General features: G+C 40.5%; 2 protein-coding genes across 6 annotated transcripts; one reads left to right on the top strand and one right to left on the bottom strand.

Moving 5' to 3' along the window:
- The first annotated feature begins 123,746 nt into the window (after window positions 1-123,746).
- LUZP2 (leucine zipper protein 2) lies at window positions 123,747-462,761 on the top strand. 5 transcript variants are annotated; one of them, XM_048853679.2, is made up of 13 exons: window positions 123,748-124,023; window positions 269,077-269,194; window positions 270,698-270,768; window positions 275,707-275,788; window positions 288,707-288,769; window positions 348,098-348,160; window positions 354,706-354,768; window positions 387,408-387,482; window positions 389,946-390,110; window positions 437,908-438,053; window positions 440,303-440,389; window positions 459,301-459,381; window positions 462,368-462,761. In XM_048853679.2, the coding sequence occupies exons 1-13, from the start codon at window positions 123,962-123,964 to the stop codon at window positions 462,480-462,482; spliced, it is 1,191 nt and encodes a 396-aa protein (XP_048709636.1). In that variant the 5' UTR covers window positions 123,748-123,961; the 3' UTR covers window positions 462,483-462,761. The 5 variants fall into 5 exon arrangements, with proteins under 5 accessions (XP_048709640.1, XP_048709641.1, XP_048709636.1 ...); XM_048853683.2 differs by lacking the exon at window positions 459,301-459,381 and having other exon boundaries at window positions 123,747-124,023; XM_048853685.2 differs by lacking the exon at window positions 437,908-438,053 and having other exon boundaries at window positions 123,753-124,023.
- Window positions 306,926-308,511, bottom strand: LOC142072383 (uncharacterized). Its single transcript, XM_075129037.1, has 2 exons — window positions 307,932-308,511; window positions 306,926-307,544 (listed from the first exon to the last, which is right to left on the bottom strand). Exons 1-2 carry the CDS (start codon window positions 308,509-308,511, stop codon window positions 307,003-307,005), a joined length of 1,122 nt encoding a protein of 373 aa, XP_074985138.1. The 3' UTR covers window positions 306,926-307,002.
- Window positions 462,762-497,629: the final 34,868 nt, after the last annotated feature.

The raw sequence follows: 497,629 nt of genomic DNA, 5'->3' as shown, positions 1-497,629 counted from the left end.
GGTATCTACACTTTGAATATTGGTTCCCCCTTATCTTTTGTGATTCTCATATTTACATGTGGTGGGACTATTTTCTGTTCAGTTCCTTCGGCATGTTTCCCTAAATTGCATCAACCAGAAAAGTCAGTGCTGTCACACAGAAAATATTCTAACAAATTAAATAAATAAACGTAGCTGGCTCCACCCTGTTAATGTTGTTGCATGGCTTTGAATCCATCATTTTGCATCATCTAACTGGGTTGAGCCATGCAGCTTGAAGGAGTAAATAACTCTCTGCTTTTCAGTTTCAAGAAAATATCTGACAAGTCCTTGTAAGAACAATGTTCTGCCAATGCTAAGAATAATTTGCTGCTTTGTTTCTAGCCAGTGCTCAAAATCTAACAACAGATTTCTAAGTTGTGTGACTAATAGTTCCCACAGAGCAACTTTATATTCTGGGATGAATCTGTATTCTTTTATGTAGAGCGAAATAAAAAATAAATTAAGACTTTTTTTTGCTTGTATTCTTTCCTGTATCTTAACTTGACCAAACAAGGTCCACTGAATTCAGTGGGGCTATTCACCTGCATAAAGTTACTCACATGCGTAAAGATTTGCAAAGTCCAGGCATATGTCTATATTTTTCTTTATTGATTATAATTTTTGGCAATGTGGATACTTAAAAAATGTAAAACTGTAGAGAAACACCCTAAGATTCTTATGTTCTATTAATTAACTTTTTTTTTTTTGCATACTGCAATAGGTTCATAAATGTGTAGTCTTTAAAGCCAGGAGGGACCTTTATAATCATCTAGTTGGACCTCTTGCACAGAACCTCACCAAGTAATTCCTCCATGAAGCCTATAACTTCTTTTTCCAGTTATAGCATATCATCTAGAAAGAATCCAAACTTGATTTAAAGACTTCAAAGATGGAGAATCCACCACATCCCTTGGTAAATTGCAATTGTTAATTACCCTCACTGTTAAAAATGTACACCTTATTTCTAATCTGAATTTGTCTATCTCCAGCTTCCAACCATTGTATCTCATGCCCATTCCTTCTAGATGAAAAAGCTGTCTACTATCAAAACTATCTTTCCCATGTAGGTGCTTCCAGACATTGACCAACCTTCTACTGGATAATCTAATAGATTCAGCTTCATTAATCTCTCACTATAAAACATGTTTTTCAGACCTTGAATCATTCTTGTAGCTGCTTTCAGAATCCTTTCCAATTTTTCAATTTTCTTCTGAGGCAGTTTACATATGAGGATGGATTGTTAAAGCATCCTTTTTTTTGCTACAGTAGCTCCTCATGCCTGAAATTCAGAGCAGTTTGCAGGCACATGACTAGCATGAATCCAAATGACAAAGTACATTAGAATTATTGTTTACATTGAGAAATTGGTGAATCCAAATCAGAAGAGAACGGTAATAATTTTTCACTGCTCTGTTTATGAAATCAATCTGAGTAGACTCTAGAAAATAAATGTCACAGCTGTTTGTTTTTTCCTGGTTATTTCGTATCAAGATCTGGTTCCTGCTGTCATCCCATACTGATTTCACACTTCTTTTGAAATTTATAGGAAAACTGTTTACAAAAAAGGAAATACTGCCTGCCATTTTATTTACTATTTATTTATTTATTATTTATTTACCTGTTACTTGGCAGTGTCTGAGTACAAGATCAACTTTACACATATTTTTCTATATTTTTTGTTGCTGTAGGTTGCTAATGTAGTGAGTAATTCACTCATCTATGACAGATCCTATCTTTATTCTTTTATGAAGGATCCTTAGGGACTTGCTATTCTTCCTAGATAAAGAAAGATGATCTCCTTTCAGATTGGAGAACAATGTATCATAACTTACATGTTATGGATGATTCACATATCCATATAGAATATATTAATTTCAGTTGTACAGCAGCCAGAAATTCTCTTTATAATATTATTTATACACCATATACTGTACCCTGATGTTCACTAGGTTACTCATACAATCACTAACTTTTTTGGTGAAAACTGAAATAAATAAGGCATTTAACACTTTATCCATTGCTGTGTTTTCTGTCATTGTTTTTCCCTCCTTGTCCCTGGTCGTCCTCTTGTATTTGTAAAATGCTTCCTTGTCACCCTGTATATCCCTAGCTAGTTTAACCTCATTTTGTGTCTTGGCCTTTCTCATTTTGCCCCTACATGCTTGAGGTATTTTTTTTTTTGATATTCATCCTTTGTAATTTGACCAAGTTTCCACTTCTTGTATGCTTCCTTGAGTTTCAGATAATTGACAATCTCTTGGTTAAGCCAGGGTGTCCTCTTATCAGACTTCCTATCTTTCCTACTCATTGTATAGTTTGTTCTTGTGCCCTTAATAATGTCTCTCTTAAAAAACTGCTAACTCTTCTGAACTCTCTTTTTTTCCACCTTAGACTTGCTTCCCATGGGATCATACCTACTAATTCTCTGAGTTTGCTAAAGTTTGCCTTCTTGAAGTCCATTGTCTTTATTCTATTTTCCTCCTTACCATTCCTTAGACCAGGGGTGAAAGTTAAATAGGGACTTACCAGTATGGGGCCAGCTCTGACCCCCGGAAGGGGCGGGGCCTCGGGTAGAAGGGGCAGGGATGGGGGGGGTCAGAGCCAGCCCCGGCCCACCTTGTACCGGCAAGTGCCCTTCCCCTTCCCCACCGGGGTAGCAGTGGCAGCCGGGGGCACTGGGAGCAGCTCCAGCTGCTGAGCCCCAAGCCCCTTTAAATTGCCACCTCTCTACCACCCCGGGCCCTTTAAATAGCCCCCGGAGCCCTGGGGTAGCGGCGGTGGGGCTCCAACAGCTATTTAAAGGGCCTGGGGCCGCTGCCACTACCCGAGGGCTCCAGCAGTGGGACTCTGGTGGCAATTTAAAGGGCTTGGGGCTCAGCAGCTGGAGCCCCAGGCCTTTAAATTGCCACCTGGGGAATCTGGGCCACCCTGGTACGGCGCACTGGCTCTTGCCGGTATACCGTGCTGGCTTACTTTCACCTCTGCCTTAGACTCACAAATGCCAGCATTTCATGATCACTTTCGTGCAAGCTGCCTTCCCGCTTCAGATTTTCAGCTAGTTCCTCCCTGTTTGTCGGAATCAAATTCATAACTGCATGTTCCCTAGTCATCTAGTCATTTTCTCCACCTTTTGTAATAAAATGTTGTCTCCAATGTATTCCAAGGACTTGTTGGATAATCTGTGCTATTATTTTCCCAAGATGTCTGGGTAGTTGAAGTCGCCATCACTACCAAGTATTATGTTTTGGATAATTTTATTAATAGTAATACATTTATGACAATTTACACCAGCTGAGGCTCCTGGCCCTGAAATATAACAGTTCTTTTGTATAGGTGCATGATCTTATCTGAGTCTTTTTATAGCCTTTGTGGGGTTGGCTGGTTCTTTTCCCTCTGAAGTCAATGTCAGAACTCCCATTGACACCCAAGAGAACAGTAATTGCTGCTAGTACATATTAATAACTAGTTCGTATTTATTTCTAAACATGGAGGTCTCCAATGGGCTGCATCCCCATTGCTACTGGTAACAACCTTAAAAATACATGTTTAATTTTTATCCACACTGTATCATTTAAACAGGTGATGATACAATGATGCGATCTGAATGATAACATGAGCCTCAGCGAAGGTGGATGATATCTAGGAGGCAAGTAGATGATCTTCATAGATGGTCTGAAAACTCTCTGTTTTGGCGGAATGTAAAACATTGAGCAACAGAATGTTGTCATGCTATATCTGAGCGTGCAGATGATTCCTTGATTTATTTACATTGATACCACAGTTAATTTGCCTCCAGCATACTGAAAAATGATATCTGGTTTAGGTTTAAAAGTGTGCCTTTTAAAAACACTTTATTTATGCATTTAAGTATAATCAACAGGCTTGAAATCAAAAGATTTAATCTCCACTCACACACAAATGTAATGAATATTTTTTCCAAGCATAAAACTATCCTACCTATAAAGTCTTGAACTTAAAAAGGGTATAAAGATCATTTTAAAAGTCACATGTAATAAGGGGAGAAAACAGATACCATACCGTAAAGCGGGGTGGGCAAACTTTTTGGCCCAAGGGCTACATCGGGGTGTGGAACTGTAGGGAAGGCTGTGCCTCCCCAAACAGCCTGGCCCACACCCCCTATCCAACCGCACCCTGACTGCCCCCCAGACCCCTCTGCCCCTTATCCAATCCCCCAGCCTCCTTACCATGCCGCTCAGAGCAGCATGTCTGGGAGCTGCGCCGGAGCCAGACACACTGCCCTGCATGAGCGCGCTGCCCCGCCGCCCAGAGCGTGGCAGCGTGGCTGGAGGGGAGGGGGGACAGCAGGGGAGGGGCTGGGGGCTAGCCTCCCAGGCCAGGAGCTCAGGGGCTGGGCAGGATGGTTCTGTGGGCCAGATGTGGCCCATGGGCCATAGTTTGCTCACCTCTGCCCTAAAGTCTCTGTGAAAGAGATTTCTTTTTCAAAAACATCTTGGGCACATTCAGGCCATAGTTACAGGTGCTAACAGCTTCTCTCACCACCAGTTTACAAGAAACATTCCAATAAACCGGGAGAGAAAAAGAGAACTATATATTAGAGGCGGCACAGACAATTCTGACAAAATAGAGTCCTTAGACTATCAGTAGAGGATATTTGTCTGGCTCTAAGTTCCACATGAACATTATCCTTCCCCTTTGAGGCTAGGACTTGTCCTTCACCATGCTGTTTAAAGATATTTTTCTGAGATTTACAAAACACACAAAATGTGGCAGGAAAAAATACTGCACTACTCAGCATCTAACTTTTTAAATTGAGGATTTAAGCATCAGAAACTCTAGTGAAAGGATAACCTGTCCCGAGCAACACTGATATGAATGTGTCACCTAACAGATACTTAGGAGGAGTTAGAAGCTTCAACTGAGGTCAGAGATGCCCTGTTTTAGGACCTATACAAACATAGTAAGAGTCAGTCCCTGCCCTGGAGACCTTCGACCTAATTAGATATCATAAACAAAGAGTGAGAATGTTCGTTCTTCTACACAACAATAATACAACGGGGTCTGATTCTTTCTGTTACTATGGCCCTTTTGTGCTGCTTCTCCTCGGGATGCTGTAACTTGCACTGGAGGACTTGTGCAACACTGAACAACATTAGGATTGAGGGAATCCAAGGGCATCCTTTCTCCTTGCTGAACTTCACATTTTTTCAGTTGTAGACAAGGATTTTGGCCTTAACTTCCCTTGACTGGGATCAATTGGGATAAAAATACTGTTACTCCTTTTGGGCCTGAGTGGCTAGACAAAAACTGGGAGGTCTTCCATGTTGGTTTAGTTAAGAGAAGAAATGGGGGATGGAGTTGGTACCTTTGATGCAATCCTCCTGATTTACAAAGAGTGTACAGAGTCCTGGCTCCCTGAAAACAGGAGGAACCAAACAGGGGGTAGTGACTTTGCTTGAAGTCATAAGCCTATTTCTGCCAGCACCACATGGAGCTTGTCCTGGCTGTGTCTATCACTTCCTTCTCTGCCTGCCTGTTTTTTTCTCTACACATCCTAATCCAAAACAATACCCACGGCAGCCCTCCACCCACATAATTCTAATTCCTGGGCAGACTTGCATCTTCCTTTGCTTTAGGTGGAGACTGATATAAAGGAGCCTGTTTCTTACAGGTATCTTTGTTATACCAATAAAATAAAAACCAGCAGGATCTTATTAAAGGGGAAAAGTAAAATGCCACATTTATTGTGAATACAGAAAGAATCATAGTAAGCAGTTAGTTATAGCTATAACATTCCATTCAATTTCATATTTAGTCACACATTCATTCATACACACACACACAGAGGTTCTACAAGGTTGTTATCATAGTTACCAGTCTTAGAGTTACTCATGCCAAGCCACTGGCCATGTGGCCTGGACATGAGGAGGGAGCAGGGCCTTGTCAGATGCTCATCTGATGCTCCTGGAAGTTGGTTTGCAGAATCAGACCCCAAAGTTCTCACTTTCTAGAGTCCATTTTTATAGGAATTTATTCCTATGCCAGTCTATGGGAATTGCTTCATCATGCTGTTGCTGAATCAATCAGCAGATGGCACATTCCTGACGGCTCCGTACTGCCAGTTTTCCCATACTTGAGGCTGTTGGGTGGATTCCAGTCTGCCCTCCGGGGGTCCTCTGGTTGTTTCTACTTGACGCCTTCTTCAGCGGATGGACACTGGATTCTTAGGCTGGCACCTCCCTGATCATTCATTTATTATCCACACCAAGCATCCATCTTCATACACCCTCTATCCCTATTTTAATCACAATTGTTAACAAAGCGAGATAAATACAAGAGAAGGGCAGGGAGTCTCTGTGTGCTGTTTCTATTGTTACAAAGTATTGCTTTGAGAACAGACTCTGTCTTAGGACGTACTAACACAATTAGCAGCTTGCAAGTTTCACACAGAGAGGGAGAGAAACAGTACCAAAAACCAAGAGACCTCTTAATTAGTAATACCTTGGAATTTAAACTATGGGGAATCAAACTCATTTGTGATTTTAATACAGAACTTCTTTAGTATGATCCAACATCTTGAATGAACAGTGGCAGTTTCATTCACCAGCTTCAATTATGTTTTGCCCAGCCTTCAATGATACTGTCTCACTAAGGCGTTGTGGCATTCGATTAGTTATTTTTTGTAAATAGTTTGACATGCGTAGATGATGATTCCCTCCATTTCTCCAGTACTTATCAGAATTAGGCTATGTCTACACTACGGACCTCACAGCAGCACAGCTGTACTGCTGTAAGGTTGCCTGTGTACCTGCTCTATGCTGGCAGGAGAGCTGTTTCCTGCTGGCGTAATGAAACCACCCCCAACGAGTCGTGTTAGCTATGTTGGTGGGAGACCGTCCATAGCACTGGCCACACTCTTGCTTTTGTCAGTGAAACTTACGTTGGTCAGTGCGGGTGGGTTTTATTCAAACTCCTGGCTGACAAGGTTTGCCAACCAAAGTGGTAGTGTAGACAAGGCCTTAGAAATCTTTCACAGAATGCATATATAGACTTCATAAAAGAAGAAAGATGGGCAAAATCAAAAGCAGGGATGGATCAAATTGGTCTCTCATTTTACTTGAAATCTCTAACTTCACCAAGAAAGAATAGGGGTTTGGATAAATGGTTCAGATTAGGGCCCAACTCTAGAGAACAGGCAGAAATTTCCACCTTGCCTTCTTTGTTTCCTAATCTTTCACTTCTTGGTTCTTTATATCAGCAGAGGCAAAGGAAAGTTCTGCTCTGCATATCCTCTCTCTCCGACACATCCCCTTATGCCAGAACTCTTTGGTGGGCCTGCAGAGGAGATGGCTTAGCTGCCTCTACTAGCCTTATGTCATGGGAGGGTTCCTCAGAATAGGGCAGATCTTCTGCTGAGCATCTGTAGCTGCAGTGCATTCACTTTGTGTGGCCTGGGTGGTGTAAAGTGAACATAGCACACTGGTGAATCAAACCCATCATAGTTAGTACAAAAATACATACAAACAGCTTCTCCTTCACATACCTCCCTAGACTTGAATTTGAGCCGTACAGTTCCCCTGCTGCAGCTGATTAGCCATAATAAATCACATTGTCATTAATTTGTTTGTAGCCTAATTTATTATGGGCTTGAGCCAACACTCATTTAAGTCAACAGAAAACATCCTATAACTTGAATGAGAGTTGGATTTGGCCCTATGTGATTTTAATACAAGAGTCACAAGCTGTTTATGTGACCCCTGAAGTGTTCTTAAAATCAAAAAGACTTCAAGATAATTCACTACAAGTGAATTTATTTTTCAATGATATATTTATTAGCTTTGGCTGGATATGATATCTGTTTCTTCACTGTATCATCATGGAATGCATATGTGTTTCAGTAACAGTGTCACTGAAATTATTGCTCTGGTTCAGGAGACAACCATTCCAAACTTCCCTTTCCCTGTACGATTTCAGCATTTGAATAATTTCAAAGGAGGACATGGGAAGAATATAAACAGTATAATGGGGAAACACATGGAAGAGCACAGAGTGCACACACACAGAGCACAGGAATTATCCTCATTTTCAATGGAAAGGGCAAGACAGCAAGTCCGTGTATTTTTAACTTCCCCAAATTTATCCATAAGTTGTTAATTTGCTGTTCACATTTGCTTTTTCTCCCTTTCAGCTATATTCCTAGCATTTTCCCAGTACTTAACAATTACTCTTTTGGCAATCATGCTATAGTTTGGATGCTGTGTTTTTTTTTTTTTAATGCAAATAGTTCCTGTGAGTTCCTCATTCCTGAAAGATCATCAAGATCCACAACCACACAAAAAAATTGTCACAAGTTATACCGATGGCAGCTGACATTCCCCATTACACAGTACATAATACATCCTAACCCCGGGATGTCTAATATTCTACCTTTCTATAACCCTAATAGGGTTAGATCTTGATGCTAAAATTCACACATTTTGTACTCAAGAACTGAGATTGTTCTTGGAATTTGTGAAGGAGCACAAAAGGGGGAACTTCTTGCCCCCTTTCTTCCCTTCCCCTGCACTTCCACTCTGGGTTAAGCACAATCTAGACCTTAGCGCCTTGTCCTGCTGATTTACACACAATCTTGTGGGGAAAACAATTTAGAAGCCTTCTTATTTTGACTTACTCTATCTTATTTACATTAGGAAAATGTTATTTTATGATTGTTTAACTTAATTTTAAATAAAATATCAAATCTCTCACTTTTAATAAAAGCTGTATTTTTCTGCATATGGGATAATAGTAAAAGTTTTGATTTGGACTTCTCTAGCATTTCCCATGTCAGGATCTCAGAGTCCTCTTAAAAACATTAATGAATATGGGCTAGGTCCTACAAGGTAGGGAGTACTTCAACCCTGATCCAAAGCGGTCTGTCACCATTACTAAAGCACTCAAGACTGTGCTTAAATTCCATTTTAGTTAATGGGACTGCTAGCATGCTTAAAGTTGAGGACATGTTTAAAGACTTTGCCTCATCAGGGCTAAAATGCACAGCAACTTGTAGGATCAAGACCGTAATCCTCTAGTTTGAAATATTATAAACCCTATGCTGTTCAAGGGCAAATAGGGGCCCAGGGAGGTTAAGTGATTTGTCCAAGCTCACATAGCAAATAAGTGACAGAATCAGGAATAAATCCCACAAGTCCCAACGCTTACAATCACTAGATACATTGTACAAAAAGATACGATTTATATCTTTTTTTTTTCAGATTAAATGGCCTCCTACAGTTTAGCTTGGGGAGAGTTTATGTTTCTAATGAGAAAGGGAGAGAAGAGAAGGAAAATGTAATTGAAATGGGAGAAACATCCCTCCTTCTTAGTGATTATAGTGCTGGGAATGGGAGGCCATCAGCAACTGTGTGGTAAACCTCATACATAGCAGCTTCATGATACAGGATAAGGAGAAACAAGATGTAATACTGTCCTAAAATACTCATGATATTTGATAGGTACTGTATAATATAAAAATTCCATTGCAATATCAACTATTCAGACAGTTGTCATAAACCTGCATTGTACTTATAAGAAAAGGATGTTCTTTTTAATTTACTAAGAGGAAATATTATTTAATCTACAATTCCCTTAATCGAGAACATTGGCTATGGCCCTCACACATGCATTTTTATTAGCCACATTTCCTTGTGGCATCTATAGCTCAGAACTTTCATCTTCGTATCCAAAGAAAAAAATCAGGCCTGTGTAATACATGTGTAATTTTATATGCTGCAGTTCTCACTAATTCTCACAACACAAAGCTCAGAGTATAGGTCTATACATGTATAGTGGCTTAACAAGAGGGACTTTTTTCACTGATGTCATAAACATAATTTTTCTTATCTGATTAATCAAATACAAACAACACATTCCAAAGTATTTTTGGAATAAAGCAAAAGTGATTTGCAATGAAAATCGCAGACCTGATGTGAGATGGCAAAAGGTCTGAATTTAACGGCCCTGATTGTCCATTCCATTATAGCAGTGTTTTTTCAGCTGTGTAACTCCACTGACGTTAGTGGAATCAGAGTGACTTAAAACTGGAATAATGGAGTGGAAAATCAGAACCAGTATTTCCAGAACCCTTAAAAGACATTCCACAGTTCCTGAGCTGAGTAAGAAAAGTGAAAGAAAGTTGTATGGCAAGAGAACACGTGGTTCAGTGGTCACCAAGGAATGCCCATGTAGGTTTTAAAGGGACCATCTCAAAGATCTATAAGCCAGATCAATAACTGCTTTACAAATAAGTAATGTAAATGTTATTCCCTGGACTGTTCTCAACTAATAGGTAATGCCTATGTTCTTGTGTTCCCAAGATTTTTCAGACTTCTATCAAAAAGGAAATCACTATTAATTATTTTGACCAGAGGTAATATTTTACTAAGCCCAAATACAATGAACATGTAAAATGCAGAATTTAGAATTTAGAATTCCGAAATTATACATTGGTTATGTTGGATTTTGCATTTTTATTGTTCTTTTTTTAATGACCCAATAGCAATAAAGATATGGACTAAGTATCTCACCATCAGAAGCTTTTGAATAAAGAGTGAGGCATTTTTTTCCAACTAGAACATAGATTCCACTGTCTGTAAAAGGGATACAAGCCTAATACATCAGCTTTGGATCCAAAAGGCCTTAAACTCAGTTATATTCTTTAACAGCGTTGTTATTTAGCCTCCTCGAATTATAATTAAATATCTCCCAGAACTCATAGGGGTTGCCATCTGCCTTCTAACATTTACTTGAATTTAAATGTACCATATTCCAAAAGTGAATAAATGAGAATCAGTCCAGCAGCACTGATAGCACCTTGGAGATAGAGAATTTAAAAGAGGAAAAAGCAGTTGAACGTCATCGACATACAGTTGAAGTAGAAACTCAAAGACTTTGAATCTGTTGATTAAGTGGTAGCATATAGATAAGAAACAATATCAAGCAGTTGAGGGACCATGGAACACACCAGAGCTGAGATGATAGACACACACTGGGCCTGATTCTTCTCTCACTTACATTGGTTTCAATTGGGATAATTCAAATAAAGTCAGTGAGTCAGACCAGGATAAAATCAATGTGAGAGGAGTTTCAGATCCACTGGCAGTCAGAAGCAATGAATGTTTAACCAACCTGTCAGTTACAAATGTTGTACATTTCCTCTTCAGCAGATGTCCATGGAGTCAAAAGCAACAGCAAGATCTAAAAGAATCAACGTGGCAATTGATTTTGAATTGCAACAAAGAAACTGTAATTAACATCCAAATCAGAGCAGCTTCAGTACTGAGACAAGATTCAAAGGGCTCATACAATAAATTCAGAGTAAGGGGAAGGCAATGGATAAAACTCAGAACTGCTATCTGGTGAGAAGGGAAAGGTAAGGTTTTATAAAGATCATTTCCATCACTTTATAAATATAATTCAGACAGCGAGGAAATAACCAGGGCAGGAACTCAGCTACAAACATGTTTAGATGAGAGGCTGGATGGAAGAAGGTTTCAGGAAGGAGACTCTGTAGAACAGAGAACAGATCATCCCTTTCAGCTGTATTATCATAGGAAAGATCTGAAGAGAAGCAGCATGAGCAGAAATATGGGACCAAATTTGCAGCTTGTATAAATTGATGTAGTTTCATTGAAGCTGGAACTACCCTGCTTTACTCTAGCTGAAGATCTGGCCAGTTGTGCTCCTTGTAGCTTTGGCTCTGTCCAAATCCTCATTTTATTCTGCTTCCTAGATGATCTCTAGGCTCTCAGTTGGATCTCTAGGCGGTCTCAGTTATTTGTTCTCCCTCCAGCAACTGCTTTGGTTGGGGGATGGGTGGGGACTGAAAAGTAAAGAGCATCAGTGGACATTTTTCTTGAGCGGAGAATGCAGGATTTGTCTCTAAATTAATATGAATGATGGCAGTTTTTTGTTAGTACACTGCACAAACACTCCTCCAGAAATAGGAGATAAAGGGGGAAAAAATCTAAGCATTGGTGATTAAAATAAATAGGGGACTGATATGCTCAGTTTGAAGCCAAAAGGCCTGATGCATCATCATGTTATTCCAGTTTTGTATTGTGTAGTTCCATTTACATCAATGTAGCTACATTGCTTAAAACCGTGTAACATGGTGGAGAATCAGACCCAATGTCCCGAATTCCGCTCAGCATGTCACTTTAACATACTGCTGGAGACACACATTCTTTCTTGTCTGTCTGTTTTTAATCTCATTGGGTGAAATCTTGAAATTCTTACAGTTTTTATCTAGTGAACACTTTTTTAAGGACTTTGGTACAGGAACCCTAGAGAAAGTGCTTCATCTATTTCTCCAGGCAATCTGAGGTATAGGGCTTGTGAATGTTTCTGACTCCAGGATATAAGCCACAAGTGTAACTGAAAGCAAAATTGGAACAACAAATAGCCCAGCCTGCTGAGCAGGAAAAAAAAAAAACAACAAGATGTGCATTTAAAAATAATTCACTCTCACTATTAAAATAATTAGTTTGTATTTACGTGATGGTGCTTGTATCCACAGGCCTCTGAGTAGTAAGAAAATTCAAATCATATATTTCAAAAAGACAGCATAGTCCAGCAAGCAGATCCCAGAACTGGCATAAAAAAATAGCCTTTATTAACGTACCCATGCACACAATAAATAAAGACTCCAAAGGCAAACAAAAATGTATAAACCAGACTCTGCTACCCCCAAGGGGGAAGTACATCACTCCTCAAGCCTGGAGTAAGGAGCAGAGCAAAAAAGCTCCTGTCCTGATTCTGATCTTGCTGCCGGGGGGAAACAAGACGCATCAGCTCTGTACCTGGCATAGATTGCTTCAGCAGCAGCCAGAGGGAAAAGCCAAAGCTTTATGTCAGCAGCAAATTACAACTCATCCCATCCAAACTCATCTACTCAGGGTGACAGGGAGGGAGTATCAGGCGGCAATGCCCTCTTAATCTAGTGGACTGGTAATTAGCATTGGGGTACACTGTGCAGGTACACAAAGAGTGGAGAAAGGGGCTCCTTATTCCCTCATGCTTATGTGCAGGCATGTAGGCCAAGTTAGAATCTAGCTCAAAATCTTTAGTGTCAGCTGGAAAGGGAGGAAAAGGGTCTGTGTTCTATTTTGGCTTTTATTAAGGAGGAGAGCACTATAACACTATAGCAAAGGGTGGTCACTTATATTTTTAGGGCTTTGGGTATTGAAAAAAGCACGGGTTGCTGAGTGTGGCCATCACAGAAACTCGGAGGAAGTATTTGCGCTACTTTTTTCTAATGCAGCTGCTGTCGGAGTGGCATTTAATGCTAGCCCCAAGTGGAGCACAGTGCAATGATACAGTCCAGAGATCACAAACAAAGCAATTCCAAAGTGGCACCATTTCACAAAATACATTCAATAAAGTCAGTCGTAGAGGCTTTAATGATACAGCACTTGATGTCCATAGCAATTACTTTAAAAAGTAGCAGATGAGTGATAATACCATGCGAGATTGCTAAAGCCAGTCAGAGAAGCAGTACCCTGTATACGATGAAGAACATTTAATGAACAAGATATCAAAGAGACAGGTTTCTTGCTGCTTCCATGGTCCATACAAAGCAGATGTGAATTTTTACAGAATTATGTAGATGAACTGATCTCAGTGCTTCCTTTGCCCACTTGCCCACCCACTCCTCGCCTGGCTTTGAGCTCCGTCAGGCTGATTTAAGATACTAAGGCTGAAAGGCACAACCTCATAGCCTCCATTAAATAACAAGGGCAATAGGCAGAGCTCTGGAACTAACAGATATAGTATCCTAATCAGCAGGTGAGTAAATGTGTAAAATCCAATTATCTCCAGTGTTATAGCTGAGCAAATCATTCAAAATTAAAAATGGTATGGTAAATTTCTGTTTGTGGAATGTCTGTGAGCAGGTCACAATTTTCTTTAATGTAGTTAGTTGAAATTCTGTGTGTGTGTGTGTGCGTGCTAATTTCATTTACTGAATGGCTAGCTATTTGATACTTAGCTTAGAAAGTATATATGTACACTACTGACCGGCAATATCATAAATGAATAGCCACAAGCAACTCCATTCCTTTCTAATCTTTACATTTTTATTCCCTCAAGGAATGGTAGGAACCTTCCGAACCTCCAGTATTTCTACCAGGAGTGTTAGCAAACATAATCTGCTAATACCAGCTCCAAATCTAAAGAAAGTTTCTCTCAGAAATACAGGGCCAAATTCAGACTTGGTGTTAGCAAGTGCAACTCCACTGATTTCAATGATTCCGCACCCAATTATGACAAGTCTGTAGCCTAAGAGGAGTAAAGGAATGTACTATAGGTACCAACATTTATCCAAAGTTTTCCATTATCCAAATATATTAGTCTATAGAAACATAATTTATTAAAAAAGTTACTTTATTATACTTTGTATAAGATGAAATAAATATAATAAATGCATGAAAGCTATTGTATAGAAACTTCGGAGTAGGCCGTGTTATATATATTAATTTGTAAAGAAGTATGTATGTTAACGCTCCCAGTAGAAAGACTGAAGGTTAGGAAAGTTCCTACCATTCCTTGAGGGAATGAAAATGTAAAGATTAGAAAGGAATGGAGTTGCTTGTGGCTATTCATTTATGGTATTGCAGGTCAGTAGTATACAGGACTTTCATTTCTTCATCTGTATTTCAGGAAAATGCTGTACCACAGAATACATATTAACTTTGCTAGAGGAGGAAAAAATGTGTAAAGTAATAGTGCAAGGTTTCTTCACTACATCTAAAATGCAGGACCAGATCTTCAGACCTTGTAAATCTACATAGAGCCACTAAATCAAAGGAGCTAATTTACGCCAGTTGACAATCTGTGAAATGCACTGTGAACCGATTAACAATAAAACATTATATTAGAGAACTAAAATGAATAAAACAATGCTGTAGTCTTTTCTCATTCAGTACAGAATACGTGTATTTGATATTTTCCCACAAAAACTGCTATCAGCAAAAATGCAACTTAGGCCAGACTTTTCCAGAATTCCTGGCATGAGACTTCTAGGTATATTTTATATCTAAAGAATTTAATTTGAAAGGGAAAAGATGCACATGAACATGTTGTGTTGAGCATGTTTGTTCTGTTTATTCATATATTTTTGCATAGGTTGAGTTGATGAGAGTTAATGTGTTAGGAAGTTCATTGCTGGACATCTGGGTCAAAAAGATTACATCAAAAACAACACCTGCAGCCATACGCTGTGCTCCTGCCAGATCTCACAAACTGAGAAGGGTCAAAGCAGGTCAATACCTAAATGGGAGATTTCCAAGGAAAACCTGCATGAATGGTGTTTGACAATTTAGTACATGGAGATCTCTCCTTCTGAGATTCTACTGAACCAACGACCCAGAAAGGTGTTTGGGAACACTGCTGCAGGTACTGCTTTTCAGATGAGACATAAAAATGAAGTCTTGGCCATTTGTGGTCTTTAAAGATCCCATGGTTCTTTTCTTAAAAGTTGGGATGTTAATCCTGGTGTACTGGCCAAATTCCAGCTGTGGTTATTACCTATGTTTCCCTTGCACTTGCAACAATATTACCCCCAGTGAAACGCATCAAGTCATAGTCAGAAGGAGTCAACAGAAAGCAAGCCAAGAAGACATGATTACTGACACTATGAACTGATATTAATTGTTTAGTCAGTGTCACTGTTCAGTTTTTTTACTAACTTCCATGTTTATTTGAATATCTGCTTTACTTTATATTTAAGTTCACTTACTTATATGTATTCAGGTGCTGATTTGCTGAACCAAATTAAGTAGCACAGCAAGGAAAGATAATAGAATTATCTCATTTTAAAAATATAGCTAACAGTTTTCATGATGCATCTTATGTAGTCTGAAGGGGAAAAAAGGGCCCAATTGTATTTGTAGATTAATTTTTTTTTAAAGGGAGCTGAAAACTGCAGGGTAGAGGTCTGGAAATATGAATTCAGTGTTTTATATTGTATGGACTCCATCATATACATTCTTATCTGATTTGTCTAAGACATTTTTCTTTTCAAAGGCAACATTTTAGGGCTTTCTTCAACCACAGTTCAGCTTTCATGTTTTTCTTTTATGGGAAGCTTATTTCAAACGTCTCCAAGGCAGAAGAAATATTTTTATTATTATTATTTTGGTTAAAAATATACTCTTTTACATACAGTAGTTGCTCTTGCAAACATTTCTATATCTATGTGTAAAATACTTTCCAGCACTCAGACGAATGTCAGGGAGTTATGAGGCGGTGTGATAATTTTCAGACTTGTTACTTTAAAATATTCTTGTTTGTGGCATTTGGATGCAAAAGCTAGCAGGCATATTTTACAGAGTCAGCAAGCATCTTTAATTATGTAACATTGCAGGCATATTTTAACCTTAGAGAAAATAGCTTTAATTATGCTCTGTTCCCAGTGCTGTGGGCCTAACCAGTTTGGAAAGGGCTTCTTTAAAAGATGGTTTTAGAGTAGCAGCCGTGTTAGTCTGTATCCACAAAAAGAAAAGGAGTACTTGTGGCACCTTAGAGACTAACCAATTTATTTGAGCATAAGCTTTCGTGAGCTACAGCATCCGATGAAGTGAGCTGTAGCTCACAAAAGCTTATGCTCAGATAAATTGGTTAGTCTCTAAGGTGCCACAAGTCCTCCTTTTTAAAAAAAGATGGGTTATTTCTAGGGCACATTTTCTGAGCTGTTCTAAAGTGATTTTTTTAAAAAAAATCTTGCCTATATGTACAGTACCCAAAATGAAGTGGAATGACTTTGGCTCCTATTTTGCAATAGAGATAGGTGGCCAAAATCATCCCTGGCATATCTCCATTGGAAATGAATGATATTGTACACCTGGTTGGTCCAAGCTATTTTTTTAACACAGCATGCTTCCAATTCCTACCAAAACAACAGATGCCTCTTAAGGGGATCTGGATATATGTGGGATTTGGAGGGGGTCACTGGAATCTCTTGACTCATACACAGTTGGGAAAAGACAGATTATATTACTATAATATTATAGAGTCTGCTAGATCCCTTCATGATGAAATTTGGAAATGCCACAGTCTCTTCAAGGGGCATTCTGGGGGTAGCCTGAGGTTTGGGACCTCCCTGGAAAAACAACTCCTGTGGGAGCTATTCTGTCCAGACACTGGTAAGGAGGCTTCTGTGATGATGCCCCTTACCTCAGGAAGACACTCCCAATAACCATGACAGCCTTCCAAGTGAAAGCTATACGATTTCTGTAGGCACTGGTGACAGACTCAGGCTTAAAGTTATTTCCTTTTATGTAGCAGTAGCTATATCTATGAGATTATGGTAGAGCAGTGTTTAAACATCTGAGATGAACATGGAGTGTTATGTTATGATATTTAAAGCATGATACATGAAAAACAAAGCCATTAGCCTCACTAAAATGTTCCACAGAGAAATGTAGATATTGAAGTTACAGTTGAGAGCTAGTAAAGAGCTGTCTTATACAAGCATTGATATATTTCTGTAAAAGTACAGACACAGTTTACTTTCTCATAAAGAGCATGCTGTCTTTGTGTATTTGGATCATCAGTCACCCATCACCCATAACCACATAAACCAATCCATTCAGCAGAACTGCCTCCCATTAACACGCATACCTATGCTGTGATTGGGCCCTAAAAGCACCCTCTGTAAAAATGCAGTTGATCAGAATTAAACAATTGAGAAAATGGGGACACTTGCAGCATGATTAACAACTTTGACTACACATGATTATAAATTGGCTTAAAGCATTTCTAAAAAAATCATTAATTTGAATTAAAATATATGATCATCTAGTGAGTGTGACTTGCTCCATAACACAGGCTATCGAACTTCCCAAAAATAATTCCTAGAACAGATCTTTCAGAAAAAAAAAAATCTAATCCTGATTTAAAAATTATCAGCTAGAATGAAGAGCCCATTATTAAACATTTGCTTCCCACTTAAGTACTTATAGACTGTAATTGAGTCACCCCTTAACCTTCTCTTTGTTATGATAAATCGATTGAGCTTTTTAAGTCTTTCACTTTAAAGCATGTTTTCCAATCTTATAGTCAATCTTGTGGCTTTTCTCTGAACCCTCTGAAATTTTTCAAAATCCTTTAATTGTGGACACCTGAACTGGACAGAGTATTACAAGCAGCAGTCACAGCAGTGCCAAATACTAAAGTAAAATAACTTCTATACTTCTACTTGAGATCCCCTTGTTTATGCATCCAAGGCTCACATTAGCACTTTTGGCCAGTCACACTGGATGCTCATGTTCAGCTGATTATCCACCATGACCCAAAATCTTTTTCAGTCACTGCATCCAGGATCAAGTCCACTGTCATATAAGTATGACCTGTATTCTCTGTTCCTAGATGTTTATATTTACATTTAGCTATATTAAAACTCATATTGTTTTGCTTGTTCCCAGTTTGCTACATCATCCAGATCACTCTGTATCAGTGGACTGTCCACTGCTTTATTTACTACTCTCCCAATTTTTATGTCATCTGCAAACTTTATCAACTATAATTTAATATTTTCTTGTCACCCGCTCTTTTAATACTTGTGTCAGCAAATAATTTGTACTGACAACAATTTGGTTTATTTTTAGTAAATACTTAAGAGACTAGCCAACAGTGTATTTTAATGACAATAAAGTTTAACTACTCTGTTTGCTTTGCACTAATATACAGCTCATCTTGCAATCAGGTAATTACATGAGCTAACAGCCAGTTCTGGTGATATGTGCATGCAGTTACCTATTTTCTTAAATTGCATGGACAAATTGTGGTAATTGTGCATGTAAACAAGAAGTATATTTTGTGCACACAATAGTTTGCCTAAATTCAACTGTTCATCTGAAGAAGCAAACAGACATTTCATAAGGGCATCTAAAATAAATTATTTGGCTTGGTCTGCACGAGAAAAGTTTTGCCAGTGTAGCAATACAGGTACAGCTATTCCAGAAAAACCTTCCTAATGTGGACACAGCTTTTAGTGTCCGAAACATGCTGCTCCTGGTATAGCATATACAGGTTCCCCAAGTAAAATAAACTATGCCTGCAAAAGCACTTTTATGCTGGTATAACTGTGTCTCAATTAGGGCTTTTGCCAGTATAGAAATATTATTACAAATCACACCCCTAACTGATATTACTATACCAGCAAAAGTTTGTAATGTAGACCAGACCTTTGAGCCAGGTTCTCAGCTGGGGTAACTTCAAGTTTCACTAGCTGAGTATCTAGCCCTAAACCTTGGATTTAGACCTCTTATTGAATGTTTGATCCTTGCATCTTGTTTCTTGACTACAGTGGAGCTATGCTGATTTACACCATCTGAGATCTGGCCCTTTGCCTTCACATAATATACCATGTATAAGTCAGTGTATTAACATCACCAATGTCTTTCCTTCTAGAGACAACACATGAGAATGGCAGGCAAATGTTATACATTGGCAAATTGTTTTCTAAATAGCTCTGAGAGCATTTTGAAATATTTTTATTATTGTTTAAAGAAATGTGGAGGGTGTAAGAAAAAACTTCATATGCTCAAATATATAGGGACCATCCCTGTATTAACATAAGGAACGTTTCCCACAAATCAGTGCTACCCAAAAATAGAGTTAAGTGAATAGCTGATTGAGTAATATACACAGTACATTTAGCTTTGCAAAATACCCAAGAGTAGTTCATGAGTTCCTTCTATTTAAGCATTTCTATTTTTCCTTCATCTTTTTTTTTGTATTTGTGGATTGATCACTGTAAATATTTGTTACTATTCATTCAAAACTCAAGCTCTACTGTTCAGTTATGCTTGGTCACATAACATATGATGTTTCTGTGACTTAACTGAATGAATGTAACTCTTATTATTGTCATTTTTGGCAGAAAGTTGCAGTTTAGGGAGAGGTAGCAGATAAGCAAGATGAGGGAATGTTAGAAATTTTTAAACCTATTCTTTACTGAGCCACACAGGCCTCTCCTGCATTATCTGGCCTGATCCCATAGCTAAGCTGAGACGTTCTGTTTCTAGATCATTCCTAGAAAAAATAGGTTTGGGATGGGACTGTATAAATCCCACACTGTGACAGAAGGAATTAAGGACCAGTTCTGGGCCCAAGTGATTCCACCCTGCCACACCTGCAAAGCCAGCTGTAGCTGGAGGAAGGGCTTAAAAGGAAGCCAGACAGCTCAGAAGGGAGGCAAATCTATCCTGAGAGCTCCTGAGTAAGGGCACAGCAGACGTTCTTACTTCAAGAGCAGGGCTTGTGAGGGGTATCTACTTTAGGCCCTGGGGAGGAGATCTTGGGCCTAAGAGCTCGGAGGAGCCTGGGAAGAGGAGTCCTGAACTAGGAGCCTGACAGGGGACAGGAGCTGATCACAGACTGCCTGAAACCCTAGTAAAGAGAGTGTGTGAACCTACCAAAAACTCTTTTTTGTGGAGGGAGCATAAACTTCCTTTCTTTCCCCCCTTGGAAAGAAGGAGAAGATAGAGACTTTGTAAGCCCCAAGTAAAGGGTTTGTCATCAATAGGGCCAGAGGTGGGCAGAAGGATCTTTCTGTTGGTTGGACTCTTGGCAAACTCAATGGGTGATCCAGTTGGAGGGTCAAGTCACTACCAACTGAAAGACGTTAAGAGTGATTGATTGCTGTTGAGGGATGCCACAGAAAGGGGCACTACCAGTAAGGCCAGCCCCCATCACAAGGTTACTATAAGTTTTACTTGATAGGTCATGTGTTGAAATTTAAACTTTCTCATTGCAATGACACAAGGCAAATACATGTACATGCATGGTCTTAGTTACAAATGCTGTAGCTAGATCCTGTATGGCTTCTTTAACTGTCCCTGTGGGTTGGCACTGGGGAAGGAGTTCTCCTGCTGTGTCCCACCTGAATAAGACAGACACTTCTCGTGTGAATACTGGACTATGTAGGTTTTATTTGCTTTGTAGGAGGCTTCATGTTCACTTATCACTCAGCAGTTCCCATAATGTGAATACCAAAGGTGGACAGGCACAGCCAAAGTGAACTAATTTTAAAATTTGATTAAAAGCTTGTAGAAAATGCTGGTCTTCTCCCAGCTCTGATGGAAAGAGACTAGACTTTCACAATAACTATATCGAAGTCAGTTGTGTTACTATAATGTAGAGCTCCTAGTCCACACCCACATGGCTGCAACAAGAAAAGGCCAGCCATAGCCCTGAGTGGGATCAGCTCCTCTCTGCTCACCCCATCAAGCCCTGGCTGGTAGAGGAACTGGGAGGAAATCCTATCCTGACTTCCTGCTGCCAGCCTGTTTCTCACTAGAGAATAGGAATGATGCCCCAAGGCAGGAGCAAGTGGGGACAGGTAATTGGTTGTAGAGCACTTAATTGACTCTGTACCAATCAGCTGGAATTGAGAGGGGTGGGGTATACAGAGGACATACAGGGTTGAGGCCTGAGCATGTGTTACTGCTTGTGATGGGGTGTATACCCTACACGGGCACTGCCAGGGTTAAGGGGAGGTGGAAATCTCAATTAGTGCACTTAGCTGCAGCTGAAGGGTGGGCCAGACCCAATTAAAGAGGAGTCCCAGGTGGGTTGTTAGTGTAAAGAGAGGAAATTCAGAGCAGAAGCAGCAGAACAAGAATTCAAGCTCTTAAGCTGTTCTTTGAGTAGCAGAGGGACACTGGCAGGGTTATGGAAGAAATAGAGAGGTGAGAGCTGGTACTGGGATCCTCTTCTGAGTATAGAACTCTGCCAAGGGGTCAGAAGATAGATGGAAAAACCCCTGGGGGTGAGAAAGGTCTGGTGATGAGCCCTCACAAGACTGGCTGTCTGGAGAATAAGCCCAGGAAGGTATTCAGCTGAGGAACAGAGCATAGAGGAAACCTAGAAGAGAAAAGCTCAAGCATGAGGTGGGCAGAAATGGGTGTGTTTAGTATACATACTTTCAGCTGGGATATGTTGGGAGATTCCAAGTGGGAGCCCTTGCATTGACAAAAGAGTGAACCTTAAGATGTGGTGGAGTCTGCAAAGTACACAGTGGGCACAGAAATGGGCTGTGGGAAAGTCCTGTTGACAGGATGAAATAGGAAGAAGCCTAGGGACGTAGTGGGTGGGTGTAAATGGACAGACTGTGACTGCTCATTCTGGGGTCCCTGGAGGAGTGTGTGTGTGGGGGGGGTTTCCTCCTACCACTTACTGAGAAAAGTGATATGAAGGAAAGAAGAACTTTTAAAAGCCTTGAGATGAGAGGGTATGAGGGCTGGTCAGTCTGACTGAAAACCTGATATAACGATATTAGACTGTATTTGTTGGACCCTCTGTTACCCTGAAAGGGGTGGGAAACTGTAAGTGTTTTTGCTGGAGGACTGAGTCACAAGAAGAGGCAGATCACCACAAAGCCAGAGTAGCTATTGGTAAGGAAATCAGATGAGGAGAGCTTGCTTTGCTGTGCCCAGCCTTGAGGAGGTGAATCTACTCCTCTAGGCTGCCGGAGGGAGTTGGTCTAAACACCACCTAGACCCAAGGGAGGAGCCCTGACCAGCTGATGATTGTGGGAATGAACTACAGGCAATACAGCAGAAACCAGGATTCACCCCTCCAAACCTGCACCAGAGTCCAAGTGACCAGCATGAGGGTCAGAGGGTACCTTGTTTGTGACTAAGAGTGGGCCTGGGGTCAATTTGGAATCTCCAGCAGCGTAGAGATTTTTCCTCTGCATATGTAAGCATTGGGGCCCTGGTATTTTGTGCTATTGCTGGAGAGGAGGTATATGGGACTCCTAATAGGGGGCCCCAAAAGGTGCCTTGTACTAATGGATGGCTTACTGTGTCCAGAGAAGTGTTACTTCATAACTGAGGGCAGCATTTGTTTCTGGGGTTAATTCCTGCCTCTTCAAAAGGAGGAGCCTAGGGGTTGGGCCTATTTGGTGGCAAGAAGAGTACACGAGCATATAGCTTGGGATTTGGGATGTGCTTAATGAAACTAAGTTATCCTTACCACACCAGATTTACAATGGTATAACTAAGCTGTCTATGACGATGAGTTGTCATATTGTTCAGTCTTTTGTTTCTTAGCATCTGACCAACAAATTCATATTTTTTCACCCTAGAATGAGCCCAAGATAAAATCTGTATCAACAAAAATTCCTGTCTCTAAAGTCTCTTTATAAGGTGACTGAGCTAAATAAGCTCTGATTGCTTACTACCAAGGAGAAATTTGTATACTACCATAGAATATAAGACAAAAGATTCTAATTCACACAGTTTGCTATGTAACTTATTTCCTTGTATTCTTCCATAAATCAAGGGTGATTCATTTTTTGTTGCTTACATCACTGTGATTCATCTTAAATGTCAGAACTAAGATGTTATCCACAGTGTATGTGTGTGGTGGTTTTTTTTGTTTGTTTGTTTGTTTTTTTTTGTTTTTTTAAATTGAACTTCTTTGTACCTTTCCTATTCAGATTGGGGAAACAAGTGATCCTAGTCACCACTGTGAATCTCACTCCTGAATGCAGGAAAAGTATAAAAACCAAAACATATAGACTATGCAAGTAGTGTCTGTCTCAGTAGAAATATTTTCCATGACAACTATACTTAAAGCATGTTGGTTATTCTCCTTCTGAAACTTTGACTACATTTGTGACTAGGTTTGCAACTAACTTAAACAAAAACATGATGGAGCGAGAAATAGGGGCCAAGTTCTCAGTGGGCATACTTCAGTGTAACAGCATTGAAGTAATTGATATACTCTAGCTAAGAATGTGGCCCAATGTGTGCCCTCTCCCTAAAACAAACTCTTGTGCTCCCTCTTTGGCATCTAAAATTTGCTAAATGTAATGTGAATATTTAAAAAGATAAATAGTAAGAAGTTGTATGATATTTACAGCTAAAAGATATATTTGCCTAGCCGAAGACCTGACTTGTTCATTCAGGGAAATCCAGCTGACCCTGAATTCCCTCTGAAGTTGCAGTTGGATACAGTATTTCTCTTCACTTCTTGTTCTGTAGTGTTTCTGTGCACTGTTAAAAAATAACTGGATTCCACCTTAAAGGAAGTACATTGCTGAAACAAGCCCTAGATAACGTACAGATCTGAGACTATCATACTTACCTGGTTCAGATGGGTTCTGTGATGATTTCTTAGTGAAAACTGGTACAGTGCTCGCACTGTCTTGTAATCTGTTACACAGGTCTAATACCCATTGACATCAATGAAAGTTGTACGTTTACAGCTCAAAGCCCATGAAGTGCTATAATTTATTATTGAGTCACATGCTCCCATACATGGGGGGGTGTCGACCTGCAGATGATGATCAAAAATCCACGAGCTTCTATTAGTGTGTTTCATAAGGGTGGAGGCACAGTTGTCCACTGTTGGATGGACAATGAGTTTAGCACCTTAAAACCCAGGAGGCCTCAGTAGGCATCAACGGTTACTTTAAGGTTTTGCACCCAGAATTTATGTGGACAAATTGAAGGGAAGAATAACAAATTATGAAAGATCTAGGAAACCTGACCTATGTGGAAAGGTTAACAAAATTGGGCATGTTTAGTCTTGAGAAAAGAAGACTGAGGTGGGACCTGATAACACATTTGAGAATTTAATGGTGGTTAAGAGGAGAGTGATCAATTGTTCTTTGTCCTGTGAAGGTAGGATGAGAAGTAAGGGGCTTTATCTGCAGAAAGGGCAATTTAGGTTAGATACTATGAAAAACTGTTTTTATTAAAGATAGTTAAGCACTGAAATAGGCTTCCAAGGGTGTTGTGGAATCCTCATAATTGGAGGTTTTTAAAGGCCAGATTAGACAAATACCTCTCGTGGACAGTCTAGGTACACTTGGTCATGCTTCAGTGCATGGGGCTGGACTAGCTGACCTCTCAAGGTCCCCTTCCAGCCTTACATTTTTTACGATTGAGTGTCCTGAGGTCGACATAGCTTTAGCGATGCCCCCAGAGGACAGGGGTTTTGTACAGTGGCTCGGTGTCTTTGCACACTTGGTTTGGCAGCTCTCTTTCCCCATAGTACCACAGCAACTCCAAATGCGATGCTATAATGAAGTCCCTGAAAGCGACTAAAAGTGATCTAATGCCATCCATTAGAGGAATGTTCCACTGTGTTACTGCTGATTAAACTGGCATAATTAGTCAGAATTTAAACTGAAAATCTACCTGGCCCCAGAGAGCTTGCTGTGGAGAGCATCTGGTTCCTGGAATTATCTCCTAGAGCTGTAGACTCCCTTCTGCTGAGGAGTGAAGCCCAAGCCTGGTCTTTCAAACGGTAGTTACGTGCTTATCTCCGCTTGAGATTTACAACTATGAATCCTCTTCTGGAGTAAGGATCTAAACCAACCTTTTCTCACAAAAAACCACCCACCTGCCATTATTGCCAATAGCTCAGTGGCTAGGACATTTGCCTGGTATGTGGGAAACCAGTTTTTCAAATCTCTCTGCCTGATTGGGAGCTGAGGCTTGAATTTGGGTTTCCCATATCCCATGTGAGTGTCCTGACCACCAGGCTATAGGTTATTCTGAGACAGTGCTCTGTGTCTCTTGTTGAAGCTCTTCTACTTGAACTTGCAGCTCCCACAATCCAGCTAAATGCCCTGCTCTCCAAGCTGTAGAGCCTCTGCCCCTAACCACTGCCCAGTTAGATGCTTTGGGGATACACAACCAGCTAACCAGCCCCCAAACGTCCCAGTGTAGTCATGCTCGGCTGTTGTTTGTCCACAACCTGATCTGGTAGGCGTGCTCAGAGCACACCTAGTGGATTGGGACTCACAGGTGAGATAGGTGGGTATGCTAGTTGGACAATACACTAGGTTTAGGTGTGGCATCAGTATTTAACGGGTTTTACGCATGCCTACTGGCAGACTACAAGGCCTAGTAAAGCTTTGTGCTTATCAGCTGGCAGCTGGGGGTGTGAGGATCTCGGTGGCACCTATATGTTGTACTTAGCACCTACTTGCCACTTTAGGCATCTTAAATACCTTTGTAGCCCTAGCCCTTAGTTCTTTTAAAAAAAAAAAAAATCTCTCTACCTCCCCCCCCCAGTAAACAGCCATGACCATACTACTTATTTCTGACTGGCGGATGACTAAAACTGTTTGCAGTATCATACCATGTGGTATTAAAAACCCGCAGATCAGCTTTCTCTTCAGAATTCAATTATAAGCCTTTATGTAAAGTCTGATAGAATTAAATGGAAGATGGTAACTTTTCTACAGATTTTTTTTTTAAATCACCCTATAGATCTGAATAGAGAATTGCATTCCTTAGACTTCTCTGGCTCTCATTCTCTAAAGTCTATTGGTGGTTAGAATAATTTCAGTACACCCTATTACAATTCTATAGAACTCAATTGGTTTCATCCATATTAGATTCTATAGGATTTTTCCATAAGGAGAGAGCAGGAAAGGAAGCAGCTACAGACCACTTTGTGGGACTCTGAGTTTAACTTGGCTTTTTGATTATAATCCAGATGGTTTGGGACAAACCTCCTACCCAATGGATAGCTTTTGGAATGTGATTGGAAGGCAGTCAACTTCAGTGTATTTCAGATCAAAGGCAAGAGCAAGTTTGGGAGTCCCGAGGCCCTAACAGAACAACTGAGAGCCGCTGCTCTCATCTCATTTCAGGCACTTCTTCTGACAACAACTGTGGTTCTAATGAATGTGGTTTTAGCTTTTATTTAAAATTTCCAGCCACACTTGTTCACACACACAACTTATATAGAACAGAGTTCAAGGGATGCAGTGTTTCTTTTGAAGGGGTATCCTCAGGTCTAAGCAGTTGGCTGTTTTAACCAATACGAAGGTAAAAGGAAGTCCAAATTTAGACATGAAGCTTGTAGCTAACCCAGAAAACTCTTTCATGGGGCTTTTGCTCAAAACATGAAGTGTGAAACCAGGAGACATGCCACTGCTTTTAAACAATTTCATAACAAACCAGATAATACTCATAGCCTCTGTTCATGCATAACAGTAGTGAATTAGGGTAAGGCGCACATCTGCTAATGTGCATTTAATCTCTAAAGGACTAGAGATGTCTGGGGTTTTATGCTATAATGTTTCCATGGCTATACCCACTGAATGCAAATGAAACGGAATGAAGACAAGCAAGGAAAGAGCTACAAGGAGTCCGGTGGCACCTTAAAAACTAACAGATTTGAAAAAGCTGTGCACATGTTGATCAGATGTAATTAAAATATTATTCATGACATACTGTCTGGGCATTCTCTGGATGTTTCCAGGGCATAGGCTTCATCAGTCTTCCATTGCTCTGTTTGTTAATACAATTCCATTGTCAGAATTTGTAGTGACTGATCAAAACTGTACAAATCTGGATGCTATTTGACTTGCAAAATATTTTAACATTCTTCTCAAATTTTCTATGTTGAGCTGATATTAGTCATGAAATATGCATTTAATTTAGGACTGGAATTACCACTGGATCGTCTTCTGAAATGGGCACTTCACCAGGGCCGGTGCTGTTTCTCAGCACAAATTATTAGATTAGATCATGAGCATGAGTCCTGCTCTGATTGGCTGAGTACATGATCCACTACTTCCCACCCCCCAATCCCTTTCATTTTAAAACTCTACTACTGACCAGCAGTAGATTTAAGCATAAGGGCCCAGGCAAAGTAATTGGAATTTCAAGTTTAGGGGATCTGAGAAGAAGATTGTCCCTCTGAAGAGGCAGACAGGAGCAGGTATGCATCAGATAAAGGAGGAGCTTGGTGCAACTGAGAAGCTAGAGACCTTTCTCCCCTCTCTGTGCACCTGTCCTGCATAGCTCAGGATAATTTGCAGGCTAGAAAATTCCTTTTCACCTAAAGGAACTGCTTAAGGTCACTGCAGCACACCCACAAATCTAGGGCTGCATTTGAATGTAGCCTGTCTCCTTTGCTTTCAGTCTTCTTGTCTTTTCCGTTGTTGTTGTTCCGCCTAGCATGCTTAAACATAGCACTGTGGCTATATTGGTGGCAGCATGGGCTAGCTGCCCAAACACATACCATGGGGGTCAGGCAGGATTGTAGTCAGGTGGCTTGCAGCTATGCTGCTGTTTTTAAACATGCGAGCTTGATCAAAGCTAGAATAGGTACAGCTACTCAAACCGGAAATTTATAGCCTCATCTGCAGTGTAGGTGCACTCTTAGGTGGTCAGGCCCCAAGCCTGGGTTCCTCATCTGAATCTGGAATAACTTCTTCAACTGCTTATTTTGTCCCATTTTTACATGCCAGGGCAATCCACAAAACTCCTGCTTGGCTGCTGCCTAACCCTGTAAGTGCCCGAACTCATTCAGCCCCTAAGTTTCTGGCTCCAAGCATGTGCATTGCTGTCTCACGGTAGGTATCCAGGAACCTAAGCCCTTACAGCAATCCACAAACTGCAGGGGAGATAGGCAATCCTCCACCTACCTCCCACATGTGGCTTGATCTGTTAGATATGCTCAGAGCTGCCTTGAGCTACACAACAGCATGGAGGAGGGCAGAGAATTCTGAATTTACTGGCTTTTTAAATGGTGACTTTGTTTAGTTTTTTGGTAATGGAAAGATTCTTGTAAGGAATTTTAGCCTTTAATTTACTATTGTGCCCTCTCCTCCTCACTTTAGCAAAGTCTTTTTGTCGTAAGTATTGTCACCAAACCAATTTTTCTGGCTTTTGAGTGTTATCGGTATTGATCAATTAAGACCTTGTTTAGCCAGTAAACTGTCTATAGTTTTTCATTTCCAACAGAAAGTATGGTTTTAAACTACCCATTAAATAATTCATTTCACACTTGGCCATAACATTTGGAATCTTGTTTTAGAGCTGGTCGTGGAAACTAAATTGAGTGTGATTCACCTGCATTTTCTGATTAAGCTAAACACTACAATAGATGATATAATATCTTGTTGAGGTCACTTTCAGGGGGTCACAAATGATGGGGGGGGGGGGGGAGACGGAGACAAATTACTAATCTCAGAAGCAGAACTAATATTGGCAGATGAAATGGTTAAAATGAATTCTTATTAACATTGATTTATGTTTACCCTGCTTGGACCCTGAATTTTAATGCTTCCAATCACTAGTGTTAATTTTTCTACCTGCTTTTTGTTGCTTTTGCCTGAGAGCATATGAAAGTTTGTTGTTGACATTAGTTGATTATCCTCCTGTCACGAGATAATGCAACAGTGATAATGAGGTGTAGCATGGCTGCAGGTCATTATTTCTGAGGCTCAGCCTTGCACTGGGATAATGATTAGCTTGTGACTAGTTGTAGCACAGACAACATTTTGTGAGCTGAAAGTGGCATTCCCTCTAATCTTCTGCTTGATTTCCAGCAGAGCTGTTTCTTGTAGAGAGAAGAAAAGAGAGAGAGGGAAAATAAAGAAAGGGAAGAAGATGGCAACATATGGGTCAATGACTTTCATTTGCAGTGAACCTCCGCTTAAACAGAGGAAAAACTGAGACACCACAGTGGTAGAAAAGACAGTAGAACACACAGTTACAATGTGTAAATAAAATACATGGGAATAAACCAATTGGGATCCATGTGAGAACCAAAGAAACATTCCGAGCTGCTACCCAGCTGATCATTGGTCTCAATTTTGGTTGCAGGGGCTCTGAAAAGGGTTCTGAAGAACTCTTAGCACGAAGGACAATGTTTTAAGGTAGGGCATCCACTCTAAAATGTAGATTATCACATGATCCCATCAGCAAAATTAGAGTAGCTCAGTCAAGTAGATCTGCTACCTCCACTCCCATGACTTTTATACACAAGCACCCCTGCTCCGTGTGAGCTACAGCAGAGGTACTTCATTGCTCCACGACCCCCTTTTGACAACATAAATTTCTAAATGACCCTAGGAAGCTTGTATAGAAGCCTGAGCCCTCCCAAGCCCCACTGCCCCAGGCAGGGGGACCTAAAGCCAAAGGGCTTCAGCTCTGGGCGGGAAGGGGTGGGGCTGTAACCTGAAGTCTCCAAAACAAGCATGAACATCCTGGTTTTAAAACAAACAAACTGTATCTCAATCACAATATATGGGTTTATTGCTAGAATTACTTAATGAAATTCCAAACCATGTTATGCAGGATGCCAGACTAGGTGACTGTAGTTGTCCCTTTTGGCCTTTGATATAGATATATATTTTATCAATCTGAATCCTTACGAGTTTCTTTGTTCAGAGGGAGAGAACTAGAGAACAGGGCCTCCTCCGAGCTCCACTCCTTCTGTATCCAGTTCTTGCAAGAAATCCCAGGAAAAACAGCTGCCTCTTCCCGTTTCTGCTCCCTCAGTACAAAAGTATTTTGATTCCTGGACTAGCAGAAAACCAGAAGTGAAAAATGTATCTAAACTCTTCAGAATGTCAAGGAACATTTGGGCCAGTACATCAGCTGGTATAAATCAGTAGATCTATTGACTTCAATAGAGCCATGTTGGATATGACTCTTTGTTCCTTACTTGTATCATCTCCTTGCTCCCTCCTCGGTGTCCTTTCTCTGTTTTCTCCCACCTCCCTCCTTTTTCTCTTCTTTCCTTCCTCCCTTTCCTGGGTCCCCAATGAACAGAATGTTGGGCAGCAGGGGGAGAAGTTATAGACTACATTGGTATCGCAATGCACTAATATAGTACAGGAGATGGATAGTGTGTTAATTTAAGTTGCAGTATTTATTCAGATTTTCTTCTACACACAGTTATGTAATAGCCACTTTAAGAATGGAAAGATCTTCAAAAATAAACTTATAAATTGTCTCCATATTGTTCATGGGTCAGAAATAATACACTTAAAGTATGCATGCACGCTAGTGGCATATTCATCCGTTAGCTTGAATTGCTTGCTTTGTTTCAAGAGACTGAACAAATAACTACCTTCACTTTGTGTGTGTGTGTGTGTGAGAGAGAGAGAGATGTGCCTCTTTTAAAGGCATGTAGCACTCTCCTCTCTGAGAGAGGCTCTCCAGAATAATTTAAATTGTATCCAACCATGCTTACCTATGCTCGTATTTTAAAATCTGCATTGTGAACTTTCAATTTAAATGTGCTTGGCATTTAGGGTCAGAAATTGTGCTTCAACATTGAACATCTTTGATATGGAATGCATGATTAGAGGGTTTTTATTTATTTATAAAAATCCCTTAAGTTCCTTGTTCATACAAATCACTTTTACGAACTCTTTTTAGAAATGTATGCCTGAGGGTGAATAATTTACCAAAGCCACATTTTTATCAAATATGATAGTTTTTCATTTCTTGAGAAGCTATTGTGCGGCAGGAAGTGACTGGGTGCAGGTAGAAGCTACGACAGTAAATGATCACTAATGTTTAGTATTAGTTCAAATTTGACATTTCTCTGTTGCACTGAATCATACAATATATGATTATACACCTTTAATCTCCATTGCCCCAACATTAATAATTGATCCTTAGAAGTGTTGAGTACCCACAAATATGCCTCTCTCTGTAGCTTCAGATGATAGAAAGCTCTGAAGCTGCATTGGCTTTATCAGAGCTATGTGGATTTATACTGGCTGAGGATCTTGACTGAAAGGAACTGAGTCCCACTTGAGCTCAATGGAAGTTGCTGGTGCTCACTGTCTTCCCCTAAGTAACTCACCCTCCTATTGATGGAAAACAACTGGTGTTGTAGATATTCATGTGCCACAAAAGAAAGTTCTCCAACCCTTGTACATTCATAAATACATGACTGCATTTAAGAACTTTCAAATTAGAGCAGGGCCAAAATGAAAAAGCTGCTGCAGTAGAAGTGAGTGTGACTGAGTAAGTAAATGAGAAACATGATGTGCAAATCTACAATAATTACATAAATGCCAACACCCCGGGCAGTGCAGCTTTCACTGAAAGAATTTTCTAGATGACTTAGATGTATCTAGGTCAGTCCAACCATCTTATTTAGAAGATGGGGAAACTCCTAGCATCTGTGTTAATTTCCAACTTCTGGCTGCCCTGGGTGGCTGCTGTCCCCCTTGAAGAATGGAGGCATTCACCCTGAGGAGGGGGAACACACCTAACTTAATGCTGTATGGGTGCTGATCAAGGTCCTAATGAAGCTGGCGGAAAGACTATTACACTTGTGGATATTCTGTGCCAAAAAAATTTAAAATTCTGCACACAATATTGTCAAAATAACAATATAATCACACCAGTTTCAATATTTTCAGAATTTATTTCAAGATACTGGTCAGTAACTGTCTGTAATAAATCAGATTTTAAAAAAAGCCTCCAGGAATGGAGTAGAGAATTCAATAAATCCCTCTGACAATCCAATTCCTGTTTCTCTTCTCTTCCCCCCCCCCCCATTTTCTGCTGAGCTGGGAGGCTAGATACACACAACCTATTCCCCCCAGCCCACCTTCAGGGCACCCCCCCAGTCCAGATACCCACACCTCCCTCCCAGGGATCAAGAGGGAGAAACAGCGTGATGATGGGTCCCAGGCTTGCATAGAGTTTCCTGCATGTCACCTCCTTCCTTCAGGGCATGCTGTAGCTGCCAGAAACATTAAAGCTCCTCTTCCCACTTCCTTTGCCAGTGTCTTTTATTTGTGAGCAGGGGAGCTAGGCTCTGCTAGGTCCAGCAGCCCCTAGTGGTGGACAGCAGCTCTTCAGTACCAATTCTGTGGGAGGAAGGAAATTCTGCACAGAACATAAATTGTGTGCAAAATCTGCAGTATGCAGTAGTGGAAAATTCCCCCAGGAGTAGATAACAACTGACTTCAATGAGAGAAGCATAAGGGCCATTGTCAGTCATAGTTTAGGTGAAAAATCTCCTCAGATTCAAAGACAGAGAATTTTGCATAGATGGCACTCCCTACTGCCAGGTAATTCTCCCAGTTATTGTCCCCTCTACTTATGGAGAGCATGACTAGCAAAACTTCAGACACTCATGATTAGTAACATGTATTCTATTCAAGGCCTTATACCACCTTCATCACCACACTATGAACACCTTCCAGTGATGTGACTAATATCTGTTACATGTGGGTTGGTCTTTCATCCTCTCCACAGGTTGAGAATTGCATGTGTGATGTTGGTTTTGGTAGGTGTGATGGGCTGTTTACCCCACACTTGCTTGGAAAGAGTTAATGCAGAGTAAGAAGGGAGCTAATTAACTCAGCAAGCCACAACTGTGGGAAATCAGGCCTTGTAATCCCCTGACTAAATGAGGGAGCCCAGCTGAGGAGGAACAAGCTGGGTTGGGGCTATAAAGGCAGGAAATTGGTACCAGAAGGGGGCTGCTGAGGGAAGTCTGTAGTTATTCTCTGGAAGAAGGAGATGTATTTGGGCTGGCTAAACCCAGAAAGGGAGGAAGGTGGGATAGGCAGTAAGGTTTACATGGGAATAGACCTTGACTGCTGCGTAGAGGATCCTACAGTGTGGGGTAGGACTGAGTTCTCCTGCTAGTTACTGAAGGTGTAGTACTACAAGGTAGTGAATGGGAAAACTTCCTAGGACAGCTGTTGAAGGAAAAACTTTGATGCCCCTGAAGAGAAAAATCCATATAGTGACCTGGTCAGAGGACAGACTTATGACAAGTAGCAGTAGCAGCTTGTGGACCAAGAGAGGGGTTGCAAACTGAGACACCAACAGATGTGCAATCTTGGGAAAGGGTATTGCCCTGGCAAGCTACTCCCCAGATTGACCAGGAGGAGATGACATCCTAGTGGTGAGTGGACCATCCCAACACAGTGGGGTTTGAGGTCTTTTATTATATACACACTCTTGTGTTAGACAAGGTGAAGAAATGCATCTTGCATTCGTAGCAGAAGATAGGTTTGTTTGATGGTCCTTAATTTCTGCAGGCTTTGTTCCACAGCCTAGGCCTAGCCTCTAAGAAAATCTCTTTTGATATGAGAATATAATACTCCACTGGCAAACACAGACTTTCTTTTTTGAACAGATGATGGTGGATAAAAACTATGAATTTTCACCGCAATGATTTTTCTGCAGGAAAATGCAAGATTTTTTTTTCTGTAATATAAGCTAACTGAAAGAAAAAGCAACCAAATCATGAAAACAAGCCCACAAAACTTTTTTTTGGATTTGTGTGAAAAGAGGAAATATGTTTTGTCAACCAGTCTTACCAGTGGTGATATATTTGCAGTGTGCAGGCACAGCACCATTTTGTCCTATTCTGCACCAACATGTGGGGACTTGCAAATTGCTTTACATAAAGCAAGAACACGCTATCTCCTAACCTTTACCTTTAATTTAAAAGCTACCTGTGTAAATATAACCTCAATCTCTTGTTTATCAAGCTACCAGTGAAAAATCTCCCTAATCCAGAGCTGAAGGAAATCAAAGATGGTCTATAGAGATAGCAAGTTTGGCCTTAACTCTCAGGTTTCATGGAAGAAAACTTTATAGTTAGGCAGAAGCCAGCAAGACTTCAACAGTTTGCCAAAATAGAACTATTAGGAAAAGGATACTTATTCATTCTCCCTTCCTTAATGTAGTTATTGTGCCATTAGCTGTAAAAGACTCAAGTATTTATAACAAAGGGGAGACTATAAAGGACTAAAATACCCTACTCTGTAATTTACAAACTACCATCACAGCACTCCTAAGACACACAAATAAATTAATCTAGATCATTTAAAATAGGCGAAGTTTCAGATTTCATCCCATGTCAAGAGGTGGTTGTGTTAAATCGATTTCATAAAATGAAATTTCAACTGTCTGCCATGTGGTAGGAAATGTTTTTTGTCTCCATGTGCCAACCGTGCTAAATAATATAATTAAATTACATTGAGTAATTAGCTATGTCAGACTGGACTGGTGTAGATGAGAAATTCCAACTATTTCTATGGGCATGGAGGATCAGTAGAGCTCACTGAAAAGCAAAATTTCCATCCCATAGTAAATTTCAGTAGTTTTCTTACTAAATCAAAATAAGTCAATATAAAAACTTCACACAGAACAAACATTTCTGAAATGTTGAGACATTTTGATAAATGATCTTGCTGATCCACCATGGTGCATCATCAGAGACCTGTGACCATGATGCTTTATGGGAAATGGAGCCCAGCTTTGGAGCTATGCCCATAGGCCCTGAAGGACAATTCCCATGAGGCACAACTGGGGCTCAGGTGGCTGCAGACTAATGTTGACCTGACCTGAAACGAATTTTCTATTTTTTGAAGGAAAAATCAACAAATTTCAGCAAAATTAACATTTTTCCTGAAAAAAATACTGATGTTTTGCAAAAACTAAATTTTCTGTTGGAAGAACAGTTGTACTGAAAATTCCTGACCATCTGTAACAGTCGTCGTGAGCCCACCTAGCACCTTACCAATAAACAATAAACTTATACCATTCAGATATTCACCCGTGCGGTGAAGTGGGATTTGCTTGAGGATTATTAAGGGGCATGAGAAAGAGAGTGTCCACCCTCCAACCCAAAGACAGGATGTGGGACACCTGCACAGCAGGTCTACTGCTGCTTCAACTGTCACTGCACCTGCTGCTTGCTGCACTTCCTCCATGCAAGGCTTATGGATCGTGAATCTGTGCAATTTGCTAACCCACTGCTCATTCTGTTACAGATCAAAACAAAAGAAGTTTGTGCTTGCTTTGTGATGCAATAAAGGCTTTAGCTTAGGTTCACATTATGAAAGGGTACTTGTGTCCTCTCCTAGAAACTGCACTAGTGACATTGACCAGTGATGTGATCCCCTCCTGGTTATACATAAAGGCACCTTGACCATGCTTCCTTCAGCATATCGCTCGGCTGCCTTTGTTAGGATTGTCTAGGCTGTTAACAAGGCTCTAATCCAAGATTGAACTACTTTGAAGTGGTTTTACTTTCTTTTTATGTAGAAGGACCTAGAGGATGGCTATGGGACACAGTTCATGCATCGTGAGCTTTCTTTGTGGGGTACCACAGGTTTCTATTTCATTCCCTTTCTTTTCAGAGTTAGTGTGTGTGCGTTTATAGTGGGGGTATACAACTACACATCAGGCAAAAAGGTGTTTAAAGAACAACTTGGGTTCAGGCAGCCCCACCTTGCCACATCTGCAGGCATGCCAATCTTGGAGGAGAAGCTTTAACAGAGAAGCCCAGTTCAGGAAGGCCCAGTCCTGGGAGGTTCAGAGGCCTCTTTCCACTTGCTCCCTGAAAGGAGCGCTGTGCAGGATGAAGCTACTTGAAGGCTCCTGTGAACGCTACAGAGTAGCCCCAAGTTTTATTTCCTCCAACTTGGGGGGAAGGCCTAGATGCAGGCCACAGTAGGAGGAAGTCCAGGGAAGAAGCAGGAGGCCTACAGATTCAGACCTTAATTCCCTACTACAGCAATTCTGGGGTGGAACCCAGGTTAGTGCAAGGGACAGGGTTTTCCTACAGGCCACCAAAGAAAGGCCTAGTGAAGGCCCTGGAGAGGGGTAAAAGGTCTAGTGGGTCCAGAATTAGGTTGGAGCCCTAGCACAATATTACAAGATTGTTATTGGACTGAACTCTGACCTACCCTGAAAAGGGTGAGACTAAAATGTGTCCTGATCAGAGAGCTGAATTATGAGACAAAGGAGACCACCAGAAGATCTGAATGACTGGTTGGGATGGCTAGACAGAAGGAAAAGCCCTGAGAGGCCGCACCCAGCAACAAAGGGAGCACTGGCTGGTAAGTCTCTTGCTCACAATGGCCCTATCAAAGCACTTATGTGCTACAGTCAAAGCACAGTGAGTAGTCCCATTGATTTCAATGAGACTACTTACTTAAAGCTCAACGTTTGCTTAAGAGATTTGTTGAATCAGAGTCTGTATGAAGCTGCTAGAAGAGTAATATGTGTTCCTGCAGTTCATGGATTATACCCAACTGCATAGTTCCATTACAGCCTGTCTTGTTGAGTCAGTAGTACACACAACCCAGTATCTACATGAGTTGAGGATTTACTTGAGCATTTCCAGCTGAAGCTCAGTTCAAAAATGATAGAGAATTATTTTTGGGGAAGCAACTGGATGAATTAGCTAGAACTAATCAGTACTGCTGTTGATGGCCATTATTTGTCAATCTGATTTTCAAATTAAGGGTTGTATCAGACCTGAAGTTCCTATTGGATGCCTAGGTAGAGTAGCTATGTTGAAGAGCAAGGCTTTCCATCTGGCACTTGGAAAGGCAAGTGTGACTGTTGTGGATATGGATCTTGCTATGCTTATCCAGACCTTCACCTGAAAAATAGACACCTGTAACATGTTGTTCTTGGCCTATCCCTGCAGAATGTTCAGAAGCTGAAGCTAGTCAATAAGCAGGTTGCCATGTTCTGAAGCATACCTTTACAAGTTATCAAATAACCCCAGGGCTTTGTGAGCTGTGCTCAAGGCTTCTTCCTGGACATCAAGGTACTGACTATTAAAACCTTAAATAAAATTTTGCGTGTGTGTTAAATGAGAAATTGCCTTTCTTTCAGTGCCATACTGCCATGGTTGTGGTCAGTGGAGGCATTTGAGCTGGACCTCTTTTGATACGGAAGAGGAGTTGCCAGAAGGGTGCTTTTTGCTTTTCTCTGACCCTTCATCTGCCAGAGACCTGATCTGTTGGTGGTGTAAACACCTCTTACCCTCCCCCTCAGGTATTTATGGAAGGGGCAAGAAGAAGACTGGGGTATGGAACAACTGATGTTTATGGCTTGGTCTATTTATGATTGTGGGGACAATGTTTCATATGGCTTTTATTGTGAATTTTAAGTAGTTCTGGTATGCTGAAACTTTGTAGATCTAAATAAGCAGACTTTGGTGTTGGAGTCCTTTACTGTGTAAAAGGCATAACATTTGTTGTTTTCTAACAGCAACATTAACTTAGCCACATTACATCTGTTCTGCTCTTTTTCTCCCCATGTTAAATGAAATCCAGATTGTACTGTAATAATAATGCAAAGCAGAGGGGAAGATATAGGGAAAGGAAAAATACATTCCTTGGCTTGGAAGATATTTTTTGTGTTTAGAGCCAGGAAATACATAGGGATTTTAATATTCTGAATTGATGGGGAAGTAGGAAATTTCCTGGGCTCCTCCCTTAGAAAATAACTGCTTTAGAACCTATTTTCAGTTTAAGGAACACAAATATATCTTTCAGTGATCCAAAAAGAACATTCAACTGGAGACATTCTAATACCACTCTCAAGCATTTTGAGACAAATGATCCTGATTCTCCACTGCCTTGCATCCTCTGTACTCAGTTATCTGTGAAATTTGAGCTAGGTGATCAGCTACAGCTGTGATACCCTTAGTGCAGTTGAGGTCATGGGAGCACAAGTTTGCAGCTGCCTGAACTTAGGGCTGGTTGGGAGCTTGTTTCAGCTTCCACACAACTTACAGCTGTTTCAAGGTTCTAATGGGGTGTTAAGGCTCAGTCAGCTGCCAGTCGTTACTTGAGTCCGAGGGAAATCTGAGTGTTCCTCCTTATTTGCCAGAAATGGGATGCCACTAGCTCATAGGAATGGGGGGCGGGGTAACAAAGACTTACTAATGCCAGGCTACCCAGAAATTCTTCCACAGAAGATCAGTTAGGTAGGTGCACCATGTTTCCGCTGGAAGAGTCTTGCAAATTAGGTGGAATTAGGCCAACGTCTTGCCTTTCTGGTTTCCAAGTGAGTATAGAAGGCTAAGTACAGTTTCATATTCATGATGTACTAATTTTACACAGGCATAAGTGTGAACAAGGTGTCAAGGACTGGGGAATTAGGTCCAAAGCTAATAAGTTTAATTACAAAAACATGGGATGGTATTATGGAGGGTATGCATTTCCATGGGAACTTGACTTTTTAAAAATATTACTACTTATTCATATCTACTGATGGCTATTGCTTACTGGTTGACCATAGATGTTTATATTGTGGTTACAAGCAGCTTTTTTGATCATATGATGGAATGCATGATTTAAAATAACACTTGAGCATATGCTAGGTCTCTTACCTTTAGTCGTACTGCACATGTCAGACAGTCATCTGTGTCACCTTTATCAACTAGAAGTTGTAGCTCAAATCATTTAATGTAAAAAGAAAATATAATCTGTAGGATTTCTACCCTGCAGGGGATATTCATATACTCCATTAATTTGAGTAATTTGCAATCAAATGTGGGAGCACTATACTATCTTAGACTTTTTTTACATATAGTTCTTCAATTTTTATACATTAAATTATAGTACTTTCCAAAAAGTCACTTTCTGCTTCCATCACTGGCTCACAAGGATCTGGGCATGTGTATGCCCTATAAGCGAAATGTGGTGGTTAGGGAATCACTGGAGAATTTAGACACTAGTTTTCTCTCATCCCACCTTTTTCTAACTGGTTTGGGAAACACAAAGGCCCCCATCCAGCAAAGCATTCTAGATGCTTAACTCTAAAGATGTGAGCATCCTACTGAAGTGCCTCGTGGTCCAAAATGTACCTAACTAGTCAGCATCGCTTCTGTAGACCCTACTGAGCACATGGTGTGTATTTTTGGCCAATTTTGGAACCAGATGACCTGTCACTTGAATTCATACATAACCAATTCCAGTATGAAATTCTTTGCAAATTTCCCAGAACTACAAAAATACAGTTCAAATCCAACTTAAATAAAATGTTGCTGATGCAGATGTGATAAAATATTGCATGTTCACAGTTGCCCAATAAAACTCAAAGCATAAATTAGAAGTGACATTCAATTTCATAAAGCTTCACTACTACTATATTCCTGGTACTATTACTACAATCATGAACTCAGACTGGGCCACTAGATCCAATCACCTTCTTGCTTATCTGTAATTGTATACAACACTTTCAATCCCAAAGAATCCCCAAGTGCTCTATGAAGTCTAGATACAAGAATGTGTTCAGCCACCATGGAAAGGCACCTCACCTTGTAGTGAAATATGGTAGATCACAAAGTGCACACACCCTGCAGATTAAGATAGCGTGTGAATAGGACTTTATTCAATATTCAACTGAAGTTGCTTGGGAAGCTTATCTAAGAAGAAAGTAGCTAGTTGCTTAAGATAGAAGTTAGCAGAACTTCCCTACTTTTTACAAAAATACTATGGATCTTTAGTGATCACAAGTGCTCAACCTTGGCCAAGGTTTTCAAACAATGGTGCCTAAATGAGTGGCTTGATTTTTTTTTTCCCCCCATTGCTTCCACCCCAAGTACTGAGTACCTAGCAGCTCTCATTGACAATTAGCCTGACCTTTTTAACAATCTAAATGTGGATTTAGGAGCTTAACTTTGATATCCATTTTTATAGTCTTGGCCCTATAAGGTTCTTCTTTAGTCTTTCTTTTCTTTTTCTAGAAAGTCAATACATCCAATAATGGAATTCCTGCTACTCTTCCATGTCACTCTTGCAAACTGGTCCAGATCAAGGTATTGGCTCATATGCTATTTGTTGAGTCCTGGTCACGACCTTCTGCAGTGCCCTTTCTTATCCAAGGGCTGACTACGGTGAGATTCTTTGGTTGCAACATACACATTTTCTTTTTCCATGATTGCCTTAGTTCTGATCCCAAGGTAGCTCAAGAGATAGGAAGCTTCTAATCCCCTAGAAGGTTCTTAATGTATTTCTAAGTAAAATTACTTAAACATGGGATTCCAGGAGCCCCTGGCATTTTGATGCTAATTCTAGTGCAGGTGTTGAATGTCACAGTTATGAAGCAAAAAGAGAAAATCTGCTTTTGTCAGAGAATTTCAGGGTTCTCTGCCTGTATGCAGGAGACATGACCACAAATGATCCATTTATAAAAACTTCTGACTGTTTAAAAGAACTAAAGAATAAGTAAAGTAGAAAAGTGCCAAAGATAATTACCTGCCCCAGCTATTCAAGCCGTGAAGAGACTCTCACAAAGTTAATCTTTTTATAGGTAGTCACTGTTTGTTGTTTTACTCTGATATGTGTGCATATATATTGTATAAAATCTTCATTGAATAGCCCTGAAAACTGATAGATGAGAATCATGTCCAGCCTGATTAAAAAATGCTCCTATGATCACGTATTTAGCATATACTATGGTGACCATTATAATAGCTTATGTTTATAGAGGGCCTTTTTCTTTAATGAAAACAAAATCCTGTACGATAATAGCGTACAACATACTGAAATGAAGTTACTTTGGGGCCTCTCAGGGCTGAAATGACAGACAAATTTTGTATAGAATTTTTGGAGTAAGTACATGTAGCAAAAATTATAAATACGATGTAACATTCATCTCTGTATAAGCAAGCCCTGACCCTGCTCAAACTGGAGCCTGAATATTGAGAGAGTGATTCTGAGCAGTTCCAAAATTAGGAAAAAAGGTAATCTCTTTCCAGTCAGTATAACATCATTATATATTTATATTATAGTGGTGAAGGCTATGATGAATACCAGAGGATGAGGCTTTGGAACCAGAAATGAAGCTGGTGAGGATAACTTAGTTAGCCAGACCCCATGGCCTGATTATTGCCAATCATATTTTGTAATGAGGGAGGAGTTCTTAATTGCATACAAAAGCAGTGCTAATAGGTCCCTGATACATTAATTCCTGTTAAGACTAAGAGATCTAAAAATACCTGGGACTGTAAAATGACCCCTGGAGAGCAAACTGAAAAGCAAGATTGCTTGTAGTGGACTTCTGGGTGAAAAGTCGAGAGGGGGACCAAAAAAGGAGTTTGTGCGGGTGGCGGGGAAAAAGGGGTAAAGTTGTGGAGGCTCATTGATGGCAGTTAGTCTGAGGTTTAAGGATGAGGCTCTTCAGAGGTTGGACAATGATCAAATCAACTGCAATGAAAAGCAGGCTACTTATCCAGGTGCCTTCAGAAGGTAACACTTTTGGTCCTTGCCAGTTGAGGCTGGATTTGAACCAGCAGTGCTAATATGACAGCTAGCACCCTGAGCCAACCCTTCTCCCCACTATTTTAGATCCCAAAGTAGTTATAATGATATAATCCTGAGAACTGGCATACCTTTTACTACCATGGCTGATCCTAGGGACAGGCAGGATGGTGTGATAGAGGATTCAGAGAAACTGCACATCTTCTCTGAAGTTGAGACCATCAGAGACCCAGAAGGAGGTGGGGAGCTCCCCACCCATGGATGAGGCTCCTCCATCTCCCTTGCGCTGGGTTTGTATTCACTACTGCAGCCATAGAGCAGCATTAGCCTCAATCCAGCTTCCTGTAAGAGTCAGAAGAAAGATAGGTGAGAGAGAGAGAGATGGTCAGGTGGAACACCATCACCAAAACAGCTCCTTGGGTTTGTTTGTGGGGAGGTGCTGCTCCTTATTGCCTGCAGAGTAATCTTTGTGCTTGTGTTAGATCATTGGTAGCTTCAAGTATTAGCTATTCTCAGTAACTTTCAGTGTTAGGTCAGTACTTGTATAAAACTGAGGAAAGTAGGAAGAGAATCAGGTCCAAATGAATAAGTGAGATAGATTGGGACTTTATTGGAGTATTTAGTTGGACAACCTCTAAAACTTCACCCCTTGATCTCAATAGTTATATCATAACTGTACATCATTTTGAATCATAGTGTACGGTATAGTGAGCTACAGTAATACTTTTAATGTGTTTATCTTGGTTATATAATGGACCATGGATTTCAAATGTGCTCTATAAATTACTACCGTGATTTTATTAATAAAGGTGAAAAACCCACATTTGTAATAACTACGTTCCTAATTTGTAAACTTTCAATATTGATTGCTCCTAAGTATTTAATTATAACCATTATTCTAAGCCAAATGGTTGCTTAGCATAATGCATCTGATTACCCATCCCACAGGATTTACATTTAAAGAATGTTTCATCTCCTGAACCTTTTCAGGATTATGATATTATGGCATTGGTTTTTAGTAATTCTTTCATCCATAGTGTGTGTGCCTTACTTCCTTTTCAAGATTCCAGTTTAATACCAGCACTTACTGCAACATTTACAGTAATTTACACATAAGCTTAACTTACATTTAAGCATTTTTAAAGCTTAAAAAAAAAAACCCACAGAAAAATAAGACCAATGTTTACAAAATCTGACTTTCTAATCATCTGTAAAATTCAGACAAAGAGCTACTTTCATTTAATTCAAAACTGTCACGTAGAAATAACAGTTGTAGGAAAGTAAGAAGAGAACTTTCCTAAGATTTATACAAGTGAATTCACTGAGACTCACTAGAAGTGAGATCTGAATCAGGCCTTGTGTGTTCAGATAACAAAATCACAGCTTCACAATATATTTCAACTCTGATTTTTTATAATTCATACTCATTTATGCTGGATACATCATTAGTTTAAGATGTGCTTTTTCAGGGCATGCAAAATGGGTCCAACACTTTCTGTAAATTCCTTATGAAGGTAACTTTTGAAAACATAAATTGGTGTTTGTGACATCAACGGTCCAGACTGTACCCTGGGAACAGCTGTATCCCCTCAATTATCCATCCTAGGGTGCCTTTTACACTGCTTTTACTGACAGTGTAACCACTCCTGGTCTGCTTTCTCAGTTTGCAGCATGTAAATCAGTGGTTCTCAAGCCCCCCCGCCCCGACCCCCCAATCCCTGTCCCGATTTTTCACACTTGCTATCTCATCAGCCTAACCCCTGGGAATATGCAGAGGTCTTCTGGGGGTACATCAAATCATCTAGATATTTACCTAGTTTTACAACAGGCTACGTGGAAAGCACTAGCGAAGTCAGTACAAACTAAAATTTCATACAGTGACTTGTTTATACTGCTCTATATTACTATACATTGAAATGTAAGTACAGTATTTGTATTCCAATTGATTTATTTTACAATTTCATACTAAAAATGAGTAATAGTGTGCTGTGGCACTTCTGTATTTTTCTCTGATTTTGTTAGTAAATTTTAAGTGAGGTATAACTTGGGGGTACACAAGACCAATCAGACTCCCGAAAGGGGTACAGTAGTCTGGAAAGGTGGAGAGCAACTGATGTAAATCACTCCCAGCTATGCTGTTTTAGTGCTATGGCCAGCCACTCTCTGCTGGTGGTGGTTTGCAGTGTAATTAAATTTCCAGTCCCAGACTTTCCTTAGAAACACACACCTTGTACTGCATAGCCCTCTCCTGGAAAATACAATCTCATATAAAGTCTGTCATTTTATTAATAGAAAATGATATGCACAAATCCTGTAATTTCAAATGGAGTTTCCCAAACGCTTCAATCCAAGCACACTGGTTTAGATACAATACTTTATTAACTACAGAGAGATTTTTAAGTGATGAGGCATAAAAGTCAGAATTGGTTACAAGAAAATATAAGTGAAATGCAACTAATTTAACAAACTAAGTGAATTCAAAGCAAAAATCTCTCACTGCATACTTCAGCAGTCCTACTGGCTGCATTCCTTTTAGGCAGGATCCCTTCCTTCAGCTGTATCTTTGTTCCTCAAGTGGTGTGGCTGCAGTTGGTAGAGGGAAAGTGAGAGGAATATTTTGGGGTGTGTGTTGACCTCTTATACCTTTTCCTCTTTTGAGAATAGTCTACAGCTGGGGGAGGGACAAAGTCTGTGGAGATTGCAACCTCCAGCTGTTTCCTTGCCAAGATGTTAATTTCTTGCTCATATCTTCTTTCCTGCCAGAGTGGCTACTTAACCAGGTTGATAGTCCATTTGATTTCATTGACACCTGGCTCAGACATCAGTTTGCCTCTTGTCTCTGAGGAACTGGTTTGTGGCAGCTTCCACAGACTTAGAATATGTCTTCATAATATCATATAGTAGAATCTTATAACTTTATATATAATGTTGCCACACACCACTTACCAGGACAATAATGATCCGCAAATCACAAGTTTTCAAGCGATACCTTACAAGGTATCACAGCCTTTAAAAAGAGTGAACCAATTGTTAGTGTTGCCTTTGGAAGAAAAGTTGTTATTCAGAAGTTAGTGAATTGCCCCCAGAAAAACTGGTGTGTGACTGTGGGGACGGAGGTGTAGACTGAATACTATGAATTGTAATGAAGAACAGAGTGTGGTGAATTTTGGAAAATAATGCAGTGGGAAGCCTTGAGTCAGTCACAACAGAGTGCACTGTATTGCAGCTAGAGACCCTGCGGACTAGTTACTTAATTCAGTAGATTCCTTTTTTGGGGGACAGGTGGGGGTGTTTAACAGGGAGATATATTAATGTTGTAGTGATTAAGGGCCAGGGTCCCCCCCATGAGAATTCCCATAGGAGAGGGCTAGGAGGAGGGGAAACTGCCCTCTCCCTCTTGGTCTAGCTCCTAAACTCTGTAGCTCCCCTTGCTATCCTAGGAATCCACGAACATATGTGCAAAGGGCCCATGCCTCCATGTCCATGCCATGGCCCCATTACAGTTGATCCCTTAATGAAATTTGAATGGAGCCCCATTGTCAGGATGACAGCAGATGACAATAGTCCAGACTCTTCTGCATGATACCAGGAGCTGTACTTTTCTACTGAGTTCCAGGGTGTTGCTGATAGGATGATGGATGTCTCCGACATCTGGGCCACCCCGTCCTTTCCTGAGCAATCCATTGCCTGCTCCTCCCCACACATGTATCAGTGGACCAGAAAATAACCATGAGCAGAGTCAGGGGAAGGGAACCAGTGCTGTAAAGGCAGCTTTTCCCCTTCCGTTGTGGGAGGCTTGAGAGCTGGGCATGGTATACTCTTTCCCTTCCTGCCTATCAGATCTGTATGCTTTGGGGGAGAGTTAGGAGGGAGTCTGAGCAGGATCTTAGTAAATACATGGCATTGTTAGCACTGAGTCCTATTCTGACTGAAGTCAATGACACCGCTTCCATTTTCTGCTTTGTAAGTTGGTCATAGTTTTAAAGGCAAATTTCTGATTATTCAGCTTGCCACCAGGTAAGTATATCAGAGTGTCTGAAGTTTCAGAGAGTTCCATGGACCAGGCAGGAAAAAACCTAGCTGTGCCTTGGGATTATTCAACCAGATGCTTGCATCAGAAGTTGTTACATGAAACAAAATGTGAAGAAAATGTATAGCAGCGGCACTGTCAGCTGCCAGAGCAGGCATAAGAGAAATTCATCTATGGGTCAGATCTGTGCCGCAGCACCTGAGAATAAGAGCAGCCCCCTTACGACGCTGCCAACAGGCTGTTTTTCAGCACAGAACAGCTTTATTACTTGATGCCACAGTCGCTCCTACACCAGCCTCTAGCTTCATCCCTTGAACTCTCCCTACCTGGGGAGGCATAAAGATGGGCAGTGTAGGGGTAATATACATGGCCTTATACTGTAAGGGAATTATCCCATAAGCTACTGAGGCCTCCTATACTATCAAACACATAGTTGGGATAAAGGCCTCCTACTTTCTTAGTCAGAATGATTAAGGCTACAAGTGCATGTGTCTCTTAAGATGTGTTTAACAATTCAGAGATCATATGTAAGAAGGGATGGGATCCATGTATCTGTTACTCATACTGGACTTGAAGATGAATATAATTTTATACTGATGCATGCTGCATGAAGTCTACATGTTTAAAACTCAGATTGATCCTTGAGATCCCCAACCATGGAATGAGCCTGAGGAAAAATCATGGCAGGAAGCCTTATGGGGAGGAGAGTTCCCCAAAGTCCCCCTCAAATAGTTTCCTGAAAAATCTTTCGTCAAGAGTTTGTGTCTCCCACAGAAAAGCAGGAATTGGGTCCCTAAAACTCCGCAGAACCCCAGAGATCTGCAGGTTGCCTGTGCCTCTGTCCTTGGGACAGTCTGGAACTATAATAATTTGCTCATGGACTTCTCCTGAGAGGTGGGGCACACCAACCTATTTTCTCCCTTTTGAACAGATCCCTGAGGTAATGGATCTGACCATCCCTTCTCCAGTGGCACTGGAGTTCCATTCCTGGAGAATCCCTTCCATCTTCAGGTCACAAAGTTACAATGTGGCCCAAAGAATATTTTCATAATTGTTTGTTTCTTATTCTTTTAATAAATCAAAGATACCAATGAGAAACTACCAGATCATAAATGCACACGCAAATGGAATTGGATGACTCTGCTTTAGAGAACCCAACATATACTTCCCCCTCCTCTTTTTTTTATTTTTAAAGAACTAGATAATGTGGTGCTCACAAGTTTTTAATGCTCTGAACCCATGTCCTATTTTTTATAATTGTTATGCATCTTACAGCATTGTACCAACCCCCCACCCCACCACCCACTCAAAACAAATGTACATTATAAGATATTTCATTTGTTTTTTTTAATGGGAAGCTTTATTCCAAGGATTCTGCAAACTACAAAAGCAATTGCTTATTAGAATTCTGCAACTCTTATTCAGTGTGCCTAGGAAAATTACTGTGCTTTAAAAAATAATTAAAAATGTTAAGGTATTGTGCTTATCCTGAACACAGAAATATCTGTGAATGTTTAATGTATTTAGAGTATGTTAGCATACTTAATAACATCATGTTTGTGATCTCATTTCATTGACAATGCCAGATCATACTGAGTGAGTAGATCAAGACAGTCATACTCTAATACTTAAATTTCTTGTTTAGGTTGGGCTTATCTATTTGTTTAGGAGGGTGGTAAGCAAGGTGCTAAGCAAGTTTTGCAATGTGAACTCTGGGCCAAGCTATAAGTAATGGAAAGCTGATGTATCTGACTAAAGAGTTTGCCCATGTGTGTTTTCAAGTTAACTTTTAATCCTCCTTCCCCCCCCCCCACCCATCCAAGGAAACTTGTGACTTTTCTGGGGAATTGGGATGGGGAGTGGGGAGGCATGGGAAGAAGAAAATAGAACAAGATGGGTGCATAGGTTTAGGGACACTAGACTCGCAGATAACTTGCAGTTCATCTAATTTTTCCAGAGCTTATTCTTTACAATACATTAAAAATCACTAAAAGTCTTAAAAGAAGTAATCTGGTAGATGTCACTGGCCAGAAGTATGCGTGCATGTGCCTGTGTGTGTGAGGTGTGGGGTTTTTTCTTGTGACTTGTGTGTGTCCTGGAAAGGTTGGAACTCCCACAAGTAAGCTGCAGTGAAGACAGATGGTCTTTAATGCAGGCTTATCCATTTTCCTTAGCCATGACTGCATCCATAACTGGACTGGTTTCAGAGTAACAGCCGTGTTAGTCTGTATTCGCAAAAAGAAAAGGAGTACTTGTGGCACCTTAGAGACTAACCAATTTATTTGAGCATGAGCTTTCGTGAGCTACAGCTCGCTTCATCGGATGCTACTGTGGAAAGTGTAGAAGATCTTTTTATATACCCACAAAGCATGAAAAAATACCTCCTCCCACCCCACTCTCCTGCTGATAATAGCTTATCTAAAGTGATCACTCTCCTTACAATGTGTATGATAATCAAGTTGGGCCATTTCCAGCACAAATCCAGGGTTTAACAAGAATGTCTGGGGGGAGAGGGGGGTTAGGTTACCTTGCATAATGACTTAGCCACTCCCAGTCTATATTCAAGCCTAAGTTAATTGTATCCAATTTGCAAATGAATTCCAATTCAACAGTCTCTCACTGGAGTCTGGATTTGAAGTTTTTTTTGTTGTAATAAAACAACTTTCATGTCTGTAATCGCGTGACCAGAGAGATTGAAGTGTTCTCCGACTGGTTTATGAATGGTATAATTCTTGACATCTGATTTGTGTCCATTTATTCTTTTACGTAGAGACTGTCCAGTTTGACCAATGTACATGGCAGAGGGCATTGCTGGTACATGATGGCATAAATCACATTGGTGGATGTGCAGGTGAACGAGCCTCTGATAGTGTGGCTGATGTTGTTAGGCCCTGTGATGGTGTCCCCTGAATAGATATGTGGGCACAGTTGGCAACGGGCTTTGTTGCAAGGATAGGTTCCTTGGTTAGTGGTTCTGTTGTGTGGTATGTGGCTGTTGGTGAGTATTTGCTTCAGGTTGCGGGGCTGTCTGTAGGCAAGGACTGGCCTGTCTCCCAAGATTTGTGAGAGTGTTGGGTCATCCTTCAGGATAGGTTGTAGATCCTTAAGAATGTGTTTGGAGGGGTTTTAGCTGGGGGCTGAAGGTGACGGCTAGTGTTATTTTCTTTGTTAGGCCTGTGCTGTAGTAGGTGACTTCTGGGAACTCTTCTGGCTCTATCAATCTGTTTCTTCACTTCCGCAGGTGGGTATTGTAGCTGTAAGAATACTTGATAGAGATCTTGTAGCTGTTTGTCTCTGTCTGAGGGGTTGGAGCAAATGCGGTTGCATTGCAGAGGTTGGCTGTAGACGATGGAACGTGTGGTGTGGTCAGGGTGAAAGCTGGAGGCATGTAGGTAGGAATAGCGGTCAGTAGGTTTCCGGTATAAGGTGGTGTTTGTGTGACCATCATTTATTAGCACTGTAGTGTCTAGGAAGTGGATCTCTTGTGTGGACTGGACCAGGCTGAGGTTGATGGTGGGATGGAAATTGTTGAAATCATGGTGGAATTCCTCAAGAGCTTCTTTTCCATGGGTCCAGATGATGATGTCCTCAATGTAGCGCAAGTAGAGTAGGGGCGTTAGGGGACGAGAGCTGAGGAAGCGTTGTTCTAAGTCAGCCATAAAAATGTTGGCATACGGTGGGGCCATGCGGGTACCCATAGCAGTACCGCTGATCTGAAGGTATACATTGTCCCCAAATGTAAAATAGTTCTGGGTAAGGACAAAGTCACAAAGTTCAGCCACCAGGTTTGCCGTGACATTATCGGGGATAGTGTTCTTGACGGCTTGTAGTCCATCTTTATGTGGAATGTTGGTGTAGACGGCTTCTACATCCATAGTGGCCAGGATGGTGTTATCAGGAAGATCACCGATGGATTGTAGTTTCCTCAGAAAGTCAGTGGTGTCTCGAAGGTAGCTGGGACCGCTGGTAGCGTTGGGCCTGAGGAGGGAGTCTACATAGCCAGACAATCCTGCTGTCAGGGTGCCAATGCCTGAGATGATGGGGTGCCCAGGATTTCCAGGTTTATGGATCTTGGGTAGTAGATAGAATATCCCAGATCGGGGTTCCAGGGGTGTGTCTGTGCGGATTTGATCTTGTGCTTTTTCAGGGAGTTTCTTGAGCAAATGCTGTAGTTTCTTTTGGTAACTCTCAGTGGGATCAGAGGGTAATGGCTTGTAGAAAGTGGTGTTGGAGAGCTGCCGAGCAGCCTCTTGTTCATATTCCGACCTATTCGTGATGACAACAGCACCTCCTTTGTCAGCCTTTTTGGTTATGATGTCAGAGTTGTTTCTGAGGCTGTGGATGGCACTGTGTTCTGCACGGCTGAGATTATGGGGCAAGTGATGCTGCTTTTCCACAATTTCAGCCCGTGCACGTTGGCGGAAGCACTCTATGTTGAAGTCCAGTCTGCTGTTTCGACCTTCAGGAGGAGTCCACCTAGAATCCTTCTTTTTGTAGTGTTGGTAGGGAGGTCTCTGTGGATTAGTATGTTGTTCAGAGGTATGTTGGAAATATTCCTTGAGTCGGAGAAGTCGAAAATAGGATTCGAGGTCACCACAGAACTGTATCATGTTTGTGGGGGTGGAGGGGCAGAAGGATAGGCCCCGAGATAGGACAGCTGCTTCTGCTGGGCTGAGAGTATAGTTGGATAGGTTAACAATATTGCTGGGTGGGTTGAGGGAACCATTGCTGTGGCCCCTTGTGGCATGTAGTAGTTTAGAAAGTTTAGTGTCCTTTTTCTTTTGTAGAGAAGCAAAGTGTGCGTTGTAAATGGCTTGTCTACTTTTTTGTAAAGTCCAGCCACAAGGAAGTTTGTGTGGAAGGTTGGTTTTTTATGAGAGTATCCATTTTTGAGAGCTCATTCTTAATCTTTCCCTGTTTGCTGTAGAGAATGTTGATCAGGTGATTCCGCAGTTTCTTTGAGAGCGTGTGGCACAAGCTGTCAGCATAGTCTGTGTGGTATGTAGATTGTAATGGATTTTTTACCTTCAGTCCTTTTTGGTACGATGTCCATCTGTTTGTTTGCATTTGGAAAGGAAGATGATGTCTGTCTGTATCTGTACAAGTTTTTTCATGCAGTTGATAGTTTTTTCCTAACCCCCCCCATCCCCCCAAGACGTTCTTGTTAAACCCTGGATTTGTGCTGGAAATGGCCCAACTTGATTATCATACACATTGTAAGGAGAGTGATCACTTTAGATAAGCTATTACCAGCAGGAGAGTGGGGTGGGAGGAGGTATTTTTTCATGCTTTGTGGGTATATAAAAAGATCTTCTACACTTTCCACAGTATGCATCCGATGAAGTGAGCTGTAGCTCACGAAAGCTTATGCTCAAATAAATTGGTTAGTCTCTAAGGTGCCACAAGTACTCCTTTTCTTTTTGCATAACTGGACTGTTCATGCAAGCTATTTCATGGATCTCTTCTGGGAAAATACATTCTAAATTATAGAAGATAGTTTTATGATGTGGATTATTAACTACAAGAGAACACCTGCTTTTGTACTAAAGACCTGCAAGTTTAGTTTAAGTAAACAAGAGGCAAAAGGTAGCTAGGTAACTACTTAATTTTAGGCTAAATTAGGATGTCTTCAGCCATACATGGTGGTGTGGTTTGTTTTTTTTTGAGTTTTTTTTAAGGTAGAATACTGAAATTTTTTTAATATTGTTGATGGAAAAACTAATCCTTGTGCTACCAGAGTTTCATGGTTCAGGCATCTGGGACTAATGCCACAAAATATGGTAACTTATTAGGCTTATGGTAAAAGTATCAGAAGAAATTGTATGCACAGATGGGTGCAACCATCACTTGCTAAGATGACAAACCGAATTCAAGTTAAATGAGTTTTGCCTGGATAAGAGATCAAGATCAAGCCTAAAACTTGGCCATATCATAAGATTGGAATATTTTCTTCCAACCTCAAATTCAGAACTTATAGGACCTGAATTTTGCTCACTCATACCCCAGCAATTTAGACACAACTCCAATGAAGTCAATGGAGTAGTCCCAGTGTAAGTGGCAGAGGAATCTGGCTCTATAAACCTTAGTTGATGTGGAAAAAAACCTTAATACAGGGCAAGTCTCATTGTTTTGCAGACAAATGACCCTGCTCATATGAAGAAAAGGAGGACTTGTGGTACCTTAGAGACTAACAAATTTATTTTAGTATAAGCTTTCGTGAGCTACAGCTCACTTCATCGGATGCAGTTGCGAATACAGACTAACATGGCTGCTACTCTGAAACCTGCTCATATGGGCACCTTAATGTTCCAGAGTCTCACTCATGATATCCTATTCTGCAGGTCAGAGAACCAAAATTTGGGACTTGGTCTTGTGAAGATGGAGGAAAATTAATTACCAACGGGAAGGAAAAAGAGCGCTTGTGCTAACAATGGCTGTAACCAGCTGCTCTCGATCTGAAAGTTCTCAGTCTCTTTCAGAGCCTCTTTGCCCCCTTCAGATTCTCTTTTCTTCCGCAATAATCATCTGTGACATGCAGTTAGAATCCTTATTCATGAGAATCTTTTCTGGTTGGTGTACTATCAAATTCTGTCAGCCACAGACCAAGAGATACAGTGAGCTGCATTTCAACTTTGACCCTCTTCTTCACCTCCGCTGTGTGAGACACATTACGGTTTCAGGAAATGAAAGGCAGCTTGCTTTAAAAAAAAAAAAAAAACTGACACCACTGTCCTAAGTACTGTAACAGTGATGGAAGAATGGGTGGGAAGAGAATGGTAGCCTGCTCTCAGGAGGTGTAATTAAGGGGGAGGTAGGTAAGGAACAAGACACCACTAGAACCAGAGCAACTTCTTACGTGGAAGCTTTTTGCTCTAGAGACTAGCAGCTATATTCAGCCCCTTATTCTGAGTCCTTGGGCATGCACAGATGCCAGGCTTATTAGGCATTAGGTGATGCCAAAACCATTAATGCTTTCACTGTCTAGATGTATGTGAATGAAATTCTGGGGGAAGAGGACAGACTTAGAATAGTACAGAAAGGTATAACAAGGAGAAACAGGATAAAATTTAAAAAGGTAAAGTTGAATATCAGGGGAAAATGAGAGGATTGTTAATCATCGATGGGAAATGGGGAAGCCATTTGGGGAATGCCAAACAAGACTAGAAAAAGTTCTATAAAATATAGGGAATGAACATGAGCTAATCGGTCTCTTCTTTCTCTAATGTCTATGGCTCTCTGATCTCTATTCACAATGTCTAATTTTAGACATGAATCATAGCCTTGGCTGGTCCCTTAAGATAACACTGTCCCTATTATCAGGCAATAACCTCGTGTATCCTTTCAGAGAGCCAGATTGTGAACACCTTACTTACCTGAGTCATAACTAACTACTGGGCGAGAGATTTGAATGGGACTGCTTGCACAGTAATATACATCTCAAGGGTGGGGGCGGGGAGGGGGTAGAAAGGAGGGGAGTGATTCACCATCTGGCCCAAAGCAGACAGGATGAAATCTATGATGGGTCAGTGCCCACAGTAATATATCTTACATAACCATGGCAATAAGTAACACTTTGGACTTCAAAATCCCTTACTCTGGATATTCTCAAAAGACTTTAAAAACACAGATCTCTCCTCCTCACACCTGTAAGTGATGTCTGCTCATTTTTTTACAAATGTGAGAAGCTGAGGAATATATGGGTTAAGTGGCTTTTCCCAAGGTCATAGTAAATTTGGTGGCACACCTAATTATAAAAAACCTGACTCCCAATCCTGAGCTTTTGGTAAGTTCAAAGTGTTCACTCTCATTTTAGTATCTAGCCTGAGAAAAACTCCTGTCTTTTTTTCACATAGTCCTAGACATTAAGGCCAGAAGAGATCATTATCTCATCTGATGTCCCATATATTGCAGGCTATAAAGACTCACCCACCCACTCCTGTAAGTAAAATATATAACCTCTGGCTGAAATACTGAAATCATCAAATCTTGATTTAAAAAATTCCAGTTAGAGAATCCACCATTTAGTCTAGTTTAGACCAGCAAGTTATCCATGGCCCCATGCTTCAGAGGAAGGCAAACTCCCCACAAGGTCTTTGCCAATCTGACCTGGGGAAAAATCCTTTCTGACACCAAATATGGTGATCATTTAGACACTGAGCATGTGGGTGAGACCCACCAACTAGAGGGACAATTTCTTAAATACATTCCTTGTTACAAGTGGTTAGGTGGGCCAGGTAGGGGGAGACTGCAGAGTACTGTCTCTTGCTCTCCTTTCATTGGTTGGGCTCCATTGCTTTGTTTCATATCAATGTTTTATAGTGTTTACTGAAAGCACAATAAATACTCAGAGCTGCATAGTTTAGCACATATTATGCATAGCCACTGTCACCACATTTGCAATATACATTTATGCATAAATGTGTATTATTCAAGTCCCCATTCTTCCTTCCCTTGTAAAAGGAGGAATATAGAAATCCCACTTAGCAGCTTATATTTTATGCAGTTATTTAAACAATTAACAACTCAAACATTTTAAATGTGTGCGTTTGTGTATAGTCAACTGTGACCAGGAGATCAATATAGTCCATAAAGGACAAGAAAGAAGCTATTTTCTTAAGCCAGTCTTTATATTTCCATTTTAAATTAGCATAGTAGATGAGCAAGAATAATTTATAGGTCTTTACTCAATTAAAATTAGTTGAAGCTATATACACAACCATATGAGCTGGTAATTCAGCAAGAAATATACTAGCTGTGAAATGGGGGCCCATTGCTGGTTCACTACTAGGTCAGCAATTCTTGTCAGGCCTGATATACTCACTATGCTGTTGACATAATCTGAATCTAAAATATGTATGGTAAAGCAAGGTGTCTTCCATAAACTGGTAACACACTGGTCCTGAAAATCACTGTACAGTATACAAAGGATTAAATACATGGTAGAATTATGTTTTTAAAATGCATTTGGCAAGTAATGCCTAAGCTCCTTTGTCTGGAACAGGCGTGATGTGATTCCACCTACTTGAATGGATGTAAATCGAGAGACGTTTGAAAGGCGAACAAAGCTATCGGGACAGCAAGTTGGGAAAAGTGATCACTTTTCCCGTCTCAATGGGGGATGGAGACTGCACCCCCAGGAAATCTTCCTGCCTCTTGAAGCCTGGATTGAGGTCCATTGTTCCCTTTCTGTATAGTGCTAAACTGAAAGAGTATGTGGAACAAATCAAGGGGTGGAGTTGAAACCTGGAGAGCTTCTGTCAGTGTTAAACTCCCCCCCCCACCCCGTAAGTGGCTTCATTCAGGGTGAATTATGAATAAGTATTTTTTTATGAACTGTGAAATTTAATTTTGGTTGCCTCTGGTTCTGAGTGCCTTGTGTGTGTTCACTTTTTTACAAAATACAGAAAGCTTGAAGCCTCAACAAAAAAAATGTGGTTCTAGTCTAACATTCTCAGAACAAATTTTGTAGGGAAGTGGATGTGTGCCTAAATTGTGCATGCTTTTCTGTGACAAATTGTCAAGCCCCTGCTCCTGGCAGATGAGGTGGTTACTTTTCCTTTATTGTGTGCGGTTAATGATCCTGCAAAGTACTGGCAACCCTCAATTCCCATGGAAGTCAGTGGTTCATATTGCTCTTCACCCTCATGTGGAATGTCAATTGACATCTAAGAAAGTTTTATGAATGGCCTGCCAGGATTGTAACTCTCTGTTGGCTATAATCTGTGATTCTTTTGAGCATGAGCAGTCCAGAATACAATGCTTCCTAGATAAAGCCATATAGAGGGGTTTCATGCTGAACAATGCATATGGAGAGAAAAATGGAGTGCATCATTTTTTAAAAAAAGATAGGAAATATGACCATATGAGTAGATTTCTCTCTAAATTCCTTTGTATAGGAGGAAAACTGGCAATAAAAGAAGGAACTATGGACTGAAGGAATCTGGCACAGCTCTTTAAGAGTTGTGCAAAATTGCTGTATAAGTACATTGCAGAACATACACATTTTCCCATGAATAGGGAAAGAAAACTGGGTATAGTAGAGTCAGGTGATGCAGTGGTTGTAGTTGTGGAGTACAGACAAGGTTGTTTCATGTGGCTTGTTGTATCCTACATGCTAAAGTCAGAGACAGGATATTTTATGGGTCATGATGAGATCTGTTTTTGATTCTTGACAATGTTTTAAACTGTATTTTGAATTCTTTCTGATAATGTGCCAAAGCTGAATACGCAACTGGCATCAAAGTAATGTCATTGACCATAGTATAGTAATATAGGAACCCAACATGGGAAACTAAAAGTAGTTCCCATTCTTTAAATCAAGATATAATCATAACAGACAGAACTAATATTTACATTGAAATTGGTTTTAAACCAGCGTGATTTTTATGGGCATCAGTGGAGATTCTTCTTTAGATCAGGGTAAGTGTAATCAGAATCAGCCCCATTATGTTTCACTTTCAATATCAAACACTAATATTGTCTTCTGTTAGACCACTATTAAAACCAGTTGTAAACAGGTTCCGAGCCTTCTGTATTGGGATCTGCCTTAGTATCATATGTCAAACTATTCTTAAGCAGGCTCAAGCTTCTATTGTAATTAAAATATATTTTGCTATTTATTCATGGCCCAGTGCTTCCTGTGATGTGAAGCTTTAAACTGTTGAGCTGAGCAATAAATGACCTATTTTGAAAGGCATATGTATGTTATGAAGCAGCAAACTCGGAGGACTGGAAAGATTACAAACCAAAAGTCTCAAAGGGAATATTAAAGCATAAAAAGCAAAGGTGAAGGATGAAAGGAAGGTTTCAAAAATTTATAGCAAATAAGGAATCTATAAGAAACAAAAGGTCAGGGAAGGATGCAGCAAGGCCTCTTAGCAGTAGTGGTAATTTATTGACAAAAGAGTAGATGGTGCTAAGAAATTAAATGAATTCTATTTCAGTGTTCACAGAGGAGGAGGGAGGGGAGGTGCCTAAACTAGTCATAAACTTCCCAAGAGCAAAGAGTAGTCGTGAATAAAATAACAATGGTGCCAGAACAGATGCACTAATTTCTAGAGCATCTCAACTCTGAAGACTGACAAGACTACAGCCAGGAACACAGCTATGGAAAGAGTTCCTGCTACACCAGAGCTCTTCTCAGCACTGCTACAGAGATATCACCAGCCTGCTGCTTCCTTGACACCCTTAATGCTTGCAGGGGGAAGGGAAGGCTCGGCTCCTGTCTTTCACTTGCTCCCTATGTTCTGGGGTGATTTGAGCCTCCCTGCCCTACCACCATTTGGGGTGACTCAAATGCAGTCTCACAACTTGGCAATGATGGGTAATGGGAATTGTGGGTTAAGTAGCCAAGGACCCCCATAACTGATTATATGGGTTTGATTTAGTAGGCAGCAGGTTTAAAACAAATAAAGGAAGTATTTCTTCACATAACACACAGTCAACCTATGGAACTCTTTGCCAGAGGATGTTGTGAAGACTATAACAAGGTTTTAAAAAAAAACAAAAACAACAAAAAAAACCCCTAGATAAATTCATGGAAGAAAGGTCCATCAATGGCTATTAGCCAGGATGGGAAGGGATGGTGTCCCTAGCCTCTGTTTGCCTGAAGCTGGGGATGGGCAACAGAGGATCGATCACTTGATGATTACCTGTTCTGTTCATTGCCTCTGAAGCACCTGGTATTCGTCACTGTTGGAAGACAGGATACTGGGCTAGATGGACCTTTGGTTTGATCCAGTATGGCCGTTCTTATGTTCACTGTCATGTGCATCAGCATTACAAACTATTTAAATTCTAGATATGCGTAGTCTTCTCATTTGGATCATGAGGCATTCTTACTTTCCATTCTCATTTGAGAATGATGCTAATAGCATTAATCTAATTCATGAAAACCCTAGAAAATGATTAATTGTTTGCTCTTGTAAAACAACATAATAAAATGGTTTGTGTTCCACTGCTTTCTGCTGAATACAATTGGAACTGGTCTGCTGCATATCATATGTCCAAAATATACTGATATAGGTAAGGGTGAGTCATCTTTAGTTCAAAAGATAAGAGCTTGTGCCTTTGGAACAAGGGAATTTGAATTCTATGCCTGCTGCTGCAGTGAAGTTTTTTAAGGCCACATTAGCAGGTGTTTATCATTACTGTAGGTATGGAAGTACTGTAGGTTTACCATTACTGTAGTACTGTCGGTGATCCCTTGAGGTCCAGAATGATCTTTTCCACTTTTTTTTAATGGGTCCTTTGAAGAGTTGGATCCTGGAGCCACAGGCTTGTTGGCAGATGTTGCAGGCTACATCAAACAGAGAAACCATTTACTAATGAAACACTAGATGGGAAAGGCTCGGAGTTACTACAGAGAATTCTTTCCCAGGTATCTGCCTGGTGGGTCTCGACCACATGCTCAGGGTCTAACTGATTGCCATATTTGGGCTTGGGAAAGAATTTTCCCCTCTGTCACATTGGCCAAGACCCTGGGGATCATTCACCTTCCTCTGCAGCATGGGGCATGGGTCACTTGCAGGTTTAAACTAGGGTAAATGGTGAATTCTCTGTAACCTGAAGTCTTTAAACCATGATTTGAGGAATTTAGTACCTCAGCCAGAGGTTAGGGGCCCATTTCAGGCATGGGTGAGGTTCCATGGCATGCAATGTTCAGGTACGACTAAATGATCATGACGGTCCCTTCTGACCCTGAAGTCTGAGTAATCTCCCTAGGTGCCATTAGTCATCCATTTAGCAGTTAGAGGAGATTGTTTGTTTGTTTTTATTCCAGCTGTGATGCAAGAGCTGAACTACTGGTTATTTCCTGTCCCCTCCACCTTCCCCCTCATCTCTTGACCCTCTTTCCTTGGAGCATTCAGATACATTTTTATAAGGGAGACAGGGCAGGGGAATGGAAGAGGGGTATGTACATGTTTCCTAGAAAAATACAGACTGTTATCACTGTCTGTGAGAGGCTTCGGATTGTCTGAATGCTATAAATTTATGCCATGCCATTAGTGCAAAATATTCATTTGTTGGACTTCAACACTTTTTTGTTTTTATCCATTGTTTGTTTGCCAAAGGTAATTGTGGATGAGACTGGCAAGTGTTTTTGGCTTTCTCTGTCAGACAAAAGGGGTATAAATAGGTATTCTACAAATTGTGAATTTTAATTTGGTTACCATTTGTTCTGATGGTGAAATTACCATGGCACAAGTTTGAAAACCAGCAGCAGCAGATGAACCGTGAACTCTGAGGTTTGAATTTTCCCAGCACAGTTGTGTAAACTCTTCCGCTCCCCTACCATTCATTTATAATACATTTGCCCTGTGGGAAAGAGCATTCACAGAAGCTCATCTTTGTTGTCTTATTTCGCAGCAATGGAGTCTTAAGAAACGGTGGCTTCAATTTTCTTTTTTACAACGTTGAGTGGGCAGTTACAGCTGCTTCTACATACTAATGTCTGTCAAACACTTCATTCATTTTGCAGTCTGAAAATGTTTCCGAGCTCTGCCGTCTGCTAGTATTGCCAGAAGCACACAGGGCTTCTGTTTGTTCCAAGAAGCTGTCATGCAGTATATCACTTATAACTTTACATCAGAAGCAACTTCCCATGTGATCTTTTCCTTTGATAGTGAGCATCCAACTGGCAACACCTGATGCCACAGTAATGGGGATTCCATCCTGAGTCATGGTGGGGATATTTAGTCACAGCTTTGACTAAGGAAGATAAAGTATTAGCTTGCAATTGTCTGTGCAAAAATGTTTGTGCTACAGGAAGGATATTATTATTTTGAGAGGATACAACAAAGATGGTAAAGGAACTGAAGAGTATGTATTATGGTACAAAGTTAAAGAAGTCACTTTTGTTCTCAATGGAAAAAGGGAGATGGAGGGGACATAAGAGTTACTGAAGAAAATTTACTCCATTTTCTAGTTTATTTTTATTTTAATTGGAAGAGCTCAAAATTTAGGAACACAACCTTAAAGGAAACTGGAGGCCTGATGCTTGAATAGTCATAGAAACTCCCATTTAAACTCAATTATAGGTGTATGTGAATAAGGAGTACAGGATTGATCCCTAGGAGTATAATCAGGAAATTCAAGCATGACAAGATTGTGCTAAGAGGTATAGTGGATATATGTTAGGGTAATGCAAAGGGTATGGTTCTCCAGTTTTATTACTGTATAACACAACTGATTTACTAAGGGCATGTCTACACTTGCCTCCGGAGCAATCGATCCAGCGGGGGTCGATTTTATCGCGCCTTGTGAAGACACGATAAATCGATCACCGAGCACTCTCCTATCGACTCTGGTACTCCACCGGAGCAAGAAGTGCAGACGGAGTTGATGGGGGAGCATCAGCAGTCCACTTACCGCGGTGTTTTCACTGTGGTAAGTAGATCTAAGTACTCTGCTATGTTGTTCACGTAGCTGAAGTTGCATCGCTTAGATCAATTTTTTTTTCCCCTCCGTTCCCTCCCACCCCCAGTGTAGACAGGCCTAAGTAAGAGAAGACTCACACTCAAAGTATAAATTAATCTAACAGTTTCATTCCTTCTAGAGAAGGGGGAGAGATTAAACACAATGGAACAGGCTTCTCTGGCTAGATGAATTATCTATCCGTAAATTATGGATTATTTATCTTGCTCATAACATTTCTTACAACAGGGAAAACTATTTATAATTATTAGTTAGTAGTAGTAATATTTGGATTGCACATATTTATTCATAGATCTTAAACCAACATTACTATCAATATTTTGGAGATGGGGAAACTAAGACACAGTAAGATCAAGGGCCAAATTTGTAAAGGCATTGAGGCACCTAAAGCTGCAGATGGGCACCTCCTAAGACTTTTAGTAGCACTTAGGGGCAGGACTTCTTCACATCCAGATGTAGAGAGCAAACAAGTACAAATTAACATTAAGAATCAAATGGCTTCAGTTCTCACTTAATAATGACAAGGAAAAGCAGTTGAAGGAGGCAGTCTTTGGCATCACAGATCCATATGAGCCAAACAGCTACAGGAAAGAGAAGACCATAAGCTAATGTGGAGGCAAAAGTAAATTCACAGGTTCTGTGAATCTATATTTTCCTGAGAGGAAGGTAACTTTGCTCCACTGATTTAAAAATTATTTGCTTACTGTACAGTCCCCTCATTGGGTTTTTTCCAGGTAAATTAACATGGAATTATCTATTAAGAAGCCAAATAATGTTCTTAGTTGCACAGATGCAATTGCAGCAATTTCAGTGAGGGCTGCATGTATTTATCTAAGGATAGGCTATGGATTTTATTACGCACAGGAGCTGTATATCAAATTCAGCACACATGCACACCACCACTGTACATACAGCAATAACTGAAGGCTGAGAATATTGTGTTAACAAGGTAATTGAAACCTGCAAGTTAAATGAAACAATATCCCCTTCTGGGTCAGTAATTTTGTTGAAGAAACTTCTCTATACAGTTTCATTTGTTGATTCAGACCTACAATTGTTAATATATTATGGCTATGCCTACACTGTGTGACTAGTACTGCAAACTTCACGTTCTCAAAACTAGTGTTAGTATGAATAATTGCTAGAAACCTCTAAGACACATAGTCAATGTCCCTTATACAAACAATATTTCCATTAGCAACACAAATTGCTCCCTTATACAAACAATATTTCCATTAGCAACACAAATTGCTCCCTGAGATTTGTTACCCCAGCTGTATTTTAAGAAGGATCTTTTAACTTTCGAAATACTTGAAGTCTGCAAAATCAGTTTATGGGAAATTGCTACCCTGCAAACAGAAATGGATGAAGGAGAAACAAATGATACTGGAGATGAACAGGAAACATTAGGCAGATAGTTACATAAAATAAAAATTAATTGTTTTTGTGCTTTTTGAGTTTATCATAATTTAGACTCAAATGCTTAATAAATCATGACAGCTTGAATAATGTTTATTTGGAAGTAATCTATAAAGTGAGAAGTAAATAAACACATCAGATTTCTAAAATATTTTTAGAAGAGATGTAAAACAAAGGTTCTGAACTCTTAAGTTCCACAAAGATTCCTCCACTAGCCTTCATAAGGATAGGGGTGTAGTTCCCAGTGCAGTGGCCCAATGTTAGCTCAGGGAAATTATCTGCCTCTTTAAATTCCCTCTGCTCTTCCAATTGGAAAGAATATTCTCCTTCGTTTGCTCCATTAAACAGCATACAGCAACACTAGGCTACAGTTTAACAGCCAGTGAATTATTTCAGAGGTGGCTGCATTTCATCAGTGGATAAAATGATCCCTATATATTCTTAATCCACAACACAAGTTTTGTGAGGCTTAATTATTTAGGGTCTGATCCCTCAAGATACTATGCACCAGCAGTACTTGGTGATTCAGGTGCTCAGCATATCTGTGGATCAAGTCCTTGATCTTTGGAAAGAGCATCAAGATTTGTGAATGAAAAGCACTACTGAAATGCAAAATATTATGCAAATCACTTTTAAAATGAGTTGATCCCAAATTTGAATTCCTAGGTAATAGTATTTTTCTAGATACTCAATAAATGGTTCAAAACAGTGCATTTATCTCAAAATTTGCATTTTAAAGACATTAGGCAGAAGGGCAGGGCTGCAATAAGTGTTAATTTTAGAAGGAATGAAAGCTTGGGATAGTGTGGTCTAGTGACAGAGGGCTGTCATGTTGTTGGCTACTTGCTTTGTTCAATCATGCCAAAAAAAAGAGAGAGAACCTGAAATGCTGATTGATTGGCAACACACTCCTGTGTAAAGCATGGGTTTGAAGCTCCAATTCTTTGCCAGCCTTTTTTGGATTTTGTTGAAGAGGAGCAGACTTTTATTTTGATTGAAAAAACTGTTTTTCAGTGCTCTTAGTAGATGAGCAATGGTGTGCCTTAATTATCTGTATACCAGGTTGAGAGAAGATAGTGTATGAATTACAGAAGTGAACTTTCTAGAAATGTCAGAATTGTCCAAAGCATCTTGAGGGTTCTATCTGGCAAACTCTGGCCAGTAATGGGGAAGAGAATTATTTTCTTCCAGCGATGGAAGCTAATTACATTTTCTATTTTAACAACTTAGTCATAAGCAAGCTACAGAACTCAAAATATATTGAGCCAGATCTGCCAGTGTGCCAGCTGTTTGTGCTGCTTCAGAGGATGCTAAAGATGGCAGTCTTAGGAGCTGCTGTGGTGACTGTATTCCACCCAATGCCACCAGTAGCTGGCACAGAGGACATGGCCAGGGAAAAGACAATTACCAAGGTTGTTGCCAAGCCATGGCAATTCTGCCAGCTGCTAGGGAATAAGGCCTACTGATTTTACTGGTTAGTCTATCCTTGGTTGACTCACTACTTGCCATTTAGAATAATATACTATCCTAAAATATATGAAACTTAGCAGACTTTGTCGGTTTTCAGCACTTCATTAGATATTGTAAAACCCTACAAATGTGCAGCTGCATTCTCTCAGCCTGTCCTTCTTGTTATAAGCTAGTTGAAAGTACTTCACTACACGCTCATTCTGTGCTAGTTTACAGGCAATATGAACTGTAGAAGTATTCTGCATTGTAATGCATCCTACACAATTAAATAATAATTATATCCAAGGGTTATATGTTGCCTTCTAGCATCTCTGATTTACATTTTTTTTTTTTACTCACCAGGCTGGTCCCAGGTGGGTTAGAATTAGGAATACCAGTGCACTTAGAGCAGGCATTGTTGGATTAATGAACAATTACTGAGTTATTCAATACATTTCTTGCCTCTGAGACTGTCTTAATTATCATATAATAACAGAATATCAGGGTTGGAAGGGACCTCAGGAGGTCATCTAGTCCAACCCCCTGCTCAAAGCAGGACCAATCCCCAACTAAATCATCCCAACCAGGGCTTTGTCAAGCCTGACCTTGAAATCCTTTAAGGGAGGAGATTCCACCGCCTCCCTAGGTAATGCATTCCAGTGCTTCACAACCCTCCTAGTGAAAAAGGTTTTCCTAACATTCAACCTAAATCTCCCCCACTGCAACTTGAGGCCATTACTCCTTGTTCTGTGAACTGCTACCACTGAGAACAGTCTAGAGCCATCCTCTTTGGAACCTCCTTTCAGGTAGTTGAAAGCAGCTATCAAATCCCCCCCCCCCATTCTTCTCTTCTGCAGACTAAACAATCCCAGTTCCTTCAGCCTCTCCTCATAAGTCATGTGTTCCAGTCCCCGAATCATTTTTGTTGCCCTCCGCTAGATGTTTTCCAATTTTTCCACATCCTTCTTGTAGTGTGGAGCCCAAAACTGGACACAGTACTGCAGATGAGGCCTCACCAATGTCGAATAGAGGGGAACGATCACGTCCCTCGATCTGCTGGCAGTGCTCCTCCTTACATAGCCCAAAAGGCCGTTAGCCTTCTTGGCAACAAGGGCACACTGTTGACTCATAGCCAGCTTCTCGTCCACTGTAACCCCTAGGTCCTTTTCTGCAGAACTGCTGCCTAGCCATTCAGTCCCCAGTCTGTAGCGGTGCATTGGATTCTTCCATCCTAAGTGCAGGACTCTGCACTTGTTGAACCTCATGAGATTTCTTTTGGCCCAATCCTCTAATTTGTCTAGGGCCCTCTGTATCCTATCCCTACCCTCCAGCATATCTACCTCTCCTCTCAGTTTAGTGTCATCTGCATACTTGCTGAGGGTGCAGTCCATACCATCTTCCAGATCATTAAAGAAGATATTGAACAAAACTGGCCCCAGGACTGACCCTTGGGGCACTCCACTTGATACTGGCTGCCAACTAGACATGGAGCCATTGATCACTACCCGTTGAGCCCGACAATCTAGCCAGCTTTCTATCCACCTTACAGTCCATTCATCCAGCCCATACTGCTTTAACTTGCTGGCAAGAATACTGTGGGACACTGTGTCAAAAGCTTTGCTAAAGACAAGGAATAACACATCCAGTGCTTTCCCCTCATCGACAGAGCCAGTTACCTTGTCATAGAAGGCAATTAGGTTAGTCAGGCATGACTTGCCCTTGGTGAATCCATGCTGACTGTTCCTGATCACTTTCCTCTCCTCTAAGTGCTTCAGAATTGATTCCTTGAGGACCTGCTCCATGATTTTTTCCAGGGACTGAGGTGAGGCTGACTGGCCTGTAGTTCCCCAGATCCTCCTCCTTCCCTTTTTTAAAGATGGGCACTATTTTAGCCTTTTTCCAGTCGTCCGGGACTTCCCCCAATTGCCATGCGTTTTCAAAGATAATGGCCAATGCCACTGCAATCACATCTGCCAACTCTTTTAGCACTCTCAGATGCAGAGCATCCAGCCCCATGGATTTGTGCTCGTCCAGCTTTTCTAAATAGTCCCAAACCATTTTTCTTCACAGAGGGCTGGTCACCTCCTCCCTATGCTGTGCTGCCCAGTGAAGTAGTCTGGGAGCTGACCTTTTTCGTGAAGACAGAGGCAAAAAAGCATTGAGTACATTAGCTTTTTCCACATCCTCTGTCACTAGGTTGCCTCCCTCATTCAGTAAGGGGCCCACACTTTCCTTGACTTTCTTCTTGTTGTTAATGTACCTGAAGAAACCTTTCTTGTTACTCTTAACATCTCTTGCTAGCTGCAACTCCAGGTGTGATTTGGCCTTCCTGATCTCATGGAATGTAAAAGATTTCCTGTCAGTACACAGAGATTTCTAAAACATTACCACAAAAAGAAGATTAAAAACATTAATCATGTTTGAATATCTAGGGAAGGAACAACAGATTGTTTGTTTGAGGTACTTTTCTGCTGGAACTTTTTCTTCCATATAGTTTCACAGTTTGTATGGCTTATGCAGGAAAAATGGTGAGAGGTGGTATAGCCTTTGATGAATTAGGGGTATGAGAAATAGAGGGGCCATCAGTACAAATCCAAAACAGAGTACTCAAAAAGCAGGCCTGATCCAACTGAAAATGTGTTTACATAACATCAGGGCATAGTTGAAAGTGGTGGGGCGGAAAAGAAGGCAGAGATCAATCATATCTAGCAGTACCAAACATCACAATCTTCTCAGTGGAATAGAAAGAACCAATGTCCACTTTCTTTTTTTGGTATTAAGCTTAATTACTTTTGCTTGTCTAGATCAATCACTGATCTAATTTCTGGGTACTTTTGAGTAGGACAAGGTAAAATCATTTCTCTTCCTGTTCTGCACAAACTGTTGGTGCCCTTTCCATATTAAGGACTGGGGTATACATTCTGTTCTCATTTCACACACTTGAAAATCTCTAACTCTAGAGATCAGTGGCTTACTCGAATAATTAAAAGCACAATTTGGCCCATAATACTGGTACTGACCTAAATCTGATTTAATGCCTGTGGGGAGTAACTGGGAGTAAAGAGTGGGCATGTGTAGCTGAACCATAGACAGGCGTTCACAAATGCTTGAACATTGTTACAGAACTTTACAGAATTCCTCAATGTACTTGGGACTAAATTCTGTGCCAACTTTCACCCTGTGCAAAACCACTGGTAGTGCAGAGGGTGTAAGCCTATACAGAATTCGGCTGTTCATTGGGCCTGATTATTCCTCTCTTATATGGCTTTAAATTGGTAGTGATTCCATTGAAGGACAGGCATTGAACAGTTCTGTGAAGGGAATCAGGCCTGCGATTCTTAAATACCAGTTCTAGCAGCTTCAGCTAATTTGACAATCTGTCTGACAACACGTTTCCATTGTGCATAAATAAGTAGTGAATAGTGCCAGAACTAGGGTACCAGCTGTGTGCTTACAAATTCAGATGCCTGGATTCAGCCAAATTTTAAAAGCATGTCTGTTTATCAGTGCTAAAATATGATACATTTAGTGTGGGTTTTAAAATTTATTATTGGGTTGGAAGAATTTATTAAATCTTATCAACTGACTAAATCAAGCCAAACAGATGTGGGGGTGGAGATCTCATTTTGGACAACAATTCAATTAAATATTACAGGCCTTTTTGTCCACTGCCTTGCACTTGTTCATAGTGATGTAAAATATTATTCTTGCTTTCTCCAACTGTAAATGATTGTCTATTTTGCAACTGGTTGGAAAACAAGGAAAAAATTTGATGTCAAAATTCAACATCTTCTCAGAATTCCAATACTAACAATTTTCCATCAAGCTCTAGACCCCAGAAGGGGTAAGGCAATGAAGGAGGACCTATTAACTAAAATAATCCCCACTAGCTTTTCATGCTTCTAAGAATACTGTGAAAATGACTTTCTAGAGCCTGAAAACACTTTCTGTATTGTAGTATTAAGGGGGTTAAATTCAACCAGCGCTGGCCAGAGCAGAGCACAGGTAAAAACTTTCAAACCTGTAGGAGCCACACTGCCTCCCCCGGGGTAGGAGCCCAGAAGCCCATCACCTCTTGCGGGGGAGGAGCCCCGGTGCTCTGGGAAATAGAATTTCAGCCCTGATAAAAGATAAAATTTCTCTATTTTTCCCCACCCATTTTATTCTCTGGACCTAATGAATCAAATTTAACCCTGGAATTAAACTTCTGGTCAAATATTTCTAACGTTCTATAAGTCTTTAGAACTCTCTACAAAAAACGCACACACACACAAATCCATATTAATGGAATCACTTTCTGGCTGGATTATCAGGGCTTGTTAAGGGCTTTATGTTGTGTCTATGAAATGTAGCTGCAGATCGAGAATTTCCTATTTATGTTGAGAAATCTGGGCCCTTTAACTAACAACTCTGAAATGCTGAAAAGGAGCCACAGTGATGCAGAGGGCATACATTTATATTCCTTTGGACAGTGTTACTTATGGAAATTCTGTATACTTGTGTCCAGTGCAGTGCCAGCTAGTCAAAAGTCTGACTGTCGTTGCAGATGGCTGCCGTAACTGGTGGTCAGTATGCTCCAAATGCTCTTTCAGTTTCTATTTTACTGGTTATAAAAATTGTTGCATTGCATGTGCAGAGAGAAGACCTAGAATGATGAAGACTGACTCCTTTCTGTCTTCAGACGTGGACTTTTATCTGCAACAGCCAAGCACAGAATGAAGAGAGAGTGTCAGATGGATATCCATTTAGAAATATATGTGTTGATTCATAGTGGATGTGCACCTATCCTTGTTTGTTTCTGTGTACACTGATGATCTGCCTTCTCTTGGAAAGGAACACATGAAGAATCATGTTCCTATGACATAGTGAGGAGAAAAAACTTCGGCAGTTTGGGAAGGTGTGACCGAATGCATAAGCTACACACTATTCTAATAATCTTGGTACAAAATATACCTTTGAAAACTAATAACTCAGTGGTCAGTAATATCACAGTGAATGTATGTTGCAATATTATATGTAAAGTTATTAATTCCCCTGTATGATCAAATCCTGCATCTTGGCTGTGGGTTAGACTAGATGACCCTTTTGGTCCCTTCTAACACTATGGTGCTATGATTCCAAAGGTGCTGGAACAATTTGTATAGTGGGGGTGCTGAGAGCCACTGAACCCATCTGTAAACCCTGTCTATGATGGAAACCACTGCAAGCTGGGGGGTGCTGCAGCACCCCCCATGTATGTTGTTAGCACATATTTGCACCCAAGTAACTCTGACTATGCAGAAGGCATTACACAGGTCTATTTTGAATAAGGAAATGTGGGTTTACCTCACTTTACAGACAAGTAGCAAACAGAGTCCTTGGGACAGCCAGAGTGGGTAAATGGATTTCTCAAAGACAAGGGACAAAGCTGACACCTCTAGCCAGGTGTCAAGATTGATTGGCAGACACCAGTCACATGGCCATTTTTTAGCAATGAAGGGGGGCAAAAACAGGTTTATCTGCATTCTTGCAAGCAACAACATGGAACTCTTTTTACTGTGAAACTCCATGTCTCTGTCCTCCCAGAAGGAGAAAACTTTATTTAGGGGTAATCCCCAGGATAATGCATTTTGGAGGGTGAATGGACTATAAAATTGAGTGGCAAAAACACTCCAGGTTCTCTTCTTTTTTTTTTCTTCTCCCTCTCTCCTTCACCTAAGAAGACAAAGGAACCAGCCCTTTGACTTTGTGGGGTGGTACTGACCTGAAAATTTGGGAACATGTGGCAAAGATTTTTACCTTGAACCGAGCCTAATTAGCTAAATTTAAGCTACTAGAAAGAGTTTTATCGTCTTTCTCTGGTAACTTCTTCTTAAAACTTAACACACAATTTCTTTGTAGTTAAACTTTTTTATTATTATTTAAAACTAAGCCTGTGTTGTATTTTAAAATGAACTATTTGGTAACTCCAGGTAAAGTAACAAACTGTTGTCTCTGTAAGGGTTCAATATACAACAGACCTATAATATCTGAGCTGGCCAAGAGCTGAATAGTGCAGGACACATTTAGGGAAAACTTGGACTGGAGTATGTTGGGGTCACCCAACAAGTAGTAGTCCAGGCTTGCTGGGGTTAGAGTTGCTGGACTAGGGCTGTGGTCCTGCAGGTGTGACCTGCATGCTGTTTGTGAGAGGCCCAGGTTGGGAGCCACAGCAAAGCAATGTGAGGCACCTAAGGTTGTGGGCCAGGTGATGAGACAGCCTCTCCTTGGTCTGCATTGCACCCTGGAATGTGTCAGAAGGATACTGGTTGATTCTCTTCTGCCCTGACAATATTTTTGCTTCTCCGGCTATATGAGCAGCAGTAGAGCGACTTACTGAATGGAAAATAAATACCTGCATGTCCTGTTGGCCCCCCTTTTTTAACCTTTCTGCAATTATATCTAATTTTATCAAAACCTCTCCCTGCTGCTATGGCTGTCATTAACCAGTCTTCAAAGATTTTTATCTTGACTTTTTAAAAAAAAAAATACTTTTAGCAGTAATCTGCATTCAGGATCCAGATCCTCATTCCTCCATCTCCGATTTCTTATTCTTTGGTACACTACACCCGTAATGAAGAAGAGAATATTAAGTGACTTTATGGACCAGAAGCTCTGCTTCTTGAGGTAGGAAATATATCTTCCTCCACTGGCCTCTGAGGAGTCAGATTCCCTGTGAGCAATTTTGAGTTGATTCCCCTATCACTAGAGATTGCGGTTGCATAGACAGCAGCAAATGTAAAAAGTAGAAGTAGCAACAGCGGAGTCCATGCAAGCCCTTGCTTTATGGGGCAACGTCCTGAGGAAACATTCTGGCGTCACTTCTGATAAGTGTTACCTGGATGAAAAATTCAAGATTATGGCCACTTTCTACAAATTGTAGAAAGTGCAAGTTATCTAAATAAACTACTCTCCATCACTGATCTGCACTTGTCCAGTATGAGTTGAAATTACTCCTATCCCAAGGGTGAAGCTTGCGGGAGAGACAGGGTTCTCTTGGTACCATATCTCTAATGGATCCCTTCAAAAATGCACCTAAGCTTGAATTTGGCCACTATACTATTTTATTAGTAATTGTGAATGGAGACAACCTTCAGCTCCATCAAGTGCTCTCCGATACCACTGTGAGAAATGTTACATACTTTAAAAGGCCTGAAATAGTTTCTCTCTGGTGAAATTTGTACATACGTTTCAAGTTGCATATTTAACAACTTCTGTTTGCTTAAGTATAGTACACTGCTCTTCTATAGTACCTTCCATCTGAGGCCCTCAAGGAACTTTACAAAAATTAACCAAGCTCTACTCACTTCAAGGAGAGTATATCAATCCACTGAGAGTACAAAACCTGTGCAGAGTCTTCCTGTGCTCCATGGAAGAGTTGGGAATAGAAGTAGAACTTCCAGGTTGTAAATGCCTGCTCTAACCTCTAGACTGCACTGCAAGCAGATTACCAATATGCAACACATCTGTTAAACTTCAGAAAGTGAAGCTGGCACGTACTGTGTGGCACTGTACGTAAATAATATACATATGAGGCACTGATCAGGTCACACACAAAAAGTACAGGGTTCTTTGTATGGAATTCTGATGTGGCTCACCCTCAACCTCTCCTACTGAAGTTTTTCTAGTTTAATTAAATGTTAATTGGGCTAGAGAGAGTTAGAATGAGTCTATAGCCTAGTGTTCAGGGCACTCTCCTGAGATGTGGCTAATACCTGTTCAAATCCCTTCTCCCACCACCACCTCAGGAGGAGGGCTGTCTTGAACCAGGGGTCTCCCACATTATGGGTGAGTATATAACCACTAGGCTAAAGGTTATGAAGGAGATTATCCTCTGCCCCTAGCTCTAACTCTTTTTTTTGTCAATTTATGTGAGGGGTCTGACCTGGAAGGTGTGCTCAGAGGCTGCCTACCTGCCTGATACATGACTTGGGCCACCAAACCCCTATGTTCCCTAGTTTGTGAATCACTCTTGAGATTAGGCAGGAGAAGTTGTTGTCTGTGTGCCAAAGGGAGGCAGCCGTGTGCAGAAACAGAGGCTTAGGGAACTTTTACTGCAAAAGCATACTTGCCAACTGAGTTTAGGGGTCTAAAAATGGGCCTTAAGTGTCTAATTACCTTTGTGACTCATAGCCTTCCTAAATAATATAGGCTTTGGTACATATGATCTGGTATGGTGAATCATTGGCTTCTTAATGCTTTACATAAGAGTAGTGTCTTATCTATGATAGCTGGCAGGATGTATCAGCACAAAGCTGCAGGGGATTTTTAGAAATGGTTGAAAAATGTATGGGGGGGATCAGAAATATAATTAAAATTTTGTGTCTTAATTAAAATTTTGAGAGAGTTTAATCAAAACAATGAGTCTTGAAAAATTTCAACAAGCTGTAGTTATTACCAAGACTAAGAGATTAAAAATTAGATAATTCTTTGCATGTCTCCTGTGAACAAGACACATGAAATATTATATCATGTAATCACATATTAAGTATTAAAAATGGAAATGGCCTATATCAAATCTTGGCTTCCACCTGAAGCAGAATCTAGATCAGAATTTTTGCAAGTGACCCTTATATTGTTAGTGCTTCATTCAAGAACAACACATCTAATCACCCCAAACTCGGTTCTGAATGCTGTTGCTTGAGTTCATCTGTAATTGTTAATAATCTGTTGTAAAAGAATACATTCTATATTATTATTAGATCAAAATCTGATTCTAAAAAGGAGCTAATGAATTTATCATTTCTACCTAGATGTTCCAACTAGCATTATACCTGCTTTTGGAAGCTTGTTCCTAGTGATTAGTCTCCCAACAAATTTTATAATTGGGCATGTAGTAAGGATATGTCAGATTATATCTGGGCTCAAAAAGGGCTTTAAACTATAATCAATTGATGCTGAGCAGTAAACTCATTTTTTTTAAATAGGTACCATCTCATCTAGAAATAATTGGATGCAACCTGCCAGTCACCAGATAGTAGCAAGTGTAGCATGTTTTTGTTTTTTTAACTGAAACTGACAACCTTGTAAATGGGCATACCTGCACCAAGTGACTGACAGGCAGCTGGCAGTGGGATGTTTGCTTTCATTTAAAGATCCATATAGTATAAACCTAAATGATGTGTGTATTAGGGGCTGGTGGCCTTCTCTTCATGTAACACAACTGGCAGCTGTTAAGTTGAGGAAATACTTGCTTATTTTCTTTATTTAAACTAAATTGCACTTTGCTTTTAATCCAAAAGTTCTGTCACTTTACCACCATTAAACATTTAAGCTTTACCACAGAAGGAGTGAGGGATGGGGAGAGAAGATAAAGGTAAATATAACCCAGGGTAGAGCTAGGTTATCAGATAGAGGAAATAACTTGCCTAAGGTCATAGAGCAAGCTGGTGACAATCTAAATCCTAGGCTTTCAAGTCAAACATTAACATGATGCACAGGCATGGAGCTACTTTGTTGTCTTTTTCTACAAAAGTGGTATTCTCCTTCACCTTTTTCTGAGTGGTTATAAGTATGTAGCATTCGTTTTTGTTCATGAAGAGTTGTGGGAATCTCTATTCTATTACCTATAATAGCTTTTGTCATCTACACAGCAGAAGTCTTGTTCTTCCTATTTTTCCAGTTTCAAAAGTTGGTTCCTATTCAATGTTCTGGTATTATTTAGTAGGGAGCAAACATTTAGAACCAGAAAACTAGAGGGTTTTTCCTTTTAATTACAATGTACAATCTATTTGATGGCTGAATTACTTTAAGTAGAAGTAAGGCTAAATTAGAACTTGACTGTGAACAAACTAAAAATTACTAGCAGTCTTTTGTAACATGACAGTATGATAAATGATCTATAATAGCAGATTTTGAGAGACAAAGTTTTGTGCCAAGAAATCAGAATTTTTACCTCCAGTGTTTTACAGTATATTGAGGGTGGGGGTGGGGAATCAAAGCTGAAAAGCATTCATTTAGCGTTTTTTCTTTTGATTTGCTCCATAAATACTGTAGGTGTAGTTTCATCAAAATCAGAGACTGAAAACTTTGTCCGCCATAATTTTTTTTGTCATTTACTATGTTAATATTTTGATGGGTATAACATCAATGTAAATCAGGAGTCACTTCAGTGATGCAAAAATTAGCTCTTACTCTTTCCAGCCAGGCTCACACCCAACATTACATGAAATAAGCAAATGCTAAGAACCAAACTGAATTATAGAGCTGGCTGGAAATGTTTCAATTAAAAATGTAGTACTACTTTATTTGCAGGGTTGTGGTAGCCATGTTGGATGCAGAATATTAGAGACACAGGTTGGATGTTTTTCATTGGAAATTGATTTGTCAAAACTACAATTCAAAACAAATATAACTTAAAACAAAAAAACATTGTAGAGACAGTCTATAGTAAAACCTTGCCTACAGTGCTATAAACCCTTTCTGTATACAGTGTTGTAGTTGTGTTGGTCCCACAATATTAAAGACACAAAGTGAGTGAGGTAATATCTTTTATTGGGCCAACTTCTGTGTGTGAAAGAAAAGCTGTAGAGCTGATATAGTTCATTCACATTTAAGGAGAAGTGGCCTTTAACACCCGTGCAGTCATAGGACAAAAAGCAGGGGTGGGCAAGTTACCAGGTTAGATTTCAGAGTAGCAGCCGTGTTAGTCTGTATTCGCAAAAAGAAAAGGAGTACTTGTGGCACCTTAAAGGCTAAGCAATTTATTTGAGCATAAGCTTTCATGGGCTACAGTCCACTTCATCGGATGAATAGAATGGAACATATAGAAGAAGATATTTATACATAGAACATAAAAAGGTGGAAGTACCCATACCAACTGTTTTAAGATCTCATAAATCCAATGTCCTGATCAAGCAAAATTACAAAAGTCTAGCAAAATTATAAATTTAAGCTCCCCAGCTTTGCCTTTTGAAGGTGTTGTGCAGGTTTCTTTTGAGGATGAGGATTGAGAGGTCAGATGTGGAGTAATTGTTTTTGTGAAAATTGTTAATCCATGGGTAATGTGTTTCTCTTGTGGCACCTTAGAGACTAACCAATTTATTTGAGCATAAGCTTTCGTGAGCTCAAATAAATTGGTTAGTCTCTAAGGTGCCACAAGTACTCCTTTTCTTTTTGTGAATACAGACTAACACGGCTGTTACTCTGAAACCTGTGTTTCTCTTATCATTTATCTATGTAATTTTCCACTGTTATGCCTGCTATTGCTTTTACTATCACTAGTGGGCAAACACTTTTTTAGCAAAACACCTCCAGAATGAAAAGCAGATTGCCCAGGCCATTTTTGTTCCCTTTGTGCAAACCTGAATGTTTTCAGATAGTGAATTTTGTAGTTGCCATGTAAATATTTGTACACAAAATTTTAAATTCTTGTGACCATTCCTGCTGCCAATGCTTGCATTTTCATCCAACTAAGTATCTATGTTTCCATGTGATTTACCTAAACAAGTACAACTCAGTTTCCAGTTAATGTTTAATATACACGGAGAACTGTTTGCCAACATTTTTAGAATTAAAAAAACAAAGCTTCATTGAATAATTTTACATAATTACATTTGAGGAAGCAATGGCCTGCTCAAAACATACACCAGCAATAAGAGGCTATGTTCACCATGTAAACTATGTGTGAAATCTTAGCAATAGTTTCTAGCCCAGGTCACTCATTCAGTTACAGAATGGAAAGTTTCTGAGTAAGGGGACAGAACTTAAAGTAGTGTCAAGCACTGAATCCAGGGAAGTAGACTACTGGGCTGTTTTGCTTTGTGGTCTGACTTAGGTGGATCATATTTTTCTTATCACTCCCTGTGGGGGAGGGAAGAAACTGAAGCAACTTTTGACTACCTGTGCTAATCCCTCAAATACATAATTATAGACCTACAGCACAATCTGCAGTAAAATGTTTTGTATCTGAACTTGGATATTTGGACCTCAAAAATTACTGTTCAGACATTCCATGTTGGCAAAATGTCTTGAGAGAAGGCCAATAGTGTGGCCTGATCCTGTAGCATCGCCTTGTGCAATTCAAATGATTTTTGAAGGGATATTTCAAATGCAGATTGGTTCCAGGCTGTAGTTATTAAAGGATTGATCCTGCACCCATTGAAGTCCATGACAAAACTTCCATTGATTGCTATTTGCATGAACAGAGGGCTCAATCCAAGTCCCATAAAAGTCAATGGTTTCAGAGTAGCAGCCGTGTAAGTTTGTATTCACAAAGAAAAGGAGTACTTGTGGCACCTTAGAGACTAACCAATTTATTTGAGCATAAGCTTTCGTGAGCTACAGCTCACTTCACTGGATGCATAAAGCGGAAAATATAGTGAGGAGATTTATATACATACAGACCATGAAAAAATGGGTGTTTATCATACACATTGTAAGGAGAGTGATCACTTAAGATGAGCTATTACCAGCAGGAGAGTGGGGTGGGGGGAGAGAAAACCTTTTGAAGTAATAATCAAGGTGGGCCATTTCCAGCACATTTCCAGGAGTTAACAAGAACGTCTGAGGAACGGGGGTGGGGGAGGGGGTGGGGATAAACAGGGGAAATAGTTTTAGAGACTGGGAGTGGTTGAGTCATTATACAAAGTAAAACTATTTCCCCTTGTTTATTCCTCCCCTCCCCCCCCCCCCACTGTTCCTCAGAAGTTCTTGTTAACTCCTGGAAATGGCCCACCTTGATTATCACTTCAAAAGGTTTTCTCTCCCCCCCACCCCACTCTCCTGCTAGTAATAGCTCATCTTTTATAGAAGTCAAGGAGTTCTTTTCACTGACTTAAGTTGGATGAAGCCCTAAAAAAAAAAACACTTTTTTTTTTAATATTCTCAAAAAAAGAAACCAAAAGTGTGGTGTTGACCAAAACCAGGCAAGTCCAAGGAACAGCTGCTGCCAGCATAGAACCATACTATGATGAGAACATGAAGCTCCAGGAGATCATTCCAAATTGGTGTTCTTCCCCGCAGGGGTACAGTGCTGACACCTTTTTAAAAAGTGAGCATATATAGAACTTCATAGGAGGAGTTTGGCACAATCCTGACTCACCTCAGGTACTCACTTGAATAAGGACCACTCGCAAGAGTAAGCATTTTAGGATTAGGCCCTGAGTGGGTAGCCTTGCTGGGCTGATTCCTGTGCAGTGGAATCCATGCCACCTGAAGTTTGCTACATGGGGGAGATTAGAGGGAGTGCAGAACACAACATTTTTGTCTTTATGATATGACAAGAAATAATTTAGTTGAATCAGCTCTGGTCAGTTATTTTCAGCTGACTGATTAAGGTTCTGAACTTCTATCCTGAATTTCCATCCTGAATTTTAGGGTAACTTGCATGTTGGATAACTGGCCAGAGACAAGTGAAGTTTCATTTTAGCTGTTTCAATTGATTGGCAAGTATTTTAGCAGCTGAATGTTTCTGCGGCGTAATCGCTCTCTAGACTGTGCATTAGGGAATTTCATCACTATCTTAAACAAGCTACTTTGGGAAGAAGAGCTGCTTCTCATGTCTTGTTGTGTGTAGCAACTCTAAGAATAATCAATAACCAGATACAGTTGGCTTATAAAGCCAATTTCAGAACATTAAATAATTTTTACAAGGAAAATCATATCACTGGTAAAGTGACAGTTTTGTATCCTCCCTTAATAGGAGCACCATTGTTCGGGAGAGGTGGAAATCTATGTATATGATTAAATAATATGTTTTGAGTTGAAAGTTTTTTAAAACATTAGCTTAGTGTAGTGATCTGTGAAGTGGGTACACAGGATGAACAGGTAGTTCTCATTCACATTTTAAACCTTACAATTTCCATTGTAAATGGGGCTGGGAATGTGTTGTATGAAATCAGGCATCCATACATCCAGTCATAAAATTACTTAGAGTATAACTTTGTTTTTGTGTAAATTATCTTGCAAAATAAGTCATGTTTGTTGTGGTGGGTTTTTTGTTTGTTTTTTCTTTGGCCAGGCAATAAGATTTCTATATGCAGTAGGTAATGGGATTAAAAACCGCTTCAATACTATGGTGTGTTTATCTGAGAAACTTATTCAGAACAAAACCCAAACACACCAGAACTTCCAGGAATTCAGTCCTTTCTACAGCTAATACCCTTTTCAGTGTGGGTTCAAATAAACCATTTACTTGATACCACAGATATGGGGACAGTAGAAGTACATATGCAGACATTTGTAGGTCTCTGTGTGTATAATTAATGTATTCCAAGAACAAGTGTAAATATGAAGTAGTTGACACACTTACCAAAACCTAGCATAGATCCTCAGAGGTGCTGAGCACTCCCAGCGCGCTCTCATTTCCAGAGAAGTGGCAAGTGCTCTGCAGCATTTAATATAAGGCCATAGGACAGGTATTTAGGTTATGCCTGCCAGTACTAATATTGTTAGCTTAGCAAAATGCCCAAACCAATATTGTAGTGCATGTTCTAAGGCTGGGAGTTTTCCAAGAGGCCAAAAGGTAGTTGGGTGCCTAACTCCTTTAGGCTACTTTGAAAAATGCCAGCGAATGTTACAATGCAACCGTCATTCATTGGTATATTAAGTAAAATGCTTCTTTCCTTTATATTGTGTGCTTTCATGTCTAATTTAACACCTCAGTGATGAGATTGGTAATATCATATTTGTCACAATGAATATACTGGTAATCCTAAATGGTAACTGGCTGAAGGTTTAGCCAGTGAAAATTGCTTCCAGACCATACTTAACTCAATTATTTTGCGTATTATATTTTCATCACCCAGTTAACCTCTTTGGTTAAAGAAGGCATGACTAGCCCCTTTTCACTGTGGACGAGAGCAGTTTTGGCTTTAAGGGGTAGATGGGTGGGCCTTTCTTGTAGCTTCTCCTCTTCCTGGATGATTGAATCTCAGTCTCTCTCTCTCTCTCTCTCTCTCAAGTTGGTAAAGTGTTTTTTTTTCTTAAGGCTTCCACTGAGCAGAAGTAAATATACAGAATTAACACTGTCCTACCTGTTTGAGGAGGCCCACAAACTGTTAAACCCCTTTGAGGGATGTGACATATTACCCTAACCCACCTCATGGTTGGACAGCTCTATTGGCTAGAGTTGAGAGGAAGGAGTGATGGCTCCACCTATGCTCTTCCCCATCCTCTCTCTTCAGTGGTGTCATACCCCCTTTTGGGAACATCTCAGCAGCATCACTGTGCCCCTCTAAGTGCACCAGAGCAATTCTGACCGCACTTAGACTGTGGGAGGGAGAGGCAGCTACTTACTCTTGCTTCCACATGCATTGGGCACCCATGTAGAGGCCAAACTGAATCGAGCTCACTGTAATTATCATTGCTCAGCATAGCATAACAATAATTAAATTAGTTGACTGCCTCCAATATCTAATAAAAGAATCTGTTGAATCAATACAATATTTTTATTAGAAGGTTGAGATGGCCAATTATCCAGGCTAAGACGGTTTTATTTATTTTTAGTGTGCAAAGTGACACAGATTTTTGCATTACCCTCATAAAAATAAAGCTTTTTTTATTAACTACATCTTGACTAGAAACCAAGACAGAAAGGTAAAAGCTACAAACAGCAAATTCTGACAGAGGCAAAGATTTTAGAAATATCGGTAAACATATATATTTAATAGTGCCACTTATTTCCCCACACAGAAATTATAACATGTGCTGCTAGTCCTATGAAGATACAAATGATATATTTATGGTATCAGCAGAAGAAATATTTATTTTTATTTGTATTGCAAGTCGTGCCTAATAGTTCAAGACATAGACCAGGAGCCCACAGTACTAAGCAGAATGTATGAACACTGATCAAAATGGTGGCCCCTTCCCCAAAGAACTTGTGGTTCAATTATTAGACAAGCTACAACAGGTACAGTCAGACAAGGTACGGTCAGATGAGAGCACAAGGAAACAATGACGCAAATCTCTGCAGCATGATTGCCAACCTTTTCAGTACACTAGCTGTCTTACCACATGTACAAAAAATTCCAGCAACTTGACAATCATGGCAGGGATTTTTGAGGATGATGATGCAGCTGTGGCTATTTATGGGGAACTCCTGCCATCCATGAGGGGCAGCATGGTAGAATGCATGACTGTGCTATTAACTGGGCAGAGAAGGCTGGCATCAGTGGCAGAGAAGAGGTGGGAATCCATATCCCCATGAGAGGGTCGAAGGAAGGATGGGAATAAGCCTTGAAGTGAAGACAAGTGGTTGTGATTTATTCGATACAATAGATTTATTTGAACTTTAACTGTGGAACCTAAAATTTTTGAATATTTGGAGGGGAGGATCAAACTCTTGCAAAGATTATAAAAATGATAAGTCACAGTGGGTCTGATCCAGAGCCTGTTGAATTTTCTATTCCCTCTTGTTCTTATAGAACCCATATAATGGCTATTCAGTTGCTCTTACATTCACCCTCCCACATTCTGGAGATATTAGACAGCTATTCTTTCATACACTATCAGATTCTGTAAAATGTTACAGCATGTGTCCCTGTAGTGAGGTGGAGTGGCTTTCCACTGAGCCAGAGGGGGAAGGACCACTCTGTGAACCCTGGTGGGTGGAGCCAGGCCGTGCTCGACCCCCTCACAGAAGTCAGAGGGCAGGACAGGAAGTATAAAGGGAGGGTCCTGGGGCTCAGTTAGGTTGCAGTCACCAAAGAAGACAGGCACTTCCTGCCTGCTCTGGCCAAAGCTGCTGGAGCGACTCACTGACCCAGGCACCAAGGAGCTGCTGGGACTGCCACTGGTCTTCTACCCAGACAAACTGGAGGACACCCTACAGATCCAGGTACCCCCCAGGTACCCACCTACAGATCCAGGTACCCACCTCCAAGGGGAGGGGAGGAAGTGGCCTAGGGGCAACCAATTCTAGTCTGGCTGCATTGCTGCTGAAGACCCTGTCAGCGTGTTGCAGCTAGATTCCCTGCTGACCCAGTGGCGGAATACTCCACCACTGTTAGGGCCTGGGATTGGAACATAGTGGAGTTGGGTGGGCCTGCAGCCCCTTACCTTGCTACCTCACTCCTGGGGTGGCAGTCCCCCCTCTCTAGACCAAGGAGCCTGAGATTGTTGGCCATCCACCGAAGCTAGGGTGCCTCACCCTCTTGCTGCTTGGCCCTGAGTACAGGCCTGAGCCATAGACTCTTGGCTGCCCTGACAAAGGACTTGGACTTGCAGATGTCTGCTCCTTTTCCCTGATTGCAGGCGAGAGATCCTAACCGACAACCCCTCTGCAAGGACTGCCAGCCAGAGCCACAGGATGTGGATTGCCTGGCTAATTCCCTGATTGTGGGTGACGCCCAGCGATGTAGTGAGGCAGAGTGGCCTCCCAATGACCAGAGGGGGAGGGACCACTGCTAATCCACTACAGCCCCATGATACCTTGAAGCAAAAAACCTAGTTACTAAAAGGTTTCATATCCATATGAAATCCTAACAGATCAAACTTTTGGACAGAAATGTATCTGAAACAGAAAATATTTTAATAACCACACTGACTTAATCTTCATCAGTTGCAGAATTGCAATTTCACAGAACCTTTGATTTGCTGATGACTTTAAATTAATTTAGTCAGATGAGACAGTTATGTAGGCAGTTGACTCAATTAACCATAAAGTTTCTGGAAATGGTTAACTTTGCTTTAGATATGTTCTTAGGTACAAAAGGACTTGAGAAGTAATGACGAAGAAATTAAAGGAAAAGAAGTATGGAAACTGAAGCATGATGACAAATGTACTGTGCTTCACATAACCATGAAGCAAATATTCTTAATATGAGAATCTACAATCCCTTTAAAAATTGTAGTCTGAAACAGATGAATCAATAAAAAGCAAAGTTCACATTCATCTTTTTCAAGCTCACTTATTCTCCACAAGAGGCTAAAGAAAGCTTTTTAAGGAAAAAAATTAGGGTAAGGATTTTGAAAGATCATTAATCATTTGGCTAGTTCATGGCCTCTACATGAAATGAATTTGTGGTCTCAGTCCAGTTCCTGGTGGACTGGTGTCTACATAACACACAGTCATGATTAGTTGATGCACTTGTTGACACAGTTTCCATTTTAAGCAGCAGAGGGGCCAAGGATTAATTGGCAGATGTGAATTGACTCACAGGGACTTGGTTTGATAGTATCTCAACTTTGTTGCTACCAACGGCTGGAGTAGTATGAAGAAATTTGGACTGCCATTAGCTGTGCTGTGCCTCTTTTTATGAATATATAGAAAATGATATTTTCCAGGACAGCTTCTTGCAAGAACTAAGCCCACGATTTTCAAAATGGTGTGGCTAGGGCTTAGTTCTTATATTGAGACTTTTTCAAAGTACCTAGGGGATTCAGGAACACACTTTTCATTAATTGTAATAGACCTAGGTGCCTAAGAATGGGATTTCCAAAAACACATTTCATAAAAATATACAGATTTGAGGTAACTGAGATATTTATTGAATTTGTGGCAAAAATCACTAAATTTAGATGGAACAATAAAAACAGTAAAATTCTGAAAAAATGTTTCACTTCCACTTTTTGATTTAAAAAGACTTCTTGTTTTGAATTTTACTTCAATTTTGTAAAAGGGTATCATTCCCACCCCACCCCCAACAATGTTTCATTTCAATCCAAAATAAAACACTTCATTAGACCCAAAACTCTTTTTTTGAAAAAATGAGGCGTCCTTGTGGCACCTTAAAGACTAACAAATTTATTTGGGCATCAGCTTTCGTGGGCTAGAGCCCACTTCATCAGATGCATGGAGTGGAAAATACAGTAGCAGGTATATTATACATAGTACATGAAAAGATGGGAGTTGCCTTACCAGGTAGGGGGTCAGTCTAACAAGACAATTCAATTAACAGTAGAATACCAAGGAAGGAAAAATTACTTTTGTCGTGGTAATGAGTGGCCCATTTCAAACAGTTGACAAGAAGGTGTAAGTAGCAGTAGGAGGAAATTAGTATGGTAAAATAGGTTTTGTAATGACTCATTCACTCCCAGTCTTTATTCAGGCCTAATTTGATGATGTCCAGTTTGCAAATTAATACCAGTTCTGCAGTTTCATGTTCGAGTCTGTTTTTGAAGTTTTTGTTGTTGAAGAATTGCCACTTTTAAGTCTGTTGATCTAGTGACCCAAAAAATCAGTTGTTAGCACAGCTCTATTTAGGATCCTAACTTTAAGTACTCAGTTTCATTTTATTTTTTTCCTACATATCACTGTTCATTAAACAGTAGGTTTATTGAAATGTTAGTAAGGGAAAATTTTGCTACCTCCATTAGCAATTTTATTGTAAGAAATTAAGGATGGTGTTTCCAAAGGCAATGGGATTTGAGCACCTAACTCCGGTTAGTCTGCCTTGACAATCCCACCCTATATATAAAACCGCATTCTCCACTCTGTAAAGTTTTACACGTGGGTATCTCCACTGAAATCAGTGGAGTTACACTGAAGTAACAGACTGGAAAATCTGGTGCGAAATATTTTAGTGTGCTTTTCTGTTTAAGCCATTTTCTGAAGCTGAATATGAACTTTTTCTACAGGATATGAGTCATTGCTATCCACCTCTCATTATCATGAGTCTTTTCATATGCATATGAAGCCAGGATGTTTAGCTGGGTTTCTAGCCAACTAGAGACAAGAAAGGTAGTAGTGTTCTTGGTTTTTGTTTCCCGCCTGCCTTCTGGCACGTCCACCACAAAGATTTCCCAGCATTATCTGTACAGCAAGACTCTTAAAAATAAGTGACCTATCCAAAATAATTTTAATTTATTATTTAACTACCTTGTATTTACAGTGCTTTCTCCACATTGTGCCAATCTCAGCTTGAAAAATGAATAGCTACACATTTATATTTAATACAATGTGGTGTAATTTAAGTATACACACAAAGCTAGCATGGGAACATATGAACCTGTTAGAAATAAACAAGCAATGACTTTCATTGGAACTTTCAGTAGACAAGGCATTGTCTAATAAAATGAGGAGAATAACAATCAAAATAAGGTCTCAGCTGGCTCACAGATCAGATTCTTCAGATGTATGCATCAGCTTAACTCCAACCTGTTTTATGGCTTTTAATCTTAATATATTGTTGATTGGAAAGGATGTGCTGATTGCTATAATAACTTAAATACTTTTTCACCCCTTTTTTATATTGCCTTAAAATCAAGTTGCACATTTAAAATGCGTGGACTGGTTACAGAAACCCACATTAGTCTAGGAACAAGAATGAATCAGTTCTGCTGTTCTTTGATAGAAGGGTTATTGCTTTACTCAGGAGCCATGATTTACATTTTTGAAATGGCAAGTGTTATCTCGTGAAATTAAAGCATCCATGGATATAGCATTACTTACATCAGCAATTGAGTGATAATTTGCATCAGGTCAGATTTTGTTGGTGTAAACAAGAATTCCGTGAAAATGATCACTTGTACTCTGACTGATTTAATTAAACAGGCAGATATTCCAACATCTCAAAGTTTGGGGATTTTTTATTTGTTTGTTTTTAAGCCACTTATAAAGACGTTTTAAAAAGAGAGCATTGAAAAAAATGGATCCTAATGTGTTAAGATTTGTGGCTATTACCCCTTTTGAGTGGTAGCCAATGTTAAGTATTTGAGATGGTCCAGTTTCCTGTTTTTGGGAGATTGATGACCTAGATCCTGTTGTGTGGCCACTTCATGCAACCGTGTGGCTGTAGATTTTAGGCATAGAACTTGTGTAACTAGCCCCAGGAGGATCACCCAATGTGGTGAGCCCTCTGATATTGCAGAGTCCTATACCAGTTACCCCCCACATTCCATGCTATTGTTGTATGGGGCATGGCCAGGACACCCCTCTGCCCAGCTGATCCCTGACTGTTCTTGGGATAGTTGACAGGTGTGTAAATTAGAGTAGCACTCTGGCTGCTCTAAATTATGTTAAGGCAGCAGGACAAAGCTGACTCAGCCTCAGGATCAGAAGAGCATAAAGGCCATCTTTTGCGCGCACACACACCCCGTACACTCCTAGGCTGTGCTGTGTGCTCCTCAGTGATGATAGTAGTATTTGACCATGTTTACAAAAATGGGTAGGGCAGAGGATATCCTTTATCTGGACTCTCTCTAAAAAGCCTTTAGAGAAAGTCTTTCACAAAAGTCTATAAAGGAAAATATGTAGTCTTGAGGTTAGGGAATGAAGTACTTTCATGGATCAGAAATTAGCCAAGAGAGAAAAGAAAATTAAGGATAAGTGGTCAGTTACACTATGGAAAAAGTTAAGTTGGATCAGCCAAGGTTCTGTCCTAGGGCCAACAGTGTTTAAGATACAAATAAAATTTGCAAAATTGGTAGATTATAGAAAATTAGTTATTACTCAAGAGTAGAGAAGACTGATCAATTCCAGAATGACTTAAACCAGGTGAATTGCCACATGATGGAACATAAAATGTAAAGTTGACAAATGCAAGGAACATCTATCAGAATCATATGAACTACTCATGTGTTGCTGTGTTCTAACTACGACCAATTTAGGAAAAAGCCTTGGTTGTCATCGTGCGTAGCTCAGCCAACATACATTTTCAGTGTGCAGCAGCAATCAAAAGGGCAATCCAACTTTTATGATGAATATAAGGAATAAAATAGAAAATAATGCTGAAAATATGATGATTGTATTTCATAAATAGACGACACAATTGAGGCATACAAAAAAATGAAGAGGACAGAGTGGATAATTCCGATTTACATTCCTCCCCAACCCCAAAAAAGACCAAAAGGAAATTGAAATGCAAGTAATTTAAAACTGTGTGTGTGTGTTTTTAATACAATGGGTTAATGTATAGAACTCCTTCCAACAAAATATCATTGAGTCCAAGGACTTAAAAGAAATCAAGATGATTATGCATTTATATGAATGAGAGTATCCATGCTTACTTTAGAATAGTTAAACTAGAGAAAAATGGGATCTAAAGCTCTAGCCTTCAGAAAATAAGCCAACCTCTAACTCATAGGTATTAGACAAGAACTTCTCCTGTGGGTAGTTTATACCGTAATTGTCCACTATGGGAATTCTTGCATTTTTCTCTGAAGCAACAAGTACTGGCCCACTGTCGGAGATTTGAGACTGCAGTGCATAGTCCCAGTGGTATGATCTGGAATGGAAATTCTTATGTGCTTAGATGTAAAATCTACATCTGTTCCCTTTCAGTCTATGGCTTCAATAAGAAAATGTAGGAAAAGGCTCACCAATTAGAGCTGGCTTAGCCCATACAAGTTAAGTGATTCACCCCCAGGACTATTCCTGGTACCTAAATTTAAGCATGTGTCTAAGTCTTTGCAGGATCAGGACCTAGATTATTCACATGATGAGAGCTGTAGTCTTTGGGTTATCAGAATTCTGAAACATGTAATTCACTTTAACTTTCACCCTCTTTGTATAAGGTCTTTTCACTTTATGGTACTGAAACTATTTATTCCATCTATGAAGGTTTAATGTTTTCTTTAATCAAAACTTTTTTCTTCAGAGCTATTTAGAAATATTTATCTGGAATTGGGACTCTAGGCGTATGTTACATTTTAAGAGAGACCCTTACCTGAGCTGTAGGGTTTTGTTTTGTTTTTTTCTGTTTAATTCTTCTCCCTACCCCCAGTAGTTTCCCTCAGGACAATTTACAGAATTTTTAGATAAATTTAGCTAATGGATATAATGTGACATTCCATTCCATATTCCTTATGAAAATATGCTCATATGAAATGAATGACATAACTGAGATATATTTTAGGCAAGATGGCTCATGTAAGATATCATTGGAAAGGATATGATTTACTGAATGTGATTATCCAATTTGTATGCTTGTATCATTTCTGTATCTGAAGTTATGAATATTAACTATGTATCTATTTGAAGGGGGAGGGATAGCTCAGTGGTTTGAGCATTGGCCTGCTAAACCCAGGGTTATGAGCTCAATCCTTGAGGGAGCCATTTAGGGATCTGGGGCAAAAATTGGGGATTGGTCCTGCTTTGAGTAGGGGGTTGGACTAGATGACCTTCTGAGGTCCCTTCCAACCCTAATATTCTATGATCTAGTTTCAGAGTGGTATCCAAGTTGTTTTTGCTGATACAAACCAACACGGAGTCCTTGTGACACCTTAGAGACTAACAAATTTATTTGGGCACAAGCTTTTGCTAACGCCCAAATAAACTATGTATCTGTATTGCAAATGTGTTACTTTGGGTGTCCACCCCAGCCAAACCTTCAGGTACAACAATGGAAAAGTCAGACAGGGCTAATGGGCTATTAGCAAAGACAATGAACTGTGAAAGAGCTTAGTCTTCCTGTGGACCATGGAGAGAGCCTATGAGCAATGGTGGCCACAGCTCTGCAGAGACATAGGTCTTGTCACCTGATACAAGTCGTCCCAGGTAATGTTTAGTAACTTTTCCAGTGGAAGGGAAGGGGGGGAGGTGTCAAGTTTGGGAAACAAAGGATTCCCACCTTTATGTAAATCTTATTTAATAGTGGGGAGTAAGGCAAACATAACTCCTCCTCCTCCATGGCCTGTCTGCCCAAGAAGAAAGACTGCTAAAGCCACCTGAAGGAAAGGGGTGGGGAGTCCAGACTGAGACGGGTCCAGTCTGAAAAGGAATATAACAGGAACTCTGAACCACAGAAACTTTGCAACCTGCCTGAAATAACATTTAGGGTAAGAAATTATATTTTGTAACCTGTTTCTTCAGTATATTGATCTTAGCTTGCCTAATTTGTTTTATTTGCTCAGTAATCTGCTTTGTTCTGTCATCTTTTTTATGTTCACTTAAAATTCACCATTTGTAGTTGTTAAACTTATTTCTTGATTATAATAGAACCCAGTTTGTCATTTCTAACGGGGGGGGCAAGAAGTTGTCCATATCTCCCTGCACAGTGAGGGAGGGGGCATATTTCATAAAACCTTCTGGTGCCCTCTCCCTTGAAGGGGTACAAACCCAAGTGTTGGAGCAAGCCCCTAAGGCTGAATCTTGTCAGAGCTGATCTCTCTCTCTCTCTGTGCATATGGGTGCGGCTCTACCTATGTGCTTGGCTGGAAGAGACTTGTGAGCCTAACCCAGCCAGGCCAGGTAAGGGGACCCAGGCTGGCAGAATACGCTGACCCAGTTAAAACCCAGCACGTCAGGTGACACCCCAGAAGGCCCAAACCCATCACAGTTGGCAAAGTCACAATCTGTATATACGCTGACAGCAGAAAAAGACTTGCCTTCCATGGATAAATCTCGTTGGGAATTAGTCACTAATGGCACGTCTACACTTGCAAAGTTACAGCGCCAGCAATTACAGCACCACTCAGAGAGCACGGAAGGGAAACCGCTGTTGTGTGTTCACACTGTCAGCTGCCCGCACAGTAGTGTGTTCATATTTGGGGCACTTGCAGTGGTATTTGAAGCAGTGCACTCTAGGCAGCTATCCCACAGAGCACCTTTCTCTTCTGTTGCTAAGACTTCTGGGAAGGCAGAGGGGGGTTGCAGGGCATCCTGGGTCCTGTCCCAATGCCCTGTGATGAATTGCTTCCATCCACAATTGGCACCATCTTTCAGCGGTTTGTGTACTGCTTGCCCTGCCTCTACAGGCTACAGGAATGGATCCCGAACTGTTAACCAGTATGCTGGTCATGAGTGGCAGTGGAGTTATTCATTAAACTACAAAGGCAAGAGAAATGCAACATTGATCTCGCCACGTGTAGTAGCTATGCCATGAGATAGCACTTCTGTGAATGCCACAAGCAGACCACAGTGGAACACCACTACTGGGCTCGGGAAACATGTACTGAGTGGGGGATCACATTGTGATGCACGTCTGGGATGACGAGCAGTGGCTGCAGAACTTTCGGATGAGGAAATCCACTTTCATGGGACTGTGTGTGATAAGCTCTCCCCAGCCCTGTGGCGCAAGGACACAAGAATGAGAGCTGCCCTGCCATGAAGCATGTGATGATTGCAATATGGAAGCTAGCTACTCCAGACTGCTGCCGATCAGTCGCTAATCAGTTCGGAGTGGGAAAGTTAACCACTGGACTCGTGTTGATGGAAGTGTGCAGGGCCATTAATCTCATCCTGCTCCGAAAGACCGTGACTCTGGGCAACGTATGTGACACTGTGGATGGCTTTGCACAAATGGCCTTCCCTAACTGCGGAGGGGTGATAGCACACACACTCCAATTCTGGCACCAGTCCACCTAGCCACAGAGTACATTAATCGCAAAGGGTACTAATCATCAGTGGTTCTCCAGGTGCTTGTCGATCACCATGGGTGTTTCACAGACATTAACTCAGGCTGGTCCGGAAAGTTGCATGATGCACGCATCTTTCAGAACACTGGCCTGTTCAGGAAGCTGCAAGCTGGGACTTTCTTTCCGGACCAGAAGATCACCGTAGGGGAAGTCGAAATGCCCATTGTGATCCTGGGAGACCCTGCCTACCCCTCAATGCAGTGGCTTATGAAGCCATACACGGGGAAACTTGACAGCAGCAAGGAGTGGCTCAACAACAGGCTGAGCAAGCACAGAATGACTGTGAGTGTGCTTTTGGCCATTTAAAAGTCTGCTGGAGCTGCCTCTAAGGGAAGCTGGACCTGGCCGATGACAATATTTCTATGCTTATAGCCACGTGCTGTATGTTGCATAATATTTGTGATGGGAAGGGTGAATGCTTCACTCAGGGCTGTTCTGCTGAGGCTCAGTGCCTGGAGGCTGAGTTTGAATAGCTAGAAACCAGGGCTCTTAAAGGGGTTACAGGGTGGGGCCATAAGGATCAGGGATGACTTGAGGCAGCAATTTGAAGCTGAAAGCCGCTAATATTTGTTGCTATGCTCAGGAGTGCAGTGCTTTTAATGCTAGGAGGTGCCATAATTGTATGTTGCTTCGCAGTGCTCTTTTTGCTTTCAGTTAATAGAATAAAGATTGCTTTCAAACCAATACAATTCTTTTATTAAAAGACAACTGGAGGAGAGAGTCAAACAAAAAAAACCCATCAGCCGTGAGTGAGATGGGGGAAGTGAAGGTCCCAGGAGGAGGAGGGGTCCCAGGATGGCTAAAGATTTATGTATGTCCAGGGATCATATCCAACCTTATCTTTGGAGTACAATGCAGCAGGTATTGTACTTCAGCAGGGCCAAACTGCAGAGGGATGGGTGTTTGAGCACAGTGGGTAGTGGGAGTCCACACTTCTGGATTGTGAGGAGGAAGGAGTGGAATGCTGCGGGTAGAGTGTAGAGCCAGGAGGTTGATAAGAGTGTGTTGGCGGTGTCTGGTGGGCGCATGGGAAAGAGTTTTGTGACAGCGGCTGCAGGGGAGGGTGTGCATGGAGCTGCTTGGTTTGAAGAGCTAGTATCGACTGGGGTGTGTCTGCTTGGCACGCCATAACCTTTAAGAGCTGCTCAGTGGGTTCATTCTGGTGTGCTGCATTCTCCTTTTGGTGGAGTCGCTGCCGAGTATCACATCCAGCTCTTTTTAGAACCAGCAGCTCGTGGGCGCAGCAGCAGTTTGCCTCCCGCTCCTTGTGGTAGGCGTTCCGCAGCTCCTTCACTTTGACCTTGCACTGCAGTGTGTCCCGATCATGGCCTCTTTCTGTCATGCACTGTGAAATCTGTCTGTAGGTATCATAATTCCTATGGCTGGAACGCAGCTGGGACTGGACAGCCTCCTCTCTCCAAATGCTGATGAGGTCCAGCAGCGTGGCATTGCCCCAAGCGGGGGATCGCCTGGTGTGTGGAGCAGGCGTGGCCACCTGGAAAGATGCGCTGAGACCACTGCACGTGTCACCGAGCAAACAGGAAGGGGACTTTCAAATTTGCAAAGGAATTTATGGGGTGAGGATGACTGTTGGTCACCTGAGGGCAGGGCAGTAGAGTTCAAACCAATGACCAGAGAGGTGAGAAGAGGCATTGTGGGACACCTCCCAGAGGGCAATCACAGTGCTGTAATGGCCACGGTGTCCACAGTGTCTGGGCTTCTTTGTGGTTAGTATCAGGCAAGATATCTTTTTTGATATGTCTTCAGATCTTTCATAATCATTCCTCAAAGTGTGTAAGTGATCTGCTAAATATTGACAGAGGTCTGCACATGTTTTCAAATCCAATTCTTTTTCTTGGAGAGCTTGACTTGTGTGGTAAGTGTCGTAAAATGTCATTCCACATGGTCAACATGAATACAAACTCTAGTTCTTGCATCTTGTTTGCAATGTTTTCTGCCTCTCGTATGGTTTCTTCCTTTTGTGATTGGTCTTCAGCTATACTTTCTAAGGCATCCACAATCTTTCAGTAGGACTCCAGAATTGCACTTGTTGCCACCTTATGCGCCTCCCAGTGAGTATTAGAAAGAGATTTCAACACACCATCATTGCCCAAATATGTTTTAAGAACTGCCCATTGGTGTGTTGAGGCAGAGAAAAATGCATAAAGTAACTGGACTGTTGAGAAAACACTTACTGCCACCAGACAACAATCATCAGCTCTGCGGCCAACAAGATTGAGAGAGGGTGCAGCACATGGTATGAATATGGCATATTTGTTCTGTTCTAAAAGCTGCTTCTGCATTCCTTGATAACAAATTACACAATGTACACTATTTTATATATAAAGAAAAAAATGAATCAAGTACGTATAACTCAGAAGAATATATCAATAATAAAATATAAATTTATTGCAATACATGACAGGATCGGATTTCCTTGCATTATTTCGATCTATGTTAGTAGGATGCCCCCCGGTTTAGGTGGGGATAAGTGTTAGGGGGCTTATTCCTTTACCCACTTATTTCCCTGGTCCTTCTCGCATGAACAGAGAGCAACAGTACCCGAAGTCCAAAGGTGAAAGCGATTTGATGTTTATTGGGGTGAACTTCCAGCAAGCATGATTCCAGTTTCCTTCCTTAGTGTCCCCCTTCCCAGCTCTGACACCACAGAGCCTTACCCCTGTGTCCCTGCTCCCATTCCTGCCCTTAGCAAAACATGATTCCAATTTCCTTACCCCCATTCCCTGTTCCCATCTCCCCCTTTAGCAAAACATGATTCCAATTTCCCCACACCCATTCCCTCACTTCCTGATTGACTGCAGACCATATAGTAAAACTTGAGTTCGGCTTAGCTATACCTTAACCAATCATTTTCCTGAAATTTAACTAACCAGTCCTAACATATTGTAACATGATTATGTAACCAATTATATCCCACCACCTTAATTAGTTTACACCCAGCAAAATTAATTATACAGCAGACAGGAACAATCGCAGAACCAGACTGATTATACAGGCAAACAATAGCAAGGTAGGAACCATAATGACAAAACAATACAGAAGTGAGGATTTCACATTCCAGCTATTGATAAGTGAGTTCTTGCCAGACAGGATGCTATCAAACTAAGTTTCCTTTTACATTTTCTAAGCACTTCCCTTTCTCTGCAGGCTATAGGCATTATCAGGACAGGATTGTATTCCTAACAGCCCAATAGCACCTTCTTTCAACATGACTAGGTTGGAATGTGAGGATGTGACCAGCCGCTTCCCAGCTTATGGCTGCCTCTGCTGCTTAGCCAAAGGCCTTAGCCTAAGAACAGGGCCTCAGACTGTCACAGTAAGAGAAGGACCTTACACTGGCAGACAGTGATTTTGATTCTTTCTTTTATACCTCTAACTAGCCAAGTGATAAGAATACACCTAAATTCTTAAAGTACAGGCCTTTGCAGACAGGCCTGAATATCTATATCCTAACAATAAGTAATAAAAAGAGAACAGTAAAATGGGGGAAGAGTAGTGGAGTGTAAGGAAGTCTAACAAAGTTCTGATTTTTCCCATGAGGACTACTTTGATGCTTTTTTTGAAATATCAAATATCAATTTTTTTCAAAAAACATCTTTTTTTTTGGTGCCCCCTGCTTTGCTGGTGCCCTAAGCACATTCTTAGTCTGCCTTTTGGGTAATCCAGCCCTGCTTGTGATTAGGACTCATTCCTGAAAAGTGCTGAGTACACTTGACTCTCAGGCATTCTGCATCTCCTAGGAATGAGCTTGCCCCATTGATGCTGAGTGGGATTAGTTGAAGATTTGAGGATTATGCAGATGATTAAACTGAAGGATCAGGTTTTTGAGGAGCTGGCCTGTTTCTGACAAAAAACTCATACCCGTCTGCTTACTTTCATGTACCACAGTATACATTTCTACTAACGATGAAAAAATTATTTACAATTTACACCCATTTTACTCAACATATTCTAAAAAATTCCAACTTCCTTTTATACAGGCACTTCCATAGTTGGTGGAAATTTTTGAATATATTAAACCTAAAATGTGAATCTTGGATTTTTGTTATAGGTTATATGAGAAAACACACAACCTTTCTTGCTATGATTCCTTTTTTTTGGTGATGAATAAAATCAATTTTCATAAAGAAACAAAATGAAAAGTACAAAAAGGTAAATGTCTCATAGCTTGTATAAATTTGAAAATACTTCAATGGGTCTCCAATTGAACTATAGAATTATGTGATTTTACAACTTGACAAAGTTGAAAGACCAGACAATTCAATACTAGACAGTACTTCATAAGCAACATGTTAGAGTGAATAACCGTAGTAAATGAGGAAAATAAATGTATGAATAGGGAGTGGAGAGAAGGAGAGCATGGAGTGGGGGAGGGAAAAGAGACATGGGGTTAGGTGGAGTAGAGATTTGTCATTCTTTGAGCCATCTAAACACTTTAATCGAAATGTATCTAAAATGGGGTCAAAAGGTCTTCATATTCATACAACCACGTTCTAAGGCATTTTAAGCTTTTTTTTTTGTTTGTTTGTTTTTTTTTGGCTGCTAACTCAGACAGGTCCAAATACCTCTGCTCCATTCTGGACATAAGCTTACTTCTCCATTTTTGTAAATCAGATACATTGCTGCTCTCTAAAAATGAAATCTTTGACACAGTTTAACCCAGATTAGTATGTAAATAATCTAGGGTATAACTTTCAGTTGAGGTTTGGCTCTAATTTCTTAAGCTAAGAGCTAGGTTGCTTCCCCAATGTGGTTGGGGGGCTCACAGTTGGACAAATAGTTCCTATTTTATTTCAGTGGAAATAATCAGGTGAGTGAGGGACTTGCAATCTGGTTTTAAAATACCTATGTTTTTTACAAAAACTTGCAGAGGCAAGTGAGGAGCAGTGAAATTATAAATTGAATGCAGAGTATCACATTTTCATTGAATCAAGTGCCCCTCTAAGGTAGAATTTGCTGTAATGATTCACATTCTCTTCAGTGCTATTTTTAAGTTAAAGCAATTATGATCTCCAGGATAGGAATATACTCAAGTGGTTAGAATGGGGAACTAGGAGTCAGATCTCCTGGATTGTTTCCTGCTCTAGAAAAGTCTGTGTGTGATCTTAAGCAAATTTAGTCTCCATGTCTCAATTAGAAGCACTTTAAAAGTGGGTAGAATAATACTTACCTGCCTCTCAGTGACTATGTGAGCAGGGCCAGCTGCAGGCACCAGCGAAGGAAGCAGGTACCTGGGGCGGCCAATAGAAAGGGGCAGCATGTCCGGGTCTTCGGTGGCAGTTCGGCGGCGGGCCCTGCAGTCCCTCTTTTCCTCTTTAGCAGCACTTTGGTGGCAAGTTAACCAAGCTTGGTTTTTTGTTTTTGTTTTTTTTCCCTTTGCCGCTTGGGGCGGCAAAAAAGCTGGAGCCGGCCCGGTCTGTGAGGCTGAGTATTTGGAAAATGTTTTGAGATTCTTAGCTGAAAGGCTAGACCCTGGACTGGGGAAGAAGACCATAGGATAGGTTATAGTGATAACATATCTTAGAAATCTGTTTTTAAAATATGTTAAGTTGAAGTGGTTTCAAAAGGAAAAATAAAATTGGATGTATAACTTCAAAGTAGGCCACTGGGGAAACTATTCATTATGACAGACCATCAGTAGCACTCTGAGAGGTTTGCAATGGGTACAAGTTAAAAAGGGTGTGAGTTAGCGTGACTAGACAAAGTGTGAAAATTTGGGACGGGGTGGGGGGTAATAGGCTTCTATATAAAAGAGACTCAAATATCGGGATTGTCCCTATAAAATCAAAACATCTGTTCACCCAAGTGTAAATATACTATTGAACAATGAGAAAAGCCCAACCCATAAGGAGGCAGAGGACAAATCAAGATTTGAAATGGCTCTGTGCAGAAAGAACTTGACAAGGGAAGTTCTCGAGGCATTTTTAAAAAAAAAACCCCAAACATACTATGTGACTGTTTCACTCTTAACGGAAAGTTCCGTTCAGACACTCAAGTGAATGTTTGACTTGTATATTTCTTCCCAACACTCCTTTCTGCTCAGAGTATAACATAGCTAAGTAGATTCACTGCACTTGCTAGAGTTTGTATGCCTAATGGCTAGTGAAAAGGATGGTTATAATTTGCCAGATTACAACAAAAGAAGGTAATTCATATTCCCAGTATATTGAAATCAATGGAAATGGAACTGGGCCCAAAATGAGTAACCAAAGTTGTTAAATATATATATATCCGTGGACAATTTCAGCTCTGTTTGCGCAAACTATCAAAGTAAGAGTAAACTGATGTCTGGAAAGGATTTTTCTTCAATTTTACTTTAATATTAAATTTATGTTTTATATATTGCTGTAATATTTCTCATTAAACTGAAAAAAACATTTGTAGTCTGTAACTAAACAATCATTTTTTAAATCATCCTTGAAATTATCACATTGTTCACAGTAAATTATAATTATTTAAAAATTGATCATGATACATGGCATGAACTAAACAAAAATGATTACCTCAAGGACTGTTTAAGACTCTCTGTGTAAACTGGGGTAGAAATTAGCAAACTTCACAGTCATGATTTAAAATGTCATGGCTTGTCCCAGACTAATAGCAAACCTGAGGTGGGAATGTGAAAAGTATTTACAGAGCAAGAAAATAATTATCAATGTCTCTTTTTATTATGGATAAAAAATATTCAGCAAAGAAAACCTTTCTCTGATCTGAGTTACATGCTGGTGTACTTGCCTACATTAGATGTGGTAAACCACTTCACTTTCTTCCTAGTATACTGGAAAGCTATTAAACTGCAATATATTGTTACTAGGGCTGTAAAGCGATTAAAAAAATTAATTGTGATTAATCATGCTGTTAATAATAAAATACCATTTATTTAAATATGTTGGATGTTTTCTACATTTTCAAATATCCTGATTTCAATTACAACACAATACAAAATCTACAGTGTAGAGTACTTTTACTTCTGATTACAAATATTTGCACTGTAAAAAACAAATGGTATTTTTCAATTCACCTCATGCAAGTACTGTAGTGCGATCTCTTCATCGTGAAAGTTGAACTTACAAATGTAGAATTATATACAAAAAGATGCAAAACTTGAGAGCCTACAAGTCAATTCCATTCTTCTTCTTGCTCAGCCAATCGCTCAGGCACATATGTTTGTTTACATTTGCAGGATATAATGCTGCCCGCTTCTTGTTTACAATGTCACCTGAAAGTTAGAACTGCCATTTATATGGCATTGTTGTAGCCTGTGTCACAAGATATTTATGTGCCAGATGTGCTAAAGATTGATATCCCTTCAACCACCATTCCAGAAGATATGCATCCACGCTGATGATGGGTTCGGCTTGATAACTATGCAAAGCAGTGCAGACCGATGCATGTTCATTTTCATCATCTGAGTCAGACGCCACCAGCAGAAAGTTGATTTTCTTTTTTGGTGGTTCGGATTCTGTAGTTTCCACATCGGCATGTTGCTCTTCTAAGATATCTGAAAGCATGCTCCACACCTTGTCCCTCTCAGATTTTGGAAGTGTTCCCTATCAGAAGGCACTTCGGATTCTAACCTTGGGTCAAGTACTGTAGCTATCCTTAGAAATCTCACATTGGTACCTTCTTTGTGTTTTGTCAAATTTACTGTGAAAGTGTTCTTAAAATGAACATGTGCTGGGTCATCATCTGAGACTGTTATAGCATGAAATATATGGCAGAATGCAGGTAAAACAGAACAGGAGACATACAATTCTCCCCCAAGGAGTTCAGTCACAAATTTAATTAACACATTATTTTTTTTAATGAGCATCATCAGCATGAAAGCATGTCCTCTGGAATGGTGGGCAAAGCATGGTGGCCTGTTCTCACTTTCAGGTGACACTGTAAATAAGAAGCAGTCACCAGTATCTCCCATAAATGTAAACAAACTTGTTTGACTTAGCAATTGGCTGAACAAGAAGTAGGACTGGGTGGACTTGTAGGCTCTAAAGTTTTATATTGTTTTTTGAGTGCAGTTATGTAACACAAATCTACATTTGTAAGTTACTTTCATGATAAAGAGATTGCACTACAGTACTTGTATGAGGTGAACTGAAAAATACTATTTCATCATTTACAGTGCAAATATTTGTAATATAAAATGAGCAATGTACACTGAGTATTGTGTTGTAATTGAAATCAATATATTAGAAAATGTAGAAAAAATCCAAAAATATTTAATACATTTCAATTGGTGTTCTATTATTAACAGTGTGATTAAAACTGCGATTTTTTGTTTTGTTTTTTTTTAATTATTTGCATGAGTTGACTGCAATTAATCAACAGCCCTAACTGTTATATGGATTCATTTTGAATGTAGATTTTTTTTTTTCCCCTGACATGCTCACACTTGGGGCTTTAAAGAAGGCCTTGATCTTGGTGTTACAATATGTTGGGTACAACCTCTGACAAGGCTTGAGAGCTCATAAGGAGGACCCTAGCTCTCTAGTGATCTGAAAGGTTTAGAGGGATGACATCACATTATTGACAGGTTTCCCTTAGTTATGGCCTAGTGAAGATAGTGCAGCAACTTGTTGAAATGATCTCTCAAATGGGGTCAGAGAGAGAGGTTTTCTAATTTGGTTTAAGGCTGAGCTAAACAGCAGATTCTTCAAGAGAACACACTGAGAAATGATATGCTTTTGCAGTTATGGCCATTGGCTCATTATGGGGTTTCGTGACCAGTTGCCCCGCTGAATTCTTATATTTGGAATTCTAACCCTTTTTCAAATGGAACAACATTCGGTAGCATTTCTCCTCCCTTCCTCGTTTCAAATTGAATAAAGAGCCACATATAAACATCTATAACGTATGTATTAGGCCACAAACACTCCAGAATTGTCTCCAAGCAACATGGTGAAATAGATGTCATTAAGAAGGAAGCTGCCTGATTTCTGTTTCCTGACTAGATCTGCTTATTAGCTCCTCCAAACAAATGCAAGGCCTAGAACTAGTTGCCATTGGAAGTCAAAGGTGAAACTCCTATTGATGTCAATGGGAGCAGGATCAATCAGTACTGGAAAATGAATGCAGGGTTTGAAATGAATTATATAAAGTTACACAGTTCAAAATATTTATTATTAGACTTGTGGCTGAATCACCAAGTTGTTATCTGGATCCAAACTTCTACAAAGTTTGGGAGTACTTGAATGTGTGGTTTTCTGTCAGGCTCATCTCTAGTGCATTAAATAGTCTGAACTTTTAGAACCAAACTTTTGTGTGGTTTTAAAAAAAAATACAAGGTCAATGCACATTCATATTTGTACCTGTAAATCTGTTCCTTGGGCATACAACTGGATGGTGATTTTTATGTACCTTGTTTTTGCATCCAGCTTCAAGATGAAGGTATGCATGACAGTGGCCCTTCCTCTTACTAATAGGCTACAAATGAAACTAGTGTCACAGTGACATTTAGAATAGCTGACTATGTAAAGTATATTTGGAAACAAAGGATGCCATCATCCCTTTGAATGTTTCTTAATGATCAACATATTCTGATCAATTAAAGGTTTCTTGAAAGCAAAATTGCAGTTTGCAAGTATGAAGACTCATAGGAAATTTCATCTGGAAAAATGACTTTACTGGCATAAGGAGGAAGGAGAGTCCAGTAGTTAAGAGCCTGAAACTTCAGAGGCCAGGGCTTGCTTCACTGGTGTTGCAATGCAATGCAGTGTTCCTTAAGGATGAGCCACAGATTTCTTTGGTAACTTTCACATTTTTGAGACTAGTTGTAAGAGGATTATACCTTAAACAAAAATAAAGTTAGAGCTACTGTTAACACAATGCTTGTGGAGTAAAATTCACCTTGGGGTGATGCTAGCTACACCTCAGACTCCACCACTTGGTGTGAGATCTAAGTTGGAAATGGATGTGTTATACCATGCATACACACATCCTCTCTAATGCATCTCAGCTTCTCAAGCAGCATAACTGAGCCCAAGGTAAATAAGTCTTTTGCTGCTTTAATGCAGAGTTGTAAACTATAAGATTGATATTGTCCAACAGTGCATAGTGAAACATTACAGCAAAATGAGGTGTTGACTTCTGATCGATCTCTCTCTCTCTCTCTCTCTGAACAGCCAATTGGTTCTTTGTGTATTTCTTCAAATCTCTTGTATTTTAGTAGTCCCGGAATTATCCAGGAATTTGGAGCTCCTTAACCATAAACTAGTCCACCAAAGAATGCTGAGCCACTTATTATATAATTCTGACACTACGCCCCATATACTTCAGAGATACGGTTATGACATGATTAAAGTATAACTAAGATGTATTTTATGCAAGATGGGTCATGTGAGATCATTGGAAAGGATATGATTGATTCTTGTATGTATGTATCATTTTTGTATCCTTCAGGGACAGGTGCTTTTGGATTAGATTAAATAGGGTTTAGTATCTGAAAAAAATAGAATTTGGCCTTTGAATTTTGCAGCGTAAACTATAAATGTGAACACATGTAGTTCATATGCAGCAGTTAAGAACAGTTGTTACATTCCTTTCCAATTTAGTTAGAAACATTTTAATAAATAGGATAACTACAAACATTTCAGATACACTTTATTCCATCAAAATAATGTTGATGATAAAAAGCAAATCAGCATAATTTTAAACAAAACTGTACAAGATTCTCTGAAATACATCATTTTCTATATATGTACCATAGTTTAAAGATATTCTCATTTATTTCAATAGCAATAGCACTTTAGGAAGCTCACAATCAGTGGATTTAGCACTTTATTTTCACCTTTTGACACTCTGGCTGGTATGTGTTCAACATTCATCCTAGATGGAATTAGTTTGAAGGTCTTAGCTCAAGTGCCCTTAGCAGATCATGCTTTACTTGATCACAAATACTATATCATAGGTCAGTACAGTTTTTCGAGTTAGCCCAGAAATGAGCTAGCATGAAAACTGAATTTTCTACTGAATTACACAGTAATGCTGCTTTGCCTGGAGTTTTTATATATATAAAAATTGGCACCTTACTGAGGACCAAATCCTCCCACCTTACATAAAGCTCAAGTAAAAGCGCTTTGGAGAAAAGAGATCTGCAGTGGAGGATCGCCACTGCAGAGATCTGCCATTTTTGGAGGATGGAATTCATGGGAGGCATAGTCATGTCTGTAGCTGCTATGCATTCATTTGGACATTCTCTACAAGAGCTGTCTGGGATGTGCCTCATCTCTCTGCAGCAAAATCATATGACCTTTACAGCCATTCAGCCCGTTGCTTCAGTAGGAATATTTGTATCAGGAAATGCTCACCAATATGAGTAAGGATTGCAAAAGATCCCACAGCAACTACTAATTCCCCCAGCTCCCATGATGAGTTGATGGAACTGAGCCAGGGAGGCTTGACTCCTAGCCCCATGCTTGGAGGTGCCAGACAGTGGTCCCTTGGGACAGGCTATTTACACAACTGCCACTAATAATAATGCCTGAGAGACTGTTTTCCTCTTACTTTCCCCTACTGTGGGGTTGCACCAGAGAAAGGGAGGTGCGGCAGAAGGAGAGGAGAGAGTTGTGGAGCAGAAGGAAGACTTTTTTTTTTTAATGTTTCTATGGTGCCTCTCAGGAGCTTGCACACTTTGACAAGGGCTTCGCCTAAAACCCAGACAGGCAGATTATGAATGAAAGAAAAGCTGATGATAAATGGCGGTAAATTAAACTGTTACTTTCATGTCAAACACATGTTTTGGACATCATAGGTGGCTGGGTCCATATCTTGCCATTCTATTTCAGGTGAAATGCTCCTGGAAGTAACTGGCATTTTGCCAGAGTTAGGGACAAGATGGTATACCAGATTTTTTTTCCTACTTCACTTATTTTTAGTTTTCCAATATGAGCACATACAGGTGTATTTTGTCCCCAGTGAGTTTCTCAGGATGGCATGTATTTTCCTAGAATATAGGAAAGTAAACAAACAATCCTCCCAAATCCCTGCTATCACTTTTTGTAAAGGGCCTCTTTGGGTGTGTGCATGTTTCCTTTTGTTGTCTTGCTACAACCTTGAAGTGGCAGAAGGGGGCTCCTCCTTCTTTGCTTTCTCTTGTGTTCATCCCTGTCAGGCTTTCAAGCTCTAGATATTTAATAGGCAGGCTTAGTAACACTCCTTTTTTTTATTTAGTTTTTTAAATCACATTTTGCTTTGACAATTTATGTAGATACAAGATCTGGTCAAACACATGAACAAATCAGGGAACATAGCTCACAGTAAGTGCGACTACTTTGTGAATTGCCATATAATGGGGTGCAATTGTGCCTCTCTAGCTTCTGCCCCTGCTGCACCCACAAACCAGACAGACTTCTGAGGTGGTAAAATCACCCGTACTTTCCCACTACCTTGTGGTTACAAACAGCTTCAGTCTTACAACCCTAGGGGCTGCTACCTCCTGTAGCCAGCAGGGAAGAATTCCTACTCCCTCTAACTCTCTGGCTTTTCCCTTTCCTCTCCCTCTCTGGCTTCCTTCACCCCAGCTTTTATGTAGCCCCTGGCTAACTAGGCCAGCAGCTATTCCCCTTTTGCCAATCAGGCCTGGGCTTACTCAGCCAGCACCAATCAAGAAAGGAGAATTGGTGCTGATGTGACAGAGGCCTGGCTCAGGGTTCCTTAGCCAACACCCTGTTTCACACCTCCCCCCTTATGAATCACCAGGTTCATTCGTCCTCTTCCTCGCCACCCCCTATCGACAGGATTTGGCCTGGGGAGTCTCTCCCCTTCTTCTGGGTGATATCCGATGTCCTTTTCGCAGGGTTCCTTCATCCCCCACCCACAGAAAGTACACTGGGGGGGTGGATGCCCCCATAAAAACTCTGCGCCTTTCCACAGGTTCACACACCAGTCGCACTGCTGTGGGCATCACTTCTCCTTTATCCCCTTTTTTTCTGGTAGGGGGTTGGGGTCAATCCTGATTTTCTCCAGGACACCTCTGGTTCCCCTAAGCCACCAAGCAGGGTCCACATCTGTCAGCTGCTCCCAGGACACTTGGTTCTCCTGGTCAATGAACTCGCAGCACTTGGTCATTTCACGCAGCTCCCAATGCACCCAGTCATGCTCCTGCCAGAGGAGCGCTTTCTCCCTGGTCAGCCACGCTGTCTCCTCCAACAGGTCCGCAGGTTCTCTCGCAGCTCATCCCGTTTGTGTTGCAGGCTGGCCAGGTCTCTCAATAGTGTGCTGAGATCTGCTTCCAGCTGGGAGTTTGCCACAGTCAGCTGATCACCTGGGCCACAGAATCCTGAAGCTCTGCAGTCACTTCCTCCAGCCTCCCAGAAACCACCTCCAGCTCCTTGGAAGCCAATTCCTTAGCCTCCAGGGCCTTGGCCGCTCGGCTCCGCATCTCATCCCACTCAACCAAGCAGCTCTTCAGTTTGGTCACCACTTTGTCCAGTGAGTTCCGGTACGGGAGAGCTGGGCCCTCATCTGATCTTGCAGTTGGTTTAGGGTTCTTCTATTTCCCTGCAGATTCTGCAGGGAAGTATTTGCAGCATCCAGGAACGACTGAGGCTCCACAGTCCAGGATCTCATTGCCTTCCTGGCCTGTTCCAGCTCCTCTTTCAGAGCCTGCTTGCCCTGCTGGTGCCACTGCAGAGCCTTGAGTCTCTCTCTGGATGCCATGTACAAGTCACGATAAAGCTGCTCCTCTGCTTTACAAGCCACTGCAGGGTCTCCTCCATCTCCAGGCCACCAACCATGTCTATGGGCTCTGAATCCTGGACAAGTCCCCATGTGTAATGGGCTGCAGCTGCATGCCTCTAGCTTTTGCCCCTGATGCACCCACAGACCAGCCAGAGACTTCTGTTGTGGTGTAATCACCTATGCTCTTTAGTTACAGTTTACTTTCCCACCACCTTGTAGCTGTCAACAACTTTAGTCTTACAGCCTCAGGGGCTGCTAGCTCCTGCAACCAGCAGGGAAGAGTTCCCACTCCCTCTAACTCTTTCCTTGCCTTTCCTCTTCTCTCTCTCTCGGGCTTCCTTCCTGCCAGCCTTTATGTAGGCCCTGGCTAATGAGGCTGGCAGCTGTTCTCCTTTTGCCAGTCAGGTCTGGGCTTACTCAGCAAGGTCCAATTCTCCTTTCTTGATTGGAGCTGGTGTGACAGAGGCCTGGCTCTGGGTTCCTTAGCCAGCACACTGTCGCATGCTTTTTGGCAAGGTGAGCTGGGGGGAAAAAATAATCACAGGGACTTCAGTTTTAGCCTCTGGGCTATACTTGTCTAGATTCATTGAGTCAAGAGTTTGATGAGAGATTTTATGTTTTTTATGGTGTGCCTGCTTCTTGACCTGACTTCCAATGGTAATGAAATGTTATCCTTTATGAAATCTCCTAAGCATTTCATCAAAAAGGTGAAAGACAAGAACAAACTTAGTGTGCTGTTCCTCCACAAACAGTTGAAAAAACATTTTATATTTAAAGTGATAGGACAGAAGGGCTATAAAGCTAGTTTTGCAAAACAAGAATGTTTATAACTTTTTTTGTTTATATAAACACTCAAGTGTTCTAGTCCCTTTATAGGCGCACACATGAGAATGTCCCTACCTTGAGGAGTTTGCAAGATTGGGGCCAGAGATTGTAAACACTTAAGTGTATGAATAATTTTATTGTTCTGAGTGATCCTGTAGGTGTCATGCTATTCTTCCTCTGGGATTGCTTAGCTGAGGAAACTTAGGTTTGTGAGTAAGTGCTTGCAGTATTTGGGCCAGAACTGATAACATACACTTCAATCCCTGTACTAACTGCTACTTTATTTTATAAGCTGTGCCTATTTTTATTCTTTGGTCTCTGTGCAGATCAGTTTCTCATAAATATAAAGGGAAGGCTAACCACCTTTAAATCCCTCCTGGCCAGAGGAAAAACCTTTTCACCTGTAAAGGGTTAAGAAGCTAAAGATAACCTCACTGGCACTTGACCAAAATGACCAATGAGGAGACAAGATACTTTCAAGCTGGAGGTGGGGGGGAAACAAAGGGTTCTCTCTGTCTGTGTGGTGTTTTTGCCAGGACCAGTGCAGGAATGCAGGTCAGAACTCCTGTAAAAAGTCAATAACAATCTAGTTAGATATGCGTTAGATTCTGTTTTGTTTAAATGGCTGATAAAATAAGTTTTGGGCTGAATGGAATGTATAGTCCTGTTTTTCTGTCTTTTTGTAATTTAAGGTTTAGCCTAGAGGGATTCTCTGTTTTGAATCTGATTACCCTGTAAGGTATTTACCATCCTGATTTTACAGAGGTGATTCTTTTACTTTTTTCTTTAATTAAAATTCTTCTTTTAAGAACCTGATTGTTTTTTCATTGTTCTTAAGATCCAAGGGTTTGGGTCTGTGTTCACCTATGCAAATTGGTGAAGATTTTTATCAAGCCTTTCCCAGGAAAGGAGGTGTAGGGCTTGGGGGAATTTTGGGGGGGAAAGACGTTTCCAAGTGGGCTCTTTCCTGGTTATATTTGTTAGATGCTTGGTGGTGGCAGCAATAAGTCCAGGGACAAAAGGTAAAATAGTTTGTACCTTGGGGAAGTTTTAACCTAAGCTTGTAAAAATAAGCTTAGAAGGTTTTTCATGCAGGTCCCCACATCTGTACCCTAGAGTTCAGAGTGGGGAAGGAACGAACCTTGACAGTGCAGTTCAGTTCCATCCAAAGCTGTTTTCAGAACACTTTTTTCTGCTCCATGTAACCATGTAACAAGTGTGAATACTTTGGATTTCCATCACACAAAATCCTGACTCCAGCATTGCTTTGTTTGTTCTATTTTCCGTCACTTAAGTGCACACTGTGCTCAGTATCTAGCCACAAAAAAACAAAACAAAACAGCTCATGAATTAGAGATTTGCTTCAGTAAGTATCTGGGGCCAGATCATGCTCTCACTGGGTTCACACAGCTGTAACTGAGAGCAGCATCTAACCTGCTATATCTTTGAGTAATGTAGCTCTATATCCATTTGACATTGTAAAGAAATGAATCATTCCCACTAGAGCTATTTTATTATCCCTACTCACTGTTTCACTTGGCTCTTTCAATGCACACATATATGATTGGTAAAAGCATCAGCATTGGCTTGATTGCCGAGTTAGAAATTGGTGCTCTTCTTCAAGTTCAATGGAATCTGGTTTCTGTTAATAGAACCATAGCTGTGCCATTGAATTTGAAGAACTGAGGGATAGGCTAAATTCTGTTGGCCAGTGACAGTAAGTTGTATGAAATTTGGACTTTTCATCTCATGAGAGATTCTGAAACTTCAATATTGGTTTTCGCCCCAAATCAGGATGAAAGTCTGAATTTGAATTTTTTTTTTCTGAATTTGATTTGGAAATGTCAAAATGCCAGATCAAAATGAAACCCCAATTCTCAAAATTAAAATTTCAGTTTACTGAACAGACCTGAGATTCAACATTTGGAGTTGGTTCAGAATTAAACTGCATTTCCTCATACTGGTGCAGTGCCTCGAGAGAGCAGTAGTTTGGAAGCCTGATGGCCCCAGTCTCCCCTGTTGGCCAGGCTTTATCTTCCACAATGCGCTAAGTGTTTGCTGTATTGTTGTATCCATGTGGGTTCCAGGATATTAGACACACAAGTTGGGTGAGGCAGTGTCTTTTATTGGACCAGCTTCTATTGGTGAGAGAGACAAGCTTTCGAGCCACACAGAGCTCTTCTTCAGGGCTGGGAAAAGGTAAATGAAGTGTTGCAGCTAAATGCATTTGGAACAGATTGTTAGCACAGATTCTAAGGGACTGCCTTGCATTTAGCTGTGACACTGAGTACCTTTTTGCAGCTCTCAAGAAGAGTTCAGTGTGGCTCAAAAGTTTCTCTCTCTCACAACAGAGGCTGGTCCAATGAAAGACACTGCCTCACCCACCTTGTGTCCACCCTGGGAACGACACGGCTACAACTACACTGCATACGTATTCTAGGAGAACATTCAGGGTGAAGTTGTCTGTTAACACCTCTGCAGTCATAAGCCAAAAATCTAGGGGGGAGTTGGTGGCTTACAGATTGTGGTAATAAGCCATAAATCTAGTCTCTTTATTAAGACCACAATTTTAGTGTCTAGCAGAGTTATGAATTTAAGCTTCTAGACTCATCTTTTGAAGATGAGGTTTAAGTTTCCTTTGAGAACAAAGACTGAGAGATCAAATATGGAGTGATCATTTTGTGAAAAGTGTATGCCTATGCGTGATATGGTGTTTTGTCATTTTTTTTAATATAATTTTTTCTGCGTGAGTTCATCTGAGTGTAATTGTCTGGTTTCACCCATGTGGTTATTGGAGCATTTAGTGCACTGGATGAGGCACATGCCATGTCATACATAGGACCCATGGATCTTGAAAAGCATGCTGGTGACTGTAGCAATGGAGATATGTCTGCAGGTTTTGCATCTGTTATGATAGGATCCAGTGCTGCCTTAGGTTGACAGGTTCTGGTCTGTGGGAAGCTTGCTTCTTATGATGAGCCTGGGAGCTTAAATTCATAACTTTGCTAGATACTAAAAATCATGGTCTTATTACAACAAACTGCAACCCACTAACCCTTCTCCCTCCTGCCCTCTTTTGGTCCTATGACTGCAGAGATATTAACAAGTCCCTTACCCTGTGAGACCATTCAAGGGGATGTCTACCCAGAAATTTAAGCCTAGGGTTAGTGAGACTTGAGTCACTGAGCCATGCAAGGGAACTTTGGGCTTGAGCATCTACACTGCATTTGTAACCCTAGATTAAGAATTTTCTGACCTGGGCTTGAACCTAGGGCTCTGGCATCCACAGTGAAGTGCACAGGCATGAATCAAAGTAAACATATTCCAGAGTGCCTTTCACCCCACCAATGTTGACATGTTAGCCCCAGGAATGTGGTGCACTCTCCTTCCCACCCTGTTTCCTAACTGGCAATGCTATTGATGGGACTCAGGTGCCCACAAGGAGCATCTGAGCACATAAACTGCATAATTAGTTCCTTTGATGGCTGTCTCAGTAGAATGACTGCAGTTTGACGTGGGGTTTTATACTGAATTGCCATCTCCACTTCTAGACTGAGTCACATTGGCAGGAAAATGACCCTGTGCACCTGTTCTGATGATTAAGACATCAGGTTCCAGGGCTGTCAAACTATTAAAATGAAACTTTTTGTAGTTCTTACTTTTTAAAATGGGATGTTCAATGAAGGTCCTGGTGGTGTTTGATTTTTTTATTTTATTTTATTGTCTTTGTTTTAAAGTTTGACATAATAAAGGTTTCAGAGGAAACACACACACACACACACACCTGCCTGCTGCTGGCTGTGGAATGGCGAAGTGCATCCCCAGGACTTAGGGTGCAATGTGATCCCTTAGCCTGGCCTCCACTGCACCCCAGGAGACAGGGATAAGAGATTCCCAGGAGGCTGGGAGGGAAGTTTTGAGGCTGGCTCCCACTCACTGCTTGCTTCCAAAACACTCTCACAGTGCATGCTGCTCAGGCACCCCTTGTACCTGCAGCTCCAACGAGGGGTGGGGGCGGGGAGGACAGGAGAAAGTCTCCACTCCCATCTTTGGCTCTAAGTGACTGACCTTTTCTGGCTCAGCACAGCCGGGGCAGGGATGACCCACCACCTCTCTCCCTGAACATCCTGGCAGCTCGAAGCTGCCTCCTGCCTGTCAGCTTTGCTCCATGATCTGCGCAAGCTCTGTGCAGCAGTGAGGAGGAGATGGGGCATGCTCTCTCGGACAGTTGTGGTGCCTCCGGCCTCTGTGCTGGCTGCCTGTGGCGCTTCACCTCTGCCACTGGGAACTCTGGGATACATCCGGAGGGCTTCTGAGACCTGAGTCAAGCTGGGGCTGCATGCACACAGAAGAGTGATAGGGCTTGGACGCCAGCTTAACATAGGATCAGACCCTCCAGCCCTGCAGGGAGGGGGACTCTAGGTCTGAGCCCTAGGCTAGCACAATTGGTGTGTGAACGCAAGGGGGATTACGCTTGAGCCCAGGCTCACGTTGCTGTGTAGACATAGGTACAGACTAGTGTTGACTACTGATGCTGAAAAATCTGTTCACCTTGTATTTATGTGACACCACTGAGTACCTTTCCTGGACCTGAATCAGAACTTTGTCACTCAAAAGCTTGCTTCTTTTACCAACAGAAGTTATCCAATACAAAATATTACTTCACCTACCGTGTCTGTAATGCACTAAAGTCATTTGACTCCCATGATATGGTCAGAGGAAAATCCGCATTGCATGGGAGATGTAATCCTCCATGGAACCATCACCTGACCCATAGGACAGAATGGGGGTCTGAAATACAATTTCAATATGAGAATGCTCTGATAGGGAAATACAGTTTAATATTTTGTTGAACTGTTTCAAAACACAACATTTTGGGTCAGTTAAAAATTCAAGTAATGCAGTTCAGGTCAAACCAGTCAGAAACAAAATATTTCATTTAAACGTTAAATATGGATGTCAAGGTTCCTTCCCCACTCTGAACTCTAGGGTACAGATGTGAGGACCTGCATGAAAACCTCCTAAGCTTACTTTTATCAGCTTAGGTTAAAATTTCCCCAAGGTACAAACTATTTTACCCTTTGCCCTTGGACTTCCACTGCCACCACCAAACATTTATCTGGGTTTATTTTTATTAGGAAAGTGTCATTTGGAAACATCTTTCCCCCCAAATCCTCCCAACCCTTGCACCCCACTTCCTGGGGAAGGTTTGGTAAAAATCCTCACCAATTTGCATAGGTGACCACAGACCCAAACCCTTGGATCTTAGAACAATGAAAAAAGCATTCAGTTTTCTTACAAGAAGACTTTTAATAGAAGTAAAAAAGAATCACCTCTGTAAAATCAGGATAGTAGATACCTTACAGGGTAATTAGATTCAAAACATAAAGAATCCCACTAGGTAAAACCTTAAGTTACAAAAAAGACAGGAATATTCATTCTATTCAGCACAGCTATTCTCTCAGCCATTTAAAGAAATCATAATCTAACGCATACCTAGCTAGATTACTTACTAAATTCTAAGACTCCATTCCTGTTCTGTCCCCGGCAAAAGCATCACACAGACAGACACAGACCCTTTGTTTTTCTCCCTCCTCCCAGCTTTTGAAAGTATCTTGTCTCCTCATTGGTCATTTTGGTCAGGTGCCAGTGAGGTTACCTTTAGCTTCTTAACCCTTTACAGGTGAAAGGATTTTTCCTCTGGCCAGGAGGGATTTTAAAGGTGATTACCCTACCCTTTATATTTATGACAATGGAAAATAAAAAAAAAAATCAGCAAAATTATAATTTTCCCATGGGAGGTAGTAATTTTATGGAAGCTGCAATTTTCTGTTACATCATCATTCTGAAGGAACAATTCCCAATCCTCTCTTTTAACAATGGTGACCAACTGCATTGAAATCAAAAGAAATATTCTGGAGTGACACCAGAGTCATTCAAGACAGAATGTAGCCCCATAGTGTGCCTGAGCAGTTTAAAAAAAGTTGTAAAAATTCCAGTAAGACTTGCATAAACCAATCATTTTCACAGTGCAGTTCAATAGACTCATGTTAAAGCTATCGATACGTTATTCCAGTTTATTAATCAGTGCCATGAAATAAATTTTAGTATGGGTAAATTTGTGCAATGACAGTGACATAAAATATCAGATTATTTAGAGATCCACTGATATATTCTAGAAAATTATTCAAATATTCTAGGCCAGATCCTTACCTGATATAAAATCAACATTGTAAGGACCTGCACCATTTTTCACTATCTGGGAATCTGGCTCTGTATCTGGAAAAAAATATATATAATTTTTTATTTCCTTTAGTTCATTTCCCTTGTTTTTCACTACAAATGACATTTAAATTAAAAAGAAGATCTTTGATTTACTAATTAGATGAGTATTAAAAAAAATAGCTGCCACTTGCATACAAATATCCTTAGTTACGTACAATATGGGAACTGAACCAATTAGAATTGTTTCTAAATAGAAAGATGATCAAAGATTTCCCATATAAGCCAAACTGCTTTGTGTCAGCTATTAAAACCCATTCACATCAATTAACATTAATGGAAGCAAAGGATACATTTGTGTAAGGGTTGGTTCATTATCTAGAAATGGACCAAAAGTAGATCCACTGAAGAAAAAAAAAAGGAATTTACTGAAGTGGTAGTGGAAGTGGCATCTGCTAATATTACAGTATTTTTCCTTCCTGTAAAAGCTATTGGAATTATTCTGGTGAAACACAGAAAGCTGTGTGTGACTTTTTAACCATGTGATTGTAGCATGATAGTATCAAATAACAACATGCCTGACTAATCGAATTGCCTTCTATGATGAGATAACTGGCTCTGTGGATGAGGGGAAAGCAGTGGACATGTTGTTCCTTGACTTTATCAAAGCTTTTAACACTGTCTCCCACAGTATTCTTGCCAGCAAGTTAAAGCAGTATGGGCTGGATGAATGGACTGTAAGGTGGATAGAAAGCTGGCTAGATTGTCGGGCTCAACGGGTAGTGATCAATGGCTCCATGTCTAGTTGGCAGCCGGTATCAAGTGGAGTGCCCCAAGGGTCGGTCCTTGGGACGGTTTTGTTCAATATCTTCATAAATGATCTGGAGGATGGTGTGGATTGCACCCTCAGCAAGTTTGCAGATGACACTAAACTGGGAGGAGAGGTAGATACGCTGGAGGGTACGGATAGGATACAGACAGCCCTAGACAAATTAGAGGATTGGGCCAAAAGAAATTTGATGAGGTTAAACAAGGACAAGTGCAGAGTCCTGCACTTAGGATGGAAGAATCCCATGCACCGCTACAGACTAGGGACCGTATGGCTAGACAGCAATTCTGCAGAAAAGGACCTAGGGGTGACAGTGGACGAGAAGCTGGATATGAGTCAACAGTGTGCTGTTGTTGCCAAGAAAGCCAATGGCATTTTGGGCTGTATAAGTAGGGGCATTGCCCGCAGATCGAGGGACGTGATCGTTCCCCTCTTTTCGACATTGGTGAGGCCTCATCTGGAGTACTGTGTCCAGTTTTGGGCCCCACACTACAAGAAGGATGTGGAAAAATTGGAAAACATCCAGTGGAGGGCAACAAAAATGATTAGGGGGCTGGAACACATGATTGTAAGGAGAGGCTGAGGGAACTAAGATTGTTTAGTCTGCGGAAGAGAAGAATGAGGGGGGATTTGATAGCTGCTATCAACTACTTGAAAGGGGGTTCCAAAGAGGATGGATCTAGACTGTTCTCAGTGGTGGCAGATGACAGAACGAGGAGTAATGGTCTCAAGTTGCAGTGGGGGAGGTTTAGGTTGGATATTAGGAAAAACTTTTTCACTAGGAGGGTGGTGAAACACTGGAATGGGTTACCTAGTGAGGTGGTGGAATCTCCTTCCTTTGAGGTTTTTAAGGTCAGGCTTGACAAAGCCCTGGCTGGGATGATTTAGTTGGGGATTGGTCCTGCTTTGAGCAGGGGGTTGGACTAGATGACTTCCTGAGGTCCCTTCCAACCCTGATATTCTATGATTCTATATTGTGCTAGCAATTTTAAATTGTATCACATAAATGCCTTTGATCTTTGTAATACAACACAGAAGTGTAAAGATGTATAAGTGCATGTTTCTAATAAAATTTTGATTAGAACTATGTATTTTTTTTAACCTTTGGAAAAATAGAATATTACTAGTACCAGGAAATGATAGAAAAATTAATACACTAAGAATTCCATATAATTTCAGTACAAGAAATCCTGTTAATACGATTCTGACTTATTTCCTGCTAGAACCCTAGACTCCTGCCTTGTTGAAAATAATGGAGCAGACTTTTCTCTGGAAAAAATCTTGCCTTTATAAAACAGGCACAGATGGCCATATCTTCCTCACTGTGGCAGTGAGGAAGTAAATGAGAGGACAATTTGTCCCATATTTTGTAGAGCTGTAATGATATAATAGGATATTACCTCTTGCCTATGCTTTATTTATCTCTCATGCTAATCTCCACAGAAGCACACAAAAAGCATGTTAAAATAATTAGAATATTGTGACACAGACTACAGCCAAAAAAAAAAAAAAGGTTGAAATGGAAAACTTAATGCTGCACTGATGACCAAGGTAGAAATAGAAAATAAAGTACCATATGTTCTCCAATACATACTCTATCTGACAAAATAATATTGCTTTTGATATCCATTTTTCTTAGCTATGGACATTACATGGCATAACTTAGCCATATTTTTTGTTGGTGTCACAATCTAAGTACTGTCATATAGTTTTTGAAAATGAGCGGAAACTTTTTCTCTTAACCTTTCAATCCTTAAAATAAAAAAAAAGTCAGTTTGGTTCAGTTTTCACATGCCTGGTTTCAAACAGAAGTTAAGGTACCAAAATACCAAAAAAAAAGCCACCTTGAAATATTCCAGCCCAATTTCAAATCCAAAAAGGCTGAAGATATAGGTAAATAACAAAACTTAAAGCAAATTTTAAGGTGTTCCTATGATTTGTACTGCACCTGACAACCATGTGTGATAATTTAAAATAGGTGAACTCCACATCGAGGGCCAGTGACTACAGTAGGCATAACTGAGTGGAGAATTTTGCCTTTATTTTGCTTAAAGAGCGTGAGAAAAATCTATCACAGGGTTTGCTACACACTGCTGGTGCATCTCCTTGTGGCTCACCACTGGTCTGACTCCCCTTCCTTCAATCGCTTGCTCCACTTTCTCTCTCTTACTGGACTCAGGGTGTTCCCTCTTTGTGACTTGGCCCTCTGGCCAGGTTACTATAGTTCTCCCCTTTCTGGGTATCAGTCTATTGGACAATTGTCCCAGGTAGTCTGCTGCTCCACCGCCCTGTCTGTGCCACTTCCCTAATGGCTGGTGAAGGAACCTGGGCCTGCCCCCTACTCTGGGTTCCAGCCCAGGTACCCTACAAGCAGTGGCAGAGGTCTGCATTGTCCCAAAGCTTCCTGCTGTTTCCCTGGGTTGTTTCCTACTTCACATCAAGCAGGCTGCTTCTCCACCCTCCTCTGGGAATGCCATTTTCCTCAGAACCAGGATCCCAGGGCCTCCATTCTGTCCCAATTTCCTCTTTTCCTTTTCTAAGTCCAAAGAGTGACTGCAGAGTGTCACATTGTAGCCCCTTCTTCTTTATTTCTTTTTTCTTTTTTAATGGCAAAGCAGACTTGTCCGAATGGTCTATAGCTGCTACCAGCTATAATACCTGAATACTTAGCGATTTACAGTCTTTTGCTGTGTCCCATGACTTTCAGATAATGTAACAGCACTTTTCTAATAATACTCTATTCTGTGATGTTTTTTACTCAATAACAATGTATGTTGCCTTAACACATTGGAATTCCTTAGAAAGCTTTTCACTTTCTTTATCAAATCTGTTCCATACCCATAAAAGGTGATCAGTTGTTTCTTCCACCTTACAGGATATACATAGTCCATCTTCATGTCTATTTATTCAAAACATATTTTTGTTTAAGCCACAATGGCCTGTTAGTATTCTAAACAAACTCATTTCATTAATTCTGTCTAGGCCCTGAAGTATGTAGTTATCCTAAACTTTAGGGCACAATTCAAAAAGTAGTCTTCCTCTTGTTTATTAATCCAAATGTCTTGCCATTCCTCTTTTTAAATTTTTCTGTCTTGGGTTTTGAATTCCTGTTTACTGAGCGGTATTTCTAGGTCATCCTTCAATTTCTTAAAGTATTTTTAACTCCGTTGTCTGCCATTTTGTTCTCTGTTATCTTGGATCCCAGCATATATTGGCTAATGCAACGTGTATCCCCATGAGTACCAATTCTGTTATTGGAAATATAATTTCATTGTTTAAGCACTTCTACATACTGAGACACTTTTTTTTAAATCGTCATAAGGCCTGAGATTGAATAAAAAAAAGAAAAGATGGCGGCTGCTGCTGCTGGGGTACATCCCAGAATCAATTTAACGCTAGCATTATTGTTACCAGTTCAGCGGTCATGGCAGCTACGTAGTCAGATATTCTGTTAAATATACTCATTCCGAGTTTTGATATACAATATGAGATCCCTACTCGTCCTGTTCCCTCCCCCTCTGACCAATTTTTGGACTAACCTGTGTATATTTGACAAAACAGACTACATTCATCATTTATATATTGGTATACTTCATTTCTTATACCTGCTGTCTCTTTTTTTTTACCTTTTATCTTATATTTTAAAAAAAAATTCTAAATCCACATTTGGACATGACACTTTTCATCCATAACAAATTTTCCCTTGACTGAAGGTTTTGACTTTGTTCAGGTTTTCCTTGTCTTTAAACTCCTTCATCCACACTTTAATTGCAGTGTAACTGGCATTTCACTAGAAGCGCATGTCGTTGCTGTAATAAATGCACTGCCTGCAATTCACAGTGCATGGGATTGTACTGAATCTTACTTTTAAGTTCTGATTTTGATGCTGACCCAAAAACTTGGCTGCTATAGTCAATAACTGGTTAAGACTCTGTATACCGTGTTTTTTTTATTTCTTCCCCCCTCCCCACCACCACTTAGTCCCAGAAGGACTTTTAAGCAGGTTAATTCTTCCCATACATTTATTTTTAACATTGTTTATATGATATTTCCAAGTAATTTAGTATCAAATATTACCGCTAAGAATGTGAACCTTTTTAAATATATCTATTTGTCCTCCATACAGATGCAGTTTACGTTCTTTTCTAAAGAACAATCCTTTGGTTGTAGGACTGGAGAACTTGAATCCCCTTGCATCTCCCCAGTCAGAGGTCTCTCGTAATACTGTTGAATCTCTTTTTTCTGCCACCTCATTATTCCTGCTCCTAAACCACACAACCTAATCATCTGTGAATAGAGTGACATCTACCCTGGCACTTACTTATTCTGGGAGAACATTTATCATAATATTACATAAAGTCAGGCTGATAACACTTCTCCACTCTGAGTTACTACAGAGAATTCTTTCTTGGGTATCTGGCTGGTGAATCTTGCCCACGTGCTCAGGGTTTAGCTGATCGCCGTATTTGGGGTCGGGAGGGAATTTTCCTCCAGGGCAGATTGGAAGAGGCCCTGGGGTTTTTTCGCCTTCCTCTTCGGCATGGGTCACTTGCTGGAGGATTCTCTGCACCTTGAAGTCTTTAAACCATGATTTGAGGACTTCTCTCATCTATGTCTGAGCTATTGGTTTATTGCAGGACTGGGTGGGTGAGATTCTGTGTCCTGCATTGTGCAGGAGGTCAGACTAGATGATCATAATGGTCCCTTCTGACCTGAAAGTCTGAGTCTATAATATATATTCAACATAACTTTCCAAACTCTGACCTGTATGGATCCTTTTACTCAAATTCTCTGATCCACCTTTACATTCTTCCTTTTATCCCTGGTGCACCTACTTTGTACAAGATTTCCCTCCATAGCTATCATGAAACCTCCGTGTCTCATACGTTTTTGTATTTCAGTTTCTAATTTAACAATGTGTTCAATGGTGCATCATCTTTTCCTAAATCCACTCTGTACCTTACCTATAATGCCATAGCGAACCAATCTTTCATTTGCCATTTTCGTCATCTTTTCACCACAATTTTATCAAGCCCAAACATAAGGGGAATTGGTGTACAGGCATAAACTTTTATGGATAGTTTGCCTGGTTTTCATATTGGAATTACTACTGCATGGTTCCACCTTGCTAGGAGTGCAGTATCACTCCTCTCTCCCATATAGTGTTCTATAATTCCAAGAGGACCCTCAGACAGTACCTTAGATTGTACCCAACAATGAAGTGGAAGCTAATGCAGATGACCTACTTCACAGGTGTAACAGAAAGGTGTTTGCAGAAGCTTTTGAAACAACTAGAATCACAAATGGAAGGCTACATCTTAGGGTTTCTACCCATCCAAGCTGTACAAGGCCCTTTGAATACTATGTGGATAATTTTGTTTGCACAGTGATGCATGTCAGGATAACTTCTGTGAAGCCAGTGCCATGACACAAATTTAACAGTATAACTAAGAGCAGAATCAGACTTCCCCCTTCTGCCTTTTGGCTATAAAATAAAATAGGGTGTATCTGCCAACAGGGAAGTTCAGAAATCCATAGGTAATTTGTAATTTTCAATTTCCTGAACTATCTAAGGCCTAGTAGCAGGTGTCATGTCCAGAGGTCCATGGACTTTGAATGAGTGGATGATATCTTCCTGCCGTTCCCAGAATTATTACTTTTGAAGGCATTTGTAGTTCCAATAGTTCCAAAACTATCTCATCCCATCCACCAAAGTTAGGCAACACAGGTGACTTGGGCATTTAATATGTAATCATCCCTGTTAGAACAGTGGAAAACAAGTACTTTTTCAGAATGAAATAATGTACTTATTTTTTTTTCTAATAGCATGATTGTGAAACTCTAAATGAAATAATCGTGAAATCATCAGTGTCCATTAGAGATATTATTTTCCTCCTTCAAAAGCTATGAAGATATGGTATACATTTAGTTTGCTCTCCAGTCTGTGCTCAGAAGAATTTCAGGACTGAGTTAAAAATGGCTTTACAGGTACAGGTTAAAGGATTTGAGATTATATGGAAGAAACAGGATGGATAAGACTCTTTTCTGTGGTAGCTTAAATTGCTTCAACCATCCTTTTTTTTTTGGGGGGGGGGGGGAGGATTAAAAGGAAAAAGAGAGAAAAAATGGACTGCTGCCACTACAAAACTTCATCACTACCAATACTAAGAGAAGAAAAAGCTGACTTTTGACAGGAGGGAAGAAAATTGTGTACACACACATTTTGTGAATGTGCTGCAGTGTATACCAACCTGAAACATATGCTGTTTGCAATGCATATTTTTAAAGAATAAGTTTCAGTGAAGTGTATGTTTGATACGTTATCTCTGTAAGGTTTATATAATATTCATTTAAAAGCTCCACTGCAGTTCTCTCAGATCTTTGTCAAAATCATATAAACTGCTTCGTGCGTGCATCTACCACATTTGCTAAAGATAAACTTTATGCAAATGTATTTTATTTTTGTAATGATCTTTAGTTTTGAGCCTATTATTTTTATATTTAAAGGGGGCACTTAGTTAAATTATTACATGATGTATAACTCGCCAATTTTGAAAGTGACCTCTATGGCAACTTTTGCTGTCTCCTTTGAGATTTAAGCTGATAAATAGTGTGATAACCAGGATTTTTTTGTACTGGGGATAGTAAAGTACAAGTCTCAGGCAATTGCATCAACTTCTTAGCCGTGTAGAAATGAAGCAGTATGTATCAATGCCTGCTTAGTTGCTATTCTCACATTGTTTTTGCATGTGCTACAATATTTAAATTAGACTTAGAATTTTTAATACTTTGAAAGTAGTCGTGGTATGTCCTCTCAATCTTGTTCTAGAGCTGAAGCTCAAGTTCTGATTGGCTTAACTAAGTGATATGTAGCATCCTGGCTTATGATAGGTGATGAGCCCCCTTCACTTTGCAAGAATAACCCCACTTAAATGAGAGAGACAATTTTCTTAAAGCCATCACTTTTCATGTCCTTTCATCTTCCCTTGCCTCCCCCCCACCCCACCCCGTTCCATCTCCTCACATACACAAGTACAAAAAGCTGGCTTCCTTATGTAGATGATTGTCAAGTTTCCTTCCCCACTCTGAACTCTAGGGTACAGACCTGCATGAAAGACCCCCTAAGCTTATTCTTACCTGTTTAGGTTAAAAGCTGCCACCACCAAAGTGTTACACAAAGAACAGGGGAAGTGCCCAGTTGGAAATGTCTCCCCCCCCCCCCCCAAGTATCCCCCCAAGCCATACACCCCCTTTCCTGGGGAAGGTTTGATAAAAATCCTCACCAATTTGCATAGGTGAACACAGACCCAAACCCTTGGATCTTAAGAACAATAAAAAAAAAAAACAATCAGGTTCTTAAAAGAAGAGCTTTGATTAAAAAAAAAAGTAAAAGAATCACCTCTGTAAAATCAGGATGGTAAATACCTTAGAGTAATCAGATTCAAAACATAGAGAATCCCTCTAGGTAAAACCTTAAGTTACAAAAAGACACAAAAACGGGAATATACATTCCATTCAGCACAGCTTATTTTATCAGCCATTTAAACAAAACCGAATCTATTGCATATCTAACTAGATTGCTAACTACTTTACAGGAGTTCTGACCTGCATTCCTGTTCTGGTCCCGGCAAAAGCATCACACAGACAGAGAGGACCCTTTGTCTCCACCCGCCTCCAGCTTTGAAAGTATCTTGTCTCCTCATTGGTCATTTTGGTCAGGTGCCAGCGAGGTTATCTTAGCTTTTTAACCCTTTACAGGTGAAAGGGTTTTTCCTCTGGCCGGGAGGGATTTAAAGGTGGTTAGCCTTCCCTTTATATTTATGACAATGATGAATCTCCCAATATCCATAAATATGTCAGAGAATTCCCCAGTGGCCCAGGGCCATTTTCATAAAAGAGCCTCTGCACAGGAACCACCTCCTGTGGTCCCCAATACCCATCTGATCCTTCTACTACCCAGGCAATGCTATTCCTGCTCCCAGAGATTCTCCAGCCCCAGCTGTCTCCACAAGGATAATAGCTTGCTGCTGTCCAAATTAACACCTCATAATGATCTTCTATCCCTAGCAAAATGATGTACAATTATTAAGAGAAAATATTTGTCTCTCACATAAGGAAGAATTTATCCAACTGATGGAGATGTACCTGTTTATGCCTGAGGTGAATCTGGCTCTTACTGGAGAAAAAACGAGTCAGCAATATGCTGTATCATGGGTTTATAAAGCCTGAATCATGCTAGACAAATTTGATTGCTTTTTGATAGAATTATAAAATTATGAGATGGACTATATTTGGGTTGTAGAAATGCATCGGGTGCTATGTCTCTCAAACGCTTTCTCTAAATCAACCCGATTGTCTTGAATGTGAGCACTATTGCATAAAAGGAAAACTGTCTGAAGGGCAACAAAGGTAATGGTAATCAATGGCAGTGTATTGAGTTGGGTGAGGCATCTAGTGATCACCTTTATTAATAATTTAAACAAAGCATGACGCACCACATTAACACAATGCCTCAATGATGCTGAGGGTCACATCTTGGAGGCCCTTCCTATGAATACACCTTGACTCCTATTGACTTGAGTGGGGGTTGGGAGCAGTTAGCGCTGCACAGCAAGCATTTAGGTCATTATAGTATTAAACTGTAAACTGTGAGAAGTTTGCAGCACCAATGGGTCCTATGATTAGAAAGATGGACAGAAAGTGACAAAATGAAATCCTGAAGGAAATCTAGGGTTGTGGGTGGATAGAAAAAAAAGGACACGAATTTGCAATATGACAACAAAATCCAGTTCTTGCTGCTTGCACCCACTTGTGACTATCTGCTTCTGTCCACTGAGAACAAGCTGACTTATCTATGTTCTATACATGTGTCATGAAGCACAGGTAAAGCACGCCGTTCCATGTGCCTACTGTGATAAACTTGTCTTGTTGTCAACCACAGTGCCCATTAAATCAATCTCTTTCATTCTTCACTGGAGACAAGTCTTGGAGAATACTACGATCTATTCAAGAATGCAAAACAACTTGAAGCTGTCACATTAATTGATCAGAAATAAGGATGTGGCTATAGTCTGATATCATTAATGAACATTAGATCAGATGGATGGTAGAAATCCCAACTAAAACCATCCAAACTTCTGTCCTTTGTGGCCTTTTATCTTCTCTTTGATTTAAAGAGAATCATTAATGTGTTCTTATTTGGAGTATTCTACGCTACGAGCTTGTACAATTCTACATGTGTGTCTTTGTCCCTGTAAAATAGAGATAAGTGGAATGTCAAAAGGACTTCATCTCCTGTAAGGAGTCAAAAAGAGGGATATATTAGAATTCTGTGTAATAGCTCAAGTCAGTTTCAAAATATCTCATTTCTGTGAAATACAGTGGTAGTATGGTATATAAGACACAGTGTTTGTTTCCCAGTGGACTGTGTTTCCCAGTGGACTGTCACTGTCCTAGCATGCTTCAGTTTCCCCAGCTGTAAAATGGGGATAGTGATACTGACCCCCTTTCTAAAGCTTGTTAAAGCTTTGATGAAAGCTACTGTTGAAAAGTGCTATGTAAGATTGAGGTGGCATAGTTTATTACCTTATTATAAAATTTGCACAGAAATGGCATAGCCCAAACACTAGAAATAATGGTTTGGGATAAATATTCTGCAGCAAGATATGTTAATATTTTGTTACATAATCTGTTTTCCTCCACTTCTCTTTAGTACATTTGCACATTTCAAATAGATAAAACGTGTACTTTATCATTTTAAAAAGCTGATAGATTCTCTATTACTATGGTAACTTCTCAAAGTATCCACTCAAGACTGAAGGCTTCATTGTATTAGATAACGTAAAAACACATGCGTACATGGATGTCTTTCTGATATGGGAAAGATGTGTTTATATTTCAAAAAGAGGTCTCCAGCTTCATCTTCCCCCTCAAAAGTGTCTAACAAAGTACGGAATGGGGTGTCTAAACTGTCAGTGTGTGTAACCAAGTCTGCAGGAATTTGTGAGACAATCAGCTTCACTGGTGTTATGAAAATAAAATTACTGCATTACTGGAAGTTATTGTATAGTACCAGGACGGTTGTTTCCTGTTCAGTTATTTTTATTCAGGGCATGACTATTGGCAAAGGACCATATAATCAGGAGAACTTTTACTCTCCAGACTGATTGCAATTATTTTATTTAATAAGACTGTGCATAATTCCAGCCATGGAATGATAATCCTTGATTTGTAAGGATCTCCATTTCCTCAGACTTGAGCATGATGGATTTCGTTGTATGGAATATTTCCCCCCAATTGTCTTTTAATTAATTCAGTTATTATAAGTTAATTATTAAATATTTGGCAGCATTTTCAACATGCAAAGAATGATTATAAATGCTATTTTTATAAAGCAAATGAAAATCAGAAACAATCTGCCATTTATTTTCTAAAAATAGCTATTAATCATTTTTAAAAATGAACATGGCTGTTAAAAAGACCAGTTTTTAAATATATATAACACAATGAAAGGTGGAAAAACAAGGTCAGTTCTCCACATTTTACATGGCTTAAATCAAGACGACCATGCATATAACAGCAACATCTGAATACTAGTGGCCAAGTTTTCCCAAGGACAGTGTAAGAGGTTTGCCCGCGAAAAGGTGAATTCTCTTGTGCTCTCACTTGCATTTACAGCTGGGCATTTATGTCCATAGTTAACCATTTTGAGTGTGTAAATGCTGTCTTTTAGGAGGACAGTTGGCTACAGGTTTGCATTAGCTGCTCTTGTGACCCCCTTAATGCTTGAGGGCTTTAGTTTTGTGCAGGGCATATATATGCAGAATGCTTCTGGGTGTGCTGGAGACCTCTCCATCCACAGAGCTCTATTTGGGGTACAGGGGCCTTCTACAAAACACTCTGGGTGGGTGGGGATCATAGGAAGTGCACAGGGCCTGGTATTTGGGGGATGGCACTCTCCAGAGCTCCCAGTTTGGCACTGAATTGGTGTGAGTAACATATACCAGGATGCTGTTTACATAGGTGTGATATGTTTGGGAGGGGGGCATGTCTTGCTTTTCCAGATGCCCAAAGATTTCTTGGATCATGTAACAAGGACTCCCTCTCCCCCCCACCCCCGCCTCAGCCTACCTGTAGAGTAGCAATGTCCCTCACTCCCCACCCACCCACCCAAACACACCTGAGATGATATTTACTATAGGGATGGGAGCACAGCCTGCATCAGTCAATCTGCTCCCTATGACCTCCAAGCTGCTTAAGAGGATATTGCTGGTTAATCTGACTACATCGTTCAGGAAAATACCTTAATGGAGTAATTACTTACTTACTTGTTTGTGAAAGGGCAGCGTCCTGTTGTGCTTGACACTGCACACATGCATCATTAATCAGACCAAGAACATATTTTCATGCATCTCTGCATTCAGTAGTTTTGTCTGGTTAGGATATAGCAAATGCAAGCAAGAGTGCTGAACACAAGTGGTAGAATGATGGTCACTTAACAGTACTTCTGTGTAGCTATACAATACAATCTCTGTCACATACTAATGTGCCATTTGTGGATTTGAGATCTCTCAGGACGGCATGGCCAAAATGTCAGGAAAAAAGAAGACTTTGGGCACTGTAATTTCCCACAAAAGACACAACTTCTGCGAAGAGGGAGAACAGTAACAGAATTCAGAAATAACTGTTCACGTTGTAGAACTGCATGAGGTTCCAAAAGCTCACTGCAGGCTCATCTGGCTTTGGTGCATTCCCCTGATGCACCATTGCCCTTTCATCAGTCAGCTTTGTATGCACATAGGGCGATGAGGGAAGGATTAAACTATTGGCATATGGCTGTAGGTGAGGTGCCTGGTAGCCTGGAAAGTTTGGCATTTTCTGGGCGAGAAACTGAAAGGCAGGCTGTGCTTTTTATGACCTTTTTACTCTCCAATCATGAATAACCATGGTAACATAACCCTCTTTGATAGTGGTGTGTAATGTGGAAAACAACAAAAATATTGCCTCAAATTAATAAAGTTCCCAAGCTGTGGAGAATCGTGCTGAACTGAGGACCAACCATATCGAATTAGGAAGCTACTACTAGGAAACACTGATTGGGGAAGCGGTCAGAGTTCATATTTTTTAGTGATGTGTGCTGTCATTTTATTTCCCAAATGACACACTTTTCAAAAGTGAGTTGAATTGTATTGGTTTTATTTGTGTGTGTTGGGAAAGTCTGACTAATTCCCCGGAGGCCAGTATTGTGGTCCGAGCTCCCACCTACTGCAATTAGTGGATCTGTAATTATTGTAATGGTGTTCAAATGTCTCCCATTCTCCTCAACAGGGAGCAATAGAAATGTGGGTTTAAATCTGAAAGCTTCCCTCTAGAATACATTATTGAACTTTAAAAATTCAGACCCCTTTTTTACATGAGCAAGTAAGAATGGAAACAACTCAAGCTCCCTTTCCTTATGACCAAAGCTGCCTTATTCACTTTGCAGAAAAAGCTGTTTTCATTACATAAAACTTCTGTTTAAATTCTACACTTCTGCCATACTTTAGATGCTGAACATTTATTATGTGCTATGTACTGTAGTCTGTATCATTTGCAAGGTAAGGACATTTAAATGGCCCACCTTGATTATCATGCACATTGTAGGGAGAGTGGTCACTTTGGATGAGCTATTACCAGCAGGATAGTGAGTTTGTGTGTGTGGTTTTTGGGAGGGGGGTGAGGGGGTGAGAGAACCTGGATTTGTGCAGGAAATGGCCCAACTTGATTATCATGCACATTGTGTAAAGAGTTGTCACTTTGGATGGGCTATCACCAGCAGGAGAGTGAATTTGTGGGGGGGTGGGGGGGGGGTTGGAGGGTGAGAAAACCTGGATTTGTGCTTGAAATGGCCCAACTTGATGATCACTTTAGATAAGCTATTACCAGCAGGACAGTGGGGTGGGAGGAGGTATTGTTTCATATTCTCTGTATGTATATAAAGTCTGCTGCAGTTTCCACGGTATGCATCCGATGAAGTAAGCTGTAGCTCACGAAAGCTCATGCTCAAATAAATTGGTTAGTCTCTAAGGTGCCACAAGTACTCCTTTTCTTAGTACCTTTTATTTCTGACACACGCTATTAGAGAGGAGAGAGTGAGGGGCTTCATTCTCTACCACCTGATGACTTTAACACTAGAGAGAGGAAATAGCAGATTAAAATCTGCAAGCACCTCTATCAACCACTAACTTATTTAAATCAAGATCAGAAAGCCCATAAACACAGAAAGAAAAAAAACATAAATCTGAAGCCTCTTCAGAGTTTCTCTTGGCAATTAATGTTTTGTAAAGGTGACATAAACATTTCAAAATATATAAACCTATTTCTGCTCTTCTCGTTTTACTACTAGCATCAAGCTATGATTCTATGAATATCAAATTAGAACAATAAGGTTTAATTCCTACTTTGCACAGGACAACGGGATGCATGAGGCTGATTGTTACCTTAAATAAGTAGTACCTACTTTTCTACAATGAACTTCGTACAGATCCGCTTCTGGTAGGCAACACAACTTATAACTAGGGTAGATTTGTTATGTATTATTTTTCTTCACTCTTCCAGGCAAAATCTGCAAGTCAGCTATGCACTCTTATAACCTTAGAGTTAAGTGTCATCCACTATGTTTTCCCTCCCTAGTTGCCACTTAAACTGCTAGTAATAACAAATCCTTCAGGACATCAATAGAGTCACTGTTGAATAATCACAGCCTATCAGGCAGTAGGCTTGCAACAGCAGCTCCACTGCCTGTGACATCACTCCTGAAGCTCAAACCCCACGCTAAGCTCCCTTCATTAGTCAGTCTGTTGGTCTGTCTCCTTTTCTAGATCTACAGACCTTTGCACACCGGAGCATGCTGCTCTGAGAAGAAGAGCTGTGGAAATCAGAAGCACGGGGAAAGAAAGAAAAGAGGATACAGAGAAAGAAACAAAGAAAAAAACAAAAGACAATCTACAATATGAAATTCATCTCAGCTTGTTACTTGCTGCCTCTTTTCCCTGTTCTAGTTTTCAGCACTAGGTGAGTACAGAAAGCTATTTTACTTGGAGTTCTCTTGTTTTGTCTGCTGTTTGTCTTTAAGATTCATTCTTCTCTCTCAAATCATAGAGATTCCAGCTTCTTCCATGGTTGTAAGTTCAGAGTGTCTTTTCTTCAAATTACCGGTATTCCATTTCCCCTCGCCTCCACCTCAGATACTTTGAGAGATTCTGAATCTTCACTTGGTTACTCCAGCTTATTTATGCCCTTGCCTTTTTCCCAGAAAAGCTGATTGCTCTACGATAACCGAAAGCTTTTGTGATGAAACAAAATGTTTCACAACAATAAGCTTGATATATGGTGCAATTATAACAAGGGGACTGTGTACCAGTGCAAATCAGGGAGCCAAAGAACAGAAATTGAGATCATAATAAACATTTTCCCAATTAGAGTGCAAAAATAAAATAAACACTGGAACAGTCTTGCTGCAGTGAGGGTTTTACATTTGAACATAGCCTATTTTAAGGTTTATTGGTTTTCATCTTAAACACAGGAAAGATGCTGCAGTGGCAGCAGGATGCCTGAAAACGTGTTAAAAAGTTATTGCTATCTAGAAACATTACTCTCTCCTGTAATGTACAATAGACCATGGGGAAAACAGGAACATTGTCTATTACAGGTTAAAATCAGGGCTTGACTGTGCAGCATTCTGAGATATAAATTTTCCTAGGAGAGAGTATGTTTACAATGCCGGAGGCATAGCATGTGCAGCAAAGGAAAGGTAAAGCTACAACACGCTATCCTACTGTCACATTGTTCACTGATGGAAAGTTAATACTTTGTACATACTAGGTATGTTAGGTGAAGACATTTTCAAATGACACTGCTGTTGACACAAGCTTTCTAGCTTCCTGATGCTTAACAACTAACTGACATTTCTCTGTTTGTTAATAAGTACTCAGTAAACTTCTACATCCCTGGGGCATGTAATCACAGAGTGTATGTTTGTGTATGTCAGGGAACTATGTCCATCCACTTATTCCTAGTATCTTGCCATAAAATCTGCAGATAACACTGATATGGATGATAACTTCCCATTTTAAGCTCTAACTGCCCCCTAATCTAAGGGATGGTGGAAGTTCATATTTAACTCATGTTTGAAAATGAGTACCTCACACCTGCAGGTGTGTGAGAGAAGAAATGGGTCAGAATGCAGAGAGTGAAGTTGCAGGCTTACCAAAGGTTTGAATGTTGGTGAAATATGCCAGAATGGTGGAATGTCTTACTCCTCTTCATGTCTTTTTAAAATATTTCTGATTTAGGTTTTAATATTAGTCAGTCCCAATCACTGTGAATCACTCCAGTATTCTTTGAAATATCTTGCAATTCCCTTTTGAGTCTTTGTGTTGTGATTCAGTAATTATCCATAGATCCCTTTCGATTTAATAAGTAGACTGAAGAAACATTCAGTATCAGTCTTGTGAAATTCAAATGAATAATTTTACTTTATCTTAAAATTGTATATTCTTTGCTAAATTGCACTGGAGTTGAATTTAAAAGGGGGGAACAGAGAGCCAACCTTTCCAGATGTAATTTTTCATCTTAAATGGGCTTCTGAGTGAAGTGCTTTATGAGGGATTCATTGGCAGCCAATGTATCTGTTAGTTAAAATGAAGGAAAGAAAGGGAATTATCACATATTTCCATATTTCATAAAAAAAATAATATACTTTGGCAAAGATAAAGGGGCAGAGCCGAAGCTGCAACTGAGGATCTGGCCCAAAAGCATTAAAAAGGAAATCTGTCATCTTAACAAGAAAAGCAGTGCTTGCATACATATGTGAACTTCAGTAAATAGCTCATGATTTAAAACTGGATTTTACTTCCCACTGCAATTTGCCAAAGTATGAATAGAAAGTTGAAGTCGATGTTTGAATGCCATATGTGATCAGTGTAACTCCAGAAAAACAAACCGAAAACTTAGAGATACATTTGAGTGGCACATGATCAGTTACAGACCTATGTGATCTAATAAATAGTACACAAATGCAATGATTACAGTTCTTAATAAGAATCAACATTCAGGCAGAGAGATTTCAATCTAAATTCCTGTTTCAATTGTTAATATCAGGGTTCTGAATCATAGATTGTAAGATGCAGCTGTTACTTATGCTATTCCTGTGAAACCGTGCTGGATGTTCCGTTCAGCAGAAAAGTAAGTGGGACTCTAAAAATGGGGATTTGTAGGTATACAAAAGGAAATGTCCTGAAACAATGGAATGCCATATTAGAGCAATTTTTTTATTCCTCAGTTGTACTGACTATCTAAACAATGGAGCGATTTTCTTGCGATCATGACGGGAGTTAAAAAAACAATACAGTGCTATCAATATGTCGTTCACTGGGAGGAGATTGTGCTTTAGTCTGTTTCATCAGAAGGCCGTTATGTATGTGGCATTTAATAGTTCTTGCCAACATATGGTTAATGTGTAGGCTGGAACCCAAACAGAGCAGCTTTGCAGGAACAGTTGCTTTAGCAAAAAGGGGAACCTATTATCCTGCTGTGTGAAACCGCTTAGCTCAGGCAAAGAAAAGATCATGAGTAGTAATAAGTTTTCTACCATGAGATTTCTTTAGAAGTGCTTTCCTCTCAAGTTGTCGTGTATGCAGGGCAATCTCTGTATAACCTGTTTGTGGGTGCTGAAATCAGTGAGCAGTTACTTGATGAGAAATGTGGGCAGTTGCATTTATTCCTCTTTGGCATTTGGAGAGATCATCTTCCTTGCATCACTTTATTGTTATAGTTTTGTGAGGCCTCTGCAGAGAAACCTAATATTAAACATATTTGCATTGACGTAACACATGGTGCACATGATTTTACTTTTGGGATTTACAGAGGCCAAAAAGAACAAAGTTTATGTTGTGGTGATTACTGCAGGTTTTTATTAACTGAAATGTGTAGATTTTTTCATAAATATGGGGTCCAGATCCCCAGCTGGATCTGTGCTGATATGCACCAGCTGAGGATCTGGCCCATGATGTGTCACTGCAAAGAAAACCTAGAGCTGTTGAAGCAAATATTATTTTTAATATATCCTTTTTGTTTATTTTTTGGTGTTTCTCAAATCCTAGTGATTTCTCTAAATGATGATTATTTGGTGCTGTGAACAATTGCAAACATCTGAGGTTTGATTTAATAAACACCATTGACGTCACTAGCTACTGCATGAATAACAACTCCAGGATGAGGCTTATTAGAGGTAGGGACCAGCAACTCTGTAAAAATGTCAACCCTAAGTGTACCCAAGGGGACCTTTTCTAAAGTTTGGAAAAGTTTGGATAACTTTTTCTTTTTTGTGGTCCATTTTTACACGCTTTTGCACTTCCTGCTTTTGGAAGGACCAAACTGTGTTCTCCTAATATTTCCTATGCATTAGGAATGATGAAAAATATTATTTATAAAATGTTATATTGCTGTAGCACCCAGAGGCCTCAGTCAGTCAGGACTGGGGCCCTGTTGTCCTAGGTCAGGGGTTCGCAAACTTTTTGGCCCGAGGGCCACATCGGTGTTGTGAAACTCTATGGAGGGCCGGGTAGGGAAGGCTGGGCCTCCCCAAGTGGCCTGGCCCCTGCCCTCTATGCACCCCCTTCCACTTCCCGCCCCCTGACCGCCCCCCTCAGAACCCCCGACCCATCCAACCCCCCCTGCTCCTCACCCCCTGACCGCCTCTTCCCGGGATGTCTGTCCCTATCTGTCCCCCTGGGACCCCACCCCCTATCCAACCCCCCCTTCTGCCTGTCCCCTGACTGCCCCGACCCCTATCCACCTGACCCCTGACAGGCTCCCCCGGACTCCCATGCCTCTCCAACCCCTGACTGCCCCCTGGAACCCACTGCCTGCCCCGTTACCATGCCACTGTTAAATCTGGTGGAAGGTTAAATGTGGGTGTCCTACAGTTTATTAGATTGATGATAAAAGCAAAATGTTTAAAACATTTCTCCTAAACTAAAATCTTCCCCATGTTGTAAACATTAATTATGCTGCTACTGGAAGATGAAAGTGACTAGAAAGGGCTCCTTCCTGCCCTTCTAGGTGGAAAAACAAGCCTCAGACATGTTTGGTATCAGCTAGTGCTGAATACCCAAAGGTTGCTCTCTGAGAGGCCACAATCTTGGAGTACAGGAGTGCCCTTCCTTTTCCCCATGATGGCAGGCTTGGTGTGTAGGAGAGTTCTGGAGACAGGTAGTCTCAGACAGGAACTACCATCCTGGCCGGAAAGAGCAGTCGATGTGTCCATAGGATTTGTGAGTAATAGAGACCACCTTTATGTTGTTCTTTCTGAATTCCTTCAGGAATTCAGGGGGCACTGACTGCTTATAATTAATTTCATATTTTTACCATCTCAGAACTGGTTTTCTTGGATATTAAGGCATTTTGATTTCTAGCAAACAGGATGGTAATATGTGCCTGGTAAATGGGGTTTGTGCGTTGGGACAGGGTGGCAAGTGGTATTTGGTGTTGTATAGCAGCAGTACAATATGTCCAGATGGATGCTCCTCATGGGCCATTTTGCTGAACTGCAGCCACACCTGATTATTTGTTCAGTATATTACTGCCAGTCAATTCTCTGGATTTCTATTAAACATAATCAGCCAAATCCATCCCTGGTTTAATTGCATTGATTTCAATGGAGTTGAAATCAATGTACTTAAATCAGGGGATGGATTTGGCCCAACCACGATATAATTACTTATGATTTAGGGTCTAATCCTGAAAGAGACAAGAGGTGCTTAGTGCCCATAACTTCCAGTAACCTTGCTGAGACAGAAGGATGCTCAGCACTTTACAGAATATGACTCTCAAGGCTAGCCTTATTACATAATGGATAGTGATTCAGTAATTGTCCATGGATCTTTTAATTTATGAAATAGGGGATTTGCTTTCTCCATATGTTCATGATCTATCATTGAGATTGGTATATCTGGGTATAACTCTACATATCAGTTCTATTTCCCCTTACGTCTTATGCTATGTTTATACACCTATACGTAATGTCAAAGGGTTTTATTCCTCCGTGACTTCCTTTTCCAATGATGGAAGTAATTTATGGTTGACAAGAAGAACGTGGGAATTGTTTTATCTGATGTATGTCAATCAGTAAGGTTAAATCAGGAAAAAGTTAAGAGTTAAGAGACCAAAGTTAAGAGACCTCTTGAGTCCGCGAAACTGAATAGAAAACCTCAATAGCTGGCTTTATCATGAGAGTTTTGGGGATTTCCTGTTTTGGCCCAAAGTACCACAAAAATAGCTTCTTGTGTGGTAGTTTGCCGCTTTAATTTCTGTCCCTTGCTAGAAAAAAACGCAAAGGTCTGAATTATTATTTTTTTTAATGACATTTTAAGACACTACTTAAAACTTTTTTGAACCTCCAAAAAAAGAGCTCATAGGTTTTTTTTTGTTGTTTGTTTTTAAATGATGAAGCTCCCTAGAATTCACTTTGAAAGGATACAATAGCAAAGTAAGTCTCTAGTTGTTTGTTATGCATTTTGTAGCATTGCACTGATGCCAACTAAAATTGCAGTAGAAGTTACTTTTGGCTTTTGCAGTTTGAATTCAGTAGGTTTTTTGCATGCAGACTGATGCTAAATGAGATCTAGTGCTGCCAGTCTTTTTTTGGTGGTGGTTCTAACTGTGGCCATGTATTAGTTGTTACTACTGGCATGCTGTTCACTCTTAATCAATTATATTACTATTTGTCCTTTTTCATTAGATTGTGTTTTGATATTGTTTCTATGCTTAACTAAGACCTGTTCTCAGATATTTATCTTTTCAGTGCTACATTATAAGAATTGCTAAGTCATATATTGATTTGATATGTAGAAAATGTTGTGCTTTCTTATTACCTTGGTTTACTCAATGGGTTTTTAGCTGTCTTGCAGGGACCAAATCCATAAATATTCCCTATATTCAAGACAGAGAGTATTTGGTGTAGATCTGTCTCTACTCTTTCTAGTATCCTTTAATCTGTAATATTCAGTCCAGGTTTCAGATGCAGGTTATAAGTGGTATTCAATTATTACACTTAACTCTTCAGACAGTACTACAGGGCTGAGTGCCACAGGAATATGAGAGAATAAATTTGAAGGTGTGTTAAATAGCTATTTTTACACATCGTTTTAAAGTGATAGAAGGTGAATTGAAATATTTTCTTAGCTTCCTCTCATACCTATATTAACAACATCTTCGTCTTCACCGTACAGTAGTCCTCACATTCCTTGGGGTACTGTATGTTAGAAAATTACATTTATTGTATATTTACATAAATTTACATTTTTATTGTATGCTCTCTTTATGAAGAGGAGCAATAATTCCCAGTTCCTCTACTTTTATTGCTCCTCATTATAGTTGAATTGGCAGAAACAGGATCAGACTTCAGTGAATTGAGGGAGAAAGAAAAATCAATGTATGCTATTTTAAAATATATATTAAGTTTGAACAAAAAGGATGTGTGTGAAATGCCCTAATACCCACCAACTAATATTTACAAAAGGCACACAGAGCTAGTGGGATGAGATCAATTAAAAGCTGCATCCTTGAGGTAGTCCTGCTCCTTGACAAAGGTGAGGTTGTAGTGTTTCCATCTGGCGAATATTAAGCCTGTAATTTCTGAGAGAGTGCTCTGAACTATATTTATATCTATTTACGTGTCCCCGTCATTGTGTCGTCTGAGTATCTCACAAGCATTCATTCATTTATGCTCACAATACCTCTCAGCGGAAGGGAAGTGTTATCCCCATTTTACAGATGGGGAACTGAGACACACACAAGTTAAGTGACTCAGAATTGTCAGTTGAACTGGTATCACTTGAATCTCAGTCCAGTGCACTAACCACAAACAATCCTTCTTTCCTTTTGACTGTACCTTGAGCAGCAGTATAACTTTACTCCTAATTTTGCCATATTTTTAACTCCTCCAGCCCAACACATCCTCATTCAGAAAAAAGTGATGATATGGATGTTACCTCCTCCATGCCACTATCTATCCAGCCACCCATCGTGGTATTAGAGTGCCCTCTATTCTGAATAAGGCATACATGGATTTATGGTGTTGTGGGTGATCACTGTAATTACTGCTACTGCATCTATTACAACCTATCATACTTTCAATAACTCTTGCAGTTCCTGGTAATTGTTTCAGTGGTGGGAGAAGGGAAAGAATTATTTCATCATTATTGCCTCTGGTAAGCAACAGGATTCCTTTTAGAGTATTATATGGCAGTTGGATTAGCAGTATTTGGTGCTACATTTCAGGTGCTTAGGTGGCTTCATTGACATGGGCCAGAGGAGTGACAGCTGTAGAGGCAGTTCCTGTGGTTCCCTAACTTAGAATTGCTAGGTGAACCGTAACAACCTCCTGAGCCTATGGTGGTAGGAGCCAGGGTAATAAATTGTGCACAACGTGTATATCTTCTTGGTGATTTTTTTTTCCCCGTCCCTGCTTCATAATTTTGGATTGACTTTTCTGTTTGTTGTTTGCTACAGATTAGCCTGTGGTATTGGGCAGGAGAAAGGTGAGACTTTACTGAAATGTAGATGAGAGAAGTATAAAGTGTGAGAAATTGAATTGACCAGGTGGTAAAAAGAGGATGTACTTCAGGTAGCTTTAGATTGGTTGTTGAGGGAGATTTCAGAGGAACAGCCGTGTTAGTCTGTATTCGCAAAAAGAAAAGGAGTACTTGTGGCACCTTAGAGACTAACCAATTTATTTGAGCATGAGCTTTCGTGAGCTACAGCTGATGAACATCTGATGAAGTGAGCTGTAGCTCACGAAAGCTCATGCTCAAATAAATTGGTTAGTCTCTAAGGTGCCACAAGTACTCCTTTTCTTGTTGAGGGAGAGTAATTTGTTCCCCCTGGTAAAGCAAATTAAATATGTACTCAAACAGAGACAGCTTTCCAAGTGTGAGGTGGGGGGAGGGGCAATCATAGTTTTTGCTCACATTTCACTTCCTAAGTCTTAAAAGGTAACATTTCTGCAAAAGGGGCAAATCCTAGTTCTGGAGTGGTATTCATTGCTGAAATGGATCAGCTTCATATTTAATACTCATTATAAGTACTGAAATAGACACAAAGGCCAAAGTACTCTGTCTCTGTTGGGGCAGAGGGAGATTTCCCAAACCTGAGCCATTCTTTTTAGGTGACAAATCTGAGGAACTGTCCCAGATTGAGATGTCATTAGAGGTGTCATTAGGTTTTGGAACAAATTGATAAACTAAACAGTAATAAGTCACCAGGACCAGATGCTATTGACCCAAGAGTTCTTAAGGAACTCAAATGTGAAATTGCAGAACTACTAACTGTAGTCTGTAATGTATCATTTAAATCAGCTTCTGTACCAAATGACTGGAGGATAGCTAATGTGATGCTAATTTTTAAAAAGGGCTCTAGAAGTGATCCCAGCAATTATAGGCTGGTAAGCCTGACTTCAGTACCAGCAAAACTGGTTGAAACTATAGTAAAGAACAAAATTGTCAGATACACAGATTACCACAATTTGTTGGGGAAGAGTCGCCATGTTTTTTGTAAAGGGAAATTACGCCTCACCAATCTACTAGAATTCTTTGAGGGGGGTCAACAAGCATGTGGACAAGGGGGATCGAGTGGATATATTGTATTTAATTTTCAGAAAGCCTTTGACAAGGTCCCTCTTAAGCAAAGTAAACTGTCATGGGATAAGAGGGAAGGTCCTCTCAAGAATGGGTAGCTGGCTAAAAGATCAGAAACAAAGGGTAGGAATAAATAGTCAGTTCTCAGAAAGGAGAGAGGTAAAATATATTCGTGTCTCATAGAGTTAAATGGTCCATCAGGTAGCTTGAGCCAATTCTGTGGTAGGGACCAAAGCCTTTTATTTTGATCCTATGTTCAATAGGGAGCCTGTGTGGGTCCATGAGAACTGGGGTGATGTGCTTGCAACAGCCAGCATTGCTGAGTAAGCAGGCTGCCACATCTGGATCCAGTTGGAGCTTTTTGTAAAGTTGGCACTTTTGTTCCTACTTAATAATATATCACATTAATATACTTTAGGAATCAAAGATGTGTGGATCACCCTGGCAAAGTCGAGGTGTGATAAAATAGGTCATGTTGGTATAGTGAGCTGGAAGTGGAAACCCGTGTTTTTGCAGACATAACTATTTGGATATATTTAGTTGCAGTGGGTAGTTCAAAAGGACAAGTAGGCTATGGAACATCTAGACAATCTGAGAACTGATGTTGTTAAAGTGGTGAGTTCTTTCCTGTGCCTATACCACCTCGCTCTTTCCAGAGGTTAGCTTCAGCCAGCTGCTTTTTATGCAGGTGCTGATGTCTTCCAGGCATGTTGAAAGCTGGGAGATAGTTCTATTTGTGTTAGACAAATAGGAGACATTGAGGTGGTATAGGAGATGATAGGGTTGAGGTTAGACTAGCTTTCATGATGTGCCAATGGCTCCAAAGGTATAGCTATGAAAACACACAGGTATAAGACTTCTGAATAAGGAGATGCCATTCTTTATATTCTGAAGTCCCTTTCCCCATCCTCCCACATGCTATTATCATGTTATAATTATTGATGGCCACTATTGCTGCTACCAATATAAAAAACCTTGTTTTAATATCATTCACATATTTTCCAACAGATTTTGTTTAGATCTTTCTGTAAGTTCACTGTATATCCATCATGTGTGTGTTCTACTGTCTCTTTGTTTTCTCTTCTTATATAGAAATGTCAGCAACGCAAATTAAAAGAAGATTGCAAAAAATAAATGAGTGGTAAAAGCCAGAAGCAAAATTTGGAGATAAATGTATTTGTCAGAATTGAAACCTTTGACTGTAAGTGCATATCTACACTACAGACTTGCATGTAGTGTAGACACACTGCCTTATGTCATCTTGTGTAGTGTAGACCAGGCCTAATATTTTTATAATTTCTCCCATTTGAATTTGAAAGAAATGGGAGGAGAACAAAAATTGCTCCTATGGTATTATCTATACAAATAAATTTACACCTCTAATATGTGAAGGTATATACAAAAGTAAAGAGCTTATTTGAAAGAAACCGGTATCATTGGATTTGTACTAAAGCCTTCAAAAAAATTAGAAATCCAAACAAGCACAATTATATATTTTTATTCAGGCAGCTGAGAAAGGATAGCTCTAAAACCATCTAAAATTCATATTGATTTTGCACTCTTTGTAAATACATCTCACAGGCCTTTTATGCTCACAAGTATATTCAAGTTTCCTGAGCGACACTGACTTTTAGGGCTTAGAAGGCCTACACTCACAACACCACACTAGATTTTTGTATCTTTTAGGCTCTTTTTATTAGGAACTTTATAATGGTGGTTGAGGCTTGGAAACTACTCCAATGAGGGAATTTTTCTCACTATTTCTCTTTTTTCCACTAGCTATCCTAGCTATTAATCTTTCTCCCCTCATTAGTGGGTGGTCATAACAAGAGCTGGAAGTGAGGAAAAATCTAGCTGGTGTGAATCTCTCACATGTTTATCATTAAGCTAACATTAGATGTACATCACTTATTAAAGTTGGCAGTGAGCATTCAGGTACTGTATATGGAGTGATGAATTAACCCTTAGTATTGCCCTGGACTGAAGCTAAAGCTGTTGGCCCCAGCTCACTGCATTTGTTTTCAGTTGAAAAACTTGTTAAAATCATGGTGCAGAACATTTTCATTGTTTTTTCAGATTTGGGGAATGTGCATTTTAGTTAGATTTAAGCTCCCAGAATGAATCAAGCACAGGGGCCAAGGGTTGCCCTCCACCTGCACAGGATTACTCCCACCTGAAATCTATGAGGCCAGAATTTTATCTGTTTTTTAGGCTTTAAACTTGTCACTGGTCTGAGAGCGATTATTGCCACGATTGAAATGCTAAGAATTACTACTATTATTATGTACCTCTAATACACATCTTAAAATATTCACATCAGAGGAACCTGAATAAAGGAAGCTCTAGATGAAACATTGATCAGGAAAAAGCAGGGGAGCAGGGAGGGGAGAATAGGAAAAAATACAAATGATTCCGATCCTGATATAAATCTGAGGTAACTTCACTGAGTTATGGAATTATCCCAGATTTACATCAGTGTAACTGAGATCAGCATTCATCCAATGACTTTGGGTGCTGTGTGCATTTGGGGGTTCAGATTGCTGCAAGCTGTTGAGAGAGTCAGAAGCAAGAAAACTGCTATTTTCAGAGTGGAATATATGTGTATATATTTATCTGTATTCAACATCAAACTGCTATATGTTTAAAGGAGACATGAAAAAAATCACTGACGCTATCACTTCTGTGGAAATGATCATCTCAGAGAGAGGTGTGTTGAAAAGTTTCACCAGTTAATGTTTCTTATGCTCTTATTTCTCCCTAATAATCTCTCCATTAATCTATAAGAGATACTGTAATTAGTTTCTGTAACCAAAGAATACATTTATTTTTCAGAGTGCAGAATAATATTAAAGATGAACATGCTGCTGTGTAAAGCAGCTTCTACACATATTGAGAACCTGAGATATAATCATGGCAATTATTACTGTGAGAAAATTTGTTTTCAAATACATGCTCTCTCTAAGGCTGGCTGAGATGCTTTGGACATTGTCCTCAAAATAGTTGTGCTCACAAGTGTATTATTACTCCCATGGACGAATACACTAAGGCTGCGGGAGAAAATAAATTTGCAGTCATAACAGAATCCAAGAGTGGACCTTCAGATTGCACCAATTCTTTTCCCATTTTTGCTTTATATTACTATTTGTGTATCTTTATGGCTAAGATACTTTATTTTGTATACAGTAGCCTTATGAGGACAGAGTCGGAGCCTATTTCACAGTCTATTTTAGAGCAGTGGTTGATACCCTGATTTGAGATACTAAGGAACAAACCAGAAAGAGCTTGCCTCCATTAAGAGAAATAGCAATAGATTTCTGAGTGCATCTATCCCATCCGGAGGAACAATGGGCCACCAGTAAAATTTTAGATGGCTGAGGAGGGAGGGATAGAGAAACAAAATAACGGTGACAGGAAAGTTTGTATTGTTCAGCAGATACATGTCACTGGGGGCATTGACTGGCCTGGCATGACTCTTCTGCAGTGAAACTTGTAGCAGGCTGTAGCTTTAAATCAATGATTTGATCAGCTTCAGTAATTACTCACCAAAATACTCATTTAACTCCTTTTATGGCTTCATTGTACCATCAGCTTAAAATGGAGTTTAATTTTGACTTCTTTTGAAATGGCACTGCAGTATGTTATTGCCAATCTATTTTGTACCATGTATTCAGCTTATTTTGTGACTGAAGAAAGATTATTTTAACATGGAGCCCTTTATGAGATTATAGTAAGTAAGATAAAACACCTCTTTGGGTAAGCTGTATTGTCAGTCTTTGTTCTCTGAAAAAGAAAAGGGTAACACAAGTAAATGCTAATATTGTTTAATTAAAAGCACAAAATAGCTTTCAATTTAGGTTTAAAGGTTATGTTCTTTAAAGAACGCTTTTTATGCACTCACTGCAGTGTGTGTTCTTCATTCACTACTGTGTCACTTCACATTTTATGGTGTTGTAAACTTATTGTAATCAGTGGAGTTACATCAGTGCAAAAGTAGAGTAAAAGAGTGGTGAATCAGCCCTCAATTTAGCAATGGCAGAACTGAAACAGGTATTATGAGAGTCAGTTCAGTTAAGCATCGAAAGAACTGGGAACTGAATTTCCTGTCCATCAGGTGTAGCTCCATTTATGTCATGGAGCTACTCACTGGTGTAAAACAGCTGTGACATCAAAACTAGGCCTCTGATGTTTATCTGAGCATCCTTGGCCCAGAATTTTCACAAGGTTCAGGTTTCCTTGTTTGAAATTTCTATTGCTACTTAATTTTTAAATAGGCAAAAATACAAGAAAATTAAGACCAGTAAATATTTCTGCTTTTCATTTTAGCAGGAGCACAGAAGTTCAGCAACAAAAACCTTTTATTTTAAGAGATTTTCTGTCAGTACTCCAGACAGCTCCATGCCTGACTACATCTCAGTCCGTCCGTCCTTCCTTCCAAGCCTTCTGTTCACTACTGTGAGGTCTGATTCAACACACTCTTACACTGAAGTCAGTGCAGTTTCACTGATGTTCAGCTTGTGTAACTGGACAGAGAATCAGGTCCTGTATGTCCTGCCAAGGTCTCTTGCCTTTAGGAGAAATATATTCCTGTGCTGGTACTGAGACGAGCAGGGCTGATGTGGGGACGGTGGACATGAATAGCATTTCCTTGAATCCAAGGTTGTTGGGAGCCAGATTGTTCTTGTGCAGGTCAGGGCTGCCCTGAGGGATGCTCCAATTTATGCCCAGGCACTAATGGTCCCGAGCCCGTGACCACTCCCCTTTTCTTTCTCAATAGGCATGCTGGCCTGCCTGCAAAATTCCCACAGCAGGGCTATTCTTGGGGGCCCATGTGGCTGCTTTGCAGTCACTTGGTGCTAGGATAACCTGCTCAAAGAGGACTCATGAACTAAGTCCTTCATCTCCTTCCACTCTCCGCTAACTTCATATCAGCTTTCATGTTGTCACTGTACTGAGAAATGCCATCCATGTGTCTCAGTGGGTAGGGGAACTTGATGGGACCAGCAGTGAAGGGGGACAGCCCCAGCAGCAAGGGAGGAAGACACTTGCAGAGGGGCTCCAGGTAGGGGGGCAGGTGCGGATTGGCTAATGCCAATGCCAGGGATTTAATGTGGAGCAAGGGCCATATTGAGTCTCTTTTAGCTCTGTTCCTGCAGGGATTTTGCTGATGGTCTTGAGCTCTTGGAATAGGTTGAGGTCCCTACCCTTGAGCACCCTTTGTCCTCATTGCAGGGTTGGGACAGGGCTGGGACTTCAAGAGAGCTGATTCTGTGGGTTGGGCTGAGGAGAGCCTACCCCGAGTTATGTGTTTTATGTTAGGAGCCCTGTAGCACGCCCTTTGGAACCACGTAAATGCCTGGTATAAGAGAGTATGGATGATGGGTAGGTAGCACCCCTCTCCTGTGTTTACATTTTTTTAAATAAAAAATCAATCCATGTGTCTGTCCTCATTTTGAGTCTGTGTGCAGATCAACAGCCTTCTGATTAAGGTACTTATGACATTCTGGGGTGCAATCCAGACCAGAGTGGGGTTGTCACCCCCACCCTGCAACTTTAGGTGCCTCACAATGCTTTGCTGCTGTAGCTCCAAGTGGGCTGCTCACAAACAACATGCAGGTCACACCCTGAGTGTCTGTGTATAGCCACAGCCCTAGTCCAACAGCTCCAACCCCAGCAGCCTGTCAGCAAACACCAGCCACATTGCTTACTACATGCAGGGTGACCCCCACTACACTGAATCTCAAATTTCCCGCCCATGTGTGTTCTGTACGGTCCAGCCCTCTCCTGGACAGTCCACATATATTAGGTCCATTGCACCTCTAAAGGGATCAATATACAACAGTTTGCTACTTTTAAAATTGAATTGAGTTGAAAGACAACACTGGATTCGTTTTCATTAAAGAATAAAACAAGTTTATGAGCCTACAAAGAGAGAGATTTTAAGTGAGTACAAGTACAAGGGATTATATTCAGAAATGGTTTCAAGAAAAATAAAGATAAGATGTATTCAAAACTTAACAAACTAGACTTGGTTCAAGGTGATATTCTTACTATATGTTCCCAGCATTATTGCTGATCAGGTTTCAGGTCAGATTCTCCCACAAACTCCATAGGCTATTTCTTTTGGTGCCTTAGGTGAAGGAGAGAGATGGGGAGAGAACTTCGGGTGTTTTCTGCCCCCACTTTTATAATTGTCACCCTTTGAAATGCATTTTCCTGAGGTTTACCACTAAATAATGTTCATTCTCACTGTGAGGGTGGAGTCAAGGAGTATGCTGTCTGTTTGCTAAGGTGCAGATCTGTTTGTTCCTGCCCCACTTCCTTGCCAAAGGGTGCCCACGTGATAGGTGATTTGTCCATCAGCTTTGATGACACCTGGCTAGAGGTGTCAGCTTGTCTTTTGTCTTTAAGAAACTGGTTAATCCACTCCCCAAATTAGTCTGGTAAACACACTTCAGTCATAATTTCACCTTATGTTCATAACTTTACATATGATGTTGCTACATGGATTTCACCATGATATTGACCAGCAAGTTATTAGTTTTCAAATGATACCATATAAGTCATATTTTGTACAAAGATTATAATAGTGTGTAGGGTGTAAATACAGGCATGCATTCAGTCACAGCATCCCAAACAACTTTCCTTTCTTCCTTTATATCTTGTTCTGAAACTGCTCTTCCCCCAGTCAATAAAGTCTGAGGGATGACATTGGCATACAACTCTTTAGTTGATTTCTGAACTGTCTCTGTTTTTGGCCTTGGTCTGAAGCTCTTAAGGACTGAGATTTTTGTCCCTTTTTAGTGTATTTTACTTGTTGTGGTGCAGCCTCTCTCTTATTAAATGCATTTTGAATTTACTCTGGAAAATTGTGGGATAGAGTCGGTTATTGTGTATCTTTCTGTTGTGTTCTCATTATGAATCTTCTACCTTTCTCGTGTTAATGTTTCCAACAATGTAAATGGAACTGGGCTCTTCTGCACAATATAAGTACTCCACTTGATGATAAAGCCAGTACTAAGTTGGTTGGTATGAACTTGAAAAGTACTTTACTTAACCCATTTGTCTTCTATTATGTAGGAGGGGGTAGAACAAACATGTAATACTTTCAACTTGAGTTAATCTTTCTCTGGGACAATCCAGAAAAATGACTAAATATCAAGTAAAGCAGCTGTCCTGTTAGGGACCTATGTGTACACAATGAACTGTACATTAAAATTGAACAATGATCCAGTTGTAAACATAATCTAAATATTCCAAAATTTAAATTATAGTTGTTTCTGTGCCCCTGCAGAATAAACAGATACACTGTAGACAACTGAGAACACTTAACATTGAAAATTCACAACCTAGTTACTTCCTAAGTATAAGAAATAGGATGTGGCACAGTATTTCAGATGTCACGCAATAGATCTGGCCCAGATCTTTACATTTACCTGTAAATGTACACAACCTGAGAATCTGGCCTGTTAACTGTAAATAAGGACTTATTAGTGAGCACATTGGCTTTGCCTTTTCAAGTGTCACGTTTTTCATCTTGCTCCAAAATAAATGCCTGGGATTGAAGTCTCTAGTTGACTATCGCTGTTCTGCATCTTCATGGTCCCAAAACATAAACTTTTTTTAGTTATGATTACTAGCCATACTTACCCCAGCCTTCCTCCTGTTCTCTCTCTTCCACACCCACAGCTCCTCTTTGCATCCCTGTTTGTTTAATAGCAGGCAGGAGCAAAGTGCTCCTTCAATATCAGGACTTAATGATATATGGATTGAGATGAGGTTAAATGGGAACTGGCAGAATGGGCTGCTTTATGCTGGACATAGTGATATCCATCATTCTTTGTTTTCCTGAGCATGTGCCATTTGCTAATGATTGAAGAAATTGGTGTTTATTAGGCCAGATTCTCAGCTGACCTAAATTGTTGTTGCTCCACTGATTTTTGCCAGGATCTAGCCTGCTATTTGAAGTCACATGATTTGTTTTAACTGACTACTTAATAGATAAAAATCAAAAGACCTAGGCATTCAGATGTCATAATGATAAGAATGCTACAAAATTCTATACAGATGGGACATCTATAAAGGCAGATTCTTGTGTGTGCCAGAACTCACAGTTTATGGTACCCTGATTCTCAAGGCCAAGCTCTCTCTGAAAATGCATATGGCATAATGGCCCCTAAACCAGTGGTGGGCAGGTCTATCAGAGTGGAGCGATGCTACAGACTTCCCTGCTGCTTCCTTTCAGCAACATATTTTCTATAAGGGGAAGGATAGGGCCCAGATCTCGAATAGATGCACTGGTCAGGAGTTTTCCTCCAACAGGGGATTAGGTGCTGGTGATTGGTCTCCTTTACATCACCTTGATGATGCAGATGGGTTAGATCTCGGAATCGAATGTCACACCGTGTATGTGCGCATGCATATGGAATGACAGGGCTCACTGTTTTCATCTTGCCAGTTGTTCCTTAGTTAAGAGTAAATAAATAAATGTATCTATTTATTCCCTATCACAAGTAGAATACTTAGTGTTTCATTAGCAATAAGTGATGCAGCAAGCAAACAGGGTCAGAGGTCTTTACTGAACATGGACACTTTGCTGAGTATTACATGCTGAGAGGCCTGTGTTTATTTGGTAGTAGCCTGGCCCAGTTTACATTTCTGAGCTGCTGATGCCTTACCAACTAGGTCCCTCCTGAAACGCAACCCTCCTTGTGAAGTTCTGACATTGTGAATACTTAGAAAAAAATTCCAACTCCCTTAGATAACTGTGTATTATAAAATGCATGGATATGTGCAAATTTGTATGTGTTGGTTATTAGTCAAGTTTTCTTCTATTTTGACAACCATATTGTTGTTGGTAATATGTTAGCTACCAATCTGGTGTCATCTGCATGGTAATTATTCACATGCTTTCACCTTGGGCAGCAGAAAACCAGAAATTATTGTTTCAATTGGAAATGCCAATTTATGTTGCCAGGTGAGAACTGAAATCCTGAGATTTCCCTCAGCAATACAGGTACATGCATTGTTAGATGGGTATAAAGAAATTTCAGACGTGTGACTGAATCCTTGAAGAAAAATGCAGAGTGATGGGGGACATATGTTGGGCAGAGTGCAGAGAGAGGAGAAAAATAGTGTCTGAAATCAAAGTTGTAACCATGTATTTAACTGTTGCATGAGGTGAGGCGTGCACAGTTGAAGAACTTACTAAATCAAGCTAAGCTGAAACAGTAGGCCTACAAAGAAATGTATCTTGTTTATTCCTCTTCCCATCCTTCAAGATTGATGTTTATGCTGCTGTGGAAGGAGAAAAGAGCATATGCAAGTATCTTGGATCTTTTAAATTTAAAGAATTTTGACCGGTGGATATGAGAGATCTGTCCATGTGCTGTCTGAAAAAAGGAAGTCATGCAGAAAAAGTTACTTGCAGAAATACAGCTGTCACCATGTGGTAGAGTTATTAGTGGAAGCAGAGTTAGCAGAGAGTAAAGGCATCAGCATTTGCATAACAACTGATAACTAGCCAAGATTGGAGTAGAGCATTGGTGGGAAAAAAATCTAGGGATCTGGGATCAAGGGACTCTTATTTATGGGTTTAAAAAAAAGATTTTCAGCTTGGTTCTCAGCCGCTGTATTGGAATGTCCTTTGAAGCTGGCCTATGTAGTATATATCCACATGCTCCATCAGGAGGACTTCAGCTCAATTTTCTGTTGGGGGACAGAGGTGGAAAAACTTGTGCCCCTCTCCATGTGGGTCTCTCACCTCCTGTGTGAAAAGAGGGATTAGCCACCCCTGTGAAAGCCTACTCTTTTCAGGTTTGGGGATTTGCACAGGGAGAGTGGCCAGGTAAGCTGGGATGTGTATAGTCTATCTACCCCACAGAATTCACTATGGAAATGTAGTACCAGCTGATCCGTTACCTTTCCATAGTCTTCCTTCCACACTGGAGCTACGTGGCCGGATATGTGGCCATGTGGGGAGGTGGTATTGGCATCCCTGGTGTAATAAAGAGGCACAGGATCTATGTGCAGATTGATTTTGCAGATGCCAGAATATCTGTGGAATTCAGAGACAGACCTGTGGCTTCTGCTGCAGGGAGAGAAGCACTCCTGAGTTCTTCTCAGAGTAAGACATGAACTGCCATGGACGGATTTTTGCATATAGGAACTTAGCCACCTTTTGCAGGCTTTCCAAAGAGGGGGTGACACCCTGTTCTTTTAAGTTCCCAGATGAATGCATTAGTCATATTTTTTTAAAAGGCACTATGATGCAATGGGTAGATCTATTGGCTGTAAGTATACATGCCACTAAATAATACTGACTGCACTTTACAAATTGAAGCTGTCAGCAGGGCTAATATAGTAGCAGAAGTAGGAAATTGCAGTATATGGTGAAAAGGGGAGAAGTGAGGCACGTGGTCCATCTTGGCAAATTTTCATAATTTGGTACAGGAAGTGGGTCTATACTAAAGATAAACTCAACTACACAGCAAGCATGTACCTAGTCCATGATGGATCTTTAGGCAACACAAGGTAAATCAAACTCCCAGAATACATTTGAATGCCTAGAGTTTTTTCCCAGTATAACTACACAAGGTTCAGAACCACTTCCTCCATTCTTGTCAAACGATAATTATTGGCCAGACATTGAGAAGAGGAGTGTATGCCTCGATCCATGCTCAAAAGGCACCCTCCACATGGATCTCTCTCCCCTAGCAGGGACACTGGGTTTCCATACACTGGGAGTGGACAGGATGGGCAGTTTCTGGATAAAGAAGATGAGCATATTTTCCTCCAAAAAACTTGCAGGAAAATGATGAATGTTAATCCCACTAGAGGATTTCTTTTGCTTGGATAAGCCGTGTCCTCATCTCTTGAGGGAAGAATTTCAAGGAGTCTCTCTGGGGGCAGGGCATAAGTTTTCCCACCCTCCAGCTAGGTTTTCTGTGAGAATTAACCCATTTGCTGGTAACAAAAGTAACTGCTTTTATCTGGGTTTGTGAAAACCGCTCATGAAATCACTAATTGAAGATATCACTTGCAAGACACCTTACATGGAATGTTAATCTAGACTCCCTATCATACATGCTAAGTATTGCTACCCATAAGCCATTCATCTTTTTACCACCAGCACAGATCTTTGAGCAAACTAGTTCATGGCACCCACTTTACTTTCAATATTAGCTACCAGGGATACTTTCTGGTGTATGATGTTGCTGTTGACATCTTTCTCTTTTCAAAGCTTTTCTGGAGATCTAGTAGAAACCTCCTCATGTAGCTACATGTGTAGATTCACCCATTTTCATTACTTTTCAATGACTCTCTTTAAAAAAAAATCACTCTCTTCTCAATAAAACATTTTACTCATTATGGGCTTGATCGTGCAATCTGTACTTAGCCTTCCTTCTGCTCGGAGACCTAATGTTGTTGATGGAATTACGTGCAGGAATAAGTGTATACACAGTAGTAATTGTTTGCAGGACTGGACACTTGGTTTCCTTCATATAAAAGAAGGATTAAAGCTCCATTTAGTAACATATCAGTCCTTACCATTCAAAAACAATTACTGTACCTATTTAATTCTCTTTGATAAAAATGGCTTTGCCTTTTCACCTCCTGAGTTAAATGTTCATGTCTTGGATTTTGGACACAGATAAAACTTGGTTGGATTTCGTTTTAGGGACAGATATTGGCCATATAATAAAAGCACTGTACTGGTTGATACAGTTTGCAATACAAGTTAAAAAACAAGCAAACAAAACCTTTAATTTTGGGTCAAACAAACATTGTTTTGGGTATTTTTACTAAAAGCAAAGGAAATAAAAGTGTGGATTCAGAAAACTCACTTGTTGGAGTGGTGGTGGTTCCTCCTTTAACACTTAACCCAGTGGTTAAGCCATTCACGTGGGAGAAGGGAGACCTGGGTTCAAGTCCTTTCTCCAGAGCAGAGATGAGTGCCCTAACACCTGGACTAAGGGTTATTCCGCTGTTGAAACTGTTCCACTTTGTATGCAATGCATCCGTAGTCATTGGGCCAGAAACAGAGGATGAATGACCTCTGTTATGAGTTATTAGAGTACTCACCTGGAAGGGGGGAAAACCTGGATTCCAGTTCGTGCACCATTTAATAACGGAGCATAGAGCAGAACTGGGCCCTAACTTTAGCAGTGATAATGGTAAAATGCTAGTCACATACACATTTATATATACTCTAGAGTTAAATGTAGGAGTTTTGTACTCTTAAGCTAATTTTGTGAGTATAAGGTTACAGCATAAACATAATCATAAGCCATTATTAAAAAGGACTACTCTAGTACCTAGGTGAATCTAGTTATATTTTGAGCACACAAACTAGAATAATAGCAAAGAACTGGATTACAAGAAGTCAGGTAGGTTATCCGTTTTCTCCTGTAGCGAACAGAACATTAGCAGTTGTTAGATTAAAACAATATAGTTGTAAAAATGTTTCTGAAATACACTTGAGTATGCTTCGTAAATTTCATTTCATTTTAAAACTGCATAGGAGATTATTTCATTTCTTGTTGCCTTTTGATTGCAATTCTTATTGCAGGGCTGTGACTTAACTCTCTGATAAGCAAGCAAAATTTGTTTTATTAAAAAGAAAGAGTTAGGAATTACAAGTTTAATAATCTGGTTCCAGAGAAGTAGATCACAATGAGAGAGCATCTGCCATACATTTCAAAACAGATGGTTCCTTTCTTGTGTTGTGCAGTTTTTCCTTTGGAGATGATTTCTGTGTTTGGAGTATCACTGAGAAGTTGGGTTGTGATGACATGTTCTGACATGCAGTCCAGTTTAAAATGAAAGGCAGAAGGGACCGTTTGATCACTTACAAATGCACTCTTAAAATCACCAATTTTATCCTGGTATGTTGAAATAGTTTAATAATAGTAATCGGGGTTTTCAAGGGAGCATAAGTGAGTTAGATGCCCAACTCTTGAATTTTAATGAGATTTGGGTGCCTAACTCCGTTAGGATCCTTTTAAAAAAATCTTACAAAACAAGCCATTTTGCATCATTAAACATTCAGTCATTGTGGGAGTAGGATTGGCAGTATTTTACATTAAACATATGATTTTCAGGACAAAAAGTATATTATAGTAGAGAGATGCTGTTGTGAACGAAAACCATACAATTATTTTTACTTAGCTGGTATTTGTATAGAGGTTGATAATATATGGGCTGCAGCTCGTACAATTTCAAAATTGTCCCTAGAGGTATGTAGTTCAAAACGCAATTTCTTTAAGCTTTTATGATCCTGTTGTCCAAAAAAAACCCACCCTCCTTGTCAAGCTGTTGTGCCTGATTGCTAAGGAATTCAATATTTCATTGGCAAGGTGTAGACCACATGAAACAAATTCTGCATAAGAATAAACCTATGAAAATTGCTGCAGGGCATCTTAAACCATTATGAAAGGAAGAGATGGATATAATAAATAATAGTGGTGTTTATGAAAGTTTTCGAAAGGGGAGGTATCCACTAAACATGTCGATGTGTTCATCTTGTCTTGTTAAAGATAATCTGTCCATCATTTCCTTTTTATAAATGATGTTTGTATTGTTGTTCAAGTAACAGAGGGTTTTCAGCGTAATAAACTATTCTATTTGCTACAATCTTCAAGACTTCATAAATTCTCCATTACACAATGTTACACAGTCCTTAAAATTATATATATATATATATATATATTACATTGAAAAGATCTTTTAATTTAAAACAAGATACTTTGGAAAAGCACTAGCCAATGATGTTCCCCAACGTACCATATGAATCTTTCTTTTATAAAACCATTCTAATCTCTCATTCCATAACACAATATATGTGTCACTTAACAAGAAATACTATCTCAAAAATGAGAACTGCATAATAATAAATACTTAGCATTTATGCTTTATACACCAAAATCCTGGTCTCATTAAAATCAATGGGAACTTTGCCATTCATTTCAGTGGAATCAGGATTTATTCATGTTTCTTTAACAGTTTATAAATATTAACTACATTAATTCAGCCTCACAACAAACTTGGGTGTGGTGGTAATAAGGATTATTATCCCCACAAAATACAGTAAGGTTAAATGCCCAATTTTATTCCCACTGAACTTAAATAAAAAATCCCAGAGTGAAATCCAGGTCAATGAGAAGTTTGCCACTGATGTCAATGGGACAGGATTTCACGCATAGAATTTTTATAAAACCAACCATTCAAGTAAAAGCCTTTCAACTTATCCTGTAAGTCTGCAAAATGGGGCTATGTTAGGCTGATGAGAAGAAAATTTCACAGTTCAGGGCCAACCATTAAGACTTGTCTAGACACCATTAGTGAGAAAGCCCAACTGAGCTGACTATCAAGATGGAACATGAATAGCAAGGAAGTATCCTCTGATAGACAGCAGCCATCCAAATAGGTCTTGAGAGATCAAAACTAACACCTCGAATTGCTTGTGGAAACAGACTAGAGATCACTGTGGTCTAATACTCAACTGGGGTATATAAAATTATATACACACCTATATACACATACCACTAAGCAAATTAACACCTATATTTTGTGGCATCTGAAAATTCTGATTTGTCTTCTAGGTGATCCCTTCAGACTATAATGTAGAAATCCAAAACAGAGTTGGTAAAAGTCTGGTTATTTTGTCAATGCCCAAATCTGAGAGAAAAGGTTGCAACAATCTTGTCAAGTGAAGATCAAAAAAGATCTCATGGCTGCCAGTGGTACCTGATTTTCAAGGAGCAGGTTGGGATCTCTGGATTGCAAATGTTGTAAATAAACAAAGCAGACAAACCTCCTCTATTGGGGTACAGGATTTGTCTCCAATAGATGTGCAACCGTTTAACAGGCATCTCCTGTGCCTTGCTGTTTGAGCTTCATCCAAATGACTCAAAAAGTGAGGGTGATAGCTTCTGTTCTCAGTTCAACCCGGGTCAATCTGGAGAGTCTCTTGTGGTGTCAGTGGAGTTACTGTGATCTCATATTAGCAATAATGATGGTAGAATATGGCTCGGGGAGTTATAGCAGTGGCCTTGGATGTAGAATTCCCTTGGCATACCCAGCACCTGACACAGAGAGTAGGCTGGAAACAGGAGGGATATTGGTTGCAGCATTTTGGACTATAGCTATTCTGGGCAGTAGAAGAGGAAGTATGTAGGCAGTTATGGGGAGACTCCCTTCTGCCACCTTTCCTCCCGGGGAGCTCCTTCTGTGCTATGCCACCAGAGAGGTGAAGCCTGACAGACACCAGCTTTGTGTTTTTGTGAGCGCAGCCATGGTGTGCATAAAGTACTGAGTTAATAGGCCACCTAGAAGAATAAGGTTCAGATGGATGCAGAGAGGAAAGCTTTTCTAACTGTTTCAAGGACCGTTCACTTTCACCATGAGCCATTGTTTAGACAGAAGCTGAAATTTAAGTTCTGTAACTGAAAGGAAATGTTTTTATTTAGGTGGTATTTTTTTCTTTAAAATTTCTTTGTGTGTAGTGTTATAACTGGAATCAGTTTTGTAAGTGTCTGCTGTGTCACAGAACCAGCAGTGTGAGAGGGAAGACCATGATTTATCCATATGGACAAACGTTTGTTCCTCCAAGAAATTTGGTCCTTACAAAAAGAAAAGGAGTACTTGTGGCACCTTAGAGACAAACCAATTTATTTGAGCATGAGCTTTCGTGAGCTACAGCTCACTTCATCAGATGCATACCGTGGAAACTGCAGAAGACATTATATACACACAGAGACCATGAAACAATACCTCCTCCCACCCCACTCTCCTGCTGGTAATAGCTTATCTAAAGTGATCATCAAGTTGGGCCATTTCCAGCACAAATCCAGGTTTTCTCACCCTCCGCCCCCCCCACACAAACTCACTCTCCTCCTGGTAATAGCCCATCCAAAGTGACCACTCTCTTCACAATGTGTATGATAATCAAGGTGGGCCATTTCCTGCACAAATCCAGGTTCCCTCACCCCCCTCCAAAAACCACACACACAAACTCACTCTCCTGCTGGTAATAGCTTATCCAAAGTGACCACTCTCCCTACAATGTGCATGACAATCAAGGTGGGCCATTTCCAGCACAAATCCAGGCTCTCTCACCCCCCACCCCCCGGAAACACACACACACACACAAACTCACTCTCCTGCTGGCAATAGCTCATCCAAACTGACCACTCTCCAAGTTTAAATCCAAGTTTAACCAGAACGTCGGAGGGGCGGGGGGGTAGGAAAAAGCAGGGGGAAATAGGCTACCTTGCATAATGACTTAGCCACTCCAGTCTCTATTTAAGCCAGCTACCTTCGAGACACCACTGACTTCCTGAGGAAACTTCAATCCATCGGTGATCTTCCTGATAACACCATCCTGGCCACTATGGATGTAGAAGCCCTCTACACCAACATTCCACACAAAGATGGACTACAAGCCGTCAAGAACACTATCTCCGATAATGTCACGGCTAACCTGGTGGCTGAACTTTGTGACTTTGTCCTTACCCAGAACTATTTTACATTTGGGGACAATGTATACCTTCAGATCAGCGGCACTGGTATGGGTACCCGCATGGCCCCACAGTATGCCAACATTTTTGTGGCTGATTTAGAACGCTTCCTCAGCTCTCGTCCCCTAAAGCCTCTACTCTACTTGTGCTATATTGATGACATCTTCATCATCTGGACCCATGGAAAAAGAAGCCCTTGAGGAATTCCACCATGATTTCAACAATTTCCATCCCACCATCAACCTCAGCCTGGTCCAGTCCACACAAGAGATCCACTTCCTGGACACTACAGTGCTAATAAGCAATGGTCACATAAACACCACCCTATACCGGAAACCTACTGACCGCTATTCCTACCTACATGCCTCCAGCTTTCACCCTGACCACACCACATGATCCATCGTCTACAGCCAAGCTCTGCGATACAACCGCATTTGCTCCAACCCCTCAGACAGAGCAAACACCTACAAGATCTCTGTCAAGCTTTCTTACAACTACAGTACCCACCTGTGGAAGTGAAGAAACAGATTGATAGAGCCAGAAGAGTTCCCAGAAGTCACCTACCACAGGACAGGCCTAACAAAGAAAATAACAGAACGCCACTAGCCGTCACCTTCAGCCCCCAGCTAAAACCCCTCCAACGCATTATTAAGGATCTACAACCTATCCTGAAGGATGACCCAACACTCTCACAAATCTTGGGAGACAGGCCAGTCCTTGCCTACAGACAGCCCCGCAACCTGAAGCAAATACTCACCAACAGCCACATACCACACAACAGAACCACTAACCCAGGAACCTATCCTTGCAACAAAGCCCGTTGCCAACTGTGCCCACATATCTATTCAGGGGACACCATCACATGGCCTAATCACATCAGCCACACTATCAGAGGCTCGTTCACCGGCACATCCACCAATGTGATATATGCCACCATGTCCCAGCAATGCCCCTCTGCCATTTACATTGGTCAAACTGGACAGTCTCTACGTAAAAGAATAAATGGACACAAATCAGATGTCAAGAATTATAACATTCATAAACCAGTCGGAGAACACTTCAATCTCTCTGGTCACGCAATCACAGACATGAAGGTCGCTATCTTACAACAAAAAAACTTCAAATCCAGACTCCAGAGAGAAACTGCTGAATTGGAATTCATTTGCAAATTGGATACTATTAATTTAGGCTTAAATAGAGACTGGGAGTGGCTAAGTCATTATGCAAGGTAGCCTATTTCCCCTTGTTTTTTCCTACCCCCCCCCCCCCGACGTTCTGGTTAAACTTGGATTTAAACTTGGAGAGTGGTCAGTTTGGATGAGCTATTGCCAGCAGGAGAGTGAGTTTGTGTGTGTATGGGGGTGGGGGTGGGGGTGAGAAAACCTTGATTATCATGCACATTGTAGGGAGAGGGGTCACTTTGGATAAGCTATTACCAGCAGGAGAGTGAGTTTGTGTGTGTGGTTTTTGGAGGGGGGTGAGAGAACCTGGATTTGTGCAGAAAATGGCCCACCTTGATTATCATACACATTGTGAAGAGAGTGGTCACTTTGGATGGGCTATTACCAGCAGGAGAGTGAGTTTGTGTGTGTGTGTGGGGGGGGGGGGGTGAGAAAACCTGGATTTGTGCTGGAAATGGCCCAACTTGATGATCACTTTAGATAAGCTATTACCAGCAGGAGAGTGGGGTGGGAGGAAGTATTGTTTCATGGTCTCTGGGTGTATATAGAAAAGGAGTACTTGTAGCACCTTAGAGACTAACCAATTTATTTGAGCATGGGTGTATATAATGTCTTCTGCAGTTTCCACGGTATGCATCCGATGAAGTGAGCTGTAGCTCACAAAAGCTCATGCTCAAATAAATTGGTTAGTCTCTAAGGTGCCACAAGTACTCCTTTTCTTTTTGTGAAGACAGACTAACATGGCTGTTACTCTGAAACCGGTCCTTACAAAGTATTTGAGATTATTGAGATGACTATAACAATACTTTGCCTTAACATAACACGTACTTGTGCAGAAACATAAAAATGGATAGGCTGAGAACACTGTTAGGTATACCTCTTACAAGGCTGTGACAGGCTATTTTGCAGTCTATGGCAGATTCTCTCCTGGGCTTCTGAGGTAAGGTAAAGAGAGGCACCTATTTGTTTAGTACAGATACAGTCAGATCTCTCCCCCCCACCTCAGTGTCCTGCCAACATACTTGGAGAAGATTTCAGAGTAGCAGCCGTGTTAGTCTGTATCACAAAAAAAACAGGAGGACTTGTGGCACCTGAGAAACTAACAAATTTATTTGAGCATAAGCTTTCGTGGGCTACAGCCCACTTCATCGGATTCATAGAATGGAACATATAGTAAGAAGATACATATACACATACAGAGAAGGTGGAAGTTGCCATACAAACTGTAAGAGGCTAATTAATTAAGATGAGCTATTATCAGCGGGGGAGGGGGGGGGAAACAACTTTTGTAGTGGTGGCCCATTAACTAGATACCATTAACTTGGGTTTGAATAGAGACTGGGAGTGGCTGGGTCATTACACATATTGAACATCAGAGGGGTAGCCGTGTTAATCTGGATCTGTAAAAGTGGCAAAGAGTCCTATAGCACCTTATAGACTAACAGATGTACTGGAGCATAAACTTTCGTGGGTGAGTACCCACTTCGTCGGTATCCTCACACCTTCTTGTCAACTGTCTAAATGGACCATCTTGATTATCACTACAAAAGTTGTTTGTTTGTTTCTCCTGCTGATAATAGATCATCTTAATGAATTAGCTGTTTACAGTTTTTATGGCAACTTCCAACTTCTGTGTGTGTGTGTGTGTGTGTGTGTGTGTGTGTGTATATATATATATATATATATATATATATATATAATCTTCTTACTATATGTTCCATTCTATGCAGCAGATGAAGTGGGCTGTAGCCCACAAAAGCTTATGCTCTAATAAATTTGTTAGTCTCTAAGGTGCCACAAGTATTCCTGTTCTTTATACTTGGAGAAGGGGCCAGTCCCATTCCACCCAGATATATCCTACTGGGGCTTCTAGTGCTATTGGCATTGTTAATTGCCCCTTTTTGCTCAGCTGGCCTGCAAGAAAATCCTGTTTCCCCCCTTCCCCCCATGTGAGGTAGCTGTAGGAAAAATGGTACAATGCACCCTGTTTTCTTTATACCCTATTAAAAATAACCAAAACCTTCTAACAGGATGTATAGACACAGAAGCTCTTTTAATAACATTGGATAGATGACAACATACTTTAGTCATGAGTCTGTTCCTGTGTCTGATCCTTAGAGGGGAGAGAGATACTAGAGCACAATATACTGCACTGAAGTTTGAGTTATATTAACAGCATTTTGGTATCATGCTCACAAATGAAAGTGTGTGATGACCCTGTTTTCTGTTTGTAAGATACAGTCTTAATACATGATTCAGGGTACGCAGTGCTGGGGAATTTCAAGTTGTGTTACAGTGAAAACTGCATTTGTTAGCAGGATAAGACACCAGCATTTGTATAATATACAAATAAAATGGAAGGAAAATGATTTATCATAATGTGAAATATGCCATATTTGAAGTACCCAATTTTAATATTGCAAGCAAATATAGTTAAGAGAAAAAAAACTTGCTGGATGTTTTCATTGCCTTAATTATATATTTTAAATCCACCATCTTTCTTTCCAAATAAATTGTCCATTTAATTGCAGGCATAAGGTAGGATTTTTTTTGAAAAAACCCAAGTGACTTAGCAGCACAGGTCCCATACTTTTGAAAATCTCACCCATACATAAAATGAAAGAGGACTTTTAAGTTTTCAGTTAACATATTCCCTTTAAGAAAATTTCTTAGAAAATTCAAATCAAATTATTTTGAAAGTAGCACAGAACTCTAATATTTACTTCCTGCAATTTCAAGTTGTTTCTCCCTGTCACCCCAGGTATCCTGCTTTCTATAATCTGTGAAATCATGCTAAGTCTATTAACACTGAATATAAAGTCATGCCACTGCATAGGCTGAAATCCCATACTAAAAAACAAACAGAAAAATACATAAATACTCTTAAATAACTATGGATTTCTTAAAATAACAACATAAGGTAATTTCACATTACTAATATGTTTCCTAGATGCTTTTACATATTTGTTACCACCCTTAAAACAAAGTTATCAAACAATGATTTGAGAATGAATCCAAAAAAGGAATGGATTTTCAAGTTTTCATATTAATCTGGCAACTTCACATTAAAGATATGTCTACACTGCAGCGGGGAGGGTGCTTCCTAGCCCAGGTAGAAAGATAGACACTAGGTCTCCTTGAGCTAGTGAGCTAAAATAGCAGTGTGGCCTTGAAGGCACAAGTTGAGGCTTGGGCTAGCTTCCCAAATACAAACCCATCTAGAAGCTCTAATGTGTGTCTGTCTCCCTGCTATGGAAAGTACACTCCCAGCTGCTACGGCGAGATACCCTAATTTGTTAAGGTGTGTGTTTTTTTTTTTTTATTTTTGGCTGCATAATTCTGATCCTGCATTAAAATCTGCAATCCTATACCCCTTTACCCAGAGTTTCATTTGGGTCACTAGGATCATGCATGTGCTCAGGGGTTTATTAACTTTGCTTTGGATTGCCTGCAAAGGTTGGGATAGGCAATGTAAATCCTTCCAACTCTGCAAAGGACAAGTCTGAGATCTCCATAAAGAGTCCTTTCTATGTTCCTGCTATTGAGAAAACTATCATGTTCTTGCACTGAAGAGACAGACTTTGTTTAAGTTAGTATTGCCCGCTTGCATACAGAATATGCAAACCCATGAGAATCCTGAAGCTTTACTTCAACCTCACAACAATTGAAGAAGGATGATCTTGTGGTTAAAGTGCTTGTCTGGGACTCAGGGTATCTGGGTTCAATTCCTAGCTTTGCTAGAGACTTCCCTGGTGATCTGGGACAAATAATTTAATTACTCTGTGCCTTAGTTTCCCATCTGTGAAAAGGGGATAACTATAAACTCTTATGTGTTTGTACAGTGCTTAGCAGAGTGGGGCTTTGATCTCATTTTGTTTCTGCGTGGGGTACAGTGTATAAACAGAACATGGCTTGCTTATAGTTTGACCATAGCTTTGATTATTTGGCTTCTTTGCACTTAAGAGAAATCATTGATGGTGCTTTCATGTAGTTTAATCTACCTTGGTCTGATGAAAACAGGAAATTCATTTTAGCCTTTAATAAACACCACATTATAGTATGTGTGAAAATATTTTATTTTCATAACATTCTGGGGCCATAACTTAGATTTCCAGTGTTCAAAATGATAACCTCCCTCATTTTCTAAGTGAAAGAACTGGATATACACTAGATACACTATGTAAACATAATCATCTAATTTGTGCACATGGCATGTGTAATTTTTCATCAGCTATAAAGATTTGGAGCTATGAAATCGCCATAGAAGCCCAAGTGAAAAAATTGGCAGGTCTGATGAACTATAGCAAGACCTTCACATTTAAACTTTGCTGAATTCATGCGGTAATGGGGATAATTAATTCTTTTAAGTGAATTCATGCTGTAGAGCTATGCATTTCGAACTGTTGGACTCCTGGATTTTAAATCAGTATTCCTTCTGGTTGATTCTCTTTTGATGATTTAACTGGGAATTGGTCCTGCTTTGAGCAGGGGGTTGGACTAGATGACCTTCTGGGGTCCCTTCCAACCCTGATATTCTATGATTCCAGCGTGGGCAAGTGCTGGAATGGTGCTACTAGTAGCCAGAAATGAGATGTTCAAGTTCAAGGGACATGTTAATATTAAGGCTACAGTTGTAGTAGGACACTTCTATCAAGTTCCTTTAAAAGACCAAAAAAACAAAACCAAACCCACCTAACTGAAGCAAAACATTGTGTATATACCAGCTTCAGTCAAAAAGAAAAGTAATTTTGTAGACTCTAGTTCTCAGGCTTTTCAGTGTTAGCCATGATGCATTTGATTGGAACATGGCAGATTGTTAATGATATTTGATGCTGGCTAACTAGTTTTGGATTAACTATCCAGAGTACTAGTAATTGGAATGTTTTAAGCCAGTGGATAAGATAATTAAGGTTTCACAAGGAAAATAGAAATGAGCCACTAGTGTTTGTGTGTTATCTACTGTTACCAAGGTGATACTAGCATCATCTTTGACTAGCACTCGCAATCTCATGGTCTACGCAGCATTTTGGAGTGAGCCTCCCAGCCTGGGTCAATAGAGTTGAGCTAGTGGGGTTCATGTTTGTGCCCTAAAAATAGCTGTATAGGCAGCACTTTAAAGTGGTGGCTCAAGTTGAAGCTTGGGTTCTGAACCCTAGGGTCCCTCCAAAATGCTGTGTAGACATACTTATGATGTCGAATAAAATTTTGTTGTCTCTCCTTTGTTTCTTTACAGGTGTAAATAAAAGCTGTAGTAGAATTTGGTCAAAAATATTGATTTAAGGAAAACATTGAAGTAGAAAGTGCCTGTTTGTATTACCTAGACTAGCAATGCCGTTAGACTGATGTGCTAGTCACACTTGGGTTTACAATAGTAGAAATAGGTAACAGTTGTTTGAAAGGCAGCATGCATCTGATTATATGTTTATCACTTTCTGCTGAAGTGAGGATTTCCTAATATTTGTACTCTAGAACATATAATCCCTGAAGGGCTCCTATACTACGAATAGAGATAGACCAAGGATGTCTTAGTCACATATGTACTTGGTCTATGTTGGGTTAAGATCAGAGGTTTGGGTCTGAAGTTGAATCAGGAGTAGGTTTCTGGCTTGGATTTGCTGATGAGGAAATGTATTGAGCTGTTCTTGGAAGCTTTCAGATACAAATGGCGGTAATTTTGTGTAATCTGTTGATCTTCTGAGATTTCCATCTTCTTGATATAAGCAAAAAGGACACTTATAAATAAAGACTACTGGTGAGTTTCTTTTAATTTATTTTTTTTTAAATTAATCTTAATTCTACCCTAAATAGTACTAATGAAATAGTCCACTGGACATTCTAATCTGCAATATATCAAAGGGGATGTCAGAATAATTCATCCCTTACATCTCTGGTTATCAGAATTACCCAATTTTCATAGCTCAGGATGTAAAAAAATCACTCAGTAATTGTCCATCTGATATTATTGTTGAGAGAAGACACAATATTCATTGTTTCCTCCTTTGAAATCCAGTTTTCATTTCTTTTGGAAGAAGCTGCAAAAGGCTTGGTCTGGCAACTTCAAATAAGGGATGACCTTTTTAAAGACTGATGTAGATCAGGTTAGAATGAGCATGCATAAGCAAATCAGGAATCATTCGTTGTGGATGAAAATGACAAAGCATGTCTAATAGAGTGAATTAGGGCATATAAAACCATTTAAGTACTGTATTTACAAATCTTATCTCCTAAAGGGGCATAGTTGCCTTTCACCTATTACTGTAATCTTATCAAAGATAAAATTATAGTAGACAATTGCTAGAAAAAAATCTGCCTTATTGATTGTCTAACAAAAACGCAGAATAAAAATGATGAACCCAGATCACATTTTATACTCCTATGAAATCCCATTACTATAGCTTTAGAAACTGAATAGAGTGACAATGTTTCTTACTGTTGATAGTTTCTCATTTAGTCATAGATATTGAAAATCATAATATCACAAAGTACATAGTTATTAAAAATTGATTTTAAAAATAGCACCTTCTTACTGGACATAGACCTGATCCAAAGCCCATTGAAGTCAGGATCCAGATCCGTTCCCACTATGGTTCAGTAATATGTGATTACTATCATGGCCAACACTTTCTTTTATTTCACTTAGTCCTATGGAACCAACATAGCTAAAGGAGAGTGAACTGGAATCTATTCTTTTGTGTCATCTTTATCATGAACTTATTTCATAACCCTCTGAAGTATCTGGAACTAAGCAGTTTTTCCCCCCCTGTTTCTGATTACAAAGCCAACCCATTCCAGATAATGGCATCAACGAGGGCCTAATTTGGTATTGAGGACTTTTGTTAACACTGACAATGTGTGAGAAGGGGAAAAAAAAATCCCAAAGTGACTTCAATCTCAAGTGGAGGTTGCAGTGGCTTAAAAAAATAAAAAAAAATCCCCACATTTCATTATACATAAGCAAAGTTATTTGAGAAGTCATTGAGAAACAATAAACAAGGAATCATACAATGACCCTTTATTTTGCAGAGTAGTGCCCATTATAGTTGGCCCTTTCCACTCAAAATATTAAGCAAATAGTTCAATTAATTTTTAAACTAATTCTCCTTGGCCAGGTGTGCACTTCGTTGTGGAAAACAAATGCAAACTTGCTTGCTCAAACACAGTATATGTTTTAAACTTTTCTCCCCACAAGCATTTTCACCAGAAAGTTGGTTTATAAGAGTTATTCTAATGCAGTTCAAGGAACAGAAGAAAAACGATACCATGGATAAGATCCTTATCTTTGTTCCAGCCATTTCATAGCCAGACAAACGGCTGAAGTGGCAGAAGTGAGTCTTAAATCCCCAGTTCCACCTGGAAGAGGATTCCCCTGATCAGGCACTATTGGAAACAGTCTTAAGGCTGCCTCCCAAGGATGCCCTCACTAGCCCCAGTATAGCCACAGGTTGGAGGTGGGAGGGGTGTGCCGGGTTGGGGCCAAAGCACTGTAGAGATTCCAACAGTACTGCAGGCCTTCGGGGGGCCTGGGGAGGCTGCAGTAACTTAGGGTATGTCTACACTGCAATCATGGGTGTGATTACAGCACATGTGGACATACCTAATCTAGCTAGTTTGAGTGCCGACAGATGTGAAGCCATGGCAGTATGGACTTCAGCATGGGCTAGATGCTTGTTTACATATACTCAAGGTCCCAGGCAGTCGTGTATAGTCTATGCAGCTGCAGCTATTGATTCTTGTACTAGCTAAATTCAAGCTAGCTCAGGCATAGTTACATGGGCTGCAATACCACCTCCAATGGTAGCGTAGACATAACCTCAGACAGGGGGCCCGGGCCATCTAAATTACTCTGGAGCAGGCCATGATTACACAGAGTTCCATGGAGCAGACCAGGATTGGGACATCACTTACCACCACCACATCTAGCCCTGCGCTGCACCTCTCAGAGGTGCAGCATAGAATCTCATCTAATTTATGTGGTCAATCACAACTAAGCAACACAGCTCAAATGTCTTACTACAAATTTTGAAACCATGGAGTAAATAAATCTGAAAAAATTTCAATCAAATAAAAAAACAGAAAAAAAAGTGAACATCACTGAATAAATTTGTCTGCTGTAGAGATAGTACTGTAAAGTATATGCCCAGTGAGGACAGGAAACTCACATGAAAGTTAATGGAACTTCCTAAGGAGATGGAGATCTACACTAACATGTCCCAGTGCAGAAATGGCACTCAATGTTGCAAAAGGCTGGCATTTTGCAGAACGCATTTTTGTTGTTGGCTTGTTTTTATATTTGATGGTATTTACTCTTGGCATTTCAATATTTTCATTTTGCTATTGTCATTTTTCTCTACCCTATCTGGCTATGCAAGAATTGTTTTCTTCATTCCATTGTCAATATTTTTGTTAGGTTATCTTAGAGAGTGAGAAAAATATCCTTTTGCAGTGGTGGCTAACTTGGAGGGCTTGGCAGTGCTTCAAAGAAGGGTAGAAGACTAGCCACAGCTTCATCTCCTTCCTTACCATAAATACATGGGTAGACGTTTGGGACTTGTGAGCACCAAGCTAAGTGGGACCAGTAACCTACAGCACCATGGTGTATGTGAGCTGTCCAGGAAGCAGAAGTCTTGTGACTAGACGGCAATAAAGTAGATTATCGAAGGCATAAATTACCTTTGAAAAATCTCCCCCCAAAACACTAATAGCATTCACCTATTTATAACCTGGAAGCCAGACTTTGTGAAACATTTAAGGAACTGTAAACAATAGCTTGACAGAGGATGTGCATAATGACCTTGGCCCAAGTACTAAGCAAAATCATTTAAAGTCCCATGGAATTCTACCATCATCTGGCCTAAAATTTTTACCTGGATTTGTTAATTTTGAGGTAGACATATTAATGCCATTTGTATTTCAGCTGCTGTTTCTCCTTGTACTGACTATTTTTACTGATCCAATGTTTGGACATTCTGAGGAACCTCTTTAGGAGATTTTTTTATATTTAAATTGGACTCCTATATAATTCCAATTATTGTTGATCAGCTCTTCAAAGTTTTATTACCCTATTAATAAATAGCTATGGGCACACATCTAAAGAGTTGGAGTCAACTCAACTGCCTTGAAACAGTTAAGATATACAGAATCAGTCCATTTAAAATTGGAGGCATTCATTAAAGAAACCTGTTACAAGACACACACACAGACAAAGAGGCTTCCACACAGCATCATATCCACCTGTGTCTGCATCACAACCATATACTGCCTGGAACTCTTTACAGCACACTGAGTGCAAGTGAAAATATCGTCAATCCCAAAGAGGGTTCTGGAGAGAGATCTAAAAATGGAAGGGGTGAGAGACTAGGTCATACGTGGTCATGCCTAGTGGTTAGAGCAGCAGTCAGGAATTAGGAGCCCGAAGTCTCAGAGACCAGCTGCCAGAATTGTGGATTAGAGCTGAAATCAGAAGTCAGGAATCAGAGCAAGGGTCACCTGAAGTGAGGCAAGGCAGAAGCAGGGTTGGCACCAAGGCTGGAATAAGGTAGGGAAAAGGCTGGAACAAACAGGCATAGGGGCTGTAGACAAATGCTTTGAAAAGCCACTGAACTGCTGCTGCAGGGCCTAAGAGCTGCTCTGATGACTTTTCCTAACAAGCAAGCAGTGTCAGCCATCAAGTAACCATCTACAGGCCAGCTGTGCTCTTCAGGTTGCTCAGAAACTGGCTCTGCTGCAGGCCCTGATTCTTGAGAGTGGGGAAATTAAAAAAAACCAACAAACAAACCTGAATGTGTGTACTTTCTGGTGCAATAGTTATGAAGAGTTGAGAGTTCTGATTTTGTGCCAATGGCCACTCATTTGAGTCAAATTATGTACGATTTTTCCATTCATAGTTTTGAGCTTTGTATTTTTTAAATTCTCTTTGCTTTTTAATCAGTAATAAAGTCTCTTATATGCTGCCGCTGCTCTCATACTGTCTGAGGAGAAGTAAGAACAACAAATGTTAAGTTTCAGTAGGGAATTCCCTTTTTTAAAAATAATGTAATATCACTTATACACTCTTCTCATCTTTGAGGGGAATCCTCTTCAAAGAGCCTTCATGTCATAGGAGACCATTCAGGCTCTGGGTACCTTTGGAATATTTTCTTATTGCTGCAGGTTATGCATCAAAATTTTTTACATCATTGGGTGTGCCTTTCAGAAACCTCAGTGGTTGCTAGTGCTTTTCCGTAAAAAAATCTTATGCGGATGGGAGCTGTCCATAAAGAAAGAACATACATCAGCTGAAGTATTCATCTGAAAACTTCTCATCCTTGTAGCTTTTGCATTTAAAATGTTAGTGTAATGGTGCAATATCTTTTAGTCAAAAGCAGAAGTGACCCAGAGATTTCATGAGGGACCGCAATAATATTGCGGAGAAAACAACAAGATACTCAGTAAACAGGTGCATGTATTCATTACTCCGGGCAGTATAGAGTTTGCCTGTGTTTGGTAGATTTGTCTAGTGGTTAGAGTAGAAATCAGGGGTTTTATTTCCAACTCAACCAGTAACACTCAGAGAGACTTTGGGTAAGTCACTTAGGCCAACTTCTTTAACTTGAGTGCCCTAATACAAGAATTGCATCCAGTTTTAGGTGCATAAATGTAGACTTTATTACCAGACTAGAGGCATCTGAGCCTGACAATTGCAGCCTCAGCTTCACTTTTTTTTGACCCAGCTATAAAATTATGAAAATAATGATATTCTGTTTTTGTTAACCTCTGAAATTCTTCAGTGAAAAATGCTATATGAGAACAAGATATTATTAATGATATATATTAGAGGGATCTCTGTCTCTTAGGAAATGGACAGACATGATTTAAGTAACTAACTGATGTTAGAATGCTGGATGTAGGAAATAGTCCAGTTTTCTGTCATTCATACAATCTCCATTCACTCTAGTGATGAAGTACTATAGCAGTTTACCCAATAACCATTTTAACCCCTCATATTGTTGCAGTTGCTGTGTTCTGAAGACTAGTCTATATTTGTGTGTGTGTGAGAGAGAGATTTGACCCAATTCCATTGGGGTTTGACATATCTTTAGTTTTTTTGTCCTCTAGATATTATATTTGAAATAAGTTCAAATAGTTCTATGCTAACTATTTGTGTTTTCATAATTTTTGGAACCTCAGTAAGCTCTCTCTCATGTCTTTTGCAAAGAATTCAGACTTCATTTTTCCAGCCTCTCTTTCTTAGTCCTTCAAGGCTCCAACTCATTCTGGTTGCCCTTTGCTATATCTTCTACTTCTCCATACTTTTTAGAGTGGCTTCAAAGGAGCTGAGGGCACTCAGCACGTCCTGGGCTGGGCCCATGTTCCTCATGTGATACTGCAGTAATTCAGTCTAAACTGATTTCAGGGCTTGTGTTCATTTCGGAATCAGTGAGCCTTCTGTATACAATGGTCACTGACTCTATTCTTCACTGTTACCGCAAGCTGAATTAAAAACAATTTTTTTTTAAAATTAAAGTTTGGATTAATTTAAAATGGAATGTTCATTTTTTGCAACTCTGTATTTCCTAAAACCCCAGTAGAGCTAACAAAATATTCTTGTATGGTGCACAGTCCAAATTCAAACAGAAGCACTGGTAATGTTGTAGGAAAGTGTGATACCAACCCAGTTTTGCAGACCTGGGAGATTTTGGCAGTGTCTTTGTAAGTTAGTTCATTGATATGTAGAATATGGTCCACATTGCATAGAACCCCTCCACCCCCAGAGCTTTGCATCTCCAGTCTGCTGACATGTTGTTCTGAAACAAGCTGAGTAACTGACAGTGAGGAAGAGGGTGACAGGTGCAGTGACAGCAGGGTTCTTATTATTTGACATTTTGGAGGAAGAGGAGGAGGCTGCCAGCAGCAGCCTGTAGAAAGGAAAGCAAGTGGCATAAAGTCCTGTTTACTCTTCCAGGATTTAAAAAAAAATCCAAAGCTTTCCATGATATAGTTCCTTCTTTTCTAATGGGAGTCTTGGCTGTGGAAGGACTGTAGGACTGAAAAAGTTAGTCACCTGAAGTTCTTATGGAATTACACCAGAAGGTGATCTGGTTTGTGACTCCAGTTCTTTATGAATCTTCATTTCAGTCATTAGTAACCCTTTTCTCATGATCATTTAATTACAAACCACAAATGATTAGATAAACTTCTTACCATTTGATTTTGGGGATACACCTATAGCTTTAAAAATAGATAATTTAATAAGAGGCCCGCTTGAATATGAATGTGTTCCATTTGTACATTATATAAGGCCCTTATAGCCAATTCTCAGGGGTCAGTGATGATGAATACTGGGTTGGCACTGACAGTACAGAAACCACAATGCTCATGGTGCTGCTTCAGGGAAGTACTAAAAATTGTGCAAACTCAGCTTTGCCAAGGCACACTTCATAGAGCACATCTGAATTCAGCAAAATGCACATAGTATTAAATGCAAGAAGAGTGCAACATTATGATGGGAAATTTTAAATGTACTAAAGTCAGGGAAGTGCATAGTTTCTTTCCCCTGTAACAGACCCCTCCTAGCATGTGTTGGCCAACTGCTGGGTTTCCAATATACAGTTCAGAAAACTAATGAAAAAAGCCACTTGAATCCTAGGGTGAAATATTTCCATCCCAAATTTGGCAGCATAAAAGACACATGAAATGACCTCTCTCTTTACTACTTTACCTTTGGATGTTTGAGGAAAACAAGCCCTTTCCTGCAGTTGGAATAGAAAGATGGGGTCTCTCCTGTCAGTCACAAGACTGGAATTGCACAAGAAAAGAAAAAATTGGGCAGATGAGTTATGTATCAGAAGAGCATAATGACCATTTAGGCATATGAAGTTACTAGTTTTAATTGGACAATGAGGTGTTGATGAGTAACGAGATCTTTTGTATTGGTACTGGCATCCTAACTTTCACATTAACGCTTCTTGAAGTTTTTTTGTGCAAAGACAGAAGTAGTCTTTTGTCTCAAATGTATATAGTGAATGGCCAGAACTCACTTATAGTATAGTAATATTGTATGAGTGTGTAACTAAAACACTTCATAATTTCTCCATGTAAGGGATACAATTCTGCCACGCAATGTTAGCTATAAATGTTACTCTTACCAGACACACAGACTTTGTGGCAATATACCAAAATATTGTGGTACACATTCTCTGGAAAATATTGTTGGCAAAAATCATGTTACCAAAGGGTTTTAGTAACAATGAAAGTTGTTTTTAAAAATAAAATGTTTGTAAAGCTTTTAGTAAGGGCATATTTTTTAGTAAGGGCATATTGCATTACCTTTATTTCCACTGAATACTGACAGCATGAATGGTTGGTATTGATGGGTATTAGGGTATTGTATTGCAACAAATCACTGTAGTGTCTGAGAGACTTCTAAGTAAAATCAATAGCAACAGCAAAGTCCCTAGTGCACTTCATGGAGTCTCTGGAACTTCTCCCTTTTGAGTGGGCCATAACTCTGCTTGGGGTTGGGTTTGTGGGGTTTTTTAGATTTTTTTTTTTCCAATTTTGATTGATTTCCTCGTTGGTGGAGGTTAAAGGGTCAAACAGGGATATCAGTGTTGTGAGTGTCACTGCTACGTTGGAAACGCTTTCTTTGAAGTGGAAATCTGTGGAAGTGGAAACAATCTTAAGTTGTTACTTTAAAATGCCTTGTTATTGAACTCAATTTTGTTGAGCCTAGTGATGTATAGTCCTAAATTAAAAATAAAAAAGGGGTGAGGGGAAGCTGAATTTCCATTCTGGGGGCTTGCACCCATCATTAATACTTATTGTTAATCTGACTTCTGTGTACTGCTGAGTATTCACCATTATAAGGAGATAATACAACTGTTGCCAATATTATGGAACACAGAGTACTCAAAATGCATAAGGAGGGACTCTCCTGAAAATCTCTTCTGATTAGACATCTGAAAAGAAAGAAACTTCACCATCTCAGAGGGGTTCCTGTCAACACAGAAGTTATGTTTTTCTGTGTCACTTTAAGGTTCTGCAATTTCAGTGTACAAGATATCTTTGGTGTTAAAGTGTATTACGTGCTAACAACAGTCTTGTATGACTTATACCCTGCTCTGCTCCAACTGTGATCAAATGGGTTAGAACCTTATCCCAAACCCATTTCAATATACATTTTGAACTGTATTGGATTAGGATTCTGTCCCTGTTGCCATGCAAGACTCCTGTGCAATATGCATCTCCAATTCCAATTAGAATGTAAAAGGAAAAAAACTAATCAAGGATATAAAACAGGAAAGGATAAAATAGGTTCCCTTATGTAGCACTCAGACCTTTTACATTTAACACAAATTGCATACACTTGAACTTGTTGTCTGGATGAGGGTCACTCTTGTCATTTCTTAATAATTCTTTTTAAAGATCTGTGTAAGACCTTGGCTTAACACTGATTTCTAGGTCCATTATCAAGGTCAATAAATGTGAACATATATTTTAGTACAAACGATAAAAAGATCTGCCAATGTGTCATTATCAGTGGCATTCCCCCTCAACCTCCTCCTATTCTGGTTCCCACTAATTCAACTATGCCATTTTAGGAACAGAAAGGCTGCAGATTTGTTGGCTGCCCAAGACTCAGGAATAGCAAATACTCAACTGTCTATCATTTAACACTATTCAGTCAAATACAGAATATAGTAATTCTTACTCATGTGCAAGGCTAAACTGATCATCAGGTCAAAAGGCATTTTTTCCAGGGCATATTGTCATTGTCTTTGGGGTTATTTTGCCTTCCTCTTCAGCATTGAGTGGGTAAAATTCATTAGGCTCAGTGGCCATATCCCTCACGGTCAATTTACCGCATCTAGGATTCATAACCCGAAACTTTGAAGCATACAAAATGGATATGCTGGTCTCCATTATTTGTGAATTGTATCTCACCCTAATTTATACCAGCAAATCCATATTTATCAAACAAACAAAATTGCCTTGTTACCAATGGGAATGATATTTCTTCTTCTCTATATCACTCCCATTGAAGAAGTGCCTACCAATATATGACAGAAGTGCTGCAATCACCACAGATACATTACTAATGTTTGTAATTTAGAGGCGTCTCAATTTCATATTACATGTAGCTTTGTCTGGCACAAAGAGTAAGCATGGGGTATTTCTTGATACAGATTAAGGATGGGGATTCTATTTTTGGCTCTGCCACAGAAAGGCTGGGTGTCTTCAGACAAGTCACTTAACCACTGTGAGCCTCAGTTTTCCTAGTCTGTCAAGTGAGGATAACGCTTCTCTGCATCGTGGGATATTGTGAGGCCTCAAAGAATGTTGGTGGTAGTAGTAGAGCTGACCATAGTGTGGCAGAGCTCCAACCTTGTCCCCGTGGGTCCCACGCTTCCAGGCGATTTATGCTAGCTTCAGAGGCTCACTGCAACCCTCCACGTAGCCCTTCTCTCTCTAGGGCCAGGGATACAGTCTACTTAGCCCTTTTCATCATAAGCCAACAAGGAGGTTGGTGAGAGAACTCCCACAGTCTCTGTTGCTCCTAGGGCCTCAAACCAAAACAGTTTAGCCTCCTGTCCTGACAGGGGCCTGTTTTCCCCTCCCAGGGGATTTCTGTAGTGGTGGGTTGGGGGGAACCCGGGCCCGCCCTCTACTCTGGGTTCTGGCCCAGGGATCCTAATGGTAGCAGCTATTGGCAGCCAACCTTTCACTGCCAGAGTGGCTACATTTCCCTGGGCCACTTCCCCACAGTTCTCCTGCTTCTCCCTTACCTTAGGGCTCCCTTAACAATGACTTGAGAGTATCTTCATTAACCAGCCCTTCAGCTGCATTTCCTCTCCTCTGCCTGACTGAAGTGAGCCCTTTTATAGTATCAGAGGGGCCTTAATTAGAATCAGGTGGTTACATTAGCTTAATGGCCTCATCTGACTCTTTGCAGGTTAATCGGAGTCAGGTGTTCTCATTAGCCTGGAGCAGCCCCTGCTCTGGTCAGTCAGGGAACAGAAAACTGTTAATCCAGTGGCTAGTATATCTGCCTTCTGCTACTGTGCTGTACCGTGGCCCCGCTAAGTCGCGGGACCTCCTGGTCAACCTCCTCCTGGCCCTGGCTAAAGTGGCCATCTATAAAACCAGGGTGAGGAGGTTGGCCAATGGAGTCTCCTGCGACTGCGGGTCCTATTTCCGATCCTCTGTCCATTCATGCCTCCGGGCAGAGTTCCTCTGGGCGGCGTCTACTGACTCCCTTGATGCCTTTGAGGAGCGGTGGGCGCTGTCCGGGGTTCTCTGCTCGGTGTCCCCATCCGGTTCCCTTCGTTTGACCCTTTGACCGCACTCCCGTTCCTGTTGTTCCTTAGTTGTCCCCCATAATTATTTGGTTTCCCAGGTCCTGTGGATCCCCTCCTTAGGCTGGGGGGGGATCCTTTAGCCCACCCACTTCCTGGATCCCAAAAAGGCTACTCTGCTGTACCCAACTGGCCTGGGTCTATCACCATAGATAGAGTGACCATACATCCCATTTTGGCCAGGACAGTCCCTTTTTTAAGCCCTGTCCCAACTGTCCCGACTTTTTTTTTGTAAAAGTGGGTATTCGTCTTGACATCTGATTTGTGTCCATTTATTCTTCTGCATAGAAACTGTCCGGTTTGGCCAATGTACATGGCAGAGTGATATGTGATATGTTATATGTGCCAGCAATGCCCCTCTGCCATGTACATTGGCCAAACTGGACAGTCTCTATGCAAAAGAATAAACCGACACAAATCAGACGTCAAGAATTATAACATTCAAAAACCAGATGGAGCAATCTCCCTGGACATTCAATAACAGACTTAAAAGTGGCAATTCTTCAACCAAAAAAGTTCAAAAACAGACTCCCAACAAGAAACTGCAGAACTGGAATTAATTTGCAAACTGGACACCCTCAAATTAGGCCTGAATAAAGACTGGGAGTGGATGGGTCACTACAAAAACTAAAAACTAATTTCCCCACGCTAATTTCTCCCTACTGTTACTCACACCTTCTTGTCAACTGTTTGAAGTGGGCCACCCTGATAACCACTACAAAAGTGATTTTTCCTCCTGTTGAGAATAGCCCACTTCCACTTTGAATGAATTGTCTCGTTAGAACTGACCCCCTACTTGGTAAGGCAACTCCCATCTTTTCATGTTCTGAGTGTGTGTATATATATATATAGCTGCCTACTGTATTTTGCACTCCATGAATCTGATGAAGTGGGTTTTAGCTCCCAAAAGTTTATGCCAAATAAATTTGTTAGTCTCTAAGGTGCCAGAAGTACTCCTTGTTGTTTTTATGTGTACTATATTTTTTCACAAGTAAGAAATAGTGGTTATGGCAGGAATCTCAAACTCAAATCACCACAAGGGCCACATGAGGACTTGTACATTGGCCTGAGGGCCACAGCACTGAAACCTTTTCATATAACAATAAAAAAGTATAGTCAAATTGGAAAAAATGAAGAGTAATATAGTATGCTATTAAAGGTCAATGTATTAACTTTTTAAAAACTGTAATGAGAAGAGGGGTTTTAATAAAATATAAACACTCAGTAATGCACATCACTCAAATGACAAAACATGCATTTACTTTTTAGAATTACTTCGGTTAAAGGCCCCCTGTCTCTGCCCCGACTCTACCCCTTCCATGAGGCCCTGCCCCACCTCTTCCCACCCCTTCCCCGCCCCCATCCCAACCCTTTCCCCAAAGTCCCCGGCCCATTCCGACCCCTTCCCCAAATCCCCGCCCCAGCCCTGCCTCTTCACCGCCTCCCCCCTATGTGCACTGCATCCCCACTCCTCCCCCACCCTCCTTAGAAAGTCCTAAGCACCAGTAAACAGCTGTTTGGCGGCGGGAAGCACTGGGAGGTAGGCAGAGGAGCGGGGAAACAGTGCGCTCGGGGTGGGGGAGGAGTGGGGCGGGTGAGGGGAGCTTGGCTGCTAGTGAAGTCAGCACCTATTGCGGGCTACAGGAAATCACTCTGCGGGCCACGTATTTGAGACCCCTGGGTTATGGCATAGCAGTAATTCAGTGCCACCTTCCCTCAGTCTTGGCAAAAAGACACTAGCTCTAAACCTCTTGCGATCCTGGTTGTCTCATAGTTGGAATCCTTATGAATAAAATAAATAATAGGAAGCTATTTTTATTTTTGCACTACAAGGGTATGTCTACACTGCAGTTTAAAACCTGCAGCTGGCCCATGCCATCTGACTAGGGCTCGCAGGGCTTGACCTCAGGGACTGTGCCATTTTGCAGGTTCCCAGAGCCAAGGCTCAAGACCGAGCTTCTACACTGCAGTTAATCAGTCCCTGAGCCCGAGTCACCCAGCTGCGGGTGTCTAATTGCAGTGTAGACATGCGTGAACATTTACTATTAGAGAGGAGCCCTACTCCCAGCTACTTCTGTTCTCAGGTTCATACTTTGAAACCTGTTATTAAAGGTCTTTTCGGATTTTCTGAGGAAAGTGCATGATCTACATCAACCACATTTCCTTTCACAATTAGAGTTTTCCAACACAGCAACTATCTTCTTAGCTTATTGCTCTATTTTGTAAGCCAAAGTTCCACAGGTACCTTTCCACTGAAGTCTTTACTGGCTATTGTCGAAAGCCTTTCCAAACAAAGAAGGAGAGCATTTCCATTTTAATATTCTTCCTGCCTGTCTCTTGAGGGAAAATACATCTACTCAGAAATAAAAATCCTGACAGAAGTGGTGGGATGGGAATGCTCTTCTATCTAGCACTTTTTTTTTTTGACCCTGTGGAGGATATCACATTGTCAGCTTGATGTTTGTTTCTCTTTGTCAATGTGAAGTGAAGTGAATGCACCACTGGCTAAACTGTACTCCTACATAAACTGAGATGCCACAGGGATAAATTAAAAAAAATGCTGGCAAGCAAATAAAAAATAAATCCCAAAAATACACACAGATGTTGAGATAGTCAACCATAACGTAATGAAATAACAGTGCAAGCCTGGTTCACAAAAAGCAATTTATCTGGCTAATTATTTCCATTAGAAAACATGCACAATTTCATCTGATGGTGTAAGCATCTATTTTCTTTTCAGCTATTTGAGGATGAAAGGTAACAAATCAGATTTCAGTTATTGCTGAACATTTTTTAATGTCCTGGCCAAAATAGTTTGTCTCTCTGTAGAGACCGAAGGGATTTAACAACTGACAACTAATGATCATAGAGCAAAACAATGAAAAACAAGTATTCCATCAGTAGATTGGAAAGTGGCCTCTTGAATGCAGAGATAATTGTGACATCCAAAGGAAAGTGTTACATCAAAAATAGCTCCCAGGCTTTCCCACAATCTGACACGAGGATGGAATTCCTATAAATAATATACCCAAGGATGAAACTTTATGCCGAAGTCTCAGCATCATAAAAGCTCTGCTTAGATGGAATTTGTTTGAGGGGAGTTATCTTGGCACTGTCCTATAGCCAAACAGTACAACACCTAGGTCTTTCAACATGTAACTCAATTTATCAGTGCAGTCTGCATAAGAGTAGGAATTATAACCATAAACACAAGATGAAGCATGTAGCCTTGAGCTGTAAAAAGCTTTTCCTCCACGTTTCACATTCTGGACAGCAAGCTTTTGAATTTCCTGCTGTTTGTTTGTTTGAATCTAGATTAGGAAGCTATTGATTATGTGTGGAAGTGTGGGAGGGTATTGTTTCCAAAACCCACCACTCTCCATCCCTTGAGCATGCATATTGTAAAATGCAACTAATGGCTGCTTCTTCCTATTCTACCTGGCAACTATAGGATATGTTGCTGGTTTGTATGCCACATGGATCATTAAATAATATATTACCCATGTGCTAAGAGAAACGGGGTATAAAGCATGGTAAAAAATCAAATTGTAAAAGACAGTGCAGCAGTAACAAAGGGTGGGAAATTTCTCTCACTGGTATCTGATACTGTGATGTGTAGAATACAGTTATCAAGTACGTACAAGAGACAGGAATGATGGGAAGTGAAGATGTATCATTAAAGAGTAGAACTAGACAACAGTAGGTTACATATTGATACAGCAGCAGTTTAAAGAAAGATAACATATATTATATTCCAAACCTCCCTTCAAATGGCTTTTTTGGGGTAAATTATGCATTACATGGGAAAGTAATTGACAATATAGTTCATCTTAATCCACAGTGACAAAGCTATATACACTCAGTGAGTGACAAATTTTTCTGGTGGAATTATCCAGAGGTGGTAGGGTCAGAGTCTGATCTCAGTTATCCTAGTGTAAAATCAACGAATGCTAAAAGTTAATAGAATGACTCCAGATTTACAAAAAGACAAATAAGAGCAGAATTTTGCCCATAGGTTTTCTGGATACAGGGCTTTCTGGCAAGAGTATTTTGGGATAGACAAAATAACCTATGATAAATGAACAGGACAGCTGTAGTAAAATCCAAGATATCCTGGTGTGTTGTTATCCATTAAGGAACGAGGTAGGAAGGTTGGAGTATACAAGACCATCAGACAACATAGGTACAAGCTTGATTCATCAAATTTGGCAACCAGTTCTCTCTGAACTACCAAAGAAATGCGAACTGAGACTACAAAACTGACAATATCAAGGAGATAAAATTCAGCGGCTGACTAAAAAATCAATAATGTAACAGAATTTTGTATATATTAATGAGCACATCAAGTCAGATGGCATAAGTAATGACCACAAATACAAAGAAAACTATTGATCAGAGACATGACAATAAAGCCATTCACCTTGAATTTTTTTAAGTTGTTAATAGAAAGTGAGAAACTGCTACAGTGTTTAAGATGCAGAGAATTTGGTAAAAGAAATCCACAAAGGAAGTTTAAAATTAGTGCTTTCAATAAAACTAAAATAGGGTGTCAAAAGATTATACTTTGTGGATCTATCCATCTCCCTTTATTAATACCTTGTAAATGAATACCTTAGAATCATGACTGTCAGTGAACAATGCAAAGGAAATCTACAAAAGGAGTTATTAATCTGAACTCTTGTCTTGCTGCTATTGTCAGTTGGCATGAGTGTTGTCTGTGTGCGTTCTCTCCATATGCCGTCCAACTCTGCGCAGCTAACTGGCTCAGCAGACCTTGAGGGAACTGCCCAGAAAGGCCACACACTCAGTTCGGTGGCAAAGGCACTTAGCCAGGTTTGTTGTCAATGAAGCACAGTGCTAATGCCCCATAGACAGTACAGGTACACTAACATACTTGTGCCCCTTACAATGGACTGGCTCAGTCAGCGGTGGGACTCTCCACTGCCCCCTAGGCATGACAGAGCTGCCCCTCCTATACCTTCTCCTTTATACATTGATACAAACAAGTTACATATTACACACGACATAGGTAGTTACCAACCCTACGCCTTCTACCTGCTTGCTTGAACAAAATATCTTCATCCATCATCCTATCCTGTCCTCTTCTCCTTTATTTTGCTTAGGGTCAGTGTGTTCCTGTAACATCTCCCATTATTGTGTTTATACCGTAACTTTATGTTGGGTTGTACCTGTACTAGCCTTCTAGAATGTGCTTACATGAATATCCTGTGCCTAGTACTTAGGAGTGCATGTGTTTTTAGCAATGCTAGCTATTGTTTTTTGCCAAGTTGATGGTACCAGACAGCGAATTTGTAAGCAGTGTTTGCTTTGTGGCAGGGCATGACTTTTGCTCATAACTCGGCTTTTGCTGACTTTGGTTCAGGGCTCAGGCCTTGCACATGGCCCCTTACTCCAGGCTGGCAACTTGTATTCTCCCTTTTCTCTTTTCAGTTTCACATTAAGAAACCTCAGATACCACAGGGAGCTAGAGAGTCAGAGAGAACCTGCTTCTGATAGTTTAAAGGTGCAAAGCTCTTTTTGGGTCTGATCCTTGATTCATTATTCCTTGTATAGTAATTTATACATGTGCAAAGTTAAATGTAAAATGCTTCCACTAGTGTAAGGAGAATTCTGATTGGTTGCTTTTTGCATCCACTTTAACTGCTGTAAATGACTGCAAATGGTTCAAGATTTTGGTGGATTGGGCTTCTTGTGTTTACAAGAAACTTCAAATAGATTTTTATTCGAGAACCATAGGCTTATTTTATAACTATTGGGTTCTATATTGGAGTTGACTAGATTTGCCTTGATTATGTGTATGTGTGCTTGCTCACACTAAGCCTGAGGCTTTTTGAAAACAGACCTTTGGCTCTCAAAGACAGTAATTAAAATGAGAGTGTTGTGTATTCTAGCAATGTACTGCTAAAGTTCTGTTTAGTCTTTTAAAGTGCAGATGTATGAGGTTCCCAAATTTTAGCTATTCTCCCTTTAAAGGAAGAAAGCCAGCCACTTCTTTGCTATATGATGTCTGGATATGCACTGATTTTTGCTTGCTAGCATCAAGTAAGACTGTTAATTCAAAGGAGAATTTTTCCTGTACATCCCAAGTTAAATTCTAGGTTAAATATCTGCATTTTGTCAAATTAATAACAATTAAAAAATTGGAAAGTAAAGATAGTATCTTTTTTCATTCCAACACCAATGGGAATGTCAGGTGTTCTTTTTATATAGCCCAGGGAGCAGAAATCTTCGGCCCGCGGCCTGCCAGGGTAAGCCCACTGGTGGGCTGGGCCAGTTTGTTAACGTGCCGTGTCTGCAGGTTCAGCCGATCGTGGCTCCCACTGGTGACGGTTCGCTGCTCCAGGCCAATGGGGGCTGTGGGATACAGCCAATCAGAGAACTTTTATTACATTTTTACAAGTGTTTTTTCCTAGACTTGGGCTATGGCAAGAATATTTTTTTCTATAAGAGAGAGGTTATTCAGAGCAACAAAATCACATGCCCTAAGTCACAGGTTGTAAGACTATAGAAAAAATTATCCCTGGCTATCAGGCAGTTTATCTAGAAGCTGCAGCTAGTACAATTTCTGTAAGGTAGCCAAGGTCTTGCATTTTAGCCCCAAGCAGATAACTTCATTTTTATCAAGCATAACTTTCAATTAAAACTTTTTCAAAAGTACGAGTTACTTTCTGATCTTGACTTCCTCCTTTGCAAAGAGCATATTTTAAGAAGAGAGTGATCATTATTTATGAACTCTCTCTTTTTTTAAAATAACTGCCCGGAGCAATGGAATCCATGAAATGTTAGGTTTGCTCCTGGATTTTTTTGAAAGGGCAACACCCTTACAATGGGCAAATTTTTCAAACACCTTGAAGCACCTTAAGAGACCCAGCCTTTTCAGTTGTCATGGTGTCTTTTTTCCCCCTGACGTGGATAACTGTGCATTAGGAATTAGAACATCAAACAATTGCATGTATGGCAACACAAAGCTACTAGATAGAAAAAGGTCTAGTGACCACCATTGGGGAGTGGCCTCAAGTTGTTTATCACCTCCACACTAGAGCTGGGCAAATAGTGGGGGGGGGGGGGTTGGTGGGTTTTTTTTTTGTTCTCCGTCAATTATGATGAATGGGGAGTTGCATGTAACTCACAAATGACATTTTTTGACACATTCAAAAGTCAAATCTTTTGAGTCAGAATGTTTCAGTAACGTTGAAACCAAACACTTTCTGTTGACGATTTTTTTTTTTCATGTTCAGGCCTTTTTGACAAGGGAAAGGATTCATGAAATGGGAGGAGGAGGAGAAGCATTCCTTGTAAGCTTTAGCCCAGTATTTAGGTTACTTACCAAGGATTTGGGAGACCCAACTGCAGTTCCTCCTCTATCTGATGCAGAAAACAGATTTGAACTCTGGTTCCTCACACTGCACAAGAGCTCCCTAGTCACTGGGCTATGGGATATTATGGTATGGGGCTTTCTCTATCTTGCATCTTTAAGCAGTTCCGCCTTTTACAATTATTTATAAAATAATTCCACATAGTCTTCCACATACTAGATGAATGCCCTCACTGCCAGGCAGTTGAGTCATTTTCTTGCTCTTTCCCAGACCTTATGACTATTAAACATTGACTTTTTCAGTTCAGCTGAAACTATTCAGCAAACTCAGCACAAATTTGTGAATAGTTTTGGTCAACTTGAGTCTGCATTTTTCAGTGAATAAATTATTCATATGGAATTTTTTTCCCAGCTGTACTCTATACTTCAGTTTATCACAGAACTATAGTATTTGACTGGTAGATAGAGGCTCCTTCTTCAGAATCCATCTGTCACTATGGTATGTGAGATTCACTGAACATTGTTTAGATTCCTTTAAATTCCAAGTCCTCACTTAAGCCACAGACTGAGTACCATTGGTCCCCATGACAGGAAAGTATCTGTGTGTCAGCTCTGTGAGGATGTAATTGTGGGGTTTCCCTTACATTCTCCAGAGGAAGTGGTTATTTCTGAGTGGGAAGGAGAAGAGCCCTGTCAACAGCATAGATCCATGAGATACACAGAGAGAAACCACCGTGGATAATGGGCCAGTCCATATCCATGGCATGTATCTCCTTATCCCATGACATTGAACCTCCCACTGCAGCTGCAGATTGCCTCCATCTCCTTAGATGTGTGTGTAGAAGCTGCAAAGTGGATCTAATACTGCTTTTAGCCATACTAATTCTCATAAGATTTTCCAGTGGAGAGAATGTGGCATAAAGTGGCTTCTCCCTGACTGTACTTGCTTCCATCTTTTGTTCTTAGAGCTGTGTCTATACTTGGAGCTAGTGGTGTGATTCCCATCTTGCATAGACATATTTGTGCTAGATCTCATCAACCAAGCATGATCAAAATAGTAGTGTAGGGCTAGTCATTTCAAATATATACCCACAGCGTTCAGGTGAGTTTGTGCTCAGGATGGCTAGCCCATGCCACAGCTCACAGCTGCCCATGCTGCTGCAGCTACACAACTATGTTTGGCATGCTAGATCAATGAAAGCTAGCATGAGTGTATCTGTGCCAGCTGGGAATCGTACCCCTAGCTCCCAATGTAGCCTGTGTTAGAGCCCTGAACTTGCATTATGCCACTATAACAACCTCTTCAAGTTTCCAGGGGCTTCTGTCTTCTTCCTCTACTGCAAAACATGGGTCATTCCAGACTTTGCTCCCTTCCACCTGTGAAAGTGGAGTGGAGAACTGGGCCTGGCAGAGTGTTAAGCACAGCTGATCAGAAAAAGGATTGGGTTCTGGTGACCTGCCAAATGAATTGCTGCTGAAAAAGTCCAGTGTTAATTTTCTGTACTCGATAGTCATATTGAGGAGGAGGGATGGGAAGCAAATCTATTTTGCAGCTTTAGACCATGCAGCTGGCAAAATTTCATAGTTAAAAGTAAAGAGATATTGTAAATACTGAGGTCACTTGCCTTTGTCTGTAGTATGTGTTCCTCAACAACACATCTCAAAATTAGCTCCCCACATCTGCATACTGACAAAGACTGTAAGAGAATCCTGACATTATACTTGCCACTTTAATAAATACAATGCTTTATTGAATCTATCACAATGCTACATAAAAACCTGTGAGTGCTTTGCATTCAAATGACTTGTTTCTAGCACATAGGGAAATGTGAATCACTGGAGTGGGCAAACAAATGATAGGAAAACCCGCCCATGTTCTCTGCGTATTCAGAACTACATGGGAAGAAGTGAATAGCTCCAGTGTTTGGTTTAATCAAATATGTCTGTACATGATCTCCTATGAAAACATCAGCCCCGTTAGATCCAATTTCTGCTAGACTGATTTTATTTGAGTTTGTAGAACTCCACTACTTGGAGAGAGATTCTGTACTCAGTTTTGGTTTTATACATTTATGCTGTTCCCTGACAGATACTGTGAATGACAGAGAAATTTCACATAGCAGGAGATTTCCTATCAGTTCACTAATTACGGTAAGCAATCGCTGTGCTGTAAATTAGTAATGTGTTTACCATAAATAAAATAGAAAACACATTTCACAGCAACTAAATAAAGTAGAAAATAAGAACGATGCCTAATTCTGACTGCAGTTTGCCTCATTGACTTCAGCCGAGTTACCCTGATTCTCACTGGTGCAGGTTCAGAATCTGGCTTGCTATGTCAAAGCCCTGCATCATTTTGTCTAATATGCGTATTTATATGAACATGCAATGTGAGATACAGAAACATCAATGCAAGTGCTCCTGATGCAATTATCCCAGACCCCATCAGACAGGAATATCTTTAATTGCAAATATAAACCACAATCGTGTCAGAAACTGCACAACATTCATTTAACTTTTCTCTTCCTTTCTTTTCCTTACCACTACCCTTTGCCACCAGAACTAGTTTCACAGGCCATACAAGTCAGACCATATAATAAACAAAGGCAGAGGGCGAAAAGGCATTGGAAGGAAACTGATTGAAGAGTGCTATGGATCCTCTGTAATTACAAAATTACCCTTAGCACACAGTGCATTATGTTCTCCAGCGAGGAAAGCACTAGTTTACATTAATGTCTGCATTGAATGAACATGGGGTTACCTGCACTGTACACTTTTATCAGCCAGGTTGTCCCAGACATCTAATAATAAACTTGTGGCCTGATTAAAACCAAATCAAATGTCTCCTGTCCTTTTGGTATAGCTGGACAATCAGGAGACCTAGGTTCTCTAGACTGGAAGTCTGGAGACCTGAGTTCTGTTCCCTACTCTTCCAGTAAACTGCTGTGTGACTTTGGGTAAATAATTTCACTTTTCCATGCCTCTTTTTTTGCCATTCTTTCTATCTGTATTGTCTAGCTGTAAGTAATTCAGGACAGAGACTGTCTATTTTGATATTTTTCAGAGTAGCAGCCGTGTTAGTCTGTATTCGCAAAAAGAAAAGGAGTACTTGTGGCACCTTAGAGACTAACAAATTTATCTGAGCATAAGCTTTCGTGAGCTACTGCTCACTTCATTGGATGCATTCAGTGGAAAATACTGAAGAAGTGGGGAGATATATATACATAGAGAACATGAAACAATGGGTGTTACCATACACACTGTAACAAGAGTGATCACTTAAGGTGAGCTCTTACCAACAGGAGAGCGAGGGGGAGGGAACCTTTTGTAGTGATAATCAAGGTGGGCCATTTCCAGCAGTTGACAAGAATGTCTGAGGAACAATGGGGGGTGGAGGGAGGGACTAAACATGGGGAAATAGTTTACTTTGTGTAATGACCCATCCACTCCCAGTCTCTATTCAAGCCTAAGTTAATTGTATTCAGTTTGCAAATTAATTCCAGTTCAGAAGTGTCTCATTGGAGTCTGTTTCTGAAGTTTTTTTGTTGAAGAATTGCAACTTTTAGGTCTGTAATTGAGTGACCAAAGAGATAGAAGTGTTCTCCAACTGATTTTTGAATGTTATAATTCTTGATGTCTGATTTGTGTCCATTTATTCTTTTACATAGAGACTGTCCCGTTTGACCAATATACATGGCAGAGGGGCATTGCTGACACATGATGGCATATATCACATTGGTAGATGTGCAGGTGAACGAGCCTCTGATAGTGTGACTGATGCGATTAGGTCCTCTGATGGTGTCCCCTGAATAGATATGTGGACACAGTTGGCAACGGGCTTTGTTGCAAGGATAGGTTCCTGGGTTAGTGGTTCTGTTGTGTGGTGTGTGGTTGCTGGTGAGTTTTTGCTTCAGGTTGGGGGGCTGTCTGTAAGCAAGGACTGGCCTGTCTCCCAAGATCTGTGAGGGCGATGGGTCATCCTCCAGGATAGGTTGTAGATCCTTGATGATGCGTTGGAGAGGTTTTAGTTGGGGGCTGAAGGTGATGACTAGTGACGTTCTGTTGTTTTCTTTGTTGGGCCTGTCCTGTAGTGGGTGACTTCTGGGTACTCTTCTGGCTCGATCTGTTTCTTCACTTCAGCAGGTGGGTATTGTAGTTGTAAGAATGCTTGATAGAGATCTTGTAGGTGTTTGTCTGAGGGATTGGAGCAAATGCGGTTGTATTGTAGAGCTTGGCTGTAGACAATGGATCGTGAGGTGTGATCTGGGTGAAAGCTGGAGGCATGTAGGTAGGAATAGCAGTCAGTAGGTTTCCGGTATAGGGTGGTGTTTATGTGACCATTGCTTATTAGCACCATAGGGTCCAGGAAGTGGATCTCTTGTGTGGACTAGTCCAGGCTGAGGTTGATGGTGGGATGGAAATTGTTGAAATCATGGTGGAATTCCTCAAGGGCTTCTTTTCCATGGGTCCAGATGATGAAGATGTCATCAATGTAGCGCAAGTAGAGTAGGGGCATTAGGGGACGAGAGCTGAGGAAGTGTTGTTCTAAGTCAGCCATAAAAATGTTGGCATACTTTGGGGCCATGCGGGTACCCATAGCAGTGCCGCTGATCTGAAGGTATACATTGTCCCCAAATGTGAAATAGTTATGGTGAGGATAAAGTCACAAAGTTCAGCCACCAGGTTTGCCGTGACATTATCGGGGATACTGTTCCTGACGGCTTGTAGTCCATCTTTGTGTGGAATGTTGGTGTAGACAGCTTCTACATCCATAGTGGCCAGGATGGTGTTTTCTGGAAGACCACCGATGGATTGTAGTTTCTTCAGGAAGTCAGTTGTGTCTTGAAGATAGCTGGGAGTGCTGGTAGCGTAGGGCCTGAGGAGGGAGTCTACATAGCCAGACAATCCTGCTGTCAGGGTACCAATGCCAATTTTGATATGTGTTTGCGATGCCTAACACAATGGGCCCCGGATCTGATCTGGAAAGGCTAGTCACTGTACCATAATACAAACAAAATAAGGATAATGTTATTGCTTCAGACATATGAGCAGAAGGAATATTTGAGATGCTGAATTTTTAGAGAGAATCATAATGGCGTCTTTATTTGCTCTTGTCTTGTGTACTAGAAAAACAGGTTTTTTTCCTCCTACTTATCTGAAAACTCTGATTTGTGGAGAAAAAATAATCAGAAACCAGTGGCCTTGACTCCCAAAACTTTTGTTATGTGGAACCAATAAGAAATTTATCCATAGGAGACTTTATGCTATTGATTCCATTATACTAGATTTGTCCAATTAGATGGATTTTACTTATCCAACAAAACACTGGTAAACCTTATTTATCTTAAATTGGTGAGCTGAACATGAACAATAACTACCATTTTATCAGCCAATTAAAGCTTAAAGTTCATTAAAAGACCTAAAATAAAATTGTTCAACCTCACTGTAATTTCAGTTATTACATCAGTCCTCTAATACATCAGTTTAAAAGTTGCCTTGATTTTACTTCTAATTTGTTCAAATTTTAGCTACCGGCTAGAAGCTAAATCAATGACTAAGATGGCAGGAATACTGTAGTAGTACTGGAGTAAATTAATGGAGACTATGGTCCCTTACCTAACAACTTTGGCAACTCACTGCTATAGTATAGGAGAATTTGACCTCCACCTCTACACAGCTGCGGACTATTCCAATCTATTCTGTATTGGTTCCTATACTACTCTCATCCCTGAGTATCTGAGCACCTGAATATTACTAGAAGTTGCATATTTCTCCCAGATTCTCCAGTGAAAGGTAATCCCACAAAATCCTAAATAGATTGCTCCTATAAAATGATGCACTTTTTAAAAAACATTTTACAATATCTGGGACCCTGTTTTCTTGGAGGGAAAAGAGAGGTGGAATTACATAATGGGATATAATGATTACTGGAATATCTCCATGAATTAAATGAAGGCCTGGGATGATTTTTTCCCTCTTGAAAATAAACAGAGAACTAATTAGAAAGCATTTAAAAAATCATTCACATATCTTAATACACAAATATATATATATATATATATATATTTGTTTGAATTTTTACAGGATCATTTTCTATTATAATGTATTAACCATATTTCATATAATTTACTATTTATAGAGAACCTTGAGTGCCTGCTTCAAAGTGTGCATTTGTTTGGGAGTTACTTTGAAAAATAAAACAATCATTACTTGTAACAACAGAAGACTCATTTAGGAGCCATGGTAGTAAGGATCACTTTGGTGTGTGTGTGCATTGTGAGACTGTGCACAGAAGGGCATTGAGCAGCTGCTAAGAGGCCATTACTGTACAGCTGAGCCAGTATGGATGGGGAAGTAATTTGTACGAGGGAATGGCTGATACAATTCCTTGCTTCCTGGAGCAAGGGGGAAGTGGAGACTGAAATGTATCACTAAGACACAATTCAGTTTTTGGGTAGTGCATCTATGTTTTGCCCTTTACTCAGGCCTTATGGTAATTTTATGACCTAACTTCACAGGGGAGGGATAGCTCAGTTGTTTGAGCATTTGCCTGCTTAAACCCAGGGTTGTGAGTTCAATCCTTGAGGGGGCCATTGAGGGATCTGGGGCAAAAATTGGGGATTGGCCCTACTTTGAGCAGGGGGTTGGACTAGATGACCTCCTGAGGTCCCTTCCAACCCTGATATTCTATTCTAATAATTATAACAGTTACATTTGACTGTCTGAGACCAAATAATACAGATCCTTTTGAGTATTTCATTGGGTAAGACTGTAGTTCTAGTGGTGGGGACACATTGATGCTACTGTGTTAGATTTAAAAAAGGCAAAATTAAAGGCATTTAGTTATATCAGAGGAAATTTAGCATGCAGTGTTGGCTGAAAGCAAGAAGAATAAATCAGTGGAGAGAGAGCACAGGGGGAAATATAGAGTGAACAAAACTAAGTCCATATATGCCCAAGAGTTATGTGTTTATCATCTGGTTATAAATACACCAGGATGTGACAGGGAAAAAAAGGATTTAAAAAAGGAAGTATAAAGAGTAATCTGTCATGAGAGAGAAACATAGACAAGCATAAACACTCACCAGTCCAGCCATTCCTTTTGTTCCTGAACAGCTAAATGAGAAGTCCCACTGACGTCAGTAGAACTGTTCATATTAGGAATTGCTCATCAACATGATTAAAGAGTGCAAATCAGGTCCCATGATGGAGGCTTATTGGAAAAGTAGAAAAATGTTGAGTGTAAAGAACAATGCTTGAATAGTGAAGGTAAAGAAAGACTAAAGAAAGACTATTGATAGACAGTTTAAGGTAAATGATCAGAAGTTGCCCAATTTCATAAAGAACAAGTAGTCCATGAATCTGATAGGTTTCTCTTAAGAAACAGCAAAAAACAATAGAAATTTACTGCCAGAAGAAGCAGAAGTTGTTAAATCCTTTCCTCACTATTCATAAAAAAGATTAAAGAAAGTTCTAGCATCACAAACATTTTTAGTGGGGAGAGGAGTAACTAATGGAGAAAATCAGGAGTGACAGAACATTAGGACTTAATGAGAACTATCCCAGAATTCTGAAGAAGGTGGTGTAACAAAGCTTCCTCTGGTGGGACACTACTGAGAGTATCAATTCAGGACAAATTGCTTAGAGCAGGGCAGTCACAGCCCAAGGCTGGGGTTCCTCCACACCAAACCAGGCAGACAGAGAGGACTTTGGTTTCACCCCACTAGCTAACCAGAGGTCATATAAGCAATTCCCTCAGACATTCCAGTTTCCCCGTATCACCACCAGCAGCCACTTCTTATGGGGATAAATAGTTATGAAAACCACTACTCCAGTAAAAGAAAAAAGGTTTTCCTGATCCCAAAGGACCACGCCCCAGACTCAGGTCAATATACAAGTCAGATCTTACCCACAAATCACGCTGTTGCCAATCCTTTAGAATGTAAAATCTAAAGGTTTATTCATAAGAAGAAAGAAATATAGATGACAGCTAAAATTGGTTAAATGGAATCAATTATGTACAGTAATGGCAAAGTTCTTGGATCAGGCTTGTAGCAGTGATGGAATAAACTGCAGGTTCAAATCAAGTCTCTGGAGTACATACACAGCTTGGATGGGTCATTCAGTCCTTTGTTCAGAGCTTCAGTGTAGCAAAGTTCCTCCAGAGGTAAGAAGCAAAGGATTGAAGACAAAATGGAGGGGTTTCCAGGGCCTTTTATATCCTCTGCCATGTGGAAGGACATCCCTTTGTTCTTACTGTGGAAAATCACAGCAGCAAGATGGAGTTTGGAGTCACATGGGCAAGTCTCATATCCACGCATGACTCAGTTCTTTTACAGGGAGAGCAGCCATTGCTCACATGCTACCTTGAATGTTCCCAGGAAGACTTCTCATGTGAATTGGAGTCTCCCAAGGTCCATTGTCAGTTAAGTGTTTCTTGATTGGTCACTTAATCTGAAGAGTCCCTTCTCAATAAGATGGCCAAATGCTTCACTGGTGCTACTTAGAATCAAACAAACACATTGAGATACAAGTACATAGCCAATATTTATAACTTCTTCAAATACAAAAATGATACATGCATGCAGATAGCATAATCATAACCAGCAAATCATAATCTTTTCATAGACATCTCACTTGACAACCTTTGTACAATATTTGCTGCAAATATATAACAGTGGTTGCAACAATGATCTATATGGTCACAGTTCATGTCAGTAATGTTACAAGTGGATAAAGAGACAGGGAAATCAATCAAAGTTTACATTTAACCCCAACTTGGTAGGAGAGGAGGAGGTATCAATGTACTAATGCAAAGAGATTTTGGAAGGGGACTACAAATCCTATTGAATAAGGGTGATGGTATTGGGCACATTAACCAAAGACAGCACTGGAAAACTCATCTGAAAAAGTCATTATTTCATAAAGGCAATCCACATGGATTTAAATCATAATTTAAAATGACAGGGAATTTTTGGAGGGCAATAAAATTCAGCATACACAGTCATTATCGTGATTCAGCTTGACTCATGGAAACAGGAGGTAAATATTCTAGGCAGAGAGCGAAACACATGAAAAGAGAATACTCTGTACTCTTCATAATCACACCCCTAAACAAGGAGCTGGAGGAGAATCAGTGGAAAGTGATGGCTAAAATTGTAAGGCATGTGTGTGATGCTAAATAACAATAAAAAACATGGAAAATACTGAGCAGCTACCAAGCTACTGAATAAATAATAAATATTTTCACTTTAAGGTCTCGTGCAATGAGATTACATTTGTAAAGTTCTGCATAAACTTGGGCACTATATGTAGATTTTTTCCTCTTTCTGCATATTCTGTTTTTTTCTGGTCATAGAAAATGATGTCAGATCCCCGTGTATGTGTAAGCCCATAGTTTACATTGACCTGATTAGTAGTGTGTCTTTCTCATCCTCTATCATATTGTGCATACTTTAGCAATATGCATCGATTGTTCCTCGTGTGGCATGATGACCATTTCTTTATCTCCTGAGAGATGAAATTCACCTCAGTGCAGAAGTCCAAGTCACGTAAGTGTTGTACTAGCCCTCTGCACAGGCGTGAATATCATCCCAAATAATTTGAAAATCCACATGTATGTTGCACGCCCCAGTACACAGTCTTGCAAGCTTTTTAATAATCGTTAGTGTCTCTTAAAAAAAAAATCAGCTCCTGCTTCACTCTACCCCACTGCAAAATGCAAACCTTTATTAATGAGAAGTAATTCAGTGGTATGTGTGAAATTATATCAATTTAAAACCCAATGTGCGAGGTAAGAGGCCCTTTTGTTTCCTGATGGAAATTTATTCTAGGAACCCAGATTTGTGTAGTGAAACACAGTAATAGCTTTTGTATAGTTTTGAGAGCTCATTCTTAATCTTTCCCTGTTTGCTGTAGAGGATCTTGATCAGGTGAATAGCTTTGTGATCCTTTTTGCAAGTTATAATCCTGGCAAATACCACCATATTTTATAACAACCATGCTATTACTGTATGTCAACACTGACAAAATACAGCTGTTGGCTTAATCCTGTAACATGCTGAACACTGCACTGAATTGCTGAGTCTCATCAATTCCTATGGACTCCAAGGGGCATTGAATGCATGCCGCTTCTCACAGGAATGCACAGCACCTTGGAAACTAGTTTGTAGAATTGGAATCATATCTTGGTTAGGGTCACTCACAAATGAAAAGGTATTGGAATGTCTCATTCTGTTTGTTCACATAATTAAAACCATTACACAATGGCAAAATGTGTTCAACAAAGATCTGGACAAGAATAGAATCTGCTTTGCAAACCAGGATTAATTTACATTAGCAGAGCTATGGGAACTCTTATTCAGTGGGTCCCTGAACTGTGTATAGTTTATGATGACACTATCAGTCCCTGACTTTTGTAAACAATAAATTCACTCTTATATTTCAGCAGAATCCCTCTTCCTATAGAAAAAGGGTACAAAAGAACCAAAGTATAAATCCTTGTCATTTCATAGCTCCATAAGGCAAGTTAGAGCACACACAAGATGTTGTTAAGGGAAAGGTAGTTAATCCTTACGTTTAAGTAAAATTATCATTTAGATGGTATTATCTCTTTGCTTTCTTTTGAGAGGAATTGAGAGCAGAGCTACTAATCAGAAATTGGAAAAGATGGATTATATTGTGGTTTTGAAATATTCTCCAAATGATCAAATCTAGCAACACGTATTTGTCATTGCAAAGCATAGCAATTAGCCAATACTATAGCTGCATAATTCATTAGGGAGATCTGCTTGGGAAGTTGGTACTAAATTAGGTGCCAAAACATTTAAGGGTAAAATTCACCCCCTCCCCCACCAGTGCAGTAGGTCAGCATGAGGCTTTTAAGTTCTTAAAGTGGTACTCGAGTGGTGGAGCTCTGCACAGAGGTGAATTTCACTCTCAGTTGAGTCAAGTCTTGCCTGGAGATGTTTGTGCAAAATATAAAGTTAGCCAAATAGCATCTTTATTGTTCATCAGTGTAATATGAGAAGGCTTTCATCTCATCCTGTGCATGTAGTTGACTTTGGAGCTGTCAAGGTTCGTTCCCCACTCTGAAATCTAGGGTACAGATGTTGGGACCTGCATGAAAACTTCCTAAGTTTACTTTTACAGCTTAGGTTAAAACTTCCCCAAGGTACAAACTATTTTACCCTTTTCCCTTGGACTTCCATTACCACCACCAAACTTTATCTGGGTTCCTGAGAAAACGTTATTTGGAAACGTCTTTCCCCCCAAAATCCTCCCAACCCTTGCATCCCACTTCCTGGGGAAGGTTTGGTAAAAATCCTCACCAATTTGCATAGGTGACCACAGACCCAAACCCTTGGATCTTAGAACAATGAAAAAAGCATTCAGTTTTCTTACAAGAAGACTTTTAATAGAAGTAAAAAAGAATCACCTCTGTAAAATCAGGATAGTAGATACCTTACAGGGTAATTAGATTCAAAACATAGAGAATCCCGCTAGGCAAAACCTTAAGTTACAAAAAAGACATACAGACAGGAATATTCATTCTATTCAGCACAGCTATTTTCTCAGCCATTTAAAGAAATCATAATTTAACACATACCTAGCTAGATTACTTATTAAATTCTAAGACTCCATTCCTGTTCTGTCCCTGGCAAAAGCATCATACAGACAGACACAGACCCTTTGTTTTTCTCCCTCCTCCCAGCTTTTGAAAGTATCTTGCCTCCTCATTGGTCATTTAGGTCAGGTGCCAGCAAGGTTACCTTTAGCTTCTTAACCCTTTACAGGTGAAAGGATTTTTCCTCTGTCCCGGAGGAATTTTAAAGATGATTACCCTTCCCTTTATATTTATGACAGGAGCATATCTCAGTCACCCTGTAGTCGGGTTAGAAGATGTTTTAGTATGAAACTTTTTTTTTAATTATTGTTTGTGGTTTTTCTGGTTTATAAACCAACATCTATAAAAAATCTTCTCCTGGAAAATTGCTAAGCACCCATACAGTCAACTGAGTTGATATGCATGAGGTTACAGTTGGCAATGGTAACACAGAATACAAACCGTATCAAAAACTTGCATGCCATCCAGTTCATTTACAGATTATAATCTAGTTTGTAGTCTTAATGATGATACTAATATTCCTAATGATCATTGACACTTTACAAGCATTGTGCATAACCAGCTGCTGCTGAGCTTTCTCTTTTGTTTGTTCACCTAGAGAATTGAGGGTTGGGGAGTGTGGGCGGGAGGCTAGGGAAGAAAAGCCAATGATTTTGTTTCATAGATAAATTCTTATTGTTTTCAGTCTACTTCAGTTTTCTCAGATCCTTTGAAGCTCACATTTGTTATTTTATTTAGTCTGGGGGGTTGGGTTTTTTAAAATATCAACAGTCAGTAAATAGAACAAGTGCTTAATTGTAATGATTGCATTTTGGTACTAATGTGCTAGTTGCAATCACACGGTGGTGTTTGTTTTTGGTCTGATGTACCCTAAGTGGGAAAAATACGTGTTCTCTATTGCTGTTGCATCCTCTTCAGTTCCTCAAAGCTGGATGTGCCTAGCTAATTAGATTTTCAGCTGGGTTTATGGTTCACAAATGTTGTCATGTATCATTTAAGGCATTTTGCTTTAGCCAGGAAATGTCAAGAACTTTCAAGTTGAGGTTGGTATTTTATGGCTACTAACCGTCTGGGGCCTCATACTCAAACCCTAGGTAGGTGTGCATTTGTGCATGTACTATTGCATGCCTATTTTGTGTGCACAATTGCTAGATTTTGGTGTACAAATCTAATTTGCATGGAAATAAAGCTAAACACTGATCTAGCCATGTGGAATTCCAGATCTGGATTTGCACATGAATATAATAACTACGGTCTGAATTTCAGGCCCATTATATATAGTATTCATTGGTCTCAGACTTGATCTTTGCCAGCCCAATAACATTTTTACAATGGCAGTGTTTTAATTTAATGTGGTAAATATCTGCATTTCCCACTTATCTGATGAAGACTGACATTGCTCCAGGAAAGTCTCCAGTCTTACTGTAACAGTTGCATAGAGCCAGATGTTTCTTTTCTGTAATGTCTTTCTCCTCAGTAGTGTCTTCTAAGGGTAGTATTTCTGGGAGAAGCATGATAATACAGTACATACTAGTCTGCGCAGCAAAATGCACACCATCCTGATATAACATACATTTCCATATCCTTTTAGTGATGTGTTGTCTTGGTTGTCATAACAATGGCATACTTCTGAAGAGTTGATTTGTATTGTTTCTCAACATAAACAAAGCAGCATCAAAATGACTTACTTATACTGGGAATGGCAAAAACTCAGAAAACATTCCAGTTTGCCTGGAATTTAATTTTTTTCCCCCTAATTTTGAAACATCATTGAAACTAAATGACCTCTACTGATCCTATTGTTCTGGTTCACGTTATTTTTTCCATAGCTCATTAAAAATCCTAGGGAATCTAACACAGTTTATACAAAATAGTTAATAAAGATGGATAATAATGACCAATTAAATAATAAAATAGAATGTGAAGTTTAATTTAAATGTTACATGGTCACTTGGTTTAATTTTATTTACATTCACCAAACATTAATTTTCCAGGCTTTACAGAACTTTCTCAATGTTTCATACTTATTTAACCTGCATGCATAGACACATACACATTGCAAATAAGTTTACAATTCTTTTGGCTGATACACTGCCACATCAACAAAGTATTTACTTGGAGTTTTATTATACTTGAAGGTCAGTTCGGGAATGACATTTATTTAAATAATTTCTAATTGTTTAGAAACCTGTTAAAGCAGCAAAGCAGCTGTGTACCTATTACATACAATACTGTAAAGATTTATTTTCTTCCTCCAGTGGCTGTCAACTCAAATAAATAGGCTGTTAGTTTATCTGTGATAAATGGGCTGTATTTAATGCAATGGGACAGTCCCTTAATTTGAGCACCTAGCATGGTGTCAGCCTAAATCTCCTTCAGCTGATTTAATTAGCAAAGCTTCATGTTAATCAATTTGCAATTAAATTTTCCCAGCCTTTTTCGGGGGGGGGGGGGGGTGGTGGTGGTGGAATAATCCCTTCACAACATGAAAAGTTAGAATTAGCCCCGCAATAAAAGTAATTTACATGTTTTTTAGGAAATGTGTTAAACAGCTGATGAATTATTCAATACTAGTTGTCTGTAGCAGATTTACAGATTTTAATGAGCTTTACTCATTTGGCTTCCCATACAAAATTGTACTATTTCTTGAATATTTATTAATTGAAAAGGGTTCATTAGTAATATATATAAATCAATAAATTATCTTTTCCTATAATGGCAACTATATTTTCCATATGTAACGATTTATTGGCTCAGTGATGTGAGGAACATTCCCTCCATTGACTAAAATTGATCTAACCTATTATTCATTGCACTGCTATAGGAGGAGTAAAAATTAGACTACTACTTTTTGGCTTGGTTATATTCACAGGTGCCCCATATATTTGTGTGGGGTTCAGGTACATGAAACACTATTATAAATGCCCTTTTCTTTCAGCTGCTATTTTAGCCAGCAAGATATTGAGGTCTCCATCGTAGAAGAGTTGTTGCCTTAGTTGAAAGCACCACAAAAGGACAACATTCTGATTTCTACAATGCCACTTCCCTGGCATTCTAGAAGTCATTTCTAGTTTCTTCTGTCCATGCCTTCTCTCCTTCAGTGACAGTATATTATGTGCTCCTAATTACATACTCACCATTCTACTTGAGTACAGAATGTGTCGCTTCACTGGCTTAATGTTAAGCACTCTACAACTTTCAGTACTGATATTGCTCCAGAGTGAGCCACTGTCATGCCCTCAGAAAATTCCCATGGCAGATTGTAAAATAGTGGCAATTCCCCTGAAATGGGCCAAATTTTTGTTGGATTATCCACACTCCCCCATACCTTTCACTCTGCAGAAACCCTATCCGAGCATTGAAGATTGTGGTTTGGTGGTGGGGTGGGAACATGCCTACCTTTGGAAAGGGTGAAACAACTAGCAAACCTCACACAGTGAAAAGAAAAGGAGTACTTGTGGCACCTTAGAGACTAACCAATTTATTTGAGCATGAGCTTTCGTGAGCTACAGCTCACTTCATCAGATGTTTAGGTAAACATCTGATGAAGTGAGCTGTAGCTCACGAAAGCTCATGCTCAAATAAATTGGTTAGTCTCTAAGGTGCCACAAGTACTCCTTTTCTTTTTGCGAATACAGACTAACACGGCTGTTCCTCTGAAACCTCACACAGTGTGTTTTTCCTGCAAAAGATTATATTGACTCTGTTGTTGTTCTGCAGATTTCCCCCTTGCAATCAAACTCCCTTTTTTTGAAAAGTCCTATAGAAGGTTCTTATTTTTCTAGATTTTTAATAGAGAATTGTATTCTTGTAACATTGTATAGGGTGGGTCCAAATAGTATAGACAAAATGTTCCTTTTTTAAATTTGATGTTCTAGATTCTCAGTTGATATAAATGGAAGAGCTCCATTGACTTCAAAAGAGCTACCTTGCTTTACACTAGCTGAGGATCTGGTCCTATATGTTTTAATGTAATTTCTATATAACCATATTTGTTTCATCCCTATTACATTCTATAGGAGTTTAGGGAGGATAGGGAGTTTAAGGTATGTAGGAAATAAATAGGAGTATCGCATGGGAGGAGGGGAATTTGCACAGGTACCCTTACCTCTGTGCAAATGCCCAAGCCTTTGCAGATTGCATGAGATTGACTAGATTTCCTGCTGTCCATTGAGCAAACCTTGTTTTCCACAATTGGAGGATGCAAAGGAAGCTTAATGCATTGAGATTCTTGACCCCTTTTTCATTATTCCCTGAGGAAGGGTGTAATCTGGCTCTATATCTATATCATAAGATTCCAGGATTATCACTGTGTGTTTGACTCTGAAGCCTAGAAGGTCTGAGACCGTGTAAAGCAAAGGAAACAGCTACAGGCATGGTTGAGAGCTTCTTTCATCTCAGTCTCAAACACTATCAATCAGAAAAGCTGCATACATTACTTTATTTAAAACAGACAAAAGAGGCATCTCTCCTACTCTCTAGACATTAACAATTATTTAAAAGCACAACCAAATATAAAAACAAAACAAAATGCTAAATAATTAGGCGTAAAGGAGAACAAAAAATAAAGGCAAATACCCCACCCTTCTTTCAAATTACCCTTCCTGCAGCCTTCCTCTCCTCAAAATCCTTGAGAAAAATTTGAGCATTTCAGTATAGCCCAAAGGTTGGTCCACAAAGGATAAGTCTCATGTTGCTGCCAGATAATGGTATTACTGCTTTATCTCAAGTGGTAGAGATCTATGCTGCAGAACTGAAGGTCCTAGATTCAAACCCTGCTGAAAACCCCTGGAAGGCATAATTACAAAGGACTTGAACTCCAGAAGGCATCAGCAGTTAGATCCGCACTTCATCACGGACCTCTATATGCTGGGTAAAACAGCTAGAGCATGGTAAAAATGATTCAAAGGCCTGGATTTGGTGGGTGTGGAGAGGACGTTTCCCCCAATACAGGAACTGTGGAACACAGTTATTAGGCTGCTTTCTAAGGACCTCCTTGCAAGCTCTAATGTGGGAGCATATCCAGGTAGAGGTTGAGGGTGAAACTGGTATCTGGGAGCGGGGCTGTGGAGAATGCAGACAGCACTGTGGTTCAAAAGAGCAGTCCTGGGGAGTCTGCTGTAACTGGGGCTATGGCTATGAGTATGTATGTACATAGAGAGTCCTGTTGGGTTTGTACTCAGGATAGCTAGCCCATGCCACCACTCACTACACAACTATTTTTAGCTCACTAGCTCAATGAGAGCTAGCACAAGTATGTGTATGCAAGCTGGGGATCACACCCCCAGCATCAAGTGTAGACATAACTTTAGACAGCACTGGACGCTTGTCTGTGTTACTCCAAGGGCATTCAAGCCCTCAGGATCTAGAGAGCACAGTAACCCCCTCTGCCTCTGAGATGTGAGCTCAATGATCTTACAGGCTCAGCACAGACTGTCAACCCGGAGGACTTGAATGAAACCCTCTAAAAGGGGAAATAAACACGTGATAATATTGCTGCCAGCACAGAGAGTTACTCCACTTCAGGTAGAGATCTGTGCTGTGTGGACCTTCAAACTCTCTGATGGACAAGGTGATGAATTGTTACAATCGCACATAAGTTGCACATTTTTAAAAAATGTAGGGGGACATACATATATACATTCAAAAAACTACATTAAAAGAATTTGCTTGTAAATTTAGTTTTTTCAATGCAAAATTTCATCCCAAAATCAAAATTTTAAAATTTGGACCCAGATTAGTCATTTATAAACTATCAGTTCATCCTTGTGAGGTATGTATTATTATTTTCCTATTTACATATGGATAAGAGAGAAGTATGAAGAGGCTAACTGGTTTTGTAAAGACACGTAGCAAATCCGTGGCAAAGCTTGACTGGAACCCAGGAGTCTTGATTCCAGTTACCTGCTCAAGCCCCTGTACATAGGGTACCTTATATCAAAATGTGATCTCTGTCTTTGTGTCATAGGAAGTTTGACGTTTCTAGTGCTTACACAATATTTGTATGGTAATAAATAATATGTAGTATTGAAGGTTTAGGTTAGTGAAACTTAGCTATATAGTAAAGGCCCTGATCTGCTTAATTTAAACATGAGTAGTGCCATTGAAGTTTGCTTACAATTAACCACATGCTTAAGTGCTTTTCGGATTTGGGCCTCGGTGTGTTGAACTAATACAATGTGGATTTGAATGTAAACAGTTTGTGGTTAGAATAAATACATTCTAGTAATGATGTACTAGAAAATATTTTTCATAGAATCATAGGATTGGAAGGTCATCTAGTCGAGTCCCCTGCACTCATGGCTGGACTAAGTATTATCTAGACCATCCCTGACAGGTGTTTGTCTAACCTGCTCTTAAAAATCTCCAATGATGGAGATTATACAACCTCTCTAGGTAACCAGTGCTTAACCACCCTGACAGTTAGGAGGTTTTTCCTAATGTCCAACCTAAACTGCCTTTGCTGCAGTTTAAGCCCACTGCTTCTTGTGCTATTCTCAGAGGTTAAGAAGAACAATTTTTCTCCCTCCTCCTTATAACAACCTTTTATGTACCTGAAGACTGTTATCATGTTCCCTGTCCATCTTCTCTTTTCCAGACTAAACAAACCCAATTTTTTCAATCATCCCTCATAGGTCATGTTTTCTAGACCTTTAATAATTTTTGATGCTCTTCTTTGGACTTTCTCCAATTTGTCTATGTCTTTCCTGAAATGTGGTGCCCAGAACTGGACACAATACTCCCATTGAGGCCTAATCAGCACGGAGTAGAGTGGAAGAATTACTTCTCATGTCTTGCTTCTCATGTCCTGCTAATACATCCCTGAATGATGTTCCCTTTTTTTGCTACAGTGTTACACTGTTGACTCATATTTAGCTTGTGGTCCATGATGACCCCAGATTCCTTTCCACAGTACTCCTTCCTAAGCAGTCATTTCCCATTTTGTATGTGTGCACTGGTTGTTCTTTCCTAAGTGGAGTGCTTTGCATTTGTTCTTATTGAATTTAATCCTATTTATTTCAGACCGTTTTACCAATTCATCCAGATCATTTTGAATTATAATCCTATCCTCCACAGCACTTGCAACCCCTCCCAGTGTGATATCATCCACAAACTTTATAAATGTACGCTCTATGCCATTATCTAAATCATTGATGAAGATATTGAACAGAACCGGACCCAGAACTGATCCTTGCAGGACCCACATGTTTTGCCCTTCCAGCATGACTGTGAACAACTAATAACTAACTACTGTTTGGGAACAGTTTTCCAAGCAGTTATGTACCCACCTTATAGTAGCTCCATCTAGGTTGCATTTCCCTATTTTGTTTATGAGAAAGTCATGCAAGACAGTATCAAAAGCTTTACTAAAGTCAAGTTATACCACATCTATTGTTTTCCACCACCAGCCCACAAGGCTTGTTACCCTGTCAAAGAAAGCTATCAGGTTGGTTTGACATGACTTGTTCTTGACTAATCAATGTTGACTGTAATTTATCACCTTATTATCTTCTAGATGTTGGTAAATTGATTGCTTAATTATTTGCTCCATTATCTTTCTGGGTACAGAAATTAAGTTGACTGGTCTGTAACTCCCCAGGTTGTCTTTATGTCCCTCTTTATAGACTGGCACTACATTTGCCCTTTTCCAGTCTGCTGAAATTTCTCCTGTCTTCTATGACTTTTCAAAGATAATCACTAATGGCTCAGATATCTCCTTAGTCAGCTCCTTGAGTATTCCAGGATGCATTTCATCAGGCCCTGGTGATTTGAAGACATTCAACTTGTTCTTTCCCTATTTTAGCCTTTGATTCTACCTCATTTTCACTGGCATTCACTATGTTAGACATCTAATCACCACCAACCTTCTTGGTGAAAATGGAAACAAAAAAGTCATTAAGCACCTCTGCCATTTCCACATTTTCTGCTATTGTTTCCATCTTCCACCCCCCATTAAGTAACAGGCCTACCTTGTCCTTGGTCTTCCTATTGCTTCTAATGTATTTGTAGAATGTTTTCTTGTTACCCTTTATGTCTCTAGCTAGTTTGATCTTGTTTTGTGCCTTGTCCTTTCTAATTTTGTCCCTAAATACTTGAGTTATTTGTTTATATTCATCCTTTGTAATTTGACCTAGTTTCCACTTTTTTGTAGGACTCTTTTTTTTTTGAGTTTTAGATAATTGAAGATCTCCTGGTTAAGCCAAGGTGGTCTTTTGCCATACTTCCTATCTTTCCTGCGCAGGGGGATAGTTTGCTCTTGTGCTGTTAATAATGTCTCAGTTACATATAAGACTTGTTCAACTGCACAATATACATGTAGGTGCAAAGAAGTAGGTTAAGTGCAGGTTTTTAAACAGGTGTTTAAAAAAAACAATAATAATTTGTATAGCCACTGGGCTTTATTTGATCAAACTGGCTTGGCTTCCATCAGCTACATAAAATTCAAATTAGGTACTTGCTTGTGAATAAATAGTGAGTGTCAGAACCAAATTGAATTTTATTGCTAATAACTTTCCCAGTTATCCTTCTATATCTAGCTGCAACATTTAAACAGGCAGAGAGAGAGAATGTCCTCCATTTAGGGCTCCTTTCCCATGTTCTCAATTGCCACGGTACCAGAACTAAGTATACCTTTCATCAATTTCTGTTTCTCTCTATGCAGGCATCCCTTCAATGACAGGTCTGCATGTGCACTTCTCTGAGTGGAATCTTGTGATTCATGACATCTTTTGCACTGGGTCTTGATGACATAGCACCACTCCTTACTAACAGCATTTCCTTACCAGGACCAGGCTGCTGTTGTAGACTTTGGCTGCTGCTATAGACTTCCCTTTGGGATCTCTGGAGAGTATGAAAGGGCAGTATCACTGAATACCCTCTCCAAAATAAAGTATTTATCCATCGGGACATAGCAATCAAAGAGAAAAGGGTTAAGATTATAAAATATTTACATTTATATGGTCTTGCCTGTTGTGACAGAGAGTGGTAGAAGTCAGCTATATCAGCTCTAGAATGGTAAAGACCTTTCTCCCTATGAAAAGAGGTTACCTCAGATTGACTAGAGACACCTGAGTCCAATAAGGACTGCCTGTGACCTTAAAAAAACCTCTCTTCTGGTGAGAGGAGGAGGAGGAGAGATGAGAGACAGGCTGCAGCAGGGTTAGTGGCATTGAGGATAAATGGGTATACTCTCCTGGGTAGAAGGCTGCTCTCCTCCGTATACAGGAAGCAACCAAGCCAACTGACTGGGGAAGGACTGACACCCAGAAGCCAGCATAATAAGGCAGCAGCCTGGAGAGGAGGAAGGGAAAGGAATTCCTTTTTTTTTGTGTTATGAATTTTTCTTTTGTTTGGCTGAAGAGCACTACTTGAGGCCCACTCTGTAAATATTGAAAATAATTAACCAGAGAAATAAAAACCCTCCGGAGTAGGACTGATTTATTCCAGGTCTCCCACCAGTAGAGACTGAAACGCTAGGCTGACGAGGGAAGGAGGTACCTTGCCACACTATGGTGAGTGTTCCCCTCAAGACTATAGATGTCTCTATAGTAGAGCTCAAAGGTATCATTTCCAGATTGAGGAGACATACCTGTGCTAGCTATGATCAGGCTAGCATGCTAAAATTAGAGGTATAACTGTGATATCATGAGTGGTGGGAGGAGTTAGTTGCCCTGAGAATGAACTTAGAGTCTTGGATGGGATTGTACTTGGAGTGGCTATTCCCTTCTGCCACTCCTGCTGCCACAGTTACACTTGTATTTTTAGCACACTCGTTCGATCAGAGTTATCGCAGGCATGTCTCCTTGAGCTGTAAATTACATCTTTCAGCTCTCGTGTAGACAGACCCTTAGATGGGCCTGACTTAGCCCTGATCCCTTCACTCTTCTGGGGACCAAGTTAGAGTATGTTTCTGTGCAGCCTGAGGCTTTTAACACATTTAAACAGGCAGAGAGAGAATGTCACAGTTTTTTGTTTAAGGATTTCCTGCTTGAATATTCTCCCCTCTCCCCTGCATGTTATCAACCAGCTTGTTGATCAGTGTGTGATGGGGATAACCTTTCAAAGGAACTGACACCTATATTGTTGAAATAAGGCTGATTGAATTTATCCTGCAGATATGTAAAACCACCTAGAACTGAGGTAACTCTTTGCACCCCTGTAGTGAACTTCGTGATAATCAATATATTATTTATTTTTTGTTGCATTACCATAGTGCCTCATCATGGACCAGGACCCCGTTGTGCTATGCACTGCACACAGAACAAATGGGTGCTTTCCCCATAAAAGAAGTATAGCTATCTGCCATGTTCTTCACATCAATGTATCTTGTTTCTTTCATTTCCCAGTGTTATGTTTATAGCTGTTCAAGTTATTCACTGTTTTATGTTCATTGAGACTTTAATCACTTTTGAGTCATTCCCAAACCAATCTTGATGTTTTTTAGAAGACATTTTAAGTATTCATTGATTTGTTCAGCAAAATCATTTACAGACTATGGGTTGGTTGCAAACTAATAGTCAGAATTCTGCAATGTACATAGCCCAGGCAGTACCCTGCAGATTCACAAATCTGAGTGGCCCTTCACACACAGGGATGGATGTCCATGCATCTGAACACTGTAAATTGCAAAATCAGGGCCCATTTCTAGGTGCTCACCCTTTGTGTGGTTAATTCCCTATGTCACATGGTATTGTGTTTGCTCCCAGAAGGCAGGAGAGGCATTCTAAAAGGAAGAATTATGGAGTGTAAGTAACAACTGATGCAATTTCTAGTGTAATTTTTCAGACACAGAGTCATATAGCGTAAAATTATGTTTCATATCTGAAATTTTTGACATTCAGAAACATGTCTACCAATACCCCCTGGTGTTCAAATAGAGACAAAGAGTAAATAATATAAACCTTCGTAACATCATGAACTAAATGTGGTACTTTTATGTAGAGAAAGGCTGGCAAACAGGGGTATCTTTCTTATTTGAGCAGATTTATCTTTCACTTAACAGAATATTCCAAAATGTGCCTTTCTTCCACCAGATGCACAGAACTTTACCCACCTTTGATAGAATTTACCTTAGGTGTACCTCATTGTTTGCTGACCAGCTCCTTTCTTTGCTACCAATATATATTTATCACCCTCAAAGTGACTTCACTAGAGCTTGATTAGAGACTTCTTTATTTAAGAATTGATATCAGACAGTGAAAGACTTTCAACATTTTTCTTAAGTTCACACAGGAGGAGTAAGGCACTCCTTTGTCTCTTAAAAGAAAACCTTTTCTTGCATCTGAGTGCAATTCTTTAGAGATACAAAGAGATAATGTTCCAGTATGCTTGGTAGAGGATCTTTCACATTTTCTTGAGGTTTGTGGTACAAAAAGGAACAAGGCAGTAACAACAGTTAATATTTTGGGAAGGGAACATTGTTCATTTAAAAATTAAGTACTTAAGGAAAGCTAGAATCCAGACTGAAGTAATATAATAATTCATTCTTGTTGTTTATTAACAGCAACTAAATATCAAGATCCTAAAACACCTCAGAATTTGTAACAAGAAAATCACCGAGAAGATTTGGCACTGTATATATATAAGGTTTTGGCTTCTGAGTGGCAAAAGTCCCCTGAAAAACCCAAGTTTGCCACAGATAAAGAAATGTTGATATCAAAGAATCTGTGTGTTCTCCATCCCCTCTTCCTAATATATTAAGGGGGTATGCGGATATACCCACACTAATTATAATATTGAAATATGGAAATAGAGGGTTGCTAATAGTAAGATTAATATATTTGATAACTATATTTTAATGATTTGTAATTATGGCTAGGGAATGGATATAGATTAGGGACAAGTGTTTTGCTGACATAAGTGTGGTATTGCCAGTTCTTTTCACAGAATTGTTGAACGACTCAAAATTATGCTAATGCTGACAGAAAGAAGGTAACATTGTGCTGGAAGTTTTGTGGTTAAAAACACCTAGCACCAAGAAGACAAAATTTTACTGGGAAAATCCAGGAACAGGGTGACACAAGAAACATGACTGCATAACAACATAACTGCATAAACAGCAAACAATCCAGAAGTTATGTAAATTGAAGCTTGCACGTGTGTAATGTATGGGTTACATTAAAAAAAAACAAATGGGTGATATGCTAAAATCTGTTTGGAGAAAAGTTGAATACTATGGAATGTGGTAAGTTGGGCCCTCTACCTATTCTGTCTTGTCTGTTATGGTCTGGAATAAATATATATTCAGATACTACGAGTGAAAGTAAGTCTGCCTGAAATGGTATAAATAAAGGCAAAAATTGATTAAGCCTAAATTGGGTGGACTTGTGACTCAGTTTCACAGTTTAACCCCCAATATTCTCATAAGTATTACTGCAGTACCTAGAAGCTTCAACAAAGATTGGGGCTAGATTGTGCTAGATGCTGTACAAACACAGAACTTACAGGCTAAATTGATAAGACAGACTGAAGAATAAGAGGGAAAACAGAAGTACAGAGAGGAAAAATGTCTTGACTAAGTTCACTGCAGGTCAGTGGCAGAGCCAGGAATAGAATCAATGTCTTCTGAGTCCCAGTCCAGTGTCCTAAGGCACCTGCTTTCCCATTCTTTCCCTTTGAAATTCATCCCCAGAGAGATCATAACAAATTTCACCCTCACTCCCCACCCTCCCAAAAAAAGCTCAAGAATGGGCACTTTCCAAAGGGCAAAAACCCAGTGATAAGCCTCTAAGTTGGAGGCCCCAAGAAAGGCAATTGTTCCCTCCTGGCCACTAAAAATAAGCATCTAGAGGTTGACGGGGGGGGGGGGGGGAATCTTATTTAATCAAATCAAATTATGGGCTTGACTGTGGCCAGCCCCTGCATGTAGTGCATGTGGCATGCGAGCAGTATGAGGAACTTCCCACTCTTCTTGACCCCTAAGTTAGAATGGCTGGGGAGCATACACAAGCTCTGGACCCTCTGCTCCTAAAGCTTCCATAGATACTAGCAGCTCTAAAAGGAGACAATGGCTAATGCCCTCTTCTTTGCTTCAAGCCACCATAGTTTGCTGAGTAAAATAACATTACTTGGTCCAATTTGGCATTCAGTGGTTGTGGGAAAAGACTGTAATTTACTCATTTAAAGCCACGCTTTCCAGAAGGACTCGGTTCCCACATTTGGGGCCAGATTGTCAGAAATGCTCAGGACTCAGTAGTTCTCATTCTGAACTGAAGCTGCTGGATGCTGATCATTTTCACAGGTTCAACCCCAGTTGTGAGTGCTGAGTACTGACTCTTAGGGTATGACTCTACACTGGGGGTGGAGGTATAATTTCCGTTTTCGGTAGACATACATGTGCTAAATCTGATCAAGTTAGCATGCTAGAAATAGCAGTGTAGCTGTGATGGCATGGGCAGCAGGATGGGCTAGCTGCCCTGCAGACAACCCCATCTAAAAACCTAGGTATATACTTGGGCCTACACCACTATGGCTACGCTGCTATTGTTAGCATGCTACCTTGATCAAAGCTAGGTCTTGTATGTCTACCTAAACTGGAAATTCCAGCTTCAGTATGGACATACCCTACGTGGGCAGAAGTGGTGTAACAAGGATATCAACAGGAACCTGCCCACTTGTACCATGCTCAAACTATTGATCCTGCTGTCTTGTTTATTTAAATTAATAGTAGGAGGTTACACACTTATTTAAAACTCATATTAGTCTTTTTAGTTTACTCCACATGATTTTTATCCTAAAACTCTTCAGCCAGAGTTTTTTTCTTTATAAGTAAATATTTAACATGAAAAGGTTAGAAAAAAAAAGCCAAGATGGAATAACCGGCATGGCTGTTGGAATTTTTGAGTCATCTTTATTACAGAACTCATCACTAACGGCAGACAATACAGGCAGCTGGCCCTAAAAGTGACCCTTTGGTGACTCATCTGCCATGCTGATTGCACACACACAAAAGAGCAGAAGGTGAGGCATTGAAATAGTGAGCATTGATACCATTCAGTTTTCACTGAATCAGAAACAGCAGCAGCCTGTACTCTGACTCACATTGAGATGTTCCAGTAGCAATATAAATGAATTTAGCAGTGAGGCATGTATTCATGTCTTTTTGAGGTGTTATGTAATTGACTCTTCACAACAACCAGGGTTTTCCAGAATTCTTGATGCTAAAGAGATGCAGCATAGGTATGAATACTACTAGGTCCACTACCATTGTTGAAATTGTTTCTTTCTCATCATTGGTTTTTATTTCATTTATTGGAAAAGCAAATAGTGGCTTGACCCTTTGTGCTCTAGTAAAAGTTGTGCCAGATGAAACTCAGCTACTGCTTCTGTCATTTGTGTCACATTTTATTTTCCCTCAGTAGATTTTAGAATTTCTGAAAGGTGCCTGCTTGGCCAGCTCTAGGGACTGAGCTGGAGGCAAAAATTCACTTCTGTTCATTTGATTTACCCTTGATGTAGTTCTGTGAATGCTAATGCCTGAAGTAATGTAGTCAAATATTTTATACGTTGGTTCAAAATATGTCCAGGTGACCTGATTCTGTTCTTCTTCTCTAGTCTAGAAGGAAATTCTGCTCTCTTATATCACTGCATCTCTTTGGAATGAATGTGGTTACACGGGGGGCAGAATCTGGATTTAGCTCTGTAAATTAAATTTAATAATAATCTCCCAGACTGTAAATGATGCCTCTTTTAAATGAATCAAGACGTAAAAAGCATTGTCCTTTGCACCTCTAAATGTATTGATATAGCTGAAGAAAAGGCATTGATTTCCTGAGAGAGGCTTATATGATCCGTGTCCCATTTTAATGTACACGCTAGATATATTTTAATTATTCATTATTAGCATTTTAATTGCACATATAGTTTCTACAATGACCCAGGTACTGCGTAGTCAAATTCATTTTCTGACTCATTCGAGTCGGTTGCTATTAGGTGACAATTCAGTTTCTCCAAAACTGTCCACCAGCCCAAAAAGTTCAGTTTCTAAATAAAATATATGTAGAATGTGATGTTAAGGTTATTCTATCCTGACTCTGTTCTCTAATTTTCACTTGATGTGTATAAACTTTGCAAGAGGTACAATTAAGCCTTACTGGCACAAAATTGTCTTGGGAGATGTCAGAGACTGTTCCAAGTGGGCACTGTGGCTCTCCGAAGCCCAGTGCTCCTTAAACCTGTTGCACAGGTGAAGCCTGTTTGCTGCTTACAACCTGTTACCCCTAAAGAAAGTGCCATGTGGCTCCTTAGCTGCTATGGCCCCATCCCTTTCAAGGGTGGTGCTAGAAGCACACAGTCCTGCTGCTCAGGTGGTTGCAAAGAATGCAGATGAGATGGGCCTCTGCACTAAGATTTCTGAATTCTTTTCATTATCTCCTTCCCCTTATAGGAGTAGGTCACAATCTAGCTTGAGCAGAGGAGTTTGAGTTGGTTCAGATATCTGGGTGTTTATGAATTTTGAGGTTTGAGAAATATGACTGGAATTCTCCTGAATACTGGTGCAACTTGTAGTCTGTCTGGAATGTGTAGAGTTGTGCCTGGCCTCTCACTCTAAGACCAGCATCGCCTTTCCCCTCCTCCATCCCATCAAAAAAAACCCTGAAACATTTTTCTCAAAACAGTTTGTCTGCTGGAAGGTTCTTATTTCATCTGATCTAATTTGCCCATCCCTTAGACCTACAGTCACTTTCACATGAAGTACTGAACTATGCTCTCGCCATGCATAATGCTATTGCTACAGAGCTGCTGATAAAATTATTCAAATTTTTAATACTGAGGTATGTCTTCTTATACTGTAGCTCTCATTCGTCATATTTCCTTTCCCTCTATCTTTATTTCTAAAAATATTTTGTGCAAAGATGGGATATTAATTTCTTCATCATTCTTAGTATTTGCTTACGCCTGACTTGAGGTCAATCCTCTGTTTCATAATCTGTTTTAACAGCACACAGTATGGAATGCAATTAATACAAAATAGGAGACTGATTCTGCATATTCCTTGCCCACCTGAATATGAGTAGGGACATTTAAAGTCTGTGGGAGTTGAAGGTGGTCAGCACCTTGCAGCATCAGGGTCTCTGTGAACAATTACTTTTACGTGGCTGCATATTGTCACCTTTCTGCCGAGTTTAGCAAGAAGGATGCAATTTCCACTTCATGGTCAGTGATAGTAAAGAAAACGTTATTCTCTTATGGCATATGTATTATCGCAAAACAATGCTTTGCATTTTAGACTTACATGCTCAGTTTTACAAGATATAATTCCCCCTTCCTTGCTGCATGGATACTGTGCATATACATATACAAGAGGCCAGTTCTGTCCTTGCATATGTCTGCGTGATTCCTGTAGAAGCTGATGGATGAACAGAAACATCTAACTGTAGAATTTGAACCATAATTATTTGTACAGTGTTAAAATGTTGATAAAAACCAGTCAAAAGCCACAAAATCCAGTGGCTGGCATTCTTCCCATAATAACTAGCACTGTTGCACTTTTCCTTATAAGGGCACATTGAATACTCTCATCCTGAACATGTGGCCTACACAGTGTCTGTTAGGTATTCAGCCTCTGCTTTATGATCAGCAAATGCAAACCCATTAAGATTCCCTGGGCAGAGTGGGTCCTTCTGGTGCATAGAACCATCATAGTGGCCAGTGTAAGGGGCCTGGCCAGAGAAAAGAGATTGTGGCCATAATATCCTTATATTCTGATGGCTATTGGCACAGATGATGATAGTCTTCAGAATGCTCAGACTTGCACCAAAAGGACTAATCAGCCACACCATGGTAGTGTGATTAGTAAACACAAAGCGTACCTTTGCCAACCCTTCCCTTGGCCGCAGTTGAGGTTCTGGCCCAGAAAGACTAGATTCATATCTTCAGATTATCATCTCTTCAAACTTGGTCAAATTCTTCAGGGGTTCATTTCTTGACAGGAAGCAGTGTTGGGCCTGTCCAGTCCTGTATTTGGGTATGTGATTCTAGAATTGATGCTACATCAGGTGATACTCTCTCCTCTGAGACTATACTGAACCAATAACCCCAGACTGTGTTGGTATGGGGTGCTGTTCTTTTGGAGATGCCATTTCCCCAGATGAGATAGAAAACTGAGATCCTGACCAGTTTTAGTTATTAAGATCCCATAAGCACTTTTCCCAATGTTATGCCACTGCTCACCCCTGCCTGCCCATTCTCCACCTACCTGTGAAGGAAGAGCAGTGACCCTGAGATAATTGCTGTTTCTCATCCCTCTAAGATTGTGACTAACAATATGAGAAGTCCACTCAGGGAAACAAGGGGGTACCCTATATCCCCTACTTCCACATAGGCCAGCTCACAACTGATCCCTTATTCATTTTAGCATAGCGTAATGTATTCTCTGGAGAAATATAGTTGCTGCTTTGTTTCCTTCCTTACTAAAAGTGCCTGATAATGGAGGTGTGTGCTTCTGTATATTGAGTCCCAAGTGAATGGTTATATAAATTTGTGTGGGGAGGGGAGGAAGTAATTGGAGTGTACATGAGTAGGTCACTACAATGCCAAAGAGAGACAAAGTCACAAGGGCACATTCAGGAACATTTATCTTCCTGTCTGCAATATGCTTTCTCTGAAATGTATTCCCCTCACACTAATCAAACATTAACTATCTAAATCTGGAAATTATGCCAGGAGCTACAGATTTCTATCTGCCAAATGAGTAATCACTGTAAATTTGACAGGCAAGGAGGAAGAATTAAGTTCATTTGACCTCTTATTTTTTTAACTTAAAATATATATACTTGGTTAACATCAGATTAGAATTCATACTGGATAATATTAACAGGGCCCATTTAGAATAAGGCAGAGCTGAATAAAAAATGAAGTTTCTGTCTTGTGGGGAATTTCAATATTTCAAAATTTGTTTTCTCCCCAAATTAGGATGAAAAGATAAAATATTAAAACTTATTGAAACAAAAAAGTTCAATGGCATTTTGATTCTGAAATGTTTCATCTCAGCATTTTTTGATCAAAATCAGCTTAACGTCAGGTCAGGCTGACATTGATATCTGCAGCCACTTGAGCTGCCTTGGTTTCACATGAGAGTTGTAGTTCCAGGTATTTCATGATCCCATTCTAGCATACTAGGCCTGTTCCCAGCTGGACTGCATCTCCCATGGGAATCAAAGTGCCTCAGCCATAGGGTGAGACTGTGGTGCATCACAGGAGATACAGTCTGGCAGAGGAGCAAAGCCCATAGTGGAGAATAGGGGCAGAAGGGAACCAGAATGACCACTCCCATGATGCACTGCAGTGTCTGAGGCAGATGCAGAAACAAATGTTGACCTGATCAGAAACTGTTTTTTTCCCCAGTTTCCCTCACAGAAAGTTCTATCAAAACTAATAGTTTCCTATATAAAATATAACTATTAACAACCCCTGATTTTCCACAGGGGTTCAAAATTCGTTAACCTGCCCTAGAAGAAAGGCATTTAAGCAAAAGCTTTGGAGACATTGGGCTTGATTTACAACTATATTATTTCAGTTTTACAGTGATGTTACTCCATTGCAATGGATTTTCACCAACCTAAAACTCTGCTAGGCGGTGGTGGTTCGGGTATGTGAGGTGAGAGACAGGTTCTAGTTTATTATACCGGTCGTATTGATGATGCTATTACTATTTCTTCGAGCTGTTGATTTTCACATTTATTAAAATGGTTTTAAAGGAGTTGGGAAGATGTTCCATCAGCTACTGTAGATTCATGTCTATGTTGACCCTGCTTAGATAAATTCTAAAGGAAAAATAAAACATACCCTGTAAGCCACACAAATAGCTTGTAGATTTGATGCGCGGTAAAGCTGCCATGTTTGTCTGCCTTTTCAATTTTTATTCAAAGAGATTGAACAATAGACATGACCTCCTTAGCTGTGTTGGAAGTGAAGGTGTTATCTAGAGGATGGAGGTAATGTAATATTCTTTTAACAAATGGAAGTCGCATACTAGAAGGTGTGGTGACAGAAGAACAAAGTGCTATAGGAACAGAGCCAGTATTTCAGGAAGATTTCTCACTTACAGAAAGCAATCTGCTAAGAACACTGTGATCTCAGGGAGGCAAACAGTCTCCAACCCACAGGATATGTCTCCACTGCAATTAAACACCTGTGGCTGGCTCTTGTCAGCAGACTCAGGCTCGCGGGTCTCAGGCTATAGGGCTGTAAAATTGCAGTGTAAATGTTCGTGCTTGGGCTGGAGCCCGAGCTCTGGGACCCCACAAAGGGAGAGAGTCCTAGAGCCTGGGCTCCAACCTAAGCCCAAAAGTCTACATCACTATTTTACACCCTGCATACTGAGCCCCACGTGCCCAAATCAGCTGACCTGGGCCAGACCCGGGTGTTTAACTGCAGTGTAGGCATAACCTCAGTGTCCAGTAATCTGAACAAGCACTCTCACTCTGGAAAGCCTGAATCCTTTTTCATCCTTGTTCTCTTTCTTAGTAAGTAAGAGCATTACTTGCTCTTCATTAAAACAGATGAAGGCAGAATTTAAAACAATGGGTCTTGTTTATGAGAAAAAAATCTCAACTGTGCCTCTGAGTGAAGAGTTTTATGTTGAAAATAATAACTCAAACCAGTGTGTTTTTAGTATGGCTAAATGTAAATGTATACATCTTGGAACAAAGAATGCAGGCCATATTTGCATGATGGGGGACTCTACATTGGAAGTAGTGAGCTCCCAATGCAATGCTGTGGCCAAAAGGTCTAATGAGATCCTTGAAGGTATAAACAGGGGAATCTTGAATAGGAGTAGAAAGGTTATTTTAACTTTGTATTTGGCACAGGTGCGACTGCTGCTGGAATAATGTGTCCAGTTCTTGTGTCTACAATTCAAGAAGGATGTTGATGAATGGGAGAGGGTTCAGAGAAGAGCCATTAAAATGACTAAAGGATTGGAAAATCTGCCTTATACTCATAGAATCAAGGAGTTCAATCTAGTTTGCTTAACAAAGAGAAGGTTAAGGGGTGACTTGATTACAGTCTATGAGTAGCTACATGGGGAACAAATATTTAATAATGACTCTTTAGTCTAGCAGAGAAAGGTATAACACTATCCAATGGCTGGAAGTTGAAGCTAGGCAAATTCAGACTGAAAATAAGATGTAAATTTTTACCAGTGAGAGTAACTAACCATTGGAACAAGTTACCAAAGGTCACAGTGAATTCTCCATCACTGACCATTTTTAAACAAGACTGGGTATTTTTTTCTAAAAGATATGATCTAGGAATTATTTAATTATACAGTGGTCCCTTCTGGCCTTGGAATCTTGAATCTATGAAACTTTATTGGGCCAGTTTTTCAATTTTCTTGCATCTTGTGTAGTCACTTGTGCCAGCACAAAGATGTGGTGAATTGAAAATTGTAGTTACAATAGTAGTTAAGTTACAAGCTATCACTTGTTAAATTCTAAGAGATTTCCTGGTCTTGCTGACAAGCTAGGAGGCTCTGAAGGAAGCACGTGATGATGAAGCAATCAGTCTGCAAAACAGCCAGTCCACAGTAAAGAGGGTTTCCTTCTTAGATGGCAGCCTGCTATGTCTTTCTGTATTTGTTGTGTGTTAGATTTCTGGATTCTAAAAAGTAAAGTAGTTTTACGTTTCAACCTTTCAGGAGAATATTTGTTTTGTTTCTATCTCTCTCAGTGTATGCCATGAACATAACAAAAGTGAGTGCAAATCCATTTTTATTTACTAGTATTTTACACTCCTTTTGCACCGATGTAAATGACTACACAAGATGTAGAGCAGAGGAGAATCTGGATCTGTTATCTTCATTGAAGTTTTTCCTGATTTTATATCTGTACAAGAGACAAAAACATTAGATCCACTCTTAGCAATCTGTTGCTTATTTTCCCGTTTTCTAATCTGGCCCCTTTCAGTTATGCAGCAGAGAAAAGTAATTACAAATGGCAGTAAAGTCATCAAAAAAATCTGTGCTGAGTTTTTAGTAGACCTGGATGAATGCTGCAAAATATTTCCACCATTATTCATTTGAAAGTGAGTTCACAGTGTCCGTGTTCACCTTTCTTGTTGTGTTTACATTTTTGGAAGCAAGTTAGTGAATGAGTCCCTGGGGAAAAATATGCATTGAAAGAGGAAAGAATAAGCAAACATTACAAAATATTTCCAAAAAGTAAAGTGTGAGTTAATAATTTTGATCAATTTTTTCCCACACTATCTTTTCACTTCATTTTTTCCTTTCCTTCACTCCCATTATGATTAGGCAACATGAGTTTGCCTATCCCAGCCTAAAATGTATTGTTATTTTTTTTGGTTGGCACATAAGTCATAAGAATAACAATTCTTCAAATTGGCAGGATATCAAATAAATAAATGGGAGAATGCCTTGTGCACAGAATGGGAAAGTGTTCTGAGTCCTGACAGTGGACCTTATATTGCTGTGAAAACACTCCTCCCCCAATCTATGGACAATCTGCCTGAGGGGACTAAAGGGAATCTTGGCAAGGCTCCGCCAGGTGACAGCCCCACTGACTCCCCTTAAACAGGAGTCACTATCACACAGCACGGGGATGTCTTAATTTTTCTGGGAAATCTTTTGCAGAGCCAAGAGAAGGATAAGGTATGTTGTGTTCGTTATCCCCTGGCCCTGTCCATCTAGTTCCCATGCCTCCCCATCCCAACTCACAGTTCCCCTAAATCCACAGAGATTTATTCATTGGGTCTAGGGCAAGGAGGGGATACTGTTAGAGGTGGCTGAACCCCTTTCTGCATGTGAGGGATTTAATACCTGTGTCCATCATGGAACCATGATCAGGTCCATAGTTAAAACATCTCCAGCAATAGCATCTGGAACACTCAGAGAAGGATCTTTGATGTTCAAGCTCAAGAAATGCAACAGAGAAGCAGGACTCCTGATTCCTGTTCCTGATCTTGCTAATGACTCGTTGTTGACCTTAGGCTTCCTTAATCTTCATTGCAGCACACATAGAATCATAGAATATCAGGGTTGGAAGGGACCTCAGGAGGTCATCTAGTCCAACCCCCTGCTCAAAGCATGGACATACCCGAGCGAACTCAAGTAGCAATATCAATGTAGCGGGCTGTGGTCCAGGCTAGCCTTCTGAGCAAACCCTGACCATGACCTGTGTATTGCCACAGATTAATCAGTATTATTACTTGTGCCTCCATGTGCTGCAATCACACCACCTGATTGCAGAGTTGACATACCCTGTGAATACTTCACCTCCACTGTACCATTTTCTGCTCCACAATCCTACTTCAAGGATAGCATAGCTTAACCTCATGCTACCAAATTTATTGTTTGTAAAGCATTCTCAGATCATTAGTTCAAAGATATCTTATACAGGTACGTATCTAGATGTCTATACACTGGCCTAGTGGATAGGGGAAGCAGTAGATGTGATCTATCTTGATTTTAGTAAGGATTTCAACACTGTTCCATGTGACATGGCCATAAATAAACTAGGGAAATGTGGTTTAGATGAAATTACTGGCTGAAAAGCATACTCAGAGTAATCATCAATTGGTCAGTGTCAAACTGGTAGAATATATCTAGTGAGGTACTGCTGGGGTCTGGTCTGGGTCTGGTACTATTCAATATTTTTATTAATGACTTGAATAATGGAGTGCAGAGTATGCTTATAAAATATGTGAGCACAGGCACTGACTTTCTGATTTCCTGGGGAGGGCGGTGCTCCATCCCTGCTCCATTCCAGGCCCCGCCCTCAGTCAACCCAAGACCCCATCCCGTACCGCCTCTTCCTGCCCCTGCTCCACCCCCACCCTGCCTCTTCTCGCCCCGTCTCTCCCCACCCCATTCTGTCCCCTCCCACAAGGGCACCCTGCCATAGAGGACTGGTATCTCCCTATACTGGGAGGGCACAATCTAAAGGGGAGGTCACGTGTCCCCCTCCCCGGCCAATCCCTTCCCCCCTGCATGCAGCCAGGGGCCACCATGCTCTTCCAGCATCATGTTACCTGCAAGGGGTGGGGGTGCTCTGTCCTCCCACTGCACCTGGCCCCCTGTCCTGGCATATTCTGCCGCTCTCCCTGGCAGGTTGGAGTCTGGGCAGGGAGCAGGAGGGAGCCGCTTCTAATGCTGGCCCTTCCTGGTTGCTACTCTGAAGCCTGTCAGCTGCCTGAGAGAACCTGGCTGGGGAGGAGGCGGCAGAACGTGGGTGAGTGAGCTGGAAATGTGCCAGGGCAGAGGGGGCGGCTCTGGCTCACTTGCCCTGGTTTTCAGCACCCGAGTCTGGGTGGGGAGCAGAAGCCGCCTTCTCCCCAGTCAGATTTCCTCAGGCAACCGTCAGCCCACCACTCTGCAGAGCAGCGTCCCAGCAGCCAGAGGGGCTGGTCCCACTCCTTCCACTCCTGCCCCCCCCCACCCTTTCCATTGCCTGGCATCTGGGGCACTTGCCTCCATGCTGATCCCCAACATATTGCCCAATCTTACCCTTGCTCCACCTTTTCCTGCCCCTGCTCATCCCCCTCCCAGCACCTCCTGCACGCCGCTGAACAGCTGATCCTTGGTGGGCGGGAGGCGCTGGAGGACGAGGGGGAGGAGCTGCTCAGTGGGGCCCGCTGCCGTTGGGAGGCGCTGGGGGAGGAAGGGAGAGGAGGGGCCCGCTGGTGGGTGCTGAGCAGCCACTATTTTTTTTCCAGCCCCAGAGCACCCACGGGTCAGTATCTATGCATGTGGATGATACCAAGTTGGGAGAGGTTGCCAGCACTTTGGAAAACAGGTTTAGAATTCAATATGATCTTGATAAATTTGAGAACTGGTCTGAACTCAGCAAGATGAAATTCATTAAGTACAAGTGCAAAGTCCTATGCTTAGGAAGGAAAAATCAAATGCAGATTCAAAATGGGGAATAATGGCTAGGCAGATATACCTCTGAAAAGGATCTGTGGGCTGTAGTTGATCACAAATTGAATATGAGCAAACAATGTGACGCAAGTGTGAGAGAAGCTAATATCATAGTGTATTAATAGGAGTGTTTTATCTAAGAAATGGAAGGTAACTGTCCTGCTGTACTTAGCACTGGTGAGACCTCAGCTGGAGTACTTTGTCGAGTTCTGGGCACTACATTTGAGAAAATATGTGGACAAACAGGAAACAGTCCAGAGAAGATCAACAAAAATAGGTCAAGTTTTCTAAACCTTTTATTTTGAGGAAAGGTTAAAAAAAACTGGGCACATTTAGGCTTGAGCAAAGAAGACTGAAGGAAGACATAAGTCTTTGATGTGTTAAGGGCTGTTGTAAGGAGAATGGAGATCAATTGTTCTCTATGTCCACTGAAGGTATTTTCACAATTTCAGGGAAACTACACATGTAATCCACCAAGGGCACCAACTTTAGGCTTCTGGCTGTCAGCTGTGACCTCTCTTGGGCAGAGACTCATGCCTTCTTCCCTCTTGTTTGGGCATTTAGAGGCTGCAGAGCTGTGTGGTAATTCATAAGCAAGCACATTAATTCTTAAGGCAAAAGGCATTATGGAGAAAACATAAAAACAATAATAAAAATAAACCTACACATACTAAAAAATCTTACTAATGAGCACCTCCAACCCCAGCCAAGAGGTCTGGTAAATTTCAGTGCTTCAAATCCCACAGCTGGGTTCTCCATGTGGTTACAAGTTCATCCATCTTAGCTCCAGAGCCAGCGCAACAGCTGAACAGATCAGCCATTTCTTTAGACAGCTCAGGCCTTTGATCTTGGCTTTCAGGCTTTTCTATATCTGGTAATTAACAGATAATGACCCTCTCCTCAGGGCATAGTTTTGAAAGATTGGGTGCTTGCATAACCGGAGCTGGGGAATTTGCATTAACTCCTTCCTAGGGATTCCCCATGAAATCCACTTAACATTTGCAGAAAGAAAATCGAAGTGAACTATAGCTCACAAAGGCTTATGCTCAAATAAATTTGTTAGTCTCTAAGGTGGCACAAGTACTCCTTTTCTCTTTGCGAATACAGACTAACACGGCTGCTACTCTGAAACTTAACATTTGTTGTTCCAAATATCCAGATATCTCTGGTACATTTTCAATATACCCTTTTGAACTCCCAGGTCTTACATCTATGACATCTCTACCCTAGAAAGGTTACATACAGTTCCAGCCCACAATAATACACACACAATACAATAAGGTCTTCCAAGAATATTGCAGGAAAATGGCCAGATCTTTCACAGGGAGGACAAGAAGTAATCAGCTTAATCTGTAACAAGGGAGATTTAAGTAAGATATTATGAAAAGCTTTCTAACAATAAGGGTAGTTAAATACTGGAATCCCTGTGTTTGGAGGTTTTTAAGACCAGGTTGGACAAACACCTGTCAGGGATAGTCTAGATATATTTGCTCATGCCTTAGTGCAGTGGGCTGGACTAGATGACCTCTGGAAGTAAATTCCAGCCCTACATTTTGATGATTCTGTGATAGTGACATGAAAACACAATGCCTGGCTTCCTATTCTCTTTTAGAAAGCTTAGTGAGAGGTCTTCAGAGAGGACAGTTTTATTATTCAGTCCCTCAGATGCCTGTCAGTGTGCAAATTGATTTGTAGGCAACCCCCTGTGTGACCTGCTAGACTTATTTTTATTAGTACCACCCCGAAGTGTGCAACTGTATCTAATGTTCAAGGTAGGCATGTTGCTGGAACTGAAAACAAGGTTGTGTCTTGTATGTGAGGCAGTTTTATTTTGCCCTGCTGTTATTGAAGTTCCATCTAGATCAACATGAGGAGATGAAGACGTGTCAGGGCAATAACTGATTTAATTAGCAGTTCTGAAGTCTTATGTACAGCCTGATATAAATTTGACATGAACAGATACAAAGCTGTAGCTGAAGTTATAGAGATTCATGATGTAGATATTAATCAGGATATTTTACAATAGCAGGACTAAGCAAGCCTCTGTCAAGTCAAAATGTCTTTCCTGATTTGGCTCAAGCACTTTTATACAGACAAGAGTGTCATAAGTATGTCCAGAGAGATTAAACATACTAGATGTAATATACCTGTGCAATAACCAGAGTTGCACAATTTAAAGCTTCCATTCTTAAAGGGACATTATCAACTTGAAATCTAGGCAGTAAAAAAAGTGTTAAAAGTTATATACCTGCCTTTGAGTCTTTGTAAATCATGTGGTTTTACAATCATATTTTCCTGTTAAAGGTTTTTGTCTCTCTTGCATATGTGGGAAAGACCCACAAAAATAAGAAGGGAAATTGATTATACATGTTTTGCTGTGAAATGCACAAAATAAACAAACTGGTAATAAAGGGAATAATGTCCACTAATCTTGGCATTTACTTATAACAATAGTGGGTAAAAGGTTTTCAGAAAGAACTTTTTAAGCTGATGAAGCCCTGTTAACCAATTTTTAACCATGACCGTTACAGCCAGACAAGTTCCTTTTTTCTTTCTTTCTTATGCTTTCATTGGGTGATGGTTAAAATGTTCAGTTCACTGAACTTAATTGCGTGCATTTCCCAACTGATTTTCCTAGCTGGAGTCTCTATTTGAATCAGTTTTCAAATACTGCACTAGACACATTTAGTGGAGCTCTAGTGAGCCTGGCTATCACGTGCATAGTAAACAGTAAGTTCCTCAATTGACAATAAATTCTTCAACTGATTTACGTGGGACAAAACCATGTACACTTTTGTAATGTCTAGTGCCATACTGGTAAATTTGTAGAGTTGTGAGCGGTCTGGGCTCTCATTAATGTCAAAACAAACCGTATTACTATAATTCCATGCCACTCTGTTGAGAAGTTGCACCTGGGTCATTTACATCCGCTGTTGCTTTTCACGGGGCCCAATCAACACATTTGTTTTTAAAGAGAATGCAAAATTATTTCAGTCTTAGCTTAGTCTATAATAAAATCACAGAAGGTTATAACAGCTTACAGTAGAAATGATTCAGGGCACAACCCTGTTGCTAGCTAGTGTCAGAAATGTTTCCCCAGTACTGAATCGCACAAATATATAGCTCATAATGGATTTATGCCTGCCCTTGAAGTAGTTGGAGTTGACCATTTGGAGTAGGAATCAACAGTGTGATCCTGTTGAGAAAAAGACACATGTCATTCTCAAATGCATCAACAGGAATGCTGTATAATTACATTGGATAATTGTTCTACTGTACTTGGCATTAGTGAGTCCAGTTTGGGATATCACACTTTAACAAAGATATGAAGAAACTGGAGAGTATCCAAAGGAAAGCAATAAAAAATGAGAAGAGGTTTAGAAAACCTGACATATGAAGAAAGATTGAAAAAAAAAAAAACAACCCATCTTTTTCCAGCATTCTCTAAGATATATTTCTAGGACAAGAGGATTCACTAGACGTGAACGATGCAAATTGCTATGTGACTTACGCATAGTTACCAGCTCTGTATAGCTACAATTCATAGCCAGGTAGTATAGGGGAATGTTATCAGAATCAAACACATGACTTTAGATAAATTGACGGTGCCCCTGCAAAAAGAGAGAAAAGAAGAAGAAGAAGGAGAGAGAGAGAGAGAGAGAGAGAGAGACTGTCTAAAGGAAGAAGGATCAGGCATTTAAAGACAGGATGGAAATTTACCTAACTTCAAACTCGCTCACACGTCTTGGGTTTGAATGTTGACTCTGGTATCATTGGGTTTATCCTCCATTTGGGAGAGACTGTGGGGAAAGGTCCAGAATGGGAGAAAAGTAAATTGACAAAGATGGTGCAAAATGGAACAAACATGGCAAGAATGAAAATAAAATACAAGAAGGATGTTGATGGGTCTTGGAAAGGAACACAAACATGAGCAGGTAAAAAATAAATACAGGAGACACGTCACCAACTTTTGCTAACCAGTTGTTGGTGGATATTGTCCTGTCCCCGATACATAGCCCTGGCTTCCTTTAATCTATGTCATCCTGGGGAAAAATAAAACATTCAGTTTAAATTACGGGGGGGGGGGGGACCTCTAAAATTTAAAATTGGAGAGGATTGCAAAACTTCAAACTTGATAAGCTTTGCGTGCGTCCATTAAGAAACAATTACAGAAATGTTTCTTCTCCCTTTTTAGATGTTACATTGTTACTTTAAGAATATGAAAACAGAGGTTAACGAAATGAGGAATATATCCTACTGCATCCTTAGTGTTGCAGCATAACAGTAAAATATGCTGACTTCTTTGATGCTCACTTCCAAAAGTAGTTTGAGGCACTTGACGGCCATCTGCCATTAACATAAAAATGTAGCAAAGACTTCCTGAAATATCATCTGTCTGATATTTTTAGATGGACCATTCTTTGGAGCAGGGTAGGGGGAGCACTTGAAATCAAGCAACAAGTTTTCAGGCTATAGGTAAAATTTCCAAACGTGCCTGACTTAGGAGCTTAAATGCCATGAGACTTAAGTTCCTAAGTTACTTAAACTTTGAACATTTTACTCAAAGTGTACAAATAGCTGAAGATTGAGGGCTTGGCTACACTTGCGAGTTACAGCTCATTAAAGGAGCTCTGGGCGCACTAGCTCACTACCCGTCCACACTGGCAGGGCACGTAGAGCGCTCTGACTCCGCAGCTGGTCCGCTCATAATATCTGCAATGAAATGTGTATCTTTCCTAAGATCTTTGTCAGGAGTCTTATTGAGCTGGAGCCTCTTTTGTACCAAGGTTATCTTGGAGTAGCTGGTACCTCTTTTATCTGGGGAGCAAGCAAAGTCAATTAAAATAGTCATCATGTTCTGACTCTCTAAAAATCAAAGATCCATTTTAAACAGGTGAAAATTTAGTGTGCTATGATGATTTCTTTGCAGAGTTATGCAAATGTGGAGTAATTCTTATTGAACACATATTATGAAGAAATGATATTGTCATCATTGTTTGAATAATATGGAATAAATTAGTATATTTGTTTAAACATAGTGTGAATGTTATAAACGATAACTGCATTTAAGTTTACGAACATGGTTGATTTATTTCTCCAGTTTAGAAGCAACTGGTGGTAAATCATTTTCAAATTAGTAAGTACTGGAAATCCTGTTTCCTTCCACCTGCAAGTGTTGCAGTGAGATTAGTGCATCCCTCATCAGCTCAACTGTCTTGTTTTTGAGCAGTGCAGTAATGTTTCCTTTTATCCTTTTGTATGAAAACCTTAATCTTTCACCACACTCATTGCAAAATGATTTTTCTCCTTTGTCGGTGAAATACCTGTTTCTGTACAGATAAAAAAACACTGTCATTTTATTTTATTGTTTTCTTCCTTTCTATATTTTATACCATGTAATTTTCAGTTTCTGGCACTGAGTTCTATGCCCCAATTCTCCTCTCAAACCACCAGAAAATCAGACATAAAGCCACTGATTTCAATAAGTTACAGTAGTGTGAAGATTGCATGAGCAAGATAAGAATCAGGTCCCAAGTTTCCTACTGTCCTTTATGAATGACTCTCAAGTCTCTGTCTTTCGTCTCTCTATTAATTGATCCTCTCTGTTCTCTGCATAAGGATACCATGAGCAGAAATGGGAGAGAGGGGATGGGGAATAGTACTCCCCGCCAAATTTGTCTACTGGGGATACCAGAAGTTAGGGGCAGTTTCCCTGTTACCCTGCACCTTATATGTTCATATAAACCAGTGCAAAGTGTTCTCTGAGTAGCATTTTAAACCCACGTTGCACTGAACTACGGGGAAGACTACACAAGGCTCAAGGAAATGGAGAATCTACCCCCTATGTCTGTTCTTTTAATTATAAGTGGATTCGTGTATCTTTTGAACAATTAACTGAAAAAAAGGTCTTTACATTAGAAGCAATAGGAAAGGAGAGAAGCCTCTGGTGAAAAGATACCTCCCAGAGGAGCAAAGGGTGGTCATGTTCCACCTAAAGCCAATAGGCTTTCCAACTGGGGATGGGGGAAAAATTAGTGTCCCATGTACCAGTGTGTGACAGTGTGTGTGACAGGGGAAGAATAACTTACGTGCTGGAACTAGATGTTTGGAGATACTGAATGGATGGACAAGCACAACAAACATTGAGATAAATTCTGGCTCACACCCGACACTCATATGTCCCCAGTTCTACCTGGCATTGGGGCAAACTGCTAGCACAGCATAATGCCCACCAGCATAATGGTAGAGCAGATAGACTTGTCAATATGGGTTATTTATTCCATATAGGAAGAGGTATAGTCTGGCTTCTGTAGAGAGCATGCTACTAGATATGGTAACTAAAAACTTGTGAAAACCAAAGCACAAAAGGCCCAATGCTCATATGTGGACAAACAACACCTGTGCATAGCTATTACTCATGTTCCTTAACCTCACTCATGTGGCACCAAAACGTGTATTCCCCTCATCGTTTTCCCCCCAAGGCAGTGCTGTGCAGCATTTTAGCAGTATTGTGTTCTGAAGCACTGCCTCCAAACCTGCTCTGGTACACTTCCTATGCTGGGGCTTGCAAGATTGTTTTTGAGAGAGCCTATACTGGGGCAATCATCCCCTCCTCACCCCCGCCCAGACAGAATTGGGGCTTTAAGTGCCCATTTACTCCACTCTAGCATTTGCCCTGCTGTAAAGAGTCTAGAGCTGTGGTAAAGATCTCACCCAATATTTTCTATTTTGAAACACAATAGTTTCTTATAATTTCCTTGTAACTTACTTTAGTGCTTATTAACTCTACTAAAAGTAACGATTAGAGAAAAGTTCTGCTCCATTTATATTCTCTTCTTGTAACATACATTATCTGTATGTATTTATGAGCAACCCATCACATAAAAATGTGCAGTATTACAAACTATATTGCTGTTCTTTTGAGTTTAATTTTATGTGTGTGCTATCAAAAGATATTTTAAAAAATATATATTTAAGGAGATTTATTGAATATAATATGTACTATATATAATACCATATGTGATGATGGTTTTATTTTTTTTTTCCTTCATAATTGTCAGGGGAAAAATAAGTATCTTGCTTTACATATCAGAGAAAAATGTGCCTTCAAGAAGAATGAAGAAAGTATTCCCAGTATATACATTCCCCATAGGATAGTGTGCCAAGTAGGTGGTCTCTGCCTCCTCCAGTGCAGAGGGATTGCAGGATTGACCCAAAATAATATAAATGTTGTTTTTAAAACAGTAAATTACAAGTAAAAAAGAAAGTGCTAATAAAGTAGAAAGCTGGAATGTAAATTGTGGTGTTTAAGATGTCCCATATCTGCTTATGATTTACAGAAATCAGTCTTCAAAAGATGAGTTTAAACAAACAAACAACCCCATAAAGAAACACCTGTTTTCCACTGTAAAGTTGCAAAATGGATCCCAAGTCTAGTTTCATCCAGGAATCACTATCACATATATTTACCTTTGGACACTTCATCAATTGTTCATATTGTTTTCTTTGTGATATGCTTCCATCAACGAGATGGTAACTTTAGTTTTAATCGATCACAAAGGAGAAATGGAAGACAAAGAATCAATGAATCAGCTGTTCTTTGTAAAATGGGAAAATGTTTGATATGCTCTTGATCCATTCTCAACTCTATACAATTATTGGTAAGATGTGAGATAAAAGACGCTGATAAGTGTTAGATATCGTCATATTGAATGATTATACCGTTAAATTAGACTTGATCATCATTAAGTGAATGCATATATAGTGGTTCCAGTTATGGATTAGAACGTCTGCTCAAACGTCACCTTGTAATTCTTGCTAAAACTCTGATCAAAAGTTGCTGATGGTGCTGAACTCCTTATGTACATAAGGACACAGGAATTGCCCTGCTGGAACACAGAATGGTTCACCTATCTGATAACCTGAGTCTCGGTGCCAGATACTTCAGAGGAAACTGTAAACTCCCCTTCCCTCACAGTGTATCTAACTCTCAGATATGTCACCACAGAGAGACATTCTTCTTGACCCCAGCTGATCAGTTGATTCTGAAGCATGAAGAGATTTTCTCTCTCTCTCTCTCATAATTTTAATATTGGCTAGTGTGAATGCAGATACTTTTCTTATTCACAGAAATGTCTACCCCTTTTTGGAAATTTTTTAAACTTTTAGGGTCATTTATAAAACATCACACAAAGCAGAACAGGAAATTACTGATAAAACACTGCCATTCAAAAACAGGTTATTTACACCAACAGTGTGTAATAAATAAACGAATCAAGCCAGTAAGACACTGCATTCTTCAGCTACAGTTGTTCCAGACTTGTCATAACATTGAAAAACTGATAGGAGAACACTTCAACCTCTCTGGCCACTCAGTAAAAGACTTAAGGGTGGCAATTTTGCAACAGAAAAGCTTCAAAAACAGACTCCAGTGAGAAACTGCTGGGCTTGAATTAATATGCAAACTAGATACCATTAACTTCAGTTTGAATAGCGACTGGGAGTGGCTGGATCATTACAAATATTGAATCTATTTCCACATGTTAAGTATCCTCACACCTTCTTGTCAACTGTCTAAATGGGCCATCTTGATTATCACTACAAAAGTTTTTTTCTCCTGCTGATAATAGCTCATCTTAATTAATTAGCCTCTTACAGTTTGTATGGCAACTTCCACCTTCTCTCTGTGTGTGTATATATATATCTATATCTTCTTGCTATGTGTTCCATTCTATGCATCCAATGAAGTGGGCTGTAGCCCACGAAAGTTATGCTCTAATAAATTTGTTAGTCTCTAAGGTGCCACAAGTACTCCTGTTCTTTTTGCAGATACAGACTAACACGGCTGCTACTCTGAAACCTGTGCGATTACTGTTTTCTATCCTGTAAATCAAACCTTCAGCAAAGTGGTTTTAAATTTCATTGAGTGCAATATAAAACAATGCACCCATTTGTGAATGCACCCAAACCTTGATCCAATGTTTTTTTTCTGCCTTTTAGGATGGGTAACAGTTCCCTTGCTCTTTTTTATGACCTTCAGTCCTTCATCACATAAATAATCCCATTCAAATGTAGATTTAAAGTGGGCTACTTGTGTGAGTAAAGGCTGCAGATTCAGGCCCTAACAAAGCCTGAAAACATCCCTCTAAGACACAAGGGGAGCTGTAACCAATCCAAAAGTTTATAAAGATGTATTGTTTATTGTTGTATTCGCATCTTGGGTCCCATGTTGCATTCAGATCTCCAGAGACAGATCCCTGTGACTTCAAAGGGTATGTATACAGACCTAAGGATCTGCCTGAGTGGAACTGAATCAAGGATTGACATCTGTCTATCTTTATAGAAAGTGTAATGCTGCTTTTAAAACCAAACTTCGAAGTAATGAGACTGATTTTTGAGTCTCATTTGAGTAAATGTTGCAGGATTGTCCTTTCATTAATGTTGATATAGTGCAATGAAGTATTAGTATTGTTTCACATGAATATGCCAGCAACTTACCATATGTATTGAACAAAATGAATGATATGGTCTTGCAGAACCGTACCCAAAAGATCAATTGCACAGACACATTTGGAGCAGAACTATCAGTCAGTCCAGAACAATACCATCTATTCTACCAAGCAAGTTAACATAAACTCTCAGTAAATGGTATCAAAGGCTGATGACAAACCTAACAGGATCAGCATGAACAACTGTCCTAGGCCATTGCTAGGAAAGAATTGTTCATGAACAAGACTAGTGGAGTTGCACTACCATGCTCAGACAAATGTCCAAATGAAAGAGATTAGGCAAATCTGAGAATTCTGCATAACTTGCCTCGTCACTCCAACTTCCATTATCTTTCCAGAAAAAGGGATGATTAGAGACTATGTGACACTGCCACCATGATGAGATCATGTTTTCTCAATCATGGGCCTAACCATTATTTATTTGAAGGAAGCTGACATGCTACCTTCCTCTTGGGAAACACAAGAATCTCAATTATTAAGAGACCAATGCCTCCCTGTTTGCTTTAAGACACCAGGGAAATGGTTCCAGCTTGTAGGTCACAGATCATACCTCCCACAGGAACTCCATAGGCAAAACTGGCCAAATTTACATTATTTACAGCAGAGCCTATTTATCTGATTAGTTTATTTTACTGCTTGTGTGTGTATATTTTTTAAAAAATTCTAGTAAATAAACTGAACAAACCATATTTAATAGGCATGCAACAGGCACTCCCAAGTTAAACTACTCCAAAGTTAAATCTTAGACTGAGTTACTTTAAAGGTAGAGTTACCCCATCTGTGCTGAAAAGCCAGCTGCACCAGACTGACTTATAATGAAGCAAGAACACATTGATACTATGGTACTATTGGGTGAAGTAGGAATGAAAACCTGGCTCCAGGGTAAAGTTTTCAATTCAATTTATTTATTTAACCTGGAGACAACTCTTGATATATTTAGATAGATATCTATCAAGAGTTGTGTCCAATAAATAAATAAATAAATTGAATTGGAAATTGAATTGAAAACTTTACCTTTAAGTCAGCCTTTCATTCCTACTTCTCTCAATAGTATATATATAACATTTGAATTCCCAGATGATCCCTGCAAGAAGTGATATATTTATAACCTTATGAAATCATTCAGTATAAAATCCAATTGTTTAAAAAACAAGTATAATACATAATAAACTTAAGTTTAAAAAAATCACTTCATCCAAATCCCTGAGCCAATCCTGCAAGGTTCCGAGTACTTCCTTTGGCATGATGAATGCCTTCAACTCCCCTTGAAGTCAATGGAACTTAAGGGTGCTCAACATCTGCAGGAAACTCTTGTCAACTTGCTGGATTCAGACCCATACCTGCAAACTAATACCTAAAGGTGGAAAAAAGTGACCTAGAATTCAGATTTTATATAAGAGAAGGGCAGTCCTACTCAGAAGTGGCAACACAAGAAAAGCTATTTTGTTATGTAAGATTTTACATATAATAATATATCTTGTATCCAGCATCCAAAAGATCAGAGGATATTTCTACTAGCTTTGTAACAAGTTTCCTTTCTCTAAAAATGAAGCAGTTAATGCTCTGTAAAGTTGCCAATCTCTTCTTCATAGAAAGAATCAATAGAATTTTCTGCTGCTACAAGGAAGTAACCCTGTAGAATGGCTAGATAAAATGACCTTACTAAATGCAGTGATTACATTCCGGGACCAAATTTGCTGAAATAGCTCCACCAATCTAATTGACTTTCAGTAAAAGTCAATGGGACATAGGCTTCTGTCACATTCTGGGGTGCAATTCAGACTGCCTGCCCTGTAACCCTGAGTGCATCAAACTGCTCTGCTGCTGTAGCTCTCTTGTTTGGACTCCTCCAGCTGGCAGACAAGCTGTGTTTTAAGCAGAGCTGACTTGCAACTCTGATTCCAGCAGCCTGCTTGTTACACCACTGCCTCCCCTTGCCTTGGATACATCTACAAGATGACCCCAATAGCCCCAGTCCTGAATTTTCCCAAAATCGTATGTTCTGCAATGCCCAGCCTTCTCCTGGACCATTCAGAGAGCTATTAATGTTTATCTGTTTGTTTGTTTCCCTAAAGATACAAAACACAGCAGCTTGCCATTCTAGCTGGAGTTAACATTAACTTTAAATCAAATGCAGTACTGGGTTGGTTTAGATTAAAAGTAAAACAAGTTTTTTTTAACAAACTCACTTAACTCCTATCTCCTTTTCCAGTAGAAAGGATAGCGTTGGTCAATATCTTCCACAAAGTCCAAGGTGCTAGATTCCTTTGTCATCTTAAATGAAAGATAACGTGGGATTCTTTGGTTACCCCCACAGTGAAGTTCATTCAAGCTATGAGGAAAGCAACATGGAGTCTTCTGGTGAAGAAAGTTTCATGCTGGTTTTACCCCCCCCGCTGGTGTTTGCTAAAATGCAGATTGATCTGTTTCCTGCAATGTCCTCCCCTGCTGTGAATCTGAGTGGTGATCTCCTCCTCTTGTTGGCTCAATGGTCCTGTTTACTTTCTATGTAAATTGAATTCCTACTGTCTCTTAATGTACGTTTGAAATACCTTCCAGGTGGCAGAACCATGTTCCTTTGTGTAGGGTGGGGTAATTTCAGCCCTGCCTGGCAGACACACTTTAAGAACATAATTCCCAATACGTTTGTAATTTTGAATTTATCCTACCATACATACACTACTTAATAATAGTAATAGTTAGTATGATATTAGCTTTCAATTGATATATCAAATGATACCTTTTAGATACAGGTTATGACATTAATGATTTGGGGTATATTCAGCTGGTCAGGCCAGTTGAAACTCACTACCAGTGAGGCTCCTGCCTTCTTGCTCTGGGATGCCGTTAGGGTAACAGTTCCCAAGTCACTTAGATATTTTTGAAAATGTTTACGTTCTATCTATGTAATATTTCTGTCTTGCTGTATTTATCAGTCTAGGTATTTCTTTTGTGTTTGTCATCACCTGAACATCTTGTAAGATAAATGTTAAGGGCCATTTGTTCATCTGGGTTAAATGGTCTTGAAATTAATGGTGATTTACTCTAGCTGAGCACCTGTCTGATTATGTTTCCTTCCTTTCTATACTTTCATAGGTAAGACAAGATATTTTTAAGGCAAGGCAAATATTTTCAAATAGGGCATATTCAGTATTTGTGAATGTGCTCAAAATCTGCAATTATAAGAACAAAATAGTAGCTGATGTCTGCAAATATAGAGGGTTTTTTCCCTAAGTCCATTTTTTAAAAAAATGGCATTTTGATGTCCCTTTATGCAGGAGGAAAATGTTTTAATCCTCCTGTTTTTTTGCAAATCCCATTGTAACTACAACCAAAAGTGTATGTATAACAATAACAAAGTTTATGAAAGTCCTCATTCAAATTTTGCATTCTGTTTCGCTTAAGCAAAATTTTAGTTTTACATACTACTTCCTCTCCCATCACAGTCATTCTTGCACTCAGGATCTCCTGATCACTTGAATAAGGATTTCAGGTATTTCAGCTGGCTTGTGTGTAAGAGTCTAACAATGGCTTACCATGTAATTTTCTTTCAAAATCTTGTCAGAACAACCAAAAAGAATGGGAATGTATGCTCCTTTATATAATTTTTACTCAATGTGCTTATTTTGCATTTTCAAACTTTTATTAAAAAATCATTTATAATGGGCTGAAGAGCCAGTGTTCAGATCCCTGGATAGGTTTTACTCAGGATTAGATTATATGATTCAACCTCAGTTTCAAAGATGAATCAAGAACAAGATTGAGTTTGCATTTATAGGCATCAAAATCTAACAAGCTTTTTTTGTGAGATTCCATCCCTAAATAGTGGAAATCTTGTAAGATCAACTGATCTCACAAGATTTCCATAAGCCTAGTCGTGTTGTTTTGTCTTCTCTGCAGGATCTTTTACTATATCAATCCAATGTGATATTTGAGTGTCAAAATTACACACAAACTGTTCTAATAAGACTTATGATACATTTGACCCAGAAAGTAGGCCTATTCTGGTTTTTGCTCTGATTTGGAACCAAAACTTCAGAGACTTGTTTGGATACAGCAATTCCGAGTAGAACTCTCTGGTGTTCTCCACTGAAATTTGAAGAGGTTTCAATTTCAGGTTCTCCTTTTGACTCCATGTTCAACCCTTGCTCATGCAAAATCTTATTACTTACTTAACAGAGAGAACCCTTGTCTTGACCCCTATTACTTTTTAAATGTAATTTGTGGGCTGTGACTCTAATTTTTCATAAATCCTCTAAAAGAAATCAGCCGGATTATCTTCTTGCAGCCAACTAACAGGTCTGGATTTGAGGCCGAGGCAGTGGACTTTAGCAAGACAGCTCCACTAATCGATGCCTGATCTTGCATCACTGATGTCAATGGGAGCTATAATACTGATTTCAGTGAGCACAGAAAATGCTTCCAGTTGCTCGGTTCTAATTTTGAAGATCATGAGACAGCTCCCCAGTCACTTTTGTACCTATTTTGCAACTTTGGGGTTAGGCTCAGGAAAAAATATAATATAGTAGAGGTTGGGAAAAGCCCACAATCCTCCCACAATATTATTACTGAATTGGAAATACTCGTGAGCTTCAGCAATAGAGTAAGCCGCTCAAAGCTTTGGAACTTCATGAAAACTAATTTAGCACAAATTCAAAGGCCCTGACGAATATCACAGCTTGTTAGAAATCAACTGTAGAAACCAGAAGAATATGTAAGATAAAGCTGGACAGGAAAAGAGCAATGGAGGCTACAGGGTTTAAGTAGATATGTGAAGTATAATATAAAAAACAATGAGAAACCTTGAATATCTATATATATACACACACATGCTTTGGTAAGGAAGAGGGTTAGAAGAACTATACAAATAAATAGATGCTAGAGGGAAAATAATTAAAGGAACACCATGAAATACTGAACAAGCTGCAGAGAATACTTCAGCTAAAGACAGGTTTCGGAGTAGCAGCCGTGTTAGTCTGTATTCGCAAAAAGAAAAGGAGAGTCTCTAAGATGCCACAAGTACTCATTTTCTTTCATCTAAAGAGTTCCTCAAATATATTCTCAGTGAGCAAAAGGAAAGAGTATATTGATTCTGAAAAATAACAGTAGTGGAAAAACTGGGGATTTAAGAAAACTAAAGGCTGATTTTTTAAAAAATAATTAATTTGCTCGTTTCTGCAAAAGAAGATTAGAATGGGATCTCAGTAGCTCAAAAATGGGACCCAATTCCCATCATGGAAATGTGGGACTCATGAGAAGATAGACTAGTGGAAGTGACAATGAAAGGGTTGGATATTTCTCATTTAGTTAATGTACCATGTAACTGCCACTTGGCCTTTGCCAGTTCCTGGAACTCTGGACTGAGCCTCTAGGGGTATATCTACACTGCCTGCAGATGTGAACCTCCTAGTATGGGTCAACAAACGTGGGCTAGCACTCTAAAAATAGCTCTGTTGACAGGGTTTTGAGGTTGTGGCTCAAGCTGAAACTTGGATTCTGAAGCCTAGGAAGGAGGGTGGGCTACACAGCTATTTTTAAAGCAGTAGCATGAGCCCCATGCTTAATTCTCTTAACCTAGGCTGGGAGGCTTGCTTCTGCAGGCTTTATACAGATGTACACTATGGGTCCACCCTGACGCCGACTTTTGAGAGTCAGCTGAGACCTGTACAGAACTCCAGACCAGAGAGTCAGGAGAAGACCCTGCCTTCCCGCCCCCAGTAGTGAAGATACTCTGAGGACATTTTTCGTTGTTGTTCTTGAAGCCAGCCAACATTTAAAGTGCTATAGCACTTGTCTCCGGACTCAACCCCAGCATAACTTCTGCCTGGGAAGGTGTCGGAAGGAGCTGAGGGCTGGGAAAAGTTGTGAGTGTTGGGAGATGGAAAATTTGTTGATGTGTTAGTGTGTATTAGTTAACCCTAATCCTTTTCCTCCCCATGCCCTAGTTTCCTGCTTCCAATAGAGTTCCTCTTTGTGATGGTGGTGTTTTCGGGTGTGTCCTCCTTTTGCTTCAGTTGCGTTGGTGTATTTTATTCTTTTTGTGTACTGGGTTTTATACTCCTTGCCCATTAGTTGTATTATTCATTTTCCAAAGGGACAGCAACCCTGTGTCCCCAGGCACAGTGAGGAGGCACCAGCCATCACAAAAATGAACCCCAGACACAACCCATGTGAGGAGAGGAGAGAATCCTCTCAAAATACCAGCTTTAGCCACACCTCAGGGGAGGGGATACCTGGTTCAGTTTCCTCATAACACACATCCCTATAATTCAAGGAGAAGAGATCAGTCAAGTGTTAGTGGACGTTTAAAGATGTTATCTGTTAATCTGTAAGATTCTTGAGGACTGGAAGGGCAAAAATAAGTGTTGTTCATTTCGGACATAGCAAAAGTGTAGTTGCCCTCTTAACATCAGCAGTGAGGAAAAAATATTCAGAACAGATTTTCTGGGAATGGATACCATAATTTTTATTCAAGACAGCCAGCAAAAAACAGGCAGATCTTGCCAATGGATGGATGAACCAGGTCAGAATAAAATACGAACATTTCTCTCCCTACATATATTTCTAAGCAAGCTCTGTCCAATCCATTGTTATACTTCTGAAATATTTGGAAATGGTATTTCTGTTCACTTTCAGTATTTGTCTGGGGCCAATGCTGGAAGTATTGGAAATAGCACAAAAAAGGCTGTTTTTGCAAGATCAGCAGTCCTTTTGTATAGACTTAGGAGGTTTGGACAACTGAGATAAGCCTTCAGGATTTGGATAATTAATTATCCAAACCAAACCTGAACTCTGCACCTTTTGCAGTTTGTTCATCATTCATCTAGATCTTATTGAACTGTATTAAAGTCCTTTGAATATGTTAATGCTGTGGTTAAGGGAAATGTAGTTGATATTATATGAAGTATTAGGTTTGGAATGTAAACATGCTCTTACATAAATAATAAAATCAGATAAACTGTAGATTAGCAATGAACTCTACATTTTAAGATGACTGCTTCTATCCCATATTTTTTCAAGTAAGCTGTACTGTTCATTCAGTGGAAAACCAGAATATCAGTAGATGGCATTTGGAACATTCTAGTCAGTTTAACTAATAGTTAGTCACTTAGGGTATGTCAATGGCTACACTGCAATTAGAGGTGTGAGTGCAGAGGGGATGCCAGCCTCTACCCAGTGGGGGGCTGAGGTGGGCCAGACAGACAATTGCAGGGGGTGCCCCATTTGCCACAAGGGCCTGCCCTGTGGCCAGGCTGGAAGCTGGAGCCAGGCAGTGCGGAGCGCTGACTGCTCGCAGACAGTAAGAGATGCCTGGGTTGGGGGACCCAGTTTCGGGGAAGGCAGAGCTGTGGGGCTAAGGCAAATTTTGAGGTGGCTCTAGCCCCCACAAACCCTCCCCCTAGCACTGCCCCTGTGTGCCTGCAGCACATGATGACATACCCGCTCTAGTTTTGATCTAACTAGCTAAAATAACAATAATGGTGAAGCCTCAGGAGCAGAGGCTAGAAGCTTGAGTACATAGCCAGGGTCTTGTCAAGAGTAGCTTTGAATGGGACCTGATCCAAAACCATGAAAGGCAATGGAAAGACTAAGGGCTTGGCTACGCTTGCAAGGTAGAATGCATTAAATCAGCCCTGGGCGCCCTAACTCCTGAGGCGTCCACACTGGCAAGGCACTTAGAGCACCTTGGCTCTGCAGCTGGAACGCTCCTGGTAATCCACCTCCACGAGAAGCATAAAGCTTGCTGTGCCCAGGCTGAAACACCCGGGCGTCACTGTGGATGACATGTTGTATTACTTCACTGCTATTGGCCTCCAGAAATGTCCCATAATTCCCTGAAGTCATGTGGCCACCCTTCTCATTGTTTTGAACTCGGCTGCAGGTATGCGGATATCCCCCTTCAAAGCTCCGTTTCTGACAGCCGGCATGCTCATCTGCCCCGGGACAAAGCAAGCCATTACTGTGGAATGCTGATGCTGTGAGTGCCTGTGAGAGAGAGAGGTGGGGAAGAGGGGGGTCTGCTGCTGTCTGAACTTACAAGACAGCATGGTGACACACTTTCTGCCCCCCAAAACACTCTCTCTCCCACCACATACTCACAACACCCCCCTGCCCCGAATGGAAAAGCCCTCTGCAGCCACTTGCACCCTGGGATAGCTACCACAATGCACTGCTCTCTGTGGTGTTGCAAGAGGTGCTAATGCAGCCACGCCAGTGCGTTCGCAGCTGACGGAGTGAACGCACGGCAGCGTTTTCCCTGCTGTGGTCTCCGAGGGCTGGTTTAACTCCCAGCGCTCTACGTCTGCAAGTGTAGCCAAGCCCTCATTGATTTCAGTGGGTTTTTCATTAGATTCATAGCTGACAAATGGCATAATTTATTTCTAGGTAAAGACCCAGATTTTCAGAATCAGTGATTTGGGGTGTCTCCATTTTGGTGGCCTAATCTGAGACACCCTAGAGAGACCTGGTTTTCAGAGAACAGGTGCTGAGCACTTTCTGAAAATCAGACCCCTCTCAGGTGTTTCAAATTGGGCACCCAAAATCACTGGTCACTTAGGGGAAAACTTGGCAAAGTGTCCATAATAATCAGTTTTCAAGCTCAGAGGTCTTATACAGAGGTGCAGAATAGCTCCACGCAAACCCTAGTTGGAACTTATCTTCAAACTGTTAATTGCACTGCCTCATCACTGTATGAATCTGGAAGGATGTCTCTGGGGAAAAACTTTTGTTCATACTTTGGAAACCAACTGTGAGAGGAAAGAAAATGCGGAATAAATGCATGGCAGTTTAATGGTTTGGAGATTGATAAAATGTTGCTGGTGTGTGCCTGTGGTTCTTCAGCTTTTCAAGATAGTTGCCATTATGGGGTGGAAGGGCAGTGAAACCTGTATCAAAGACGACAATTTGTGTCAAGATTCGCCTGCTATGATTTAAAGCAGTAGAATTAAAAAAGTCTTCAAAAGTAAGGCTTGTAAAGAGAAACCACGGAGAGATTGTTAACTTTGTCATAGCAGATGGGTGCTGATTTAATTAGCTTTTCATAGCAAAAGGGTGCTGCCTTAACTAGCTCTGTAGACTAAAGCTCACTTCTGCGTGGTTTTGAACCTGGTGTTTACAAAAGATATTTGAATTTCACTCTCATGGATACTCTCACACCAGTCAGTTTTATAGCAGTGTAGCTCCATTAACTTCAATGGAGTTGCTTCTAATTTATACCACTCTAACAAGAACATAAAACAATGAGTTCCTTCTTAGATTTAGTACCATTGTGGTGGCATGCTTTCAGTATTGCAAATGCGACTTATATTCATTTCCACTCATATGCTCTAATTACATCTGTTCTTTCCCATTGTAAAGTGCTAATTTTATAGCTAGCATTCTTTATATAATTAATTAAGTTAAACATTTATTCAATAGAGCAACTCCATGCAAAATGGGGGAAAGAAGGTGAAAATAGTTCATGACTCTAGTTACAGAACTCTTGTCAGTCCATGATTTCAAAGGTTTCCTTTGCCTCCATTGTGTAATTGGCAAGAGGCAGGAAATTCAAGTGGGAGAGATGAATGCTATACATTTCAGATTCACCATTATAAACGTTAGTACAAAAAAAAATGAAACATGCAATACATTTCAGATGCCTTTTTTAAAGGAGGAAGAAACAGAAGAGAGATTAAAAGTAATGATGGAGAAACTAGTCCTGTGGCAATAAGAACTAGCCCAAGCTTTAGCCCAAGTCTCATTAAATCAAATCTTTATAAATATTTGCAAATGTTTCTATAACATCTTCCTCTTCCTCTTATAACTAATTTTCCTTCATGTCTGCTTTTTATGCTGCCTATCAGGGTTTAAAAAATATGATGAATTATTGTGAGAGAAGCTGGTCTTACATCAATTTCTCTCCCATTTTGGTCGAAGAGATGTTATACATCTGTTCTGATCTCCTAAAATTATCAGGGTCATCTTGGAGACTTCAGAGATTTGGATAGTTTGGATGAAGTTGGAATACTTGAACTTTTGGATTTTATGTAACTTGAATCAAAACTCTGAGCAGTTTGAGGTTTGCTGGGAGTGGGGACAAAATCTGCTGTGCTGATGATGGGGAATTTTTCAGTATGATACTGGCTAATGTCGTGAAATTCTGACTTTCTGGGATGCTTTCTCCCCTGCTTACAGTGAGCCTCTTACTAATGCCAATCATTAATGTCCTCCACACTTCTCCCTACAGTATCAGTGGTTCCTCTCTTTTCCAGCTTTTCCCTCTTCCCTCTCCAGTTGTGGATTCTGGATCTGTCTCATATGAATCCTGGGTTTCATTACAGTTGGTGGGGATGTCAGAAAAACAGAAAACAGCGTAGCATTCACTGGGGCATTGCCTGTAAGCTCCCTTGGTCTACTCTGACCTAGATGTCAACAAACTCTTTCTTTTTCCAGACTCTCATTCAAACCAAGAAGTGTGCTATTAATAAAACATAATTGCTCCTATGTTTAACGTCCATTAAGCCTTCATTTCATGGAGCTTTCTTTTTAACTAACACCTTTGCTAAGTTCCTTGCAACATTATTTGGGGGAGAAGAAAAATAACTCCTTTTGCCTGTCAGAAGTAAATATCCTTCTCTTTGGGTTGCCTGGCAGAGGCTGTTCCCAGTTCCAGTTCCTAAGTGCAATGTTTATTTGGTATGGAGTGGAAAATAAACAGAAGATCACAAAATAAAATATAATTTTAAACAAACACTTCTAGTTCAATACCTGCATGGAGACTGTCTTTATTATATGTGCAGAGCTATAGCATATCATAATTGAACAAATTTACTCTTTCCTTCAGTTCAGAGTTTAAACATCTCTGAAAATCTGTTTGTTATGCCTCACCAAGAGATGTGTTTTTCTCAGCAACAAACTATATACCTGCCTTCCTCCTCCTCTCCTTGATAGATCTCACTTCATTTTCATTTGGAAACAAATCATTTACCCTATTGATCTTGACGACAATGTGGCATAATATTGTATAATGTGTTTCTTCCTGTTATCCAACCACAGTTGTTTTTTGACATAACAAAAATGTTTCTCACATTGTTTTAGGCTAGTTTTGGGTCTTATAAGAAAATAGATTTTTATTTAATATAAAGGCTTCTCCCACTTCCATCAAAGTTGTTTGAGCTAAAAGCAGATGATAGGTAGGTTATTTGCATAAAATCATATTAGCCTCCTTGATTACTTTCAACAGCTTTTTAAAATAATGCTTCATTACCATACAAATGGAAATAGTCTGTGTTTCCAAGCTAATGGTCATATAGAGTAAAATACAAAACACAATAATAAAGTATCCAAGATATATATACAATTCATAGTGGACATCAAATTACATTTACCAAGTGTTGTTAGGGTAAAAAAAAATAATTCTAATCACACTTTTATATCCACCTAAGGAGTGTGCTGCAATGCTCTTCAGCAACTCTGAGGCCAAGCTTCCAGAAAACTCTTATGGCTTTAGTACTCCCACCAGGGTGATGGATGGTCAGTGAAGAAAATACCAACAGTTTGGGAATCAAAGGCTGAGGTATAAACTAATAGAGAGCACAGGAGCAAAAAAATATTCCCCTGTCTTTCAGTTCTTTGTAACTGTAAAACCCACAATAATTCATTGGAAGCTGGCTTATATTTTCTGTACTCTGCTATCAGGGCCCCCAAACAATCCTGTTAATGTGTATTTTGAGGTTTTAGTTATGTTATTCTATTGCATCCCCAGTGAGCTTTTGAAAGCAGACCTGTGTTATAAACTGTGTTGAAGTACAAAGTGCACAAAACCAGTTTAGGACAAAAATCCATCTTTGGGATCTACAGTAGTAGGATACTTCTGAGGTAGTAAACACTGTGGAGCATGTAGCTAAAACTCAGCGTGGCATGTTATAGTTTTTGATCACTAAGACCCCCAGGATACATCTACACTGGAATAAAAGACCTGTGGTATAGCTGTGACTGGCCCACGGGGCTTGGGCTGTGGGGCTAAAAACTGCTGTGTAGACATTTGGGCTTGGGCTGGATTCTGGGCTTGGAGACCTTCCACCTCCCCTACCCCCCTATCCCCCCGTGGGGTCTCACAGCTTGGGCTTCAGCCCAATCCTGAACCTCTACACAGCAATTATACAGCCCCACAGCCTGAGCTCCGTGAGCCTGAGTCAGCTGACTTGGACCAGCCGCTGGTGTTTAATTACTGTGTAGACATACCGTAAATGACCCAAGACTTTCCCAACTGGGAGATCACTTCTCTCTCCATGCCATTCCTCTACAGCTGGCATTAGCTGAGACACTCAAGCTTCAGCTCCATTTGTTTGTAAGGGAGATTGTGATGGCGTGTACAGGTAAAGGAGCTATTGTGGGCCCATGCAGCTCAATCCCACCACACCTAGAATGCATGTGCAGGCTGGAGGAGGAGCTTAAAAGAGGAGCAGAGTAGTTCACTTGCATGCAACCAGTGGAAGTGGGCAGATCTATGCTCTGAATATCTGCAAAAGGATCATTGAGGGAGGCCCAGATGCTGGGGCCCCTCAGTACTGATTCCCGACCTGTTGAGGGAAATGGACTCTGGACACTTATAAGGTTGGAGACTTCTTCTTTGATTCATTTGGTTCACATGTCTGAGGTTTTTGTGTGGGGAGGCCAGTAGGACCTTGTCCAGGGAGCCAATTGCATAGCACTCCCAAGGTGCAAGACTCAGCTTCTGGCCTACCTTTAGGCCATGGATAAGAACCTGGTGGACAGGATGGGCCCAACTTCCCTTACCCCGCCCCCGATGGTGCTGGAGACAAAAAGCCAACCCGCGATACCAGAGACCCAGAACTAGGAAGCACCCATGTCCCAGACAGTCCTGAATCTGGGGCTTTGGCTGGGTCAGGGCAGAGGAACTTGCCTTGTTGGATCCTTTACTTACACTGGAAGGCGTGGATATAACTTGTGGCCAAGTCACAGAAGGAGACAGATCACTGCAGGGCTGAAGTGGTGATCAACAGGGGACACGAAAACAGAAGAACCTTTTTTTTTTTTTTTTTTTTACTTTTTCCTGCAGTAATCCTTGGAGGTGCCTTACATTCTGCAACCCAGTACTGGGTCATGACCCACAGTTTGAAAACCACTGCTCCAAAGCACTTGCAACTCCTCCCAGCTTGGTATCGTCCACAAACTTTATACATCTATTCTCTACACCAATGTCTAAATAATTTATGAAGATATTGAACAGAACCAGCTCCAGAACTGATCCCTGCAGGACCTCACTTGTTATGTCCTTCCAGCATGACTATGAACCACTGATAACGACTTTCTGAGAATGATTTTCCAACCAGTTGTGCACCCACCTTATAGTAGCTCTATCTAGGTTGTATTTCCCTAGTTTGTTTATGGGAAGGTCATGCGAGACAGTATCAAAAGCTTTACCAAAGTTGAGATATACTATGTCTACTGCTTCCCCCCATCCACAAGGCTTGTTACCCTGTCAAAGAAAGCTATCAGGTTGGTTTGATGTGATTTGTTCTTGACAAATCCATGCTGACTCTTACGTATCACCTTATTATTTTCTAGATCAGTGGTTCTCAAACCACTTGAAAATTGCTGAGGATCTTGGCAGACCACTTAATGATCTTTCCAAATGTTGTTTGTACCATTAGCTAACTATTATAAAGCGCTTTGGATAAAAGTGCTATGTTAAAAAAAACTTAAGCTTTTTTTGTTCTACAAATAAAAGCACACAACTCATATTTTAATATCAGTAGTCTTACCTTTCTAATGCGATGGATGTGCCCTCTCTCCCATACCGCAGCAGCCCCCAAGCTGGGGCTGGGAAGGAGCGGGGGAGTCTCTCTCCGGCAGCTGCAATCCTGGAGCTGGAGAAAGTCACCTCTTTCTTTGGCTGCTGCAGCCCTGCACGTCCCATTCCCCCATTTCTGCTTCTCACCCAACTGCTCCCTCCCACCTACCCCCTATTCCTCCCGAGGCCACCAGCTCACCTCACATGTGTGTCCTCTCCAAGATCCAGGCACCTAACTAGTGCTACACCTGCGCAGCTCCACTAATTAGGTGAGTGGCCCTTCATTCTCTTGTGTGCATCCACCCAGGCATGCACCGTAGAGGGAACTGTCTGTGGACCACTTGAATGGAGTCCTTATTTCCCTTTTTATAGATTAGCACCATATTTGCCCTTTTCCAGTCTTCTGGAATTTCTCCCATCTTCCATGACTTTTCAAAGATAATTGCTAATTAGATAGCCATCTAATTTGTCTAAATATTTTTTAATTTGTTCTTTTCCTATTTTAGCCTCTGATCCTACCTCATTTTCACTGACATTCACTATGTTAAATGTCCCATCACCACCAAAGTTCTTGGTGAAAACCGAAACAAAGAAGTCATTAAGCACTTCTGCCATTTCCACATTTTCTGTTATTGTTTTCCCCCTTCATTGAATAACGGGGCTGCTCAGTACTTGGTCTTCCTCTTGCTTCTCATGTATCTGTAGAATGTTTTCTTGTTACTCTTTATGTCTCTATCTAGTTTGATCTCGTTTTTTGCCTTGGCCTTTCTAATTTTTGTCCCTAAATTCTTGAGTTATTTATTTATATTCATCCTTTGTAATTTGACTTAGTTTCCACTTTTTGTGGGACTCTTTTTTGAGTTTTAGATCATTGAAGATCTGTTGGTTAAGCCAGGATGGTTGCCATACTTCCTATCTTTCCTATGCAGTGGGATAGTTTGATCTCGTGCCCTTCATAATGTCACTCTGAAAAACTGCCAACTATCTTCAATTGTTTTTCCCCTTCAGACTTGCCTCCCATGGGATCTTACCTACTAACTCCGAGTTTGCTAAAGTCTGCCTTCTTGAAATCCATTGTCTTTATTTTGCTGTCTCCCTCTTACCATTCTTAGAATCATGAACACTACAATTTCATGATCACTTTCACCGAAGCTGCCTTCCACTTTCAAATTCTATTTGTCAAAATCAAATCTAGAACAGCCTCTCCCAGAGTAGCTTTCTCCACCTTCTGAAATAAAAAAAAAGTCTCCAATACATTCCAAGAACTTATTGGATAATCTGTGCCCTTCTGTATTATTTTCCCAACAGAATCTGATTAGTTGAAGTTCCGCATCACCACCAAGTCCTATGCTTTGGATGATTTTGTTGGTTGCTTAAAAAAACCCTACATCCACTTCTTCCTGGTTAGGTGGTCTGTAGAAGACCCCTAACATGACATCTCCCTTGGGTTTTTTTTACCCCTTTTGTCCTTACCCAAAGACTTTCAACAAGTCTGTCTCCTATTTCCATCTCAATCTCAGTCCAAGTATATACATTTTTAATATATAAAGAAACACCTCCTCTCTTTTTTCCCCTTGCCTGTCCTTCCTGAGCAAGCTGTACCCTTCTGTACCAATATTCCAGTCATGTGTATTATCCCACCAAGTCTCTGTGATGCCAACTATGTCATTGTTGTGTTTATTTACTAGTATTTTGAGTTCTTCCTGCTTATTCCATATTTTTGCATTAGTATACAGACATCTAAGATACTGATTTGATTCACCTTCACAGTTCTGTCTTGTCTCTCCCTTATCCCTGCTATAATAGCCCAGGCTCCCCCAAAATTCTAACCCTTCTCCCAAGTCTCCATGTTTTTGACTTACCTGCTGAAGCGTCTGAAACTCATTGATAAGTTATATCCATTTGTAGAAATATCTACGGAACAACACTCAATTAAGTCCTTCAGTGCCTTACACTCAAAGTAAAGGGTGGCTGTACTACAAACTAAAAGCTATCCAATTTGTGGATCTGAACTGGGTCACAGCATAAGGACTTGATTTTGAAAATTATGGGAAGTAGTCAGTGGTATCTGCAGGTGTTCCACACATTTGAAAATCCATGCTGAAGTATTAAATTATGTCATAAGTCCACCCACAGAATTCCCACTTCCTGACAGTGGCTTTTTTGTGCATGGAACCACTTCAGAATAGAGCTTGTCAATGCCTTTAAAAGTTAGCAACGATGAAAAGATGGATTTGGGGAAAGTATGGATGGAGAAAATGAACCTGGATCAGTGTGCCAGATATTTGATTGTTTGCCCAAATGGGGTCATACCCACTATGTAAAACAGTAAATTTTGTTTTGCGAGTGCCCAGATAAATCAAGATTAAATAACTTCAGGGACGATATTACCTCATGGTCTTGGCTCTCTGTTGAATAAGCCCACTTTACTGGAAAGCCATGACAGCTGCTGTCCCTAGTCCAACTGAGCTTATTATTACATAGCTTGTCTGGCCGTGAAGCAAAGACCATTACTGCTGAAGAGTCCGAAACCCTTTTTTTACAGCTGCAGTGATCTGTTTTTGAAATTGGATAACAGTATTAATTTATTGTAAATGCTTTTTGCTAGGTATAAGAACAGAGGACAGGGACAGGAGCCCTGTAAGTAAGATACTGAACTGGGTCTCAGGTGATCTGAATTCTCTTTCTGGCTTTGCCAAAGGCTTCCTCTGTAACCTTGAATCTCAGCTCCCATCTTCTGCTTCTATGTTGTATTCTTTTCTCTCACCCTTTGTCTATCTTGTCTAGTAAGACTGTAAATACTTTGTCGCCAGGATTGCATCTTAGTATGGGCTCAAATGTGCTCATTAGCCAGTGCATCACTGAGGGGATCATCGTCCCTTTCCCAGCACAGCTATGCAGGATGTACAGCAAGTCAACGGTTAATATTTTGTAAAATATTTTCTTTGTCAGTTTAACTTGCCTAGAGAGAGAAAATGAACACACTTATTTATAGTCCAAAAAGCAGTTTGCAATTTTCTTTTCCTGTGCACATACTAGATTTCTGGCTTTAAGGGACACACCAAAATAATCATCACAGAATAAAGAAGGCAACCTAGAGAAAGAGAGAGAGGGGGGGGGGGGGAAATAAGGCACCTGGGCTATATTAAAAGTATTTGTAAAGAAAAATGTGTAAATAGAAAAATTATATTGCAAAACGCATCATAACCAAGGCAACTTCAGCAACTAATTCACAGTGTGTGGTAAAGTGCCATTCTTTCTACAAGCCTCCAGTGATTCAGCATTGCTTGTTGAGTGATTGCTAATTGGAGAAGGAAAAAGCATGCTTGAAAAAATCTTGAAAAAGCATCTTATATGGTTGAATAAACCTAAAGGTTCAGGATTATTCAAATTCCAAGACACATTAGTCACCTGCTTTATTGACTGACAGACACTTAACACATTTTTATATTTAACTTATACATTTTCCACTAGTTGAGAGTCCTTATCCACAAATGGCAAAGAGATTACATATTCATGCTTCTCTATCACCCGTTTCACTACTTGACAGAGGACTGAATTTGCAGCAGCTTCCTCCTTTCAGTTGTGATTTCTTTTGGGGACAGTGGAAAGGGGAGAGGACTAAGTGAATTTAAAAGAGAGTTAGAGAACTTCTAAATGGAAAAAAATGATTTAAAAATTACAAGGGTTTACAGGATTAGCAATGGGATATGGAGCTTTTCATGTTTAGCTTGCTAATTGAAATCTGGCTCATGGTAGTAGTGACCAAAGTGTGTTGTCATTGATTAGCTGTGGGATGATGTCTGTGAAATAATACTCTGCACTTTCATTAGTAGTTCAGTGCAGTTGCTGGTGGACAGGTGTCCACCTCACAAAACCACTGCTGTGATTAAGGGCTGAGGGGCCCTGGAGACTGAACTTTCTCATTTTCTCTCTCCAAGCTGGAATTCAGGTGCATTGGCAGGATATGTAGGGAAACATGCAGTCTCTGTGCTGTTTTTGTTCTGTGGTTAAGAGGTACTTCACAACTCTGAGGAGACACACACTGTAAAGAAGAAGAATGAGTCAGCTGTGCACCTAGGTGTTTTGGGTTAGAAATTCATAGCAGTCATTTAAGATTTAAGGCTAATATTCTATTACTACAGTTTAACAGGCTTTGTAAGGAAAGCAAATGAAATGACTTATTATTCTAACGGCAGTGTAATGGCATAAGGGAAGTTCATAAAATCAAACCTCTGTGTAGCTAATGTAAAGTAATGCATGCTTTAACAATTTTTGTCACTCAGCACCAAGGAAAAAAGTGAGTGTGCATTAGAATTGGCCATTGAGCCTCCTTTTCTCCTTATAAAATAAAATCAACACCATGAATTTCAAATATTTATTTATGTAACAAACAAGGGGAGTAAAGCAACGTAAATAATAGCTGAATCACATAATGTTCACATAAAATCCTGGTGAGCTTACTACTGGGTTTCTACAGTCAGAGTTCATTTACCCTCATTTCAGATTTTGGAACCACCTCTTGGGGGTAAATTCAAGGGCGTTGCTCTTCTATGAATGTCCTGTAGAATTTAAAATAAAATGACACCCTTTCTACAGGTTTTAAAAATCTTATTTAATTTAATAGAAAATAATATACCAGCTACAGCAGAGCAGGATAGTTTGTTGTTAAGTGCTGCTAAGTTGTTATGGCTGCTTAGTGCTGCTGTTCTGGGGGCTCCGGTACCAGCTACACTAGCAGAGAATGCAGGTTACTGATTCAACAGACCTCAATGTTGTTCACAAGAACAGACCACAGGCTCAGTTTGGTGGTAATGGCGCTTGGCCAGATTTATTGTCGACAAAGCACAGTACTAGCACCCCATAGGAGCTAGAGGTACACTAACACATGTATGCCTGTGACACGGTACCTGCTCAGTGAGCACACCAGAATGCTGTCCCCTCAGTGAGTACGAAGATGCCCCTTATAGGACTTCTCCTTTTATACACTGATATAAGCAAGTTAGTGGCTATTACCAGCAGGAGAGTGAGTTTGTGTGTGTGTGTGGGGGGGGGGGTGAGAAAACCTGGATTTGTGCTGGAAATGGCCCAACTTGATGATCACTTTAGATAAGCTATTACCAGCAGGAGAGTGGGGTGGGAGGAGGTATTGTTTCATGGTCTCTGTGTGTATATAATGTCTTCTGCAGTTTCCACGGTATGCATCCGATGAAGTGGGCTGTAGCTCACGAAAGCTCATGCTCAAATAAATTGGTTAGTCTCTAAGGTGCCACAAGTACTCCTTTTCTTTAAGCAAGTTAGTATTACACTGCAGATGTTAGTTACCACCCTTATCCTTGTACCTGCTAGTTAGAACAAAGCATCTTCATCCATTATCCTGTCATTCCCTCCTTACCTTGGTAGGGGTTGAATGTGTTTACATAGTTACTTGAGAGATTTGTGTGTGTTTGTATTGTCCTCTCCAGTCAGAAGTGTGCTTACTTGGTTAGCTGACACGTGATGTGTTGCTATTTTACTAAGGCCAGGCCTGCTCTGGTTCACCGCCTTTGGTTCATATTCTTACTTATGCTTAGAGCTCCAGCAAGGCCTACATAGTTAAAAAAAACTATGGAAATAATCACATTTGCTATTAAATTCTGATTGAGTACAGAGTAATTTCTATAGAACCTCATTAAAATTTTATAGAATTCTGTTGGTTTCATATCTGTTGAATTCTCTGGGACTGTGCCACTCTGACGGAAGCTCTTGACCAAGTTGCTGAGGTAGCTGATGGGGAAGCATGGGGTCTCTGTTCCACATCCCTATGGATCCCTTAATATACATTTATTTTATGTGTGGTGTTCCAAAGCAGTTTTGAAGGTGGAGCCAAACTCTCAGCCACAATGAATAACTGTTGTAGTCAACCTCAAATATACAAATTTGGTCCTACGTGGAAATAATTTGCAAAGAGGAATGTTAAAGCCTTTATAAGGGTCTGCATGGACTCGCTCTTGTATGGGCTTTCTCATTTCACACAAAGATGACAGACATACAACTTAATTCCATCATGCATATTATTTCAGGGACTGATCCAAACTACCACTGAAAGTGTGAGCCATTCTACTACCTTCATACCTTCATGGCAGAACTTAAAAATCAATGAAATAGCAATGACTTCCTCCCTACTCGCTTTCTACATTCAGATACTTCATGAGATTCTACACATTATTTATGAATGAGGAAGAACTGGTATCCAAAGATGAGCAAATCCTATATTTGGCCAGGAGGGATGACTTTAATGATCTAACAGATCTTTGTCATCTCTCTCTCTCTCTGTGCTACAATTCTTCAATCTTAACTCACATCATTTCCTTCACTTTGGAGGTATAAAAGAGAAGTTCAGACATGAATTATGAAAGTGATGTATATGGATTCCTTCTTGCAGAACCTGGATATTTGCCAAGCATTGTAATGGAACAGAGCAAAAGAGGGGGAAAGATTGGTGAAACACACACAAAGTTTCTGAGCAAGCTTCTGTTTACCCTGCCGAGATTTTTGAAAGTTTGGGTCAAATGCTGCCAAATATATGATCACACAGAGTTTTCTCAGACATCCACAAACACCCAATGCTCACTGGTCATGCATAGAGATTAATCCAAATGTTAGCATAGTGACCTCCACTCTAACATCACATCATTGCATAAACAGTCACTCCTGTGCTACCAACATTATACCCACCTTTTGGACTGTCCCAATCCATTTTTCACTGAGTATACCAGAGAAAAGCAAACTATAAGAAAGAATAGCAAACTACAAGCAAGAGCTATAGTGCAAATAAAATACACTGGCATAGTGACTGGCAATTTCTATAGTTCTTGTAGAATGTTATAGGTCTTCCTTTGCATTGCTTAATGCTTCCATAGATGCAAAAAAAATGTTTAATACAGAGGGAATTAGTAAAACAGATTTTTTTTATTCATTCTATTAAAAAGAAAATGTGATATTCTTTCCCCACCCCTTTGCTGTTTGAACTTGCTCACAGTAGGAAAAGAGCATTTTTCACAACAAAATTACCAATAGGCTAGGAAAAAAGTCCTGTGGTGACTGGACCTTCCAAGAAAATAAGGGCTTCTGCCTTGTTTATTGCATAGTTCAGGATCCATTGGCAAGAAAAGATGAGAAAAATATAATAGTTATTTTGCCTAGTTATTATAATAGTTATTATCTATTTATGTGGCATTATTGAACCATTTGTGGCAAATTGGAATAGAATTATCAGCGAATCAATACAGCATATTTCCCAGTCAGCAAAAATTATACTCTAGGAAAATATATATGAAATTTGACTTATAGTCTGTAAACTGTGTATCCTTTGTCGTATCTAATAATATCATGGCCGGGATATAATTAATGCTTCAATATCTATTTGTTTCACTTAAACATCTGATATAAATGAAAAAAAGGCAAGATATATCACTCTTCTTAAAGAATGGACTTTGCCTTGACAAGTGTTCTCACTTTGTAATCCCCTCAAGAAAATCAGCCTTATATAGTTCAGATACAAGGTAAATCAGTAAACCCTTCTAAAATGCTATTGGGTTATCTAGATTCTATTCATTCTCTAACATTCTCAGGGTGCCTATTGTTTAATAGGGGTGCCTCCTTTAAGATATAAAGGCTGTTGTTCACTTTGGTTGTGAACATTTGTAATACATTTACTTCTAAAGCATGGTGAGCGCCTCAAATTCAGAATGTTCTTGGGTAAATCTGTAGTCTGTGTGGGTGTATCATTCAGGGTGGAATTTATACCAATGCAGAAGGTTTGCCCAAGGTCCTCTGCACCACTTACACTCCAGACTAAGGGTCCAATGCTGAGAGTCTCCTTCAAGGTGATAAATGCCTTCAGATCCCTTAGGGTTCAACCAGATTAGGAAAAGAAGTCAAGGTTAGGTTTGGGTTAGGCAGACATATGTTTATTAACTCCAACCTGACCTCAGCCTCTCTTTTTTATCTTTTTTATCTTTTTTTATCTCGGCAGATCCTTAGACAGCACTGCATAGGAGGTACTTTGAACTTTGTGGGGAGTGAGCACAGCATAGGACCTTGTCTGGGCATTGGCATGATTTTCATCCTCATTGGTTGAGTCTGGGATTTTCAAAGATGCCTAATGGCATTTAACACCCAACTCCCACTGAATTTCAGTGGGATTTAGGTTCCAGAATCCTTTGAAAATCCCAGCCTTTAGAAAGTTTCCAGGACCAAATTATATACACTTCCCAGTAAAATGCAAATAACTGATCTTATATCAGAATGCAATCATGAACTATAACACCTTTTCAAAATTCAAGGATGTAAATTGTTGGTAATGTAGGGGAAGTTTTGCTCATACAAGCAGAAAGGTAAAAATCCAACCTCTGGCCCCCAGTGGTGGAAAGTCTACCTGGTGAATGTTGCCTAGTTACACAAGCTGCTGCCAATGACCCCTCCATCCTTTGGCTGGCTGGTGAAGCCAAGAAGGTGGGCAGAGCTGGCAAGGTTAATACCCTGATTCCTCATGCAGTTTCCTTTGGCAGGACTCCCATTGAGTCATGTCTATAACTTTAAGCTGTTTGCCTCTGACAGGACCCTTGGGAGATGGTACTGCAGTGCTGCTCCCCCATTTCTCTTGGGGAAAGCCCCTTTTTGAACCAGGTGAGCCCGAGTCCAGGAGAGTGTACTAAACACAGGAGAGACTGGGACTCGACTGAAATTGGTGAGCATACGTAATAGTGCTAGTAGGACTTTTGCACTCATATATATCTAGTTTGATGGGATGATGTTCTGCCTCCTCTTGGACCAACACAGCAGGCTGGATGCAGAATGTAGCAAGCTCCTCCCCCCTTTCTAGAGGAGTGGAATGGGCATGCTGTCTCTAACCACCTCAGAAGTCCCGGCTTCTCTTTTGGACCTTCTTCAGTTGCTCTTCAGGTAAATTTTACTTGCATTCGTATGCCATTCTCCTGAAGCAGCCTTTGATCTCACACTGTGCAGTGACAAAGAAGTCAGCTGTGTGGTATTTGCTTTCTTTGATCCTGAAAATCTGTGCCACAAAAGTGTCAGTCAGACATGATACGGAAGGAGGAAAACTAAATGTATTCTATATGTGTTAGTTAGACCTGCTTTGAGACATAGGTGGCACCACTAGTAGAGCTGACCTACTATTTGCAACAGTGGGAATTTATTGAAAAATAAAAATCCTAAGGTAAAGAAGGTTATAGTGAACCTTGATCCATCTGTAGAATATACAAAATGCCTGTTGCTGAAGTGTTAAGTGTTCAGGGAAGAGGTGTGTTTTTTCACATTTCCTGTTAACTTTCCTTTTCTCTCGCATTTTGTTTTAACTGCTTCCCTTTTATATCTTCTTTTTAATATTGCTCTGTTGCATTATGCAGGAGGATTTGGCCAACAGCCAATTACATTAGATTTGCATGCAGTTTGGGAAGCACACAACACTTTGTTGTTTATGTGAATTCTATAGCCCATAAATTTTGATTTTTTGTTTTTTCTTTAGAGAGACAAGGTGGATGAGGTAATATCTTTTATTGGACCACTTGTAATTCTCATTTTCGTCCTATTGCATTCAGAAAACAATACGGGAGTTTTCAATGGAGTTGAAAATTAGACCTCCTGTACAGAGATCCCTGTAGCTAGGTTACCTAACAATTTCCATTATAAACAATTTTTGTGACCTTTGTTTGAGAAGCTCTTATGTTTTCATAGTTTGCAGCTGGTCTTTGAAATTCAGTAAAGAAAAAAGCTTTAGAAACAAAAATGACTTTTCTTTGTCCTATGAAATCACAAGCCACTTAAACCAATGGTTTGGAAGCAGTGTTCTAATTTGTACATTCGTCAGTTTCTAAATACCCAGTTTGAGATATTGGGGGCTGACATGCAGGTGCTGAGCATACACAGTTACAGCCAGTAGAGAGCTAGGCTTGGCAGTGAGGCAGTATGAACCAGCAGAATGAACACAGGGTCAGGAGCCATTAGGGTCTTGAGTTCTCATTCTGGCCCATTGTGGGTTCACTGTGTAATCTAAGGCAAATCTCTTTTCCTCCATTTTCCCATCTGTTACATGGGGATAACAAAAAGAACAGGAGTACTTGTGCAACCTTAGAGACTAACAAATTTATTAGAGCATAAGCTTTCGTGGGCTACAGCCCACTTCACTGGAGGCACAGAATGGAACATATAGTAAGAAGATATACACACATTCAGAAAACGAGGAAGTTGCCATACAAACTGTAAGAGGCTAATTAATTAAGATGAGCTGTTACCAGCAGGAGAAAAAAACATTTGTAGTGATAATCAAGATGGCCCATTTAGACAGTTGACAAGAAGGTGTGAGGATACTTAACTTAGGGAAATAGATTCAATATGTGTAATGACCCAGACACTCCCAGTCTCTATTCAAACCCAAGTTAATGGTATCTAGTTTGCATATTAATTCAAGCTCAGCAGTTTCTCCTTGGAGTCTGTTTTTGAAGCTTTTCTGTTGCAAAATTGCCACCCTTAAATCTTTTACTGAGTGGCCAGAGAGGTTGAAGTGTTCTCTTACCGGTTTTTGAATGTTATGATTCCTGATGTCAGATTTGTGTCCATTTATTCTTTTGCAATAGAGACTTTCCAGTTTGGCCAATGTATATGGCAAAGGGGCATTGCTGGCACATGATGGCATATATCACATTGGTAGATGTTCAGGTGAATGAGCCCCTGATGGTGTGGCTAATATGATTAGGTCCTATGATGGTGTCACTTGAATAAATATGTGGACAGAGTTGGCATCAAGGTTTGTTGCAAGGGTAGGTTTCTGGGTTAGTGTTTTTGGTGTGTGGTTGCTGGAGAGTATTTGCTTCAGGTTGGAGGGCTGTCTGTAAGCGAGGACTGGTCTGTCTCCCAAGATCTGTGAGAGTGAGGGATCATTTTTCAGGATAGGCTGTAAATCTTTGATGATGCTCTGGAGAGGTTTAGTTGGGGGCTGAAGGTGATGGCTAGTGGCGTTCTGTTATTTTCTTTGTTGGACCTGTCCTGTGGTAGGTGACTTCTGGGTACTCTTCTGGCTCTGTCAATCTGTTTTTTCTCTTCAGCAGGTGGGTATTGTAGTTTTAAGAATGTTTGACAGAGATCTTGTAGGAGTTTGTCTCTATCTGAGGGATTGTAGCAAATGCGGTTGTATCTTAGAGCTTGGCTGTAGACAATGGATCGTGTGGTATGTCCTGGATGGAAGCTGGAGGCATGTAGGTAAGTACAGCGGTCAGTAGGTTTCCGGTATAGGGTGGTGTATGTGACCATCGCTTATTAGCACAGTACTGTCCAGGAAATGGACCGCTTGTGTGGATTGGTATAGGCTGAGGCTGATGGTGGGATGGAAATTGTTGAAATCATGGTGGAATTCCTCAAGGGCTTCTTCTCCATGGGTCCAGATGATGAAGTTGTCATCAATTTAGCGCAAGTAGAGTAGGGGCATTAGGGGACGAGAGCTAAGGAAGTCTTGTTCTAAGTCAGCCATAAAAATGTTAGCATACTGTGGGGCCATGTGGGTACCCATAGCAGTGCCGCTGACTTGAAGGTATATATTGTCCCCAAATGTAAAATAGTTATGGGTAAGGACAAAGTCACAAAGTCCAGCCACCAGGTTAGCCGTGACATTATCGGGGATACTGTTCTTGATGGCTTGTAGTCCATCTTTGTGTGGAATGTTGGTGTAGAGGGCTTCTACATCCATAGTGGCCAGGATGGTGTTTTCTGGAAGATCACCGATGGATTGTAGTTTCCTCAGGAAGTCAGTGATGTCTCGAAGATAGCTGGGAGTGCTGGTAGCGTAGGGCCTGAGGAGGGAGTCTACATAACCAGACAATCCTGCTGTTAGGGTGCCAATGCTGAGATGATGGGGCGTCCAGGATTTCTAGGTTTATGGATCTTGGGTAGCAAATAGAATACCCCTGGTCGCGGTTCTAGGCATGTGTCTGCAGAGATCTGTTCCTGTGCTTTTCCAGGGATTTTCTTGAGCAGATGGTGTAGTTTCTTTTGGTAATCCTCAGTGGGATCAGAGGATAATGGCCTGTAGAATGTGGAGTTAGAGAGCTGCCTAGCAGCCTCTTGTTCATATTCCAATTTATTCATGATGACAACAGCATCTCCTTTGTCAGCCTTTTTGATTATGATGTCAGAGTTGTTTCTGAGGCTGTGGATGGTGTTGTGTTCAGCATGGCTGAGGAAAACAATGATCTCTTATTTCACAACAGAAAAATATCAATGTTTTTGAGGCAATCAGATACTACAGTGATGAGCACCATAGAAAAGCCCATCAGGAAATGAATAATCCTGTGTTCATTGCAGTCTTTGGGTGGTGTCTAATAAAGAAGGCAGAGACTGCTAATGGAATGAGGTTAGCAATGTTGAACAGCTGTCTCATTCCCTGAGTACCATCTATCCTGAACACTGAACGGGCTGAGATGCGAGGAAAAAATAGTATGTGATCATGGAAAATCCAGCCTAAAGGCCTGATCCAGAGCTCATTGAAGTAAATGGAAAGATTGCTGTTTATGCCACAGGGGTTTTGGCTCAGGCTTATATTCAGTATTTGTACTGTGTTTTTGTACACAGGTTAGGGCTGTTTAAAAGGGATGTAGATGAAGTGAAGAGTGCAATTCACACTAGATAGCAATTAACCCCATACTCCTATTATAAGGGTTAAGCATTATATTCGTGTTTATGAATACAGGATCTGCTTAAAGAAATATTATATTAAATATGCCTGATATTAAAAAAAGGAGACTGCCATATTTTCTCATGTGAAATTATCATCATTCAGTTACATAATAGAATTTCACTAGGTCAGATAAAAGATTACTGTTAATACTCCACGGCCTGACTCAAGTTATTAAATCTAGTTTTTCAGATGTATTATTCGTGAAACATACCCATACATATATCACAGGAAGTTTGTTGTTAAACACATATATTGTATTTAACTTTAATTTTATTAATTTTAAACTAATAGATTTTATTTTTAAAAATCTGGAAGTTTTCAAATAAAAAACAGTAATACTATATGGAAATTGCTTTGTGGTGCATAAAAGGTACTTTTCATAGCTGCAAGTTAATGTTCTGGACCAAAAAAAATGTCATAATGTAGGATAAATAGCACTGAGATATATAAGATATGTCAACTTGAAGTACCTAACTCCCAAACAGAGCTGTTAAGTGATTCCTGTGATATACTGTAAGTGGCAATATTTTCTACATGTAGAATGTTTTTTGATAGTTGTGTTGACGATTGAGTTGAGAGGACCATATATTTGACCTATGATTTTGCAATGTGATTACAGGGTTATATACTCGATGATTTTTTTCTAATCCTCTGAATTATTTTGGCACTGTATTTCTTTTGCAAGTTCTACCTGATTTCTTGGCCCTTTTCAGTGATTCTTTTCAGTATTTCACTGGCTTGCTTTGATTTCTTCTTATGCCCACCTGCCTCTTTGCTTTGTTTTGTATTTTTTGGCTCTGGTGTTTCCTAGTTTCCACTAGTTCATATTGGATTGATCCCTAAATCCCTCTTCAATGATCTTTCTGAGAATGTCTTTGTGTCTTCAGTTGCAAATAGCAAATAACATAATAGTCTTCCTGCAGATGCTCCCTCATCCTCTTAATCACTCATTCAATTCTCTGCCATCCTCCTTTATTCTTCCAGCTGTTTCCAGGCTTCGCTAATGCTCCATCTTGCTTTGCTGGACTTCACAAACATTCCACTGTCCTCCACAACTTCTTTGTCCACTCAATGCTTCCTTGATCCTGTTTTGCTGATATTTTCCTTTCTGCTGTTCCCCTGATATGCACATTATTTTTCATTTCTTCATCTTTCTCCAGAGCTCACATATTTCTGTTCACTGCTGTTCTGAACTGACCTCTGACTCTCTCCTTCCCCATTTTTTTCTGTGATGATCATATTGTATTCAAAGATCTGAATAGAAGAGTGATTTACGGCTGAAGTCAATAATTTACTTTTGGCCAATACATGTCTGTAGTAAGCAGTATATTTTAGAGTCACCTTCCTTTGTGCTTAAGCCAAATATGTAATTTATCTGGACAGTTTCAGCTCAACAAAATAATCCAACAAAGCAAAAAAAAAAAATTCAGCAGCATGTATGTCCCAATTCAAGACAGCAAATAAGCACATCCTGATTCAATACACACTTAACTTTAAGTATAAGTTTAATCATGTTCTTAAAGTTAAGCACTGTCTTGATTGGGGATGACGTGAATGGGGGTCATGGGAGAATTACCTTAGTAAATCACATAATGAAGAGTGAAAGAACACTCTCGAGAAATAGCTTTGGGGCCATTAGCATCCTGTTCCATTGCAAACAATAAAACAGAAAAAAGGAATGGTGCATCTCTATAAGCCTGTGGCATTTTCCCTTCATTTGTTCCCTCAAGGGTAAGGGGTTGGCAGCATTGCAAAGTGGCAGGGTCATAAAAGATACAGCTTAACAATCTGCAGGGAAAACACAGACCTATAGCTGTATATCTTGAGGTCTCTGCATGGAGAACTTATCTATATATGTAGGTCTCCCGTACTGCCCCTGATAAGTCAGGCTGCCATCAAACTCCCCAGTCATGCGTCTCTCCTATGCCTCTCACCAGGGAAGGTGAGGACAAATATCCAACCAGATGTCTGCTAGATCATGCACCATAGAGCAGCTGCTTTTTGGCTCCACTTCCCTTCCTCTGGTTTGTCTTGTGGACATATCCCTAAGGATCCTCACATGAGATGTGAGTATAGAGAGGCATCCTGAGGCCAGCCCCCTCTATGTTCATTCTCCATACGAAGCAGCAGAGTGAAGTGCAGGGGCAGATGTTATTTATGAGTGTGGGATAATAGTCTCCTGAGATATTGTTTTCACAGTTGGAGTGAACAAAACTGAAGGCAGTGTGGTGTTGTGAAGAAAAATTTAATGCTAAATTGTTCTGAAGTTGTCCATTTTGTCAGAGCTTAATGGGAAAATGAAGTATACTGTTTCTTCTGTCTGTTCTGCTTATCGCTCCAGGACCGGTACAAAAGAGTGAATTGCAGGAGCGAGGACAGAACTGTTAAAAATTGAGTGGATGATTTTTCATTCATTAGCATTGGCTTTTTTCATTTGATGATGGAGTGAGTTTAAAAACATTTTTTCTGGAAATAAATCTTTCAAATAGCTGAAGCATCCCCTAGTGTGTCTGCTGTATGTAGAAAACATCTTCTTTTCCAAAGTGTCTGGCTTGCAGGTGATTTATTTTCAGTAATTATAAGGAAGAAGGATTTTAACCAATCAAAGCAGAAAACAAACCAACAAAAAAAACACCCCACCCCAAAACAAACAAAACCCAAGATATCATACCCTTGCAAATGGCTCTGAGTAATAGGCAGACTCAACCTATAGAATGAAGTTGCAATATTAGGGGCTAATTCTGCACCCATTGAAGACAATGGCAAAGGTTCCATTGGTTTCAGAGGTGCAGAATCAGGGCCATAATCTTTTATAACCTCCTGTAACCTTCTTTGTATGCATTTATATTGGTGGTAAGCACCCCGGTCTCTTAAGCCCCCTTTGAAAATCCCTGCCTGTAATTCTTTACACATGTATAGCACCTTTTGCCCCGAAGACACTGACTCTCACAGAAGTGTGTGTGTGTATATATACCCAAGTCTGAAATGCAGCAGCCCTCTCCCAAAGAGTTGGTGCGTCTCAGTCCAGTTCCCAACAGATGCTATTAATATAGCAAAATATTATCACCAGAGTTGACAACTTAATAAGCAGTCTTGGAAAAGGGGCCTACGGCACTGAATATTACTGAGAATACCAGGTAGTCCCACAGTCACATTCATTTTAACTTTTATAATATTTTCCTGCTTCACTGGATTGCTGTGTGGGTTAATTAGTTAATGGTTTTATAGTGCTTTGAACATGCAGAGTACTATATAAGCACTACTTATTTTTGTTATGATTATTTATCTTAATATATTATGAGTTCTTGGAGATTTAATCACATTTTTAGACCTAAATTAAAGGCAACAGTGGTTATAATTGATTATATATAAAATATATCAATTAGAGAGGAGCTTATTGATGAACTTACATGACACTTGTTTCTTTTTAAAAATCATATTGGTATTTGGAATAAGCCATTTTTTGATTAGATGAATCTTAGGATAAGTCTGTTCTCTCCATCAGTCGGAGTGCAGCTTTGTAATAATGCACAGTGAACAAATGTTATTCTAATGCACCAACATCCATCACAAAACGTGACAATATCTACATTAATCATCTGTTAGAACACAAATAAAGAGATTGGGGTAAACTGTTGTCACATAATGTACCCTTCACTTAACTTTGGATAAGTGCATCAGTTTTGCCTTGGCAATTTTATAGAGAATGGAGACCACTATTCTGTGACACCAGCAGTATTCCATTCCATTGACATTATCACCTACATTAAGGACTTGGCATCCCTTTTCTAGATAACAATGGCCCCTGAAAAATCAGTTAGTCTATCAAAAATTAGGTGAATATGAAAAGTTTATTTTGAAAGAAAAAGACATGAATCCTGCAGACTATCACAATCACTTTATTCTTTGTGGATGATCTGCTCAAATTAACCTATAGTTGGAAACTGATAACTGGTTGTAAGTCTTTTAACCATAGCAGTTAGATACTAGCACATCAGTGGTTGAATTGTGAAACAAAAATAATTAATAAGATCTTTTCACAAATAATAGCAGTAAGAATGGTTTGCTGTGATTCATGGAATCTTTTTACCATATTGACGAGTATTTAGATAGCTGTCATCTATTCCTCACTAGTCCCAACAGCTTCATGAATTTTAGTATGAAGTTGTGTTCATCCAAAAATCCAGACTGGAATTTTGTTCTCCTTTTTACAAGTTTTCAGTCATATAATCAGGGAGCAGAAGCTGAGCAGTCGCTCAAAACAAATAATGGATAACAGGCAAAAAGCTGGTCAAAGCATCCATTGAAGTTAATTAGAACTTTCTGTTGACTTTTTGGGGCATGATTCAGACTGTAGGAGAACAATTCAGTGAAAATGTTTAATCCAGACTATTAGGCAAATATGTGCTAACAGTGGGCAGAATACCAGTGAAATCGGGATTTGGTAGGAAATGATGTGCCACACAAAACAGAGACTAACTTTGTCATGATTGTTCATACTGAATAGCTTGACCAGCTGTAATTGCCCCAATGCTCCTTTCATACACCTGTAAAAATTCCCTTAACATTTAAGTCATCCTGTTTCTGTTCCCATGAATAGAGCTCCAGCCCAGGACATGAGGTATGTCATGCAAGCTGTCCAAAGCACAAATCAGGCAACTGGGCTCTCTCTGTAGAGAGTGCTATCTCAGTAAAGATGGATAGGGTCTAGATTTCATGCCCCAGCGTGGATAGATGAAAGGAAGAAACCAACTCTGCTGGTGGACTGAGGAGCTGACTAACAATCCTGTTAAAGCACACATCAACTGAGATCTTCCAAAAGGATTAACAACAGGTGAGGATTTTCTTGAACCATGAATTTGCATATGAAAGGGATGTTGGATTATAGAGGATTCCAGATTATAGTAATAGCACAATTATGTGTTCGGGGTTATTGAAAAAGATAGAGCCACCAGGAAAGGAAATATTCCATATGCCAAGAAAAATCTGTCTGACCAAATTCAACCGTTGTTGGACTCCCCTACTGCATCAAAAGGTGAGTGGATAATTTTGCAGTTATAGGAGACTGTGTAGAGGATATGTCTTAATTTAACAATCTAAAGTCTAGCCCATTCAGAACGCACTTGTTGGCCGTTTATGATACAAGGGTATCCTACAAGAGGATTGATAACTGGTTGGACTCCATCAATCTATCCAAATTAGAATCCTCTCAAACTAGCTTTAGGTCTGAGCCTGTAGGACAGCCCTCTTTAAGAAGTGACCATTTGTGCTCCTGTAGGCATTAAAGCGATCATGGAATAGCTTCTCAGATAATGTTAAGGTAGGCTTTTCTCACCCTACTTTAAGTCAGATACAATCTGGTATTTACCCACTGCTGGAACGGAAGGTAGGTAGTTCTGAATGTGAATTTACCTGTCTGTCTTGTCTAGATGTCAGTAGCATCCACTGTTTGACACATTTCATGTTCTCAATATATATACTTTGTAATTTTATTGTCTCTAATTCACCTTAGCATTCTTCTTACCCTTAACACTATTATCTCTTGAGAAACATATGATCTGTGTGTAGCCATCAGATGATTTATTTCACTAATATATCACAAGAATGACAGTTTGCTCTGGTGATACCTTGTTGTAATAGATCATCAGCCTGGCTGATCATTCTCAATAGCACATCAAAGTGATACATCACACTGAGGTGTCCTGATGGAATGTTTTAACGATGGCACCTTTCAAGAATATTGGTAGAAGGGAAAGATTCACTTGTGGAACAAAAGATATGCAATCCAGAATCCTTGCAATTCCTCCTTTCCTGTCAAGGATTTCCTGCTCTTCTGGATTAATTTCACTGAGCAACAGGGGAATTTAGTTGTACACCACCCAAAATATTCTGTAACACAGGTGGAATTTTTAGACTCCAGGACATCTCTCAAATGTCCCTTGTTTTTAAGAACCTCACTCAGTTTTGTACCAAAGTTAACTATGTTTCACTGAAATTTGGTGTCTCTTCAATTCTTCTTTTGTTTAAAATTACTTGCATCACAAATAGAGAATCATGAAAATGAGAAACTGAGCCCTGTGTAATGGGCTCTAACCTGCATGGTTGGATCGAACATTGTGTAAGTAGGGGAATAGTCCCGCTATTGTGGGGAACTTTCCTGGTTTCTGTACTACCCCGGTGAAGTGGGCTAGCAAAAGGATCTGAGTTCTCACTCCCTTTACTCAGTGTCCTCCCTGCCCTTGAGGACTCCCCTTCCACTCTCCTGTCTGGCAGAGTCCTTGTAACCCCAACAAGGATTCCTGGGGGGTTCGACCCACAACCCTGCTGTGGTCACCTAGGACAGGGGCTACTGCGGGGTACTCTCTCTGCACTGGGCACTTCTCTGACCCACTGACCATTACATACAATTTAAAGCAAATGCAAGTTATTTAATCAACAATTAATTTTAAAAAGAATAAGGAAAAATGGGAAAGGTTAAAGGAAACACATCAACCCGCTCTCTGGCAGGCAACATCACAAACAATGTGTCTGGAATGTCATGGCAGTTCACAGTCTGTTCCTTGTAAGTCCCAGGCCTTCTTCTCAGGCCCTGGCTGTGCTGTAGGGATGCTGTGGGTTGGACACTTGCTCTGGCGGTGGCCACATGCTCTCAGGCTCCAAGTGGTCGGACCCTTCTTCCCAGTGTCGCCCCCGCACTGTGGACAGGGCTCTTTAAGGAGGAACTGGGCCATCCCACTTGTTCTTCATTTAATAGTCTTGCAATGGGGCATGATAGAGATCAGGAAACTGTGGGAGAGGCTGCAGAGAGCAGGAGGCTCCTGCAGGAGATCCTTGCCTGGAGGCAGGAAGAGGAAGGGTTTGGGTCTGGAGGCCAACTTAGACTGTGAGCATGTAGAAGCAGGTAGAAAGGCCTAAGAGTTCCTGCAGAGATAAACAGCAGGGAAAGACTCCAGGTAGGAAGGCCTGAGAGTGGATGCTCAGAAGAGAGCAGGGAATGCTTAAAGGATGGGCTGAGGGGAGAGCCTGGGATGAAAAGCTGTACCCAGCTTAGAAACTTGAAGACATGCTGACCTCAGGCTTGAGAGGATAAAAAGACTGTATTCTGAGTGTGTATGCTAATAAACCACAACCCAGGACACAAGATTTTGTGGGGTTATTGACGAATCTGAGTGAACTGCAGCGTACTGCAGAGCCACCTCAGGTCACAAGAGGTTCTCAGGATGCAGTCCAACTTTTTACACTTTGTCATACGGGTATTGATGCATTACTGTATTTTTAAATACAGAGAGCCAGGTTTTCATAGACTTTGCAAAACAGAATAAGAAAAAGAGGTCAGATTTCATGCCTGCCAACCTGGATAGTGTTCTTTTTTTTTTTTTTTAAGGTTCCTTATGTTTTTTTTAGTTCAGAGCACCATGCAGGAGGAGAAAAGGACAATAGTCAGTAAAACTGTGGCTGACAGATTTGCTGGCAAGAATTTGCAAAATTAAGGAAATAAGAAAGCAAAAATGTAGGCTGAATCTGGGGAGGGAGGGAAAGAGATGTTTCCTAACAATGAGGCCTAACAGACCCTAGAAGTATCTCCCAAAGGCAGTGGTGAGAGCTCTGTTGCTTGAGACATTATGAAACTTGAATGGCTGAAACACCATAAAAAATACAGTAAGGAACAATTTGGTCCGGACAGGGAGATGGACTAGGTAGTTTGGTAAGCCTTTTCTGTCACTAACCGCTAAATGTCTATAAAAATGTCTAGAAACATTTTAATCAAGTGCAGTGGTTTTTTTTTAATTTCATCAGCTGAATATCCTCTTTTATAATAGTCAAGGTTAAATCATATTAGCGTTGGAGCATGTGAAAGAAACGAGAGTAACAATTCTATAGAACAGATTGTTCCATTCAATTCCAAACAAAAGCAATGTAGAAATTAATGTACAACAGCAATTTTAAGCATTCAGGAAATTAGCTGGTACAGGACAAACCTAATCCAATCATATTTTACAATGAAGAGGTTTAAAATAGTTATGGAATCACAGTGGGAGTAGGGACACTCATATTTCTTCTAACAGTTTATTTATATGCCCCTGTGACACAGGTAACTTAATTCTTCTATTAAGCCATTCATGAGTTATCAGCTCTCTCCTCACACATGACCTCATGTACTATGTATAAAGTGGCAGTTATTTTCTGACTCCCATGCAAATTCTTAGACTTAATTCTTTTTTTTTTTTTAATGGAGGAGGCTACTACTCTCAGATGCTATCCTAATAACAAGAGGTTAAAGCATTGTCCTGGAGACTGAATCCATAATGACAGCTGATCCTGGTGTGACAAAATTCTATGGTTCAAGCACTGTGCCTGTACTTATAAGAATCACCAATCTACCATGTTTTTTAAGTGATAGCAGTGAGTATCACTTTACCTGTGTGACCTGAACATTTGACCTGTACTATAGTTCTGCAGACTGAATTCAAATTACCAGTGTAACCCTTAGTTTGACAGAAGGTAGCACTATCTGCTGTTCTATGATCAAATAATGAAATAACCTATGTCCCATTCAAGTTCATTTGCTACCTTCCTCTACTATGAAGGACTGCTGCCAAACTGGCGAGGACATGATCTGGGGACCTATATGGGAGATGCAGACTCTTAGGGTCTATGGAACACAATACTAGCATATAGGAATGTTTTTGGATGGTGGTTAAAAAACTGTGCTGGTCCATTGTCGGCAGAAGAGAAATATACTGGCCATGGGATCCATTGCAATCCCATGGCTGAAATAGCAGCCAGAGAGCAGTTCCATAACCTAGAAGATTTCTACCTGCATCCTCTGTGGAAATCTTCAACAGCAGATTAATTGGGCTCTGAAGCCAGAGTGAGATTTGATCCATGATTTAATATGGGAAAGGGATTACAGGTATGGATGCAGTGGTACCCTAAAATCTAAGTGTACTAGAAATTGTCAAACTAGTTTATGCCTTGGATTATCTTGTTCAATGGCCTGTCTCTGAGAGTGGTTGGCACAAGGGAGCCACACTGAGTTTGTGTGTTAGACTTTGTGATGAATCTGTACCTTGATATGGCTATGGTACCTTTTAAGGTCTTTGCTTTTCCTGCCGATGGAACTATTCAAACTCCTTCTAGAATGCACAACCATAGTGGGAGCTGACAGCATGTGAGACTTGGACCTTTTCTTGTCTCCTCTGGATTGTTTGCCTACATTTATTTTTTTAGGTTGTCTACTTCCATTCCTACAACTCTGTCATCCGCTTCTTGTAGCAGAGATACACCAATCAGTGAACACCATTTTATTAGACTGACTTTAAATTATTAAGCAGTGGAACAAGCTTTCACAGGAAACCTGTTGACCTTTTTGTCAGTGAAAGAAGACATTTTTAAGTTTTATGTGAATTGTGATAGCGCCTTACTCAGGTGTGTGTGGGTGGGGTGGGGGGAATTCCCACAGATGTCATTCCCTTGGCAGGTACATTTATGTTAACTGCACAATTAGATGTAAAAATTCCAGAAACAACAATGACATTAAATTCTGTAAAAATCTGAGACAGACAGAAATATTGGACCTGACTATACTGAAAAAGACAGTAGGAAAAGGAGTATGTGCTGCAAGATAAAGCAGTCATGGCTAAGAGCTTCTTTAGGCATCCAGTAGGAAAGCAGAGAAGATGCAGTGTGTGTATAAATAATGAAGCTGAGCAGTGTGAAAAAGGATAATGTAATCTGTCAGGAATTCCATATTAAAGACCACATCTCGCAAGGTAGATCTGAAAAGTACATTTTGCCCTTAAGTGCATGGGACCAGATTTTTCCATCAGTCTGCATTTAAATAGTAGAAAAAGCTGTAGGGATTGGGGTGCTTTTTATAGATACTTGATAGCATCGATTTCAAGACTGCACCTTTAAGAAACAAATACGGATTCATTGCTCTAGGTGATGTCTTTAATGTGTGGACAGCTAGAGAAAAATATCTTAAATATCCTAACTGTTTACATATTCACAAGTGGAGTTTAGTTTTCTGGATGGTCGATAACATGTTTGTGGGCATTGCAAACCCATGCATTTAGCCATCTTCTCTCACCCACATATTGTACTGTAGGAAGACATTTTACTCTCTCTTATCAGGTATGGTCATTTAGGTTGAGATTTTCAAATCCTCCCAAAGAGTTAGGAGGCCCAGTTATCAATTAATTTTAATGGGAATCGTGCATCTAAATTCCTCAGACAGATTTAAAACCTCAGCCTTTTATCCTATTCATCATTGTTGAAAAAAAAAGTTACTGATAGTCACAGGTGGGTTTTACACAACAACAATCTTAACAAGGGGGATAAATATGTATTGTAACAAGTCAAGTTATTACCTAGAAAATAATTATGGTGACCCTGGTTCTGCATTGCCTTGCAGCCTGTATAATCATTACACTGTTCCAAAGTTAATGGAAAATACTAATAGATCAGACTAGGAGCATTGAAATGACTACACATGTTACAAGGCAGTGGACAAATCAGAATCTGTTAAAGGTACAAATCTGGAAAAACAAAATTTCTTATGAATGTATCTTAGAAAATGGAAATGTGTCCAATTTGTGATGGTTAACTAAAAAAAATTAAGTGTGCCAGCAGGTAATATAATAAAGTATTTTCATTAAAAAGGTCAATAAAACAGATGACAAATTTTAAAGGAGAAGCAGGTCATATGACAAAACTACATTAAATGCAAGGTTTGAGGTGTCAGTTATGACATTAGCATCAAGGACCCATGATGCTGATTTAGGAGAGCACTCTATTCAGGGCAGTATTTAAGCACATGCTTAAGTCTCATTTAATTATAGTTAAGCATATGTTTTTATGCTGCTCCGAATAAGGGCCCATATTATTTTCCATGTGTCATGTCAATTTCAGACTTAAATGAAATCAGGAAAACCTCGTGGAAATGTTTGTAATCTAGGAAATGATTCTCACTATCTGATCATTCTTTAAAGTGATCAAAGATGTACCATTTTCCTCCCACAAACTCAAAAGGCTGAAAATGTGTTTTGACTTTGAAAAGTGACACTCTAAACATGACATTGTAGGGTTCTGTGTGGATTATGTCTCAATGATTTCCATTATCCAATGTGCTCACTTTACAAGTACAAAGATGTTTTTTCCCCAACGGCCAGCCTTGCAAATTCAGCCTGGGAATTCCAAATCAAGCTAAATTATTTTCTTCTTGCGTATCATCGTATCAAATTTCATCAAGCCAAACTATGTCCACATATAAACCTCTGCCGCTAACTGCCTTCTAATCCTTGCTTCAGTGACATCTGTGCATTCCTATGGCTTTCAAGTGTAAGTAATCAGAATTTAGTCAACAATCCTGTTCATGATGCTCTACCTAGATAGTATCTAGTTCACTCCACTCTTGGGTCTGCTTGAATAATAAATGTTTAGATTTTTTTAAAGTCAACAGGTATGACCCTGTATACATACAAGGAGCAGATCTCTTACATACAAAGGAGCCATCTTGTATAGAACTGCAGCTTTAAAATATAAATTGTGCAAGTAAGGTTTGTAAATTAAAACTCATGGGTTTAGATGGTGCCTGAAATGTAGCTATTGCCATTAATTTCTTCTCCAAAAGAACCATGCTATTTGATGAAAGAACCATACAGCTGACTCTTAGAACTTTTCTGCGTGGATGGGGACACCAGGAAAGTTAATCCAAATAACTAAAAGTGTGAATTTAAAGTGGATTAGTTAATTTGGCTTAATTTTCCATGTGTTCCCATAGACAAGTCCTAAATTGACTTAGGTATTGTTTTAATGGGCTGAAGTTCATATTCCAATTTTCTATTTTAAGTCAGCTTTGCAGTAAGGGTACTTTATGTACACAGAATAAAATAAAATAAAAATGATTTATAGAAGGTCTATTTCAAAGACAGGCTTTGTTTTCCCTCTGGGTTTACAAATCAATTTTTCTTTGTCTTAACATTATACGTATTATTCAGTAAGAAGCAAATTCAAACCTGATTTTGAAGACTAAAAGCCCAGTTTATAAAATTTAAGAAAATAACAGTCAGAGGTGGAGTGATGTCCAGAGAAACAAATCTCTTAATTACAAGTCACCTGTTTCCACCACATTCTGAAAATTAGGATCTGTAGAAATTTTGAAATATAATTTAGACATGTTAGTAGGAATCATGAAAAGTCCAAATAGCTGTGACAAGTTTAAAGCTGTTTGAGAATAACATTCCATGGCAACAAGATGACACTTGAATTTAGAGAGCCCCCAGATCAATATACTGAGGACAGAAACTAAACAATTGCAATTACCATGATTCAAATGACTTCCAGAAGTTGGAATATTGCCAAATGCCATTGCTGTGTTTGCCTTCATTAATATAAAGTCTGCATACTCCCCGGAACACTGAAAAATGATATTTTATGTCTTCAAACTTGTCTTATTAATTTTATCAGCTATAAATTGGGATTTAGATTTGTTAATGAAAATGCCACACCATACTAAAGAAAAAACATCTATATACATTCTGTACAAACTTGTAAGTACAAAACTTCAGGTATTTCTTTTAAAAACATGCCTGCTAAAATGAGAGATGTATATTATAATTCCAGTTGTGTAGTACTTATGCTAGTCATGCAAATTTATTTTGCAGAACAGAATAACGGGACATCCAGTGGGCCAGATAAAATCCTGGTACAACTCTGTACAACACAATAGATTTATACCAAGGGATGGAGTTAGCCCACTGTGTCCTCACAATTGTAGTGTCTGATACTGTAAGGTGAGGAGGGACTCCAGAGAGGTGTTGAGAATCTTCAAGTCCTATTGGAGTTAATGGAGGTTGAGGGAATTCAGTATTGTGGCAGGCTGCAGCTATGATCTGGCTTGTTCCAGATGGCCCTTTTTGCCTGCGTCCCCCAAGACTTGCAGCAAAGTCTTTCAAACAAACAAAACTCAGAAGAAAACCCTTCATAACTAAGCTATTTCCTCCCAGGCATCTCTAATAGTTTTCCAATCTTCTTCCACAGCTTGGAGGTCAGGGTCAAAAACACCTCAGTCCTTTTCTTCCGTGTTACGAGAGATTAGCAGGCCAATAATCCTTCTCCTGCTAGTCTCTCCCCTATTATGAGACCCCGCAATGAGAGACAGTCTCAGAGCTGGGCCCAAGCCTGAGCCCAAATGTCTACACTGGAGTCTTATAGCCCTGCTGTACAGACATACTGTATAAGACCCTGGGTCCTTAAAGAAATAACAGCCTTTTTCCTCTGCAGATGCTTCCCTTGTAAGCTTGGAATTTGCACTGAAAGGTTTGATAAATCTTGTGCTATTGTTAAAACAGAAGTACTAGCCTCCACACCTTTTTAACCCTATGCATTTTTCCCCTTTGACTCAAATTTTCCTGACTGGTATTGCTGTTACATTTTTTAAAAAACACACAAACATTTAATCATTTGTCCATTTTTTAAAAAAGTATCAAAATGTCCCTATTAGAGTAGGGTGAATAGTATGACCAAAAAAATAAAGCTTCAAATATCCATTTGGATTTTTCGTTGATTTAGTTTCAGATATAGTTGGTCTCATTTTCTATTTACTTTCCCAAGAGCATAAATGGAATCAAGTTTTACTAGCCACAAATATGCCAAAATAAATGTTAATCTCATATATTCCGATATTGAGAAAAAGCAAATTTTGTACTCACCTCCGGCAAGGACTCTTATCATGTTATTTTGGTCCCAATTCAGGAAAGCATCCCTATTCAGCAGTGGCATTTAAGTACATGCTTAAATCTCTGAGTGTATGTTTAAACTGAAGCATACATTTAATTGCTTTCTTTAATTGGGAATGAGAAGAGTTACATTCATCCAATCAGGGAACAGGGAACAACCATGTGACTTATATGACCAATTACAATGAAGAGCTGGAATTTCAAATCTCCATTGATATAAGAATACAGCTTTCTTGGAAAAAAACCTTTGGAATAATTTTGAAAAACTAATAAAATTGGAAAAGCCAAGATCTTTTCACAGACATTCCTTGAATTGGAAAAGAGGTGAAATTTACTACAAATATTATTTCATTTTTGATCTAATTGTCTTTTAATCTATATGGGGAGATGGAAATTCAGTAATCAGTCTGTTACACATGGGAAAGAAAATCACAAAATTGGACTTTAGAGAGAAGGATGCAGTTTTAGCTCTTGATATGAGCTGTTTAGGGAGGAGTAGGAAGTATACCACTCAGATGGAAATTATTGAAAACTTTACACTTAATGTAGCTAGGAGCCAGCATTTAGGGATAGTGGAGGAATCTTGATTACTGTAAGGGCAATCTGAGATCCTTGGCACCACACACTACAGGTTCCTCCACAGCTCTTCCACCATAGCCCCATACCTGGTGTGAAAATGGCAGGGTGGTGTCTTCTTTGCCCAGAAACTCTCCTACTGTTGTAGACCCTGTTGATCTCTACTCTATTGCACTCCCAGAGAGCAGAAAGCCTTAAGAACATAAGAATGGCTATACTGGGTCAGACCAAAGGTCCATCCAGCCCAGTATGCTGTCTACCAATGGTGGCCAATGCCAGGTGCCCCAGAGGGAGTGAACTTAATAGGTGATCTCTCTCCTGCCATCCATCTCCACCCTCTGACAAACAGAGGCTAGGGACACCATTCCTTACCCATCCTGGCTAATAGCCATTAATGGACTTAACCTCCATGAATTTATCCAGTTCTCTTTTAAACCCTGTTATTGTCCTAGCCTTCACAACCTCCTCACGCAAGGAGTTCCACAGGTTGACTGTGCGCTGAGTGAAGAAGAACTTCCTTTTGTTTGTTTTAAACCTGCTACCCATAAATTTCATTTGGTGGCCCCTAGTTCTTATATTATGGGAACAAGTAAATAACTTTTCCTTATTCACTTTCTCCACACCACTCATGATTTCATATACCTCTATCATATCCCCCCCTTAGTCTCCTCTTTTCCAAGCTGAAAAGTCCTAGCCTCTTTAATCTCTCCTCATATGGGACCTGTTCCAAACCCCTAATCATTTTAGTTGCCTTTTTCTGAACCTTTTCTAATGCCAGTATATCTTTTTTGAGATGAGGGGACCACAACTGTACACAGTATTCAAGGGCTTACCATGGATTTATATAAGGGCAATAAAATATTCTCCATCTTATTCTCTATTCCTTTTTTAATGATTCCTTGATTGCCTTCATTGCAGAAGCACTGGGATGGAGGGAGATACCCTTTTACCTTCTCTCCACCTGCACTAGTGTGGAGATAATTTGGACCTTTATTTTGAAAAAATCTTACTGAGGGCCTCAGGGATTATTGTCGAAGTTCTCTCTCTAATCCCAGATTTTTCAAACTATTTCCTCCTCCTCACTTCCTGTCTATCATGACAATATTCAGTTCTACAGGCAAAAATATATTCCAGTGAAGACCCAAACATGTTAGGCCATCAGGCAACCATGCCAATCAACACTGCAAAGTACATGTCCTTTTCCCTTGTGAAAGAAGACTAATTTCACCCTTTGACTCACTTTGAAAGGTTGATTGTTAGGAGAAACTGATTCCTGTTCTGGAGTGTTTTGTTATCTACTGTATGAGAGAAACAATGCACAAAGAAATTGTAGTGTATGTATGTATTGTTATTAGCTGGAGTTTGATTCATTTAAGTAAGTGAATATCAGAACACATAAGACAATACAGTGAAACTTATCTTAAGTGACAACCCAAGGGAAAGTGTAATTGGTGGCCTAGTAGAGATGGCTTATGTGGCAGGGTGCTGATAGGAAAGCCCTTAATCAGCTCCTGCCACCCCAGCCTCAGTCATGGGGTATGGATTGGGGCTGGGTAAATAGCCAGTGCTTGCCAGGGAACTGCCCACACCTGCCAGCCTCATTAGTAGGAGCTAAAAGGCTGAGGGGTGGGGGAGGGGGAGGAGCTGAAGCTGAAACCAGGAGGGAAAGGTGAGGCTCAGAGGGAGGAAAGAGCCTACTAGTCCGTTGCTGGTCAGGCCTGTGTGAGACCAAGCCATGTAAATAGCCGTAAACTGGTGGTGGGAACGGACACAAACTAAAGAGCACGTGTGTTGCACCAGCTTGGAGCGTTCCTGAGTCTTTAAGGAGCAGGGCAAAGGGTCTGAATCCAGTGGGGCATGGCATGCAACCTGTCACATGTGGGGGCTTGTCCAGAACTCAAAGCCACCACCATGGAGTGGCAACCCAAGCATGGAGGGAACTGTGCAGTGGCTCGCAAAGCAGCAAGAGGAACTGCAGAAAACCCTGCAGGCCTTTCAGCAATTCCACCAGGCCAAGAGACCGGCCTTTCTCGCTTGGTAGGCAGAGCAACAAAAGACTCTCCAGGACTTCATCAGGGAGCAGGCCAGTGCACAGCAGCAGCTCCGGCAGTGGTTGGTGAGTCCTCCGGGAGGTAATGGCAACTGCACGCCAGGGCTGGGTCTCTGTAAGATGGGCCCCGCTGATGGCCCTGATGCCTTCCTGTGCACTTTTGAATGGTTAGCCATGGACGCCAGATGGGACAAGGTGATGTGGGCCCTAAGACTAGCCCCCTATCTGGCCAGAGAGGCGCAGGCTGCCTACATGATTCTAACTAATGGACAGGCCAAAGATTATGAGGCAGTGAAAACAGCAGTCCTGGACTGGATGGGACTGTCAGCCAAAAAGTACCGGCAGAAGTTTCGGGTGGCACAGTGGACAGGGGGTTTGCGGCCCCACGCTTTTGTCCAGAAGATCACGGACTGAGCCATGTGGTGGTCAAGGCCCAATACCCAAATGGTAGGAGAGATAACGGACCAGGTGATCTTAGAATAATTTGTGCATGGCTTCCTGGAAAATGTGCAAGTCTGGGTCCGGCAGCACCAGCCAAATACGATAGAGGCCACTGTCAAACTGACTAAGGAATATGTGGAGGTGGACTTTCCTTGTAAAGAGGGGCAGACGGACTGGGACCTGGAGTGGGGAAAGAAACCCTGAGAACTTCCCCTCAGGAGAAGAAAAAGAAAGAGGAGGTTAAGGGGGCCTGTAGTCACCCGGGGCAGTTGGTCTACTGGCGATGTGGGCGGCAGGGACACAAATGTTGGGACTGCCAAGAAATGGAATGTGGGCTAGCCAGATTTTGTGGCTGGACAAATGGTGGTGGGAAGAAGCTGGGGCAAGGACTGGTCACCATCCTCATGTAGATGGAGAGGAAGCCCAGAGGGGCTCAGTGGACCCAGCTTCAGCCCACACTCTCCTTCAAAGACTAGTTGAAGTTGTCCCCTGCAATTATTTGGAATCCCGGACCTGTGGATCCTCCCCTTAGGCTGGGGGAGGTCCTTTAGTAGTGGATGGGCTCTGCCTGCCCACTTCCTGGATAGAAACAGGACCCTCCTTCAAAGAGGGCTGATGAAGCCACAATGATTTATCCCTGGGGTGCAAATGATGCTCAAGTGAATCCATGGGGATTGGAGGCCTTGCCCCGTGGCCCAGGTGCCCCTGAAGGTCAGGGACCAGTTTGCCTGGCAACAGGTGAGGGTGGTAGAGGAGTTGCTGTACCCCATGGTCCTGGGGACAGCCTGGGGCCTCATCCCAAAGGGGAAAGGAGGCTGTGGGAGGGGGCCCTCCATCAGGAAGAGTGGGGAGACCCCATTGAAGGGAGGGGGAACCCCTACATCCCTCAGCCCCGGTGAGGGGGAGGACCCAGGTCCCCTGAGGACAGAGCAAAATCCTAGACGACAAAGCCTGAGTGAAGACAGAAGAGAGGGAGAGAGCGAGGGATCGAAGGAGTGCCCCACTATTGAACCCCCCCCCCCCCCGGGAAGGAAGTCTGAGGACCCTGGGGGAAGGCCCCAGGGAATGCCTGGAGGTGGAATCTCCAGGAGGGGAGAGCCAGACTCCCCTGGGCCAGACAACTGTGCCTGAGGCCCCGGGTGGCCGGGGCAAGGTCCAGACCCACCTGGCTTCCCTGCCGGACAACAAGAGGGAGCAGCCAGTAGAGTAACCAAAAGGCTGTGACTGGTGCGAGGACCAGTGGGTAGCTGTAGACCTGTGGGGCAGTCCACCCCCTTCCCAGTGTGCCTTTTGTGGCTGGGGGATGGACAAATCCCATTACAAAGCCCCCAGGGACCTCCTTGAGGCAACCTCCAGAGCAGGGGAAGAAGGGGCCAAACCAGGCTCGCTCTGGCGGTCGCTTAAGGCGGGAGGTGTGTGGCAGGGTGCTGCTAGGAAAGCCCTGAATCAGCTCCTGCCACCCCAGCCCCAATCAGGAGGAATGGATTGGGGCTGGGGTGAATAACCAGTGCTTGCCTGGGAACTGCCCACACCTGCCAGCCTCATTAGCAGGAGCGAAAAGGCTGGGAAGAAGTGGAAGGGGGCAGAGGGCAGAGACCAGGAGGGAAAGGTCAGGCTCAGAAGGAGGAAAGAGCCTACTCATCTGTTGCTGGTCAGGCCTGTGTGAGGCCAAGCCATGTAAATAGCCTGTAAATAGTGGGAAACTGGTGGTGGGAATGGACACAAACTAAAGAGCGCGGGTGTTGCATCAGCTTGGAGCATCCCTGAGTCTTTAAGGAGCGGGGGGCCAAGGGGCCAAATCCAACGGTGCATGATGTGCATGCCGTTACACCTATAACTGAAAGTTGAACAAAATGGTAACGGAAAACTCATGAGGATACTTTTAATAGGTTGCTTACGATGAGTAGATAACCTGCTGCTGGTGCTTCTTAGTGCATGTTTCACTGTAAACAAGGGCATGACATAGGGATGCCAAAAGAGCATAATATGCTGTTCCTGATGCTTTTAGAGGAATGAAAACAACAATCTTCTTAATGAAACTAGCCAATTGCTGTAAGCAGAAGAAATTCCTTTCTTGCTGTCTGCTCATCAAGAAATTAAAGTGGGAAGCATTCTCTGCAGCTTGTCAAGTTGATTACACATAATGGTCCTATTGCCACGGATGCGGGACAAGTATTTAATACTGATGCAGACCTTGTTAAAAATTGCAGGTAGTTATGATAAAAAAATGTAGGTATTTCGGCATAACATTTAAATGAAGGGGATTTTGTTTTCTTTACATTTAGCCGCTAGAATTCTAATATTCAGCAAATAATGAACTAGCTCGGATTTCACTCATCTTTATTTCAAGTGTCTCTCTAGAACAAAACCCCCAAATCTAAACACTGCTGCATGTGGAAATTTCAAAATCCAAGTATTAATATTGCAGCATAAATTCATGGTGGTCTGACTTTATGACTCTTGTTCGTGATAATCCATATTTACCAGTGAAGATAATGGGAGTACTTGTGAGAGAAAATGCTACTCAGTAGGAGTGAGGCTTGCAGAATCAGACCATTTTTGAGTGTAGACTCATAAAACCACAAGATCTCTATGTTCTCCCTTATCATAGATAGGCAATCTTAGGGCTATACCCTGCACAGAGTGCTGTGAATGGGTTCTTAACTTATGTTTTCCTTACCACTGCAGATGGTCCACACAGTGAATATCCCAAGAACAGTTTGGAAGGAAAAGTATCTTAAATTAAACAAGGTTAATCTGCAAATTGAGAGGAAGGTCACATTAAAGCAAAACTAGAAGGAATTAAATCATATCTTGCTGATGACTGGGTAACTGTTTGTTTGGCACGGTTATGATCTTATTGTTAAAACAGACTCAAACCCCAAAGAATAACTTTTGTACTAGAGCTGGTTGGAAAATTAGTCTTTTCCCCATAGACATTTAATTTCAATTTCTTGGAATTCTTTTTATAACATTTTCAGCCAGAACTGTTGATAAAAAATGAAAATTTCTATCCAGTGCCACATGGAAGTTGCATGTTGGGTTCTTGATGCCTCCATTCTCTTCTGTGGGCTGGATTTCCTGTCTGGATTACTTCTCCCATGATGCAACACAGTCTTCCCTCTTGCTGAGTACAGCAATTCATCATGGAAGATGTAATTTGGAATCCACAGAGAAGAATGGGAGCAGAAGGCACTTGTGGAAAATGTAGGGGTTCTCAGAATGTTGCTGTACACCAAAATGTACTTTCTGAACAATGAAACAACCATCACTGAAAGGCAAACAGAAACCAGATTGGGTCCCAAAAGAATGTAAGATGGATTTGTTCTTTTCCTGTACATAGAGAAGGAAGTCTACCTAACTCAGTTGGCAGTGAATCATGTGATTAGATGAGTCTAAAAATGTGTGTAGGCTGTTTTAAATTATTTTAATCTGATTGTTGTTCCTTTTGCTAATAAACCTACATATTCAAGAAGGTTGTTGGTTACTATTTCACTGTCCTAGGGTTCCCAAAAGGTACAAAACTCAGGTGTCAGTTGGACCTGCACAGTAATAAGCAGGTGGCAAAAATGGGGTGTTGTATCCAGATCCTGGACTAATAGTGGGAGAACTGTGAAATTTCCCCCCCAGACAGGCAAGGGCAGAAGGCCTAGTATCTGATGGGGGGCACTCAGAGACTAGCAAGGGGAAAGATTTGCAACCAGTAACAACCTGTAACCATGACACATTCACAATATAAACTCATGTGAGGCACTGTAATGGCATTTCTAAATAGCAATTTTTGCTTTTCGGATTTTTTTTTTCATTTGTAGGTGTTTGGTGGTTCAGTTAAAAGTAAAAATGTTTCAAAGAGAGACAAGGTGGTGAGGTAATATCTTTTACTGGACCAACTTTTCTTGGTGAAAGAGGCAAAGTTTTGAGCTACACAGAATTCGTCAGGTCTGCTAGACCTACCAGACCTGAAGAAGAGCTCTCTGTACCTTGAAAGCTTGTCTCTTTCACCAACAGAAGTTGGTCCAGTAAAAGAGATTACCTCACCCACCTTGTCTCTCTAATATCCTGGAACCAACATAGCTAAAACAATACTGAAAACGAAATATTTCATAGAATGCAGATGCTTTTCACTTTTGTTTTGTTTTGTTCTATTTTCCATTGAAAAAGTTCAGTGGAAAAAATTTTAACCAGCTGTCGTTTGTATAGTCTATGCATCAACTACTTAGGCTTTCAGGGTTTCCACATCACTTTTTGCAGGTTAACAGAGTCCATCATTCCTCTCAATCTCTGTAGCCACCCTTCTCAGTGCTGGATTTTGTTTGTCAGGGAATTAGTTCAGCTATTCTAAGTTCTCTGTGAAGATTAGGTGTGACTTCCCTGCAATAACATCCTATCCACAAAGTAAACTATTGTATTACTATAGGGAATCTGTTTACTCCAAGTTTCTTTCATACACTAACTTTTTTGCCTTCATCCTCAGCATCCCTGTGGATTTGTTGGTACCAGAGTGCATTCTCCCCTTCTATGCACCACAGCTGAAGCAGCAACGATGCATCTTCATAGGAACTTCTTTACAGCATGTCCTTGTCAACCTCCCACTCTCACAGCTGCTGTCACTGGTACCATCTGGCATATAATTAAACTAGTCTCTCTTCCTCACTGGCATAGCTCCAGGCTCTCCCAATGCTGTGAGTGTGGCTTCAAGCACCTTCCTTTTTATTTTTGTAGTTTCATGTTTACTTTAATTTTCCAAGTGAATTTTGGCACTTGTGAAAGGTACTGGATTGGCAGCCTTTTTTATTTTTTGTTTGTTTTGCTTTGTTGTTTTATTCTTGGATTAAGCACAGCACAGGCAGTTATAAGGATGGGTTACACCACGCTGCCCAACAAATGTGCTTTAACCCTTCCCTGGCTGGAAATTACTTCTGGGACAGAAAGGGTAGTTCGATCTCCAAGCTCATTCAATCCTTGATTTGTCAGACAAGATTGTCAAGTAGTGGTTTTTGTGGTGACTCATGTGGTGTTCCAACTGACCTGAGATGACAAACTAATGTCACATAGGCCAGCAAATGGATGGTAACAGCTCTTAAGAGCTTTATCCTGCCTCACTTGAGGTTTTATTAGTTCTGTCTGTCACCGTAGTATCTGAACACATAACAGTATGTTACATGCTCTAAGTCACTACTGATAAGAGCTGGATCTGATGCAAATAGCATATAAAACAAAGCCTCTATAAATGTCCTTTATCCGTTCTGTCCCTACTTTTTGCTTATTGAGTTCACAAAAGAGTGTGGGTGGCTGAATAAGTTGCTCTCCTATTAGTAGAGGGTTGTATGAAACAGACATTAATCTAATGTTTGGGTGGACAAAGGGATGAGCGGAAGCGGGTATTGATTTTATAGGAAATAAAGGATAATTTCATAGCTGTGGCAAATGGTACCCTGGAGATCCACTCCTTTTTGCCCCCATTTTTATATACGTTTAAAAAAATGTTTTTGTTCTATTCTTCTCACATGGAGATACCAGGTTTTCCTTGTTCTAGACCCACAAGTGTGTAGTACTTTTATCCTTCGAAGATATTTGAAATGCTGTTTACTATTGATCTCATATGTGGAAATGGAGGATACAAGTTTTATTGCCAAGAAACTACTTGAGCACGTAAGTTGGAGGCAGTTGTATGAGATGTAGGTTTAATCACTAATTGGATAGTGACCACCTGTCAGCATTACTGTGGCAGGCAGGGTGAAACACCTCAGTGGTTTTCACAGTAGTGACAAGAAATTACAGATGTTATAAGTGTCATTAAAGAGATGGCAGCTCAGATATTTCTACACTGTTTCCCCACAGTCACATCTGTAAAATGTTGGCAAAGTAAGCTAAAGGTATTTGCTCTCGGTGGAACTTCAATTCAGTAGTAGTGTGCTAAACAGTATCAGTAATCTAAAAACTTATAACTGCAGGAAAAAAGACATTTCATTAAAGCTTTGAGATATACCAAGTATCCAAAATCTGATTGGATAGAGCACTATTTCTTTCTTCCATCCTTCAGGTGGAGTAGATGAGCTGTCCACTGCTAAATTATGAGAGAGCCAATATTTCTCCAAAAATGGCCAGTGCTCTTGATAGATTCAGAAGCCCAATATGGGCCTGATCTGAAGATCACCACTGATTTCAGTGGGCTTTGGATGAGGCCCTAAGATAGTCTTGGTATGTTGCAGGATTGAGACATTTGTTTCTTTGTATGAATTGGTGAACCCAGATCTTGAAAGACATTTAGACACCAAACCCCGATCTGAGCCTGCCTCACTAACTGGGTAAAAAAAGGTTTAAATTACAGGAGGGAAAATTCAAATATCTTTGGAACATCCTTCCCCCATGAGGATGGTCCAAAATCTCTAACTCTACAAAGTTCAATAATTCCTACTGTGCAAGATCTCACCGGAAAGAAGTATCTCCTTTACTGTCAACTTGTGTAAAATAAAAAGCATTTGTTCCTGCCCATAACAGGAAATAGGTTGCTGTTGGCATGATGGTTTGAGGATTTATGTACACAGATGCAACAGTTTACAGTTTGTCATAAAACATTTCAGTTCCTAAACATGGTGCAAGGGGGAATGGAAATGTATCCTACTTATGATTAATAAAAATTGGATGAACTAAGACTCTGATTTCAAGTACATTGAGAAGACATTTTGAGAGGAATGCCTGTGCTTTCTGTGTTAGACACGGCTATGAAGAACTGGAAAGACAACTGAAAGACGTCTTTAAGGAAAGGAGCAATATCCTCCGTCAACTGTCGAAGACCTCAAAAGAACTTGAAAGAATTAAAGTAAACCTGCAGGTTAGATTACCCTTCACTTTTCTGTGATACACAATCACTCACTTTGTTTATTAGTATCTATTTGTTACAAACATATTTTCTTTTAACATGAGACTAATTGGTAATTAATGGTAACAATGATGCTTGTTTTACATGTTGTGTATGCCAGTTTTCAGGAAAACATGGGGCGCATTACACATGCACATGAGTGGATTATGCAGTTTATGAATCCCCAAAATTTTCCTTGGATGCTTTGTTTCATTTGTTCGAAATTGAAGCACTTAATGGAGAAACCATTAGGGAGCAGAATACATTGGAATATGAGAGGAAAAAGATATTTTTTATAGATTGACTCTCTGGAGCTACCCCTTAGTCCCATTAGTGAACAGTTACTCACAAAAATAGTCCTATGTTGGCTAGGGAGTGTGATATTTTCAGATTTCTAGCCGACATAGCTATGTCAGCAAAACTTTGTAGTGTAGAGTAAACTTTAGTCTAGCTAGAGTGAGATTGGCCACACTGAAATAACACTACAGAGTGTTAAATAACTCTGCAGCCTATATCTCCTGATGAGCCAGCCAACTGGTGTTAACTGGAGCATGATGGTTCTTTTAACAATTTTGGTGAGAGGACAGGACTCAAGTTAAGGGCAATACTTACTCTACAGTGAAGACAAATCCTCCATGTGGGATTTCCAGTCTTGCTTTGGATTTGTTGGCAACCTCAATGTCAAATCTTCACATGACAGGGCAGCAGTCTCTTCATGAGGGAGTCTCTTGACCTAGTGTAAACAATGAGAATAATTCAGACTGGTTATCAGCCAGATTGCTTATTCTGACACTTGCACTGACTTTCAGAGAACTGCATTTTATATGAACCACCTGTTATGAATGGGGCATATATAACTTCCAACAAGACCACCCCTTGCATTGACTAGTTGAGGGAACAATTCTGGGAAATTATCTCCTCAAACAATTCACAGGACCACACTGTTATCTTTGCGGGGATGTATGGCTCCCTGTATTCCATTCATTGATGATGCTACTTCTCTGAGCAGTAGTCTGTTGTACGTTTTAAAATGTCAGTCCGCATTATCCTGTCATCCTCTACTGCTATTTTTTATTGTTGAATTTCTTTCTTCACAATTTATATGGGGAACTTGCTTCCTCTTTCTCTTTTTTTTAAAATGAAGTTACTTTAGAACTTGCTATATTCTCATCAAACTGAATGAATAAAAAAGTAGGACTCAGGAAAATTTCTTTTTTTCATGTACTTTGAATTTGATGCTGCAGAGACCAGATCTGTGCAAAGAACTCTACTACATACTCTATTAGATCAGTTCGGCTTTAATGTCTCATCCAGCACAGCTGTGTGTGCTGCAGCAAGTGCTGAATTACTGCCGCAGAAGAGCCAAACTGTTTCTGCCCTTTTTTTTTTCGCAAAAGAGGTCACCATTAATCTTTTAATAGTTGAGTAATATTAAAGATCTTCTTGGTAATCCTCCCTCTCTCCTTTTGTTTCCAGTCTTTGAAAAATGATGAGGCATCTGCCAAAAGTGATGTGCAGAAACTTCTGGAGTTAGGCCAAAAGCAAAGGTAAGAAGCTACCTCCTCCTTTCTTTCCTGTTAACAGACTAAAAACTAGAAGACTAAGGACTTCCATCTTTCCTTTGTTTGAACCAGTAGTACAGCACAGAAGGCATGTCCACTAGCGATCAATCAAGACTGTTAAACAAGGGGAGGGAGGAACAATGCAGGAATGCAGCTAAAATACTAGCTGATATGTAACACACTTTACTACATAGTTGGTCATTAATAATATTCACAAGGGTTAACATTAGAACTAGATATACATCAAGGAAATTTTGCAGGATAGCTCAGAGCTGGGAACTTATTTTTTCAAGTCAACAAATTTCTGTGCTTAATTTTTTGAAAGTGTTTAGTGAATTGAGTGCCTTATTGAGGCACCATAAGTGGGCCTGATTTTCAAAGGGTGCAGTGATCAGCAGGTTTGAAAAATCAGGTCTCTTTAAAGTGTCTCAAATTAAAAACCTAATAATTGAGGCACCTAAAATAACCAGTTAGTTATTAGAATTGCTGGCTTTGGAGGTGGGGCATGGGTTCAGACAAAACTCATGAAACTGAGCACCTAGTTTTGAAAATTCTTACAGGGTAATAATCTGTGACAAGAAGTAAAAAAAAAGAATAAATTTGTTGGGGGTAAAATATTCATGTCAAATATTCACTTGAATCTAGTGAATTGGAGACTTTTCCATGACAAGGTATGACAGACCAGCATCCTTAGTCCTAAGTCAATACACAATGACATAGTTCACATGATTCTTACAAATGGAGTCTAGCTGATAAATTGATATGCCAATATAATTTTAACAACAATCAGACCTAGCCAATATGGGGATTATTTTCTCTGAAACAGTATGATGTGTTTAATGCATGTATGTGTCTTAGTTTTATCACAATAAAAATATACATTACAAATTAATCAGACATGACCAGTCTAAGTGCAGCATATATCCCTTTTGTTGTCATACAAAGTGACACTTGAAATCCTGTAATGATTTTATTGCTAGTATTTTGCCCAGTAGTAGTTTTGTAGCATATATTAAAATTAGATTGCTAATAGGGAAGGATTGTGATGAAATGATTTCCCAATCAGCTCTTAAATACCAAAGAAAATTGGGGACAGTTTCAGTGCCCACAGAAGTCAGTGGGGAGTCTTTCCATTTACTTCAATGGGTGTTGGATCAGACCTTCACACGCCTTATAAATGCCAAAGACAGATATTTATGTTAAATGGGGACATTTTAGACCTGTCTGAACTGTGGAGTAGTGGTGTTTAGTTAGTTAACATTTCTAGAGAACTTTAAATATGTAAACATCTATACAATTAAAATATCACAGTTTACCACTAATAACCACCTTGTAGCAAATCAGACACTATTTTTTTATCCTCCAGTTTCTCATGTAGTAAATGTTGGTAAATGTTGCCTTGAAAATCCAATATTAGCTGCTGTAATTGCTAAATATTCTTATATAAATAATTCTTAACCATGATAACATTAGGCAGTGAACATCACATCTTGGAACTTTTAATACATGAAAAGAAATGTGCTCTTTGCAATGAATTAGTAATTATATAATGTCATTAAAACATAATGAGATGATAAAATGATGATGCAAGTTGAGAGTATCATTGTTCAGTGGTTCAAATTTGCAAATGGTCTCTGAAACATGCACCTAAAACATTTGTGGTTTCATCTTTTTGTGCATGAAAATGCCTCTATTTGTGGATGTAGATCAGCAAACTACAGGTCACTGCCCATTGTGAGTGTAGTTAACTATTTTGTGGATTCAAACAAAGGTTTTTGGGGTGCACAAATGGACACACCCATGTAATTTACAAAAATATTTTAGAACCCTTTTGGAGAATTGACTCTAAATCTTCAGTCTTATAATTTGCTCTGTACATGAAGGCTACATCACAAATCCTTCACCCATAATTCAGTTTCTGTGGTAGGGTTTGACAAGCATGCAGCTTCCATGAAGTATTAGCATCAGTGAATTAAAATTGTTAATAAGCTATTTAGTCAATTTTAAATATGCCCTGTTTGCAGATGGGAATATGGAATAAGTCTTTCTGGCCAAAAATGGGTATTCCTCAGACGCACGCACCATTTTGTTCTTTCCATTCCCCTACACGAGACCCCTACCTCAGATCTGTCTATCTATCCACCCAAATGGAATGTCAGTTTTCTTTCCAAGAGAAACATGTACAGCAGTGTGCTTCAGTGGAACAGTTCCTAGACACAGATTATGTGATACATGCAATGTGCTAATGAACAGCCTGGGTTTTTCAATTTCTTCCTTTTTTTAAAATCCAGGCTTTTATAACACTCTTCAGGAAATACCATGAAAACCAATATTGCGGGTACTCAAATGGTTAATAATTACAGACTCACTGGAGTTGGGTTCTACAGAGGTTATGGAAGTCTAGAAGCCCATATTGACAACATGCCAGGGAATGAAAATTGGCATATAATTAACGCAATGGGTTCTGTGCACCTGCCGTGATATATACCTTTCCCAGAGATTGTGTATCTAAGAATAAACCCAAACACTTTCCATCTGATAAGCCGTATATCAGCATAGAAACGTATCTATCTTTACCTTGTCGTAAATCATTCTGTTAGCCTCCCCTCACGGTTTACCTAATGGAGGGCCTCATGTTTTATCTGCCAAGAGCCTGAGGCTATACCCAATCTGCGGTAAATGGAGAATAGTGTAGCTGCCCTCCTGTTGAATAGAAAACCAGCCGGATCAAGATGCTAGGACCCATCATCACTTTGGGCAGCCTTTCAGCATTAAACTCACAATGTACTTTGTTTGTAGAAATGCGGACTGCATTTGCCTTATGGGCTGCATGTTGACTAAGCCTGTTATATAGCATGAATCCAGTAAAGCGTAGGATGCCAGAATCTCAGCTATCAGAGGGGTAGCCATGTTAGTCTGTATCCACAAAAACAATGAGGAGTCCGGTGGCACCTTAAAGACTAACAGATTTATTTGGGCATAAGCTTTTGTGGATAAAAAATCCACTTTTTCAGATGCATAGAGAGAAAATTACAGATGCAGGCATAAATATACTGACACATGAAGAGAAGGGAGTTACCCTACAAGTGGAGAACCAGTGTTGATGAGGCCAATTCAATCAGGGTGGATGTGGTGCACTCTCAATAATTGATGAGGAGGTGTCAATACCAAGAGAGGGAAAATTGCTTTTGTAGTGAGCCAGCTACTCCCAGTCCCTATTCAAGCCCAAATTAATGGTGTTACATTTGCAAATTAATTGTAGCTCTGCAGTTTCTCTTTGATGTCTGTTTTTGAAGGGTTTTTTGGTTGAAGTACCAATGTACATGGCAGAGGGGCATTGATGGCATGATGGCATATTCACCTGCACATCTACTAATGTGATGTATTCCATCATGTGCGAGCAACGCCCCTCTGATTGAATTGGCCCTGTTAACACTGGTTCCCCGCTAGTAGGGTAACTCTCTTCTCTTCATGTATCAGTATATTTATGCCTGCATCTGTAATTTTCACTCCATGTATCTGAAGAAGTGGTTTTTTTTACCCACGAAAGCTTATGCCCAAATAAATCTGTTAGTCTTTAAGATGCCACCGGACTCCTCATTGGTTTTGAGAATCTCAGCTGATACAAGATGAGGTAGCACTGTTGACGTCAATGAAGATGTGCAGATTTACACCATCTGAGGATCTGACCCTAGTGTTCCTCCTTCAGAAGTCCAACTTTAATCCCTTCTCTTCTGAGCTCTGGTGTAGTTTTTAAGCTGCGGTAGAAAATGGTTGTCTCCCATGGTGGTCAAGTTCTGTCACTTCAATGTATGTATTGTTAACCCTTCAAAATGACACAAACTTTGTCTATATTAGACAACATTGGAAGTGCTGCTGCTGATGGCTCTCTGGCTTCACCGGCTGTTTCAAGCACTGTTGCAGTTAAATCTGTACTACCCAGAACTCCCAAGGTTTCTAGTACCAGTGTAGATGAGGACTAATATGGTAGATGAGCCAGCAACTCAGGTACTTCTTGCCTCATCATGTACAAACCTCATTCTACACCAGTCAGGCAGTCACTGGGCTAAACTGTCTCCTGCACCTGAGCCCTGCTCAAGGCAGGCAGGGGTTCCAGCTTCCTGATCCTGAGGGTTGGTCTGTGTGAGTGGCATCCCTGATAATGCTGTTAGAATGCTCTAAGATATGTCACTGTTGTAGCAGCACCACAACCCTGGCAAATGGTCTGTGTTGGAGTGAAGGGGGTGGCTAGAGTAAGACTTGTATCAGACATAATTGTGCCAGAAGGGAATTCTCTTGTTCCACAGGAATCCTTGATTGCCATGTGTTGCCAGTTTGTGGTCCCTTTTCACTTCCTGAACAATGCAAAGGGGCTGGATCTCAGTAGCTAAACTTTCCAAAATTCTCTATATTTTTTGGTGATGTTTCTTTTAAACAATTAGACAACTTCTTAAAAGATCCTAGTTTATAATTTGCTTCTAGAAAGAGAACTAGTGGCTTAGGTTTACTAGCTAGAATTTCTCTTTTCTTTAAAAGCAAATATAAACAAGCTCTCGTAGACAGTAGTATATTTCCTTGTTCAAAGTGCTTTTCTTTCCTTACTTCACTGTTACTGTGACTATTCTTTTCACTAGAAATTACACAATTAACAGATGTTTTGCACATGTTTGTGCTTGATAGATACAAAAAGTAGCTACTTACCATTTTATTTATACATATATTTTGCATCAGCACTGGAGTTCACTGACCCCTTATGGTTTTGTTAATAAAACACATAGACACACAACACTCCTGGTTGTTATGCTGCATAATTAAAAGAGTCTGTTTGTTAAACTAAAGTAAACAACAATAACAACCACCACCATATTTCCTAATGGAGAGTAGTGGTGAAGTTTGTGGTTTTTTTTCTTTTCAATGACTTAGGGAAGAAATGAAATCTCTCCAGGAGGCCTTTCAAAAGCAGCTTAATGAGGCAGCTGAGAAAGCAGAAAAACAGCAGGCTACTGTGAGTGATTCTCTGTCCTTTCTTCTGTATTCTTGTTTGTTTCTTCTGTCTTTCTACCCTCCTCCCTTGTGATTTATTTAATCTCAAATAGCTTTGCATGACCAAAGTTATACTTATTTATTTATTATGCACAGTGCTGTGATGACCAAGAAGACCTTAGGCCTTGCTCTAAGGAGGCTGCACCCGAAAGCCCTTTACTCTCCCATATACCACTTTATACTGGTATAATTCCATTGATTTAAGTGGAGTCATACCAGATTGAAAAGAGTGTCCATAAGAATTTAATCAGGCCCCAAAGGTCCAATCTTGATCTTATTAAAATCAGTGGGTGATTTGCCCATTGACTTAAAAAGAAATAGGATCTGGTTCTCAGTATTGTAACCCATGAAGTCAGATGAAAGTCGTCATTAATTTTTGTCTAAACCCTCCATTAACCAGGGACAATTTAATCAATCTTTGTGTGTTACTGTTATTCTGTTGAGCATAAATGGTCAGATTTTACTACTGCATAGAAAATTACAACCGTTTCTCATTTCTCTTGTATAACTGGTTTGCTGCTAGGACATAAATAAGGAAATGTCTCCTATAAATATCAGTACTTAAATAAACAGAACATCTCTGTAAACGTCTGTCTTCAATTGGTCATCAGATAACAGAACATTTTAATACCATTTGAAAGCTGTTTTCCCAGATTTCTTGGTTAACGTCTGTTTCCACCCTGGCTTGAAATACTAGTTGATGATATATTTATTTTATTTATTTAGCCATATCTAATTTATTTTCAGGCTCAAAAGACAAGAATGGGGTGAACATAAGAATAGGGTAAATAAAAAAGGGAATTAAATGATTTTGCAAAGCTTTGCAAACATTTGACAAAATATGATTTTTGGTGAAGGTTGATACTCCTCTTATTTGTATCTGAGCCAGATTGTGAATGCTTGTTTAACAAGATGTGGATTTTATTAAATGGGTTTAGGAATGATCATAGTCTCACTTATGTTAATAGGAAAATTTCCATTGGCTTCAGTGGGAGCAAGATCAGATACTGTGGCCCCAATTCAGCAAGGTACTTAAAGATAGGGTAGTTTTACGGAAGTCAATGGTGCTACTTGTGCTTAAAGTTAAGTGCATGTTTAACTGCATTGCTGAAATGCAGCCTATATCCATGTCATACTATGCTTTTGAAAATAGAAATAGCTTTGTCCAGATACATATATGGAAGCATTCTGCTGTAAAGGAGAAATAAGGTGCATTTTATAATCAGCAATTAAAAAGCTTCCAAGGCAATATTAATAATATCTGAAAGTACTTTTTCCTCACTGTTCTCTGAAAGCTTGGGAGGGGAATCCATTCCTTTACAAAGCATTGTATCTTCTTTGCCACCTGTTTAGGCATTTATTATTGTTTGAGGGGTTGTTGTGGTTTTTTTATTTTATTTTATTTTTGGAGAGAGAGAACAAAACAACAACAAAAACCCCAACACTTAAGCTTTGCTTTGGGCTAAAAATGAAAAGAATATGCTTAATTTGATTTTTCAGTATAAAAATAAGCAGATCAAAATTAGTCTTGCCAAAGTAGTCATGGCAATGTGTGTCAGGACAATTAAGACAAATTATCAAGATAATCTGGCAATCGTATTAAAATGGGAGTACTGTCCTAAAGTCAATAGCAAAGCAGAGCACAGGACTTGTTTATCCCAGTTCTCTTCTCTAACCAGTTGAAAACATGGCAGGCCAAATTCTCAATTCTCAATTACATTGAGCACTGACCTCGGTGAAGCATCAGTAATGTACGGTAATAAAGACCAGTATCAGTGGCAGGAGTCAAAACACAAAACAAACTTTAAATTAGAATCTCCTGACTTCTTGTTTGTTACACTGTATATGTTTAAGGTCAGTTCAACACTGGTGTAAATGAGTACATCTTCAATTGAGGTCAGCAAATAGGTACCTCTAAAATTTTGAGTTAATTTTACTCTTCATTTTTCCTATTTTTATATAAAGTTCTGTCTCTTTTGCGTTCAGTTTTACCTTCAATGGGATCTCATTCATGGTGCATTCAGGCTAGGGTATAATCCTGAGTGAAATACTAGGGACAACATTCTGATCTTAGTTACAATTCAGTGATTCTGCACCATCCCCTACCACCTTTGGAACACAATGGGATAGATCACCAGTCTAACTGAGAGCAGAATTTGTCCCAGATTGTTGTCAACTGGTTAGGGAAGGAGATTGTGACACAGAAGACTCAGGCTCCATTCTCAGCTCTCCCAGTGATTGACCTCCCAATGATTTCAAGGGTAGCAAAGTTGAACTTTTGGTATGTGACCCTGTGACCCTGTGCAAGACAATTAACCTCTTAGTGTAGCCTTCAGTAAAATTAATTACTATTTGAAGTGTTTTGAGATGATCAGTTGAAAGATGCAATAAAAATGGAAATAATTATTATTACTGTCACTTAATCCTGTCTCTTGACAGTATTTCACACCTTTCTCGAAGCCAGTTGAATGATATGGACAAAAATCTGTAAGATATTTTCTTAATACTTGAAGAGGGAAGAATGGTGTGGAGGGTGGGGGTTGCATTTAGTTCTGTTTTACTTAACTGTAAGGCTTTAGTCTAGTCAAACATACATAGGTTTTAGTCTTTTGAAGTCAGTGGAGTTACTCCTGATTTACACTGGTGTAAATGAGATAAAAATCATTGTTGAATCAAGCCCATAAAGCCTCCAACTGGAATATTTGCAGAAAATTGCTGGAGGAGAGAAGGTTAGAATGCCTGTTCTATTCTTTGAGAGGAACAGCCGTGTTAGTCTGTATTCGCAAAAAGAAAAGGAGTACTTGTGGCACCTTAGAGACTAACCAATTTATTTGAGCATGAGCTTTCGTGAGCTACAGCTCACTTCTGTAGCTCACGAAAGCTCATGCTCAAATAAATTGGTTAGTCTCTAAGGTGCCACAAGTACTCCTTTTCTTTTTGTTCTATTCTTGTCAACTAGGAATAATATAATCAATCTCCTACTTATTGTGTGTTACTCAATTGGTAACTTAGCATTACATATTTTGAACGAATAGAGAACACCTGCCAGAGGGCAATGATGGGATCTATTAAATAACTGCAAAATGGTTGTATTTAAGAACCTACAATAATTAAGTAAATCAAATTATATTAAAAATTATTTGGAAATATTATAGATGGCTTGACCTAAATTGGCAGATCTAAATTAACAGCACCATACATCTTGAATACATTACTCAAGTGTCCAAGCTTTGCACAACTTACTATATTAATCCTTTATCGCCCACTGGCCATGTTATATAAACTAGACCTGGGCAAAATTTTATGGACTAGTAGTTTATTTACCAAAAAATGCTATTTTGTATCGATTGCAACTATTCATGAACTCAATACGAAATTGCCAAATAGTTTTGATCCAACTAAATAAATCTAAATGTTTCAGCAAATGCTGTGTTTTAATGGCTTCTGCTGAATAAGCATTAGTTATACACAAAATAAACAAAATCTGTGTATCAGATTCCATGACTTTCCATGACCTCCATGACTTCTGCAGCGGCTGGTGCTGACTCAGGGGCAGCCTCTGGGCCAGCAGCAGCAGTTTGGGTCTGTGGGAGGGAGCTCAGACTAGGGGCAGGGGGTTGGCCGGGGCAGGGGGGAGGCACTTATCTCGGGGAGGAGGGCTCCCCCTGGCATGGCCCTGCAGCTCCTAGGCAGCGGAGGGGCCAGAGGGTGCTGCCCGTGCCCACGGGCCCCGCCCCCACAGGTACCATTGGCTGCGGTTCCTGGCTGCTTGTGGTGAGATGGGAGCAGTGCGCAGACAAGCCCCCTAGCCCCTTCGCCACCTAGGAGCTGCAAGGACGGGGAGCCGGGTGGGGAGCCCCTGCCAGCCTCACCAACCCTTCCCCGCCCAATGCAAGCAGGAGTCCTGGGCCACCTCCCCCAGCACCCACGACACCCCCTTCTGCCCCCCTCAGAGCACCCGCCGCTCCCCGCTCAAGTTTTAATTAGGGGTATATAGTAAAAGTCATGGACAGGTCATGGGCTGTGAATTTTGTTTACTGCCTGTGACCTGTCCATGACTTTTACTAAAAAAACCCATGACTAAAACATAGCCTTATATATGTGTGTCTATAATAAAATGTAGCTGTATATGCTACCTTAGAATTATAGGTTAGAAGAGATTCCAAGGGCCATCTAGTCTTAACTCCTTGATAAGATGCAGCATCTTTTGGGTCTAAACCATCCAAGACAGATGTCTATCCAGCCTCTTTTTGAAAACCTCTAGTGAAGGAGCTTCCATGACTTCCCTAGGCAGTTTGTTCCATTCCCCTACGGTTAGGAAGTTTTTCCTGAGATTTAATCTAAAACTGCTGTGATGTAGTTTGTCTTTTATGAAGCATGCACTGTATGACATTTAAAAACGAATAAATCTAAACTGAAATGGGAAAAATGAGGACAAAAATGAGAGAGGAGGAAAAAAAGAAAAAAGGAAGAAATACTTTTTTTTTTAAATCCATTATATTTCCCCCACCCTAGAACTTTTGCTTAAAGCATCTAAAACAGCTTTCAATTGATTATCTCTTTAGTTCAGTTCTTAGATCAGGGATCGGCAACCTTTGGCACACGGCCCACCAGGATAAGCCCCCGACGGGCTGGGCCGGTTTGTTTACCTGCCACGTCCACAGGTTTGGCTGATCGCGGCTCCCACTGGCCGCGGTTCACTGCTCTATGCCAATGGGGGCTGTGGGAAGCGGCACAGGCCGAGGGATGTGCTGGCTGCTGCTTCCCGCAGCCCCCATTGGCCTGGAGCAGCGAACTGCGGCCAGTGGGAGCTGCTATCAGCCGAACCTGCGGACGTGGCAGGTGAACAAACCGGCCCAGCCCGCCAGGGGGCTTACCCCTGTGGGCCATGTGCCAAAGGTTGCCAATCCCTGTTTTAGATTATAGAGTAATTTATAAACTCTTATTGGAAAGAAAACAGAGCTTGGATTTGTATCCCATTTTTCAGACCCACAATATTTGAAATAGCTGTGTGTGTGTGTGCAATAAAACTTTCACTTTCCTTTACTATTATACAGTATAAAGTATATTACTTTGTGAACTAAAATATTTAAGTTTGTGAACTGAAAAATATAGGTACTATATACAAGCAATTTAAAAAATGACTGAAATCTTTCAGTTATTAGTTTTAATATTGACATTAAGATGCATCTAACTGGCTTTTTAAAGTAGTGAGTAAGGATAGGCTAACGAAGACCTACTCCTAGTGATATTCACACACACAACTTTAGGTACATAAATAGTCCTATTCAACTCTCACATGTAAATTTTTGTTAGACCAGGCCCTACAGAGCACAGGGAGTGGGGAGTCAGAAATTACGGGTTATTTTTCCCACTGCTGACACTAAATCACTGTACAACCTTGTGTATGCCTGTTGGCCTCCCTGTTCCTTAGTTTATCTGCCTGAAAAATAGACATAATTATTTATCTGACAGGTGCATTGTGAGGATTAATTAATGCTTGTAAAGCTCCTTGGGATCACAGAATATCTATCAGATCTATCTACCTAAAGATGTTTATGTTGCCACCCATCACCACAGTATCTGAATGCTTGTAGAGGTGGGCAATTTTTTTATCAAAACCTTTTGTCAAAAAATGCAAATTCAGTGACACTGAAACATTTAATGAATGTGTCAAAATTGCAAAATAGGTTCAGTAAAAAATATCTGAAAAAATCGAAGCAAAACATTTCAATATATTTAAATGAAACATTTTAATATTTATGCAAAATTACTTTTTGTTTTGATATTTCCTTTGTTTTTTTTGTTAAAAAATTAAAAAAGAAAATTCTTGGAATGTAAATGTAATGTTTCTCTTTAAGTCTAACCAAATGTTTCATCTGACCCGAAACAATTTTTTTCAACTTTTTTTTTTGCTTTCCTGAAAAATTAAGAAAAAAAAATTGTTGTTCAACCCAAAACAACAATTAAAAAAAATTGTCTGAATTACCACAGAACAGGAAATGAAGATACAATGCCTTGTCCAGTTCTTTAAAACATTTCCCCTTTCTAGCCAGGATCACTCTGGTCTTGCATGGATTCAGCTTGAGCTAGATGTTCTTTATTCAAAAGATGATTTCCTGTAGGTGGTCTGCCATTTTAGTAGTGGTGGCGTCTGCATCAATTGAGAATAATATGTAGTTGAGTGTCCTTGGCAGCCTAGCTCAAAGCATCTCAGTATCTCTCCCAATGGTTTCGTAGTTATTGAAGAGGAACAGGAGTAGTTTAAATCCCTCTGGAACCCTGCAAATGGGGGTCTTCAGAAAGGAGGCACAATTACCCATCTCCACTCTCAGAATTCTGTTGTAGAGGAAAGACTGAAGCCAATATAGTGCTAGGCCATCTGCTCATGCTGTGTCAATCTTAGAACTTAGTTGTTCCTCTGTCTCTGACACATTGGGCAGTCTAGTTCCACTGCTGATTATGGTCACTCGCTAGTTGTGATACTTTTGCCCAGTTGATGCCAGACCATTCGATATCCTCTGTCATTGTGTTTTACCAATTCCTCCTTGGCCTTCCTCTCATTCTCATTCCTTCTTCAGATACCCAATTCAGTGCTTACTTAGCAAGTCTCCACCTTCCATATAGTGTCCATGTCACAGCCACCTGAGCCTTCTTTCTTTGGTAATATTTTCTTACTCTTACATTTATTATTTTGCCCTTTCAAGAAATGTGTAATATCTGCCTAAAATATGTGTAATGGGCAGCTTCCAATCTCTTGCCCACTGTCATCTGCTCCCTACAGTAGCATTGTCAGTGCAATCACATGGAACAATCTGACCTTTAGTAGGAGTGGAGACCTCTGTTTGACCACATGTTGTTCATCCTTCCTTTAGTGGTGTTCGCTTTTCCTAATCTCGTATGAATATCTTTATTGTAGCTACATTCAAATATCACACTCCACATTTTCCTTCTCTGTCCACACCCACCTTTTGCACCAGTTGTCCAGTCTTCTAACTTCATCATCTTGGTTTACTCTGTATTTACTTTCAGTCCAATTTTTGCTGCTTCCTGTTCTATCTCTGTTGTAAGGGCACTCTGTTCCATATCATACTTAGTAAAATAATGTCATCAGCAAAGACAAGATCCTAAAAATGATGTCTGCTAATGCATTTTACACCACCTTTGGTAGTCTGCTTCACCACCCAGTTTATTGATAATGCAAAGAAGATGGACAATAGTACATGTTATTACCAAACTTCAGTCACATTACTGATCCATTTATCCAGACCTGTATCAATTCCTACTGCACATGTATTTCCAACATATAAACTCCTTATTATGTTGATCATCTTATCAGGTATCCCTCTCTATTCCGTGTTCAAACTCAGAGACCCTCTATTTAGCAGCGAAGGTTATTACCTCTGAACTTTGCTGTCTTTCCCTGGGTCTTTCCTATCTTCCTGGCTTCTCCCCCACCCCTGGGTTTGCCAGACCAAACTCCCACCTCCCAGGGACTAATTCAGGAGTGGGCAAACTTTTTGGCCTGAAGGCCACATCTGGGTAGGGAAATTGCATGCAGGGCCATGAATGTAGGGCTGGGGCAGGGGGTTGGAGTATGTGAGGGAGTGCGGGGTTTGGAAGGGGGTGCAGTGTTCAGGAAGGGGCTCAGGGTACAGGAGGGGCGTGGGGTGTGGCAGGGGGCTCAGGGCAGGGGGTTTGGGTCTGGGGTGCAGGAGGGGTTTGGGCTCCGGCCCGGGGCCACTCACCTGGAGTGGCTCTGGGGTGGCAGCAGCGCGCAGCGGGACCAGGGCAAGCTCCCTGCCTGCCCTGGCCCTGTGCTGCTCCCAGAAGCAGCCAGCATCATGACCCTGTGGCCCCTGGGGAAGGGGGACAGAGTGCTCCATGCACTGTCCCCACCTGCGGGTACCTCCCCCGAAACTCCCATTGGCCGCTGTTCCCCGCGGGCCGTAGTTTGCCCACCCCTGGACTAATTATTTGATACCTATCTCTGTAGCTCCCTTCTCCCAAGAACTAACTGCAGACTGCTTCCCCTGCAGCTCCCACCTGCTCTCAGCTCCTGGGCTTTATACAGGCCCTTCCTGTACCTATCCAGCTGAGTCTCATCTAATTAATCCCTGCTCCCTGGCTCCTCCTCCAGGGGAAGAGTTAATTGGCTCAGCTAACCATCTTAACCCCAGCAGGGCTTGTGTGGAGTGGTTTAGTTGTAATGTGACCACTAAAAAACAGTAACCAACACTTGCTCTTCTACTGACTTTGACATCCCTCAAAGAAGATGCCATCTCTTAGATATACACATGGTCTATCTGGTTGACAGATGTATTGTGTGGTGATCTCCATGTGAGCTTGTGAATCCTCTTGTCTTGGAAGAGTCTGTTCTAGAATGCTTGTGCCACAGAGATTCAGGGTCCATTTGTCATTATTAGTTTGGATGCCTTTCACTTCTTGCTCATGACTCTTTGCCAGCCAGTAGAGTTGTTGCTGATTTGTTCATTGAAGTCACCTAACATCAGCCTGGTTAGGCACATAATCCAATACTTGCCACTGCTCATAGAATGTAAACTTTTCACTGTTGCTTGCTGTATTTGTTGGTCCATGTACTTAGATTATTCTACACTTGGCATGTGTTGTTTGGAGCCTCCCTGTTGTTGTTCTGTTGTTCACTGGCTTCCAAGCCAGCAGGGGTTTTCACTGTGGTGTTATCAGCATAATTCCTACACCTCTTTCATGTGTTCCTCCTCCTGAGTATAAGATTGTAGCACCATCAGACAGCATCTTGCCACACCCTGCCCATCATGTCTCAATAACGCAAGTATGCTCAGATGGTATTTTTTCATTTCTCACTTAACATGTGCTAGCTTTCCTATACTATACAGAATATGTACATTCCACATTGCTATTCCTGTTACGGATTTGGTTATCATGATTAGATGTCCTGAGATTTTATCTTCCTTTTGACTTTCACTGAGATCTGTCGTACTTGGGTTTTGAGCTCCATCTGCACCGACCATCCTCAGGTTTTGTTTAACTGAACTGCTTCTGATGCAGTAAGTTTTTACCTGAGTGGGTCACAAACCCAGCTGCAGACCCCTTATCTTTTATCCAGGCTTGGACCTGGTACTGTTGCTAACAGCCGCAGAGTAATTTTATTAGTAGTAAATATAAATAAAATATGAGAAATAGTAGTAATAAAGAATGCAAGATTTCCTCCAGAGACCTCTAACCATGAATAGGAATCTAACAATGAAAACCTCAGATCTATCCTGCCCTTTGCTAGCAAAGTATAGACTGTTCACTTCATTTAAATAATAGGCATTTCAGTCAAAGCAGAGCCATAATAAATGACCATCTTTGGTTGAAAACAGTCTTAATGAAAAGCTCCGAAAGCCATTATGACAAAAATAGAAAAGTTTATCTGAGTGAAATATCTTTTCTTTAAGGATTCAAGCCCGCATCCTGCTGAAAATTCCAAGAGCTGCCAAGTGCCCACAGTTCCTATTCATATTAATGGCAGTTAAACGTACTTAGCACTTTACTGGATTCAGCCTCCGATGAAGCAAGTTTTCTCTCTTTTCTTCAACAGTCAGGGCAGATCTAACTTTTTTGGAGGGCTTGTCGGTTTAATACCAACAGAATGTAGTTTACTCCAGGGGCCAAATCCTGGTCCCAGTTTAAACCTTTGATGACTCCCCCCCCCTCCCCCCCCGCATATATATTCTTGTCTGAGAATCTGCCTGCTTTGTTTTCATCCCTACCCAAAGTAAACCATGAGAATAATACAATCCTCAAAGCAGGATCATAACAGATATGCTGTTGACTATGGCAGGGCTGCCAGTTGTAGCCATAGTAATGAACAATATCAGTGCACATGCTGTACTTCAGTGCATTGTTAATTGTTCATGGCTTAACCTGTCCTAAGTGAGACATAAGAAGTGACTAAGCATCCAGCTTCCAAGCTTTGACTGTGCAATAACAATTATATGTTGGTGTTCTTCTGTCCTTCATCTATAATAAATATTCATATAAAATAAATGTTTGATTCTTAGAATTAGATCACTGCCATCTGTTAGGGCATTTTGTATTTCGGGGGGTGGGGCAGAGGCTAATTTGGAAATTTTAAGGTCAAAAACTGCTGAGAGTAAAGGCCAATGGATGGAAGCTGCAATAATGTAATAAGCTCTGAAACACACAAAGCTCTGAATATGCAGAGGGTTTGTCTCCTGGAGACACAGAAGCACAGTCCTTGTTTAACATTGAAAAGTTCACTGGCTTGGAGCTGTAATATATTTTTAATATTTATTTTTAATTGCAGCTAGATATCAGTTAAAGGCAAACATTTGATAACCATTGGATGTGAAACTGGGTGAAAAGACTGAATAATGGGATGCAGAAAACTCCTGAGTGGCTTCTCAGCCTTTAATTTAAACAAAAAGATAGACCAGAACTTGAATGGCCATTCATGCATATGATAATAATAGGTGCATTAGGGTGGAGGAGGCAGAAAGCAGAGTTTCTACACCCACCTAAGTAATGATTCATACACTATTAATATATGCCCCCAAGCAGCGTTTTTTAACTCCAGGTTCTCAAACCACAGGCAGTCCTTCATAGCCTTGCACGATGCTCTTTCCTTGGATTTGAGTAAAAGCATCATGTAACACCCTGACACTGAGACAATTGCCTTAGGGTACCACAATATAGAGGCATACACAGACACACTCAAATGGACAGATGGGTTATCTCCATATTAGCTCTAGTAGCCAAGTAATATAAATCTAAGTCTTTTATGTGGCTTACTGCAGCTCTGTGTTATGACTAATTGGCTCTTCAGCTGCTAAAGCTTAAGTGGCACAGCCTTAGAATTCCAAGGAACGTAAACAATAAATGCATTTTTTTCTTAATTCAGATATAATTTAACCTGAAAAGAAATGGTTTTCTGTGGAAAACTAAAATGTATTTATTTAGGTTAATTGATTTAGTACACATATTCTTAGGTGCCCATATCAGTGTGATTTACATCTACTGTGCAAAAAGCTTACGTGGTACATACACCTTTGTGTGGACCCTTTAAAATACACTAAATTTCATCCTAGCAGAATAGCCAGGCTAGTGCCCATGTCCTATAATAGCAGTAGCACACTGAGAGCATTTTCTTTACCATCTCTCTCCTATTATTTTAGTTATTTCAGCACCCGAAATGAGCAACTTTGGAGGAAAAATGACAAGGAATCTCTCTTGAGAGTAATGACTGAGAAATAGGACTCATGTCAATGAAGGTCATTTTTTTTTGCCTGTCTTAACTATATCCTTTGAACAGATACAGCAGTGCATCTAAAGAGCCACATTTATCCTATACTCTATTTGTGATTCTTCCATGGATCTTGGACTTGTGGTTTCACAGTGACTATTTTTAAGTGACTTAGTAAAGTCCAAATGTTTTAGGCCAAATGTCTAGCAGACTAAAATTCTCTATTTGAGCATCTTGATCATATCTGAGGTTGCTGAAAGTCTTCTATTCCCATTAAAATCAATGGGAGTTAAGAATAATCAGCATTTTCCACAATCTAGGTCTTTATGCACAGGACTTGGGCAGCAAAAGTTCCATATAACCCTGCCAATCATCCCTAAACTGCAGGGACCTCTCCCCCCATTGTATGATAGCTTGTTCATTGGCTTCATTGCTGGTATGGTTATCAGTGGTGCCAAGTCTGATGGTGTTTTTTAATTACTGACCTCTCTCACCTAGGAAGTGGATTAAAACAGCCTACTCAATGTCACACAATCTAAAGAAGAGCTTGTCTTAAGGTAAAGCCACTGAGGCAAGTGTTCAAGTGGTGAAAGGATCTTTATCCTAATGTCCTCCTCCTTAAAACAGCAGGTTATCCCAAAGTGAAGTTATAGGCATACTTTTACAAGTGCTTTTATGTGAACTACTAAGTTTTCCTCAGCTGTGTTGCTTTGTGTGAATGCTTTTTGTTGTTGTTATTTGTTTGTTGCAGAGAGAGCTGGTCTACTTTTTTTAATCTCTGTATTGATAATTCATGTAGGATTGCCACGGCATCCTAATATGAAATGGATATTTTCACATTGTCATGTTTATTTTAACTACATACTATACACCTTTATCCCTCACTGTCCTGTAAAATGTACCTAGCAATGCAGTGAATGCAGTCTGACTCCTATAAAGAAAAGTACAACTTGACTTGTGTAAACCAAAGATGCTTCTTAAACTACATGAACTGCATAAATTGAGTCAAACTTCTACATGTAAGAATTCCTTGAATTTAGCATAGGTTCTGATACCTTTACTCCATGAGTGCTCTCATTGGCTCCAAAAGCTTGATGGAGCCACTCATGTAGTGAAAATCTATTTAGTATAACTAAGGGTGTTAAAATCTGACAGATGTTGTGTTAATATATAGGAGATTGAAAACTGCAGAGATTTTATGATTGTAAAAACAGCTAATTCTATTGTTCTAAAAATCTGCAATTCTCTGAAGAATACCATGGAATTTGTTTTAAAAAATCTGGAGGTATCATATCCATCCAAAAACAAAACTAGGACTTGAAGGATTTTCATGCAGAATGAGTTTCTTTATTAACCTATCTTGTTTAGTGAATCCCCTAGCTACCTGTATTGTCACTTTATTGCAGATTATTTAATAGATATGAAACTGTAGTCTACCAAGGCTGGGCACCTCCTTTAGTTAAATAAGGTGTCTTATCCGTAGGTACAGATATGACTAGTGGCTTAATTTTTGAATTGCCTATCAAAAGTTGTGAAGAGGAAAAGAAAAGCACGAGAATGGAAAAGAAATGATTGTGTGGCATTTGTCGTGTGCTTCAAAACTTAACATTCAGCATTTTTTAAAATTGGCAGATTAACTTTCTGAAATCTGAAATGGAAAGGAAGAGCAAAATGATCAGAGATCTCCAGAATGAGGTAAGAGGGATATTTGATTGTCAGCAAAGTATTTTTAGAGTGGATTTTAAAGACGTCTCAATATTTGAACAACACTGAATGCACTTTAGTTTGTTCTGTGAGATTAAACCAAGAAAGGAATAGTGGTCAAATTGTTAGTATATTTACAATAAAGGCACAGGCTTTCAGCTTTGTTTTACTTTCTGGAATTGTGAAATATTCCATGTTTGCTCAGATTTGTCCCATTAAGACATGATATGAGATCGTTCAGGTGCAAACACTCTTTTCCATCATAGTATTCTACCTTTATTTTTGAGTACTTAACCTTGAAACACCTAATGGTGGTTTATGTGTAACCCTATAAATGCTGGCATCAGAATTAAATTAAAGCATTTTGAATACATAAACCTCCTATTTACTGTAGTGAGTATTTAACATATACCTTATTAAGAAATGTATAGGTTGTGATTAAAAATGGTGAATGCTGCTGCAGTGCCTGATTGTTTCACATACTGTATCTGCAACAGAGTTACTTATCAGGTATAGATCACTTTATTTCTTGATTCATATAGTATCCAAAAGAAGTGTGGGTCAGGTATAGTGAACTAGCTAAGATTTACACCAAGGTTGCTGTTTCAATATTCTGTATCATTTATTAGAGGAACAGTTTGGTAGACCCAGAGATGAGATAAAAGGAGAACATTAAGAAATAAGGCCTTCTCTCACTATTATGGGTTTCCTGTCTCTTACTAATAAATTCCGTTCCAACGCTTCTTAAATCAAACAACTGGCATGCAGTATTGTCTGCACATGGAACAATCATTAGATTGTTAAATTAAACAATTAAATAGATATTTAGCTGAGCAGGTTTGACATACAGGTTTTATTCAATTGCTTATTTTGACTGACCCTCGAGGTAGCCAAATGATATTTCTTAGGGGGATAGAGAAAAAACTGGAGATCTCCCACAGTTCATACATTGAAGGAGATTATAGCTTTAATTCAGAATTGGAACATACAGAAGTGTACTGGAGAGATGAACCTTTGGTGACACGTTGAAAATGCATCCAAAATATGAAAATGTGCATTTAGAAAAAAATAATAAATTGAAACGGCAGTGTGAACTGATGTCCTTGCTAGTAAGCTACAGCGTACAGCTATATCCTATTTCAGTTAGTTTTTTTTTGTTTTGTTTTGTGATGGTGTTTCTTTTTAAGTATTGTACTTTGTTGTGATTATAATGAAACCAAATCTGTGGCCATTATGCTTACAGACAATTCCCTCTTACCTCCCATCCAAAATAAAAATGTTATTTCCTTTAGTTCAAAGATATGAGATTTTACTTTCAGTGTTGCACGTGACATAGAATGCAAGAAAATCTACTATTGTCTGATATGCTACATTACTGTTCTTTCTGCCTAGATTTTTCAAGCAAAGTACTTCATAATCCATTGTTTCTAAATAGCTCTGCATATACAACTAGTACAATGTATTTATTATTTTTTTTCCTTTTTTGGAGGGATTATTTAAAATTGAGTCAATAAGCACCTTTTTAAAGGCGAGGTATTTATCTTTTTACTGGAGTACAATAGTACTTTATTGGTCAGGCTGCTTCACTGAAATTGATGGAACTATCTATGGTACTTATATGGCCTCCATTATCATAGTCTCTGAGGATCACACAATATTTACTGTATTTATCATCCAACACCCCTATGCTTATCCCCATTTTGCACATGAGGAACAGAGAAGTTAAGGTCACACAAGAAGTCTGTGGTAGATCAGGGTATGGAACCCGGGTCTCCCAAATCCTAGGCTTATACCCTAACCACTGGACAGTTCTTCCTTTCCCTTATTATTTACTGAATAAGGTACTAGTCAACATAAGTAAGGCTATCTGAAAAGGTGGAAGTAACTGTCTACAAGTATTAGAAGGGTGTAAATATCAAGAAGGTAGAAAAAGTGTGTAGGGTGCTTCAGTGGGGGTAACTGGAGGGAATCAAATATATGTACATTTAGAATCAGTACAAACTTACCACTTCTTCATAGTGAGATCTAATATAGTGTGAAATATTATGTCAAGGGAAGAGGAAGCTCCATAGTTCCTATAATTTAAAAGGTTGACAAAGTCCTTTCGAAGATATAAGGAAAATATGTTGGTTGGAAATGATTTAGTAGATGATTTAGAACATCCCACCATCTATGATGCTTCTCTGATTTCACTGTATGAATCATGTCATTTATTATGTAAATGATGATATGTCAGATATTCATTTAAGGTGAAAATCTGCCTCCTATCCCTCTGTACAGTTGAAGGGCCAAAATACAGGGAGTTCTCAGGGTGACACTCAGGGGACTGAGAATTGGGGAGAGGCTATGCAGGGGAATACCCCATGTTATTAGCACGTGGAAGGGGCTTACGGATGGGCTGGAAGTATGACCAGTGCTCCTCCAAATACTTCATGGACCCACTTGTCATGACAACACATGCATCCTGAATCCAGGCCAGTCTATTTTCTGACCTTCTGTGTTGGTGCTTTGCGTAAACTTGTACCTTAGGAGATTCACTGTTCATACAGAATTTGTAGTAATTAATAAACATTGTTAATGTTAAGTAGCTTTTCCTTCTACTGTAAAGTAGATGCATGTTCTTTTAATTGAAAAAACATATTAATTATTTCTGTAATACAAAATGCCATTTTGAATACTCCCATTAGTAAAACTTCAGTGTTAATATTAGTCATCTTGTAGATACCTTATTTTATTTTTAAATCGGCAATACAAAAAGTAGAAATAACCCCATTGTGACTTACTGCAAATTTTTTTTTCATATATTAAGTTAGCCTTGTCTGGTGTTTACAACTCATAATCCTTTTTGAAGCCTTGATTCTAGATCGTGAAGGGCTACAACCTTCAGTTCACTTTTATATTAGCTTACATAAATGTAGAAGGAACATTTGTTACCCACTGGCACCTGTGAGACAATTTCATTTTCCACCTGCACTCCCACAAATCTCTCTGGGCTGGGAATAATTCTCAGGGACTGGAGCAACATGTGTATGCTCATTCCACAAAAAAAAAAAATGCTTTCTAAAGTGGCATTATTTTATCTTAACATAAGAGGACCAGATGATGCTATCAGTATACCTCAAGCAGTAAAGAAACACAATCTATTTAAATGGTTTTCTTGCAATACATTTGGAACCTTGGGTAGCATTTAGGAATGGTGCTTATTGCTAAAACTGTCCTGAAAATCAGCATAGCTGATGCTTAAAACTTCCTGTGCCCTGAATATTGTCCAGAGAAAAGATAACAAGCCTTTCAGTCTATCTGCTGCAAAGCTAAAGGTAAAAAAAGAAAATACATCTTTGTTCCATGACAAGGATTTGTCTTCCAAAAGAATCTTTATGGATATTTTTTCCATTACAGACCAAATTCTGGTCTTCAGTGACACATGTAATTCCACTAAATTGAATGGGGTAACTAAGAACAGAATTTAACCCAACTGGAGTCCAGTTTCTGTCTTGCCCTTCATCCCCAACAACAAATATTTATTTATCTTGCCCATCTCTTACATTTGCTTTCTTCCACAATACGTTTTCATTTGTTTAATGATGCATGTCTGAGTTCTGCCTATTGAAGGTATATTTATGAGTTGGGAATAGGTTAACACAAGCTTAGATTTTGGAGTCTGTGTAGGTACAGGTACATACAATTCAAAAGAAATGATACATATTTATATTTAATTCTAAACCACAGAGGAATCAGGCTAACAGTGCAGATAGTTTATATCTTCACTTATGTCTTTCTTTGTTTCTCTTGGCTTATGCCATTTTCTCTCTGAATTCTTGATTGATTTTTGGATATTACTATACAGTATATTTCAGTTATTGCACTTCCTGATTCTTTCTTCACAGAAGAGGATTTAGCTGTTTTGATACTGGAGACACAATCTCCCAAGTGCTCAGAACAAGTTCGGTCTGGTGGGTGTGGAGTGTTAGTACCTCAGGAATCATATTTCTTGGGGATTGACACTTCAGTATAACAAAGTTCAACAGACCATGGAATCTTGTCCAATCACAGGGTCCTTGATAATTGCAATCTAAATGGCTACTACATTTTTCTTTTTTGATCTTAAATCTTTTAGATGCTTTGGGATTAAATCTGCCTTTTCTAATATATCTTGTCTTGTAATGCTTGTCTGATTTCATCTACCAGTCATAGAAAGGCCTCTCCCAATATTCAAAGAGAAATATTTCATTAATATATCTAAAGTTTAAACCAGATGTCATGTTAATACCTTTCCTAGGTAGATCATTAGACTTTTATTGCTATATGGAAGGGCTTGGTGTTCAATCCCTCTTTCTATAGTAATTCATTTTGGGGAATTTTGTAACCAAAGGTGTTTGTGCTTCTCAGTTTAAGGAGGAGTTGGCTCAGTGAAATTAATTTTGAAGCCAAGGGAAGTCGCAGGAGTTAGTCCTGGATGATTTAGATCTTATTTTTGTCTCTGACACAGATATCTTGGGCAAATAATTTAGTCACACTTTTTTTTTTTTTAAGAGTCCTCTAGCTTGGAATTACAGTTGTAAGGTGTCATGAAGGGTTGGATGATCAGAGAGGCTGAGTACCCACTATCCCAGATAAAATCAGTGGGAACTACCAGAGCTCAGCATCTCTGAAAATCAGACCTTAAGTCTATGTTTCAGGGTTGGCACCCACAAACTGAATACCCCAAAGTAGTTCTCACTGTTGAAAATGTTTGCATCTGTGCTTCAGTTTAGCCATCTATGAAATAGGAATAATAGGTGAAATGGAATCCTAGTGTAACTCCTTTGAAGTCAATAGAGTTATATCAGGGATAAATTTGGATCAGTAATACTGAGCGAGAGGCAGCATGATGCAGTGAATGGGAACTGTAGTAGGAGTTGGAAGACCTGGGATCTCTACCTGGATGTGCCCCTAACTTGTTGTGTGACCTTTTGCCTGTCATGTCTATTTAAACTATAAGCCCTTCAGAGCAAAGACTGTCTTATGCAATGTGATTTTACAGTAACTAACACAATGGGGCCTAAATCTTGGTTGGGGCCTTTAGAGGTATGTCTACATGGAAGCTGGTAACGAGCCTCCCAGCCAGGGTAGACAGACTCATGGTAGCTGGGCTCAAGCCAGTGCACTAAAAATAGCAATATAGCTATTGTGGCTTGCACCGGGTCTCAGGCTTTCAAATTCACCTGGCTCCCTAGGCTTGAGAGCCTGAGCTCCACTCCGAACTGCAAAATCCATCCTGCTATTTTGATGTGCTAACTCGAGCCCAGCTAGAGTGAGTCTGTCTACCCAAGCTGGAAGGCTCACTTCCAGGTGCACTGCAGACATAGGTGCTACTGTAAAATAAATAAATAATTATGAGTATTGCAAGCCTTAATGTTTTAATATTTGCAAAGCCCTTGGGAACATCAGGTAAATACTGTGTGCCAAGGCAAAGTGAATGTAACACAGTGATTGTAATTAATTAGATAGTAAACTCTTTAGGGGCTATGTTTTCCTATGTGCCTGTTCTGTGCTTAGCACTGTAGGATCCTGATCCTCACTGGGCAGTACTGCTATACTTCTACTAGTGCTAATAATATCAAGTTTTTAATGTTTTTAATTTCTTGGATCCTGCATAAGGATTCTGGGTTGCTCTCTTGAGTCATCACGTTACTGTATGAGTGCCCAGTACTGAGTCATACTAGCAGATGTCTTTGTTTAGCTTTCACTAGGAGGGCTGACAGATCTGCCAATCAGAGATGAAAAATAAATAAAATGAAATTGTTAATCAAGTTACTATTTAAGTTGACAACTGGATGGGGAGGATCAGAGAACACTTTGGGAGAAAAAATATACTGGCTCTGTTAAGTCTTCAGCCATGCCCAAAACCCCATCAGAAATGGAGTGGGAGGAATATGTTGGCAATTTAGTGTCACTGGTGTGTCCCTGTTCTTACTGAGAGAGAATAACTTGGTATTGCTAGAAATCATAACTCTCTCCTCCTAACTAGGTTCCAGAATCAGAATGCAAATAATTCACTTTCCTCCTCCTTTAAAACTAAAGACAATAAACAACATATTGTACAATAAGGAGGCATCATGTTTCTCAAGAGAGAGAACACAATTACTTATATATGCTTTTAATGGAACTATAGAACTTCATGTTTATTAATAGCCTTCAAATGTTTCAAGTCTGATATAGAAATAGAAGGATTAAATCTTGGGGAAAGCGTACAATAAAAGGGCATGAATCAGAGAGGAGAGAGAGAATAAAATGTAAAGCAAACAGAGAGGAGGTGTTGGGGGGGGGGGAAATGGACATAGGTTTAGTATATTAGGTTTTCAAAATAGCATGAGAAGTGATGGAGGATAAACTCATTCCAAAAAAGCAAGTGTGTCACACATGCACATAATTAAGACAGAACAATGAGATCAAGACAAACATGGAAAAGATGAAATATGGATTATTGTAATCTTTGACATTTCTTCCATTAGCTCAAGTGATCTTTCTCTTCACATAAGCAGTCACAAGGAAAATCTACCTGATTGATGTGGGTTGTTGTTTTAAACCCTAGAACAAATCCTTTGAAATATTTTCATTTTTCAGCTGATCATACAGCTGGATGTCTTACTCTTGAGATTCTTACCTACAGGATATCTTTTTCCTCACCATTTGTTTTGTATATAAAATTTCCATATGCTTCAGAAGGAAGGAATCTGACAGGGCACTAGTTAAGGCTGTTTTACTGGAATTGTATTAAAGCAGTAGTCTAATGGTAGCATGGTCTAATAGTCTGAGCAGGTCACTGAAAGTCAATATTATGTTTCTTTTCCAGTCTTTTCCAATCTTGAGCAGGTCACTTAACCTCATTATGTATCAGGATATCTAGGTATAAAAGGGAACTAATATCACCAGCTTTGTGGAGATTTTTGCAGGCATGTATATTGTTCCTCTCAATGGCCTGTCAAAATCCACTGATATCAATGATTCTTTCCATTGATTTATTGAGCTTTGGATCAGGCCTGATGTTATATAAGTGAATTACTTTGACTAAAAAGAAAAAAATGTATTGTCACAGATCAAACCACACTGTGTCTTATCACTGTAGTGTACTGATGAGATAGAATGTCTTGATGGTTTTATGTATGAATATTAGACTTCTAAACGATTGCCGTAGATAGTATATTAAGTTGGTTGGATAAGAAAAATGGAACTCTATAGATGAATGCTTTGGCCCCTTTTGCTGCCTAAAAATATTGTAGCAACTGATTTTACTTGCCAGGACTGTTTGTGGAGCAGCTAATTTTAAGTATGCAACTTTAGCGCCCTCATGGTCAATATGGAGTCTCCTCTGCAGGCAGCTCTGGACAACAGAAGGCGCGCGCAGGAATGCAGCAGGAAAAATCCCTTCCACCCCAGGGGCACCCAGAGTGAACACACACACCCACAGGAAAAGTACAATGGATCTAACAAAGGGAGATATTTATTTACAGAGGGATGAGAGGAGAAAAACAACAAGGGGAAATTTAGGGGGAGCAGTAGAACAGGGTTGCATCCAAACCAAGGCCCCACAGGCCCAGTGGTAGCACAGTGTGAAAGGGAAGACACCAAGCAATGTGTCCACACACAGAGTTCAGGAGGCCTGAGCAAAGTTCCAGTTCAGTGCTGAGTCTTGGGTGCTCCTGGTTGTCTTCGGCGCCAGTGAACTTTCCCCAACAAACCCCTCCGGTGCCCTCTTCTGCTGCTCTCTTACAGCCACACAGAGCGACCACCTCCTCGCTTAACTAGCTACAACCTCCCTCCTTATTCCCAAGGCAGAGTCACAAGCCCCAGTACTCACAGCCCCATGGAGCTCTGGGAAGCAGTGATACTGGGTCCAGCTCTGGCCTGTCCTCCTCAAGTGATTCCTCCCTGGCACAGTGCTCCTCCTGGCTCCTGTTCTGGGGTATCCCTGCTTGGCCACCCTGTCCTTCCCAGGGTTCAGGCAGTTTCTCTGCTGCTTCACTGTGCAAGGGCCTGCGGGCTGCAGCCCTTCCTCTCTCTCTCTGGCTCCAGAGCCCCACCTGGAGTTTCCCTCCTCTCTCTGACTGCTCCCCCTCCCCGCTTAGGAAAAAGATTTAAAGGGGCCATGTTCTCTAAACCCCAAGAGGTTACAAGTAAATATTAAAGAATAATCTGAGAACGCTAATGTTGAACTCCTAAATACATCACTGTGCTGCCCGCAGCAAATTCCATAGCTGAGGGTTTACTTAAGCTAGTCTACTGCCATTCACCACTGAAATAGCACTAGAGACAGACAGCAAGAGCTTTTCAGTTGATTGCAGCTGCTGTGATGTGTGCAGTGTAGTTGTAGCCGTGTTGGTGCCAGGATATTAGAGAGACAAGGTGGGTGAGATATTAATGTTCATTGGACCATGTTCTGTTGATGAGAGAGACAGGAAATCGAGCCATAAAGAGCTCTTCTTCAGATCACTGTTGTGATGAGTACAGGAAATCTCAAAGAATGCCATTTTCCAGGCCATTCAGGTCCTTGTAGATGATGCTGCCCCAGATATGAAATGGAAGTTAGTGCTGAATGCAGAGAATACGAATTGTTTATTATATCCTATCCTACTTCAAGGGTGGTAAGTGTTCCTTTTGCATGAGGTGAAAACCTCAGCGAGATCTCCAGCAGTAGCCCTATGTAAACCATATGACAATAATCTACCTAAGATGAAAAAGGCATCAATGAACTGCTTATGGTTACATAAGACAGAAAAGGTTATAGTATCCATGACAGCCAAAGATAGTAAAAGAAATGACAGACATTAATAGGACTGGAATTCCGGAAACTCCAGTGGATGGAGTAGGACCCCCAAAAATTCAATCTACAAAGATGAAGTGTAGGGTATTAATATTTGTAACGCCCTATTAGAACTTTGGATGAGAAATGAGTTATTTTTATTATATTATTTATTATTAAAATGCTAACAGCCTACTTTAAATCAGAGGCACAGTCACTTATCAGCTATTGCAGATCCATTGGGATATCATTCCACAACAACTGTTTGGAAATGCTACAACTATGAATGGTGTCAAAGGCAGGATGCTATGTGAACATGCAGTAATAATGCTTTTTAAAGGGCAAGGGTGGGAACAACTGTTGACAAATAGCTATTTTTTGTACATTATTAGCTTAAATGGTGGCTCAACTGGTAAAAGCAGTCACTTTTTATTTAGTATTTTGTTAATGTCCAGTTCCCTTATATCACATGACATTATCCTTTTATTTTGCATCACCTTAGCCCACAACATGACTGAGTATGACAAAAATGTAGCCTGATACAATACAACGTTCCTTCGGCATAAAAAAAAATAGACGTTTGGATGACTCTGATGCATGCCATTGTATTGGCAGAGAGGGATCTGTAATGAACACTTAGCTTCCCACACTATTTTCAGGTGCTATAATTTAAGATATATCTGAGAATCTCTAAGTTAATATTTGGGAGACAAAATGGGTGAGGTAATATCTTTTATTGGACCAATTTCTGTTGGTGAGAGAGACAAGGTTTCAAACTTACAGAGAACTCTTCTTCAATCCTGAAGCTTGTCTTGAAAGCTTGTCTCACTCATCAACAGAAGTTAATCCAATAAAAGAAATTACCTCACCCACTTTGTCTCTCTAATATCCCGGGACGAACACAGCTACAATAATGCTGCATATAGGTTTCTATTTCCAAACATCTTCCAGTGTATTCATACAGTTGTCAGGGTTATCAGTATCAGAAAAATATGTTTTTGTTTTGTCTCTTGCAGGACAGGGGGAAAATATAAATTTCTTATAGGCATATAGTGGTGCAGGTGATAAAAAGCAAACCAGAAATGGAAAATAAATTTGTCTGTAGCTCCCAGTAATTTTTGTTTACTTGAAGTGATTTTATAAGGAGTATGGTTTTAAAGAAACTACTGTGTAAACAGTCTTTTGTTCCATTCATATAGGGCAAGTCTACACTATAGTTTACCTATGTTACGTCAACATACAACCACCGAAGTAATTGATTCTGTTTTACATGTCCACACTTTGCTCTTTTGGTGGCAGTGCATGGCCTCACAAAATCGCTTGCACTGATTTAACTGCCAATGTGGGGCATTTGGGGATAGATTCTGAAAGACAGCAATGGTCCATGTAAGCAACACAGTGTCTACATTGACACTGCATCGTCCTAACTATATCTCCTTAAGCGTTACGCCTCTCACGGAAAGTGGGGTTAAGTCTGGGTTGTGGGAGAGTTACATCAGTGGGAGCTACATTTTAGTGTTGACACTTAGGCCTTGGCTACACTTGCAAGGTAGAGCACATTAAATCAGCTCTGGGCACGCTAACTCCTGAGGAGTCCACACTGGCAAGGCATTTAGAGCGCCTGGACTCTGCAGCTGGAGCACTCCTGGTAATCCACCTCCATGACAAGCATAATGCTTGCTGCGTCCCGGCTGAAATGCCCAGGTGTCAGTGTGTTGCATTACTGTGCTGTGACAGGCCTCAGGAAATGTCCCATAATCTCTTGAAGTGGCCACTCTTCTCATTGTTTTGAACTTGGCTGCAGGTATGCGGATATCCCCTTTCAAAGCTCCGTTTCTGACAGCCAGCATGCTTATCTGCTCCGGGACAAAGCAAACCATTACTGTGGAATGTTCCTGCTGCAGAGGCAGGCATTTGTGCGTGTGTGAGAGAGAGAGAGGGAGAGGCGGGGCTGGGGGCTGATGTTGGTGTTTCCCCCTTCCCTCTGCCGCTGTCTGAACTTACAAGACAGCATGCTGACACACTCTCTGCCCCCCAAAACACAGTCTCTCCCCCCACATACACACAACACACTCCCTGTCACACTCCACCTCACCCCCCCCCCCCGATTTGAAAAGCCCTCTGCAGCCACTGGCACACTGGGATAGCTATCACAATGCACTGCTCTCTGTGGCCGTGCAAGAGCCGCTAATGTGGCCACGCCACTGAACTTGCAGCTGACGATGTGAACGCACGGCAGCGTTTTCCCTGCGGTGGTCTCCGAGGGCTGGTTTAACTCCCGGCGCTCTATGTCTGCAAGTGTAGCCAAGCCCTTAGAGTTAGCAACCTAACTCTGTAAGTATAGACCAGGCCATATACATTTTGGTTGTAGCTTTAGTGTGAAGCAAATCATATTAGGACAGCATTCTATCCAATCTCTCTGTGCTTACCTGTACTAATAAAAGGAACAGTGATTGGACTTTAAAATTCCACCGGATCTACAGGAAATGTTATGGCCTGACAGGAAAATTCAATTGTATTCAATTAAATTATGGTGAAAAAGGCACATTCTTGAGGAAAGACAGATGACATTTTAAGGGTCTGGGTCTATATGCTGACAGTGCTCCATACAGGGGAATGCTGCAGTTTACTAACCCTTCATAACTTGTGGAAAAATTAACTCCTGGGCTATGATTTATTCTTCGAAGGTGAAATTTACCCCTGTGCAGAGAGAGGCTGCACAAGATCCTAAGTCCCATCTATACCTTGCATTGAGGCCTTCTTCAGGATGTTGACAGTTTGTGTTTGAATTGTTATAAAGCTTTTAACTTTTTGAATCTCAGTGTTCACTGTCATTAAATAATTGTCTCTCCCCTTACCCTGCAACTTTAAATAGACAAAAATCAGAAAAAATGTTTTAGTATTGATGTTTATTTTTATGTCAAAATTATTTAAAAGTATTAATTCTGCCATGCCATATTTATAAGAAGTGCCAACTTTTGGACTGCATAGTAAAATGTAGCAGTAGACTTGAAATTCATGGAAGAATGAGACTCGTAAAATCCTAGACAAAAGGTGCAACAGTATTTTGCAAGGGCTCTGGTCTGGTCTACTTAATTCTGAAAGTGCTAGATGACCTTCTTTGTGCTTTCCCAGCTCCCATTGACATCAGCGGTTCTCCCAACAGGCAAGAGGGCAGGATGAAATGAAACTAGATACCTTAGGTTCTTTGGTCTTTAAACTTGAACAGAGATTTGGTGAATTACAATATTATCAAGCAATACAAATCTTGAGTGTAAGGCAGATTGGAAGCCAGCCACAAAAAAACTAAGTGTGAATAATATTTTAAAATCAATGCAGAACTTTCTGGGAGCCAGTGTAAAATCAGTCACAGAGGAGAAAGAAATGTGTTGATCTTGCTTGGCCCCGGTAAGAAGACGAGCAACAAAGTTTTCCACAGTTTGAAGAAGTAGAAATTGCACAGTGGGAAAACCACTTAAAAGGGAATTACAAGGGGAAAAAATATAAGGGGAAAAAATAAGAACATAAATCCATACTCAAAATCTTGAGTAGCTCCTATTGATTATTTCTGTCCTCAGATGAAAAAAAAAAAAGGGAATGATCAAATTTCCATGACTCATATAATAGACTGAGGGGAGTGCAACTGTAGCTTTTCATCATCACAAGCAGAGCTATCAATTGCCAAGGTTTAACATTTAGATCAACAAGAGATAGAACCCTACTAGAAGGAAGTCTGGGTTATTTGTCTTCGATTTCAGAACTTTCCTTGCCATCTAAGACTGCAACACTCAGAAAAAGAAATGAATCATTTCCAAAGAGACTGTCCAATATTTACTGAAATAGAAAAGTACAGCAGCATGTGACCTGAGTACATATTTGTTAAAGGTAAGCACTGGGGGGAAAAAAAAGACATTGGTTTCATTTTTTGATTAAAAAGTTTTCTTTTACTAGGCCTGATCCTGCCAAGCAGCTCCTAAATTGTGCTGCATTTCCTTAATTCAATTTAGAAGGTGGTTTGAAAGACTGTGTCCTCGCTAGAGGCCTGATCCTGTTCCCATTGAAGTCAGTGAGTATTTGGAGGAACAAGGCTTAGGAGCCCAAAACTGATCACATTGGAGTTAATGGGAGCATAGCCACTGATTCCAATAGAAGTAGGAGATTCTGGGAGTGAGTTTTTAAAACCCTCTTCATCAGCCTGACTCTGCTTCCATGAAGTTAACAGGAGGTTTACCACTGACTTCAGTGAGAGCAGATTTAAGCCAATGCTTTGAAAATCATCTTGATGATTTTCTCACAGTGGCTTCAGGAGTAAAAGTAGCACCACACAACAGAATGCAGGACACTCAATATACAGTAGCTAACAATAAATCTGAGCATCCATAATTTCAATTATTTTATCACCAAATATGTTTAGATTTAAGATGTCCTCTTTTTTATTGGTAATTAGAGATATTAGAATAAATAAATCACATTCTGGCATATAGTTTGGTGGTTTGGTCTCCAGTTTTGGATCTCACTCCAAATTGTAATCATGGGGACACTTTCAAGTACAGGAATTTATGTCTGCACCCTCATTCTCCCCAAATTCTGAAGGATTTGGAGTGGAGGCTAAGGTTTTGGCCCAGGTCTAATTCTTATTGTGTGTTTTTGCCCTGTTTACCTAGATAACAGATACAGTAGAGCATACTCAGTGGGAGTGCAAGCTTCTTTATACTATCATGCTTGACCTGGAGGGATCGAGGAAGGGAATAGTTCAGTCTCTACATTCAGTCCTTTGCCTTTGTTGAGCCTAGGAATAATGGTACCAGTTAGTGCCAACAGTGCTGGAAATTTGTGATGCAGAAATAGGGTGACCAGATGCTAAATACAAAATATCGGGACCACCGAAGGGGGAGCGCCTTTTCAATTGTTACACTCACCCGGCACGTTCAGCGGCAGGAAATAAATCTTGCTGGCGAAGAAAGAAGTACCCGCCGCCGAAGACCTGGACGTGCCGGATGAGTGTAACAATTGAAAAATCACTCGACCTGCCTCTCACTGCCGCCTAAAGAACGTGGGACAAACTGCTCAATTTTGGGACGGTCATCTCTATTCATCTCTTACATTCTCTTATCCGCCCTACCCTCAGCTTAAACACAGTCTGGCCTAAACCAATTTAAAGTATTTGGGATTTAGGACATAATAGGAAAAAGAAATGTTAAATAGAGCTTTTCAGAGGTTCCCCATTGTTAGTTTGTCCACAATTATAAGTATAGTATTCAAAGTGACATTGATTTTATTAGGTGTCATTTAAGTACAATATCAACCTTGAGAATGTGGATTTATTTCTATGATGTAATTCAGAAATACAGTGTTTATCGAATAACTAGAATTGTCGTAGTACTGTAGACTCAATAATCATACCCATTTGTCTTTTGCCTGTAAAAGTGACTCCGTTTAATGGTTCTCCTTTCCACTGCCCCATAATTTGATTACATAATTATTACAAGTGAGACCGTTAAATATCAAGGCCAAGAACAACAGAAACCAGTTACTCACTTTTCTCACTAACTGCTATTGCTTTGGCTTGCAAACAGTGTTCACCTGGAAGGATTTGGTGCATATGGAAATGCATCTTATGTGAAACCAGAAGGATTTAATCAAGGTTGCCACTTTAGGCATTTTGGAGTGTATCTGAGGGTATGTCTACACTACGGAATAAGGTCGAATTTATAGAAGTCGGTTTTTTAGAAATCGGTTTTATAAATTCGAGTGTGTGTGTCCCCACAGAAAATGCTCTAAGTGCATTAAGTGCATTAACTCGGCGGAGCGCTTCCACAGTACCGAGGCAAGCATCGACTTCCGGAGCGTTGCACTGTGGGTAGCTATCCCACAGTTCCCGCAGTCTCCGCTGCCCATTGGAATCCTGGGTTGAGATCCCAATGCCTGATGGGGCTAAAACATTGTCGCGGGTGGTTCTGGGTACATATCGTCAGCCTCCCGTTCCCTCCCTTCCCCCGTGAAAGCAAGGGCAGACAATCATTTCGCGCCTTTTTTCCTGAGTTACCTGTGCAGACGCCATACCATGGCAAGCATGGAGCCCGCTCAGGTAACCGTCACCCTATGTCTCCTGGGTGCTGGCAGACGCGGTACGGCATTGCTACACAGTAGCAGCAACCCCTTGCCTTGTGGCAGCAGACGGTACAGTACGACTGGTAGCCGTCATCGTCATGTCTGAGGTGCTCCTGGTCGCCTCTGTGAGGTCGATCAGGAGCGCCTGGGCAGACATGGGCACAGGGACTAAATTTGGAGTGACTTGACCAGGTCATTCTCTTTAGTCCTGCAGTCAGTCCTATTGAACCGTCTTATGGTGAGCGGGCAGGCGATACGGACTGCTAGCAGTCGTACTGTACCATCTTCTGCCGAGCAGTCATGAGATGTGGATGGCATGCAGTCCTTCTGCACCGTCTGCTGCCAGCCAAAGATGTAAAAGATAGATGGAGTGGGTCAAAACAAGAAATAGACCAGATTTGTTTTGTACTCATTTGCTTCCCCCCCTCCCCTGTCTAGGGGACTCATTCTTCTAGATCACACTGCAGTCACTTACAGAGAAGGTGCAGCGAGGTAAATCTAGCCATGTATCAATCAGAGGCCAGGCTAACCTTCTTGCTCCAATAAGGACAATAACTTAGGTGCACCATTTCTTATTGGAACCCTCTGTGAAGTCCTGCCTGAAATACTCCTTGATGTAAAGCCACCCCCTTTGTTGATTTTAGCTCCCTGAAGCCAACCCTGTAAGCGCCCCTCCCAGCGTCAGAGCAATGGCAAACAATCGGGCATCTGAGAGTGCTGTCCAGAGCAGTCACAATGGAGCACTCTGATGGGGCTAAAACATTGTCGCGGGTGGTTCTGGGTACGTGTCGTCAGGCCCCCGTTCCCTCCCTCCCCCCGTGAAAGCAAGGGCAGACAATCATTTCGCGCCTTTTTTCCTGAGTTACCTGTGCAGACGCCATACCACAGCAAGCATGGAGCCCGCTCAGGTAACCGTCACCCTATGTCTCCTGGGTGCTGGCAGACGCGGTACGGCTTTGCTGCACAGTAGCAGCAACCCCTTGCCTTCTGGCAGCAGACGGTGCAATACGATTGGTAGTCGTCCTCATCGTGTCCGAGGTGCTCCTGGCCGCGTCGGCTGGGAGCGCCTGGGCAGACATGGGCGCAGGGACTAAATTTGGAGTGACTTGACCAGGTCATTCTCTTTAGTCCTGCAGTCAGTCCTATTGAACCGTCTTATGGTGAGCAGGCAGGCGATACGGACTGCTAGCAGTCGTACTGTACCATCTTCTGCCAGGCAGGCAAGAGATGAGGATTGCTAGCAGTCGTATTGCACCATCTTCTGCCAGGCAGGCAAGAGATGGGGATGGCTAGCAGTCGTACTGTACCATCTTCTGCCGAGCAGCCATGAGATGTGGATGGCATGCAGTCCTTCTGCACCGTCTGCTGCCAGCCAAAGATGTAAAAGATAGATGGAGTGGGTCAAAACAAGAAATAGACCAGATTTGTTTTGTACTCATTTGCCTCCTCCCCTGTCTAGGGGACTCATTCCTCTAGGTCACACTGCAGTCACTCACAGAGAAGGTGCAGCGAGGTAAATCTAGCCATGTATCAATCAGAGGCCAGGCTAACCTCCTTGTTCCAATAACAACGATAACTTAGGTGCACCATTTCTTATTGGAACCCTCCGTGCAGTCCTGCCTGAAATACTCCTTGATGTACAGGCACCCCCTTTGTTGATTTTAGCTCCCTGAAGCCAACCCTGTAAGCCGTGTCGTCAGTCGCCCCTCCCTCCGTCAGAGCAACGGCAGACAATCGTTCCGCGCCTTTTTTCTGTGCGGACGCCATACCACGGCAAGCATGGAGCCCGCTCAGCTCACTTTGGCAATTAGGAGCACATTAACCACCACACGCATTATTCAGCAGTATATGCAGCACCAGAACATGGCAACGCGATACCGGGCGAGGAGGCGACGTCAGCTCGGTCCCGTGAGTGATCAGGACATGGACACAGATTTCTCTGAAAGCATGGGCCCTGACAATGCATGCATCATGGTGCTAATGGGGCAGGTTCATGCTGTGGAACGCCGATTCTGGGCTCGGGAAACAAGCACAGACTGGTGGGACCGCATAGTGTTGCAGGTCTGGGACGATTCCCAGTGGCTACGAAACTTTCGCATGCGTAAGGGCACTTTCATGGAACTTTGTGACTTGCTTTCCCCTGCCCTGAAGTGCATGAATACCAAGATGAGAGCAGCCCTCACAGTTGAGAAGCGAGTGGCGATAGCCCTGTGGAAGCTTGCAACGCCAGACAGCTACCTGTCAGTTGGGAATCAATTTGGTGTGGGCAAATCTACTGTGGGGGCTGCTGTGATGCAAGTAGCCCACGCAATCAAAGATCTGCTGATATCAAGGGTAGTGACCCTGGGAAATGTGCAGGTCATAGTGGATGGCTTTGCTGCAATGGGATTCCCTAACTGTGGTGGGGCTATAGATGGAACTCATATCCCTATCTTGGCACCGGAGCACCAAGCCGCCGAGTACATAAACCGCAAGGGGTACTTTTCGATAGTGCTGCAAGCTCTGGTGGATCACAAGGGACGTTTCACCAACATCAACGTGGGATGGCCGGGAAAGGTGCATGATGCTCGCATCTTCAGGAACTCTGGTCTGTTTCAAAAGCTGCAGGAAGGGACTTTATTCCCAGACCAGAAAATAACTGTTGGGGATGTTGAAATGCCTATATGTATCCTTGGGGACCCAGCCTACCCCTTAATGCCATGGCTCATGAAGCCATACACAGGCAGCCTGGACAGTGGTCAGGAGCTGTTCAACTACAGGCTGAGCAAGTGCAGAATGGTGGTAGAATGTGCATTTGGACGTTTAAAGGCGCGCTGGCGCAGTTTACTGACTCGCTTAGACCTCAGCGAAACCAATATTCCCACTGTTATTACTGCTTGCTGTGTGCTCCACAATATCTGTGAGAGTAAGGGGGAGACGTTTATGGCGGGGTGGGAGGTTGAGGCAAATCGCCTGGCTGCTGGTTACGCGCAGCCAGACACCAGGGCGGTTAGAAGAGCACAGGAGGGCGCGGTACGCATCAGAGAAGCTTTGAAAAACAGTTTCATGACTGGCCAGGCTACGGTGTGAAAGTTCTGTTTGTTTCTCCTTGATGAACCCCCCCACCCCTTGGTTCACTCTACTTCCCTGTAAGCTAACCACCCTCCCCTCCTCCCTTTAATCATTGCTTGCAGAGCCAATAAAGTCATTGCTGCTTCACAGTCATGCATTCGTTATTTATTCATCACACAAATAGGGGGATGACTACCAAGGTATCCCAGGAGGGGTGGTGGAGGAGGGAAGGAAAATGCCACACAGCACTTTAAGCACAGCACTTTAAAAGTTTACCACTTTAAAATTTATTGAATGACAGCCTTCTTTTTTTTGGGCAATCCTCTGTGGTGGAGTGGCTGGTTGGCCGGAGGCCCCCCCACCGCGTTCTTGGGCGTCTGGGTGTGGAGGCTATGGAACTTGGGGAGGAGGGCGGTTGGTTACAGAGGGGCTGCAGTGGCAGTCTGTGCTCCAGCTGCCTTTGCTGCAGCTCAACCATACACTGGAGCATACTGGTTTGGTCCTGCAGCAGCCTCAGCATTGAATCCTGCCTCCTCTCATCACGCTGCCGCCACCTTTGAGCTTCAGCCCTGTCTTCAGCCCGCCACTTACTCTCTTCAGCCCGCCACTTACTCTCTTCAGCCCTCCACCTCTCCTCCCGGTCATTTTGTGCTTTCCTGCACTCTGACATTATTTGCCTCCACGCATTCGTCTGTGCTCTGTCAGTGTGGGAGGACAGCATGAGCTCGGAGAACATTTCATCGCGAGTGCGTTTTTTTTTCTTTCTAAGCTTCACTAGCCTCTGGGAAGGAGAAGATCCTGTGATCATTGAAACACATGCAGCTGGTGGAGAAAAAAAAAGGGACAGCGGTATTTAAAAAGACACATTTTATAAAACAGTCGCTACACTCTTTCAGGGTAAACCTTGCTGTTAACATTACATACATAGCACATGTGCTTTCGTTACAAGGTTGCATTTTGCCTCCTCCCACCGCGTGAACGGATTTTGGTTGAATGCCAGCAAACATACACTGCAATGCTTTGTTCTACAGTGATTCCCCAGTACGTGTTTCTGGCCTGGAGTGGTAAAGAGTCCTACCATGAAGGACGAAATAAGGCTGCCCTCCCCAGAAACCTTTTGCAAAGGCAGAACCGCAAATGCCAGGGCAAAGTAATCCTTTCACATGCTTGCTTTTAAACCATGTATAGCATTTTAAAAGGTACACTCACCAGAGGTCCCTTCTCCGCCTGCTGAGTCCAGGAGGCAGCCTTGGGTGGGTTCGGGGGGTCCTGGCTCCAGGTCTAGGGTGAGAAACAGTTCCTGGCTGTCGGGAAAACCGGTTTCTCCGCTTGCTTGCTGTGAGCTATCTACAACCTCCTCATCATCATCTTCTTCGTCCCCAAAACCTACTTCTGTATTGCCTCCATCTCCATTGAAGGAGTCAAACAACACGGCTGGGGTAGTGGTGGCTGAACCCCCTAAAATGGCATGCAGCTCATCATAGAAGCGGCATGTTTGGGGCTCTGACCCAGAGCGGCTGTTTGCCTCTCTGGTTTTCTGGTAGGCTTGCCTCAGCTCCTTCAGTTTCACGCGGCACTGCTTCGGGTCCCTGTTATGGCCTCTGTCCTTCATGCCCTGGGAGATTTTCAGAAAGGTTTTGGCATTTCGAAAACTGGAACGGAGTTCTGATAGCACGGATTCCTCTCCCCAAACAGCGATCAGATCCCGTACCTCCCGTTCAGTCCATGCTGGAGCTCTTTTGCGATTCTGGGACTCCATCATGGTCACCTGTGCTGATGAGCTCTGCATGGTCACCTGCAGCTTGCCACGCTGGCCAAACAGGAAATGAGATTCAAAAGTTCGCGGTTCTTTTCCTGTCTACCTGGCCAGTGCATCTGAGTTGAGAGCGCTGTCCAGAGCGGTCAGAATGGAGCACTCTGGGATAGCTCCCGGAGGCCAATACCATCGAATTGTGTCCACAGTACCCCAAATTCGAGCCGGCAACGTTGATTTAAGCGCTAATCCACTTGTCAGGGGTGGAGTAAGGAAATCGATTTTAAGAGCCCTTTAAGTCGAAATAAAGGGCTTCATTGTGTGGACGGGTGCAGGTTTAAATCGATTTAACGCTGCTAAATTCGACCTAAAGTCCTAGTGTAGACCAGGGCTTATTGACTTTCTCAATGTCTCTCTGTTTCTCCTTAGTTAATAAGTGGCTGTAAGTTAGGTAGCATACTTGGTTTTGGAAGATAAATGAAGATCTTACTATAACTCTATAACTATACATGGTGGTGAGGCCTATTGATCCTCCACAGACAATATCCTATTTCACCTGGAGTGTTCTCGCTCTTAAAAATGTACTTTTCTATGTTAAAGTATAATATTTAGCCCTATGGATCAGATCTCTCTGTAGAAAAATAGCTAGTTTGAGGGTTTTTTCAGTCCTTTTGTGTGTGTGTGCGCGCATGCATAAGACAGTAAGAATAGACAGTGTGGTTTTTAAGTTTATGAGATAATTTTGCTAGGGGCTGGAGCCCTATCACTTGATACATTGAAGACTGAACTGGACAAATAGCTAGATGTGAATATACCAGAGGAAACAGTCCTACACTAGCAAGGTCATGGACTTTGTGACAGAACAGCTCATCTCCCTTCCTAAGCTGTATGATTCTGTGAACTGATTGCCTGGGGAATGGGGTGGGTGAGGTTGGTTAGGACAGAAATCCCTAGTCTCCCACCTGTGATACATAATATGCCAGATGCGTTTTGGGCTTTTCACCTTTCTCTGAACAGTCGAGCATAACCTGCTACTGGATGCAAGATATCTAACTGGATGGACTAATGTTTTGCTCCAGTATGGCAACTCATACTGAATATTCCTATATTCGTATTTGTTAAAGGTCGTTTTCTGCAGGCCTATTTAGAATGAGTCTTTATTCCAAGATTAGTTTCTCTCTTTCCCTAGGCTCTGTATCCCAACAGCATGTTGTCTTATCACTCTCTGGATTGTATGCGCAAGGATGATAGAATGAACCAGTAGGTTTCAGGAAATTCTGAACACATTTAAGGTTAAATGATGGATTGCTAGATTAATCTATTACATTACTCAATATTTGTTTGAAGTACTGCACACCTATACTTTACTTCCAAAATTCCATACACTGTCTTCAAGTCAGTAATATTCACACCTGAGTGGTCCAAGAGCCAAATTAGCTGTCAATATTACCCAAAAGAGCCACAGTAGTGTGAATTCATTGTTTCATTTACTATAGTACATATATTCATATTTAAACAGTATGAGAGGGGAAACATTTAGTGTGTGTGTATGTAATTATATATAAAGTAAATAAACCATCCCCTGAGCGACGTAAGTAACTTTGACCTAAGCACTGGTGTGAACAGCACTATGTCAATGGGAGAGCTTCTCCTGCTGATGTAGCTGCCGCTGCTCGTTGGGGGTTGATTGATTTAAGTTGATGGGAGAACTCTCTCCTGTTGGCTTAGAGCAGCTACACTAAAGAGGATCTGTAGCCTTAGATAATAGGTGCTGTCCCTAGGGTGGATGCTTTCCAATGCATGTTTGTCGGTCTCATTGGAAAGCCTGGAGGGGCAACACTTACTAAGAGTCTGTCAGCATTTTTGACTGTTATGTTAGTTCTGTTGGTTCTATAGTGTAATCATAATTTCTTAACTGTGACAACCTGTGACAACTGTGCTCTACCTTGGTGGGTCTTGTGCTTATTGGCGGATTTGCTTGCCTTGGAGCTTCACGGTAGCCCTCAGCTTGGCCGTTTTTCTGAACCCACAGTCCAGGTCGACTCCTCCTGTGACTAACCAGGAGTTGGGAGGATTTGGAGGGAACCCGGGCCCGCCCTCTACTCCGGGTTCCAGCCCAGGGCCCTGTGGAATGCAGCTGACTAGAGTGCCTCCTGGAACAGCTGGGCGACAGCTACAACTCCCTGGGCTACTTCCCCATCGCCTCCTCCCAACACCTTCTTTCTCCTCACCATAGGACCTTCCTCCTGGTGTCTGATAATGCTTGTACACCTCAGTCCTCCAACTGTCTGCGTTCTCACTCTCAGCTCCTAGTGCCTCTTTCTCCCAGCTCCTCACACGCACATCACAAACTGAAGTGAGCTCCTTTTTAAAACCCAGGTGCCCTGATTAGCCTGCCTTAATTGATTCTAGCAGCTTCTTGATTGGCTGCAGGTGTTCTAGTCCGCCTGTCTGTCTTAATTGTCTCCAGAAGGTTCCTGATTGTTCTGGAACCTTCCCTGTTACCTTACCCAGGGAAAAGGGACCTACTTAGCCTGGGGCTAATATATCTGCCTTCTATTACTCTCCTATAGCCATTTGGCCTGACCCTGTCACATAACAAAATAAAACTTGGCATACAGTTTCTCAACAGCGATTGTACATTGTCTTTAGCAAAACAGTATCAAATTGGTTTAAGCATAGGACCAGTCAGAGCCAGAATTGGAGCAGTGTTTGGTTGGACAGGGGATGAGGATACAATGATTTGATGCCTTCATTGAACTGCTTCTACTGGCCGTTTTCCTCAAGTGTAATTTTGTCCTCCCTGCACCACCTTTGGTGAATCTGGGCCATTACTTTTAATGTGACAATAGTCCAAATGCAAAACCTAGGCCTCGCTCCAATAAAAGTATTAAAACACATGCTTAAACTTAAGAACGTGAGTAATCCCATTGACTTCAATGCATGTACTGACCTAGCTACAGTTAAACATGTGTTGACATCCTTTGCTGGGTTAGTGTCCTAGTCTTCTTCCACTGATGGGATTCACTAAATACATGCAGCTGATTAAAACCAAAATTACACAATTTAGATGAAACATAAATATTGATCAATGAGAGTTAACCTGGATGTAGAATATTTAAAAAACAGAGAGAGAGGGAGAGAGAGAGGTTTTTTAAAAAATCAGTTCAGATTCTTAATGCCTGTTGCCAATTCTTGTCTTCTTTATTTGGGAAAAGCCCCAAGTTATTTACATTTCAAAAGAGGCAACTGTGCATGTATAGAGCCTACTATTCAAATTTGCACTGTGTTCCATACTACTTATTATATCTTCTGGGTAGTGTGAGAACTATGCAGAATCCATTTGATTCAGTGGCACTTTGTATAGTTAGGCTATGTCTACACTTGCAGAGTTTTTGCACTGTCAGTTTCACTGGTGATAGGGAACCAGTGAAAGAAAAGCGCTGGTTTGTGTACTCACTTATTTCCACAGGCATCAGATAGTGTTTACTTTTGCAGCAGTTCCATCACTGATGAGAGCAGCGCACTGAGGGCAGCTATCCCAAGTGCAGCTTTCTCCGTTTTGATGATAGGTCTTCTAGGAAGGGTGGGAAGGGTGAGCGCAGAGTCCAAGAGAGGAATTGTTTGCTCTGTGGAGCAGCCATGGTCAATGGGCACTTGCAAACAAAAAAGGAAAGGGAGTTTCAGAGTTCCCTGGGCTTTACAGGGGGAGGGGCAGACGTCTGTTTACCTAGCAGCAGAGCTGCTGGCCAGAGTGGTCACCCTAGGCACTGTGGGATATCCTCAGGAGGCTAAAAGCTGTTTACACAGGAAAAACGTGTCTTCACTTGCACATCACCGTAAAAGGGTCAATGGTAAGAACTGTACGCCTCTCGTGGAGGTAGTTTTCTGTTTGTGGTGAAACTTCTGAGTTTCACTGCCAAAAATCATTGGCGAGTGTAGACGTTCCCACAGTTTTGGGGCAAAAAAGGGACTTTTTGCACTTTAAATGGCAAGTATAGACATGCCCTAGGATTTACTTGGTTTTTATATTTCCTTCGACATGGTTGGACATAATGCCAACTTTTTGCAGTGTTTTAATATAATATAAAATGAATGATGCAGAAAAAATGTAGCAAATTAAATCGTTATATTTACTTTTTAAAAATTAAGCGTCTCATCCTTCTTTCTCCATGGAAATGTTTGATTCTTCCTGTATCCTTCTGTCATATCACTAATGCCATTAATAAATCTACAGGAATAAAAAGTAAAATGAAATTTTAATTCTGTGCTACATGTCCCTGTGTTCCAGTAGTGGGGACATTTAGCATATATGTCTAGATTTAACTGAATTTTCATTTTAGTTGTGCAAATAAACTTTAATACAGTAGATGATACATTTTATTTCTGCTCTGTTTGATTTAGCACGTTGTTCTGTATAGTTCATACCTCACCTAAAAATAGGTGTAGCAAAATGCGATTTTTGTTTTTTAATAATTTTGATGGATATCTATGTCATAAGTATATTTTCCAATATTCATCAATTTGTGCAAAATTATGGGTTTTAAGATTTTTTTAAATTTGAATCTACATTTTCACAGGAAATTATTGGGGCTTCAGACAACAGGACGATCAGACAATCATTATTTAATGATAATAGACATTGATATTCAATAAGCCATTTTATAACCATTAAAACACAAACTGTCAACATCACATGTCAAAATATACAAAATAGATATCCTTAAATAAAACTCTATTAAGTTCTCAGCATTATTATTCTTACTTTTCGTATCTGTATATTTCAATTATTGATGGAAATATTTTTCATCAGTTTGTCTCTGTATAGTATTATTGACATTAAATGACATTTATCGATCAAAAAAAATCAAATCATTCTGAGCCTACCTATGAAGCATGCCTTGAGAAGCCAGATATGACACTGACCATTGGGATTTGAAAGTACCAGTGTTCTTTCCATGTTGTCGGATAAGATTGTATTTTAGCTGCTGTTTATTTGTATGTGTTGGACAACGTGGGGGGACTTTTGGGAGTGAAAGTGAACACACAAGTTACCTATTTGGCCAGTCATGCAGAGTGAGGAATGTGTCTCATTTCTGTTGGTTGCAGAAGTTTTAATTTGCAGAAGACTTTTGGGGAGCTTTATAGAAACATACAAATCTCTCTCATTTTCGATAGTGCCTTTTTCCCCAATAACAGTAATGTTAGATTTTTTTCATATTTCATAAATTTCAGACACCTGGCTACATAGTTTTCTTTCTGATTATTCTACATGGCCAAAAGGGTAGCTTGAATAAACTAATCGTCAATTCTGAAGCAACTATTTTCTCCCATGTTCAATGCCCCATAGAAATGACTCAGTTTTTCCAAAATAGATAAACTGAAGCACCTATCACATTTTGATAATTAAGTCTATGTGGTTTAGCCTGTGGAGTGTTATATCAGGACCCTCAAGGGTATCTAGATGTTTCCCCATTCTCTGGTCTGACTGCAGCCAGAGTATCAGCAGGACGTCTTGAAGTGTACCACCTTCTCTCTGTCTCAGTAGTGAGCATTTCAATTGCTGGTTCTGGGCCACAACTCTTCCCTAGACCCTCACTAGAAATCAAATTCTTTTGCCCCCTAGTCCCTCCAAGTACAGCAGTTGATTGTTTCTTTGTGTAACTAAATATTCCAGGCAGCAGTCAGTGCAACCAAATCATCTTAAACAAAGATAATTGAGAGAGAATCTATGTAAGTCACAGTTAAATGGAATAAACCAAGTTGTCAATGGACGACACAAACATCTGGCTTGTTAGGCTAAAAATCTGCATCATGAGGATGATGATTAAGAAACTTTGAAGAGCCCCAAAATGTGATAGGTGCCTCATTTAACAAGTAAAACAAACCCCCTAACCCAGAGCATTTACAAGCTGAGGCCTATATCCTGTAAAGATTAAGCTGCTTAATTGTGTTTTCTGCAGCTTAAAGATCTTAAAAATATCTAGCTGATAAATGTACATTGCATTTCTTTAAGCTACGGAAAATACAATTAAGCAGCTTTAGTTCAGACCATTTATCAAGCCACGCAGTTAAACACAACTTCACTGGATTGAAAATGTATTCACAGTTGATGCTGTGTTTATTTAGATGTTGTTTAGAAGGCAGAGAAAAATAGACTGTATAATATTATGTAACACTTTTAAAATCGGTGTCTTACTGCACAAGTGACATGAGAGCCTAAGAAGGTAGTTACACTTTGTGGGCTGAGTTGTATGTTGGAGTATATATTGTGTTAAGTGCAGTGTACTGTGTTAATTCATGGATATAGCTACAAAGGAATAAAGTTCTTACCCAGCTAGCTGGGGGAAAAAAGACTGAGAAAGTTGTATAGCTTCCTGAAAGTTCATGGGCAATGCTCCCAAGGTCATACCTGAACGTACAGCATGCTTCACACTGCTACCTGCCATAGAAAGAATTATTCCTTTCTTCCAGATTTTGAGTGCTTCCTGTTATCAGGAGGTAAACACCCTGTAATCCTTTTGCAGTTGCAACTGAGATCTGTGTACTGAGCTCTGTTAGGTCTCATCAAGCTACCCAGAAGGTTTTCACTCAGGATAAAAAGAAATCACTTCTTAGGGGTAAATCCTGGTCCTCTCTCCATAGCCTTAGAGGGCTGTGTCTGTTCATTCACTGGAATTAGGAAGCCTGAACCTTGTTCACCATGGAGCTTTGCTCTTTGAGGGCCCCCTGTAGAGGAAGGGAATGTTCAGGATGGGTGAGGATGCAGAGCCAGTGGTTCCACTGGTCATTTCTCTTATATAGAACAAATGGGGGCTGCATAGTGGCCATGACATGCAGGGAAAATGTTCAAGTTATACCATCCATTGGAATGGTCAGTCTACTTGTCTATGGCAGCCAGCTCTACGACCTAGTAAGAATAGGGAAGTCTCACAGTTTCCTCTCTTTACCCTTCCTCCCCCAAATAAAAGGTGTGGATCTCAACACCTTGCCAGATTTATCCTTTTTAGATTATGAGATCATAGTTCTTCTCACTAAAAAGGTGATGCAAGCAAAGATGGAAAAATACTGAAAACAGATTTAACTACTTCTCTTCCACTACTACTCTGAGGACGTCCTAGATTCCTGGAATTTAGTTTACAATTCTGCTGCCATAGAATTAAATGGTAAGACTTCACTGTAGTAAAACTTGTAAGCCTAGACCAAAAGAAAATGATCTTCTGTAATAACTTTCTCTATGTTTGGGGACCTTCTTTTAAATTCCTATCTTTCATCAGCTCTTACACAAAGCTGGATGTCTAAATGTTTCATATTCAGTTGACATAACTTGAGATTGGGCTGAAATTTCAAAAGAGTTAAGGATAAAGAAAAATGCCAAGCAAATACTCAGTACAGCTTGGAAGTGGGAGAAGAGGCACAATGGGCTCTAAGACCGCTTTCTGCCTCCTCTGAGTCTAGGTCTGGATGGAAACCAAATCAGTTCATAGAACAAGTTAGAGCAGCCTAAGTATTGCTGTAACTTTTATGTTGGCTTGTTATGGTCCTCAGAATGCAATATGCTCTAGCCATGCACCCTCCATCACTTGTAACAACCCCTATTCTGGGCACAGAAGCAAGTGGCATAGAGTAGGCTTTGCCACTGCAGAATGCCCCGAGCCAGAGGAATCCTCTGCTTCTGGTTTAGAGACAGTTCTCTATATCCTAAGTGCTGAACAATGCAAAACAGCTGGGGCTGGAGATCTGGCTTTTAGTGTTTATAATAAATTTGGACAGCATGAACCACCAGCTAATTCATGGAAATAGTTTTACTGGATGTTTTGGTATGAGACAGTATGAAACAGTTGTTTTGTTGCAAGAATGACATGGAGCAACATGTGATGTATTCATGACAGGTGGGTTTTTTTTCCTTTAAGTCATTTAAATACAGTAAACGGCCTCAAAATATTCTCTCAGCCAAATTTATTTTCGCAGCTTATATTAGCACTAATGCAGCTGTTAAGAGAACACTATTAATAATGGATGATTTCTGGAATGAGAACAAAAGCAGGATGACAGGATATAACAGTGGTTAAAGCCTGTCAGGATGACAACTAGTCTGTGTTCTGCAGTAAATTGCTGCTGCAGAGCTAGGAAAAACTTCTACTAGAAAGGCAGTTACTTACAAAGCACATCTAAAAGAAGTAGTAGTGTATTAACTGAAAAAGGAAGCACATGCTTTTGTTTTGTAGGTATCAGTTGATATTTACTCCAGAAATCTATCTTTGCCAAATTCAATGGCAGCTCAGTAAAACATTCAAAGTAGAAACCAACATGTTATGTTTGAAACATTTAAAATGCTTTGAGGTTGTAGTTTCTGTTAACATCAAAATGTGTTTCTGGTCTCTTCACTTAATCTACTTTATTAAATGTGTGAGATCAATTGAATATGCATAACAACAAATCCCCTTCATGCTATGATAGTATGTGCCAGATTTCTTAACTCCCAAATCTGGTCAAATTGGTTAGCCAAGTGAATTCATAAACTGACAAAAAAAGAAATCCACATTTGGGAATAACTTGGGACTCATAGGTAGGGAGGTACATTAGATAAATGTGTGGATATCTGTGGAGGAGGTAAAAGCGGTCAAATACTTGGTCACAAATAGGAAAGGAGAATGTTATGAAATGAGCCGCTACGGAAACATACTCAAATCCATGCTGAGCCTCAATAATGCAATAGTTTTTTGTGTGTTTAAATAAATTAATGGTGGACCTGACTCTCCTCATACTAGTTCTACACCAATTAAATTCCATTTTATTTCAATGGCATCACTCCTGATGTAATTTGGTGTACGTTACTTTGGAACTGAGCCCAACAGTTCTTAGGGCTTATCTACACATGGAAATAGATTGAGATGACTAATGTGGAATAGTTGTTTGGAAGTGGATGAAGCTAATCTTCAAAAAGGCACTCTTTGTGAGGAATAAGGTTGTCCACAAAGGAAGCTGGTTAATAGCGTTTAATAGCGTTTTAAATTCACACCCTAGCTTATTTAGCAATTGGTTCCCATGTAGACAAGCCCTTGATGATAAAACAACTAAGAGAGTTTTGTGAGTCTAAATCAAATCTCAATGTTCAGTCAAATCTCAAAGATTATGAAAATGTGGTAACTTCTCTACAAACGGAAATCTGGCCAAACTCATGTGTAAATAGTTCCAGAGATTGTGGGATTCCTCCTGATATTAGACTAATTAACCTTGTGTTGAAAGGTTGCTGCTACTATGTCTGTCCCACCTAATAGTTTGTTTCTGGTGCTTCTGAAACTGGCTGTGGTAGTAGTGCTGATTACCAACATATTGTCAAAATGAGGGGAAAGTATTAAAGTAACTACTTTGTTGCATATTTGTTCCTCCCATGAGACTGTTTGTTTTCACATAAAAAACAATTGTCCTTAAAGGATAATTGTTTTTTTTTTTTTACATGATCCTAAGCCTTTCCTGGGTTTTGGATTAGCTCCATAATCATGGCAGAACTAATGAAGTGTAGGAGCACGGTGCGTTTGCACAACAAGCTAATCTTTCTGACTTTCCCATCAGAAACATCAATTGTCCAGTGAGTGACCAAGCAGAGTTTCTTCTATTTATAATGTTCCGAGAGAGTGAGAGACCCCATGCCCCGTCTGCTGCTTGTCATCTCACCTAAGCACCCAGAGGTGTATCTCTTGTCCTAGGTATATACAATTTCTTGCACCAATGTAGTTACTTCAATACTTTCCCCTCGTTTTGATTATTTATATTTGCATATTTGGCAACATTCAGGATGTTCTTTTCATTTTTATCAGCCTGCCTTAGTGGATCTGTCATTTTACAGTAATGGGCGTTTTAAGCCTAACCTTGCAGTTTGCAGCAGTACCAACTTCTGTTTGTCCTTTGTCAAACAAATGAAAAGATGGAGCTTCTAGCTAACATGTACCTAACCAAGTGCTTTCCTTAACTGATCCTGCAAACAATCCCTAAAGCACCCAGTCACCTCTACCAAAGAGAAAGATCAAAGAATTGCCAGGTTTCTTCTCTGGATAATCCTGAATGATACAGGCAATTACCCTATATTTCAAAATGAAATACTGTAAAATAGGATTCTCTGTTCTAATCCACTGCTATGTTTTTTAATTAGAAATGTATCTTACATGTAAGGAATACTAAATTGCACTTCCTTTCCCACAGCCAGCTGGATCCAGCTCCTATTGAAATGAATAGAAAAATTTCATTGGAAGTAAAATCAGGCTCTGGAAGTATTTGTATCATTTGTATCTTTCCTCCCACATGAGTGATTCTGAATCACCTTATTCAGAGAAGAGGGAGATGAAAAAATAGGGATGAGATAAAATATTTGTCTCAGCACAGTCACAAAATTCCTCTCAACTTCAACGAGAAGGATTGGTCCTTGCTTTTCTCTTATCACTCAGCAACACTCTTATCAATGAAGTACATGTGATAGGTCAGTTCATTTTATTTTATATTGTTTATTTTCATTTAAATAATACGAAAAGGTGTTTATATACCTTAACAATTAATATTACAGCATTACCCCAGCAGCATTAAACAGTCAGGGCTTGTCTAAGCATGCAATAAGCTAGGGAGTGAATTTAAAGCATACTAGCAACTTCGCATTAACTCCCCATGTGAACCCTCTGCCTGTGCATTAAGAGTGCCCTCAGACAGTTCAGTTTAATGCACTTCCAAAGTAAGAGTGTCCACACGGGGAATTAGTGCACACTAGCTCCTTCACACTAGTAGCTACTGTGGCACTTTGACAGGGTGTGTCTACATGGAGACGGTCAAACAGGAACTTGCCCAGCCAGCCACGTCCAAAAAACTTCCTTTGGGTATGTCTACACTATGGAATAAGGTCGAATTTATAGAAGTCGGTTTTTTAGAAATCGGTTTTATATATTCAAGTGTGTGTGTCCCCACAGAAAATGCTCTAAGTGCATTAAGTGCATTAACTCGGCGGAGTGCTTCCACAGTACCGAGGCTAGAGTCGACTTCCGGAGCGTTGCACTGTGGATAGTTATCCCACAGTTCCCGCAGTCTCCACTGCCCATTAGAATTCTGGGTTGAGATCCCAATGCCTGATGAGGCTAAAACATTGTTGCGGGTGGTTCTGGCCCCCCTTCCCTCCCTCCCTCCGTGAAAGCAAGGGCAGACAATCGTTTCACGCCTTTTTTCCTGAGTTACCTGTGCAGACGCCATACCACGGCAAGCATGGAGCCCGCTCAGGTAACTGTCACCGTATGTCTCCTGGGTGCTGGCAGACGCGGTATGGCATTGCTACACAGTAGCAGCAACCCATTGCCTTCTGGCAGCAGACGGTGCAGCACAACTGGTAGCCGTTCTCGTCGTGTCCGAGGTGCTCCTGGCCACGTCGGCTAGGAGCGCCTGGGCAGACATGGGCACAGGGACTAAATTTGGAGTGACTTGACCAGGTCATTCTCCTTAGTCCTGCAGTCAGTCCTATTGAACCGTCTTATGGTGAGCAGGCAGGCGATACGGATTGCTAGCAGTCGTACTGTACCATCTTCTGCCGAGCAGCCATGAGATGTGGATGGCATGCAGTCCTTCTGCACCATCTGCTGCCAGCCAAAGATGTAAAAGATAGATGGAGTGGATCAAAACAAGAAATAGACCAGATTTGTTTTTTGTATTCATTTGCTTCCCCCCCTCCCCTGTCTAGGGGACTCATTCCTCTAGGTCACACTGCAGTCACTCACAGAGAAGGTGCAGCGAGGTAAGTCTAGCCATGTATCAATCAGAGGCCAGGGTAACCTCCTTGTTCCAATAAGAACAATAAATTAGGTGCACCATTTCTTATTGGAACCCTCCGTGAAGTCCTGCCTGAAATACTCCTGGATGTAAAGCCACCCCCTTTGTTGATTTTAGCTCCCTGAAGCCAACCCTGTAAGCCGTGTCCTCAGTCGCCCCTCCCTGCGTCAGAGCAACGGCAAACAATCGTGCATCTGAGTTGAGAGTGCTGTCCAGAGCAGTCACGATGGAGCACTCTGATGGAGCTAAAATATTGTCGCGGGTGGTTCTGGGTACATATTGTCAGGTCCCCGTTCCCTCCCTCCCTCCGTGAAAGCAAGGGCAGACAATCATTTTGCGCCTTTTTTCCTGAGTTACCTGTGCAGACGCCATACCACAGCAAGCATGGAGCCTGCTCAGGTAACCGTCACCGTATGTCTCCTGGGTGCTGGCAGACGCGGTATGGCATTGCTACACAGTAGCAGCAACCCATTGCCTTCTGGCAGCAGACGGTACAGTACGACTGGTAGCCGTCCTCGTCATGTCCGAGGTGCTCCTGGCCACGTCGGCTGGGAGCTCCTGGGCAGACATGGGTGCAGGGACTAAATTTGGAGTGACTTGATCAGGTCATTCTCTTTAGTCCTGCAGTCAGTCCTATTGAACTGTCTTATGGTGAGCAGGCAGGCGATACGGATTGCTAGCAGTCCTATTGCATCATCTTCTGCCGGGCAGGCAAGAGATGAGGATGGCTAGCAGTCCTACTGCACCATCTTCTGCTGAGCAGCCATGAGATGTGGATGGCATGCAGTCCTTCTGTACCGTCTGCTGCCAGCCAAAGATGTAAAAGATAGATGGAGTGGATCAAAACAAGAAATAGACCAGATTTGTTTTGTACTCATTTGCCTCCTCCCCCGTCTAGGGGACTCATTCCTCTAACTGCAGTCACTCACAGAGAAGGTGCAGCGAGGTAAATCTAGCCATGTATCAATCAGAGGCCAGGCTAACCTCCTTGTTCCAATAAGAACAATAACTTAGGTGCATCATTTCTTATTGGAACCCTCCGTGAAGTCCTGCCTGAAATACTCCTTGATGTAAAGCCACCCCCTTTGTTGATTTTAGCTCCCTGAAGCCAACCCTGTAAGCCGTGTCGTCAGTCGCCCCTCCCTCCGTCAGAGCAATGGCAGACAATCGTTCCGCGCCTTTTTTCTGTGCGGATGCCATACCGAGGCAAGCATGGAGGCCGCTCAGCTCACTTCGGCAATTAGGAGCACATTAAACACCACACGCATTATCCAGCAGTATATGCAGCACCAGAACCTAGCAAAGCGATACCGGGCAAGGAGGTGACGTCAGCGCGGTCACGTGAGTGATCAGGACATGGACACAGATTTCTCTGAAAGCATGGGCCCTGCCAATGCATGCATCATGGTGCTAATGGGGCAGGTTCATGCTGTGGAACGCCAATTCTGGGCTTGGGAAACAAGCACAGACTGGTGGGACCGCATAGTGTTGCAGGTCTGGGACGATTCCCAGTGGCTGCGAAACTTTCGCATGCGTAAGGGCACTTTCATGGAACTTTGTGACTTGCTTTCCCCTGCCCTGAGGCGCATGAATACTAAGATGAGAGCAGCCCTCACAGTTGAGAAGCGAGTGGCGATAGCCCTGTGGAAGCTTGCAACGCCAGACAGCTACCGGTCAGTTGGGAATCAATTTGGAGTGGGCAAATCTACTGTGGGGGCTGCTGTGATGCAAGTAGCCCACGCAATCAAAGATCTGCTGATATCAAGGGTAGTGACCCTGGGAAATGAGCAGGTCATAGTGGATGGCTTTGCTGCAATGGGATTTCTCTAATGGTGGTGGGGCCATAGACGGAACCCATATCCCTATCTTGGCACCGGAGCACCAAGCCGCCGAGTACATAAACCGCAAGGGGTACTTTTCGATAGTGCTGCAAGCTCTGGTGGATCACAAGGGACGTTTCACCAACATCAACGTGGGATGGCCGGGAAAGGTACATGACGCTCGCATCTTCAGGAACTCTGGTCTGTTTCAAAAGCTGCAGGAAGGGACTTTATTCCCAGACCAGAAAATAACTGTTGGGGATGTTGAAATGCCTATATGTATCCTTGGGGACCCAGCCTACCCCTTAATGCCATGGCTCATGAAGCCGTACACAGGCAGCCTGGACAGTAGTCAGGAGCTGTTCAACTACAGGCTGAGCAAGTGCAGAATGGTGGTAGAATGTGCATTTGGACGTTTAAAGGCGCGCTGGCGCAGTTTACTGACTCGCTTAGACCTCAGCGAAACCAATATTCCCACTGTTATTACTGCTTGCTGTGTGCTCCACAATATCTGTGAGAGTAAGGGGGAGACGTTTATGGCGGGGTGGGAGGTTGAGGCAAATCGCCTGGCTGCTGGTTACGCGCAGCCAGACACCAGGGCGGTTAGAAGAGCACAGGAGGGTGCGGTACGCATCAGAGAAGCTTTGAAAAACAGTTTCATGACTGGCCAGGCTACGGTGTGAAAGTTCTGTTTGTTTCTCCTTGATGAAACCCCCTGCCCCTTGGTTCACTCTACTTCCCTGCAAGCTAACCACCCTCCCCTCCTCCCTTCAATCACTGCTTGCAGAGGCAATAAAGTCATTGTTGCTTCACATTCATGCATTCTTTATTCATTCATCACACAAATAGGGGGATGACTACCAAGGTAGCCCAGGAGGGGTGGTGGAGGAGGGAAGGAAAATGCCACACAGCACTTTAAAAGTTTACAACTTTAAAATTTATTGAATGCCAGCCTTCTTTTTGGGGGGCAATCCTCTGTGGTGGAGTGGCTGGTTGGCCAGTGGCCCCATCCACCGCGTTCTTGGGCATCTGGGTGTGGAGGCTATGGAACTTGGGGAGGAGGGCGGCTGGTTACACAGGGGCTGTAGTGGCAGTCTGTGCTCCAGCTGCCTTTGCTGCAGCTCAACCGTACACTGGAGCATACTGGTTTGGTCCTCCAGCAGCCTCAGCATTGAATCCTGCCTCCTCTCATCATGCTGCCACCACATTTGAGCTTCAGCCCTGTCTTTAGCCCACCACTTACTCTCTTCAGCCCGCCACTTACTCTCTGCAGCCCGCCACCTCTCCTCCCGGTCATTTTGTGCTTTCCTGCACTCTGACATTATTTGCCTCCACACATTCGTCTGTGCTCTGTCAGTGTGGGAGGACAGCATGAGCTCGGAGAACATTTCATCTCGAGTGCGTTTTTTTTTTCTTTCTAAGCTTCACTAGCCTCTGGGAAGGAGAAGATCCTGTGATCATTGAAACACATGCAGCTGGTGGAGAAAAAAAAAGGGACAGCGGTATTTAAAAAGACACATTTTATAAAACAGTGGCTACACTCTTTCAGGTAAACCTTGCTGTTAACATTACATACATAGCACATGTGCTTTCGTTACAAGGTCGCATTTTGCCTCCCCCCACCGCGTGGCTACCCCTTCAACCCTCCCACCTCCCTGTGGCTAACAGCGGGGAACATTTCTGTTTAGCCACAGGCAAACAGCCCAGCAGGAATGGGCTCCTCTGAGTGTCCCCTGAAGAAAAGCACTCTATTTCAACCAGGTGACCATGAATTATATCTCTCTCTCCTGAGGATAACACAGAGAGATAAAGAACGGATGTTGTTTGAACGCCAGCAAACATACACTGCAATGCTTTGTTGTACAGTGATTCCCGAGTACGTGTTACTGCCCTGGAGTGGTAAAGTGTCCTACCATGAAGGACGCAATAAAGCTGCCCTCCCCAGAAACCTTTTGCAAAGGCTTTGGGAGTACATCCAGGAGAGCCGCAAATGCCAGGGCAAAGTAATCCTTTCACATGCTTGCTTTCAAACCATGTATAGTATTTTGAAAGGTACACTCACCGGAGGTCCCTTCTCCGCCTGCTGGGTCCAGGAGGCAGTCTTGGGTGGGTTCGGGGGGTACTGGCTCCAGGTCCAGGGTGAGAAACAGTTCCTGGCTGTCGGGAAAACCGGTTTCTCCTCTTGCTTGCTGTGAGCTATCTACAACCTCCTCCTCATCATCATCTTCTTTGTCCCCAAAACCTGCTTCCATATTGCCTCCATCTCCATTGAAGGAGTCAAACAACACGGCTGGGGTAGTGGTGCCTGAACCCCTTAACATGGCATGCAGCTCATCATAGAAGCGGCATGTTTGGGGCTGTGACCCGTTCGCCTCTCTGGTTTTCTGGTAGGCTTGCCTCAGCTCCTTCAGTTTCACGCGGCACTGCTTCGGGTCCCTGTTATGGCCTGTCAAGGTTCCTCCCCCACTCTGAACTCTAGGGTACCGATGTGGGGACCTGCATGAAAAACCTCCTAAGCTTATCTTTACCAGCTTAGGTCAAAACTTCCCCAAGGTACAAAATATTACACCCGTTATCCTTGGAATGGCCGCTACCACCACCAAACTAATACTGGTTACTGGGGAAGAGCTGTTTGGACGCGTCTTTCCCCCCAAAATACTTCCCCAAAACCTTGCACCCCACTTCCTGGACAAGGTTTGGTAAAAAGCCTCACCAATTTGCCTAGGTGACTACAGACCCAGACCCTTGGATCTTAAGAACAATGAACAATCCTCCCAACACTTGCACCCCCCCTTTCCTGGGAAATGTTGGATAAAAAGCCTCACCAATTTGCATAGGTGACCACAGACCCAAACCCTTGGATCTGAGAACAATGAAAAAGCATTCAGTGTTTTACAAGAAAACTTTTAATAAAAATAGCAGTAAATAGAAATAAAGAAATCCCCCCTGTAAAATCAGGATGGTAGATATCTTACAGGGTAATTAGATTCAAAAACATAGAGAACCCCTCTAGGCAAAACCTTAAGTTACAAAAAAGATACACAGACAGAAATAGTTATTCTATTCAGCACAATTCTTTTCTCAGCCATTTAAAGAAATCATAATCTAACACATACCTAGCTAGATTACTTACTAAAAGTTCTAAGACTCCATTCCTGTTCTGTCTCTGGCAAGAGCAGCACACAGACAGACACAAACCCTTTGTTTGTCTCCCTCCTCCCAGCTTTTGAAAGTATCTTGTCTCCTCATTGGTCATTTTGGTCAGGTGCCAGCGAGGTTACCTTTAGCTTCTTAACCCTTTACAGGTGAGAGGAGCTTTCCCCTGGCCAGGAGGGATTTCAAAGGGGTTTACCCTTCCCTTTATATTTATGACACGCCCCCCAAATCTCAGCTAGGGTGAAACACTGGCTGGGATTTCTTCCTGGAGCTCTAGGAAAACAGAGTTAGTAAGACACATGCATCTCTAAATATACTACTAAGTACATAAAGACTAACAATATTTTCCACATCTCAAGGACGATTTTAACCAGTTGATTCTGGGAAACTTTCACGGGAGAGTGCATCAGCCACTTTGTTAGAAGCTCCTGAGATGTGTTGGACGTCGAAATCAAAATCTTGGAGAGCTAAACTCCACCGAAGAAGTTTTTTGTTAGTTTCCTTGACGGTGTGAAGCCACTTCAGTGCAACATGGTCGGTTTGCAGGTGGAAACGCCGTCCCCAAACATATGGGCGTAGCTTTTCCAGAGCGTAGCCAATGGCGTAACATTCTTTTTCAGTGACTGACCAGTTGCTTTCCCTCTCAGACAGTTTTTTGCTGAGAAACACTGTGTCAATGGAGTGGTATGCCCGTTCAGTCAGTCCTGGGGTGGCTGAGAACGTTGGCGCGTAGCTAGTGCACAGCTCCTGGATCTGCTGTCGCTGCATACGCCCAAGGGTCATGGAGAGGTTCACCTCTTCCACACCACCAGCACATTTCCCTTCGTAGTAAACACCTTCAGGCCACTCAGCGTCGTCTCCTCCCTGGGCTGTAAACTGACAAACCTTTAATTCTCTGGAATAAAAGGGCTTTAGAGAATTAATATGGTACACTTTAGGCTTTCGGTTGGAGGTGGGGAATGCTATGAGATAATTAACAGCTCCCAGGTGCTCCTGGACCATGAATGGCCCTTCCCACGATGCTTCCATTTTATGGGCCTGGAGCGCCTTTAAGACCATGACCTGGTCTCCTACTTTGAAGGAACGCTCTCTGGCATGTTTATCATACCAGGCTTTTTGCTCTTTTTGAGCATCCTGTAAGTTTTCTCTAGCAAGGGCTAAAGAGGTTCGGAGGGTGTTTTGTAGGTTGGCTACAAAGTCCAGAATGCTAGTTCCTGGAGAAGGTGTAAATCCCTCCCATTGCTGCTTCACCAACTGCAATGGCCCCTTAACCTCACGGCCATATACAAGTTCAAATGGGGAAAACCCTAAACTGGGATGTGGTACAGCTCTGTAGGCAAAGAGCAACTGCTGCAACACTAGGTCCCAATCATTGGAGTGCTCATTTACGAATTTACGTATCATGGCCCCCAAAGTTCCATTAAACTTCTCCACCATGCCATTTGTTTGATGGTGGTAAGGAGTGGCAACCAAGTGATTTACCCCATGAGCTTCCCAAAGGTTTTTCATAGTTCCTGCCAGGAAATTAGTCCCTGCATCTGTGAGGATGTCGGAGGGCCAACCTACCCTGGCAAAAATGTCTGCTAGTGCCTGGCAAACACTTTTAGCCCTGGTGTTGCTTAGAGCTACTGCTTCTGGCCATCGGGTGGCAAAATCCATGAAAGTCAGTATGTACTGCTTTCCTCTGGGTGTCTTTTTCGGAAAAGGACCCAGAATATCCACAGCTACTCGCTGAAATGGAACTTCAATGATGGGGAGGGGTTGTAGAGGGGCTTTGACCTGGTCTTGGGGTTTTCCCACTCTTTGGCACACCTCACAAGACTGGACATAGGTAGAAACATCCTTGCCCATTCCTTCCCAGTGGAATGACCCCCCCAAACGGTCTTTGGTCCTGTTCACCCCAGCATGGCCACTAGGGTGATCATGGGCTAAGCTCAAGAGCTTGGCCCGGTATTTAGTTGGAACTACCAACTGTCTCTGAGGATGCCAGTCTTCCTGGTGCCCACCAGAAAGAGTTTCCTTGTATAAAAGTCCTCTTTCTATAACAAACCTGGATCGATTAGAAGAGCTGAGAGGCGGTGGGTTGCTCCGTGCCGCCGTCCAAGCTCTCTGGAGGCTTTCATCTGCTTCCTGTTCGGTCTGGAACTGTTCCCTTGATGCTGGAGACATCAGTTCCTCATGGGATTGTGGACCTAGGCTTGGTCCCTCTGGAAGCGATATAGGGGATGGAGCTGTTTCTGCTGACTGTGAACCGCTCTCCGCTGGTGCACTATGTTGGGATTCAGGCTCCGGCTGAGCCTCTTGGGTCGGGTTATCGGCTGCTGCCAGTTCAGGTTCGGTGGGGCCCTCTGTTGTTGAGGTTGCAAGTACTGGATTCAGTGCTGACACGGGGTCTGGTGTTGGTTGTTCGGCTGGTTCCGGTTCTGGGACTGGTTCCGTCTGGGTCTCTGGGACTGGATCCACTACTGCTGTTGCAGACATTGGCCTGGGGTCCAGGTCCATCACCTCTGACTGGGTCCTGATAGAAGTTTCCGGAACAGAGCTAGGCCTCACGGCTTGTTTAGCCTGGCTGCGGGTGACCATTCCCACCCTCTTGGCCTGCTTCACATGATTGGCCAAGTCTTCCCCCAACAGCATGGGGATGGGATAATCATCATAGACTGCAAAAGTCCACATTCCTGACCAGCCCTTGTACTGGACAGGCAACTTGGCTGTAGGCAAATTGAAAGAGTTGGACTTGAAGGGTTGAATCGTCACTTGGATCTCTGGGTTGATTAAATTGGGGTCCACTAAGGAAGCATGGATAGCTGACACTTGTGCTCCGGTGTCCCTCCACGCGGTGACCTTCTTCCCGCCCACACTCACAGTTTCCCTCCGCTCCAAGGGTATCTGGGAGGTATCTGGGCCTGTGGACCTCTGGTGTGATTCCGGTGCAATGAACTGTAATCTGTTGGGGTTCTTGGGGCAGTTGGCCTTTACATGCCCCAGCTCGTTACATTTAAAACATCGTCCAGCTGACGGGTCACTGGGGCGAGGAGGGTTGCTGGAGAATGGGGTGGTGGGACGATAAGGGGTCTGGAGGGTTCTTTGGGAGGTAGGTGGGGCTTTGGGCGGCCCCCGGTAATAGGGTGTGGTCTGGGGTGGTCCCTTCTGGTCTCCACTCCAACTGCGACCAGTTTTCTTCTTCTCTGCCACCTCCACCCATCTGGCTCCAATCTCTCCTGCCTCGATTACAGTTTTGGGCTTCCCGTCTAGGATGTATCTTTCTATTTCCTCAGGAACACCCTCTAAGAATTGTTCCATTTGCATTAGGAAGGGCAAATTTACTGGAGATTCAACACTTGCTCCTGATATCCAGGCATCCCAATGTTTCACAATGTGGTAGGCATGTCGGGTAAATGACATGTCTGGTTTCCACCTTAGGGCTCTGAACCTCCGACGAGACTGCTCGGGTGTTATCCCCATTCTGACTCTCGCCTTGGATTTAAACAGTTCATACTTGTTCATGTGTTCTTTAGGCATTTCAGCTGCCACCTCAGCTAAGGGTCCACTGAGCTGCGGCCTCAGCTCTACCATGTATTGGTCAGTAGAGATGTTGTACCCAAGGCAGGCCCTTTCAAAGTTTTCTAAGAAGGCCTCAGTATCATCACCTGCCTTGTAGGTGGGGAACTTTCTGGGATGGGAAGTGGTACCTGGAGAAGGATTGCTAGGGTTTGTTGGTATATTCTGCTGGGCCTTTATCCTCTCCACCTCCTCCACATGCTTCCTCTCTTTTTCCTTCTCCTCCTCCACATGCTTCCTCTCTTTTTCCTTCTCCTCCTCCACATGCTTCCTCTCTTTTTCCTTCTCCTCCTCCACATGCTTCCTTGCCTCCATTTCCCTCTTGTGGGCAGCCTCCTGTACCTCCTTCTCCAGCCGCATGAGTTCTATCTGTCTTTCATGTTCCCTTTGTCTTTCCTCAGCCTGAAATTTGGCTAATTCCAGCTGTAGTCGAGCTGAGGATTTGGTCATTCTAACCTCTCTGTTTTTAACTAACTTTACACCCGAGGTTTAGAAATAAACAAACAAAACTTGGCTGTAAAATTTTGCTGTGCTGGAATAGAATACCTATTCTCTGATAGTGATTGTCAGCCTACAGAAAAAGACAATTCCCTTGTCTCTGCTCTGGGCCCAAATTAAAGCAAAAAACCTCCAACTGCTTGGAAACCTGCTTACCCAGCCCAAAGAAAAAGCAAATGGGTAGAACACACACCCCCTATTTACTTTTAGGAAGAAAAGAAAAAAAAAAACAATGGGTTGGAAGACTGTGAATTTCCCTGCAGGAGTTAAGTACCCTGCCTCCAGGCAAAAAAACCTGCAATTCACAAGATAATCCCCTTGTCTCTGCTTGGCCACAAAGCAGAGAGAAACCAAGCTGCTTTCAGTTTCAAAGCTGCTTTCTGGACTTTCTTTCCAAAGAAAAAAAAATTTCCTTTTTAAAATCTGTATTTCTAGTTCAAAAAATCTCAACTGGATCTCAAATGATTTCAGGTTAATCCCACCACTGTGCCACCATGTCAAGGTTCCTCCCCCACTCTGAACTCTAGGGTACCGATGTGGGGACCTGCATGAAAAACCTCCTAAGCTTATCTTTACCAGCTTAGGTCAAAACTTCCCCAAGGTACAAAATATTACACCCGTTATCCTTGGAATGGCCGCTACCACCACCAAACTAATACTGGTTACTGGGGAAGAGCTGTTTGGACGCGTCTTTCCCCCCAAAATACTTCCCCAAAACCTTGCACCCCACTTCCTGGACAAGGTTTGGTAAAAAGCCTCACCAATTTGCCTAGGTGACTACAGACCCAGACCCTTGGATCTTAAGAACAATGAACAATCCTCCCAACACTTGCACCCCCCCTTTCCTGGGAAATGTTGGATAAAAAGCCTCACCAATTTGCATAGGTGACCACAGACCCAAACCCTTGGATCTGAGAACAATGAAAAAGCATTCAGTGTTTTACAAGAAAACTTTTAATAAAAATAGCAGTAAATAGAAATAAAGAAATCCCCCCTGTAAAATCAGGATGGTAGATATCTTACAGGGTAATTAGATTCAAAAACATAGAGAACCCCTCTAGGCAAAACCTTAAGTTACAAAAAAGATACACAGACAGAAATAGTTATTCTATTCAGCACAATTCTTTTCTCAGCCATTTAAAGAAATCATAATCTAACACATACCTAGCTAGATTACTTACTAAAAGTTCTAAGACTCCATTCCTGTTCTGTCTCTGGCAAGAGCAGCACACAGACAGACACAAACCCTTTGTTTGTCTCCCTCCTCCCAGCTTTTGAAAGTATCTTGTCTCCTCATTGGTCATTTTGGTCAGGTGCAGCGAGGTTACCTTTAGCTTCTTAACCCTTTACAGGTGAGAGGAGCTTTCCCCTGGCCAGGAGGGATTTCAAAGGGGTTTACCCTTCCCTTTATATTTATGACATGGCCTCTGTCCTTCATGCCCTGAGAGATTTTGACAAAGGTTTTGGCATTTCGAAAACTGGAACGGAGTTCTGATTGCACGGATTCCTCTCCCCATACAGCGATCAGATCCCGTACCTCCCATTCGGTCCATGCTGGAGCTCTTTTGCGATTCTGGGACTCCATCATGGTCACCTGTGCTGATGAGCTCTGCATGGTCACCTGCAGCTTGCCATGCTGGCCAAACAGGAAATGAGATTCAAAAGTTCGCGGTTCTTTTCCTGTCTACCTGGCCAGTGCATCTGAGTTGAGAGTGCTGTCCAGAGCGGTCACAGTGGAGCACTCTGGGATAGCTCCCGGAGGCCAATACCATCGAATTGTGTCCACAGTACCCCAAATTCGAGCCGGCAAGGCCGATTTAAGCGCTAATCCACTTGTCGGGGTGGAGTAAGGAAATCGATTTTAAGAGCCCTTTAAGTCGAAATAAAGGCCTTCATTGTGTGGACGGGTGCAGGTTTACATCGATTTAACGCTGCTAAATTCGACCTCAAGTCCTAGTGTAGACCAGGGCTTAGTTTGTTGCAGGAGCGCACTCTCAAACCTCACCGTAAACCGTAGCACATAGATTTCTGTTGCAGCATGCCTGGAAGCTCACCAAATACGAGCTATTTGAGACAAAGGTGGAGCACATTCCAGAGTACTGGGGTCCTCACCAAGATTCCCCTGCCAGCAGTCCCCTCTCTTTTCTAATGAGCATCATCCAGCTGGAGTGCCTCTGGATGCAGCAGTCACAGTATTGCCTGGGAAGAGAGGTGATCCCCGTGGACCTTTAAGTCACAATCAACACCTTAAACTCCACTGGAAACCACTAAGTATCCAGTGCAGATCTCAGAGTAGTGGTGTCATGGGCTTCTAATGAGGTGCCCTGCCCAGAAAGTGAGCTGCTCCATTCTGCACTAGCTTCGGACTCCAACTGATTTTAACTGTATGCAACTGGGCAGTAAATAGCTTTTACCACTGTTTGTTGCCAGTGAGAGCTATACAGTACCTAATATAGTGCATGAAAAACGCTGCTTAGTGATGTACAGTTGTATGTGTGAGTTAACAGGGACAAAGGAATAAAGACCACTTCATTGGGCTAAATATTACTGGCCACTTGGCCAGATTTTCAAAAGAATTCAACTCCCATTTGGGCACCTAAAAGGAGCTGCCAGATTTTAAAGTGCTCAGATGCTGCCTGACAGTTTCCTTAATTGACTGTGGGTAAATGAAAGGTTTATGTAAGATACAAGGAATAAAATTATTAATAATAATGATTTAGTTCATCCTTTGCATTTGTATTGTGTCTTGCATCTCAGGGTCTCAATGTGATTAGTAACGTTAGGGACCAGATCGGGGATCCTTTAAAGTACCACTGGTTACAGGTAGCACTGAGTAGAAAAGAACCCACAAAAAAGTTAACACCTTAAAAAAATAATCTTGGTAAAATGTTACCCTTTGAAAACAAAAGAACAAGTTCTCTGATGTGGTGGACTAAGTGGCGAAGTGGCATCTCTGAATAACTGTGTGGTGGAAAAAATACTGTCCATTGGCCACGTTTTTTCTCTCTCAGATCAAAAAATGCCTGTGGGCAACATTTAAAACACTGTACTTCATTGGCTAGTCTGAAGTTACCCTCTTCCTCGTGTTCATAGTGGGGTTCCTGACATCTTACGGGAGAGTTCCAACTCCCTAAGGAACAGGTGTGCCATTCATGCCCTTCTGTGAAGACTTAACTAGATTATTTTCTGCGTTCTACTGGGTCAATGACTTGAAGCCTGGGAGACACAAATCCACTAAAGCAATTAATTTTAGTGGGATTGACTTTTATTTAACAGCTGGGGCTTAGACTTTCTGCATGAAAATGTTAAGAAGTTCAAATACATACAAGGATGCAGGAAGAAAAGTGTGTGTGTGCAGGGGAGGGAGCTGCATCAAAGGCCTGTATCAAAACATAATTATTTGACATTTGCATAAATATTTCAGTAATTGTTATACTGTAGGAGAAATACATTACAAAATTACATCAAAATTTGTAACTGGCCTCAAACCTTCACTGCTGTCCGGGTGGTAGGTGGCCTTGGATTTGCACACTGAGCTGTCACATAAAACATGTAGAAAGCCCATCAAAATTTGCTACACAGTTTATTTTTTATAATGCTACCCTGCCAAGTACTCCACATGACCTGGTAAAAATGTGACTGGCAATTTACTCTTCATAATGGAGCCAGCGCAAGGCATTACACAGCAGGAGTAACCCACAGCATGAAGTGTGGTTGTTACGTGTGAGATGGAGGTATGGCTCGGGTTGTTATTTCTGTGACTTTAAAATATATATTGTTTGCAACACGAGTATTCAAAATGATGCATAAAGGATCTTTGTTTCTTAAGGCTTAAGGGTACATGTCCTCTGGCTGCTTATTGCTTACTCCAGTGTATTTAACACTCTGCTACCCTTTATGTTGTCACATATAGGATCATGACCCTGATTAGGGAATGTGCTCTGATAGCTCATGCCTCTCAACTGTTGCAAAGAGGCCATAAGTCAGCACATCTCCCCTCCACAAGGAGCCCTTCTTGTGGTGCAGAGCTTCTGTAAATGTTCCTCTGGTGACCACTGGCATAGAGGACTGAGCTAGAAGTAATGGGTGTGGTCAGGCCTCTAGCTGTTGGCAGAGTCCCTTGGGGCTATTGGCATCTGGTGCATGTTAGAGCAACCTTTATATTATAGGTAGTAGAGAACAGAGTTGCATTTGTGTTTTGGTGCACATGGGCCTTATGCTGGGGACTAGTGCAGGAAATGGATGGGTGAGCTTCAATACCATTCTCATGAATTTTGTAAGCTCTTTCTTAATCAGATAAAAACAATGTAGATGCATTGGAGGAGTATTTATGCACAGCAGAGGAAGGAACATGTTTATTCTGGGGAAGGAGCACTTATAAATTCAAACTACTTTATCCTGCATCTGGCCACCACATAAATGCACAAGGAAGGAGGATATAAGAACTATCCCCCTTGTTCTTTTTCCCCTGTAGACCCAGGCAAAATCCCAGTCCCTCTGCTACCCTGAACAGAAGAACTGTTCTCATACCTGTGACACAAGCCATTCCATACCAGGGGCTGGAAGGACACAGGTTCATGGGCAGAGCTGTTCCATACCAAACGGCAGAACTGGTCAGCTATATGGAAATATGTATGCTGCACACCCTAAAGGGATGCCACAGTGGTTGTTCTTCTAATGCATGCCTGAGAGCTCCTAGAATCATTGTGCTTCCCACTGATCATATACATCACCCAACATAGGACTGTAACCAAAGCCTACACAACAGCTCTCTAGATTTTACTTTATGATGCACCTCATTGAGGTAACTGGCTTAAAATTGAGTAGTAAAGCAGATGTCTTTATTAGATGATTTAAAAAATTAGGTCTCAAAGCACTGGTAAAGCCCGTGTGGGTGAGGTGACCAGATGTTTCTGAGGAACCCTTACGGTATAAATTTAGGTATATCTCTAGTTCCGTCCTCCTCAAAGTGATATTGCACTCTTGATACAGCTAGCAGGAGTTATGAGGAAGTTATCTTAGCCAATAACAGAACAAATATAAATGTTTGTGTATTAACATAGTCCTGTACCCATCTAACCAATTACCCTGCAACATTATTCCCATAATATAGAAAATATAGCAAAACATCCACTGTTCGCTGTTTTATTTGGGGAGGCATTCCAGTAGCCCTTTATAGTATGTGCATATGGAGTGTGACACATTCTGTATAAGACCATACCTCTGAAACCTTCCACAATAGCTCCTAGAGCAATGTTGCTATTCATTATAAGATACTGTACATTTACATAGCAATGCTCATTCTGATTGACCCAGAGCACTTCAGAAACTATGTACTGTGCACACGGGCTCACCACAGGCTCACCACTGAAATGTAGCCTCTGCTGGGGCAGAGGCCATCAGCTAATCCACACACGTAATGCTGTTCAACAATGTGAGAAAGGAACATTTGGTCAAGAATACTGATGTAAACTCCTACTCTTACAAAAAGTGTCATGTATCTCTCATGCCCATGAAAAGCAGCGAGAACCTGAATTCTTAAGGTATTATCTGAAAAACATGCACACAGTAAACTGCATGAAACTTAATTTATCTACCTCATAAGGATGAAGGGCTGAGTCGACCTGACAGGATTAAAGCAGGCTCACTATTTTATGCCACATAAAACACTTTCTCAACATCATACAATACAAAGCTAATACCCAGACCCCTCAGGGTACCAGCACAATGTGACATCAGATAAGGCCTAGATATTTGATTTTGGTCCATTGCTGCCTTCTGATTTCCTCCATCAGGGTCTTGTGAATAGCTGTTGTTAAACAGGAAATGGAAAACATTTCATCTTGGCAATCAGCTCTGTCACATTCTTACTGAGCACCTTATAGTTTTGTGGGTTTTTTTTTTTAAACACCTCTATGAAATGTTCTGGAGATGAGTGAGGACTCAGTATGGTTTGATTTGCACTATTCATCAAGCAGAGGCAGACACAAATTTATCTTGTACAAAACAAATAACTCCTGCCAGAGATCAGATAAACTGTTGAGATTTGCACTGATTGTCAGGAATAATTTTCTGAGGGGAAAATGATTTTAGTTGCATTTATATACTCTGTGTCCTTGCTTCTCGAAAGTATTGGTGATGACACTGATAGTTTTGTGCTGAGTCTACCTGTAAGGACCTGAAGGGTTGGAACCTGGGACTATGAGGGTTCTGGGCAGCTAATTTCACCATGGGAGGCTTAGGCTAGGCTCCCACGGGAGGCCCATGCAAGTCTGGGCTTGGTTGGAAGTACCACCCAACAGGATCTTAGTTGCCCCTCACAGCCCACTGCTTGGCCAGTACCAGGAAGCCAAGCTGTCTGAGCAACCGCACAGACTGCCTGCCTGTCTCTGCTCCAGGTCCTGCTTGTGATAGACCCTAGACTCTGGCATCTAATACTGCTTTACTCAACTTTACTGTTTGATAACTGTCTGTAACCTGGCACCTAACCCCAATCTACTGGTAACCTAACCCTACCTGACTCCTGATATCAGACTATGTTTACCCTCTGGCCTGTCTTGGACTCTGATCTCCCAGTAGCTTTTCCCTGCCTGCCCCGACTCCTGCACTGACCACTAGGTCTAACTACCCAAGTCTTGGTCATGACACTGCCCGTGTGGTATTGTTTCTCTGCTTAGCAGTTCTTGGCTACAATACATCACACTTCTAGTAAGGATTGTGCGTGCTGTGTCAGATTAAGGGCCTGATCTTGCTCCCATTGGAGTCAATGGATGCCGTAGGTGCTCAACGCCTCAGCGGATTCGGCCATTTATTTAGGTGCCTAAATACAGATTTAGGTCCCTAACCTTAGGCAATTAAGTTTGAACACTTTGGCCTTTATCTCATTTGTGTCTCAGTTTATCCATCTGTAAAATGGGATAACGATTCTTACTTTACTTTTTTGAGGCAAAGTTTGTCGGAAGTTTGAACTGACATTTGCACAACTGTGCTTGAAGTATTACCTTCAGATTTGCTATGATGTTTTATCCCTTTAATGAGATAGAGTATGTTAACATAGGATTGGTTATAAATTATATGCACATCTAAAAATTATGTATAAAAAAGTTTGAAATATCATTTAAGTTTCAGTAAATGCCAGACTCATGGTTGCCCATGCAATTTTAACTATGACCCCTTTTGCATACATTTTGTACACTCACTGAGGCAGGGGTTCTGTGGAAGAAATAGTGTATGATCATGTAATTAAAAACTGTATCGTAATGCCTATATTCATGTTATGTTGAGAGGGACTGGTGAGCGTATTGATCACAAACCTCTTTGAAACTGGGTTTGAACACACTTCCAATTACAAGTTATTCACAAGCCCCCCACCTAAGACAAAAAGGGGTGCAAACCGGTAAGCATGGTGTGACCCTGGAGAAGCCTAGAGAGAGGTCTGGATCAAGGATGCTGTCTGAATGAATCTTGGCCCTATAAGCTAAGGATAATTTTGGTCCCTCTGGCATTCAGAGAAGCAAGACTTTGTACATTCCTTGTAAAATAAACAAGACTGCATCAAAGAAAATACCAGACTCCATCATCAATTTTTATGCAACTGAAACATCTTCAGGGCCCCGAACTTTGACTAGCAACTTGGGTCAAAAAGGAGTAACATGCACAAATAAAGATTGCATGAAAACCATAAAGCTGTCATTTCCTAACATGAGTATTTGATTTTGCAGCCTGGATAACTTTCCATTAATGCACAACTGTAATGGCTCCCTCAGCGTGCGTCCACAGGGGTTTGAACCCAGACTTTTCTGCAGTGTCATGTAGTCTGCTTCACATGAACTACAAGGCTAATTACATTACTTGACCAGCATGAGAGTGCTGTTATCCCAGAGTAAGAAATGGGCCACTGGTGCCATGTGTGTGATACTGAGGAAGTGAGGCTGATGATGGGGCAGCAGCTGTGCTTGGTCTCTTTTGCTCACTTGCTCACTCTCTCTGACAGGCTGTCTGCTCTCAGGGTTCCCAGTGAAGTGTGCCCTGCTACTGCTGCTTTGGTGGCATCACTTGAAGGGGAAAGGAGTCCAGGAGAGCTGGCTGTATTTCAAGGAATCCCTGTTGAGGTTACAGGGACAAACCATCCCGATGAGTCGAAAGAATAGTAAATATGGCAGGCGACCAGCTTGGCTTAATGGTGAAATCCTAGCGGATCTTAAACATAAAAAAGAAGCTTACAAGAAGTGGACATATGACCAGGGAAGAGTATAAAAATATTGCTCGGGCATGTAGGAATGATATCAGGAGGGCCAAATCGCACCTGGAGCTGCAGCTAGCCAGAGATGTTAAGAGTAACAAGAAGGGTTTCTTCAGGTATGTTGGCAACAAGAAGAAAGCCAAGGAAAGTGTGGGCCCCTTACTGAATGAGGGAGGCAACCTAGTGACAGAGGATGTGGAAAAAGCTAATGTACTCAATGATTTTTTTGCCTCTGTTTTCACTAACAAGGTCAGCTCCCAGACTGCTGCGCTGGGCATCGCAAAATGGGGAAGAGATGGCCAGCCCTCTGTGGAGATAGAGGTGGTTAGGGACTATTTAGAAAAGCTGGACGTGCACAAGTCCATGAGGCCGGACGAGTTGCATCCGAGAGTGCTGAAGGAATTGGCGGCTGTGATTGCAGAGCCATTGGCCATTATCTTTGAAAACTCGTGGCGAACCGGGGAAGTCCCGGATGACTGGAAAAAGGCTAATGTAGTGCCAATCTTTAAAAAAGGGAAGAAGGAGGATCCTGGGAACTACAGGCCAGTCAGCCTCACCTCAGTCCCTGGAAAAATCATGGAGCAGGTCCTCAAAGAATCAATCCTGAAGCACTTGCATGAGAGGAAAGTGATCAGGAACAGCCACCATGGATTCACCAAGGGAAGGTCATGCCTGACTAATCTAATTGCCTTTTATGATGAGATTACTGGTTCTGTGGATGAAGGGAAAGCAGTGGATGTATTGTTTCTTGACTTTAGCAAAGCTTTTGACACGGTCTCCCACAGTATTCTTGTCAGCAAGTTAAGGAAGTATGGGCTGGATGAATGCACTATAAGGTGGGTAGAAAGCTGGCTAGATTGTCGGGCTCAACGGGTAATGATCAATGGCTCCATGTCTAGTTGGCAGCCGGTATCAAGTGGAGTGCCCCAAGGGTCGGTCCTGGGGCCAGTTTTGTTCAATATCTTCATAAATGATCTGGAGGATGGTGTGGATTGCACTCTCAGCAAATTTGCGGATGATACTAAACTGGGAGGAGTGGTAGATACGCTGGAGGGGAGGGATAGGATACAGAAGGACCTAGACAAATTCGAGGATTGGGCCAAAAGAAATCTGATGAGGTTCAATAAGGATAAGTGCAGGGTCCTGCACTTAGGACGGAAGAACCCAATGCACAGCTACAGACTAGGGGCCGAATGGCTAGGCAGCAGTTCTGCGGAAAAGGACCTAGGGGTGACAGTGGACGAGAAGCTGGATATGAGTCAGCAGTGTGCCCTTGTTGCCAAGAAGGCCAATGGCATTTTGGGATGTATAAGTAGGGGCATAGCGAGCAGATCGAGGGACGTGATCGTTCCCCTCTATTCGACATTGGTGAGGCCCCGTCTGGAGTACTGTGTCCAGTTTTGGGCCCCACACTTCAAGAAGGATGTGGATAAATTGGAGAGAGTCCAGCGAAGGGCAACAAAAATGATTAGGGGTCTGGAACACATGAGTTATGAGGAGAGGCTGAGGGAGCTGGGATTGTTTAGCCTGCAGAAGAGAAGAATGAGGGGGGATTTGATAGCTGCTTTCAACTACCTGAAAGGGGGTTCCAAAGAGGATGGCTCTAGACTGTTTTCAATGGTAGCAGATGACAGAACGAGGAGTAATGGTCTCAAGTTGCAGTGGGGGAGGTTTAGATTGGATATTAGGAAAAACTTTTTCACTAAGAGGGTGGTGAAACACTGGAATGCGTTACCTAGGGAGGTGGTAGAATCTCCTTCCTTAGAGGTTTTTAAGGTCAGGCTTGACAAAGCCCTGGCTGGGATGATTTAACTGGGAATTGGTCCTGCTTCGAGCAGGGGGTTGGACTAGATGACCTTCTGGGGTCCCTTCCAACCCTGATATTCTATGATTCTATGATTCTATGATCAGGGGCCCAGATTTTCAGAATGTTGGCATTATTTTGGTATGCTGCCAAACTGACCAAAAAGTGATTTTTAAACATTTATAACTCAGTTCATTCTCAATGGAATTTCATGGAACAAAGAAAAGGCACTTTTCTAGCCTGGAGGTTTTTTCCCTGCTCAATTTCAAAGGCCTACTGCAAACAATGAAGGTGTCGCACCTTTTCATTAAAAAATAAGACTGTTTGATAAAAGAAGGAAATTAAATATGGGATTCCTATCAACTCTCCTGATAATGAATTCACCCCCGTCTCTTTTCCCTTCACATTTCCAGTTCACAGATATCACAAGGTTATGAGAGATCTCTGTATTCACAATTACAGTGTAAATGTAATTGAAGTACAAGGTAAAAAGGCATATTTTTGACTTTCAGAATGGCCTTTTCACCTATTTAAAAATAAGTAATTTAAAAAACAATAACACCGCCACCAAAACTCCAAGCATAGAACTGCTAAATCTTTTTAGGCAAGACCCAAAGATCTTTATTTTCACCTGGAAACTTGTATAAAGAGTCTGTCATCAGGTCCGATCTGTTGTTGGGGGTGGGGATGGGGCGTGAGGAACTTTTAACAACAGATCGGACCTGATGACTGACCCACCTCTGCCATACACATTCCTGTGTATATCCTATCTATGAGTATCTAATGTCTAGTCAGGTGTGTCAGCTGCTTGGAAGGGAATTGAGTAGGGGCTTGTCTAAACAGTGCACTTGTCATAAATATAAAGGGAAGGGTAAACCCCTTTGAAATCCCTCCTGGCCAGAGGAAAAATCCTCTCACCTGTAAAGGGTTAAAAAGCTAAAGGTAACCTCGTTGGCACCTGACCAAAATGACCAATGAGGAGACAAGATACTTTCAAAAGCTGGGAGGAGGGAGAAAAACAAAGGGTCTGGGGCTGTCTGTATGCTCCTGTTACCAGGGACAGAACAGGAATGGAGTTTTAGAACTTTTAGTAAGTAATCTAGCTAGGTATGTGTTAGATTATGATTTCTTTAAATGGCTGAGAAAAGAACTGTGCTGAATAGAATGACTATCCCTGTCTATGTGTCTTTTTTGTAACTTAAGGTTTTGCCTAGCGGGATTCTCTATGTTTTGAATCTAATTACCCTGTAAGGTATCTACCATCCTGATTTTACAGAGGTGATTCCTTTACTTCTATTAAAAGTTTTCTTGTAAGAAAACTGAATACTTTTTCATTGTTCTAAGATCCAAGGGTTTGGGTCTGTGGTCACCTATGCAAATTGGTGAGGATTTTTACCAAACCTTCCCCAGGAAGTGGGGTGCAAGGGTTGGGAGGATTTTGGGGGGAAAGACGTGTCCAAACTGTGTTTCCCAGTAAACCCAGTTAAAGTCTGGTGCTGGCAGTGGAAATTCCAAGGTCAAAGGGTAAAATTAATTTGTACCTTGGGGAAGTTTTAACCTAAGCTGGTAAAAGTAAGCTTAGGAGGTTTTCATGCAGGTCCCCACATCTGTACCCTAGAGTTCAGAGTGGGGAAGGAACCTTGACAGCACTACACTGCACCAGAGAGGTGTAAACTCTAGTGCACTCCAGGGTGTCGCATTAAGTGGTCCACTTGTACCCTGCTGGTGCACTCTAAAAGTTTGCTAGCGCACATTAATGTAGTACTGGATGACATTAACGTGCACTAGAGAATTTTTTGTGTGTCTCAGCTGTGTCCACACAAGTCAGTTTAGTGCATGACACACTAGTGTGCACTACAATTTATGCCCTTCTGCTGCAGAATAATGCACTATCTATAACAGCCCTAAGATTACTACAAGTCTGAGGAAGAACCAAGGCAGGTTTCAACTGCAGCTAAATTTATGGATGCACTGAAACTGCTGATGCAGAGAAGTTAAATAACAGAAAGGGGAATGAGGCTTTAGACCTCAATTACAGTTCTTCACTGTGCTTAATGATACGATGATGCAAATGTTTCAGAAAAGCACTCTGCGATATTAGCATTTCAAGCAACCTAAATACACTGAACTACACATTTAGTTTGGATATAATAGGATACTTGCTCTAAATCTAAACGGTTAAATCTAGTTACAGTCCTTATTGTATATTTTTTAAAGATAGGCTGACTATTAAAAACACAATAATGGATGCTTAAACAATTATGTTTTACATACATATCTTGGTTTTTGAACTTGAAATATCTTTTTAATCTAATCCTATTTAAGAATATAAAACCAATATAGTGTTGTGAAAAAGTGACCGTGTAACATACCAATTCAATTTTAAATGATTTTTTTTAGTTTATCCCAGTTTAGGGAGCTTAACTGGGAAACAAGAAAGGTCATCTTAAATCTGTATGAGACCTAATTTTGTACTTTTTTTCCTGACTCAGTAAGAATTTGCAACCACAGAGTCTTGCAGATTAGTTAATTGAACTAATTACTGAGAGCCTCTTTTACCAAACAGTTACAGAATACAAATGAAAGCAGACTCTTCATGAAAATGGTTCTTAAAGAAAAGCCCTGATCACATTATCAGTGGGGCCCTGATACAGCAGTAATACAAGTCAAGAATTCTTCATTTGCTGCGGGAGGAAATCACTGATTATAATCAGGATGCAAAACAGTACCTGTCAGTGAAATGTGTCCAGAGTTTGGTAAATGCGAAATAGTAAATACCAAAATTCCCCCTGTTCCAGGCAGAATCTAGCCCTAAAAGGCTATCTACGAATTCTGCCAGCATAAGGGATCCCTTAGCTGGCATAAAGTGACCTAGCCGGTGCCTATGCCATTTGAGCCCTGGCACAAGGGTGCTGGTGGTAGGACACAGTGTAGCTGCAATACAGCAATTCACACGATCATAGCCATAACACGATCATAGCCAGTTAGTATAAATGAAGAGTAGCTCCTAAACTGCTCTAATTTATATTGATGGACCAGGGCCAGTGCAACTATCTCATTAGTTCCTAGTGCTCCCCCTGTTGTTTGTCTTTATCTACCATTATCTCTTGTCTTATATGTAAGCTGTTAGTAAGAACTAAGGATTCCAGGTGCTATGGTAATACAAATAAATAATAATAGCAGTTAATAGTAAATGCACCACGACAATTAAAGTGGCCTAACTTGTTCCCCCTTTCTCATACAACAAACATATCTTTGCACAGGAGAGAATCTGAAGAATAATATCATTGCCTTGTAGTACTGTGGACACCTGTTTTAAGCAACTTGAAGCTATTTATCATTCCAGAAGCAACCTGTGTTAATGTGTAATAGAGATGAACAGAGTGAAATATGTGTAAAACAAGGTGCTGTACTTTGTCATTATGCAGGAATTGTGCAAAAGGTACATGAGGGAATTCAAATAGCGTGGGAACTTCTTTGTGCTGGTGAAAACTGCATATGTCTAATTCACAAATAAAGCTTCCCGGTGTTCCACTGAGACACAGACTTCAATCTAAATTGATGTTCTGAATCCAATTAATAATCTTTTTCAAATGCCATGCAAAATTTTAGAGAATGCCATTGCTATTCAGTAATACATTTACATTGTTTCAATGTGCTAAATGAATCAAAGGTGGTGGGTTAGATTTCCATATGTTCATGGTTCATTAGCACAGGGAGAATGGGCTCACCATTATTTTATTTTAGTTTATTTTATTTTAACTATTCTTCATCAAAGGATAACTATTGAAATACCCAGCTTTCCCAGCTATTCCCAACATACCTATCCTTTCCATTTAGGTGAGTTAGGTGTTCCCTGTAGAAAGTAAGAAAGAGACACTGTACATGAGAGGCATTCTCAGTGTGCTCATTTCATAGCACATGCATGTTTGCATGCATGCATGCACACTCACATGTACACACTAGAAATATTAGTCCAGTTTCTCAGCTTATGACAACTGATGAAATTCGACTGACTTCAGTGAAGCTAGGCTGAATTGTACCAGCTGAGAATCTTGCCCACGGTCTGAACTCGAGCTGGGTGGGAAATGGTTTTCCCATCTTGTGAACGTTTTTGAGATTTTGAAAAAAATCCCATTCTGTACTGGAATGAAAGTGAGACCTTTTGAAAATTATCAAAAAAAAAAAAAAAAACCCAAAGAGAGGACGAGAGTCACCCTAGAACCACCAGTGAACCGGTGGTTAGGGCACTCCTGTGGGATGTGAGAGACCTAAATTCAAGTCCTAGCTCTGCCTGGTTCAGACCAAGGTCTTAAATGTGGGTGTCCTATATCTCAGATAAATGCTCCCCTCACCTTTTCATTTTGCATCCTGGGCTGAAAAACCTTCCCCAACAAAAGCTTTATCAATAGTGGAATGTTCCCATGAAAACGGTTTTGGTTTAAACTAATTGTCATTTTCTGACAAAAAGATGGTTTGTTTGAAAAATTCCCACCTAGCTGCAGTCTGAATTTACCCACCTCCTGGAGTTACATTTAACTTAAATCACAACAAACACAAGACTCAATCAGTGCTTCCTTCTGTTCCTATGGTTTTTCTTTTCATGCCTTGGCCCTTAGTTCTGCCATGAAAGCAACTCTTGTCCCATTTACAGTCAGGAGTTGAAGCTAATGAGACCCACTTAATTTGGTTGCCGGGGTGAGTCAACAGAAGGGCTGTGTATCTCTAGGCACCTGACAACCTGTCAAGGAAAAACATTTTAAAAGCCAGCTGTGCTGGTTACTTACCTACTAAAATTCAGGCCACATTTGTTTGTGAGGAATACACCTCTCTGTGGTGAGTGCACTTCTCAGCATTTTAAAATTTCTTTTTTGTGGTTTAAAAACCTTCCCCCCACCCCTTCAATTTTTCTGATCCAACCACATAAAAAAATTCACACTTCTTTACACTGAGCAAAGACCACAGAGTTAATCTAAATAATACAGCCAAGGGTAACAGTGCTGGCTGGGATTTTTAAAGAAGTCAGAGGGATTTAATAGCTGAATTCTCATTGAAAGTCAATGGGAGTTGGTACTTAATTCCCTCAGCCTCTTTAAATATCCTACCTGCTCGTAAGAAATAAGAGTACATATAATTCCTTCCTGTGGACCAAAAGTCTAAGCTTTCTGGATGTGACCATGCAAAGTTACCCCTTCCATGGATTTCTTTTAATGAAATATTCTTTGAAATGAGAGACTCTCTTTTAAATTGTGTGGTACGACAGATCTGGGAAGAAGTAAATCTGTGTCTTTATTGAGGCAGGGTGTTTCAGGGTTAAGGTACAGGAGATTTGGGTTCTGTTCCTGGCTCTGCCAATGAGCTGCTGTGTGGCTTTGGACAAACCACTCATGCACTGATTTTCCCATCTGTAAATATACTATAAAATATAAAACTAAAATATAAATATTAAAACTAAATATAAAATATAAAACTATAAAATATCTGCATCTTTAGGCACCTAAATACCATTAAAATCTGGTCCAGAATTACTAAGTGATAGAGACAACAATAATCATCATTCATTCCCAGGGAAGGCGAATGTGACTACTCCTATTTTACTGATTTTCCCATCTGTAAAATAGGAGTAGTCACATTCACCTTCCCTGGGAATGAATGATGATTATTGTTGTCTCTATCACTTAGTAATTCTGGATCAGATTTTAATGGTATTTAGGTGCCTAAAGATGCAGATATTTTATAGTCCCTTCTTATCTTTTTGCCTTTTCATGTTCAATTAGGGGAAAAGGGGTCACCATGCTAAATACTTCAAAAGGTGTAAAATATTCTCAATATAAATACTGTCCACAGCAGGTCCATAACTAAGTACAGATCAAATGAATGTACTTCCTATACAGATATGTCATCCCATAGTCCACACAGTCATATTTTTATTTACTTGTGTTGTGTTGTGTTACATGTTGGCAATGCCTCAGGCAGTATTGTAGGTAATTTGTATTCATAGGTTACAATTTAAAAACTGTCTTCTGGTAATTTTAAATGCTTCTTTTTAGAAATACAAACCTCCAAGAAACACACAGAAAAAGGAATGTGAGGGGAGGAGGTGTAAGGAAAAACATAAGAATGGCCAGACTGGGTCAGACCAAAGGTCCATCTAGGGAGGAAAAACCTTAGAAGATTTCTATTTAGCCTTTACTGTATTACAGTGGGGGAGAACTAAATTCTCAGTGTGTGCACAAAACAACATAAGAAAAATAGCCAGTTGAAAGGCAGTCAGTGGGGGAAATGTAAACAACTTTGCCAAGGGGAAAAGACCAAATGGCACCCCAGGCAAGGAGCATCTTCGGCACTTCTCCCCCCATTTGTTAAACTTTTGAATACCTTATTTTTTTTTATTGCAAAAAAATTTATTTATTTTATTTATTTATTTTATTCATTTTTGTAGCCTATTTCACGTCTTTGATGCACAATTTGCATGCATGATTTATCCCTGTCATTTAAGAGATTCTACAAAGGTCCAGAACATTCTAGGAGGTTAGTGAAAAATGAATCCACATACAGAATACCTGACGCATTTTATTTCAAACATTCTATTTTCCCTTTTGTCGCTAACAACAAAAACAGCACCCCAAGCCCAGCACCCAGGCAATCGCCTTGGGTTGCCTGCCCCTAAATCTGGCCCTTCCCCCAAGTTACACTCATGGAGAGTTTCCTTCACACGTGAAGCTCTCACCCATCACTTCCACAAAACTGACTTATTGTTTCCTAGGAGAGTGCCTCTTTGGGATCAGGATCCATTGCAGAGGAAACAGCTGGGAATGGGTGGCCCAACTTTGGCTATGGACATCTTTCTACCTGCCTTGTAGGTTGCTAAGAGAAAATGATACAACATCAGGGTTTATTATCTGTCCTGTGAAGGTGGGATCCTCCTGCTAAAGGGGACTTCCAGTGCAGATATGAACTTGGAGTTTCCCAGGTGCCTCCACTCCAATAGAGATGCACTGCTATGGAGGAGGGTTATGGGGCGAGAGCTCTGCAGAAGAACAGTATCCCACTGATTCCTTGGGATCCATGAGGTTTGGAGGTAGTTCCAGCAGTCTGTTTCTAGGGGGGAAAGCAGGAAGTGGGGCAGGATTCCCAAAATGATGAGAGGGGATCTTTACTACGGAAACTTTTTGGAGACCTACTGAATTTGCAGGATTTAATGTGAGAGGTGTTGACCCAGCCCTTTGTGCTGACCTGTTGAGAACAGTGTGTGTGTTGAGCTGCTAACATTTCTCATTTCTTGCCTCACTTGGGTGTTGCCCATGGCTACCCACTGGAGTACAATATATAGCTTTGTAGAAACATTGTTGATAGTTTTTTTAACATTGAAAAGTATAGCATTGCACTGGCTGATGTATAAGAAAATAACCTAATGAAATTTCCCTGAAGGGTTAGCAATATTTAGAGGTATGTAACATTTGTTAAGCCATTTCTGCCCTGTTATCTCCATCACATGCACTCTTTGACAGTACAATCCCAGATAGACAGCATCTGCACAGCTTGTCAATTTCCTGAAGATCATTAATACATAAAAATGCAGGTCCTTAGTATAAATTATGCAAGCTCTATATTAGCCTAGTATGGTACTTAAAAAACAAAAAACCCAAGATCCATTAGAAACTACTTTAGGTTTTTCATAAGGCTCCTTAATGTCCCACACTAAATAAAATATGAATCTCAGTGGGCTGCAGTGTAATAATGGGGACAGGGAATTGAAATAAAAATAGTGAAAAAGAATTCTGTTCAGTTCTTACTGTAATGTGTTTGAGGAATTCATCATGGTAAGGTCATTCAAGAGAAATGAGCTAAAAAGGTAGGAACAGATCCTCAGCTGATATAAACCGGTGTAACCCCATTTGTCACAGTTATACTGATTTACTCCAGCTCAGGATCTGGCTGATTGTATTCTTAATTCAAGAGGGAAGAATTTAAAGAGAGCAAAAATAATTTTCAAAGCTAGGCAGCTACTCACCCAGTGGAGAATCTGCAAAGGTAAATACCCTTGGCTATCGACTATAGCATAATATCAGCAAAAAGAAAGAATATAGAAAAATTAGGAATATTACTAGGCTAGTTGAAATTTAATTTTATTAACGTTTTAATCAATTTTCATTTCGGTAAATAAAAAGTGAGATTTAAAACTGCTATGGTAGAAAAGAAGGTTGAATGGTAGGAGTGAAATGAGGGGACTCAGCATTTAATGTTTCAGACTTTCTGCCAATTTTAAATTAAACAATTTTACAATGAAAAGAATCTTTAAATCTTGACTTTAGGGTTCAATGGTGGGATACTAGGCCAGACCCTCAGCTGCTGTAAATTGCCTTAGTTCCACTGAAGTTAGTGCTCAGACATGCTGATTTATACTAGATGAGGATCTGGTCCCTTGTCTTTTCTCATCATATTGAGATTAAATAAATGTCTTTCAGCTTAATTCATATAGTGTTTTGAAAGTTTACAATGTGCAGTTCTGTCTCTGTGAATTAATATTTTAATGCAAAAACCACAGGCCTTCTGAATTTTAGAAGAGAAGATGCTACTGTACCGTTCTACATTTATCTTGGCTTCATATTTATATGTGGCCTGACTAACATCTTGAAGATCATATCTAGTAAAAAATAAAACCAACAGGTTAAAATATTTAAAGGATTCCTCAATATTTTACTACCTCTCAATAGTAAAACCATGTTCTTTTCTCAGAACAAAAGCCTGAAAAACAAACTCCTGTCGGGAAACAAGCTTTGTGGTATTCATGCAGAAGAGGTGAGTAGAGTTTCTTACTGTTCTAATCCTAACACACGCAGAGAGACAGAAAGAGAATGTTGAGGATTGCCATAAAGAATTTCACACAGAGACTCTGGGCTAGATAATGTAGCCTTCATGTGTAGCTACAGCTAGTGTTCAAAGAGGCCATGCATCTAAAATCTCTTCTCATTTGCTCCCATGACAAAACCATACATCAGGAAACAAAATACAGTCTCCATTTTTAGACAAAGTAAATCCATACGTTTAGATTTGAGGTCATTGGGGGAGATTGTCTGCCGAATCCCAGGATCAAAAGCCTTGATTTTCTCCATTGGTCCCAATACTAAAAAGTAGAAATAATAACTCCATTGTCTGAGTAATTTTGAATAAAGAATTCTAAATAAAGCACTGGAGAAATAATTTTTAATGTTAAAATAGTGTATGATTTAAAAATATATGCATGGCATTTTACCAAATATAGAATAAGAAGTGGTGCCTCTGCCAAAGAGCTGGCAATCTCATACAGACAATATAAAAGCCCTGATTCTTCAAATACTTAAGCATGTGAGTATTTTTAGTCATATGAACGGTCATGCTAGCTACTAATGGTTGCTACTGAAGTGAGTAAAGTTATGCACTTATTCGAGTAGTTCCCGGTAGTCAACAGGAGTACTCAGATGAGTTACTATTGATTCCCACCATTCTCAAATAGGAATCAAGCCCCAGTGATGTAAATCAGGAGTAACTTCAGTGAAGTCAAACTGGAGAAGCATAAAAATAGAGAAGAGTCATCAACAATAGCGTACTCTAGGGAACAATTATGCATTGCCAAGAAGATAGGCAAGATGATCTAAGAATAAAACTTTTCTCTCTCAGTCTAATGAGTCTGCAGAAGTCAATGCATGTTGCTAGAACACCACAGTATTATCACACTTGAATCAAGTACATTTTAATTCAGAAACAGATTTGAAAACTTGTATTTTCAAAGTTATACAGCCAGATACATAATCTAAATAACTGATTTCCATTGATTTCAATTGAGCTACACTGCGGGAGATCTAGCCCATCATATCTAAGAAATTTGCAGCAGTCAGAAGCAATAGATTCTTTTCTCTCACTTTGCTCAAGCTACATCATAGTATCTTTCTGGTTTACTCTACAGTATTTGGTTTCAAATGTATTTTTCTCTCCCTTTGTACTACTGAATTGTTGAAGTCCTGGCCTAAAAATATGACAGTGTTATTTTTTTCTCTCTTGCTAATTTTGCTCAGGGTTCATCACATCTTGAATTTTTAGTATTATTTAACTTTATTTTTTTCTATTAGTTTTGCATCTTATTGAAATACATTAGAATATTCGCAACATAACTATGTATAAACCAGTACTGATATCTACATTTAAATGGAAAACACGGAATTTGACATTCCAGTGTTTGATATGAAATCAGTGTCAATCAGTATATTGCCAGTAAATCTTGTCTTTATCCTGGGAGTTTGAAGTGGTCAGAATCAGAACTGCTTGCAACCTCTCTCTAAAAATTCTCATTGACGTATCTCTCAAGTTTTAAAAAGACCTCTCTATCTCAATATGTGTTTACATGAGAGACCAGATTAGCTGAGGTGAAGTTCTCATCAAAATGCACAGCGGGAGAATCATTGTGAATCATACTCATGGATGTTAAGAAAGCCAAGTGTAACACTGCTCCTTGTGGACCAGCTGGTGTCTTCCTGCTTCTGGAGACACAGAAGAACCTAAAGTGCTGAGAATTGTATTGGTTCCACCTCACAAGGGAGGGTTAGGGATTACAGGCAGCAAAAGCATGCCAGACTTCCCTTTGCATACTGGGGAGCTCTACTTTCTCTATGACACCCTAAGGAGGGAGGGAGGCATGGCAGACCATTCTGAAGGAGGGCTGAGGCAGTGGCCTGCAAGCCAGAACAACAGGCCTAATTCTCTGTATAGGATGATCACAGTTGAGAGCAGTAGAGATTCCATTCATTTCTATGGCTCAAACCAGAAGACTGTAGGAGACTTAATCCCCACATACTCTCACATTATTTTCAAATTGATGCACAATAGGAAATAGAATTAAATTTGGAGGCAGTTTATATTTTAGTGCATCTAATGAAATACTCCACTTATTTTTATGGTGCCAAGTTCTGAGGTCCTTTACCTAGTAAATTGCCTTCAAATCAATTCTGAAATTGATTTGTGTAAAAGCTAAGTAAGGAATTTAGGATTTAACCCATGAACAAACTACTAATGTATTAGCCCAACAATATGTGACCTAACTGGCTGCACTAAGTGAAAAGCACTTATTAACATACAGTACAGTATGAGAATCAATGGAACTCTTGTAGTGCACAGTACAATTCATAGTATAGTGTAGTGTAGTATGCCTTGTCATCAGGGAATTTCAAAGAATTGAACTCTGGATTATACAAAGAGCCTGTGGTAGCAGATTGTGAATGTGCTTTACTTTTCAAGTGCCAGAACATTAAGCTTTGTAGGTAGCCTTTATGAATTACGTGTTAAACCTGGCCAGCACAGCTAGGATGAGATGCTGCCCAGTTGGTGATTTGGTGCTCTACTCTAGCCAGGATTCAATGGGGTAAAACAGGGAAATGCATACTGTTTTCTTCTATTCTGAATAGGAGGAGTAATATGCAGAATGAAGCATACATACTAGGTGGATGCTGGTGTGTCACTCCCTCTGCTAGTAGATCAAAACCCCTTTAGGCTGCGGTGTGTGGAATGGCATGGTAGTAGGTTGCTCTTTCTTTTTCTCCTTTAAATGCTACTTGGAAATCCTGCTCTGCTGACTGCCAAGGGAGCAGGAAAGGTAGAAATTCTCTGTGTCCTTCTTGCACCAGCACAGCAGAAGGCAGAATCCTACCTTACATCCATAAACTGTTACAGGGTGGACACATCCCCCCAGTGTCAGATGTTTGAACTTAGTGGAATTACACTAGGGATGAAATTAGCTTTAGGAATATTAATTTTACCAGCTAGTTGTGCAATTAGCAAATGGATGATACTAACATAAGTATAAACTTATTTATTTTGCTGTAGCTGTTCTCTAAGAATCATTGGGACTTTTACACTAAAAGCTAGCACAGCATCAACAGTCTAGTGTTGAATAAAAAGCTGCCATTATCATCAGGATTGAAAGGTGGGTGTGCGGCACCATCTCAGAATGTTAGTCAGTTACAGATATGACAGAGAGCCACAGGGATACAGTGCTGCTAGTAACAATTATAAAACCAGACATAATTTTTTCTACTAGCATGATCAGGAAAAAGCTGGTAAATGTGGTCTTAGACATCAGCTGGTAAGACATGACAAAAGATCTCTTTGCTAACAAATGGTTTCAGAGTAACAGCCGTGTTAGTCTGTATTCGCAAAAAGAAAAGGAGTACTTGTGGCACCTTAGAGACTAACCAATTTATTTGAGCATAAGCTTTCGTGAGCTACAGCTCACTTCGTCAGATGCATACTGTGGAAAATACAGGAGACCTTTTTATACACACAAAGCATGAAAAAATGGGTGTTTACCACTACAAAAGGTTTTCTCTCCCCCCACCCACTCTCCTGCTGGTAATAGCTTATCTAAAGTGATCACTCTCCTTACAATGTGTATGATAATCAAGGTGGGCCATTTCCAGCACAAATCCAGGTTTTCTCCCCACACCCCCCCTCACAAACCCACTCTCCTGTTGGTATGTGTGTGTGGGGGGGGAAGAAAACCTGGATTTGTGCTGGAAATGGCCCACCTTGATTATCATACACATTGTAAGGAGAGTGATCACTTTAGATAAGCTATTACCAACAGGAGAGTGGGTTTGTTTGGGCGGGACCTGGATTTGTGCTGGAAATGGCCCACTTTTATTATCATACACATTGTAAGGAGAGTGATCACTTTACATAAGCTATTACCAGCAGGAGAGTGGGGTGAGGGGAGAGAAAACCTTTTGTAGTGATAAACACCCATTTTTTCATAATTTGTGTGTATAAAAAGATCTTCTGTATTTTCCATGGTATGCATCCGATGAAGTAAGCTGTAGCTCACGAAAGCTTATGCTCAAATAAATTGGTTAGTCTCTAAGGTGCCACAAGTATTCCTTTTCTTTTTGTTAACAAATGCCAGTGTTGATCAGTGGCGAAGCCAGCGAGGGATCCTATGTAAGCTGTACAGCTGGCAAGAGGCATTTTCCCTTTGAAGGTTGATTTCAACCTCTCTGGAACACTGGACCAAAGGTTTTAAATTCCTTTTCAAAGTGTAGCCTCCAGCTTGACTTACAATATAATACCTCACACCTGTCTGGCATCTTTCTTAGGATAATTAAGTGTGGAATAGCAACCATATTTTCATATATATAATATAAAGTTACTATTGATGTGTTCATTTGACCTCCATGGTTTGTTATTGGGGTCCAAACCCTTAAACAGTTAGCTGCTAGCGACTGGAAAAAGCTGCAAACCCTCTACCCCTGAGCTACTGAGTGTGAGAATTTTCTAAAGGAGTGAATTTTAGACTTTCCTATAGGTCAGTGGCAGCTGTATATATCATAGAGATTACATAATTTTTTTAGGACCAAATACTGATTCCATTAAGGTCAGTCGCAGTGTTGCCATTGTTTTAATTGGATCAAGATTTGACCCGTAAGATTGAAGTGTACTAATGGTTATATCTGGTAGTCCACAGAGCCATAATGACTTTTCCTTAGAATAGAGCCTTGGCACATTCTGTTCTCCAAAATAAACATAGAGGCCATAAGGGGAAAAAGAAATGTGGAATAGAAAGATAGCTCAGAAGGTAGAAGTGAAATATGCTAATCTCGGCTGTTTGATTGACCAAGGTTTCAGGTGAACCTTTTCTTCAGTTTCACTTTGTGAGTGGTCTTCAAACTCTGAGTTTCATGTTGCGTTATAGGCCTGAATGAACTTGTAAACTGAAAGCAAAAGCAAAGCTGCAAGGTTTTACCTGGTTTCTCTTCATAACCATGTGAAACCAATTAAAAATTAAAAAAAAAATGACACATTTATTTAGAAAACTGCAGTGGTCCAAGTTAGCTTAGAACTTTAAAATGTCCATTCAAAAAGTTTTGAGCTTTAGGATTTTTTTTTCATATATCCATAGATTAGAGGCCAGAAGGGACCATTGGGATTAGCTGGTCTTACCTCCCGCCTAAGACAAGCTGTAGAATTTCACCCAGTGATTCCTTCATCTAGCTCAACAACTTGTCACAAAATTATAACGTGTCTTTTCGAAAGACCTGCAATCAGGGGCTATGTCTGCCCTGTACACCTTACCGCGGCGTGCCAGTACAGCCGTGCCGTCGTATGGCACTCGGTAGAGCTGCTCTTTGTCGCCGGGAGAGAGAGCTCTCCCACCAACCAAATAAAACCACCCCCAATGGGAGAGCAGTTCCCACGGACGAAACACTGTCCACGCCAGCGCTTTTCGTGATTAAAACTTCTGTCATTCAGGGAGGTGGTTTTTGCATATCCCTGAGCGACAAATTTTTTTAATGGTGAAAGCTCAGTGTAGACATGTCCTGACTTAAAACGTCCCAGTTATGGGGAATGTGCCAACTCCTTTGATAAGTCATTCTCAAGGTTGATGTCCCTTTTCAATGGACTTGGGATGAGTTTTGAATTTCATTCCACTAAACTCTAAATATCAGAGACCGTCCAATACCATGAAGATGTCATTAAACATGCAAATTGATGGGGGTACGGAGGGTGTTAAAAACCTCACCACAACAATTAAAAACTCAAAAACAGCTGGCAGTGAAGTACTTCGGTCTTTACAATAATATCTAATTTGAAGACCCTTTGGAATTATTACAATTGTGAAGCCAGAAAATACTTTATTTGGGCTGGCTGCTCAGATAAAGGGGAGGAAAATATCAGTGGATAAAGGAACTCAGTATAGTTCAGATTCTGCTTTTTAAAAACTTTTTAAAAATATATAAGAAAAGTAGACTAAATGGATTTGAAATTAGTTTATTAACAAATATTTTTCTTAAAATTAAAAACAAAACAAAAACCTTTCTGGGCCAGATCCTCAGAGAACATAAATCAGCATAGCTTTGTTGACTTTACACTAGCTCTCTATACGATCTGTACAATGTGAGTCACAAAAAGTACAAATAAACACATAATAGTAGAAATCATTAAACACTTCTGAAGATTCTCACTCATGCTGCCTTCATTTATGCTTAGCTGTGAACATTTAATAAAATCTTGTGTCCGAAATGGATGAGTTAAACTAACTGTATGTAACAATGTGATAGCTTGTGAATGTATTTTAATTGGAGGTCACTTTTTAACTCTTCCTTGGGTCCCATAATTGGTTTAGACATACTGTCCTTGCAAAGAATGTATATACATGCATTCAAAAGAAAAGAAAGAGAGAGAGAGAAAAAAACTTGACTTTTTGATTTTGCTTCACTTTTTTTTTTTGTCTGAGCTAAATTGTCAGAATTTGCTGTCATCTCCTCCACAGGTTCTCAAATGGAAATGATTTTAAAGATTAATTTATTATCTTCCACTTGCAGTCAAAAAAGATCCAAGCCCAGCTGAAGGAGTTTCGCTATGGGAAAAAGGATTTGATTTTTAAGGTGAGTTTATATTTCTAGAGCTGGCTAAGGTATTTACTTACAGTCAATATAACATTACAATCATCCAGTAGGATGATAACTGCCTTTATTACTGGAGAACTGAGAAATCATTTCTCTGTCAACATAATGAAAGAAGCTCAAAACTCTGAATCACAGACATCATTCCCATAATGTGCTCTCTGAAATCCCCTCTACTTCAATGTTGAAGAGACAATGCACGGTATTACAATGCTTCCTGTGGCAAAGATAGAGGTGATTTCAAAGCTTCAAAAATTCTGTTATCTTCTTCATTATTTAAAATTAAAGTGGAAAAAATATTTAGCTTATGATTATTTACATTAAAGTGCCTACATAGACCAATGTCCCAGCCAGTAGTTTGCCAGTGACCCAAATCTCTCCCATTGTTCCACAGATTCCTGTGAAGGGCTTTTTTATCTTTCTAATTGAGCAATAGAGCATTTTACGGCTGCCTGGTGGTTTCTGTTTGATTAGCAGTCCTCCATGCTAAAGCTGTGCAGGGTAACATTTAAAGAAAAGCATTCTAATATTTGTGACAAGTAGACTGAATAATTTGTAACAAACATGGAAAATAAAATGTTATCCTGTAGGCATCTGACTTTTATCCATCTACATACCCCTCTGCTGAAATTTCTTTTCTGCAACTTCCTGAAAACAAAATGAAGTATCTATTAGGGATGTGCAAACCAAATTTAGGTTCAGTCTAATTCACATAAATACCCCAAAGTTTTGATACACAGCTGAAACATATCCAAATTCCTCTTTGTAAAATCAGGCAGATAATATTATGAGAACAGGATGTCTCATGGAATTTTGCATACTTACTACTTCTGGTCTTTGCTGGAACCTAGAAGATGAGGGAGCAGAATTAGTGGTAGGCCCTAGGCATGAAAAGCCTTATCTGAATTTTCACTAACTTTAGGCAGTTTCACAAGAAATTTGAGGAATTTTCTCTAAGCTAGCTCCAGGGTTTTAGTTTGGAGCTAGAAAAATGATAGCTAATGAGGTAGAATCAACTCCACGTCAGTTCAGGTTCAGTTTTGATTTTAGGTGAAAAATTTAAGATGGGAAAGGAAGATATTATCAAAAACTGGTTAGGGGGAAAGGTTTATTTTATTTGCCTGCAGCAGGAAGGCTCAACTCTGACTTCTAGGGGGTGACCATGATGACGCTAGGGGAGAGAGAACACTTCAGTCTATACTCATTCAAATCGCCAAGAAGGGTGCCAGTTGTGGTGGTTGGTGGTTGGTTGGTTGTTCTGGTTTGGTTTTTTGCATGGCCAACACTCCCATTGGCCACCAGAAACTTGTTCTCCCATTTATTTCAAAAGGCCACAGGATAAACAGTAACCATTATCATCACTGAATTTCTGTTCTGCTTGCAGCTGTAAAAAATAAATATGGCAGCTATGTCTCCTCTAATTCTCCAGTGAATCAGCTCATAATGTTTAATATAACCTGACTCTGCAACAGCATCTTATCAGTTGCAGTAAATAAAATCTAAAGTAATAATAATACTAGCACTTACAATCCACATTATATTTTCAAACCACTTGACAAATATGCACAAATCAATCTTCATAGCCTCCTTTAAAGGCACAAAAGTACAATTAATTATCACCATTTGACAGGTGGGCAAAGTGAGACAAAGGTTAAATGACTTGCTCAAGGCTATAGAGGCAGTCAGTGTGTCAGTTGGGATTTGAATTCCAGTTCCTGGCTCTCAGCCCAGTGTTCAATCCACTAGAGCATGCTGCATGGAGAGTATTGAGACTATTATTTTTAAAAGAAGCAAACTGTAATTTTCCATGTGTTGAAACAAGAAAAACTAAGAGCATGTAGTGACAAATTTCAGCAGAGGCCTCTTATTTTATAGCCCCACTTGTACAGCAAATTACCTCACAAAGACAGCTACAGTTTCTCTGAGTCCATTTTAATTATACTAGTAGCCCTAAAACCCTGACTCAGCAAAGCACTGTAAGCATGTGGTTAAGGGACTGAAGTTTAAGTACTTTGCTGAATCAAGGTCTATGTTTGTTTCAGGCATTTCTAACTTTTTTTTTTTCAGGCTGCTTCTTGATATATTGATGAGAAAAAATCAGATATTTTAATTAATTAAAATAAAGAAAAAATAATTGATTGTGTGTGTGGGAAAAATACAAAATGTAAACGTAGGCCTGATATAAATTCAGGATAGTGAAAAAGATCATTCAGTAATTGCACTCATGTCAGAAATATAAAGGGAAGGAAGGGTAACCACCTTTCTGTATACAATGCTATAAAATCCCTCCAGGCCAGAGGCAACATCCTGTTACCTGTAAAGGGTTAAGAAGCTCAGCTAACCTGGCTGGCACGTGACCCAAAGGACCAATAAGGGGACAAGATACTTTCAAATCTTGTGGGGGGAAGGCTTTTGTTTTGTGCTCTTTGTTTATGTGGTTGTTCTCTCTTGGGACGGAGAGAGGCCAGACAGAAATCAATCTTCTCCAACCCATCCTAATCCAAGTCTCCAATATTGCAACCAGTATAGGCAAGGCGGATTAGTTTATCTTTTGTTTTGTGTGAATTTTCCCTGTGTTAAGAGGGAGGTTTATTCCTGTTTTCTGTAACTTTAAGGTTTTGCCCAGAGGGGGATCCTCTGTGTTTTGAATCTGAATACCCTGTAAAGTATTTTCCATCCTGATTTTACAGAGATGATTTTTACCTTTCTTTTTTTTTTTTTTTTTTTTTTTTTAAATAAAACCCTTCTTTTAAGAACCTGACTGATTTTTCCATTGTTCCAAGATCCAGGGGTTTGGGTCTTTGATGATTTTGTAAAAAATTGATTAGGATATTATTCTCAAGCCTCCCCAGGAAAGGGGATGTGTAGGGGTTGTGGGGATATTTTTGGGGAAGACATCTCCAAGTGGTCTCTTTCCCTGTTCTTTGTTTAAAACGCTTGGTGGTGGCAGCATACTGTTCAAGAACAAGGCAAAGTTTGTACCTTGGAGAAGTTTTTAACCTTAGCTGGTAAGAATAAGCTTAGGGGGTCTTTCATGCAGGTCCCCAGATCTGTACCCTAGAGTTCAGAGTGGGGAAGGAACCCTGACAACTCATTACGCGGTTTTATACAGATCCTTTATTATTTCTCAATCTTTTTCTTTATCAGTGATTTCAACTGTAATTTGTACAAAATATGAATACTTATTTGAGTGTGTTTTCAGTTTGTTTTTGTGATGTGTTTAAATGGTTCTGCATTATAGTTTCAGAAGTGCATATTTCATGTATTGTCTATCCATTGTACTACTTTTCATTTAAGATTCCAAGGTAAAATAACAATTGTTTCTCCATATAATAGGAAAGTAAAGCTGGTGATCTGACAAGCTAATTATGTGTCAAAAGCTTTGGAAAGTAAAGATAAAATAACGAGGAGAAAGGGAATTTTAAAATGTTATTGGCTGAGATAATGAAAGAGGTTTATAGAATTACATGACACATCCACTGGAATACATGTAATTAAATCCCCTAGACTGCCTTGATAATCTCTATTGGTACATTTTAATTCTTTTAAGTGGCTTCTCTGATTAGGAAGAATTCTAGGTATAAAGTCCTGAAAATAGAGGTTTTCTACATATGCAGTTGCTATATCCTGTGCAGTAGCGGCATAAGCTTTGTTTGCCAGCATAATTCAAACTTCTATAGTACAAGGTGGGGAGCCCCATTTCCATAACTATGTAGTCCCTGATTTATCTGCTGAGACCACTGAAAAGTTCAGTTTGTGACAAAGTTTCTGTGATTGGAGGATTGCTCACTTAAAAATGGACTGCCATTTATAGTACCTCCTCCAGGAAGGTACCAAGCACCCTCAATTCTCATAAATATTGGTGAATATTGAGGATGCTGAGCACCTCAAAGGAGGCCCTCAATACTCCTCAGGATTGAGTCCCTTCATATTATTTTCTTGAAAGTGGGATTAATTTGTCAATTTGTAGAGACTAGAAAGACATGACAGGATTGAAGGAAGCAATGTTTTGTTAAATCATCGCATATGAATAAATTAAGCATGTGGTGAAGTGCTGCCCTGAATAGGGATGGCCCATTGTATTAGTTTGGATGGAATATATGGAATAAAAGTGTTGGCATAACCTAGTCACTGTCCATCAATGTTAAACAAGGTTTGAGGATTGGTATATAGAGACCTCAGCTTGCTTAGTACCATGTCTCATTAAAAAGTCTTTTAACCTTTTATTAAAGATAGAGAAAAGAAGGGAAAATAGTTAAAACATTTGAAATGTAAAGTATTAAATCAGGCTTTCATTTTAACTACTTGGTTTTGTTCCCTTTTCCTTAATCTGGAGAAAGTTTTAAAAGAAAAAAAGCCTCTTTGTCTGATGGTATCAATGGCAGTAATAACCTTCCTTTTGGGGGAAAAGCGAATAGGTTCATTGAGAAAGGCTGTAAATGTCATTGTTGCTATTGTTAAAGTCCAATTTTAGAAGGGACCCTCTCTCCTTTATTTTGCGGTTTCTTAGATGGTATTAAAGGTGGTAATAACTGGAATTCTAGGTGGTGGTTGGGATTCAGCTGGTGCCAGTAGGGGGTGACGATGTCGTCTGGGTCCCTCTCTCTCTGTCTCAGGATGATGAAGGCACAGGGTCCCAGGAAAACAGTGCAGGTGGCAGCTATGATTAGAAACTAGCTTCAGAAGCCTAAGTATGTTTCTCTTGCCTGTTCTTTTTGTTCTTTTGAACTTTCCCCACAAAATATTTCTTTTAAGAACTCAAAAAGGGAGTGTAGGTGGCATGGCCCACCCCCTCATTATTTTGTCCACCAATTAGGCTTAGTGTCTGGCATAACAATTTTGGCTCATTATCCTCTGGCTCCGCATCTTCTGATTTCTGACCAGCTTAATTTGAACATGGTCGCTGAATCGCATCAACCTGGCCTGTTTGTTTAGACTAATTCAGTTATTCTATCTTCCTTTTTTACTTTTTCCCATCAACATTTGGTATTAATGTTGTTGTATCCTTTTATGAACTTTTACATACTTTTTACAGATGAGCTCACAATTGGGGTAAATTTGTAGGCCCAGTAGTCACAACAGGTCTTAAGCAACTGTTTCAGTACTTTCCTAAACCAGGTCTTAAGATCAGTACTGATATAAAATGCACTATATATTAAATTTTACTTTCAAACTGTCTTTGCAATACAAAATGGTAGTCTTCCAGGAAACTCACTGATGCGTGGTGTGGTTTTCTTTTTACATACTACTCTTCTTATAATAAAAATATTGTATGAGATGCAGAGTTCTGTAAGATTAGTTTCAGAGCATTATTATCTGGATGTAGCAGTAATGTGTACTATGCCTCTTCCTAACTTAAAATTGATGCTACCATATATAGGCTTGTGTTTCAGTGCCTATTAAAAATAATTACATCCACAGTAAACCTATTTCCTGGAGTTGCAAAATTTTTCAGTGGCACAAAGGACATAATTCTGTACTCCCTAGAGACAAAGAGCAGAAGTGATAAAAGCCAACTCAACAGAAGTCATGTCTTCATCATTAAAATTTTAAATGCCTCTGTTATGGTTCAGGGTTATCCGTACCTTTGACCCCACAGTCTCTCTATGAGCACCTCATACAGTGAGAGACCTACCCCTGCACTTCTTTCATAATAGAATCTCACAATTCATCCCTATATGTATACCTCAAATAAAAAAAGAAAAGTAAGAGAAACAACAACAAAAAAATCCACTATGGCTAAACAGATTTAAAGAGGTGGTTAGAGATAAAAATACATCTTTTAAAAATTGGCAGTCAGATCCTACTAAGGAAAACAGAAAAGAGCATAAATTCTGCAAGTCAAGCATAAAATTATAATTAGGCAGGCCAAAAAAGAATTTGAAGAACAACTAGCAAAAGACACAAAGCCTAACTTCCCCCCCCCAAAGCCATGTCTACACTAGAGAGCTTACAGAGGCAGAGCTGTACCAATGCAGCTGCGCTGCTGTAAGATCACTTGCGTAGCCACTCTATACCAGTGGGAGAGAGTTTTCCCATCCATATGATAAAACCATCTTAACGAGCGGTGGCAGTTATGTACCACTGACATAGCACTGTGCACACTACCACTTATGCCAGCGTTCGGGGGGTGGGGGGGGGGTGTTTTTTCCCACATCCCTCAGTAATATAAGTTTTGTGGACATAAGTGCCCTAAGTACATCAGAAGCAGGAAGCCTGCCAAACAATCAGTGGGGGCACTGGGCAATCAGGTTCTAAGAGAACACTTAAGAAAGACAAGACAATTTCAGAGAAGCTAAATAAATTCTTTACATCTGTCTTCACTGCAGAGGATGTGAGGGAGATTCCCATACCTGAGCCATTATTTTTAGGTGATAAATCTGAGGAACTGTCCCAGATTGAGGTGTCAATGAAGGAGGTTTTAGAAGAAATTGATAAATTAAACAGTAATAAGTCACCAGGACCAGATATTATTCACACGAGTTCTGGAGGAACTCAAATAAGAAATTGCAGTACTTCTAACTATGTTATATAACCTATCACTTAAGTCAGCCTCTGTACCAGATAACTGGACAATAGCTAAGGTAACACTGATTTTTAACAAAAGCTCCAGAGACGATCCTGGCAATTACAGGCTGGTAAGCCTAATTTCAATACCAGGCAAATGGGTTGAAACTATAGTAAAGAACAGAATTTTCAGATACATAGATGAACATGATATGTTGCAGAAGAGTCAACACAGCTTCTGTACAGGGAAATTGTGGCTTATCAATCCATTAGAATTCCTTGAGGGGTTCAACAAGCATGTGTACAAGGGTGATCCAGTTGATGGAGTGTATTTGGACTTTGATAAAGCCTTTGACTTGATAAAGCCTGATAAAACCTCACAAAAGGCTCACAAAGTAAGCAGTGATGGGATAGGAGGGAAGGTCCTCTCATGGATCAGTAACTAGTTAAAAGATAGGAAACAGAGGGTAGGAATAAATAGCCAGTTTACACAATGGAGAGAGGTAAATAGCAGGGTCCCCCAAGGATGTGTGTTGGGATCAGTGCTGTTCAACATATTCATAAATGATCAGGGGGCTGGAGGGGAGAGAGAAGGATAAACAGTTAAGTGGCAGAGTTTGCAGATGGTATGGAATTATTCAAGATTGTTAATTCAGAAACTCTCTGTGAAGAGTTGCAAAGGGATCTCACACAACTGGGTGACTGGGCAAGAAAATGGCAGATGAAATTCCAAGTTGATAAGTGCAAACAATGCAAATTGGAAAACATAACCCCAACCATACATACAAAATGATAGGGTTTAAATTATCTGTTACTACTCAAGCAAGAGATCTTGGAGTCATTGTGCAGAGTTCTCTGAAAACATCTGCTCAATGTGCCATGGCGGTCAAAAAAAGTAACAATATTAGAAACCATCAGGAAAGGGATAGATAATGAGACAGAATATGTTACAATGCCAGTATGTAAACCCATGATATGTCCACACCTGGAATACTGCATGCAGTTCTCATTGCCCTATCTCAAAATAGATACGTTAGAATTGAAAAAGGTACAGAGAAGGGCAAAAAAAAAAGAGTAAGGGTGTGGAACAGCTTCCATGTGAGGAGTGATTAAAAAGGCTGGGACTGTTCAGCTTCAAAAGGAGATGACTAAAATGGGATCTGATAGAGATCCATAAAATTGTGACTGGTATGGACAAAGTGAGTGAGGAAGTGTTAGTTATCCCTTCACATAACATAAGAACCAGGGGGTCACCCAATGAAATTAACAGTCAGCGTGTTTAAAACAAATGTAAGGAGTTACTTAGTCACACAGTCAACCTATTGAAATCATTTCTAGGGGATGTTGTGAGGGCCAAAAGTATAACTGGTTTAAAAAAGGAATTAGACTAAATTAATGGAGGATAGGTCCATCAGTGTCTATTAGCCAAAATGATCAGGGATTCAACCCCATGCTCTGAGAATGCTAGAAGACAGTGGATGGATTGCTTGATAAATTGTCCTTTTCTGTTCATTCCCTCTGGAGCGCCTGGAATTGACCACTCTCAGAAGACGGGCTAGATGAGCCATTGTTCTGATCAAGTATGGTCAATCTTCTGTTCACCCCCACTTTTAGACTGGGTCACCAAGATATAGCACCCTGCTTATCAACAGTGTTTCCTTAGCTCCGTTTAGCCCCTGCTATAGACTTCCCTTCAGAAGCTGTGAACAGTGTGAAAAGAGAATGACACCGAATAGCTTCTACAAATAAAGTATTATTCGTTTATCCATAAGAGCATAGCAATCAGATAGAAAAAGGTTCAAACATCAAAAGGTCTATGGATGTATTATATGAGCTTAGCATTTTCCTCAAGACTTAGCTGGGCCGTAATTAGCCCTGGCACCCCTTCCCTTCTGGGGACCAGGTTACATTATGTCTCTATAGATCCTGCCTCCCCTTTTCAGCTTCTAGGATGAGGCTTTTAAACCTTCCCAGGCTCTTTATTTCATTTTGCCCAACTGAAGTTCCCCTCCCCAGATCACCAGCTACCCTGTTGATCAAAGCACAGCAGGGATAAAACTTCAAAGGAATTGACACCTGTATTGTTTATTAGGACCAGTTACTGGGTGATCTGGAGCTAACTTTCAGTTCCTGAAGAGGTGCAAAAACCGCTTAGGACTAAGTTAATTCTTTGCAACTATGTAGCAAACAACATGATCTTAATCAGGTATACAAAATAATCATTAAAAAGTAGTACAGAAAGTAATACAGTAATACAAATATTCATGGAGGATAGGGTCATCAATAGCTATTAGCCAGGTTGGGCAGGGATGCAAAACCATGGTCTAAAGCATCCCTAGCCTCTGGATGCCAGAATCTGGGAATGAGTAATGGGGATGGATCACTTGATGATTATCTGTTCTGATCATTCCCTCTGAAGTACCTGGCATTGGCCACTGCTGGAAGACAGGATACTGGGCTAGACTGTTGGAAAACAGGATACTGAGCTAAATGGACGATTGGTCTGATCCAGTATGGCCTTTCTTATGTTCACATATCTTCCACATTCTGACCTGTTCTCTGAGAAGTAGCATTGCGGTTCCATTGGTCTATACTTAGCAATACTCTCTTTCAAAAGCAAAAACAGGGAACTATAACTTTTTTTCACCTTTCATTATGATTTGAGTTACACAGCAGTGCTGGGGAGTTAGAGGAGGTAAGGACTTCTCTCTCATATGCCCTAGCTCACAGGCTGCTTGGACCTTGTGTGCAGGGGTAAGCAAGAGTGCACCTACTTATCCCTTTCTGGAGCAGGTGGTTGCTGATAGGTGGAGCATGGGTGAAGTCTTGGCTCCACTCCGTATACTCATTGGCCAGTTCAGCTGAAGTGGCATACCTTGTTGCTGGCATAGGCAGCAGGCAATTACCATAACAGCAAAGCAATAAAGAAGCAAAGGGGTATTTGTGATTCAAGGTGTGTCTGAATGATAATGTCTTCCAGAGCTACTCCTGAGGTTGTGTTTCTTATCCACCACCCCTCACTCAGGACTATGTCTAAGGTCACAACCCAGCCTAGTGAGATGAACTATATGGGGAATCAGGGATACAAAGGGTTAAAGCCAATGACAAAACTTGAAAGTTTGAATTAAAACTTGGGGAGGAACAGCTCACCATCTGCTTCTTTAACAATAGCAGAAGACACAAGAATTTTTTGGTATAAAAAAGTAGGATACTGGATTTTTTCCCTCTTGGTACAGATTTCACACCAATGACTTTACTAAAGATGAGAAATAGAGATGTAAGGTAAAGACTACATGCAGTGTATTAACTTAACAACAACTGACTAGTGTCTTGAGGCAGGGATCCAAAAGATATTGCAATTTAATAGTATAGTTCCATTAACCTATGGTTTGTGAAAATAAGTGTTGAAGATTGCATGTAATTCTGTTCACGTGAGCAAAGAACTTTAGAGATGGCAAGCTCTTTTTACAAATTGCCCATGTTGTCTTTAGCAAGAATGATGTGCCTGGGTGAAAATAACCTATTGCTACACTACATTTAGAGCCTTCTAAAAAAGAGAAAATCAGTCATGAAAAATGGGAAGCATTTTTTTCTTTTTTGGAGGTTGTCTAGAAACAGTGTTAATTTTTCTAAAGGTGAATGGTGTTTAAAAAGTATGCAAAATACCTGAAATTTTATTTACAGTTTAATTCTTGTATCTTTTTAAGTTCTGAAAATATCCGGATTCTTTATCTCTGTGTTCATCTACTGTATTTCATATTGTTTTCCTTCTGATGCACTTGAATCACACCCATCTATTCTAGTTTGTATGGTATTCCTACTACTACACTGTTTGATTTAATAGCATAAAATGCTGTGGTGGGGGCAGGGGGGTTGGTTGTTTTTCTTAAGAGAGGCTTGATTATTTTTTTATTCATAGAAAGAAAATTGTTGGCTAAAAGATGAGGTAAAGAACAAAACATTTGCAATACATGCATAATCTATTATAGTGTGAAGATATACTTAAACTGAAGGTGTTCAAATATTGATTCAGATTGTATCTTGATAAATAAATTAATGAGGACAGAAGTACTGTTGCATGGTTAATGAGCTACAGAAAAATCTCCGCAGGCATTTGTGTATCCTTGGGATAAAAGACGGGTTAGAATACTTGGAATTTCGGAGTTTTCACTGGTTTCAGAGTAACAGCCGTGTTAGTCTGTATTCGCAAAAAGAAAAGGAGTACTTGTAGCACCTTAGAGACTAACCAATTTATTTGAGCATGAGCTTTCGTGAGTTTTCACTGTGCTCATCACTTACAGCAAAGTTCAGTCATTTCAGAATTACACAAAGAAGTGACAAACATATTGTTCCTTTTGTTTAGCAATTTGTAGAGCTGATTGATTAATGAAAAAAGTTTCCCATAATTACTCATTCATATTTCAGGCATCGTGGTCTAGTGGAAAAGGCACTAGACTGGTGGGTCAGGCAACCTTCCCCTTACCTGCTGTTTGACCTTGGGCAAGCCACTTCACCTTGCTGTGTATTTTACCATCCCTTATCTGCCTGGCATATTGAGATTGTAATCTCTGAGGGCATGGGCTGTCTCTCACAGTGTGCATGTGCACAGTGCCTAGCATAGTGGGCACTGAGCTCAATTGTTGTCTCTTAGCACTAGGGGGAGAAGTGCATGCAGTGGACTGTCTTATTTATTCGTATCGATATACACAGAAAGAGAGAGATTGCTATATGATTATGATAGAGAAGGCAAGGTCAAAGAATTGAACCTTGCACTAGGAATAGAAGGAGATAATAGTCCTTACTCCTGGGGGAGGGGAGTTCATTCAACAATCCCAGATTGGCTCTCCAGAAATCTGTCTCTCGCGTAGATGAGCTTTACTCTTCTTGTAGAAAGTTTCATTGTGCCAGAGAAGCATAGTTGTCAACCATTGTCTTCTTCCTAGAGTGTTAGTCAATCTTTTAGAAATCCTAGGCCCAGGTAAGGGAGTGCTTTGAAAATGAGAACTGAGACTTTGAACTTTACTCATTATTCTATGGGAAGCCATAGCCTGTGTTGCTGAGGAGACATGCTGCAGTGTTCTATACTAATTAGAGTTTCCTAAGTGGCAAAGGCTTCATGCCCAGATATATTACATCACTGTAGACCAGCCAATAGATGCCAAAGGCATGTAGAGTATACTCCTGATTATGCAAATAGCATATGGGACATGGATGTTGTTCGGATAATGGAGAGGGCAGAAGCCATTCAACCATTCAGCAGCATCTGGAGGATCCTCCTCCTCCTTGCTGTCTTAATCAGCAGGCTCTGCTCTGTGATCACTCAATCCCATGACAGCCAGACTGCAGAGGTTTCCCTGTGTTACTGCAGAGCCAGTGACACCTAATCTCTGCAGGCACAATGTGTGCCCAGGATGGGGGTGGGGGACGGGCTGAGAAGGGGGCTGAAATCCTGTTGGGGCTCAGTAGAGACCCCTTGGACAGGACTCTGCTATGCCCCACCAGGACTGCAACCAAAGAAGGTAGATAGCATTATTCACAGGTGCTTTTATGTGTTAGCATCAGCAAGGAATCAAGGAACGCTCCTGAACAGAAAATTGTGGGAATGTGCTATCAACCAAAGGAGATAATTTCATGGCGGCAAACTCTTCAATATGCTTTGCTCTGCCCACCGGCATAACCTCTGTCTTGCTCTGGTTCAGCTTCAGCCAGCTGTTCTTCATTCATGAGCTCATCTCATCCAAGACTGGGCCATCTTGATAGTAGTGGTGCGGTTGTACGCAGTGAACGATAGGTAGAGCTTGTGTCATCTGCATGTTGCTGACTCTTGAGTCTTTGTTCTCCAACTCACCTACTAGCTGTATGTAGATACTGAATAGGACCAGAGAGAGAACTGATCCTTGTGGGACTCCACAAGTGGGAGGTCTGGTGATAGAGATTTTCATAGGTTCTAAAGCCTGAAAGGACCATTTGATTGTCTAGTCTGACTTGCTGTATAACACAGGCCATAGAACTTCCCAAAAATCATTCCTAGAGCATATCTTTTAGAAGAACATCCAATCCTTGATTTAAAAATTGCCCGTGTTGAGAATCCACCATGACCCCTTGTAAATTGTTTCAGCGATTAACTACTCAAACAGGTAAAAATGTATGCATTATTTCCATTCTGAATTTGTCTACCTTCAGCTCCCAGACATTGGATCATGTTATACCTTTCTCTGCTAGATTGAAGAGCCCATTGTTAAATATGTGTTCCCCATGTAAGTACTTATAAACTGGAATCAAGTCACTACTTACTCTTCTCTTTGTCAGTCTAAATAGTTTGAGCTCTTTGAGTCTATCACTCTAAGGCATGTTTTCTAATCCTTTAACCATTCCTGTGGCTCTTCTCTGAACTGTTTCCAATTTACCAACATCCTTGTATTGTTGGCATCAGAACAAGGCACAATATTCCAGCAGCAATCTCACCAATGCCAAAAAGAGAGTAAAATAACCTTTCTACTTCTATTCAAGATCCCCCTGTTCATGCATCCAGGATTGTATTAACTCTTTTGGCCACAGTGTTGCACTGAGAGCTCGCGTTCAGCTGATTATCCCCCACAGCCCCTAGGATAGAGTCCCCCATCCTGTAAGTATGGCCTACATTCTTTGTTCCTAGATATATACATCTACATTTAGCTATATTAAAACATATATATTTTTGCTTGCAGGCAATTTACCAAGTAATCTAGATCTAGATCACTGTCCTCTTTATCTTTAACTCCCCCAATTTTTGTGTCATCTACAAAGTTATCAGTGAAAAGAAAAGGAGTACTAGTGGCACCTTAGAGACTAACCAATTTATTTGAGCATAAGCTTTCGTGAGCTACAGCTCACTTCATCGGATGCATTCAGTGGAAAATACAGTGAGGAGATTTATATACACACAGAACATGAAAAAATGGGTGTTATCATACACACTGTAAGGAGAGTGATCACTTAAGATGAGCTATTACCAGCAGGAGAGTGGGGGGGGGGGGAGAAACCTTAAAAGGTTTTCTCCCCCCCCCCCCCCCCCACTCTCCTGCTGGTAATAGCTCATCTTAAGTGATCACTCTCCTTACAATGTGTATGATAACACCCATTTTTTCATGTTCTGTGTGTATATAAATCTCCTCACTGTATTTTCCACTGAATGCATCCGATGAAGTGAGCTGTAGCTCACGAAAGCTTATGCTCAAATAAATTGGTTAGTCTCTAAGGTGCCACTAGTATTCCTTTTCTTTTTGCGAATAGAGACTAACACGGCTGCTACTCTGAAAGTTATCAGTGATGACTTTGTTTTCTTCTAGGTTTTTGATAAAGATGTGAAATAGGGTAGGGTCAAGTCCAGATCCGCGCAGGACTCCACTGGAAACAAACCCACTCAGTGATGATTCCCCATTCACAATTACGATTTGAAACCTATCCATTAGCCACTTGTTGTTCCATTTAATATGTCCCATATTAATTTTAGCTCCATTCTAGCTTTTTAATCAGAATGTTGTGTGATACCAAGTCAAGCACCTTACAGAAGTCCAAGTATATTACATCAACACTGTTAGCTTTGTCAACCAAACTTGTAATCTAAATTTTTAAAAAATGATATCAAGTTAGTTTGGCGGGATCTATTTTCCATGATCCCATGTTGATTTGCATTAATTACATTACCCTCCTTTAGTTCATTATTAATCAAGCCTCTCCATTATCTTGCCCAGGATCAATGTCAGACTGATGGACCTATAATTACCCATGTTATCCTGTTTATCCTTTTTAAAAATTGGTACAACATTATCTTTCTTCCACTCTTCTGGAACTTCCCCAGTCCTCCAAGGCTTATTGAAAATCAGTTTCCCATCACTACTCATTGGGTGCATCCCTCCTGGAAGGACTCAAACCATTTTACCACATTTCCCTGGACTCTTGTGACCTCTCTTTAGAGAGAGAGCAGTGGCTTATGGTCATCTGTGTCAGTTATTGCAGAGAGGTCCAAGAGGATGAGAATGGATGTCTGTCCTTTGACAGCAGGAGATCACACATCAGTGCCACTAAAGCAGTATCCGTTCCATGTCCTTGCCTAAACCCCGATTGTGCCAGACCTAGGAGATTAGCTTCAAAGTGATGAGTTTGAATTTAGCCTTTGGCTAGCCTCTCTATGAGTTAGTTCAGCAACAGGAGGCTTGATGCTGGAAAGTAGGTAACTAGAATTGATGTATCAGGGGTTCCCTGTTATTTGGACTATTGGGTGTTTGAAAGAGGAAGGAAAGATTCCTTCCCTGAGTGAAACACTGTCTATATCAGTCATGAAAATGCAGTTCCTCCACATATGAAATTTCAAATATAATCTGTCTAACTAATTAAAATGAAACATTTTGCTTCCGGTCAGTTCAACCCAAGTCAAAATTTTAGGTGTCTTGAACCTAACTGAAACATGTTGTTTCGAGTCAATTTGACATTAAATTGCATCTCCCTTTAGTGCCACAGTTCCTCACTGGAGTTTTATGTCAGTTCATGCTTCCAGTATTTCCTGTGGGCCAGGTTCATTGGCTGGAATACATGTCTCATGATGCTCTACAATGACCCCTCTAGCTAAGCAGCATGGTAAATCATGGGAGTTACGTGACTGTGGTATATTATGGAGATGTACTCCAGCCAAGGAGCCCAGTCCATGGGGGAAATTAGAGCACGAGCCATCTGAACTTCAACTCCCAGGAGGCACTTTGGTACCACAGGCACAGACAGTTTAGTGAAACAAAATATTTCAATTTGGTTCAACACCCCAGAATAAAATATTTTGACATTTTGAATAAAAAAAATCAGAATTTTTCATTCCATGGGAAAATGTTGATACTTTGATTTTTATCCCAATTTGGGATGAAAACAAATGTGAAAATACTGGAATTTTCCATTGTTGCTCCATTCTATTACTGCATCTCAGATTCCCTAGAAGTCAAGAATACAGCATGTTGGGGTTCTCTCAATTTCAAGGCAAGAAATTTGTGATGCAGTTTTACAGACTAACATTCTTCAATGCCTCCTTTATGCAATTTTTTTTCATTAATTCTTAGTAGTACTACAGTTGTACATTGAGAACCTAAACAGAATTGTGCCCAATTATGTTAACCCGCTGTAAAAAACACATACAATGGGGTGCTTTTTAGAGCTTAAAATCTGAGGAGAGAGGTGACAAAGTATGCAGGGATGTAATACGATATATCCACTTATATCCACATCATTAAACACATTTGTAATTTTTCTATAATAGATCATCAGTCACGACTAACCTCATATACCTCTCAAAGCATCATTAATCTACACCAATAAAGATGGATATTTTAATTGAACTAGAGAATGTACCATTTCCTACTGTATTGCTTTAATAGTTTTATAAACTGGTGGGAAAAACAAGTTTTCAACATTTGGGTAGAATTTCAGTTCTTAGTAATTTATATATTAGCATATTGTTACAGAGCTTCTCAAAATGTAGCCTTGAGTATTAAAATGTTATTACATCTTTAATGAACTGAAAAATCCAATTTAAAACGTTTCTTACATACCCTTGAGGTGGCCTTAAGGTTCTAGACTTACATTTCAAGTCAATGCTATCCTTAATAGTCGGTCTGAGTTAGTGTGTGTGACAAGGTTACTTAGATAAGTCTGGAAGCCGCAGCAACAGTTTTAATGCTAAACAAGCTCACAAATTTCTCAAACCTCACTAGATATCTGAACCAACTGCCACCAAAGTCAGGAAGAGTTTGCCACTGGCTTCAAAGAAGAAATGGATCTGGCCCCAAATGATTGCCACCTACTCAGTAAACTTGCTTTTATCGAGATCCGAAATGTATCATGTGGAGAAGGATTAGAAGTTAATGAAGACACTGAAAACACTGCCGCTGTGAACCCGAACTGCCCCCAAGCTCAGGCCCAAAGCTTATGAGACAAAGGGGAATTCAGAGCTGTGAGAAGATATAAGTCTAGCCCAAGACAGGTTCTTTGTGTAACAGACAGCAAAATAAAGAAAAGAAGGAGAGGGAGTTTGAAAGTCTCTAATGAAACTTCTTAATTTGTTTCCATATGGCCTATATAACAAAGTAGTGCAAGAATTCTCAATGAATGAGGCCAGTATCGGCCATACACTTTGTAAGTAATCCGTATTGGCACAGTCATTTCTCTTTGGTGTTTAAGTACCACAGTGATAGTCACTGTCGAAATACCTGAGATAGATAGTGTGTTTTCTCTGAGATTTCTGGGACTCAAAATTTTGTATAATAAGGCTATTGAGGCAAGCTTTCCTCTTAGTTACAACCGTGCTGCTCCAGTGACTTCATTGGGCTAACATGGATGTCAGTGAGACCAACGTGGTGAAATGCAAGCACACACACTGCAAAAATCTCAAAGAGCAAGATTCTGTCTCTCTGTCCCCATGGATATGTAAGAGTAAGCAAGACTTAAATCCTGGACAGGGAGGGTAGGGGAATGGATCAAATCTTGGCTCTACCTCTGTATTTATTCTCCAGAACAGCTGAAGTTGCCTGGAGAGTTGGGCTAAGGCCAGCAGGCTATTATTACCAAATTGAACAGGAGTGTGATTGTGATAGGAGGCAGCAGGAAGGTGACTATTACTCAGAACACTGCCACATGGAGATGATGTATCTTACACATAATCGTTGCTCAGGTCTGTGCCTAAAATCAAAATCTAGCACCAATTCCATGAAATCAGGAAAGTAGAGGTGGTCGGAAATTTTCTAACAGTACACTTCGCGGTTAGAAAATGTTGTTTCTTCAAAATTGCAGTGTTCTTACAGGAATGGTCCAATTCTGACAAAATTCCAGTCGAAACCAGGCAGGTTTTGAAACCTATGAATATTATATGTTGGATTGGTTATGGGGGTGTTTTCTGTATGACTGTACTAGTTTAACTTAATGACGGTTTTGACCGAAAGGGTCAAAATGTAGGGACACAAGAGAACAAAAAAAATTCTGGAAGGATTTAACAGGACCCTTTCTCGAGAGAGGCAGTAGTTCAGGGGTACCGAATCACATAACACCTTTTGGAGGTTTCTAAAGAAGTTAGACCTGCCTAAGTTGCCCTTAGGGATGGTATGACTTCAGGAAAGACAGACATACAGGTGGAATGTTTGTTCTTTTAAATTATTTGTCTCTAAAAGCTTTGTTTCTAGTGCTAAAATGAACAATATCTTTGTGTTAAGGAGGCTGTTTTGTCACTACCCCACAGGTCACAGACTCCTGAAAGTAAGAAGTGCAGGTGATTGAATTTATTTGAACCTACAGGGTAATAATTGCTAAATAGGGTGCTTGTAGCTCAGGCCCTCGTCTTAGGGTATGTCTTCACTACCAACATGTAGTCGTGGCACCAGCGCTGGGGGAGAGCTCTCCCAGCGCTGTAAAAAACCCACCCCCACGAGTGGAGTAGCTCTCAACTCTGGTGCACTTTCTACACTGCCACTTTACAGTGCTGAAACTTGCATTGCTCAGGGGGGTGTTTTTTCACCCCCCTCAGTGAGAAAGTTTCAGCACTGTAAAGTGGCAGTGTAGACAAGGCCTTAGTGTGGGAGAATACAAAATTCCACCTGACAATAGGTAAAGGCACAAGAGGCTCCACCCCTGAGAGGGTGCACTCAGAGAAACCAGAAAAGGGACAGAGGGACAGTTGCAACTGTGGCACCCCTGTTTGTAAGTACTGAATATAAATCATTCAGTAATATTGTACAGTCTGCTTTCTGTCTTAGATCCCAGTATACGGAGTCACTTCTAGAGAGATGGGAGCCTCCTGTCACTTACTGTAACTAAAATCTGAATGATCTGTCACTTTTGAGTCACAGGGTGATATTTTATGTGCAGGAAGAAAGATGGAGTGGAAAAATGTTAATAAGAAGGGGGAAGTGAAGCTTCCACTACTAAAAACCATGTAGGTCAAGATACTTTGCTTAGATTGAACAGCCAGAAGAGTCACTAATGAGGATAACAGCATTGAGCATCAGGAAAATAGACAAACTGCAAGGATTTTGAGTGGAATCATATTTTAAGTTGGCTTTTTTCTTTCTTGTTATACATTCTTGAAATATAATTCAGATATTGTGGAATGGCTGTGGTTTTTTAGCTGCACATCTGAATGAACAGATAGCAGTCAGCGAAGTGCAAGTTTCTACTATATTTTAAATGCTGTTTTATAGTACATAGTCTTGTCCAGTGGCACCAAGTATTTGTTTTTTCTAAGAGGCAAATAATGTCCAGAGAGTAAATGTAGTAGATTCCTCTTCACAGGACAGCTCATTCAATGTTTGTCTCTCTTACCAGTTCAATAGTTGTGCCAAATAGAAGATAAAATTTTAAAATAAATAATCCACCAAAAATAAAGAAAAGAAAATGATGCTCACCTTTTTTAAACTTAAATATTTATTTAAGTACAATAAAATTAGAGCTCAAAATGTCACACCTACTTAACATGTGGTTAAACACCATTTAACTACTAGATACTTACTGAATGTTTCCCAATTAAGTAGAATTTGTGATAATCATCAATAAGGAGCAGTCCTTGTCATTCAATATAATTAGGCTCAAAAAAATTCCTTGGGAGAGATCCCAATAAAATCCCACTTTAGCATGTCTTGAATAAGGCCCTGATCCTACCAACACTTATACATGTATTTGTGTTTGCACATGGGAGTAGTCCCTTTAAGAGGAGGGACAATCTAGCCATTTCTAGCTACACATGGCGGAAATGTTTTGAAATTTTGACACCTTTCGCCCCCACCCCCCCAAAATACCCCAATTCAGCGCAATTTGCCATGTTTCAATCTGTTCCTATTTGTGACACAAGGTTTTCAGTTACATCTGAGACCTCATTCCAAATTTATGGGAAATTACTTATTGAGTGACAGACACCATAAACAGTCAATCCCAAATAATATTTATATAATAGAATTTCCTGCATATTACTTGAATTACAGTCATGCATATTTCGTAATATCCAGGCAGTACATGCAATCCAAGGTCTGTCTGACTTGTATAACAAAGGTTGGAAAACTTCCCTAAAATCATTCATGGAGCAGATCTTTTAGAAAAACATTCAATCTTGATTTTAAAATGGCCAGTGATGGAGAATTCACCATGACCCCTGGTAAACTGTCCCAGTGGTTAAATACCCGCACTGTTAAAAACTTACACCTTATATCCATTCTGAATTTGTCTAGCTTCAACTTACAGGCATTGGATCATGTTATACCCTTTCCTGCTAGGTTGAAGAGTTCATTATCAAATATTTGTTCCCCAGGTAGGTACTTTTATAAACTGTAATCAAGAGACCCCTTTTCTCTTTGTTAAGGTAAACAGACTGAGTTCCTTGAGTCTATAACTCAATCCTTTAATCATTCTTCTGGCTCTTCTCTGAACCCTTATAATTGACAACTTGGCATGACTTTCAATTCTTAATCATCCCAGAAGCATTCATGTCCAACCATTAAGACATCTCTGGTCAAATTATAGCTGCACAGGGGTTAGGGGCAGGAGGGGAAGAGATCATAAAGGAGCCACTTCATGGACTGCCTGTGTGTCCTATGCAGAAGTCAGGCATAATTTGTGTGCCACCGTAACAGGATGGTAGATTCCAGGGCTCCGCAAAGGGATACAGCATGCTTTTGATGAGTCATTTTGATGTCAGGTGCATGAAATATAGAATTGGTGCATGCATAGAGATAGATTTGGGTTTTTTGCTGCGTCATACTAGCAAAAGGATTTTATTAACTCAGACATGAGGATTTAGTTATCTTTCTGAAGCAGAGAGAGCTAGGGGTTAGGATGAGGAGATCCTGCAGGAGAAACCACTGGTCTAGCCTTCCATGAGGAGGAAAGTGAAGGGGCTATATTTGGAATGTGGCTTGAATGTAGATTGCTTGTTAGAAGCTGGGTGAGCTGCTTTATAGTGATATGCAGTGTTCCGTGCTCCAGAAGGTGATGTATATATGCCCTTTGTTCCATGCCTCCCCTGTGAAAAATTTAGATTTTAGGGAACAACATTAACACATCTGAGGACATTTTGCCTGGTCTCCAAATGCATAAAATATCTCGCTTCTGAGGATCATAGAGTGTATCACTTTTATTACTTGCTGTATGGCTTTGAGAGAGAGAGAGAGAGAGAGCGCTGATGCTTTAGAACTTCAGTATAATATACAGCATGCAATAATTATAGATCTTTGTTAAACAATCAAAGGCATAGTGCAAGGAAGAGAAGACGTTGTTTGCATACCGTTTGACAGATCATAGATTCAAATAGACACAAAAATCCTGTTTCTGATCCAGAGCCAGTCTGGAGTTTTATCTATGCAACATAGATCAGACTCTAGCCCAATAGCCATCTGTCTCTTCCCCCCTCACCCCATATCTGTAGATATTTATTTAAATGCTGGCATTTTCTCTAAGGTAATTTGCAATAAATAGGATGAGTACATTGAGTTCAGTGGGAGTTTGGGAGTGGGAAGGGAATGCAGGACTCCTAAGTGGCTTTAAGTTCCTGCACTTAGAGTAAGTGTTCAAAATGCTCTCTCAGAGCATTCAATGCTATTATTTCATTTCATTTCTCCTCTATTAGGGCCTGATTCTTCAAGGTGATGAATCCTATAAGAAGATCAGTACTATGGATATTAGTGAGGGGTTGAGGGCCCTCTGTGCCTCACAGTATCATGCCCTTATAGTGGGTGTAGTTAAAACTTTTCTTTTACAGTGGGTAAGAGATCACCAATTCTAGCAGTATTCTTCACTATAATAATTATTGGGAAGAGCTGCTCAAACTGGTAATTTATTTATTTCTGGCAAAAAGAATGAAAAGCTTTTAAGCTGTGCTTATTCTCCGTAGCATTTTTGAATATAATCCACATTGAAATGGTTTTGCTCATTTTGGGTACCAGTTGTGCTCCTTTCCTTAGCCTCTCTTCACTGTCTGGGTTATGTTAATTAACAAAACTTTTTCAAAGGATTAGCTCAAAGTAGCAGCAAAATTGTACCATATGAGATGGAGTTTAACAGACAATTCTGAATTTTTTTGGAAAATAATTAATTTGGGCATTGTAAAATTACAGGGGGATAAAGAGGTGAGCTGAGATTTAATATCAGCTGCAGCTGAATGAACAATCCATTATTTCAATAAAAAGAATATTTAGTGCACGGACTTAATGTCAGTTTGTGGCAGCAGGATTGATACTACATTGGCCTATTGGTTCAATAGCCTGTGAAGTAAAATAATTTACGTGATAGACTCAGCCATTAAAGTAAATCAATCAACCCCAACTATTACTCTAAAAAATATATACCCAAGTAAATGTGTACTGCTTAGATAATAATTGCTCCCTGCAAAATGATTTTTATGATACATATTATCACTCCTTTTCAAGAATGCTATCTATACTCTGTAGATTCAGAAGGTTTTACTTGATATGAAGTAGAGTTATAGAAGAGCTAGTCATTGGAAATATCCTTGGATCAGATGATCAAGAGTTAACTAAGTTTAAATTAAATGACCAAAATCAGCTTGTCAACCATGATTTTTCATTCTAAAAGTACAGATTTGGGGAAATTAAGGGAATTAGTTAAAGTCAGCTGGAGTGAAGAGCTCAATGACTTAAATGTGGAGGAGGCTTGGAACTGCTTCAAAGCAACTACACAAAAGCTACCTGAAATTTGCATCCCAAGCAAGGAGGAAAAATGTAGAGAAAAACTGCCAACCCAGATGGATGAATAACCACCTCAAAAAAGGTAATTAGGCATAAGCAGAGAGCCTGTAGGGAATGGAAGAAAGGGTCTACCAGCAAAAAAAATTAAATCATCGAGGTTATAAAATGTAGGAGTAAAGTGAGAATTACTTAAAAGTCTATCTAAATTAGCATTTGCCAAGGAAATTAAGATAGATAATAAAAGAATAAGGAAGGATGAAGTTAGAATGAGATGCAGTGTGGATGGAAAGGAGGTTAAAGATAATCTAGATGTGGCCCAAAAACTAATGGATACTTTTGCTTCTGTTTTCAGTAAGCCAGTTGGTGGCTGCCAGGTTTGTGGAGGTGGCAGGTACAGGTGGGTGAAGACAGAGATGGAACCCAAAATTTAAATAGAATAGACTCTGCCCAGTGGAGACGTGATCTGCATTATTGTAGGTGAATTCTGCTTGGGGCAGCACAGCTGACCAGCCATTCTGGTGATCATTTGTAAAGTACTATAGATGTCATTCTAAAACCGGATTCATTCTCACAGATTGTCCATCAGTCTGTCAGTGATAGATGGAGAATGCATAGGTGCAGACTCCAAACAGCAGCAAAGGTTTGTGCCAGAACCACAATGCAAATTGCAGACCTCAGTCAAGTAGTCTGTCTGGGGAGCCCATGGAGATGGATAAAGTGTGTCACCAGCAGTCAAGATATCTCTTCAGTGATGGGCAGGTGTGCAAGGGGGGCTAAGTGGGGCATTTTGGTTAATTGATTGACCACGGTGAGGATGATGGTGTATCCATCAAACACAGGGAGCTGCTGCACTATAAAACCCATGGTGATGGCTGCCCAAGGTTTTGCTGAGGACTCGGCAGGTATTAGAGCTCCAAGGGGAACTCATGGATGGCCACTTGGTCCCACTGCATACCTCCATTGCTCACATCCTAGGCCATCAGAAGACGTGGCTAATCAGGTAAAGGATCTTGAGGTGGCTGAACTGGCTTGCTAGTGGGAAGTCCTGGCTGAGTCTCAAGACCTCACGTCGGGGGTACCCCAGTGGGATGTACAGGTGACTCTTGACAACAGAGTAAATCATGCCATATCTGATGTTGCCTTGCTTCCTACCTCATGCTCCTTGGGAGAGTGTTCTTACCCTGTTGCTGAGTGGATCAAAGACAGGAGGTATTGGGAAATACCCAGGAAATTGCAGGGCTTGAGGATGTGTGGTGGCTCTGTGCTTGAGGGGTGTTGGCTGGTAAGACACTCCCCTTTTCAGGACAAGGCATCAGCAGCCTTGTTCTGGGCTCCAGGGTGACTGGTGATGGTGACATTAAAACAGGTGAAGAACAGAGCCCGGCAGAGATGTCTTTGGTTTAGCACCTTAGACTTAGATGTACTGGCTAAGACGTCATGGGATACTTCATAAACTGGAAAGTGGCCGGGGCATTTGTGAGACCAAAAGGCATTGCCAAGTATTCATAATGGCCATATCAGATTTGAAAAAAGCTGTCTTAAATTCATCCCTGCTCTGATCCGTACTAGGTTGGCAGCTCCACACGGGCTGAGCTCAGTGAATACGTCGGCTGACCACACATGGTCCAACAACTCCAAGATGAGTGTGAGGGGCTATCAGCTTCTGATGATTATTTGATTGAGGGCCTCATAATCATGATAAATGTTGGATACCATCTTTCCTTTTGATAAAAAGAAGAGGGGCCCTGGTAGGAGATGATGATGGCCAAATAAACCCCTTTCCAGATCCTTCTGGAGATAGGAACACAGGGTGGCCAGTTCTGGTTCTGACATTACATAGATGTAGCATAGGGTATTTTGGCCTCAGGCTGTAGCTCAATCAGACAGTTATAGTCCTGATGTGATGGTAACAGGTCTGCATTTCTTCTCAAAGTTCCTGTACTTAGCAAAAAGAGCAGGAGTTGATTCTGGTGATAGTCGCACCCAGCCTTCAGCCAGAGTCCAGAGATTTCCTGGCAGTGGCCCAGTCTCTGGCCAGGATCCATTGGGCAATGTACATAGGCGGACTTGAAGGCAGAATTCAGAGCAGAAACTGAGTTTGCATTCCTACTGCAGACATCCTGGTGATAGATTGCCAGCCACGAGACACCAGTGATTATGGGGAAGTGTGGTGAATGGATTGCATGAAACCTTACAATTCCTCAGTGATTCTGGATAACAGCTTACAAAGGCACAGCCTCCTGTGTCATTGGATCCAAGGACAGGAGCAAATCATCTACAGCAGTGGTTCTCAAAGCCGGTCTGCCGCTTGTTCAGGGAAAGCCCCTGGTGGGCCGGACTGGTTTGTTTACCTGCCGCGTCCGCAGGTTCGGCCGATCGCGGCTCCCACTGGCCGCAGTTTGCCGCTCCAGGCCAATGGGGCTGCGGGAAGGGCGGCCAGCACGTCCCTTAGCCCGCGCCCCTTCCTGCAGCCCCCATTGGCCTGGAGTGGTGAACCACGGTCAGTGGGCGCCACGATCGGCCGAACCTGTGGACGCGACAGGTAAACAAACCGCCAGGGGCTTTCCCTGAACAAGCAGCGGACCGGCTTTGAGAACCACTGATCTATAGTCTTTGAGGTCAGGGGTTTCGATTTGGCTGCTCTGGGATACCCAAGGCAAGTGTGACATTGGTGTCCATGAAGTTGTTCACTGCCCTGGTGTTCACAAGCATCCGTTGTGGGGGAAACTCATTGAGGCAAACCTGGGTTGTGGAAATGAACCTGAACTTGAAGGTGTAACGAGGACTCGCCATGCCTTCAGCATGCTTCAATAAGTGGATGAATGGCTCATGGCCCACCCAAACTGGCTCCCTTTTCCGTGTCTGGGCTCAGTCATTTCACAAATTTTGCTGGGCTGGGGCCCATGATGGGCAGCCAAAAAGTGCAAGACCATGTTCCCCACAATAGAAACAAAAACTGTGGTTGCAACAGCATTCTCTTTCCTTAGAGTGATATGGCAGTGGGCTACATTGGGTTGCATGGACACTGGGATGTGGACTGTTACCAAGGAATATTGGCAGGGATGTGGCACGAACCCCTTCCTTTTTTTGCATCGCTCAAGCAGTTTGCCACTGAGTACAGCGAGATCAGTAAAGGCATCCAAGCGGGCCAGGGTTCCCACATAAGCTAGTATGTCTTTGACTTCCTTGTATAATCCCCATTGAAACTGGTAGAACTGGGCCACCTTGTTTCACCTGGTGTCAGAAATGATTTGTCTTAGGTGGGTGACATAGGTGACCAACCCCTGCTCCTGTTGGAGTTTGTGCTCTGGTTGCTCTGGCTGAGCGAGTGCAGTATAGGTAATTGAAAATGACAAAAAAACAAACAAAAAAACCACTGAAGGAAGATAGAATCATAGAGCCATAGAAGATTAGGGTTGGAAGAGACCTCAGGAGGTCATCTAGTCCAACCCCCTTCTCAAAGCAGGACCAACACCAACTAAATCATCCCAGCCAGGGCTTTGTCAAGCCGGGCCATAAAAACCTCTATGGGTGGAGAGTCCACCATCTCCCCAGGTAACCCATTCCAGTGCTTCACCACCCTCCTAGTGAAATAGTGTTTCCTAATATCCAACCTAGACCCGCCATTCCCACTGCAACTTGAGACCATTTTTCTGTCTTCTGCCACCACTGAGAGCAGCCTATCTCCATCCTTTTTGGAACTCTCCTTCAGATAGTTGAAGGCTGCTATCAAATCCTCCCTCACTCTTCTCTTCTGCAGACTAAATAAGCCCAGTTCCCCCAGCCTCTGCTCATAAATCATGTGCCCCAGCCTCCTAATAATTTTCATTGCCCTCCACTGGAGTCTCTCCAATTTGTCCACATCCTTTCTGTAGTGGGGGGGCCCAAAACTGGATGCAGTACTCCAGATGTCGCCTCACCAGTACCAAATAGAGGGAAATAATCACTTCTCTCGATCTCCTGGTAATGCTCCTACTAATGCAGTCCAATATTCCATTAGCCTTTTTGACAACAAGGGCACACTGTTGACTCGTATCCAGCTTCTCGTCCACTATAGTCCCCAGATCCTTTTCTGCAGAACTGTCACTTAGCCAGTTGGTCCCCAGCCTGTAGCTGTGCATGGGATTCTTCTGTCCCAAGTGCAGGTCTCTGCACTTGTCCTTGTTGAACCTCATCAGATTTATTTTAGCCCAATCCTCCAATTTGTCTAGATATCTTTGGACCCTGTCCCTACCCTCCAGTGTATCTACCTCTCCCCACCCAGCTTAGTGTCATCTGTGAACCTGATGAGGGTGCAATCCATCCCATCATCCAGATCATTAATGAAGATGTTGAACAAAACCGGCCCCAGGACAGACCCTTTGGACACTCTGCTTGATAGTGGCTGCCAACTGGGTGTCTCAGTTCATCAGTACTGGCTTCCTTGTTCTAACAGGGATGTGGTTCAGTCTAACACTTCTTCTGTTAAGAGGCTAATTACAAATCCTACCTTAGCTTGATCAATGGGATAGGACATGGAGCAGTGGAGGAACTGCAAATAACATTGATTAAGAAACCCCCTGAATTGTTAGTCTCTGCTGAAGTGTACATGGGCGTGAACTGTCAGCCCCATATTTGGGGAGGTGGGTGTCTGTCATGGCACGCCACATGTCAAGAGTACAATATTCTCACCTTAGAGCCAGGTAGTCTGCTCCGTCAGAGACTGGTTCGTGGCAGCATACTGTGCCAGTTGAGTCCACTGTGCAGTGTTTTTGTCATGTGTCTGAGTAATCTGCATCTGCAGGGTCTGGTTCTCTGACAAGGGCTGCAACACTTGTGTTGTCAATGTGGGGAGTTCCTCCTGGGTTTGATCAACCCATTAAGGCATTTGTGGTGCCCTTTGAGACATGCCAGGAAGGGTCCTGGGGTGGGACTTAAGTGGCTTGAGGTCAGACTTACAGGCCAGTTCAATACCAGAGGTCAGAACCTGTGCCAGGGTTCTGGGTCCAGAATGAGGGTCAGAATCCAAATCAGAGCCAAAATCGATGCTGGGACTTTGGAAGCAGAGAAGCAGTATTGGTTATGGTAGCTTGCTGAGGATCCCTGTTGATACCTGGATACTTCCTTCTACACCCTGTAGACTTATACAGTGTCAACTGGAGCCTCCAGCATGGCTGCCAATCAGGTGTTGTGGACCGGACTTCTCATAGTGTACATGAATTGCAGGTCGCAAGGAGTAGCTGGGTTACTGCTGTGGCCAACCGGCAGTTTGGAGGTGTCAGTTGCCTGGTCACTCTGCTGATCTGGGTTTGTGTCCTGCCGATCCTTACAACATGATATTTTTAGTCCAGTAGCAAGGATTGTTCATAAATCTATCTATCTGAGGGTAGTACAATCTGACTGGAAAATAGCTAATATCATATCTATAATTAGGACAGGGAACAAAAGTGATCTAGGCAATTGTAGACATGTAAGTCTGACCTCAGTAGTATGCAAGGCTTTAGAACAAACTGGGAAGGAAAGAATAATTAAATGTATGGAGGAAAAGGGGGTGTAATGCAACATGGGATTACCACGGGTAGATCATGCCCGATTAAACTGATTTCCTTCTTTGGGAAAATAACTGATTTTTTTAGATAAGGGAAATCTAGTGCACTTGGACTTCAGTAAAGCATTTGACGCAATGCCTCATGAAGAAGTATTAGTTAAATTGGAGAAGATGGGGATCAGTACACGAACTGTAAGGCAAATGAGGAATTCTCTAAGGTAAAGAAGGCATCTGATTGTGCTGAAAGGTGAATTATCAGACCAGAGGGTGTTGCTAGTGGAGTTCATCAAGGATGTGTCTTGGGACTAACCTTATTGAATATTTCTATTAATGATCTTGGCACAAGGAGTAGGAGTACACTGATGAAATTTGATGATGAAATGAGTTGGGAGGCATTGTCAATACAGAGGAGGATTGGAACATCATACAGGATGACTTTGAAGACTGGAGTAATAGAAATAGATTGAAGTTCAATAGTACGAAGTGAAGGTCAGACGCTCAGGGTCGAATAATAAGAATTTCTGCTACAAGCTGAGGGCCCATCCGTTAGAAGCGAGAGAGAAGGAAAGAGACCTGGGTTTGTGGGTCAGTCACAGATGACTATGAGCCACCAATGTAATATAGCTGTGAAAAATCCTAGGATGCATCAGGGAAAGCATTTCTAATAAAGATAGAGAAGTATTAATGCCATTGTACACGGCACTGGTGAGACCTCATTTGGAATACTGTGTGCAATTCTGGTCACTCATATTCAAGAAAGATTCATTTAAACAGGTGCAGAGAACAAGTATAGGATGATCAGGGGAATGGAGGGCCTCTCTTAAGAGAGGAGACTGGGTGAGATTGGCTTGTTTAGTCTAGCATAAAGAAGGCTTACAGGGGATATGATTGCTTTCTATTAATGCATTAGGGATGTGTGATGGGATATTCAAACCCACACTGGGTCTGAAGTTGTTAAAGGGCAATACTGAGCCAAGGTAGCCCTGCCCCTCCAGATCTGCCACACATGCTGCCTGGAGGAGCTTAGAAGCCCAGGCAAAGGATGGTGGACAGGCTGCAGGAGAGAGAAATCCTCCAGGAAGCCAGACAGAAGACTGGTCCTGACAGAGGACCACAGAGCTGGTAAGAGAGAGCTGGGCAAACTTACAAGTGCAATTGTATGAAAGAGTTACATGTGATGGTAGGTGGTGGAGATCATCAGCTGGAGGTTCACTTCCAGTTTCCATCTTATGTCCCTAAAAGCTCACGCTTTGGGGGTTTCACTTGCAGGGGTCAGGAAGGGATTTTTCCGTGCCCCGCTCCAGTGTATTCTGGGTTGTTTTGTTTTAATCTCCTTCTCTGATGGCCTGGTTTGAGATGAGACTGGATGGGGAAGGCCAGGGCTCTGAAGTGACACTGAGCATTCTTTCTTTCTTTCTCTCACATGCTTGGCTCATTGGTTCTTGCTCACATGCTGAGGTTCTAACCGGTTGCCATATGTGAGGCCAGGAAGGAATTTTTTCTCAGATAAGATTGGCACTGATCTTGAGAGGGTTTTTTTGCCTTCTTCTGCAGCACATGGGTGCAGGTCACTTGCCAGGATAGCTGGGTATATCTCACTCAATCATTTCCCTGCCAGTGCAGGAAACTTTGGCACTAGTGCACCTCAGTACCTCCTGTTCTCTTCTTATGACACATAATAGTTTAGTCTCCTGTGGGCTGTAATACTTTGGTCTGATTTAAGTTGCGGGGTTTAGTGTGTGGGTGTTGAGTGGTATTGGTGGCCTGTGATATAAAGGAGGTTAGATTGGTGGTCCCTTCTGGCCTGACACGCTGTGACTTTAAAGTCATTATAATCTATTGGATTCATTACCTCCCAGGTCAGGATTGTGAATGGCTGGCATCAGTGAGGACAGACACAAAAAGTAGATTTTTGACCAAATGGTCACAACTTTATTGTAACAACAAACACCTGAAGACTTCCTCACTTGGCATCAGAGAAGATGCGGGGAGGCAACAACCAGCTAAACTCATCATCATGTTTATAGGAACAGCAAGAATATCTAGAGTTAATGCTAACAGAGGATTGGAAGCAAATCTTCTGATACCCAAATCTTGAGCAGCTTAACTGTTCAAAGTCTAAACAGTCTAGGTAAACCCAGAGCCCTTTGCAAGCTTCTATACAAGTTACCCCTGAGCTTCATAGCTTGATCTCAGGTATTTCTTTAGATCCAACTCCAGTTCAGGGTGAGAGTTGATTCCTAATTCACAAGTAATTCATTAAATCACTTTCACAGCCACTCTGGAGACCCAAGCCACCCCCACGTTCTGCAGCCAACGCACACCTCCACAATGCTACTAGCCTTGAGTTTAGCTGCTGTATTCCATCAACAAATCTGGCAACCTCCTCTCAATCCATGATAGTATGCTTATATTGAAAATTAGAGCTGGAAGGGAAAAAATTGGGTGGGGGAGGGAATAGTACCTACTATATCTGAGAGGTGTACATCATTGGGATACATAGTCCAGAGCAGACATCAGTATTGTCTTTGTCTGATCCTCCCCTGCAACATGTATGGAGGTGCTCATTGTCCACATAATGTCCTTCTGTGCCCAACCCACCACCATTGCAAGTGCTTCTCCAAATTCATCCCTCAGGCAGTTTAGCACTTCCAGTTCGGGTGTGATTCCCAGTTCAAGGAGACAAACCTGCAGCAGCTCTAATCAAGCTAACATGCTCAATATACAGTGGCAGTTGGATGGGTTACCCACCCTGAGTATGTATCTAGGGTCCCGCATGAGTATATACTCAAGGCTGCTAGCCTGTCTCACGCTACATTCTATTTTTAGCATGAAAACTTGATGAGAGCTAGCACCGGTATGTCTCCCTGTGCTGGGACTCCTGCCCCCTAGCTTGAAATATAGACATACCGCTGGATCATGCTAACATGGCTGCCAACAATAGCCAATAAATGTCAGCCAAATCTCCTTTTGGCCACATGAGCAATTCAGGCCTCTTTTTTCATGACCAAATGGCAGACACCCGGATGGGTGATAACATGAAGGCGTGGAACTTGGGTTCTTTTGCTGAAGCTGCTCCTTGTTCTTCATCATCATCATCATATTGATATTAATATTGACATTAATATTGATATTTATTTCTGTTATGTTAGTGCCTAGGAGCCTCAGTCATGGACCAGGGCATTATTGTGCTAGGAACTATACAAACACAGAACAGAAAGAGCCCATGAGCCCCAAAAGGTTTATAGTCATAAATCAAGAGCATTAACTTATACCCAACAGCTGAACCATAACAGTCATACCTGGTTTTAAGAGCCCCCAAACTGCAATCATTGCCAGTGTAATGAGTCACTGTCTACTTTTGAGCTGATGCACAATGTTGTGTCTCAGAATCCACGTCAAGAGAGAGGGGCTCATCAGTCCTGTCCCATTGTGACTACATAACAAACCATAAGTGTTTAGATATGAACAAGTGCCTTTTCTTCACTTCAGCAGGAGAGTGGAGGGCCATGACTCTGACTGTCATGACTTTTGTTAGTTTGTCAGACATTTAAAACTATATATTTAATATAACTTTTTGTTTTTAATTCTGTACATGACATTCAGTTAATTTTCCGTTGTTCAACCACCTTCAGCATAGTCAAAGTCTACCAAATAATAAAATAGAAAAATATCACACACAAAAACTTTAGCAGGGTGGGAAGTAGGTAAGTCAAACATCTGCACTGTGGTATCTCTGGGGAAAAATAGCAATATATTTTAGCAATTGGTTGTTTGAGTAAACATTTACAAAGGCCTAAAATGTGATGTCCTTTGACTGATGAGTTAGAACCTTGCAGATCTATTTATATGCAAAAAATGTACAATGCCTCATTACAGTTTCAGATGGAAGAGACAGCCATCTGGTCCAATGTGCTTTCCTCCCTTCTCCTTCATAAAAATTGAAAATAACTACAAAGCTATTTATATTTGCAAATAAAACAATAAAACAAAAACAAAACCCCACAACTCTTTAGTTACATAGTATGTGCTATTACATTATAGGTGGCACAGCCATAGGAAGCTAGGGACTCTTAACTCCTTAAACGTTCAGTTCCCTACTAGAAATTTCTTTTTCTTCAGGGAAAATTCTATTGAATTATTCTGTGTTCCAGGGGCGGGAAATCACTCCCTGCTGTTAATTCAGGAAACTCAGGTAGACTGTTGTAAATTTAAGCCAGTGGAATGACTGCACACACAAAACATTTGTCTAAATTACCAAGGTCTCTTCCTTGAGAAAACTCCTCCAGTGTGGGGTCTAGCCTGGGCCCCTGGATTTGGACTGTACAATGTCTCAAAAACAGCCATTCCTATAGCCCTTCCTTTGAGTGCCATACAAAAGAGGAGGAAGAAGCAGAGATGGAGTTAACTCCATGTTTACCAGGGAGTAGGCCCTGAAGCCTGTCACAGTATGTATGCATGGCTGTTTGTGCCTGTGTTATGTATAGTCTAATTTCCAGTTTAGCGGAGAGAGTCTGAATGGTTAGGAATACAAGACTAGCCAAGGAACAAAAACTATACGAACGCTTCAATGTTTTACAAAAAGTGCTCTAAGTTGGGCTTTCTAAATTCTTCAGAACACATGGGGACTTTTCCTACTGCCACTGAAGTGAATGACTAAACTCTCATTGACATAAACAGGGCAGGATTGAGCCCAGTTCCCACATAAAAAGCCACATTTTCTCAGTAAAAAATATCCCTTGGGGCTTGGTCATCTGACAAGTAATTTTAACTTTAATCTGCAAAGTTAAACACTTTCCTCGCTCTCAGGCCTAGCATGCAAAATGACTGGGGAAATGATTGTATTGTAAATTATATCAACTACTTTTTTTTTTTTATTCCAACAGGCCCAACAGCTCACAGACCTGGAGCAAAAGTTAGCAATTGCAAAAGACAAGCTGGAAAAAGCCGCCCTTGACAAAGTAAGAATTTATCTGGGTGCTATAAACGTGTTTAGCTCTATTCGCTATGGACACTTCATCTGACAAGTAATTTTAACTTTAATCTGCAAAGTTAAACACTTTCCTCGCTCTCAGGCCTAGCATGCAAAATGACTGGGGAAATGATTGTATTGTAAATTGTATTGTATTGTAAATTGTATTGTATTGTAAAGCTGTAACTTGACAAAGAAATACAAATTAAGGCATCAGTTCTGCAAAGACTTACACATGCACTTAATGTACTCTGAACAGTCCCGCTGAAGTTAATGGAACGAATCAGTGCATAAAATTAAACTCAAATGTAGGGTTTTCAAGATTGGGATCAATAAGATTAAAAGTAAACTGAGAAACTTGTATCAAGCCGAATTCTAAGGTTACCTTGCAACAAAGAGATGTTGATACTTGATCAACTTTTGGGCTAGATTTTAGCGTTTAGCCACAGTCCCAAGCATGATGTAGTGCGGATGTATATAACCCCATGGGAATTATTGAGCCAAGTCCATTCCTCACCTCCTGGAAGTGTAGAGGAAATGTACAAACTAAGCTATCTCTTGAGATTGCATGGCATTCTTCCCTCAGGGCACCCAGGTAGCTGTGCAGGCCAGTTATTGGTTGTGAAGTGTTGCACAATGGATTTGCGTCCCTCAGATGCTTTTGGGGTGTGTGGAGGAACAGTCATTGATCTCCTACTGCTTTCCTATTGGATGATTTTTATTTACTTACTCTGGCAAGCCTACACAATCACTGCACTGAGTTACAGATTTTTCCCCACCATAAGGAAACAGGAAAACTATTCCGTTTTTTCCTATTTTTTCTTTCCTTTTAATCTTCTGTCCATCTCTTGTTTCTGTGATTATCCTCTTTCTGATATGAATAGTGCTTTTGCATCACACCCTTGGGTAGTTTTCATACTGGTGTTTTTTCTCTTGAATAAAACCCAAGTTGTGCTTTCCTGGGTACCAGACAGGTCCGTTTATGGGATTTATCTCTAGATTCTAATTCGATGGAAGCAAGGTGGGACTGATAATTCAGTTCTATTCTTCTCTAATAGATTACACATCATAGTTATCAGGATATAAAAAAATGGGGAAAAAATCTCAGGACGTTTGTTATTGGTTATTTGGCTTAGCAGTGCTAAAGGCATGCTGAATTGCACTAGATATAAGCAGCTAAATTACTTTAGATGCACCTGTAATGTAATGTGGCCCGTTCTTTCTCTCTCTATTTTACATGTTACTGTATGTTTGGAACTATCGATATAATGTACTTATCTGGCCCCCATTATCATAGTATCTGAGCACCTCATAATCTTTAGTGTATTTGTCCTCACAACACTCCTTTGAGGAAGGGAAGTGCTATTAACCCTATTTTACATGGAGGGAACTGAGGCACAGAGAGGCTAAGTGACTTGCCCGAGTTCACACAAGGAAGCCTTTGGGAGAGCAGGGAACTGAACCAAGGTCTCCCAAATCCCAGGCTAGAGCCCTACCCATTGGGAAATCCTTCCTCTCTTTGCTTACAGCACATCAGTTGGACAGTTTCATTAGTTTATAAGAGAGTGGTCTGCATCCTTTCAATAAGACTGTTATACCATAACTCTTTTGGAGTATTGTGCCACTCATTCAGGATACTCAGTATTTCTATCCAAATGGGATATTTAACTTTCTTTCTTTCTTTATTAAAAAAATATCACTCAGGATCCAAGAATTGTGAATGGTAAAATGAGCTGCTCTTCTCTCAATATGTAGGAGGCACTCCCTATAATTATACCGTAACTCCCGGTATAATTATAGGAAGTGCCTCCTAAATATTTTGAGAACAGCAGCTCATTTTACTGTTCACAATTCTTGGATCCTGAGTGTTTTTGTTTTCATCTGGACCATGGTAATTTTAAAATTTCCCAATCCAAACCAAATTATGGATATATTATTAACTATGTGACAGCATAATTGCATCTGAGAGAGAGGATCTTTCTGTCACAATAAATACACTTCTGCAGAAATACTGAGTATCCTGAACGAGTGACACAAAACTACATACCCACATATGTGTGTGTGTGTTTATAAAACATACAAATGAACGTCTCTTTCTCTCCAGCAATCCTAAAAACAAAGGCTGTTACAACCCTGATGTTTGGTACACCTTAGTTCCTTTTAATATAAGTAGTCTTTAAAAAATTCTCTAGAATAAGATATCCTGGTAAAGTTGTATGAGAATAGAGGAGAGTTTACTATGACTTTCCCAGTCTGTTTAATGTGCTGTGTACATACTGTAACCCACCCGGCAGTTATGTAAAGGGTGAATTAAATTGCTTTAATTTCCTGCTTTAATAAGAAAAAGATTCCTGCAGCTGTTGCCAAGTGTTTGATTCAGAGCAGAAAGAAAACAAGCTACACTGTTCACTATAGCCTATCTTTAAGAGCTGATGACTTCTCATTTTCCCAGGAGTCACAGCTGAAAGCTCTGAAGGAGACTGTACAACTTTGCCTGTCTTCCGTTCTGCACAATCAACCGCCCGCTACGAATATAATCTCTTCAAAACCAACTGAGAAGCTGACATCACAAGTTACAAATGGCTCAAAATTTCCATTTCAAGTGACAAACACCAAGGTATAATTTCCCCCTATTTATTTTTTTAAAAAACAGTTTTGATCGTTTGTCCTGTAAGACCATCGAAGTGGAACTAACAAGGATTTTAAATTCATTGAAAGATTAGGATGAATTTGAAGATAATTCTAAGCCTATTTCTGATGTCACTAATGTTACTTTTAAAAAGTTGGAAAACAGCTACTTTTCTTGCTGGTGAACAAAATTCTGTCTCTGCTGTTAAATGGAGGAAGGTGGGTTTGTGAATACAATAATTGATTACATTAATTCATATTGGTTTTATAATTAATTGCCAGGCACTGAAAATTGTGTTTGATGATGTACAGGACTAAATGGCAAGAAAATTTGTGCCCACCATGTCTTCCATATATATGATAGACTTAGAAACACAAGATGCAGTGGGAGGCCCAAAGGAAGGGAATCTCTCTTTGTTTTTCTCGGTTTGCTGATTGATTACATTTGAGGGCCATGCAGAAGAGGTGGCTCTTTACGAGTGATCCCAAGGAAAGCACGCTGGGTTTCGGAGAATGTGCGAGGCATATGGGTGCTGCATGGAAGAAAAAATGAGACAATATGATCTAGTGGACTTGAGCTTGGATCTAGAGCTGGGAAAACATGGGTTCGAACCCTGTCTTTGATATTGATTCTCTTCCAGTGCCTGTGTTTTCTGCAGGGTTCAATCTCATATGTCTACTCTCAGGCAACTTATGAGCACACCTATCAGATCAGGTCAGCAGGAAAGATAAGTGGGGAAATATCTAATTTGAGGGTCTTGTCAGGGTGTAGGTCTGAATTGGCACTTGGCTCCGAGATTTAGGCAGCTGCTTACATGCCCAATAGGCACCTAGCAGACTTTGTTGGTGAAAACTTAGGTGCCTAGGTATTAGGTATTTACAGAGTTAGGCAGCAGCTATGTGTGTGTATGGGGAGGTGAATATCTAAATTTTAGATTTAGTAGTTAGGCACCTAAATCCCTTTGTGGATCTAGCCCCTAATCTCTGCAGAGTGTAAGGATTTTACTATGATCAATAATAACAGTGAACAACAATTATCTTAATTTATGTTTATAGAGTCATATTTTGCCCTCATATTGAATTGTGCAAATCTAGGAAAAACTATTGGTTTCAATAGAGTTATTTGAGATTTACAAAGAAATAACTGAGAATACATAGAGTGTATTCATTCCAAAGGATCATAACATACTTTCCTAAACTGTATATAGGAATTACTTCACCCACTGTAAAATGCAGCCATCTGTAAAGTGGGATATGGCAGCTGTATACGTGCATAATCAGTTCAGAATTTTAAACAAGGATTTGGTGAATCTTTGTGTCCAATTAAAGCTGCAGAGTAATTTCAGTAGGCTGAATATAATTATCCAATTAGGAATTTGATGAGGACATGGAGTCTCTAATAATTATTCATGCATAAAGTGCTATGGAGTTTTTAATGAGCATGCATGGTCACAACCTTCTCATGCAAAAGAACAGTTCAATATCTTCATTAATGATCTGGAGGATGGCGTGGACTGCACCCTCAGCAAGTTTGCAGATGCCACTAAACTGGGAGGAGTGGTAGATATGCTGGAGGGTAGCGATAGGATACAGAGGATCTAGACAAATTAGAGGATTGGGCCAAAAGAAATCTGATGAGGTTCAGCAAGGACAAGTGCAGAGTCCTGCACTTAGGATGGAAGAATCCAGTGCACCGCTACAGACTAGGGACTGAATGGGTAGGCAGCAGTTCTGCAGAAAAGCACCTAGGGGTTACAGTGAATGAGAAGCTGGACATGATTTAGCAGTGTGCCCTTGTGGCCAAGAAGGCTAACAGCATTTTGGGCTGTATAAATAGGGGCATTGCCAGCAGATCGAGGGACGTGATCATTCCCCTCTATTCAACATTGGTGAAGCCTCATCTGGAGTTCTGTGTCCAGTTTTGGGCCCCACACTGCAAGAAGGATGTGGAAAAATTGGAAAGCGTCCAGCAGAGGGCAACAAAAATTATTAGGGGGCTGGAGCACATAACTTATGAGGAGAGGCTGAGGGAGCTGGGATTGTTTAGCCTGCAGAAGAGAAGAATGAGGGGGGATTTGATAGCTGCTTTCAACTACCTGAAAGGGGGTTCCAAAGAGGATGGATCTAGACTGTTCTCAGTGTTGGCAGATGACCGAACGAGGAGTAATGGCCTCAAATTGCAGTGGGGGAGGTTTAGGTTGGATGTTAGGAAAAACTTTTTCACTAGGAGGGTGGTGAAGCACTGGAATGGGTTACCTAAGAAGGTGGTGGAATCTCCTTCCTAAGAGGTTTTTAAGGTCAGGCTTGACAAAGCTCTGGCTGGGATGATTTAGTTGGGGATTGGACTGGATGACCTCCTGAGGTCTCTTCCAACCCTGATATTTTATGAACAGCATCTCCGGGAACAAACACTATGCCTTTTAATAACACCATAGGGGATTACTGTTTCAGTGCTACTTTAGAAGAAAGAGAACCCCTTACTCTGCTTCCTGCAGTATCCTGAGATTTTCTTGGCGGTCATAAAGACCAAGCCCCACCGTGTTTAGTTTGTGAGAACTTAGGAGAACCCCTTCCTGAAATCCTATGTCTGCAGGATTCTTTCTTTTTATTATACCAGTAAAAGTTTTATATATCTGCTTTGCTTCACCAATTGCTGTTCTGCCATCATGCAAGAACAATAATGCTTAGTAATAAGGTCAAAAGACCACCATTCATCTGGCTAATTTACGTGTAGTGTCATAGACTTCAGACTGATACTGTCCAGCTCTCATTTACAGACGTGACTGCAGTGCAGATTTTGAGGGGAGTGGAAATAAAAGCAGTGTAAAATGGAGTGAAGGGTTTTTTTTAAGTTCTGGGTTCTGAAAAAAAACTAATGTATATCTGATTTTCTCTGTATTGTTGCAAATGTTGTATTTGTTGCATATTGCTATTTATAAAACTTCGTTATGTCAGTATTTCCATGGTAATACTGTCTACAAACATGAACAGGTAGGCTTCTGTACATCTGTCCACAGGAGTATGTTTGAATAAGAAAAGCAATATTGCCTCTTCCTTAGTCATTGTTCACATTTCTCTGCATTTGGCACATGCTGGGAAAATGTCTGGGAAAATAATGGTTCTCAGTCCTGTTGTTCTACCCATTGACAAGCCATTATTATAAATCTGTGCATTATCTATGATTATAAAATCACTGAAATCTGCTACTGTGAAATAAGTTGTCAAAGAATCATAGCCTGGGCCAGAATTATACTCTCTGTACCTGAATTATATTATGGAAGACTTTTCATAATTCCATCCATTGCTATGTATGTAGTCCTTGACTTTGTCTTCCTATTACAAGCTAACTAGCCCAAGATATACATGTGTACGTTTTTCCTTTCCTTCACACTCTCATGCACATTTTCATACTGTAGACTAATTGTGTGTGTGTGTGTGTGTGTAAATTTTTTAATATAAAGATAGGGACCTTCAGTGGAAAAATGTTCATGAATCCTGTCACTTTTGATAAGTGTCAGCTTAACCTTCAGGGGAAAATGTGACACTTTGCCTGGTAAATACCTTAACTTCAAAGGATTACTCATCCAGCTTTAAAAATTGCTTTTTAAAAATGTCAAATGTATATACCACGTACAAATTAAAATTTATATTGTGTGGTCTGTACCACACAGGGACAATAGTCACTGGAATTGGTGTTAGTTCCTGTTAGAGAGCATGAATGAGTAGATTGTACACTTGTATCCATGGCTGACTGTTACAATATTATAGGGTGGTTTTGGCACCTCACCTCCTAGTGTTTTGAGAATCAACTTATCACAGGCAAAAAGGTGGGGAAGGAGGAGGATGTGGCAAGAAGATTGCTTTTCTTGCCACTAGCCAACAGGAAGAATTGAATATCTTAATTTTTATCCACAGATTTGGTCTGTGTGGAGGTTGTTGATATGAGAAAATTTATCTCGATAAAAATTACAAACTGTGGTGTTGGCTAGCTCAGGAGCTTGGAGTATTGGTCAGTAAAGAAATTCTCACATTTAGGTCATGGAAATTATTCAAATCCAGTGATTGAAAACATTACAATATGAATTCCATTTGGTGTCATATGTTAAATGAGTTGGTGATCTTGAATCCAATTTTTAATGGACAAGACAGAGTTCAAATACCAGAAATTACCCTACCAGTAATTCACATCCTTACTGTCAGTCTAAGAGAGGATAAAAATTAAATAGTCATGGATGGACTTTTCTTCCCAATTACTGAACTGGACACTCAATCAGAGTTGGAGATATGTAGGCAGGACAGCGTGCAGAAGCTTGCACTGCCATTTCTGCCTCTTACTTCTTCCTGGGATAACAAGAGGGCAGGAATATCAATCCAGAATTTCTATTGCCAGGGCTGCTATTGCCATATTTCCTCCAGCTCTAAAATTCATATACTTTTAAAAAAAGCAACAAAAAAGAGATACAATTGGGAGAAAAAGAAGAAACACTGGTTGATTAAATTTATTTTTCTTCATAAAGGACAACTGGAAGAAAACACATTGTCTCAGCTAAATCAATATATTTTCTGATCAAAGAGGCTTCGACTGTAAATAACACTTCCACTACTAATGTATGTAAGTGGTCAGAGCATCTACCACTACAAATAAACAACCTAAGGAACAGTCCGTGGGTGCAAGAGAGCCTCATCTAGAGATCCTGTCACTAAGCCTGAGCTGTGAGAGTTCTCAAATTCTGAAACAGAGCTCTGCTTTCCTATAGCAATTCTTAGCTGATGTTTGGTCTCTAAGGGGCTATAGCTAGCTGTCATAAGTCATGGTGTCCCCTACAGCATCCAAGACAAGCTTAAAGCAAAAAGCAAAGAAAGTCTGTACCTCCAGGGCCAGAGTCATGGAGGAGACATCTGCAAGATGTACCCCAAAATTGATATTTCAAGGAGTAAGATATGTATCAGTTGACTAGCTGATGCTATGGTGTCTTTTCCCAAATGTACTGCCTGGCAAAGAAAGTCCTTAAGCCCTGGTGGATGTCCTGTGATCTGAGGACTTGCAGCAATTTAGGGATTTGAAATCCCTGAGAGTTTCATGCCCAGAGGAGCAAACACTAACCCTTCCAACGCTACAGGACAACTTGGAGGAAACGCCACACAGGGATACTAAGTACCAAGCCTCAGTTTAGAAAAACCCAGATTTGGCTAGCATGTGGCTCATTTTTCTCTAGTAATATACAGTATTACCAACACGGGTACTATTATCACAAGCATTACAATTTTGTCAGGAATTTTGCTTCAACTGCTGCAGTTTCCCCTTTCGGCCACTAGAGAAGCTCTAGTTTCTGCCTCGGATGGGAAGGCATAGGCTTGGGGGAGCGGAGGCAATGGGCACCTGCCAGGGAACAGGGGGACCCTGAGTAACGATGAGAAAGAGCTGGGGACCACATGCACAGAGCAGATGGGGCCTGCATTTATTGTGTGCATATCTGTTATGCATTTAAAGTTGAATTTTCTACCTGTAATTGTCACAGGCTCATTGAGTGTGGGCAGGGAGATTAATAAACTAGAAGACTGACCAAAAAACATAGTTTGGCTAAAAATCATATCTATTTTTAAGAGTAATCTCTTGATTTTGGAGATTCTGATTCCTGAAGTTTGAACTCTTGCAGTTGGCAACACCACACCTATTGCATCTCGAAGGCAGCATAAGCAGTTTTTTAGGCTCCGGCTCGTCCTTTTTTTCAAGGAGATTAGGTGGGACCATGTCTGTGTCAGTAAAAACACCAAGGAGAATGTGACTGTTGAGTCATATTTTGTAATAATTTCAAAGATCTTCCCAACACAACAGTTATTTCCAGTATCCTGCTACAGTTATTTAAGCAAATACAGTAATGTATCATTTCAACTATATCCCCTTGTGGAAGGTCAAGAAAAAATCCAAAATCAGAACAAATGATTTTTAAAATTATTTGTGTTTGCTAAAATTGGAACTAAGGCTGCTCACATCATTTATCATAATATCCCAATTTAAATGCAGGTTTTGACCTTTTTTGCACAAGGCAGTCGCACGTTCTTCTATGAAGAACAATAAAACAATACAAATTTAATTATGGGATTATTTTTATCCTAATAAGAGAGAGTAGTGATATAATGAAAACTTTTCTAATGTGTATAATTTTTTTTTCTCAGGATGACCTCTGTTACCATAACATGTTGGAAAACCTCATTTTTGAAAATTACTTTTCTTAGCAACAGCTTGAAATGTATTGCCTATGACATTATGGCATTGAGCACCAACACATTTCTTGTTTGTAATAATCCCGATACTTAGACTGAATGATGTGTGTCATTCAGCAAGTAACATTCTTTTGAAATGAAACAGATTTCAACAACAAGGGACATACCATGCTACTTTTAGTTCATTTGCTTTTAACAAAGGGCTTTTGAAATGAATCTGACAGTTCGGTACACAAAATGTGACTTTGTCTTTATCCCAGATGGACACCATGAACCACCCATTTCTTCTCCAGACTGTGTCCATGACTGAATTCTTTCCCAGTTTTTCCTTCTGCCTAGCTGACTGCTTCTTCATTATTGCTGTCTGTGAATCATCCACCCCAACTCTGTTGGTGTTTCCCTTGGCCAAGTCCTCTTTTTTTCTCTGTATTCACCCCCAGGATGACCTCATCCATGCTTTTTCTCTCTCATCCCACCTGCTGATTGCTGCAGACCTTCTTTTCCCCAAAACTTACATCTCCCTCTGGATCTCCTGTTCCTCCTTCAAACTTAACAAAGCTAAATCTGAATATATAATTTTTCTTCCTCTACAGTTGCCCTGTCCGTCTAGTGTGTCTGACTCTCACCATTTCCCTTTTTAATTTATCCAGCATGTTGAAATTATATAATTATTGTTATTTAAATATTTTTATTATGGTGGCACCTAGAGGCCCCAGTCAGTGGTCAGGGCCCCCACTGGTCTAGGAACTGTGCAAATACATAATGAAGACAGTCCCTGCCCAAAGGAACTTACAATCTAATCAACTTTCTTTCACCATATCCAACACCTCTTCCTCACCCACTCCCACCACAGCCAGAATCACTTCTTTGTAATGGCTCCCTGCGTCTCTGTGTATCAAATTTGAACTCACCACCTTCACTTTCAAGGTACTGCACAGCTCTGTGCTCCATTTACTTTCACACTTTGTCCTTTGTCCTGATCTCTCAGTCATGTTGTTCACCATTTCTTTTAGTAAATGGTTAAATCCAGAGGTAGTGTCTTCTTATTCTACAAAGCACCAGGCAAACTAATGGCACTATATAAATATTTAATAATCTTTCATTTAAGGACTTCAGGACTGGTCTTTACTCAGGCAAGACTCCCCGGTGTTTCACTGGTAGTTTTGCCTGCATAAAGATTTCAGGATCGGGTGCATAAATACTTTTAACCTGGAGACTAAAAACTCCATCTTCCAGTCCTTTTTTTCTCCACATCATTCACCGTATGTTTCTGCACTAACCCAAGAAAAAATTAAGACCCCAGATACAGGCTGCTTTGGTTTGGCTCCATCGATGATTTCTACCTAAAAGGCCAAGTGTTGCTCTCAGAGGCGCATGTGCAACCTCCTTGCATTACTTGGACTGGTATCTCCAAGTAATTCAAGAACAAAATTTGACCTAAAGTCGCTTGAAAAATCCTCTACTACTCCTGCAGAAGGAGTTCAAGAATTAATGTGATTGTTTCAGGAGAGGATAAGGGGAGGGGTCATTTAGATTTGTAACAGGTTCAGTTTCTGTGCGTTTTTTTCTGTGTTCTGAAGAAAGAATTCCTCTGTAAGTGTTGTGGAAATGAGGACAGAAAAAAAGAGCATCACTGCGATTTAATTTGCTCTAGCAAAGGATGATTGCTAATGTATTTATAAATACTACTATCAAAACTTGGTGTTTTATGTAGAAATCATCATCATCCCCTACTGCACATTAGCCCGGTGTGCTGTGAGAGCTTTTTTTTTGTCTTTCTTGAGAATGATTTGGAAGCTCATTGTGGCTGTTCCCAAGTCTTAAATCACTTCTTTTATCTCTGTTTTCTGATGTCACTTCAATGTAGACAAGCCTCTTCCATTTCCTCAGAACACTTCCTTTACACGAGAGTAGCTCTTTTGCTCCAGTGATGAATTTAAGGAAGATTTTGTGAGTTGACCTTATGTGCTAGAAAATGTTTAATATCAGCATTCGTTAAACCAAAAGGTAAAGCTGTTTAGTTTTATTTCTAGTTTTAAAGAAGTCTTCATTATTAGCACATTAGCTTTATAGATAAATAGTTTTTATAGCCAACTGCAACTAGATGAATTTGGAAAAAAAAAACACCTGACATTATTTAACCAAAATCCTTAAAACACTGTAGTTTTCTTGAATATTTAATGTCATAACCTTTATAACGTCCAGTAATTCAAAAGGCAAGCTGACTCTCTGACCTCCCTTCTTCAGCTTTATTAATAACCCCATTATTCCACTTGAATGTCATTCTTTGCCTTAATATACTATTGTGTAAAACTGTAGATAGGCGGTGTTGCTATTCTAAAACCTAGCTGAGAATTGCACAGCTGTATCCAGTATCCTTGTCTTCACTTGACACTCTAGAATGAGAGGTGTGGTCAGTTGAGTGAGGAGGTGACCGGGAGCCAGATATTCCCAGTCTGTTTTCCTGACTGTGATTGACTAACAGCTTTACTCTGGAGAAGTCATTTAACTGGACTGTGTCTATTATGGCAATAATAGATTTATTTCTAACCTGTATCTTATTTCACTGTATCTAGGCCCCATCACCATGCATCTAACTAATGTACTTCACAAGGATGCTGGCTGGGGCTGTATTTATTTATTGTTGCAAAGCACTATGAGAACAGCAGATGAAATATACTATACAAGTTAATTGTGTTTAATCTCGAATGGATCCAGATCTTTGGGTGCAGTCCTGGTTATGCTCAGCACAAGACTAAGGACATGAAAAGATCACTTGAAGCCATCTTTGGATCCTCAAAAGCAGCTGAGGTCCAAAATAGTCCTCACTGTTACTTAGAGCAACTTCTTGGCTGTTCTAAGTTCTGCTGTCTGCCATAGCCTTCTAGAGCAGTGGTTCTCAAACTAGGGCTGCCGCTTGTTCAGGGAAAGCCCCTGGCAGGCTGGGCCGGTTTGTTTACCTGCCGTATCCACAGGCTCGGCCGATCGTGGCTCCCACTGGCTGCGGTTCGCTGCTCCAGGCCAATGGGAGCTGCAGGAAAGGCGACCAGCCCATCCCTTGTCCCGCACCGCTTCCCGCAGCCCCGATTGGCCTGGAGCGGCGAACCACGGCCAGTGGGAGTGACGATCGGCCAAACGTGCGGACGCGGCAGCTAAACAAACTGGCCCGGCCCACCAAGGTTCTTTTCCTGAACAAGTGGTGGCCCTAGTTTGAGAACCACTGCTCTAGAGGCTTTGGCCACACTTTCTTCCATCCCCAATATGCCTCCTGTGTCCAGCATACAACCAGAGAAAAACTGAGGTCACTTTACCTATATTTCACACATTTTTAAAAATGTTATTTTAACAAAGAGCATTACTTAGTATCTTTTTATAATGACTAGCCAAATGGCAACTGAAATAATTGATGATCAGACTTTTTTTTAATCACTTTGTCTAAAATATTAGAGTCGTGTTCAATAGGAATGGATAGGAAAACCAATATAAGGTAAAACTTTCTGTTAAATTTTAAAGCCTTACAGTTTGGATACACTGTCTTTTACAAAAAATAAACATACACATCCCCATATGTTTGGTCCCAGACAGGCTGCCCAAAGTATTTTATTGTTCCATTTGCTGCTAAGAATAATGAAAGTGCAACTAATACAAAGCAACAGGGAATATATGTGTCTATGCATATTCTGTGGCAGTAGGCCTATTTTAAGTTTACAGTAACTTTTTTCTAGCACTGTCTTATGATATTATAAGATATGAACAAATACAGTGAGTGTCTTAATTATAATTTAAAATGGCTTACAAAGCTGAATGTAATTGCCAAAACAATCTCAAAGGAATTTTGTGACTAAGAATCCATTAAAGATTTATATGAATATTAATATAGTCCCCTTATATGTAACATATATTATTAATTAACTGTTATAAGGTTTCACTTAACACATCTAACAGGCTAACTAGGAACCTTAGAGTTGCCATTAAGTATTCCTCTCTTGAATCTGTCTAACACAGATATAATTTAGAAAATTTTCACTAGGAAAGAGTATTAATTGCCTCCAATGAATCGGGCAGTTTGACCTTTAAAACACAACCACAGCCTTTACATCTTCTGATAATTTAATGGAAATGTTGTATTGAATCATCAGCCATTAAAAAAAAATCCACAATGCCTTGGACGTCAACAATGAAGGAATTAAATTAGCTTTTGTCTTGAATGATTTGAGAAACAATCTGCTGGCCTAACATGAAGTCCTGGCAACTCTCAAGAGCTAAACAGAACTTCATCTCTGATTTTACATTTGAAATCTAGCATAAACTAAAAAAGTTGTGTTTGACTTGTATGAGGAACCAATTTAAACAGTCTGACTGAAGCTAACCTCCTAAGACTGGAAAAACTGGCCTCCAAAGGCTCATGAAAGAACATAAGATATTGAGAAAAACAAAAACACAAAATCCCACCACAAAACCTGAGCCTGAATTGGCTGTGTGGAAATAGAAGATTTCTTGTTAAGTAATCTTCATGACCAGCACAATTACAAAATTAATAAATATTTAATTTTTGTCATTACTAAATGATCTGGGATAGCTTGCTAAGCACTTAACATATCCTGTGGTGACTTTATTCTGTTCACGGCCTGGAGATAAGGGCTGTGGCTTTATACTCAGGGGCTCCACGGTTGATAGAACAACCCCCAAGGGCTGCTGGCAGCCATAGTGCAACCTAGAAAAGCCTAGAAAAGGTTCATCCCCAATAGTTAATTATCCTTTTTGCAATCTACAGCAAAGTCTCTTTCTGGAATCTAGTACTTGCTGCCACATGGATAAAAGACTAGAAATGGTCAATAAGAGACATTTTAGTTGGATTTTTTCTATTTTTTCATTGAAAATATTATTCAATGAAAAACTTCTAGATATCTTCATATGTGACTAGAGCTTGTTGGGAATTTCCAGCTAAACATTTTTTTCATAGGAAAATTCTGATTTGTCAAAACTGAAATGGTTCTTGGGAAAGGGTCAGTTTTGACTACTCTCCTGGTTCAAAGACATTTTGAAAGAAAAGTTTTTAAATTGTCGATATGGGATGTTTCAGCATTTTCAAAATGAAAAGTTTACTTTGAAAAATTTAGTTAGTACTAAAAACAGGTATTTTTTTTCTCAAAAGTCACAAACCAACACAGAACATTTTAAAATTATTGGAACAAAACATTTTGATTGACTTGATCCAAAAATGTTTGTGGGTTATCCATTTGGGGAAAGTTTTAAGATTTTAACTTTTCATCCTGATTCAGGTTGGGACAGAAAAATAGTTTCCCATCCAGCTCTGTGATCTCACCTTCTGTGAACCATGGCTCTTCTCCCTCTCTAATTCTTTCTGATATTTGTGCTTTTTCAGCCTTGCCTTTATGCCATTACAAATGCTACCTCTGTGACATATTGTAACCTACATAGTTTTCTTATATTTGTCTGGGTAGACTGTAATTGCCTATGAAGCATTCTGTGATATTCTGTGTGACTGATGCTTTACAAACATAAAATGTGTTGTATAAATGAATGTTCATTAGCCTATGACTAATTACTTTTTCCTGTCATGGTAGTTGCCAAAATCAAAACACTATCATAGCAATAAGTTTCTCTAAATACTTCAGTTTCTTCTGAAATGTGATTGTCAAAGAAGTATAACATTGAATTATGTATCCAAAAGCTGCTTGTAACAGTGTGTTGGTGGTGCTCTCCTGGTTCATGAAGCATCCCACTTTCACTGAAAGCTAGGGAGAGTCAAATCAGCGGAACAGTGAAGCAATAGAAAGTTCTTACATCAGGGCCAAATTGTGAACCTATTTAAGTCAAAGGCAAAACTCTCATTAAATTCAGTGAGTTCAGGATTTACCCCTTAGGAATTATTAAAGAAAAACTAAACCACCTGTCATAAATATAAAGGGAAGGGTAAACACCTTTAAAATCCCTCCTGGCCAGAGGAAAAAATCCTTTCACCTGTAAAGGGTTAAGAAGCTAGGATAACCTCGCTGGCACCTGACCAAAATGACCAATGAGGAGACCAGATATTTTCAAAAGCTGGGAGGAGGGAGAAAAACAAAGGGTCTGTGTCTGTCTGTGTGATGCTTTCGCCACGGACAGAACAGGAATGGAGTCTTAGAATTTAGATAGTAATCTAGCTAGATATCCATTAGATTATGATTTCTTTAAATGGCTGAGAAATTAAGCTGTGCTGAATAGAATGGATATTCCTGTCTGTGTGTCTTTTTGTAACTTAAGGTTTTGCCTAGAGGGATTCTCTATGTTTTGAATCTAATTACCCTGTAAGGTATTTACCATCCTGATTTTACAGAGGTGATTCTTTTTACTGTTTCTTCTATTAAAATGTTTCTTTTCAAGAACTGAATGCTTTTTCATTGTTCTTAAAATCCAAGGGTTTGGGTCTGTGCTCACCTATGCAAATTGGTGAGGATTTTTACCAAACCTTCCCCAGGAAGTGGGGTGCAAGAGTTGGGAGGATTTTGGGGAGAAAGACATTTCCAAACAATGCTTTCCTAATAAATAAACCCGTATAAACATTTGGTGGTGGCAGTGGAAGTCCAAGGGCAAAGGGTAAAATAGTTTGTACCTTGGGAAAGTTTTAACCTAAGCTGGTAAAAGTAAGCTTAGGAGATTTTCATGCAGGTCCCCACATCTGTACTCTAGAGTTCAGAGTGGGGAAGGAACCTTGACACCACCAAAAACAGGGAAACCCAAACAGTAAACTGCATTATTCTCCAAATCCAATACTTAGAACTCTCCCTGTAATATAGGGATATTCAGAGAGAGAGATTTCATCATCCTTAAAACAGCCTTTGGTCCATCTAGTTACACCTTTAGCCATTTTAAGTGAAAAATCTACTGTAATCTTTCCTGGACAAGTCTCTCCAGCTTTTGCAGAATCTAAACCTTCATTTTAAAAAAAATGACTGTAGGCCTTAGGATTTCTTGCTAAGTGTGCAGAATGACCACTTCAAAGCTGCTACCACCAAGTAACAGTTGGTGCCCAACCAGTGGAAGATTAGAGTGGGGATGAAGACTTGCTGAGTGGAGAGAATGGCTTGCAATGGTCTGTAGCTTAGCTTGAAGTGCCAGTGTATTTCAGCCTAGCAAGTAAATGTAGTCCTTTGGCTACTAGGTGTTGGATAGGGCTGGTCAAAAAATCGGAATGAAACATTTTCCTGTCAGAAAAGGAACTTTCATCACAATTAAATATTTCTGCAGGAAAATATTGGATTTGGTGAAATTTCCTATCAGGGAAACTCATGATGTAGGATGCTTCAATCACATGGAAAAATTACAATACATCAGAGAGAGATTAATCTCACCTTGACCAGAAACAAAGGTTTCATATTGGGTCAACAAACTGTGAAAGAAGCATTTTGATTCAGGAATGTCAAAACATTTTGTTTCAATAAAAAATGTTGACACAAAATGCTTTAACATTTCCAAATTGAAATTCTCTAATTTTTTTGTGCTGCAAAATGTTTAGCTATTTCAACATTTTGTCTCAATGTGGTATGAAAAACAAATATTGAAATATGGGAAATAGAAATTCTGGTTTTCACTCAGCTCTGGTGTTGTGTAAGGTTTTCAAGTCATTTCTTAAATAATGGTGACCATATTTAACCTCTCATCTCCTGGTACTTTAGTCACAAATAAATATCTACAGCTACTACTAAACAAATGTATACCATAAAGTAGCCTACAGTGCAATATCAATACCAACTTGGCTACCCGCTAACAACCTTATAGTCTGCAATACAATATACTGAAGTAACATATTGTTGTCAGTGAAATTGGACAGTTCAAACTATTATTTTTTATGTATCCATAGATTTTAAAGCCAGAAAGGTCTATTATGAACATCTAATCTGACAGTTTGCATAGCAAAGGCCATATAATTTCACCATAACACATGAGTCTCTATAGCTTGAGCTACATTTTATTCTAGCAGTTTACTTCTCCCCTAGAAACTCTTTAAATTAATGATGATATCTTTGTCCATAGCACTGGGAATTAATGAAAATTACAACCTTCATACACATTTAACTGACATTTCTTTCTGATCCTGTAATATTGGTTCAGTGTGAATCACTTAGGGCCAGATTCTGCCTTGGCCTTACATGGGTATGCAGTGGGAGAAAGGCCAAGGGGACTCTTCCCTCCTCCCTTCAATGGCCCATGTAACAGCCGGACAGAATTACTGACCCTGCTCCCTCCCTACTCCCAGCAGGTGCATGTTGCCTCCTATACAATAGTAATCAGAGCTAGTAAACCAGTCAGCAAGATAGGGGTAGTGAGCTCCACTGTACAAAGGAATGTAGCAGCAAGCACATGGAAACAGTGCCCCTCAGTGCTCCAGGAGACATTCTGGTTGCTTAAATGAAAACGCTTCCTGGTACTCCAGGAGGTCACAATCCAGCCTATAATTATTATTTATTGTTTAGATTGCAGAATGCAATCTACCATTTGCTAAATGCATTCCAAACACAGAAGAAGATGCAGTCTTTGCTTCAAAGAACATACGGCCATATCTTCAGCTGGTTTAAATTGGCTTAGCACCATTGAAGTCAATGGAGCTATGAAGAATTACACCAGCATGGGATCTGGCCCACAGTCTAAAAAGATAAAACAAATAAAAGTTTGCAGGAAAGGAATTCTCTTAAATACATCACACTCCCCTGAGCTCAGATTCAAATGGGAAATGTTCAAATGGCTCCGGCATTAACAATAAAAAAGATATGTTAGAACAAATGGTGCAGAAATAAATTAATGTATTTGTAAATAGTCTTTCAGACATCTGCCACTTTTCCCTCCTCCTCATACTTCTGTCACTACCATCTTCCATTATAAAGGATGCCCTTCATTTTCAATCAAAATGCACTACTATCCTGCATAAACTTGCTATTTTCTTGCTTCATTATTATTCTAAATTATTTACAATAGCAGCCTCAATTGTTTCAGTGAATCCTGGCCAGTTTGCCTTTTGAAAGTTCCGTCGTGGGTTAAGCAATGACATGATATCGAGAAATTCACTCCTAATATGGATTATAACTGGTCGATGCTGACTTTGTGGAAAGTTACCAAGAATAGATCCAGAGGCATGCTGATGGATTCTAAATTAGTCTTTGGTGAGGAAACAGACATCCAGGTTGCAGTCTCCGTTCCAGTGGGCAGAATGAAAAGTGCCTTTGTCTTTTGGATCCAAAAGGCAATGTGTGTCTTGATGTGTTTGATTCCTCAACTGTGTTGGCCACAGTATCGTTACTTTCATAGCCCTGAATCATGAGGTTGCTATAGAAATCACCAAGATATATAGACGGGTGATAAGAGGTGAAGAGAAGGCCAGTCTGTATCTGGTAGTTTATACATGTTAACTACCATTATCTTGATGATTCTACCAATGACATGATTCCACCAAAGCCCAAACATTTAGATTGTTTCACCCAGTTCATTCAAATAGCTGCAAGAAAAATCCTCCCTTGCAGCCATTGAAAAGGATACCTCCCTTGCTGGAAATCAGAAACAGAAAGATTATTAAAGATGTACCAAATGACTGGCGGCCCAAATAGAGTAACTGAACTTAGCTCTCCATCAAAAATGGATCAAGATGATTGAAGCTCTGGACTTTACTCAGTTCAGAAAGCTTGTGGTGCAAATCCAGTGAAATATTGAAACCCTGAAGTCTCAACTGATATGATTGCAAGAACACTTCTTATGAACTCAAGAGCCCCAGGGGAGAAGCTTATAAATTGCAAAGTGCTCACAGAGCTCAGACAGTCAATCAGTTCACTACCCAATTTCTCCCCCCATCATTCCTCTTCACTGTTGAGGAGGTAAGTAAGGCCCTCTCACTCACGAAAGCCAAAAAAGGTGCAGGACCTGATGGTGTCTTTCCAGAATGTCTTTAAAATCTTGGTGCCAAGGATTGGAAATGGCTGGCAGCGCTGTTCTTCAATATTCATTCTTCGGAATTTGTCCCTAGGATCTAGCGCAGGACTATCGTAAATTCCATTGCCAAATCTGGGAGGCCAACCAGCAATCCTTCATTGTACTTGTCCTTATCGCTTCTCTGCAGGAATATTACTCGCAGGATAATGCTGCTTGTTGAAGCAGTGTTACCAAATAAACAAGTGGGTTTCTGACATACCACAGCTGTACCGACCAAGTATTAGTCTTACCAACACACACTGAGGCAAGATTACAGAAAAACTCAAGATTGGGGCAGCTTTCTTAGACTTATCTACTGCTTATGACACTGTATGGAGTGATGGCCTCCTCCTGAAAGCCAGCAAAATTATCCCATGCAATGTAATGATAAAATTATTTCAAAAAGTTCTGAACAGTGATGTATATTAATGTTTTCCTTGGTAACAAGACCAATCAGCCACTCCCTGTCAATGATGGCCTATCACAGGGGTTAATTCTAGCACTGATCTTGTTTGACATTAGACCGAATCCTCAGACATCACCAGCATCTGAAAAATATCCATGACAAAATAAAGATTAATGTAAAATTCACCCAGAAACTGGCAGGAATGACCTGGGCAGCCAGTGCAAAAACACTTCAGACTTCTTCACTGGCCCTTGTCTATTCTACCACAGAATATTGTTCGCTGGTCTGGACACATAGCTTCGACACATCACTTGTCAACTGTCAACTTGACACCCTCATGTGGACCAGCATGATCATCATAATATTAGCACCACATCTGTGGCTTCCCATACTGGTCCACATCCAATCACTTCAAATTTATCACAACATGAGAATCCTTCAGGAGTCCCATCATATTTGAGGGAACAAGGATTTCCAAATATGTGAAAACCTAAATAATCATAGAATCATAGAATATTAGGGTTGAAAGAGACCTCAGGAGGTCATATAGTCCAATCCCCTGCTCAAAGCAGGATCAACACTAACTAAAACATCCCAAGCAGGGCCTTAAAAACCTCTAAGGATGGAGATTCCACCACCTCCCCAGGTAACCCATTCCAGTGCTTCACCACCCTCCTAGTGAAATAGTGTTTCCTAATATCCACCCTAGATCTCCCCCACTACAACCTGAGATCATTGCTCCTTGTTCTGTCATCTGCCACCACTGAGAACAGCCAAACTCCATCCTCTTTGTATAGGGGGTTGCTGAGAGCCATTGAACCAAACTGTAAACCCTGTATATGATAGAAACCACTTCAAGCCACGGGGTGCAGCAGCACCCCCAGCACAGTACATTGATTTAAGACATATATAAATATTCAGAAAATGCACTTGGTACTCAGAGGATGTATGATAAGTTACAAGACTGGACTATTTTCTCAGTGTAACAAAGAGGTTGAATCCCTGCTTTAAGTGCAAAATTCAGCCTTAACTATGGAGTCACCAATAATATCTCCATAATATACATATAGTGTATGTATTTATATATAATACCAGTATGAACATATGTCAAGCATCTATAAGTTACAACATAGTTCTGAACTGTGAGAGTACTGGTTCCAGCTTTAATAGTTGTATCAAAAGCTGAATTTCCATTTTAGACAACACACTTCAATATTGAATAGAAGGAGCCAACAGATGTGATTCCCAATTTACCTGCTCAATAATGAATTTAAATCAAGTTGGTTGTGATTGCTCTTACTTTTCTTCTCACTGTCTTCTTTTGTAATGTGTGACTGTTTCTTTCTTTTTCTTATTATTTATTGTTTATTGCAGTGGTTCCCAAACTTGTTCCGCTGCTTGTGCATGTTGTGCCAGTGAGGAGAAGAAATAGATGATAGTCAGGTGCTTTTGATGCAATCCTGTTTGTTTACAAAGAATATACAAAGTTCTGTTTCCTGAACACAGAAGGAAATACACTCGGAGATAGTTTCCTTGCTAACAGCCCCAAGCATCTTTTTGGCCAGCACTGGACCCAAAACTGTTCTCTAGACTTTTCTCTTGGGGCCAAAACACTTTGCTTGTTCAGGCTGGGTCTGGAACTTCCTCTTCCTCTTTCAGTGTGCTTCTCTGTTTGTCTTCTCCCCACCCCCACCCCATGCACCCTTATTCAAACAATACACAGTGAAGCTCTCCGCTTACATAGTTCAAATTCCTGAGTGGCCTCGGTTGTGCCTTTGATTTGGGCAGTGATATATGACCAGGACACCATTATGCTAGGTGCATTCACAGAACATAAAGATGGTTCCTGCATCTTTTAGCTTACAATCTGCATCAAATAGCTTACAGTCTCCTCTTCTGATTGCGTGCTCAGAAGTATTCTTTACAAAAGCGAGGATGCGGTTCTGTGATGTCAGCAGAGACATGAGGCGCATATGGTGCCATTTGCCAGGACTAGATGATAAGCCATGCTTATTAATACAAATATATTTTCATGGACAATAAAAGAAAGAAAATCCCCCCTCCCCCCAGAAAGGAAACCTTTATATATATATTTTTTTTAAAATGCAATAAAAAATCTAATTGTCTTAAATGGATATTCTCCAGCAGAATCACATATGTATCAAACAGATCCAAGAAAAAGGTCTTTTTATTGTTTACCTAAACAGTAAAAAAGTATATCATAATATATTTTTATTGACTCTGCTATAAGCCATCTACTGTGGCTATTTTTGATTCTAGCTTCCTTCAAATATTTGTGGTATCACAATCCATCGTATTCTCTCAAAAATTACTACATAATTTGTCTAAAATGCTATGCAGTAGCTTTAAGTACTTTTGCTACAATGTTTTGGACCATTACTCTATAATATTTTGGTAGTACTTTATATGCATGCTGTGTAGTCTCATTTAATTATATGCACCCTTCATTTGTCACCTGTTCGAGATTGCATCTCCCCTATTCAGAACAGTAGAGGATAACTTATTATTTCCTTTTTCTTTTTGGTTAAGATATAATTCTGTCCTTTGCTTTCAATCATAAGAATATTTAAAAATCAGATCTTCTTCAAACCCATCTTAAAATGTAACAAAGACCTTTGTAATACTCTGTTTTCATAGAATCATAGGACTGGAAAGGACCTCGAGAGGTCATCTAGTCCAGTCCCCTGCACTTATGGCAGGACTAAATATTATCTAGACCATCCCTGACAGGTGTTTATCTAACCTACTCTTAAAAATCGCCAATGATGGAGATTTCTCAACCTCCCTAAGCAATTTATTCCAGTGCTTAACCACCCTGATAGTTAGGAAGTTTTTCCCTAATGTCCAATCTAAACCTCCCTTGCTGCAATTTAAGACCATTGCTTCTTGAACTATCCTCAGACGTTTAAGAAGAACCTTTTATGTACTTGAAAACTGCTATCATGTCTCCTCTCAATCTTCACTTTTCCAGATTAAACAAGCCAATTTTTTTCAATCTTCTCTCATAGGTCATGTTTTCTAGATCTTTAATCATTTTTGTTGCTCTTCTCTGGATTTTCTCCAATTTGTCCATATCTTTCCTGAAATATGGCACCCAGAACTGGACACAATACTCCAGCTGAGGCCTAATCAGTGCAGAATAAAGTGGAAGAATTTCTTCTGGTGTCTTGCTTACAACACAACTGCTAATACATTCCAGAATGATGTTTGCTTTTTTTTGCAACAGTGTTACACTGTTGACGCATATTCAGCCAGTGGTCCACTATGACCCCCAGATCCCTTTCCACATTACTCCTTCCTAGGCAGTCATTTCCCATTTTGTATGTTTGGAACTAAGTGTTCCTTCCTAAAGGGAGTACTTTGCATTTGTCTTTATTGAATTTCATCCTATTTACTTCAGACCCCACTTCTCCAGTTTGTCCAGATCATTTTGAATTACAATACTATCCTCCAAAGCACTTGCAACCCCTCCCAGCTTGGTATCACCCGCAAACTTTATAAGTTTACTCTCTATGCCATTATCTAAATAATTGATGAAGATATTGAACAGAACCAGACCCAGAACTAATCTTCGCAGGACCACCCGTGTTTTGCCCTTCCAGCATGACTGTGAACCACTAATAACTACTCTTTGGGAACAGTTTTCCAAGCAGTTTTTCACCCACCTAATAGTAGCTCCATCTAGGTTGCATTTCCCTTGTTTGTTTATGAGAAGACACTGTCAAAAGCTTTAATAAAGTTAAGATATACCACGTCTACCACTTACCTCCTATCCACAAGGTGTGTTACCCTGTTAAAGAACGCCATCAGGCTGGTTTCACACAATTTTTTCTTGACAAATCCATGCTGACTGTTACTTATCGCCTTATTATCTTCTAGATGTTTGCAAATTGATTGCTTAATTCTTTTCTCCATTATCTTTCAGGGTACAGAAGTTAAACTGACTGATCTTTAATTCCCCATGTTGTCCTTATTTCCCATTTTATAGATTAGCACTATATTTGCCCTTTTCCAGTCTTCTGGAATTTCTCCCATCTTCCATGACTTTTCAAAGATAATTGCTAATGGATCAGATATCTCCTCAGTCAGCTCCTTGAGTATTCTAGGATGCATTTAATCAGGCCTGGGTTTAATTGTCCTTGGTTCATAAGGTGTCCTGGTACACCTTTGAGCAGGATGCTCATTTGATCTAAGAAGATATTTTTCCCATTTCAAGATCCTACTTCCAGTGGTGGTAGCTGCTAATTAACAATGTTCAAATCATCATATTTCTAAATCCCATCACATGTAGACTGTGATTAGAGTCAACATTCTGAATATTGTCTATATGGTAATTTCTGTTTTTTACCCTCCTTCCCATTTGTCTTTCAGTAACCACTTCTAAAAAGGTGAAACAGCCTATGATTTCCCACCTCCATGTTATACTGCAGTTGGGGTGTGCACACATAACAGAGGGAAGCCAAAAACAGAGATTTTCCCCTCACCATCTAGTTTCTGACAAACAAATATGTCACCATAGCTATCAGTCCAACTTTACCTCGTTTACTGACCATTTTTCATTAGACATTAGAGAAGTATGAGGTGAAGCCTTTGGTCCACTATTTGATATCTCATTATTGTAAAACTCCTTTAGATGGGAGAGTATTGGAGATAACTAATAGGATGCATAATGTATGGCTATGTGTTTATTGAGTGTAATACAGAGGAAGCAGAGAAAAAAACCATAAATTAGTAGATGGATTGTGATTGTATATATAAACTTGTTACTTAAGTTTACTGTGCAACCCGAAGAAAACCTACATTAATATTTAGTGCCTTGTATTTCATGGTTAACAACAGGGAGTAGAGAGAGAGATACAAATAAACTAACAGAGAGATTTTGTTTCAAAGAACCTAACATCACTAAATTAAAACTTTGTTTTGCTGTTACCTTGGTTTTACTGTAATGAAAGCTGTGCTGAATGATGGATGGATGATTCAGGAAATAAGAAACCTTTCACATTTATGGACTGATTTGAAACACTCCTGATAATTCAATATTTCTGTCCATCCCAATATATTAAAGGCATTAATGTAAATGGGAAACCTCTTTAGCTTTATGGATGCCATTGAATTCAGATGGTTTAGAATGTACATAATTCAGAGAAACGGTAATATGAGCACATGGGATTAATCAATGCTTGTAGAATGCTTGATAGATGAAAAGTGCTCTGAGATCCTTGTTGTGGGATACTTTGCCAGCAAAGAAATGCTAATAGGTATTATGAGCAGGATGAGCAGATCTTTAGTTGATATAAGTCAGTGTAGTTCCATTGAGGTCAGTGGAGCTATGCCAATTTACACCAGCTGAGGATTGGCCCAGAAGTTTTAATCACTAATATAGGGTGGATATGTTTTCTGAGAGAGAAGAGCTAGTCTCTGAGCTAAGAAGAAATTAAATATTGCAGTTTCTATACTTCTGTCATTCTGTGCTTCTCAAGGGCGGAAGCCAAGTTAGGCAAAAACAAGTACAAGAGCCCCTAAACTCAGGAACAGCCTCTGTTCAAGCTAGCACCTTCATCCCTGGAGCCCACAGAAGTTCCTGCATAGTTATGTCATGCTGTCAGGGCTCCTTTGGTCTGGTGGGAGAATGCTGAGGTGAATACTGTGAAGAGCGATTCTATGTAACGTGCTCCCCTCACCTACTGAGTTGATGTAACCAACATTAAATGCCATCTGCATCTTTTGCTTAGAATGTGTCACAGACGCTGGCAGCTCTGAAATCTGCATGGATGAGACCTTCTTTTACTACAGAGTTTTGGTGCTTAGCTTCCTATTCCTGTGTGAACCCAGGTCCTCTTCCCATTGAGGGAAACATACTGAGTAAAATCCATTAGGTTCATCCCTCGGTTTCCTGGAGGTTTTTTCTATATACATGTTTTTTTCCCCATATAGCCCTGTATAAATATTAAATCCTTATACAGGATCAAATCCTAAAGTCCTTGCTGATTTTTAACTCAGGCAAAGCTTCTAAGAATTGATTGAAAACTAAGTAAGGAGTTCCCCATAGAAAACAGAATTTCCTTTTATATGTTTCTTTTCACATTCTTAGTATCCCAAACACCTTTGAAGAGTAATGAATCACTATAGTGATTTATAGCGGACAGTGTTGGCAAAAAGCACAGTCCCTCTGCACTCAGGAGTAGTATATATGCACCCAAAACTATTAGAACCTGTTTTACTTAGGGGAAATGTTGACCAACACACCATCATTATGCCCTACTTTTATAATAAGATATGCAGAAGAATCTCTAATTCTGCCAGGACTGCCACAAGAGATGACTAGAAGGGACTTTGATTAAATGTTGAGCCTTAGGATCAAATGGTGCCATTTAGGCACCAGGTAGGGGGGCAGGGCGTCATTTCATTGCCCCAGGAGGCATATTGAGTATAATGTCTTCAAAGAATCACCTAAAGGATGGTGCAATCTGCTCCTCTAAAAGGTGGCCCACTATGGGACCCTTTGTGTATGCATGCAGGAAGGGAGGATTACGGGTTGTCAAGGCTGAATTCCCACTCTGTCACTCCGAGTGCAGACGGTGGGGGCCCACAAGGATTCTAAAAATTAATACTGGCCACTCCAGGCTTGTATTACACTCCCAAGGTCACAGCTTTTCTCTGACCTTGGCTTGGTAAATGCTGCCACCACCCAATTGCAAAAAACCCCTTTGAACCCAGGAAGGAGTACTTGGGAATTCCTCCCTGGGGGTACCCTCAAGCTCTTTCACCCCGCCTCCAGAGAAGAGCTGAGAAAGAAAACAAAGGAAATTAGCTGTAGCTACCTGCTAATCAAACAACATACACAAACCTCTTAGGACACCAAAAATCCAATCCTGTTCTTAAAAAAGGTAAATTTTATTAAAACAAAAAGGAAAAAAATACATCTGAAAGTTAGGCTTTCTGCGAGATCTTAAAAGAAACAATTACAAAAATTAAACATCCAAAACACCTTTCTTGGGGGTTCAGCTTAAAGGTTACAAGCAAACAAAAGCATCTTGGGTTACCACAGAGGAGATCCACAAGCCAAAATAAGAAATAAACCTGAGAGCATCTAACTAAACATTCCCTGTCCAAATTATTTCTTCTAGGTATGGAAGATACTTTTTAATACCTGGTTCAAACCTTACACAACATTTCTGCTTATAGCATTGCTGCTCCATGTCCCTGCAGCCCAGAGAACAACAGACAAAGGGAAAGTTTCTTTCCCTATTTTAAAAAGTTGTACCTTCCCATTTGCTCTTTTGGTCAGGTGCCCACTCCTTTTCTTTTACCTGTGGGCTTGTTAACCCTTTACAGGTAAAGCAAGCAGAGAACAGACACCAAGTGGAATTTTATAGCTAACAGACTGGCTAGGTGTTCATCAAAGGGAGCTATCCCCCCACTTTATTTATCACACAGGTGGTGACATGGCACCTGACAGCATTATCACATTCTGGTCTGAACAAATACTTAAAAAAACCTAGTCCAGTTCCTCAGATGGAGTAAATCAGTATTTTTCCGGTCATTGAAGTCATTGAAGCTATGAGCTACTTTACCCAAGCTGAGGAACTGGGCCAAAAACTTCTGATGCACATTCACATAGTACCAAGTCATTGTTCAGGTTCAGGTCTAGCAGAGAAATTATTTACTAAGCCTTTTGACAATGATCAGTCCTGACTGCCTTGATTTAACTGTTCTTATTTTGCGGTTCTGAACAGAGATACTTAATGAGTGTGGTAGCATCCTACAATGAGGAATGTTTATGAAGTTAAGCCAGTAATTATCAAACCTTATTTATTTGTCTTCATTTGCTATACAATTGAGTGAATCCCAGAAAGGCTTAAACAGAGAGATAATGGTTATGGAATAACGTACAAGTTAATTTCTAGCATGCAGGCATTTTCCAGCCAGCCAGGAGTGTGAAGATAAGCACAAAGTTATATTCTGATGTCATTTGCATGAGTATGAATTCTAAATTGTTCTGCAGAGTTAAGTGGAGTTGTGAGGAGCCACACTAGAGACACTGAGATCAGGATTTTGTCCATCATGTATATCTGTACAACCCAACGTTTTAAACACACACTTGGGTAATTTACTTTTCAGTTAGTTCATATGCACTATTTCCTGTAATAAATGAAATAGTGGTATTTCTGAAGTAGCCTAGAGATTTTAAGAAGCACAGAGGAAAGGTAAATGCCCAACTCCCATTGAAGTCAAACTGAGGGGGAGGAAATATTAGGCTGTTTGTGAAAGGCAAAGTGCAATATTAAAAATGTATCACTTCAAGCTTACCCTAGCTTTAATAGTGTCCAATAATATTGTCGAAATGTGGCAATATTAAAGCTTTTATTTGCCTTATTTGATTTTCTCTTTTGATGGAAAATGAGCAAATTAGTACAGTACTTCAAAAGAACTTTCACTTGAACGAGAGAAAAAAACAGTCACTAACTCATGTAGAAATGATGCTTAAAGGGTGGAAAAGTTGTTACACAATTGCCAAAAGTCATCAACCTTAAAGTCAAGGTGACCCTTCATCCTTAAATTATCTTGTTGTGTCTAGGCATTTGTCATGCATATGGTGTGGGATTACATAGACTCTGATCTGAGACCTCAAGGAACAGCAAGAAAACCTAAATCATTATTTTGCAGACATTTTAAGATGCACCTTAACTATTTATCTATTTAGGGTTTTAAATGAATATGTTATTTACTACAGAGATTGAATATCTTGGATACTTTGAAAAATGCATATTAATACATCATTAGGGGCTTAATGAAATGTGGATTACTATCTGGTGGAAATCTTGGCAGACAATATACATGGTAGTCTGTATCAGAGGAGTGACCGTGCTGTAAAAGCTGTGAGGTAAAAACCCTGTTGATGTTGCTGTTATAGATTAACCATATTTACTGACACCATTATTGTGCAAAAAGTTTGTGTGGTAGAATTTCTGTTCATAGAAATTTTAGGTCTGTTTACTTTTTCTTGCATAACAAATCTATATAGCAGGGCTGTCAAGCGATTAAAAAAATTAATCACAATTAATCACGTGATTAAAAAATTAATTATGATTAATCACGTTGTTAAACAATAATAGAATACCATTTATTTAAATATTTGTGGATGTTTTCTACATTTTCAAATATATTGATTTCAATTACAACACAGAATACAAAGTGTACAGTGCTCACTTTATAGTATTATTTTTATTACAAATATTTGCCCTGTAAAAAACAGAAGAAATAGTATTTTTCAATTCACCTAATACAAGTACTGTAGTGCAATCTCTTCATCATGAAAGTTGAACTTACAAATGTAGAATTATGTACAAAAAATAACTGCATTCAAAAATAAAACAATGTAAAACTTTAGAGCCTACAAGTCCAATCAGTCCTACTTCTTGTTCAGCCAATCGCTCAGACAAACAAGTTTGGTTACAATTTGCAGGAGATAATACTGCCTGCTTCTTGCTTACAATGTCACCAGAAAGTGAGAACAGGCATTCACATGGCACTGTTATAGCTGGCGTCAAAAGATATTTACGTGCCAGATGCACTAAAGATTCATATGTCCCTACATGCTTCAACCACCATTCCAGAGGACATGCATCCATGCTGATGACGGGTTCTGCTCGATAACGATCCAAAGCAGAGCAGAGAGACGCATGTTCATTTTCATCATCTGAGTCAGATGCCAGCAGCAGAAGGCTGACTTTCTTTTTTGGTGGTTCAGGTTCTGTAGTTTCCGCATCAGAATGTTGCTCTTTTAAGACTTCCGAAAACATGCTCCACACCTCATCCCCTTCAGATTCTTAAACCTTGGGTTGAGTGCTGTAGCTATTTTTAGAAACCTCACCTTAGTACCTTTTTTGTGTTTTGTCAAATCGGCTGTGAAAATGTTCTTAAAAAGAACATTTGCTGGGTCATCATCTGAGACTGCTATAACATGAAATATATGGCAGAATATGGGTAAAACAGAACAGGAGACCTACTCCTCCAAGGAGTTCAGTCACAAATTTAATTAACACATGATTTTTTTAATGAGCATCATCAGCATGGAAACATGTCCGCAGGAATGGTGGCCGAAGCATGAAGGGGCATACGAATGTTTAGCATACCTACTACATAAATAATTTGCAACTCTGGCTACAAAAGTGCCATGTGAATGCCTGTTCTCACTTTCAGGTGACACTGTAAATGAGAAGCAGGCATCAGTCTCTCCTGTAGATGTAAACAAACTTGATTGGCTGAACAAGAAGTAGGACTGAGTGGACTCGTAGGCTCTGAAGTTTTACATTGTTTTGTTTTTGAGTGCAGTTATTTAACAAAAAAAATCTACATTTGTAAGTTAATCTTTCATGATAAAGAGATTGCACTACAGTACTTGTATGAGGTGAATTGGAAAATACTATTTCTTCTGTGTTTTACAGTGCAAATATTTGTAAGCAAGAATACACTTTGAATTCTGTATTGTAATAGAAATAAATATATTTGAAAATGTACAAAAACATCCAAAATATTTCATAAATTTCAATTGGTATTTTATTGTTTAACAGTGTGATTAAAACTGTGATTAATTTTTTAAATCACGATTATTTTTTTTGTTAATCACGTGAGTTAATTGTGATTAATCGACAGCCCTACTATAAAGCTTTGCCACCTATACACAAAATGCAACCCTGCACACTATATAGCTGGCCAGGGTCTCAGAGGTGATTGCTGGGACTTCTCTAAAGTTCTGACCTGTAAAGACTTACTCCTCTGATTAAATTTTAAGCAGATGAGTAGTCCCACTGAAGACGAAGTGAAGTGTGAATATTAGGATAAGTCTTTAAAGAATCAGAGCCTAAAAGACTATTATCTGGGGAAAGGGGTAGCAGTGATTTAAAGAAGAAACAACTTCAGTGTCTTACAAACATATTAATAATGTTTGCTGTTGCTCTTATAGTGCCCAAAGGGCCTACTGAAGATAAGGGGTCCAGTGGAGGTCGTGGGTAGAGCACAGTGTTCTTTTCTTGGTTCTGCCACTGATCAGCTGAGTGACCTCGGTCCAGTCACTTTCCCTCTCCATACCATAGTTTCCTTATCTATAAAATGTAAAGTACTTTGAGACCTTCTGATGAAAAGTATTACATAAAAGCGTGGTGGTATTATTAATGGTAATAATTGTATTGTGCCAAGTATTATCAAATACATAGACTTACTCCTTGCCCCAAACCACTTGCAACCTAAGATGTGACAAATGAAAACGGGAGATTGATATGAGGGAAAAGGCTGAAAAGAGGATGGAGATAACAGTATGAATTGGATGCAGAAACTCATGCTGCATTCAATGTCTCCAAATAATTTCAATGTATTTTTTAATTGTAATTTTAAATATTCCCTAGCAAACTATGACCCTTCATGTTCACTTTTTATATTCCCCAACAAAAATTGACCCTGATATCAACACTAATTCTTTTATTTATGTGGCTAATTGTTCCCAGCCCCCCCCACTCACACACTCACACACACACCTGTGCAAACTATCCCCTACTTAGCCCTGTGATTTTGTTTTAAATGTGTCTGACCAGCATCTCAGAAGTGATTGCTTTGGTGGCTTCTTTGGATACGTCTACACTGCAATTAAAAACCTGTGTCTGGCCTCAGGCTAAGGGGCTGAGGTACAGATGTACAACTAAGGTACAGATGTTGAAGCTATGGTTGGAGCCTGGGCTCTAGGACCCTGTGAGGTGGGAGAGTCCCAGAGCTTGGGCTGCCTCCCAAGCCCAAATGTTCACACCACAATTAAACAGCTTCTTAGCCCAAACCCTGCAAGCCCCAGTCAGGCACAGGCCAGTCGTGGGTGTCTAATTGCAGTATAGACATACCCTTTAAGGTCCCAACCTGCAAAGCTCCCTCAGTCCCTTTTCCCCACTCCTCCCCCCCACTCTATAAGCCTCCCTAGCCCCTCTTCACAGGGGTACCTGCTCCATGCGGGGCTGAGAGTCCCCTAGGACTCTAAAGGTTCTTCCACTCTATCTGCTGCCATTATTCAAGAGCAAGGTGTTAGGTCCTTGCAGGTAATGCAAAAGGACAGAAAGTGTATTGATACTGATCAATTATGATACATGCACTGTGATATTACCATTGTCCAAGGCTGTGCAGATGCTGCTGAGGCCTGCCCCTTACTTATCCTCTGGTCAGTTCCCACCTCCTTGCCCATACTTCCCACACCCAAAAGGCACAATCCCACAGAACAGCTCACAGAACTTGGAACTGTTGACATTATCAGGCATCCTGAGACTTTTACAGCCCTGCCCCCTGGCGCTGCTAGGAGGTGGGGAGTTCCAGAGCTGAGTACCACCAAAGTACTTAATCCTCAAAGGTTGGCTGTAGTTCAGCTTATCCCATCTGATTCTGGTTCCTGGTGCTTCTGGCAGACATTGCTGATTAGTCTTTCCTTCTTGGAGGATGTTGGAGTCTTCTTAAAGAGCCAGTCCCTTGGGAAATTTTGTGGACAGCCCCATCCCACATGTCCTGGAAGTGAGAGGGACTGATGGGGCTATGATTCTCTAAATTCTGGATCAGGGAACGGCAAAGGGGGTGAAGCTGGCAGTGGCTGCTGTAACTCCAGAACATCTCCTGAAACCCAATAACTGGGTATTTTTTTCTGTGTAAAAGTAAAGCAACATTTAAGCTACTCTGGGCCAGGGAAAGTGTCTCCCTTTATGTGTTTGTTCAGAACACAGTATAATTATTATTTATTAGCTTATTATTTGTATTACTTTAATGTGTAGAAGCCCTAGTCATGGACTTGGACCTCACAGTACTAGGTGCTCTACAAACACAGAATAAAAAGAGCTTGCGGGGCCCCAATTCTGAGTGGGGGCCTTTTGACAACTATTGCAAAACAAATAAATAATTACTAATGAAAAAATTTCCTCACAGATTAACAGCAACATTGGAAAAGGTTTAGGAGTCCTTTGAAAAATGAACCTTTTGAAAAACTTGGCCCTGAGAAAATATTTGTTTTCAAACCCATTCTGATGTAAAACTTTATAGGCTAAATCCCAAACTGATCTCAGTTTTGCCCTAGGTACATGTGCACAGTTGATCTCTTTTTCTTTCTTTCTTTCTTTCTTTCTTTTTGCTGGGGTTGGTGGGGAAGGAGGCAGCAGAGAGAGAATCTAAAATGTTTTCAGGAAAAATGCCTTTAAATATTCTTATCTTTAAAAATTATTTGGGAAATAAAGTATCATAGAATTTGGTGCTAGACAATCATGGGAGACCCCAGTGGTCAAGCCCAGATAAAGAGGATTTTCCTTATGTCTCCAAAATAGACTTTAAAAATGGAATCTGGGGGACATTTTTATCATAGACTTCAGGACAGTGCCCAATCCTGCTCCTAATACAGTCATTAAAAAACATTGATGTCAATGGGAGTTGGATCAGGCACATTCTGAAAAAGTAGCATGCAATACTTAGTTTACAGATTCAATCCTTTTATTAATTATAGGGATATGAAAAGTATATGTAACCTCTTTGTACCCTATAACTTAAGAAGGCAGCCACATCAATTGCTTCTGAAGCAAGACCTTGTGTTTCAAGTTTAATCATACAGCAAACTTTTACAGCTGAATTATAAAACTTGAAAATAAGCATTTAAAATGAAAATACTAGCAGAACTTTAACTCTAATGACACGAATGTCACAAGTCTAATAATAAATCTCTTAACAGTGTAATAAATCAACTCAGGAATTGAGAAGCTAGGTGATGAATCTAATCAGATTTATAGGCAAAATGAAATATTCTGTAAAGAGCATTCTGATAATAAATATAATACCCTTCTTGGGCCCCTCAGAGATTATTTTACTTTCCTTTTTTATCTTGCTAATGTTGGTCTGGGGAAATCAAGTGCATGGCAGAGAGGATAGCAAAAATATTTTTTTGCACTTAAATATTTCCTACAACATATAACCGTCTCCATGTAGGAACAGAGTATTGAAGGATCCATTTCTCATCTGAGAGGTATGCATTACTGCAAATCTTGATAACCCAGTAGGCCATACTTTTGAAAAGAGTCTAGAAAGCAATTTTAGAAACACCTTGGTGGCCTAGTTGCAATGCATTCCTACTCAAATAGATCCAAATTCAGGTTCTGAGCAACCCTATATATGTATAAAAAAACCGAGGAGTACTTGTAGCACCTTAGAGACTAACAAATTTATTTGGGCATAAGCTTTCGTAGGCTAAAATGCCCAAATAAATTTGTTAGTCTCTAAGGTGCCACAAGTACTCCTTGTTGTTTTTGCTGATACAGACTAACACGGCTGCCCCTCTGAAACCTACATATGTATGTCACTCAATCCTAGGTGGAGCATGAAGTGAGACCAAAAGGAACTCCCAGCATTCTGAAGGTCGTATTAACAGTGGGAATTTGAGGATTAGAAACAGGAGCAAAGGGCTCAATTGCGCAAAGGGCTCAATTGATCATTTCCGTAAGGTGCTGAGCACCCTTAACTCCAGTGAAATCAGTGGGAGTTTTGGTGGTTAGCACTTTGCAGGACCCAGCACAAAATGTGGAATCAGCAGTTTTCCAAGAAGTATTTACAGAATCCCTTCCCATGGCAGTAAAGAGTCTTCAAAATCTTTAAAATCGATGCAGCTCACACTTTACATCTTATCACAGGTGGTGCTGTCTTAGGAAAGTGTTTGAATCATTAGCTAAATTGGCTGTAATGTAACGCAATTATATGACAGCAGAACATTTTCCTCCCCTTCAAAATTTAACAGAAACAAAAGCCAGATCCATGACTGAAGAAGAACAAGTTAATGGGACTTTTTTAACCTTCTGGCTGGAATGTCTGAAACTCTAATTTTGCTGTTGTTCTTTAGATACAAACTTTTATGTACAGGTATACACATTAAAAAAAGGAGATGGATTTTTTCAAAGTACATTACTCTTCACTCTGCATATCAGCTAAAATACTAAAAAGAGGCAGAAGCTCTGGGCAGGTGTGGGAACACTTGCCCAGTTAGAGTCAAAATCCCAACAGATAACCACATAAAACAATCACAGTGCCATTGTCACTGTCCTCTTATATGGAATACAGCTTTGGCACTTGACAGTCTCTATATTCAAAGCTTATATTGTATATTAACAGATGGAATTTCCTCCCAGCCCATTTTTATCTTGTGCGAGTTCTAACTTTTATTTTGGTGTTATCCTTATATCAGTGTCATTTTCTTTTAAATATGGTATATGAATGCAAAAATCAGAAGACTTAGTATTACTAAGTAAAGGAATTGGTGGCTTCTGTGTACCTTGTGAGCAGCATATAAAAAGTCATTTAAATTCACTTTGAATTATGCCCCTTTATTGCAGTAAAGCAGGCAAACAATAGGCTAGAGGTTATAAATGAGAAGTTATGTAGACTCTTGATGCTCATTGTTGCATTTTGCAATGGATTAACATAAAATTAATGTGCACAGGTGTTTCGGTAATTGGGAAGCATTTGGAAAATTCACAGCGTTCAATTACCTCAAATTTCACAGCCATTTGTTGTGGTGACATTGTGTTATTGTTATGGACAGCTATGTCAAATAATGTTTTAATACAAGCTGGACTCAAACCTCTAAGAATATTTTTCTTGTACTATATAAGCTTCTTTCACTTATTTAACTGCATTCTCTGCTTTTTTTCCATATATAAAAACCATATTCAGAAAACAGTTTTTAAAGCATACCTTTCAGTATAGGTATCTTCCCTATCACTACACAAGTCCTGCCTGTCAGAAGTGCACAGTGCATACACAGCAGCAGAACTGTCAAGGATGGGTTCTTTGTATGTGAATTTACAACATGCTTGGAAATCCTTCAGAATTAAGAATTTACATTTAACAAATATTAGACCAGGTCTTCAGCTGTTATAAAGTGAAATCAATGGAGCTATGCTGAAGGTCTGACCCAAAATATGTACACGTACTGGTAAATTCACTTATCACTGAAAAGCAGCCACCTCTGGGCAGAAATGAGCAGCTATTTTATTGATACACAGCAACACTGCACAAAACGTTGGGAAAAGAAATGGATAAGAATAATGTAGCCAAAAGAACCTACAAAGGGAATTTTAGCTAGTTAGAGTACACCCAAACTAGAATGTTGCTAGGATATTTTTAGTGTTTCTGTATTCCTAGTGGGGGAGATTAAGGACTACCCTGACACAGTAAGAGCCCTCAAAATGTTCTGTATTATTAGAGCTGGACTTCAGTTATTCTAAAACCTGGTTTGACCCGCTTGCCCCTGCTCTCATATTCACTAGAAAGAAAAATCAGTTCAATCTGAGCCAGAATGGGACTCAGGATGAATGAGTCTTGTCCTTGTTCAGCTTTTGGGGGGATTCAGAACACTAGAGAGAAGAAAGTCAGGTATAAATCTGACCTCTATTCTTTAATGAAATTTAAAGTACTAATTATGTGTTCCTTTTTTCTTCTTCAGACGTACAACTTTATAGTAACACAGAGAGAATAACAGCAGAAATACTTAGACTATAAAATGGCTACGCTGAATTAGTAGGAGCTAAAACAAAGTTACTGTTTAAATAATATGGGTTTAGAGCTGAGAGTTGCAGAGTATTGTGTGGGGACTTTTTAAAAAGTTTCCATAGTAATATCATCTTATTGTCAGAGGTTACATTCCCTTCACAGAGTTGACCAAAGTGACTAATCCTTTGTTCATCATGCTTTATAATATCACCTCATTTCCATTTGGGATACCTGAATGGCTGACTAGTGTTTACCTTTACTGTGGGATCCACTGTATAGGCTCTTCAGGGCATGTAAAGTGTTATAGATAGAATCACAGAAGACTAGGGTTGGAAGAGACCTCAGGAGGTCATCTAGTCCAACCCCCTGCTCAAATCAGGACCAACACCAATGAAATCATCCCAGCCAGGGCTTTGTCAAGCTGGGCCTTAAAAACCTCTAATGATGGAGATTCCACCACCTCCCTAGGTAACCCATTCCAGTGCTTCATCACCATCCTAGAGAAATAGTGTTTCCTAATATCCAACCTACACCCACTGCAACTTGTGACCATTGATCCTTGTTCTGTCATCTGCCACCACTGAGAACAGCCAAGCTCCATCCTCCTGAAACCCCACTTCAGGTAGTTGAAGGCTGCTATCAAATCCCCCATCACTCTTCTCTTCTGCAGACTAAACAAGCCCAGTTCCCTCAGCCTCGCCTCATAAGTCATGTGCCCCAGCCCCCTGATCATTTTTATTACCCTCGCTGGACTCTCTCCAGTTTGTCCACATCCCTTCTGTAGTGGCGGGACCAAAACTGGACTCAATACTCGAGGTGTGGCCTCACCAGTGCCGAATAGAGGGGAATAATCACTTCACTCCATCTGCTGGCAGTGCTTCTACTAATGCAGCCCAATATGCCGTTAGCCTTCTTGGCAACAAGGGCACACTGCTGACTCATATCCAGCTTCTCATCCACTGTAATCCCTGGGTCCTTTTCTGCAGAACTGCTGCTTAGCCAGTCAGTCCACAGCCTGTAGCAGTGCATGGGATTCTTCCTTCCTGAGTGCAGGACTCTGCACTTGTCCTTGTTGAACCTCATCAGATTTCTTTTGGCCCAATCCTCCAATTTGTCTAGGTCCCTCTGGACCCTATCCATACCCTCCAGCATATCTACCTCTCCCCCCAGTTTAGTGTCATCTGCAAACTTGCTGAGAATGCAATCCATCCCATCAACCTGATCACTAATAAAGATGTTGAACAAAACCAGCCCCAGGAACTTGATACCAGTGGCCAACTAGACATCGAGCCAATGGTCACTACCCGTTGAGCCCAACAATCTAGCCAGCTTTCTATCCACCTTATAGTCCATTCATCCAAACCCTACTTTTTTAACTTGCTGGCAAGAATACTGTGGGAGACCATATCAAAAGCTTTCCTAAAGTTAAGATATATCACATCCACTACTTTCCCCATATCCACTGAGCCAGTTATCTCATCATAGAAGGCAATCAAGTTAGTCAGGCATGACTTGCCCTTGGTGAATCCATGTTGACTGTTCCTGATCACCTTCCTCTCCTCCAAGTGCTTCAAAATGGATTCCTTGAGGACTTGCTCCAGGTACCGAGGTGAATAGTTTAGTTTATGAATTTGGCAGTTCTGCTTGTTTGTGAATCATCAACAATCATCTTGCAATATTCCTAGTACTTTTTGCTTCTGCTGTTGTTATTGGGAGAGATTCTCAAAGGCATAAAGGGTACATGGATTCATAGATTATAAAGCCAGAAGGGACCATTGTGATAATCTAGTCTGACCACCTGTATAACACAAGCCATAGGACTTCCATTAATTAATTCCTGTTTAAACTAGATTTTTAAAAATTCCACCACCCTGAGTAAGTTGTTCCAATGATTAATTACCTTAACTGTTAAAAATGTGCAACTTTTTTCTAGTCTGAATTTCTCTAGGTTCCACTTCCTGCCATTAGATCTTGCTATATCTTTGCTAGATTGAAGAGCCATTTATTTACACTTTTCAGTTCCCCATGTAAGTGGTCACCCCTTATCCCCAAAATGTAAATGGGGAATCCCCTCTAAATGGGAAATCACTGTGGAGTGGGTGTTTATAATGTGGTCCCACAAGGATCTGTTCTTAGCCCTAAGCTATTTAACATTTTTATCAATGACCTGATACAAATATAAAAGCATCACTGATAAACTTTGCAGATGACCCAAAAATTGGGGGAGTGGCAAATAATGAAGAAGACAGGGCACTAATACAGAGCAATCTGGATTGCTTGGTAAACTGGGGGCAAGCAAACAATGTTGAGCTTCTTGAGTCTTTCCTTATAAAGGGAAGTTTTCCAATCTTTTAATCATTCTTGTGGCTCAAACCCGCTCCAGTTTCTTAACATTCTTCTTGACTTGTGAACACCAGAACTGGACACAAGATTCCAGTACCAAGTGCAACAGTGCCAGATAAAGAGGTAATGTAACCTTCCTGCTCCTACACAAATACACCTCTTTATTTATCCAAGGATCTCAGTAGCCCTTTTTGCCACAATGTCACACTGGGAGCTCATGTTCAGCTGATTATCCACCATGAACCACAAGTCCTTGTTACAGTCACTGCTTCTCAGGATAGACTCTTCCATCCTCTAAATATGGTCTACCTTAGATACACCGCTCTTACTGTACGTGGCATTGTATAGATGAAAGTCAACAGGAGATGGTTTCCTAACTGCTGTTTTTGCCATTGAAAATCTACCCCATTATTATGTATTAAAAATATATATTTGGCTAGTCATTGTACAAACGCAATCCCTGCTCCAAAGTGCTTTCAATGTCATTCAAATCTCAGCATACTAAGTAATGTAATAAACAGTTGGAGGGAAGGGTAAAAAGAGATTAGCTCTGTACTAGTTATTTCCCCTTGCGGGTTGAGTAGAATCCACATGTGGAAGAATGTATCCTTCACTTTCTCGGACTCTCATAAAGTTGTCCTCACATTGTGATTTATTATATGTTGATGAGTTTGTTTTCCCCATGAAACATCATGGAAACATTTGCCTGATATCACCTTTGGTGACCAAAACCATTAACACAGTACATTTCAGACCAAGTGTTTTGATAACTAATATGCAAACTGGTCAAAATACCAAGTGCTACAGTGTAGACAGTGAACATCAGCAACATTACACTTAACATGAACTATTTTGAAAGTGTTCTTTGGAATAGCTATAGAAATCTTATTCTCCCTCACCTAAAGGGTCATCTTACAGTGTGGTACTATTCATCTCCTTTTTATGTCTTGGTTTATTGAAGTTTATTTTGTCTTGTCATTTATAAGGAATAACATCCATGGCCATGGTATGCACTGGTAGTAAGTGGAATTTGCATTTAAGAGCTTTAGCATTTAATCATCCACAAAAGCTATTTATTGCTTCATGTACTCCTCTGCCTTGAACATTATCCCTTAAGTATAATTTGTACTCATGCAGATATATATTTTTGGAACCAAGTGAGGCTGTTTTTGGTATTTGATTTCCTTTAGCAGCCCATCAAATGGATTATAAACTGACTCCAGTATCTTCAGTATCTCCAATTCTTCACCGCCTGTTCCAGATAGTCCAAGTTTTGTTTTTCAGATTATTAAGAATGTCTTTTGTGTCTAACATAATGTACTCCATTTTATTTTAAAATCCTCAAATTGTCATTAACGTACCAATATTGTTTAGTGAGCGTTATATGAGAGGCCTCTGGATAAGGTACAGGTCATAAATTTTAAATTTTACATTTTTAAAATTATTTCACAATAGTTAAGTAATAATTGTAAATGCTCATAAACTATTTAGTGAGTGTATAGGCACAATACTATCCAGTAATTTTCATTAAGTCATCTCAGAAAGGCCACTCTTAAACAAAGTTAATGGAATGGGTGTTCATCGTTCAGTGTTTGTTGGACAAGATATATTTGTAATACATTATTTAGACTGTTTATTCTTACCTAAAATAGAGGTGTCACAGTGTGGCACTGGACTTTTTAAGAGGGAAGAAGCCAGTTCACCTGTGACTGGTCATTTCAACCCCCCAATTAGGCTTAAGAGAGGGGTTCCAGATGGAGGAGACCAGGTGAGTCAGAGACCTGGTGGGTCAGAACCTGCGAGTGTCAGGAAGGGGCAGGTGAGAGCTGTCTGAGACCCTGAGGGGAGAGAAGGATCAAGGAAGAGTTGGTGGGAGTTGCTTTGGAGATAGATGCATTTGTAAGGAGAGCAGTTAACTGTGATCTGCCAGTGAGGTGCTTGGATGAAAGCTGTTGGTGAGAACTGACTAAAGCTGGGGATCCCTGATGAACGGAAGGCTCAGACAAAGGCCCTCAGGCAAAGGGGAAGATCTAGCTTGGTCAGAGGAAGCCTAGCCTGGAAACAAGAGGATTGTTGTAGGGGAGTGAATCCCTTTGAGAAAGGGAAGGACTCCCAGGCAGGAAGGCCTGGAAGAGGGGAACACTGCAAGAAGGGGAGCCGTCAGGATGAAGGGCTTTGGGAAGATTGGTCACTCTCAGGCAGGGAGGGCCAAGGGCCAAAGGAACTGATAACAAAGTGCTGCTATTGACTCTTGGATGGGTAGCTTGCTGCTGATGTCCCTGGACAGGGAAATGGGGGAAAAGCTGCTTTATGTTTATTGTGGAAAATGGAAAATAGTTGTACTGCAAGATTTGGGGAAAGAATTGCATGAAATTATACCCAGGGGTAAGCTTTGTATTATGCACTGAGAGCCTGTGTGCCTTTTTATTAGAAGAAAGAGGGAAACTGAGGCAGACACATCTGTCATGCTTTAGCCCAGCACAGGAAAGTGCTTAAGGGAGGGGCTAGTCTGTGACAGGAGGTTCCCTAACTGAGCTAACTTTTGTTCTGGAAAGCCATTATTGGTTCAGAGAGAACTGGCTGGTTTAAAGATGCTGCTTCTCCTTGTTTCTAGATTTAAAAAAATATTCCCATATGGAACGGAGACAGGAAATGAACAGTAAAATTAGAGAGTGTGAGTAACATTTTTCATGAAGGGCAAAACTGTTATAATTCCAAACACAGGTAAAGATAATTGAATGCTTTCCTTCTGTTGCTCTCTCCATTTAAGCAATTGTTGTAATTACTACAGGGATGTCATGAACTTCGAAATGGGAAGTACAGTGTCCTCTAGAAAATCTTTCTAGTAAAATGTCTGAAATATGACAAAGCTTGTGTTGCACTAGTCTCTCTGTATATTCTTATACTCAGTAGTAGTACTTGGAATGTACTTGGTTAGTGTGGCATGAATGGGAATATTTGCCTAGTGACAATTAATAGGAAACATTCAGGCACTAACTCCTGCTTGTTGAGTTCAATTTATATATTTCTAAGAATATTAAAGAGCAGCTTATGTCTACGGGGAATGTCGTGGTGGATATACTCAGATGGGGGATTCTGCTGTTTAAAGATAATGTGGGTTCATCCATTGGTGGTTTTCTAATTAGCAGCTATCAGGTCCATGCTGGTTTGTTGTGGAGAAGATGTCTGGTTTTTTGTCAGATTGGTGGCATGAGAGCTGCTGAAATAGGCAGGCAGCAGAAACCATTGGTAAGGTTCCCCATGGTGAAGATTATGCCCGGTTAATGTCCTACCATCCAGAAATGATCTGCCCTTCCTAGTTAGGAAGGTGGATGACACTGCCTGGGGCATTTTGAAGTGAGATTCTAGACTCTTACTGGAAAGCTGCCCCCTAGTGACAAAATAAGAAAAGTACAGGAATTGGTGAACAGGATGACATTGGGAGAGATTAACTTTCTGTTCTTAAAACAAACTTTTTAAATTCTAACCGATGTAATCAGAAAAAAGGGAAAATGGGAGAGGTTTATGCTGCACCACAGTAAGGTCTTCTGTGTAGCTACTCTGCCAGCGGAAGAGAGCTCTCCTGCCGGCATAATTAAACCACCCCCAATGAGCAGCAGTAGCTACATCAGCAGAAAAGTGTCTCCCACCAACATAGCGCTGTCCACCCGGCACTTTTTTTGGTGAAACTTATGCTTGTTTCACACCCCTGACAATCCAAAGTTTTACCGACAAAAGTGCTATTGTAGAAAAAGCCTTAGACTCACTGCAAGAAGGACCCTGCTGGTGTCGCTTTCCAGGGGGTCCTGGGCTGGGACCTGGTGGTTAAGGAGGTCCGAGGTTCTCCTACCATACCCCTTTAAGGGTCTAGACCATGATGTGGGTGGAAAGCCAAAGATCCCTAGCTTTAGGTCAGAAATGGTTATGTACTACTCTGATTGAGTGGCAAGGGACTGGAAGTCAGGTTCTTTAACCACTAACAACCCGGTCCTTCAAGTTCCCAATCACACAGGATCATAGAATCATAGAATATCAAGGTTGGAAGGGACCTCAGGAGGTCATCTAGTCCAACTCCCTGCTCAAAGCAGGACCGATCCCCGAGTAAATCATCCCAGCCAGGGCTTTGTCAAGCCTGACCAGATCAAGCCTGATCTGGTGTTGCTTGGAGTTGGTGTATCCTGCTTGCTTCTCATGATGATCTTGATGAGTTTGAGGGGCTTCAGGAAAGATTTCTTTTAGGATGTGGTCCTGATCAAGTATGCACTATAATTGTTTGATACCCCATATGGGTTCCAGGGTGAGATGGAAGGTGACAACTAGGGGTATGTGGTCAGAGGTTTGGGGTTTTTTTTTCTGTATGGAAGCATTTTCTCTTGGGGAATTAAAGTGCTCCTCTACTTCTCTGATGGAGTCTCCTTTTGATGAAGACGATTTTAAGGTATATATCCCAGACTTTCTCCTCTGGGCATATTCTGAGGTATCTTTGCACCTAGCTGCAGATAACAGATTCCTTAGTGTGTCTGGGGTTGATTACTGAATCTGTGAAGGTAAGTGTGGTGATTCATGGGTTTCTTGTGGGAGACCTGGGTTCAAGGTCCTGTTTTAGAGCAGGGATTTAAACTAGGGTGAGTGCCCTAACCACTGGACTATTGGATAAAGGTGTGGCTGGGGCGGGGGGGGGGGGAGGAGGAGGAGAGGAGCACTATCTCCACTTCAGTTTTTGTGATTCTAGCCCTTCATTTTCTTTTGATTTTTTAAATGCCCCAAATGAAATGTTTCATTTGAGCTGAATTGAAATTTTTCTTAATTTTTTCAATTTGCCAATTATTTTTATGTTTGTTTAATTATTTATGTTTTGGTCTGGCCTGAAATACATTCTTTTTTCAATGTTTCTAAACTTCCAGCAAACCAAAAGATCAGTTATTGGCAACTAACACTGTGAACCAACATTAAATTGTTTGTTTTGGTTTTGAGCTTTTTAAAAAATTTTTTCAATTAAATTGAAGTAAAGTTTGAAATAAAAAGTTGTTTAGAAAACATTTTAATTTTGACAGATTTTTTTAACTTGTTTTGTTAGAAATAATTCATATTCAACACAAATTCACTAAATCTTTTGGTTGACCCATGTCTGTGCTTTTCACTGAGAAAAAGTTTTGACCAAAAGAGTTTGCCCAGCTCTAGTCATCAGCTGTTCTGTGGTACTGTATGTTTCCCAGTCCTAATTTCAAACTGAGGATTTAAGTTGACATGAAAACTCCAGGACACCACAGACCTAGGACAATTATGTGAGCAATAGGTTTATGAACTGAACACTGACTGTCCTCATCTCTAGTCTATACATATGTTAATAAATTGAATGGAGTTTTGTTGAGGAAAAGTTGTGTTAGAAAAACACAAACAAAATCTTGTCTCTTGGATGTATTTATCCCTGGAAGGCGACATGTGACATCGAAGCACGTATCTCATTAGTGTTTTGGAAGTAATGTAATAGAGTTGGCTCACTTGCACACATCTTCTGGCAAAGCCAAAAAGTGCTGTAATAGTGCTGAGGGGATAGGGTGAGGGTGCATCAGGGACATTATTAACAAAATAATTTGGCTTTTCCTTCCAGTTTGTCTTAAGATCTTTTTCTTTTTCTTTTTTCTGCACATCCATGCATTCCACTGATAGTGTTCTACTCTGAGCTATGCATGTTTAATTTAAAACAAACTTCCCCAATTGCCAACTGGCCTCTCAGCATATGGGAGCTTGGGATAATAGTGATGTTAGACAATGGATATTCAACATGTATTGAAGTGTGGTCCACCCTTTGTCTACACTTTGAACAAGAAGATTTCTTTATGTCCAAACATAAATCTTCGCATAATTACTTATACATCTGAGAACCTTCCCGACACTCCTGGTTGCTCTCATGAAAATCATCTTGTTTATATCTCATAGAAAATAGAAAATTTGGTATATACTGAAAGTAAATATATTGCTGTTTTTCCACTGTGTTCCAAATTCTGCTTCTATGCATATTACTATTTTAGTTGCTTCATAATATGAATAGGTGTAATTTAACTGCATGACTCTAGCTTCAAAGTATTAAAATAATAGAATGTATAGGCAGTACATGCTATAGTGAACAGTGAATTATAGCTTCTGTTCTAAGCTGCCTATTTTAAGTTGCTCATAATTTCATTACACAAATTCCTTTTGAAATGAAATGTTCTTAAGGCCCCAGTTCAGCAAGATACTTAAATCACATGCCTAACTTCTTCTTAGCTTATGGGCAACATGTCTCAGGGGGCACGTGACCAGGATTCATCATCATACTTTGAGTATGTGAGTAGTCCCATTAAAGTCAATGCGGTTATTTACAATTCTTCAGGATAGGCATATGCTTAAGAACCTTGCTGAATTGGAGCCCTAACATTATCTGAAAGGTGAGTAAAAAATAATTGTTTATTCAATTGACTATGAAAAAGTTTTACAACCCGTGTTGTGCTGAGATAAGTTATATGTAGATAAATCGTAAACAGCTGAAAATAGATGTTTAAACTATGCTTTGTAGGTTTCACTGAAATGTAAGTTTTAAATAATTGGGGGTGTTCAATTGTTTAGTATTTTTATATACTTATGAAAGTTAAAACTGAGCCATTTGAAATATTTTATGTAAAAAGATAAGAAAAGAGACTGGGGGAGATTACACTGAAGAATGTATGCATTACCCTTAGCTTACCTTTAGCTTGCTCTTGGGAATTTGGAGATTTACAAGTAACGTGAAGTTAATATATTTATTAAGACAACATGCACATAAAGAGTTTTGCTTAACATATAAAACCAAGCGAAAAATGTTATCAGTCTCTCAACCTTTAATATTGTGTCGAGCCATATATGCATCATTTCTTATTACGCTACTAATGAAGGGTCATATCAACTGTAGTACTAAGACTGAAAGGGGTGAATTCAGGGATAGAATGAGACAGGTGCCTTTTTTCTCCTTTTTTGTGTTCTTAGCCTGATCTTCTATGTTGTTTCTTTAGTATTAAATGCATTTATTTTGTAAATTCCCAAGAGCAAAATAATGTTGTTCTTCAATGTTGTCTCCTCAGATTAGTCTTTTCCCCTGTGTTTATAGATTAAAAGAGTAATGACTACCATTTCCAGTTTCTGTGCCTTTTTAAGTATTGAACTGTCTTTAATATAGTAACTTTGTAAACACAGTATAGGTAAATGGCAATCTTAGCAGTACAGTGCTTTGTTGGATCTCTCTTAGAAACGTTGTTACAAGTAATAGATTGATCCCACCAGTTTTAGACTGTTAACAACTGATTTGGTTAAAGAGAATGATTTTAGGCTGAAGAGTTATAGAATCTAGAAAACAAAACAAAACACAAAAAACCCACACACACTACAAACAATGTCTGAAATGAAAGACCTCTTTCCTAGCTTTTGCCTGTAGGGCTTCTTATGAATGTGCTTTTATTTTTATTTCTTAGAACTACAGTAGAGATTTAAAAGAGGAAGGAACACAGAAGAATAGCAAAGAAAACATAGAAACATTAATGGCCCATTACATATCACAGGGAAGCAATTATGATGTAGTCACAAATATGTTACAACAATGTTTCAAAAGTGAGAAGTGTGTGTCTCAAATTTTGTTGCTCTGTGAGTCAGTCATTGAACAATTTTAAGTTTCCTCATAAAAATTTAGGGCTGAAAGGATGACTCTGGATTGATAACTGGATATGGAGACTTTTACTTCCAGATCATCTGTTTGAAGCCAAAAGTAATTACTATCTGATGGATATTCTGGGGTTTGTGTGACATAAGTTGACAGTCTCTCTCCATTTCCAAGATGAAAAGTGTTCACGTTCCAGAACTACCATTACAACTGACATTAGTTCACTTGAGACCTGAAGTAGAGAAAAAGAAAGGGAAGTGTTGTCTTTTCCACATTGATGTTAAAGGTCATCTGGCAGTTTTCAAAGATTAGGGGTTTGTCCTGGTGTCCCTGAACAAAATGTCCCTGTACCACAAGGTGTACCAAGTAGCAGCCACTTTTCATCCCAGAGATGCTTAAATTTCAGTGGTGCTAAACATGCAAAAGTCCAAATTCTGGCATCATTAGTTTTAATTCATGCCTTACAAAGGTAAAACTCTCACTGGGAGTTTTGCCTGCTTAAAGACTGAATACATAAGGATTAGTACATAGTTCGTAAAATTAACTATGAGATTCTATGAAAAATGATACACTATACACATGTACTTGAATTTATTAGGCCAGAGAGAACAAGGTTTAAATAAGGATGAAAACTGAATTCCCTCTTACTGACAAGAGACAATTACCTCCAGGTCTTTGCTGAGTGACATTGTCTGTGTAGTATACAAAAGCTTACATGGCTCCTTGCTAATTGTGCTGGACTTGTATGTATGATGGTGACCATCAGACCTAGGGAACTATAGCCTGTATCGTTTCATTATTACCAACGTTTGTGCTTCTTATTTAATAGTTTCTCATTTTTAAATTTCTTATGTGTAAGCTTTTATAGTCACACTGCTAAGAAACTGACTCAAGGATTTGCTTCACACTGCCAGTATTTGCAAAATGTTGTACAGGCTTCTCTGTGGTTTTCAGTAAGGGACTGTCTTTTGTATGTGTTTCCAGCTATTAAGAGGCCCCCAACTAATTTTGATTACTTCCAAAATTGTGTGGAAACAAATATCTGTGTCACTTCACATTTTGGACAGAAAAGAACAGAACACAAAACAGAAAGCAGTCATGAAGAATAGCAATTGTAACCTGCCCAGAAATGATGCAAGGCTCTGTCAGGCCAAACATTTTTTCCTAATGGCCCCTTTAAAAAAATCAGATGGGGAGTGCTTGCCCTGTGCACATATATAGTGTGCAACTAGATAGTCAGAACCTTGTGTTTGGGGGAATATGACAATTGCCACAGATTACGGGGATGAGAGATTTCTGAATGTTTCACAATGCAGCTGGCCCAGAAAAGCACAGAGAACTCTTTTCCAGCTCCCAGCTATCTAACTGTCCTCGTCCGCCATAACAAATGTTACCAACACACAACTCCCTGGCCAGTTACCAACCCTTCCCAGATATCACAAGCACCTCTCTGCCATTAAACTAAAAAAAAAAAGTCCTTGAAGTAAATTGATGAAAGTAGTTCTGAGGAAATTTCTTGTCTGAGTTTGCACAGAGCTCTGCAATGTCTATGACCAGACCAAGTATTAGTTGATTTATTTTCTTGTATGCAGTACTGTTACACACCATCTGTCTGGCTGTTTATCTGTCCTTGTGGTTTCCTGGAAGGGAGCTGACTAAAACTCCCATCAGCCTTTGAGGCTGGCTTCAGCTGTCCAGATGGATACCACAGAGCAGGGTATCAAGCACTTCCTGTAAATATTTTTTAAATTTTTCTAGTCTTGGCCTTTGATGCTTCTAAGGGTAAAAGTTTATCCCTGAACAAACACTAATGGTATTTGCATCTACAATTTAGACCAAAATAGTCTGTAGGTTTCAGGGCATAGCCATGGGTTTGATGTCCAACATCTTGGTGAACTTTACAGGCATTACTGTGCAGATGAGACCACTAATGTTCATAAAATCATATGACTACTTGGATTTATAAGAGATGGACACTTGTTTGAGATCAAAGTCCAGCAGAAGTCCCTTGTTAAATATATATGAAGGCCTTTAACTTAAATTGCTTCTCAGAATGCAGATTAATTCACTGCCACTGTAAAACTTAAACTGAGAGAAGAGAAAGCAAGTGGGTTGTATATAAGGGAAAATAAATGTCCTGAAGTTGGAACATTTATTCATGTTGGTGGGCACGTTGGCAAGTAGTCTCAACAGTGCTGGTGGGACTTCTCATGTAAGTGCTTACCGACGTAAGTAATGGCTGCACAATAAAACCCAGGAAGTCTTGTAAGAAAAGGAAGAAACACTTGAAAAATAGCATAATTGAATAAAGAGTTCAACTACATATCAAAGTCAAAAGAGATTACAGGATAGTAATTCAATTGCCATAACAAAGTAGCGGTATTAGGCAGTAAAGAAATAATGGTGAGACCAAAGAGATTATAATAATGCCGTATATTTTTGAAAAGAAAAATTGTAAGTAGCTTGAATGGGGAAAATATATAGATAGTAGCTAAGAACATTTAAAAAGCACATGCTGGAACTGGAGTCTGTCTTTATTACAGTGCAGTCTGTAGGAAAATTCAGAGAAATGATGAGTTTGGCTTGGTTTTCTGTTGTAAATTTCCTGGATTTTTTGTTGCAAGCTATGTACACACAAATGGATTCTAGTTTCAGCTGCAAACATATATGTTAAATGAGTTGTAAACAGCTTTACTTAATGCAAATATGTGAATTTGAAAACTGATTTTTTTGGTCAAGCTTGAAAGTTCTCACCTGTAAATATCTGTATATTTCAAAGCAGCTCTAGTGGATGCAGATCCACTGAAAAATTTCACATGTGAAATCCTGGATTTAAAAGCTTTGGGCAGGGTTCAGAAGGGCTTAGACAAATTAGAAAGGAGTCCAGGAGCTGTTTCCAAATTGTGTTGCTCCCAAATACACAGCGGCATTTTTATCAATCTGCTAAATGATTTAAATCAGCTAGTAAATGGTGTTTCCGTTTTTATTAGGGCTGAATTTTTTTTTCAAAAACAAAAAAAAATATTTGTAAAGGTTTGTTTCCAGGCATTCATTTACATCATCTACGAGTCAGCAGCCCTTTTAACATGAGCTCCCAGTGCAACCCTAATACAATCCTCAGAGGCATAAACAGGGGAATCCTTAGTAGGAGTAGAGAGGTTATTTTACCTCTGTATCAGGCACTGATGTGACTGCTGCTGGAATACTGAGTCCAGTTCAGGTGTCAACAATTCAAGAAAAAATGTTAAAAAATGGGAGAAGGTTCAGAGAAGAGCCATGAGAATGAGCTCCTTCAGTCTATCACTATACTTTAATGACTCTACTTAGCTTAACAAAGAGAAGGTTAAGGGGTTACTTGATTAAAGTCTATAAGTAGCTACATGGGGAACAAATATTTTAAAAGGGGCCTTCAATCTAGCAGAGAAAGGTATAATGTGATTCAAATGCTGGAAGCTGAAGCGAGAAAAATTCAGACTGGAAATAAGGTGTAAATTTTTTACAGTGAAGATAATTCACCATTGGAACAATTTACCAAGGGTCATGGTGGATTCTGAATCAGTCAAAATTTCTAAATCAGGGTTGGATATTTTCCTAAAAGATATGCTATAGGAGTGATTTGGGGGGGGAGTTCTATGCTGTGTTAGACAGGAGGCCAGACTAGATCATCACAATGGTCCTTTCTGACCTTGGAATGTATGAATCTGTAAACACTAAACAAAACCTTAATGATGTTTAAGAAATATAATTTGTCATCATATTTCATATAAGAAATTAGTTATAACTATTCCTAGAACCCCATAAAAATCCATACAGAGGCTGTAGTCTTTAGGAAACTGGCTAATCCCAGTGGTCAAATGCTGAAGCCCATACTCGGGTGAAATTACCATTGAATAGAATGGGAAGTTTCCCTGAGTAGGGACTGATTATGGACTTCAGAATGTGGACCTAAGTGTTGAACAACTTAGATTCCAGCCAGTTTCCAAGGTTTTGAAGTGGCCAGATGGAATATGAAAGGGTTTCTGGCCATTAGGCGGTGAAACAGGTTAGAACTCTTGGGAGGAACCAGGAACAGGCTGACAGGAACCCCTCTTTTTTTCTGGCCTGCACCATCACCATGCTCTGCTGCATCCCATCCTGCTGTTTCCTGAACCCTCCTTTAGGTCAGGAAACAACAGGCAGGAGATGAGAAGGGGAAATTTAATCAGGGACTGAGGGCATGAACAAGGAAGAATTGGCATGGAGCCACAGCATGAAAAAGAACTGGAGATGATGGTTGCACAGGAGATGTGGATAAGAAGCATGAACCATTCTTAAGGGTAGGGTTGAGGAGCATCCACTAGGCAGGGACTTCTAGGGGAATGGGAGAAGGCTCAATTGATTGAGAAAAGGAAGAGAAATGCAATAGGAATTGAGAAGGATATAGAGATTCCGGTGTGCATGGGGAGAGAGGAAAAGAGGGTCTGGGAAGGGGCTTGTTTGGCACCAGCACCTCCTTAAGAGCATTTAGGCTGTGTATGTTTGTCCATGATGCTCTGGGAAGAGAGAAAGAAAAAAAAAACATCAAGTGACATAGTATCTGTATTGATGAATTTGAAGTGATGAACCTTGATATGTCAGTTGTCTTCCAGGAAGAGGGAGATCTTATCATTCAAGAACTCAGTGTTATGCAATGGTATTTACTGTGTGAAGCAAGAAGACTCCTATAGGACAATTGGAATTTCAAGTTTACACAACTCTACTATTACCCCTCATCGTTCAGATAGGTAGATTACTTAATCAAATAAGTCCATTGTTATGAAAGAAAATTCATTATCTCACCAAACTGATTCACCAGATCACATAACTAGCAATTTTTTGTCTGTTTTCAAATAAATACTTACCTTTCTCTTGTTCAGAAGTTTGTAATGTGCATGTCATAGTCTGGGCCAAGGTGGAAAATAGTCCCCACATTGATAGAAATACCAGAGGAGTGGGGATTGCTTTGGTGTCACATCCCAGTAAGACTAATAGTCTTGCCAAAACTAGGCAGACCATATCACCAGCTCATTTCATGACTATAGCTTGTCTGTCATTTATCAGCCTCCATGAAACTAAAGCCTTCTCACTGAAGAGCTCCTCCTATTATTAAAGAAAAATACTATTTTGTAGGCTATAATCTACCCATTTCTTCTCTTCAGCACTCTATCAAATCTGGACATTTCTAAAACACTGGTTTTAGATGGAGGTAACTGACACAAGAAAGATGGGTAGAGCCCTGAGCAGATAGAAAGTTTGTATCCACATCCGGCCAGTGATCCGCAAACATGGTCTGCAGATATCTGCAGATTTGCAGGGCTCTAAAGATGGAACAGCCTTTCAAAACTGGTCATTGAAGATCACCAACATTGGTGATTTGGTTGCCTGTTCCCAGCTAAATTGTTGTGAAATTTTGGGTAAAATGCAAGATTTACTTGTTTCAAGATCTCATCCAGAACTATAGAGCAGCCCAACTTCATCTGAAAGTATTAACCCAGATACAGATGCTAAACTTTTCATGACTTGAAACTTTTATCAAAATCAATAAGGATCATAAACATTGATTTTGAAATTTATTGTAGGATTTATTCTCTGAGAACATATTTGAATATATTCTCAGAGAATAAATCCTACAATAAATTCCAAAATCAATGTTTGAGCCTTATTGATAGGCCATAATGACTGAAGTAATCAGTTCTCTCTTTCCAGTGGTTCAAGGATATCACATTTTTGAGGCACCTAGGGCCTGATTCAAATTCCACTGATGTCAGTTGAAGTCTTCCTATTAACTTCAGTGGGCTTTGGATCAGACCGTAAAGACTTTCTGATAGAAAAAGAAGAACAATAAAAATATGGTAGAAATTTTCACGATGATCATGGGTTTAGTGCTTTCAGAACACATAGTCCTTATAACTGAAAATGACCAGGCTGTGATAATGATCCACTAAAATTCATCATTAAATTATGTTGCATACTGTACCACAATGGCAATTTTATGTTACATTTTATTTTTCAGCATAGTGTGTTTTATTTCTACTTTATTAACAAACAGTATGTACAACTGATCTGAAGATGAAATCTAATTTAATGGTGCAATATCCTGTATGCTTATCCAGCCATGTCACTCTGTACTGTACTTCTTGTTAGGGCTGAGGGAACCTGGAACTATCAACATTATTACATGTAAACAACAAAAGTATGATGCTGATGTATATCTATATAATGTAACTGTGGTATAGATTCTTTATCAAAATAACATCCTGATTAATTTCTCTTGTTTGTAATGGCAAAAAGTGTTGGAATATGGCTGAAAAGGGACAATTGAGAATGTTCCCAGTGTTAGATATCTCTCAGCTGGTTTACAGTTTACACCAACTGCTCTCAACACACAAACACCTGTCTTAAGGGTGTGAGGGACATATTGTGTGGATATAGAGAAGAGCATGTTTTCACCGCCTCAATTCACAACCTGTGTAAGGTCCCATAGATCATAGCCAGTTGGAATAAGATAAGGCAGTTCTTAAAGTTCCAACATATGCTAATAAGATAGCCTGGCTCAAAAGTACTAAAAGATTAAGATAGACATAGATTACTGATATTCCCTTTCCTTTCCCTTCACTGCCTTGTGCGTTGACTGTATCTGGGTGCAGAGAAGAATCTAGGCAAATTTGTGCTTCATTACACAGTAATATAAAGAAAGTGCTATCTAAGGCAAAGCTTATCATTAAATAAAATAATCTTCATGTTTCAGTCTTCTGAGAGAAAAATCTTGATTATTATTGATTTATACATAAGTTATCAGATGTATCAAAATGCTTTGCAAGAAGCAAATGTCCTGAAAATACAAAATAGAGAGTAATTGATAAGAGTAATTGGTAATTTACAATAAACTTATTGCATTCTGTTTGCTGTCCTGATTTTCATGAGAATTCTGTCTATAGTTTGCCTCTGTATTTACTTTTTTTCTTCTTCTTCTTCTTTTCTTTCCTACCTTCAGCAAAATGCCTCAGCAGATAAGGAGACCCTTCATGTTGCCTCAACAAAGGAAGCAAATCAAAGTGTCCAGGAGTGCGAATCACAAGATGTAAGATTGGGAGTCAGTACTTAATATAGACTGAAAGCAAATATGAAAGCCTTAGAGACAATTTTTAATACTATCTGTTTTTTAATAATCAAGCCAGTACATATATTTTAAAGGCAATTTCATGTTCAGATGCTGTGAAGCAAATGTGGTTTAGTGTACAAGGATGCATTGTACTCCCTAGGTTTTCTTTAGGGATTGGTTAACAGGGTTTGTAAAGCTTTTGTGAAAGTAAACCAGTAGAAGAGATGTGATTTAATGATTAACCAGTTCAGCAATCTACTTATCCCTTTGAGAGTTGGAACACAGTGGGGTACAGAATGCTGTTATATAACATTCATATTAATAAACAAGCATCGATGTCACAAATGCTTCAGGTCCTAAGGCAGATGTTTAACTTGAGAAGTAACAGTGACAATGTAATGGTAAAAGTCTGCAATCTTGTCCACTGAGAGTAGGGAACAAGCTGAAAGCTCAAATCTGTGATGCATCAGAGACAGTAGGCTGAAACCTGCAGCCCTTACTCAGTTAAAACACTGATGTAGCATGTTAACATAAATCTCAAACTAATTTATTATGGCCCATGTTACAGTACAAACAAAAAAGAGTAGAGTATTGCTGATTTGAATGTTTCCCTGGATATTGCAAAGGATATCACACTAATATGGTCTTAGCAAATGTCCTGATGAGACATGAAAAATAATAAGAGAAGATAAGAGACAAATGAGCCTGGAGTGAAATACTAAACACACTAGTGTCCCTTAAATATAACAACCACTATATCTGCAGGTAACTGGAAAGCTTGCTGGTAACAATAATAACAGTTTACACACCTTTCATCCACACACTTACTGTTACACAGGGATTGCTTTACACACTCAGAAGTGCAGCCATATTTTGGATGAAACACAAGAGCCACTTAACAGCACAAAGGAACACAGTACACAACAGGAACATGTTACACAACATTTTAAGGAAGGAATTGATTCAATTAACACTGCACAGTAGAGAGAGTTGAGCCTGTTGCCTTCAACTCTGTACCAAGCTCCTTCCTGATACCACTTACTGGTTGTTGTTTAGCAAATTGTTCATGAATATAGCCCTATTTTTGGTGAATGTTTTTGTTTTTTCCTGAGAACTTGCTGGATAGTTTGGACAACTTATTTTCAGATTGTGGGTCATTTGCAAATATGGTCCTCATCAATCAGTGTCATATATACCTATGTCACGTGGTATGTTTTGCTCACTGATTGCAGCACAGAATCTTTTAAAGCAAGAGAATAATGTTGTGTGAATAGTGAACAACAAATAATTCATTATTTCAGCAGCTATAGTTAAAACATTACACAAGGGGATTACTGAGGCAGAACAAAAGCAATTAATGTGTAGTGGCCATACTTTTTAAAAAAAAATTGTTAAAATTTTGTCAACAGAAAATAGGGTTTTTGACTAAATAATTTTTTTCACAAAAGTGTCTGTTTTCTGCAGAAAATTTTGACTTTTCACAAAAGAAAAAAAAACCCAACAACAAAAACACTTTTGGTTTTCAGCCAAAAAGCTGAAAAGGTGTGATTCAGACATGCTGCCATGGTGCCTTATGGGAGCTATAGTTTTGGTGCCACATGCCTCAACTCTTCTCCAGGGACTGCTTTCCGTAGCTGCACTATATCTCCCATGATGCCCCACGTTGGCTCAACAAAATGGGAGACCATGAGGCACCATGTACATTATTAAAGTATAATTAGGCAAGCCAAAAAAGAACTGGAAGAGCAACTAGCCAAAGACTCAAAAACTAACAGCAGCTTTCTAAAAGTACATCAGAAGCAGGCAACCTGCCAAACAAACAGTGGGGCCACTGGAAAATCAAGGTGCTAACAGAGCACTCAAGGAAGATAAGGCTAGTGTGGAGAAGCTCAGTGAATACTTTCCATCAGTATTCACTCTAGAGGATGTGACGGAGGTTTCTACATCTGAGCCATTCTTTTTAGGTAACAAATCTGAGGAATTATCCCAACTTGAAGTGTCAATGAGGAGCTTTGGAATAAATTGATAAATTAAACAGTAATAAGTCACCAGGACCAGATGGTATTCACCCAAGAGTTCTGAAAGAATTCAAATATGAAATTGCACAAATACTAACTGTAGTAAGTAATCATATAATTCATCTTCTGTAGCAGATAATTGGAGGATAGCTAATGTGACACCATTTTTTTTAAAAAAAAGGCTCCAGTGGTGACCCTGGCAATTACAGGCCAGTAAGCCTAACTTCAGTACCAGGCAAATTGGTTGAAACTATAGTAAAGAACAGAATTATCAAGCACATAGATGAACACAATATGGTGCGAAAGAGTCAACATGGCTTTTATAAAGGATGCCTCAGAGCTGTTTCTTGGCCATGTCTGCAAAAGGAACATTTACCAAACCCTTCCAGGACAACCATCTCATTACACAAGGATCTCATCCTCAGAAAGAGAGATAATTAGTGAAAGTATCATGGGATCTCCCTCCCCCAGGATGACCATTTCCTGCAAAACCTTTCTGCAAATACTCAGCAGCCACTGAGGGCCTTGTATTGACAAAAAAAAAAAAAAAACCACACAAACCTCCCCTTCGTACAGGGGGTAAACAATGAGGTGGCAAAATTTGGAGATGATACAAAATTACTCTCAATAGTCAAGTCCAAAGCAGACTGCAGAGAGTCACAAAACTGGGTGACCAGGCAACAAAATGGTAGATGAAATGCAATGTTGATAAATGCAAAGTAATGCACACTGGAAAACATAATACCAATTATACATGTAAAATGAGATCTAAATTAGCTGTTGCCACTCAAGAAAGAGATCATGGAGTCACTGTGGATAGTTCTCTGAAAAGATCTACTCAGTGTGCAGTTGCAGTCAAAGAAGTTTATAGAATGTTAGGAACCATTAGGAAAGGGATAGATAAAAAGATTGAAAATATCATAATGCTATTATATAAATTCATGGTATGCCTACACCTGGAACACTGCATGCAGTTCTGGTGGCCCCATCTCAAAAAAGATATATTAGAATTGGTAAAGGCATAGGGAAGGGCAATAAAAATGATTAGGGGTATGGAAAAGCTTCCGTATGAGGAGTGATTAAAAAGACTGGGACTGTTCAACTTGGAAAAGAGCCTAAGGGGGCATATGGTAGAGATCAGTAAAATCATGAACGGTGTGGAGAAAGTGAATAAAGAAGTGTCATTTACCCCTTTTCAAAACACAAGATCCAGGGGTCACCCAAAGAAATTAATAGGCAGGTTTAAAACAAAAGGAAGTACTTCTTTGCACAATGCACAGTCAACCTTTGGAACTCATTGCCCGGGCATGTTGTGAAGGCCAAAACAAGGTTCAAAAACAATTAGATACATTCGTGGAGGATAGGTCCATCAATGGCTATTAGCCAAGATGGTCAGGGATGCAACCCTATGATTTAGATATCCCTAGCCTCTGACTGCCAGTAGATGGGAGTGGGCAACAAGGGATGGATAATTCAATGGTTGGTTGTTCTGTTCATTCCCTCCAAAGTGCCTGGCACTGGCCACTGTCGGAAGACAGGATACTGGGCTAGATGAACCATTGGTCTAACCCAGTATGGCCATTCTTATGGGAGATACAGTCTGGCCAGTTATCCTGGCCCACATTGGAGAAGAGGGGCATTAGGCATTTTAACTACAATTCCCATTTGACACTGCAAGGCATTTCCAAATTGGATTTTAGTTTTCAGCTGAAAGGTTTTATTTTTCTCAGTGTTAACAGAAATTTTTGGTGAGAGAAACAATTTTCTGAACAGCTCTATTGACCTCTATGCAGTTCTTAATTAGGCCAAATTCTTACTGAAATCAGTGGTAGCTGTGTCATGATACAAGGACTTCATTATCTGCTCCCTCCTCCCCACCCCACAAAAAAAATTGTAGATGATTTTAAAAATCAATCTAGATAATTTAATTTTAGATTTGAACAAGTTGAAAAGCATGGCATTAACTAATTGTGGAAAAATTGTTTCCAGTTTATTCTACCATGAATGACCACAGACTCCAAAAGCAGAATGAGCTAAGAAAGAAAAGTATTTTGTCTTTGAATATTAAATGGTATTTTCTAAGTATGTCGCTGTGTAGAATCTACAGTCCTAATACAAATAAATATACAATTATTATTTTACTTTCAAAAATAGAAATTTTTGGAGGCATATAGGCATGAATTTGAACTGCCCTTTAACCCGAGAGTCAGCTGGTCTAACAAAGCAGGGAGCTATATTCAACTGCAACAATCTCCTTTCTGTGCTGCTACCCCCTAATCAGGGCTGGATTAATGCAGGGGCTTTAGGGGCTGGAGTCTAGGGCCCAGGCTAAGGGGGGCATGGTGCAGCAGGACTCAGGCAGGCTGCCTGCATGTCGTGGTCCCACGCCACTCCAGGAAGCAGCCAGCTGCTGGCATGTATCTGAGGCCCATGGCGGGAGTGGGTGAGGAGGCAGCTCCATGCTCTGCCCCCATCCCCAGCACCGTCCCTGCAGCTCCATTGAACCGGCCAATGGGAGCTGCGGGGCCAGCACTTGTGGGTATGGGCAGCACATGGAGACATGCTGTTCCTCTCCACACAGAGGCACGCAGAGACACGCCAGCAGCCAGCCACTTCCGGGAGCAGCGTGGGGCGATGGCATGCAGGCAGGCAGGCAGCCTGTCTGAGCCCTGCTGCACTGGGAGCTGCCAGTGATAAGTGCCTCCCAGCCAGAGCCTGCACCTCGCACCCCCTCCTACACCCCCAACCCCCTGCCCCAGGTCAGAATCCCATCCTGCACCCAAACTCCCATGTAGACTCCTCACCCCCTCCTACACTCCAAACCCCTGCACCAAACTCCCTTCCTGAGCCCTCACCCTCTCCTGAACCCCAACACTCTGCCCCAGCCAGGATCCCTCTCCTGCACCCAAACTTCCTCCCAGAAGAAAACTAATTGCTGTTCTAAGGTAAGAAGTAAGCTATTTTGAATTAGCTTTACTATATTCTACATGTTTTAAGACTGAAATGTAACCACAGAATGGATTTATGTTACCTAAAAGGCAAGTTTATTATAGCATTAATAGCCATAATTGTGATAATTTTGTTTTAAATTAGGAAAAAGACTTGTATACAGGGGCCCCACGAAATCTAATAGCCCCGGGCCCACAGGAGAGTTAATCCGGCCCTGCCCCTATTATGTGCAGCCCGTGCCAGGGAGTAAACCCACTGCATGTGTACACAGGACAAGCCACAGTCTGGCTCTATGAGAACCAGTATATCCCCGGATAACAAACAAAAAAATAAGGGTAAGATGTGATGGATCCATCAGTCAAGTCAATCAAATCAACAAGTTTGGAGGTTATCAGTAATAAAAAAAAAAGAAAATAAATGTACAGAATTGATGTTATAAAGAATACATTACAAAAATGATAAAAAGTGGGATGGAACTGAATGCATGTACTGATAATTATGATGCAGGTAGGCGTAAAGACTTTATTTCATGATCCTATTGTTGCCTGATCTATTAATTATATATTGATCATATTACTGATATAAGAAAAGGAGTACTTGTGGCACCTTAGAGATTAACCAATTTATTTGAGCATAAGCTTTCGTGAGCTACAGCTCACTTCATCGGATGCATACTGTGGAAAATACAGAAGATGTTTTTATACACACAAACCATGAAAAAATGGGTGTTTATCACTACAAAAGGTTTTCTCTCCCCCCACCCCACTCTCCTGCTGGTAATAGCTTATGTAAAGTGATCACTCTCCTTACAATGTGTCTGATAATCAAGGTGGGCCAGTTCCAGCACAAAACCAGGTTTTCTCCCCAGCCCCCCCCCCCACACACAAACCCACTCTCCTGTTGGTAATAACTTATCTAAAGTGATCACTCTCCTTACAATGTGTATGATAATCGAGGTGGGCCATTTCCAGCACAAATCCAGGTTTTACCAGTAGGAGAGTGGGGTGGGGGGAGAGAAAACCTTTTGTAGTGATAAACACCCATTTTTTCATGGTCTGTGTGTATAAAAACATCTTCTGTATTTTCAACAGTATGCATCCGATGAAGTGAGCTGTAGCTCACAAAAGCTTATGCTCAAATAAATTGGTTAATCTCTAAGGTGCCACAAGTACTCCTTTTCTTTTTGCGAATACAGACTAACACGGCTGTTACTCTGAAACCTGATTACTGATATAGATTCACCAATTAGCATTCATAAATTTGGTAGGCTCTTTTCCCAAGATCAGGCCCAGTAGTATCAGAATTACTGCTCAGTTGGGAGCCCTGCTGGGCATGGTTGCAACACTCAAACTTAGGAAATCACACTAAATTTATAATAGTTTTATTAATACAGTTAGCAACTTCACAAACACTCCAACCCAGCAAGGCCGGTAGAGATAATACAGGATGAACTGAGCATTCTTGTACTTACACCATCCTTTGAAAAACAACCTGAAGTGTTAGTTGTCTTCTTCCCTCTCACCACAGAATCATAGAATATTAGGGTTTAGAAGAGACCTCAGGAGGTCATCTAGTCCAATCCCCTGCTCAAAGCAGGACCAACACCAACTAAATCATCCCAGCCAGGACTTTGTCAAGCCGGGCCTTAAAAACCTCTAAGGATGGAGATTCCACAGCCTCCCTAGGTAACCCATTCCAGTGCTTCACCACCCTCCTAGTGTATATCCAACTTAGAACTCCCCCACTGCAACTTGAGACCATTGTTTCTTGTTCTATCATCTGCTACCTCTAAGAACAGTCTAGATCCATCCTCTTTGGAACCCCCCTTGAGGTAGTTGAAGGCTGCTATCAAATCCCCCCTCACTCTTCTCTTCTGCAGACTCAATAACCCCAGCCTCTTCTCGTAAGTCATGTGCGCCATTCCCCTAATAATTTTTGTTGCCCTCCGCTGGACTCTCTCTACTTTGTCCACATCCTTTCTGTAGTGGGGGGCCCAAAACTGTGGCCTCACCAGTGCCGAATAGAAGGGAAAAATCACTTCACTCCATCTGCTGGCAATGCTCCTACTAATACAGCCCAATATGCCATTGGCCTTCTTGGCAACAAGGGCACACTGCTGACTCATACCAGCTTCTCATCCACTGTAATCCGCGGGGCCTTTTCTGCAGAACTGCTGCTTAGCCAGTCGGTCCCCAGCTCGTAGCTGTGCATGGGATTCTTCTGTCCTAAGTGCAGGACTCTGCACTTGTCCTTGTTGAACCTCCTCAGATTTCTTTTGGCCCAATCATCCAATTTGTCTCAGACACTCTGGACCCTATCCCTACCCTCCAGCATATCTACCTCGCCCCCCAGCTTACTGTCATCTGCGAACTTGTGGAGGGTGCAATTCATCCCATCATCCAGATCATTAATAAAGATGTTGAACAAAACCGGCCCCAGGACCGACCACTGGAGCACTCCGTTTGATACCGGCTGCCAACTAGACATCGAGCTGTTGATCATAACCATCACCAGTGGTCATCATCCTGGCATCTCCCAAGGGCTGTATCTCTCCCTCGCAAAACACACGGACTGGGGTACAACTTTATAATGTGTTATGCTGACACCACTATGCCTAATGCGTATTCATTAGAGGTTTCTCCCTTTTGCCTTATTTGTATTTCCTCCCTTTCTGGAGGGCCAGTGGACTGCTTTTTATTTGATCCCAGACTTTGGTCTGTCCAGTTTGGGTGGCCCTACCAGGCATTAAAACTCTTGCCAACATAGCTCTCAAGGTCATAGACACACACAAGCTGATCCACTGCATCAAGGTACAGTCCCCCGGGAAGGTGATGCCTCAGTTGTCTTGAGTCCAGCTTCACAGGAGGGAGAGAAACTATAATTTGACATTTTTAGAAATCTGAAAAAAGACTTAAAATCCCTCTCCTTCTTTAAAAAAAAGTTTCCAAAATGTTGTTTTAAGGAGTGATATCTCAGGACTTTTCAGAACTAGAAGCAAGTACTGACCTGTTGGAAAGTTGAGTACTTCCTCTTGTCAATAGGACAATCTCTTGTCTCCATTTCTGACCTGTGTCATTTTGAGTAAATTCCAAGTTTGGGAAGAAGAACAGTACCTTTTTTCTCCACATTTGCTTGCTTGCTGGTTTTACTTTATTTCTATGTTTCTTTGTCGTTGTTGTTTTTTTAATAGGAAATATTTGAAGATGGTCAGATTTTTTTAAATATTATGTCCCAGTGGCCAAAGTACAATTAAGGTGGTCAGAGATGCAAGACAAGTTATGATCTGCCATTTATTTAAAAAAAATAAAATAAGGGTTAAAATTGAGTTGAAAACGGGACTTAATGAATATGGTCAGAATCAAGATGTTGCTAAGAAACCTTCAGCAACTCTTTTCTTAGAGTGGTGGAAAAATCCCTTAATTGTTTATCTGATAAACAAGATTCAATTTATTTTGTAGAAGGGTTACTCTTCTAATGACTGACTACCGTAGAAGAACATTTGGTATTTTAGACTTCTAAAGAAAAAGAGAGAGAAGGTAAAGGGCTTGTCAAATATATCAGCTTTCCCTCCCACCTTGCAATCCTTATGGCCAAATACTTTGATTATTTTTAATTTGTTACTCCTGCTGCAGTTTTTGTGTATGGCTTATATGTGTTCATATTAATTAATGTATGTAATTTCTAAAGTGAATATACATACAATTTTATTTACAGGTTGGATCTAGATAGGTAGGGTGAAATGAATTCATTTGAAAATTAGGTTGGAAAAAAAGAGTTATTCCCCCATGGGACATTCAATGGCTACAAGTAGTTAGATCATCTTGCAATATTAATGTCCTGGTTTATTTAAATCAGTGAGATTTTGCCTGAGTCAGGACCTCTGTTTGCCTCTGTCAAGGTTCCTCCCCCACTCTGAACTCTAGGGTACAGATGTGGGGACCTGCATGAAAAACCTCCTAAGCTTCTCTTTACCAGCTTAGGTCAAAACTTCCCCAAGGTACAAAATATTCCACCCTTTGTCCTTGGATTGGCCGCTACCACCACCAAACAAATACTGGTTACTGGGGAAGAGCTGTTTGGACGCGTCTTTCCCCCCAAAATACTTCCCAAAACCTTGCACCCCACTTCCTGGACAAGGTTTGGTAAAAAGCCTCACCAATTTGCCTAGGTGACTACAGACCCAGACCCTTGGATCTTAAGAACAATGAACAATCCTCCCAACACTTGCACCCCTCCCCCTTTCCTGGGAAATGTTGATTAAAATGCCTCACCAATTTGCATAGGTGACCACAGACCCAAACCCTTGGATCTGAGAACAATGAAAAAGCATTCAGTTTTCTTACAAGAAGACTTTTAATAAAAATAGAAGTAAATAGAAATAAAGAAATCCCTCCTGTAAAATCAGGATGGTAGATATCTTACAGGGTAATTAGATTCAAAAACATAGAGAACCCCTCTAGGCAAAACCTTAAGTTACAAAAAAGATACACAGACAGAAATAGTTATTCTATTCAGCACAATTCTTTTCTCAGCCATTTAAAGAAATCATAATCTAACACATACCTAGCTACATTACTTACTAAAAGTTCTAAGACTCCATTCCTGGTCTATCCCTGGCAGAAACCAGCATATAGACAGACACACAGACCCTTTGTTTCTCTCCCTCCTCCCAGCTTTTGAAAGTATCTTGTCTCCTCATTGGTCATTTTGGTCAGGTGCCAGCGAGGTTACCTTTAGCTTCTTAACCCTTTACAGGTGAGAGGAGCTTTCCCCTGGCCAGGAGGGATTTCAAAGGGGTTTACCCTTCCCTTAATATTTATGACAGCCTCCAATACCAATTTTCTTTTACTCATCCCTGGCATTTAGAAAACACTTTAATAAGAAAAATCTTGTCAATTAAATTCAAGAGGATGTTTTCTAGTGGCCAAACCGCTAGGAGTTTATCGGTGAAATCCTGGCTCAATTGAAGTCAATGGGATTTTTTTCTGTTGCCTTAAGAGAATCAGGATTTCATCTAATGTATTTTTACTTACAGTGCATAGCAAGCCCTTCTAGTGTAGAATCCTGGACTAAACAATGTTTCAGGCAGAAAGTAGACTCCTTCTATTACAATATGATGAAGAATATTATCAATTTGTAACTTTCACACCCCTCCTTCCCAAAAAAAAGAAAAAAGCACCATCCAAAGGTCATTTACTACCTTCTTCCGTCCAGAAAATCCTTATGCACATGACACATAACATTTAGAATCACCTATTGCAGGGTGTCAGAAATAACATCAAGCAATTTATAAAATGTCGCTTTATTTAAACAGCTGAGATTCATCATCTTCTGTTGGATTTCTAGCTCTTTTTGTTTGCCCTTGCTCAGCCTTTTCTGAAAAACAAAAGTAGTACAGATTTTATTTACTGCCTTTATGTTCCTGCAGTAAACAAATACAACAAATTCATTAATCATTCAGTGGCAAAGGACATTGAGTGCACTGGACCAAAACGTACACATGTTTCTAAGCAACCATGGCATTTAGCTTCATAATTTTTGCATCATTCTTAACAGCAAAGCTTTGAGCACTCCGCTAGCCTCCACGCTCCTAGCCAATGTGGTAACAAGATAAAAGTAAAATTGTTACTGTCACAATTTTCATTTCAGGCTTGCTCAATTCTGAATCTGACTTCAATTGTCCCATGCTGCCTAAAAAAAGACTATAAAGGTCATGAAGGGTTAAAAAACAATTTGAGCACGGGGTTGGACTAGATGACCCCCTGAGGTACCTCCCAACCCTGATATTCTATGCCTAAACCAGTACACTGAATGGCTAAAACAAGAGTGGAAAAACTGGAGGGATACCTTAATCAAGAACCAATGGAAACACACACTCAAATATATTACATATATTTAGCACTACATCTTCTTTAATAAGCTGTTTGGAGGCTCACCACATATTTAAGTAGATCATTATAATAGTTGATGAGAAGGCGTTTGTGCATCCTCATATTAATTTAGCTAATGATACAGGACAGTTCTCAAAGGAAAAAAATCTGTTCTGTACCTTACCATAGTTATGCCATATTTTAATACATTGTAATTCCAGTCTGAGAGCAGAACTTATCATTCTAATCATTAGATCAATGTGAAATATCTGCAAACAACAGGAAAACACGCGAAACTTGATTGACTGGCTTTTGGTACAAATTCAAATGTCAAACCAAGATAATTGAAAAGTTTGGAAGGGATGATGAACTTTTGAGCAGATCTGGGCCCTTTATAATTTTGACTTGAAATCATTTAAATTTCTCCTTTCAGAGAGTTTTGGCATTAAACCAGGTGAAATTTAGGAGATTTTACCTACTTCGTCTTTGAAAGTTTCAGATCATTTGAACCAACAACACAAGGAAAATCCAGGGATTGTAAACCCACCCAAACTCCAAATATACTTTATCTCTGCAATGTGAAACCAGGAGATTCCAGATCAGACTCTGATCTCATAGATATCAGTTTTACACCAGCTAAACTCCACTGACACTCTATGGTACTTTAACACTAAGGGCTTGTCTACACTGCAGCTAGGAACATGCCTCACAGTCTGCATAGACAGATGCACGAACTCTGCTCTAGCTAGCATGCTAAAAATACAGTGTGGAGGTTGTGGCATAGGCTAGCCATTCAAGTATGGATCCACCTTAATAAGCAAGTTGCATGATTAGATCATCTACACAGTATGTAGTTTTCTTTTTGAGAGTCGTGCTTCACTGATTTAACTGACTACCTTCATAGTCACATTGTTGCATAGTTTGTAGATCAAACTGTACAGTTTAATAGTCAAGAGGCATGCCTAATTTTACTATTCTATTAAAAAAAATTAATGAAGATGCATACTGGGTGATCCACTTCCATAATTTACACAGCCAGCAGTGCATGTCCCTAACTCTGCTGTATAATTCACTGGGTGAGCTGAATACTATGGGTGTTAAATTTTTGCATACTTCACCGATCAAGCTGCATATTTCATCAATTGAATTCTCACATGCAGATATTTTGTTGGTCAAACTGCATATGAAACTGATCAAGATGGATAAATACTTTGTCTTATACCATGCCTTGAGTGTCTATCTGCTTTAATATTTATTATTCCAGATTCTTTGTGCTTTAGAGTACATAAAAATGAATTGCTTTAGGCACGAGAAGCATTGCATCGTCAGATACTTTATTTTACAAATAAAAATAAAGAGATCATTAATATTTTTCTTAATCTTCACATGGAAAATTTGAAATGAGCCCTCCTCACCAATAAATTCATCCCATGGAAGCATTGTTCTGTTGTTTAGAAGGAAAAAATAATAATAACCCTTCTTTTTTTTTTGCAGAGAACTGAATTCTCACACTGTCATAAAAATTGTAATTCTTGTCAAGACAAATTGTAATGCGATGCTGTGGAAAAATATACAATTGAAACAGAAAAGTATAGAAAAAATAAACCAATAAAAATAAGGTTAGAATAGTCTGCAAATAAATGAACTTGATTGATCATCTTTTCCCATGAAGTTTTCGTCTTGGGATCAGACAGTGTGCAGTTCTCTGCATATGCAGCTTGCACTGATTTCAATGAGAGCTCTGCACATACGGGGGCCTGAAGGATTGGGGCCTTCATAATGCCTCCAAGTCAATGGACAGCATATGCAAGTCAGTTAATAAATTATTTGTTACCATTAGGTTCTGGATCAGAGAATTTACTATAGTAGAAAGACTTTAAAGTCAACAAGAGTTTGACAGATTATCAGTGGGGTAAAGGTGTTCAGGATTTGCCCACAGTTAATCTGTAAAATTCACTCATTAGTAAAATATCTGTAGATTGAGTAACTCAGCACCTATCAAATAGGGGAAGGACATGTGCAGGAAAGAGAGAGAAAGATCACCTCTGACTGTGTCTTCCATTACTGTTTGAATTTGAGGAGGAGTAACAAAGTTGCAGCTGCACAACCAAAAGGCTGTGTAGATTAGAGGAATGAGCTAAAGATAGGAGAGGCTTGAGTTCTAATCCAGACTCTGCCTCTTTCTGTCTCCAATTCCTGTTCTCCAATGTGTGGATAGTAATATTTAGCTACCCAACTCAAAGGAGTGTAGTGAGAGCTATTTTGTTAATAACTGGAGAGTGACAGGAGTGGGGAGACTCTGTCAAGGCCACACCTAGTCTAGATTTTGCCTGGCCCTTCCCCACCCACCTCTATACAGGGGCAGGCACTCCCCGGGGTCAGGAACCAGGGAATTAGATTTCTCAATGAGGGTAGGTAAGTGTGAGGCCAGGAACTGAAGCAAGCAGAGCTGTGATGGAGTGGGGGAGGCATGCTGCATTTTCCCAAAAGAGTACAGTAAGGACAGCTACCAGACCACATTCCCTCTTAATCACTACCCTCACTTCAAATGCAAGCAGTGAGTTAGAGCCACAAGCTTGCCTAAAATATGTCACTGGATCAGGATAATATATACCTCGATCAATGAGATGATCAAAAGGTTTTCCAAGCTGATGAAGTCTGCATTTTATCAGAAAAATATAATAATAATAAACCAAATCCCAAAACATCACATATTGCAGCATATTGAGAATTGTCAACTAAACTAATAAAATATGTATCTGGCATGACTTTTGTCTGAAATAGCACCTCTTAGAAGTGCAGCACCTATCTCTTTTGTAACGTACCCATTGTACCAATAATACTGTAATATGGAGCTGGAACTTGAGTTGCTGTACTGGATCACAGCAGTAGTTCATCTAGTCCAGAATCCTATCTCTGATGGTGGCCAGTAACAGATGTTTCAAAGGAAGGTGCAAGAAATCTTGCAGTGAGCTGTTACAGGATAACCTGCCACAGAGCTAACTGCCAATGGTTATAGGTTGGCTGACACCATGGACTTAGAATTTCAGAATGTTGTGATCCTTTTTACCATCAGGAAGACTTTGTGTTCTTAAATACAGTGAGCTGTAATAAATATCAAGAGTAAAAGAAGATGTTGGAAAAGTGGGGTGCAAGCATCGTTATTTTTTCATGGTCTTAAAATTAAAACACAATTTTTAGTCACACTAACTAGCCTTGAAGAGTCTCTTAATGTCCCAGAATTTTTGCTCTTTCATAGAACAGCTTCCATGGTTCATCAAATATTTGTAACTGGATCAAAGCATCTCTGCTTAATCATATCTTCCTTGCTTACTAATATAGTTTCCCAAGTGTACAATCTCGTCCATCTCTTTCATCTGTGCTGCCCTTCTTACATCCACATTCTTTATTCATCTGTCACAAACAATAAGAAAAACATGAAGAATATAGCTCTGGGTTTTTTTACATTGGCCCTTAAAACATAAGCTGAGCTTGTTGGGCTCTCAAATGGATGTTAACTAAGGGAGGAGAAGTGGACTTGCCTTCATTTTCCCCTTAGTGATGCAGAGTTTATTTTCTTTGCACATATAAGCCTAATAACCTTGCTGAACTTCTCTGACTGGGTTGAGGGAGAGGACGAACATATGCTATGAATCCCAGAAAGTCTTTCCTGGAGTTAAATGGATTTTAAAAATATATTTATCAAGCTCAAAATCATCATAAGATGTAGTAAGACTGGGATAGAGGCCCAGACCCTGTGTAGTACTGCTCCCTCCCCTGGGGACCACACTAGTACATAGTGATCGTGCAATGGTGTAGAGCTGGCAAAACAGCTCCTACACAACCTCATTTCCCTGATACCAGCCTAAATTTGAAATTGAGCATTGACCCCAGTAGACTTGGGGACCATGAATATGAAACACCTCTATCCATCCTGGAAGGTTTCCATTCGATATCACTGCTAAGCCTTCCCAGATTTTCAAAAGAGCTATTCCTTTAAGATTTTTTGTCAAGTGGAGACACTGTGCGTTGGATTCGAATTGAAAAATGAGTGTAGTTCTTTTGGCACAATTTTAGCTCAAATCCTGCCCTCAGTTAGGCTATGTCTACACTACATACTGGGGGTGTGATTCCCCTACTCATATACAATATGTGTGCTAGCTCTCACTGAGCATTCACTGAGCTATCATGGGTATGTGTAAGTGACTCACACCCTTAGCTCTTGGTGTAGGCATAGCTTTAGACTGGTACACTGAAGTCAGTGGAGTTGCACTGAATTAACTGAGATAACTTTTTAGTTCTCACTGCCTTGAACGCATCCCACTGCTGCCCCTCACATTTGTCTGTGTTTTCATCTGTTTATATTTGCATTTCCGCTAACATTCTTGCAAAGTGTGTTTTCATTCATCTTCTCATGGGCAATGGTTGTTCTGCGTGCAGATTATGAGGTGAAGATTATTTCTCTATGGGGGAGAAGGGGATGGCAGGATGGAGTATGGGACATGTGCAAGGAAATATGACTTTACCTCCTACCCACCTCTTTCTCTATGATTTACTTGTTGGCAGAGAAAGGACTAAGGAGCCCTTGCTCACAGGGATTAATATTTTGGTCCACCATTCTATTGGCTTAATAGAGAAAGGTGGGTGTTGCAGGGAAGGAAGTCTCCTAGCACACATCCCTGTCCTTTCATGTGCATTCACAAAGACAGATTACTGCTTAACCCGTAGAGGAGTAGATCTCTACATTCTTTATCCTTGCCCACCTTAGTTTCCCAAAGCTATTTGTATCAAAGTCTTTGTGAGTTAATATGTTTATATGTATATTAATTTATATCTTTATTAAGGTTCCTGAGAAGTAATATTCTGCTATATATACCTGCTGAAAAATGAATGCATAAGATCCAGTAAAATACTCTAAAGCCCATAATATCATGTTCAGTCTTTGTAACTTAAAAAAATGTGTTTAGCATTTGTTAAATACATTTGGTATATCATACAGCAGGTAATTAAAAAAAACACCTATAAATTTTTGGAGGCTTGCCTTATTCATTCACTGAGTTACCATGATATATAGTGTGGTGCATTGCAATAAAAACACAGTAAATTGCATTGCAATTCCAGTGGAAATAATGGCAGCTATGCCATGACTCAAGGTATTTTATAGCAATATGGTTGTGTAAATTATTCATGTCTCCAGTGCATCTATCCTATATTAACAGAGTTACACATACACATTATACTAGACACAATGTTTTATCGGGCTTTGGCACTGTGAAGAAACAGCATTCATGACACCTTAGGTAAGGTTGTAAACAGGTTTCATTTTAAACCCTATTTTTACCCTTCTGAAACATAAGAACATTGGTTTGTCTTGAAAATTGCCATATTTACTTGAAAGCAAAAAAGAAAATCTTACCCAAAATTTGAATAAAATTGATTTTAGAGTTACGGCCCATTTAACAAGTATTCTGATATGAAATTATGATGTGTTTTTACTATCTATTTCAGTTCTTCTCTATCAAAACAGCAGGTTACTCCCTTTTCTGAGCTTGAAAGGGAAATCATGAGTTGGAATAAATTGGCATTGCTATGGTATGCTGATTTACACCAGCTGAGAATCTGGCCCTACAGATAGTTTGCTGTCCTTCAAAACTAGTCCTTATGCACTAGAGGCAGCTGAAGATTAAATTATAATTAAACAAAGTGCTAAGTGATTGTTTTATCAAATTGTACCAGTTGTACCAGTTACACCCGTAGACCTCATTCCTAGCTAACAAAGCTGTTTAGAGCTGTCAGGCTCTGGTGCTTTTTGAAGAGAAAGTGCCTAGAGCAGGGGTGGGCAAATTTTTTCGTGTCCCCCGCTGTCCCCTTTTGTTCACAGCAGCACGGGCAGCGCGGCTTGCGCCCACTCATCTCCTAGGCTTTCCAATAAGCCTGTCCTGCTGCTCTGAGCGGCATGGTAAGGGGGCGGGTGGGAGGCGGGGTTGGATAAGGGGCAGGGGGTCGTCAGGGAGCAGTTGGATGGGACGGAGGTTCGGGGGGGGCATTTAGAAGACAGAGAGCGGGGGGGGCTGGATAGGGGGTGGGGTCCTGGGGTCCCGGGAGAGGGTAGTCAGGGGACAAGGGGGGGGGGGTTGGATGGGTTGGGGGGCCTGTCAGGGTGTGGGGGTGTGGATAGGGGTTGGGACAGTCAGGGGACAGGGAGCAGTGGGCATTGGATAGTGGGTGCGATCCCAGGGGGCAGTTAGGGTGGGGGATCATGGGAGGGGACAGTCAGGAGACAAGTCGCAGGGGGGGTTGGATGGGTTGGGGGTTCTGAGGGGAGCAGTCAGGGGGTGGGAAGTTGGAGGGGGTGGGGGCCAGGCTGTTTGCAGAGGCACAGCCTTCCCTACCAGGCCCTCCATACCATTTTGCAACCCGCGGGCCGTAGTTTGCCCACCTAGAGGAACCCCTTCAATGTATTGACTATCTCTCAGTGGGGAGAAACAGGGATATTAGAGGAGGCTCTGCTTCCCCTGATGTCAATCATGATGATTCTACTATGATAGGATTGATCCCAAGCCTATTGAAATCAATGGGAGTCATGTTTCAGTGGGCTTTGGATGAGGCCTATAGGTGGGCTGAGGAAGGTGGAATCTTGGAGTCTGCTTCTGGGAGACAGGACTGGAAAGCTCCTCAGCGACTACCTACATGCCTCTTCTCACTGGTTTCCAGTAGTGTTCTGCAGGAACAGAGTCAGTTGGACCATGGAGCTCTGGAGCGGGTCTACACCTGCTGGAATATCATGCCCATAGCGGAAATTTCTTCCTATCCCCAGAACCACATCAGTTAATGGCTGGATTGTAAAACGAAGCATGAAGGATTGGTCCCTTATAAAAAACAATGATTAATCCTAATCATGCCTCCATTACTTGTCTCTGCTCTAAACCATTCCTTTCTCTACAGTTAATCTTTCCCAATTTAAATGTTTTTCCAAGCCTCTACTAACTTTTGTCACTGGATCCTTTCTATTTCTGTTGTATCTTTTCTGAGACAAAATGACCAAAACATTTCAGTCTTGTAGGTGATGGCAAACTGTCAATTATAAAATTGTCTAATAATTATTTAGTATTATTGTCTACTATTTTTAAACACAACTTAATATTTTGTTTGTTAGTTAGTTTTTGGTTTTTTTTATGCCCCTTTAGTAAATTTCATTTGTCATCACACTACCCATTCACCTAGCTTTGTTAGGTCTTTCTTAAACTTCTCAAGGTTTTCCCTAGACTAACCTGAACAATTATACACCACTGTTCACTTCCTTTCCATCTCATGAATAAATATAATAAATGCCAGTCTTAACAGGCTAGACTATAGGTTAGACTTTTGACGTGTAGAAAATTGAGTGAATATTTCTACTCTGCTTTCTGTCTATGAGAGAGTCCCTGATCTATAACAGAACTTTACCTCTCAGTCTATGACTATGTTGTTTCCTTTTAGTAAGAAAGTCTTTAAGAACTTCAAATAAATGATATCAACCAGCGCTGTTTTATTCACTATTCTATTGACATGCTCAAAGGATTTTTAATAGATAACAAAAGCACAGCTTTCCTTTCCAGAAACTTTGCTGATTTGTCCCTCTCATCTCATGTTCACCTAAAGAGCTGGACATAATGCACTTTCTGTACTTAGAGAGCCAGATGCCCTCCTCCCACTCAATCTGTTGATCAATTCCATTGTCCTACTGATGACGCAGTGGTTTAGGTAAAGGAATGGAAATCGAGAAGTCCTGAATCTTAATTCCAGTTTTTACTCCAACTCTCTCTGTGGTATTGACCAAGCTACTTAAATTCTCTGCCACAGTTTCCTCATCTGTAATATAGGAATTGTAATTACTTATCTACCTGCCCCACAGTGCTGTTGTGAGGATAAATTGGAGAATGTTAGTAAAGAGCTTTGAACATAAAAAGGGCTATATAAGTGTCAACCCCATCTACTGAAGGAAAGAAGAATCACTGATTTTTTTCCCAAAACCTTTGTAACAGTGATATGGTTTCAATGATTGTATTTGCAGGTTGGCAAGACTTGTTTGGGGAAGCACAATAATTCAACATCTCCTCACCTCAAGGTGGCAGAAACAGATCCTAGCTTTCAGGTACTTCTGTCTTCGAGTAATTGAGCCCTTTTATAAAAGTGTCTTTATCAAATGAAAAATTCCTTGAACTATATCTGCTTATTCTAAGTCAGTGATTTCTAGATAGTTCCTCATTAATCACAATGAAGACTTCCGCTCCACTTGATTGAAGTTGGTGGTTTGAGATGGCCTTCTGTTAGGAACTATTACAATACTTAAAGAACTTGACTGCCCTAATAATCAGCTCAGCCATTCTTATAAACTCAGTGTTCCTTTTTCGGGGGGAGGGGAGAGAAAAATTTCCAAACCCTGTGTATAACTATCATAGAATCATACAATATTAGAGTTGGAAGGGACCTCTGAAGGTCATCTAGTCCAACCCCCTGCCCAGAGCAGAACCAATCCCAACTAAATCATCCCAGCCAGGGCTTTGTCAAGCCTGACCTTAAAAACGTCTAAGGAAGGGGATTCCACCACCTCCCTAGGTAACGCATTCCAGTGTTTCACCACCCTCCTAGTGAAAAAGTTTTTCCTAATATCCAACCTAAATCTCCCACACTGCAACTTGAGACCATTACTCCTTGTCCTGTCATCTGCTATCACTGAGAATAGTCTAGATCCATCCTCTTTGGATCCACCTTTCAGGTAGTTAAAAGCAGCTATCAAATCCCCCCTCATTCTTCTCTTCTGTAGACTAAACAATCCCAGTTCCCTCAGCCTCTCCTCATAAATCATGTGTTCCAGACCCCTAATCATTTTTGTTGCCCTTTGCTGGACTCTTTCCAATTTCTCCACATTCTTCTTGTAGTGTGGAGCCCAAAACTACACAGTACTCCAGATGAGGCATCACCAATGTCGAATAGAGGGGAATGATCACGTCCCTCGATTTGCTGGCAATGCCCCTACTTATACACCCCAAAATGCCATTGGCCTTCTTGGCAACAAGGGCACACTGTTGACTCATATCCAGCTTCTCATCCACTGTCACCCCTAGGTCCTTCTCTGCAGAACTGCTGCCTAGCCATTCGGTCCCTAGTATGTAGCAGTGCATTGGATTCTTCCGTCGTAAGTACAGGACTCTGCACTTGTCCTTGTTGAACCTCATCAGATTTCTTTTGGCCCAATCCTCCAATTTGTCTAGGTCCCTCTGTATCCTATCCCTACCCTCCAGCGTATCTACCACTCCCAGTTTAGTGTCATCCGCAAACTTGCTGAGGGTACAATCCACACCATCCTCCAGATCATTAATGAAGATATTGAACAAAACCGGCCTCAGGACCAACCCTTGGGGCACTCCACTAGATACCGGCTGCCAATTAGACATGGATCCATTGATCATTACCCGTTGAGCCCGACAATTTAGCCAACTTTCTACCCACCTTGTAGGGCATCCATCCAGCCCATACTTCTTTAACTTGCTGACAAGAATACTGTGGGAGACCGTGTCAAAAGCTTTGCTAAAGTCGAGGAATAACACGTCCACTGCTTTCCCTTCACCACAGAACCAGTTATCTCATCATAGAAGGCAATTAGATTAGTCAGGCATGATTTTCCCTTGGTGAATCCATGTTGACTGTTCCTGATCACTTTCCTCTCGTCTAAGTGCTTCAGAACTGATTCCTTGAGGACATGCTCCATGATTTTTCCGGGGACTGAGGTGAGGCTGACTGGCCTGTAGTTCCCAGGATCCTCCTTCTTGCCTTTTTTAAAGATTGGCACTACATTAGCCTTTTCCCAGTCATCCGGGACTTCCCCGGATCGCCATGAGTTTTCAAAGATAATGGCCAATGGCTCTGCAATCACATCTGCCAATTCCTTTAGCACTCTCGGATGCAATGCATCTAGCCCCATGAACTTGTGCACGTCCAGTTTTTCTAAATAGTCCCGAACCACCTCCTCCCCATGTAGTGCTCCCCAGTGCAGTAGTCTGGGAGCTGACCTTGTTTGTGAAGACAGAGGCAAAAAAAGCATTGCGTACATTAGCTTTTTCCGCATCCTCTGTCACTAGGTTGCCTCCCTCATCCAGTAAGGGGCCCACACTTTCCTTGGCTTTCTTCTTGTTGCCAACATATCTGAAGAAACCCTTCTTGTTACTCTTAACATCCCTCGCTAGCTGCAACTCCAGGTGTGATTTAACTATGATTTGGTGAAACTCTGCTTCCCCTTCATCTGTTGGTCCAATAAAAATACAGTTACATAGATATTCTGTAGCAGAGAGGGGAAGTGCTGTACCTCTGGGCAGCTCAGCTGGTTTGCTCCATTCTAATTCTCCAGCCATTTTTGTACCACTGATTAACCAGCTGGTTTTTTTCCCCCTCTGCCACTTAGGGTGTGGGGGGAGCATCAACATTTTTTTTCACCCTGGTCAACAAAATGGCTAGGACCTCTTCTAGCAGAGACCAGAATTCTGAACCAGACAATCAGAAACCAGTTGAAGGATATTCTGTTGTTCGAAATCTTCCTAGCAGTATCCTCTAATAATAAATCTATAAAAGGTGAGCAATTGATTTCATACAATTGTTTCTACAATCAAAATTTTGGTATTTTGAGAAAAATTCTACAGGTTTCATGGAATGTAGATTAACTCTATATAGAGAGACACACATTATACATATGTGTATACATATACATGTATCATGCATGTATATGTGCACTCAGCAGACATACTATAGTTATTTCAAAAGCAGTACAAAGTCTAGCAAAAATAAATACAGCTGTGCGCACATTATTCCTATGGCACTTTAAGCATTCAGTGTTGATTCCTTGTATTCCAGTGTAATATGATGACCACAGATTGTTGGCCTGATTCTCCTCTCACTTACTCCTCAGTTCAGTAATTCTTGATTTAAATCAGGATTGATTTAAAATGAGATCAAAATCGAGGCCTGTGTTTCTTGATGAGAAAGATGACCTTTTTTATTTAGTATCCCACTATTCATCTGTGTAACATTCCATAATATTATAATACTTACACTGATTCTGTTTTCCCCATTGTGTTGGTTAACAGAAGTTGCACAGCCCTCCATGGATTCAACCTGAAGCTAAAAAATCAGCAGAGACAAATGAGAAGAAGCATGAAGAGTCAGATAAAACAGAAGAACAAGCACTGTAAACATTACTAAACTATGTTAACAATGTCCTTCATTTGCTATTGTATTCATATTGTTTTTAGTCCAGAAGCATGATAATGTATCAAGTTTCTAAAGCATGCGACTTTTTCACTATTTTATGAATGTTTGTAAATTAGTCTAGTTTCTGAAATAGACCAATTAGTATCTCTCAGCAATAATCCAACAGAAATGGATGTTTGAAGATATGTTTTGTAATACAGTCCAGTTTGAAATATTATTCTGCCCTGATCAGTAACTTGCTTATTATAAATAAGTCTGTTTTGTAAAGAACTGCCATTCAGACGTTTTCTTTTCTTAGCCTGTTCTGTTTGATAGCTATCTTTACTGTATACTGGGAGGCTGAATTCAAAACAGGGATAAAAGCCTGCTAACATAAAATAATAGTAATTACATAGTTAAAGTGCAATGCTACTCGAAAGAGTGACTATGTACATGGCACAATAGGATTCCATATTTACCACCTTTCAATGCCTTCCATCTCAAATCTATTCAGTTAACAGGTAAAAAAGATGTTTGTTTTGTTTTCCTATTTGCAACCATTAGAAACTCAACTGAATCTCAAGGTGTTTTCTTTGTGGCTTATGCAGCACCAATATAAAAATTCTGCAGTTGAAACCAAGTAACAATTCTACTGATGATGCACAAGCCAGAATGGAATCCATCTCCATCTCCTATAGCTGTGTTGGCCCTGCTGCCCTAACAGGAGTGAAAAAGAGTAAAAACTTACTTTGTCATCATAATTGGCAAAACACAGAGAAAGTGGATTTGATGAGTGCTTGCAATGGGGCGTGCTACCTGTGTAGTTCTTAAGAATCTCTTAGCTGTGCATAGAGTGCACTTTCTGTAGCAGTTCTGCAGGATTGGGAGTGGAACCAGCAGAGAATAAATATCTGGATAATTGATTCAGCTGAGGTTAATTTAAGCAACAGGGCCAAGCTGCTAGATCTAAAAGAAGAAGAAAAGGTGAATCTGCGGATGGGGAAGTGCAAATTCTTCTTTGAGTATTTGTTAGAGTGGATCCCACAGTAGGTATGAATGTGTCTCATGCACAAGACTGGAATCTTTTGATTAGCAATGTCTGTTAGGCCTTGCTTGTGCCATGCACATCCTCATGCTCCTACCTTGGCAACAAGACAGAAACCCTTTGATCAAAATTAATTCCTCTTATTAGTTTCTCTATCCCTTTCCATTTAAATGATAAAAACAAACAAACAAAATTCTCCTTGTGTTTTCTTACTACCCTGGTCCCTTGTCCTCACGTGATGGTGAACTCAAAGGCTTTAAATCTTGTCCATTTTGCAATTACATAATCCTGCTCACCAACTACTATAGCTGCTGTCCATTCTGTCTCAGTGAGTTGCATACGCTGAACAAGTGCTCAATGTGCAATTTGTTCTCAGCACAGACATAGAAATCCCAAGATGCCCACTTCAAGCTTCACTTTTTGGGAAAATCCGTGAGAGTTACATCAAACCCAGAGGAAAAAGAGATAATCGGAAAGTCTTCCTGTGCAAGTATCCTTAACAGCCAGCACACAAGGAGAGTGGTACCAAAAAGAAATCACTGTTGAGTAAAGTCTTGGAATTAAAGTCACCCCTGGTACTTACAGCCTTGGGGCCAAAGACCTGTACCACCTCCTCACAGAGGCAGGGACGTCCAGAATAGAGATAGGCATGACTCCAGGCACTGCTTTATGTCCTCCCATAAGCAGAGGTCAAAATACCAGCCCTCCAGGGAGGAGACCACTAACCACTTATAGTGGCCAAAGATCAGCATAAAAATACACAAGCCCAGCAACGACATTGATACTGTTCACTCCAGTACCTATATTGGCACCAGCAACAGAATCACTCATGGTACCAGCAGAGGAAGTAATATCCTCTGTGGCAATGTCTTTGATACTGAGATCTTCATCAGTACCAATGCATGCACCTTTCCTTCCACCACCACTATCATATATCAGCACCACCCCTGGACAAATCTATTCAGCGTCCCTATTAGCAGGGCATACCTTCTCACCAACATCCAGCAGGGAATCTTGGGAGTAGACCAGAGACTCCTCCTTCAGGGTCTCAGTGTTTAGAAATGGACTGTCCATCCCCAACCAAACCAGACATACCAATATGTATACAGGTGGGGGAAAGGGAATATAGGATCTCGAAGGCAGGGAAGCAGGCTATATTTCCTCTCCCCCCATATACAGAGAAAGGGAAGGTGATAGATCAAGAGGAGCAGCAAAATCCTCCATACTCCTATCACCATGGTTTAAGCAGCCAAGCTATTTAGGAAACCTCTCCCGACTTCAGTATTGCCATGTCAGGCCAGCTGTAGATGGAGGCAGCTGCTTCTGCAAAGTAAGTAAGGTGGGAAGAAGGAACATAGGATCTGGAAGGCAGGGAAGCAATCTCGTAGACTGTGAGCTTCAGACAGCTGCTTCTCCGCCTTTGAGATGCTATATTAAGAGCCCAAAATTTGTATCTGCATCTGGGCTTTCATTCAGTTCCATCAAGTCCACCTTGCAATAATCTCTGCATGGAATCCACCTGATCAGTTCTCTTTAGTCTTCATGCATCCCATGTGTCAAGGTTCCTTCCCCACTCTGAACTCTCGGGTACAGATGTGGGGACCTGCATGAAAGACCCCCTAAGCTTATTCTTACCAGCTTAGGTTAAAAACTTCCTCAAGGTACAAACTTTGCCTTGTCCTTGAACCCTATGCTGCCACCACCAAGCGTGTTAAACAAAGAACAGGGAAAGAGCCCACTTGGAGACGTCTTCCCCCCAAAATATCCCCCCAAGCCCTACACTCCTTTCCCAGGGAAGGCTTGATAAAAATCCTCACTAATTTGCATAGGTGAACACAGACCCAAACCCTTGGATCTTAAGAACAAAGAAAAAGTAATCAGGTTCTTAAAAGAAGAATTTTAATTGAAGAAAAACTAAAAGAATCACCTCTGTAAAATCAGGATGGTAAATACCTTACAGAGTAATCAGATTCAAAACAGAGAGAATCCCTCTAGGCAAAACTTTAAGTTACAAAAAGACACAAAGACACATTCCATTCAGCACAGTTTATTTACCAGCCATTTAAACAAAAGGAAATCTAACACATTTCTAGCTAGATTATTTACTAACAAGTTCTAAGACTCCATTCCTGTTCTGTTCCTGGCAAAAGCATCACACAGACAGACAGACCCTTTGTTCCTCCCCACCCCCTCCAGCTTTGAAAGTAACTTATCTCCTCATTGGTCATTTTGGTCAGGTGCCAGCGAGGTTATCCTAGCTTCTTAACCCTTTACAGGTGAAAGGGTTTTGCCTCTGGCCCGGAGGGATTTTATAGCACTGTATACAGAAAGGTGGTTACCCTTCCCTTTATATTTATGACACCATGATATCAAAATTCTTGAAGAGGTTGTTGCATACTTACCCACGTTGCAGAGAGCACTGCTTGCATGGAATCTCAATGCTGTCCATTCCAGCCATTTCATTTTGGAATGCTACCTACACCACGTTACACTCAAGACAGTCTTCTTAGTTGCCATCTCATCAGCTAGCAGAGCTGAGACCTCATCCAATTTTTATCCGTAAAGTGGTTTAAGAATTTAATTTGAACCAGTCCAACTACTTACCTGTATTCTTCACCAAAGCCCATGCCACAATGGGGGAGAAGAATCTCCACATTCTGCGTGTTTCAGGAGTTTTATTATACTATGTTGATTAAAAAAACCCCTTCAATCTGGCACTCCTCTTTTTGTGATCATCTCTTGTGCTTTGAACATACTCTCAGAGGATGTATAAAAGGATCACATAGTGAATATCAATCTACTACCAGATGGATGAGATGCCTCTCCCTCCAAATGTTAAATCTCACTCCTCGAGAGCATAAGCTACATCCGCTGCCTACTCCAGGAGCATATTCATATTAGAAAGCTGTAAGGTTGCTATGCAGAGTAACTCCTTGGTGTCCATTAAGCACTACGCTCTTGAACTAACTGCTAGGTCAGATGCCAAGTTTGAGAAGGCAGTGTTACAATCACCGTCCAATTAGGTCAGTCAGAACTCCTCAGTTCCATCTTCCAGATGAGACACTGCTTGCCAGTCACCTACAGTGAGATTCACCTTGGATATATAGTTAAAGAAGAAAGAATGGTTACTTACCTTGTAATAATTGTGGTTGTTTGAGATGTAATCAGTGTGGATTCCACCTTCCAATCCTATATCTGGGATTATGATTTAGCAAGGGAACTGAGGGATAATTGCAGCCACTCCGCACTTTATGCCTTTGGAGAGAGGAGCATTAAAAACATGCCTGGTGCAGGCATGGCCCAATGGACACTGCTATTTAAAAGATTCTGATCTCACACATGAGACACTTAAGGTTTGTCTGCACTGCAGTTTAACACCCATGACTGGCCCATGCTAGCTGAATCGGGCTTATGGGCTCGAGCTAAGGGGCTGTTTAATAATGGTATAGATGTTCTTGCTCAGAGAGGGGTCCAGGCTCTAGGACCCTGAAAAGTGGAAGGGTCACAGAGCTTGGACTTCAGCCTGAGCCAGCATGTCTACAGTGCAGTAAAACAGCTCCTTAGCCTAAGCCCCATGAGCTTGAGTCAGCTGGCACGGGCCAGCCACGAATTGTTAATTGCAGTGTAGACATAGCCTTTAAGTGGGGTCCACCACACTGATAACATTTCTAGGAATTATGGTTACCATAGGTAAGTAACTGTTCTTTTCACTCAGCGGGGAGGCTGGATGACCCTTCTCAGACCCTGAAAGGGGGAGAAAATTGTGTTGCAGGGGTTTTTTGCTTGAACTCTAGAGAGTGGTGGACTAATATTAATAATATTGCCTGGAAATGGAAAATGTTTTTCTGAAACCTGGTGAAGGGGAAGGACCTTGGAGCCTGAGCTCCAGTCCAAGCAGGAACATCTACACTGCTATTTTTAGCCGCACAGCTTGATCCCTGGAGCCCAAGTTAAGTGATCTGGGCTTTAAAACTTTGCACTGTGGGCTACTCTTTGAAGTGTAGACATACCCTTAAGCATCAAATGCAAAACCTGACTGCCTTTCTGATCACCCCAATACTTCTGATTGACTGGCTTGCACAGGGAGCAAGGGGAGATAGTCAGCAGTTCTCATTGGCCAGTCGAGATCTACCCTATATGTACACTCACTTGTAATAGATGAAGAGATGTGTACTGTTACTTCATGCTGCTACTTAGCATAAAAGTCACAGGGCACAAAGTCAAACCCTTCATTTTGCCAGTAAAGGATAGTCTTAAAGGGAATAAATAGACCTGGATATATTCTCCCATTTATGGATTATCCGACGGTCAGCAGTTAAAAGCAGGTTCTACTTTAAAAACAGCCCTTCCATATTTTGCTGCACATTCAGTGCAACAGGTAAAAGGGCAAAGCAGTATCCTGGATCACTGCCCATTGTAACATCTCATGACTGTTTTTCTGCTGGATTGCACAATAGGATACATCCCAGACGATTTGTTTGTCTCCTTTCTGGAAAGAAGTTCATCCACGTCACATATATTGATTTTTGTGTAAAGGTCATAACCAAGAAGTGCTCACTTATGCAAAATTGGAAATACACATTTTTGGATCAAAACAATGACCGCTACAAAACAGAATGTTAAAATCTTTGTTATTCTTCTCCTTACAAGCTACAATGTTTGGGTTGAAATGGGTTATTTGTCTGCAAATAGGGTTCAGTAACTCATTTTGGTTGAGCGAAACTTACATATTTTACTAGATGTGATTTCCAATTTATTCATCAAGAAACATAAAAATAGCCCTTAGTGTTTCACTCCTTGAAAATTAAGATGCTCAATTCCAATTCATTGTTTATTTTCCATACTCAATTTTTACTGTCTTTGCAGGGTAAATCGGACATGAGTAAGTGAAATGAAAACATACTTTATGACACAAATATTGTAGTGATACTGGGCTAAATTTATCCCAATGAAAGTCCATCAGATACAATGGTTTTCCACTAGAGATTTGGCTGGTTCAATATATTCATCAGGAATACATTTTCTACCTCAACATGGATTTCTTTGAATGTTAGGGAGGAGGCTTTGTGTCATCATTCCATCAGCTGACTTGCAGTGGGGATCTGGATGTGTCCTTGGCTATGCCACTGACTCAGCCTGAAGTTTGGAAAAGCTGCCTCAGTTTCCATTTCTACACTCACTTCATTTCTGTGAATCAATTTGTGATCCTTAGATGAAAGACATTATGTTAGTGCTAAGTATTATTAATACTTTATTTAGTGCTTTTGCTTGCCTGCCTTAGTACAATTTCCTCTTAAGAACTGTCAAAGTCAATATGGTGTAATCAAACTGTAGACTGGGGCATTTTCTGAAAAATATGACCTTTTCAGAAGGTTTCTTCCTAGCTACAAATATGAGACTCTTAAATATTTTTTCATTTTTAGCACATGCTGAATATTATCTTTGCTGTACTGTGTTGTATTTTCTGTAAATACAAAGTGTTAAATAATTCTCATTTGAATGTGTTATAGAAACAGCAACAATATTTGCACATACTAAGTTTACTGTTTACCAAAAATAACTAGGAACATTCTGTATAGCACTTTAAACGGATTCCTGTTGGAATATTTCTAACTGCACAATATTAGGCTCTGATTCTGCCTTTGTATACATGTGACAGGGTGTACCGGCCCTTTGAAGCCCCCTGTTGGAGGCCCCATAGTCTTACCACACCCTGCTCCCAGGAAGGATGGCTGGCCCTCTAGAGCGTCTGCCTAGAGAGTCTGCACAGAAGCAGCCAATCAAAGCACTGCGGACTCAGATAAAAGGAGCTGCAGGGGCTAAGCAGGTCAGTTGCTGTCTGAGACCGGAAGGGCTGGAAGACTGTGACACTCTCCAGGAAATAGGCCTGCAGGAGACCCTGCTCAAGCAGGAAACAGACAAAGAGAACCAAGGATTGTTATCCTAAAGTAATGGGTGAAGGTGATGGGATTGAGTGGGAAGCAGCACAGGCAATGCAGCAGTAGCAACTATTAAGGGAGCCATCACATGGTTGCTGTTGACAGGGTCTCTGGTTTGGGACCCAGAGTAGTGGATGGGCTCCGGTCCCCCAGTCAGTCAGTGGGAAAGTGGCCTGAGTCCTGAAAAGGGAACAAGACTCTTGGCTAAAAGCCTGAGAAAGAGCCTGGAATTTAAACAGGCCTGGGGTTGGGGCTGAAAACCCTGGTTGAGGGCCAACCATGTGTTACCCAGGAAGGAGTTCATCCATTTTAGAATGTGACTTGGTGTCAAGGTTCCTTCCCCACTCTGAACTCTAGGGTACAGATGTGGGGACCTGCATGAAAGACCCCCTAAGCTTATTCTTACCAGTTTAGGTTAAAAACTTCCTCAAGGTACAAACTTTGCCTTGTCCTTGAACCCTATGCTGCCACCACCAAGCGTGTTAAACAAAGAACAGGGAAAGAGCCCACTTGGAGACATCTTCCCCCCAAGCCCTACACCCCCTTTCCTGAGGAAGGCTTCATAAAAATTCTCACCAATTTGCATAGGTGAACACAGACCCAAACCCTTGGATCTTAAGAACAATGAAAAAGCAATCAGGTTCTTAAAAGAAGAATTTTAAGTAAAGAAAAACTAAAAGAATCACCTCTGTAAAATCAGGATGGTAAATACCTTACAGGGTAATCAGATTCAAAACATAGAGAATCCCTCTAGGCAAAACCTTAAGTTATAAAAAGACACAAAAGTAGGAATATACATTCCATTCAGCACAGCCTATTTTAGCAGCCATTTAACAAAAGGAAATCTAACGCATTTCTAGCTAGATTATTTACTAACTTTTTACAGGAGTTTTGAGCTGCATTCCTCATCTGTTCCAGGCAAAAGCATCCCACAGATAGACCCTCCCACCCCCTGCAGCTTTGAAAGTATCTTGTCTCCTCATTGGTCATTTTGGTCAGGTGCCAGCGAGGTTATCTTAGTTTCTTAACCCTTAACAGGTGAAAGGGTTTTGCCTCTGGCCAGGAGGGATTTTATAGCACTGTATACAGAAAGGTGGTTACCCTTCCCTTTATATTTATGACACTTGGCTAGAGGACTGAGCCACTGATGACCCACCTATTGAGGCTCACAACCTAGAGCTGGTTCCAGGAACAGAAGAGAAGATTGCAGCACTGCATCCAGCTGACAGAAGGTGGATTCACTGAGGTGAGTGCACCCTGTCACAATACCTTTTATAAGTAAATGAAACTAGTTGTGTGTATAAAGCTAATCACACATGTAAGTATCCATTTCAACAAAACTATGCAACACATATTAGTTACATGTCCTGTAACTGAAAGTTTGTGCTTGGATTCCTGAAATTTTGTTTCTACTACAGAAATACTAGGGACCCTGTCACAGGGTTGTCTCCTGTGAGTCTCTCACCTTATGTACAGACCATACTCAATCCAGGCCACCTTCACCACCACTATGCTTTTATTATAGTGTTCTAACAGGCTGAAGTATTATTTACATATTACCAAGTCCCAGTGAGTTCCCCCTCTTACATCTGGAAACAAAGGGACTAGTGCTAGCAATAGCAGTCAGCTTTGTCTTCCTTTAGACTCCTAACTGCATCCAGGGTTTCCTTCCTCTCTATTTATCTGCTCCCAGCTGTTGGGAATTTTCCCCTCTAATTAGCCCTTCAGCTGTGGTCCTACTTCTTAATTGATCCTCTCTTTATGTCTCAGTTAACTACGTTGGTGGGGATTTGAGTGAGAGGGTATTGAGTCAACTCCTGACTCTGAACCCCATCACAGACCAAATTGGTTTCTTCATGAATAACTTAGTACTCCGCACCAGGGTTAAATCCCCTGCTGTACTTTCAGCTGTAGATGCCTTGTCAGTGCTGTCTCCCCTTAGTGCAAACATGACGGGTTCATTCCAAAGCCTCTCTGGGAACGCACGTCCTTGGATGTCAGCAGGCACGCCTGCAGTACGTTGTGACAATGCATCCAATTGTAGCTGGGATCTCCGACAGTCCACCAGAATGTTGCAACTCTTCACAGGCATGGTCATCAGGTTACTGTCTCACGCAAAATGGACCATCTTGGTATATCAATTGCAGGATTAACAACATCAAGGCTGATAGATCACGGACATCACAAGGTGGAAGATTCTTTACTTCTGTATTCTGGTGGCCCCAACCATTTATATGGGGTAGCACTACCACTGTGAGGCAAGGCCAAGTCCTCCCTGGCAACCTGGACACCCGTGTCTCCCCATTTACTTATTGCATGTCTAAAACATTGGCACCTCACTGTCATAGTAGTTTATGCGCCAAAAGAGGAATCTGTTGACTCAGTTCAAGATCATTTCTATCATCAATTGGAATATCTAGTATGCACAGTCCCCCATATGATAATCTTGTGATCCTGGGTGACCTAACTGCAGTTACTGGCTCCCTGAGAACTGGGTTTGAACAGGTCATTGGTCATTATGGTTCAGGCACACCGCATGGTAACTCTCATCCCTTGCTTACATTCTGAGCCTCCCACAATCTTTCCATTCTTGGGTCATGGTTCAAACGGCAATGCATACACCAGATGTCATGGATCTCTCATGATGGTGTCACTCAGAAGGAGTTGGACCACATCATTACAAGCAATAGGCATCTCCTCATCTCCTGTAGAGTATATCATGGTGAAGAATGCTTGGCAAACACAGATCACCATCTAGTTGTCGCCCGTATGGTGTTGATGCTCCGATGAGCAAGTAAGCCCTCTGCGATTATGAAGAAGTTTGACATCGATGTACTCCATGTGCCAGGTTTAGCCAACAGGTTTGATGTCAGCAACAGTCTCAGCTCTAGCTAATCTGCCAGATGATGTGGAGGTTGCCTGGTCTCTGTTCACTTCTACTCTCAACCAATCTGCTGAGCAGATGATTGGCTATAGGCATCCAGCAAGCGGACCATGGCTATCAGAGGAGGCCTTCCAGATAATTAAATTGAAGGCTGCAGCCAACCAGCATGGTGATGAATGCAACTGTAATCAGCTGAAGTGAAAATTTAACACCCTGGTACTCCGCAGTCGCCAGGCATATTATAACCAAGTGACAGATGATGTTGAATTTGGCTTAACCAGGGGCAAATTGAAGCCAGCATTCCACACCATTCGTAACCTCAGCGGTCAAGAGGTAGTCACTACAACTGGCATCTTGAATGAGAGCCAAGGCCATCCATGTAAATTGGATGATGATATTCTCTCACGCTGGGTGGAACATGATTACGGTGTCCTGAACCATCCTCCAGCTGCCACTTGTTCAGAGCTGGATGATCTGGCAGTCACTGAGGTTCCAGATCCAAACATTTGTACTGATGCACCAACACTGGATGAATTGAAGTATACCATTTCTAAACTGAAAAACAGATGCAGAGTCGGTGCTGATGGCATCCTCTCAGAGTTGCTAAAATGTGCTATTGATCCTGTAGCAGAATCACTTCTGGCCATCTCTCATCTGGTGTGGAGAACTGGAACCCTGCCAACCACCTGGAAGGATGGTACTGTGATCTCATTCTATAAGGGCAAGGGACCGCAAAGTGAATGTAAGAGCTACAGGCCAATCACCTTGCTCTCCATTCCAGGGAAGGTGTTTGCAGATGTTTTGCTGGCATGCCTGGGGCCTTTGCTACATTGGAAGTGTTGTCCCCAGCAGTCAGGCTTTCTGAGGAGCAGGTCCATATTAGATGCCATTTTGGCCCTTCAATTGTTGTTGGCGATATACATCGCAAGTTCAGGAAGCCCCTGCATGTAGCATAGGTTGCTATTAAGGCTGAATTTGATTTAATAGACCATGTCGCGTTATGGAAGGCCTTAAAGGATGCAGGTGTCCCTACCACTCTGCTGGACTTGATTAGAGAGCTGCATAATGGAACCACTGCCCATGTTTGTCTGGGGAACCGGATGTCAGCACCTTTTAAATCAGTATCTGGTGTTAGGCAGGGTTGCATTCTGGCCCCTGCACACCTTTGTCGGGCAATAGATTTCATAAAGCAGCATTCCGTCAGGTCCACAGGCATTGAGATTGGTGATCTCTCACTCATAGACCTTGACTGTGCTGATGACGTCGTTCTTTTAGTACAGAGCCCCAACAGGTTTCATGAGGCACTCTATCATATGGAGGAGGAATCAGCTAAGATTGATCTCCATATTTCATGGTCAAAGACAAAACTGCAAAATCTAGGACCAGGCTCACCTGCGACTCCAATCTCTTTGAGCAACGAAATGGTTGAATCAGTTTCCAGCTTTTGCAATCTGGGTTCTATACTTACCAGCTCCTCCAAGTCTCACACGGTGATTCTCCATCAGATTGGCATCTCAGCATCTGCCATGGCCATTTACAATGGATATGGAATTAACATCATCTTAGTATGACAACCAAGTTCAGGATTTATTCGAGCTGTATCCTTCCCATACTGTTGTACATCTGTGAAACATGGACACTACGCTGCTCAGACTGAACAAAACTGGAGGCTTTCCACACACAATGTCAACATTGTATATTGGACATAAAGTGGAATGACTTCATCTGTAATGCAGATATTTATGGTCGCTTGGGTCTACAGACTACTGGGGCCATTGTCCACAGGCAGTGCCTTATGCTTTTCAGACATGTCGCAAGGATGCCACAAGACATTCCAGCAAACACTATTCTCCGGGTGGCTTATAACACCCAGGATAAAATTCCACCAATCCAAAATGTACGCAGAAAGCCTGAGGTCAAAATTGGCACTTAAATCCATATTTAGGCACCTAAGTAAAAGTGGCATGACTTTTTGAGATGTGCTGAGCACCTGATGTCCAGATTAAAGTCAAAAATATCCATTAATGTTGGATACTTAATATGAGTTACCTAGGACCTGAATTTTTCCAAAGTACTTTACATTATATAGCACTCTGAGCACAAAATAACCATCTGTTAAAAGTTTTAAATGAGTTGCCTAGCATTAGATAGAAACTCTTTGACAGAAGCAGTGATAAAATCCAATTCCTTAGGGCAGTTTTCAACTGCATTAACAATGAGATCATCCTTTCTTTTACTGCACTCTCCTGCCTTGTTTACTACTCACCTTCCAATTTATGCAATAAATGGGGCAAGAGTCCTACAGACAACAGCATCCTTGACTATACAACCTGTTTTAATCCCACAGCAGATCCATCTTGTGCACTGCATGAGGCAGGGGTTCTGTGGGAGAAATACTATGTGATCATGTAAGTAAAAACTGTATCTTACTGTAGAGAGAGAAATTAAGGTTCCTTGTTCTGTTCCCAGTCTCCTGGCCCAGCCATTCCCACTTCCTCCTCGTAGAACTTAAGGCTGGAACAGACCACCAGATCATCTAACTTCCTGCACAACACAGGCCACCAGCATCTGCACGCTAAACCCCAAACTGAAATTAGACCAAGGTACTGCAGCTTTCAGGAGACCAAACCATTATGTGCCACAGGCAGAGAATAGACAGGACAATGTCTGATGCCCCTGCAATGGTAGGAAAATTATTAAGATAGCTATGCTCAGATGATCCTGGCAAGTGACCCAGTCCCTCACATGCTACAGAGGAAGATGAACAACCCCCAAAGTCACTGCCAATCTTATCTGCAGGAAACTTCCTTTTCAACCGCAAAGTGGCAATCAGCTCAACACTGAACATGTGAACAAGAATCAGCCAGCCAGGCACCTGAGAGAATGCTTGGTACCACCTCAGAGCACTGGCCAACCCTATCCAGTGTTCCATCTCCAGCTGGGGCCCTCTCTAATATTTCAGAGAAATGTGATTAAAAAATTCCCCCACACCAACCTCAGATACATTGGGGGTGGGGGCAGGGGAGGAAATTCCTTCCAGAGCCCCGCAGGTGACCAACTTATGCCTTAAAACATAAGATTTTTAGGAACATCAGGGATGACCCAGAAGGCTGTTGATCCCTGTCCCCCACCATTGCCAGCAATTCCTTCATACAATCACACTGTTTTGTTTTGGGTTTTTTTGTCCCTACCACTTTTACCAAGACAAGGTTTATAGTCTTCTCCCATAATAAGCCTTCCATTCTTCCAATCAAAACCCAGAAGGCCTATTAGACAGGGTTTCCTGGAGCTGAGGGGGGGAATCTTTTCCCAGGATCCTACTTGGCTTTCAATGTCTTTATTCTCATTTGGGGAAACTAGAATTCGTATCTTCAAAGCTCTAAACTGTGGTGAAATCAAGTTGAGCTCAAAGTTTGGCATGTCAATTTCCCAAATGAGAATTTCTTTTTAGATATATGAATTTGAGTACTATCATTTCTAGAATCAAGGAGTGCTGCTGTGAGGCTCTCTTTCAACAGACGAATAGAATCAGGACCTTTCCATTTCCTCCCCAGTGAGTTTCATAAAAGCCAATTAGAACTTTCTGGGGAAATATTTGGAAAATATTATTGGTTTTATTTCAAAACAAATGATTGAAGAAAATAACGTAGAAGTCACACTGCATGGGAAATCTTACAGTATCTGAAATGCATTGTGAATAAGCTATCAGTGGCCATCTCAATAGGTCCTTGTCAGCGTGGAAATGTAAGTGATGTGGTAATGTTTCTGATGAGAAACTAAGTTGGAATGGGGTAAGGGAAATTCTATTATTCATTCAAACAAGCTTTGCTACAACCATATTCACAACCCTTTATGTTGACTTCTTGGGACGATTTGAACAGTTGAGGTTTACTGAAATGGACAGATAAGTAGTGGTAGATACATTTATTAAAAATATTCTCTCCCAGTTCACCAGGCTGCTTAACCTAATTTAAATAATTACAGTACTTCAAAGGCAGAGAAACTATAATAAGCCTCAAAGTAAAAAAAATCAGTTTTGAGAAGACAAAGGCCTGATCGCACTCCCAATTGACAAGAGGGATGGTAGGTATTGATAGTATCCTGTGAAAATATAGAAGTGGGAACAAGGAGATGACTGACTCCCAACTATCATCCAAAATCAGAGTACTAAATTCACATTTAAAACATAAAATAAAAAAAGCAATGGCCAGACCATTTGGTCTGGCTGAGCAGCTCTTGGTGCAGGACCAAGGGAAAGGAAACAGATAGTTCTTAGGCCTATATCCTGAGGCTGGCCAGTGACTCTTTTGGCCCCAGCTGGAACATGGAGTTAACTTAAGGGCTGCTCTAATTTATGACAGCAGAAATAGCCACCTGTTCTATACTGTTCTGCTAGACACTGATCACCAGAGTGGAAAGTGTTCCAACATAAGTATAGCTATTAATTAACTAAGGTTCATTTGTGCACAAAGTCTGTTTGATGCTATATACACCTCGAATGAGATGCAGCCCCTGCCTGAAAGAATTGTCGGTCTAGAGTACTCAATCCTGCAAACGCTTACACACAACACTTTGCTCTTAATTTGGTTTTCCCAAAATTGCACTATCCACAGTGTCTCTCAGAGCTTCCTTGTGAATGGAAATCCACACTACCTCAGAGGAGGCGGACCACATAAGGCACAATGGAACCCCAAATGAGCATGCCCTGTATTTAATCCTATGCTGTTTGCTTCGTACATGTTACAAGTCTGATCCAAAGTTCACTGAGGTCAATGGAAAGTTGATTTCAGGAGGTTCTGGATCAGGCCCTAATGTAGTGTTTTAAACTCATTGTTAAGAGCTCCTTTAGTTGCTGATATATTTCAAGTCATGTAATAAGGATAACTTTGCCACGTAGCAAGTTGATGGGTTTCTTGCCTCACCTAAGTAGAGATATATCAAAATATGGAGGGAAAATAGCTGATGGCTAATAATACTAGTACGAATACAATATATACTAAGCTGACACGTATCACTGATTGTGATACAGAAACTCCATAGCGATAGCTTCTTCCTGATAGGTCTTACTTTGTTCCTGAGAAGGTCTGTTAAATTATTAGATATTTTCCCAGTAATACTGGCTTTTGCATTCATGGATGTGTTTTAAATGGATATTTAGCTCTCTCACTGCCCCTTTTTGATATTTTATGCAGTCAAGATTGATCACAGTAGCTGCGTCTGAAAATAGGTTGTAAAGTGACAATTTTAGCTTACCTAAGAGAATTTAAACTCCAAGGCTACATCCATGTCTGGAACATAGTATTATGCTGCCTTAAGCCACTCCGCCTCTGTTTTGAAGAATTCTTGAGGAAAGCAGCTTCACTGTAATTTAATGGGCAGTTACTGTTTTAAAGACAGGACAGGAATGCATTTCAAAACTGACACTTCTTTTCAGTATAATAAGCCACTTGTCAGGAGCAATGTGAGTAAGAGGACTGCACTGAAGTGTCCTCATTATGGATGGGAGAACTCATAAAATTTAACAGTTTTCCAAAATCATTAGAACTCTGTGAGGGAAAAGAAAATTCTGTATTTCATCCATTTAGGATTCTGATTCTCCTGTCACAGACACCCATTTTACACAGGTGCAACTCTATTGAAATTACTCCTGATTTACACCAGTGTAAGAGGGAGCAAAACCAGACCTTCAGCATGAAATTACCCCAAAAAATCATAGGTTTCAGAGTAACAGCCGTGTTAGTCTGTATTTGCAAAAAGAAAAGGAGTACTTGTGGCACCTTAGAGACTAACCAATAAATTGGTTAGTCTCTAAGGTGCCACAAGTACTCCTTTTCTTTTTCCCAAAAAATCATGTTCTCTAATTTACAAGATCATCTGTTGAGTTGCTTTTTAGACTGCAAGGCTGTCAATCCGCATGCAGACACCACATTGATGGAAAAGTTTGTGCCACAGCACTTAAAAGGGAGGACTGTGTGAAGGTTTTCATCTTCCTCCTCTGATTTTAGGTCCTGGGTTTGAAAATTTTGGCCTTGGTTCTTTATTATCTTTATTATTATTTTTAATAAGAAAACTGTTTACAAAGAGGTACTGATTAATAGAATTAATAGATCCCATCAAAATAATCCCCAAATTAATGGGATTAAAATAAGAGGTTACACTAGTAATTAGAGAGAACAGATCTTTTATACCTCTAATTAAAAGAGCTTCTAAATCAATAATAGATTAATGTCACTAAGCTAAATGATAGCTCTACACTCATGTTATCGTTGGTGATGGTTACTAAAGAAGTATCTAACAGAGCTGACAAACTGAAAAGCACAGCTTTTAGCCGCTGACAGACCAACCCATTTCTTTCGTCATTCATGCACAGAATGAAACCACTCCTACATTTTCATTATGTGAATGACGTCTAACAAACAGTTAAAGTATCTTCTTGTGGTGTCAGGGCTTCACGCTAGACACTGTAGGCAGAGGCTCACTGCAAGTAATGAAAGTACATTGCTTTTACCTTTGTCAATGCAGATGAGATGAGTGCCATCTGCAAGAAATTCCCACAAGCCCCAGCATGCAGCTAAATTTAGTAGTGCCAGCTGGATCTTGTTCTCGGGGTATAATAACCTTAATATCATAATGCTTCCGTTGATGGGGCAAATGATACTGCATCAGCAATGAACCTATCGCTGCCAGTCTCTGGCACTGATGACAATTCTGTCTTGTACACAGTAAACAAACCAGAATCATCTCCCTCCCCCGCCCAGGATTTGCTACTCATGCTCTGCAATTAACATCCCACAGCTATAGAATTGAAGTTGAGTTTATTAAAGTTCAATGCCAGGTGTTGTTTTTTTCTGTTGTTCTGCCCTTCAAAATATGCACTTTGATATGCATGAGGCTCAACAATAGAAAGGAAAAGAGTGAAGGGTTTTTTTGTTGTTGGGTTTTTTTTTTGAAGAATTATTTCATGCATAATGATGAGATCTAATTTCTTATTAGCCCTGGAACAGAATAGAGAATATTTGTGGGAAATGGCACAGTATGTGAGAAAGGAAATGTAATTTTCCTCTCTTTTCTTTAGAACTAGTCTATGATTGACACATCTCTCTGCCTGCTCCCCTCCCCTCTCCTCCTCTTTCAGATTTCCTCTTAACTAGAAAAAGTGTGCTTTTTTCAATTGTTATTTTTAATTGACTGTTCCTTGGGTGAAAATACAGACTGAAATACAGCAGGTCACAAGCCCCAAGAAGGTTTCAAACTAAAAAAAAAAATAATTGACAAATCCTTTAAACTTTGCCCGGGGTTATCCATTTCTGATAGAAACCAATTACCTTCTTGTGCTGCATTCCACAGTTAAAGAGACGGAGAGGTATAGGGTGTTTCTTTCACTGAGCAGAGGTGATTTATTTTTTAAAGTACCAAAGAGAAAGGAAACTGTTATGTTATCACTTTTTGGGTTCATTTTATGCAGTTGTTTTGTCTTTTATTGTCAGATGAGGAAGCAAAAGAAAATAATTCAAACACTGATTTTGGGACGAGGATTTTCTTTTGCCAGTTGACATGGATCCAGCCATTCTGCAATACAGCCACATAGGACGAACACTACATAACAGCGACACCGGTGAAAATGAACCTCTGTTCTTTCACCATTTTTTGACATTTAATAACAATGCCTCCAGAAGTTCAAACACCTTTTCAGACTATGCATTTCTTGACAGCCAACTCATATTCTTAATAAGAATCTATATCTGCTTTGGGTCAGGTAGAACACAGTTTTTCTAGCACTTAACGCAGGGAAGATTAAATTAGCTATATGGTTAGCTGTCTACTGGGACAGATTAATTCATGGGCACAGAATAGAAAGAGATTTTGTCAAGTACTGTTCTTCAGCAGTAATCTATTTTCTTTATCAAACTGGAAGTATAGCGAAATGCACTTTCAAGCATTGTTATCTACATAACACATGCATAAAATTATTAATAATAGTTGTTTTTAACCTGTAACACATTCACTTTTTTGTAGTAGGATTTACATAATCTGTTGACTGGAGTAACCACAATAAGGGGCACGATCACATCCTCTTTAGAGATGCCAGTACAATAGTTTGCATAGTAACAGACACTAGAGGACCACATTGTCACACATGCCTTTTCACTATACTGTATTATTTTCTCCTTTCAGCAGGTGAAAAGCAGGTGTAACAAAGCTTACACGCACACTCCATGGATCACACAGTTGTGTGTATTGGTGTTCTACCCTCTCTCCCCTGTCTCTTGGGCAGATTGGAGTCAACAGAAGTTCTTAACATTCTGTGCATTCCTGACAGCTGTTTGCTGCTGGTCAGGCTATGATCCTTTGTACAGTGAAGCATGCTACCACAGGACAGCATCCTAAAATTGCTCTTCTCAACTGTAACACATGATGCAAAAATGAAGGAAGTAGCAAGGTGTAGCCCCAAATGACAAGAAAATGGCATTAACACAGCTCTTGATGTGCTTATTTTTTGCTTGATAAGTAAGGTCATGTCTAGACTACAGAGTTAAGTCGACTTAAGTTACATCGATGATCTTAAGTTGCTTTAATAACATCAGTTGTGCACGTCCGCACACTTATCCTTGTGTTGGTAGCTACCCACAATGCAATGCTCTTGCATTGATAGAGGGAGCATTGCAATGTGGGTAGCTACCCCATTGTGCAACTCACCACCCTCTGTCACCCTGTGCTGCTGTGAGCTCTGGGAATGGATCATGGCGCATCCTCAGGATGTGCTCACCATTCTGTGAGGCAGTTCTTTCCATCCTATCATTCCAAGGGCTTCCTACTTTGTGTCACAGTTTTTTTCAATTGTCCTTATAAACTGTGCACCCTCCAATTCTGCCTCACAGCCTCGCTCCTGAGCTGCTGACTAATCTGGTGATGAACCTTATGAACACAACATGGTATTATTGGTCCTGCCGTATTTCATGAGCTGTGAAACACAGAGTGAATCGATGATGCCTGCCCTAGTGTCTGATATGGAAACAAATAATTCAAGATTGCTGCTGGCCGTCACGGAGCAACTTGCCATAGTTGACCATCAGTACTGGGCTAGGGAAATAAGCACTGAGTGGTGGGATCACACTGTGATGCATGTGTGGGATGAGGAGCAGTGGCTGCAGAACTTTTGGATGCGCAAATCCACCTTCCTGGAGCTGGGTGCAGAGCTCGCCCTAACACTGCAGCACAAGGACATCAAAACGAGAGCTGCCCTTGCTGTGAGTGGTTACCTCTGTGTGGAAGCTGGCAACTCCAGACTGCTACCAGTCAGTCACAAATCAGTTTGGGGTTAGAAAGTCTACCAGGTGATGCAAGTGTGCGGGACCATTAATCACCTTCTGTTATGAAGGACTATGACTCTAAGTAAAGTTCAGGAAATAATTGATGGCTTTGAGGCAATGGGATCCCCTAACTGCAGCGGGGTGATAGATGGAACACATATCCCGATTTTGGCCCCTGACCATCTTGTGACAGAGTACATCAACCGAAAGAACTACTTCTCCATAGTCTTTCAGGTGCTGGTGGATCACCAGGGCCATTTCACTGACATGAATGTGGTGTGGTCAGGGATGGTGAATGGTGCACACATCTTTCAGAACACTGGATTGTATAGAAAGCTGCATGCAGGGACTTTCTTTCCAGACCAGAAGATTCAAATGGGGGGGTGTGAAAATACCCACAGTGGTCTTTGGAGACCCCGCATACTCCTTGCTCCCATGGCTCATGAAGCCTTACACCAGGAACCTAGACAGCAGCAAGGAGCACTTCAACAACAGGCTCAGCAGATGCCAAATGTGTCTTTGGTCAGTTGAAAGGTCACTAGTGTTGTCTTCTTTTGGCCAGTTAGACCTCAATGAGTAAAATATTCTGATGGTCATTGTGGCCTTCTGTACTCTACATAATATTTGCAAAGCAAAGGGGGAAATATTTCCCCAGGGGTAGATTGCAGAGGCAGATTAGCTGGTTGCTGATTTTGAGCATCCAGATACAAGGGCAATTAGAAAGATACAGTGGTCGGCTATTCAAATCAGAGAGGCTTTGAAGGAGCATTTTGACAATGATTCACAGTAATGTGTCTTTATAGGATTCATTCAGACAGGCAATGATTACTTGCAGCCTTGAATTACCCCTGTAGTTCTTGTTTCCCGAGTGTTAATTGTAGTGAGCAAATATTCCTGCCTATAGCCACTGTGTTTCAATGTTAGTATTAACTGATGTGAGTATTTCACAAATAAAGACTCCTTTTATTTCAAAGACTCAAGTTTAATAACAGGACAAAACACAAGGTTTTGGTCAAACAGGGGACATGACAATGAGTAACAGTCTCCCAGTTAGGGCTTTTGTATCTGTGTGTAACTCCAGCTTTTGTTTGGAAACCAGTCCCTAGGCATGGAGTGCACAGGGTACTGTGGAGGGACTGGGAACACATGAGGAATGTGGTGGGGGATTTTGGGGAGGTCATGGAACAGTTTTTTGTATTGGCTAGAGGGGGAATTATGCACGGGTATGCTCAGATTGCAGAGTAAGGAAGGACTTCATCATTTCTGTCTGGCCCTCCAGGAGTTTTATATCCATGCCTGCCCCTTACTCCTTTCCAAGCTATCCAGCCTCAGTCTTTCATTAATTGTCTCCCTCTGTTATCTTGTTTTGTTATGTGCTGCATCTGTTGACTGCAGCACTTTGCGAAACATATCCTTCTTACCCTTCCTGGGTCACCGCCTTATTTTATGGAGGCGCGCCACCAGTGTGGAGGAGTCGGTCCTCAACGGCACACCTGCCAAACCCAAAGAAACAATGAACAGAGACAGTATTGTGAGTTTACTCACAGCCGTTAACCACAAAAATTACACACAACTCTTTCTCACTATGCCTGGGCTAGCACCCAGGGCAGCGCAAATCCCAAATATGGTGACTTCAGGGGTTCTGGTAAGGGGGAATGGGCAAGAGGAACAAAGGGTGGCTCATGAAGGGGGTTACTACAAGTGGCTATGTAGCCTATTCTGAGTATTTGGTACCCTTTTCCACAGGGTAATCAAACCCGACATCTCACTCCTAAGGGTAACCCAAAATGCTAGGGTGCATCTCTTGCATGCGTGTGATTGGCTTTAGATTGGCTCCATATGCTGCTTGCCTGTGTGCCATTCTGGTCCCTGCAGAAATAATTGCTGGGTGGAGTGGCAAAGTTTCCTACAGTGGGGGGAAAAATAAGGCAGCTCTCCTAAGAAACCTTTGGCAGAGGATTGAAGAATACCTACAGGAAAGTTTCCTAGAATCCCTATGGAGCAGTCCAGGGACATCCCCATGTGCATTAACAAACTTTTCCCCTGTGGACCCACAGTGTAGACGGGCAGGCTCTGTTGTTAATTTCTGTCTCTTATCCCTCCTCTACCATATGACAAAGTACATGAGAGCTCAATCTCCTCTAACCATGCAGTAGCAAAGCAAAATGAGCACTTACCAGAGCTTCTCTCCTGCAGCCTGCACACCAGAGTGCTGGCCAGACCCCTCTGGAGTAGAAAAGAGGTCCTCACTCACCGTGCCACCAGATGACCCTGCCATTTGCTCCACTTTTTCCTCCAGTGCCACTTCCTTGTTGACCAGCTTTTCTCATTGGGGTTCAGTCCACTGACCGCTGCCTCCAGTCCCCCCGAAATGTCCATGGGGCTCATGAAGGTGGGGTCACCTCTAAGGATGGCATGCAGCTCCTTATAGAAGTGGCAGGTCTTCAGCCCCATATCAGAGAGAGAAGGTTGGCCTCCCTTGCCTTCTGCCTCAGATCCTTGATCTTGGCACGGCACTGCTGTGTGTCCCTTTTGTGCCCCTTCTCCTGCATGTCACCAGCAATCAGCCGGTAGGTATCAAAGTTCCTATGGCTGGAGTGAAGCTGTGACTGCACAGCCTCCCCCGACCCAGACTCAGCAGATCCAACAGCTCCAGTGTGCGTTACATGGGAGAGCATCTGTTGTGGAAAGTCGGCATGGTCAGCTGGGAAGAGGCTGTGTGGACTGTCCACACTGAGCAAACAGGAAGAGGAATTTCAAAAATCCCCAGGCCTTGAAATGTGGGAGGGGTGCATATCTGAGTAGCTTCAGAACAGCGGAGTTCAACCTTTCAAAGTGCCGACCAGCGCAGTCAGGATGAGCATTGTGGAATACCTCCTGGAGTCCAATTACGGCGACGTAACCAAGCACAGTGTCTACGTTGATGCTGTGTCGCTCTATCTGCATTGTAAAAGTCTCTATGCCAGTTGTCTAGGTGGTTTTATTATGTTGGCATAGCAGGGGAGTTACATCAGCGAGAAGAGCATTGTCGTGTGTACACTTCCACTGCATGATTAACAAAAGCTAACTTTTGTCAACAAAGCTGTGCAGTGTAGAAAAGGCCTAAATAGGCAGGCTGAGTCATGTGCCTCATAGATCTTTTGTGCAATGGGAGATGTGAAAGAGGATATAATTGCTTTTTAAAGGGTATAGAATAAATGTAAGGAAAGACATTGCAAGTCCTTTTATATATTTATATATATATATATTTTAATGACCATCTCCATGGTAATACTTAGCATCAGTCCAAACATTCACCTTGCTTTCTTTTTCTTTCCCCTGCTCTTTTTTATTTTCTTCTCTTCTGACCATGTTACTTGAGACTCCTATTTTCACAGTGAAATTGGCAAAAAGCCTTTTACCAGGGTGGTCAAATCTATTGCTTCCTGACTAACATCTCCCAGGTGTAGGCTGGTCATGACATTTGTAAAGCCTCAGACTTTCCTAACTAAAGTCAATGAATTTTCTGGGAACAGATTAAATAAATGAGCTGACTCCCGTTTCAAACTCAGCTCCGTCTTTCCTTCCTCTTGTCAAGATGCTTATCTGAAGCCTGACACACAGAAAAAAGGACAATGGAGCGCAGCAGGCTTCCTTGTCTCTTTTGTTTCCTTCACCCTCAACTAAAAAGAATACCAATGCCTTTCCATTAAACGCATTTGCTTAATGGCACACATAGCAGTCACCATTAAAAAGTCAACATTTTACCACAGCTATTTCTTAGTGGTATCTGAGATACCTCCACCACAAGCTCTATGAGGCAGAGGCAGCCTTTTGTGTGTGTTTGTACAGCACCTAGCACAGTAAGGTCCTGGTCTGTGACTGGAACTCATAAATAGAGGTGTGCAAAAAAATGTTGGTGAATAGTAAATTCTCTGAAAATATGTTTTTGGAGCACCAAATTTATTTGTGAATAGGGGTCAAATATTTGAATAGTTTCAGCTCTGACTTTTCCTTTCCAAATGTTGTTTCATTTCAAAATGTAGTTATATTAATTTAAAAATAACCTCAAACAGATTTTAAAAAATCACCCCAAATGGAATAAAACCAAAATGCAAACAATCAAAATTGTTTTGGATCAATTGAAGGGTTTCTTTCCACCTTAAACTAATTTGATTTGGTTTGGGTTTTGTTTTGGTTAGAATTTCAGTGCCATTTGGATCAAACCAACTTTTTTCCCCCGGATTTTCTCATTTGGGCCCTGACCTGAAAAATCAGTTGTTCACTGAGTTCTACTCCCAAGTGCCACCACAGTACAAATCATCATCGTAGGAGAAGTTTGCAGGGTCTCAGATAGCAATGTGGGGGTAATTATGGTTAATGCTGATTATTTTTTTAGTGGTTTTCATTCAACAACTGCAATCCTGAATGTTATTGGTTTATTGTTGTCTCCTCTAATGGAGCTGTTGAGGAAATATTCTCAATGCCAAAGAAAATGAGGAAAAAATACCATTTCAAAGGTTCATGAAAAAGGGCAAAACATCATTTGTTCTCATCTTGGGAAAACATAATTTGTTCTCATCCTGAGCTTTGTTGTGAAAATGAAATGTCATTGTCTAAAGCAAAAACTGATATATTTTGCTACCAGTGTTCCTGAAGCAAAGTTTGGTGGTTTTGAACAGCGCTAATAAGTAAAAATTTTCAAAATATTCTCATTAATCTAGGACTTCTTTCTATTAGCTGCTTTTATCCTTTACCCCCAAACCAACTAGGTGCAATGTTATCAACACAATCAAAAGGCATTATGCTAAAACGACAGTTGCTAATTATATAAGGAGTGGGGAGGTGTCATAAATATAAAGGGAAGGGTAAACCCCTTTGAAATCCCTCCTGGCCAGAGGAAATAACTCCTCTCACCTGTAAAGGGTTAAGAAGCTAAAGGTAACCTCGCTGGCACCTGACCAAAATGACCAATGAGGAGACAAGATACTTTCAAAAGCTGGAGGGGGGAGAGAAACAAAGGGTCTGTGGGTCTGTCTATATGCTGTTTCTGCCGGGGATAGACCAGGAATGGAGTCTTAGAACTTTTAGTAAGTAATCTAGCTAGGTATGTGTTAGATTATGATTTCTTTAAATGGCTGAGAAAAGAATTGTGCTGAATAGAATAACTATTTCTGTCTGTGTATCTTTTTTGTAACTTAAGGTTTTGCCTAGAGGGGTTCGCTATGTTTTGAATCTAATTACCCTGTAAGGTATCTACCATCCTGATTTTACAGAGGTGATTTTTATTTACTTCTATTTCTATTAAAAGTCTTCTTGTACAAAAAGTGAATGCTTTTTCATTGTTCTCAGATCCAAGGGTTTGGGTCTGTGGCCACCTATGCAAATTGGTGAGGCTTTTTATCCAACATTTCCCAGGAAAGGGGGGGTGTAAGTGTTGGGAGGATTGTTCATTGTTCTTAAGATCCAAGGGTCTGGGTCTGTAGTCACCTAGGCAAATTGGTGAGGCTTTTTACCAAACCTTGTCCAGGAAGTGGGGTGCAAGGTTTTGGGAAGTATTTTGGGGGGAAAGATGTGTCCAAACAGCTCTTCCCCAGTAACCAGTATTAGTTTGGTGGTGGTAGCGGCCAATCCAAGGATAAAGGGTGGAATATTTTGTACCTTGGGAAAGTTTTGACCTAAGCTGGTAAAGAGAAGCTTAGGAGGTTTTTCATGCAGGTCCCCACTTCTGTATCCTAGCGTTCAGAGTGGGGAAGGAACCTTGACAGGAGGGGAGGAGAAATCTGTGTTTCTTACTTATGTCAGAAATGGGGGGGGGGGAATTAAAGGTCTTCAGAATGGATACAGTGGTAACATATCATCTTCTCTTTCTGATATTACACATTCTGTGCCTAAACTTTCTTTTTCATGTTTCAGAGTAACAGCCGTGTTAGTCTGTATTCGCAAAAAGAAAAGGAGTACTTGTGGCACCTTAGAGACTAACCAATTTATTTGAGCATAAGCTTTCGTGAGTTACAGCTCACTTCATCGGATGCATACTGTGGAAAGTGTAGAAGATCTTATTATATGTATATAATGTATATACATAATGTATATAATAAGATCTTCTACACTTTCCACAGTATGCATCCGATGAAGTGAGCTGTAACTCACGAAAGCTTATGCTCAAATAAATTGGTTAGTCTCTAAGGTGCCACAAGTACTCCTTTTCTTTTTCATGACAGTTCAAAGGTGCTGGAAGTCTTTCTTTCTACTTGCAAAAATAGCATCCTGGAAAGACAGCATGGGCCAGATTTTTATAGGTATTTAGGAACCTAATCACACTAATTTTAATGGGAATTAGTCACTTAACTATTTTAATAGTCTGTATATAGTATATATTTGGTGGTAACTAAGTTTTAACATGCCACCACTTTACATAGTCTGTAGCATTGGGATTCTGAGTGCAAAAGCTATTGAAGAAAATCTGTGATGATTCTAATAACATACCATGATTATTATATGTTAGGAAATAAGAAGCATTACAATTTATTATACCGCATTCTCTTCTTGCCAGTTCTCTGTGTAAAAATAGAAACATTTTTATAATGCCATCGTTAACAAAAGAAGAGCTACAACAAACTATGGGAAAGAGCACATACAGTTGAGTACATGTTCTACATACTTTGCAAATGAACCTATTAGAGATTAATTCCTATCCAGCATCTGGCAGGGCCAGAAGCAGAACAGAGGCAAGGACCATCAACACAAATACCTCTTGCCTCCTATGGATTTCTCCAAGAGCCAGAGGTAAACTTAGCCAGAGGTGTAATTTCCAGGTTGGGTAGACATACCCATGCTAGCTCTATTTGAGCTAGCATGCTAAAAATAGCAGTTTAGATGTGGTGGGATAGAGACAGGTTAGCCACCCTAAGTACATAGTTATAAAATATATGAAATATAGTTATACACCTGGACAGCAAGGCTAGGATGAAAAATCAGAATGGGGAAGGGATAATAGGTGCCTATATAAGACAAAACCCCACATATTGGGACTGTCCCTATAAAATCAGGACATGTGGTCACCATACAGCTAGCCCATCCCGATGCTCATGACACTGTGACTACACTGCTGTTTTTAGCATGCTAGCTCAACCAGAGCTAGCATGGGTATGTCTCTTTGAGCTGGAAATTACACCTCAAAATCTGGTGTAGGCATATTCTTAATGGCTCCACACCCTCCATCTTCCTACACAAGGGTGCATGCCCTGCAATGAAAGGATTGAAATGTATAGGAACATAAAACTGTCATGCTGGATCAGAACATTGGGCTAACTCCTCCAGAGGCCAGTACCAGATGCTTCTGGGGTGAAATCCTGGCTCCACTGAAGTTAATGGGAATCTTGCCATTGGCGTCAATGCAGCCAGGATTTCATCCTTGGGGGTTTGGGGAAGGTAGGGATGGCAGCGTTAGTATTTTGTATTGTAACTCTGGATAGTCTTGTTGTTGTTATAAATATCTATTCCCCTTTGAATCCCATTAAGCCCTTGGCCTCAATGATAGCCTAGGACAATGAGTTCTACAGGCTTAAACATACATTTTGTGAAAAAAGTATTTCCTTTTTATCAGTTTTGAATTTTCCCACTTGCAATTTCTTAGAATGTCCTCTTGTTCTTGTATTACAAAACAGGGTGAATAAAAGTTATGGATCTACCTTCTCTGTACCTTTCATAACTTTATCTAACCTTATCATGGTCCCTCTTGTTTGTCTATCCTCTAAGGTAAATGACCCCAATAATTTTAAGCTTTCTGTTTCGTACTGTTTCTACTTTTTGTAATTGTAAGAATTTGAAAAAAAAATTTAAAAGAGAGAAAATAGCACTTGTGTTAAAACATTTTTCATTTTCCTGTTAAAAAATTGTGAAGCAGTGTTTTTCCCATATTTCTTCAGACCTTTTGACTTGTTTCTAACTTTTTCATATGAGAGAAAAGTGAGAGGCTTTCTGCCTTTCTCTCCATCTTTTAGCTCAGCCCTCTTTTTTTCTAGTGTGGAAAAAAGAGGGGAAAATGTAAAGAGGAGAGCGAGAGGAAAACAAACTTGAAAATCCAAAAAATGCTATTGAAAAGACAAAGGTGTCCATTTTTAAAATCCAAATTGAAAAGAAAATGTTGATTTCAGTTCAAAGTTTCCTCCAAAAATAATTCTTTTTCTCAGGAAAAAGCACCATTTCTCTGCACCATCTCTAAATTACAACTGCTGGTCTGTTGCCTATTCAAATAGCGAGGTTAAGTCCCTCAGAAAATCCTTAGAATATTCACTGGCCTGGGGTTACCTAAAACATCCTCAATTTTTTCCACTTCAATGCAAATATTCTTCTCATTAATTAATATAAACAGCATGGATGCTTCTGTAGAACCTGCTTGTTAACCTTTTGCCTGATGAAAATTAACCATTTAGTCCTTCTCTTTGTTTTCTGTCTCTTAGTGAAGTCTTGATTCTGACTCTAGTCATGTAACAGGTGAATCAACCTTTGTCACTGTGACCCAGATCATGTTACAGGACTTGATTAGAAACCTTATTTTGGTAAAATCTCTGTTGGCGTCTCATGCATTTGGCAGAGTAATGACTGCAGGATTTAATCCAAACACTCTGGGAAAATTGATTTTTTTCTAAAAGATATAATCTAGAAATTATTTTGGGGGAATTCTGTGTCCTGTGTTATAATCAGATCAGACTACATGATCATAAAGGTTCCTCCTGGCCTTGGAACCAAGAAAAGGAAAAGATTTTAGAGAAAGCCACATAGTTTCTGAAACAGGGTGGCCAGCCCTTTTAAGGGCCAGAGGGTCTGGGCCAGCCATCACTGTTTGTTTATCATATCTAAACTGAGAAGGGGCCAGGTGATCCTTATAGAGGGCTCAGAGAACTTACTTGGAAAGGGGCTACAGGGGAGAGATGGTGCTCTGTGTTAGGGGGATTGAAAGAAGGCATATATTGTTTCCAGCCCTGAGAGAAGCAAGGGGGAAAGTCCTGAAATCTATAGGAATGGCTTTGGTTGGTTTGGTTGTCTGTTTGGGTGAACAAACTGCCCTGAGGGAAGGGCCTGAAAGAGACTTGGGCAGGATAGTGAGTCCTTCCTGAGCTGAGGAGACAAGCCAGCAGCTTATAATTCCATATGGTTAAATATTCATATTGCAGATAAAAGTATTTTCCTTTGGAAAATAAATATTTCATTCTCATGGCAGTGCATTTCAGAACAGAAGGAAATGCATTTATTTTTGCAGTTACCATTTTTATTACAGAAATATATTTTTATTCACTATTTTAGTTTTCCATCTCAGCAAACTTGCCTCATCATCAAACAGAAAAGAGTAGTAAAATGAGGCTATGCTGGGATATGTTTTAATGGCTAAAGTACTATTGCCAGGTCTTGGGTTTGTTGATGAGCAGCTGGATTGTGGAGAAAAGCTTGTTAAATTTGTCACAATGTTTATCCAGATGCCTCAATAATCATAGTCATCTTGGATATAGGTTGACTGATCAAAGGAAAGTAATGAATATGCACGTTAACAGGTTTCAGAGTAGCAGTTTCCTTTCAACTACAGGATAATTGTGTGGATATCATAGAAATTACTGGTTTCAGAGTAGCAGCCATGTTAGTCTGTATTCTCAAAAAGAAAAGGAGTACTTGTGGCACCTTATAGACTAACCAATTTATTTGAGCATAAGCTTTCATGAGCTACAGTTCACTTCATCGGATGCACCTTCTGGTTAGTCATCATTACCCACTTTTTAAGCTTTGATACACTCCACAGAGGGGAGTTGCAAACTCTTTGCTTTACCACAGACTTCACCCCTCGCACACCCCCCAAGACTTTTTGTTGCCAGGAGTTAGCATAATGCAGAACTCAAGATATTCCAGTAACTTCAACTGAGTCCTGTCAAACTCACAATTCAAGGCTTACGTTCTATGATGGTCGATGCCCTGTGCAACCCCACTGAGGTCAGTGGAGTCTCATAGGATGTAAGTCTCTGCATTTCCATGAGAACCTGTAACTTACTTCCCATGAGTCTGGATTATATGCCACACAGTGCATTTTAAACTGGAAATGCACAGACTCAGAGTTGGATGGGCCCAATGTGCTCAGGTGGAGGAGAGAGATCCAAATGAATGTTTGGGAGGGATATAAACCCTCATGTTTCAAGACATAAACCACCCTGGCACCTTAGCAAAGAAACTTTCCCTATGGCCAGTTATTCCATAACAGCCCACTTTGGGTTTTTTTGCACCTCCAATAATGTTTTTGGTATAGACCACAGTCAAAGGTAGGATTGTGAACCAGAAGAACCAAGGGACTGATAAGGTAGGAAAATTCCTGTTCCCATGAAAACATCTGGGCTTTGAAAATTCTGAGTTTTAGTTATCTAAGATATTCTTCTGAGACAGAGATAAGTAAATCTCTTCTTTTTTATGAGTGTTAAACTGACAATATCCCTTTACTATGTTTGCTGTTTCAAATGACATTAAACAGTGAGGTGCAAATCATATTTTAAAAATTACTTCTACTATTAAGCAATGTTTAGGATACAGAGTGTTTTAGAAAGAAAGAAAGCAAAGCATGTTCATGAGTTACACTCGTCTCTGCCAAGTAGTAAAACCCATTTACCAGTAGGTTCAATACAATCAAATTTGGCAGAGTGTCAGCATTATATTAGCATCCTCTAGTACTTGAAAGGGATTTCAAATGTCAGGAATTTTACTTGTTGAAAAATAGAACAGATGTTGAACAGGAGGTATGTCTAGTTCCAATTCTGCATTTAGGAATAATGTAAAATGAACATGGAGATTAGAAAGTAAGGAAATAATACTGTAAATTAAGGGCTGTGCATGTGGTTACATTTCGTAGCTGTGTTTAATATTCTGCAAATTCCCCAACCACTTAAATGAAAGTGTATGCTGTATTAACAGAGCTCTCTCCCCTGACACCTTTTGGAACAATACTAATTTGCCAGATGTGCTGGGTGAAAATGATTTTGCATCCTGGCAGAGAGAAGGGACGTTGACAGTTATTGTTCGATAAATCTACTCCTTTGAGTTTCTATTTAATACATTTAAACTACTCACAGTGTCACACTTTCATATTGTAATGAAGGTTTTGATAGTTGTAACCAGAAATTCGTAACTGTGAAATCATACACTTTTGAGGTTATATATTTTAGGAGTTTGTGCCCAGCCTGATTTTAAAAGCCGGAGGGTCTCAGTTTCTGCCTTCGGAGTTGAATTGGTCTCTTTGATCTCATGCAAAACAGTGCAGAACAAGTAGAGTCTTTCCTGAGTAATAAAGAAATTAATCTCATCCAGCAGAGAGTTCCACTGAGACGGCTGCAGTTCTTTCCATGAGAATCTGAAAGAACTAACCTCCTTTTGATGCTGAGTAACACAAAGTAGGTATTCTGCTATGTCAAAATTGGTGTTTTGAAGTCAAGGCCAAGGTAGCTGAGCCAGTGGACAATTTCACTATTAATACTTGCTGTCCATGTGTGTGAAATCAGGCAAGAGTTGCACAGCGGAGAATGACTGAGAAGAATACAAAACAGCACAGGCAAGGAAAAAAGGACCAATAACACAATGGGCCTGATTCTGATCTCATTTACATCAATGTGAATCTGAAGTAACTTCACTGAAATGGAATAACTCCTGAATTATACCAGAGTTAGCAAATTCTCAATCTGGCCTAGGGTATAATGAAGCAACACTCCCCACATTTCTTGGCATCCCAAGTGATGCATGAAATCATATTGGGTCTGATCATTATTATAGCCATTATAGTCACACCATTATTGCCATTATAGTCTCACCTGTAGATAGGCAATGTCCTCATGTCCCACTGTGGGGACTGCACAAGGCTGTGTTTCACCTCTCTTAAGATCCTCTGAGTTTGTTTCACTTTTCCTCTGGGGGAGTGATCTGATCTCATTGAGCTGTCTGTTCAATGGGCATTCATAGTTCTCTGGTCAAGCTGCCTGGGGCTGCTTTAACATGTGTTTTTCCCACTCTGGCTCTGCATGCTACCTGAAAGGAAAGGAAGGCAGCAGCACAGGGATGTAAGCTGTGTTCATCCCCCTATGGGCTGCCAGGCCGTCTTTCTTGCTGCTGCACAAAGCTCTAACACAAATGTTGCCCAAAGCCATGATGACATCTGTACGCTGAGTGGCAGCCAAAGTTTTGGTGTAAGCTGTGCCACCTTTCAGTGATACCATTCTTTTCATATCAGGCATGCAGTAGACAGAAATGTGTGCATAGGTCTTTAAAGTCTAATCATTGGCTTCTGTGCACTGAGAGAAATCTTGTGTTGATATATCTAAATAAAGATAGAGTCCAATCCTGAACTTTTTACCAAATCAGTTCAGCCAAAACTCCCCCGTCCCACTAATCTCCCTTCTCTCCCATTCCTTAGCAGGTATAAATAACTCTCATTGACTTTAGGAGAATGTATACATATTCTGGTGGTGGTGGTGAGAAACTGCCCCCCCCTCCTTTGGATGGGACCAGATTTAGGTTGATGATAATTAGCAGAGTTCTATAATAATTGAAGGAAATCTTGAACAGATCATTGTTTTTAGGTCAACCATTGAAGACCATCTGTTAGTGCAAATTATAAACTGCTTTAGGGCTATAAAGTGGCTTTAGAAAATTTGTTATGCTTCGGGAGAATAACCTCCCCCCCCAGCCCCATAACATTCAGATTTTTTTAATGCACTATCAGGCTGGAGTAATATCTCACTGGGAAGTAGTAAAAGCAAATGGGAGTACTTTTTTAGATGCATGTGATTCAGTGTGGAGATATTTACAAATGTAGTGATGAAAAGGTATGGTATATACAACACATTCAACACAAATCAAGCCCGTAGAGATTCCTAAGATTTACAGCAGCACAAATGAGCGTAGAATTTATCCCATCTACTTTTGTTTCTTTTCACCAACTCTGTATTTTTGCTCTAAAATTAGGATGTTGTAATTAAATATCAGTTGACTAGAGGTTCATTTGAATCTGTTTTATTTTCCCAGTTTTAAACAGACACTGAGGTCTAGTTTTACTCATGTTGCACTGCAGAATAAACCTTTGAAATATGTAAGTTCATCACTTCTTCAACTGTGACAAGAACTGAATTGCCAGGGGAAAATGCAAAATGGTCCTTGCTATGACATACTGATATGCACATTTTTGAGGGGGGAAAAGCTCACAATTTATAGTAGGTCATGTACAGGTAGAATATGATCTTTTATAGATTATATTACAATATACCTCTATTCTTAGATTTTTCATCATGCACATAAATAGTCTCAGAAGGTATCTTTTAAATATAAATATAATTAATCCTATTAGTCATAAAAATCAACTTTGCAGACCAATATTCCAGAAAGTCCAATAGTCTATTTCTAATAGCAGAGTGTTTTCCATGATGAAGCAGGGCTAGTAAATAGGGCAAAAGTTTTTGGACTAATAGTTTATTCACAGAAAAATGCAGTTTTGGGTCAACTGAAACTTCTTTGTGAATTTGGGTCATATTGGTTGAATAACTTCCACTTAAAAATGACACTTGAAAAAAAAAAAGTCAAAACCTTTTGTTTGAATCAAGATTTTGTTTTGAAATTTAGCTACATGTATTTTTAAAAATGAACAAAAAGGTGTAAAAAAACACTTGAAAACAGAATTTAAAGAATCAAAAAATGGGGAAAAATCATTTCAGGTCAAACAAAACATTTCATTCAACACAAAATGTAAATTTTCCACTTTCTGGTTTGGCAAGGAAAACCAAAAGCTTTCTCTTTCGTATCAGCCTGAAATGATTTTTTTTTTTTTCAGATTCTTTGGTTTGGCCACAAAGCCAAAAAAATTATGTATTTTTTCTGTTCTGCTTGTGAAATCACCAGGAGCCCAGGCATATGTGGAACCAGCTTCTTGTCCCTGCCAAAATAGGGGGGAAATTACTTCACTGCCACACCTTTACCTATTCCAGCCACATGGCCACACACACTTCCACACTGCTGCAGACGGACATATGGAATAAAGCACCATAGCATGTAGACACTGCAAAACTTCAGTGGCTATCCTTACAGCCTCTGTGACCATGCAGGGGAGCAGCATTTGCATTTAAGGAAATGGATTAATGCTGCAACACCTATCGTCCTAGTCCATCTTGCATGAGTAAAGAGTATAAAGGGTAACCCTTCTTCCTTCACAACATAAAAAAACAGAGAAAGGGAGAGAAAAGGGCCTCCACCCAGATTCCTTCCCTCAGGAACCCTTCAAATAATACAGTATGCAAATCAGCATGTGACCTACATGAAAAAGTACAAACCTGCCTTAAAAGTAGATTGCTCCCATCTCCAAAAAGCCCTATACATGAAATAACAAAAAAAGAAAACCTCTCCTACTTGCTGGTTGCACAGGGAGTGGGTCATATAAAATGATTTTGTGTAGCGGAATCTTAGTTCCCTCCACTGTCAGAGCAATTCATCCCCAATAATCTATCACCAAGGAAAAATCATCTCTAATGTATACATTGTTTGTCTGTAAACATTCTCAGCGCTTGTGAAGTCTGATACATTGTATTTTGCTTTACACCACTGCCCAGATGATAGCATTTGCTGACTGACACAGCAAGGAGTCCATACGACCTTTCTCTTGTGACAAGGATGTTTGCTTCTATATGGCAGGGAGGAATTAAATTATCAAGAGCATATTCTTCCCTTGAAGCCCACACATGCACTGGCCACTGTGAAAGCTAATTGAAGGTACATGCTGCACTGTATGAGAAGAAAATGTACCTTTTAGGAATATGCCTACACAAATGTAGAGAGGAGAGCAGGGATAAAGGGATGTTTTATTTTTCCACTAATGTTTGTCTGAGGGAGATAGGCAATGACCTTGAAATAAATTGATGCTACCACACATAACAAAGGAAATCTGGATGCAGGTGTAGGATCCATGGATCTTGGAAGGTGTAGTGTAGCAATGGAGATATGTCTGCAAGTTTTGCAAATGTGGTTATGGTAGGGTCTGGTGTCGAGTTGGTGTGTCCTGTTCTGTGAGGAACTTGCTTCTGATGATGACCTTGGTGAGACTGTGGGGCTGTTTGAAGTGGGAGGATTGGGAAAGATTTCTTTCAGGATGTGCTGCCCATCAAGTAAGGGTTGTATTTGTTTAATGATACCATATATAGGTTCCAGTGTAGCATGATAGGTGACAACCATCACTGTATGGTCGGGAGAATGTGGGTTCTGACTTGAAACAGGTTGTCTCAGGGTATTTGGGTGGGTCATTGCATGATGCATTCTACTTCTCTGGTGGAGTGTTGTAGTTTGATGAAGGTGGTTTTAAGTGTGTGAAAGTGTGTGTCCCAGACTTTATCTTCAGAGCATAGTCTATGGTATCTGAGTGCCTGGCTGTAGATCACAGATTTCTTGGTGTGTTTGGGGTGATTGCTGTATCTGTGAAGGTAACTGAGAAACCACTTTAAAATCTCAGTTGACCTACTGGGGCAAAGTAAATTGTTCATAAGTACTGTCAAGACGGGCTGAAGAGGATGGTGAAAGAGTTCTTCAGCAAAATGCATTTGGTTGTTCATTGTTGTCAGACTAATTTGGAGCTTGGAAGTGACAAACGAAGATGAACTTGCTGTTTCTGTTCACTAAAGGCAAAGTTTTCCTCTTCCATCCAGATGATAGTACTGAACTTTAGCAATCTGTTAGCCAATCTGTGGGATATCAATGGAAGATCAGCACACACAGGTAGGGCAGAACTCTGAAGTTAAGTGTTACTATCTCAATATCAATGGAGAATTTTTCCCTCAGACTTACATAAGAAAGGCCATATTGGCTCAGACCAAAGGTCCATCTACCCAGTATCCTGTCTTCCAACAGTGGCCAATGCCAGGTGCCCTGGAGGGAATGAACAGAACAGGTAATCATCAAGTGATCCATCCCCCGTTGCCCATTCCCAGCTTCTGGCAAAC

Source organism: Caretta caretta, chromosome 6 (assembly GCF_965140235.1).
Source record: "Caretta caretta isolate rCarCar2 chromosome 6, rCarCar1.hap1, whole genome shotgun sequence".
Lineage (NCBI taxonomy): Eukaryota > Metazoa > Chordata > Testudines > Cheloniidae > Caretta > Caretta caretta.
This window is presented reverse-complemented; position numbering and strand designations above follow the sequence as displayed.

What these genes read in the sequence shown, in the direction of transcription:
- LUZP2 (XM_048853679.2), top strand. Translation starts at nt 123,962, where the DNA reads ATGAAATTCATCTCAGCTTGTTACTTGCTGCCTCTTTTCCCTGTTCTA. An exon ending in GAGTTAGGCCAAAAGCAAAG is followed by an intron (nt 270,769 to 275,706) that starts GTAAGAAGCTAC and finishes TCAATGACTTAG; the next exon opens with GGAAGAAATGAAATCTCTCC. An exon ending in ACCCCTCATCGTTCAGATAG is followed by an intron (nt 438,054 to 440,302) that starts GTAGATTACTTA and finishes TCCTACCTTCAG; the next exon opens with CAAAATGCCTCAGCAGATAA.
- LOC142072383 (XM_075129037.1), bottom strand. Translation starts at nt 308,511, where the DNA reads ATGCAGAGCTCATCAGCACAGGTGACCATGATGGAGTCCCAGAATCGC. An exon ending in AGGCGGAGAAGGGACCTCTG is followed by an intron (nt 307,545 to 307,931) that starts GTGAGTGTACCT and finishes TTTCTCCACCAG; the next exon opens with CTGCATGTGTTTCAATGATC.